We start from the raw sequence: 576,716 nt of genomic DNA on the forward strand, positions 1-576,716 counted from the left end.
ACTCTCACGACGGCACCACCTTCGAAGCCAGTCGTTCATCCAGAGTATTTTTCTTTCCCTTTCTAATCCTCTTCCAAGAACCGGGAGGATGGATGAGAAAACTACCTGGGCCCCAAAGTTCTTCAGTTTCCTTCCCAGAACGTCAAAGTCTGAGATGATTTCTTCGTAGCTCTGCTTGGCGACATCATTTGTTCCCACATGGATGAGAAGAAAGGGGTATGTGTCCGTGGGCTTTATGAGCTTCGGTAACCTTTCAGTCACATCTCTAATCTGTGCTCCAGGGAGACAGCACACCTGGCGAGTCCATGGGTCTTCACGACATACTTGGGTTTCAATCCCACGCAGCAGGGAGTCTCCCACAATGACTACTCTTCTCTTCTTCTTGGTTGACCTACCTTCTGTCCCTTGGTCACTGTTGCATGGTGTCTCCTGTACTTCCTCCTCTGCAAACTGTCCTTCAGTCTCATTCTCCAGAAGCTGAAAGCGGTTGCTTAACTCCAATGGCCCCACCGGTGCAGAACGCCCTCTAATTCCTCCTCTCCTAACTGTCACTCTTTTCCAAGGAGTTTCCTCTTCATTGGCTTTCCTCCCCTCAGCATACTCCACTTCTGCTTCAGCTGGCTGTTGTTCTTCAATCTCATGTGCTTCTTGTTGCTGTTGCAGTTCCACCGTTCGGATGATGGTGATAATTACATACTTCCTGTTGTACTTGGCCAAATGTACATTGATGGTGCTATATAAATAAATAATAATAATAATAATAATAAATGTATAAATCCTGTCCTTTCATGAATATATTGGTGCGTGTTTTTTTAAAATCTGAAGGATGTACTGTTTGATATTTCAAAAATCAAAATTCTCTCCTCATAGAATAAGAAATTCTGTCCATGGTAAGTTTCTTATGCATTTGCTTTTCAGATATCATGGCAACACATGGATAAGAAGGCTTGTCTGTGGTTTGTTTGTTTATTTATTTAGGATGCAATCCTAGACAGAAAAGAAAGTCCTACAACTCCCAGCATTCCTCAGTCAATGGGGAATACTTCGAATTGTAGGATTCTTTCTCTGGATGGGGAATGCTGGGAATTTTAAAATTTTGTATACTCATTTTTATCTTAATTTTAGAATTTCTGTGAACCACCCAGAGAGCCCTGGCTATGGGGGCGGTATATAAGTGTAATAAATAAATAATATAGGACTTTTTTTCCTATGTAAGCATGCATAGGATTGCACCTTTAAGGATTTATATGTCATCTGTCAAAGACAGTTTACAATCAATGTCATAAAGAATATTTTTAAAACTAGTATCTAAAGATATTTTTTTAAAAAAATACAAGACAGCATAAGACAATTCCTAATCCAGGTCAATAAAAGAAAAGGACAATTTAAACAGAGAGCAATAACAATTTAGAATCCAGCCTGGTGTGTTTAGCATGAAACGTTAACAATGAAGGACCAAAGAGGAGTAGAAATTAAGCCATAAAACACAGTTCATACCACTAGATTGGTAATGCTACTTTATTAATACAGTTTTAAAAATATAATCAACACAGCTAATGGATCTTCTGGAGTCTTCCCCCACTGGCCAAGCGAATAAGGAAACTCTGAGCTATTTAGTTATTACCTTATAGCATATTTATAATTGCATAGTATCGCGGACCTAACATTCTATTTATATCCTTTTAGGCTGCAATCCTATACTGCCTTTCCTGGAAATAAATCCCATTAAACTCAGTGGGATTTACTTCTTAGTAGACATATATAGGATTGTACTGTTAGTTGCGTAGAAGCACTACCCCTTTGAGTCATTTCTCCTTCCCCAGAAACAGCAATCAACCACTCATATTTCTAAGAAAGGGTTCGTTAACTTTTGGAATATGTTTCCAAATAGGAGGCTCCTAGAAGTAAGTGGCACTTTCTTCCCTTTGTCATCATGACCTTGGTCTTTATCAGTTAATTGGAGCCATTCTATTACCTTAAATGGCATGTCATTAATTTAAGCTATTAGTTGCAACACCTGGAAGAAAGACGTGCCATCACTTAAGATTAGTTTCTTTCATGATTATTATTTTTTTTCTGGCAAGCAGGCTGACAATATGCAATTCATCCTTGAATTGGCAAACCATGGTTTGCAATCAGCTGGAACAAGAACTGGGAACCATGGTTTGAAGTGTGTTTGCAGACCAGGTGCTAACTATGATTCAGCATGATGCCTGAGTTACACCCATTGCTCAACCTGTGGAGGTTACTGCACCTAAAGAGCTGAGCAGATGGAAACTGAAAGCAAGCAGTTTTCACCCATGTTTTCCCAGTACATGTGGAAGCGTAAACTATGACTTTGGTTCAAACCCATGGTCGGGTGTGGTATATTATTATTATTATTATTATTATTATTATTATTATTATTATTATTCATAAAAATATTAAGATGTGGCAATCCTAGTTGTGAATACCGGAATGAAGATAATTCAAGAGATAGCACCTATACTACTTTCTACATGGAAGCTCTCGAAATACACTGTGAATGGTGAAATACACTGTGAATGGTGCAAAACCTACAAAATTTGGAGTGAGTGAAGTTAATTTCAGATACATTGAATCTCTCACATGTTCTTTATTTCAGTGATTTTAACATTAAGATGTTATGTAGAACAGATTTGTCTTAAATGTGTGCTGTAAAATCAGACATGTGACCAAGGCTATGTTTGGGTGGGCACGCCCCCTTGGGGGCGACCATGTTGTCCTCCTTTTTGGTTTCCAAAATATGGTCACCCTACCTTAAAGACAAGCAGAAACATTTCCTTAAGGTTTTTTTAAAATAAATAAATAAATAAATAAATAAATAAATAAAAATAGATCAGTGTTATTAGGGACCTTTATCTAGGAAACCACTGATGAGGGCTGTGAAGTAGGCATTGTGCTGTTAAACTGTGGAATCGTAGCAGATACACCATGAAATAAAGTTATGTGATGTGCTTGCCAACTTGTTAACCAGTCCTATTATATATTTTAAGGCTGCAATTCTGTGCACAATTACCTAGTAATGCCCACGGATCTCATTGGGACTTACTTGTGAGTAGATGTGCATAGAGCTGCACTGTAAATTGATTTTGCCTCTTATCCTAAGAATTATATTATATTATTATTTTTGTAATAGCTGTAAGAATAAAATCACTAAGTGGAGTGTTTATATATAACACAATATGCCTTTCTGCCATACCTGGCATTGCCTGGGCATGGGGAGGCCCTTCCAGGTGGGGCAAGCTGGGAGATGTGCAGGTATGTGCAGCGTATGGTGCCACGAGGCTGGCAGGAAACTAGGTCCAGACAAAACTGCCACCCAGCCTCCTCTTTGTTGCTTGGCTGTTGGAGCAGAAAACTCACCGATGAACGGCTGTTACATCCATGAAATAGTAACAAGAGACACTCTTGTATATTAAGAGAATGTTTAATTCCCAAATTTGTTTAAGTGTTTCTCATATAATAAAACCCTGGGTCTCTTCTCAGATGTTAGGTGGAAATCTGATGTTGCAAGGACTGGGGAAATTCTCTGTTCTGTAACTTATAGGGGCTGTAATTGCCCAGAAAATATCCAGCCCTTTTCCCTACAAGTGATGACTAATGGGGAAGAGAGAGGAGCCATATAAAAGCACAGCCCAATTTCCATTCATTAATGCTGTGCCCAGAAACTAAATAAATATTGTTATTCCATTTTTGGCATTTGGGGTGGGGGATCTCTGGTGCAAGAGGCTGGGAGAGGTGAGCGTTTCAGAGAATTTTCTCCTTGGGCAGGGAGGCAGGGTTTCCATTTTTTTTTAAGTGTATGAAGGTGGGTTTTTTTTGGGGGGGGTGTCTTCTTTCTGTTTTGCATTTAAACACACACTCACACACACACACACACACACACACACACACACACAGCATTTACAGGAGGCCAGGAGTTCTTTCTAAATACCTATTGGAAAGGATGAGGTCACATGGAATAGACATTCTTAAAGAATGGCTGGGCTCCTCCAAGTGGTGGGGGAGTTTTTCTTTAAATAAAAAATAGCAAGAAGACACACACACACACAAACAGCCAGCAAAACTTTAAAAAGTTATATGGAAATGCTGTTCCCCTCCCCAAGGAGAAAATTCTCCAAATTTCTCCCCTCCCTGTGAAAGGGCAGAAATAACAATGCCTCTTTCACAGGAAGATAAAAGGTTCTCCAAAATAGGGGGCAGGATTCAGCATAGCACTAGTTAGGGTGACCATATTTGGGAAACCAAACAAGAGGACACCTAGTGTGTGTGGGGGGAAGCAGCTTTCTGAGTCCTGCAGAAAGTACGTTATTCCCCCGCCACCTTAAAGAACCCGATTGGAGTGGAGGAGGAGAAAGGATTTCATTCTGTACCACCACCATCCACTCCAATTGGGGCCTTTTCTATAATGTCCACGAATGACCCACTTTCCCCTTTAAGACCTCAATTGGAGCTCGGGGTGGGGGAATGATGTGCCTCAAGAAAGCATGTCATTCACTCCTGCCATGCTAATGGCAGCCTTAAAGGGGAAGGTGTGTCATTCCAGGACATTATTGAAAATTATAGAAAATCCCCCCTGACACCATGGAAAGAACAAAAACCAGGACAAATCCGGGGAAATCCTGACAGTTGGTCACCCTAGCACTAGTATTCATGGCTGATACCATTCTTGGCCAGTATATTCTCAGCCACTGTAAACAAGCCCAATTGGTACTGGGTGGCCCACCAGGATGTCTATTTCTCTAACGACATATTCATCCTTGACTTCAGCCTTCATACTGTATCATAAGCCAGGGATGGGCAACTATGGGCAGTCCAAGGGCCAAATCCCCACCTCCCTGGACCTACCATAGGCTATGCCCTGTAGGTGCTACCATCACAACAAGAAGAAGTGGAGGAGGTTTATTCTAACTCTCAATAGCTACTATTTAGATTTAGAATGGACACATTCAGATGATTTTCAAACTATATTTGTCCATTCTAAGGCACTGCTGCAATGGAGGAGTGGTGGTGGCAGGGACTATTTATGGCCCACAAGCTGTGTGTTGCCCACCCCTGTCATTGAACTTGATTCAACTAAACTGAGTTATGACTTTGGCCCATTAAAACTAATTGGACAAGTTGGTCATGGGTAACTTTGGCTGAATTGGGTTCATGGTTTGTAGGACATCTCAGGCACAGTGACTTGCATGGCACTTATTGCCTGGTCTAGCATTTCTGTGGTTTGATGCATGAATCTTAATTGCAACTTCTTTTGATCCAATGTCTTTCACGATGTTGTGAATGAGGTCTGTGTAATGAGTCAAAGACTTGGATTGAGGTTGCATACATAAATGGGAAAGTCAAGGCATGGTGGAAAGTCTTTCAAAAGTTTCTCTGTGTCTCTCCTTGTTCTAAGATGAGTCGGTCTGTACTGATAACCAAAGGAAAGAGTAAAAGGGGTGAGGAATAAGACATTTTCCTTTCAGAACAAGCCCATTCCAGCTTCAAAGCTCCTTTATTGCAGAAGAAGAACTCAGACCTTTTGTAGCAGCATCAAAGTGAGTACAAGCAGACATTAAAGCAAGAGCAAGTCACTGAATGGAATCTTGAACCAATGATCTTAGAGAGTTTTGGGGAGCTTTATAGTCTCAAAAGAATAACAAGATTTCAAAGAGAGGTTCAGCTTGCCAGCCCTTGTGTGTTTTCAACTTTGCTTGCATCACTGAAGGGGTTAAAGAGTGTATTCCTCAAAATAATGAACAAAAAGGGGACAGCATGAAAGGGAATATTAGACCTCAAATATAAGAGATGAAGGGCATGGCTAGACGGGGCGATATCCTGGGGATATCGCTTTACCCTTCTATCCCGACTTTTCTCGTGGTCCCGAGATGATCCTGAGACTGTGGGACGTGTGGCCGGGCATCCCGTTTTCATCCCGGCTCCTCGTAAGTAACTGCCATGATCCTCAGGCGCTCCGTGCCCATTGGGGGGGGGGAGCAGGAATATATATATATATATATATATATATATATATATATATATATATTAAAGAAAACTTACTTTTTCAGTGGAGCACTCCTGCGGTCTTTTCCGATAAAATCAAAAAAGCCCAAAATGGCAGGCGTGACATCCTCTTCCTCCCAGAATGTCACGTGCCGCATCTAGACACCCTGTGACGATACTGGAAGCATGTAAGTCCGGGATCCTCCCACCTCCCTCCTTCTACACCATATGGTGTATGCATGCTCGAAGGGGAGAAGGAGTAGATTTGCTGACTAATATAAAATTGGAGGTATGGGCAGACAATGTAAATTTCATACTGTCCAATTGTCCCTATTTACCAGGAACAGGCCCTATTTTTAGATATCTGTCCAGAACAAATCATTGCCCCATTTTATGTTTTCATGTTGCCTTTTAAAAGTATTGTTTGATGTATGTACTCATTCATATGTGTGCTTCTGTTTTCAGCATGCTTTCCTGGGTGTCTAGAAGTTGAATATCTGAATGGGTGGAGCCAGGCCTCCCAAGTCCTTGGCAAAGTGCATTTTCTAGGGCCTCCAGAAAGTGTGCAATTCCCCCAGCCACACCTTTAGTATGCTATGGGGAATTGCACACTTTCCAGAGGCCCAGAAAAGCGTACTTAGCCGCCACCCCCATACCAATTGGAGCCTTAAATCTACTCATTAGCACAGGGAGGAAGAAACATTTGACTTCCTAAGGCTGTGTAAATCACATTTTTCCCATCCATGCTAATGGCATATTTGTCCCACCACCACCACAATGGGGGCCTTAAATGTCCTGTTAATAAGGCCTTTTAGACCGCCATCAGCCAAGGTGCAGGGAGAAAAACAGACAACTTCCCCCAAGGCTGAGAAAGGGACAAAAGGGTGGTGAGGCCCCATGTCTGACCGCTCTGAAAGACTTGAGAGCAGTCAGGTGTGGGCCCATCCTAGTGCCAGGTAGGTCCACCTGGGCCCGTGAGGGCCAGACGCACGGGTATCCACAGCCCTTGCAGGCTCAGGCAGATTTTCAATCCAATGCTAATATTAGTTGGAATATATATATATGAAAATGCATACAACATCTTGTGGGGGCTTTAAAAAAAAGTTACAAAGTGATGTGGAAATGGTCCAGACTGAACTGAAAAAAAAAAAAAAACAGAAATGGAAAGAAACCAAGATTCACAGATTTGTCCAATTCTATTGTGCATGTGTGCATTGGGGGCAGGGGGACTGATGCTAGGAAAATTGTTAAAAACAAAACAAAACAGTGTGCTACTCACACATACCTCTGGATCATGTCTTTATCATTTGTTTTCTCACAATCCCTGTGTCAGAGGTGGGTCCAATTATTCCTATATCACAGTTGGAGAACTGAGGCTAAAATATAGTGAATGGCCCAAGTCTATCCAACCTTGCTATGCTGGCAGAGCAGAGATTTATACAGAATTATTCCAAGTAAAGCAGAGTGTTTAAATCCCACCATTCAATACTCTAGTTTCCACTGAAGCTGGTTGACCTACAATTATTTGGGTCTTCCTCTGTAATGCACCCTGTATGTTTTACTCAGCTTTATATATACTGTATATATAGCTACTTCCATTCAGGGAGCTTCATATTAGAACTCACTACCCTAAGAATAAGGGAACAATATAAAAGTAACCTTCTAATCAAGCTTGCCTCCCATTGCTGTGGTGTTTTAGCGACTCCAACATTTTTTTTTTTTAGAACTGATCAATACTGAGCATGTTTACATCCACAGGGCTGTGGATGTAAGGTACTTGGGTACTTCATTTAGGTACTTGGGTGTACAAATAGGTCAATTCTCCTGGAAATACCTGGAGAGGTGAAGGGAGCTGCAATCATGCATGCTCACCTGAAAGTGCACACCATTGAACATTGTGGGAATTCTATAGAAGTAAACATTAACTGATTTTGGGTTTTTAGATTGTGGGATGTTTTATTATGTTCTTAATTTGGGTTTTTAGATTGTGGGATGTTTTATTATGTTCTTAATTTGCGTATTTATTTATTTATTTATTTATTACATTTTTATACCGCCCAATAGCCGAAGCTCTCTGGGTGGTTCACAAAAATTAAAACCATAATAAAACAACCAACAGGTTAAAAGCACAAATACAAAAAAAATAAAATAATACAGTATAAAAAGCACAACCAGGATAAAACCATGCAGCAAAATTGATATAAGATCAAAATACAAAGTTAGAAAAGTAAAATTTAAATTTAAGTTAAAATTAAGTGTTAAAATACTGAGAGAATAAAAAGGTCTTCAGCTGACGACGAAAGGAGTACAGTGTAGGCGCCAGGCGGACCTCTCTGGGGAGCTCATTCCACAGCCGGGGTGCCACAGCGGAGAAAGCCCTCCTCCTAGTAGCCACCTGCCTCACTTCCTTTGGCAGGGGCTCACAGAGAAGGGCCCCTGTAGATGATCTTAAGGTCCGGGTAGGTACATATGGCAGGAGGCGTTCCTTCAGATAACCTGGCCCCAAACCGTTTAGGGCTTTAAATGTCAATACCAGCACTTTGAATTGGGCCCGTACCTGGACTGGCAGCCAATGAAGCTGTAAAAGGACTGGCGTAATGTGATCTCACCAGCCAGTCCCTGTTAGTAAACGGGTTGCCCTGTTTTGTACCAGCTGAAGCTTCCGGACAGTTTTCAAAGGCAGCCCCATGTATAACGCATTGCAGTAATCCAGATGAGAGGTTATCAGAGCATGGATAACTGTAGCTAGGCTATCTCTGTCCAGATAAGGGCGTAGTTGGTATATCAACCTAAGCTGATAAAAGGTGGGATGTGGGATGTTTTATTATGTTCTTAATTTTGGCTTTTAGATTGTGGGATGTTTTATTAAGTTCTTAATTTAGGTTTTTAGATTGTGGGATGTTTTATTATGTTCTTAATTTGGGTTTTTAGATTGTGGGATATTTTATGACGTTCTTAATTTGGGTTTTTAGATTTTTGGATGTTTGATTATGTTCTTAATGGTTTTAATTTTTGTGAACCGCCCAGAGAGCTTCGGCTATTGGGCGGTATAAAAATGTAATAAATAAATAAATAGTGTTGCTGTTGTTACCTGCTTATGTTTCATTTATGTTTCACGTGTGGCCCAGCGCTGCGGTTTTGTCCCAGCTCCTTGTGAATAACCGCAAGGAGCCAGTAACCAGTCACGGGTCACAGAGGTCCTCAGGAGCTCTGTGCCCATTGGAGGTGGAGTGGGGGGAGCGAGTTCTTTTTTAAAAAAAACAACTTACCTTTTTCATAGCAGCGCTCATGCGCTCTTCTAGGATTAAAAAAACTGTGTTCTCTTCTTCCTGGGACATCATGCACCACATGTAGAAGAGGGTGATGATCTTGCAATCATAAAATCACGAGATTGTCGCCCTCCACCCTCCTCGTCTAGCCATGGCCTGAGAATAATCCAGCAATTGTAACATCAGAGGATGTCGACAAATAGGGATAAACAAATCAGTCTATTTCAAAATTTCATGTCAATTTTTCATGTTTTCACATGTAAGTCTCTTCTATCCAATTTCCGTATCAGTCTGTAATAATAATAATGCACTTTTTTCATTTACTTTGTGTGAAACTTCCCCTAACATATGCAATTTTTATGCAACTTCCATGAATATATGCATTTTGGAAGCAGCTTTCGCTAACATGCACATTTTTGTACGTATTACAACATTTTTGAACCCAGAGCTTCATCTCAACATTTGAAACAGAGCGCAGCCCTAAAGATAGCAGTGGTCCAATTTATATATTAGTCTCTGAAGTGTGAATTAGGTTGACAAATGGAAAAATGTAGACTAAATAAAATTCTCCCCATCCCTATTTATTTATTTATTTGTTACATTTATATCTCAACTTTCCCCCCAAGAATCCCATGGCAACGTACATGAACTTCTTTCTGTCCATTTCATCCTCACAACAACCCTGTGAGGTAGGTTAGGCTGACAGTCAGTTTGAAGGCAGCGGGGAATACATGAAGCCTTTCAGCAGCAACTATCTCCACCAGTACATCGAGCAAACAGTGTGCAATGCAGCAGCAACTGTGGCTACTACCTCTTCTCTCTCTCTTTCTCTCTCTGATGCCCACTTTGGCACTGGCACACAAGCAGAGCTCACAGCTGTACAAGAAGCCAAAAGACTGCTCACATGCTGATTAACTTCCAGTTCCACTATAGCCTTAGCCCAAACAGATCAGCCAGGACTCAGCTGTGCCTATGATGGGAAGCCAGGCAAGGCATCTTGTGTCTAGGAATGTCAGAGAAATCTTTTGGGGGATGGTGGTGTAGTTTGAAATGTTTTCCTTGGTTTGGTAAACCAGACTTGGGGCCAGTTCCTGTTCTAGCACCTGACTCAGTCCAAAATGTGTCAGGGCAGTTTGCACATTTTCATGGCCAGTGTGCACGTTTTTGCTACGCATTCTGCACATTTCTGAGCAGTCTGTGGAAATCATGGACCAAGTTGCACACATTCGACTGTAATTCACACAAATTGCTTGGAATGTTTTGCAGATTGCAGAACCTGCAAAATAATGTGCACACACACACACACACACACACACACACACACACACAAAACCCATTCCCAGAGTTCTAGGAAAAGCCAGCAGCTCTGCTCACAAGTGCAAATTGAGTCACACACCCTATGAAACTCCATTGAGTAAAACAACAACAACTACATTTCCCACCAACAAACATCCCTACATGTGTCAGGGAATGGATCTCCCTGATGGCACAGGCTGTCAGCAACTGCCCATCAATGCCAGTCTTTGATGCCAGTCCTGGATCATAGTGCTCCTGAATAATGGATTTCTGAAACATTGGGAGGAGGGGTGTGTCCCCTCATGCAGCCTAGAAGCATTAGTGGTCAATTTTTAAAGTTTAAAAAGTGTTTATTACTTGTAGTGATTCAAAATGTAAGCTGCTTTGAAGTTTTTGGGGTTTAAAGCTGGTTAAAATCCAAATAAATAAGCTCCCTGAGCGTACATGTTATTCATGTCAAAGGCACCTATTGCACTCAGGAGAGAAAATGTAGCAGCCTTTCAATTCTAATCTCATAAAACATCTCGTTCTTTCCTCTTTTGCTCTCAAGTGTAGTTTTCCCCCTAATTTCATTGAATCTGCTCATTCCTAGAGTCAAGCTCTTCAATACAATGCACATTTCTAGAGATAAAAGGAAAGCTTACACAGAAGTCTGACTTTCTGCCATTTTATAAAACAACAACAACTTCTTGTTTAGAAGCAATTGAAATAATCCGAAACCTTCCCCCCGCAAAAAAAAATTGCACTCGTCTAAAAAGCATAAGGTAATGGTTTTGTGCCTGCAAGGAAAATCTTCCACTTATAAATCCTAATACTTTTCTCTTTTTTCTTTTTTTTTTTTTTTTTGAAGAAGGCTGAAACATCCAAAAGAGAATATTCAAAAATGATAGATGATCTTCATCACCGTGAATATGCTGAAATGTGTAGAACAGTGGTCATTAAACTGGAAGCTTTCTCTGGCTCAATATGAAAATAAAGAGCATAATAAACCATGAAATGAGTGAGAGAAATTACTCAGTGGACTATTTGCCTTTGGTAAGCACCACCTGAATTTATCTTGTTTGTTACATGTGACTTTGCCAGTAAAATGTGGGAAAGTGTTAAGGTTTCTTTGTAGCATGCTCCTTTTGAAGGGCTTAAATGAAGTCATACAAAATTGTGTGGTGTGGTGTGTTTTTCAGAATACATGGCATTGTGTGGTGTGGTGTAGTGGCTGAAGTGTTGGACTGGGAGTCAGGAGATCCGGGTTCTAGTCCCCACTCGGCCATGGAAACCCACTGGGTGACTTTGGGCCAGTCAGACTCTCAACCCAATCTACCTCACAGGGTTGTTGTTGCGAGGATAACATGGAGAGGAGGAGGATTATGTACGCTGCCTTGGTTTCCTTGGAGGAAAAAAGGCAGGATATAAATACAATAATAAATAAATATAAAATATATTTTAAATGTGGATATTTATATTCCATTTTTTTATAGATTAAACTCAAAGTTGCTAGCAAAAACATTCAAAAACACCAAATACACAGTTTACTAAAACTAGTTTCATACCATAAAACTAAGAGGATAAAGCAACCCAGCATATAAAAAACAATGGAGTAAAACTTCAAACCACACTAAAAGCTGGGTAAAATCAAAAGGATTGAGCAGCTCACCTGATGTTTTAAAATGAAGGAACCACCAAAAATTTTCTGGGGGAGGTGGAGTACCACAGTCTGGTACCACAATTGAATAGGCCCTGTCTCACATCCCAAACTAGCATGAATGGAATGGGAAGGCAGGAAGTCCTCTCCATAAACCATTTAGTACTTTGTTGGTAAGAACTAGCACTTTGAATTGTGCAGATGAAACAAAATTGTGATAATATTATTATTGAATCAGGCTCCAGGATTCAGGATGGCCACTGTGATTTTTACTGCCTGACATTTCTGAACACTTTTCAGATGCTCCTCCATGTTTGAACATGCTACAGGAACCCAGTCTGGATGTGACCAGATCACATGTGATAGTGACCAGATCTGCTTTAGCCAGGAATGCATAGAGCTACTGCAGCCACAGCCATTGCCTGAGCATCCAGGAGCAAAGAGAGATACAAAGAAAGAAAGAAAGAAAGAAAGAAAGAAAGAAAGAAAGAAAGAAAGAAAGAAAGAAAGAAAGCCTCCCAGGCTGCAGGCTTGGAGATTCAGGATGCTTTCTGGCTAAACATGCATAAGATTGAGCCTTGAATTTTCAACCCGGATGTCCTTGATTCAAAAATGCCTCTTCCTTGTACTTTCTAGCAGGCCTCAGAAAGGTTAGGGATGTTAGAAGAATCTGTTTTGGGAGTGGACCTCAGGTGGGGGTTTGCTAGCTTGGACACCCGGACATCATCTCATGGATCCCTGAGCTGGCTCAACTTGGTGCATGATGAGTAAGGCACACCCATGGTTTCACACTCTTTTTTATTGTTGTTGCAAATCCTGATTTGTGCCGCTGTGAATTTGAGCAAATTTGTGGCTAGGAACAGTTATGGAAACCGTGATTTGCGCAAAATTGCAGCTGTAAATAGTGCAATTTCCACAAAATTGCTGGCATTAATCTTCCGTTACACCTGCATTTTTATGCAAATTACACTATTTATGACTGTAGTTTTGCACAAATTGCAATTTCCCTAAATATTCCCAGCCATGAATTTGTGCAAATCCCAGCTCGTGGACAAAACAAAAAGACACAAGCCCTCACCGGGACATACATGTGATGTTTGGGCAACCAGCTGGAATCCAGCAATCAGAGCATGGACAGAACTCAAAGGAGTTCACCCATCCCTTGGAAGGATGCCATCTCAGCCTCACCTCTACAATATGAGTATGACAATAAATCCAGGCCTACTTTACCTGATTGCTGTGAGGAAGACTGAGATAATGTGTGTCTAGAGCACTTCGAACGAAAGGTCTATACAAATGCTTTTTTTTTTCTTGCAGCAGCAGCATTTCACACATCCTTCCATCTCCAAGTGTGGCAATCCTTCAGAACTCTAAAGAAAGAGAGCAAAACCAATAGCCGTGTTTGCACATTTCTTAGCAATTTAATTAAAAGTGCCCGACTACTTTGCTTCAATTACTCTGAAACTTCCTACATTATAAGGGAGCTTGTTTAGACCTTGCCTTTGAGACTGTTTGTCTTACCCAATTAGAGCAAAGTGGAATAATCCCACTGGTATATATTCTTTTTACAGAGATGCTCCTACTGGGCGAAGGGGGAAAAAAATGTTAGGAGTTGAGTATATTTCAAGACTGTGCTTTGCTTTCTACAGACTGCATTAATTTTGCACCATTTGAATTTTAAAGAAGGCTGAATGCACAATTTACATTGTACAAAATTGTCTTTCTTTCTGCCTTATTCTCTCCCCCCACCACCCCAAGCAGAATCCCTAAGTGTCTTCAGTAAAAGCTGCCAGTGGGGTTAATGGAAGTGGTAACTGGCCTCAACTATTAAAGGTGCCTTGATGGTGGCAATTTCAATCTGTTGCTGCCTTCCTGAGAAATAACTGAAAAAGGAGTGGAGTAATGAGAACTTGCCTCTGGTGCAGAAGGATAAAGCAACAAGGCAACGTATAAGGGCAACTGTAAATAGTATGTCACCTTTCACCATGTCGACACACTAACAAAGCAACCCTCTCCTCGAATTATACCAGCCAGAATAGGATCAGATTGCTCTTGTTGGTTTTATGTATCAGCTTTCCTTCTTTCTTTTTCTTTTCATTTCTTTTCTTTGAGATTTTGTAACCCGCCTTTCTATTCTAGGAGGAGCACTCAAGACGGCTTAAAAATATATATGGTTCGTCGTTATGACTGATATATATATATATATATATCCATCCAGTAAAATAGACCACAAACAAAATATGGAAGCCAGTTAACTGCCTCAGAGTCCCTCTATGCTGAGAGAACAAAATGTTGTGCCAGCGTAGAAGATTTAGCGTAATTATGTCATTGAACGGCGCCCACTTCAGAGTGGTATGCAGTAAAAGTACACCATAATAAAAACATCGTTTCGTTCAGAATGTAATTCACATTTTTTATGTGTAGAGAACTGAAAACATATCTTAACCTTGATGTGTGCTTTCTTTTTCTTTTCTTTTTCTTTTTTCCATTTTATTTTCTCTTTTTCTATGTCTATATGTAATGCTTTTCAGCTATGTATGTTTATGAAATAATGAAAAAAATTGATTAGAAAAAAAATCATCTCCTCCTCCTCCTCCTCCTCATATAAAACTACGGGCATGATTGCACCTGAAGGTGTATCAGAAGGGAGGATTGCAGACTTACCTGCTTCTGTGATCTTCCCCAACATTTATATAGCTGTGTGACATCCCAGAAGGGAAAAGGGACGTCATTTCTATTTTGTATTTTTATGTGGAGCCATGTGCGCACAGCAAAACAGTAAGAAAAAACAAAACAAAATAATGCCAAACTCTATGTCCAAAACCTTCACCGCCACCATCCCAGGGATGGTGAAATTGCTGCCACTCCACCCCCATGGGGACAGAGCCACCCTGTACAGCTCTGTGCCCATTTGAGGACCTGGCAGGCTGTGCCACACCAGCTGTGGTGCTTGGGGTTGTCCCAGGACAGCAGACAAACCAGGAAATCCCCACTTTCAGTTATCCTGGGGAAAGTCTGTGGTTGTCCGTTGTTGACCCCAGGATCCCCTGTGCATCATTTGGATGCACAGGAATAACCTAGAGACAACCCTGGGATAAATGAATCATGTAGACATGCCCTACGAGGCAAAACAACAACTGCAGACAGAGGTAACAAAACTAGTTCAAAATGCCTGAGCAAATAAAAATGCCCTGAGCTGGCACAAAACAGTTCGGAATATTGGCCCTGGTCAAACCTCCATAAGTAAAGGTGTTCCGAAGTTGGGGCCCCACTACCCCCCCCCAAAAGCCCTATCCTTTGTAAAGGCACAATGTATTTCACCAACTGATGTTACACAGAGAAGGGCTTTATCAAAAGGTTTTAATACACGGGCAGGGTGGTATTGGGGAGGTATGGTCTGTACCAAGAGCTATTAACCATAGTAGCCATGTGAAAACTCCATGTACATTGTATCGCATGTATCCCAATATTGATATTGGGAACAAACAACAGGGGAAATCTCTTTCTTTCCTGTGGGTTTGCCAAAGGCATTCCAAAGGTTGGTTGTTGCCAGAATTAGAAAGCCAGACTAAATGGCTTTTGGTCTGAACCAGTTTACATCATCTTATTATTCTGCCATGTGACTGGCACTGTTTGCCTGTATGTCTTCCTTCTCTTGTGGCTGCTGAGTTTGACTAATCAAAAGTAAGATTAGTTTTGGATGACTGATTGCAGTTCTTTTTTAAAAAATCGCTTTTCATCACTGTGCATATGCTACTTCTCAGTGCACAGGTCAACAAGACAACCTATTCCTTTAACACCATTGCATTTTCTTTTGGCTCTGTTGAATCTCTAATGCTTTGGTTAACAAGGTACTTCTTCATGTTCAGTGGAGTGTTCTCATGTCAGGATAGGTCCGAGTCGATCTTCACTAGCATGAACATCAAATACCGGTGTCCAAGTGAGGGATAGGGTAACTAACCATGACCAGTGAGCTTCAAATGTATCTTGACAATGCTTTTCCCTATGCCATTTCATGCCTGCTTGTTTGATGCTTTAAAAGGGGATGAAAAATAGGATACCTGCAGGTGCAGCCTGCCCACATAATTGCTGCTATAAGACAAAGTTGTTCCAGGCTTCCAGCTGTTCAGAAAGGGCAAGTCAACCTCAAAGGAAATAACATGAATGAGAAATGTATAGCTGCTTTTATGGATTTTTGCATGACCACAATAGGAAAGGAAATTGGTCACATCAACCATCCTTGGGCATATTTTCCTCCCACACCCCTCTTATCACCTGCTCGATTTTGGAATGACTCCTTCATTTTGCATTTCAAGGTCTGTCTGCACCATGGACAAAACAGGTGTGGTTGGATCATGCTCTCACCATCCTGTGAACCTTCCAGGACTTCAGCCTGCAACAGATCCTGAACAAGGGATGGGCAAACTCACCTTAGTCCAGGTCATGCACCACTCACCAGACCTCCAGCAGCTGGCCAGCCCTGCTCACCATGTGCGGTGAGCTGCCAGGTGGTCTGTGGTTGTCCAGCGAGCGGTGTGCAGCCACCAGATCTCTCAGCAAGCCACCATTTTGTATTCAACTGGTGGCTTAGCCCTTTTTGAAAAGACCCATTTGCACAAGTGGCCATTTATGCAAGATCACAGGCCTAAATAGACCATTTATGCCTGTAATCTTGCATAAATGACCCCTTTACAGCCACCAGTTGTGCAAATGGGCCTTTATGAGCCACAAACTGGTGATCCACGAACTGGTTTCTGGAGGGGGTGGGCAGCCGAGCTGGTGATTTCTCACCCGGCCTTCAGCTCCAGCCGGACACCCATGCCATTCCTATTCTGAACCTCTCAGCTAGTGGCTGTAAAGCAGTTGACCATCTGGACAGCTACATACTAAAAAGCTTGTGAAGCAAAGAAGCTTTGAACAGCCTGACCCTGTATTAAAGTTTCAAGGTCAGACTTGTTCACTGGTCTGACCGACAAGTACAGCTTCAGCCAGCTATACTGCTGGCTGAACCAGCATCTGAGAGTACTTAACCACTGAAATCAGTTTAACTTTTAAGTCAGGGTGGAAAACCTGTGGCCCTTCACATGTTTTGTCCTACAACCCCCATGACCCCCATGCCACTGGCTAGGCTGGCTAGGCTGACAGGAGTTTAAGGGCTTTATTCCCCTTTTAAGTGTTTTATTCCCAGCTGCTAGAAAGTAGTTCCGATCTATACTGTTGATTGGGAGCCATCTGGGAACCATTATACTTTTTTTCCTACTTTGTCCCTTGAGTTCTTCTTTCCTTCCCCACCCCAATACTCCCTTTGATTATATTCTTATAGAAAAGCTTGCTTGAAAATGAGTTCTAGGGTGCAAAAGGATGCAACAGGGCAGAACAATTGATCAGGGAAATGAGATGGTTCCTCTGCTGAAGGCACCCACACATGAGTCACCATTAAGAAGTTCAAGGAGAAACAACTCATCATAAAGCTGAGCAGTGCCCGCAAGTGGTGGCTTGCTCATCCCAGCCAGAAAACAACAGGGCCAGGCAGGTCGAGGTTTGTCCTAGCTGGAAGAGACATATTTGGGAAGACTAGCAAGACAGAGGAGGGTCAAAGAACCCACGCTTGTCATGCAGAAGGTCCCAAGTCCATCTCACTGTCATCTCCAGGTGGGGCTGGAGAAGACTCCTGTGTAACACCCTGAGAAGCCACTAACTGTTAGGGTGGAAAATAGTAAACTAGATGCATCCTTTCATTTCATTTTTTATTACATTTATATGCTGCCCAGCTTACAAAGATTCAAAACCTTAAAATACAATTTTGCATATAATATAAAAACCATTGGCATACAAACATATGCAGAAAATACATATCCACAAGCACCTAAACATGAGCTCACATATCTTAGCACTAAAGGCCCTATTTCAAGCTCTGGAATGAAGCTCTGGAATCTTGGATATCACCAGGAGGGTATATCCTGAGCAGGCTGGTGATCAGGGGATCTTTTAAGTATGCATTATGATCTTCAGAGGAGGCCTGTCTCTGTGGGAGAAATATACTATACATTTCCAAAGGAGATGGCCTTCTCTGTGGTGGCATCCTGACTTTGGAATGCCCTCCCCAAAGGAAATATGATTGCTGTTGACTGTTTTTATAATAATAATAATAATAATAATAATAATAATAATAATAATAATAACAACAACAACAACAACAACAACAACAACTTAACATCTCAAAATTTGTTGTATTATTATTAATAGCCATCATATCTATATAAATAAAAATGTAAATGTCTGTTCGAAACAGACGTTATATCTCCGAAAGTTCTTCACCGATTGCTTTGAAATTTTGACACAACGTTGCATTTGAATACGTGAGCATTGTTATGTAACTATGTTCTATATGGAGACAAAAGTTTGTCTTAAAATCGAAGAAATAGGCCTCCTCAAAACCAGTCCTGCTGATCATTGTGACATCGCCAACCAGTAGGCCAATCCACTGCCTCTGCCTTCTCTCTTATTTGCATGTTCTCTCACAATTGGCTGAGTGAATATAGATGTCACACCTGTGACAGTTACACGTTCTGAAGAAAGGTAACTGCCAGGAGTTTCCGCTAACCTCCTCACTGTAAAAACATCCTTTTTTAAAAACCAAACAATTTGCTTTACTTCATCCAAATAATGCCTCACAGAAAATCACACTTAGGTCGTCGTACTCGCAGAGTGGAAGCACTGCGACGAGAAATTGCAAATCAGACTGAGGAAGAACGGGCATCAGCAAACGAGAAAAAAAGAAAAAGAATGCCTCAAATACGTGCCAAGGAACCAGGCAAGCAACGTTCAGCCAGACTTGAGGATGCACGGTTGCGAGCACGGCGATCGCATTCTACAGCTTCAGATCGAGTCGACGGACAACCTGGCATATTCAAAGAAACAACGATAGGCAGACTGTACACCATGCATCCCAATCAAGATGAATGCTTCTTTCTTCGCATGCTGTTGGTAAATGTGCCCGGTCCAACGTCTTTCCATCAATTGAGAATTGTCAACGGCGTTACACATGCCACTTTCCGCAGTGCATGGCAAGCTCTGAATTTATTGGAGAACGACCGACACTGGGATGTATGCATTAATGACGCGTGCAACACGTCACATCCAAATCAAATTCGTGCATTGTTTGCAATCATATTGACCGCCTGCTCTCCTTCATCTCCAACAGAGTTATGGGAGAAATATAAATCGGACATGGCTGAAGATATTCTCCGTCGAATACGCAAAGAAAATTCAAATATAAACATGGATTTCACACCAGAAATCTACAATGAAGTGTTGATAATGATTGAAGATTTGTGCTTAGAAACCACAAAGTTCTCAATCAATTGGGAATGCCATCACCGAATCGAACTGTTGCTGCTTCGTTCAATGTAGAATTGCGTCGTGAACAAAATTACAACACGGATGATCTTTTGTCGTATGTGCAATCAAATATTCCTAAGCTAACGCTTGAGCAAAAACGCATTTATGATCAAATAATGAAAACCATCAATAACGGGATTGGAGAAATCTTCTTCTTAGATGCGCCAGGAGGAACTGGTAAAACGTTCCTAATTAGATTGATTCTGGCAGCAATTCGATCCCAAAATGACATAGCCTTAGCTCTTGCGTCGTCCGGAATAGCTGCGACATTGCTACCTGGTGGAAGAACTGCTCATTCCGCTTTGAAATTGCCATTAAACATACAATTCATTGAAACTCCCACATGCAACATTTCTAAAGCATCCGGCATGGGAAAAATATTTTAAAAATGCAAACTTATTGTTTGGGATGAATGCACAGTGGCACACAAAAAATCACTCAAGGCTCTTGACAGATCATTGCAAGATTTGCGTGGAAACATCGGACCATTTGGGAACACATTAATATTGCTTGCAGGAGATTTCAGGCAAACGTTACCTGTAATTCCTCGATCGACACCAGTGGACGAAATAAATGCTTGCCTGAAATACTCTACTTTGTGGCAACATGTTAAAATTAACTACAAATATGCGTGTCCAGCTGCAAAACGATCGATCATCTGAGATATTCTCACGTCAATTGCTGGAAATTGGGAACGGAAAGGTGCCGGTTGATTTGACCTCAGGACGAATTTTATTACCTCATAACTTCTGTAATTTAGTGACGTCAAAAGAAGAATTGGTTGAAAAAGTATTTCCAAATATTCAAACCAATTATAAGAATTACGATTGGCTGAGTGAACGAGCTATTCTTGTGGCCAAGAACAAAAACGTCTACGAACTTAACAATATTATTCAATCTAACATTCAAAGCGAGGCAGTCACATACAAGTCCATCGACACTGTTGTGGAAGCAGATGAAGCGGTTAATTATCCAACAAAATTTTTGAATTCACTCAATCTGTCAGGGATGCCATCGCACGTACTGCAATTGAAAATCGGCATGCCAATTATCATGTTGTGAAATATCAACCAGCCAAAACTTTGCAACGGCACGCGGCTTGCAGTAAAAAAATTACTGAGCAACGTCATAGAAGGAACAATCTACACAGACAATGGAACAACTAAAAATATTGTATATCCACAAGCATTGTGAAATTAAACATATTAGAAACATCCACTTTGTCTTTTCTTTCTTTTCAATTTAACCAGACTGAGCCACAGCAACGCGTGGCAGGGTACAGCTAGTCTATATAAATAAAAATGTAATTGTTCGTTCGAAACAGACGTTATATCTCCGAAAGTTCTTCACCGATTGCTTTGAAATTTTGACACAACGTTGCATTCGAATACGCGAGCGTTGTTATGTAACTATGTTCTATATGGGGTCAAAAGTTTGTCTTAAAATCAAAGAAATAGGCCTCCTCAAAACCAGTCCTGCTGATCATTGTGACATCGCCAACCAGTAGGCCAATCCACTGCCTCTGTCTCCTCTCCTATTTGCATGTTCTCTCCTATTTGCTCTTATAGGTCATTGTGATATCGCCAATCAGTAGGCCAATCCACTGCCTCTGCCTCCTCTCCTATTTGCATGTTCTCTCACAATTGGCTGAGTGAATATAGATGTCACACCTGTGACAGTTACACATTCTGAAGAAAGGTAACTGCCAGGAGTTTCCACTAACCTCCTCACCGTAAAAACATCCTTTTTAAAAAACCAAACAGTAGGCCAATCCACTGCCTCTGCCTCCTCTCCTATTTGCATGTTCTCTCCTATTTGCTCTTATAGGTCATTGTGACATCGCCAACCAGTAGGCCAATCCACTGCCTCTGCCTTCTCTCCTATTTGCATGTTCTCTCCTATTTGCTCTTAAAGGTCATTGTGACATCGCCAACCAGTAGGCCAATCCACTGCCTCTGCCTCCTCTCCTATTTGCATGTTCTCTCACAATTGGCTGAGTGAATATAGATGTCACACCTGTGACAGTTACACGTTCTGTAGAAAGGTAACTGCCAGGTTTCCACTAACCTCCTCACCGTAAAAAACATCCTTTTTAAAAAACCAAACAGTAGGCCAATCCACTGCCTCTGCCTCCTCTCCTATTTGCATGTTCTCTCCTATTTGCTCTTATAGGTCATAGAAGCAACAATCTTGACAGGACCTTTCAAAGGTGAAGATGTCCTCATTCCTCGCATTCATATGATTTCAACAGATATTCCATTTCAATTTAAGAGATTGCAATTCCCAATTCGATTGCCGTTTGCAATCACTATCAACAAAGCTCAGGGCCAATCTTTAGAACTGTGCAGTTTAGATCTAGACACAGATTGCTTCTCACATGGACAATTATATGTTGTGTGTTCTAGAGTTGGCAAACCAGACAATCTCTGTATCTACACAGACAATGGAACAACTAAAAATATTTTATATCCACAAGCATTGTGAAATTAAACATATTAGAAACATCCGCTTTGTCTTTTCTTTTTTTTCAATTTAACCAGACTGAGCCACAGCAACGCATGGCAGGGTACAGCTAGTTATTAATAGTAATAAACTGTGCTTTTTTGTTGATTTGTAATTTTCACATTAGATATGGTCCCTCACCCCAATGCTGTGTACACCACTCTGGGGTCCTTTGTGGATAAAGAGTGGTGAATAAATACATAAGGAAATACTAAAACTGAATTACTTTACAGCGCATTGCTAATTCTACGTAGCATTTAAGTAGTATTTCAGGATTTCAGACTGAGAAGTGCAGAACAATAGGAATATTGGAGTGGAACGATCATTTTCTTCATCCTGAGTATTTTGTTTTATATGACCTTTGGAGACAGAAATAATTTCTTAAGTTAATGCTACTAACCATTAAGTATTTTGGGAAGAAGGTGGCTTATAAAGTGAAAAAATAATGTATATGGGGAAATTATTATTATTATTATTATTATTATTATTATTATTATTATTATTATTATGGAATCTCCTTAATTGGAGGTTTATAGAATTTGTTATACAGCAGCAATTACATTTCCACTTAAACCATGCAATGTATAGTTTTATTTGTGGAAAATTTTTGCAGAACAAGAAATACCTGATCTCCAATGCACTGGAAGCTATGGTACAAAGGGAAGCAAGTATTTTAGCCAAAGCTGTTCTGAGACAACTGCAAGCAAAAGACCCACAACAATTATTTTGTTAATTACAGTAATTCAGCCGTCACACTCCAATACCAGTTTCGTTGAATGCAATCCATCAAGCAATCCATGACATCCAAACAAGTTATGCCATACAGCTAGAATTGTTTGTATCCTCTAATTTTCACTGAAAGGACACATTTAATTGATAATGATGAGAAACTCATTGCAAAAAAAATGCATTCCCTTCTGAGTGTGGGCCTGTGTACATGAAAATAGTTGAATCCAAATAGCCGTTAACCAACTGTTTACTTTTAGACCAGTTTCGTCTACGGCCATACTACCCTGAACACGTCTGATCTCGGAACCTAAGCAGGGGCAGGCCTGGTTAGTACCTGGATAGACCAGTTTCACAAGTTATGATAATCTGTATTGTCACCATAGGCTGGCTTAGTGTGATGTCCAAACCCAGAGCAGCTTTATCCATTGTGGGTTGTTTTTCTCAAACAAGCCACCCTGAGAACCCATGGGTTATAGTAGGATTGTTTTAGATTGGCTTGTTCTCAGGATAGCTTGCCATGACATCCAAACCCAGCAGAGTCAGTTTAGCATGGGTTGTTTAAAATGGCAGGAGAACTGCCTGGCTAGTGTGCTGAAAACCCCTGCCAGCTGGTCCTCATGATATCGCCATCCTCCTTCCTCCACTGCTCTCAGTACCTGGCTCTTCACCAATGCTGCATTGACAATTGGAAATGTGTTTGGCGTTTTGTTTTGTTTTTAAAAAAACGATTATTATTTTTTCAGGCTTGCGCAAAGGTGCTCATTTGCAGGACCACGGAAAAACATATTTTCCTGTTTTATTCATGTGTTCAATTGGCTGTTAAAGTGGCAAGGTAGAAATAAGCTCTAGTATACTCCCACAGTAATTAAACCCATGGGAAAAGCGCCCATCTTAACCAGCCAGCCCTTTCAGAATTTGCTGTCAAGTCAAGCCCTGAAGTGCATCCCTTTACTTTATCCATATACACAAATCGTTTGCCAACACTTTGATGACAGCAGTTCACTTGGCAGATTGCCAGCAATGGATACTGCCTACAGCCATGGTAAGAGCCAAACCTGCCCTCCCACCCGGACAGTGCATGCTCAAACCTGTCCAATCGGGATCCTGCAGAGGGTTACACTCCTCAGAGATCCTTGCAAGGTCCAAGCCCTCCTTCTCCACCCATTCCATTGTCATAATGATGAGTATTGTGTACATTGTGAAGTATACAAATTTTGGTACGTTTCCCAAGGAATCCTAATCATGTGGAGCCTCAGCTTGGACAAATTATTTCCTCCTTTCTTTCCCCCTTTCTTTCTTTCGAAGGAGAAAAGGCGATGCGAGAAAAAAACCAAAACCTTCTCTGTAAGCGTAGAGGCTCCAGCTGAGATATTCCTTGAAGTGTGAGTAGTCGGGATGGGCACCTGCCCACCTACTCATCTGCTACACATGGACCAGACCAGTGCCGTATGTATTGCATAAACTAAGGCCAAGAATAGTTACATGCTGGGAAGGCACTCATGTAACATAAGCATGCAAAGTTGTGGGGCTTTTTATGCTAATACGGTTGAAGGAATGTCGACATGTATTTCTGGAAGAAGAAAAGGAATTGTTGTCATATTTTTCTGCATCAAAAAAAGAAAGTAAGTATCTGTCACACCATATGGCTTGGTGATTGGGGACTGAGAATCGGTTACCTGATTTGCTACACACACACACACACATCTCCCCAGGGAATGCTAGAATTATTTCCCCCTTCTTCTTTATCATTAAAACCTACCACTGCAATGCCTATTTGGTGACCTCAGGTGAACCAAATGCCAGCAGCTAGTTCCTGAACCAGCAAAGAAAAGGCATATGATTAAAGACAAATGGGTATCTTATCTGCCTTTGCTGCAGACATTTTTAGAATTCACAGAATTTCTCTGTCTGAAAAGAGACGGGGGTTCATCTAATTGCTGATCCTGTCAGAGTATGTTCTGGTAATGCTTTCAGGAAATAATGAAAACATATTTAAAAGAAGATTTTAAATTGTGCCTGTATAATTCCTTGTGTTTGCAATTGCAGCATGAGGCTTGGCTAAGGAGAAAGATGGAGCAATTGTGTGAATAAAATACATTTTCCACTTATGAATGCATCCTTTATTTCACTCATTGAGCCATTTTTTTCTGAGGCGTTATCACTCCAAGATATGCCATTGTCATTAGCTCTACACAGTTAATAGTTACATCCTGTTTTACAGGTAATGATACCATTGCTTTAAAAGTAACAAATCAAGGCATACTAAACATGGATTTCCACCAGCAGCACTAATTACCTAATTGAATTAAGCAGCTGAGGATTTCCCCCCCCCCCCCGGTTTGTTGCGGTGTTCAGCAAAGCATACCTAGTGTTGACATATAGTCTGCTGCAATACCTTTTTTGTCATTTGTACGGCACATAATGAAGTGAAATCTATAAGCTTTTCTAATGTGTTTTATCTCGCCATTTGGGGCACCAAATATTATTAGATGTATCAAATATTCTTTGATATTGATACTCAATTTGAAAATAACTCATTTGACATGGTTGGAAAATGAATTACTCAATACCTTACCAAATGTGTGTCTTGTTGGCCTTGAAACGGCATTGTACGCCATTTCTTGGGTGGAAAGCTGGGCCATTAAATGAAAGAATTTATAATTTTTTTGTCATGGATGTCAGGACTCTGGTTGCTAGTAGTACTAATTCACATAATCATTATCTTTCCTCTTTGTGCTTGTTATCCTTAGCTATACTCACCCTCACTGCTGATCAATCAGATTGGATGTGACAACCCTCATGTTTTTGTTTAAGGGGAACTGTGTCATCATCACACCACACCAGGCTTATATTAGAACATCATCAACAAAATCCCATCAATTCTCCCCACCCCAATAGCCAGGGATTGAAAGCCACTCCAATTCACCTCCCTGCTTTCAGGTGGTAAACTGGGAGTGAGCATTACTGCACTGTTTTCAAGACTGAAATTTGACTCAGGATCTCCTGGTGGCTTCAGCAACACAGTTGCTGAGGCTGCTGCCACTATCCTTTCCGTCCTTCTCCCATTTCATGTAGAATGGGAATTGTTTTTCTACATTCATGAGCAAGTTGCCTTGGGACTGGAGAGCAGAAGAGAAGCCCATTCCAGATTCTGCCATCAGCCAAGGGACCTAGGACCACTGGGAGACTGCACCTCTTACTTCCCAGGAATAATATCAAGCCATGGGGAGACCAACCTGGTCCATCCATCAGCCAGAGAAGAAGCAATTGCAGGAAGCTCACTTCCCCCTTCCTGTTGGAAAGTTCACTCAGCTCCAATTAACACTTGCACTCCTGAAACTGTGGAAAGAATGATTGGGATTAAAATGCAGTAAATGCGTACACAGTAAGTAATTTTAAGGTCATCCCCACCTATGATCCATATATTCTGTGGGAACATTGTCACCCAGTTGTGAGAGGGGATGAGGTTACAGGTCTAGTAAGCAGGAATGTGAAGGTTTAAGAGTACCATGCAAGAACAGAGCCTTTGGGGCTGTTATACACATTACTCTTACTTGAATTCACTTTTTCGCATTTCGGTGTATATTTCTCATCTTCAGAAAGACCCTCAAGGCAGTTCACAACAATTTGACGCAATCTGCAATTAAACCATTCTCAAAACACAATTAAAATCAAAACACTAGAAAAGCAGTAGAAAAAGAAGAAGTAAAAAAGCTTAACACAGTCATAGCAGTATTAAAGAAACAGATGAAAACCTGTTGGGCTGCAGATGGTGAAATCAAAGAACTGGTGATACAGGAGTAGCAGGTACAGGAGGCTGCCAGAACTGCTGACCACTGCCCCATGTGGTGAAACATCACTGCACATTCTTGGTAAAACCTTCTGGAATGACTCCACCAAGGCTGACCATTGGTTCCTCCTCAGCAGGAAAGACAAGAAGAGGACTTCCTGTCATGGAAGCCTGATTCTCCTCTGTGTTTCCTTCAGATATGAATCCTACCACATTCTCTGGTCTGGTTTACTATCTGATCCTAAATGCTTTTCAGTCCTGAATCTTGGCTTGTTCTCTAGTCCTAACCTTCTGGTTTTCAATACTTAAAGGCCAACTATAACAAAAGTTCTTAGACTGGGGGCTTTCAGAATAAATACGAACATGATAAAAAAAAATGAAAAGACAAATGCAGTAAAATGCAATGTGTCATTCAAATAAACACAAAATGTGTTTTGATCAAAATTGATTTATCAATTAAATCTCCAAAAAATATCCATTTGAGTAAAACACTAATTCTGCAGAAAAATAATGTTTCTTCACATATAAACAATGCATTCATTTGTGATAGCTGGTACTGTTTCGAAAGAGCCAGTCCCTCCTATGTGAATATAAAACTAGGGCAGGATCTACACTACCATTTTAAAATGGTTTGTAACAGTAGTGACAACTGTTGGGCCCCAGGACTCACTCCAGATATAGTTTTCAGAATGTTTTCAAGGTGACATATCCTGCTTGGTGTAGATCTGGCCTAGATGTTACTTCAGAGATCCATGATAGGATCTTCAGATTTTTTTTAAGGTTTAAAAACAGTTGGAGGAGGATTGAACCAAAGCTGTGACACTTCAGGAGGGGAACATATTCCCCTGCTGTGTTTCCCTCACTTCTTGAAACCATACTCAGAAGCTGTTGTTAGCCATGATGTGAAAAAGACAGGCATGATATAAGTGCCTGTCTCTTTCCACCATGGCAAATGGCACCAGTGGAGTGTATTTTGAACAGTTTGTCTCCAGCCTATAGATCACATTTATACTTCAACCCACAATCAGACATTGGTTCGACAGCTGCACGTGCTGACCCATTGATCAGGGCAATCTATTCATTTTAATTGATCTGAAGATTTTAAACCAGTTCACCAAATCAACTACATGTTGTAACCCTACACTGACCTATATGTAGTTAGAGTTTTAGTCGTTATGTGCAATACAAAATTTGGCTTGGCAATTTCTGCTATTTTAACAGGTGGAACAGATGGTCATGATAGTATATAATTCTCCATATGTTATGTGTGACTGTGTTAAGACATTGGCACAATTATTTTTAGTTTTGCAGGAAAATGCAACTGGTGTGAGCCTGACTGCTATTATATCATGAAGCACGTGAGAATGGACCCAAAGGTGCCTTTTTGCTACCAAATTGCCTCCTCTGCTCACAGAAAAACTGCTTCCAAGTTGGAGGGAAAGCACTGAATCAGAAAAGATGCCTGAAATCCAAAGGAGTTCTTCCATTTGTGCAAGCTCTAGTCTAAGGTATTTCACAAGTTCTTTTCAAGATCTTTTTATGGAGTACCAGAATTTCCTTGATATTTATATCCCTCCCTTCCAGTTGTTGGATCCAGATAACCATGAACATCCATGGATATCTGATAACCATGAACATTCATGCACCATTTGATCTTCCAGAGCTGAGATCGACCACTTCCAAACCCATCAATTAATATCAGGATGGGGCGGCATTGTTGTTATTATTATTATTTATTTATATAGCACCATCAATGTACATGGTGCTGTACAGAGTAAAACAGTAAATAGCGAGACCCTGCCGCATAGGTTTACTGGGCAAGCGCCACTCGGCTGCTTGCTCGGGCGGCGGCAGCACGATCGCACCCGCCCTCCCCCCGTGCCACCCACCCTCCCATCCTTCGCCCTCCCCTCTCTTCCCCCCGCCGCCGATGGGCACAGCGCTCATAGGAGCGCTGTGCCAGGTCTGCAGCTTTTCGCGGCTCCTCGCGAGTAAGCGAGGAGCTGCGAAAAGCTGCGGAAGTCTCCACACTTCCCCCAGCCCCGGCCTGAGGCCGGAGCTGGGAAAAAGCGCGTCATAAGCGACTTAGCTTATGGCGCGCTAGACCAGGCCTCACTGCGGCCTGCCGCCGGATTCCCCTGTGTATCATCTGGACACACAGCAGGGAAAATGGGTTGGAAGGTGCGCTAAGGCCTGGTCTAGCAAGGCCCTTGGTGTGGTTAAAGCCCTCCTTAAGTGCCATCACTTTGCTAAGTTTCATCTCTTTATCTTTAAAAATGATGGCGCTGTAAACATTTGATTAATTTCCATTGATTAGAAAGGTTATCCGAAAAGGGGCGGTTCTCTAATATGCTAGTTTTGCTCATGGTGGAAAACAATGGAATATATATATATATATATATATATATATATATATATATATAATTTAAAGTTTCTCATACTATAATGCAACAACCAATACACTGGGGTACATCACTGTAAGGAGTCTCTGCTTCTTGTGAAAAGGTTCATGGGGCACCATGAAGATATTTTCTCCTGCTCACTGTTCTTTGGATACATGCCATAGTCCATATTTCTTCTGAAACTATGGGAGTGATCATAAGCATGATTTGTACAACTATGCTAAACAAATGCAGCCTCTTTGAAGTTTTGGTTATCAAACATGTTAATAGAATTGGCCTTTGGATAAGGGTTGTAGATGAGCAGAAGAGGACATGCTTGGTAGGCACAGATTCAGTCCCTGGCATCTGCAGGTAGTCCCAGAAAGACTAATGGATCAATGGTCTGATTTGGTATTAAGCAACTTCCTATGTATCAAGGCTATATGAAGGAGTCTTTAGTAGAACACCTCTTTTCATTTCTGGATAATATATGTATCTTAGAGCTAATTAAGACTTGCATGCATAGTCACTGAGATCTGTGGTACTTGGGATATTTACTTCATTGGTGTATCAATGATGCCTAAACCATGTGAGAAAGAAGACAAATTATTATTTGTATAAAGCAGAGGGAGAGAGGAAACATAACTGTTACTGCATCTCATTGCTCTTCACTGTTACACAATGTTGACCATGAAAATATGCCAACAGCAGGATGTGCAATTAATATGAAATTTACTATTTATACCAAATATCTCACTGGAATGGTTGATAACATTCTTTAGGAGACCTGTTGCGAAAAAGACTTAAATCATTCATACATAATCACGCTGTCAGTTATGATGTTGTATAGTTAAAGATCTCCTGGTGCTGCCAGCATAAATCATTCAGAGGTTGAAACTTTCAAACACTTACTGTATTTCTTAAAAGATGAAAAGAAATCATTATTTGGAATCTAATCTCACACATTATTCTACCAAAGTTGTACTTTGGTAGTAGACAATTCCAAAATGAACTTTGAGGACACAATCTAGAAAAGTTCACATCTGGGCTGGCATTCTCTTCCTCTCCCAACGTGTATTATTATTATTATTATTATTATTATTATTATTATTATTATTATTATTATTGCCACAGCAGTCTGAGCCCCGTCAAAGTACAGACATTTGATTTTAAGAATACATATGCTGCACTGTGGAGGTATTGCGAGCAGAGAAGGAAGTCCCAGAAATAAACACACATACACCAGATCATGGGATTAAGTAGGGCCTCTTTATTTACACATGGAGATTCTCCCCTCCATGGATCTGTGTGTGAACGTGCGGGAATCAAGCTTATTTCTCTTCAGGTGACTAGCCTGTCCCCAGGGCGAGCCACTCAGCTGAAACAGGGGGTCGGGTAATCCAGCCCCCTTTCCAACCACACTTGTGTGTTGAGAGACCAACCCACGTCATCTCCACTCAGGCTGCACAGCTGAGTAGATGAGACAAGAAGGTCCTCAAAGACAAACCATATCCTGGCATGAAGGCTTCAAAGCCCCGAGGAGCAGGACCTCTGGATTGCCAATCACCATAAAGGTGCCAGAGTGCTCACTGTCCCTATCCTGACTTTCTAAAATTCCCATACAACCCTGCCATGTATAATTAACCTATTTATCCTCGACTTCTAAAGTTGTATCCAGTGTGGAGTAGGCAAAAACCTGCACATTACTGAATGACAGGGGAAATTCCTACTCAGCCTCACTTGCAAAGAGGACAACTGGTTATTCCCATACTGGTTCATAGGGAAGGAGGGAGGGTGGGGCCGAAAATGAAAGAGGCCGATAGCCTCGTGGCTCTGCCCCCACCTCATAAGGCTGTTCGCATGCAGAGCACGTGCCGTGTCCACCTCTATTTCCGGCTCCCGCCCGCCCGCAAAAACCGTCCTCCGCCCAAGCCATACCAGCTGGGTGGTGATCGGGCTTCCCTTCAGTGGGAATATTTCCACAGTTCCTAATATCAGCTGTAGTGGGAGGGCCCCCCAATACCCTCCCTTACTGTTAAATTTGTTAAGAAAGAATTATTAAATGGTAAGCAGTGTACAACAAGATAAGTGTCTTTATTCTTTTATAGTTAATAGAACAATCAGCCTGCTTTGACCTGGATTTGGGATTCAGAACAAAGGCAAAACAAAGCCGTAGTTTTAGGCATCGTGAAACGTCCTTCTGCCCACTTGAATCAAAATGGCAGCCAATCCAAATTTCTGAAGATTTATACTTCAATCAATACCACTTGATCGATTCAACCAAACTTCACATCATGATTCAGCACTGCAGCATGCAATGCTCACTGTATAAGCTTGAGGGTATCCTCTATTTGTAGGGCTGTCCAGTCTGAATATGATTTAAACATAAGGAATCATAACAAAGGCCTTACTGCTATACCCGGCTTCCCTGGCTATGGAGAGGCACTTGGGGGTGGGGGCGAGAAAGACACACACGGAGGCCAGCCATTACCTGCCTCCGTATCGGACCACCAGGGCTGAGTGGGGCCTGATGCCTACTTTAAGGGCTGTCGCCCCTCCCAGCCCCCTCTTTGTGTCATGGCTCCCTCCGTCCCTCCCTCCTTGTAGACAGTGTGGGTTTACCAATCACCCCTAGGGGGGCCAAGTAGGATTTTTTTTTTGCTCTCAATCATTTCTTTTGGGAGTTTTTCACCTACTTCACACTGTAAGACAGCAGGGGAGTATTAGCTAGGCTAATTGGTTGAATTTGGTGGCTAATTGGTTGAATTTGGTGGGCAGGTGTGCGGGCATCGGGAGAAAGGATAAGGCTGGTGAGCATACATAGGCACCCTTGGCAGTGATAGATGATACCTGAGGCCCCCACCTGGGAGTCTTGTGGCGCCAGGTGGTGGGATAAGGGTTACCTCTGAGGCCAAACTTGCTCACTCAGAGTTTTGCACCCTGAGGGGGAGTGACATTGGAAGGCCTACCTACCCCAAAAGGGGAATCCTCACAGGTGGCGATAGACACTAGGGGGGTGCACGGACCCCCCGCTCCGCTTCACTTCCAGATCCATGATTTTCGGATCGGCCCACTCCGCCCCGCCCCCGCTCCGCCCATGTCCGCTCGGAGCTCCGGATCGGGATCAGAGCTCCGTTTCCCGCCCCATAGGCTTGCATTAAGCTAAAAAAGTATACAACTTTTTTTCTGTGAAAGTTAGAAACCTCAAGTTTGGCACCATGACACCTCATGGACGTATACACATGCACGCCAAGACTCAAGGCAATCCCATCATCCCCTGATTTTTGGGGAATTTATGAAAATCGGGCACCCCATTCACACCCCTTTCCATAGCTCCGCCAATTTGCACGTTAGAAACCTCAAACTCACCACCATGACTGCTTATCCAGGGATACACATGCACGCCCAGACTCAAAGCAGTCCCATCATCCCCTGATTTTGGGGGAATTTATGAAAATCGGGCACCCCATTCACACCCCTTTCTATAGCTCTGTTAATTTACATGTTAGAAACCTCAAACTCGCCACCATGACAGCTTATCCAGGGATACACATGCACGCCAAGACTCAAGGCAGTCCCATCATCCCCTGATTTTTGGGGAATTTATGAAAATCGGGCACCCCATTCACACCCCTTTCCATAGCTCCGTCAATTTGCATGTTAGAAACCTCAAACTCACCACCATGACAGCTTATCCAGGGATACACATGCACACCAAGACTCAAGGCAGTCCCATCATCCCCTGATTTTTGGGGAATTTAGGAAAATCCAACCCCCCATTCACACCCCTTTCGATAGCTTCGTCAATTTGCACGTTAGAAATCTCAAACTCACCACCATGATAGCTTATCCAGGGATACAGATGCACACCCAGACTCAAGGCAGTCCCATCATCCCCTGTTTTTTGGCGGGGCTTAAACCTGCAGACATCTCAATGGGCCATTTCAAAGGAAATCCCAACATGCCATGAATTGGGGAGTATGAATCTTCTTCCACACTTGAAAAATGGATTTGGAACTTCCAAAACTCCAAGTGAGCGCAGGAAGGACTTCTCCCCTGAGTCAAAGCCAGACACACACAACATCCCTACAAGGCGGGCAGGGGAGGAGAGGGGAAAGGCAGGCAGGCAGCAGACATTTCTGGGGGCATAAGGAAGTGAGCCAAGGATAAGCCAGTATTGCATATAAAATGGAATAAATAAATAAATAAACAAAGGAGGGGTGGAATTAAAAGCAGCAGTGTTGCTGAATAAACAACAAGAAGAACTTTTAAAAAAAGGCTATATCTGTCTTTTACCAGCAATAGGGGGACGTGCCCAGGGGAGGGGGAAGCAGCAGCTGCCAATTTGACAGGTGGTCAACCAGTCTTTTAAGAAGCAAGGCTGTCAGTTCAACTCATGAAAGCCATTGCTTCACCACAACGGAAAAGTGGAACTGTCACTTCAACTCATGAAAGGCATCGCTCCACCACTAAGAGAAGTAGACCGCTCACTTCAACTCATGATAGGCATTGCTCCACTGGGTGACTCTCTTTGGAAGGCTCTAATGGCCCTCCAAGTACAGGAGAGAGTGGGGGCACGTCCACATGGGATGCCCTAGGGGAGCTCATCCCCTTGCACCACATCTTTTCAGTTGTTCCCCAAAGTTAGGGTGGGTAGCACTGCTCTCTTATTATTGGCTTAGTATATGATTTCAGGTTGTGTTTGTGCATTTGGTGGGGCTACTGTTTTAAAAAACACTGGGAAAAGTCCGTTCAGACTAAGAAAAAGAAGTTCCCAGAATCCCATGTTACCCGTTTTGCCTATCCCCTCCTCCAACTTTGGGATCATGTGATCATGACCGGGAGTTAACTCTGCCCCTCAGCCCTTCGGAAAAGGTATTTTTCCCGCCGGTTTTTAAAAACATTCTAGCGCGCGACCCCCACCACGCAGAGAGCTGAGAGTAGTCTCAAAATGACCCCCATCCACAACTCTCCAAGCACAAGAATTTTTAGAAAGATAGCTTCAAAAACAACACAGTTATCTGCGATTCTTTTCCGCAATGCAATCCTATGGGCGAAATGTTTCAAGATGGCGATAGAAGCGGAACGCGGAAACCGGAGCGCTCCGAAAATGGGCGCTTCTCTTCGCCTTGCTTCTAGGGGTCCGCGGTCCACTTCTACTCCACCTCTGGGCAAGGCGGAGCAGGCCAATTCGCTCCTGCTTCTGCGCTTCTAATCGGAGCTGAGCACATGCCTAATAGACATGCGGCACCAGTTGGGATATGAATGGATCGCCCGATCCCAATTATGACCAAGACGTTGGCCAAGATAGGACACCTGACTAGGCCTCCATCTTTCCTTTGCAGAGTTATAAAAAAAAATTAAATCCATCTTGTTGTCTCATTTCGTTATTTCGCCTTCCACATCCACAAAGGAGGGCTGGGCCTTGGAGCTGCCTAGCAACAGCATTAGGGCAGCAAACTAAGAAAGGCACTCAAGTCACTCGGTCACATTCTTCCACAGTATAATGAAATTTACTTTATTTCTATTTAAATTATAACAATTATGTCTAAATTTACATGAATACATATAAAGTAGCATATTCAATTTTTATGCAAATCAGTGCCATCTTTTGTCCACTTTTTTTTAGCAATTCACAAGTGGCTACCCTATCTTAATCACAGTTCATCCACTTCATCCAGATCTTTATTTTCTTACCGCTCCATAATGAGCCTGCTACATCTCCCCCTCCTTGCTTCCCCTGGTGTTCCCAGGCTGCTCTTCCTAGCTCTTGCCTTTTCTGTCACAGCTGTCTTTTCATTCCTTCCCTCCAGGTTAGAGTCCCACATGCTGCTGCTTTTAGCCACTTCCTAGCCTCCTTTCATTGTCCTCCTCCATAATTCTTCTCAGCCAGGGGGTTAACTGGGCCTGGTTGCCATAGTGGCCCTTCCGTTCCTGACCTGGTTCCCATAGCAAATCTCCCCCTTCTTGCCACACTTGGTGTCTGTCTGCCAGCTTCTGACTCAGCTCACAGGCTTCAAAACCCTGCCGATAATGTTAGTTATGGATGTTGAATGCCGTAGCCGTACGGGGGCAGCTTCCCTGACACCAGGACAGGGCAGAGACATAGCACGATATAAAACATCAGCAGTTTCTGACAGCAGCTTACAGATAAAACAATAAAAAAATAAAATATAGAAACATATCCCACATGTCCCATATACAATGCAAATAACACTGGGCTTTTTTCTTGCCAACTATATTTTTAAATTAAAATACATGCTACCTCTCCCCCAGCCATCATTTTAATTTTTTTTACGCAACTGGACGACAGAAACAAACTTCAAAGTGATCTTGATAGGCTGGAGTGCTGGGCTGAAAACAACAGAATGAAATTTAATAGGGATAAATGCCAAGTTCTACATTTAGGGAATAGAAACCAAAGGCACAGTTACAAGATGGGGGATACTTGGCTCAGCAATACTACAAACGAGAAGGATCTTGGAATTGTTGTAGATCACAAGCTGAATATGAGCCAACAGTGCGATATGGCTGCAAGAAAGGCAAATGCTATTTTGGGCTGCATTAATAGAAGTATAGCTTCCAAATCACGTGAGGTACTGGTTCCTCTCTATTCGGCCCTGGTTAGGCCTCATCTAGAGTATTGCGTCCAGTTCTGGGCTCCACAATTCAAGAAGGACGCAGACAAGCTGGAGCGTGTTCAGAGGAGGGCAACCAGGATGATCAGGGGTCTGGAAACAAAGCCCTATGAAGAGAGACTGAAACAACCGGGCATGTTTAGCCTGGAGAAGAGAAGACTGAGGGGAGACATGAGAGCACTCTTCAAATACTTAAAAGGTGGTCACACAGAGGAGGGCCAGGATCTCTTCTCGAACATCCAAGAGTGCAGGACACAGAATAACGGGCTCAAGTTAAAGGAAGCCAGATTCCAGCTGAACATCAGGAAAAACTTCCTGACTGTTAGAGCAGTGCGACAGTGGAATCAGCTACCTAGGGAGGTTGTGGGCTCTCCCACACTAGAGGCCTTCAAGAGGCAGCTGGACAAGCATCTGTCAGGGATGCTTTAGGGTGGATTCCTGCATTGAGCAGGGGGTTGGACTCGATGGCCTTGTAGGCCCCTTCCAACTCTGCTATTCTATGATATGATTCTATGATTCTATGCAAGGTTGGATCCTTATTTAGCCATGACTGACTTAAGTTCCATTAATTTCAGTGGATCTAGTCTAAGTAGGACTAAATCTGGATCCAACAAATAGTTGCTATTGTCATTACTGTTTAAACTTGGGAATGTTTTTTATTTTTATTTTTGTTTTGCTTTTTTAATTTTAAATTATTGCCCCTCCCAGTTTTCCATCGGAACACAAATGGGAGGAAATGCAGTTTTTTTTAAATTACCATTATGTGCACGTGTGTCAAAATCCATCACTCGCATTCTGGAATGTGGAATTCCAGCCAAAATTGAAGTGGAGTGGAAACTTAAGGATATCAGAGTCTCAGAACAATTACAGAGTGCAACTGATGAAATCTGCTCACCTTTACAAATAATTGGCCAGCTATTTCAAATAAGTATGTACAATTCTGCCACTCCTTAGCTTCAACTCCATGATTCAGAGTACACAGGGCCAGCGTCAATGGTAGGCAGTGTTAGGCGCCTGCTGAGGGCCCACACCCCATTCAGGGGCCCACTGACAAGAACCCCCTGGATTTGCTCCTCCTCTTCACCATTGCAACCTGCTTGTTCTCCTGCCTTTCTGTGTGTCCCAGAGAACAGTGGAGGAGAGAAGACAGAGCAGTAGATGTCACTGCGTACTTGCTCAGTGGCTTTCTGCCTGTCAAGCTAGCAATTCGTAGCAATGATGAAAAAAGAGGATGGAGAGGACATGGGGATGTCCAGATTGTGTGAAATCCATCTCATGTGTGTTTCATGGATTGTGCAGTGTTGTCCATTCTCATGTCCATCCACAGACAGATCTGGTTTGTTTTGTTTTTTTAATTCTTCAATACCACTGTAAAGCAGTAGTGTAGCTCCTGCCTCTGATTCTGTAGATCATAATTGTTGGGGCCCATGACACATTTATATCAAGCACGATATAACACTATGAAAGCAGTGTCAATGGGCCCCAACAGTTGTCAGTGCACTTTAATACCACTATAAAGCAGTAGTGTAGAAGATCCTGTCTCCATATACCACTTTCATACCACTTTAATAGTGCTATATCTTGCTTGGTGTAGATCTGGCCACAGTTGAGATGGATGCACTGAAATCTTTGAAATGCTAGTCTCATATATATATATATATATATATATATATATATATATATATATGGGTGGGTGTGTGTGTGTGTGTGTGTGTGTGTGAGAGAGAGAGAGAGAGAGAGAGAGAGAGAGAGAGAGAGAGAGAGAGAGAGAGAGAGATTGGATCTGGATGAATGTGCTGCATGGAACAACTCAGCATTTTCAGAAGCATAATTTGGATGATCTCATTTCTCTGAATATATGATTCAAGAAATAAAAAGTATTATATCTAATGACTGGATAATTAGACTACCATATGCAGGACAACTCTTCTCATAAACCTCAAGATTTGTCACAATTAAACCCTGACCATCTATTTTAGCTTCTATAAAAGCTGATGAAGATTGTAGCATATGTTTAAATTGGACAATCTGGGACAAAATTAATAAGCTTCAAATTAATATATTTAAAAGTGGTTTTTTTTTAAAAAAATCATACACTTCTTTAATTTTAGAGTGGGTTTTTTGTGCATTAATTCCACTAAAAGGGTGTAAAAGGAGGGGGTTTTATGTTACAAGGCAATTTTTTTTTTAGGTTTTCAAACTTGGAGAGCTACATGGTTGAAGTATGTTGACTTCAGCACACTACATAGGTGAAGACTTTTATGTGAATGTATGACGCAAGCTAATAATAAGCGCCAAACTAGACATGACTGGGTGATCCATGATTAGAATCTCCCAATGTTGCTTTGACCAATTAGCAGCCTCTAGATGGATGCTTTGGAGATCAGGGCAGTGGCTACCTTGGAAAGGTATTTAACCTTTTCCTCTCTTGTCAATTCCCTGATCTGAATCTCTGGCTGAACCTGCTATTAAAATGGGGCTGCCTTTGAAAACGGTTCGGAAGCTTCAGCTGGTAACAAAACAGGGCAGCCCGTTTACTAACAGGGACTGGCCGGCGAGATCACATTACGCCAGTCCTTTTACAACTTCATTGGCTGCCAGTCCAGGTCCGGGCCTAATTCAAAGTGCTGGTATTGACATTTAAAGCCCTGAACGGTTTGGGGCCAGGTTATTTGAAGGAATGCCTTCTCCCATATGTACCTGCCCGGACCTTAAGATCATCTACAGGGGCCCTTCTCCGTGAGCCCCTGCCAAATGAAGTGAGGCAGGTAGCTACTAGAAGGAGGGCTTTCTCCGCTGGGGCACCCTGGTTGTGGAATGAGCTCCCTAGAGAGGTCCGCCTGGCACCTACACTGTACTCCTTTCATCGCCAGCTGAAGACCTTTTTATTCTCTCAGTATTTTAACACTTAATTTTATCTTAAATTTAAATTTTACTTTTCTAACTCTGTATTTTAATCTTATATCAATTTTGTTGTGTGGTTTTATCCTGGTTGTGCTTTTTATACTGTATTTTGTAATTGTGCTTTTAACATGTTGGTTGTTTTATTATGGTTTTAACTTTTGTGAACCGCCCAGAGAGCTTCGGCTATTGGGCGGTATAAAAATGTAATAAATAAACAAACAAACAAATAAAATTAATTCTACAGATGCTGTGAGCAGGGTCAAGGTGAACACTAGGTATGTGCTCCGCTCCTATTAGAAGCGCAGAAGCAGGAGCGAATTGGCCTGCTCCGCCTTGCCCAGAGGCGGAGTAGAAGCGGACCGCGGACCCCTAGAAGCAAGGCGAAGAGAAGCGCCCATTTTTCGGAGCTCCTCTTTCAGGCGGACCGCATCTTGAAACATTTCGCCCATAGATAACTGGGTTGTTTTTGAAGCTATCGTTCTGAAAATTCTTGTGCTTAGACAGTCGTGGATGGGGGTCATTTTGAGACTACTCTCACCTCTCTGCGTGGTGCGGGGCGCGCGCTAGAATTTTTAAAAAAGTAGGGTAAAGGCGGGAAAAAGATTACCTTTTCGATTGCTGAGGGGCAGAGTCAACTCCCGGTCATGATCACATGATCCCAAAGTTGGAGGAGGGGATAGGCAAAACGGGTAACTTGGGATTCTGGGGAACTTCTCTTTCTTAGTCTGAACGGACTTTTCCCAGTGTTTTTTAAAACAGTAGCCTCACCAAATGCACAAACACAACCTGTGAAATCATATACTAAGCCAATAATAAGAGATAGAAACACAGCACTGCTACCCACCCTAACTTTGGGGAACAACTGAAAAGATGTGGTGAAGGGGATGAGCTCCCCTAGGGCATCTCATTGTGGACGTGCCCCCACTCTCTCCTGTACTTGGAAGGCCATCAGAGCCTTCCAAAGAGAGTAACCCGGTGGAGCAATGCCTATCATGAGTTGAAGTGAGCGGTCTACTTCTCTTAGTTGTGGAGCGATGCCTATCATGAGTTGAAGTGACAGTTCCACTTCTTAGCGGTGGAGCAATGGCTTTCATGAGTTGAACTGACAGCCTTGCTTCTTAAAAGACTGGTTACTACTAGGACCAGTCAAATTGGCAGCTGCTTCCCCCTCCCCCAGGCACATCCCCCTATTGCTGGTAAAAGACAGATATAGCCTTTTTAAAAAAGTTCTTGCTATTTATTCAGCAACACTGCTGCTTTTAATTCCACCCCTCCTTCGTTTATTTATTTATTTATTCCATTTTATATGCATTACTGGCTTATCCTTGGCTCACTTCCTTATGCCCCCAGAAATGTCTGCTGCCTGCCTGCCTGCCTTCCCTCTCTCCTCCCCTGCCCGCCTTGCAGGGATGTTGTGTGTGTCTGGCTTTGACTCAGGGGAGAAGTCCTTCCTGCGCTCACTTGGAGTTTTGGAAGTTCCAAATCCATTTTTCAAGTGTGGAAGAAGATTCATATAGGTTGATCTCTACTCCCCAATTCATGGCATGTTGGGATTTCCTTTGAAATGGCCCCATTGAGAGGTCTGCAGGTTTAAGCCCTGCCAAAAAACAGGGGATGATGGGACTGCCTTGAGTCTCGGCGTGCATCTGTATCCCTGGATAAGCTATCATGGTGGTGAGTTTGAGGTTTTACTTTCTAACGTGCAAATTGACGGAGCTATGGAAAAGGGTGTGAATGGGGTATTGGATTTTCATAAATTCCCCCAAAATCAGGGGATGATGGGACTGCCTTGAGTCTCGGCGTGCGGCGTATGTATCCCTGGATAAGCTGTCATGGTGGTGAGTTTGAGGGGTTTTTTTAACGTGCAAATTGATGGAGCTATTGGAAAGGGGTGTGAATGGGTGTTGGATTTTCATAAATTCCCCAAAAATCAGGGGATGATGGGACTGCCTTGAGTCTCGGCGTGTGTATGTATCCCTGGATAAGCTATCATGGTGCCGAGTTTGAGGTTTCTAACGTGCAAATTGACGGAGCTATCGAAAGGGGTGTGACTTAGGGTTATGGGTGGTGCGTTAGAGGTTAGAGCCCCGCCAAAAATCAGGGGATGATGGGACTGCCTTGAGTCTGGGCATCCATGTGGACACATGGATAAGCTGTCATGGTGGCGAGTTTGAGGTTTCTAACGTGCAAATTGACAGAGCTATCCCAAGGGATCTGAATGGGGTGCCCGATTTTCATAAATTCCCCAAAAATCAGGGGATGATGGGATTGCCTTGAAACTTGGTGTGCATGTGTATACGTCCATGAGGTGTCATGGTGCCAAACATGAGGTTTCTAACTTGAACCAAAAAAAGATGTTTACTTTTTTAGCTTTCAATGCAACCCTATGGGGGGGGGGAAACGGAGCTCCGATCCGGAGCGGAAATGGGCGGAGCGGGGGCGGGGCGAAGTGGCCCGATCCAAAAATCACGGATCTGGAAGTGAAGCGGAGCAGGGGGTCCATGCAGACCCCTAGTGAACACAATGCTGCTCAAAACCTGTAGGTCTGCACTTGCCTTGATCCCGCAAGGTGCTTCACCACAAACTGTGCTACCTTCCTGTACCCCATGGTTCAAAAGCTCACCTTGGGGCAGGGGAAGATGGTGGCAGTCAGTTCTCCCTCACCCTGGAAGAGCATCCTTTCCTGGCAGGGACTACAATTACCAGAATTTCTGATGTTAAACTGATGCTTTCCACCATGGGGAAGTCCATCTGGGACCTTGATAGGCATAGCCCCAGGTTCCTGGAACCTGTTGTCCCATCCCTAGTGATAAAGGATGTTCTTCACTGGACTGGAAGCACCAAATGCTACCACCTCCTATCTATAAATGTTGGGAACTGAACCTAGAACCTTTTGCATGTCAAGTATGTGTTCTTCCACTGAATGATGGTCCCTCCCCTACGCCAAAGCAATTCTCTGTTGATTATGTAACACACTATTTAATAGTTGTCCCAAAGTGCACTGCCTTCGAACATAAGACCTTCACCTTGCAAAAACCAAGTTGCAGATCTTTGCAGTAGGGGTGTGGGTGGAAATACAACATCAAGATAGTGGTTTAAACCTGATCTCCTGCCCCTAATGCAGCAACTTGATTAAATAAATAGTATTCAAAATCAATTAAAATCTGCATACACCCAAGCCCTAGAAAGGCAATGCAGGGAGGTACTTAGCAATATAAAGGATGGAGCCTAAAAACCAATTTCAGCACATGGGATAGTCAGCAGAACACAGAGCAGTCTGAAGATGAGAAAACCCATCATGTGTCAAAACACCCAAAATCAAAAGACAATGAACAAATAAGTGCAGTCATTATCAGACACTTTAATCATTTTAAACAAGAACTAACAATGGAACAGGCAACAACAATCAAACCTACAGATGTTGATCTTGGAGATGAAAGACAATGTAACAGACATTTTGAAAACAGCTAATGAAATGTTAGAACTGGGCATAAAGGACCAAGACTTTATTTTATTTTATTTAAAAAAACCCAGCAAGCTTTACATTTTGATCCATTTTCTCATGCTGAATTGGTGCTATGGGGAACTCCAGATTTTTTAAAAAATGGTAAGAAAATGTTTTTGTGGTGGACATGAGCAGATAAATCTGTTTGTTTGACCTTGAATCAACTGGTGGGTGCAGACTGTGAATTTAATGGGTCTACTCAAAGTATGACTAAATCTGATTAAATGACGTTTAAACAGAAGGGCAAAGAAAAGGATAGAGGGCTACTATCTATATTAAATAATTACAAATTGATCGATCCCTGGAGACAAAATAGACACCCCAGAGAATGATTATTCACTCTATTAACCTACATAAAAAACACATATGAGAACAGATTATATACTTTTTTTCTCAATCAGTATTACCAACCTAAAATAGTCACAAATTGGATCAGTCTCCAAACATGCTCCAGTAGTCACAAAACTAAATTTCATTGTTAAAGCACCACACAACACCCTTAACATCTAAACCCTTTCCTTTTACAGAGACAGATGTAAAATTCATGTCAAAAGGAGTGGTCTCCAATATATGCAAACTACTGCTAGCAAAAGCAGCAGGTAAAGCAGAGAGTTTTAGGAAAGTGTGGGAAAGACACTTGGGCATGTGCCCAAATAAACAGAACTAATTTTTGACCCAAACACTCGCATTCAAATCAGTATTAACTAAATTAGAAAAAAACAAACAGAATAAAAATAACACAGGGTTGTATCTATCCCTACTTACCTTGATCCAAATATATAGTACAAAGAGATGTTGTGACACTCCAGGAACATTTCTTTTTCTTGTGTGTTGGAGAAGCTGGAGGAAGGCAAAAGAATTTCAGTTGAAGGTAGTAGTAGTAGTAGTAGTAGTAGTTTTACTGAAGGTAAATAATTGAATAACACCTGCAATACAACCTCAGAGTATCTATCTTCAAAGCACCCAACGCAGGTCTGGCATATTAAAAAAATATTAATGACTGTAGCAGCCAGTCAAAACCCTGTAGCAGCCTAGAACTCAAAACACAAACAAACCTTAGGTCCACTAGTGTAACCAAAGCCCTGTTCAGGCATCATGTATGTACAAAAAGTAAGTGTGTGAAGGAGAGGACCGCTCTAGCCCCCCCCCCCCTTTGTCACATTATTGGCCTCTGCGTTTTGGCTTGTGTATAGAACCTACATGGATAGAGGAAGCCCTCGCCTTCAGACAGTTGCCCTCAATGAATAGAAGGGGATGATGCAACAAAGGAAGGGGTAGAATCCTCCCTCTACTCATGCATTTAATTTTTACACACATATAACACCTGAATAGGGCTCAAGACTGGTGGCCAACAGTGTTTGCTGAAAAGCTTACCAAACAAGTGAGAGGAGCCAGAGAATAAACAGGTACTTTTGACTTTATAGGAATGTGGTATTATTTCCTCACTTGTCTGAAAACAATAGATGGACCATGTTAAACATCCAATGAGACGTGGAACTCTCTTGAAATTTATACTAGGCAGCAACAACAAACAAATTTATACTATGCAGAAGCTTTTATTAAAAACCCGGGTACCTCAGAAACATAGGCCATAGCTAGGGTGACCAACTGTCAGGATTTCCCCGGATTTGTCCTGGTTTTTGTTCTTTCCATGGTGTCAGGGGGAATTTTCTATAATTTTCAATAATGTCCTGGAATGACACACCTTCCTATTTAAGGCTGCCATTAGCATGGCAGGAGGGAATGACATGCTTTCTTGAGGCACATCATTCCCCCACCCCGAGCTCCAATTGAGGTCTTAAAGGGGAAAGTGGGTCATTCGTGGACATTATAGAAAAGGCCCCAATTGGAGTGGATGGTGGTGGTGCAGAATGAAATCCTTTCCCCTCCTCCACTCCAATCGGGTTCTTTAAGGTGGCGGGGGAATAACGTACTTTCTGCAGGACTCAGAAAGCTGCTTCCCCCCACACACACTAGGTGTCCTCTTTTTTGGTTTCCCAAATATGGTCACCCTAGCCATAGCTAGACCTAAGGTTTATCCCAGGATCATCCTGGGTTCGTCCCTTCCTGAGCGCTGGATGCCCTGTGTGGCACTTAGATGAACAGGTTTGACCCCAGGACAATCCTGGGATAAACCTTAGGTCTAGCTATGGCCATAGAAACACAACAACAAGACAAATGTGACCCCTGTTATCACTGCTAGTATTGTTTTATAACAGTGGCATTGAAAACCATCTGAAAGGACATACATGGAGAGCTTACAAGGCTAGCAGAGAGGCTTCCAATCCCTTCTACCTCCCTGCCCGTCTATCAAATTAATCTGTCTGCAAATGGCTAGAATTCACAGGCTTACGGGGGGTGGGGACACACACACACACAATATTCTTGCACCTCCACAGCAAAGCATCTGGCTTTGGTCATCCGAGGTTAGATAACAATTTGCACCTTTTCAAACAAAAGTTTGCACTTGTCAGAAATCCGCACCTACCCTGTACAGAATGTGCATTTGACACTTAATAGTCAAATTTCATGTGATAAATGTAAGATTCACACCTATCACTGTGTGCTCCCTCCCTCTCTCTCCCTCCCTCTCTCTCTCTCCATATCAGCAAGGTTTGCTTCCTGCCTTCTCCAATAAGTTGAAGTCTGAATCTTTTTTTTAAGTGCTTAGCAAAGATAGAGAAAAGAAATTAAGTGAGAGGGGGAGAAGAGATTAAAATTCTAATGCACAGACATAATTTATTATCAGCAGTTGCTCTAGTAAAATAGTATTACTATTAGTATGGAATAAGGAGATGGGACACATTGTGCATATGCATACAGCAAGATGTCACCCCAACATTTAGGGTGGAGCCTAGGGTCTATAGAGGCCTGCTCCTCCCTGCCCCGGCATCTTGAGTGAAGTGGCAAACATCTCCCACACCTTTCCCAGGGCAGGGGCAGGCTCACGTCTCACCCTTTTAGCATGGGCCAGGGGCCTGCAAGACTGTTAGAATTAGTTTCCAGCATTGCCATTTATTTAAAGTTGTAAAATTTGAAATAAAAGTGGCTCTAGTTTGCCCAAGCTTTTGTGCCTGCCTCTTTGTTCCTCTTCTACAGCTCGTTCATTAAAAAAACCTGACACTTTCTTTATTTCTCATGTAATCAGGCTATATATGTGCGGAGAACATTCAACTCTCTTTCTCTGACTTGTGAACAATGCTTAAAAGTGGGCATGAACAAGCTGCCACAAGGCTCACCCCCACAATAAATCAGGCTTTTTAAGTGCTACTTTCAAAAGTGGAAGGAATTTTTCTTCTTCTTCTCAAGTGCCTGAAAGAACACTCAAAAGGCCCAACTCCCACCTCTGCCCATTACCTTGTGCCCATCAGCAAAGGAAAAAAATACCAGTGCCATGGATTACCAGGGAGAAGAGGAAGAGGAAGCCAGCAGAGATAAAATGGATACTAGAGTCATAGCTGCCAGGACTAATGTCTTATCTGACAGGATGACTCACCTGGCAACTGCCAGCAGCAACCGTCAAATACATAACAGCAACACATGAGGAAAACCACGCACACATGACAACTGGCTTTAATGATGCTAGCCTCTCTTTAATAAGTGGGAAGTTATCAAAGAAGTCCAACATTATCACATTTGGCATCAAAAGAGGAAACCTCTCTAAAAGGAGGGAAACAGTAAAAAAAAATACGAAGTTAAAATGGGGAGTCAACAATGGGAAGTCAATCTCTTCAAAATGCTTGGACGTTACTCAAAACCACAATAATAGAAGCTGAGCTAGAATGTATACCACAGGTTAGGAGAGGTTGCACCAAGTCAAAGAGGTTACCAGAATACTTAATAGGCAGTGCCAAGGGAGCTATTAGAGAAGAGAAAGACTTCTTTCAGAAAATAGAAGTCTTGCCCAAATGAAGAGAATGTGAGCTCCTCCAGTCCACATTGATCTTTCTTCCACTACTGCTGGAAGGAGAATAAGAGAGAGAGAAGGAGGCAGGTGGGCCCACCATGGAGCATGATAGTACAGTATAACTTTGAAGGGTGTTATTTCACACTCCATGTTTGGACCTCTAAGCTCAACCATGTGCCTGCCTGACTCCTGCCTGTCCCTTCTTTCTACAGCAGCACTGGCTGGCATGGAAAGATATGGAATCTGTCAGTTGCACTGGGGAGAGGGGTACAGAAAGTAAGACTGAGGGCTGCACGAAGGCTGTGGGTTGCACATGCCTGTTCTTTGTCCTGCAGAGATGATTCCAAAATTCTCCTTGTCAGCTTTCTCAGATTTTAGGGTTCAAAATACCTGGACTTGATTCTAAATTGGGATCAATGCATTAGGAATACTCTAAAGTTCCATTTTTAAAAATGGTGTCCACATTTTATATAGAGTGCTGTACATGCATAATTTACTGACTCTTTATGTTTCATTAGCGTCTTCATCCTTTTCATCTTTGGATGTGGACATCCTGCATTGTCAGACAATTTCTGCTGTCTGTTTCAAGCTTTCCAGCTGTGTTCAATAGCCTCTCAGAGAAGATACTGATGGGGGGTATGCAAAGCGCCCCACAGCAATAGAAAAAGCTACGCATGACACTCAATCCCAATATAGCACAGGGTTACTTAGAGGTTTGTTCAATTCTAGGGTGAATATATGAAAAGGAGTGCTGCAGGAGCTATACTAGAGTGACCAGATACAAAAGAGGGCAGGGCTCCTGCAGCTTTAACTGTTGTGATGAATAGGGAATCTCACCATGTGCTACATGCATACAAATGACACCTGCTGAAATTCCCCTTTTTTGTACAACTTTTAAAGATAAAGGAGACCTATATCTGTCACATCATCACATAAGCATCTGACTTACTACAGCTGCTGCAGCTTCATGTCTTGGGTAGTTAGAAAAATAACTTTCATTACCAATCCCAGGCAGTCTGTGAGAACTGAGATAAACATTATCAACAAGTCAATTAGCTATCAAATCTGGCACCAGCCCTATAATTCAACATGATCAAGGTGCCTCCTTTGCTCTTGGAGAGCCAAACAGGCTCCTTGGTATTCTCATAGAATCATATCATAGAACAGCAGAGTTGGAAGGGGCCTACAAGGCCATCAAGTCCAACCCCCTGCTCAATGCAGGAATCCACCCAAAAGCATCCCTGACAGATGGTTGTCCAGCTGCCTCTTGAAGGCTTCTAGTGTGGAAGAGCCCACAACCTCCCTAGGTAACTGATTCCATTGTCGTACGTACTGCTCTAACAGTCAGGAAGTTTTTTCTGATGTCCAGCTGGAATCTGGCTTCCTTTAACTTGAGCCCATTATTCCGTGTCCTGCGCTCTGGGAGGATCGAGAAGAGATCCTGGCCCTCCTCTGTGTGACCACCTTTTAAGTATTTGCTCTCATATCTCCCCTCAATCTTCTGAGGACCATCAAGTGATGAAATGAGAGAAGAGATGGATGGAGTACAGGTGGCGGAGAACTCATAGTGAATACAAACAAACACAGGTAACAGTGTATAACTGCACTGACCATGTGGTCATGGTGGTAACAAAGCAGACTTTATTTTCTGCCTATATTGTGCTGTCAGTAAACCATCCAGTGGAGTTGTTCTGAGTAGTTAAGGACCTGTTTGGTGTAGATCTAGCAGGAGCAATGGAGGTTCACTTGTAAGCTAGGGATAGGTAAAACTGTCAATTTTGATTTCTTTCAGTTTCTCATTTTTCCAGTCTTAAGTTTGGTTCATTCTGAACTTAGAGTTTTTTTCTCCAATTTTAAATTTGGTTTATCTCTTAGCAACGAAGCACCTCCTCATGTGTTTTGGTTAAGCATTGACCTCTACAACTTTATTGAATTCTGTAATGTTGACAAACACATAGTTATTTATTTGTTACATTTCTATACTGCAGTGCTCAATAACCAAAACACCCTGGGTAGTTCACAACAATTAAGCACTTTACAATTAACACATCACAGGGGGTAGTGCCTCCTAGATCTTCCATCCCAGGCAGGCTTTATGCATGCAGTGTGGCATATGAAATATATCACTTTAGATTTCACAAGGTGGATACTATGTTCTGAATACTACTCCAGATAACCAAATTCCTCCCAGCATAAAACTAGCAGAGCAGTGAGAAAGGTCCTAGCCCAGCTCTTACTTGGCTCGGCTCGGCTACTTTTCTATGAGGTTCTTTCTTTCTTGACCCAGAAGAAGGCTTGATCCCAGAACACATCTGGAGTTCTACCCTCTTCTACCTTTAAGTGCCTTCTACAAACCTTTCCTTTCTGTCTAACTTTACCTCAGCTTGCCCTCTTCCTTGATTGAATCTGACACATCCATTGAAATATTGAGTTTGTTGACTTCCGATCCATGATGGAATAGAGGTGGACATCTTGGTCCCTTGAGGCGCTCTTGCACGTACTGAACTGAAACACATCTCTGCACTAAGCAAGCCAAAATAGTGTGTGAACTGTGTGAACACAACAAACTATTATTATTATTATTATTTATTTATATAGCACCATCAATGTACATATTTGTGAGGGTAGAAGGAAGTTCCCAGAAATAAACACAGAGACACCATAGTATTGGGGTAGAATTAGGACCTCTTTATTTACACATGGAGATGCTCACTCCATGGACCTGTGTGTGAACGTGCGGGAATCTAATAGTTTAGCTACAGGCTCTAGCCTGCCCCTCAGGGCGAGCACTCAGTTGAAAACCGGAGTCGGGTAACCAAGCCCCACTTTCAACTACACTCGAGTGTTTGGTGAGACCTCTCCGCATCATTCCCATTGAGGCTGCATAGTTGAATAGATGTTGCTGGAGGGTCTACTTTCTTGGGCTACTTTCCAGTGTCTCAGCAGACAGCCATCTTGCCTTCTTGGTTTTCTTTTTCTTTGGGATGTTTTTGTTGCCACCTCTTGGACAATGTTGTGAACTTCTGTCCATAGTTCTTCCAGGACCCTATCTACTAACTCTAGTCCCTTAAATCTATTCTTCACTTCCACTGCATATTCATTAGGAATATTAGTGAGCTCGTATCTAACTGATCTGTGGGTCTTCCCTATTCTCTTTAGTTTGATTCTAAATTGTGCAATAAGAAGTTCGTGATCTGAATTTCTATAAAGAAGATTAATTAAAGTTCTGTTCCAGGCGGAAATGATCTCTTGCTCACTCACGTGTACTAAAGGCAATGGTCAGCTGACCTTTGTTCCATCCATTCTCAGTGAATGCCACTCTGACTCCATTATAATGAGATTATAAGGGCAAATGTCTGAGAGTCACTGCAGCCTGCTTTGTTCCCCCCATCTCTTAAAATTAAAACTGCCTAAAACTGAATCTCCTTTTGCCTCTTTGAAAGTATCTCTGTCTCTTTGCTTCATTTCTCCAGACCCCTTCTCACACTAAATCATTCTGTTTACTGGTTGCTAGGCAACCCTTCTACGCCTGCCTTTAAAACAACAAGAGCATTGCTTTGGCTCTTTCAATATTTATTTCTTACACTCCCACCACTGACACACCCTGATAAGCTCACAAAAAATAAAAACCTGTAGCCTGCATCCCACAGTCAGTTTTAGCACAAGCACAAGAGTTATGGAACCATGGAACCTCAATATTTCAGTGCAGTAGACCTCTGAATACCAGATGCTAGGGATTAACTATGGGGTTCCTTTCTTGGATATCTTTCAGGTGGAATGGTGATGCAAGGATTCAAATGAGCAAGCAAACAAAATATTTCAATGGCTGAAATCCTATTATAAAATCTTCTAATAATATTATCTCACTGCATTATTGTAAATAATCTCATGGACTAGGAGAATCAGCCACATTTGGTTCTGCCAAGCAACTCAGCACACCTACAATGAACACAATCCAGTATTGGGGGGGGGGTAGAGAGAGAGGCAGACATCTCATGTGAATAACTGTGCTAATCTTCTTTTTGCACAGAAATTTGCTAATGAAATCCCATTACACTTTATTGCATGATGACTCATCTTCCTTTTATTTCGGGTGTTCCACTATTAAAATTGCAGCTAGACAAGGATGACTAAATATTCAGTCTGATAATTTGTTTCTAGAACTGTCTAGAAGATGAGTTTGTTAAATGTCACTTCAAAAAAAAAAGAAAAGAAAAAAAGACTGCCAACTCTGAAGTAAAACCCACAGACTGGAAAGAAAACGTGAACTGAGCAGGGATCTGTTTAGGCAAAAATATAATTCTGCTTAATATGGAAGAAGTAAAACCAAAGTCTTTATATTCATGCAACTGTATTTTCCAAGTTTTGTTTGGTATTTTATTCTGGTTTTATACTGTATCATTTGTATATTGCTTAGAGTAACCTTGAGGACAAACCGCTATGCCCACCTGCACGTTCCGCAGTCTCGGGATCAGCCCCAGTCCACAGAAAAAGCAGGCTACAACTGTAGGATGATATCCCGGGGAAAGGGAGGGATCATCCCCCCCTACTCCCAAGATCCCCTGTGTGTCATGTGGATGCACAGGGTCGATCTCAGGGCGATCCCTGGGATGTCGCCCCATCTAGCTATGCCCTTAGTTTCAATCCAACAATTAGCTTTGGAATAGGCTGCCTTTGCCTCTAGAGAAGTCTGTGCCCTACCTTGCCTCAAGACCTTTCATCCTGCTTAGTGAAATCCATTTCACTTCCTTGACAGTTATTACAGATGTATTTGCCTATACTGGAACCTCCACACTTGTCTCTAAGATGCACTTTAGATCTTAGTTGTGTCCCAGCTGTGTTTTCTCCTTTTTGATTGGAATGGAATAAGAAAGGCCAGCCTAAAAAGAAATAATCTTAAATAGTAGAGGCAGGTTTAGCTATGCTCTTGATGATAGCAAACTTGGAGATTCCTCTTCGTAAGCATAACCAAGCCTTTCCCATTTGTAAACTATGAATAAACACAGGTCAATATTACAAAACTGCTATACCATGGGAGTGCATGAGGAAAGTGTCAGCTTAATAAGTGGTATTTGCATTTTGATACTTCAATTCCTTTAAAAAGCACGGTGAGACTCAAATGGTGGAGGAGTCAACAAGGGGGAAAGTTACAAGTATAAAGTTAAAAGTATTTAAGAACACTGTTCAAAGATATATATTCACCCACTGAGAGAATGATAGAGACGAATCAATGGAAAGGCAATTGGAAGAAAATCAAGATGTAGTTATTTGTAGGGATGTGCTCCGCTCCGATTAGAAGCGGAGAATCAGAAGCGAATTGGCCTGCTCTGCCTTGCCCAGACGCAGAGTAGAAGTGGACCGGGGACCCGTAGAAGCACGGTGAAGAGAAGCACCCATACGCAGAGCACTTCTCTTTTCGCGGACCGATCCGATCGCCATTTTGAAAAATTTCACCCATAGGATTGCATTGTGGAAAAGAATAGGGGATAACTGTGTTGTTTTCTAAGCTATCTTTCTGAAACTTCTTGTGCTTAGAGAGTCATGGCTGGGGGTCATTTTGAGCCTACTCTCAGCTCTCTGTGTGCTGCGGTTCGCTTGCTAGAATTTTTGGAAAAATCGGGTAAAACAGCAGGAAAATGTACCTTTTTCAAAGGGCTGAGGGGCAGAGTCAACTCCCGGTCATGATCACATGATCCCAAAGTTGGAGGAGGGGATAGGCAAAACGGGTAACTTGGGATTCTGGGAACTTCTCTTTCTTAGTCTGAACGGACTTTTCCCAGTGTTTTTTAAAACAGTAGCCCCACCAAATGCACAAACACAACCTGAAATCATATACTAAGCCAATAATAAGAGATAGAAAACACAGCACTGCTACCCACCCTAACTTTGGGGAACAACTGAATAGATGTGGTGCAAGGGGATGAGCTCCCCTAGGGCATGGACATGCCCAGTGCACTCTCATATCCTTGGAGGGCCATCAGAGCCCTCCAAAGGTAAATCACTGGAGAGAATGCCTATCATGAGTTGAAGTGATTGTTTGCTTCTTAAACACTGGTACTTAGACAGGACCAGTCAAATTGGCAGATGATTCCCCCTCCCCTTGGGCAGGTCCAGTCCCCTCTTACTGGTAAAAGACAGATATAGCCTTTTTAAAAAAAAACTTCTTCTTGTTGTTTATTCAGCAACACTGCTGCTTTTAATTCCACCCGTCCTTTGTTTATTTATTTATTTATTTATTCCATTTTATCTGCATTGCTGGCTTTGAAACTATCCTTGGATCACTTCCTTGTGCCCTAAAAATGTCTGCTCCCTGCCTGCCTTCCCTCCCTCCTCCCCTGCCCACCTCGCAGGGATGGTTTTTGTGTGTCTTGCTTTGACTCAGGGGAGAAGTCCTTCCTGTGCTCAAGTCCCAAATCAATTTTTCAAGTGTGGAAGAAGATTCATATTTAAGTTTATCTCTACTCCCCAATTCATGGCATGTTGGGATTTCCTTTGAAATGGGCCCATTGAGGTGTCTGCAGATACTGGGGTATCCGACTTTCATAAATTCCCCAAAAATCCGGGGATGATAGGATTGGCTTGAATCTTGGTGTCCATGTGGACACATGGGTAAGCTGTCATGGGACCGAAGGTGAGGTTTCTGACATGCAAATTGACATCGTTGTAAAATGTGACTTGATTTGGGGTGATTTAAAAGGTTAGAGCCCCGCCAAAAATCAGGGTATCATGGGATTGCCTTGAGTCTTGGCGTGCATGTGTATCCCTGGATAAGCTACCATGGTGCCGAGTTTGAGGTTTCTAACATGCAAATTGATGGAGCTATCAAAAGGGGTGTGAATGGGGTGCCCGATTTTCATGAATTCCCCAAAAATCCGGGGATGATGGGATTGGCTTGAAACTTGGTGTCCATGTGGACACATGAGTAAGCTGTCATGGGACCAAAGGTGAGGTTTCTGACATGCAAATTGACATAGTTGTAAAATGGGACTTGATTTGGGGTGAGTTAAAAGGTTAGAGGCCCGCCAAAAATCATGGGATGATAGGATTGCCTTGAGTCTTGGCATGCATGTGTATCGCTGGATAAGCTATCATGGTGCCAAGTTTGGGGTTTCTAACGTGCAAATTGATGGAGCTATCAAAAGGGGTGTGAATGGGGTGCCCGATTTTCAAAAATTCCCCAAAAATCAGGGGATGATGGGATTGGCTTGAAACTTGGCGTGCGTGTGTATACCTCTATGAGGTGTCATGGTGCCAAACTTGAGGTTTCTAACTTTAACTGAAAAAAGTTGTATACTTTTTTAGCTTTCAATGCAAGCCTGTGGGGGGGAAAACGGAGCTCCGATCCGGATCCGGAGCTCCGCAGTGGAGCAGAGCGGACATAGGTGGAGCGGGGGCGGAGCGGAGCGGGGGGTCCATGCACACCCCTAGTTATTTGCATGGTGCATCATCAAGTGTAGTGGGTTGTTTTAGTTTTTTAATTTTTATTTCTTTACCATTTAGACGTGAATATTTTTCCCTTTGTTTTAGTCTGGGCATTCTGTTTGTTAACACTACACAGTCTTTAATCTTTTAGGTGAAAGAGATGCTCTGAACTGCTATTCTTAGGAAGGTGTACATTTAAAATGCAATTGTATTATGATATTAGGTTATATAGATCTTGAAGTCTTATGCAGGTTTACTCAGACATAAATATGATTGGATTCAACAGGGGTGTGATGCTTACTAGTAAATAATGGAATTTCCTCTGGGCTTGCTAAAATCTTAAAACTTACCAATACATGTTAACATTTACTGACATTTACTTCAACATGTACATGACCATGGTAAAATAAGCAATGCTTCTAGTTAGTCAGGCATGTGGAGTGCAAATGTGCATTAACGAAAAACCCAAACACACGAGAAGTTTCACTAATCCTATCAAAATTCAGGCAACTTCCTTAGAAAGTCCTGCAAAGTCCTGCCTGTTCAGACAACACACTAAGTTATGGTTAGGCTGCTAATCCTTTTTCAGCAAATGGTTAATGAGTGTGTTTATGCCTCGGTCATGTAGCCACTGTGGTTAGGAATGGTTCAGATGACACACTAAAATGGTTCACACAGCATGCTAAGCCATAATGTTTAGTTCAGAATGCTTAACCACAATCTGAACAGGGTCTTAAGCTCATCAGTACTTTTAAATTCCAACCCATATATGATGACCAACATGATAGAGGATATAGAGTACTTTGACCAATTCCCTGCTTTGAGTGCATCTGGGCCAGTTGCTAAATCTCTACCTAATTTACCTGATAGGGTTGTTGTAAGGATAAAATCCCATGAATTCCTTGCAGAAAGAGCAGAATATAAACACAGTTTATACATAATTTACATTAATTGTCTTTTATATATTTTGAGGTTTTCTTCTAACTAGTCTGTTATTGATCGTGCACCAACAGGCATAGCTGAGCTATGTGAGAAATATAATCTGCCTAATTACGTTATCTAGAGTACAGTCAAAACTGACATTCAATTATAACGTTGAGTGTTCAAAGCAAGCGCCTGACCAGCAAAGGCTGCAGGGGGCATTTGAGAAGTGGGTAGGAAGAATGGCTGGATATGTCAATATCAGAGCAAACTCATAACTGAATTGAGAGGGAAGCTGATATCAGTAACTGCCTCAAAGGAATCTAGACTGAACTCTGATATAGTCTCTTTTCTCCAAGCACTCTAATGGCCTGCCAAGTCCATTCACATGCGTGAAGTTTATTCAACCCAGTAAATGTCATACTATCTGTGTGCCAGGGTTCAAAATGTACACAACAAAGATGCCAAGGGAGATTATTTGATGGGATTAGGGACCATGGCAAATTCGCTGTCTCTTTTATCATTCATACTTCCTGCGTCAGGCCTGCAGAAGCTTCATGCAGCAGACCTAGGGGGTGATGGGAGATATTAGGGCTTTTCTCTCTCCATATTTCTTTGTAAGCTGTTCTGCAGAGCATTTTGTGGAAAAATTAGACATGTAATGTTTAAATAAATATATACATAAAACAGACACAAAAAAGTGCCCTGCAGAGCTGACATGCAAAGTAATAATTTTGAAATCTTGGGCTCCATCACACCAGCATTTTATCACATGTTTGTCCTGCCTTATTTACCATTTTGCCCCAAGACCCTCACACGTCATCATCCCTGTCCTACAGTCATCTCACCCCTCCATTTTCCATATTTTTCTGAGGTGGGGAAAGTGCGGTATTTTTGTCTTGATGTGGGATAAAACTGCCCTTCCATCCCTGTGTAGTGTCATTGTCGCACTATATTGCAAAACTCCCCTTCTTGGGAGGGTGTGCATTGAAGGGCGGTCTTGCAGATGAAAGAGGAGAGTGGGGGCAGTTCTCTAGTGCGCTGAGTCGTTTGAATGGACTCTCATTGCTCTATCATCCACCTGTTTCAACTTCCCTCTTTTTTTGGCTGCTGTATGAGGTGCCCAGCCAATGAAACATTCAGCTTTAGACAACAAAACCAGATCAGGGGAGAGGGGGAAGGCACCCATGTCCATCAGAATGTTCATCAAGAACCAATGAACTGGAGGGGAAAGGAGAAGGGGCAGGATGGGGCAGCAATATCAGGAAGTTGGCATGGTGAAAAGATAAACAAGGTGAAATAGCACATGCATGCATGTGAAACTGAACAGTGCTTCACGTGCTAATGAAATGGAGGTGGAAAACACAGGTGCATACCAGGAAAAAAAGTCGGTGTGATGGAGCTCCTTGTCCTGTAACTGTCTTTCATTTGCAGGCAGAGCTAGGAGCACCATTTGGTTTTCACACTGTCCTTATAGTTACATTACTTACTACCATCTTTTGAAAGCTTCATCTTCCACAAACTAGAAGGGGAATTACGCTTCTGCTTTTGAAATGGAAAACTGTATTCCTATTTTTAGAAGATCACGCCTGTCAGTCCTATTTAGAATAGTCCCACTGAACTAAATGGAATTAAGTTAGTCATGACAAATTTGTCCTGTTCATGTCAATGGGTCTACTCTAAGTAAGACAAACTTTGGATACAATCCAGAATGACTGGATAATCCTAGAGTTGTTTTCCCCACATTACTAAATATGCATTGCTTTTAGTCTTTGCTGGGCTAAAACAGAAGCTTTTTGTGATAATATTCCACTTGGGAACTCTATAGATTTCGTCAAGTGTTTTCCTTTCCAGTTCCAGTGCTGTTGCCATATATTATGTCCACCTTCCTTATATTCCTGTTCGTGTGTGTGTGTGTGTGTGTGTGTGTGTGTGTGACTCCAAAATTGATGATGCTGAGCAAACAACTATTTCATTGATTCACAAAGGGATCTCCCACATCCTTTTTCTAAAGCATCTTGCAGTGAAACTGCTATATATTTAAATATATGGAAGGCCGAAGTTTATATCACCCGGGAAACAATGTACATAAATACTGAGACCTGGCTTGGATTATTGAATCTTTCTGTTGTTGCCCTAAGGTGCTGTTATTAGAAGAGTTAAAGCTTACAATTTCTGCTCCCCATTTAAATGAAGACATAAATCTTCATTGAGATTCTACACAAATACAGACATCATTGAGTGGAAATATTTATATTAGGCAACAGCAACAAACAATAAAACTTTTCAAAGTACTTTCTTTCATAACATTCTGTAAACTGTAGTCCTTTCAGTGGATTGGCACAGTAGAGTAGCCATCTGTCCAACTTTACAGAGGTCAGTCCTCTATATGAAGAGCTGTCTGGTCTAATCCAAGTCTCTCCAAACTGGGAGAGTGGGCATCAAAATGTCAAATGTGGTTCAAGGTATGCAAGTGTAAAGTGATGCACTTTGGAGCAAACCCCCCCCACCCCAACTTCAAGTATAAGTGATTGGATCAGAGCTAGCAGTGACTGACCAAGAAAGAGATCGATCAAAATGTCAACCCAGTGTTGCTGTAAGGAAGGCAAACTCCATGTTAAGCATAATTAGCAAAGTAATTGAGAATTAATTTGTCAGTATCAAATTATCGGGTGACCTCAGTGGCACGGAGTGCCTTCTACAAACTCTGGTTGGTGGCCCAGCTATGCCCCTATCTGGACAGGGATAATCTGGCTTCAGTTGTCCATGCTCTGGTAACCTCCAAGTTAGATTACTGCAATGCACTCTACATAGGGCTGCCTTTGAAGACGGTTCAGAAGCTGCAGCTCATGCAAAATGCAGCGGCCAGATTGATTTCGGGAACCAGAAGGTTCAACCATATAACACCTGCTCTGGTCCGCTTGCACTGGCTACCTGTATGTTTCCGAGCCCAATTCAAGGTGCTGGTTTTGACCTATAAAGCCTTACATGGCTTGGGACCACAATACCTGTCAGAACGCCTCTCCTGACGTGAATATACCTGGTCACTATGTTCAACATCTAAGCTCCTCCTCTGGGTGCCTACTCCGAGAGAGGCTCTGAGTGCGGCAATGAGGGACCAGGCCTTTTCGGTGGTGACCCCCAGACTATGGAACGATCTCCCTGACGAGGCTCACCTGGTGCCAATGCTGCTATCTTTCCGGCGCCAGGTTAAGACTTTTCTCTTTGCCCAGGCATATGGCAACAATCTTAATCACCCACATGTTTATTTTAACGGTTTTTAATGCTCCATGTATGTATGTTCTGTGTTTTAGAATTTTAAATTTTGTATACTTGTTTTTATCTCATTTTAGAATTTCTGTAAACCACCCAGAGAGCCCTGCTATGGGGGCAGTATATAAATGTAATAAGTAAATAAATAAATAAATCTATGGTGTGTCCACACTTAAAGTACTGTGTACAGTTCTGGTCATCGCACACATACTATAGATAGATATAGAGAGTAGAGTTGGAAAAAGCCCAGAAAAGGGCAACTAAAATGATCAAAGATTGGAACTCCCCTTTGAGAAAAGGTTACAACACCTGGGAGTGTTTAGCTTGAAAAAATGGCAAGTAAGGAGAGAGATGATAAAGCTGTTCAAATTTATGTATGCTGTGGAGAAAGTGACATTTTTCTCCCTCTCACATAATACTAGAACCTTGGGGGTCATCCCATGAAATTGATTGATGGGAGATTCAGGTCAGATAAAAGGAAGTGCTTCTTCACACAGTGCATAGTTAAACTATGGATTTCATTACCACAATACACAGTGATGGCTACCAATTCGGATAGCTTTAAAAATGGGTTAGACAAATTCCTGTAGGACAAAATCCTGGATGGCTACTAGTCCTGAAGGCTATATGCTACCTCTCGTATAGGCCCATATACATCAGTTGCTGAGAAACATGGGTGGAAGGGTGCTGTTGCACTGTTGTCCTGCTTGTGAGTTTCTCGTCAACAGCTGATTGGCCACTGTGTGAAGAGAATGTTGGACTAGATAGACCCTTGGTCTGATCCAGCATGGCTCCTCTTATGTTCTAGTTTCAAGATAAAATTATGTTCTAGTTTCAAGATAATATCAGAATGCAGACCAGGGGCTTTGAAGTGGATGACAAACTGAGCAGATACACGTCACTTGTATTCTCCACTATGGTGAGAACTCTCCTGTTTCCATTTCAGTTGTAAACTGATTTAGGATTTATTCAACCACTTCAGGCTTTGTTTCAAATGAGAAGTGGTATATAAATATTGCTAATGGTTAAGTAAATACTGAATGTATTGTATTTCTATTTAAGCTGTTGTTATTTTAATTTGTCATTTTAATTCTTTCAGCCAAAGAATGGTGCTTAAAGTGGCTTCCAATAAAATCTGGATTTTTTTTCTAAATTTCCCTTTATTCATATATATTAGCGCATGCAAATTTCATGCAAATATGAGTCTTCTTTTGTCATCTCTTTTGGTGATGCATAAGCAGGTGCCCTTTAGTGCACACATAACACTGTTTGAATGTCAACCTTCATCCCCATCAACTTCCATGAATCAGAGACATAACTTCTAAAGTGGGGAGGCTTCTGTACTCATTTAGGATCCCTGCATAATGAGATTTCTAAATATAGAAAGCCCTATGTGGTGAAATGGAAAGCTCTTCCTCATCATTCTACACAGAAGAAGGACACCAGAATAGGGTTATTGATTATCTCCAAAAGTGAGGGGATAAATGTCTGCAAGTGAGAAAAGGATACTTAAGGCATAGGTTCCACTTTGGAGATACAACCAAGAAATTTAGAACTCCAAAATTTGGGGAGTAATTAGGAGTACAGTTTTGAAACCATCCCTAACTTCAAGAGGTGGTATTTGAACCATTTGTTGGAACGTTATCTCAAAATTCGCCATCTCTGGTTACAGGAAAGAGTTGTTGTGTGTAATGGGATGAAAGAGAAAAGGAAAAGATCTGATCAAAGAAAGAAAGAAAGAAAGAAAGAAAGAAAGGCAAGATAATGGTCATTCTACAGTACTCTCTCTGTGTTTGAGAAAAACAAGTAGGAAAAGAAGAAAGATAAACACATAAGATTCAAAGAAACCAAAAGTGCATCTACAAAACTAGCACAATTCCTCAGAGGGGGTTCACACATCCCAAGAAACATTAGTTACTGCGAAGCTCAGAAGAAGGAGGGAAAAAACCTTCTGTGCTTTATAGCTGCTTCTAGACTATCTGGAAAGTGGTAGAAAAACATGTGGGGCTGTTGCTAAGCAACTAGATCACAAGTCTGCAGTTCTCCCATCTCTTCATTTCCAAGTGATAAAACAGCAGGCTGGAAGAAGATGTAGGAAGGAAGAGAAAAAACGTTAAGACAGAAACAGATGGTGTGATACTATGTATGTGATTCGGGACGGGGGGAGGTCATGACAACCTCAGAGAAACTTTTTAAGTGTGCATGCATAAATTAATTATTAGATGTGATTTGGATAGGCGTTAGGTTCCTTTTTTATGTAAAAATAAAAATCTATTGAAATTCATTATGACAAAATACAGCTGGCTTTCTTCTTCGTCCGGCTCTATGAGGTTGTTGTCTTGATTGCCTATGTTGTATGCGGCCAAGTGGTGGATTTCAAACATTACAGCACACCACAAAATAATATTGGAGTGCACCCCTTCTATTCAAGTCAACACACTATTTTTATGGTCTTCTGTGGACTGATAACTCACCATGTCGGCTTCTCGCTGGTTAATGCTTCGCTTTTCAATATTGCTATGCTTTCATTTTGGGCACAGCCAGAGTGGAGCAGACAGGGAACTGCCCAGAGAACTTTGGCTATTGGGCGGTATAAAAAAGAAAGAAAGAAAGAAAGGATAAGAGCCAAACAAGGATTGAGTAAATCAAACTTCCAAAACAGATGTTGGCATGATGCAGGCAAGAGACCAAAGCACCATGGTAGCCCGTCTGCTGCCAGTGCTAAGCTCCCCTCTTCACCCTGACTATGGAGAAGAAGATTAGGTTGGACAGCAGCCAGGTTTGGCCTCTCATGTCACCCTTTGTGACCAGCTAGTGGATGTGGCAGTTAATGAGCCCTGCACATGGGCCATTGTTTACAAGTCCCCATAGGTCGGTCACACACACACACACACACACACACACACACGCACACACACACACACGCACACACACTACCTGTTGCTTTCACCCAGGCTAAAATCCCTGCTCAATGTCCCAGCACCAGACTAAAGCTTATTGTGACAGGGGTATTGGCCCCCAAATGCAGAAGCCAAGGGGAACAACACAAGGAGGTTAGGTTTGCTCCATCTCTGCTGATCTTCCACTAGCAGGCAAAGACTGCTTTATTGAAGACTAGCAGATATGCCTGGCATTGCTTGTGTCCATGAATAATGTTTATAACGTTTATTTGATATTTATTTATTTATTTATTTATTACATTTATATACCGCCCCACAGCCGAAGCAATCTGGGTGGTTCACAAAAGTTAAAACAGTAAACATTAAAAAGTAAATAAAATTTAAAAACCATCAGAAACATAAAAACAACAGTATAAAAAAGGAGTATCCATTTAAAAAACAACATTTCTGGGGTCCATTAAAAAACAAACTTAGCGTTGTTAAATGCTGTTAAATGCCTGGGAAAAGAGAAAAGTCTTGACCTGGCGCCTGAAAGATAACAGTGTTGGTGCCAGGTGAGCCTCATCAGGGATATCATTCCACAGTTGGGGGCCATCACTGAAAAGGCCCTCTCACTTGTTGCTATCCTCCGAGCTTCCCTTGGAGTAAGCATTCGGAAGAGGACCTTTGATGTTGAGCACAGTGTAAGGGTAGGTTCACGTCGGGAGAGGCGTTCCATCAGGTATTGCGGTCCCAAGCCATCTTGGGCTTTATAGGTCAAAACCAGCACCTTGAATTGGCCTTGGAAACATATAGGCAGCCAATGCAAGCAGGCCAGAATCGGTGTTATATGCTCAAACCTCCCTGTTCCAGCTATCAATCTGGCCGCCGCATTCTGCACAACCTGCAGCTTCCGAACAATCTTCAAAGGCTGCCCCATGTAGAGGGCATTGCAGTAATATAATTTGGAGGTTACCAGAGTATGGACAACTGAAGCTAGTTTATCCCTGTACAGATAGGGGCATAGCTGGGCCACCAACTGGAGTTGGTAAAAAGCACTCCATGCCACCGAGGCCACCTGAGCCTCAAGTGACAGAGATGGTTCTAGGAGAACCCCCAAGCTACGAACTTGTTCCTTCAGGTGGAGTGCAACTCCATCCAGAACCGGTTGAACACCCCCCATAATAAATTTCTCTGCAACTTATTCATCTTGGTTGGTTTCTTTAATTTGGTTGAGTTAGTAAATTGTTTTGTTAGAATAAATGAAAAAAGGTTTTAATAAGGACTGTATTTTAAATTAGAGCTTCATGATGAACCACATTTTTTGTTTTATCTGAAAAGCCTACACCTCCCATCATGCCTTGGCAGGAGCATCTGTATAGACTTCAAAAACTATCAGGACACACAACACCCTTTCTACTAGCTAAAGAAGATGCAAACCTAAGAATGTTATCAAAATATACCCAGCATTGCCCAGATATCTGAATATCATATAGTAGGGAAGAAGATCTCAGTGGACGCGGGAACTGATATATGCATATGCTCTGAAGTTATTATTATGAAAAAAGGAAAGAAGCCAGAACACAGAATACTTTATTGGCATAATTTACTGTAAAATTTCTACGTTTAACAGGTTTGGGCAGAGAGCCAGGATGGTCAAGGCCACCGGTGACTTGGCCCTTTTAACTGACATACCTGTGCTCTGAAGACATACCATGGCACTTTTTATTTTTATTTTTTTAGTTAAATGAACTCATGTATAAATTAACCATCTGCACTACAGAAAGTGCATACATAAGGAAGTGAAGTCACATAGAATGATACAGCCAGTGAAGTCACATAGAATGATACAGCCGCTGATTAAGAGCCAAACTATAGCTTGAATTGTGCTTAAATAGTATGCTTAAGGTTGACCATACCTCTTTCTTAACAAAAACAAAACAGCTGTGGGGACCCAATTGTGATCAGGGTTGTTGTAGGGGAGAATTTAACTCCCCACCCACCCATCCATGCTGTTTTCCTGGTTCAATTTTGCCCAAAGCTGCTATTTGACCCAGATATAGGGCCTTGCTAGACCATGCCGGATAAGCTGGCAGGGAGGCGGGGCGACGGCGCGCTAACTTTAGCGTGCGCCGCCCCGCCTCCTAGACGGCCGACGCGCAGGGACTTCGAAAGCCCTGTAGCGTCGGCCATTTTTGTTTTCAATTTAAAGGGGCCATGTGCGCCCCGAAGCCGCTGGACAAGGTAAGCGCCTTTTTAAAAAAAATTAACCCCCCGCCGCTCCTGATCCCCCCTGCCATCCCTGATGCCTCCCTGCCCACTCTTTCCCCGCCCGTCCTCCCTCTCCCCGATGCCCGTGCCGCCCATCCTCCCTCTCCCCGATGTCCGTGCCACCCGTCCTCCCTCTCCCCGATGTCCGTGCCGCCCGTCCTCCCTCTCCCCGCTGTCCGTGCCGCCCGTCCTCCCTCTCCCCGCTGTCCGTGCCACCCGTCCTCCCTCTCCCCGCTGTCCGTGTCGCCCATCCTCCCTCTCCCTGATGCCATCCCGGTGCCCGGCCTTCTCCCCCCCTCTCCTGCCGGGTCCGGCCTTCCCCCCTGGGATCCCCCCCTGGTCCGATGGGCACAGCGCTCGTATGAGCACTGTGCCCAGTCCATGGCTTTTCCCGGCTACTCACAAGTAAGCGAGTAGCAGCAAAAAGCCATGGACCTTGCTAGACGTTCCGTAGCCCCGGCCTTAGGCCAGGGCTGTGGAAAAGGTGCACCATAAGCAAATTCGCTTATGGCACATTAACGGAGGCTTCAGTGTGGCCTGACCCCGGATTCCCCTGTGCGTCATCTGAACGCACAGCAGGGAAACCGGGCCTCACAGCATGCTAAGGCCTCATCTAGCAAGGCCCATAGTGTCATTAACACCAAACAGCACATGGCCCTGGTTAACAGTCAACCCACCACCTTATGGTGCTGGTGGGCAGGGTGAGTGGCAGTTGGGGAAAGTGAGGAACTACATGGACATCATGAAAGGTAGGTAAAATGCCTTCCCATCCCTGTTTGTTGGCAAGTGGTGATCTCTCCATAGTGAAATTGCTCCTCAATTTCTCTGCCCACAAATAGGGTGGAGAATTACAAGAGGGTGCACATTTGCACACAGCTCTAATAAATAACATAAATAGTTAGTCTGCGCCAAAGGACTGTTGCTTGGCAACACATAGCCAAAACAGGAGAGTGGAGGGTGTGCTGTCCAGAACAACCAAGCTTTCTAGTAGGCTGCTGTGGAAGCCTGAGTGTGTATGTGTGCGCACACACATATATTTGTGTGTATGTGGGATTGGAGAGCCATTGGCCTTCTGCCTTCATTTCCTTTTCAAAGTAGCTACCCAGAAAAGCTAGTTACTGACTACGAGTTAAAAGCACAGAAAGCTACCCAGTGCAGAAATAAAGCACAGCACGTACGAAAAGAATAATATTCATTTTTATGGGCTTGTAGAAAAGTCTGTCTTCCAGAGGAGGTATGGCATAATGGCTGGTTTTAGATATATTCGAAACTGTTACCTTATCATGCCATATGAGTTCACTATTACAGCACTGCTGTGCAGTTGTACCATTTAAATAATTGCAGATTATTATCAGGTTAGTGGAAGTCGTTTCTTTTTTAAGTGCCAGGCTAGCAAAAAAAATATTTAAAACTGTACTAAATTTTTATTCCTCGGTTAACCATGAAACTTCATTTGATGTTAATTTTTACTACACTGAGCACCAAAAGAATGTATAATAATATGCAAAATATTGTTAAGTCATGCCTTCATTGGACACATCTGGCTTTTATGCCAATTTGACTGGAGTTTGGATACAATTAGCTCTTAGCATGATTCTGTAGTGATGTATCCCAAACTTGCAAATAATTGGTTTGGAACACAAATTTAGCTAGATCATGACGTGTGTTTTTTTTTTTTTAAATCAAATACCATTTTCTTCTATAGCAAGGTTTTGCACATATACAGCAAGGTTCTAGGGTTTACTCAATTATCTTTCCCATCACAATCCAGAGATGTCATGGATTGAAACTGTAACTTTTTTCATGCTAAACATACAAATGTGTTCTACCAGTGAGCTAGGCAGAATATAGTATTGAAATGCAGTGACATCTGTTGGGGCTCATGACGTCTTCCATGAGCTACTTTAAATGAATATTTTATGGCATGCTCGTTACTGCCCACTCCTGGATGTTTGTGGGTCATTGTGACAATGCCGTCAGCCTCCTGTGCATCTCCCGCTCCATTTTACGGTTTGAGTGCTAAAAAGTAAAAATCAGAAAACCTGATTCTTCTGGTATAAATTGATATTTGCTGGGTTTTCCTGCAGTGTGCAAGCAAAGTTGTGCTATAAAATGCCCACTAAAATGCCCATTCAAATGCATTGAGCTGTACAAGCCATGTGGTCACTGCTCTCTTCCTCATGTAATTACAGCTTGATACAAATGCAGAAGAGAAGCAGGAAGCAGAACCATGGTAAAGGAATGTGATTTTCTCCCATCTGGAGGAGCTCTAGATATCATTTTCAAACCACTTTCATAGTTTTATATCCTGCTTGGTGCAGATCTGGCCCTGTTGACCATTGCCTTTCTTCATTTGCTTTAAAGTAAATACTGTTCCCTAGCATGACACAGTTGCAATACTCCTTATAAGAGAGGCATTCTGTTATTTGATGAAAAATAAAGAGGGGGGGGTGAGACACTTATCAGAACCAGCAGACATTGACAGGATAATCATAGGCAGCAACAAGAGGCATATGGTATCTAGAACTGTCAAGTTAGGAATATGAAATATGGGGAAAAAAATAGAAACAAGCAGAAAATGCTTAAAAGAAAATAGGCACAAAATATAGGGAATCCAATCACACTTAATATGTAGGAAACATGTATGGAAACATTTCCCCCTTTTTCTGTGTATAAAGATTATGACATAGTGCTTCAGTGCTCCAAATAAAATTAAGATGGATAGTGATTACATGCCATTCATTTATTGAGTTATTAGTTACTATTTACTCACTAGCAGTATTTCTATACTGCAACTCATTTGCACAAATGAATGATTTAAGCAAGTCCCTTTCCCCCTTTTTATGTGGGTCATGTCCAGTGGTTATTGATTCCTAGACAAATATCACAATATTAAGGGGTATATTAATAGAATCATATAATTAAAACTGAAGCTAGAGCTGCTTCTATTTCCTCTTGGAATAATAGTGATGAAAATAATGAAACCAGATAAGAAAAGTAATGTACAGTTCCTTCGGCAGCTATACTTTGTGCAATATACTGAGGAACCAATAATAACTTTCGTGTGAAAGAGTGGGAAGCCAAGCTCTTTGAATGTACACCTTTGCACATTCACCAGTTATGTGTGAGTGAATAAGGAGACGGATGACATGTATTTGGGTTTTGTTTTGTTTTTTACTACGCAAGAGTAAACACAACTGCAACAGCTATATAAGGATGATATGGCAACATATACCATACAGTTCTTTTTGGTACATCTAGCTAGTCATCCACCTATTTACATATATCTGTATCTTCTAAGTACATTAAATAGCTCAGGACTGCAATACATGTTGGAATGCTTTCGTCATATGAACCTGTACACTGTGATGAACATCTGAGGCCCTCCTCTAACACTCTCCTCTATTGGAGGCTTGCAGGATGGCAACAAGAAATAGGGCCTTTGTGGTGTATGTGTCCTCTTCCCAGATTGTGGAATGCTCTCCTTAGTAAAGTCTGCCTTGTGCCAACATTGTCATCCATTTAGCACCAGGCTAAGTTTTCCCTCAAATTCCAGGCATTCAGCAATATACAATGTATATATGTAATGCCCCCGCTGGAAGACTTTTCCATGGAGGAAGAGCTGGAGGACCAGGAACCACCTGCTACCAGCAGTGCCCAGGATCTGCCAGTAGACCAGGAGGAATCCAGGCCTTCAGAAATGACTACTATGAAGATATTACTTGTGAAGAACAAGGATTCTGCCTCAGGGTTGGAGGTAGAGGAACCCCCAAGTCCTCGGGAGTGGTGCTGCCAGAGAAGGTAGGAGTTCAGAAGGAATTCTAGACTGAACCAGAGGCCGCCTTGTGAGAATGTATCTGTGTGTGTACACACACACACACTTGCATGTAAGAAGCTTGTTCACAGGGAGATCTTTCTCAGTTGTCCAAATATCATTTTCCTACAATGTTAAAAAGCATGGCATGGTATATGCCACAGGACATCATTTGTTGGGGTAGTCTTTAAACCTGTGTAAGAAGGACCTTGAGTTCTGACAATGACCATACAATATATTGTTACATTAATTTTGCTACCTGATTTTGAATAAGTCTGGAGGGTCAGAAAGAAGAGTGTTAATGGACCAGAGTGATTGGTTTATGTTCCTTAAGTGTCAGTCTGCAAGTTGTGCCAGGAACATCTTTAGCTGGGGAAATAGTATGTTAATGGTGCAGGGTAGTTAAGGAAATGTCTCTTAATGGGAGTGACTAGGAAATAGTTGGAGATTACTCTGGAACTTAAGGAGAGGTTATGGAACTCACCCTCCTGTGTCCAGTCCACTAATGGTGTAAATGAAACTGTACTTTGACAGAGAGATGGAGAGACACAAAATAAGACAGAGGGCATGAGGGAGGTGGGACAATCCTAGACTTACCTGCTTCCAGGATCGTCCCCAGGTGTCTACACGTGCTGCATGACATACCGGGAGGAAGAAGACATCACACCCACCATTTGTTTTTGTTTTAATAAAAGAAAAGCGCAGGAGAGCTCCATTGCAAAGGTACATTTGGTGTTTTTGTTTTTTAAAAAACTAGTTTACCCCACCCCACCCCCGATGGAGCTCCACGCCCCAGGCCCGGTTCCCGGCTCCTCGTGGTTACTCGTGAGGAGCCGGGATGAAACGAACAGCCAGCCACATGTCCCACGACCACGGGAAAAGTCAGGATTAAAGGATAGGGCAATATCCTGGGGAAAGGGGAGGGATCATCCCTCCCCACTCTCGGGATCCCCTGTGCATCGTGTGAATGCACAGGGACAATCCCGGGATGATCCCTGGGATATTGCTCCATCTAGACATGCCCAGAGACAGAAACAGAGGCAGGAAGTAAACTCTAGAAGCACCTTAGGATGTAGCACCTCACTCTGGGACAGTAGAACTATTGCCTGCTAGGAGTGATATACTGATTCTCTCCACCTATGTATACTTGTATACTTCTGCTTATTATATTACTAAAATACTGTAAGTCTCCTCAAAGAATGCAAAAGCTGGGTAGCACTACTTCCAGACATTCCATTGCTCAGGATCACATAACAATGTCAACGTCTGTGAAAGTCAAGAAGAATTTCACTCCACTGCAAAATTAAGTATGCTTAAACTCAGGGCCTTGCTAGACCCTGCCGGATAAGCCGGCAGGGAGGCGGGGCGACGGCATGTTAATTTTAGCGTGCGCCGCCCCGCCTCCTAGATGGCCGATGCACAGGGACGATGGAAGCCCTGTAGCGTCGGCCATTTTTTTTGTTTTGTTAAAGGGGCCACGTGCGCCCCGAAGACTGCGGACAAGGTAAGGTTTTTTTAAAAAATTAAGCCCCCTGCCCCCTCTTTCCCTGCCCTCCCTCCCCCTCTCCCGTGTCGCCCTGTGCCAGTCCTCCCTTCCCCTCTCCCATGTTGCCTTGTGCCAGCCCTCCCTCCCCCTCATCGCCCTGTGCCAGCCCTCCCTCCCCCTCGTCGCATTGTGCCAGTCCTCCCTCCCCCTCATCGCCTTGTGCCAGCCCTCCCTCCCCCTCGTCGCATTGTGCCAGTCCTCCCTCCCCCTCATCGCCCTGTGCCAGCCCTCCCTCCCCCTCGTCGCATTGTGCCAGTCCTCCCTCCCCCTCATCGCCTTGTGCCAGCCCTCCCTCCTCCTCGTCGCCTTGTGCCAGCCCTCCCTCCCCCTCGTCACATTGTGCCAGCCTTCCCTCCACCTCGTCGCCTTGTGCCAGCCCTCCCTCCCCCTCGTCGCATTGTGCCAGTCCTCCCTCCCCCTCATCGCCCTGTGCCAGCCCTCCCTCCCCCTCGTCGCATTGTGCCAGTCCTCCCTCCCCCTCATCGCCTTGTGCCAGCCCTCCCTCCTCCTCGTCGCCTTGTGCCAGCCCTCCCTCCCCCTCGTCACATTGTGCCAGCCTTCCCTCCACCTCGTCGCCTTGTGCCAGCCCTCCCTCCCACTCGTCATCCTGTGCCAGCCCTCCCTCCCCCTCGTCGCCTTGTGCCAGCCCTCCCTCCCCCTCGTCGCCCTGTGCCAGCCCTCCCTCCCCCTCGTCGCCCTGTGCCAGCCCTCCCTCCCCCTCTCCCGTGTCACCCCCCGGGATCCCCCCCCGGCCCGATGGGCACAGCGCTGAGCACTGTGCCCAGTCCGTGGCTTTTTGTGGCTACTCGCGAGTAAGCAAGTAGCCGCAAAAAGCCACGGAAATCACTAGATGTTCCGCAGCCCTGGCCTCAGGCTGAAGCTGCGGAAAAGGCGCGCCATAACCGACTTCGCTTATGGCGCGTTAAGGGAGGCTTTAGTGCGGCCTGGGGCCGGATTCGCCTGTGCGTACAGCAGGGAAACCGGCCCTCAAAGCGCGCTAAGGCCTCGTCTAGCAAGGCCCTCAGTGATTTCAATGGGCCAAAGGGCACATAAGACTGCTTTGGATTGTAGTCAGTGGCAGGGTCTACACTACTGCTGTAGTTGTGCTACAACAGTTTATAACGTTTATAGCGGTTTGGCCCAGGACACACTCCACAGACAGTTTTCAAACCATTTTCAAAGTGTTATATCCTGCTTGGTGTAGATCTGGCCAGCATGTTGAATGACATATAAACTCATCCATGTATGTGTTAAAAAGATTAAAAACAACAACAACAACATCAACAACAACAACAGCAACAACAACAACAACTTGACTCTCTGTCCAAATGTAGCCAGTGCCATAAAAAAATAAAAAATAAAAATAAAGTAAAATGATGTAAAATGTTGTTTGGTTCTATATTTCTTAAATTCCAATTCCACTATAGCTGCTATCGCTGGTGGTCCAGCACACCTGGTGGGAACAGAGCAAAGCAGATGCTGCCAAACCTAGACTAACAGAAGAAGGAAGGTTGCCAGCAATAATGCTGATACAGAAAGCCAATTCTGGTTGTCAGCTCTACCAAGCCAGCTAATCCATCTCCAGACCACCTGCTTACCTCTTTTGGATGTCCCTAAAACACCAACCTCGTCCATACAACTGGAAAACGGGGATAAATTACTAAGGGAAATGACTAAACCTCTGAAACAATTGATATCTAGTTTCCACCTACCATCAGGAAAGTATGCCATACTAATAGAAAATATGAAATAATTTCAATTAATGTGGTTACAAGATTTTGACACATACCCCCACCATTTCTTTTGTCCCTGTCTGGGTGGCCTTTGTGGCTATTACTCTTTATTGCTTTTATGATTATTTTTAGAGCTAGGAATCATCAGCTTCATGCATGATTGCCCCATGTGGTAAAACAACAGAATTGGAGTTTGGAGCATCTTCTTGACCAGTAAGTAATGTTTAACCTCTGGACTGGCCCTGCCAACCAGCTGAACATTGAGACCTGCTAGGTAAAAAGCGCAATAAAATGCTTCCTATTTGGGATGGAAGTTTGCCTGGGCAACAACAGTTTTCCTGACACTGGCTTGTTACAATTTGTTCTCCAGCTTTGACTTTTGGCTCGTTCCTTGTTTACAGCTCCTGGTTCAACTCTGACAGCTGCCTTCATCACAGCCCTGATATTCTTTGCATTACCCATATTGCCAGGATCAGGTCCAGGACAAAACGAAGCAATGGCAGTAAGGAGTAACAGTACAGTTTGGGTATTGTTTACTGACAAAGACCAAATGCAGTTTGAGGTTGACAAATGTATTGACTCAGAGGCCTGTCACCACTGGAATAACAAATAGAAGGAGAAGACAGTGTAACCAGACTCAGAAGCCAGTGAGTCATCTTAGAGTTTTATAGATGCTCTGAATTTCAAAACTCTCTAGAGCCTTTCTTCTTATGCCTAGAATCCATTTCTTTTTTAAAAAAAAGTTCCATCCCATTCAACATACACTGCTATTCCTTTCCATTCCATTGTCTGACTACAGGTTGTGTAATCTAAAACGATTGTATTACCTGCCATAATATATTTGATAACCCACACATCAATGAAATTGAAACTCACCCCACACCACCACCACCCAGCGTACACTTCTTACATCAAGGATAGACTGGGGGAAAGTGCCATAAGAGTTTTTGAGTGATTTTTATTTTTCACAAGTTGATGCTCATGTCGAACATGGCCAACTTATTTTTTATTATGGGCGTTGTAAATGTAACCAGAAAACCATGTAGGGTATTTAGCTTCTTAGTCATCATTGCAAATTTAGCAATGGACTGTTTTATCTCACAATTAACATCTTAGGCATTGTTCTTAAGGCAATAGTAATATTTAACTGTTGATGCCTAGGGTTGGACAGATGCCTCCAGTTTTATTCTGCTTCTCTTCTGCAGATTTATTGTTTTATTTATTGGCCAGTATCCAGTGGGGCACAACTGCTAACATAAATTGCATTGTGATTGCATAAAGTGTACCAGTGCAATGCACATCACATTAACTGGCTGTCCAGTTTTCCAGCATGCCAGCTTACACTGTTGGGATTGCACCAGCAGAGTTTATGCTATGTAATCTGCATTTGTAGTTGTGCTACAATTATTGGTAGGCCACCAGCAGGATCCTTCCCAGTGAAAGCCTGAGTGGTGCAAAGGTAGCTTCCTCCGTCCCTTGTCAGGGATCCAGCTGGGAAAAGCCTGTCTGGAGTGAAGCATTCTCCCTGACTGAGGCAGAGTGATCATATGGAAAGGAGGGAATTTCAGCAGGTGTCATTTGTATGCATGCAGCACCTGGTGAAAGTCCCTCTTCATCGCAACAGTTAAAGCTGGTGGATCCTGCCCTCTTTTTATCTGGTCACTCTAGTATAACTCCTGCAGCTTTTAACTGTTGCAATGAATAGGGGATTTCACCAGGTGCTGCATGCATACAAATGACACCTGCTGAAATTCCCTTTTCTATACAACTGTTAAAGATACAGGAGCCCTGCCCTCCTTTCCATATGGTCTGCATAGACTGAGGCAGTGGTTAGAGGATTTCCAATCAATATTTTAGCTGAGGACCTAATAACATCAGGGGATAGGGGTCTGTCTTCTAATGTCATCTGCCCCATGAGGTGGTCCATTGGGGCAATCTAAGCCCCTGACCCAAAATGGTTCCCACCCCTCTTCTTGTTATGTGGTGTTGTGATGAGGGCTGTTGTGATCAGCTGCAAGGTTGACCACAACACCACTACCAACAGTATTCCTTTCTGTACTTTGGTAACCATTTGCAAATTGGTACCCTGTCTAATGTCATACACAAATAAGCTAATTTTGCAAGCAATAAATCCTGCAACATGTCATCATATCTGTAACTCATAATAGGATAAGGAAAGCTACAGGTTTTCTTCTATTAATTACATATTATTTGCCATTTTAGAAAGCAAGCTCAGTAAAAGAAATGAAGAATAACACATCAATTCAAATGCATATTCTATTATTTTACCAATGTTTACTGACCCAGTAAATTTCCAAAAGAAGAATTCTAATTAGAAATTGTGCTTTTTTTATTTTTTTGGCTAGTTTTTCTTTTTCTTTTTCTTTTTTTAACAGTAACGAAAATGAGCCCAATAAGAAACAGTGTGTGAAATTGCTTTTGATATTTCTTCTTTCAATACACAATTTGAAATGATGCAGCTCCTTATAATCAAAGGGAGCCACAAGCTTAAGGAAAAACAAGTGGGGGGAAAGAGGTAACTATTCAGTGAGAGTAGCAGATCGTTCTTTTGAAGTATATCATCATAAACTTTAAAAGTAATAAAACACTTTTTAAAAAAGATTATCATTAAAATCAATGAAAGAAAAAAGAAGAGTGAATGGGAAATTAACATGAAAAACCAAATGGCCCCTACGTTGATGTCTTTTAAACGGACTATGAAGACTTATTTATTCCAAACTGTTCTTAAATGATATTTGTGCTTGTTATTTAATTGCTTTTACTTTTAACTGCTGAATTTCTTTTTTAACTTGCTTTTACTGAGGATGTGCATCACATTCAGCAAAATCCTGAATGCTGATTTGAATTGGGCTATTTTGGAGATGCCTTCCCATAGTGACTTGGGATTCCAGTATCCAGAACCAAAGCTGGCCCATCATGAAGCTTTGTCTATTATTCGGCACTTCAGAAAGGGCTGCAAAAAGGCAACCAGTTTGTCTACCAAAATAAATAAATGTTACAGATCTACTTCCTAATCAGAGGGAATGGTTTACCATTAGAGACATTGGAAGACTCTGGTTTGGGGATTGAGCTCTGGGACTTTTCACCAGCTCAGCTCCCTGGACACTGGTTCCATGATCCCAGAGCTTGCCCAACTTGGTGCGTGCTATTAGAACACTTATGCCTGCAATTTTGTGAAAGTCACACTATTTATGGGCACCATTTTGTGCAAAATGGCATTTTCTGTAAATAGTTTACCCATAATTTTGCATAAAATGGTGGCTCGCAGAACAGTGGGGCACAGCAGCTGTCACCGGTCACCCGTGGATCATCTGGTGCACCACCCCATGCACCCGACAGAGTCAGGAAAGCAGTGGCCATCTGGCAAGTGGTATGCAAGGTGGGTGCAGGGGAGATAGTCCATCCTTATTTACCATTCTCCATTCACCGTGCTCTTAAAAAATTCTTTGTTCAAGGCTGCTTTCTGCTCTATTGTGGAGAGCAATAATGGCTGAAGAACTTTTTATGGGAGGAATTGATTATGTCTGGTGTCACAATCCACCACTTACCTCAAGACTTCTTTTGACCTTCCTCTTTAAAGGATCCCAACCATGAATGCCCTCGGAATATGGCTGCCCACTCTGTAGATTCCCCACCCTTTCTGTGACCACCTCTGGGCTTCACCTTTTACTCTCCCACTTACTGTCTGAACCCTTTTTGGTCCCACAGCAACCAGCTTGGCACTTTGTGCACCTTTTATTCATGTTTACTTCAGCGCGGCCACCATATAAATCAGTACCTTACCTCAGGTACTTAAAGAATCCAATCGAGGGTGAAACAAAATAACTTTTATTTAAGGAGAAGTAAGTTCACACATTTTATCAAGCCTATGGTTTCATTTGTTTCAGTACTTGGTTGTTACAATAAATATGTCACGTAGCCTTAGGCATGTCTACACCATTCAATTATCCCAGGATCAGCTCAGGAGCGTCCCTGTGCATCCATATGATGCACAGGGGATCCCGGGGGCTACCAGGGTACTAGTGGAAGAATAAAAGGTGATGCCCAGAAAGGGAAAAATAATTCACAGTCCTCCCCTTCCCTCCCACTACAGCCTTAGATGTAGATGAGCCCCTTGCCTACTCTACCATATAAAGTCAAATCTAACTCCTAAAAATAAAATGCAGACCCTGCACTATTCTAACTTCTTCAGCAGACTAACCCTGACTCTCTTTCTCACTCCCAACTGTCAACTACTAACTTACTAACTGTCATTCCCCTTCACACACCTGAATCAAACAGCCAATCAGCATTCACTCCAACATTCCATTCACTCACTCCCCCTCCCAATGGAATTAACCACTTACCAGCCTTACCATACGAAGTCCAAACAGCATTTACATCACAGATAAATAGCATAAAATAGTGAAACATCACAGTTGGTTTCTGGGCTTACTGTTTTGTCACTCCTTATTTTTCATCAATCAGTAGTCCAGGGTTAGTGATTTTTGTAGCACCCAAAACTATAAAGACTCCCCTTGCAGCAGTAATCTCCACCGAAGGGGCAACTGTCATCTGTCAGAAGTACAAAAAGAACATAGAAGCTATAGGTACATCCATTTTTAAAATAACAACTAAACAGTGAAAGAGAGAGGGAACACACCAAACATAGGATAAAAATCCCTTCACCTATTTCTGTGATACTAGTCAGGTTTCATTCCCATTGAAGTGTCTACTTTGCCTGCAAATTTCATTCAACTATGTTAGAAATAATAACAACAAAAACTTGTAATCAACAAGACGTAACAGTTATAGTCAAAAAAGAAAAACGCACTGTAGAAAAGGCAGAAGAAAAGAGAGAGAGAAATATGTACTACTGGCTATGGAAGTTAAAGAACTAAGGCAACAGGAAAAGATCACAATTATTTCATTAGTCACATCAGTCACCAGCATCACATAAAAAAACTAGACAGAAAACCTTCAGAAATTGGGCCTACCAAAATACATCTGCACCAACATTTATAGACAGGAAACTTCTGAATCAGTTAAAGACAGCATGATTTGGCAAAGCCCATCATGTCCATCTAGAAAAACCACAATGAGCAAGAAAAGAGATAATAATAATAATAATAATAATAATAATAATAATAATAATAATAATAGCTGTTTGTGGATTTCACATGGTAGTCAATGGGAGACATGAAGCTTCAGACTAAATAATGCTTCAGATGAGTCAAATCAGGCAGCCTCTGACTTGGTCTATTGCCAAATCAAGCAGTTTTACACAACCAGGATCCAAACCAGGATGCCATGCCCAATCAGCATCTGTTGGTTTATAGATTTGCTTTACAGTCTTTTCTTCTGCTGATATTGGGTTGAATCCAGACTTAGTCAGAATACACCAATAGGTCTTAAATAGGGACGTTTGGATTGTGTTTAATCTATTCCACATGAGTTCCGTGAATTGGGTGGAGTTTTGAGGTCCATCATTCATAAGTCTCATGAATTCAGATTTCCCCCCCTCCAGCTCTGAAAATTACGTAAATAATTTTCAGCAAGTTACAAAAGTATTTACACAACAATTTACAGAGTTTGTATTTGTGAATCATGTCACATTCTTCATTTTACTTGCATTTTTGCCTACAAATTCATGTATGGAAATTTCAGTTGTTTTTGCTGTTGTTTTTAAGCCACATATCCACAGAATTCAGCTGATGCACAGATGCTGGTCCAGCGCAAAATCCATGGACGAAATTATAATGTATCCAGACTTATTTCAGTCCATTTCAGATTTCTCCAACATCCCTATTTTTAAGTTAGTCAGAGCTAACATGTCCCATTGCTTTCATTGAATATACTCTAAGCATGAAACAATGCCCCTTTTTTGGCTGCTGCAACGGAGAAAAGGGGATGTGTTAGTGTATATGTGTGTGTGTGTGTGTGTGTGTGTGTGTGTGATTTTATAGTTCGTAATATGTTGTTATAGATTGTTTTAATATATTTGAGCCAACTTAATATGTTGTAATCCTGAAAGGCAGCCTATATATCCAGAAACACAATAAAATGTAATTGCATTAGTGCCACAACTTTGGAAGTCCTTCCTACTGCAATCCAAGAAATCATAAGAATGCTGATTGTATTCTTAATGTGCATGATTCCTATTTATATTTCTCCATGTGAGCACATGCATATGCCTAGCTTTTGAGAATGGTGCATCTGTAGGTTAAAAAAATCCATATATACTGGCTCAGAAGTACAGTTAGAAAGAGCAATCTTTTCCCAATCTTCTTGGCAATTTTTAATGGATACAACAAGTACCTTCCATTTTCATTTCTTGGGGAGAGAACTGCATATAATTATGGCTTTGAATAAGTGCTCCATATATTGCAACTATTTCCCGAACTTTTACTCTGGAATGATTGTACTTAGTATTTATAATGCCCTTCAAAGCCTTCAATCTGCTTTACATGCTTGTGGACAGAGAATGAAGTTCAGAAATAATGACAGAAATAATGAGCTTGGGATAACTGGGGGCTCTTTACTGAAATGGGTAATTCACCCCTCCCTGGATCTGCATGTCAGAGTGCGGGAATCTAATTAAATCTTTCTCCAGGTAACTAGCCTGCATCATGGGCAAACCACTCGACCAAGCCAGGAGTTGGGTAAAGCATGGTTCCTTTCCTGAGCTACACTTGTGTGCTTGGAGGTAACCACCCCATGTCACCCCCACCCGGTGCTGCACAACTCCGAATAGGTGAGACAGAGAGGTCCCCAAAGGCAAGACATATATCTTGAGTTATGAGCTGCACAAGCCATTGAGAATCAGGACTCAGAACTTGCCAATCTCCATAAGATGCCAACAAGTGGTCACCAAACCTCTTCTGATGTCCTAAGATTCCTGCACAGCCCTACGTATTCCAAGCACCCTATTTACCCACCCTTGAGTAAATTAAATACCTGTATAGAGTAAGCAAAAGACCTGTACACCAGAGCTGATCTGTGGCAGGTAAAATTCCTACTCAGCCCCCATCCAAAGGGAGCAACTGGCTAATCCCATACTAGATACAGGGTGGGACAGTGGGAGCCAGAAAGCAAAAGAGGCCAGGGAACATGATGAGTGTGTCTTTATAGGCTTGCCCCCATCACATGCTTAATGCTGTACATGTGCCCAAGACACATGCAACATTATTTCTCCCTCCTCCTTGCTTGTAAATGCCTCTTCCTGCCCAAGTCATGCCAACAGGATGGGAATAGAACTTTTCCTTCTAGTGGTACAACCACCCTGTAAGGAAGGTCAATATTGTTATCACCACTATCTTGCAGATGGGAAGCCTGCAAACTCTATTTTTTTTTATGACAGAGATTAGATTCGAACCAGGCACTTCCTAATTTGTTGCTCAGTCTCTTTATTCTTCTGCAACATCAGTACTCTGACAGAGATGAGAGAAGGGGGGGGGAATGGAAGAAAGAGAAAGTAATGGAAGAAACGAACAAAAGAACAAAAGCATTGATTTGTTGTGCAAAACATTGCACACAACATTGCACTCAACTGAGACAATTTTGAAGAATAGGATTGAATGCAAAATAACTAGCAAGTTTCTTTGCATGTTAATTGGGAGCTAAGCTGTTTCTTTAAGTGGTAGTCGGTGCAGTCCAAGGCTTAGGGATGTATGAGAATCTCCTTTCAGTTTGCAAATCAGTCAAAATTCTCTGTGTCCCCCCCCCCCCAAATAGGTTTGGCACCTTGGATAGCACCTTTAGAGTTCTGGCTGCTTCTGACTGAAACCTGGGCCAGATCTATACCAAACAGGATATAGCACTATGAAAGCACTATGAAAGCGATATATGGTATGTGTCATGGGCCAGTTGTCAGTGCACTTCAATCCCACTATAAAGCAGTAGTGTGACTCCTGCCTCTTATATATCACTTCCATACCACTTTCATAGTGCTGTAACCTGCTTGGTGAGGATCCAGCCCTGGAATGGATTCACAGCCTCACTCAAATCAGAGCCTTCAGCCTCCACTGCTTGTTGTGTCTTTTGCAGCTGTAAGCAGGAGAGGAGACCCACCCCACTTCCAAAACGGGTGCTGGTTTGCCACCAGACCATCATCATCTGGGTCCACAGGAGGGCTTCATGCTTGAGCTGTGGGTCACAGCTGAGTATTAGCATGACTCTTGACTGGAGTGATATTGCAGGAATGGCCTGCTATGGAATGAGTTGATGCTGGCTCTTTTCATCTACTTCAGAGGTCTTCTTCTCTAAAGGACATTGTGATTTATCAGGCTTGAGGTAGGTAGGTTGATAATGACCTCAGCCAGCAAATGGGCATCCAGTTGATAGAGGGCAGATGGCCTGGAGGGTGAATCATGTGGTTGGAGTTACTGCTGTACTGGATATGCAAAGGCAATGGAGAACCTATGTGCCCAGACTGTGAGAAAAAGAAGGTGATCAGGGACCTTGGGATGGGGAGTTACATTCCTCATCCTGGTATCAAGAACTGTTTGCTGTTCCCATACACAGTGGGTGGTATCCCCCTCTCTGTTCATGCAGATAAGTGTCCCAAACAGCCACAGGGCTTGAAAATGTTTTCTGTTTTGTTTGGGGAAAGGGGTGGATGGAATGTACTTTATCAACAATGATTAGATATCCATTATTCTCTTTTTACAGATTGTGCTTTTGAATGTGAAATGATGTACAATTAAGCCAACTAATTGCATATGCAGTGCACAATTATGTTGCAGAAATGGCAAAAAGTGGGCAAGGCATTATTCGTTTTTGCAGCAACAATAGTGTCCTGAATGCATGGTTCCAGTGTCCAAAAAGGCAGAGAAATCTTTGAAAATGAATGAACCATTTTCATACATGAACCATTTTCATACATTTTCATACATGCCTAAACTGAAGGAATGCTAACACATATTATTTCATCTGGCAAAGGACAACCTGCAAGAAGTTCATCCATAGCATTATAACCAGTTACTTTTAGATATGTGATGGTAAAGGCTATAGTGATTTACAGTTTCATGGCTACCAGGATATTTAACTGGCTAAGTACCTGAGCAAGGGCAAATATTAGATCCCATTTGCCATTTGACAAAGGTCCAAGGTAATGTTGTCAGCAATCTGCTGAGATAGCTGAGTTCTTCTACTGAGCAGCCTGTGTGGTAAATTTGACACCAGCTGAAGCTTATAAAGCAAACAACAGAGAGAGAAAGAGTGCAAGACAGAAATTATAGCATTCCAACCTTGATGTGATAAGACATAAATCAAGATGCTCTGGGTCCTGCTGAAACAGCACCTTCTCCATAACTTTATTCAGTGCCACTGAAACAAGAAGCCTCGATGAAGTGATCATCACAAATGAAACCCGAGAATCAAACATGATCCTGGAAATCACTCACAGAAGCAAAAATAGTATGCTCATTCATTCGTTTTGTTTCTATACCTCCCAATCTCTGGGTGGTTCACAAAAATTACATAGGTAGGGATGTCCGTCACATGGAAATCCAGCACTTTTCAGGATCACAAGATTTACCTGGAGTCTCCAGCTCCACTTGGGTTTGTGAGCCAAGCCGCAGTCTTCTCCCCTGAAATCAGGGAACTTTTTCAGTTCTTTTGGTAGTGGTGTTCTGTAAATTGTGATTTGCATAAATTTTATCATTATTTGTACAAATTTCAGCCATAATTTCAGCCACAAATTACACAAATTATGGCCACAAGTTCCACAAATTATAAAAGCTGTAGATGCAATTTGCACAAATTGAAATTTATGGGGGACGGAAACTCTAAAAGCTGGCCTGACTCGATTCAATCAAGTCAAGCAAGTTTGCAGGGAGGCAAGCTGAAATGCAGGAGGTTGAGCAGCTGAAAGTCTGAGTGGATTCCTCTGACACCCTATACATAGGGCAGTATCCAATGGGGCTATGGAGTTAGTGGCCCCTCTCATTGATTCCATTGGACAAGCGTCTCTTTTTTCCAATTCCATTGCACAACAGAGATTTAATGCAGAAACACTCATTTCTGGATTGAGATAGGTCAGCAGAGTTCCCTTATGGTCCTGCCCCATTCCACTGACCTGCCCCATTCCAGATACAGGGGTGTCTACTCATTCTGGATGCTCCTGGAGGCATTAAATCTCCTTTGCACAAGCAGTGGTCTCACTTGCAGAACAGAATCAGCAGGAGCACAACAGAATCAGAGGGAGCTCAGCACCCCATTGGATACTGATTATATGCAATCTGTAACATATAATTTAAAAAATTGAACAGCTAGAAGAATTTTAAACAGCGGAAAACAGTTACCAATAAAATACTGGCACCCAATAAAACAACTGACAGTGAAAGTTCCAACATATGCCATCAAATGTTTTGGCGTAGAGGAAAGTCTTAACCCCATGCTGAAAAGATGACAGAGTTGGCATCATACATTCCCAAGAAATGGGGGGTTCTGTGACTCTTTATAATTACCAAAAATGATAAAGAACCATTTAATAAGGGTGTGCTCCGCTCCATTATGGATCCCTGGATCCGAAGCGGAGCGGGCTGATCTGGACCTCCAAAGCCCAGTTCCGGAGTGCATCGGGGGAGGTCTGGATCATCCCAAAGTGGTTCGGAATGGTCTGAAGCTATTCAGACCGATCTGAAGCTTCAGAGCCAGGTAAGTGGGGAGAGGAGCTTACCTGGCTCCCCCGTCCACTACCACTGCCGTCCATGCAGCAACGGTGGCAGAGCCAGGTAAGTGGGGAGAGGGGAGGGGGCTTACCTGTCTCCATCATCCGCCATGGTCCATGCAGTGGCTTCAACTGCCACCCAGGCCTAAGGCCGGAAATAGGCCACAGCCTATTTCCCGCCTTAGGCCTAGGGTGCAGTTGAAGCTGCTAGCTACACAGTCCACAGTGGACGACGGAGCCAGGTAAGGGGGGAAGGGGGCTTACCTGGCTCCGTCGTCCACCGTGGTCTGTGCAGCAGCTTCAACTTCTGCCCAGGCCTAAGGCCGGAAATAGGCCGTGGACTATTTCTGGCCTTAGGCCTGGGCAGCAGTCTAAGCCACTGCATGGACTGTGGCAGCGGCAGACGATGGAGCCAGGTAAGTGGTGAGGGGGGGAGGGCTTACCTAGCTCCGCCATCCGCCTTAGCCACGGTCCATGCAGTGGCGAACAGCGGAGCCAGGTAAGGTGGGAGGAGGGCTTATTCAACCCCCATTTTTTCCCCCGTCCCCACTTACCTGCCTCTGCCATCTGCCGTGGAGGCAAGTAAGTGGGGAAGGGGGGACAAAATGGGGGCCAAATATCCGAAGTGGTTCGGGGAGTGCGAGCACAGCCCTACCATTTAACAGTTAGTGATCAAAGCAAAATTTGCCCTATTCTACATGAAATTAAGAAGCACATTTTACCCAACACTCAACACTTGAGTTGTCACTGAAATCTTATTTAAAGAGAAACTTGAAGCAAGATGAAAAATCCACAGCTGAGCAAACAAAGATGCAAAATTGTGGTTCTTCCTCGGTGATCAAACTTTTATTTTTTAAAAAAATCATGGTAAGCTAAAGGGATTTGAGTAAGATTAGTAGCATTTCATATTGTTAAGCTGTCAGTGAATTTTGCCTAAAATTGTTTTTTTAAGCACATTTGAACATTCCTCTTTAGGTGTATGTTTATTTATTTACAATCACAGACCAGCCACTAAAAATACACACACGCAGATACAAATACAAGCTCCAAATACAAACATGTACATCAGTGGAGGTTTGAGATCAGAACTAGCTTCAATAACTGTGTCTATTAGTATCAATCAATTTTAGGATGATTTGTAATGAGATTTGATATGTTTCCTAATAGAGCATACCCGGACACAGAAACACCTGAGGAATGCTGAGGAAAGCCACAAAGCAATTGATGGAATTAAAATGGGGCTGTTTCAGGTTTGCATTGGACCATTTTGAAGAGATTCCGTGACTCTCTGAGCTGAAGAGGATTCCCTCTGAAGTAGTCGGAACTGAACCTGGACCTTCCTAAAGTTTTGTGAATGATTTTGTTCTTAGGAGGCTGCACCTAGGCTTGCAAAATGTCTCTGAAAAATCAATCACTACTTCACTTTGCTCTTCCATATATGGATAATGCCAGGGTGGGGAGAGGGAGAGGAATTGAGTGACTGACAGGTATATCTTCTAATTACAGGGAATGGTTTTCAAGGGATTCTCCACTCACAGTGGTGGAAGGGGGAGGGATTTGAGTCTTATATCATGCTTTTGCCAACAGTTATCTCTGCTGTATGAAATTTGGCAGGCTTTATCCCCACAGAAGGAGTACCTATGCCTGCAAATGTCATCTAATTCTGTCAAAAGGCAAAAACATGTAGGCACTCTCAATAATAATAATAATAATAATAATAATAATAATAATAATAGAGCTTAGCAACAAAACCCTTGCACCTATATCTCTGAACATTTGCAGAAGTCATCCTCTAAGTAGGGCCCAGTGCATCAGCAAATTTCATCCATTATGATAAATAGTTTAAAAGGTACTGCCATTTGTGGATTTCCTATGATAGTCAATGGGACACATGAAGCTTTGGGTTTGGCGCCATGTTCCAATGCGCAATGTCCAAATCAGTCCAAGTCAATTTGTTCTGTTTTCTGGATCACTGAGTTGGGGTTCCATGTTTTGACCAAAATAGGTTTCTCTATTTCACCTCAAAAGGCAGGAATAAAGGAAATTTTGTTGTGGTGTCTACAGATCAGCAGAATAGACTGGGGCCGTAGCTATATCTAAGGTTTATCCCAGGATCATCCCGGGTTTGTCCCTGCCTGAGTGCTGAATGCCCTGTGTGGCGCCTAGAAGAACAGGTTTGACCCCAGGACAATGCTGGGATAAACCTTAGGTCTAGCTACGGACTATGTCAGGAACTACACTACTGCTTTATAATGGCAATGACAACTGTTGGGGCCCATGACATATTCCACATACCATTTCAAACCACATTCATAGTGTTATATCCTGATTGGTATAGCTCTGGCCTAATCCTAATTCTAAACAGTCTAATTTTACATTTGTTCAATTATAAGTCCATTCTATTCCATTTTGTAGGGTTTTTTAAAACACACACACACACACATGCACACACCACACCAAATTGCATGTACATTATGCACATTTATCTCTGAGAAATTTATCTTTTATGCATTGTTCCTTAAAATACGCACTTCTATGCATTCTTCTTTAAAGCGTGCATTTTTGTATGCATTTCTGAACTGAAAATTGCATTGTAAAATTCTGAGAAGTGCACAGTCCAAAAGAAAACTGTGTTCTGATCAACATCTTAGTCTGAGAAGTGTCAATTAGGATGAGGTGATTAAAATTTAGATCAGACAAAATTTCCCAGCATTCTTTGTGGCAGTTCTAGCTAGAAAAAGAACTCAAACAATACCTTTAGCACCTCTGCTATTGGTTGGATGTGGCTGGAACAGCCTGAAGATCTGTTTCCAACTACGCACACACATTACCCATCTCCTTCAGCATCTCAGGGTCCAACTGAAACTTAATTACAGGAAAAACACAGATTGCTGTCAACTTGATATAAGGCCAGGGTTGCTCCAGGCCTCATACAGATTGTAACCTTACCTGGTCTCTCACACTCATAACTGAGTGGCTGACTAAAAATACAAAATGAACGAGGCCATAAAAAGTGGTGAAACATTGACAATAACACAACCATAAATACTGCTCTAAGGTGACAATGGCGTTCTCCTGTGGCTCAGATAAATATTCATGAGGTAAAAGTCTTTCTGAAATGCCCACTGGGAGTGTTTAAGTTTGAATGGGCTAATCAAAGCTCAGTGGGCTTTCAGTCAAAACATGAATGCTCCTCGTTTAGTGAAAAATTATTGCACGAATGAGCCATTTGGGCTATGAAACCTTGATCCCAGAGAGGCAGTCATTCTGATTAAATGTTCCTTTCAGTCTAAACAAAAGAAAATTATTGGGGAGGAATATGGGTAATTTAGAAAAGCATTATTCCTACACATTCGCACATTCACATTCACACACACACACACACACACACACACAAAGAGAGAGAACCCTAGCACTACTTCTGAAATCTTTGCAGGAGAATTTTAACTGTGTGAAATCAGAATCATCACAATCCAGAAACGGAAGGTTTGGATATGGAAGCAGATTCATATCAGGAGATGGATGTACACTGAAACACCCATCTAACCCCCATTGGACTAGATGAATATGTTTTCTTATGTATAGGAATACACATCTCTCATCTGGGGCTACTACTTGCTATACTCTAATGGCATGTGATTAAAGCTGGATTGAAGCATGTGACATACTGCAGGGTCCTTCTAAGTGTCCCATGTTTGTCACTGAATGAACAACTGCAATAAATGAACCTAATAAATGATTAACCGTCTACTGAATGTAGTGCAGTAGGACTAGTAGCTTGGCCAAGAGGTCAACAGGGCTATGGGGTGAGATTCTGGCATTCAGAATCCTCTTGGATCAAATCACATCAGCCCTACTTTATAAAAAGAATTTGATCTATTAAGAAACCACACAGAATATCATATTGCCATCAATTCAAACTAACAAGAAAAAAAAATCTAACTACTGAACTTGCCCTGACCTTTCATAAGGCACATAACTTTTCTGATGGAACCTTGAATCAGCAGTCTTTCTACCTCCTTGTAGGTGGATGCCATGGACTTCATGTAGGCTTCCCAACTATCTCCAATGAAGGATGTTTGGCACAGGGCTTGGTCAAGCATTTATAGATGCATTTATATTACTTGGTCAAGCATTTATAGATGCATTTATATTATAGCCTGTGAAACTGACCTACTGACCTAATTCAATCAGGATATTGGCAAGTGAATTAAAAGACAACCAAGGTCATCCACTTAGGAAGGAAGAGAGGAAGGGCAGAATGAAGGGACCTTAGGGCCTTGTTGACTGGACTGAAATAAAAGCTGTGTTTACTTCTTCCTTTTAGGTATTAAAATTTAAGCCTAACTTCCTAACTCTCTGTGACAAGGCCATGCATATTCTAAACTGGCAAAATACCCGCCATTATGCCGTGTGTGTGTGTGTGTGTGTGTGTGTGCGTGTGTGTACAGATGGCATATACAGATAACAAGGAAAGATACTTTTTAGCATTCTCTATATAGAAGTTGATCACACTCCCTTGCAGGATTTTTGTAAATCAAGGCTGGGCCATGTAGTGTCAGGAATGACGAGTAGATGTTGCTCACAATGAAATGATACCCCCATGAGGCAGACAGTATTTCTTCTCCATAGGAAAAAAAATGACTATCATTTTAAATATACATAGACATTTATTTATTTTCATAGATTTACTTTTCCACTATAGCTCACACCACTTATAAACACACAAAAACAGAAAACTGGCATGGTCTTCACTTTGCTTCCTCTCTCTTCTAGCTTCCTTCTCTTAGCACTGTTGGTGTTAGATAGTTATGGGTGGGGTGGGGAGACTGTTGATCTGGAGCCAGTGGAGGCTGGTGGCTCTTTCTTCAGTGAGACTGTGAATCCATTCCAGGGTTTAGTCAGAACCAGCCAGAAATCTAAAGAAGCTATACAAGGTTCTGGACCCTATACCTTCTGACTAGTCCTGACTGAAACCTGGGATGGATTCACAACACAACCAAAATTGATTGCCACCAGCCTTCACTGGCTGCAACAGATGCAGATGTCAGATAGATAGATTCAAACATATACCTGCCAACTGGTTAAAGATGGTTTCTTTGATTAATCTGAAGGCTTTCAACCAGCTCATCAGATCTTAGGAAAGAGTGCACTGCCTTACAATTTAATAAGCAAAGGGTATCACTCAGTCTTAACAGGAATTTGGGGGTGTTTGGAAATTAGAATATTCACAACCAAGCTAAAATAACTTCAATAGAAGGATGTCCAAATCCCATTACCATTGTGACTGTGAATGGAATACAGGAGGTGTAGAATTATAGATATATATATTTTTACTGCTTTCGATCATTGTCTGTTGCATGTATTCCTCATACCTATAGTTGGAAAGGCACAGTGGCTTCATTGTAAAATTCAAGATACTTGCTTGCTTTGGATGCAAACTGGATGGAAATGCCAGATTCAAGGTTGATCTCTCCGTTTGTAACAGGGACGAGGAAGCCTGCACAGCTGTGTAGCTGATACAGGGGGCATGGGTCAGTCTGAGCCTTACTGACCAATATGCCAATTAAAGTTTAAGTAAATTGAACTACTGAATAAATAGGTTAAGCCTGTACCACTGCTACCAGTGGGGCTTTGAGTCCATTCTGGGTTTTAGTCAGAACCATCTAGAACCCTAAACAAGCTATTCAAGGTGCCTCCACTGCCTGGTACATAATATACAAATACATTAAAATATCTAATATGCTTCCACTTCTTAGTTTGATATAGAGTCTTTAATATAAAATATATAAAATATAACATATTACTTTAAGTGGCTCAAACAGGGTATCAACTGGTGAGTATCTGACTCACATTGCATACTGTTAGCTTCTATGCTGCACCAGCATGTATATTGCTTTTGAAGTGTGAGGTGTTAAATAAGGAGATGAGACAACAGTACATATGGTATCAGATTCGGGCCACATTTTATTACATGAACTGCAAAGGGTGACTGGGCAGGCCCCATGCTACGCCAGCAAGTAGCTAGGCATTATAATGGGCAAAATATTCCATGTCTGGGGGTGGCATCAAGGATTGCTACTGTCAGGCCATACCTCTTTTGGGGAGGGTAGACCTGTGCATGCCCGTCACCCACCAGGCCTCAAAACACTGGTTGGAGAGACATGGGTTGGCCTAACTGGTAATCCTTATGCCCCCTCCGGGGCCACAGAACCCTCAGCAGAAGGCCTCAGAAATCACCGGTCACCCTGAACAGTGCCACTGAATGATCACCATCCCTTTCCTCAAAGCATGCCCAGCCCTACCTGCCTAAAAGAAAATGCAATCAAATCCCCCTATTTAATGTGATTTACCGAAGATGTTCTCTTCCTGACTTACAGTGTGGAGTAGGCAAAAAGACCCATAGTCCCAGCCAATTTGACTATGGGAAGAAATTCCTACTCGGCCCCCAACAGGATGACTAGCCAAGCTGACACTGCATACAGGGAGGGAGGGAGCTACAAACTGAAAAGAGGCCTGAGGGTGGGCGTGGTCACCTAATATATGCTGCACCATGCCACCCCATTCGGTGGTGCCACCCCATGCCAACCAATGGCGAGGAGGCACGTCTCCCTTCGCCTCCACCTGCAAGAGCTTCCCTGTGGCCAAGCAAGCAGGACATGGGGGAAGGGCATTTCTGATGCTGTTAAAAAACACGAAGTGCTGTATAATAATATTTGTTTTTTAAAAAATGTAACAATGGCAGCAAATAGTGGTGGAGAAGTGCAGTCCCTGTCACATTATAAGAAATGCACATCCTTGTATCTTCTTGGGGAAGAAGAAAGACCAAGGGGACAGGAGCAGGCAGAAGTAACATCGGGGCCTGCTCCTGCTGGACTCTTCCCCCCCTCCCCACAGGGCAAACTGCCATCTTGGCCCTGTGGGGAAGAAGAAGGACCAAGGGGACAGGAGCAGGCAGAAGTAACATCGGGGCCTGCTTCTGCTGGACTCTCTCTCTCTCTCTCTCTCTCTCTCTCTCTCTCTCTCTCTCTCTCTCTCTCTCTTTCTTTCTCTCTCCTCCCTCCCTCCCTCCTTGACTCCTTTTCTTGTGTGTCATGTCTTTATTAGATTGTAAGCCTGAGGGCAGGGACTGTCTTTTTTGCTAAGTGTAAGCCGCTCCGAGAGCCTTTTTTGGCTGAGGAGCGGGGTATAAGTATGATAAATAAATAATAAATAAAATAAATTGTATCTTGCCTTGCCCTACGGTCCAAGCCCAATACTGTCCCTAATTTAGGTATAGCTGGATTCAGGGTAACTTTGTCCAAAGTACATATTTCTTTACGTTCTGAGATAAAACACTTCAGCTTTATATGTTTTCCACCAGGATCACTTTGCCCAGGAATGTAATTTTGATTTGTTTTGAGAGTAAATCTAAATCTTATTGCTCATCATGTCAGCTACGGCATTTCTCATATTGGCTATAATGACCCGATGCTTTGTTTATTTTGGCTGACTATTATGACTAAATTGAAATTCCCAGCCAGCATAAGGAGATATTGGATCAGTACAAAAAAACACACAAATTGCAGAAATGCAGTATATAAATAACAAACCTTTAGACTCCACCAAAAACTTTAATTAGGGTGAACATATGAAAAGTAGGACAGAGCTCCTGTATCTTTAACAGTTGAATAGAAAATGGTGACACCTGCTGGAATTCCCTTTTTTATACAACTGTTAAAGATACAGGAGCCCTGTCCTCCTTTCCATATGGTCACCCTACCTTAATTAAATATGCAAATGCTATGTCACCATTTATAAAATCTCTCTCTCTCTCTCGTTCGTGTGCGTGTGTGTATCTCCCCATCTCTTTCTTATTATAGAGCAATTTCAGAGACATAGCTCATAAAAGCTCTCAAGCATTGGATGAAATGAGGTGTCCATCCCTGAACTTGTCTGACCAAGATTGGGGAAGATTCCTTAACAGAATGAATTGAAACTTAGAAAACTCTGTGGGCATGTCTACACCTAAGGATGTAGAGGGAGGGAGGGAGGGAGGTAAGGAGGGAGGGAGAGGATCATGGACTTACCTGCTTCTGCAATCTTCCCCCAGCATCTACATGGCCACGCAACATCCCGGAAGCAAGGACGGATGTTGCAGCTACCATTATTATTATTTTTACAGAAGATGAGCCGTGCATGCGTTTGCAGCAAAACAGGTAAATAAAAAACTGTACCCAACTCCCACCATCCCAGGGATGGTGAAATTGCTGCCCCCCATCCCAATGGGTATGGAGCCACCCCTGCATAGCTCTGTGCCCATTTCAGGCCCCAGGAACGCGTGGCACACCAGCCGCGGTCCTCGGGATGGTCCCAGGACTGCAAGAAAAATTGAGATACCTGGGCAACCAGTTGTTATCCTGTGAAAATGGAAGGGTCATCCCTGCCTGCATCCCTGTGCATTTGGATGCACAGGGATGATCCAAGGATGACTCCGGGAAGAAACCCTGGCTATTAAAATGGGCACAGAGCTGTGCAGGGGCAGTCCATGACCATCAACATTTCAAAGTTTTTTTTAAAAAAACAACAACATACATGCACTGGAATACAATTGCACTCTGTCTCCATTCCAGGGGGGGAAATGACATCTGCAACATCCCTCTTCCCTTCCAGGGTGTTGCGTGGATGTCAAGAAGTTGGGGGAGGATCGTGAAAGCAGGTAAGTCTGTGATCCTCCCCCTCCCTCCCTCTACACCATTAAGTGTAGACATACCCCAGGAATGGCCACACATACTAGACTTTGGTATTCTCTTCAGGCAAAAGAACACTGTGGTGGGGACTCTCTTTCCTCACTCATAATTTAAGGAAAAGGTGCTTGAGGGGGCCATGGCCAATCAGCTGCAGGGACTCTTGGATAAAACTGATTATCTGGACCCATTGTGGTCCATACGAGCCTGACTTTGGGGCCAAAACTGTGGTAGCCCATACTAACAGGAATAGGGTGACCAAATGAAAAGGAGGACAGGGCTCCTGTATCTTTAACAGTTGAATAGAAAAGGGAATTTCAGCAGGTGTCATTTGTATGCATGTCGCACCTGGTGAAATTTCTTCTTCATCACAACAGTTAAAATGCAGGAGCCATACTAGAGTGACCAGATTTAAAAGAAGGCAGGGCACCTGCAGCTTTAACTGTTGTGCTGAAGAGGGAATTTTACCAGGTTCTCAATATATACAAACGACACCTGCTGAATTTCCCTTTTCAATACAACTGTTAAAGATACAGGAGCCCTGTCCTCCTTTTCATATGGTCACCCTAAACAGGAATGGACCTACATTTACACATATTACCAATTCTGAGACAACTGTACTGGTTGCTAATTTTTTTCCAGTTTCAAGGTGCTGTTTTTTTCCTTTAGAACTCTACATGGTGTTGGTCTTGATTATCTAAGTGACTAGGGATGGGTTGGGGGTGGGTATTTGTTTTGTTTACATTTTAATGTAAACTTATCTAATTCCAGTTTTGAACCAAGTTGCAAACTTTAACTCAATTATCCTTCGAATCCAAATTTTGCAATGGAGTTCTCCAATCCAAAAATGTACACAATATGTATACATTAGGGAAAAGTGCACACAAAAATCAGCATACTAGTGAAAATAAAATTAAATAGCATTATATTAGGAAAATTGCTTGCAAACCCACCCACCCACCCCCAATACATTTTTAGGCAAAATTGCGTACAAAAATATGTATGCAAAATTGCGTACAAAAATAGTGTACAGAAATGCACCCAAAACCTTTTTTAAATAGGTTTTAAACCTTTTTTAAATCTGAATTTAATATTGGGAAAATGAGAATTCCAAATCAATGTGTAGATGGAATTTCTAACAGGGACTTTCACCTCCAATATCACTCCTCCCAGCTTTTGAGATCTTCTCGTGAAACTATACCCCAGATTCTATTTTATGGAGAAGTCACTTTAACTTCTACCAGGGCAAGATTTACACTACTGCTTTATAATGGTTTATAATGGTTTGGGCAACTGTTTGGGTGCAGGACATATTCCATATACTGTTTTCAAAGTGTTTTATATCCTGCTTGGTCTAGATCTGGCCCAGGAACAGGGCTACTTTCAGAACTATCTAGGACTTTATAACTCCTTCCTAGGGAGATCCAGATAACCTCATCTCTGCTATTCTTCCAGAGAATAGTGGGAGAAAACACTTTCCCCCTAAAAGCATGTACTTAATGGCTGATTTTTGCTCCTATTTCTGCTCAGCTTTACGGTTTTAGGCACTGATGCTATTGGTTTGTTTATTCATTTTTTCTTGGTTTTGTGTTATTGTTTTAATAATAATTGGAATGTTTTAAACATATTATTTTATGCAATGAAGTGCTACAGGGTGTGTGTGTGAATAAATGTATATAAATGTTTTTAAATAAATAAAATAATGAATGGAACTTAGTAATAACTAATATTTGCTGGATTGTCCCTGATTTCTAAACTTCATGGCAGCTAGAAGTTTCTGCTTTCATTGGCAGACCTCATGGCTGACATGGAGAGGAGAGACGGCAGAGAGAGAAGTGGTTCAAAACAGAGCAGCTGAACGCCTTATAATCAAACCTTAAATTAATGCCTTTAGTTTATATTTTAAAATATAATGATAATAATGATGATGATGATGATGATGATAATAATAATAATAATAATAGACTCAGACTTCTAGGGGTAGAAGTAAGCTTCTGAAATTAACAACATTTTAATATCATTAATTAGCGCTGTATCAATCACCAAAGAATGAACACATTTTAAAGTTCTTTTCAATTTTAATCAATCCCTTTTGGGGATTCGACAGGACATTTACCCCTCTTTACATTTAATGTATGCAAATGCATTTTGAGAGAATGTCAAAAGAGCTGCCACTTTAATTCATAGTTAGATGGATTCCAGTTGAAAGCACATTATTGAAATAATTACGGTTTCAAATAAAAACCAGTGATGGACATGGATAGTGATAACATCAGCTGGCATGGAACCGAAAATGAAGGGAAGATAATCCCTCCTGAAATTATATCATGTGCTTCACATTAGAAGCATTTTCAGCCCAATTACATGATCAATAATCTTCAAGGAATGTAATTCAACTTCAATTCTGTCCAAAGAAAACCATCAACTTTCACATATATTGAATCCATATGAAAGACAAGAATATAAACATTTTAAGAGGTGAAAATAACATCCTCCCTAAATTTCTTTTGAATATTGTAAACCTTTATGGTTAAAGCACTGTCTTTATTATTGTTCTAATAATCATTAGAATGTTTTCAAAATGTTATTTTATGCTGTAAGGTGCTACTCAAATATTTGTAAGGAAATACAGGAATTCAGGAAAAATAATTTATATGATCCTTGCAGGTCTCTGAATTAAATATCAGCAGTTTTTCCTATATTTCCTTTGCATGAAGACAGAGGGCCTGCCCACATCAAGCAGGATATAGCACTATGAAAGCAGTATGAAAGTGGTATATGGTATGTGTCAATGGGCCCCAACAGTTGTCAGTGCACTTCCATACCACTATAAGCAGTAGTGGTGCTGCTCCTGCCTTTTATATACAACTTTCATACCACTTTCATAGTGGAATATCCTGCTTGGTGTAGATTAAGCCTCTGTCTCTCATCCCCCTCCCCCCAGTGTTCAGTTTATTCTGTCCTGTTTCCTCATCAATTGCAACTATTTTTAAAAAAGGCATGAACACCCATGTGCATTTTTCCTAATATACATTTTAAAGCAAATTTGACTAATTTAAAATTGAATCTGGATGCAAATAGAGCTGTGCACAAATGGCCTCTCAAAATTCTCCATTCAATTTCACTGAATTTCTTCAGGTCGAGGAGATGTTCTCCAACAATTTCTCACAGGTAGGCATCACTATTGTGGAAAAAGCTTGTTTCTTTTCCCCACTAAGGATTTTTGGGTTTTTTGCATTGCCAATGAAAGTGGCAACAGCATTAATTGTGTTGGCAGCCCAGCTCCCATTCTGCATCCTCCACAATGCCCCATCCAGGGCATTGAGTGGAGATGGTGCAGGCATCACAAAAAATAATGGTGGAGAAAATATGGAGAAAATTCAGCAAAGTATCCTTTTATTCCTGGGGGGAATAAGAAAAAGAAAAATCTCAGGAATTTTCTGAAAGTTTTATTTACTCATAAAAGGGGGTTCCAGTTTTCTGCCTCATTGTCAGGGTATTTTATACTTTATTTAGAATGTGTGTTGGTGTTTTTGACCTTATGTAATCACTGTGAGGTGGCTGATGATACTGTCTATATATATTTCTTTCTATTACACATCTCCCCATTGCTATATGATCTCCCAGGCTGTCTACACTTCCTGATCTTTTGTAAACCGCCCAGAGAGCTTCAGCTACGGGGCGGTATATAAATGTAATTAAATAAATAAATAAACCTGAAAAGGCCCCATGGGAGTTATCAATTTATGATGTCTTCCCCTGGGGAGGGAATGTGAGAAGCCAAAGAGGCTACAGGATGTCAGACAGACAATGAAAGACAGCACACTCACACAATCTCATCAGTAAAGTAAGTACAACAACCCTGAACCAAATCCATGAGAATTTCTCCGAAATTTCTTCTCCTTTGAATTTCTTTTCAAAAGCAATTCCTTTTCTATCAAATTGAATGAGAAGGGTCAATATTTTTGTGGGAGCCATTTTTGGTAGAGCACTAGAGGCAATTAAGCAGCCAACAGAGTTGACCAATCATGTTATACCTGGGAGTTTTACTTCCCACATTATAAGAAAGGTTGCGCAAGCAGAAGCATGATTCTCCTGTGGATGTTAGCTTAAGTTGTCCTGAAGGTGTGTGGCAGGGGTAGGGGTTAGAGTTGTTGTTGTTTCCTGTTGAGGACCACATTCCCTTGAAGGTAATATAGTAGTAGTTGTAGTAGTAGTATCCCGCCTTTTGCCCAATACTGGGCTTCAAGGCAGCCTTACAAAGTTTAAAACATACATTGTAAAGCCTAGGAAAAGAAATGTACAAAAAACCCCAACAACAAACGTTTAAAATATACGACAAAATTATAAGTCATTAACATAGATGGAGGACCAGATTATTCTCCAAAGGCCTGCTGGAACAAACAAGTTTTAGCCTGCTTCCGAAAGCCCATCAAGGAGGGAGCCAGCCTAGCTTCCCTGGGAAGAGAATTCCAAAGCACTGGAGCAGCCACCAAGAAGGCCCTCTCCCATGTTCCCACCAAGCATGCCTGTGAAGGTGGAGGGACTGAAAGATGGGCTTCTCCAGAAGATCTTAAAGCACGGGCAGGCTCATAAGGGAGAATACGGTCTTTTAGATAACCTGGACTCGAGCCATATAGGGCTTTATAGGTCATAACCAGCACTTTGAATTGTGCTCGGAAACAGACTGGAAGCCAGTGGAGCTGTTTTAACAGGGGAGTTGTATGCTCCTTGTAACCACCCCCAGTCAACAATATATCAAGGATTATATGTTGGCAGTAGGCGGGGCTGAAGATAGGGGTGGACAGGGCTTTTTCACTTGCTCTTTCTGCCACCTCTTTTGTATCTGCCCCTCTTCCTTCCTGCCCAGTGAGCTGCCAGGGAAGGGACAGAATGCTCTTGCCAGAGACTGACTGCATGCAGAGAGCTTTCAAAATTAGGCCGAGGGCCAGATGCAGCCATGGGGACGCAGGTTGCCCACCCCTGCTTCTCTGACAAAGTCGATAATTTAAGTAAAATATGATTGACTGGACTCAATCAACCCAGACCCAAACTCTCCTTGCTCTGCTATTTGTAATGATCTTAGTGGCTGTGAAGCATAATATTGCCTGTTACAATCCTAATGCCCATAGCCCATGAACTTCATTTTGGTTATATAATGCAAGCAATAAATCTGCCTTTCGAGTAATGCAGCATATGTATTATACATGTGTAATTTAGATTCTCAAGTGGTCATATTCAATAAAGATAAATTAACAATTTATGTGGAGGAACAGCGAACCCAGTGTATGGAACCTGATGCCCGAAGAGCTGCATTTTGAATAGTGTAATGAGAATCAGTTGTTAGTGTCACCTCTTATTTTTGCTATCGAACAAGGTTTGTCACAATAACCAAAATATATTGCACTCTTTTCTGTTCTCATTACACATTTTGCGGTGGCAATAAAATATCCCAATATTTTGTCATAAAAACATGTCTCCGGGACTGTAATGTCTTCTCTGCAGTACATCATCATAGCAGGTCTATACCATTTTATGCTTTGGTATTTGACACATTGATTAATTTGCAATTATCATCGGGGGCATATTACCTTAAAGAAAAGGTGGGGAACGATTCCAGGCTTACCTGGTATTGATAATTATCCATTCTCATGGCAAAGAACATTTTGTCTCCTGACTCCCTTCATATGCAGAAACCATCTTTGGCTCTTCTAGTCTATCCTGTTTCCCAGAGGGTTTAAATATAAATGGGTCTTGCCAGTCGGGATATTAAATGCAGAGATGGAAATATATACACTAAGACTTCACCGTATGTAACAATGTTACCTGGAGACTATAACACTTGGTTTTATGTGACTTTCCAGATTATCCCTTTCTTTTCTTTTTTGCAATACATGTGCAGTGGTTACGCTTTGGTCGTAAGGCTGCAGCCATATTTCAAAGCACTACTTCTGTGAGAGAGACCTTCCCATGCACTCTAAAATAGCTGTATTTTGTCCTGCCCCCCCCCAGCATTAATCATTGCTGTACAGTAATATGCCTCTCAATACCAGTTACTGGGGAATGCAATGGTGAGGCTGCTGCTGCATTCATATCCTGCTTAAGGGTCCCTTTATGTCATCTAGATGGCCATTATCGGGACGTGCGAATCAGCCAAACACGTGCCTCATGCCTTGTTCTACTTTTGAAGCATGCACCTGTATCGGATTTCAAATGTTGCTTTTTGTTATTTTTGCACAAAAATGTGTGCACATTTTGTGCACGTTTCCCCCCCCCCCCCAATATATGAACCAACTCTGTGCATTTTTTTTTGTAGGCACATGTTGTTCTCCCATTGTGTGTGTCTGTGAGCATTTTTCAGAAGTACACATTTTAATGCCCCCCCTTTTTTAAAAAAAAAATATGCATTTTTTCAAACATATTTTTTTTCATTCTGCAAATTCCGTTGCAACCTCAGAAATCTATGGAGTTTGACTGTGTTCATACCTGCGGTCATTTCCAGGAGACAGACGCTGGGTAAATTCTACTCAAAAATGAACTGCAATTAATTACTCATACACCCCCATGTGGGAACAGAAGGCTAAACTAGATAGGCATTTGGTTTGATCCAGTATGTTTCTTCTTATGTACTTACATTCTTAAATAATCTGAGATAAAAGAGCAGAACATGACTAACTAGGGCCATAGCTAGACCTAAGGTTTATCCCTGGATCATCCAGGGGTCAAAACTGTTCATCTAGGTGACACACAGGGGATCCAGTGCTCAGGCAGGGGTGAACCCTGGATGATCCCAGGATAAACCTTAGGTCTAGCTGTGGCCTAGGTCTCACTAGGGCCTAATCTACTTGAAGCAGGATATTGCACTATGAAAGTAGTATGAAAGTGGTATATAAGAGCCAGGAGCTACACCAAACAGGATATAGCACTATGAAAACGGTATATGGTATATGTCAAAGGCCCCCAACAGTTGTCAGTGCACTTCAATACTGCTATAAAGCAGTAGTATGGTTCCTGTTTCTTATAGACCGCTATCATTGTTCAATTTCCTGATCAGTGTAGATTAGGCCTGGGAGATATAAACTCAAATTTCCCATTCTCTGTACTGCTTTATAAGGTCCAAAGTAGATTCCATCCACCTCCCTTGTGGTGAAATGTGCAAGCTGCCCACACTCTTGCAATACATTCTCATTATTCATGCATTCTTTTCCATACTTTATGAAGAAGCCAGGTTGATAGAAAGTATAAATTACTCTCACTTTCTGTTCTCATCTCCACACATATAGTAAGAAAACGTTCTCACTCTCTGGCAAGAGACAAATGGCAGGGAGATGCCACAGCATTGTCACCTCTGATATTAAAATATATTATGCTGTCATTAATTGCAGAGGGTTTGGATCAGTTTTTTTTTAAAAAAAAAAGAATATTACAGTATCCAAAGATGAGTAGATTCCCAGATCATAAAATTGAAGCTATCCATTTTGTTATAACTGCCTCAAGCTTACTCCTTCTCCTTAAATGAATTGCCCTAGAATCATATTCATAGTCCACATGAAAGATAAGTAAAACAAAAGTTAAGAGAGAGAAGTATTGTTCCAGAGCTCAACACGACAAAGAAAACAAAGGTGTGCCTGCAGTCAGCATCAGCATTATTATCAATCCCCTTCACAGTTCTTAAAGTGTTTTACTAGATCCTAAATGGTATTACGTAGATATATTATTTTTATTTATTTACAATATTTATATACCACTCAATTATGTAACACAGATTCCAAAGCAGTGGAAACAGGTGTAAACAGTAAAAAGAAAGAAAATTTTAAAAGCATTTAAAATTGTTCAATTTAAAACAAAGGAACCAGAAAAACAGTTGAGGAAGGCTTCTTGAAACAGAGTTGTTTTCAGGAGGTGCCAGAAGCAGTCCAGTGTTGGCACCAGCTTGACCTCCAGGGACAGAGAGTTCCACAGAGAAGAGCCCACTACACTAAAGGCTCTTCCCCTGGTGGATTCCAATTGAGCCAGAGGTCCATGTGGAACCACCAGGAGCAGGCCCTCCGATGACCTCAGTGATAGGTCAGGTGGGTAAGGGAGAAGGTGCACTCTTAGGTATCCTGGCCCCAAGTTGTTCAGGGCTTTGTACCTAGTACCCAAACCTTAAACCTGTCCCAGTAGCCAATAAGTAACCAGTGCAACTCCTTCAGCAAAGGAGTTATACGCTGAAAAGAGGCAGCTCCTGACATCCGCCAAGCTGCTGCGTTCTGCACTAGCTGCAGGTTCTGGAGCAGTCTTAAGGCCATCCCCACATGAAGCACATTGCAGTAATCCAGTTTTGAGGTTACTAATACCCATACCACTGTGGCCAAGCTTTCCATGTCCAGAAGAGGTTGTAGCTGATGAGCCAGATGGTCAAAGACACTCTGAGCCACCACAGCCACTTGGGCCTCCAGCAACAATGATGGTTGCGGTGTGAGGTGCTAAATAAGAGACGAGACAACAGTTTATGGTATCAAATTTGGGCCACATTTTATTCAAATGTTCTGCAAAGGGAGACTGGGCAGGCCCTTTGCTATGCCAGCAACTAGCTAGGCATTGTAATAGGAGAAACATTCCACGTCTTGGGATGGCATCCAGGATTGCCACTCCCAGGCCATACACCTTTGAGGGAGGGTTGACCTTCTCATGCCCCTCACCCCCAGGCCTCAAAACACTGGTTGGAGAGACATGGGTCATCCTAACTGGTAATCCTTATCCCCCCACCGGGGCCACAGAACCCTCAGCGGAAGGCCTCAGGAATCACCAGTCACCCTGAACAGTGCCACTGAATAATCACCATCCCTTTCCTCTAAGCATGCCCAGCCCTACCTGCCTAACAGAAAATGTGACCAAATTCAACTATTTATGCGATTTACCTGAGACTCTCTCTTCCTGACTTACAGTGTAGAGTAGGTGAAAAGACCCAGCAAAGCCCTCACTGCATACAGGGAGGGAGGGAGGGAGGGAGCCACAAAATGTGAAGTGGTCCCAGGGCAGGTGCAGGTGCCTAATATAGGCTGCGCCACTCTGCCCTGTTTGGTGGTTCCACCCCACACCAACCAATGGCGAGGAGGCACGTCTCCCTTCGCCCACGCCCGCAACAGCCTCTCCACAGCCATGCAAGCAGGATATGGGGGAAGGGTGTATCTAGGTGTACCCCCCAAACTACGAACCTGATATTATATAAATATATTCATTAAATCAGGGATGGGCAATCTCAAAGGGTCACATGTGGTAGTGTCATGGACCAGGAAACTGAACCCTCACCTTTAGCATATTCTGACCTCTCATCCTCAGAAAATGAGGCTCCTTAGTGAATTGTTTGGGGCGTGGTTCCAAGGTGTCTGCCTAAACAAAAACAACTTAACATGATAGCAAAAAATTAAAATAAAACTGTAACAGATGAGGCAGAGTGGAACTTAGAGGTGGGCATTCCACCTTATTTAACAATATGTATACATTACTTATATTATGTAAATTTCTAAGCAATGTACAAGTCTTCATGCAGAGGAGAAGATTATCTTCCTTTGGATAGCTGATGAAAAAAGCCTGAAAGTTTCAGAACTGTAGGATTCTTCCACAAAGAAGGTCCTATCCCTTACTGCAAACAGTCTCACCTCATCCGTTGGTGGTTCACATAACAGACTCCCTCCTTCTGACCTCAGTGGATGAACAGCATTGTATAACAGGACATGGTCCTTACAGGTCATAACTAGCATGTTACATTTGCCCACAATGCTGTTGAAACCCATTGACTGTCCAATCTGTATAATCCTGTTGGTTATATCACCACTGTATTTCTGATATGAAGAAATCACAGACACTTATAAACAATATTATGTAGGACTCGTGATAGACAATTGAATTAAATGGTAGTGTGGGCAAATAAACCCAAGGGCTGTGAGAGTGAAGAAAGAGGAAAGGGTACCAGGAAGAAACAGCAGCTAGGGTTACACAAGAACACTGAATAGTAGCAAAAAACCCAACAACCACCCACCCCTCCAAGTAGGCATACAATTCTATTCTAACCATCTGTTTGACTGAGTCAGATGTACTCCTTACAAAGCAAATGTTGAAATTAGAGAGCTTTTGGCACAGCTCTAAATGAGTAAAGTAGGGGATTCCTCACTACCTTTGCCAAATATGGAATAATGGTGGAACACTGCTTTCTCAAATGCACCATGGGGATCTTCTGCTGTTCTACCAGCACCTGGATACTGCCTTGCAGGAGCAGTCAGCCATTATATGTCTCTCTTCACATCCAAACTCCAGGCACTAATATATGTGTTTTCCCTAGCTGTATGAGTCAGAAGCTTCTCACACTACATTAATGCTGTAAGTGACTCCTTTAACAGAGATACTTTGCTTTGACTTTGAATCTATTTGATAATGTTAGTTCACTTAATGGAATTGCCATTAATGTTGTTATAAAAGTAGATGAGACTCATTCCAAAGGGATTATTCTTAAGGTGAAAAAAGTAAATGCAAATAAGAAAACAGAGATTGTTGTGTCCCATGTTCAGCTGTTACAAAATAATGGGTTAAATTCTAGATATTTGTACTATACTAGATACAATTTAGGAAAACAGGGGGGAACAAAATTATGACATCTACCATAGCATAGAATATATAGTCATTTTGTTGATGATGCTGTGCATGCAGCTACTTATTTTAAGTGGTCCCCTCAAGCCTGGAACATAATTGTTCTCTATGTGCCAGAAGAGCTTCTACCATGTTTATTTGAAGTATTTATTTATTTAAAACATTTACATTGTTGTGCCAAAATCTGTCCTCCAATTTCCTGAAAGTTTCCTTCTCCTGCAAAAGAGACTTCTGCTTTTCTGGCTCATTCTCAAAGGTCTGGCAAAAAATAAGGACTGCAAAGCTATCTCTTGTCCAGGTAGGGCCATCATTGGCATGTTGGCCTAAGCTGATAAAAGGCACTCCAAGCCAGCAAAGCCAAATGTGCCTCTAGTGACAGTGATGGATCTAAGATCACCCCCTTCAAGCTATGAACCTGCTACTTTAAGGAGAGGCCAACCCTCTCCAGAACAGGTTGAATGTCAGTTAACCAGGTAAAAGAGCCACCCACAACAAGAATCTCCATCTTGTTTGGATAGACTATCAGTGCATTGGTCCTCATCCAATCCATTACCCTGTCCAACCACTATACATTAAAGGTACATCAACTGTCTCACCTGTATTTGAGGAAAACTAGAGGTAAAGCTGGCTGTTGTCTACATATTGGTGACACCTCAGCCCACGTTTAGGAAGCTATCCATCACAACCTTAAGAATTCATTTCTGAACAGTTACAAGTTAATGCCTCATCATTGTATATATGCATCTTCGGTTTTAGTTCCAAAACCGTATCAGTTGCCTTCAAAATCCCTGGACTTAGCACATCCAATGCTTGCATGTATCAAATGACACCCACAGCTCACCTTGATCAACACTGTGATTTGCTATTTCCTGTCAGTCTGATGTAAGGATGTGAAGACTGACCCCTGAGAAATGTTGCCAGTTTTCTCCAAATTCTCTTTTGAAATTTCATTTCAATCAACGAAATTCAGTGGTAATTCTGCTCAACCTGCAAAACACGGGCTTTATCACTGAGCTACAGTCTATCCCTGGTCAAAGAAATGATCATTGTTTTTGGCATGGGCTTGCACACTTGTTTCTATGTACTAACTAAAACCATTGTGGTGCGAAGGTCGAGAATAAGGAGACGCGACAGTAAATCAAGAGACGAGACAACTTTACAACTGGATTTAAACAGGGCCACATTTTATTAAATGATCTGCAAGAGGGGATGAATCCTAACGGGCATCCAGTATGATCTGTTGCCAGGCCCCTGAAGTTGGGCGAGCCATTCGTGGCCCAAGGGTAGGCGCTGCATCTTTTGCCTGCCCCTTGTGGGGTTGGGGAACCTTCCTTTGTCACACCCTAACTCACGCCGTCCAGCTCTGAGTGGGTGAGTAGAGGCAGTCCCAAAGGTAAGTAGTATCTCCCAGGTAGGCTGTGGGGCTCGAAGCCGGGTGCCTCGGACTTACCAGTCACTGTGAACAGTGCCAAGTGAATGCTCACCATTCCCACACCACTCTGGATGCCCATACCTAGCGCCAAATAGCAAAATGTGACCAAATTAGTAACACATTAACCTATTAATACACCCAAGCTGTCTCACAGTGTGGAGTAGGCGGAAAAACTCCCACACAATTCAGTACAGGAGTAAAAAATTCCTACTCGGCTCCTAATGGCAACCAGCAAGCCCACACTGCGTACAGGGAGGGAGGGAGCCCCGCAGCAAAGAGGGGGAAGGGAGGGAGAGCCCCTTATTTATGAGCTCGCTGACCCCTCCCCTCATGTGGCACCATACCAGCCCCAGCCACTCATGGCTGGGCACGTCTCCTCTCTCCCACGCCCACAAACGCATCCCCACGCCCAGGCTATGCTGGGCGTGGCAGAATGGCCATTGTGCACACTTGGGATCCATGCCTGGAAAGCATTTACATGGGCCATATCTCCTTAATCCTACCCTGTATTTCACCCTTTGCTTCCATTTTCCTTATGATTACAGAACCCCTTTTGTGACTAAATATGATTCTCCATGGCAATGGCTTTATATATGCTTCAGGATTTAGACAGTGTAAACCTATTATTAATGGAGGGGTTTCATATCTTTAGAGTCCACATTTTATATAATCCACGCGTGTATGGTACCCATACATAATGTATAGGTTATACTGCAAGTTTCTCCCCCTGCCATTTTTTAAAGCAAAACTCAATAAAGTTTTAATTAAAACACAAATTAGAATGGAAATATGAGCCCAAAACAGAAAAAAAAGAATATACTGGAAAGAAAGAGAGAAAGAAATCATTTTTTCAATAGATTTTATTACTGTAATTAATTAGATTATTAGCATAGTCTCTTTCTTTTGTTGGAGAACTCTGACACAAACCAAGTCATATAACAAGTGAGCTAGATCTTGATAAGCAGCTATGAATATATATATGCTGAACAAGACAGGAAGTTCACCTTGCCCAACTGGTTTGAATGCTCGCAAATACTCCTGGTCAGGAAGAGGCAATCTGCCCCCCTCTAGATGTTTTGGTCTACAACTCCCATAATCCCTCACCATTGACAATGCTGGCTAGGGCTGACAGAAGCTATGGGCCAGAACATCTGGAGGACTGCCGGTTGCCCACTCCTGCAGTAGGCCATGCAAACACCAGATTGGTTTTCCCTGGATTGGCAAGAAAATAGTCTAGGGGCATGGCTAGATGGGGCGAAGTGAGGAATGATCCCTCCATTTCCCTGGGATATTGCCCTACCTTTCTATCCTGGCTTTTCCCGCAGTCTCAGGATGTTCCCGAGACCGCGGAATATTTGGGTGGCTGTCGCGGTTTCATCCCAGCTCCTCATGAGTAACCGCAAGGAGTGCAAATCCAGCCATGGGCCACTGAGCTCCATGCCTATTGGGGATGGGTGCGCTCTTCTTCGATTCAAAAACCAAAAAAAATGGCGGGCGGAACATCCTCTTTCTCCCTGGCATCATGTGCCATGTGTAGACTGAGGGGGAGGATTTCGTGATCATCATATCGCGAGATCATCCCCTTCCACTCCATTTGTCTAACCATGCCCTAGGTCAAGCTAGGTTTTGTTTGGGCAAGAACCAACCTTGACTCTGGCTCCAAGACCCAGTTCTAGCCCTTCAATCCCCTGTCTGCCATGTGAATTGCCTTCAGGGAGGTTTGGGGACACATGGCTCAAACTACCCACCCTGCCAAATCTCTAGCTGCTTATAAACTAACATTCTACAGGAAAAGAGTTTGAGAATTGCAGTTTTTGAGTGCTTCCCCCTGAGATGAAAATCGCAACAGCACTCTATAAACCTGTTGAATCAAATGCGTTGAAAGGGTTGAAAAGATCATAGGAAAAGCAGTGGCACATGGTGTGTGTGTGTGTGTGTAGAGAGAGAGAGAGAGGTTAGAAGGACAAGCAATCAGAGCTGTTTTAAGGCACTTCAATGCTGTCCTCAGATTTCCATGTTGAAAACATCCTGTCCTGACTTAAAGGAACAAATTGCAGGATGTTCAGTGAGTCACGACCACTCGTTCATTCAGATGACCTCATAAATATTCATAATATTTCAAGGAGTATTTCTCACCACCATGACATATTGATTTCACAACCATGCAATGGATCAGTCTCACTTTGAAAGGAATTCCTCCCGCCAGGCTGTAAATAATTGATATAGCCATTGATTTGTTACATATGTTATCAAGGTTTTCACCCACCCTGCCCCATCTCCCACCCCAATCCCGAATGTGTTTACTTTATCGTGGACCTAATGTAATTGTACATACAACATTTTTTTGATAATCCTGAAGGTTAGACAACTAAAATCATCCTCCATCCATCACCTTCTGCCCTTCTATAGACACATACACATGCATAAGTGGTTCATTAACACTTCATTTTCTAAAGAAGTTATTAGGGGGAAATATAGTAGTATTAATGTTAGGGTATTTTGGTTTTGAGCCAAGATTGTATAATTGCATATTAGGGATCTTTGGTTCCATTTTTGGTGTGCAAGGTGCCATTTTGGAGACCACAAAACGTTCTCTAAAATTAGTCTTACTTCACTGTTTTTTGTGATCTAGACCAAGCTGCCTATAAGGACTGGTCAGAAATTTACACTTCTGCAAAATGCAGCCTTGAAGGCATTAACTGGGACTTGCAAACTGCAGTATATAAAGCCATGTATATGATGCCAGAGTTTTGATAAGCCTTCTAATTTTCCTACTTCCCTAAAATTACAAAAGCAGGAAGGCTGTCAAGTACCTACCAGATTACAATCCTTGGGTAATAAACTCCATTTAGCTTGATGGTTCACAGGTTGTTCATGCAATTGTGCTACTCTCCCTCTCCCTCTAAAATAAACAAATAATTAAATAATCACCAGCCACATTAGAATGATATTACCTTTCCTTAAAATTCCTATAGATACGCCATCTGGGAGGGATCATTCAAATTCACCTGAAAATTTGTTTTACTTAAGATTCTTAAAACTAGTTATTCTATCAGCAATTCTGCTGTCTGCAAGCAGTCTTAAAACTCACCATTGGAATGCGGAGATGCATTTATATTTTAATGGCAGATATATTTTTCAGAGCCATGAGTATTTTATTTTAAGAGAGAAGATATCCTGAATCATGTCACTGGATTTGCTATAGCAAGCACAGGTTGTTGTTGTTTTACCTCTAGAAAGTTAAATGTGTTGGCAGCTTTTCACATCTATCTTTTATTTATCCATGGATGGTGCCATTCAAGGATATAACCTTTTCTTTAACTGTTTTATGGGGGGGGTCATTAATTGCTAACTGACACCCCCATCAATCATCACTTTCAGACAGTGTGGAACATCCGTTCATAACTTATTATGTTGGAATGGGTGGAAAACTTCTATCCTGCAGGAGGGGCTTGTAGGATTACTGCCAGGATAGTTTCAGTCTTGGTGAATGTCACAGATGGGTGATGCCCTGTTCCAATCCATGTGTGGAAGGGAAAACAGGCAAAAAAAGTGTTTCCACGTTTCTTTTTTATCTATCCCTCCTGTGACCTGTTCAGCGGCCACCAGGTAGATTGTTTTGTTTTTTTAACCTTTGGCTGCCTCCACCAAACTAGTATTAAAACTCTCTGGGTCTGCATAGTTTAGATAATGTGTTGGCTTTAGACATGGGGTGGGTTTAGTGTGGAGTAGTGACTAAAGTGTTGGACTGGGAGTCGGGAGATCTGGGTTCTAGTCGCCACTCGGCCATGGAAACCCACTTGGTGACTTTGGGCAAGTCACAGACTCTCAGCCCAACCTACCTCACAGGGTTGTTGTTATGAGGATATGCAGACTTTATACTGTTAGTTTTACCCTACCCTGTGCCTGCTTACCCTACCCTGTGCCTGTTTGCATTCTCTTCCCCTCCTTATTGTTTCATTATGATTTTATTAGAATGTAAGCCTATGCGGCAGAGTCTTGCTATTTACTGTTTTACTCTGTACAGCACCATGTACATTGATGGTGCTATATAAATAAATAATAATAATAATAATAATAATAATAATAATAATAATAAAATGGAGGGGAGGAGAATTATGTAAGCCACCTTGGGTTCCTTGGAGGAAAAAGGTGGGATATAAATGCAATAAAATAATAATAATAATAATAATAATAATAATAATAATAATAATAATAATAATAATAATAACCACCTGTTCCCTCAAAAAAGACTACAAAGTTACAAATAAGAATGTATGACAATTTCGCCTCCCGTTCACAAATCATACAAAATGTCCCATTCACACAATCATGTACACTGATAGTGCTATATAAATAAATAAATAAATAATAATAATAATGAATGCAAATGGGAGGAGGAGCATAATTCTTGAGAAATTCCCAATTTTGCATTCACATTTAAAATTATGCATGTGTGCATTTCCACATTGTAGCCCATGGTGAGAAGTTTGCATTTGGGGTGCCTGCTTGGAAAAGTGTGCATTTTTCATGTTTGAAAAGGTGAACTTTTCTTGTTTGGTAAAAAAATAATAAAAAATGCTAGCATTCAAGAATAACGTAGGACGAGCATTGAGGTGGAAAATGGAGAAATTCAACAAGCTCAGACTTCACTTCATACACATCCTGCTATGTGCCAGGTGCCAAATGAAATCAATTCTGTTTTCTGAGTCTTTACTGATAGTTCAGACAACACGCTAAACCATGATGGTTAACTGTTTTGAGCTAAACATTATGGCTTAGTGTGTCATGTGAGCCATGAGAAATGTGCCGTCTGAACCATTCCTAACTATGGTGGCTACAGAACCGTGTTTTAAATACACTCACTACCCACTTGTTGCAAAAGGGCTGGCAACGGCTTAGCATGTCATCTGAATAAGCCCATTATGATCAGCTATACTCGAGCTGCTAATCACTCATTGTTTAACTTATCATGTTCATTATTGGATAATTGCTCTTTTATGTTTTATCTGCTGGCGATTTCAATTTGATTGGTAAACTGCTTTTTGGTGGAAACAGAGGTATTCGTGTCTTGCAATACATGAAATAAACATTTATAATAAATGTTCAAAGGTTTCTTCCTATTTCTGGATCACCAAAATGCTCAGGTCTGTTATATAAAATCCAGCCAGTATGATACCTCTCAAATAAAAAGAAATCCAATTTTCTATCCAAGTTTCCTTTCCACCGAAACTAATTTTAACAACACTTCAGCTTAAAGAACAGTACATTAGTAGCTGAAAGCATTGCAAAAGGCTACATATGATCCAGGAACACCAGGAGACCACTTTTTCTTTTATTCTTTTTTCGCAGCCTCTCCATAAGTGAGGATGCAGTTGCCTTATAGCAGGAAAGCATACTTGAAGTGCATTTTCTCCAAAGAGTGAGTGCATGAAAGATTAGACCTGCTGATCGCACAAAAATAACAGGATTTGAGCTGCACACACAATAAAGATTAACCACATGGATGACTTTTGTGACTTTGTACAAGGGTAGATTGATCAGTAACTGACAAAGAAAAATCATCTGAAAGGAGTATCTGCTATACAGGGGGGCCGGGGATGTTAACATCTTTTCATTATTTATTTAATGGCGTTTATTGTCTAGCCATCCTAAAGTCATACAGCAAGGCGTAATACATGACAAACAAAACCTTGTAAAAACAAAAAATGCAATGGAAACATTGACTCTGTAATGAATAGTAAAACTACAACTATTATCTGTTATAGCCTTGTCTCCCAAATACAACCTGGACACAAGAAGCTTTACAGTACTCAGGAAAGATGTTGAGGCTCTGAGTTTGGCCAATCTCTACAGAAACGGCATAGGCCATAGCTAGACCTAAGGTTTATCCCTAGATCATCCAGGGGTCAAACCTGTTCATCTAGGTGAAACACAGGGGATCCAGTGCTCAGGCAGGGGCGAACCCTGGATGATCCCAGGAGAAACCTTAGGTCTAGCTGTGGCCATAGCCATCAAGAACACCTGTCTACTCACCCTTGCTTTCAGTGGCACCTGGTTGGTATTGTCAATGGCTGCTCTTTAGTGCTGTCCATATTTATCTATTAGGAATACAATTTTCTCCAGCTCAGAACGATTTGCTTCATTATGGACTGAACACTATTTTCCTCCCAAATCCCTGTTGTGGCGATACCCACCTTTCTGTCCCTTAGGTATGTCTGAGTTTGTATGTCTTAGTGAGTGGAGAATGTTTGACTGAGGGTTTTGCTAGACCAGGGGTTAGGACTGTGCGAGGCCCGTGCTCGCCCTGTGTGTTCAGATGACGCACAGGGGATCCCGGCCTCAACCAGGCCTCGAGCCGCCCTGGCACCACACTAACGGGAACCGCTTGTAGCGTGGTTCTTCCCGCAGTCCCGGCCTCAGGTCAGGCTGAGGCTGGGACCGCGGGCATGTAGCCAGGTCCGCCGCTTTTCCTGGTTACCAGTTTTACTCCCAAGTAGATGGGAAAAGTGGCAGATGGGCCACAGCGCTCCACAAGAGCGCTGCAGTCATCAGGGCTATGGTGGGGACATGGGGTGGGGGGGAACGGAGGCCGGGGAGATCGGGGGGAATCACGGCCCAGGGGACATCAGGGAGGGAATTGTGGGGGGGAACATCAGGCGGGGGATTGGACATCGGGGATGGGGGCGGGTGGGGGAAGGAGAACAGGGCCAGGGGGGGAAGGGTGGAGGATTGGACATCACAGGCAGGGGGGCGGGCAGGGGAAGGAGAACAGGGCCGGGGGGGGGGGGGGGAGATCGCAGATGGAAAGAAGGAGAATTTTTAAAAAAACCCTACTTACCTTTCCTGCCTCCTGCCACTTTAAAAAAAATAAAATGGCGGCCACGACGGCTTTCCTCCAGAGATCTCGCGTTATTCATAATGCGATGTCTCACCTCCTCTCCCCGGATTCTCACTTAGGTCTAGCAAGGCCCTGAGTGGGTGCGGCTAGTGATGCAGTGAGAGAGGGGGAGGGAGGAGTATAAATAGGTTGTCTGAGGGGATTGTGAGTTTAGTGTGGTTAGTTTGGTTTTGGTTTTAGTCTGGGAAGTTTCAGTCTGGCTTGTGCTTCATGAGTGTGTGTGATGTGTGAGGAGTGAGAAGAGATAGGATTTAAAGGGACTTGGGATTGTTGTGCAAAAGGGTGGCCTCTATTGTTGTGCAAAAGGGTGGCTTGCTAAGGGGTGGATGGCTGCCAGGTGCTCACTAAGCCACAGGCTGCTCAACTAATGGGCCTGTGAGCACTCTGCTTAGTTAGTGGGGTCCAGGAGGCCAGGCATGGGGAGTCCATCAGACTCCATACACACACACACACACACACACACACACACACACTTGCAACATCCCTAAGCCCATCAGCCTCATGCAAAGAAATGTCTTCTTTGGTGCACAGGAGACTTCTTTGACTACTCCTCTTCCCTTTTCAACCCATGAATTAATTACCCACCTGCCCTGCTCCTTGATTAGAATGCTATGGAATCAGCTAATTCCTCCCTCTGTTGTGATGGCAAATGGTCACAACTAAGGCACGGGGAACTGCCACTCCCTAAGATGTGCACGTCTATCTGTATGTATCATATTCATGGTGACAGGCTTCCTTTTCGGCACCCGCAACACAGTTTCTGCTTTGAAATTGTGCTGCAGAAAGTCACCAAGCATGGTAGGAGGAGAAACTCCTCAGCCTTCTCCAGAGGAAGGATTATCCTTCACATTTCCTTAAGAAGCTTGCCAGTGCTGAGAGGACGCAAACAAAATTAATCTAGTGCAGCATTATTTAATGGTTGAAAGGAATAGCTTAATTGTAAGACTATTTCGATGTACAGGCATAGCTGGGAATATAGAGAAAAATCATTACATTTTTATAAACTCATAAACGCTAGGAGTGAAGGTGCTTTCATTTCCAGTATAGGTTAATAATTAACACATACCCCTTGGTAGCCAAGGATTTCTCCCCCAAGGTGATACTGTAGGCATTTAAATGATCAGATTTACCTCTTAACCCTCCTCAACACTCCTTAAGGGAATACCTGAATTATTACTACTGCAGTTCCATGTAGACCCAATGATTCAGGCTGAGAGAGAGAGAAACTAAGGCTGCAGTCTTATATCCCCTTTACCTAGGAGTAAGCCCTGTCAAAACCAATGGGACTTGCTTCTCAGTAGCATGCATAGGTTTTCACCATGAAGTAACAGAAATAAATTTTCTATCCATAGTTCATTCCCCGACAAAAGCCCTGGAGATTAGCTTTGTTTAAAAATTATTTGCATTTAAATTGCGAGACATATTACACTTCATATATTTTATGAATGAGTTTCAAACCTTAACGCCATCACTTACATATTCTCTTGAACAGCAAGGGTTACAGAAGTGCTTTGAATTAAGGCTAGGAAGATGTAGCCATCAGGGCATCTGGAATACAAGACAATTGAGACAGTCAAGGGCAACCAATGTCAGATCTACACCAAGCAAGATATGACGCTTTAAAAATGGTTTGAAAACAGTATAGGGAGTGTGTCCGGGGCCCCAACAGTTGTCACTACTTTTATAAACTGTTTTAAAGCAGTAGTGTAGATTCTGCCCAAGAGGCAAACACCCTTTTTTCTGTATGTGGGAGGAGAGATTGAATGTGAATGGCCCTGACAGAGCTTCAAAGCCTTGTTTTTTTTTTAAGTAATAATGTTGGTTGTTTTTGTCATTGTCTGTGAAAAGATCACATTCCCTTTGAAGCTGTAATGGTCCTCTTGAGGTTGGACTTCCTGCAGTCCAGGTCTCAGGGTGACTATGGGAGCAAATAATCCTAATCTATAATTTAGAAACAAGTACAAACTACCTGCTTTCAGCCTTCTCAGTGATGATATCCATCCCTGTTCCCCTGCTTGGTCTAGGGTAGGGATGTCAGAGGAATCCGTCGGGGAGGGGGGAGGTCAGGTTTAAAGAGCTTTCAGCGGCTCACATAACCATGTGATGGCCTGACTCAATCTATATTTCAGAAGGGAGGGGGTTAATCACCATTGACACAAAATGCAGTGGTAATTTGCTTACTTTGAACAAACTGCAGCCATAATTTGCTCAATTTGAGCAAATTGTGGCTGTAACATGGTCACTTTGCACAAATGGCAGCCGTAATATGCTTAATTTGCTCAAATCATGACTGCTATTTGCACAAATTGTGGCCGGAAAATACCTCACAGGGTTGTTGTTGTGAAGATAAAATGGAGAGGAGGAGAATTATGTACTCCACCTTGGGTTTCTTGGAGGAAAAAGCTGGAATATAAATGCAATCAATAATGATAATAACCTGCTCCCTCAAAAGAGACTATAAAGTTACAAATAAGAATGTATGAGAATTCATAAATTGTACAAAACAAAAACAAAAAACCACCAATTAACACGCTGCTGTAGTCTTACACAAATCCCATTCCTTTTAATGGGATTAGATGAGGAGATTGTTCTAGTGGATTCTATCCATTGGTCAGAATTATCTTTCTCCACTCTGAGACTCTTAATGCAATGTTTCCTGATGACTTATGGTAGTTGCTTCTGAGAAGACCAAGAAACGTGGAAAAAAAATGCACCATTCTTTGTCTGTCTAACATTCTTATACACTTAGTGACGCCTAGAAATGTGTGGATTAACAAAAAACAGAGCTCATCAATGTTCTCCAAATTCCTTCTCAAAGCTTCTCCCAGCTACTTGTGAGTAAGCGAGCAGCCAGAAAAAGCCACGGAAGTCACTAGACTTTCCTCAGGCCAGGGCTGCGGAAAAGCCAAGCCATAAGCAAATCCGTTTATCCCGGTTCAAGGGAGGCATTAGCCCGGCCTGACCCCAGTATCCCCTGTGCGTCATCTGGATGCACAGGAGGGAGACCGGGCCATCTAGCAACGGCCATAGTCATGTCTACATTTTGAGGGCAAATGGCAGTACAGTGAAAAAGGAGCTACAGTAAATATACAAAAACTTTGAAAAGTTGCATTAAAGATAAAGGTGAGGGCATGGGAGTGATGAAGCAAAATACCCTTCTCTCCCTGAAGTCTCATTTCAATAATAGCAGCTTATTATCTGCTCTATTACAAAAACAACCTTGCAGCAATTTTTCCCTCTATTATAATGAAAGCAATAGATTGCATCTAAAACTTTTTCTCTTTTAATCTTATTTCATTAGTGTTCCTGGTCTTGCAGCTGAGAAAAATATGCTGGGAGGAAACATGGTGTATACTCAAAAGAGAAGCAACTATCTTATCGCTATGATTTCTTTTGATGCAATGTTTACAATGTAATAATGGTGCATAAGTAGCAATCTAAAAACCTGCTAGAATAGTTTCCAGGAGCAAATAGTTAGCCAACAGTGCGATCTTCTGCATTACTACTCAGAAGTGTCTCCCATAGTGTTCAACAGGGCTTCCTCTCAGGTCAGTGGGTCTAGTTTTGCAGCCAAAGAGAATAGGAGAAATGATTACCCTAGTTTAAATGTCACCTCTATCATGAGCTTACTGAGGCTGAAATTCTATGCACACACTTAACTGGGAGTAAGAACAATTGAACACTATGGGACCTCTGGGTAGACACATAGAGGATTACACAACAAATGGCCTTCAGCCTCAGGTAAGTGGTGCAGCTCCATCATTTTAGACTCTGGACGTAATGGTACCCCCCCCCCTTTTAGGTAAGCTGCCCTCTTGACCAGATACAAAAGAGGACAGGGCTCCTGAAAGTTTAACTGTGGTGAAGAAGAGGGAATTTCACCAGGTGCTGCACGCATATAAATGACACTTGCTGAAATTCCCTTTTCTATGCAACTGTTAAAAGATACAGGAGTCCTGTCTTCCTTTCCATATGGTCGCCCTACCTTTAGGCAGCCATGGATATTAATTTACCTGTGAAGAAAGATTCCCCATATACAAACACACACACACACACACACACACACACACACACACACACTTCATATTTTACAACTTCTTCTGCATTCCTGAATGTAGGGTTAGGGTTTTAATGGAATTGTCTTAATGTGGGTTGAGGGTTTTAATGGAATTGTTTTATATGTTATTGTAAAGCGCCTCGATGCCAGAAATGGTGAGGCGGCGCTATAAAAATGCTTTAAATAAATTCCTGATATGTTAGAGCAGGGGTGTTGAACCTCTTTCAGCCCAAGGGATGAATGCAAATTCAGAGAAGATATTTGGGATTGTGTTCTAGTGGTGGGTGAGGCCAGGGGCAAAGGAAAAAGGGAGAGTACAAAATACCAAATATTTTAGCTTAAAGCTCTTACTGCTAGTAACTAAGGGCCAAACTAATCTTACTTACCTCCATGTAAATGAGCATGGTCTGGATTGGGACTGTAGCAATTTGGGGAGGGAGGGAGGATATAAGCTTTCCCCCTCACAATTTGATGCTGAACTTCCACACACACGTACCCAAGGGAGGTTGCAGGTAAAAAAGAAAGAACATCACCATAGAAATCCGTAGAGACATGTTTTTTTTCCCCTTTTTTCCCTTTTTTGGGCAACCTAGGTGGGCCAGATTTGCCTACATGCCCGAGGTTCTACACTGCTGATTTTAAAAGTATGAATGTGGAAGAAAGCAAAAATTGGGATGTGCAAATCAGCTAAACTCAGCCTTGCCGAAGTTCTCTGAATTCCATCCAAAGCTATTTCCAACACAAGTCTGAATCAGATTGTGAGTTTAGCTTCCCCCCTTTCGTGTGAAAAAGACATTTCCAAATGTTGATTGTGCACCTCTTTTAAATGTATGTATTCCTCTGTCATTAAGTAAAGTGTATTTGTGTGCATTCTTCAAAGTATGCATTTTTCATGCACATTTTTCAAATTTACCTCTACTGTCAAATGTATTAGTTTGGATCCATGAATCACATTACATGCTTAGAAATCACATTACAATCACATTACAAGCTGGGACTTTGACCAGAGATTACATATGAAACCGTGTATGGTCCAGAAGGTGCGAACTGAGTAAATCCTGAGCAAGAATGAACTGAAACAAATTTATTATACATCCTGAAGTGAAAGTGACTGAAAAATCCAGCCAGCTGGAGGCAGGGCCGGTGCCAGACTATTTTGCGCCCTAGGCAAGGTGAGCTACTTTCACACACACACACACACACACACACACACACACACACACACACCAAAAATGCCAACTTTGATTTTTAAGAACATATGTTTCCTGGAAAAAAATAAGAAACACAAAACTCGAAACTGCTAAATTTCTTTTAAAGTGCAAGAAATACGTCATGCCAATTATAGCAAACAAATTGGAAAGGAATGTCTATGGGGCTAAAAGGCATTATTTAATAGGAATATCACCTCCAAATCATCCCCCCCAACTCACACATGCACGCGCACACGCACTCAGCATCACTCACTCCAAACAATCATATGCATGAACACATGCATTCACTCAAAGACCCCCTGCACCCCATTCACCCATATATTCTCTCTCTCTCTCTCTCTCTTCTGGGCGCGTTCCGGAAGTCTGAACGTGGAGCCGACCCACCCCCGCCCCAGCGTCCCCTGCTTCGCTTCGGCTGGGCGGGCGCGGGGTGCCATCTCGCCCACCCAGGCCCAGCTGAATCCTCGGGCTGGGCTGGCTCACAGCCAATGCGCAAGAGTGCTACGCCCAGCGCCCCTCTTAGCTTGGCGCTCTAGGCGGCCACCTGAGTAGCCTCTATGGTAGCACTGGCCCTGGCCGGAGGGCTTAGCTCTTAAACATCTGGCTTTGAATTCGTGTGTATATTCTAGGGTGACTATATGAAAAGGACAGAGCTCCTGTATCTTTAACAATTGTATTGAAAAGGAAATTTCAGCAGGTGTCATTTGTATATATGGAGAACCTGGTGAAATTTCCTCTTCATCACAACAGTTAAAGCTGCAGGTGCCCTGCCCGCTTTTAAATCTGGTCAAAGTATAGCTCCTGCACCTTTAACTGTGGTGATGAAGAGGGAATTTACCAGGTTCTCCATATATACAAATGACACCTGCTGAAATTCCCTTTTCTATGCAACTGTTAAAGATACAGGAGCCCTGTCCTCCTTTTCATATGGTCACCCTAGTATATTCAAGCATGTTTTCGATGTTGAATTAGGGTTGCCACCTCTGTCTGTCTCTGTCTCTCTTCTTTCTAACAAGCTCCTTATTGCTCACAGCTAAATGGCACGCAGGTACAACATGGTCCTCTCCGTGCTGGGAGATATACCCATTGAATTTGTCCAGTGCAATTGGGTTAGAATTTTGTTTGGTTCACTTTTGATAAAAACTTACCAATGTTTGCACATTTCTTCATAAATGAGACAGAAAGAACTTGAGTTGTTTAAAAAAAGGGGGGGAAGGAATAATTGAGTATGGGTGAAAACAAACCTGACAGATGCATTCATCCCTAGTCGGAGAGCACCGTCTTCATCACCTCACTCATTCTTCTTGCTGTGGCTGTCTTATGCCTTTTCTTGGGTCCCTGTAATGTACTGGCTCTTCCTCTACATATACATCTTACTACTGTAACAATAAGCACTTTGCTAGTAAAATAAAATAAAATGACACACTATTTGAACCTTTATTTTCAACCTGTTCAGCTATATACTATTCATGAAGATTTTTGATTATGTCACTTCTGTCCAATTCTACAACTAGTAGTCAATCAAGGAATAAAACACTATAGGGAAACACAAGTGAACATATCAACATCAACAAAAGCTGGATTAGTATCATAATGAGGCAGAGAGAGATAATTGCCTGAATGGAGCAATTTGCTGCAATTAGTTAAAGAAAGCTGAAGGAAAATGTCCATCTTGCCAGAAAGTACTTGAAAATGATCTCACACACTTGAAAATGAATGTTCATTATTCTCCGGATGAAGTACAACCGCCATAAAAGGTTGACACACATTCTTGACACTCCTGCAATGTACACGGAGTGCATAAACTGCTGAAATGAAAGGTCACATTCAAAAATGGCATTATTTTATCACACTTAGATGTCGGCAAAAGCTCATAAAGATGACAGGTGAGCTCTGAAGATGTCAGGAATAGTTTGTTTATGTGATTTTCAGATCTGGCAATGAGAATTGCGATTAGCGGTGGCGCCAAAATTCACTAGCAGGAGGGAGTTTGGAAAAGAACTCCCCTGCTTCGGAAAGGATGCTCTCTTAACAGTGATGTTAGCAGGTAGATCCAGGTTTTTCAGCTCTACTGAACTTCTCCGCCCCCGATTCCTCTTTCTTTTGTTCACTCTCCCTTGCCAACTTTAAGGTGATCACTAGGTAGCATTGGGGGACAGATTGGCCAGGATTGTCTTTTTGAGCTTTCTCATAGAATCCTCAGACCCTGAACTTTCCATGCGAGTTCTCTGAGAAAGCTCCAGAAAACCAACCTAAATTATGAGGAAAGCCGAGGAAAGTTTGTCCATCAGCAATGCCAATGGCCAGTTTCCTTTTGTTGTAAGATTCATACTGCGGGAAAGGTTTGGCTTTGTTTATAGCAGCGATCTTTAAATAGCACTAATTGCCAGATTTGAAGTTCACTTTTTATATATGCAGACTTAGCGAATGGCTTTTGATGAGGATTTGTTATACGCTCCCTCACGCATTTGTAAATCACTCTTTAAACTGTGGATCTATAACTCGGTGTTTGCCATTTATAAAGTCAGGAATACGTGGCTTGTTTGCATAAGATTTCATTGGATGCTTATCTACTGCATGCTTCACTGTGATGCTCTTAGTCTTAGTGTGAAAAAATGAAACAAGTTAAAAGAAGATAAGTGCCTTGAAGGGTAAAACAAGGTTAGATACCATCTCCCTGACGTCAGGGGTCAGAAAAGCCAGTGTGATCTGCTGATTAAAATGCTGACCCTCCCAACATTTTTGACTACAGTTTCTATCTTCTCCTGCCAGCACAGCCAATGGTCAGGATTAATGCGAGTTGTAGTTCAAAATATTTGGAGGGGCACCATGTTGGGGATGGGTGGTGTATATCATCCAGAGGTCCTTACAGGGAAGTCAGAATATAAGCAGGAGGAATAGAAAAATGGTTGTAATGGTCTCAGAGCTTGGGATGTGATGTATCAACTCTGTCCCTCAGGGAGTACTGGCTGTACTACAGCAAGGAATTTGAAGGAAGACTCAAGAACATTTGGCTAGAATGGTTCAGGTTTATAAGTCATATAAAAGCTTCCAGGTCAAGCTTTCTCACTGTCTTGTGCAACAAGGGGTTTCCTGTTGCGTTCCTTGTGATAGGCTGTCATTGTTCTCCCCCTTTTGAAAGGAGCTTTGCCTGACACCCCACCGAACCCAACTTAGAAGAGAGGTTGAATTTATGGAACCCTTATTGTCCAGATTGCTAAAGGTAGACCAACCTGTTCTAACCAGATCCCACTTTAAAATTGGCCACCAGCTGAATTTACAAAGTTGTCAGTCCTTGCTAGAATGTTTGTATGCATGACTTGAAATCTCATTACCTAAAGGTGTGCTTATTCCCTTTTGTACCAATTTATGCCTTAAGACAGGGACCCAAGGGGCCCAATCCAGCCCTCTGGGATTCCCCAGGGGCCATGCCCCCTACTCTTGGCCACAGCACCTCTGAACCAACCACAGATCATTTGGTGGCTTCCCAGATACTATGAAGGTTTCTAAAAGTTTGAAATGTCTCTCCTAAGATATGGGGCTCATCTACACCAAGCAGAATATTGCACTATGAAAGCAGTATATAAAAGGCAGGAGCCACACTATGACTTTATAGTGGTATTGTAGTGCACTGACAACTGTTGGGGCCCATTGACACATAGCATATACCGCTTCCATACTGCTATATCATGCTTGCTGTGGCTTCTGCCTTTTATTTTCCACTTTCATACCACTTTCATAGTGCAATATCCTGCTTGGTATAAATGAGCCCTTAGTAACTGACATTAAGTGCTTTAAGCTAAAACAGGGGTGAGGGTAGCTGTGGTCCTTCAGATGTTGTTGGACTCCAAGGCCTTAGCTAGACCTAAGGTTTATCCTGAGATCATCCCAGGGTTGTCCCTGCCTGCTCCCGGGATATCCTGTGTGTCATTTACATGAACAGGGATGACCCCGGGACGATCCCGGGATAAACCTTAGGTCTAGCTAAGGCCCAAATCTCAACAGCCCTAGCCAACGTCTGAAGAATCACAGGTTCCCCAACTCTGAGCTACGTTGGCATTTTGGCCCTGCCCTTTTTGCCTGTGGCCCCACCCACCATTGGAACATGGCCCTTGGGAGCCTATTTGAAATGGTATCTGTCCCTTGTCTGCATTGTCTTCATGCAACAAATGAGCAGAATCAGACATTGCTGGTTAACTAGGTTTCAGAAATGCCAGCTGTTTCTAATAATTGTATTTGAAGTTTTATGGGGTTACTTTTTTGATAGGGATAGACCAGTAAATTCTGGGTATGTTGGAAAGAACCTCTCTAGCAAAATATACAGGGTGGGAGGATGGGAAGTCAAAGCACTGGATGATTGGATGCCTCTGAGTTTGGGAGCTTCTGATCATTGAGTGTGCAATTGATATGATTGCACTTTGAGATACAAATGATGCAGTAAGCCTGCAATCTTACTTGGGAGTAAGCCTTATTGAACTCAGTGGGACTTGCATCTAAGTAAACTTGAGTCAGATTGCATACTGATGGTGCAATCTTATGCAAATTTAGACAGAAATAAGTCGTACAACTCCCAGCTGACTGGGAGGTGTAGGACTTTTTTCTGTCCAAACTTGCATAGGACTATGCTATAATATCTTTATTTTTATTTTTTAAAAAATGATATCAGTAGGGTTTAATAATCAACCCCTGGACATAGGATAGCACACACATCTATTTTCCATTGAAGGCAGCAGGAAATAGAAATAATACAGGAACAATTTGTGAAAGTATAAGAACTAGGCAGCACTCAGGGTGGGGGGGGGTGACAAAAATGGTGGCAGAATTCTAGGAACAATTTATTTTCTTTTAGTGAAATTACATTGTGCCCAGACTTTTAGCAGTGCCCTACTTTGATGTTTCTTGAAGTCTGTTGTTCATGGGCTCCTGCATTATTTGCTATTTTCAACACTTGTGTTTGCCTATTGACTACAAACCACTAAGTAATATGGCCAATTCTGATACAGCACCAATTTAGCGCTCTTCTCTGTGTTCAATTACATCCAATTTCTTCCAAAAGTTCTCTAGTCACTGAGCTGAAAAGCTCTCTAACATAATAACTGCGGAAACACTTCACCTATCCAGATTAAAAATGAACACTGAAATATTTCTGTTAAACGAATAGTACTTTATTGTATGTGTAGAAGATGTCACAATTGGTGGTAATTAGAATCTAATTTGTTTAAACCATAACTGAATAGAAATAATTGTACAGAGCTAAATTGCATATGCTTAATTGGATACCATGAAAACAGTGCACTCGGAGAGAACACTTGTCAGCTGCATTTTCCCCCTGAAGTTTTTAAGTTATTCTATCTTCAGTATTCAGGGTGAGTAATAGCACTTAAAATCAAATAAAGACAGCAGAGAAGACTATCTTCTAGAAAAAGAAAAAAAAAGAAATATAGCATAGTAGATCCAATTATAACTAACTCATGTGGGCTAGGGTAGCTAGTTGATTTTTAAGTAGATCCTTCTTGTACGTCCCATGTCAAAGATTAGTTTTCTAAGGCATATCAATGATGTGATTATCCTTGTGAGATATGGTTCAGGGTGATACTTTTGGGACCCTTTCTTTTGGCATCCTAGGAATCTGTCCCCAATTTCACTGGGTGCCCAAGAACTTGCCACCAAAACCTGGATGATTCTAGAGATGTATAAAAATTGCCCTGATGAATTTACCTAACATTCTTTGACTTCCCTTGAGATTCTTTAGTTATTTCAGCTCAGTTGGAATGTATAAATTCTCTCTGAATTTTTGGCTTAAGCAGGTTCTAGTGCCATTTCTAATTATTTCCCAAATATGATATGCACAGTAATCTTGCAAATCATCAAGAAATAGTTAATAATAGCTGATGTGTACATGGGTTTTGATGATGGGTGTGCAGATTTGGAATTTTTTTTCGATTCCTATTGGATTCATTTTTGCACAGAAGAATGTAACCAATAATGTTTTGGGATTGCTGTCCCATATATCGCCAATCAGTTCCTACAAGAGTTTTAGGGAAAGAACATAGCTATAAAATTGCTACCTCTAACTTAGTTCTTCCTTTGCAAATCAAAAAGAGCAAGGAAGTGACAAATATGGCACTAGCATTTGCTAGCTCTTCCATCTGGCATTGTTACCACAGAAGCAAGCAAAGGGGCAAGGAAATCAGCCCTGGCAATGTTATGAAATGTGAGCATATGGCAGAACCAATATGTGGCTCATATTCCTGTTTATCTATGCTTTCCTCTAGCAACTGTAACCAGCTTTTTTCAGTAAAGTAGTACCCAGCATATTGTTATTCTCCCACATCCTGAACATAACACACACACACACACACACACACACACACACATACACACACACACACACACAACACACACACAGCTTCTATAATAAGATCTCTGGGAAGAGTGCTCTCTGAAAGGAAGCCTGTCTAGAAAGGATTTTTTAAAAGTAGTTTTAGAGTATGTTTGAATTCTTTGTAGCATCTTTTCAGTCTACAATTAGTAGAAAGATTGAGTTGCTCTTTCAGAATGGGTATCCTTAACAGATTAGCCCAAATTGTCAAGATTATAGGTCCAAACTAAAGCCTTGACTACACCAGCCATTTATTCCAGGATTTTATTGAAGTTGTCCCTATCAGGCTACATGACACATAGCTGATCCCACTGTGATCTCGGGTTGGCCACTCAGTTATTCAGGAATATCGATGACTGCTTTTGTCATGGTTTCTTCATTGCTTTCACTACACACACACACCCTTCATGTATCTGTTGCAGTTTGGCATAAGCTCCTGTCTCTGCAAACAGCCAACTTGTTGCCAGGGGAATGGGCATGGGCCATGACCGAGTTATTTTCTAAAACACACACACACACACACCTCTGTGCAAGAGTGCATTTTCAACATAGTACCTTTCCCCCCTTCCATTGCTGCATGTCTGCGCTGGTGCACATCTCTCAAGAGTTATTAAAAAAACTCTGTGCCTGTAGCCATCTGCCTAGTCCCACCCACTTCTGCCAATACAAATTCAGAACTGCAGTCACAGGACACACATGCTCCACAATCAATTGCGGGAAGCATCGGTGGTGTGTGCCCAGTGAGCACTGATCACAGAAGCTGGGAAACATCATAATCATCCCTGTGAAAGAACTTTAGGTGTAGATTGGGCCTAATAGTAGAAGAATCTGCAGCTTTCCCAATAAGGCATAAGACTAAGAGCCAAATTACACATTACCAAATCAGGTACATATACATAATTATGTACATGTACATAATCATGTACATATGCACAGGCCTGATTTGGATTAGGATCATGGCTCTTTTCCCCACCTGTTTCTCCCCGAACACCCCCATAGAGGGGTTAAAAAAGAAAGAAAAAGTCTCCATTGGAGTTCATGGAGGCTTTTTTGCTTTCTTTTAAATCTCTCCACTTAAAAAGGGGAGGCTGGGAGGGAAAAAGGATGGAGCTTTAAACCACCCCTCCTAGAGCACTATGGCCTCAATCCAAATCAGGGATACATGCTCTTACACAAGGTTAAAAAGTAAAACAACCCTCAGCTATACACTTCACAATTAACATCATGTATGGTTTGGCCCTGACAATTAGAAGATGTTTATCCATTCTCAGCTCCAAGTCAAGCCACCTGATCTGGATCCAATGAGGCTTACCAAAAATATGCCATTTCCCATGATTCCATCATGTACATGAATGGGGAAATGGTAGAGTCACTAAAAGCACTAAACACCACATATAACACTTGTTTAGCATCCTGCTGCCCTAGTGTATCAGGGACAGAAGATACACACAATCAAGGCCAGACAACAAGTTATATTAAATGTGTGGTTTGCACTTCCATCCTTTATTTATTTACATATTTATTTCAGAAAATGTATGTCCCACCTTTCCAAGGTAAAGAACAGCACTCAGAGTGGTTTACATTATTTAAAACCCAAATGTGTTTCTAAATGTTTCACATTTCTTGGGTACAAATAGAACCAACAGATAAGAGGCACTTGATGAACTTAGTTGTACTCTGCTTAAATGCCCTGTTGAATCAATGCCACTGTGTTATTTAAAGTCAGGGCAACAAAAATCAAAGTCCTTCCTCTAGTCTTTGTCTAATGCCACACCCACCCACCAAAGGAAAGAATACGCATTTGTTACTGATAAATGCCCCTGGGACTGCAGAGCTGAATGACAACATATTTCACTGCCTGAGGTGAAAGACAAGATGGGATCCTGTCCACCATTCCTTATATAGAAGCTGCCTGGATTGCCAGTTGAACCTTATTTCAATACTAGCAATGGGAGAGCATCTTCAACCACACCTGAGGGCAGAAAGCTACTTTAGGTGATCAGCAATGGCAACGTGGCACACACAATTCTGTCCTCCAATGGAAGGGGATGTCCAGCGGGATCAGGAGGAATAGCTAGGGGACTTCCACTGCTGTCCCCAGCATCTGCTGCCTGAGGCGGTTGCTTCGGACACTCTTCCAGAGTGATCAAAGCTCCCATAGACAGTCCATGTGCAGAAGGAGGGGAGTTCCACCTCTGAGGTGGAAGTGGGTGACCTCCTAGCCCTGAGAGTGTTGTTGTCTCAAGAGTCTTGTTGTCTTTCCTTTTGGATTACCCCATAACTTGCCCTAACACTGAGTTGATTCAGCCATAACAGAACATCTTTATGGTGTGTGTGTGTGTGGGTGGGTGGGTGTCCTGCTCATATTGTTAACTGGGCCCCCGGACTTCTCCCCTAAAATTATGCCCAGACTGTACCAGAGAATAAACCACTCTGGGGAGCTTACTTTACCCTATACTGGCAGTAAGAACTTCTATAAGAACTTTGTAATTAAGAACTAGTGTTTGGGTTTCTTTGTTTCATTTTCTCCCTCCCCACACCCTATTTTCTGTTTGTGTCATGTATTTTAGATCGTAAGCCTGAAGGCAGGGACTGTATCATAATTCATCTTTCAAAGCCACTCTCAGTTGAAGAGTGGGGCAAAATTGCTTTGAATTAATAAATAGTGCAGCAAAGGAAAAACGTTTTTTACACAATTAGAGTAATTTATAATATTTGGCTGCTCTCTCCTCTCTAATTTAGTCTACAGAAATAGTTATTAGAAACAAGATAATTGGCAGATTGTTTGAGCTTGCACCCCATATGTATCATCTTATTTTAAATTAGATATTTTCCCCCTGCAGATAATGATTATTTGCTGGAAAACAGCAAAGAACTCCCAATTTCTGGCTGATGAATAAAATCATAATGAAGTACAGAAACTCATTAGGACAATAATTGTGAATGCTTTCATCATGCTGAGAAAAGAAGTCTAGATAATTGCAGTGTATTGTTCCTGCATCGGATTTCTCAATCCTCTTACCTGAATCCCATGTTACCTGTTGTCCAGATTATTTCAGAAAGCATGGTTCTGTGCTGCAACTTCTGTCAGAATCTGTTTTGGGAAAGGGAATCATAGAGTTGGGAGGGGTTATATGACACCCCCCTACTCAATATAGGGAATCCAGCACCTCAGTGTCTTCAATAGATGGCTCCAGTGAGGGAGAATCCATCAGCCTTCCAGGTAATTGGTTCCATCACTGAACTTCAACAGAACAAGACGTTTCTCTTAAAAGTTCAACTGAAATCTACCCTCGAGTAACTTAAGCCCATTAGATCTAGTCCTGATTTCTGGGACAGCAATGAACAAGTTTTTGCTCAATTGTGTGTGACAACCCGTCAGCCTATGATGTCCCATCTCAGTGTTCTCTTTTCCAGGTTAAACATGTCATATTCATTTGATCTTTCCTCATAAGACTAGAGATGGGTGAGGATTTCATTTCAGTTTGTTTTTGATAAAGATTTATCAAAATTCACCAAGATCTCCATATTCCATTTTTTTGTTTGTTTTTCTGCACTGCAAGTTACAACAGCATCAACTGCGTTTGCAGCCTGCCCCCCATTTTGCAAACTCCATAATGCCCCATATGCCTAGCATAACTCTAGGCATTGAGAGGAAAGAATAATGGTGAAGAGAATATGGAGAAAATTCTGAAAAGTATCCTCTTATTCCTAGGGGGTAAGAAAAAAATATCTTAGGAATTTCCTGAACGTTTTATTTCCCCATGATAGGGACTTCCATTTTGAGTTCAATGGGCCTTACTCCCAGGTAAGTGTATATAGGATTGCCGCAATAAAACTCCAAGTGTGCCACTGGTGTGACAAGCCTTGATCCATCAGTTAAGAGCCAAGGTTTTCAACTTTTTAAAAATATGCATTAATTAAAATTTGCATAAAGTCTATTAAATTGGATAGGTTCATTTTGGTGAATATGAACAATCTGGAAAGATTTCACTAGAAATCCACAAAGAGAGAACACATTTCCGGCTGCTAGAATTAAATGCTTAATTCTAAGGTTCCTTTTGGTCAATGAAGAGTAACTTCTTCCAGAACATTAGTATCATTTTCATATTTTTAAAGAGGAAAAAATGTTGAGTAGTTAAAGCAGGGCGGCTAATTCTGTTGGAAATTGGACAGGAGACATATGATTTCCAGTTAAGTGAGATATAATTTATTAATTCATTTTCCTGCCAACAGGAGAGATCAAATCCTTTCAGTCCTTCTCGGAATAATCCAATAGATAAATAAATCATAGAAATGATGAAAGATACATCAAAGAGAGATTTGCTCCAGTCCTGCAATGTGTTGAAGCAAAGCTTTGGGTTGTCACTTTTGAGAGATCAGTCTCTGTAGAACTTGTTTCCATCCTTGGATGCTCTGGCGCTTGGTGATGTTTAGGAAGAAAGGAAGGTGCCTTCTACTGAGTCAGACCATTGGTCCATCCAAGCCAGTATTGTCAACACTGACTGGCAGCAGCTTTCCAGGGTTTTGGGCCAGAGTTTTTCCAGCCGTACATAAAGATTACAGAGATTGCACCTGGGGCCCTTTCTACATCTAAGGATTATCCCAGGAAAATGGACATAAAATCCCTGTCTGCTCCCAGGATCCCCTGTGTGTCATTTGGTTGCACAGGGATGATCCCAGGATGAACCCGGGATAAATGGCTGGTGTAGACATGTCCTGGGACTTCCTGCATGAAAACTATGTGCTCTACCATTGAGCTACAGGCATTCCCCTTCTTCAGAGTCCACAGCCGTTCACTAGATGAAATCTCCTGTAGCTCTGCCTAGCTGCCTGCCATTTGGATAGCTGATTGGTTTCTGTCCTTGTGCATTAGGCTAGCTAATCAGTTATAGGGATAGACAAATCTTTCAATTTCAGTTTCAGTTCCCAGTTTACTAGCCTTAAATTTGGTTCAACTTGAACTTTGAGAATTTCTCCACACAGGTTCACTTTGTCCCAAATGCTGAGTTTTGTTGTTGTTGTTTTTAAAAAAATGCATAAACATTCATAAGCATTTTTCTTCATATTTCTCCTAATACATGCATTTTGGTACGCATTCTGCCTAATATTCATATTTTTGGCAGCCAACTTCCCAATATAATGCATTGTTGAGTGTCATTTCCCACTAATATCCATATGTTCTTGACCAGACAACTCCATTACAAAATGTGGAGAAGTGCAAAGTTTAAAAGACAAATATTTCAGTTTACATAGTACTTTGAAAGTGTGAAACCTAGTTCCCATTAAAATGCGAATTGAATGAATTCCTCCCCCAACCTAAATCAGTTCCTCATCCTATATGGATGCACATTAGGAGACAGCTTTAGTCATATTCATGAAGGCTGCTCATTCTTCAACCTTTGTACATTGAGCAGTTTTCGTCATCTCTCAATCTCTCACTTCACGAAATAAGATCAACAAATTTTAGAAGAACATTTCCCCCTTGAACTTTCATGGGATGTATGTCTTCAGAAAGTCATCACCATACGTTCTGAAATGATCACTTGCTGTCTATGGGTTTATTTAACCTTAAATGCACAAGATATCATTCAAATGCCACTTGATTGGCTCTGATGGTAGAATCATCTGGAATGGGGATGGTGACCAAGCACTTCCTGGAAATATTTTGTCTCGAAGCTTTTTTTGAACACTTGCCAATAATTGTCTCAACATTAGATTTCTGTCCGTGTTATGTTGAAAGTCAAGGTCATGACCAAATCTCCTGCAAAATCAATGGCTATGACAACTGATGGAGCGCATCGGGATAAAACAGATTGCTTTGCATCTTCAGGGCAGAGACAGAAGGATTAAAATAATGAAAAACGTAGAGAGACTAGAGAATCAAAGCTAGCGAAAGAGCCTTTTTAGGAAGCTTCAAAAACATTCTAAGTTATATGTTCCGGATATGCCCAAAGAGAATGCAATCAATGTGCTCTTCCATCCATAACCAAAAAATGCCTAATTTTCACTGAAGTGGTAAACCTGTGCTAGGCTGTACCACTTCAGAATACAGAAGGGAGAACATCACTGAATGCACCTCCATACAAAAATAAATAAATAAATCCCTACACATAGAAAACTAGGTGTCACAGAGAAACATTTTAACCTAGCATTTCCCCTGATAGCTAGTTTTCTGTGTGAAGTTTTATGTATTTATTTGTTTCAGGCAGGGGCAGGCAAGCTGATATCTTCCAGATTTTGGGGACTACAACTCCAATAAAGCATGGCCAAAGTTTATGGATTGTGAGATACATAGTCCAAAACATCTGGAGGGCACCAGGTTACTTTCCTCTGGTATGAGGGAACAATGTTTGTGATCCCCATGCATATTATGAAGACTAAAAACAAGTGGATTGCCACCCAAATAAAAAGTAGGCCCCAGTGTACACATGGATGCTATCTCAGCATACTGAGGAGAAAGTACTGACAAAGCAGAGAAACATGAAGTTGCTACTGCTAAGAGATCAAACCAGATGACAGTATATAGAGCCAGAGAAAAGTCAATGACCCCATGTACATAACTGAGTGGTACTGCTTAGGTCACGCTTTAGGATGCAATGGCATCTGGACCAGACAAGCAACACCTTTGGGGGGGGGGACGTTGCAAAGAGCTGCGCTCGTCTTAGAGGCTTGAAATAAATCATCAACTATTTCTCCCAATTATTTAACAATGGCAACACTAATTTATTTATTGTACTTCTATACCTCCCAATAGCGGAAGCTTTTCCAGTCTCAGAAGGCAGATAACACAGTTCTTTCTCCACTGCCTGTGAGGGGGAGGAGGGAGATCTCCCAACTCCACCTTCCAAGGTTGGCGTACCATTGCTGACCTCAGAAGGGGGAATCTGAACAATCCTATGGTCTCTGGGACGCTCTCCCAGGGAGCATAGGATTGCTCGCTTATTGGCTTCATGGAAGGAAAGACCCTATTAGTCCCAAAGGGTCTGCCTTCCCATTGAAAATAACAGGTACGTGAGAGAGAAAATATTCTGATCCAGAGTTGGCAGGGGTAAAGGATTAAAGCCCCCTTTGATTCCTATCAGGTGACCCACCCACACACACACATCAGCTATTTATTTTTGGCATTATACCGGTTCATTTCTCATGTACTGCTTTAAAATGTCCTGCCAAATAATATTTCCAGATGTTTAGATATTCCAGCTGGCAATAAGTTTAAGCAAGATCTCAATCTCAGTTCTGTTCTGCACTCCTGGTTAAAACAACGTTGTGCACCAAATGTGATATGAGGCTTTGATGGTACATTAACAACAATTAATTTGATGGTAAGTGACTACCATCACATTACCATTTTTAATCGCTGCTTTTTTGTTGTTTATTTGCTGCTGCTTCTGTCTAAGTTTTTGAATTCTTTTTTATCAATACCCCTGGCAGCTCCCTTCATTTGCTGGATACTGATTTTGTAATGGAATTATTATTATGAAAAAAATGCAGAGAGAGAGAGAGAGAGATGTGTGTATGCATATGTGTAAAGGGAAAGAATGTATTTAAAGTAGGAACTCAATATATGTATGCATATCCTATCTGCATACATATACTACACTCTATCATCTGGGGTGACCCTCTGCTCTGTTCCTCCCATAAAAAGAAAATAAGGCTTCTGAAGTAAACACACCACATGAACTTCTAAGTAGTGGTGGATGAACTTGGCCCTGCCAACCATTGTAATTAGCCATATATCAAACCAAATGTTACAACTAGGGATGCTGTTCGTTTTTGTAATTAGTCAGCATGTTGGTCAAAAGTTGTCTGTTCATAAGACTCATCTTTGTGTGAGCCTGGATTGATGTATTACGAATTTGCTATTAAGTTTGGAATTGATTGCAAGCTTCAGAGCATGTGCAGTAAAGGAATACAGTTTCCCCGCACTATGTTTTTAGTCATCCTACCACCTGGACCTACCAAAACCTGACTTGAAGCAGTCTCCTCATCTGTTCCCCTTGTCACTGCTAAACCTCTGGCTCCGCAAGGAGCAATATGTGGACCCATCTCCGTACAAGCCATCAGCAATGGTGAGTAAACATCACAAGACAACATCACACAATGGGAAAACAACCAATCTCAAAGAGGGCACATAACATGGCAGTCCATGATGTCATGCTGCCCTATGCAATGCTTAACTGCAGCTCCCAAGATGCATTTTGACATTGTGCATGCACAAAACTCTTATACACAGAATGGGGCTTCATATTAAAGGAGAGCCCTCTTCTGAGCTCACATGGTCAACAACTTTCTACGTCAATAACAAACTGATTCAGGGTAACGTCGCCCATTGCTAGTTACAACCTCAGATAAAAGTTCTCCATTCATTCATGAGCTTGATAAATTTGAAGATTCTTGCACATGCGTATCACCAAAGATCATCTTGGAAATACAGCCTGGGAATTATGGCTTCTTATTTTCAAACTCTGTGCATCACAACTAGGGATGCTGTGGGTGCCTGAAGTCCAACAGACTCCCTTGCTCACACTCCCCCATCCCTCGACCCAGTTGGGTGCCTCGGCACACGGGGAACATGCTTTGAGGGCCCATGAGGCCCAATGAGTGCCCAGCAGCTGTCCACATCTGGAATTGTGCAGATTTTTCCATTGCATAAACAGCACCCATATGTCGTGTTTCTTGGGAAACCCCTGCTTTCGATGGGAGGCAAACGACGAGGCCTGCTAAGTAGTCTACAAAGCTTTTATTAAACAATAGACATCTCTTCTCACCTGAAGAGCATCTAGCTTCTTGGAAACTTCCCCCTAGGCAAAACTATGCAAACTAAGCCAGACAGCTGTCCTATCAAGGAGAACAGGAAGCCTTTTCCCAAAGCGTGTTACTTCTGAGAGGCTGTTTCTAGTGCAATGCGAGCCTGGCCGACTTCCTCATGCCCTCTTTTTGCTCTGTGCATTTTAGCCTGCGCCAGACCCTAGGATCAGTTACCCTGTCAGTGGCCTCCCCTTCAGAAGAATGCTTGCTTCCCACTGCCTCTGTATGATTTTCCCTTGACGAGATAAGCTCTGGAGAGAGATCAGGACCAGCTGGAGGAGAAAGCATGAGAGCTCTGTCCTCCACTGGCACAGACTGGCCTGCATCTGGGGCCGACTCCTCTACCTCAGAGTCTGATTCTGATTGATTACTTGAAAGACCTTCTTCCAAAACAGGGGGAGCAGGGCTAGACATGACACTCAGTGTTCCTCACCTATAAATTGTCATTTCAAGGAGAATGGAAAGCCTTTTCCCAAAAGGTGTTAACTTCAGAGAGGTTAGTCCTGAGACGGCTTCAGATGCAATGCGAGCCGGGCTGACTTTCTCTCACCTTCCTTCTGCTCTGTGCATTTTAGCCTGCGCTGGACCCTAGGATCAATTAGCCTGTCGGTGGCCTCTCCTTCAGAAGAATGTTCGCTTCCCACTGCCTCTGTAAGATTTGCCCTTGACGAGATAAGCTCTGGAGAGAGATCAGGACCAGCTGGAGGAGAAAGCATGAAAGCTCTGTCCTCCACTGGCACAGACTGGTCTGCATCTGGGGCCGACTCCTCTACCTCAGAGTCTGATTCTGATTGATTACTTGAAAGACCTTCTTCCAAAACAGGGGGAGCAGGGCTAGACATGACACTCAGTGTTCCTCACCTATAAATTGTCATTTCAAGGAGAATGGAAAGCCTTTTCCCAAAAGGTGTTAACTTCAGAGAGGTTAGTCCTGAGACGGCTTCAGATGCAATGCGAGCCGGGCTGACTTTCTCTCACCTTCCTTCTGCTCTGTGCATTTTAGCCTGCGCTGGACCCTAGGATCAATTAGCCTGTCGGTGGCCTCTCCTTCAGAAGAATGTTCGCTTCCCACTGCCTCTGTAAGATTTGCCCTTGACGAGATAAGCTCTGGAGAGAGATTAGGCCTAGCTGGAGGAGAAAGTGTGAGAGCTCTGTCCCCCACTGGTACAGACTGGCCTGCATCGGGGGCCGACTCCTCTACCTCGGAATCTGATTCTGATTGATAACCTAAAAGACCTTCTTCCAAAACAGGGGGAGTAGGGTTAGACATGACATCATAAAGGACACATTTATGGAAGAATAAAGGGTGTGGGTGAGTCCATCCATCCCTAGTATGCATCCCTTCTCTTATTGGCTGTTTTTTAAAAACGTTTTTATATACCATAGCACAATGACATGGAATTACTGGAGGTGGCGGCAACAGCTGCAGAACAGGAACAAGCAGCTGAAACATCCAAGATAAACTTGACTAGCAGGACTGAAAAAGGACTGAATGCTAATTGGCATGGCTACTTCTTCAAATGTGATTGATTATTGCATGGTTTCAGATCTAAACTTTTAAACAGATTGGTCTGGGCAAGGAGTAAGTAAACGTTTAAAGTACAATTCTTTCATCCTTCCATACTCATGTGCACCACAACAGGACAACAACATTTCCTACAAAAAGACCAAACTCACAGCCTGTGAGTTTGGGTGCTTAGTCATGCAGACCATGGAGAAAGAAATATAGAGGAACCCATAATCAATCTCAGTTTGACTCATGGAAATATTAAAGTTTGTAGTTGCAATAAGCCCGGACCTCAATCTGCCTTTGAGTATGACAAACCTAATAGATTTGAATCATACAATTATAAGTTCAATGGCATCCCTGATTCTAAGTATCTTTTATTCAGCCTTGACACGGAGATATAATGGAAAATGTCCAAGCCTGGACGTCCTTTGTTCATGATGTAGACATGCTCTTTCATAGATTCTAGAAATGTCACAGTATTATGTGAGGTTGCTAATCAGGCAAAATTACCTAGGGGATTTTGAGGGAAGTTAAAGGTATAACTACAAACTATATCAGTTTTACACCCATTTGACTACCAGTCAATTCTGGGAATTGTAGTTTGTTGATGGAGCTGAGTCTTCCCTGTTGGAGTTCCCTAATGCCACTCTTTACATAATTTCAGTCCCTCCTGGATTGCCTGGGGATAGAAGAATGAATGAGTATTTAATAGGGGTGTGCACGGACCCCCTGATCCGCTTCTCTTCCAGATCCGCAATTCCAGATCCCATAACCCCAATTCACACCCCTTTCGATATCTCCGTCAATTTTCACGTTAGAAACCTCAAACTTGCCACCATGATAGATTATCCAGGGATACACATGCATGCCGAGACTCAAGCCAATCCCATCATCCCCTGATTTTTGGGGAATTTATGAAAATCGGACACCCCATTTGCAGACATGGACTGTTCTCTGACGTTTTGAAAGATAAAAAAAATTGAAGCAGGCACCCCCACAGATGCCATCTAGAGCCACATTCATGGCAAGTTTCAAGCAAATCCTATCATCCCCTGATTTTTGGCGGGGCTCTAACCTTTTAACTCACCCCAAATCAAGTCCCATGCTACAACTACGTCAATTTGCACATCAGAAACCTCACATTCGGTCCCATGACAGCTTATCCATGTGTCCACATGGACGCCAAGTTTCAAGCCAATCCCATCATCCCCTGATTTTTGGGGAATTCATGAAAATCGGACACCCCAGTATCTCAGGAATTTAAAGCTGCAGACAGCTCAATGGGGCCATTTCAAAGGAAATCCCAACATGCCATGAATTGGGGAGTAGAGATAAACCTAAATATGAATCTTCTTCCACACTTGAAAAATTGATTTGGAACTTCCAAAACTCTAAGTGAGCGCAGGAAGGACTTCTCCCCTGAGTCAAAGCAAGACACACACAAACCATCCCTGCGAGGTGGGCAGGGGAGGAGGGAGGGAAGGCAGGCAGGCAGCAGACATTTCTGGGGGCATAAGGAAGTGAGCCAAGGATAGTTTCAAAGCCAGTAATGCATATAAAATGGAATAAATAAATAAATAAATAAATAAATAAACAAACAAACAAACAAACAAAGGAGGGGTGGAATTAAAAGCAGCAGTGTTGCTGAATAAACAACAAGAAGCATTTTTTTTTAAAAAAAAAAAGGCTATATCTGTCTTTTACCAGTAAGAGGGGAGTGGACGTGCCCAGGGGGAGGGGGAATACTTGCACCAATTTTGACTGTCCCTGTCTAGGGACCAGTCTTTAAGAAGCAAACTTTCACTTCAACTCATGATAGGCATTCTCTCCATGGTTAACCTTTGGAGGGCTCTGATGGCCCTCCAAGGACAGGAGAGTGCACTGGGCACGTCCACATGCCCTAGGGGACCTCATCCCCTTGCACCACATCTATTCAGTTGTTCCCCAAGGTTATGGTGGGTAGCAGTGCTGTGTTTCCTATCTGTTTATTTGCTTAGTATATGATTTCAGGTTGTGTTTGTGCATTTGGTGGAGCTACTGTTTCAAAAAACACTGGGAAAACTCCATTCAGAGTAGAAAGAGAAGTTTCCCAGAATCCCAAGTTACCTGTTTCAGAAAGATAGCTTAAAAAACAACACAGTTATCCCCTATTCTTTTCCGCAATGCAATCCTATGGGCGAAATTTTTCAAAATGGCAATCGGATCGCACCACGAAAAGAGAAGCGCTCCGCGTATGGGCGCTTCTCTTCGCCGTGCTTCTACGGGTCCCCGGTCCACTTCTACTCCGCCTCTGGGCAAGGCGGAGCAGGCCAATTCGCTTCTGATTCTCCGATTCTAATCGGAGCGGAGCACATCCCTAGTATTTAACCAGTTTCCCATGGACAGTGCTATATACTCATTCTAACAGTCTCCTCTCCTGAGGAGAGTCCAGGCAGCCATGTTGATGCACATTAAAATAAATAAATCTATGAGATTTCATCTGCTGGGAGCAGGTCTTATGTAAATCAAATGGGTCTTAATTGCCCAGACCAAGCCCCCCCCCAAATATTTTACATCACAACAAGCAACAATGTAATGTTCTAGGAACATTCATTCCCCCCTCCCAGATGTTGTGAGGATTCCAGATACGCTTAAGGAAACAGGGAAATCTGAGCAGGGTGGTGGTGGCAGATGATTCTAGCCAGTGCTGTGTTGAATCCTGCCCCCTATTTTGGGGGACTGCCCCATATTTGGGGGGATTTTTGGAAACTCCCTGCAAAAGAGGCATCATTTTTTGTGCCCCTTTCACAGGGATGGGAAGAATTTTGGAGTATTCTTTGTGGAGGGGGAGGAGGATTCCATGTAACTTTTTAAAGTATATGTTGAGGTGGTGTTTTTTTTTACTTTTTTTTTTTTTTAAAAAAAAAAACACTCTCAGGACTTGGAGGAGCCTGGCAGTTTTTCCTGAATGTGTATTGGAAATCCTATGAACTCACCCCAGCCGCTTTCCCAAGGAGAAAATTCTCACCTCTCCCAGCTTCTCTGGCCAGAGTTTCCCCATCCTCCATGGAAATGCTGAAAGTGTAAGACTTGAATTTTTTGGTGTAGCACTAATCTCAGCATCCCTACTACTACTAATACTATGCCAGCACTGCCTGCCTGTGAACCCTGGTTCCACTGCAGTACTGCCCATGAATGTCGACAAAATGAATGTAGACGTGAATGTAGACAAAATGGAATGGGTTCAGAGCAAAGCAATGAAGATGTGATAGTGAGGGGCATAGAAAACAAGTCCTATAAGGAAAGTTTGAAGGAACCTTCGTGTGTGTAGCTTAGGGTGACCATATGGAAAGGAGGATACGGCTCCTGTATCTTTAATAGTTGTGCTGAAAAGGGAATTTCAGCAGGTGTCATTTGTATGCATGCAGCACCTGGTGAATCTCCCTCTTCATCACAACAGTTAAAGCTGCAGGAACCCTCTTTTGTATCTGGTCACTCTAGTATAACTCCTGCAGCTTTAACAGTTATGATGAAGAGGGAATTTCTGCCTTGTGTTGCATGCATACCAATGACACCTGCTGAAATTCCCTTTTCTATGCAACTGTTAAAGATACATGAGCCCTGTCCTCCTTTTCATATGGTCACCCTAGGCTTTGAAAAGGGAGGGGCAGTTTAGCAGTCTTTAAATACCTAAAGGAATATCACACGGAAGCAGGGGGACACTTGTTCTATGATGTTAGAGAGGGGAGGACTAAATCTCAATCTCCTACATATCCTTGCCCAAATCAATGCTACACCTGTTTAACTCTTTCTGCTATTAATGTTTTATTGAAAGGGTTTAATTTTATACAAACACACACAGGGTGATTATCTATCCTCTGTTTCTCTTGCCCCTCATCTCTCTTGCTCCCACTTAACCTTAATTGTGGGCCAGAATGTGGTACAGACATAATAATAGTTAGCTTTGTCATAAAATAATAAGTTGTAAGACATGCAAAACCCTTATTAGTCTTCCCCCACCCAGTAAATCACCACACACACATGATAAAGGGGGCTTGGCTGAATGGTTGAAGCAAATATATCTTGTATGAGTTTTTCTAAATGAGGCGGCTAATCAGCTGAATCTACTTTCGATTTCATTGCTGAACCGAGGTCTGAGCACTACACAAATAGCGTTTCCTTTCCTGTTTTTCTGCTACATAATCTCTAGGTGGCATTGCAGTAGAGATGAATAGTGCAAATAAACAAATGAAAAAAGGTGTTTTCTTTTGCTTTCACAAGTTTTACCACATTTTCTGTGCTCTAACTGTCCGTTACTGGAAACAGAACATTTGACTACATAAACCATACAGCAAAGTACATCTTAAGTTCTGGTATCTATGTGTCAGTGTATTACTTCCCCACTCCCCAACATACATACATAGATGCTTGTCCTGTGGCTGGACTCATCATCTTTAGAAATACTAATACTGCATAGAATGCAATATTTCTATTGAAAACTACCCCTCTCTCTCCCCACAAATTCTTATCCCTGTTATACAGCAAGTATTCCGGGGGGGGGGGGGGAGAGAAGGAGAAAGAAATGAGTATTTTCCCAAAGATTTACAAAACAGGGGTACTAAAATCTCTGTAGAGTTTTGTAATATCTATGTATTTATAGGAGTAGTATCTCATATTATCTATAAAAAAAGTATGGTTCATGCATTTCATCACAAATTCTTCTGCGACATTTTATCTCAAGACAATAGAGCCATCTCAGGTATAAAAATAAAAAATCCAGGAAAACAAAATAATAAATCCTACCTTGTACCTCATGGGGAAAATATATTGCATGATGAGCAAATAAATATTCAAAATATAAAATATAACTTGAGAAAGAAAATATTTTCTCCCACACTAGACAATAAGAATTCATGCATAAATATTATCAGTCTTGAGTTTTATTACAAATCATTTGCTAAAAGTTATGGTAGGATTTCATTCTCATATATTAAGCAATATATTTATGGGGCTTCTATACTTAATTTTGCTTTAGAATAAAAGGGGAAGACAAGCAGATTGCACTGATGATTCAATGTATTTGTGTAGTAGTTATTTTAATACATGTATATAAACAATGAACTGGTTCCATTATACTTGAATTCCTACAAGAAACAATAAACACTGTGCCCAGGAGTTGCAAATATATGAACTCTAATTATCTTGCCCTTTGATATCCACCATGGCTATCTACTCAAATTCATTGAGGGCTGCCTCCTATGTTTTGAGCAGTGGCACAATGAATATTCAGTTCCTGAAGTGAAAATTGCATACTCACAGCTATAGATAGGTGTCTCCAATACAGCAACAGGCTTCTGAACAGTGATTGCAAATGGAAAAGGGATAAATGAAGAAAAGACAGCAACTTGTGCCAGTTGCACATGGGAAAGGATATACAATACTTTTGTCTCTTGACTGACAGGTCAACACTGTGCACAATTGCTCTGTTGCATTAGCAGAAACATAATGTCAAGTTCACAGGGAGTATAGTTCTGCTGCATTCTGTGTTAGCCACATTTCTGCATTTTGTGCAGTACAGATGTATGGATTTTGTAAACTCCAATTCCATCTGTGTTTTGTGGACTTTCAGATGCCTTTCACTCTGCTGTCATGAGCACTCAGATGTGTGGGTTCACCCTCACACTGGGTGTGACGCCCACCCTCCACTGAGTTTACACCTGGATCACTTTACTTCTTTTATGACTCCAAAGGACCCAGCTCAGGTGCACTTGTCAGGGCTAGGGATGCCAACTCTGTCCCTGTGGCACTCCTACTTCTGCTTAGGCCCCCACAGCAGCACAGATCAGCACCCTTGACCCAACCTTCTCCCTTCCGCTGCCACCATATGATTACCTGTACCCTTCCCCAGGTACTCCAATGTCCACACCAGGTTTAAATGAACGATATTTATTTAACAAGATGAATATGCAGGTTTCTCTCAGTGGCAAGCGTATGGTTTCAGAGCACAAAGCGTAATGGTTTCATAGGTTACTTCACTTTAATGTTTCACAATCACTAAAATAAAGAACAAGTGAGAGATTCAATGTATCTGAAATTAACCTCACTCACTCCTACTTTTGTAGGTTTTGCTGTACTTTGAAGCTTTTGCTATACTCTGTGTGTTACATTCTCCCCTTCCCTCAAATATCTTTTCTGACTGGATCTTCACTCATTGCAAGCTGCTGTTGTTGTTAACAGGGTTTGCTATTGGCCGGCCAGATGGCTGGCTTTTTTTAATTTCAATTTTTTAAAAAAGCTTGTGTATAATTGTCACAAGTTGCTCTACTCTAACATTAGGGTGAGTGTTGTGGCAGTGAACACTACTTTGCCCATTCACACTTCTAACTAATATACATTAGCTTCTCAAGGCTTGTGTGTTGGCACTACTACACACATCCAGTGTAGTAGTAGTGAATTCCTGTCTACTTCCTGCACAAACATGCGACTCTGAGACCCTCTTCCTAATGCCCTGTGTTTCATGCCAGCACCACAGGGCTAAGTTACAATAGATGTCTCTGGGTTGTTTGTGCAGCCTCTGTTGTCTCTCACTCTAAGTCATTGCAGACAAACCAAAGCCTCCAGCCTCAAACAATCTCTCTCTCCCTCCCCCGCAAAGTCTCCCAATGGTCCAGCTAGGCTGCACACTTGTGGCTTGGGATATTGCTTACTGCAGGTTATTGCTTGGTCATGTCTGGTGACTCTTACATCATCATCATCATATCCTGCCTTTTGCCGAATACTTTAAAAACCTCTGCCACCAGCCGCCTCCACCTCCTCTCCTCCTACACGTCATTGATGCAGTCTTAAAACACTCTGCATGGCAAGCCAGCCTCAGGGCCAAGCTACAGGTGCATCTGGGTTGCCTTCAGCCTCTCTCTGCCTTATGCCAGCCTGCCAACATTTCCAGCCTCAAATAATCCCCACTCACCCCTCTCTCTCTCTGCCAAAGTCTCCCAACGGTCCAGCCAGGCTGTGCACTTCTACCCTGTGGCTAGGGGTAGGGCAACAGCTTATAGTTTGTTTGCATCTGGTGACTTGTTTTTTTAAAAAAACCTCCACCACCAGCCGCCTCTGCCTGCACCAAAACTGGACTCTGAGACACTCTTAAAAAGGCTCTGTGTGGTACAGCAGCCTCTCAGGGCTCAGCTACAGCCATCTCTGAGTTGTGTCTTCAGTCTAACTCTGTCTCTAAGAGATATGCCAGCCAACCAAAGCCACAAATCTATCTATTTTTCTCTGGTATGCACTTCAAATGTTCTGCATTGCATCCTAGCAGTGCAATAAGAGCCTAGCTCACAAGTGTACGAAGTGAAGTGGAAGGGAAGTGGTAGCGAAGCAAAGCAATTATATGCCAGGTTCCAACATTCACATCAACAGGGCATCCGCAAAGAAGAGAGCCTCTCTCTCGACTGGCATCTTACTATCGGTCATAAGAGTTTTTCTCTAAAGATGACCCTTCATCGCCCATGACGTGGAAATTTGGGGAAAAGGCCTCTGGCCCATTCTGTTTTGCTCTGTAGGCAGCTTTGACTGACCTCTCCTTTCCCACATTTTGATTTGTGGATGCCTTGCCTCTGCTGAGCTCCAGGTACCCGACCGCACACCAAATCTGCAACAGGAAAGGTGCCCTGCTTGCCCAGGACTTCTTACCTAAAGACTGGAGATCCCCTTAATGCCAAGGGCTGAAACTGATCAATGTGCAACACTCCAAAGAGGATGTTTGACACCTGAGTTTGAAGGATTTGGCTCCAGCAGTTTTAAAACACAATAATTTTAAAACTTTGAACTTTTAAAAAAATCCAAAACAACAACAACAATGGATGAACAGATCTGTTTCAAATTTGGTATGGCTAAAGCTCTACCTAAAAGCTATCATGGTGCCAAGTTTCATCTCTTTATCTTTAAAAATGACGATTTTAAAAATAATAATTTTAAAACCTCAATTTTTAAAAAATTCCTACAAATTCAATGGATGAACAGAACTGTTTCAAATTTGGTGTGACTAAAGCCCTACCTAAGAGCTACCATTGTACCAATTTTCTGATCTTTATCTTTAAAAATGATGGAGCTTTAAGCATTTTTGTTAATTCCCAGTAGAGTTGCTCTTTGGCTGAGGAAAATTGGAAAAATCCGGATTTCCCCTCCCCCTCCCGGATTTGTCACTCAAAACCCGGGCAGATCCGGTCATATGGTCACCCTACTACTTACTCTACCCCTTTCTAAACTACACTGTTCTCATTCCCACACTCTAATCCACCAAAACAACAAACACGCAGACCCTTCCTATCTCTGTCCCACAGCATTCCATTCCATACCTTCTCTCCTCAGAAGCAGCCTTTATATTCTCCACAGTCCTCCGACTCCTCCCCTTCTCACAGCTAATCCAGACGCAAACATCCAATCAGCACTCTCCTTCCATCCAGCACTCATTCCCCCCTCTATGGCTCATACCTACCAATCTGCAACAACCACACAGTGAGTACTTACTTTAAACTCTGCAAACCTCAATAAATTCTTATACTCTATACTTAACAACATAGGCATAAGCAGTAAAACATCACACTGGGCATGTTATTATTATTATTATTATTTATTTATTTATATAGCACCATCAATGTACATGGTGCTGTACAGAGTAAAACAGTAAATAGCAAGACCCTGCCGCATAGGCTTACAATCTAATAAAATCATAGTAAAACAATAAGGAGGGGAAGAGAATGCAAACAGGTACAGGGTAGGGTAAGCAGGCACAGGGTAGGGAAAAACTAACAGTAGAAAGTAACAGTAGAAGTCTGCACAACATCAAGTTTTAAAAGCTTTAGGAAGATGCATGAGGGCCAGATATGAGGGAGTCCACTGCCCTTGTGGACCCAACCAGATGCTCATAGCATCCCTAGTGATGGAGCAGATTGCCTCAGGAGGTGGTGGGTTGTCCTACATTGGATGTATTTAAGAAGAATCCAGATAGCAATCCATCAGAGATTCTATAGCTGCATCCTGCGTTGCCGAGCCTGCTCTGAGCATGGGTTTGGTCTACATGATACCCATGATCACTCCCAACTCTATGAAACCATCAAGCAACATAATTATGGTGAGCAATGATAAATGCAGCAAGCCAAGCAATGTTTATGGTAAGCAACAGTCCAGCATCAGCAAAATAGAAAGCTGGGCCCACCACTTCGAACAGAGAACAATCCAAGTGTATGCTAGATGGAAACTAAATTGCAAGATAATTGTGAGAGAGCTATCTGTTATTATCTACTTGATTTGCAGATAAATATCTCATACTATCAAAGGTCACTTTGGGGTGAGATGGAAATACCGACAGAAATAACAGTGGTGGTGTTATACATCTCTACTTATGACCTAGAAGAAGTGTCTCAATACAATACAAACGGCATTTTGCATCATTGGGTCACTGGCTTTATTCTTCTCAGAAACAGGTCACCAAAACAGGAAGAACCAGCAGAGTGTTTGAAAAGGAGAGAATGTTTTCAGAGCAGTGCTATGGACTGAATGCACAGAGGGAATTTCTGTCTATTGGATACGATCGTGGCAATCAATATTGATAGCTAGGCACCAAGACCTACATGATGAAGCCTTGCTGTCTTGGATATAGCTGAGAAGATGGATGTGTGATACGTCCTGCAGAGAGCTGCTTTCTCATTGTGCAGACTCCTGCAGGGAGTCACGAGCAAAGTTACAAGACAAGGCATTGTTTGACTGCAGGGTGTGCTCCCGCTAAAATGACAAAGCAAGGAACAATTTAGTGGCTCCAACGCTCTTCTAGGATAATATTTCAAATGGGTTTTCAGAACCACTTTTTATTAAAGTTCTTGTTAGGAATGTTCAAGTGCAAGTCCCACCTAAAGTGGAACAGGCCAGGAACACTTGAGTACCTCACATTTGTGTGAATTAATCCTGGTTCACACAGCTGTCTAGTCCTCATTAACCAACTATGACATGAGCCCTTATTGGTCACTTTATTTACCTGTCAAATGTGCCACTGTGTCAACTGCTAATCAGGGGAAAGAGTTTGAAACATAGTAAAACAACTTATTATATATATATATATATATATATATATATATATATATATATATATATATATATTTGCTTTCCTGTGGGATGAAATATATTTGTAATGCCACATTCTTTTCTTATATAATATAATATCTTTGACCTCTTCATTGACTAAATCCTGTATAGTGCCTGGATGACACAATGACGTGAGAACTTCCTGATATTCAGAGGTTGTACCTAGGCTGCACTGTCTAGGGTGACCATATGAAAAAGAGGACAGGGCTCCTGTATCTACAGTTGCATAGGAAAGGGCATTTCAGCAGGTGTCATTTGTATCATCATTTGTATGAAATTCCCTCTTCATCAAAACAGTTAAAGCTGTCCTGTCCTCTTGACAAGACAAAAAAGAGGGCTTTAAATGTTGTGTTGGAGAGGGAATTTCACCAGGTGCTGCATGCATACAAATGACACCTGCTGAAATGCCCTTTTCTATATAACTGTTAAAGATACAGGAGCCCTGTCCTCCTTTCCATACGGTCACCCTAGTAGTGTCCTCCCTCCAGACTCCTCTGTTGCTTCCAATGCCTGATCACAACTCCTACCTCACCAGATTTACTCCCCAGGATCCTGACAACACTTTCTTCCCCCACGCCCATCAGCTTCCACCCTTTGCCTCTCTTTCTCGTCTCACTAACTGCCCACTTTCTACAGTCCATGTGCCTCTCTCCCCAACTTTCCACTTGCCTTAGCAACTGTTGCCAAGAGCCATCTGTGCTCTCCCAACCCCTCTCTCCCTCCCTGATTCATATTCCTGTAAGTGTTTATTTCCCACTTTTCTAGACAAAGAATCTCCACAAAGCAGCTTACAACATAGCCAAACTAATACGCATTGGACACTCTATCATCGAAACACTTTAAAATATAAAGCACTCAAGAAATACTTTAAACCTAGAACAACAATATTGAGAAATAACCCACTTCAGGCCAGCAGCAATGAAACAGAAATCACCGGCTGCACCACCAACTTCCCTTCCTACTAAGACGGTCGACTCTAGTCTTGCCTGGCTTCTGCCTCCCTCAATTGATGCCCTGTGTCCGAATTTGACATTCCAGCACACTGCTATCTCTGCTGTCTCCAGTTTTGCTTTAATGCCAACCCTTGGGCATTCCATGCCTTGCCCTGCACAGTCCAAGTCTTAAATACTGTTTTCCTAGGATGAATGAACCTTACTTGTTAGTCAACTATATTTAGGGCAAAAGCACTCTATGATTTTTCTTTTCTTTTCTTTTTTTACTCTAGAGCAGGGAGGAGGACTGCAGCCTGCAGTGGGTTCCCCATTCAGCCCAGCAGCTTCTTCCCAAGACCCCATCCCTTCTCCCATGGAGGGAATAGTTTTTCTCTGCTACTGATCAGAGAGAAGTGCTTTCCCCTGCTTAGCATATGAAAAAGGCCCCCTTTCACACTGCTTAGTAGGGGAAATAATATATCTACTTATCAGAGGTACGACCTCTTCCCCCATAGGGAAGATGGGAGGAAGCTGCTAAGTAATTCAGTCCTGCTTCCTTCAGAGTAGATATAAAGAGGCTTGCCCTGCTTACTTGTGACTAAACATGATGCTCATGCATACTTCTCAGTAGACATGCCAGGGCTTTGCATTTAGGGATACCGTGGGAGTCTGAGATGGGGATGGACTATACCCCACTCGGCCTTCTGGACCCTGGTCACCAAATCAACTCCACTTAACAGACCCATTCAAGTGAGGACTATATGGCCCATGAGTTCCTGGTGGCAGCTTGGAGGTTTCCGGATATATAATGGTATGTAAGTGGTGGCCATAAAGGAGCCATTTATGCAGCTTTAAAGATGTGAATGGTCAATTTATGCCTGTAATGGCCCCTGCAATGTTGTGCAAACAGCAACATATATTTACTTATTTATTTATTACATTTATATGCCACCCCCATAGCTAGAGCTCCCTGGGCGGTTTATAGAAATTCCAAAATAAGATAAAAACAAGTATACAAAATTTAAAATTCTAAAACACAGAATATACATACATGAAGTATTAAAAACCGTTAAAATAAACATGTGGGTGATTAAGATGTGCTGCCATATGCCTGGGCAAAGAGGAAAGTCTTAACCTGGCTCTGGAAAGATAGCAGCGTTGGTGCCAGGTGAGCTTCGTCAGGGAGATAATTCCATAGTCTGGGGGCCACCACAGAAAAGGCCCTGTCCCTCGTTGCCACACTCCGAGCCTCTCTCAGAGTAGGCACCCAGAGGAGGACCTTAGATGTTGAACATAGTGACCGGGTATATTCATGTCGGGAGAGGCATTCCGACAGGTACTGTGGTCCCAAGCCATGTAAGGCTTTATAGGTCAAAACCAGCACCTTGAATAGGGCTCAGAAACATACAGGCAGCCAGTGCAAGTGGACCAGAGCAGGTGTTATATGGTCGAACCTTCTGGTTCCCGAAATCAATCTGGCCGCTGCTTTTTGCATGAGCTGCAGCTTCCGAACTGTCTTCAAAGGCAGCCCTATGTAGAGTGCATTGCAGTAATCTAACTTGGAGGTTACCAGAGCATGGACAACTGAAGCCAGGTTATCCCTGTCCAGATAGGGCGTAGCTGGGCCACCAACTGGAGTTTGTAGAAGGCACAGTTTTGGAACACCATGAGCTGCCAGTTTTACGCAAAATGGTGGCTTGCTAAGGGAAAAGGCAGCCCCTGACAGGCACTTGTCAGGTACTCCAATGGCTCAGCAAGCACCCAAAAACAGTGGATGGAGGCAAGTCGATCCATCTTTATTTATATTTGGAATGCTATTTTAAAGAACTGCTGAATGATTCAAAACTGCTTACTTCAAAGTAGACATGCTGTGGCTTCTCCTGCTTACTTGTGAGGAAGAATCTCATGCTTACTTCTGAGTGGAGATACTTCTTGCTATGAACGGCTAACCTTGGGATTTGGGGGCTTTAATTGTTTTTCAGCCCCATTGAACTTGGCCTCTAGGTGTAAAATATGCATCACACCTACTCTTAAGTAAGTACAAAGGCACCAATCCAAATCTGTACCCTAGCTTGGAGGCAGAGGGCATTTAACTAGGGTGACCATATGAAAAGAAGGACAGGGTTCCTGCATCTTTAACAGTTGAATAGAAAAGGGAATTTCAGCAGGTGTCATTTGTATATATGGAGAACCTGGTGAAATTCCCTCTTCATCACAACAGTTAAAGCTCCAGGAGCTGTACTAGAGTGACCAGATTTAGAAGAGGGCAGGCCTCTAGGTGTAAAATATGCATCACGCCTACTCTTAAGTAAGTACAAAGGCACCAATCCAAATCTGTACCCTAGCTTGGAGGCAGAGGGCATTTAACTAGGGTGACCATATGAAAAGGAGGACAAGGTTCCTGCATCTTTAACAGTTGAATAGAAAAGGGAATTTCAGCAGGTGTCATTTGTATATATGGAGAACCTGGTGAAATTCCCTCTTCATCACAACAGTTAAAGCTCCAGGAGCTGTACTAGAGTGACCAGATTTAGAAGAGGGCAGGCCTCTAGGTGTAAAATATGCATCACGCCTACTCTTAAGTAAGTACAAAGGCACCAATCCAAATCTGTACCCTAGCTTGGAGGCAGAGGGCATTTAACTAGGGTGACCATATGAAAAGGAGGACAGGGTTCCTGCATCTTTAACAGTTGAATAGAAAAGGGAATTTCAGCAGGTGTCATTTGTATATAGAGAACCTGGTGAAATTCCCTCTTCATCACAACAGTTAAAGCTCCAGGAGCTGTACTAGAGTGACCAGATTTAGAAGAGGGCAGGGCACCTGCAGCTTTAATTGCTGTGATGAAGAGGAAATTTCACCAAGTTCTCCATATATACAAATGACTCCTGCTGAAATTCCCTTTTCAATACAACTGTTAAAGATACAGGAGCCCTGTCCTCCTTTTCATATGCTCACCCTAATTTAACCCTTTTCCCCATTGCAATCCCAATCCTCATTGCACACACCTTTGGCCCCACACCATCAAAGCACTGACTGGGTCAGCAGTCTCCTACTGGGAAGGAGATGCTGCTACTGAAGTTTACAACTGCTCCTCACCAGCCTTTTCCTCTTCTCTGCCAGCCTGTGCTCTTCACAAATCACAGCCCCCTTTTAAGATGGGGACTCAGCTTAGAGTCCATCCTATCCACATCTGGACAGAATAAAATCCTAGAATTTCCAGCGTTCTCCAGCTAGCATAAGATTGTTGTTTTATTAATTGTTACTCCCCAGCACTGGTTTGCTTGCCCTGTGGGGAAAGGGTGTTTAATAGTGGGCAATATGTAAAGCTAGCTACAGGTTTTGATATTTATAGAGTATGCAAACATTTAGACCTGGTTCATACACCCCTCCCCCCCACACACACACACATACAAAAGAAAAATCCCCTATGCAGTGTGGCTCTGTGGTCACAATTGTATGAAGGAAGAAATGTATGAACAAATTTTCCTAGCAAAACTTTCGAAAACATCTTTATTTTTATAACTCAGTCCAAATCACTGTCAGGGTCTTGTTGGCTTATTCATTATTTCTTTCCCATTGCTTCAAATCAGGGAAACACTCCACCTGGGGAGATTTTAGTCCATCTGAACTTGGCCATAAATTTTTGCATTCTTATGTTTCAATTGTGCAGCACCACTGGACACAACCCTTTCATTCATTTCAGAATGAAACAGGCCAAGATATTCAGTGTACAGAATTACTCTGGCACTTGTTCAGGGAATAAATCGCATGACTAGCAAGCGGTGAAGTCTTTATGAAAAACACTGAGTACTGGAAGAATGACAGGATTTGTGTTGCAACTGAGACTCCAGCCTCATTTGTGTTTAACGGCGTTCCCAAACCAAATTTATCTCATTACCAACAGAGCGGTGTATTTCGAGGCCAATGTAAATTATGGCATTTGCTGCTACTTACGTGTAAAGAAGTGAGATCACTGGCTCAGGACGGGGAAGGAAAGAGGTGAGATGGAGAAGTTGCTCTTCCAACAGCTAGTCACAGAAAAAGGATCGCCCTCTGGGGAGCCATAAAAATGGCCCCGTTGACAGGCGAGCTGAAAAGGTGGGTGCAAAATAAACAGTGCCGTTAAGAGGAGCTGTCACCATGATTAATACTGATGAGCAATAATGAATGTGGATGTCTTCAGGCACAGCCGCTAGCTTCAGATTCAGTGACCAAGCCTCCATAGAGAAAAAGACAAAGAAGTTGGGGTAATTGTATTAGAGAAAGCCTGCACATTGAAGGAGATATCAGACAAGCTCTCTCTTTTTTTGGTCCTTTTCTTTTTAAAGCTGGAATCCAACAGCAACTCTGTCCAGGATGGATTTAAACTAAAAAAGAAAAAAAAAAGAGGGGGGGGTCTGCTTTTATGATATCTAGATTCCAGGGGAGGACCTGCAGCTCAATGGCATGTGGGGCAGGCAGAAGTTTTAATTGGTGGCATCTCTTTAAAAGGATTTATTTATTTATTTAAAATATTATATACGCACACCACCCTTTGATTTAAAATCAAGGGCCATTTACAACAGCACATAAACACAATAAAATAGCAATAATCAATGCAGGACTTAGTAACAGTAAAAGTAGGACTGTGCACAGCTCTCCCACCCCCAATTTGACTCAAAGCTCTCGAATTTGACTCAAAGCTCTCGAATCGGCCCCAATTTGATTTGGAGTGTCTCAGGCCCAGGCTGACCCATTTCGGATTTGGTTCTGAATCAGAAGCAGGGTGGCTTTTGTGGTTTCTCAGGCACCTGCAGGCTGCAGATAGGTCTTGTGGGCAGGAGGCAAGGGCTGGCCATTGGAGCCGAAGCACTTTGGCTGATTTGGGCCAAGGCAACCCAATCGGGTCCTAAACCTGATTCAGGCAGGGAGTGGTGGTGAATTGGCTCTCTTCATCTCAGATTCGGCCTTTGGGACCAAGGTGAAACACAATCCTAGTAAAAAGGGAGCACTCAAAACAGTCACAGCACAAAACCCACAGCACAGGTTAGAAGTCTGGGAAATACAAAGGCCTTTGCTTAGCAAGTTAAAAACAACAGCAGCAGTATATGCTGTTGAATGAAAAGCCCTCTGCCCTCTGTTGACACCTACCTCATTTCAGATTATGGGGGCACCTTGAGAAGGCCTCTGAAGAAGGTCTTAGTGCACTGCATTTCAGAGCTTTTTGATGATATGGGCCTTTCATTACAAATTGTTCCACATGTGTTGAGGTCTCAAGTACAGCTACCGTCTCCTCATATTGGTGCCTGCAATGCATCAACTTCCAATATGTTGGGATTCCTTCAACAGTCTGTGTTGATCTTTTCATTTTGGCAAACAGACCTTTCAATTACTTTTTAAAATAACATATAAGTTATTTTAATAATAAATATAATTGCCATCTCACAGTCATTTCCTATGCAGTGGAGTTTCTTGGACAATTACCTCTTATTCCCCATGTGTCAGAGAGGATGGTACATCCCAAATCATTACAATCTACAACAATTCCAAGATCCTTCTCGTTTGTAGTATTGCTGAGCCAAGTATCCCCCATCTTGTAACTGTGCCTTTGGTTTCTATTTCCTAAATGTAGAACTTGGCATTTATCCCTATTAAATTTCATCCTGATGTTTTCAGCCCAGCACTCCAGCCTATCAAGATCACTTTGAAGTTTGTTTCTGTCTTCCAGGGTATTAGCTATCCCACCCAATTTTGTGTCATCTGCAAATTTGATTAGCGTTCCCTGCACCTCCTTGTCCAAATCATTAATAAAAATGTTGAAGAGCACTGGGCCCAGGACTGAGCCCTGCGGTACCCCACTCGTTGCCTCTCCCCAGTTTGAGAAGGTTCCATTAATAAGTACTCTTTGAGCGATTCTGTAGCCAACTGTGAATCCACCTAATAGTTGTTCCATCTAGCCCACTTTTAGCTAGTTTGTTAATCAGAATGTCATGGGGTACTTTGTCAAAAGCTTTGCTGAAGTCAAGATATATGACATCCACAGCATTCTCACAGTCCACAATGGAGGTTACCCTATCAAAAAATGAGATCAAATTTGTCTGACAGGACTTGTTCTTCACAAATCCATGTTGGCTTCTAGTGAAAAGGAGGACAGGGCTCCTGTATCTTTAACAGTTGCATAGAAAAGGGAGTTTTAGCAGGTGTCATTTGTATATATGGAGAACCTGCTGAAAATCCTTTTTCAATACAACTGTTAAAGATACAGGAGCCCTGTCCTCCTTTCCATATGGTCACCCTACTGTTAGGAAGCATTGTATTAAATAACAGGCTGTCTTTAGTTCATCCCAAATCTCAGTGTCATATTTTCCTCCCAGGATACAGGGACAAACACAATTATTTGGTAAGACAAATCAGAGTTTGCAGAGCAGAAATTGCATTGGACACACACACACACACACACACACACACACACAGAGTGATTTGTGGTTTGGAAAGATGTCCAAGTTCCTGCATGTGGCTAATATTTCCAAAAAAATTCTGAATAGGGATTTTAAAATGAGATTTACAACCTCTTCTGGGCTAATGTAGTGTTATTGGGTAAAGAGCAATATATTTGCCAGCACTTTATGGAATAAATAATAAACACAGAGGGCACCTCAAATGAAAAAATCAATACAGAATGCTCTGCCTACATGAGGCTCCACGTATTGGGCATTTAACTGAAGATTTAAATGGAAAATCCAATTACAAAGCCATAAGCCAATCACCAAGTCATGTCCATCCACCAAGCAATCCTAAGGGTGCTTTTAATGGATGATGTTAAGAACACTATTTAGTTTGGAATGTGTCACTTGTAGATGCTGTAAGTGCCGGACTGAGAGCCAGGTGTAAACGCCAATGTACATTCTGGTCAATACTGCTTGTTCATATAATTTACAGATACGGGAAATCCAAAAACCGATTCAGGTTTCACTGAGTTTATGCAGTTAGCAGAATCAAGTGATGAAGCTTTTCATAGGCTGAACCAAATCAGAATGTAAGAGGTTCCTTCCAAATAAGATTGCAAGTGGTTACTTGTTTGCATGTGTTTCCTTGGGTGGGGCTGGGGGGAGTCCCACATGAAGAAAATGAGACTATAAGAGAGAAGGGTTCCGCATTGGCCTAGTTCTCATTGAGGTGTTAAACCATTGCTAGGGCTTTACCACTTTAGATTGTAGGGGGGCTCACGTGAAAGAATATTTCTCCATGGTAAATAAATAAATAAATCCCTACACCTAGGCCCTTTCTACACCCAGGCAAATGGAGGGGTCATCCTTGCCTGCTCCAGGGATCCCCTGTGTGTCGTTTGCATGCACAGGGATAATCCTGGGACGATCCCTGGAAAAAAGCCAGGTGTAGAAATGGCCATAGGCTGTGTTCAGACAAAACACTAAGCGATGATGGTTAAGCATTTTGAAGTAACCATGATGTGAGTGGTGTTTTTCCTACTCATAACCACAGTTCAACCATGCCCAGTAAACACTATCTGCAAAAGGGTTAGCAGCCTGCACCATGGCTTAGCTGCTTGTCTGAACAGGCCATAGTGCTGCCATACTGCTCTGTGGCAAGAGCAGCCAAAAATACTGGTGCTGCTCCTGCCACTGCATGAGATCTCCATGGCTGAGATCTGCCTAGCAGAACAAGATGCTGCAGCCGAGTGCCAGCCCCCTCATTCGCCTTCCCCGCCCACACCATGGAGTTGCAGAGGTGCACTGAGAACGAAGAAGTCACCCATGCTCACCCTTTACACAGCTTGCTGAACCACAGCCCCTTACCTGTCCCACTTCCATGCCACAGGTGAGCTGCTTGGCTAATCATACCTGTAACTTTTATGCCCACCGTTTCTGTAAGGTGTCTTTTACGGAAAACAATGAGCTACTATTTCTATGCCAAATGGTGGCTCGCTTAGGAGTCGGGCACCCACACTGCTGAGCGGCTCAACCAGGGAGCAGAACAGGGGTGGGTAAGTGGTGATGGTTCACGAACTGGTGTCTGGGAAGCCAGCCAGGGGGACCCCCTTTTGGACTCCCCCCTCGAATTCCCACAACTTCCCTAGAACCTCTTCCCATGGTTCTCCAAGCAGTTGTAAATAGGATTTGGCGAGCTCAGGCAGGACCCACCCAGTGAGTTCACCGAGACATACTTGTGGGGCTCACTTGAAGGAGCTGGGATGTGCAAGCGTTTGCTGAGTGCTCAGGAGGCGCTTGAGCCTCCCAAACCCTCAGCAAAGCATGCTTTCCACAATTCCCCCAGCCATACCAATAGCGTGATTGGTATCCCCCCACCCTGCACCAATCAGGGCCTTAAAGTCCCTCCTAATGCAAGATATCCTTGCATTAAGTGGGCCTTTAAGCCCACAATTGGGAAATGAGAATTGGGGGAGAAACACACAATTCTTCCAAGGTGGCAGAAATCACGTATTTTCTCCCTCCGCTCTAATGGTGGCAACCACCATTAGAAATCATAGATTTCCCACATCCTTGGGGAAATCATGTGTTTCTCCTTTCCCTCCATTGACAATGGGGACCTTACATGCCCTCTTAATGCAAGGTAGCTTTGTTTTAAGAGAGCCTTTAAGGCACCAGGTGGGGTGGGGACAAAGCATGCTAATGGCATGGCCTGGGGAATTAGAATGGAGGAAGATAATACACAATTTCCTCAGCCTTGGGGATATTGCGTATTTCCCCCACTGCGTTAATGGTGGCCACCATTAACACAGTGGGGGGAAATGGACAAAGGGCATGCCATCACCTGGAAGTCAGGGCAGACCCAAGCTTGGCCACTCTTGAAGGCAGTTGGGCATGGGTCCTTCCTAGCACTGGGCAGGTCCATCTAGGCCCAAGAGGGCCACTGCTCTTGTGGGCCCAGGCAGATTTTCACACTAAAGCTAGTTGCAGAAGAGTGGCTACGCCTGTACCAAGCAGCAGTGCAGGGAGATGCTACATGTGCTCAAAATGGGTGGTTAGGATGGAGAGTGGTTAGACAGTGGTTAAGGTAACCATGGTTAGAGCTGAGGTTCCGTACATGTGTAGCAGGAGCACTTGGCATGGTCAGTGGTAAATCATCATGCACCATGGTTAGTGCAATCCCCCTTTCCCAAAGTTGCATGTGAACAGGGCCATAGAAAACTAGATTTTAGGGAGAGGGGTTCTCACCTAGAATTTACACTCACATGTTTTCCATGTGCAGGGTTCAGACTAAGTTTGGAGGGAATGGCTTCCCTTTCACAGATTTTGATTTATGTGTAGTACATTTGGAACTTACACATTATCACATAGTCAACAAAGGCTGACAACTTATGCCCACTTACCTGGGAGTAAACCCTATTAATATCAGTTGGATTTAAGTTCTAGATAAACATATATAGCAGCTTTCCCCAAACTGGTGCTCTCCAGATGTTTTGATGGCCTGGTGCCCCAGCCAGCATGGCCAATAGGAAGGAATGCTGGGTGTTGCATTCCAAAACAACTGGAAGGCTGATGTGTATGGTTGCACTTGAATGATGCAGTTATATGGTCTTGCTAGAGTAGGTTCTATTATTCAGTTACGTCTGCATGGTTTGGGACTTCAGAGCACTGGCCCTTCCATATAATTCTTTAGCATATATACAATCTCATGAATGTTTTCATTTTTCAGTCCTATTTATATCACTGCATGCCAGTTATATTGTTCAATGCTTTCATGATACAAAGAAGGCTGTCGTTAATTCCAATTAGTCCATGTCTCTTAGACTCCAATTAGTCCTTCATCTCTTGCGTGAACTCATTTTTGGTGGGTGGGCGTTTTGTCACACTGAATTCACCTTTCTGCCTTCTCTGATTGTTCTAAACAGGAACAACAGAATCAAACTCTACCGGAGCATCTCAAAATGCTCAACGGATTAGCAATGGTAATAAGCATTCCTAGTGAAGTGGCTCTTGCTGACTGTAAAGTGGAACTTCTCACTCTCTCCTTTTAATGAGTTTAATAAAACTTAATGAAACATTTTTAAACTTAATGAAGTACTTGGAAAATGTATGGGAAAAGGATGTCTGTTCCACTTAAAAGGGAAAGAGGCCAACTCACTGGAAGCAACTGAGGTCCTGTTAAGCTTTTAATGTTCCTCCGAGGTTAATTTGTGTATTTTCAATGTCTTGCGAAGATAAGTGTACCCTAGAAAAAGCATTGTTACAGTAATTTAGAAAAATAAAAACATCCCGCTTGCATTGCATTGGCATAACTGGAGGCTCGAGGGCCCTTTAAAATGATTTGTTAATTATTTACAGCAACACCATATTAATATAAAAGAGGATGACATCATAGGGAAACTCAAGAAATGTAGGACTAATTTGTTCTTATGGCCACCGGCTTACAGAACAGAAGAATCAAGGAGCAGAGAAGCAATGGTGGTGGATCTTTCAGTCATGGTTACAGGGAAATCTCTGAGGTTGGACCTCCCTCTCTGTTTATGGAGAAGGGGGATACTATATCCTAGGGCCAATGGGACACCCACTCAAGCACCATAGAATTGCTCTCTCCACTCTCTCTAACTCCTCCACTGAAATGAGTGGGATTTTAAGGTTGCAATCCTATGCCCATTCTCCTGAGAGTAAGCTCTACTGAGTACAGCGGGCTTACTTCTGTGTGAACATGAACACAATTGTTCTGTTTAATGGTCAGCTCTGGCTTCTTTGTATCATATGTGATAGGAACAAAATTGAAATGGTTATATTTTATATTCATAATTCTTTGTTGCTGTTGTTGTTGTTGTTTTTAAAAAAGTTTCTTTAAACACCCTTCCTGACTTTGATCAATTACCTGGGAATCGAGTTAGGTCATTCAATGAATCTTACTGATATCTATGGCCTTAGCTACACCTACCTGTTAGCATGCGACAGAAGAGGGAAGGTCTTGCGATACGTTTATCGTGAGATCCTTCCTCTGTTTACACATGATGCACGATGACCTCAGAAGGAGAGCCGTCGTGCCCGCCATTTTTTTATTAAAGTGCCAGCAGCGCATGAACACTCGTGCACAAAAGTTAAGTATTTTTTAAATTTAAATTATTTTTCCCTACCCCCAATGGGTGCAGCGCTCCTGAGCTCCTTGCGAGGAATCGCTCCTGGCTCCTCACGAGGAAGTGCGAGGAGCCAGGTCAACCTACAGCACTCAGCCACACGTTCCATGGTCTCGGGCTCAGCCAGGGCTAAAGGGGAGGGTGGGATCCCCGTCAGGGAGGGGATCATCCCTCCCTGATCCCGGGATCCCCTGTGCATCATGTGGACACACAGGATTTTGTCCCATCTAGCTATGGCCTATGTAAGATGTTCTGCTGGGTATTCTGACCAACTGTTTGAGAGGGAAAGTAGGTTTTATGCTTCTGAAAATGTAAGTAATACACTCTCTACGTATTACTTATTCCAAACTGCATAATTTGCCTGAGAATAAGCTTATGGAAATGGTTTTAAGAACAGTCATTAACTCAAATTCAGACTAGCTGGACAAGAAGGTATGAAAATAAAAATAAATAAATGGTAGTAATCAGCTATGATATACGAAGGACTGTAATCAGTGATTTTCCTTTCTCTCTCTTTTAGTGGTTTTGTTGTATTCTTATCACTGCCTATATTTATTAAAGAGAATCCATGTCGGTATAAAAATGTGGTTTCTGAAACTGTTGAACAAAAGTATTAAAATGGGATGGTGGCTATGGATATTCACTGTGCATGCAGAGAAAATTCAGACATGATTGTCTGCTTTTATGCACTATTTTAAGGTAACGTGCTCTAGTGAGCTTTTCCTCCCCATGATTTGTGGTCTTTGATTTTGCATAAGTCTTTTTGTTCCATAGATACATCATCATCATCATCATCATTTCCTGTCTTTCCACCAGAAATGTCATTCAAAGTGGCAAATGCCCTCAAAATATTAAGGGTGCTATTGATAATATTTATTGAATAATTACTGTGAGATTATTGCTAGTAGAATAATAGAGGGGGTAGGAGAGGATGTGGGGAACTCATTGGAGCCCACCTCGCATGTCACTGCCTGGACCCCCAGAAGCTGCCTGAACCTGTTCTATGTGCTGTGCGAGCCAATGGCCAGTCCATGTGCTCCCAGTGAGCACCACACGGTGTCCCCCTATCTTGTGAGCTGCGATTTTGGTTAAGAATGGTGACTCAGCTATTTACACAAATCTCCATTTGCATAAAATGGTGGCTGTAAATAGCCCCATTGATGTAAAATTACTGGGGTAAATGGTCTAATTAGAACATATACAGCTGTAGTTTTGCATCAATGGGGATATTTATGGCAGCCATTTTACACAAATGGAGATTTACTTTAACAGCTGAGCCACCATGCTTAAGCAAATGGAAGCTTGCAGATAAGCAGGGATCTGAGTGCTTGCACGACGCAGCATGCACCAAATTGGGCAAGTGCAGGGATCTGTGAACTAGAGTCTAGGGCAGGAGCGGTGAGCCAATGAGAAAACACTGAGGCTCAAACTTCATAAGTGTGCACAGCACATTTCATTAGGATGTGCACCCAGGATATATATTTTTAAAGGCCAACATTTATTGAATATCAGTCATAATGGACATTATTTTTATTCATTTATTTATTAAACACTGTAGGCACTGATGCCCTACTCTGCAGCCAGAGGGCAGTTGGAGGACCCTTCCCACAGTGTTTGGATCTCCCTATGGATCCGTACTCAATGCCTCCCTCAATTCCTTGCTTATAGTTCGAGACATTAGGGTGTGCCTGGGCACATCTGGCACACCCCTTGCCCACACCTATGTCAAACCTAAATGGATTCTTGCAACATCCCTACTTGGACAGGGGGAAAACAAACAAAAGGTGTGACATTATACTTTGTATTGTGATATTTAGTAGGAGCATACTGAAATCCATTGCAAATTTGCTGGTTTCTTTCATGCAATTTGGATGCAATCCTATGGTCCTAGAGTGTCCCAGGAATCATAGCTATTTTCAGAGTCTTACTGGAGCCATAGACACTGCAATGAGCTTTGAAGGGGGACACTGGGTTCTGATTTCTCTCCCCACCCCCAGCCCTGCTTCCTTGCCGCAGCTGTATAAAAACTGTGGTGTCTGCTTCCTGAAGTTGCAAATGTGACTTCAGACATGGAAAAGGGGGGCATTCCAGTGGGTGGTAAGGGGAGAAGAGAGACTATACAGTATCCTATGGCCTCTTCAGCTTTGGTCTTGTCTCTGGTGGTGTGACCTCTTTAGGTGGGCTCAGAGGCCCATTTAGAGGGCGGGGAAACCAACAGCAAAGAGGACAGAGAGGCAAAAATCACCTCTGTCGCTCCTTCTGCTCTGCCAGGTGTCTGCCCACACATATTAGGAGGGCTCCTTCAAAGGACATTGGACTGCAGCCTTAAATGATTAGCCTAAACCAACCATAGAACTAATCAATTAATAATTATAGCACTGATTATTAATCATTATTATTAGTGGCCTCAATCTTTTAAATCTGATTTTATTGAGATTATTTGCACCTATTCTCACGATTTAGAGAATGTGTGTGGGAAATATCCCCACCTCCAATTTTAGTCTTAATGGGAGAATATACGGCAAAGCCCTATTTAAAGCCTTCAAGTACTTAAAGAGAAGTTTGCACCTCCGCAGCCAATCACTGGAAAGAACGTGCAGCGTGTGTCGAAATCTTTGGCACCATACTGCCCTGTAGGTATCCAGTATGCCCAGACATACTGACTGCTCTCCAGTGTCAAGCAATTGCTCCGAAGTCACACCCCCTTTTCCCATTACTCCTTTGGCAGGCTTCCATCAAATATGATGGCAAGATGACAACTGAGTGGAGATCAAGCATTTCATTATGTTCTGGACACACCAACTGTACTGGCTCTGGAGCCCTTTGGATGTCATGTAACAAGCCTTGAATAAACATTGAATAAATTATTATGCAAACTAGGTGACATACTGTCAGTCATCAGGGACAAGGAGTAGATAGAGCCAAATCTCAAGGACTTCCCTGAGTGCACAGTTTTCTTTCCTCCCACATAAGGAATGTTGTCAGTCCTTCTACAACTTCATTGGCTGCCAGTCCAGGTCTGGGCATGATTCAAAGTGCTGGTACTAACATTCAAAGCCCTAAACAGCTTGGGGCCAGGTTATTTGAAGGAATGCCTCCTCCCATATGTACCTGCCCGGACCTTAAGATCATCCACAAGGGCCCTTTTCCGTGAGCCCCTGCCAAAGGAAGTGAGGCAGGTGGCTACTAGGAGGAGGGTTTTCTCTGCTGTGGCACCCCAGATGTGGAATGAGCTCCCCAGAGAGGTTTGCCTGGTGCCTACACTGTATTCCTTCTGTCGCCAGCTGAAGACCTTTTTATTTTCTCAGTATTTTAACACTTAATTTAACTTAAATTTAAACTTTGCTGTTTTAATTCTATATTTTTAACTTACGTCAATTTTTGTTGTGTGGTTTTAATCCTGGTTGTGCTTTATATATTGTATTTTATATTCGTGTTTTTAAATTGTTTTTTTTTAATACTATTTTTATTGATTTTCAAGTAAGGACAAATACAATAAATACACAGAGTAAAAGAAAACACTCAACAACAATATAGATGTTCCCATAGCACCACTATAAAAAAACATGGGTGTTCATTCCTTCAATAAGCACTTGGTACAGAAAAAGATGCAGGTTAAGTTAGAACCTCTGACCAAAAGGATTCCTGAGTCATTGGGGGTCTAGGTTCGCCAGGATTCATATTAATAAATGTGAAAAAGTCCAACCAGGTTTCCACAAATGTGTCTGATGTTATTTCTCCTCTTGCTAACCTGCTATGTTGTGTCAATTTATCATTTAAAGCTAGTTTCCAAATCTTATCAAACCAGCGTTGATGGTCAAAAGGTCTGTCGCTTTTCCAGAATTGGGCAATTTCCTACCTGGCTGCAACCAGCAAATGGGTGACCAAGGCTTTGGGAATAATGTTTCTATTGGCATTCCTAAAAATAGAAAGTAGAGCCAGTGCTGGGTCAGTTTCTACTTCAACATTAATAATGTTTGTAATGGTTTGGAAAACCCTTGACCAAAAAGTTTTGACCTGTTGACATTCCCACCAAAGATGAATATAAGTGCCAGGAACGGAGCAACCACGCCAACAGTGCGGGGATATATTAGCACTAATATGGTGCAGTCTAATAGGGGTGATATACCACCTGTGAGTGATTTTCAGAGTGAGCTCTTTAACTTTTGCTGATATTGTTTTATAGGGTGCTGATTGCCACAAGCTTTTCCATTCACCTTCAGTGAAACTGGTGCACAGATCATGTTCCCAAATCATTTTTAACTCTCCCTTATCTGGGAATTGACAATTCAACGTCATGTGATATATATCAGAAGCTCCCCCTTTAACCTTTCTAGAATAAGTCAGGCAAGCTTTCTCAAATATAGTAAGCGAGCGTGGAATGTTATGGAATCGATATAGAGCATTTGCAAAAGAGACTATTTGCAGTTTTTGGAGCCAGGTACAAGGGAGTGGGCTCAGTTTTGCCTCTAATTGTTGCATTGATATGATTTTTCCTTGTATAAAGAGATCACGAATATGGAAAAAACCTTTTTCTTCCCAACCTGCAAATTGTCTGTGCTTAAATTGATCTCTGAATCAGGGGTGGTCTAAAATCGGGGTTAGGGGGGAAGGGGATGGTGCAAACCATTTTGCCCACTTTGCCCATACCTTTAAATTTGCTTTCAAAAATGGGTTATTAATTGTTTGAATATGTTTTTTTCAGTGTTGGAAGGAATAGGATCGCCCTGATCGTAGGGATGCAGGGGGCGCTTTCAATTGACACCCACGGGATTGCTGTCTCATTTCTAATTATTTTGAGTAGTTGCCTCAATTGAAAAGCATCATGGTACAGCCTAAGATTTGGGACACCAACCCCCCCTAGTTTAGTTGGTCGGAATACTGTCGCTTTATGCTCTTCACGGTTTTAATTTTTGTGAACCGCCCAGAGAGCTTCGGCTATTGGGCAGTATAAAAATGTAACAAATAAATAAATAAATAAATAAATAAATAAATAAAATGCTATCAGAAAAGTAACGCACTGCATGGGTTCACCTGGTCCTCAGAGCTGCTCTGCACCTCCCAGAAGCCCCTGTGATACATAAAACCTCCTTCTACACACATAGTCCCACTCATCATAGTGACTAACTATGCTAGTCTTAAATAATAACCACATTTACTAGTGATTTGGGAAGCAAAACTCAATCTCATTGAGGTTCCACCTTGATGTCATGCCCTGCATAGAGATGGAGTCAGGAGATGAGGAGGAGGTGGCAGAGGCTGGACCTAGTACCGAGAAGCCCAGCACAGGTAGTGAGGAGGCTGGACTGGCAGAGACTGTGGCAGAGCCTCAGGGAGAAGAGCCAAGGCCAGCTGGGACCTCTGCTAGCTCTGAGGGCCTGATGCCAGCAAAGACGACGGAGGAGCCGCAGAGGTCTGAGGAGGAGGCGGAGAAGCCTGGTTTCAGCCAGTTGCGGGCGGAGAAGGCAACCAGACGCCGGTCTCGCCGCCTCCACCAGAAACACCAGGCAATTAGGGATCAGCTGAGAGGCCATGACTCAGCACTCTGACTAAGGATAAAAGCGCAGCTGTGAGCCATGCAAGGTTGTCAGAGATTATCTGAGCATTCTGGCGGAAGCCTTTGCTCTTGGATCTTGTGACCTCGTGCCTTGTTCCTGAACGCCTGGATTCTGATTCCTGTCTTGATTCCCGGACCCTGTGACCACGTCTGCCTACTCTGGATTCCTGCTTCGACCTTGGACCGGTTTGTGACTACGTCTTGCCTGTTGTTGCCCCTGACTCTGGACTGTGTTACTGGTTTGTCGCTGACTGTTGGCTGTGTTTGAACTTGGACTGCATTATCGAATCTCCACTTTGCTATGCTCCCTTGACTTTGGACTGGACATTGAATACTCTACAAGCCTGCTCCTTGAACTGTTCCTGTTCCTTGACTTTTGCAGTCAAACCCCCATTTTCCCCTCCTTTCCCTGCACTGTTTAGCTTCTGTAAATAAACACCTTCATTGCCTAGCTACCGGCTGGTCTTATCCTTCTTTGTCAAGCCATTTGGCGGCTTTCCCGGACACTTGAGCTTGTCCATATCGCATTGTGAGCTTTGTTTTCTTTTTACATCAAATGCATTCATATTTTCATGTGTATTTTTTTTAAAATGTACAGATCAATCGTGCATATTTCACATGCTCAAAAGTATGCATTTTTCATGGGTGTTTTTCAAATCTATGCAGTTTCCAAACATTTTTTCCCCTTTTCTTTTCTTCCACGCATTTCATTACAAGTTCAAAACATGTGGATGTTCATTGCAAATTGCATTTGAATTCACGTTTAGTTTTGGGAGATGTGAACTGAGTAAATTGTGATACAACTGCACTGAAATGAATTTCTCATACACCCTTAGAGAAGCATATTTATTGAGTGTCTGTGGATGTCCACCGTCTTTCTTACAATGGTGTGTACATGTTTAGCATTCACTCGCTTAGTTTGGGCCTTGTTTTTGTGCTCAAATGCTGTTATTTGATTTCTGGTACTGTCAATGTAGCATCCAAAGCTGACTTCACTTCAAAATCTTCAATACCAAAGAGAAATGAACTTGCTGAACTTCTGTGGAACAAGGACCTGTAAATGCTCTGTAGTAACAAGTTTGCTTTCACAACTGTAGTTGACAATACAGACATGGAGTGCGTGTGAGAGAGAAATGTCAGAGGCGTCCTTGTAAGGGTAGATCTGTTAAGCGACTCAAGTCAGAAGTAAAATCTCCCAAAGCCCCCATTGTCTTACATAAAGTCAACATGCCTGCTCCAGGCAAAGCTTTTGACAATCATCTTAATAAAGTCGAATACAGACACATTCGCCTTTGACTTCCTTAAAAAAAAAAAAAAAAAAAGCTATTAAGGATCCAGAGCTTTCTTGAAGCTAATGAATACTACAATCCATTATCCAGAGAATGGATTACCCCCCCTTGCAATTGTTAAACACTTCAATATCATTTGTAATTTAGAGGCTTCTTAGTATTTTAAATGTCTACAGAAACCTGTATGAAGTTGACCTAGAATTGCTACCTGTAATTGTTCATAATTGCTACCTGCAATTTTTCACACTATGTAGGAAATTGATCACTGGCAGAATTTGTCCATGATTTATGTAATGAAAGAATGATTCCCACACACACACCAAACACACACACACAAACACACACCCAAAACAACTCCCATCAGTTCTGTCTTCAAAAATAAATGTTTCACATAAGCATGGCTCTTTAGTGTCATGCAACAGCAAGTAGGGATATATATATATATATATATATATATATATATATATATATATTGTATATACGATTTGTAGGAATAGATTTATTTATTTATTTATTTCCTAAAACGCCTCTTCTCCTTTCTGTGTGGTGGGAAAAGGATGGGCAGGGCTCTACATTTTTCAGGTGATTGTGAGAAGAGGCATGAGCCCATTCTCTGTAGGATTGTTCTAGCACTACAGTAAGATTCAGGTGCTTCATAAGGTAACATAGGTAGAGGACAACGTGCAGCATCTTTGCTGGACCCAGGCAGTCCGTCCTCCCCAGACGGGTTCGCAAGACCCAGGAAAGATGTGAGTGCATGGAAGGCAAGTTGTAAGCAGGCACACTGTGTGACCTTGCACTATTGCAAACCATCATCTGTGTTCATGGGACACATCTGTTAAGGCATTAGCCGTATAGCTTCATCACACCAGCGTTATACTGTGCATTCACTGCGAATTGCGTGCAAAGGACTCTGAAGTTTTCTAGCTTATAATCTGATTTTACTGTCAAGTACTCCCATGCATCCTGCTTTAATTGTGCTTCTTAGCCAAAAGAAGTGTTGTATTTTACTACCCCTTTAAGAGCAAATCTTTTGTTGTTCTCTGAGCGGCCACTGGGGGCGCAGTAGGGTGATTTGATGTGTTTAAACTACAAATTGAACAAATGCTTACATCTGCGTAAGTTTTAAAGATAAAGACATCAAAATTGGCGCAGTAATAGATATTAAGGAGGGCTTTCAGCATACAAAACTTGAATCAGATTGGGTCATCCATTGATTTTTAATGATTTTTTTTACATTTCCCCTCTTAAACCCTTTTCCTGGTATGCAAAGGAACTTAGGAGCGCTGCCGCCCGGGGTGTGATTTAGCTAACAACAACAGCAGCAGCAGCTTTCCACTACTGGGGATAATTCGAGGGAAACGGGTACGTAGGATGAAGGTATTAGATTCCAATTTCCTGGCTTTTTGAGCTTAACTTTAGCTTTAAGCCAACAGGTTTCTTAAAATCTAGATAGCAATGTAACTAAAAATGAGTTTCTGGGGGAAACCAGACCTCTAGCAGCAAATTGTGATTTGCCTGAATCAATAAGAAAAGGGAATTTCAGAGCTGATCCACAGCCATCGACAATATCTCTTCAATACTCTAGTCGTTCCTAGACATTGGAGTTCACAGAGATGGCAAAACTTACATGATAATGAGAGATAAATCAACAGCCACATTCATATCGGAATGGAAACCTCTGATAGAATTTTTGCAAGAAAAACAGGGAAAATGATGTATTTGTTTGTGGACTCAGTGTATGAGATATAGCTAACTTAGAAGAAAGAAAGGAATTTGATTATTGTCTTAAATGTAATTAAACAAGGAGAGAATATAATTCACATTTGGGTATGTGCAGAGAGCCAAAACTACACCTTAACCTTGGTGTGTGCTTCCTTTTCTTTTTCATTCTTTTTTCTTTCTCTTCTTCTTTTTCCTCTTTTTCTTTTTCCCTGGATGTAATGTTTCTATGTAATGCTTTTATGTCATGTATGTTTGCGAAACAATAAAAAATATTATTATTTATAATAATAATGATGATGATAAGTACTCTAGTCATTCCTACTTAATAAAATCGGCTTCTCTCAACTGACTGGGAAAAAATGTGAGTATTAAGAGTGATGGTCTTTAAGTACCTCAGAGATATGTACCCTCCAAATGTGTTGGTCTGCAGCTCCCACCATTCTCAGGTAGGGATATCAGTAGAATCTGGTTTGGGGCTCAAATTCGGTGTGTCAGCAAGCTCCTGGTCTATGAGCCCCCACTTCATGCAAAAGTGCCAGTACGTCTTTTACGGAAATTGTCATTTTGAGCAAAATGGCAGTCGTAAATAGTAGGTTTTATGCAGTATTGCAGGCATAAATGGACTAATTAAAACCTCTATGAAGAGAGACTGAAAGAACTGGGCATGTTTAGCCCAGTTGGAGAAGAGAAGATTGAGGAGAGACATGAGAGCACTCTTCAAATACTTAAAAGGTTGTCACACAGAGGAGGGCCAGGATCTCTTCTCGATCCTCCCAGAGTGCAGGACACGGAATAATGGGCTCAAATTTAAGGAAGCCAGATTCCAGCTGGACATCAGGAAAAACTTCCTGACTGTTAGAGCAGTACAACAGTGGAATCAGTTACCTAGGGAGATTGTGGGCTCTCCCACCCTAGAGACCTTCAAGAGGCAGCTGGACAACCATCTGTCAGGGATGCTTTAGGGTGGATTCCTGCATTGAGCAGGGGGTTGGACTTGATGGCCCTTCCAACTCTGCTATTCTATGATTCTATGAACTCCTGTGCTCCTCACTGTTTTGCACTGCACTGCATTTTATTGCATTGCATTGTATTCTTTTAAATATTTGAATTGCATTTTATATTTTTAACTGTTTGTATGGCAGTTCAGTCTTTTCACTGTTTAAAATCCATGGATTTACACTGGATATAAGACAGATTATATATATATATATATATATATATATATATATATATATATATATATATTTAATAATAATAATACTCTTTAAAAGATTATGCTGCCAGTAACACTTGCATTTGCTGTTAATGAACAAGTTGTGTTTGGGTTTTTTTACTGCATAGCTTGAATATGCAGAAGGAGTAAATCCATCAAAGACCCCAAGCATCTCTTGCTTGAAGGAGAAATCCCACACCTAATGTAACTGACCACCATCTCTTCTCTGCGGAGATCTGTCAGCTTCCTTTTTTCGGCCATTTTTCAATTACAGCTGAGAACTTTTCAACTGGTTTTGGCAGGCTTTTAATGCTTAAAGCTTAAAAGCTTTTAATGCTTAAAGCTTTGATGCTACCTGGTTGTTGTTGTTTTACCATTTTTATTGCGCCTTTTTATTTTATTTATGGTAGTGCTTTTAATGTGTGCCTTTGCTTTTTAATATAAATAATTAATGCATTTCTTTTAATGTGGAGCCACACTGAATTCCCCACGGGCAGAAAAGCAGGGTTTAAATTACTTAGAGATCAATCCTATGGCATGTAGTCAGCATCTGGGACCATAAGATACTTCGGATTCCTGGATCCGTGGTCGGGGTCAGTGCTCCGACCTAAGATACAGAAGTATGAGCTCCCTGCCCCCTTCCCTCACAGCCAGGGTGGAGAGAACCCCACTGGCTCCTCCTCTGAGGTTCTATAAGCAACCTTGGAGGGAAGGAAAAGGGGTGGTACCCATGGGCAGGGAGAGGAGAGGGGACTGGGGAGGCCAGTTTATGAGAAATCCTCCAGCCTCCCTCTCCCTGACACCTGTGCTAGACAGGCAAAAAAAGCCCATCTAGCTGAAATGCAGAGCAGGAGGAGCATGGAGGTGAGGATTGTCTCTGCCACTCCTCCTTCTCTTCATTGCATGGCCAAGTTTGGAGGCTTATGGGCAGCCCCGCAGGATTGCACCTTTCAGCTGGAATCCTGTACCCACTTACTTGGAATTCAGACCCATTGAACTCAATAGAACCTCTGAGTGAACATGTATAAGGCTGTGTTGTTACTTACTTACCTGCATTTGTTAATTGAGGTGGTCTGGGTGTAGCAGAGGCCATGGGGGTTTTCAGATCTCTCTCAGAGAAGTAAATTCAACCTTGCATGCATCCTATCTGTGCTGCAGAAAGATCTGCAGCCTGTGTTTCCCTGGTTTCAGAATTCCAGTGTTAGAAAAGATAGCATCTACTTAACTGCCCACAGTTCAACTATGGAATTTGATATTCTTCCTGGTCTGTCTCCCCCCCCCCCCCCCGCACCACCACCTACCTCTTCTTTGTGACATTTTTGTTTTCATACTAGAAGATTAGGAAAATGCTTCCCAGAATGTGTTCATGGGGGCGGCTCAGGGGCAGCGGCTCAGGAGCATTTATATCTTAAATACATTCTGGAGTTTCCAAAACAAAGAAGTGGGGGAGCAGAAAGAAATATTTGACCAGCTTTCTCTGACCAATAAACAATAGCAAGACTAGAAATATAATGTTTCTTTCACATTCACAAAGTAACTAATTTAATGGACAAGGTACACCTAGCCAGGGTGGGGCTGGAGTGACTATAAGGGCAATGGAGATCACTGTAAATCAGTGTCAAACAATAAAAGCTTATGTGGAAGTAAGTCTAGAGGATGTTCCACACTGCTTTATTCCAGTGCTCCCCAAGAGTGTTAGGAATATATTTCCACCTCTTTTGTTAGGCATGTGACCATTGTTCTGACCTCAAAAACAAACAAATTCTTACAGGTGGATGACTCAGGAATCAGCTGTAGCCTCACTTTTGCTCGGGCTTGATCATACAATGCAAATTTAATAACGTGCTATCAATTGTCATCTGGCTTGATCTGTGTCCCCCACCCTCCAAATTTTCATAAATATGTAGTCTTTGGGTTTAATCAAGGGCCCCCAAATTGATACATCTGAATATGACAAGCAGTTGAACACATTTAAATAAGTTGTTGAAGGTATCCTATGAATTTCATAACAATGTAAATTATTATTATTTTTAACGTGCTGAGTGCCCAAATGCTTGGCAATCATCCCAGCTGTGTTGCACTCATTACCCACTTGTATTAGTCCAGTGAATAATCACGTACAGTCTTCTTATTGGACAGAATACTTTCTGCACATTTTTTCTTAGATGTCTATAAGTAAAAGTGCTCGTTATCAATCCCCCCGCCATGGGCACTGCTTCCTGTATGCACAGACCAATGTGTGAGCTTGCAAAAACTATTCCTTCCGCTCACACAGCATTGGTGTTCATGTGTGTGTGTACATGGGCCATTACGGAGAACTGGAAGCCTGTGCACCCTTCTTGTATCTACATCCAGTCCTCCCACTTGCCTGGGTACAATGAACCCCGTGCCAACATCTCCATGTGTAAGAGGCTGCACTTATATGAACATAGATTATGCCATTGCTTAACAATATGGACATATTAAAAGTGAACATTCAAGGAAGGAGCCTGGAATAACCTCAAGGAGGTAAGTTTCCTGTAGTCTTCTCCTTCACGGTTCTCCATATTTTTCCAGAGTACCATATTTACATGAGAATCAGAATTAGTGCCCACCAGAGCCACGAAGTAGGTGAGTGAGAATTTCATTTCAGTTTGATTTTAATGAGAATTTATCAAACTTCACAACATTCTTCATATTTGGGAGAAAGAACTTCTAATGAAGGAGAAGGTAAAACTGCCAGATTCACCCATCTCCACCACTGGGTCCTGCTAGTTCATTCTGGAAGAATCCCCCCCTTCAGATTCCCCAGGTTTGTCTTATACTACTAGTGCTGGGTTGAAAATTTCAACCATTCCATTTTTGACATTTTGTGGGTGGGGGTGGGGGAATGAAACCTCCAGTGAGAGAGATTAGGAGAGGTGGACATTTCAGAGAATTTTCTCCTTGGGGAGGGGACAAGGTTTCCACGTACTTTTTAAAATGTAGTCAGTTGTTGAAGGGTCTTCTGTCTTCCTTTTTATTTTTTCAAAACACCTCCGGCATTTATAGAAGCTCAGGTATTCTTTCCGACTGCTTATTGTAGAGGGTGAGGTCACATGGTCTCCAATATGAATTGCTGGGAAGGAGGGTGTTTTTGGAAAAACTAAAAAATAGGAAGAAGCCCCTCAGCAAATGGCTACACTTAAAAAAAAGGTATGTGGAAACCTTGGCCCTCTCCCCAAGGAGAAAATTCTCCAAATTTCACCCCCTCCCATGAAAGAGGCAGAAAAAGCAATGCATTGTTCACAGGGAGAGAGAAAGGCCGTAGCTAGACCTAAGGTTTATCCCAGGATCATCCCGGGTTCGTCCCTGCCTGAGCGCTGGATGCCCTGTGTGGCACCTAGATGAACAGGTTTGACCCCAGGACAATCCTGGGATAAACCTTAGGTCTAGCTACAGCCAAAGTTCCCAAAATAATGGGCAGGATTCAGCCCAGCACTATATACTATGGCCATGACAGATGATATTATTATATCACATTCAAGATTAGCAGCAGCCTTCTGTCTTCTTCAAATTGGAAAATATAGCCAGTTGAGGCAAATGCATGACATAATATGGCATCTTGAAAAAGGCAAGGCCCCTGTCAAGTCTCTTAGGTGAAGGGACAAGTAATCCATCAATAAGAAATGTCACTTTGCATTGACAGGAACATTCAGATTTATGACTCAAGGGTTACAGAAGCATCTTACGTTAAGTTGCTTTTAGTTTTGTTTTGACTGGCTTTTGTATTAAAAAAATGCAATGTGTTTGTCTAGCTCAGCTGCCACCCCTTTCTGGCCAAACATGCAATATCAAGGATGTTATTCATTTTCAGAGAGGGGGAAAAGAATGAATCCCACAGCATTTCTTTTTAATAACTGTTCAGCTACAAAATTTTATTGGTATCCTTTTATGTTCCCTCTAGAGGATGTAATGCACAAAAGCATTGCCACGGAACATATAAAATTACAAATGAAATTTATTGTAAAAAGTAGAATGTCTTCTAGACTGGTGTCAGTATTTATTTTCATTCATAAAACAAAGCCAAAAAAACCAAAAAACAAAAAAAACTGCAGGTATAATATATTCATTTGTCAGCAAGTTCATGGGTGTAAATTGCCATCCAACGTTATTGACTGATATAAGACAGATATTGAAAAGACAATTTAAATTTACTCTTCCAAACATAAACTGTTCCACAAAAGCACTGTAAAAACTCCTTCATGGTTGGTTTGTTTGTTTGTTTTCTGTTGTGCTTCACACTTATGGTTAACTACATAATTTGGTTGTGTCATAATCCACTGTGTTTGGCAATTTGGCATTGAAGGCCTGCAAAGCAGATTGAATCCTCACCACCTCACTGGTAGATAGTTTGAGTCTATGACGCAGCAGGCAGGAGAAAAGGTCTAGACGACGTTGGCCAGGTGGAGAGAGTTTATTTACACGATCCCGTATCTCTAGGAGCTGCAAGAGGGCTGAGTCCTGGGATCCCTGAGTATAGGGGTAGTCCAGTTGCAAAATCAAGTCCCGGATTGCTTCCGGGTCAAAGTGCATGCTGTAGCCGAACACTTGGATGTTGTTGATTTTCATGTAGCCCAGGTTCCGGGAGGGGTCGATAAACTCCAGGGGTTCATAGTAGATGCTTTCATTGCCATTGGGGCCATTGGACTTAATACGACTCCGCAAGTAGATGTGGACTGTTTCAAAAAATGTCTTCCACTTGTTGCCTAGAGTCAGCGTCCAGTTATAACACTGAAGGGGTAAGTCTAGTTTAGTCCGCTCCCAGTCTGGGAAACTGTTTTCATTGACAGGCATAAACCAACTCTCGGAGTGGCTACCTCCAAAAGGATTGACATAAACAGCCAGGACAGGCTCCAAGGTGCTGTTCTTTGTGAGGCAAATTTGAAGAGAGAGACCCAATATCATATGGACCAGGCTAGATTTGTACTTGTTACTCTTAAGGGTAAGGAGCATCCGTTTGCGCCAGGAGGGGTCAAACCAGCTATTCAGACGCATGTCGTTGCTGATGAAGATTGCATGGACCTCAATCCGGCGGTCCATTTTCTGCAGTAAATACTTCATCTCCAAATCCTGGAGGTCAGTCTCAAACCCAATGTAGTGTTCTGTGGAGTCTGCCACTTCAGGCTTGCAAAGCCCTTGGCTCAGCATGTACCCAGTGTTACAGGTCCCACAGCGGGTACGGTTATCAGGTGCACAAGTTAAGCAGGCAGAACCATCTCCCACAATGCATGGCAAAGAGCCAAGGCAGGCAACTTGGTCATTCGGACATGTGCATGAGTGAGTCTCTTCAGAAAAGCTGCCCAGGAGGCCATTTTCATTGCAGTAAAGAAAGGACTGGATGCGGTTCAACCAGTAGGTAGAAGATCTGTGAAGTAAAGACGAAATTAGTGAATCCAAAGTGAGATGCAAAGTGAATAATACAGTCGAGCTATTTTTAAACTCATTTTGAAGGATAAAACTTTATTTGACATATTGGGAATACCTGCTGGCATGATTTTTAGTAAATAAAATACCCTTTCTGCAGTGCAGTGATTAAAAGGATGAGGCACCACATAGAAAATTCCTGGTTTTAATCTTACTCAGCCATAATTTATGGGGGGGGGGGGGGGAGTGTGAAGCCTTAGACAAGCCATTATCTCTCAGTCTTCACACACACACACACACACACACACACACACACACACACACACACACACACACTACAGTAGGGGAATAATAATTCTGACCAAACTTGCAGGTCTACTGTAAGGATACTGTTATAATGTGATGTAATTGTGGCATGCAGAATACACCATTATATACATAGCTCTTTGAATGAAAAATCTCCAATAAAACATGGGACATGCGGATATCAGTTTCTAGCCAACAAAGACCCCCACCCCACCCCCACCCAGATTCAGGTTATTCCAGGGAACCAAAGTAAATTGTGGAGATTCTTCATCTCAGACCACTTCTATGATAACCCTCTTGGGGCTGAATTTTACACGTTAAGGGCACAATCCTCTGCATGTTTATGGAGAGAGAAAAAAGTCCTACAACTAGCATTTCCCATGGCTGGCTGGGGAATGCTGGGAGTTGTAGAACTTTTTTTCCTGTCTAAACATCTATAGGATTGTGCTGTAAATAATGTGACATGAACATTCACCTCTTTTTCAATGCAACCCAGGACCCTGATGTAGCAATTATAGCTCCTCTCTGATGTTGAGTTGGGAAGCTGGACACTTTCCTCGTCTAGGGTTTGGTTTTCTTGGATTATTTTGTTTTATTGGGGTTTTTTTATTCATGTGTTGTGGAAGTATAAAGTGTATAGAAGTCAAGAGCAGGCTATACCCCATTCAAGTGGGAACGAAGTCCTCCACTCCAGATGAAGACCAAATTTGCAGCACACATTTTGTTTTGTAAATATGTTGTGCAGATTTGTGCATGTTGTCCATTTTGTTACACCTCCAACTGCCAGGATTTCCCAGTAGTGAGAATAAGAACAAGCTATCTCCCCCAGTCCCCTAACATACATACAGAATGCTAAGATTTACTGACGTCGTTTCAGGCATCATTTTCTGAATGTTAGAACGATGTTACAATATTCCTATTGTTGAATGGATGAGCATTGTCTGCACAGTTTTTCCATGTGCAGAACAGATTAAGATATCCCTTTATGTTTCTGTCATCCCATTTTCCTCCTTTCAAGCCCAAAAATTAGACGACAAAGGAAGCTTACAGTGGAATATGGGCAGGGAGAGTTTCCAGGAAAACAGACCATGTGGATATGACATACTCTGACAATGGTTGAGAAAGGCAGAGATCTTCATTGTATTTTGCATTTTCCAGGATTCTTGTCCCAGTCCTAGAGATTCATCGATTGTCAAATGGCATAATTTGGCTATGGCTACATTGGATTCTGTTTATTACTGATGAGGACTTTCGTTCTTCAGCTGCTCAAAAAGTGCTGTGGCACATTAAATACAACAGGCCAAACACCACATTGATTTTAGAGATGAGCACATCAGCACTGAATGGTTCCAGCATTTGACTTGAAGGAATTCTGCCTTTTCTTCCTCACAGCAAATGAGTTGTCAACAAGAGAAGCATACGACAATGCAAGAAATGTATATTCGAGCTAATTACTACTAAATCTGAGTAGTGAAGTCTTTATATAATGGATGAGCAACCTTATCCATGCCTGCCTTGCACCCCACTCGCCAATCCCCCACCAGTCAGGTGCCCCAGTTCATCCCATGGTGTAAGGCACCACTTTGTCCTTTGGTGCCTGGTGAGCAGCAGCAGGGGGTCCATCCCCTCAGTGAGCTGCCATTGCAAAAAGTGGTGGCTCAGGCTTTTCTGTTAATAGACCATTTACTCTTGTAATGTTGCATAGATGGCTCATTTATGCAGCACTCAGTTTACCAAAAACATGTGCTGCCATTTCTCTGAAAAATGGTGGCTCAGCGAAGGAACAGGCAGTTGCTGAGCTCTAACAGACCACACAGCACTCAACTGTCGGGAGTCCAGTAAATGTGGCAGCTTGGAGTCTTGTGATATCCCTAATACCTCTCCCCCTAGTCACACATCTAAATTAAAGTATGTTGCAGGCATACCATGTGAGGGTCCATGCACATAATTCCATCCCTATTTTTTGTGGAGGAAGGAGTTGCACTATGCTGAATCATTCATTCCACTACGTAAAGATTTCACAGGGTGGGCTAATTGAACTAGGCCATAATCAGGTCAGTCTATCCCAAGTAGGGCTGTGCTCCACTTTGCTTCGGAGCGTAGACGCGATAGCGAGGCAGCCTGAATCGCCTCCGGAAAAGGCAGAGGAAAAGCGAGTCAGGGGGGCTGTGAATCGAGGCGAAGAGGATCGCCTTGATCCAGAGCTCCGAACACAGGTAAGTGGGGGGGGGGAGAGGGACTCATCTGGCACTGCTGCCGCCACCACAGTCCCTGTAGTGATGGCAATGGAGCCAGGTAAGGGGGCAGGGAGGAGGGAGGCTTACCTGTGTCCATTGCGGTCTGTCACAGGCTTCAATTAAGGCCCCGGTTGAAGCTGGAAGTGAAGGCCAAGGCCTCTTCCGGCTTCAAGCTGGGGCCTCAATTGAAGCCCACGATGATGGACACAGGTAAGGGGGTGGGGGTTGGCTTACCTGGCGCTGGCGCCTCTGTTGTCCATGTGGCGAAAGAGCCGGATCTCGCTCCACGGAGTGGAGCGGGGGACAGCCGGATCGGCCTGAAGAGGATCAGGATTGGGGGGGTCTGTGCACAGCCCCAATCCCAAGTAAATTGGAAAGGATTTTATTCTTTATAGCATGAAAAATTTACATATATTTTATGAAGTTGATAGCACCTCATATAGATACAGAGTAGGGGTGTGTGGTGCAAGTCTGCTCTCCCCTGAAAGAGCAGAGCTCTGATGAGGCAATTCTTAGCTCTGAGTTTTGGAGTGATTCTGTCTCTTCACACTGCTGGATTACCCATTGGAGGTCCATTCTGTTTTTTGGATATCCACTCTATTATAGCCTATGGGAATTAAGCAAAATGCTTACGTCTCCCTCATTTTTAAAGATAAAGAGATGAAACTTGGCACTGTGATAGCTCTTAAGTAGGGATGTCAACATGCCAAGTTTGAAGCAGACTGATTTATCACTTGAATAAACGGCTGGTGTGGATTAGTCCCTTGTGGTCTATTGGGTTCATGATAAAGATTTCTTTCTTTTTCCACTCAGGCCTTCAAATTGATTAATGTTTCAGAGCCTGGGCCTCTTGGTTTTAAAAGGTATATTCTAAGTATGTTTTAGTTTTGAATAGTTTATGTTTTATATTGCATTTTAACACTGCATTTGTTTTGTGAGATGCCCAGAAAACTAGTTATGTGTCATGTGGCAACTATATAAGAACACACATACATGTATCCAAAGGGATATATTCGATAAAATGTATTTTTATAACGACGAAATTTTTTCAAGAAGATGTAACAAACTTAAAGAACATCTCCAACAAGGTGGATTACAATATCAATCAATCAACACTAATATCCAGGCATACCCTCCTTTATGACGCAAAGGCTAAATCTTTGAAAGAAAACCAGATTCCATTTGTTGTGAACTACCATCCTGCTGCCCCTAATTACCACCAGGAAATGAAAAGTAGTCACCCTTTTATATCCTATCATGCCCCTTTAACAGAAGCCTTTAATTCTCCACCATGCATCACATTCAGAAAACCACCCAATTTGGGTAAATTGTTAGTTAAAGCTGGCCTTAAACAAGATATTTGCAACCCACGATCACACCAATGGAAATCCGTGCATTTCATTGCCAGCAGCGAACTCCAAGAAACCACCTCTTTTAGGAGCACAGTTACTAACAAAACTTATTGCATTACAATAGTAGTAATTTGCACTTCTGACTAATGTGATTTCTTTAATTGAATATTTTTTTAAAAAAAGGATGTTGCATGCAATATCTAGGGAAAACTACAACAGACCTAAGAACAAGATTTCATAAAAAATCTGCATTTAGGAAAGGTGAACTCACCTGCATCCGATCCGTCAGACACTCACTCTACTGCCACCATCCATCCCTGTTCAGTGGGCTGCGAGAGCTTCCTTTGAGGCTCAGCATGGCCTGATGAATGCTTGGTAGCTGTCTGCCCTAGCTCTGGAAATTTCTCATTTACCCCCTTGTGTAAATGGCAGACATAAAGGCCCTATTTATGCAAAAGTAAAGATGCACCTGACTGGGTCTGGGGTGGGGGGCAGACACCAGGGAATCCATCGGACTCAGTTGGGCACCCGCAACATTCCTATCTGCAATTCTTACCAAAAACTAGAGCAGCCTGTTGCAATGCATTTTAACTCACCTGCACACAGTTCCTCTGATTTGCAAACAAAGGACACTGACATCCTTGACAAAAGGAAAACTTCTGGATCTATATACTCAGAGGTCTTAGTCCAAATAGACTTAATCTAGAGTAGGGTGACCATATGAAAAGGAGGACAGGGCTCCTGTATCTTTAACAGTTGCATAGAAAAGGAATTTCAGCAGGTGTCATTTGTCTGCCTGCAGCACCTGGTGAAATTCCCTCTTCATTACAACAGTTAAAGCTGCAGGAGCCCTGCCCTCTTCTATATCTGGTCACTCTGCTATAGGTCCTGAATCTTTAAATGTTGTGTTGAAGAGGAAATTTCACCAAGTACTGCATGCATACAAATGACACCTGCTGAAAATCCAGTGTCCGCCCAGCCAAAGGCTTGGGCAGGACGCCGGTTGTTGCAAGGGGGAGGAGCAGAGTAAAGGCACCCCTTGTGGTGTGGAAACGTAGGCCACGTGAGGTAGGGTGGGGCTGTGCCTATAAAAGACAGCCCAAGGCATCGGCCTCTTTCATTTTCGGCTCCCAACTTACTTCTAGTATGGGAATAGCCAGTCACTCCCTTTGGAGTGGGGGGGCTGAGTAGGAATTTTTCCATTCTTGATGGTTTTGCCTACTTCATACTGGAAGTCTTACGTTAGAGGGTAAGTAATTAGGTTGATTCGTGGCAGGGATATGTGCAGGAATTGGCTATATTAGATAGGGACGGTGAGCACTCTGGCACCTTTTGGTGATTGGCATAGCCAGAGGACCTGTTCCTCGGGGGCTATGCGGCTCACGTGTCAGGATATGGTATGCCTTTGGAGACCCTCCTGTCTTCACCTACTTGCTGTCATTATGGCAGTTGGCAGGGGTGTCATAGGGCGGTCTCCCCACACTTACAAAGTGTCACATAAGTAAAGAGCCTGATTTCCCGACTCCTTGCTTTGGAGAGTGGCTCGCCCATAAACCAGGCGAGTGACCTGAGATAAGGACGTAATTCCTGCACTGTCACATACAGATCCAGGGAGGGATGAATCTATCTAATTATTAATAAAGAGGCCCTAGTTTAATCCAAACTCTTGTGTCCCTGTCTTTATTCTATGCCTCCACTTCTACTTGCAATTCCCTTTTCTATGCAGTACCTGGTGAAATTTCCTCCAGGAAACTATGGTCACCCTAATCTAGAGGATAATCCATAAGCATTCTATCAGTCATACCTTAGTTTTTCCCCACCCTTAGGAATTATCATCTCCCAACATGCCAAACTGCCAGAACATGATCCAAAACATTTCACTCTAAATATATTTTTAAACTACTCCATTGTTAATCTTTCTTTCTTCCTTTTATATGGCATTTCTTTATTGAGTTGCAAATTATCCTTCATCTCAGAGCTTTCAATAATACACAAATGGGCTTAAATATAATTGATTAATTAGTGGATTTATTTGTTAAAAGGCAGGTGGCAAATTGCCTAAAAATTCTTTAAATGAAAAACTATCCTACCAGCTAAAGCAAAGAAACATATTTCTTATTAATGCATTTCATTTATACTCAGTGGAAAATGCCCCTAATCTGCACATCTAAAGACCTTGGACTCTCCCAGTCTATAGCAAAAACACCTGCCTTAATTAGCCTGTGACCTTCATGTTATTATCTTGTGCAGATCTTCTGCTGGTTATCTGAGGTCTGGCAGAGTGATAATGCCTTAACGCTTCCCCAAGATGTCAGAGCATTAAAAAAACCACCACACTTTAACCTTTAAAAAGGTAGTTTTCATTATTTTTAATTAAGCTCATCAAACTTAAGTACCATATCAGTCAGATAAGGAGCAGCTGTTTGTGAAGCTATCATGGTGCGTTCTTATCTTCTTAACAACAGATTTGCCCTCCTTGGTTGCTTATTGATTAAACAAAGTCACATACAAATTGTGAGCCTCCTAGAAAGTCCATTGCTTCTCCTTCTGGGGAACTTGGCATTTATTATCAAATTTCTCTATTTGGATGTTTTACATAGAAATGCTTTTTCCTTAAAATGCCCTGTGAAAAGGTAGACATCAATACACAGCAAGCATGGACTCCAAGGCCGTATGCCCCCCCCCCCCCCGGTACTTTCAACAGCATGGAAGTTTCTCCAGTGTTCTCCTTCCCATGCAATTTGGCAATGTTGACAAAAGAGATGCTTATGAAATTTGGTCCATCTAAATCTCTTGCTGGAGTTTGGTATTTGAAATTATCTCATTCCAACTTACCAGTGGTACGACACCCCCACATGAGGACCCATTCACTTGATCCCTTTCAACTGTCTTTAGTTTCTTTTTTCTTTTTTAAGAACTGCCAGGCAACCACTGACAACCACTTTCTGGCCAATTCCTGCAACCCATGATGAAATGGTTCTACTGGGTTCAGATGACATGTCAATCCAGCATGGGTTGAACAACAAGCCATGGGCTGTCAGGGCGGCATCTTGCCCCAAAATAAGCCAGACTGCAGGAAGTGATCAAGACTTCTATGCCACAACTACCCATCACGGCTAGTTACCCATGATGGGTTGCCGCGCGGTATGAACCTAGTCAGAGTGGATCCATAGAACAATAATGGAATGGAACAGGAGAAATCAGCTCATCTCTAGCTGGAAGTCCAATATCATCTGATACGAGTCCACACTGTGCCTTTTTCCCATGATAGCAGGAGCAACACTGGAAGCAGGAGCAACACTGGCTTGGGAAGGAGATGTGGCCTAGAATCCCTCCACATGACCTCAGGTTTCTGAATTTACTGAGTGCCATGGGAAGGAGCCACACTGCAGAGGCCTGAGCTACTGGACTATTCCTCTTTTTCTTTTCTTTTCCCCCAACATACTTTTTCACGACTCTTTTCTGGCTCCAGGTAATATTCCCACCATACACACCTGAAAAAATATATATCTATTTTAAGCTGCTGGTAGAATTAACTGATTTTTTCTGGATACATAATTCTCCCTTCATGGGGAATATATATATATATATATATATATATATATATATATATATATATATATTATATGAAACTACCTATAATAGGTTCTCTATGTGAGAACATAAGAAGAGCCATGCTGGATCAGACCAAAGGTCTATCTAGTCCAGCAGTCTGTTCACACAGTGGCCAACCAGCCATCAGCCAAGGACCAACAAAGCAAGATATGGTGCAGCAGCACCCTCCCACCCATCTTCCCCAGCTACTGGTGCACACAGGCTTACTGCCTCGAATACTGGAGATAGCACACAAGCATCAGGGCTAGTAGCCATTGATAGCCTTCTCCTCCAGGAATTTATCCAACCCCCTTTGAAAGCCATCCAAATTGGTGGCTTTCACTACATCTTGTTGTAGTAAGTTCCATAATTTAACTATGCAATGTGTGAAGATTCTGAATGGTTCAGAACCCTACAGACTGGGCCCACTAAAAAAGCCAAACGAAAAGAATAGTCTGACCCATTGTTGAGGGTCCAACTTAACAACCCATAGTATAGGTTGGCTGGACAGACACCAAGGCCACATCTACAACTTGTGTCAAATTATTACGAATGTGGAATAAAAAACAGGATATAATACTATGAAAGCAGTATATGGAATGTGAATTGTGCCCCAACAGTTACCAGTGCACTTCAATACCGCTATAAAGCAGTAGTGTAGATGTAGCTTAGATAACATTGTGTTAGCCTTAGGCCTCAAACAGAGAACTGGTTTGGTTTAGAGCAGTAGTTCCCAATTAGCTAAGTACTGAGGACCCCTTGTTTTTCAAATGCCAAGCCATGGTCCCCCTAACTTTTGAAAAAAATGTTATCTCTATGGTAGTTACCTGTGCGAAGCAATTTTTTGGAGAAAATAAGGGGTAGCCCCTAATAAGCAAAGGTTTTTAGGTAAAAAAACAGACCATAAAATTTGTGATATTATCACGCAAAAATGACAATGATTTAGATAGGAATATAAAGACGAATTTAACTTTACCAACATCTAGTTTACAATTGAACAAATTATGACATGTCTAGCAGCTACTAAACCTAAATGTGATGGGAGAAATCATGCCTCTTTTTGTCCCGAACAATCCCTTCCACATCCAGTTCAATATTTCCTACTTTTAATCTCAAATCTGGATCAACATCGAGCCGATTTCTATGCTTTTTCTTCATATAATAAAATGTCTAAAACGTTTGTTCACAAAGATATGTGGAGCAAAAGGGAACTAGATGTTTCAAAGCTTTTTCACCTAACTTCTTATAATCAGGAAAAACCTTCACCCAGAATTGGTCCAGTCTATATTCTTTGAAAAATGATTTCAATGAACCATCACAAGTCACGTAAACAAGTGCATATTGCTCATCTGCAGATAGAGTTGTTTGTTGCACATCACCACATTCAAAAGGATTCCTTCTCCATGAGTTTTCAGGATTAGGTGCAGGGAAGTAATCTCAGAAGTTAGTCGCTAAATCATGCAGGTGTTCAGTGATGTTTTATTTTACTTCTGGTAGGAATTTGTTGTCAGTGAACTCCAGAAATGAATGGTGAAAATGTGAATGGTGCCACGGACCCCTGGGTGGGTTACGCTGACCCCCTGGGGTCTACGGACCCCCAACTGGGAACCACTGGTTTAGAGGGTCTTTCTTTGGGATACTTTGTATAGCTGAGAAAATCTTGCACAAAGTTACAAGGGTCAGTAATGGATATAATACCACAGAAATGGCATTCTACACTGCAATCGATAACACATGACAAAACTTACAAATGCAGCATTTTTGTTAACCAAAAGGAATATATTACATTGGACAGCCCTTGAAAAAGACTCCTAGACTTTACTTTCTTCCAGAAAGGATATTCTTTCTTCATTGCCATTTGTTTATGTTGACTAATACTACAGGGAGTAAGGCTTAACTGGTCCCCCAAAGCAGTGTTAATAAGATTTTGCTTTTACTTAGTACGTTTTATTGACAGGAATGTGTAATCTTTAAAAAGGCAGCACACTCAGGCACCTTTTAAATTTCTTCAGAGTGGGAAGCAACAAGAAGCTCTTGAAAGGATTAATTGAATGTATCCGCTTCTCATAGCGATTTCTTAAAAGCTACCATTAATAGCAGGGAAATGGATTTGAGAAATCAACATTCACTGCTTTCAGAAAAAAAAATCCATTAAGGAATATGTTGTTCTGACAGGTAAAAATATGGAGACAACATTTCCAAGTCTGCCATGGCATATATGTATATGTTATGTGGCGGTTGCGGGATGGGACTAAATCCTATTATATGTGTGAGCCTCCACAAAGTTGTTTTTAATGGTCCTTGAGGACTTTTGATGATAAACTGGAGTTCCTTGGGGAAGATCCAGCCCTGAGCATGATGATTTTGCATCTGTGACTCAGTGATGTCCATAAATATGTAGCATTTAGTACAGCCAAATTCCTTGTGATATGCCTGCAGTTGCATGCAAGGGCCAAAGGGATAAATGTGAAACAACATTAAGGGCTCAATCCTATGCATGTTTAGAGCGGAAGAGAAAAAGTGCTACAACTCTCAGTATTCCCCAGCCTTTTGGCATTTGAGATAAACATTCAGAGCTCCACCAGATAAGCATTTTATTGCACGGTCATTGCTGGGCACTCTCAGATTTTCACGGGTCCCTCTCACGATGTCATCTGCTTCCCGCCCCTTCTGGCCTTCCTTGTGCGACAAAAAAACCCTCAGAAAGTCCAATGTATTTTTAAACATGGAAGTTGCTGCTATCTCCTGCTGTGTGCAGGAGAAGCAGTGCGATTAGAACAGCCAACTGAATGGGTCTTGTGCACATTGCTTTCTTCCTCTTTCTAAACAGGAAGTAACAAGCAATGAAAATAGGAGTGGAGAAGTGACTTTAGGGAAGTGTGTTTCCCCTCATCTGATGGAGCTCTCAGGATTTTGGATTTTGGACCCCAGGACCATCTTCAGCCAGCACCTCCTTCCATTTGTGTGTGTGTGTGTGTGTTTTGTTGCTTAAACACACACACACACAAGCACACGCAAACACACACACACACGCACACACAAGCATCCAGGATCTCTAAATAATTTAAATAAAACCAACACAGAAAAAAAGTTAAGACGAAAGGAAAAGGAAAAGCCTCTGACTTTTCCCCCTGAAATACTTTTAGAATTTTTCCAAATTACTCAAGAAAGTGGCTAAACAATAATAACTCTAAAAACAATAACAACAACTATTATTATTATTATTATTATTATTATTATTATTATTATTATTATCGAAAAACTCAATGAATGTATGAACTAATTCCACTGAACTTTATTGCAATTGTGTCATGTGTCATCCTAAACAAACTTATTATGGGATAGGCTTCCATGATCCCATACCATCAGATGTGTGAAGTAGTGCACTGAGTTGGTTGGGGCAAGGGTGTGGATGGTTGCTTATGTTTATGTGTGTGAGAGAGTGTGTACACACATCCAGGAGGAGAAAAGAAAGGTTTTGCTAATTTGCCAGGTGCGACCAGATGTGTTGCATTTCAAGAGAAATGCATCTGACAATGTGAGATGAGGTCCCCGAAAAATCTTAATTAGCCTTTAAAGTGCCACTGGCACTGGTGTGTGTGTATACACAGACACATATCTTCAGCTGAAATTTGCTGGGTTGTGTGTATGTGTGTGTGTGTGTGTGTGTGTGTGTGTGTAATTCCCTCATTCGGGAAGCAGGTGTGATAAGAACACCCAAACAGGAGAAAGGTTAGGAAGGCAATAATGTGGACGGAAGGTGGATAATTGCAGTCTATTATTGAAGAATCACTAGCTGAAATGATAATCCCAGAGCTTCAACACTCCCCTTACCCTGCTGTGGATTTCCTGCTGGGCAGAGTGAATTTCATTGAATAGCAATGAATCCCTGTATAAAGGTTATGTCCTCAGGCACAAATCTTGTGCCCATTAGCTTGCCAATCAGAAATCCAATATATCCGACTGCTTTTGATGTCCTGCTTACACTCTCATTGGTGAAGAATGGCGGGCCTGGGTTTCTGTTTAATGAACATTCCAAGCAGCACAAAAGATTTCACTTGGAATCCTCTCTGGTAATTGCTGCCTATGATATCTTCTTGCAATGTTGTATTTGTTTCACAGATAGGTTTGTTGCAAATGAGGAATGCAGTATTATATAAAAATAAAACTTTTATTGCCTCAAACAAACATTGCTTCTAACTAACTTCTCTCCAGCCCTGACTGACTCCTGAGAGTGCTGAGTCACTGACTGCTGTGTCACCTCCTGATTGGGCGAGTATTCCTTCAATCAAAGTCTGTGTCCCTGACTTCCTCTTCCATCTAACTTCCTGTGTGTCTCACTTAGTTCTACCTATTGATACATCTTTCCTTTTTTTATTTTAACCAACAATACATTACAACTCCCATTTACCCCCCCCCCCCAAAAAAAAGTTAAACATAGTCTTGTAGATGGTGTGGCTTCTGTACCAGGCGACCTGCTCGAGTTCTTACTTGTTTTGCTATAGGTGATGTAGTTTCTCTGGGGTGATAAGCGGTATCATGGGTATCCCTAGGATGTGAGGACATTTCAACTATCTCCCCAGTCTCTCTGGCAGGGGATTCCGAATGACCTCTTTCCTGGAGGCCAGACTGTGAAGTGGGTGCTCTCTCCTCCTGGAATTGCTGTTCTTGGTTGTGGTTCTGCACACCTGCATTTGATACTAGTTGGCTGCTCCTCCGCAGATGTCTACGGTTTCTTCTGAAGACTTGACCCTCTGGTGTCACCACCTCAAATGACCATGTGTTCACTTGCCTTTGTACTTCTGCCTTTCGCCATTCCTTGTTCTCTTGCCCTGATGGCTGAATCCAGACTTGCTCACCACTGTGTAGATCAGGTAGATCTTTGGCCGACTTATTATAATAATGGGCCTGTCTAGATTTTTGTTCTGCTATAGAGTCAGCTCGTCTGTTATGGATTTCTGGCTGCAGCAAATTTCCTCGCATTGGAAGTAAGGTCTTAGTTCTTCGACCCATGAGACTCTGAGCTGGACTCGCATCCAAGCCTTGTGATGGGGTGTTCCTGTGGTCTAAGACAGCTAGATATGGATCTGTCCCAGCTTTCTTGGCTTTAACCAAAATACGCTTTGCTGTCTTGACAGCTGACTCAGCTTTCCCATTGCTCTGGGGATAGGCCAGTGACGATGTCTGATGATCAAATTCCCACTGTGCTCTGAAGGCCCTAAATTCTTCAGACACAAACTGAGGGCCATTGTCTGAAAATAAAACATTGGGTATTCCATAACGGGCAAAGTGTCCTTTAAGCTTTCTGATAATTGTTCGAGATCGGGTATCTAGCAAGGAGTCTATCTCCCAGAAATTGGAATAGTAGTCCACCGTTATGAGGTAGTCTTTGTCTTGCAACTTGAATAAGTCTACTCCTACCTTTTCCCAAGGCCTCTTTGGAATCTCATGTGGGTGGAGTGTTTCTTTTTGCTGTCTGTTACCTAGAGAATTGCAGATCTCACATTGTGCCATGTAAGTTTTCAGCTGATCATTCATGCCAGGCCAATATACGCATTCTCTCGCTCTCCTCAGACAGCTCTCAATTCCCATATGTGAGGAGTGTATCCTTTTCATTATGTCCAAGCGCATTGCCTCTGGGATGATAGCTCTGTTTGCCCTAAAGAGAATTCCATCTTGCACACTGAGCTCCTCTCTCATTGAGAAATAGGGTGTAGCTTCCACTGGTAGCTGATGTTTGGTCTCTGGCCAACCATCCAGGACAATGTGTTTAACTATCTGTAAGTTGGTATCCTGCTCTGTGCCTTCCTGTATTGCTTGTAGGCGTGGCCGTGAAATGGGTAGATATTGCAGCATATTTATTGACTCTATGTCCTTTTCAACTGAACCATCTTCACTGGGCTCTGAGAGATATGCTCTGCTTAATGTGTCTGCCATTACCAGGTGCTTGCCTGGATGATATTGGATCTGTACATCATACTTTTGCAATCTCATCAATATCCTTTGAAGCCTCTTTGGGGCACTCAATAATGGTTTCCGCACAATGGTTTCCAGTGGCTTGTGGTCAGATTGGACATGTACTGTCTGTCCAAAAGTGAGCTGGTGGAAGCGTTCCCTCCCAAAAAGGACAGCTAACAGTTCTTTTTCAATTTGTGCATAACCTCTCTCTGTTTCTGACAGTGCTCTACTGGCAAAAGCAATTGGTTGTTGTTTTTGTAAAAGGGCCGCTCCAAGCCCCTTTTGTGAGGCATCACATTGTAGGACTAGCTGTTCTCCTGGGCTGTAGTACTTCAGTACAGGGGTCTTGGATATAGTATCCTTAATTTTATGAAATGCTTGCTGATGACTCTCTGACCATTCCCATTCTACTTCTTTGTGTGTCAACTGTCTGAGTGGCTCACAGTCAGCTGCTAACCCTTTACAAAACTTCACCAGGTAGTTTACCATGCCTAAGAATCGTTGCACACCTTTCACATCCTCGGGTCGTGGCATCTCTTGGATTGCCTTAACTTTTCCAGGGTCCACCTTCAACCCATCTGCAGTCAGCAGGTGGCCAATGTAAGGTACTTCTTTCAGTCTTAATCTGGCCTTATCCTGATTCAATTTGATGTTCCTCTCTCTGCACCTCTCCAGAAAATGGCACAACTTTTTGTCATGATCCCTTGTTGCTTCTATTATCGTATCTCCTTCTCCCACAATTAGGATATCATCTGCGATTATCTTCAGGCCTGGGATGTTCTCTAGCTCTTGATTCAACCTGCGTTGAAACACTTCTGGGGCAGGGCTGATGCCCATTGGCATTCGTAACCAGCGGTATCTGCCAAAAGGGGTTGCAAATGTGGTCAGGTAGCTAGATTCCTTATCCAGTTCTATGTGCCAAAATCCATTTTTCACATCAAACACTAAAAAAACCTTGGCTCATGATAGGTCACATAGAACATCGTCAATGGTTGGCAGGGGATAATGACTGTGTTTTAATGCCTTATTTAAAGGTTTAGGGTCAATACAAATACGGAGTTTTCCAGAGGGTTTCCATACAATGACCAAGCTGCTGATCCATTCTGTGCTAGTCTCTACTGGAGCAATTATGCCTTTGCTTTGAAGGCTTGCTAGTTCCTTCTTCAGTGGTTCCGCCAGTGCCATAGGAACTCTCCTTTTAGGGATCTTTACTGGTTCTACTGAAGGACCTACCTCAAGTTTCAATTTCCCTGCCAAATGTCCTTCCCCTTCAAAAACATCCCCAAAATCTTTCAGTATTTTCTCCATAGTCCAAATCCTGGACTGGTTCTGCTCACTGGCTTGTACAGCATTCAGGATGTTCTTATGTTGCACGTGAATCAATTGCAGAGCTTGGACTGCTTTGCTTCCTAGCAGTGGTCTGTGGGCATTCCCTTCCACGATGATGAACTCTAAGCGATAGAGTCTATTATTCTTTGGATTGCGAATCTTTAGCCTGCACTTCCCCACAGGTTTCAGGGTACTGCTATTGTACATAATGAGCAATTGGCCACATGGTTCCAGATCTGTTTTCTTGTCTATTAGAGCTAATGGCAGCACATTGCAGGTGGCTCCACAATCCAGTTGGAAACGAACTGGGTGTTTGTTCAACAACATAGTGGCAAACAATGTGGTGGGGTAGGTTACCTTCTTTCCTGTATTCCCCACTATGTGGACATCATGATTCACTGGACCCAAAGTGAGGCTTAAAACATCCTCACAGTTTTCAGACTCATAGCTTTCATTCTGTATTGTTCTCACAGCCAGCCTATTAGGTTTCTTCTCACTCTTGGACTGACTTTGGAAATGGTTGGGTTTGCCACAACCTTTACACTTCTGTCCATATGCTGGGCACCTTTCTTTTCTCTTTTCGTGTTGTTTCCCACAGAACGTACACTGTATTTTAGGCAGTCGTCTCTGAGGCTGCCGGCCCTGCTCATTATACTGACTTGACTGGTGTTGGACTGCATGCACCTGCACCTCATGGGTGCCGTCTAATGTCCTAAGCCTCTCTTTAGTAGCTTCAGCTGCCCTAGCAATCTCCAAACAACGAGTCAGTGTTAAATCTGGCTCCCGCTACAGCCTCGCATGGAGATGTTGGTCTGTGGTCCCACAGACAATTCTGTCTCTGATGAGGGAGTCTGTGATAGCCCCAAAATTACAGGTTGTTGCCAAAGTCCTTAGTGCAGTAACATAAGCATCCAGTCTCTCTTAATATCCCTGCTGCCTCATAAAGAATTGATATCGTTCCATTGTTTCATTTTGTTTAGGTATGCAGTAATCATCCAGCCCTTTTACTAGCTGTTGCAGAGTAGAAGTTGTACTAAACCCAAGAGTTTTGCACATCTCTCGCCCCTTTTCTCCAATCAGATAATATAATAACTTTACCTTTTGCTTTTCTTCCTCTTTTGTGAAGGCAAGATCCAGGTACAATTCAAACTCCTCTTTCCAGTTCTGCCAAGCTTGAGCCAGATTAGGCCCAGTGAAATCCAGTGATGGGGGGGGGCTTTCAAACCTCGCTCCATAATCCAAAATCTCAAGCTGTTTTTTGTTGTTGTTGTAAATGGGTCCTGTTAGACTTCTGACACCATGTTTCAAAGATAGGTTTGTTGCAAATGAGGAATGCAGTATTATATAAAAATAAAACTTTTATTGCCTCAAACAAACATAAGCTTCTAACTAACGTCTCTCCAGCCCTGACTGACTCCTGAGAGTGCTGAGTCACTGACTGCTGTGTCACCTCCTGATTGGGCGAGTATTCCTTCAATCAAAGTCTGTGTCCCTGACTTCCTCTTCCATCTAACTTCCTGTGTGTCTCACTTAGTTCTACCTATTGATACAGTATTCTCTTCTCTCCCAAGCCCAGCAGTTAATGTTTGGCTGCTGAGATTTTCAACAAGCAGAGAAGCTTTCCTTTTGGATTATAAAAACAAGACAAGTGTAGACGGCTGCACATATGCTCTTCCTTTGATGAGTCATCGTGCATCCACCGTGACACAGAATGTGGAAAGACCAATTCTAACACTAATCTAATGTTTTCCACAAATCAGCCTTGAAGCCGTAGATCCAGAACTGATTTTACAAAGAGTTTAAAGAAACATTGATCCTTCTCAAACACTACATGTTTGGATAAGCTGAGGGGGAAACCCCATTTAAGCCTATGCGCAGGTTTTTAGAGCAGATGTTGGAGATTCAACTAAAAAATTCTAATAAATAGCCAAAAAAAAAAAAAAATGCCTCAAATCCATTTTTTCTGTCTTTCCCCTCAAGTCTCCATTGACTTTTTCCTCTGGTTCCATCCTCTTTTCAGCTACCTTTCATCTCTTTCCCGAGACCCTTAGCTTTTCTACTTCCTTGTGGCTTCTTTCCAGTGCTGAGATTGTCCCACAAAGCTACAGTCTATAGGGCCTATGTGAGAATTTAATCTCAGCCAAATGATAACATTTCTTTCCCTCACAAAACAGGACTACAAACACTCTGATAGTTTTGAGCAGTTGGAATGTTCATGAATGTTCAATGGCATCACACCAGGGCCTCAGCTAGACCTATGGAAGGGTGAGGATCTCACGATATTGTTATTGTGAGATCTTCCCCTCTGTTTACATGTGGCGTGTGATGTCCTCGGAGGAACAGGACATCACGCCCACCATTTTGATTGTTTTTTCCTTAAAGGAGAAGAGCGCAGGAACACTCATGCACAAATTGTAAGTTTTTTTTTATTTAAAACAATTTTTCTCGCTCACCCCACCCCACCCCCGATGGGCGCAGAGCTCCTATGCATGGTTCCCAGCTCCTCACGAGTAACTGCGAGGAGCTGGGACGAACCACAACGCCCGCCCACATGTTCCATGGTCTCAGGATCATCCTGAGACCGTGGAAAAAGCAGGCTACAACTGTAGAGCGATATCCCAGGGAAAGGAAGGGATAATTCCTCCCTGCTCCCGGGATCGCCTGTGCATCATATTGACGCACAGGACGATCCTGGGGCGATCCCTGGGATATCGCCCCATCTAGCTATGCCTTAGGTCATCCAACTGTGACATATGATTATATTATCATGCTGTGAATCCCCCCCTCCACATATTTATTTATTTATTACATTTATATACCGCCCCATAGCCGAAGCTTTCTGGGTAGTTTACAAAAGTTAAAAACAGTGAACATTAAAAACAAATATACAAAATTTAAAACCACCAAAAGTTTAAAAAGCAATGATATCCATTTAAAACAACTATTCTTGGGTCAGTTAAAAACTCAGCATATGCTGTTAAATGCTGTTAAATGCTTTGGAGAAGAGAGAAGTCTTTACCCGGCACAGAAAAGATTACAATGTCGGCGCCAGGTGAGCCTCGTTGGGGAGATGGCAGCCAATGAAGTGGAGGAAATGTCAGCTACAGCTTTTAGCAGTGCCATGAGATCACAATTCATTTTATTATTGATTACATTTATATCTCATCTTTTTTCCTCTTGCAAGGAACCCAGGGTGGATTACATGGCCCTCCTCATCTCCCTTTAGACCTTACAACAACCCTGTGAGGTACATTAGGTTGTGATGCAGTGACTGGCCTTAAGTCACCCAGTGAGCTTCATGGCTGGGTGAGGACTAGAACCCATATTTCAAGAGTCCCAGTCCAATGCTGTAATCACTATACCACACTGGCGCTCATAACATCTACTATATGTATGTATATATATATATATATATATATATATATATATATATATATTTGAGACACGATATATACAACAGTGACTTAAACCATGGACAAATTTTGAATTGTAATAAAGGGTTTACTTGCAGAGAATTTCATCTCCTCTTTCATTTTCTTTTCACATTTAGATGGCAATGTAACAATGTACATGTAGTGTTGCCTCTAAATATAACATCCGTTCAGAAATGAAATGGATTTCCCCCCTAAGGTGGACTTCTACACTGAATGAAAAGAAAGGGATAGTATATCATTATGGATTAAAATAATAATAATAATAATAATAATAATAATAATAATAATAATAATAATAATATAAAGGCTTACGAATAATAGGAACAAGAGAGATAGCAAGTGACATTTAGAAATGTAGGACACTATACATTTTAGTTCTTTTCACTTGTCTGATCAAATAGGAAAAATGGAAATTAAAGCCGCCTAGTCAAAGGAAATGCTATTTTGCACACAAAATAAATTCATTTCAATGGTCTGCTGGGGGATCTGCCTTCCTGCTCTTTATAGATATCATTGATTGCTGTATGTAGCATGACAACAAAAATCAGTAATGCTGCCTTTATATTTGCAATGACCAGAATTTACCATATTAACAGGGCAAATGGGGTGTGTAATTTGGTTACGTAGAAAACAAAGGTATCTGTTTCAAATTAGTTCTCTCTCTCTCTCTCTCTCTCTCTCTCTCTCTCTTTTTTTTTTTTTTAAAAAAAAGCCCAACCAAATCAGTACATTCCAGAACTCTGCTGGCAGGCCAAGTGATTATTTACATGCAGCATTTCCCAACTTGGTGCCCTCTCCAGACATGATGGACTTCAACTCCCATGAGCCCCAGCAAACATGCCCAACGGTCAGAAATGCTGGTAGTTGAAGTCCAACACAAAAATTGGTCTAGAAAGGGTGAGAGTGAGAGGTCAGAACGGCTCCTGATGTTGCAATAAATGAGGAAGCCCCATGTGAAGGAACTCCCTATTTATTTATTTATTTATTTATTTATTTATTACATTTCTATACTGCCCAATAGCCAGAGCTCTCTGGGCGGTTCCCTATGGTGCTAAAGCTCTATGAAATGGGATGAGCTGCAACAATCTAAGCACACATGGGAGGTCCAGTGTTCCCACTGCCAACTAGGGATGCATGCTCAGAAATATTTGTTTTGTTTCCTGTTTCTCATTTCGCTACTGGCTTTCCCATTTGTTCATTTTTATCCATTCATTACTGACTCATTTGTTTTGCTCCTCTTTCATTACTGTTTCATTCATTTTCCATTTCTTCTCTGTTTCATTTCCGCATTCATTTCAATGGTGACCCAGCCTTCCTTCTGACACCTCTAAATTTGGATTTTACCATCCAAATGGCAATCTTCAGATTTTGTACTAAGAAAGGAGTCTTGTTTTATAAGCAATTTGGTGTCCTCTCCTCTAAGCTCCCCCATTGTTTTATGCTTCCGATTGGACAGTTCCTTCATGGGTTTTTCACTTTCACAGCATGCCAAGATCCCTCCTCCCTATAGAAACTTGGATGGATGGATCAATTTGCAATGCCTCAGGGACTTTTTGTAAATCTTGAGCTAATGTTCAGATTGGATGGTTTTCAAGTCTTGTCATTTTCAGAGCAGTCCAACACGCACGCGCACACACACATTACACAAAACTCCCTAGATGTATCAAGTTGTATGACTTTACGAAGCAATGAAATGCATATGTCTAATTGTCAGTTTCAAGAATTCCTCCAATGAGAAATGCATGGCAGGCATTTTCATTTGTTTCTCCAATTCATTTGTATATTTTCATTTGTCTCTTATAGAAAAAACACACACATAGAAATGAAGGGCTTTCATTCATTCTGTTTTTTTTTTTCCATTTTAGGAATTAATAATGCTGCCGCCGCCTCCTCCTCCTCCTCCTCCTCTTCTTCTTCTTCTTCTTGTCTTGTTGATTGTACACAACAGGAGGTGGGGAGATACCTGTAGTCATGAGACACTGCTTGCAATAACTGGCAGTGAGAGCCCCGTGCATGCAGGAGTGTTAGATCAATGCAACAGGCATTATCTTTGTTAATTGCAGTATGATTCAAACTCTCATAGGTTTGTAATGTCAACCATTGACATTTTGTGACCCCTGGCAACCTTTCACAAGCTGGTATTTATTTATTTATTTATTTATTACATTTTTATACTGCCCAATAGCCGAAGCTCTCTGGGCGGTTCACAAAAATGTTTCACCCTTTCACCATTTCAAATGTTGTGGACTTCCACTTCCATCAGCCCCAGCCAGCATGACCAATGGATAGCAATCCTTGGAGTTGTAATCCCAAAAAAATATGAAGGGCATCATGTTATGGAAGGTTGATTTAGTTATAGATATACCAGTTGGATTACTCATGAACTCAGTTCACAAAGAAAAATCCAATCTAATGAAAGGTTTAACTTGACTAACTGTGTTACATCCTTTAGCTTTACAAAACTTTCTTAAATACAGTGTTATTGGGATATACTCTATGGTGGCCATTGTATTGTCCTTGTTCTACTTTATCAATGATTTGTTGATGTTTGCCAATGAGTGAACATGACTCATGGCAATGTAGAGTCATTCATGGCTGTAGACAGATGTAGGCAGATAGATGTCAGCTTGGCCCTCAGTCTGTCCCTAGCTCTTGTTGATGCTAATGACAAAGGCCAGATGAATGGGAATTGGCGATGCTTGAAGTGGACAGGGAGAGATGAGTCAGAAGGTACAAGGGTTATCCTTGGCAGGAAGATCTGCTTGCCCTTAGCCTGTATAGTGAAGGCTTCCTGATAGAGACAGTTGTTGTGCAAGACAAGCACAATGAACCATGTGCCACTGAGAAGACCCTGAGTCACATCCAGGTTCCTTAGCAGGATGACCACAGCACCCTTCTTCAGGGTCAATTTGCTTGGTGGCAAACTGCTTCAGTTGAGAATCTTTAGGAACTCCAAAGGATGTTGCATATTACACCTGGTATCATCACCAGTGACTTCATCTGTGCTCAAGAAAGTCCTGCTCCTACCTTCCATCCTGTCCAATACCATCTGGTTGATGTAGTCACAGTGCTCATTCTTAGGACACAGAATAACTTTGCCTGCATTAGCACATACAGCTGCCTCACTAGAGTCAGAACCATAGACAGCAGTGACAATGACTTCCTTAACAATGCATGACTCTGGAATCTTATCCATGTCTTCTTCAACAGATGGGAAGTCTACTGCGGTACCATTACCAACAGTCAGAAAATTCAGATTCACTCCCCGGGGTGTGTAAGTTGTGACTAAGCTGGAATTTGGTGACACTGTTCCAGGTGTTGGATTTCTTCATAGAATAGTTGTGTTGGAAGGGGCCCATAAGGTCATCAAGTCCAACCCCCTGCTCAATGCTCTCGACTGCCAATGATGACTGCATGGGCACCATGTGGGAGAATGGGCAAGGTCTGCCTAATCACTGCCAAACACAACAGGATTGCCATCAAATAGGGTGCCATTACTCACGAACTCCTTCAGTAGCCTGTCTACATAGTCAACAGCAAAGCGGTTTGCCATTAACACTTCGTCCCAGATGACAACACAATAAAAGTGTACAGAAACATTTTGTGTGTGTTCATGTGTTATTTTGCTCTAATTTACAATTAATTATATTTGTTTAATCATACTTGACATTTTTACATTAAAAATACACTGCTATAAAAATAGCCTAATTCCTTTTTTAAAACAAACAAACAAAGCATTATGGACCTAAATAAACTCCCAACTTTGAATTATAGTGAAAACTGTTGTTATTTGTGGAATTTGCATGTCAAGAGCTTTCCAATGAAGTGTGTTTCAAGAGAATCAGTCAATGGGAAAGCAGTCAGAAAGTGATGACCAACTAATTCCCGACTTTATCGTCTCATATAAGAACTAAGAATGGATCTGGCACATCTGCTCTAGGACACTTCAGAAAATCCTCACACCTGAAACCAGAACATTGGGAAACCACAATGCTAGGAATGGAGTATGTATTAGGGTAGGAAGCTCAATACGCAATCTCCCTCAACATGACAACTCCAGTTCATTTGTGCTATATAGCACTCTTCAATGAGAGCTTAGCTTGAGTAGGGCTTGCATGTTGCCTCCATCATTGAAAGCCAGTTCCCTCCACTGCGTCTCACCTAAGAGAGAGTGGGGAGGGGAGCCGGAACCATGACAACCCCTTCCCTTGCTGTCAAAGTCCATGATTCTTGGCAGAAAATGACATTCTGCATATTGTTTGCTCTTGAGCAGAGGTATCCAGTTCAGGTCCTTGCTATGCAAACACACACAGTTAATTGCAATGGAAGAGTTAATTAAGCAAGCCAAGGGTGAAGCAAGCTTTCAGAAATTTGCAAATATTTCTTGAAAAAAGCACTGTTGCTCATATTCATGTTCAGGATTTTAAACAGGGTGTGTTTGCCTGATTTGCAATCAGCAACAAATTTCTTGTACATCCCTAATTCAAATTTTAACCTAGTCTATCCTGAGCAGGGGTTTTTGTTCAGGACAAAAAGTACTAGGATTCTCACCCATAAGTCTAGAGGAAAGTGCCAAAAGAACAATGAAGAAAGTTTTGCATACAACGATAGTAAAACAATACCTTTATTAGTTACTTATTTTTATTATCAATGTATAGGATTTTTCTTAATGGTTCACTGCTAGTGCTTTCATCTATTTTATATCCTGCAGCATTCCTATATCTTGGGATCATTAATTATGCAAAGTCCTATGTAGCAAGTTATATTATTGATCAATGAAGCCCAATGTATTTCAGCTAGAAATGTGTCATCACAATCCAGCATGCATCCTAAGGGTGATGTTCCAGCTCAGAAAGTAGAAGTTTTAGTGGATTGGAGCCAGATTTATTCTGGATTAATTGCACTGATAGAAGTGGACTTTCCCACCCCTCCTTCACCCTCCTGAAAATGGTACACACAGAGCCAGGAGACCCTTCTGAATGGGCTGAACTGTGTCATGTGTGTATAGGGAAGGGGATCCCCCAAAATCAGGCTGAGGGACCTCTCACAAGTGGAGTCCTACCTCTTGTGGAAAACAGACCCTGGATCCAACCCATCCCAAATAAAGAGCAATTTTCACCGGGTGTCAAATTAATAAATAGAGGTACCCATGTTCTTATCATATTACTATTATGATTAAGTTAGGGCAAGATTCAAAAGAACCATTGTAGGTGCACAAAAGTATTCACTTGTGACCAGGGTGATTTTGGCATCCATTGAGTTATAGACCAGATCACTCCCTTCCAATATCATAGAATGCTTTTTAAAGTCTTATATTGGGGTTAATATGTACTGTTTGGAGATTTTATTATACTAAATGGTTTGCAGCAGCAGCAGCAGCAACAACAACAACTATTATGATCAACATCTCCCCCCCCCCCCGTACGAGTGCCTCCTCTGAGGGAGGTGTGGAGAATGGTGACAAGGGAGAGGGCCTTCTCAGTGGTACCCTACCCCCAACTGCGGAATGAGCCTGTCACTAACACTGTCATCATTTTGGCACCAGGTTAAGACATTTAAGGCATCTAATCACATATGATGGGGCATTTATGCCAGCCATCTAAACAGGTCTAGTATTCTACTGAATTTTTTTATGGCTGTCTAAATTGTATTAATTTTGTGTATTTATATTTATATGCTGTAATTGATTATCTTATGAATTGTTGTAAACCACCCATAGAGCTCCGTCTATTGGGTGGTATAGAAATTAAATAAAATAAGTAATAACACAACACCAAAACAACAACAACAATAATAATTTAATAATAATTCTTGGGAAACATAAAACCAAAGATTCCTTGTTCATGCATAATATGAACCAAACTAGACAATATATGAAATAACAGGGGGAATTTATATTAGGGTCGTGGCATAGGAAGAAAGGGTGAAACATCCCTCCACAAATGCCACATTCCCCAGACTGAACAATCCTGACTAGTATTTATTAATTAAAATTATATATTACTATTGTTGTTGTTGTTATTATTATTGTTGTTGTTGCCATATAACACGTGATAACACATTTTACATATTTTCTAGGTTGGCCGGCAATTGTATGGCTTTTTTAAGTTGGATATATTGCTTATCTTATACTAATTGCTGCTCAAAGCCAAGTCCAGACGAGAAGCCTCCACTTCTAAATCACTACAAGAAAAATAATTAGGAAGGAAGGGAAGGGAATCAGGGACATCAATACACAATGCTAAATCATGTACCCTGATTTGGAAGAATCACAAAGCTTTTTATTAGTATCAAATCTGTGCTAGGTGCATTAGAAAGCGGGTGATCCCTCCCTGATTCCTTCCTTCCCCATTCCATGAGTATTGTTCCTGGCCTGGGATTCTCCTGCCACCGGCCTCTTCTGCCTTCAAACCCCATCCTTCCTGTGTGCTCATGTGTGGACTTCCCATTAGCAATGCAGGACAGTGAAGCAAGTGCAGATGTGATGTGGTTCATGAGAGCTGGAGGCAACATGTGGTTCCATTTCAAGGGAAGACAGCTCTTTGTGGGACTGACCTGTGAGACACAATGGAAGTGGCAGAGACCTTGGCTGCACCATTGCAGTAGGCCCGTTCCTGATTTTTAATGCACAATGCAAACGATGGATGAAGAACAAGAGAAGGAAAAGGAGCACCAGCAGGAAGGCAGAGGCAAATAAGAGCAAAAAAGAAAATGAGGGACATTTGCCCTGAGTTCCATCACTAAGGTCTCAGTCTCTCCTGAAAACATCTTTGAGACAAGGTAATGGGACATGGAAGACTTATACTTCTCAACCTACTTCCACATTGGTTGGCCAGATGTTCTGGAAGCCATGTGCCTTCTCTTGCCTTTGTTAGCAGCCATCTTCCCTGCCCCCTGGAGGTAATCCTGCTTGGTGAGGCTCCTGCCTTTTATATACCAGTTTCATACCACTTTCATAGTGCAATATCCTGCTTGGGGTAGATTAGGCCTATATGACACTAATATGACATTGTAGCAAAGTCTGTGTTCAGGTTCCCAAGAATCAACCTGTAATTTTTTGAAAAGTAGCTCTCTGTCCCATGAAACTGAGGGACTTGCAGCTAAATCTTTACAAAATATATATTATAGAGAATGCACCCCCCGCCCCCGAACTGGATCGTAAAAGCTCTCTTATACCTCCATGCTAGGGTACAAATCCAGATTAGGCCCGTTGTGTTTACCCTAGTTTTTTTTTAAAAAAAGACAAAAAGATGTAGCTGCTTGATACAGATTTAAACCAATGTCTGTATTGGCCCTGAGGAGAATGTTCAAAGCAGTTTGAAATGTCACACTGGGGCCTGCTATTCAAAATGGCTGGTGCGGGAGGAATGAGTGAACCTCGCCATATGTTCTGAAACCACTGGGTGCATCAAAGCTTTCTCCTGACAATTCAGTTATTTTTAGTCAGAACTCAGAATAATGTCTTGTTCCGTGTGAGAGAAAATATTGTACTTTTGAGCATCCTCTTGCTTTAGGTGGTTACCATAACTCTGAAGATTTATATAGAGTGCAGTGTCATCAGCTTTTTCAAATAATACGACTTCATTTATCTGCAATATCTGTAGGCTTCTATACTCAGATAACTAAGCTATTCAGCAGAAAGGAGGGGATGTGGGGGGAAAGCTGGCTATGAAATCTTTTTTTCCCCTTTGCCAAGATTCACAGGTGCCTCTTGTAGAGAGATTCTTTATTATACTTCACTCCTCCCCTTCAGGACACTAATCTTTATTCACTAGAGATTTAAAAGAAGAAGAGGAGAAACCCTTTTTGCCTTCTGCAGGCAGAGAATTTATTTTCACGTTTGAGGTTAATCCTGCCATGAGTAGCTGTAGCAATTACACATACTTTCCCTTATTGTGGATACATAAATTTTGCACACTTTTTTTTTTCATTCTGCCTGGATGAAACTGCTCTTCCTAACATCTAAGACCAGGAAAGTATTTCCCCTCCCCAGACCCTAGCTTATTGTATCAACCACAAATTTAAAAAAGTACATTTGTTTGTTTGCTTGCATCTTTCTTTCTTTAAAATGGTTATGTATGGCATTATCTCTGAACATTTCTAGCCACTTGATAAAAATTAAAAGCTGCAAAATAAAACAATGATCATTCCCTCTTTTTTCCACTGCTTTCCCTCTATTGCCACTCCTGTTTCAGGCTTTGGGTACTGTTGCGCATATAGCCAAAAGCGCCCTAAATACTTGCCCAGCGTAGCTTGGGTGGGGTGGGGCTGTTGTGGGTGGGTGAACATGGAACGAGGCGTGGAGGCCGCTGATTGGCAGCCTCCTCTGGGGCCCATGTGACTCAGGGAGGATCTAGGAGCCTATTAAGGGCTCACACCCCTCCCCGCCTCGCCTTTGCAACGTGGCTCCCTCCCTCCTTTCCCTGTAGGAAGTGTGGGCTTGCTGGTTGTCCTTTAATGGAAGCCAAGTAGGAATTTTTTGCTCACAATCTGCGATTGGTTGTGAGTTTTTTCGCCTACTTCATACTGCAAGAGAGATAGGGAGTATTAATGGGTTGATTGGTTTAATTTGGTCACATTAATGGCAGGAATGCAGGCATCTTCACCTGGTGAGGGACAGTGAGCATTCTAAGGCACCTGGCGGTGATTGTTAAATACCTGAGGTTCAACAGCTGTGAGTCCTGCAACCCAGCTGGGGAAATAAGGATTACCTCTGAGGCCAACCTTTTCTCACCCACTCGTGGTTAAATACCGTGAGGGGGGTGACATGGAAGGCCTCCCTACCCCGGAAGGGGAAGCTTGGGGGCAGCAAAATTTAAGGCGCTGCCCCTTGGCAGAGAATGTCTGGCCCATTTTCAGTTAATGGATATATGCCGTTTTAGAAGATGATGCCTGCTTAGGTTCCCTTCTGCAGATCCATCAATAAATATGGCCCTGTTTTAAACCCAGCTAATGTCTCTGACTCTTTATTTCACGTACTCCACATTCCACAAAAGCACCATCCATGTTAAAGAGGTATGTATCAGCAGGGATGGAAGAACACAAGGGTTGCAGAAGTGGTGGTGGGGAATCCTTAGAAAAAAATTGGGGTGGGGGGCACTGCCCAATGAAAACTGCGCATGCTCAATGGTCATGAAAAGCTAATTGACTTTCGGATTGGGGTGGTACTGAGGGCAAAGGAGTAAAGGAACTAGGGCCTTAGCTAGACCTACCTGTTATTGCGGGATGGAGGGGTGAAGATCTCATAATGTTTTTATCACAAGATCCCCCCTCTGTTTACATGTGGTGCACGATGACCTTAGAGGGAGAGGCAACGTGCCCGCCATTTTTATTTTTAAAGATGCAGTACCGCACAAGTGCTCGTACCCAGAATGTAGGTGGGTTGGTTGTTGTTGTTTTTTTTAAAAAAAAATCCCCGCTTCTCCCACCCCCCTGAAGAGCTCTGTGCCCCGTGCGCCCGTCACACCTACTTGCAAGGAACCGCAAGGAGCTGGACAAACTGCAGCGCCTGGCCACACATTCTGCGGTCTCATCCCTCCCTGATCCTGGGATCCCCTGTGCATCCTGTGGACACACAGGGACGATCCCGTGGATCGCCCCGGGATTTCGCCCTGTCTAGCTTTGACCCAAGTGGTTAGAATCTTGAATAGCAACAATCCTTCACGCTGCAACATCTGGTTGCAGCACCCACTTGTAAAAGCATAAAAGCAGCAGATCAAAGCACAGTTAAAAGGCAGAGTTTAAAGTTACTAATAGTGTAAAGAGGTGAAGTCTCAGGATATTGGGGGGAAATGTAGTTTTATTACTAGGAATAAGAGTAGGCTATTCCTTGGAATAAAACTACATCTTCTGTTCAACATTTAGAGACTTTGTATCTTTATTCCATTGGGCATGTTGGATGTTTGCCAGTTTTGTTTGATCCAGGGTTTAAAATAAGAAAGATGTTTAAAATGCCTCATCAAATTGGGGCCAAAGCTAGACCTAAGGTTTATCCTGGGATCATCCAGGGTTCACTCCTGCCTGAGCACTGGATCTCCTGTGTGTCACCTAGATGAACAGGTTTGATCCCTGGACGATCCAGGGATAAACCTTAGGTCTAGCCATGGCCTAAAAGTGTTTGCCTGGCACTTGAATAATAGACTTATTTTGGTGTGCCCAAGATCATACCCCAATATCAGCATGCCTGTATAAAGGACTGACATCTCCATGCAGTACTTCTGTGATGAGCAATTTTATGCTTCAGGCAAGGTTTGCCGAACCACTGAGCAGTGCTTATGACTTTAGATTTCATTCTATCAATTGAGAAAACAAAAATCTGTTAAAATGCGTTTACAGCATTTGAAACACATTTAACAGACAATGAACAAATAGACCACACATGCTTTAAAACACATTGTTGGGAACAAGCCAGGACACATGTGATGTAACTTTATAAGAGGGAACACAAAGCGTGATAATAAGTTAACACAACACGCTTGAGACACAGCAAGGGAATCTAAGAGGAAGTGTTGACTACTTGTCTGTAGCTTACTGCTATAGGAGGCTACTGGGAAGCCAGTGATCATTGTGAAGGTCAAATGGCCACAGAATAGCCAGCATTCCATAGCACACAATAAGGAGCTAGTCCACATTGTTTTAGTTATTTTGACCAAAGTAGATGGAAGGAAGAACACTTCCTTATGCCAGAGGTGTTATTTCTGGAATTGCTACCAAATTTTCATCTGATGCAAAATCTAATACAAATCTGGGGGGGTTCTTCTTCAGGTGAAACAACTGCAGGAGGTTGAGATAAGGATTGGAGAGAAATTTGCTTGGTTAATACTAAATGACTGAATTCACACTTTCCAAATGAATACGCCAACAGGAATGCAATTTTCCTTTGCTTTCTTAACGTCTCCAAATTTTGTAATATGGTTCTACACTCAAAAAGTATGTATATTAGGGGGAAATTGCACAAAATGTGTACATTAGGGAAAATAGCATACAAAGAGGCATACAATCAAGGAAATTATGTGAAAAGTGCATATATTACGGGCAAATGTGTTCAAAAACCAATGCACATTTTTATACAGACTTTTATTTCATACACAGACTGATGTGGAAATGGGATGGAATGAACTTACACTTGAGGGGGGGGGAATGCAAAACATTATAGAAATCAAAATATCCATCCCTATCTAGGCAAGCCAAATGTGTTTTGATAATACTAGCATTTCTCAGGGAAAGATGGGTTTACACTTCCTTATATCTTTGAACACAGCACAGTCAGAAATTTCAAACACTATCTTTCTGATCAAGCCAACTTAGTAGTGCAATGCTATGCAGATTTACTTAGAAGTAAATCCCACTGATTTCAAAGGAGCTGGCTCCCAGGTAAGTGGATGTAGGACTGCAGCCTAAGTGTCTCTGCCAGCTATTTCATTCCATCATTTAGTGAACTTCAACAATCACAGAATCATAGAATAGCAGAGTTGGAAGGGGCCTACAAGGCCATCGAGTCCAACCCCCTGCTCAATGCAGGAATCCACCCTAAAGCATCCCTGACAGATGGACCCAGTATAGGAGGTGCCAACACTGAGTATCTGGATAATTTTAAAGACAATATGCTGATGAAAGCAATCTAAGCTCAAACAGATGGCCATTTTTCATCTTAAATTTAGAAAATCATCAGTTCTTTCCTCTGTTTTCTTCTTTAAAAAAGAGAAAGGCATGGATACTAGAAAAATGTCCTTCATTCCTCAAGGTTTATGATCTTCGTATTTCAGTGTGCAATGAAATGCACAAGTGTTTAATTCTAGCCATCTCCCAGGGTACTATACGCTGTAAGATCTTAAGCAAGCTAACACTCTCTTCCACCTCCACACACTCCGGTTTCATAGAATCATAGAATAGTAGAATTGGAAGGGGCCTATAATGCCATCATGTCCAACCCCCTATTCAGTGCAGGAATTTACCTTAAAGCATGCCTGACAGATGGTTGTCCAGCTGCCTCTTGAATGCCTCTAGTGTGGGAGAGCCCACAACCTCCCTCAGTAATTGGTTCTATTGTTGTACTGCTCTAACAGTCAGGAAGATTTTCCTGATGTCCAGCCGGAATCTGGCTTCCTGTAACTTGAGCTCATTATTCTGTGTCCTGCACTCTGGGATGATCGAGAGGAGATCCTGGCCCTCTTCTGTGTGACAACCTTTTAAGTAGGGGTGTGCACGGACCCCCCAATCCGCTTCATGGCCCGATCCGGAAAATCCGGATCGGGCCCGATCCGCTTCGCGCTGCTCTGCCTGTCTCCCGCTCCGCTCCGCGGAGCGAGATCCGGCTTCGCCGCCGTCACTATATGGGCGGCAACGGCAGCTGCAGTGGCAGCTGCAGTGGCAGCGGCAGCGGCGCAAAAGAAACCACCCACCCACCCCGCCCCTTTACCTTCCTCCGTCGCGGGATTCAATTGAGGCCCCGGTTGAAGCCGGAAGAGGCTTCGGCCTTCACTTCCAGCTTCAATTGGGGCCTCAATTGTAGCCGGCGACGGAGGAAGGTAAGCGTCCCTCCTCCCTGCTCCCTTACCTGGCGGCGCCGCCGATGCATGGATGGCGGCGCTGGCAGCGCCAGGTAGGCCAGACCCCCACCCCTGCCCCCGCCCCCTTACCTTCCTCCGTCGCGGGATTCAATTGAGGCCCCGGTTGAAGCTGGAAGAGGCCTCAGCCTTCACTTCCAGCTTCAACCGGGGCCTCAATTGAAGCCGGCGACGGAGGAAGGTAAGCGTCCCTCCTCCCTGCTCCTTTACCTGGTGCTGCCGCCGCCGCCGCATGGATGGTGGCGCCGGCAGCGCCAGATTAGTCCCCCTCCCCCCCCACTTACCTTCAGGCGAAGCTCCGGATTGAGGCGATCCTCTACACCTCGATCCGCAGCCCCCCTGACTCTCTTCGCCTCCGCCTTAAGGGTAGACGAAGCCCCCCGCTCCGCTCCTGCTTCTCCTTACATTTAATTATTTGAAGAGTGCTATCATGTCTCCTTTCAGTCTTTTCTTCTCAAGGCTAAAGATGCCTAGTTCTTTCAGTCTCTCCTCATAGGGCTTTGTCTCTGGACCCTGATCATCCTTGTTGCCCTCCTCTGAACCCCCTTCAACTTGTCTGCATCCTTTTTGAATTGTGGTGCCCAGAACTGGATGCAATACTCAAGATGAGGCCTAATTAGTGCCGAATAGAGGGGAATCAGTACCTTGCGCGATTTGGAAGCTATACTTCTAGGAATGCAGATGCAAATAGCATTTCCGGTTTTTTTGCAGCCACGTCACACTGTTGGTTCATATTCATCTTGTGATCTACAACTATTCCAAGATCCATCTCACTTGTTGTATTATGGAGCCAAGTGTCCCCCATCTTGTAACTGTGCATTTGGTTTCTTTTTCCTAGATGTAGAACTTGGCATTTATCCCTATTAAATTCCATTCTATAGTTTTCAGCCCAGCTCTCCAGCCTATCAAGATCACTTTGAAATTTGGTTGTTTCTTCCAAGGTATTAGCTATCCCACCCAATTTTGTGTCATCTGCAAATTTGATAAGCATTCGCTGCACCTCCTTATCCAAGTCATTAATAAAAAAAAATGTTGAAGAGCACTGGGCCCAGAACTGAGCCCTGTGGTCATGAGAGTCATCCCAACAAGTTTCAGTGATACCTATCAAGTCATATTTGCCTTCATGTATTAAGAGTTCAAGTTTGTTCTGTTTGTTTCCCATACTCTGGGCATTAGTATATAGACATCAAAGACCATGTGCTTTATAGTCTGGCTTCTTTCCTACATTATTGTGAAGACTATTTTTGGGTGCTATTAGAGCTGTTCTCTCTGTTATAGTTCATAAGCCTTCATCCATTGTTGCCTCCAAGTTTATTATTTATTTATTTATTTATTACATTTCTATACCGCCCAATAGCCGGAGCTCTACTTTAGGTCTCCCTTCCCTTAGGATTCAGTTTAAAGCCCTCCTGATGAAGTTCTTCATGCTGTGGCCAACCACATTCTTCCCAGCCCTTGGGAGGTGCAATCCATCACTTGCCAGCAGTCTATCTTCCAAATACCATAGCCCTTGGTTCCAGAATCCAAATCTCTCCCATCAGCACCACCTTTGTACCCAGTCCTTCATCTGGAGTATTTTTCTTTCCCTTTCTATTCCTCTTCCAAGAACTGGAAGGATGGATGAGAAAACTATCTGGGCCTCAAATAGTTCTTGAGTTTCCTTCCCAAGGTTTCAAAGTCTGACATGATTTCTTCGGAGCTCCGCTTGGCAGTATCATTTGTTCCCACATGGATGAGAAGAAAAGGATATGTGTCAGTGGGCTTTATGAGCTTATCACAGAATCATAGAATCATAGAATAGCAGAGTTGGAAGGGGCCTACAAGGCCATCGAGTCCAACCCCCTGCTTAATGCAGGAATCCACCCTAAAGCTTCAGCAACCCTTCAGTTTCTTGAGGGTTCTTCCAACTGTTATTCAATATTCCATGGCCCCTGGAATCCATTTAGTCCTTATTGGGTTGTTTTGAATCTCGGCTTTGGGTTTTTAAATAATGTTTTGTATTTCTATATACCTCAGACTTCACCCACTAAGCTTTCCAAATGGCTCAATTTCTGACTCCAGTTCTTTTGGCACTGAACTACCAGGTTTTGCTATTAGAGGGCAGGGTCATTTTAAATCCATGGCATTTTGTTTTCTATTTGGTGCAGAAATGGCATGGAGAAAAATCCAGACAACAGGGTCAGAAATAGACATTACAAGAGTACCATGTTTTTTTCTCGCCATAATGGCAAGGGATACAAAACAACATATAACTTGGCATCAATGTATTGAGAGTTTCTACTTCTACCCTTGTATTCCAATTCATTGGCTGCTGCTTACAGGGATGGGGAAACCCTCAACATGAACTACGATACCATGTCAAGTGTTTTATTGTATTAGTCAGCACCAGCAGAATTGCAAGGAGGAAATGCAGGCTTGCTGCTTTTAGAAGCATTCATGCAACTCCCAGACCATCTAGTTTCATCCCAGGTTGCTTTTGTGAATTGCTGGATGATAAGATACTTGGAAGCCAGCAATTCACTTGAATGTTACTCACTTGACGAAAGGATTAGAAGCCTGGGCTGTTGACAGCCGGGTGGTGCTTTGATTGACAGAATGAAAGAAAGTGTGATCTGAAAAGCCAGTGCAAAATTTGGTGCTACTTTTACTATGCAATAGCAGAAAATCATGCCCCTGTACTTGTACTAGCTCAGACAACTCCTGGCACTGCAAAAGACAGCATCTTTGCAAAATCAATACTGCAGACATTTAATGGAAATCAATGGCTAAAATAATAATACTGAGAAAAAGATTTATTGGGGCTTGACATTAAGTGAACATTACGATCTACACTTTCAGCTCTCTATGTACTTTATAAAAATGTATGTATTAAAATGCCTAAATGCATTATAAAATCTCTCAGAAGTATTACTGGTTTCTTTAGAGGAGTGGGGGAACTTTTGGGGAACATACTGCTCATTAAAAAAGCTTTAAGGAGATGAACACTTCTGGAGATCACAGCTCTTTGAACTACAATTTTAAGTATTGGGACAACTTAGAAACACAACACTGTAACACACACAAGCCATGTGTGGATACTCCAACACAACCACTACCACCACCCTGCGCAGATATTTTGGTCTACAGCTTCCATCAGCTCTAGCCAGCATAGCTAATGATGATGTGAGTTGTAGGGCTTTTGTTAGATTAAGGGGAAATCGTGTTTTCTTATCAGGGTTTTGCTTCCTGCTTCTCTTGCACAATCATAATGGGGCTGCATTACATGGACGGAGAGGGGTGACCATGTGGTCTGTAATTGAAAACTTCCCCTCCTCTCCATTCTCATAGTATTGAATGGGACAGTGCCCTCTAGTGGGTACCTTGTAGCACAACTTCCCCTATACATGGTATTACATGTCAAGATACTTCAGTAGAATCAGGATATAACAGTTGCTATTGTTTTTAAAACAGAATTACCAGGGTAAGGTGCAGGAGACGTGTAGGAGGTTGCCGGTGTCGTCAAAAGGACCTGTGAACTTCATGTGTGGCGAGTCAAGAGTGTGCCTTATTTTGCTCGTGTTAAGAAGACCTTAGACTCCAAAACATCTGGAGGGTTGCTTTTTATCAGTAGAACTCTGATAATGTTATTCCCTGGTGGATCACAAAACTGTCAATCACAAAACTCCCCCTTCCTCTTCCTCCCCCTCACTGGCCATTTTCCTAATATAGAGAGCTTCTGGGGGTGAGGAATGTATCCATTTCTTCAGACACACTGTCTGTGTTTTTGTACCCCTTCAAACCTCCAAAAGCCTCCCAAAGATTCAGAAGGAGGCCAATTCCATTTGGGCTGCTTTGGAGGATGCCAGCCTCACACTGGACTAACTCCAAGCCTTTCCAAATCAGTCTCATTTGTTTCTGGATATCAGGATTCATCCAAAGTGAATACACATCTCCAGTTGTGAATAACTATTGATAGATTGTGTCTTGTGGGATTTAAGCAGCCTAAGTGTGAAGTTTTTATCCTTCACCTCCATCCTCTGTCAAATTCTCTTAAAGCCTCTGACTGTGTTAATAAGGGGGCTGCCTGTACACTTTGAAACCTGCAGTAGCTGTGTGGTCGTTCTGCATGGTTATACGACACAGCAGCTACCTCTTAGCCATCGTGCGGCTTTCCCACAAAGCTGCAAATTTAAAAGTCGGAGAATTCCCCTGGCTTTTCCACTGGAGCGAGGCAACTATGGTACATCTGCTGTCTAACCTTGCTCCAGTGTTGTAGTGGAGGCATTCCTGGATGGATGGCAACCCCTGATTGATCGCTGTCTGCCCAGGCAGAGGGCAGAGGTGGCCACCCGAAAGCCCGGACACTCCCTCTGCATTGGGATTAGTCACCGCCACCTGCAGCAGAGAAAGTGTGGGCTTTCCTTAAACACAGCAGCAACCGTGTACCATCAAGATGTGCCAGCTACTTCTACTGTCCAATATGACCCTGTGAAAATACTTTCTTCTATTGAATCCACTAATCAAAACAAAAGCATAAAAATGTGTGTTAGCTTACATCAGAACAGATCCATGCGAAATACAATGGAGATATACAATGGAGGTATATAAATCTTTAATGTGTTCAGATCTGGGAAATTATCTCTGCATTGCTCTTATTTCCATTGCCCCTGAACTTAAAATAGGCCCTTTTAAAGAATTCTAACATTTGGATAATAGAAGGAGGACCTCAAAGTCTTCCTCCATCATCATCATCAACATCATCATCATCTCATTATCATCTTCATTTATCATTCTACATGGCTACTCCTTTCAATTTTTAAAGAAATAACCACAGTGGAACTGACCTTCACTTCGGCCATAGCTAGACCTAAGGTTTATCCCTGGATCATCCAGGGGTCAAACCTGTTCATCTAGGTGACACACAGGGGATCCAGTGCTCAGGCAGGGGCGAACCCTGGATGATCCCAGGATAAACCTTAGGTCTAGCTATGGCCTTCATCTTTCATTCTTTCATCTCACCAACATCCATTTTGGTTGGAATTGGCTTTCTGATGTGCACCTGCTCTGTGAGATATACTCCTTTGATTTACAGGGGGGGACCTCCTTTGCATTTAAACCTGTAAATCCATGTTTAACTCCCATGTGCAACAATGAAATGAAACAGATCAAAGAGCGTTATATTGTGTGATTCAAAGTGTTGAATATCTGAAGTGTATTTGACTTTGTTCATTCCTGAGGCAATTTGTATTTTGCAACTGGTGTGTGTTCTATGAAAGAGAATCATGTCCTAAACAAAAACGTAGTCTGGATTCATTACAGCCATTTCTAGTTTAATCTCTTGTGTACAGTAGCACTCATTGGGGCTCAATCCAGTTGCATAAACACCGTCTTCTGGACCAAGCTGCAAACACTCTGCTTCAACAGGGTCAACATTTAGGAAAACCACAAAGGCAATGACAATTTCTCCTTCAGACTGAGTTATATCATCACTGGTCTATCTAGCCTAGTTTTGCCAACACTAACTGGCAGCAAGTCTCCAGGGTTTCAGGCAGTGGTTCTTCCAGCTCTACCTGGAAATTCTGGAGATTGAACCTGGGACCTTCACCATGCAACACAAGGGCTCTACAACTGAACTATGGCCGTTCCACCCTGTCCTTTCCCAGGACAGTCACATGGAGAAAAAACATCCAGTTGATCTCTCCTTTTTTGCTTTTTTCTAGGAAGCAAAGAGTGAACCATTCATTATCTCTTAAAATCTGGGATCAGTTTGCAAGCTTCTCCTGTAACTCAGAGCCAATGAGTTTCCTTTACGGAGAGTCAAATTGGGTAAGCTTCAAAATTCAAATACTGGCACTTGCTGAATTGAACATGGCTCCTCTATGAACTTTATTTATCAAACATTACCCCTTTCTATTCACTTGTTTTGAATTTTACTCACTTGTTTTGAACCATCGGCAGATTTGCAGTTGTTTGCCAAGATGTTTCTATTTTGCAAATGTGCTGAGGAAAATACCATTTGCTCCAGTGTTTTATTGTAATGTTTGTATTGTCTCTTTTTTAAAATAAATTTTGTTTGCTTTTATTTTATTCAACCACAAATTGTGCTGCTTAGACTTGGCACCACTTGATGCCTCTCATTGCCGACTATTTAAACTGCATACTAATTAGGCATATGCAGATACATCCCAACGATACTGCACTGAATTCAGCAATGCACCAAACTCACCCGACTAACCATGAATGTCTTATCAGACTAGGACTATTTTTTTTTTAATGTGAAATGCTTTCAACGGTGCAAAAATGCTATACAGATGCAAAGTCTGTACAGCACAGGGCTTTTCCTGGACCTGATGTTACACCTGGATGCAGAGACGGTGCCAGCTGATGGGATTGCATTTTACCAGCTTAGGCTAGTTTGCAAACTGCAGCCTTTGCTAGAGAGGAATGACCTAACTATAGTGATGCATGCTGGTCAGAGCAACCCTATGCTTTGCAGTGGTGTGCTATGAGGTCAAAGCGCTCCAAACAGCCAATGCTCTGCTGGCAGATCAGGAGAGATCATTGATTCCCCATCTTCCTTTCTGTTTCTTTTCTCACTAGATACGCTTCTGAGTCCATCTATTCACATCGTGGAGGTGCAGAAAAGAGATGGGAAGCTTCAGGATGTTGTGGATCCCTGATGCCTACCCTCCACGCCCACTTCCCCCTCACTTGAATCCTCACTGGAGGTGAAAGTTCTGACCTTGAGTGAAAAAGCTGCTGTGATGCTTTCTGCAACAGCTGCAAGGAGCGAGAGGAAATTATCCTTGTTCTGATTTCCCCTTCTGAGGCCATAGCAGTGTCTAATGACTCGAAGGGGAAACTCCAAAATATCCTATGCTCCCTGGGATGCTCTCCCAAGAACCATGGAATTGAGGCCTTCATTTCATTTACACTAGACTACTTTAATATGATCTACATGGGCTTGCCTTTGAAAAAGGGCCAGGAATTGCAACTAACTCAAGATTTCATTTTTCTAAAAATTGATATAAATTCTTCAGGCAATAGTGTGACCAGAGCAGTGACCATAACGTTTGAAAAACTAAAACAATTATTTAAGAAGCAATCATATAAGGTATAGCATAAAACACAAGCAGCCAAATAGCAATAAAGCAAAAATAAAATGATGTATAGGATAGGGTGACCATCTTCAAAGTAGGACAGGGCTCCTGTATCTTTAACAGTTGTATAGAAAAGGGAATCTCAGCAGGTGTCATTAGTATGCATGCAGCACCTGGTGAAACCCCCTTTTCATCACAACAGTTAACGCTGCAGGAGCTATACTAGAGTGACCAAATACAAAAAGGGGCAGGGCTCCTGCAGCTTTAACTGTTGTGATGAAGAAGGAATTTCACCAGGCACTACATGCATACAAAAGACACCTGCTGAAATTCCCTTTTCATCACAACAGTTAAAGCTGCAGGAGCTATACTAGAGTGACCAAATACAAAAGGGGGCAGGGCTCCTGCAGCTTTAACTGTTGTGATGAAGAAGGAATTTCACCAGGCACTACATGCATACAAAAGACACCTGCTGAAATTCCCTTTTCATCACAACAGTTAAAGCTGCAGGAGCTATACTAGAGTGACCAAATACAAAAGGGGGCAGGGCTCCTGCAGCTTTAACTGTTGTGATGAAGAAGGAATTTCACCAGGCACTACATGCATACAAAAGACACCTGCTGAAATTCCCTTTTCTATACAACTGTTACGGAAACAGGAGCCCTGTCCTCCTTTCCAGATGGTCACCCTAGTATAGGAGATCAAGATCTAAAAGGCATAGGCGAATAAATTATCCATTCCCTTTTTAGGCATGAAAAATCATCAGATCCCCTCATCACCAGCTGAGTCTCCCTGAGACCATTCCAGAGTCCAGCTGTAACAATTGAGAAGGCCTTATCTTCTTCTGTTTTGCCCTCACCCATCATCACCATCATCATTTATTATTTTTATTTATTTATTTATTTATTTATTTATTACATTTTTATACTGCCCAATAGCCGAAGCTCTCTGGGCGGTTCACAAAAAGCTCTCTGGGCGGTTCATCATCATCATCATCATCATCATCATCATCATCATCACACACACGTCTACCAATCATGATTCTGAGGTTAATTTCCCATCTTGTGTGGTGTTTAATTCATTTGAAACAATATCTACTTTGACTTACAGTGAATATGACGTGCTATGGCCTTCCTCCAGACTTCAGTAGGTGTGCATGTGCAAATGCAATGCAATACTGTGCACTATCAGTTATCACATTTAAAGCAACACATACACACATGTTGGGTTCACCTCTTTTTCTATGAAAATGTTTCCTTAAGAATGCAACTCTTAGGGTTTGAGTTTATGAGTGCAACCTACAGATAGTTAGGTGTGCCTAAGTCCTACTTAGCCCAACACTTCATTAGAGCTGGCTTAGAGTACAGTGGTGAAAAATATGAGATGTGAACCAAGTACAAGTCCCTGGTGGTACAACTCTCCCTTCAACTGTGAATTCACATTGGCAGCAAACTAAACGTTTGTCTAAACAGTTATAGTAAAGTATGTATGATTGTTTACTCTTGAGTAAGTGTGTGTGGATCCAATTTGGATTGGGACTACATGGCCCTGGAAATGTTTGTTAATCTTCCCACCACCCTTTTTTGTCCTGAAATTCTCCACACTCATGAGGTGGGTGGGGGGGAAATCTCAATTGTATTGAAGAGAAACATTTCTCCCCTTCTTACCTCCTCCCCCCATAGGGTGGGTGGGTGAAATTTTGAGACAAAACAGGTGGGGAAGTTTAAACACACCCTCCCATTATCCTGATCCTAATTAGGGCCATGCACACTTGTACCAAGGTAAATATGGCAATTATGCATAGCTACACTACACGTGATTTGCCAAACATTTACTTGAACCCTGGGTGGCCTTTAACAAGCCACCATTTTGCTTCTCTAGTCCTTCTATTTACTGACTTACTTTATGGATCTGTTTTATTGAGATTAAAGGCACCATCCGATGAGCATTTTATTGCATGCTCATTACCGGGCACTCACGGAGTTTGCTCAGGTCCCTCACATGACGTTGTCTGCCTCCCGTGCACCTTCCACCCTTCTGGCCTTCCTTGCGCAACAAAAAAACCCTGGCTAAGTCGGATACATTTTTAAACACAGAATTGCTGCTCTCTCCTGCTGTGTGCAGGAGAAGCAGCGCCATTAGAACAGTGGACTCAATGGGCCTCGTGCTTGTTGTGCTCTTCCTCTTTTGAAAGAGGAAGTAACTGAGGAATGAAAACATGGGAGGAGAAGCTACGGTAGAGAGTGGGTTCCCCTTCTCCCCCCCCCCCCCCCCCGGTGTGATGGAGCTCTAAGGCTACAATCCTATACCTGACTACCCGGGATTATGCTCCATGGAACTCAATGGCATTCACTTCTCAGTAGAGATGGATAGAATTGTGTTGTAGGTAAAACATTCTGAAAATGTAAAAGCACAATATACATGCCAGTTGCAATTGTTTTGAATAGTCTTGACATTTGCTCATGCTTAATGATTTGCTGGTCTGCACTTCTTTGTTAGCTGTATAACACCCCACACACCCAAATGCCTTCATTTCAATAAATGGCAGTTAGCAAGTACAAATAATGGATGTGTTTATTAAAACTTCACACAATTGACAAATCAAGAGCCAACGTAAAACATTTCCATTCTTGACTTACTATGCCATTGTGTTTTTAAACAGATTAAAAGCCCTTTTTGTCAATATGCATTCATGAGATGAGTGTGATAGAAAAGACCAAAATGCCTTTACAAATTTATTTTCTTCTTAAGGAAATATTTGCAGTTCTCCCCAAAGGGAATTAGCTGAGGCAATTGTAGATATATGAAAGCAAGGAATTACAAAGAATGCAGTCAGCAAATGACTTTTTTAGATGATGTAGACATTACTTTGCTTGGCATTCTAATAATTCAATATGTATATTTAATAAGCCTACCAGACATTACTCCGATCTAGCAAAATTACTCATGAAATGCTTGGAATATATACAGAATACATAAGCTAGTTATTGTTCACCTCTATGCGACCACACATCAGTGATCCTTTGCTTCCAGTCTGGTAAAGCAAGGCAGACTTTGCCCTTTTCCTTAGCATGAGATGTGTTGGTTACTAAGCATGCAAATAGGTTTGAGATGAGTAGTGCATTTCTGCCACGCCTGGCACAGCCTGGGCATGGCGAAGCCTTTGCTGACAGGGGCGAGAAAGGAGACGTCCCTGCCAGCTATTGGCAGAGCACTGCATGGTGCCATCAGGCTGGGAGGGGACTAGTGAGCTTGCTGGTTTAGGGTGACCATATGAAAAGGAGGACAGGGCTCCTGTATCTTTAACAGTTGCATAGAAAAGGGAATTTCAGCAGGTGTCATTTTATATATGGAAACCTGGTGAAATTCCGTCTTCATCACAACTGTTAAAGCTGCAAGAGCTATACTAGAGTGACCAGATTTAATAGAGGGCAGGGCACCTGCAGCTTTAACTGTTGTGATGAAGAGGAAATTTCACCAGGTTCCCCATATATACAAATGAAACCTGCTGAAATTCCCTTTTCAATACAACTGTTAAAGATACAGGAGCCCTGTCCTCCTTTTCATATGGTCACCCTATGCTGGTTGCCATTAGGGGACCGAATAGGAATTTTTTTTACTCGTGTTCTGAATTGCTCATGAGTTTTTTTGCCTACTCCACACTGTAAGACAGCTAGGGAGTATTAAGTAGGTGGATTTGTTGATTCTCAATTTGGTCACATTTGTTATAGGCGGCTAGGTAAGGGCATTCCAAAGAGGAATTTAGGATTGGTGAGCATTCAGGCACTGTTATGGTGATTGGTAAGTTCTGAGGCTTTCAGCTGTGAGCCCCGCGGCCTAGCTGGAAGAAAAAGCTTACCTTTGAGGCCAACTTTTCTCAACCACTCAGAGCCCTGTGGCCTGCATTAGGGTTGACACCGGAAGGTCTTCCTACTCCACAAAGGGTAGGCCTGTGGGGAGGGAGAATGTGGCAGCGCCAACCCATGGGCCATGAATGGCTCGCCCAACTTAGATGGGCCTGTTTCATGCCTTACTGGATGCCCTATAGGGTATCACCCCCTTAAATAGATGTGGCCCTGTTTAAATCCAAACTCTACATGTCTCATCTCTTATTTATCAGCCTACATGCCGCAAAGGCTCCTCCCACAATTTTGTCACCACATTATCATTGGAGGGGCTATTTCAGGGATTTGCAATGGATTCAACAAAATATGGGGCGGGGGTAAAACTTACCCACCACAGCCATGCTAGGGAGACCCAGGTAGCTGCTATGGCAGCCACCATTTTTTCCCTCATAAAACATGACTAAAATCAGACTGTGTGATGAGTATGTAACCACTACAAGTGAAAAAAAAATTAAAAATAAGAAAAAGACATTCCCTTTTCTATGCAACTGTTAAAGATGTAGGAGCCCTGCCCTCCTTTTCATATGGTCACCCTAACCTACGTACACTTTTTAGTTTCTTAGAATTTTCAAATCTTTCTTGGCTTAGAATCTAGCAGTTCCTAACCATTCAACCTCACCAACTCTATGGCCTCAGCCTCAGTCCCTGTCTTTCCTTCCCATAGTCAATTGGCCAATGTGGGGCTTATCATATTCCTGCCCAATACTGCTCTTTTTATCTTTTTTCTTCAAACTCATACATGCATAGACCACAGGACACTCAAGCATCTTCTGTCCTGGAGTATTCCTCACATCTCTTCTCATGAATCATATTGCCTCAAAACCAAGCCAGAAACAAACCAATAGGTAAAAGTTTCCAGTGAACTAAGAAAAACAGTAGGGACATACAGCCACAAAGTGTTTGAACTTCAGTCTTCCTTATCTCTCCATTCCTAACCATGTAAGCTTTCCCCTCTCCCAATTTGTTCTCCCCCTCTCAGATTTCTTCCTCTTGCTTTCTCCTCTTTCCCTCATTTCTCTAGGCCACTCTCCCACTGTCACCATTCCTTTTCTAACACTGTACCCACTTCTCTGGCCATGTTGTTGAACATTGACTCTGGACTTTTCTTAGAAGACCGAATGCAACTCAGGTAGGGTGACCATATGAAAAAGAGGACAGGGCTCCTGTATCTTTAACAGTTGTATTGAGAAGGAAATTTCAGCAGGTGTCATTTGTATGTATGGGGAACCTGGTGAAATTTCCTCTTCATCACAACAGTTAAAGCTGCAGGTGCCCTGCCTTCTTTTAAATCTGGTCACTCTAGTATAGCCCCTGCACCTTTAACTGTGGTAATGAAGAGGGAATTTCACTAGGTTCTCCATATATACAAATGACACCTGCTGAAATTCCCTTTTCTAGGCAACTGTTAAATATACAGGAGCCCTGTCCTCCTTCTCATATGGTCACCCTAACTCAGGCCCTTTCTACTCCTCCTGACCTTCTGGGAGGGATGGAGAGGATCTCACAATATTCTGCTTGTGAGATCCTCCCCCTGGATCCATACTGTGCACATGACATCCTGGGAAGATGGAGGGATGTCTCACCCGCCATTTTAAAAATAAATAAATAGGGGAGATGAGCGTAATTGCACTCCAAACAAAAATGTAAGGTTGTCGTTTAAAAAAAAAACTGTTCCTGCTCCCCCTACCCCCAATGGACATAGAGTGCCTGGAGAGCTCTGTGCCCCATGCCCATTTCCCTCCTCCTCATGTTTACTCATGAGGAGGTGGGACGAAGCAGGGGCAGGCACCCACACATCTCCCATGGTCCCGGGATGGTCCTGGGACTGCAGAAAAACCAGGAAATCCCCACTTTCTGTTTTTATGGGGTTACCCTGGGTTAATTCCCAGTTCACCCTGGGGTCACCGAAGGGGAAAACAATGGTGCACAAAGGGCCTTTGTCAGTGGTAACCTTTCTGCATACTTCATACCTCTATGACATCAGGACAGGTCAGCCAATCAATGCTTGAGGTTTCACCACATTTATAATATATAGGGACACTGAATAGAGGGAACATGATCAATAGACACACTATGGGTATTAAGTGCTCAAGAAGTCCATCAGCACTAAATCAGTCTTTATTGTGCCTGCCCCATTCCTGTGCGTCTGCCTCTTAAAATAACAAAAGTGGTGTACACAAAAGAGATTTTATTCTGGTTATTTGTCCCTCCCATTAAAACTCAATATGGAATTTAAGCTTGTGTGATCACTGTCAGATATAAAATTGCATTTGATTGCAAATCTTCCTCTAGATCCGACAACCCACGAATGTTACTTTGGCTTATACATTGTAAAATGAAAATGAAAAGCCAGAAGATTGAATGAATATAAATTGGTGGTGCTTGGCTGCTATGAAAGACTGCAAAACTTTCTAGTCAATTCAGGATGATGATATATCTTCTTCAATAGAGACTGATTTTTGAAGTTTACAGTGACCACACAAATTCTCTACATTATACAAAGACAAAAGGAATCTACAATGTTTGTTTACTGGAAGAAAAATGCAGCTGCCTGTATTGAAAGATTAATTCCAAGCGACTTGTAAATGCAAAAAACCACACACACCATGCTATTGAAGAAAAATAATTTAGAGAGCAATTCTAAAGGCAAGGATATCATACAATGTAACACTCCCGTCTTGGAAGCTTTCTTCTGTCCACAGCCCAGCCAAGTTGTTGCTGGCAGGTTGGAAAGAACAGTAGAGATGTGTGTTGCCTCTTTCCCCTCTTCACAGGTCTCCCGACCCTGTGTTAAGTGGGAATGTCTGAAGAGGAGTTATTCAGAAGTTCAACACAACTCACCTAGAATCCTCTATGTGAAGGGGAACTTTGTGTGAGTGTGAATTGAGTTCCTGATTGCGCAGATGATTCATAGCACGTTCAGCAGGCCTTCACATGACAATGCAAGTCACTCAAGTCAAGAAGGTCTGAGGTTTCAGTTGGTGCGGATGGGGGCACTGGAGGGGAGTGCTTTCATGGCCCAGCTCCTCCCTCTGTGAATTCTGACTTTTGTTGAAGAAATAATTGGAAAGTGTAGGTTTCCCTGTTTTTGGTCTCCACATCTTTGATATGCTGAGAGGCAGTGTGGTGTAGTGGTTAAAGAACTGGGCTAGGGAGACCCAGGCTTAAGTTCACACTTTCACTAGGTGACTTTGGGCCAGTAACTGACTCTCAACCTACCCTTATATTCCCCTTCCAATTCTACTATCCTACAATTCTATGATTGTACCTGACAGGGTTGTTCTGGGATAAAATGGAGAGGAGGAAGATCATGTACACTGCCCTGGATCCTTGAAGGAAAGGTGGGATATAAATGTAGTAGTAGTAGTAGTAGTAGTAGTAGTAGTAGTAGTAGTAGTGTCCCACCTTTTGCCCAATACTAGGCCTCCCCATACTCATTAGGCCTAACTAGATACACTAATAAAGATGGTCCTCCATATTTATGCTGGTTGACTATTCCCAAGTATAGGAGGGCTTTTACCTTGGCGAGATTTAATGCCCTTCCTTCCAGGTTGATGGAAGGTAGATTTAAAAAAATTCCTTTATGCAAAAGATGCTGCCCTTGTAACGAAATTGAAGTAGAAACCATTACCCATGTCCTGTTTTTCTGTAGCTTCTATGACGATATCAGAAAAGAGCTGATACATCCTATTATACAGGCTTTGCCTGGCCGCTCCCCAGAGACCCTGATGGTTAGCCTCCTCCAGGGCCAAAATAAATCAATTACTATACAGGTTGCCAAGTTTCTGAATCTGGCCATTCTCCTCAGACCACATATGATTGCTTGAATTTTCCTCCTATGTTCTGTTCAAGATCTAATGTTAATACATGTCCCATCCTTGCTCTGATCTTACTCCCTTTTACCCTTGATTTTTATGCATTAAAATGTATTACTAATGATACATTTTATTTTTAGGTTATCTTATTGACCTTTTGCTTGAAATAACTGTACATTTCTTTTTCTGGTCTATTGACTGTAAATAAAGGATTGATTGATTGAATACTAGGCCTCAAGGTGGCCAATGTAAGAAATAAACAATACATAAATAAATACACTAAAAAGTGATATGTATGGATAAATGTTGTCAAACCATATGAGAATCAGTGGTATGGATAGAACTTAATAGCCATGCAAACTCATTACGAATGCAGTCCTGCGCACACACCTATCTCAAAGGAAGCCGCAATGGACAGAAAGCACTTACTTCGAGGTAAACATGAGGAGGATTGCACTGCTAATGGATTATATCCACTTACTCTGCTGGGCCTAGCTCTGTCTGCATCTTCCCTCAAGGTTATGCTGAAGTTATTTAAATTAGCTTTCTTTTGGACCTGAGTAAAAGCTCAGCTATGGGCTGATAAACTGCTTCCTTACTGCATATTCACCTACTTAGCTTGTGCACCATGCCCTTCTGGATCTGATAGCTCCTAAGGAATGCAATTTTGTTTACTTCTATTTAGCAGAACATGGCCACTAGCATAATGCATTTCTCTTTCTGTTCGCTCTTCCATGTTTCCTGCTTTCTTCCTGGCAGCTAAGGGTTACAGCATTATATATATAAAAAGGTCAATCCTCTCAACACATTTGAGAGTCAAAAATCCCTTTGCAAATGCAATTCTTAAGTTATGTTTACATGCAGATCTAAAGCAGCCTCAAGTCTCTTCACTGACCACAGTTCCAATATGAAGACCTCTAGGAACTGTAGGTCTCTGACATGATTTCAGAGACCAACAGTTCCCAGAGTTCTTCTTATGATGGGCAATGAAGAGGGACCTCACATAAAGAATTCTTGGTGCTCTTGGAATAATGAGTTATAATTTGTGGAAGAGATGGGGCAGGGTGTGCACTGGCACATTTAATTTAGATGGAAGTCCACATCATGCCATAGATTCATGATCGGGTGTGCTTGTGCTGCATCCATGTTTAATGCCTGGCATGACATCTCAAAGGATCCCGGGTAGCAGAGCTGGGAAAGTCTCCTTTCTAAGATATCAGAATAGACAGAACTAGGGTAGAAGGAGTAATGGCTTAATTTAATATAGTTTAATTAATATCTTAACAGTGTAATCCTACACATGTCTACTCAGAAGTAAGTCCCATTGAGTTCATGTGAAGGAAAGAACTGTCCTCCATATATTTGGTTGTAGGATATTATACAATTCAATCTTTTTTTTTTTTGCTTCCACTAGTGAGTTTCGGCATAAAGTTAATAGTTGGGAGGTTAAACGTTTAGGTTAGATGACAGAGGTGAGAAAGTTTGGCCCAGGAATAAGAAGGTTATAAAGTTCAACAGAAGATCAGGCAAAAAAAAAAAAAAGAGAGAGAGAGAGAGACAGAGAGAGAGAGAGAGAGAGAGAGAGAGAGAGAGAGAGAGAGAGAGAGAGAGAAACAGGCTTAACTCAGGAAACAGAAACTTACTTGGCAGAAATGAACAAGAAACTACACTTTGATTGGCTGGAGTCAGGGAGAAGGTCATTTTTTAAAAAAAAGAAGCTAAAGGTTAGTCAATTACAGGGAGAAAGAGTGATATAGAGAAGAGGTGGGGAGAGGCTAGAGAACTGAGGAAAAGAAGGATGAAGAGCTTCTGGAATTGGAGATCTGATTGAGAAGGCTGGACCAATAACACTAAGACATGCTTGGATAAGGGGACCTGGAAAACATAGGGACAGAGTCTAATTGCAATAGCTGGATGCATTTATCTCTGGTTATTTTATTACCTTATTGCTCATAGAGGGCTGTGTGTGTGTGTGTGTGTGTGTGAATATACATGTCCATTTAGATAAAGAACTTTTTCGTATTAGCATTTCTCTACAGTCAAATTTAAACCTTGTTATTGAAATGTTGTGGTCTCTTTTACAACTAATAGGCAACCCACATTACCTAACATAGATACCTGCAACTTAGAGCACCATCAGACAAGCGTTTTATTGCATGGCTCATTACTGGGCACTCATGGATTTTCATGGGTCCTGTTCGTGATGCCGTTTACCTCCCATGCGTCTCCCACCCCTTCTAGCCTTCTTAACTTGAAAAAAATGACTCTAGTAAGTCCAAATTATGTTTAGAGACAGAACTTGTAGGAGAAGCAGCGCAATAGAAACAGCCCATTGAATGGGACACATGCACATTGTTACTTCCTCTTTCCTCTGTCTGTCTGAAAAGAGGAAGTATTGAGCAACGAAAACAAGAGTGGAGAAGTGACGGTAGGGAAGTGTGATTTCCCCCACCTGATGGAGCTCTTAGAGAGTTTTGAGGAAGATTTGGTGGGGGCACCCAGAGAAATAAATCTTCCACCTGGTGGCAGCAGAAAAATCCACATGAAGGGAAGAGTGTGGGCACACTGTTGTGTTCCCCCCTCTCTCTTCCACTCATGGAACAGGGTATTGCCAGTCTGTGACAGGTCAACAGGGTTCAGTCCCAGGAAAGTGAGTATAGGACTGCAGACAGAGGCCTAATCTACACCAAGCAAGCTATTGCACAATGAAGGTGGTATGAAAGTTATATATAGAAGGCAAGAACCACACTTCTGCTTTATAGGGGTATTGAAGTGCAGTGACAACTGTTGGGCCCATTGACACATACCATATACCGCTTTCATATCACTTTCATAGTGCAGTATCCTGCTTGGTGTGGCTCCTGCCTTTTATATACCACTTTCATACCGCTTTCAAAGTGCAATTTCCTGCTTGGTGTAGATTAGACCAGAGCTACTGCTGCAGTAATCCTGCAGTGTACAGCCCAATCCTATACATCCAGGGACCCTTCAAATCAAGCAGCTTTGTCTTGACTAACTCTGCATAGGATCAGGCTGATAATGATTGCGGGGGAAGGGAAGGTGAGCATGATATATTCCAAGATATTCATAAAATCTATATGATTTATACTAGGCATTTCAAACATTCTCCATTTTGTATAAGGAAAAATTATGCTCTTGATTTGGATTTATGGTCACCATAAGACAGCAATCTGTCCCTCTAGTGAATCACTGTTGGTGTAGTGAATCACATTTTGCCTTGGCATAGTTTCAGTGAATATTCTATTTACTATGACTCCCCTCGGCCTCAATGGATGCTGGATGGAATCCTAATGACAGCATAGTAGTAAAAAGGAGAACAGTTTAGGTTGCTGGCTTCTCCTTTCTAAAATAATATCTTTGGAAAATGACCAGCTGAATCTGGGAAATTTGTGCTACAGATAATTTAGGAGAAATGTAGTATCAATGATTTATGGACCCTCTATCAATGAATAAAATGCCTCTGGAGGGGAGGACCTGTCACTTCATCATAATGCATTTTTAAAGTCACCCTTCATAACTTAAAAGCCATCATTGTTCTTCTCTTTGGAGATGTAATGTAATTAGAGAAATCCATCTGGAATGTATTACAGACTGAAATTATAGTAAGGAAGCCTTGGATGTATTTCACCTTGTTCTCAGACTCTGTCACATTTTTGACCCAGGCCTTGCCTTCACAGTGCCGAGTTGGTGCTGCGTTCCTCCTAAACCCCACATGTTTGCAGGCTGGCATCGGGTAATCCCCAAAACAGGGCAGAGCACATGGTTTCCAGTGGTCATCTAAGTAGCTGGCCGCCATCCACCTGGAACGCCCCCTGAATTGACCATGGAGTGAGGTCAGATAGCAGAAGAGCTGAGGTGACCTCCCTCTCAATGATAAAGACTTTTTTTAACAGCGCAGCATTGCAGAAAAGCCCTGCGGTTGCTGCAAATCTGTGCTGTGTCATATAACTGACGCAGCGATGATTCACACTGCCACTCCCAAATTTTCATTCTTTTTAATATAGGACTTGTATGTGTGAAATAAATAAGTACTTTTAGACTTCAAGGGATAGGATACTTACTTGTAGAAGGAAAGGAAAGGAAAGGAACCTCTTATGCAAGCACTTCAGTCATTGCTGACTCTTAGGGCGTTGCTAGACGTACCGGGTGTTCCGTCGTTGAGGAGCGGTGAAAGCGGCTTTTCCCGTTCAGCCGTGACGCCTCATGATCCACACCTGCCTTCGATTTATGGCGGAAGTTTGCGCCGGTTGTGCTGCTGCCGCCGCGAGCACGGTTGCGCAGCCACACCGGCCTGATTGCCGCGGTTTTTTTTTTCGCTCGCTGCACGGTTTGCGCACGTCCGAAAGACCGCAAACTTGCGCAGCCGTCAGCGATGCCGCCGCCGGCCCTGGCGGCGGCAGCGGCGGCAGTGCCAGTGCCAGCTGAAGTGCTGCTGGTGCTGTTGAGGGTCAACATTGATGCGCTCACTTCCTGATGGGGGTCGTGGCGGGTGTCATATGACCCGAGGTCAATCGTCTGCATGGCCACTGTGCCTACATCTCCCATCATGCCTCTGAGGTGTCGGCGGCGATGACCGCCTCTGTGCCCTCTGCCCCATCCCAAGGAGCCAACCCACATCTGGCCGTAGCCATGGCAGCAGCCCACAAACAGCTCTGCCCTCTGCCAGCCTGGTACCCACACTAACAGGCAGCGTACAGCACCGCCATTATGCGGCCACGGTAGCTGCCCACCGCAAGGAGTCACCAGCCACTTTTCCGGTCCTCCGTTCCTGCGCAAACTGTCACTGGGGAAATAAAAAAAAAAAGCCGCTCCGCCGCGCTGCCCCAGCTGCCGGACTGCGCGCAAATGGCGGAGGCGGCTTGACCGAAGCCGCTGACCACTCCCCCTTAGCACGCCTTTTCCTGACCAGTGCCGACCGCAGTGACCTCACATCCTCCCACACGTACTCCAAATTACCGCGGGACAGCAGGAAAAGGCGCACTACAACTCACTTTTTTAAAGTCGGGAGAAAGAGGCTTCACCGCAGGATAACGGCGGATCCTCGTGAACGTCATCTGGAAGCCTCGACGTGGCTGCGGAAGGTAACGCGCGCTAGAGCCTCGTCTAGTAACGCCGTTAGAGCGACGCCTGCTTTCACTAACGTTTTCTTGGAGGACTTTGTAGCGGGATGGTTTGCCATTGCCTTCCCCAGTCGCAGTTACCTTTCCCCCAGCTAGCTGGGTACTCATTTTACCGACCTCGGAAGGATGGAAGGTTGAATCGACCTGAGCCAGCTGCCTGAGAACCAGCTTCCGCTGGGATCGAACTCAGGCTGTGGGGAGAGTTTCGGCTGCAGTAACTGCCGCTTACCACTCTGTGCTACACGAAACTACTACTTGTAGAAGAAAGTTCTACTCAAAATCAGAGAGGTATCAGTCTGGCACTGTTGGCATTTGCTGACCGTCTGAGACCTTTGGAGGACCCTGTGTCTTGTCTCCTGCTGGCTCACTGTCTTAAGGCAAGGGGAAGCAAGGGGCGTGGAGCACCTGAGGAAGAAGCATTGAACTGCCTACTCTGCCCTCACTGCCAACGAGGTGCCCACCAAATCTGGTGCTGCCCCTGGGAGGCTTGCTTCTAAGTAAAGGTTACTTTGATTGGCATCATCCCCTAATTGTGACTGCATTTACAATTTCACTCACAGATACATCGACTGAGTATCGTAAGGTTAGTTCTGTTATCATTGGCCCCCTTCATACAACACGCTAAACCCTGTTGCTTAACCACCAAATCTTTAATAGAATACATTAACCTTAATGCATTCCATTAACCATTTTGCGTTTAAGCACTATGGTTTAGCGTGTTGTATGAATGGGGCCCATTAACTGCTTAGTGAATTGTTTAATCTGATTACATGGTTGTTGTTTTTATTGCTGTTGGAGATTGTTAACTGGCTTATTTGTTTGTCTTGTGCTCATATTAATTTTGATAGGGTTTAAAATGAAGGGTATTTTAGTTAATATTGTATTATAATTATGGGGATTGTATTTGGTTTTTTTTGGTGAACTACTTTGTGCACAATGTACTGTGAGAAATTTGGTGTACAAATAAATTGACTATGGCTATTAGTTTGCTTTTCCGTTGGATTGATAGGAGTGGGATATTACCCACTCCTATTACCTTGGTCTGCTTGATATGTTTTTGCCTTTGTATAGTACTGAAACTCCATTGAAGACTCAGGAAATCAAGCCTGATTTCTTTCTCATTAGATTCCTGTGTCACCTAGAGAATAGCTGAAGGGAATAGTTCACAGCACTCAAAAAAGCTCTCAGGTAGATTCTTGACACGAGTAATGCTTCAACATTTGGAAGAGATCAATTCATATTGACCTTCATTAGCAATGGAAAACCCATCATAATAAGTATCACTGTTTGGCTTCTAAGAAACCCATATTTTCCTGTCCCTGGGATGTATTAGATAGTGACTGGTCCACATCACAACTGGTGAGTTCCCCCCCACCCCGCAAAAAAAATCTTCCCTGAATTTAAGCTTGTAGAGTGAGAAAATGGGAATAAATTCCTGTTTCTTGGTTCCCTTCCCACATGTACCTGAAGCGAGAATGCGGCTTGCCTCTTGGCCCACTGTATGCAGCCTGAAGATAGACTTTGGTTCTTAGAAACTTTTAGCCAAATATGTGCCCCAACCTTCCCCAACCTGGTGCTCTCCAAATGTTTGGACTACAAGTTTCAGGGTTCCTGACCATTTGCCATGATGACTGAACTGGTGCCAGCTAAAGTCCAAAACACGTGGAGGGAACCAGAAGTTTAAAAGCTGATGTGTCCTATCTCCCTGGGAAAGAAAAATATTTTCCAGTAAGTTCTTCCTTTTCATATTTTGAATTATAAGAGATTCAATGTCCTAAGAATAAACATTTATTTTTTTTAAAAAAAATCAACAACACTCTTCAATGCTTATCTGAATTTTTTTAATGTTTTGTTCCATAATATGCATCCCAAAAACATACATTTTTGATTTATATGGGGAATTGAGGCACCCCAAATGACAAGAGTAGTAAAGAAAAGATATCAAAAATTAATTTGGGTTGGGTATGTATGAATATTCATTGCTATTTCTTTAGCATTTTTTAAAACAGGAAAATATTTGAGGGTGCAAGGTTAGAAGTTCGGTAAAAAACCTTATTAAGTCCCAGGCCTCCAAAAATATCTTGGTTTTAAAACTAAGTGCAGAATCCTGTGGATGTTTAGGAAGAAAAAGGCCCTAAAACTCCCAGCATTCCCCAGATAATCATGCTGGCAGTGGGATGCTGGTAGTTGTAGGACTCCCCCCCCACACACACCACCCATCTAAACATGCATAGCATTGATAGGGATGTCTGAAGAATCCTGCTTGGGGTCAACCTCAGAGAGCTATTTTAAAATTTTGTGGAGGTGGTACCTAACCCCGATTAGATTGAATAAGATAAATGATCAGCATTCAGCAAATTGTTGGAGAGGTTGTGGGGAAAAAGGAACGTATTTACATATGTGGTGGGAATGCAAATATGTGCAAAGATTATGGAAGATGGTGTTTTTAGAAATTGAAGAAATAGTGGGAATGAAAATAGAACAAACACCAAAGATAGCATTGCTGTCACTATTTGAAGATATAAAGTGTGGAAAAGAAACTATAGAGTTGATATCGAGTTTGCTGGTTGCAGCACGATTGATGGTAGCTAGGAACTGGAAGGTTCAAGGGGAATATTCTATAGAAGAATGGTATAAAGAAGTATGGGATATAGCTATTAATGATAAATTGACATGTAATATTAAGTGGAGAAACGGCGTAACTAAAATAAATGAGTTTGAAGGAATCTGGAAACAGTTCCTAATATTTGTGTTTACTAAGGGAAGTGGGAAACCGCCAGCAGAAGAAACGATAAGATTTTGGATTCAGGAATAGATCCCGAGGTGGGGGGGGTGCACTTTTATGTTAAGAATGATTATGTTGTAGTATGATAATGTATAGATAATACTTATTCAACATATATGTACTCAACATTTATTCAATATGTATGTAGCAGTTGTTTTATGTTTTTTTTCTTTTATTATCATTATTATTGTAATGTTGTATGTTTAATTAATGTAGAAAATAATTTTTTTTTAAAAAAAAAGGACTCCCCCCCCCCGCCGCCCATCTAAACATGCATAGCATTGATAGGGATGTCTGAAGAATCCTGCTTGGGGTGGAGCTCAGAGAGCTTTTGCCAGCTCAGCTCCCTGAACACCAGCTCACAGATCCCTGAACTGGCTTGACTCAGTATACGTGTACCAAGTCAGGCAAGCTTGCAGTTTTCCACCCTTTCTTTCTCCAAATAGCAATTTGCACAAATGCCAATTTGTGCAAATCCATACTTGCACAAAATTGCAAGTGGGACCATTTGCGGAAATCACTATTTCCACAAATTCACACCACAAATAGCACAATTTGTGCAAAAATTGTTGGATGGTGGGGTGTTCTTTCTTTTTGCAATTTTGCACAAATTTCACTGTTTATGGTTGCCAATTTGCGGAAATCACAATTTCCGCAACTGCTCCCAACCATGATTTGCACAAAACTATGGTTCATGGATAAAAAAAAAAATATGCGACTTCTCATTGGGTGCCCACAGGCTCTCTGGCCGCTCAACCCATGCACCCACTGGTGTCAGGCAACTGGCAGGATTCTGGCGAATGTAGCACGAATAGGGTGCAGCGGAGTTCGCCCATCACTATCACACATTAAAAATGTACGTGCTTTCATGGTTTCTCCAGGAACACACCTTTGTTGTTGTAGATTTATTTTTCATGTAATATACAGTGCCTGTTAAGCCCAAAATTACCTTTAAATTGACTTTTAAAAATGAATAAACAAAATCAGCCAACTCTAGGAGCATGATTATTATTGGTAATATATTCCAAAATGAGACTTAATGTGCTTTAGAAGACACCATATTATAGAGTAGTTTAGTCTGCAATAACTGTTTTATGAATTCATTACATTTATAATGCTAGACTATACATGCCCATGCAGAAGTTAGCCCCAATGAGCTCAAAGATTTATCCCAAATAAATATGCATAGGATTGCTTTCTTATCTCTAGAGGTGTGGGAGTGGCTCATGACTTATTATGGTCTCTCTTTCAGGTAGCTTTCATGGCTAGAGTGGCTTAGCTTCAGCTGCAAGGAGCAACAGGCCTTCAGACTGTAGGCTTGATAATAATGCCATTATATTACTGAACATATTATTATTCAATTATTATGTGATTTCACTAGCAAAGGAATTTTGAGAGTGTACACATGTTATATGGATTTGTTAACTGCAGACACATGCAAAGATAAAAGGACAAGGAACATGAGTTGGGGTTTTTCCAGTGGTTCAAAGAAACTTCAGAAGGGCTGTATGCCCCAAACTTGTAAGACCTGCTAGCTCAAGAGCTATTCAAATGTGCCTTCCAAGAAATTCACCAAACAAACAACACAAAGTGGTCTACCCAAGTCTCCTGGACTTATCCTCTCCCAAATCAATGATGAGAATGAGGATGATTCTCTTCCATCAATCTTTTTTTCTCACGAAAAACAGAGGGACAAAGGGACAGAGGGACAATGGACAGAGGGACAATTGGACAGAGGGACAATGGGAAGTCCAATGGAGCTGACTCCCTTGACCAGGCTGGTGTTTCCATTGAGGAAGCATGTCCTGGCTAAGAGTACCTTTTTGTAGCACAACCCAGTGGGACATGCTCTCTCCTTCCCCTATCGACACCTGGTCTTTTCTGTGAAAAAACCCAGCAGGGAAGCCTTGACAGATGGGGAGGACTGGTGCCTTCCTAACAAAGGCAAACATTGTAGAACCCTGCTTGTTACTTTACGGTGCAGCATTGTCTCACTCTGAGTTTCTGCACTCTACATCACTGGTTAGTGGGGGACACAGAAATGTATAATGTGATGCTGCTGTATTACATGGCCCATATGAATACAACTCTTCATGTATTGGCCGCTCCTGCCATATGCCATCAAGATGAAGGAATAATACCACAACATGTTGCCATGCCTAACCATGTCAATTAACCTTTAGTGTCAAAACATTATCCGCAGTCAGTGATTCTTAAATCTTAAGACATTCCAAAGGAATTTAACTTTTATGGGTGGTTGTGTTGTAGGTCCAACCACAGATGCTCTCCCAGCATCTTCTTTCTGCCATTTCCACAACCGACCCCCCACCCCAAGACTCATTTGGGAAACACTGTACTAGGTTGTTTGCATTTTCTCTTTGTTTCTTACCTTTGCCTTGGCAAGCGGATGAGTGGCTGTTTATGGCACCTCTTACTAAGGCTAAAGAGCTTATGAACAATTTTCTGTGCCTTAAGGAACAGCTGTTTCATGCTGGTTTCCAGTTGCTCATAGCGATGCTGGAAATTTGAATCCATTGTCCACAAGTGCATAATGGCAGATGTGTTGAGGAAATAGTTCATGGGCAGCCTTTTCATAAAGAACTTGAATTCATCTGCAAAACGGCAAAATTCAACACTCTTTTAAGTTATGCTTCTGTGATCCTTTGTGCAGCAAAACAACATTTAGCTCCAATTTATGCCCATTTTTATCGCTCTAATTTGTCACCATAATGGATGGCAGTACATGTATCGGCAAATGCAATACCTTTAATTTTGTATGCGGTATAAATATTAATGTGACATGAACTTTCCAGAAGTAGGCAGGCCTGATTTTCATTGTTGAACATTTGATAAATTGAGCATTGCCTACTTGCAAGGATCCCCAAACTTATGTTTAATTGGCTCTGAAATCCTATGCATACTTACTTGGTAGCCAATATCCAGTGGAATGTTGGGATCACTTCTGAGTAAACATGCCTAGAATTGTGCTCTAAACGCCTTCCTTCAGAGATGAGAGCTGATGCGGATAAGACCTTGAGCTGGGAAGTCCCAAGCTCAAATCTCACCAAACCCGCCAACCTGCCGTAGATGGCCTTATAAAATATTCCCTGCCCCCATACCGCTGTTCTTTCTAATTTTGCATTGTAAGGCATTTGTTTTATTTTATAACTGTTAGACACCCTGAGAGTTTTCTCTGATTTATTCAGTTTTCTAAATTCAGAAACCTGCAACATGCAGAATACGGATAGTATCCAATATAGCATTACCATCAACACAAATGATGATGCATTAGTATAAAGTATCTCTAAAGCAATGCCAATAGCACTTGGTGGCACAACAGGGCTTCCCCATGAAATCTGTCGTGGTAGAAAAGATTATTGGCATTGTGGTAAAGAAACTTTACCCTAACAGAACAGTATTTACCTTAGTGGCAGTTCCATGTTGGATACTACCCAATAATGTTGAGTTACTTCAAAGATGGTTGTAAGGAAGTAGTTGCAGATTTTGGAGGGCCCTAAGTCAAACTACTGTCACTGGCCACCATCCGATACAGTGTTCACATCCTCACTGATTCTCATGTACCCCATTGATTCCATTGCACAACCTGCCCTCATCACTTGCACCATGGTGCTTTAGCACTTCCAGGGGCAACTGCAAATTAGCAGAAATGCTCATTTCAGGAAGCAGGCAGGGTGGAATTCGCAAAAGGGATTTAGTCTCTAGGTGCTAAATCTCCCATGCATAAACAGTGAGTCTCACTTGCTCAACAGAATTGACAGACCGATCACTTGTGGAACAGAATTTGCAGGGCAGAAGGAAATTGTTGGCGATGTAAGCACCCCATGAGATATAGGGTAATAGTCCCTACTCCTTGAGCATGCACACCTCCACCTCCTCATCAGCACTGTTGCCACTGGCCCTGTGCTTGCCTATGCTCAATCTCTACTGCTTCCCAGAGGGAAGAGGACAAGCTGTGTGGCGATTACTACAACTTTTCCTTGCTCCTCCCATTGCTTGCTTGCTTCGAGAAAGCACTGAGCAGGCAGTGACAACAAGGATGGATAGTAGCAGCAGGACAAGGAGTCAACAGGTATTAGCAATGGGCCTCCCACCAGGATGTAGGCCTTGGTAGATGCTTGGTAGATGCTTGGTAGCAAGATATTAAACTGAAACCACCCTTGATTACCATATAGGGATGGATAAATTTCAGTTTCTCTCTGCTTTTTGATTTTCGAATCTTAAGTACAGATTGCCATGATCTCTTGAGAATACCCCCAACATTGAATTATTATTTTTTTACATGGAAATGCATTTGTATTTTGTGCATATTTCTCCTAAGGCATGCATTTAGTATGTGCTTTGCCTAATATGTGCAGGAAAAGTGGTCCTCAGTAAATAACACAAAGGGACAAGCTAAAGAAAGTTTTAAAAAAAGAAAAGAAAGAAAAAGCCTCCATTGCAGAATTGAACCCAATGGAGTTAAAAATGGAGTTATAAAGGGGGGGGGGAGCCTCCCTTGGAATCAATGGATTTAATAATAGAGATAAATGCTGGGAAAAAGTATCCACAGTAATCAATGGATTTTTTTAACATCCCCCCCCCCAAAAAAAAAAAATCAGAAGGAAATTTCAGGAAAAAATGTGGTGCAGGTTTAACACACACACACACACACACACACACACACACACACACACCAGGGCCCTTTCTACGCCTAAGGATTATCCCAGGAAAATGGAGGGATCATCCCTGCCTGCTCCCAGGATCCCCTGCGTGTCATTTGGATGCACAGGGATGATCCCGGGATGATCCCTGGAAAAAAGGCAGGTGTAGAAATGGCCCAGGAGTGCTGTGGCCCCAGTCTGAATTGGGGACATGTCTGCTTACAGAAAGCTAAAGAAAACTGTCACACATAATTCAGGTATGCATTATTAGTATGGCCCTCAGCCTGCTCCATCTCACAGGAAAGTTCAACCGCTGCTTTTAAAGCTCAACTAAAAACTTTTCTTTTTCCTAAAGCTTTTAAAACTTGATGTTGTGCAGACTTCTACTGTTACTTTCTACTGTTAGTTTTACCCTACCCTGTGCCTGCTTACCCTACCCTGTACCTGTTTGCATTCTCTTCCCCTCCTTATTGTTTTACTATGATTTTATTAGATTGTAAGCCTATGCGGCAGGGCCTTGCTATTTACTGTTTTACTCTGTACAGCACCATGTACACTGATGGTGCTATATAAATAAATAAATAATAATAATAATAATAATAATAATAATAATAATAATAATAGGAAAGGAGGAATCATGTACCTTCTGTCAAATAAAATCTCTGCACAACAAAACAACAGAGGATGCAAATGTCCCACATTAGTATTAAACGGTCCTTCTATTGCAAAACAGCTTGTGAATGTCGATGGCATCCTTGTTCATGCAAACCTACCGTTCCACTTCTGCTGTCTGGACGTATTTATAAAATATCTTTTTTAAATTTCAGAGCGGAATAGTTTTGGTCTAAGTTCAGCCCTGTGCAAAGCCTGCTAATTTCACTGATAATGTTTCCGTGAGACCCGTATGTTTCACAACTCCTAATCTTGCAATGACGTATTGAAGAAACCCTCACTATCTGTAGCTATTTGCTCAAGAACAACATGCACAGCACCGGTTGGATGTGCTGTTTATAACTGATAAGAAAGGTCTGCATTATATCCGCTTGTGGTACAAACCTGACAGGGCAGTAGACCGTTGCCAGCAAGAGAGCTTGTTAACTCTTAATGAAATCATGTCCGGTATTCTTTTCTAATGAATATCGCATTGTATCCAGAATAATGAGTGATAAGGCTACCGTGAAGTCACGGTGCTTTGCAAAAAAGAAAGAAGAAGGGAAAAGTGGTATTTGCCTCATATCTTAAACTGACACATTTCATGAGCTGTGAAACTGCAACATGAGCTCTTACTGTTCAAGGATTATTAAATTTATTGTACTCTAATCAGCAAAATGCACAGGTATTCTTGGAATTTGATTAAGGGCCTAGGCAGGAATCTGGGCAAGAAAGGAAGTTAACCATCCCATAACTACCTTTCAACTAGAATTGGCATGGAGACGTTGCCTCAAGTGAAACTTGAAGCCTCCTCTACTAAAGAGACTACTATCGGAGCAATTTGAAAGGAAGCCAGAAAAAAATACATATGACTGCTTAATTCTCTCAGCTAAGAGAGCAATCCTGTCTCTTAGGTGGGTGAGGAGTTTGCACTCTAAGGCCATAGAGAGAGCAGCTATAACTGCAAAGGGAGAAATGCCACCCAGATTTAGGGATGGGACAAGTGATGTTCGAGTTCACCAAGGTTTCCCAAACATCACCTCAATGCTTGTCTATCCTCGATTTCCACTCGCATTTGCAACCATTCTTATTCACTTTGTGTGAAATTTGATGGAATGTGAAAATTGCAAAAAATATTTTGATCGCTCCACAAATTTCTAAAGTTGTGCAAATCCCCCCTAAAGCATGAAAATGTGATATATCTATATCTGTATATCGATAGATAGATAGATAGATAGATAGATAGATAGATAGATAGATAATCATGAACTGTTTCTGGCAAAATTTGCATATTTTTCAAAGGTGACTGCCTAGTCGAGAACTTGCAAATATTTTCATAGAACGTGCTCATGTTCGGGGTTGCAAACAGGTCGTGTTTACATGTTTTGCAATCAGAAACAAAAATTCTCACACATGCCTACTCCGTTTCTGCCTCCCAGCCATTGCAAATAGCTCCACAGTGGCTCCACTCCTGAGTTCTGAGCTCTAAATTTGGGGAAAGGATGGAGAGAGATGGAGAGAGGGTGTGTGCTGTTAGGTAGGGTAGGTAGTGGAAAGGAGAGGCCATGGATTCTTGGTATTCAAAGGCCTCTGAGCCCCAGGCTCTGCCCCTAGTTGCACAACTTAGCTAGGTGTGCTCAGAGTCCCACCTAGTGAAAAGAAGTGCTAGAAGAAGATGGAGAGGCTGAAAGGCCTCTGCTGTTGCTCCCATCCTGCTGGTAACAGCCTGGCAGGGCCCTGGGTTTTTGGAAACCTCCAAGAGCTGAAGTTTCTGTCACTTGGGAGACAATCCCCTACAGTAATGTGCCCTTACTGACTGTGTTTTGCACAAATCCTGATTTTTTTTTTTAATTTGGATGAAATTGGGGAACTGCCTTTTATTACAAACCATGCTCCGCATTCCCTCCCTTTCTGCACAAAGGAGAAGGGAGGAGCGCGTGAGCTTGAGGCTTGCAACGGTGCAGTCTCATCACCCGAACGTGGCCATGGTGTGTGTTTGCTTCATACTTCTGTCTGAACTCTGCATCCCTGATCCTGTTCAGAAATCCCTGTGGCTACAGCACTTGGCCGGCAGAAGAAATGAGGCTGCAAATCATTTAATTGGGAGCAGAGACAGCAGATCAAGCCTCTCTGGGGATTGCTGTGAGCAAGCAGGAAGTCCAAGCTCTTAAGCAAAGTGTATGTGTGAGACGCTGACTCTTGCAGGAATGGAGAGCTGTGGAATGAACTCTGTGATGCTTTTTAAAAAAAATCCAGGGGAAAAACCCAGGTGAAATAGCACCCAGGGCACCAGGCCCGACTGCTGTGTGTACTGGAGCCTTTCCCATCAACTCCTTTGCCTTGGTCAGTATGACAGATGGCATGCAGGGCTTCAGGATCCAACTTGCACCAGATCCAAAACAGAGTTGGGCTTAATTTCTTGATATCCACTAGATGCTGGTTTGACAGGTAGCATCAGTAGGCCTTACAAATCTGACCTGCTGAAATACAGCATTTGGATTAATTCCTTGACATCTACTACATTTCTGATTAGAAGTGTTGGAAATAGCTGCACTCTACTGATTCTTCGAGTAGAGATAACATGGAGGATGGCCATTCTTGCATTTAACCATTGATGGTAAATATAGCTGTGTAAAACGTACTTTACATTACCCCTGTCAAAATCAGCATTTTAGAGTGTCTGCCTAGACAGCAATTTATATGGTCTTGCGTGTCACATTTGACAACGTTCAGAACACTCCAATGACATTTTTCTGCCTTATTATTGTAGCCAACGGATGCTTACACAAACTGTGTCTGAATAGCTGATAAACATGAACAATATTCCATCACAAATTTCATTTTCTTTCAACGCTGTCAACCAAGACATCACATGCTGCACTGGATGATATATAATTCTGTACAAGTGGGACCTGCTACAACAGAATCTTGCAGGGCATCCCCACCTACTAACAGCTGTGCTCCTATGCAGAGTTCTATTCAGCCACTATGCCCTACCCCAGGATATTCCATTTCTCCCCCTACCCTCAGTCCCCATTTTTCTTTTCCAATTGACACTCAACATTTTGTGGCTGAGCATACTCAGTTTCTAGGTGTGTGGTTTGTGTTTTTTTAAAGCACTGCATGAATTGTATTTGTACAAGCCTTGAGGTTTCCCCCAAGGAAGCACCCTGTTGTTTCTCAGTGGACCCATTTTGGCTCCATTTCTGTCAGCACTCCTGAACTGGCTACACTGTTAGAGGAAGGGATTTATAGACTGTGAGAGTCATTGTGGTGTTACACCCTGCAAGTTAGTTCCCTAATGTATGTCTAGAATTTGTAAGTCTATTGTGTTTAGAATGTTGACCTGAGTGGGTGGAGATTGAATATCTTAGGGGGGGGGGAGATATATAAGGGAATGACTGAGGTGATTGGGGGGGTTGTTGTTTTTAAAGTACTTTGGTTCGAGGGGAGAATTAGAGGATCAGGGTAAAGAGTACACTTTTGAGTGTAGTGTGCAGATAGTCAGTTGGTGTATATTAAACAATCCTGATAATGAAGAAAGTTCAAGAGTGAAGGTGTGAGAGGAAGGAAAGCGTGTATGAGAAGAGAGAAAGGATTGGATGAGAGGTTTTAACAAGGGTCTGAAAAGTTTTATTATGAAACAAAGTTTTTGAACATTGAAATAAATTGTTATTCAGTTTGTTTTACTACCACAAAAATCCCATGTGTCTCCTTGGCATTTATCATCATACAACACCCATTCTGACATTAATTCACCATCAGCAAATATAATTCACAGCACATTATTTTATTCCTGAAATTATTCCTGTGTAACCCCGTTCTCCACATAGTTTGTAGAAAGGTGGTGTTTGTCCCTCACCTCAGGCTCATAAAGCGGTGGCACTTAGCTTGAGCAGGGAGTGTCCACGGACAGGCCTGTTGTAAAGAGCCTGTGTTGTGGCACATAAATCAGATGAACATTTTATAAAATGCTCATAACTGGCCACTCATGGATCTTCACTGGTCCTTTTCAGGATGGTATCTGCCTCCTGTGTGTCTCCTGTTCCTTCTGCTCTAAAAGTGATGGTAGGGAAACACAATTTCCTGTCTGATGACACTCTGCATTTTCTGAGTGCCAGGCCAAGGAAAAAGAGCTAAGCTAAATTTATACAGGCAAAACTAAAACCAAATTCAGAGTTATCAAGATTTCACTCACTTCAGAAACACGCACTGGCCAGGATCCAGAAATGCACTTTAGGATCTCCAGGAGGAGGAACAAGCAGTTGGCTCGCTGGTTTCTTTTCTTTGAACTGGATTCACATGCACACACTGACATATCAAAAACTGCTTTTGAAACCTCTCTTAAGCGCCATGCAGGCATAGGAGGAAGGGTGGAAGGTGGAAACGCATAATTTCTGGAGGCTTCAAAAATCATGTATTACACACACACACACACACACACACACACACACACACACACCTGCAATGAGAACCTTAAAGGCCCTATTAATGCAAGGGCAAAGGTTTAAGGCCTTCATTGGCATGGGGAGGGGGGAACACATGATTTCCAGAACCTCTAGAAGTTGTGAATTTCCCTATGCTGTGTTAAAAGGTGGCCGGCATTAATTCAGCAGGGGGAAAGGGACAGAAGCCAGGGCAGGCAGTCGCTGAGGGCCCGGGAGTCTCACAAGCACTCGGCAGAAGGTCATAGGATTGTTCAGTTTCTGGGAACCAAGGTCAGAACAAGGGCTCTGACTTCAGTTCCCAGAAACTGTGCTCCCCTTGCACCCTTCTCCCTCATAACTGGTGCAATTCTCACCACTTTCCATGCATGGAAAATGAATATGGAGAGGGTGAAAATGGGGTGGTAACCAGGGAGGGAATGAGACCATGGAAACTGCTTTATCCAGCTTGTCATTGCTTGTTGGAACCCCCACCCACCCCGCTGGTGTTTTACAACAATACATAAAGACAGTTTAAATACATAAAAACTTGGGCAAAGCTCCAGGGATATACAACTGAGAATGTCTTGTATACCCTTGAAATGAAGGAATGCTTCATAAGATGCATCTCTCAGTCACAGTCTCATCAGTGCACAGGGGAAAAGGGAGCCTTGAGATGTATAGCATCCTCTTGGCATCCCAAAGCCTCTTCTTGTGATGAAAACAAACAAACAAGCAAAATGCCCTTCCTGCATTTGCCCTCTTCCAGACCTGCAGCAGTGATCCACCAATGCAAATACAACCCACCAGAATGGCAACCTAGCAGAGTCTTTATAAATCCTCTGGTTTGGCTACCAGTCCTGGGGCCTGTCTACTTGAAGGGTTTGCCCTGGGGTGGCTTCACAGTAGCGGCACATCATGTACATGACACACTGACTTTTTAGCAGCGGAGCACATGGCACCCCCTGATTGGTCGCCATCGGCAGCCCTGTGCCTGTAAAAGTAAAAAGAAGAAGAAGAAGAAGAAGCAAAAATGGGGCGGGAGAGGAATGGGGCCGTTCCTCTCCCCTCTTTAATTTTAACATCTGTATCTCCGCAGCTGCGTAGATACAGATAATAAAAATAAAAAGAAATGGGGAGGAGGAACGGGCAGCCAGAGGAAGGAGAGGAGACGTGGTTCACCCTGAGTCCCCTCTGCTCAGGTCCTCCCTCTGGCTACCCATTCATTCTGCCCCCATTTTTTTTATTATCAATATCTGCGCAGCTGCAGAGATTTTGCCATCAGGCCAGGACCACTAAAGCAGTGTGATTGGCATTTATCTAGCAAGTCAAAAGATGTGGAGGCCATCTTCAAGCCAATGGGTTGGGGCCACCTCCCTCCTCAACCCCATGTTTTCCCTCTCCTGAGGCAGTAGGTAATCCCAAAACACCGAAGAGAAAGAGCAGGGTTTCTGGGTGGACATCCAAATCCAAGAGCCATCCCTGCCCTCTTTCTGGTGGAAGGCAACCAATTGCTGGTCACCTTCCACCAGGTTCACCTCCCAGGGATTGGCCATGGAGAAACATTACAAGCCCCATCACATGTAATTTCCCCCCTGCTTTACGTCCACTTTTTTCCCCTTTCTCCCCCCCTCTGATGCATAAGCACCTCAAGCTTATGGTCCCTTTCACCTGAATATGCTGCTCTTCCACTTGTTTGCTCTTGCATTCCACCCCATCTCTTCTCTTTCTCCCTCCAGTTCATATACAAGCAGGTCCCGTCAGATGAGTACTTCAACTAGACGGCCTTTCTGCCCGGCAAAAATGGAACGACCCTTTAGTCTGGCTCTTTGGGGGCATCGAGGGGGTACAATCCTGACTCTGCAGAGATTCGGACATTGTACAATTTTAAAAAAAAATTCTTTCAAGCCTGAGATGCAAGGTTTGGGTTTTCTATTGAGGCTTGGAGCTTTCTGCTGGGAGAGATTGTGTTTCCCTGCCAGGACCTGATGCAATCCATTCAAGTCAACAGCAAGACTCCCGTCACAGCACAACACCCCAGCACTCCTTCTACAACTTCATTGGCTGCCAGTCCAGGTCTGGGCCTGATTCAAAGTGCTGGTACTAACATTCAAAGCCCTAAATGGCTTGGGGCCAGGTTATTTGAAGGAACGCCTCCTCCCATATGTGCCTGCCCGGACCTTAAGATCATCCACAGGGTCCCTTTTCCGTGAGCCCCTGCCAAAGGAAGTGAGGCAGGTGGCTACTAGGAGGAGGGCTTTCTTCGCTGTGGCACCCCGGCTGTGGAATGAGCTCCCCAGAGAGGTTGCCTGGTGCCTACACTGTATTCCTTCTGTCACCAGCTGAAGGCCTTTTTTATTTTCTCAGTATTTTAACACTTAATTTAACTTAAATTTAAACTTTACTGTTTTAATTCCATATTTTAACCTATATCAATTTTTGCTGTGTGGTTTTAATCCTGCTTGTGCTCTTTATATTGTATTTGTGTTTTTAGATTGTTGGTTGTTTATATGCTCTTCATGATTTTAATTTTTGTGAACCACCCAGAGAGCTTCGACTATTGGGCAGTATGAAAATGTGATAAATAAATAAATATATAAATAAAGGAAAACGTGAGAGTACAGCACTACACAGAGGCTTAAGGGCACATTAAGTGTGCTTAGGGAAAATAATCCAGACTTTAGGCATTCTAGGGGAAAAATGGAAAGGCTGGGGAATTATCAGGACAGGCATGGTGTCATGTGAGTACCATGCTGCCAATCTGCACATCAGGCATGGTGAGATTGCTGGTGTGATGGAGCCCTACATGGAAGAAGTGTCATGTTGACATTGCTCCCTTTGAAAAAGTTGGGGTAAATCCCCAACCTTTTCCAATTGGAGCATTGTGGGGAATCCACACAGTGGATGCAACCCTGCGCTTATTACGCCAGTCCTTTTACAACTTCATTACGCCAGTCCTTTTACAATTTCATTGGCTGCCAGTCCAGGTCCGGGCCCGATTAAAAGTGCTGGTATTATTTATTTATTTATTTATTTATTTACATTTATATACCGCCCCACAGCCGAAGTTCTCTGGGCGGTTTACAACAATTAAAAATAGTAAACATTAAAAGTATACAAAAATTAAAAAAAATCATAAAACAGTATAAAAACAACAGTAAAGCCCTAAACGGTTTGGGGCCAGGTTATTTGAAGGAACGCCTCCTCCCATATGTACCTGCCCAGACCTTAAGATCATCTACAGGGGCCATTCCCTGTGAGCCCCTGCCAAAGGAAGTGAGGCAGGTGGCTACTAGGAGGAGGGCTTTCTCTGCTGTGGCACCCTGGCTGTGGAATGAGCTCCCCGGAGAGGTCCACCTGGCGCCTACACTCTACTCCTTTCGTCGCCAGTTGAAGACCTTTTTATTCTCTCAGTATTTTAACACTTAATTTTAACTTAACTTTAAATTTTACTGTTTTAACTCTGTATTTTAATTTTAGATCAATTTTTCTGTGTGGTTTTTATTCTGGTTGTGCTTTTTATATTGTATTTTTCATTTGTGCTTTTAACCTGTTCATTGTCTTACTATGGTTTTAATTTTTGTGAACCGCCCAGAGAGCTTCAGCTATTGGGCGGTATAGAAATGTATTAAATAAATACATAAATAAATAAATCTAGCCGACAGGGTGCAGATCCACAGCCACCATGGGGCTTTCATTGTGTGTAGACACCCCTTGGTTGGTGGGCTGCATTATTTTGGCTTGGGTATTATAAGCTTTGTAGACTAGCTACTTTCCAATAAAAGCAGGCATTTCTCCTTTCTCATCACATGGCCTTTAATTGTAATCAGGGCAATAACAGTTGCAGAGGTCAAACAGTATTGGCAAATGGAAATCCCAAAACACAAAGCTTTAAAATTTTATCTGCAATGGAAGCAGTTTTTCCAATAATCTCAACCTACACTTGTTCAATCAAGTTTTCCTTTCATATTTTTTTTCCAGGCATCTTTGCAGAGGTTTAGAAAAGATGTATGACTTTAAGAATTGCAGACTCACACATTTCCAAAAGTCAGGGATGGAGGGTGGGGGGACCAGATCTATAAAAATGGTCATTGTATTATTTAATTCAACCAAAGGCATTGGGACTTCCTCTGAGCAATATAAATGTTTTTTGGGGGAAATACAATAAGGTGTCAGCTTGAAATGGGCTTATTCTTTCATAGGCTAAGCAGTGAAGCTGAACTTTAAGTTTCATTTCTAAATCATTTAGCCCATTACCTCCAACACCTTGCTATCTGTGGAGTACTGTGTATAAGAAGCCAAGCCATAGATTTGCCCCAAGATCTGGCCTACAGATTTTGTATGTAATGGTTAATTTTACGCTGCCACCACAGAGAATTGAAACTCTGTCTTAGATGGAAGGTAGCTGGCTTTTCAAACTATGTGTTACATTAATTGTCTAAATCAAATTAATATGCATTTTAAAAATAGACAACTTGGAGAGAAGGGAGCAGGGCTTGGATCATGGTATATGGGAAAGGGGGGAATTAACACACAAACACACACACACACATACATACACCCCCTACACACCATGGTGTCAACAAAAGTCAATCCCACTGCTTTTACCCCAAGGAGAGAAGACATTTCCCTTCTGGACATAATAGCTTCTGAGGGATGATTGTGGGGAAGGTGGAGTGTGGGAAATGAGGCGGATACAAGATTGGGATTTAATCAGAGGCACATTTATTAATAGAGCTGCAGAAAGGGTAAACCTAAGTGAGCATCTTTTCTAGTCTGGCCTCACACTGTGGTTTTATCGGGCGAGACATTCACGGCCTGAGAGTGGCGCCTCAACATTCGCCATCTCCCAGGCTTCCTCTTTTGGCGTAGGGAAGCCTTCCGTGTCAACCGCCCCTCGTGCCAGGGGGCTATGAGTCAGTGAGGAAGGTTGGCCTCACAGGTAACCCTTATTACCAGCTGGGCTGCGGGGCTCACAGCTGGGGTGCCTCAGGAATTCCCGATCACCGCATCGGTGCCTCGGAATGCTCACCGAACCTCACCCGCTCAAGATGGCCACGCATACCGCCTTATCACCAAATGTGACCAGATTGTTAATAGCCAAATCAACCTAATTATTTCTTCCCCCCTGTCTTACAGTGTGAAGTAGGTGGGGGGTAGATCCTCATAACCAATGAAAGATTATGAGCAAAAAATTCCTACTCGGCCCCTCTAAAGGGCGACTCGCAAGCCCACACTGCCGAAAGGGAGGGAGGAAGGGAGCAGCGTTTCGAATAGGAGAAGGAGGGGAGGGGTGAGAGCCGGGCTTGGATTCTACCTCCCCCTCCATTGGTGCCATGGGGAGGTTGCAAGTGGCGTGCCTCCCCGCCTCGTCTGCCACCCCCACCAACAATAGCCTCCCCACCCCCAGGGTTTGCTGGGCGTGGAAGTAAGGCATTTTTCATCAGGACCACAAAACAGGAGGGGGCATGTTAAAAAACAAACAAACCTCTTCCCATACACTGCAGTCCCAATCCTGCTGGGTGTGTGTGTCGGCAACAGGTATTGAAGAATTTTTTTTAAAAAAAATTAAGACTGTCACTTTCATGAAACAAACATAACATGCAGTTTTACACAAGAATAATGCATTGCAGTAGGAAAGGAGCGGAAAGGAATGGAAACCTTCTGTCTTCTCCTTAGCTAATGAGAAGGGATCCCCCCCCCACTATTCACAACCTCTTTTGGTACAGTTGTAATGCATGCATTATGTCCCCTAGAAAACCCACAGGTCTTTAAGCAATGGTTACGTGGGACTAAACTTCAGCAGATTTTAATGCATAATGGGTAGTAGGCAACCAGGAAGTGAGAAATGTAATACAATGGAATGTGTTTCAATAAAAAAATTTTGGGGGGGGATATAAACTGTGCAGAGCATTCTCAGTGGTGCCCCCCCCCAAAGTGAAGTGAGGTCCCCACTCAGGCCCACCTGGCACCAACACTGTCATCTTTTCAGCACCAGGTTAATACTGCCCTCTACTCCCAGACATTTAATGGAATTTAGTGGCATTTAAACAAGTCTAGTGTTTTATTGAAAATGTATATAGCTGCCTAAATAGTTTTAAATTTTGTATATGTAATTTGTTATGCTGTACTCAATGCTGTGTTTTTCTATTGTATTTTATTACTTTATGAATTGTTGTAAACTGCCCAGAGACTTTTGGCTATTGGGTGGTATAGAAATGATATTATTATTATTATTATTATTATTATTATTATTATTATTATTATTTCCAAGAACAAGGGACTATTATTAGATTTGTAAGAAATTATGCCCTGTGCAAAGCATGTTGGATACAAGCAGGATTCCATTTGATCCAACTATCTCAGCTTCCCACCTCATCCGAGTGTCATCAAACTAGCTTTGCATATCTTCGCACACAACAACGTATGCAACTTTGAATAAGTGGATTTGCCAGGTGCAGGCTGGCAGGTGGCCCCTAATGCTTCTAGAGCTGAAAAGGAGGTGATTAGATTACAGATCATGGGTTGTTTCCCCCCCCCATCATATTTGCTTATAGGAAAAGAGGAATTTTAACATTGGCTCTATGAAGAAATTATGCATGTTGCACCTGTTCATTTCAATAAAACGGAGACACCTCCACAGGGGGGAGATCAGGGGGGATTGGGGACGGGGTAGAATAGTCAGTGGAGAAGGGGACAGCTTGGCAGATTTATGCATGTGTGTTCTCTTACTGATTAAATTTCTTGGCAACCACATGGGGGAGTTAATTAATGGGAGGCAAATTAACACTCCTGTAAGATAATAGGGAAAACAAGGATTAGATTATGAACTCAGAGGGGTTGATTATTTATTTATTTATTTGCTTCCATCTGACATTTCCAAAGCCCAAGAAGTAAACCATTCCTCTCCAGCTCCGGGGCAAATGGAGTGAACTGTATTGATTAACGCCTTTCGTCTCAGTGATTAAAAAGGACCAGTGAATCTTCTCTAGACTTTTTCACAAGGAGCCTTTCAATTAAGAACTGGAGTGAAGCTTGCTCTGCATATGAATGAGCTGCCACTCCTGATCTAGTCAATGGCCTGTTCTACTTGGAACAGTGTCAAAACGGACTGAACAACCACAAAATGTACGGAACAACCAAGGCAGTTGCCCCTCTCTTGAAAGAAAGAAAGAAAGAAAGAAAGAAAGAAAGAAAGAAAGAAAGAAAGAAAGAAAGAAAGAAAGACTCTTCCAAATTTCCTTTCCCTTAACATCTTTCACATCTATGTACCTTTAAAATGCAGGAAGTCAGTGTTATTATGTTGTTATCTTTTCAGTGCCAGGCAAAGACCTTTCTTTTCTCCCAGGCATTTTAGAGACCTAGTTCTAATTTATTGTGGCTGTTTTTATCCATTCCTATGCTGTTTATTGTTTTGCATCGTAGTGTATGTTATTCTTCTAAAATATTTGTATTGTATTTTATATTTTTAACTGCTATATTCCATTGAAGGTTTTTTTTAACACTTTGTAAGCGTTACAAAGTGAACATTAGTTATTGGGCAGGGAACATTAGTTATTGGGCAGATTAGAAATGTAATGAATGAATGAATGAATGAATGAATGAATGAATATTTTTGCTAGACTGAATAGAAAGTATAGAAAATAATATCTGGTAGGGAGTGTGCATCGCCTCGGTGCCGAACCCCGAATCTGAGTTGAGGCAGACTGATTTGACCTGAATCCAGATTGGGCTTCCTCAGCCTGAAGTAGCCATACACTGCCAGAGAACCACCTGTCCTCCAGAAGAGCTTTTCTGACCTGCTGTCGATCTACTGTTGTAAACTACGGTAACTGGAAGTGGACTTCAGGTAAGTCCCATGGATGAGGGGCAGCAGCTCGCTGGGTATGGGGGGGGCAAGCAGGAGGGGGAAAGCAGGAGGGGAGGGGTGAGTAGGAAAGGCGGGGAACCCTATGGACTTCTGGTCAGCCTCACACACAGGAAACCCCAACAGCTGGCCTGCTTTGAGTTTGAAACTGAATCTGAAGTAGGCTGGGGTGCTACAGAGGTGCCCCAAGTCAAACTGGGACTTATTTGGAAACTCAAAATCAGCCTCCAAAGTGAATCAAAGTGATGTTGGTATGTGCAAAGCCCTAATATCTGGGTAGCTTTTTAAGACAATAAAAATGATCGAAACCGCTGACCTGACCCATCTTCCATCATATAATGCACAATGTAAGATGGCTCAAACGTTCAAATCTCTGTACAAACTGTAGTTTGGTTATCTCAAAGGGGGAAAATAAAACAAAAATTTAGCCTCTGAACATTCAAGCTTGAATGTGTTTTCAATTATTTATTTCTTCAGAATCATAGCAATAATAGCAATCTCAGTTCTCTGAGTGTTGGTCCTTATGTAGCGGTATCCATACAGAAGAAGGAGATATCCACAGGCTTAGGGGGACTCCAAGTAGGACAAACAATCTCTAGAAAAGGAAAGAAAAAACTTGTGGGGTGGGACAAATCCAAAACCAGCCCAGTGAAGACTGAGCAAACCCAGTGATCGTGGAATGTTCACTGGCAGGCGGTGGGGTGGGGGACAGAAAATCAAGCAAGAGGAGGAATGGAATGGAGTTTCCTGAAAGATGGATGGGTTCCAGTCTAGGGCGGCCCTATGAAAAGGAGGACAGGGCTCCTGTATCTTTAACTGTTGTGTAGAAATGGCAATTTCAGCAGGTGTCATTTGTATGCATGCAGCACTTGGTGAAATTCCCTCTACATCACCACAGTTAAAGCTGCAGAAGCCCTGCCCTCTTTTGTATCTGGTCGCTCTAATAAAGCAAAGCCTGCTGAACCAGACCCTTCAGTGCTTACCTTCCATGGCCAACCCATTACCCAAAGTAGGGTAGCAACAGTGGCAGCAAGCACTTCTATTTGACACATGAGGAAGCCAATGGGACTATATGTCCCAGTATCTCGGCACTGTCTGCCTTCAATTTCTTGATATGGAGTGCTTCATTTTCCCAAAGGTGATGCTGGGATATAAAATCGCAGTCTCAGTCCCTTTACGGCATGGGAAGTGGATGGTCTAGGTGTCCATGCTGCTGCCTTCCCTTCAACTGCCCTGGGTAAATTCTGAAGGTTCCTGGTGGGTGGAGGGAGGAGGACAGTAGTGATGGTGGCTATGGCAACTTGTAGGTGCCCTGTATGCCTGCAGATGTTTGGTGTGTAGTTCTTAGGACTGTGATTGAAACATGAGTCCTTTTCATGTGCTTGGAGTGTTCGTGCATCCCTACTTCCCATACCAAAGCATGCTCTCACTCTTACTTTGTTGAAGAACAATTCTGCTTTGTGCCACCAGATGACAACAATTTCTACATAAGAAGAATAGGAATGTTATGGGTGTATGTGTAGGTCCCTGGAGAGGCCACCAGTGAGGGAGGAAGCAGCAGCCAGGCACCTCTCCACCGTGCCTGGGTCCAGCTCAGAGCCCCCTCCCTCCTGCTACCAACTGTCCCTGGAGAGACCACCAGTGAGGGAGGAAGCAGCAGCCAGGCACCTCTCCACTGTGCCTGGGTCCAGCTCCAGCTGAGAGCCCCCTCCCTCCTGCTACCAACTGTCCCTGGAGAGGCCACCAGTGAGGGAGGAAGCAGCGGCCAGGCACTTCTCCACCGTGCCTGAGTCCAGCTCCAGCTGAGAGCCCCCTCCCTCCTGCTACCAACTGTCCCTGGAGAGGCCACCAGTGAGGGAGGAAGCAGCAGCCAGGCACCTCTCCACCGTGCCTGGGTCCAGCTCCAGCTCAGAGCCCCCTCCCTCCTGCTACCAACTGTCTCTGGAGAGGCCACCAATGAGGGAGGAAGCAGCAGCCAGGCACCTCTCCACCGTGCCTGGGTCCAGCTCCAGCTGAGAGCCCCCTCCCTCCTGCTACCAACTGTCCCTGGAGAGGCCACCAGTGAGGGAGGAAGCAGCAGCCAGGCACCTCTCCACCGTGCCTGGGTCCAGCTCCAGCTCAGAGCCCCCTCCCTCCTGCTACTAACTGTCCCTGGAGAGACCACCAGTGAGGGAGGAAGCAGCAGCCAGGCACCTCTCCACTGTGCCTGGGTCCAGCTCCAGCTGAGAGCCCCCTCCCTCCTGCTGTCACCTGTAACTGCTGAACTTTCCAACTAAGATTGTAGTGCCTGAATTTGCTTTCCTTTCCCCACCCCTCCTCCTCCCTCCCAATCCCCTTTCCTTTTGTGTCATGTCTTTTAGATTGTAAGCCTGTGGGCAGGGACTGTCAAGAAATACCTTTGTAAGCCGCCATGAGAGCCTTTTTAGGCTGAATGGCGGCATAAAAATCCTTAAATAAATAAATAAATAAAAATATGTTTGGAGCTCAAGACCCGGTGATTTCTCATTCTCCCCCCTCTCCAGATGTCAGTCTGCAGATCCCCATGCCTTTCTGACTCAGCGCACACCAAGCCAGGCAAGCATGAGATCCCCGCTCCCTCAGCAAGTCACTATTTTGCGTAAAAATGGCACCTCAGCCTTTTTCATAAAGGACCATTTGCGTAAATGGCAGCTGTAAGGGGGGCATTTATGCAAAATTACAGATGTAAATGCCACAGGCAAACATGGTGCAACCCTTCTTGAACAGCAAGCAGAGTTGCACAGCCACTGGGAGTCCAATGAGCAGCATGCAACCTGGTCTGTGGTGAATTCACCTATCCCTAAGAAGAGCTATGCTGAATCAGACCAATGGCCTATATAGTCCTGCATTGTCTCCATACTAGCCAACCAGCTGCCTGTGTGAAACCCACAAATAGGACATGAGTGCAATACACCCTCCTTCTCATGTTCCCCAGCAATGGGTATACTGCCTCTGATCCTAAAGAAAGCATATACTGATGAGGACTAGTAGCAATTGTTAGCTTTCTTCTTCATGAATTTGTCTAAGGCCCTTTTGAAGCCATCCAAATTGATGGTCATCGTGACATTTTGTGGTAGCAAAATCTATAGTTTAACTATGTGCTATGTGAAGATGTACAAAAGGACAACCTCTAAAAATGCTTTGCCAAACTTTGTCATGTGATCGGATTCATGAGTACATGACCGCATGGAGAAATGCTACTGTTAATTTGGCAGTAGTCAAAGGTTAGTGTTAAACTGAACCAGCAGCCATCTCATATATCATTTCTCCTGGAGGGTGGAGGAACTGCAACCTTGAAATACACCCTTGAGGAAAGGAAATTCTTGGAGGAAGGGATGTTATGCAGCTCCTTCTGGAAAAATGTAAAGACTTTGATCAAGAAGGAATGGATTTGTTGGGTTTTATTTTGTAGCATGAAAAATAACAGAAGCAGCAGGAGACGTGCAAGAGGATTGCTGAGTCGTCAAAACGACCTTGAAGGTCCATGAGTGGCCAGTTGCAAGCGTGCAATAAAACACTCGTCTGAAGATGCTCAACCTCTCTCTCTCCCTCAAATAAGTTTTATGTCAATCTTTGGCAGGTTTGAAAGAATACTTAAGGAGAGCTAATTAGACATGCCAACAAAAATTAATTCATAGCTGCTGGATGCACCATAACATTTCTTTGCACCCCACCCTGGTCTTGGAACACTATCCTGAAATGGGAGATTGGAAATATCAGAACCATTTTCTTCCACTGAGCAATAGGGCGGTTTTAATGAAAAAGTTTAATAACACCCAAGCGGGCCATGAAAAGGGGGAGGATTGCAAGAAGTCTTCTACCTCTAAATCCTTTGATATAATATTCAGTCAATGGCTGTAGCAAATTGTCTTTCCTAGTAGAACTTCCTTGTGAATTTTCTTTATTGCTTTAAATCCCATCAGCTTAGTCAAGCAGTTTTCAGCAAGAGAATGTTAATAATTCAGTCTCTGCAAAGAAGTGAAAAAATAAAGAATGCAACGGGAGCAAAAAGGTAAGGCTATAGAAATACAGATTCCCCAGCTGCACACATTGATGCAGTAGGGCAAAATTCAGTAGGGCATTACGTGGAATTAAATCAGCGTTAGCACGTTTGGTGCTCAGTTTCAGGTGAACATCTTCGTGTCTGAATGAATCTAGCGATGACCCATCAATCACTGGAAGCAAAATGGTCCTGTGCTCAACAGTAGGATATCCATCAGTTATTAAGGAATTATACATTGTATCCATTGAATACAGAGACTTGGAGATAATTCATGTGGAAAGCCAATTTCAGTTCAAAGGATGTATTTTAATCATAGTTATGAGAGGCAAGTTCACAATGAAAAATGTCTTCAGCCTTCATAGTAAGAAGAGAATCAAGACATGGTGACAAAAAGAGGGCTTGCTCCAGAAAATAGCAATCTGCAATGATTTTCCCCTCTTCCATCCTATAGTTATGGAAAGATTATGAAATTCCCTCCCTAGACAAGCCTGCATGGCCCCCTCTTGGTTGGCCTATAGGTGAATGGCAGAGGCATTATTTTGCCAGGCCTCTTATTGAATTTGTAAGGTTTGTCACAGTATCATAGAATCATAGAATAGTAGAGTTGGAAGGGGCCTAAAGGCCATCAAGTCCAATCAAGTTCTGTCCTGAAAATATCATACTGTTTAGGGTTGTTTCATGACTCAGAGGCACTTCTTCCAGGGGTCTTAAATAATAATAATAATTAGAAACCTGTATGACAAACTGTTAAAATTGTGGGTGTTTTTCAGAATTCCTCCTGCCTTTTCCCATTATGATGCATTCTTCAAGTCCCACCTGGAGTTTATATTGGGAGCCATACAAGAAAGACAACCTTTCCATGCAGTTGCTTGATGGTGTATGAAAGATAGGCACCGTCTTTGAAAGGGTGCAATTCTATGCATGTTTCGATAGAAAAATGGCCTACAACTCCCAGCATGCCTCAGTCAGCCATAGCTGTCAAAACACCTAGGATTGCACTTTTAGCCTGTTTTGAGAATTTTGGTTTTTAAGGTACTTATTTTAATATATATATTTGGTTTCTAGTTGTAGTTTTTAATGGTATTTTTTGTTGTCCCTCCCTTTTGTACTAATGTTTGTATTTTTACAAGTATTTAAAATGATGGTTTTACTCTTGTAAAAATAAAGGAAAAAAAGACATTGGTTAGCACCAACTTCCCAGAATTTCAGGCCAGATTTTTTCCTAGCCCTACCTGGAGATGTGGGGAATTGAACCTGGGAACTTCTGCACGCAAAGCAGGTGCTCTAGCACTGAGCTACACCCATACCCAATTTTCCTGCAGAACTGAATCACATATAAAACACATTTTATCTGCAACAAAATGTTGCAGTGTGGAATTCTGCCTGTCCAGGATTCCCGCCACCTACATCCACTTCGTTCCACCTTGGTTTTTCCCACCCCCGTTCTCAATATGCTTAGTCATTGTCATTGGCCTGGTTTTTTGGAGGAGCGATTCCATCGAAATGTATTTCTGGCTCAATATTTTTGTACTTCTGCCAACCTGGGATTCCACCGAGACTGCAAATACCTCGCTTTTGCATGTGGCTGTTGCTGTTCTGGCTACAAACTCTGGGAACTGATATTGTTATTAGAATATATGATACCTGTGCATTCTATGGAATGGCATTAAATATCTCAGTTTTCCTACAGCAGGTAGTGCTGTTTTTTCAATGAGTGTTTGGATGAGTCAGCTAAAGTAAGCACTGCTGTTCCTCAGAGCATTTCACCCCTCCCTCATGGAGAAAATTAAGTGTTTTAATTCTCCAGGGACCCTTGAGACACTAATGAAGCATGCTAATTTAAGGTGAACAGCTTTTGTATGGATTTTTGATCAAACAGCTGTTAATTTTGCAAAGGAAGTAACTAAATCCGAAGGCTACAAGATACGGCTGTATGTAGGAGATAATGATAAGAAGCGAGCAGATGGATCTGAGCAAACAGTTTAAAAAGAGCTCCAATTTCAGTCCAGTGAGGTGGGAAGAGAATAATTTACATTTTCCAAAGAAATGGGAAAGAGATTTAAGTATGCTAGAAAGAGAAGGGTAAAAGGTTTTGAAATGGTATATCTGACTTTCCCCCCAACTTTTTTTTTCCAGTTGTGGATGTCCATTTCAGCTTTTGCCATGCATGTGGGCATGAGTGATCACGGTTTGAAGACATGGTTTGCGTTTCCAACACGCACATATATCCCTCCAGTTCCCCCCTCCTCCAATTCATCAAATTGTGTATGGATTTGAAATGAAAACCTCCACAAGTGATCCATGCAGACCTCTGGAAAGAACAATCTGTTAATGATCCACCTCTTCCCCCGGCAGTGTGCTGGATGGGGAGGGAGAGGATGGAGTTGCTAGAAAGGGAGAGAGAGAGAAAGGCGGTGCCGGACAGGGAAAGAGAGAAGGAAAGGGGGTGACAAACCCAGAGAGGGGGTCATAGTAGAAACAGAGAGACACAGACACGCATGCGCGCACGCGGGCACACACACACACACACAGATGCTGCCCCCACCATTTTTGGCTTTGGCTCCACCCACTGCTGACTTTGGCTCTGTGATGTTTTACTGCTTATGACTATGTTATTAAGTATAAATTATAAGAATTTATTAAGGTTTGCAGAGTTTTAAGTAAGTACTCACTGTATGGTTGTTGCAGATTGGTAAGTATGCACCACAGAGAGGAGAATAAGTGCTGAATGGAGGGAGAGTGCCGATTGGATGTTTGTGTAGAGCGTCTGGATTGGCTGTGAGAAGTGGAGGAGTCGGAGGACTGTGGAGAATATATAGGCTGCTTCTGAGGAGAGATGGAATGGAATGCTTTGGGATAGAGATAGGAAGGGTCTGTGTGTTTGTTGTTTTGGTGGATTAGAGTGTGGGAAAGAGGATAGTGTAGTTTAGAAAGGGGTAGAGTAGGTAGGAGTACTTGAAGTTATTTATTGTGAAACATTAAAGTGAAGTAACCTATGAAACCATTACGCTTTGTGCTCTGAAACCACACGCTTGTCACTGAGAGAAACCAATAAGCTTTGAACCTGCATAATCATCTTGTTAAATAAATAACGTTCATTTAAACCTGGTGTGGACATTGGAGTACCTGGGGAAGGGTACAGGTAATCATATGGTGGCAGCGGAAGGGAGAAGGTTGGGTCAAGGGTGCTGATCTGTGCTGCTGTGGGGGCCTAAGCAGAAGGAGGCGCGCCACAGGGACAGAGTTGGCATCTCTAGCCCTGCAGAGTGCACCTGAGCTGGGTCCTTTGGAGTCAATAAAGAAGTAAAGTGATCCAGAAGTAAACCCAGTGGAGGGTGGGCATCACAGGCTCCACCCCCTGCCAGCTTGTGGCCCCCTACTGAGGTAATATGGCCCTCGACAACAATGAAAAAGGTTTCCCAACCTTTCACTAAAGCCCAGTTCAGGCCACAATATCATTATGTTAGGAATAAGGGTTAAGAACACCAAATTGCCACACTAAGGGCCTTGCTAGGTGAGGCCTTAGCGCGCCTTCCGACCCAGTTTCCCTGCTGTGTGTCCAGATGACGCACAGGGGAATCTGGAGGCAGGCCGCGCTGAGGCCTCCTCCAATGCGCCATAAGCAAATTCGCTTATGGCGCGCCTTTTCCCCAGCTCCGGCCTCAGGCCGGAGCTGGGGAACGTCTAGGGACTTCCGCGGCTTTTTGCGGCTACTCGCTTACTCACGAGTAGCCGCAAAAAGCCGCAGACCTGCCTGGCACAGCGCTCATACGAACGCTGTGCCCATCGGCCCGGGGGGGGAAGAGAGGGGAGGGCGAAGGATGGTAGGGTGGGTGGCACGGGGGCAGGGCGGGTGCGATCGCGCCGCGCGCCGCCCGAGCAAGCAGGCAAGCGGCGCTTGCCCAGGCAATGCCGCCCCATGCCAGGCATTGCCCGGGCAAGCGCCGCTCGTCTGCTTGCTCGGGCGGCGCGCGGCGCGATCGCACCCGCCCTGCCCCCATGCCACCCACCCTGCCATCCTTCCCCCCCCCCCGTAAAAATAACCCCCCAAAACTGGACTTACCAGTCCTCCGTCTTCGGGCTGCACCCGGCCCCTTTAACAAAAATCAATAAATTGCGGACGCCGCAGGGACTCGACGTCCCTGCGCGTCATGCATGTGGAAGCCTGGGGGAGGCGCGCTAACGTTAGCGTGCCTTGGCCCCACCTCCCTGCCGGCGTAAGCCGGCAGGTCTTGCAAAGCCCTAAGAATAAATGCTTTCAGGTTTATACACACAAAGGTGGAGTGTGGGGTGAAGCAATGCCACGATCACTTCACCAGGCGCAAAGTCTGCATAGATCCACCACCCTACATGGTTTTGGCCACATGGAACAGCCCTGAGCTTCGAGAGTTAGTCCCTGGCTGTGCTTTTGCTTCATTCATAAAAGGGTTAGCCATCGTCGGAGAAAGATCATCTCTCTGAGCCAAGGCAGTTCAGTGGCTCAAGCAGGATAAGAAATCAATAGAGGGATTCAGAAGAGGTTTTATTGCAGAGGACAATACAAAAATAAAAATATCGTAGTCAGACGGCTTCTCTAATTTTGAAACTACTGGAATAAAATGGAAGCAATGATAGCTGCTTTTCTTTTTTCCTCTAGAATAAATGCTATATGACCTTTCTCATACTTTAGCAAAAGAATAAAACAAGGATCAACACACACACACACAGCAACTCCGTGTAATGTGGGAGTAATAGGCAAGTATTCAATGAAGAGCAACATGTCTGGGTGTATATCTAAAGGCACAAATCTCTCTTTCAGCCCCCTGTCAAGTCCTTTATGCATCCTTGGTGAGCACTGGAAAAGAGGGTGGGGGAGCGAGAGCATGACAACGTTCTCTTAGAGGTATATCACAGAACCAGAAAGGTCATCATAGCCTAGTGCAGTTAAGATAGCGTGGTATTTAAAGGTTGCTCCCCTCAAGATGCGAGTCTGGAAAGGGCAAAATGGAGACAGCAGATGGAGAGACCTTCATTCAGCAGGGGATGGGTGAGGACTAACAATGATGACTTGTGGCAGTCAAATCCTACTGTTTGGGATCTTCCCTTGTTTCTTTCAAGTGGTCCTCTTGATGCCTCTCATGACTTACTACATCTTTAAATTCAAGTTACAAGGGACACCCTCTTTTCATGCAGATTTAAACAAAAGAAAGAAAAAGGTGAGTTGACAAGATTGTCAAGTTCCAGTACAACATGGGAGGGCCTTGGAGAAGGAAGCACACCCTACAGGGAAGGCAGAAGACAGATTGAGATCTACTGGTAGATCTCGGGATGATTTGCAGTGGAGCATCATAGATTTCTGACTTCCAATGGTTTAATAATAACAACTAAAATGTTGCCTTCCTTCAATACTCTTACTCCCAGTATAAGCCTTAGGAGAGGCATTTCAACCATTTAGAATGCAGGGAGGGGAGCTGCACAAAAGCCGGAGAACCACCAAAACAAATCAGTCTTGTGTGGGGAGGGGAGGCCTGGAGAGCCCAGAGGTTCTGCTTTAGAGTCTCAGATCCTGTATGGAAGCTTCCCTCTCGTTGCTCAATAGAAGACTTTGCCTTCCTTTCTTCTATCACATCTCTGCCTTCTACATCTATTTAAGATGGAACCCTTTACATGTTTAGACATAAAATGTCCTACAGCTCCCAGCAGTCCCCAGCCACCATGGCTAGTTGGGGAATGCTGGGAGTTGTAGGACTTCTTTTTTTTTCTAAACATCCATAGGATTGCACCATTAGTCTCTCTGCCACACTCTTGTTTTCTGTGTAGGAACTGGTTTCTCCAAGCTGGTCCCACACCTAACATCTAATGGCAGCTGACAACCTAGGGATGTGCAGGACCACCTAAGAAACTTTGTGAGCCTTGTCAAAATCCTTTTGTTGTCTATCATTTGTTTAAAATCTCACTTTAAATATTGGTCACAGAGTCTAAATTTAATTCAGCCTAAGCCAAAACATCTTTCTGCCTCCCTACTCCTGCTTCTGTATCAGCTCAGGGGTTTCCTGGCCTCCCTGGAGCACCACTTTCTGCATTCCTTTGTGAGCAATGGTTCCTGACCAGCAGAAACCCACAAATCAAGGCAGAAGCAAAAGAAATGTCAGTGAAAAAACATAACTGCCTTAAGAGAGAAATTGCTAAGCTTTTGCCATTTGGCTTCGTCCTTGATCTTGAATTACTAACATCGCAAAAGGACAATGTATGGAGCGGGGGGTTGGATTTATGTATTGTTAATAGCCATATAGTACTTGCATTAATGTTCCATATTGTAAGTGAAGAAACAGGGTTTCTCAATATAAAAGTATATGAAATGGAGCAGAGGAGTTCCTGTTGTAGATGTTGCTCCAGAGCCTTTTACCTGCACAAGAGAACCCAAGTACAATGTGAAAATGTCCACCCACAGGAAGTTTGTGAACTTGAGGCTTGTTCCCACATCCATCACAATATGTACAGTCTCCATGTTTATGTGCATTGTACACTGGCCTTAAGTATAGAGCATTTTATAACATTTAAACACCCATACCAAAGGTACCCCAACAAGACACAAAACAGTATGCTTTTGTCTCTCACTTTTGGGTTACAGATTTCCTCATCTGTAAACTCTGCACTTCCTACCATCTCAGGTTTCAAATTTCCTACCAAGTATTTCCCCTTATTTCTCTTCTTCCCACACCTTCTGCATATCTTCCTGTCTTTCTTCTTCTAACTCAACATTCCACATCTGCTTAGGTCCACTTATTTCCCCTAGCACATGGCCAGACTACAGGTAAAGAAAATACCGAAGAGAAGTATGGAAGTAATTCTTGAAATGTCAGCATTCCTCATTGTTCAAGAAATCCAATTAACAAACTGTATTTCCCAGCTCCCACCCTATTGCAATGTCAAAGAAAACAGCAGTTTCCAGGATCTCAGGAAGGTCCCAGATAATGCAGCAGCATGGACTAAAGCCATTTCAAATCAAGGCCATGCTCTGGATATTCCAGGGTCCACCAAAAACGGATTCAGGATGTGCTGACATATAAGATATTGACCTGGTTCACACGATCACCACAGCCCACCATGGCTTAAATAAGCTATGTGTGCTGTGGGACATTTTAAATATTCACGTCACAGTGGGTCATTGCCATGGCTTATCGTATTGACTGAACCATTTGAGGGTGGGTGTTGGCACAGTTAGCAAACCACCCAGAACCCATGGGCTGTTTTAGGGTTGTGGGTGGTTTGTTAACCATGCCAACAACCCAGCCTCACCAATTTCAAATGACATGATAAGCCATGGTGCCTGCCTACTGCAGGTTAAATAATGAAAATGACTGCAACCCACCATGGCTTAAATAAGACATGGTGGGTTGAGGAGATTCTGCAAACCAGCCCAACATGTCAAACACTGATACAAACCTGACCAGAGTTTGCTGCCTCACTATGCATGAATGGCCATCAATGTGTGCACCCCATTGCATCACTCCTGAGCAGACTTCATTGACGTGAATGGGAGCTTGCAGAGGTCATTGTGGCTCCTGAGATGACCAATATAAGTATTATTATAAAATTACTGGACATTCGTTAACATAATTAATGATTGTAAAATATCACACCTGAGTCTTCAAACTCGCTATTGTAAGCATTCCAGGTCTCGCTTATGCGAAGCAGGCTCTCTTCCATAGCTTGAATATCCATATATGGACAATTGCATTCTGGGAATTTGGGACCACAGTGACACCAACAGTCGTTGTCCTTGCAGATAAATTCCCCCTCTGAATTGCAGGCAATGTAGCTCAGAGCTGCCTGCACAAAGCGCTCTTGCAAGTATTCAGGTAGGATAAGCTGAAGACCTTGATAGAGGAGGAAGGAAAGAAAGGAAGGAAGGAAGAAAGAAAGAATCTATCTTACTAATTGTGACACTTTCCTCAGAACAATTGTTAGAATTCTATCTATAACAAATATGTATATAAGACAGTCTTTCATATATGTCCACAGAAAGCATTAGCCCATATTTAAAAAATGGTCTGCCTACATATGCCAATTTTAATCGCTCTTGACATAATGATGGGGTGGGGGTTTGAAATAAAAAGAACTAGCACATTTTCAGTTGGTTGTTTGGAGGTGATTTTGACATGCCACACACGACAATGCAAATGGCTCTTTTTCCAACTAAGGAGGAGGAGGAGTATGATGATAAATAGATCTATTAGTAAGTCAGAAATAATGTTGGCCTGTTCACTGTTATCCATATATCTAACATTCATTGTGCTTTTATTTTCTCCTCTTCAAAGGGGTGCTTCATAAAATAAACAAAACTTCTCTAACAAGACAGAGAATCCTGGGATGCCTTAACCTTGTATTGGTAACAACAATGCAATGAGAGTCACAGTAACTTTGAAGTCTTCTCCCACGTTTGTACTACTGACATAACAATCATGTTTTAGCTAACAGCATCACTTGTTACAAGATGAAACAGAACCACACAAAGAGACCCTCATTATCTGGTGCATGTCCCCCTCTTTCCCCCCATATTTAGCTTGCTTCCACTGCAGAATGACTTCACCTAATCAAGTCACATGAAGATCACCTTCTGACATAAACAGGATGGGAGCTTCTCCCTTGGGGAATATGTGTTTAACAACAACAACAACAATTTATTTCCTACCCTTTCCCCACTTGCAAGGAACCTAAGGTGGCTTACATGATCTTCCTTTCCATTTTATCCTCACTACAACCCTGTGAGATAGGTTAGGTTGAGAGTCACTGTCTCAAGTCCCTCAGGTCATGTCCAAGTGGGGACTAGAACGTGGATCTTCTGAGTCCCAGTCCAACACTGTAATTGGTACACTGCACTGGTAATAATAATAATAATAATAATAATAATAATAATAATAATAATAATAATAATACCTGCTTCCCAGAGGGGTGCTGATAATGTATGAAAGACCCATATAACTGGTCCTATGCACAGATTTGTCTGATTCATACAATTACTCCTCAGAGGTATTGGATCTCAGTGCAGGGAAGCAGTTCCCATGCTATGGGATGCCTTTGTGAAGGAGTCCAAGTTAAAGACCGAAGTGAGTGAAGGCATTATCTATTTCCCCCATAGAAGTTATTTCCATATCTACATATCAGGGGTATTGAACCTCTTTCAGCCTAATGTTTTGTTTGTATTTTATGCTTTTTATGGTTTTAAATTTTGTATATTTCTTTTTAATGTTCACTGTTTTAACTTTTGTAAATCCCCCAGAGAGCTTTGGCTATGGGGTTGTATATAAATGTAATAATAAATAATAATAATAATAATAATAATAATAATAATAATAATAATGGCTGAATTCCATTTTGATGAAATTCTCAGGAGTCGCATTCCGGGGTGAGGGCTGGAGCCAAATGGGGCAGGCCAAATGCAAAAGGGGGCAGGCAAAGAGGGCAGGGCCAAATATCCCAAATACCTTAAAGCTCTTACTTCCAATATCTAAGCTATCTGTGAACTGCCCAGAGAGCTTCGGCTATTGGGCGGTATAAAAATGTAATAAAATAAATAAATAAATAAATATAGGGAGAGGCATTTCAACCTTTTAGAATGGAGAAAAAGCTGGATGAAAGCAGGGAAACTACCAAATGTTTGGTGGCTGGAGGAAAGAGGTGTTGGCAAGCAGGAGGATGTGCGGCCATCTGGGGAATGCCAGAGATCTGGATTTGGCCCGTGGGCCTGTTTCTGCACCCATGCTCTCTCTCTCTCTCTCTCTCTCTCTCTCTCTCTCTCTCTCTCAAAGTAATTGGCATTCATCAGATGGAAGATACACTAATGTGCTTCCTTGTTGCTGAGATTGCCAAAATTGGAAGGTTAGGTTAGAATTAGCTTTGTGGTATCTGGCCCAAGTAAGCCAGAGTGCCTCTTCCTTGCAGTGTGGGACACTTGCTGCAAAATTTCAGTCTTTATCATAGCAGTTGGTAAATATTTCGGAAGCAGCAGTGCAGGAAAACTCACTGCAGAAAGGCAGCAAACTGAACAGGAGGGAAATCAATCCAATCAAGTGTATAGTCTATGTTAGCAGGTGCCATCTTGCTAGCTCATCACATCAGGACCCTTTTAATAGACTGCAGGTGTCTAAAATGAATGACAGTCACATTTTCATGCCAGTTATGGCCAGGTACCTGGATTTTAAGTAGGGATGTATGGCGCGGGGGGGGGGGGAATCAGTTCATTTCTCATCAGGATTCACCCAATTTATACCTTGTGGACCTTTTTTTTTTAAAAAAAAAAATAAGAACTTATACCAAAATTCAAACTTTTTTCATAAATGGTTTAAAAAAAAAATCAAATGTGGGAGAATACAAAAGTGATAGAATCACCCACCTAGGACAAGGACTTTGAGTGCTCGGCTCTGATAAGTCTGCATACTCAGCCATTTTTGTAATCCTGAGTTAGGATGTTCACATCTTTGCCTGTACAGGGTTCTTATCTATAACAACTACTTTGGCAGGCAGATAAAACATACCCTCTATGTTCGGAACAGCTAGGTCTATCAAATTTGGCAGAAGCAGAAGGGTCAGAATTGTGATTGGCTCATTTTTAGCATATAACATCCAAACATAAACAAGATGGAAAGAACTTGGGATGTTAAAACTAAAACAACAACAACACTGAAAGTGGCAGAAAATGAAACTGGCAGATTCATCCAACCCTGCCATGGAATGTAGATGTTTGCATATAATCCCAACACCATTAATATTCTGACACATTTTCTGAATTTGTCTTTGTGATGAAGAATTGTTATGTTCAAAATGCAACAGCAACCAACAGAAGAAAATTGGAGTGGTGGTTTTGTTTGTGTGTGTGTGTGCGTGTGTGTGATAAATAAATCACACTATTTCCTCCAACATCTTCTGAGGTTTACCTCCTTTCATCTTCTGTTCTGGATGGAAGTGGCATTGCCCTCCCTTCTTCCTGAAAACTAGTGCTGTGCCAAATCCTGCTCCCTATTTTCAGGAGCTTTTTCTCTCCTTGTGAAAGAGGCATTATTTTTCTGACTCTTTTTACAGAGAGGGGGAGAATTTCAGGAATTTTCTCCTTGGGGAGGGGGACAGGATTTCCAAATGCCTTTTTTAAGTGCAGCTGGTTGTTGAAGTTCTTTATATTTATTTATTTATTTTAAACACACAGACATAGCACTTAGGGGAGCCTGGCAGTTCTTCCTGAATGCTTATTAAAGACCATGTGACCTCACTCTCTTCAATAGGCATTCAGGAAAAACTCCTGAGCTCCTGGAAGTGTTGGGGTGGTTTTTTAAAAAATAAAAATAGAAAGAAGACCTTGCAACAACTGCCTATACTTAAAAAGATATGTCAAAACCCTATCCCCTTCCCCAAGGAAAAGAGTCTCCAAAATTCTCACCTCTCCCAGTATCTTTTGCCAGAGTTTTAATTCCCCTCCCCACATTAAATGCAGAAAATATAATAATCAAAATTCTTGGCACACACTATTGAAAACTCCATTATCCCCACCCTCCTGCCCTTGGATTGTAGGGATAATGATCTAGCAAAGGGGTGGGCTTTTGAAAGTTTCCATGGCTCAATGGCAGAACATATGCTTCATATATAGAAGGTCCCAGGTTCAAACTTTGACATCACCAGGTAGGGCTGGAAATACCCTTTCTTGAAAACCAGGAAAGCTACTGCCAGTCAGTGCTGGCAATACTGGGTTAGATGGATCAATGGTCTGATTTTGTATAAAGTTGCTTCCTGTGTTCCTATGAGCAACATCCACAATCCCCTCCTCCACACACCTTTTATGCAGTTCCTGCCACCGCTGATGAATTTGCCACTGAAGTTCACTGGCATGGCAACAACGACAACAAATCAAACAGACAGACAACAAAACATCCATTTTCCCTTCTTATCAAGAAAACAAGCCATGGTGTGCTGCAGATATTCAGTGGCACAACTATGTGTCAGGGAAAATGGGCAGATTTGACCTTTTTGGAGAGAGAAAGCAGACTATTTTGGTTGCCACACTGCCTCACCATCGGATTTCAGTGGCACATTTGGCAGCGTGGTGGCAGGGGGCAGGGGGGCAGCTCCCAATGGCTTCCGGGGGGGGGGATTAATTTCTTGACATTGCCAACTCCTGGACTGGAGTATGATACAGGTGTGTTCTACTTCCCATTCCCTATTGCAGTCCCTTTCTCCTGATCCATACAAGTGAATGAAGTAGCAGTTTCCATATGCAGCAACAGTGAACAGTAACTGCAATAAAGACATCCCCCCCCCCAGTAAGGAAACACAATTGCTCTCCTGATAAGGGGGAGGAATTCATTTTCAACTAGGACTGAAAAATAGCTATACAAGTCTGCTGGATGCACACACAGCAATCCCTACTTTATCAATAAGGTTTGCCACCAACAAAGTATCAGGTCCTAGTATTAATTGCTGCTGAATAGTAACATATATCTGTCATTTTCTAATTAAAAGAATCTAGGTAGATGAGAAATCATGTTTATATAAATGTATCAAATGACACAGGAATGACCCAGAACAAGAGGAATTGATCCAGCACCATTTCCATTGATTCCAACTTGCTCCCAAGGAATGCTGTGCAGGTTTTCCTTAGAGTGGAGAAAGGTAATCTATTTCTTTCCCCCCAGTGAGTTGACGGTAGGGTCATTATTATCCATGTTTGTATGTTCATCCCACTGTTGTCTCTACTTTTACAGCTGTTGCAGGTGTTTGTGGTGTTTTAAAATCTAGCATAGCGGTTTAATCAAAGTCAGGAGGATGACAAAAGGAATGAGTACATAAGACATGGGAAATGACACTGTGATAACAGTAAATAATTCATGCAGCTATAATGAAAATATTTCAAATGGTTGAAAGCCACATGGCAACAGGTGATGCAAGCCCAGCTGCGAACAACTTTCTTTGAACTTCTCTTTTTCTTGTCAAAATTCCTAAACTTCATTTGAGAAGTACATATATGTTTAAAGGTAATTTGGAAAAGAAAAGAAAAGAAAACACAAGGCTATGTGGAGCCCTTTATTCATCAAGGCAGCGTTGACAATGAAAGGGTTCTTAAAAGGCATCTCTGTGTGCTATGATTTTGACTTTAAGAATCCAACCACGTATATCAAAACAGGTCTGTGATTGATGTAACAACCAATTTCCTAAGCATTTTACTGACAAATATTATGTCGAGCACAGGGAGAGCAGCTTCCGAACAGCAAATAATTTCCATAAGCACAGTGGAGATATGAGCCCCAATGAAAATGACAGGATCATCTATCAAACTGTTATATGCCCCGAAATATCAGGCATACAGTGTGATATCCGTTGCCCTATTATGTGCGAAGTGGAGGGAGAATGTTGAGTTTATCCGTCAATTCAGTGGGAAGATAATTCTAACTGCCTGTCCCAAGAGCTGGGGTGGAGGGGGATGTTATTTTCAGGCAGTCTATATTTTTAACTTGCAAAGACTTCAACACCAGGGTTTTCTCCATTTGGACTCATGGACAACAGTGTTACATTATCAAATATTTTCCAGAAAGAGTCCAAGAGAAAATGGCTAAAATTGTCATAAAATAGACTGCTTTTACCATCCTTAGGTATGTTTATGTTGTGTATTCAGTCATGTTGTCTTAAAAAAAAAAAAAAAAAGGAAGGAAGGAAGGAAGGAAGGAAGGAAGGAAGGAAGGAAGGAAGAAAAAGGAACACCAATGTGGAATATCCTATCCATGACCAATGGATATGTGAGTCCCCTTCTCTAAAAAAAAATGTGTGCCAAATCTTTAGGCTTCTTTAGGAACTCATCACTCCATTCCCCTAAGAAGGAACCTCACAATTTAGTGACCTCAGCTCATGCTTTCTGTGGAATTCATTGGCAATCTGAGGAAATATTTTCTAGTCTTGTGGAAATTCTTTAATTTCTCTCCAAACTCTTCAGAAGAGCAAGCATGTGTTCAAAACAGGAGGCAAGTAAACAGAATCTACATCTCACATTTCGATTTGCTATTTTAATGTGCTTGGTTCCTTCAAACACACACACATTTCCCTCTTTGATTATACAGCATGGGTGCTGAACCTCTTTCAACCCAAGGGACGAATCCAATTTTGTAGAAATTCTCTGGAGTCATATTCCACTGATGGGGGGTAGTGAAGGCAAAATGGGACAACGGAAGGGATAAAGGCATGGAGCCAAATGACCAAAAACTCCATGCTTATTTTCGTTTAAAGCTCTTACTTCCAGTAACTCTTTGGAGAGACATTTCAACCTTTTAGGTGGGAAAAATGCACAAAAGCCAGGAAACCTCCAGACAATCAGTGATCAGGAGAAAAGAGGTGGATCCCAGGCAGGGCAGGGAAAAGACCAGAGGTGTGGACTGGGAACCCAGGCAGGCCTGATTTGACCCCCAGGCTTAGGCCATGGCTAGGTGAGGGGGATGGAGTTGTGTGATCTAGCAATTTTATGATTGCGAGATCACCCCCTCAGTCTACACGCGGTGCACAACATCCAGGAAGGAAAAGGACGTTGCACCCTGCATTTTGGTTTTTTTAAAATTTAAATCGAGAAAGAGCTCAGGACCGCTCCTACAAAAATGTAAGGTGTGTTATTTTTTAAAAAAAATCCACTCCCGCTCCCCCATCCCACCCCCGGTGGGCAAGGAGCTCCTAAGGAGCTCCGCACTCCATGCCCAGGTCCTCGCGGTTAATCGCAAGGAGATGGGACAATCCGCGATGCCCAGCCACACATCCCACGGTCTCGGGTTCATCCCAGGACCATGGGAAAAACTGCAACAGAAGTGTAGGTCGATATCCCGGGGCAAGGGAGGGATCATCCTTCCCTGCTCCCGGGATGCCCTGTGCATCATGTGGATGCACAGGGATGATTTCCAGGGCGATCACCAGGATATCTCCTGGTCTAGCCATGGCCTTAATAAATACTTGTTTCTTAGGCTGGAGTCAAAAACACACTAATTAGGAAGTTCATCTGAGGAGACGAGCCTGGTGTGGCGCAGTGTGGTAAGTGGTAGTTACTGCAGCTGAAACTCTCCCCACGGCCTGAGTTTGATCCCAGCAGAAGCGTGTTCTCAGACAGCCGGCTCAAGTTGACTCAGCCTTCCATCCTTCCGAGGTCGGTAAAATAAGTACCCTGCTAGCTGGGGGAAAGGTAATAATGGCCGGGGAAGGCAATGGCAAACCACCCCGCTACAAAGTCTGCCAAGAAAACGTCAGCGAAAGCAGGCATCCCTGTAGGAGTCAGCAATGACTCAAGTGCTTGCACAAGAGGTTCTTTTCCTTTTCTTTCTGAGGAGACATGTAAAGTCTTGCACTGCATAAGACTTAAAGGGCATCATATATGCTCAGAAGTAAATCCCAATGTGTCAAATAAGACTAACCCTTGGGTAAGTGTGGTTTGGCTTGCATCCAAAGTGTTATATCCTGATCTAAAGATTCTTCCTCAGAAAATAAGCTCTGCATAGTTCAGTGGGACGTACTTACTAGTAAAGATGCTTAGAATTGCAGCCTTTAAGATGGAAATAAAGTTGTGGATAAAACTGGTGGAGGAAAAGGTAGGTCAAACGTAGTTTGAAGGGGAATCATTTTTCTTAGCTTAAACCAGGGGTGTTGAAGCTGAACTCCATTTTGAAGAAGTTCTTAGCGGCCACATTCCAGCGGTGGGAGGATCCAAAAGAAAAAGGGGTGGGGCCAAGGAAACCAACATAGTTTAGTTTAAAGCTCTTGCTTTCAGTAGCTCAGCCTTTGGCGAGGCATTTCAACATTTCAGAATGGGGAAAAACCTGAATGAAAGCCTGGAACCCAACAAACAATTATTGGTCAGGGGAAAGGGGGCGGGGTCAGGAGAAGGAGGTGTGGCCATTTTGGGAACACAGGAGGGACAGGTTTGCCCCCTGGGGTTCTGCACCTCTGACTCACTGTGAGAGAGGAATCTCTTGTGCAGTGGGCCCAACTTGCATGGTGAGCTGTTTTAAATATGGTTAGGGGTTAAGAAGCAACCATGGTGACGCTAATCCACATGAGGACCTTAAGATCTAGAAGGACTCTAAAGTGTGAACTTCTCTACTTGCTTGTTTAAGATTAGGGCAATATAACATTAGCACTGATCTTTAACATGTATTGCTGAAGCAGATTTTAAGGAAAATGAGAAATAGACCTATAAACATCTTCCTATAAGAAATTAAGAAAATTCCACCCACGTACCTTGCAACTGAATCTTATTTTCCGGACTCTGTACCAGAACAGAACTGACAGAATCTAGGTTGTCATAGTTACTGCAGCCAAGAGGACCAGTCCGGGTTTCTGTTACCTAGTGAGTAAAGGAATGGAAAACCATTTGCTGTATTATACAGAAGAGGCTATGTTTCCTTTACAAAACACCCAGTATGGCACAGTAGCAGAGTTCATTATCACAGATACAAGTGGCATGACATTTTACCTGTACAAATGCTTTGTTTTTAGTAGAGACTTTCACAGATAACATGGTCTTGCTTGTCAGATCACACTACTATATTTTATAGAGAGGTCCTACAATTATCAACAACTTGGGAATTCAAATTTTTGTGGGCCTAAGCAAAAAATAAAATAAAATACAAATTAAAATCCCCTCAGATTGTTTTTCACCCTGTATGCAGTTTGGGGGATAGTATTTCACTGAATATTCATGGAGCTTGGAAGGTGGAATTCCCTAGCTATTTGGCTGGAGCTGAAAAAGAAAATTCTTATAACATTCGTTTCTGAGGAATTTCAGCTCAGTTAATGCTGCTTTAAAACGATAGTGTTAGTTCATACTGGTGTATGAAGCAAGCAAGCAATGAACTAAGAAAGGAGTGGAAAGGTTAGGGATCAAACCAACTGCTTCCTTCAGCAAAGTTAATATTAAACAATATTTAAACTGGAACCACAATTGCACCCAAGATTTTCCAATCTATTCATGGGCAATAAAAATGCTGTATTTATTTTGCTCAATATTCTTATAGGAGTGTTGTGATGTACAATAGGTCAGGAAGAGCTGGAAAAAGATTTTTTGGGGAAGGATTCATCACAACATTATTTTCTGAAACATTTTCAAAATTTCAAGTTTTGCTTTGAAATGTGACTTTTATAAATATGTTAAAAGTAAGTAAAATTAAGCATTGAAAGTTCAGTATTTCAATGTCCTGTTTGATTTCAGCAGAAGAGTTTTAAGCATGCACTTAACTTGTCTACTGAAATAAATCAGGGTACCTATTGTTTGGCTGGATCACACCCTTGAATTTTAAATTGTGTAGATTAATTTGAAGTTAAATACATTAAATATCATCTTACAAAATTCAGTGGCTTGGATCCAGACTAGGTTAGCTGAATTCAGTTTCCACTTAAAGCAATGGGACTGAAATTAATCCATAATTAAATTATTATATTGATTTTAAAGGTACATAAATTCAAATAATTGATTTTGGAGACAACGCAATGTGTTTATATCTTTCTTTTTGACTCCATACTTCATCTGAAAGTATCCATATGTGGACATGTGGGGGGGAAATAGTTTAGAAGATTATATTTTATTTTCAAGCAAAATAAAATTAGTATTTGCATGAGCTATTCCACCACCATGAATTTGTCACAGTTGTAATTTGTTACATATGATAATTTAAGCTTGTTGTCTGCATATGAAGTAACAAACTACACATTTTAAGTTACACGTTTCTGTAGTTTGGAATTCAAACTCAATTTAAAATTCTTCAGACATGCCTTCTCAACATGTGAGATTTCATTGTGACAGTTAAATGTTATTTTTACTAATATTTTCACTACTATTTTTGTGCTCTTTTCCCTAATATACCCATTTTTAATTGGAGAACTGCATCACAAAATTGAGATAACTGTGTTTGGGTCCATGCATTGGTTTGGTATTGCAGAATGCTAAGCTCACATTAAAATGCATACCAAACTAACTTCTCCCTCATCAGCAGTTTCTCTTTGACATACCTATCAACATGTGTGTGTGTGTGTGTGTGTGTGTGTGTGTTATGTATACACACACAAACTGGTGTGTGTGTGTATGTGTGTGTGTAAAGAATGTTGATAGTAACTCAAGTAACATAGAATAGTTCTGATAACATCCAGGTTTCAGGCATGAAATTTATCTTTGAGAATCTTAGGGAAAAAACAAAAGAAAACCTTCATCCAATAGCCAACATAAAATTAAGATTTTAGATTGAGCATGTTAAGCATGAGATGCTTTGTACAATAAACATTCCTTTGAAATTATTACTTAAGTATTAATTATTATTATTATTATTATTATTATTATTATTATTAAATCCACATATCTGTTTTAGAAAACTTTCAGGGTCTGAAATTTGATCTTAAAAAAATGATCTATAAATAAATAAATCTATTTATTTATTTATTTATTTATTACATTTTTATACCGCCCAATAGCCGAAGCTCTCTGGGCGGTTCACAAAAATTAAAACCACAGTAAAACACCCAACAGTTTAAAACACAATTACGAAATACAGTATAAAAAGTGCAACCAGGATAAAACCACACAGCAAAGTTGATATAAGATTAAAATACAGAGTTAAAACAGTAAAATTTAAATGTAAGTTAAAATTAAGTGTTAAAATACTGAGTGAATAAAAAGGTCTTCAGCTGGCGACGAAAGCAGTACAGTGTAGGCGCCAGGCGGACCTCTCTGACTTTCTAACTTAAAGTTCCAAGAGAAGAGGATGGAGTCCACAAGCCCAAGGCTTATTCTTGTATCACTAAACCAGGGATGGGCAACCTGTGATTACACATATGTTTTGGTCACACCATTGACTATGTTGGATATGGCTGGTGGGAGTTGTAGGCCAAAACATCTGGAGAGCCACAAGTTGTGCATCCCTGCCCTAAAGCATAGTTTTGTGTTATGTCCATATACAGCCAATGGGCTGGTTCAGATCACAAGTCATGGTCAGTTCGCTAACCCTTTTGCAGGAAACGGTTAGTGAGTGTATTTAAACAATGGTTATGTAGCCACCCTGGTAAGGAATGGTTCACACGACACACTAAGTCATGGTTCACACAACAAGCTAAGCCATAATGTTTAGCTCAAAATGCTTAACCATAGCGGCTTAGTGTGTTGTCTGAACAGGGTCAATGTCTGATTTTTCTTGCATAGATGGTACTACAACAACAAATCTGCCAAACCTTAAAGTTCCCCAACAATATTTGTTGATGCACGACTTCTGACTGCTGTAAATAAGAAGTGAATATCAAAAAATTTAATTGAACAACTGGAGTGTAGTTGAATTTAATCTAAACTTCTATGCGTTGACAAAAATTTGCCTTTTCCCATTCATATGGAGCTCTCTATATATCAACCTGCCTAGTTTGTGCGATTGGAGTCCACCAGGGGAAGAGAGTTCAGTGTGGTGGCTCTCCTCCTATGGAATTCCCTGCCTCTGGAGGTCAGGAAGGTGCCAACTTTGTATTCCTTCCAGCGCCTCCTGAAAACATCATTCTAACCTAGCACACTGTTTCCAATGAAGAGTGGCCAGCCAAACTTATTTGACTGGCCACTTTTTGAGCAGAGTAGCTGGAACTTTGGACAGATTCAGCAGGACAGTTCTTATGTCACACACACACCCCTGCATTTTTCATACAAGAGTCATTTGCCTTTAATGCCTCATGAACACGTAATGTTTTATAATGAGGATTTATGTGATCATATTTATACATCCCATTCATTTTCATTACAGCTTGTAACTTCGGAGGTAACCAAATAAGGGAAGGGTGGTCATTAGCATAATCATTACATGCTCTGCTTTTGCATATTCATGGTCATCCTTCATTTAGATAGGCCATTCAAGACAATTGAATATAGGTGTTGATTGCCTTTGACTTATTAAGCCATATTAAGGAGAAAGAAGCTGAACAAAGAAGCTGAACAAATTGGGCTCAGAAAAATGGAAGGGCTTGATTTCTTTATATGATTACTTGGGGATGTACATCCTTCAGAAACTTTGCAGGTTTCTTGCCTGGAGATACTTCTGTGATGTGTGCTGGTTTCATAAAATTTCCCCCAAAAAAACATGGGGGTGGGGGGAGGGAAGGGAAAATAAATCATTCCCCCCCCATCAAATTCGAGGATTCCACTTGCGCGAAATTCGCTGGACCTATCTTGCCTGGAGACACTGCTGAGATGTGTGTTGGTTTCGTACAAATTATCGAAAAAAGAAAGAAGAAGAAGGCTACTCTTGGGCAATAAATAGATAAATGACTGAATCCCTGCACCTATCTATCTAAAACTTGGCAGACCCAATCCACGCCCCCTGCAAACATCACCTAATTCTGCCAAGAAATAAAAAAGTAATCACTAGTTTCTGTAAAAACAATATATAAAGGTGCATAGCACAAAAAATCACTGCACCTATTTTCAAAAATTTGGAAGACAGAACTCATCCCTAAAGAGCTGTGTCTGCAAATATTATCCAATTCTGACAAAGACTTAAAACAAAACAACAACAGCAACAACAACATTATAGCTATTCACAAACACACACACCCATAGTAAATGAGAGGCCCAAAGCCTCAGATTTCTGAATCTCAACTTCGGTTCAGTACCTGAGTCAAAATGGATGGCCCCAACATTAGTCCAAGCAGAATTGGGCCGTTTTCCAAAGTTGGAGCCTATGTTGAATCTTCTGGTCAATGCACAATTGTCTTAGTAACTATCAGTGCTGAAGAACACACTTGTGCTTAGATATGCTTCCGATTTCATATCATGGCTACAATCCAATGCACAGTGCACAGTTAAACTATGGAATTTACTACCACAAGGTGTAGTAAGAGCCACCAATTTGGATGGTTTTCAAAGGGGGTTGGATAAATTCCTGGAGGAGAAGGCTATCAATGGCTACTAGTCCCGATGGCTGTGTGCTACTTCCAGTACCTGAGGCAGTAAGCTTAGGTACACCACTTCCTGGGAACATGGGTGGGAGGGTGCTGTTGCACTCATGTCCTGCATGTGGGTTCCTGGTTGACAGCTGGTTGGCCATTGTGTGAGCAGACTGCTAAATTAGATGGGCCCTTGGTCTGATCCAGCATGGCTCTTCTTATGTCCTTAGAAACTGCAAGTTTTCTTGTCCTCTCTACACAGTTGAACGGCACTGTTTGGCTTGATGGGTTACCAATGGTGTAAGCCTGAACTGAGGGAAAGTTCTGAGAGTAAGGTGGCCAGTTATAGACTGAGGGGGAAAAAGAGTATAAGCATTGCCATAAAAGAGAGCACAGGGTTGCACAAAAACTGCATATGCTAATTGATAGGTATAGATGTAACTTTAGAAATAATTGTGATAATTTAAGTAGAAATTCAATGAATATCACCATAGTGGGGGAAACTGTGACAAGGTGAGCTGTGTGAGTCTGCTGTCCAGGAGCTAACCATTGATGGGGAACGTCAAGGCCCCTCCCTGTTCTCCCTTCTTAGGGCTTTTTCTCCTTAAACTGGACAGGGACAGCACAACCCTTTAAATAGAGGATGCCTTCTAATAGAGGAACAGTCCTCTGACAAACCTTCAGACTGTCTTCTGTAGAATAGGACACCTGGTAACTCCAGTTGCAAGCCTACTTGTAATAGTGAGGCTTGGACTTAACAAACCAGGAATTTGATTAGGGTAGGCCTGAAATTGCAAATGTTCTTCCACGCCCAACCCCAACCCAGGTATTGCTGACAGTAGAACTGGAGAAGGAACAGAAAGAAGGAACAGTACAGGGGTAAAAAATAAAAATATACAAAGTAGAGGGGTAAATATGTATATGCAAAGCCTCACTTTTGCTACCAAACTATCAAGAACAAACTTGTTTAATATCCAACCTCCTGTCTCGAACCCCCAAAGTCACAATAACAAAAAATGCATAAAACAGCCTGATGTGAGACAGGCAGGCTAGTCTCAAGTGGGTTGTTTCTAAAAATGATCACAGCTCAGGTTGTCCCGGGCAGCCGTGTTTTCAATTCCCAGAAATAAGCTCTTAACGCTTAGCATTAATAAAAAAAAAAGCCAACCATTTCCACTCAGTTAAGACTCAGAACCATGGTGATAATGACCCGATTATATGTGCAGGAAGTCCGTGCTTCGCAGCCATGTGATGGGACTGAATTTTTGTGATATCAGCAGGCAATAGTGCTTTTGAAGATAATGGTTATTATTAAGATATTTATTTATTACAATTTTTTCAACCCATTGGTAATTAAATCTGCAACAAAACCTACACATGGGAAGGAAGGGGGGGCTTTTTCTATGGGTATTCTAGTTAACTGGTAAATTTGTAAGTATCTTGAAGTCTCTTTCTTCTGCTTTTACATGGTTAATGACAGATGTCCTTTCAGATATTTTATGTAATGCTCTTAGTCCTGTTTGTGTCACAAGACATAATAATTGATGCTGGATCTGCATGAATCAATTCTTTGGTTCTCTCATATTCTGGCACATTAACGCAAAACTGGGTAGCACAGCCTCAACTAGCGTGGGTCACATGGGTGGCACCGTGGCCATCTCTCAGAGAGAGGAGGAAGAGAATGAGGAGAAAGATGGACAGAAAGACACAGAATGACGGAGGGAGGGAGGGAGGGAGGGAGGGAGAGAAAAACAGAGCAAAAAACAAAACAAAAACCCCACTAGGTAGAGCTAAATAGACAGATATAGTAAAATAATACACAGGATATATTAAATGCTAAAAGTAATATAATGGGTGATAGCTTTAGCATTACCAAGAAACAGAAAGCAAGGCACAGCTATATAGATAAAGCAGTAAAGTTCTGCAGATTCTATGATGGATCATTCTATTATTTCTGGTCCATGTCAATTTCACATGTATTCATGAGTTCATTCTGTCTCATTTCTACATTAATTTGCTTGGTCTTTTTTTTTTAAAAAAAAAATCCACACTACAAGTGTATTTTAAAACACATGTTTTTGAATCTATTTCCTCATAAAAACCCACATTTATAAATGTATTTTACCTCAATGTATGCATTTCTAAGAGTACAATGCTATGGACCCTGGTACGGTGTCCCACAGGGTCCATAGGACAGATCTGATCTCCCCTTCCTGAGGTCAGAAACAGAGCTCCGATCTCGGAGGGGGGTGTTTCTGATCTTTCGGTTCCCCCTCCATGCTCCTGCAGAAAGACTAGAAGATCTTACTTCCCCATTGAATATTGCAAGACTAACTTTGAAGAAACCTGCATATGATCTGGCTGTCAATACCGAAGCAGAGTTTTCATTCTGCGAGTTAGGCAACCATTTCATTTTCAAAGGTATGTCAAAACTGAATTTTTGATCCTTATTCTACATGCATCTCTCACTACTCATTCCCTTTTTTATGCCTGCTCTGGTACACGGTGTTCTTCCAGAGGTGTCATTTCACACTGTCCTGCCTATTTTAGCACAGCTGAAATTCTTTGTACACCGTCTCATTAAGCTATCTGAAAGTGAGTTCACTTTCAGATTGCTACATTACAGCTGAGCCATAATGTAATAACTTACTCTCTGGCTCCTTCTCAGCTGATCAGTGAAGAGGGACCTGTCTGACTGGTTTCATTTTAGAAACTACTCAACCTTTACCCTTAAATTTGTCCTTCTATCTGTGACCTTTCGTTGTGTATCAATTTCTCTTTGAGATCCCTAATATACTGAAAATGGCAGACACCTCCAATGGTGTGGATTGATACATTCGTTTTCTGGCATTTGCTGTGCCATTGCTTATCCAAATTCCCTTATTCCTTATTCACTGTATTGTTTGGATAGGAATAGGAATATCTGATTTTAAATAAGCTTTAATAAATGTGACATCCATAGTAGTGCAATGTCCGTGTTATAGGCATATAGCACTTCAACAGGCTATTATAATTGGGGATGATCCACCTTCTCACTGGATCCATCTCCTCTTATGCAGTTATTGCTCTACCATTGGCCACAGTACCACTATTATTACTCCTACCTATTTGTGTCCAGAGGTGTACTTCCATTTGAAGAGCCGTGTGCATGCATTGCCAAGTACAGGAGAAAGACTGAATGATTTCTTCTACAGAGAAATCTTCTGTATAGATCAGCCATCTACAATGTAGTGCTCTCCAGATGCTGGACTGCAACTCCATTGCCATTGGCCATTCTGTCTGGGTATGCTGGGAGATGCAGTCCAAAAACATCTGCAAGGCACCAGTTTAGGGAAGGCTGGTATAAAGTATTTGGAAGTGCATTTTGTATATATGCAAACATTGCAGGATTCAGGGTTTAATTCTTCCATCAGTTATGCATTTATAGCTTACAGTGAACTTCCTACATAGTGGTTAAATCACCTTGTGATTATTATTTTGTTTATTTTATTTTATTCAGATGTAAAAAAAAAAAACAGTGATGGGGATCAACCTTCAATTTATTTCAGTTCTGGTTCTAGACTACAAGCAGAATGGATCATTTCAAGAAATGTGTGACTGATACCAAGATCAGCAGGCATATATCCCTTTATTGCCACCTTTCCCATAATATCTACTAAGCAAAAACATGTGATGATGTCATCACACACTGAATTCCCAGTACTGTCAAGCTGCATCATAGAAATGGAGAGATGATTGGGAAACTCAAAACCTGATGGATGTTCTCAGAGAAGACTACAAATGTATTGCAAATGCACTTGCTTTAAACCACAGAAGAAGCTTGGATGTGCTAGGTGGTTTTTGAAATTTCAGTCAAGCACAAATTATTCACCACATAATTTTATTTATTTATTGCATTTATATCCCGCCTTTTTCCTCCAAGGAACCCAAGGTGGCATACACAATCCTCCTCCTCTCTATTTTATTCTCACAACAACCCTGTGAGGTAGGTTGGGCTGAGAGTCTGTGACTGGCCCAAAGTCACCCAGTGGGCTTCCATGGCTGAGTGGGGACTAGAACCCAGATCTCCCGACTCCCAGTCTGACACTTTAGCCACTACACCACACTGGTAATTCAAAGGGAGTTACACACCGGATAAACTGAACAATTACTGTTGCTGTTCCAGAGAAAAAAAATGCCTTGAAAACCTAATCTTTTGGAGGTACTAACCAGAGCAGCCAACCTTATTAGTGGGGGAAAAGCACAGGAAGAAGGAGTCAGAGGGACTCAGAGGGCTGAGTCTTCTGTGTTAAGCTCATCTGTCCAAGCATGCAAGAGATTTGGTTTCTTTGGTGGGCATTGTGATCAGAAGAAACATCACAACCAGTGCATGAAGCTATAGTTAGTTGAGTGTGGCTAACAGAACACACTTGATCATACAAACTATAAGGAGTGTCATGGAACCCACTCTGTAGTACACATATCACCAGCCTCAGACCTGGAAGTAAGCTCCAGGGACTTTGTAATGCTCACCTTAGAGGTGAGCATTAGAAGCCCTCAAAATCTAAGTTCAGAGTAGATGTTGTGTACGCCTCCTTTGAAGAACTAAACCTGGAAATATATTATAATTTAGGAATATCTTGGGCTGGTGGGGGCAGGTAAAATCTGATCCCCCGCAGGGGATCTTCTCACCCTGCAGCTCTTCTGTGTGTGTCTGGCTTTTCCCGCCCAGCCTGTGATTTTCCTGGGTCAACTCTTCAAAGCATCCCTCTACCAAAGCAATGGAAAATGCCTCCACTAGGTTTAGGCAGGTCTGCTAATTTTACCTTCTGCTGCATTCAGTTTCTTTAAAACAAACAAATAAACTCAAGTTCTTTCTCTCCCATACAAGAATAACTTTGTCAATTTTTGTAAATCCTTATAAAAATGAATTGAAAAATGCTCGCCCATCCCAGCCCAATTCAGTAGGTACCGCTATTCCTAGCATGGAGAGGGCCATGACGTACCTGTCTGCCATGTAGCTGTTACAGATTAGGAACCTGACAGAAATAAGAGATGGCAAACCTAATTCAGCACTAACATGAATATATAGCAATGAATCTGTCAGTTGTCTTCTCCCACATTCATTTCCACCCCAACCAAACCTCACATTCTTTTTGTTCTGAAGATGGAGAACTTTGCAAACTTTAGTAAATTCTTATTAATACCAAACTGAAATAAAATTCTCGCCCATTACTAACTCCATTGCTTTGCCTGTCTAGCCTCAGGAAAAATGCAGATGGAGACAAAAGTCCCCTGCCCCTACACACACAGGTTTCTAAGAGATAAGAATCCCCATGAAACATGAACTTCATCCTAGCCTAAGTTCTCTTGGGGAAGCTTTAAAGTAACACCTTCATAAAACAATGGGGGGAAAGAACAATTTTGGAACCCACCACTGCCACCGCCCCTCAGATTCCAAAGGCAGACCTTCAAAACATTCCCCTAGGTAGAACAAAGATGTTTCTCTCTTGGTTTGCTTAGGGGGATCCTTTGAAGCACTGCCCCTAATTAAAAATAAAACAAAACTCAGATTGACCCAATTCCTTGCTAATATTGGGGTGGGGGGTGGGGAATCATTCCGAATTAACCTGAGGCACAAAATGACAGCTTTCCCTGATATACAGTTTGCCAACCACTACTAGATTTCTCTCACACTGTACATGGGTGTGTTGGGTTCTAGGACTGGATCTCAGTTCATGTGGAGCAACCGTGAGGCGCATGATATATATATATATATATATATATATATATATATATATATATATTTTCCCATTCAAGGATTTCGGAGTGGTGAACACATGGGATAAAAATAAAATGAAACAGAATAAAAACATCAATAACAATTACACTTTAAAAGGAGACAGCATACTAGGCCAGAGCCCTGAATGATGTCCATGCTGTAGAACATGCCTCAGAATCCTTTTTTCAATGTACAGGATGCACCAGAATCGCTCATTCGCTAGGTCAGTGTGGAACATGTTCTCTGAAGCTATGGAAGGTTTGAAAATGAAGTCAAGTGGCTCAAACAAGTTAAGCCTTATGTGCCTAATGGCAGGCTGTGACCACTTCAGTGAGACAAATAGCCACCGGTGCACATGGCTAGCCTTATGGATAAGCTTAAGTGATTTCTAATCCTCTTGCCATCAAAGGCTTTCCAGGCCAAGTGAAAGAAAAGTCTCCGGAAGGGGAGGAATTTAGCATCTGGGAAAGAGACCCATACTGGGTAGTCCTGGTCAAGGCATTATCCTTCAGTTTAACTTTACTCACAGGATTGCTTTGAGGATAAAAGGGTCACCTCGGAGATGCTGCTCTAAGCTTGTTGCCAGTTGTCCATGTGCACATCATATGAAATTATAGAATTAGCACTTGGCTGGAGTGTCCCTCTACGTTTAGCTCTGGAGAAAGTACGAGGTAGAACTGTGTGCATCAAGAACAGAAAAGGAAAGGGGGTAGTGAGGGGCAGAGGGAGACACAAAGGATAGGATTCTCTTGTTTCACATAGCACAGGGAAGAGGGAACGAAAGGAGGAATCGTGACTGGGCCAATCAGCAAGCCAGTTTGGGAGAGGAAGGCCCTGTGTCTTTGGCCTTCATTCAAATGAAGTAAAACTGGTTTCTGACTAGAAGCTGAAATTCTGGCTTTTTTATGATTAAAGATACAGAAGACAATTACCAGTCCAGCTAAGGGCATATGCACACCAAAGTATGCTTCCACATGCATATCCTTAGCTACATGAGATACTACACACATGAGCTGTGTGTGCGTGTGTGTTTCATGGCCTGACAGATTAAATAATCATCACCAATCATTTATATGGCAGATGATCAGCAAATGACAGATGACCATCACCACTAAAGATGATCTGAGCACAGCTATGCACAGCCTCCCTTGCTACAAAAACTTACACTTAGGGTGGAGGCAAAGAGTTTTTTTTTAAAAAAAAAACGTTTAAACTGTTCTAGTTGTTTAAGGGTTAACACCCCCTCCCATAAAATCTCTTGACAAAAGTTGTTCTTCAGCTTCGGTATATTAGAAAAAAAGTTGTATGAGTTCTTAAATATCCAGGCTGATGGATTTGTTCTGCTCTGAGAACAAAGGTTACTGAGTAGATCGATGACAACTGAATCATATTAACATATTGACTTTGCCCCTCAAAACAATGACTTTTAGCTCAGTCCTTCTTAAGGATGATGTAGGAAGAAGACCGGTTTTATTATTATTATGGAATTAATTAAAATGTCTCATGAACAATTTTGTGAGGGGATGTCTCTGACATTGGTTACTATTTCTGTTGGAAGATAAGGAAATGCATATTTGGCTATAGATATGGTCAAAAAGCACTATTCAGAAGTAACAGCAATAATAGTGGGAATGATTTCCTTTCTTTCTTTCTTTCTTTTTTCCCTTTTTTTCTTTCTTTGTTCATTAGATGTTTCTTTCTTGAGAGGAACATAATATTTCTGCATGATCCACCAGTGGGTCGATCTTGAGCATTCCAGTCTAGAAAAATTAGTCTAGTGTAGTGGGTAAGGTTCGGGAAGAAAGCCATGAACCCAATTCTAACCTTGCATCTGTTATGATCTAGAGATGCTTTGGAATTTCTCTCCAAATTTTGGAGACTGGTCTGGTTTTTGAAATGGACCAGATGCATTACGATTCTCCTTTGTTCTGTTCTTGTTTTCAAATAGTGTACCGAGCATGCAGTGATTCATGTGCAGTCTGCTCCTTGCTGCCTCACATCCACCTGCCAGGAAAACAGATGAAATATGGCAAAAACAGACATCATGGTGTAAATTCAAATTGCACGTGTGAATGTATTTTGGCCAGAGTTTGGCCAATGAGCATGTGTCCTTGTGTACAATCATAACTGAGAGAGTGCCTTCTCCCTTACCAACCTGCCTGGTCACTGAGGGTATGCTGGTGGTAGTTCCACTATGGCCTGATTGGAGTCCAACAGAACAAGAGACTTTAGTGTGGTGGCCCCTTTTTCTTTGGAATTTTCTGCCCCTGGAGGTCAAGCCGGCACCAACAGCTCTTTTCCAGGAATCAACTGACCAGCCACTGTTTCTCTTTGTTTTCTGTTTCAAGCTGAACAATTTTAATATGCTGTTTTAATCTTTTCACTGTTTAATTCCTAGGTTCACTGTTCCAGAATCAGTTTTAGATATGGAGCAGTACATTAATATCTTCAATAAATAAATAAAACACCACCAAAGAAATCAAAATTAAGTAAGAACAAAGACCCTTGTTGTGATAATATTGTAAGAACGTACAAAGATTCCATTTTTGTGGGGTGTTTTAGCAACATGAGCCCATAGAATCATAGAATCATAGAATAGCAGAGTTGGAAGGGGCCTACAAGGCCATCGAGTCCAACCCCCTACTCAATGCAGGAATCCACCCTAAAGCATCCCTGACAGATGCTTGTCCAGCTGCCTCTTGAAGGCCTCTAGTGTGGGAGAGGCCACAACCTCCCTAGGTAACTGATTCCATTGTCGTATTGCTCCAACAGTCCAGGAAGTTTTTCCTGATGTCCAGCTGGAATCTGGCTTCCTTTAACTTGAGCCCGTTATTCCGTGTCCTGCACTCTGGGAGGATCAAGAAGAGATCCTGGCCCTCCTCTGTGTGACAACCTTTTAAGTATTTGAAGAGTGCTATCATGTCTCCCCTCAATCTTCTCCAGGCTAAACATGCCCAGTTCTTTCAGTCTCTCTTCATAGGGCTTTGTTTCCAGACCCCTGATCACTCTGGTTGCCCTCCTCTGAACACGCTCCAGCTTGTCTGCGTCCTTCTTGAATTGTGGAGCTCAGAACTGGATGCAATACTCTAGATGAGGCCTAACCAGGGCCGAATAGAGAGGAACCAGTACCTCACGTGATTTGGAACCTATTCTTCTATTAACGCAGCCCAAAATAGCATTTGCCTTTCTTGCAGCCATATCGCACTGTTGGCTCATATTCAGCTTGTGATCTACAACAATTCCAAGCTCCTTCTCGTTTGTAGTGTTGCTGAGCCAAGTATCCCCATCTTGTAACTGTGCATTTGGTTTCTATTTCCTAAATGTAGAACTAGGCATTTATCCCTATTAAATTTCATCCTGTTGTTTTCAGCCCAGCACTCCCAGCACATGTTTGCATCGGTAAAACACCACACAGAAAGAAGCTTGTCCTGGGGCTGTAGAGCAGAAGGGAAGCACACTCTGACTGCTGTGATCATCCAGGAGTCCCAGAGCCACTGGGAGCCTCCACCCCTGCTTCCCAGGAATAGCATCAAGCCAAGGAGAAGACCAATTGGGCCCATTTATTGGCTCAAGAAGGGGCAGTGGCAGGGATCTCACTTCCCCTGCCCTAGAACTGTAGCCCCATCCATCAGCCAAAGAAGCAAGAGCCACCAATTGCTATTCAAGTGAGAACACCAGCAAGAAAGCACAGCTGATCCCGGGGTGAACCAGGGATGAGCTCTTTGTTGTCCTTGGGTAAATGGTACTGCACTTACCCTGATTTTCCCTGCAGTCCTGGGCCAACCTCGAGATCCATGGGCGGTGTGCTGCTCACTCCTGGGTCCTCCCTCCTCCCCGTGAGTAGTGGGGCTCATCAAATGGGCTTGGGGCTCTGTAGTGAGGGTCAGTGCCCATTGGGGGTGAAGGGGAGCATTTTTGCCATCCCAGGGATGGCTCTCAGCACTTTTTGGCGCTGAGTTTCAAGGTTTATTTTTGGCATAGGATCACACCCGCGCAATTGCATAACATCTCCATTCTTTTTTGTTTTTGTTTTTTAAAACGCCAAGCCAGAATGTCGCTCTTCACTTCTGGGACAATGCACTGGCGTTCAAACCCTGGGGAATGATCCCAGAAGCTGGAAAGAAGCTGAAAAGCCCAAAATCCTCCCTTTATCCCGAGTCCTGAAAGGCCTGCAAGTGTAGCTTAGGCCACAATAATTGTCTGAAAGATGGAATAAAAATGCAGCAAGCAAGTAAATCTTGATGCAATCATATGTACATTCATATAAAGATTGGTTGTTGTTGGTTCTTGCAGTGTTTTATCAACGTAAATGAGTGTGTGCAACTGTCGAAGATGTAAATAACTTAAGTTATCTATATGCTTCAATCCCAGAAATATTTTTTGGGGGGAAATTCTAGTTAAAACAGTTCAGGAAGAGTCAAACACATGGCAGAGTGAATCAGAGGAACTATAAAATAATGGAACAGAGGAGATCATTTTGCCTTTACCACTGACCCAATAGGTTTCTTTAGGCAGCCATTCTCTTTCAACCCCTTCTTGCCTAAAAATGTAGTAGAGAGATAAAAATCCTGGAAGATAGGTCAGTATTGTTGTAAGGATTTCTCAAATAAAGTATGTGAAGAACACTGAACGCTATCTAGAGGCATTTGAAAACATAGCCATGGAGGCGTACAAGGCCTCTAGAGGTGGAACACGCATTTGTGGTACGCTTGTACATCCACAGATCACACCATTGTAGATACAGATGAATGTAACAAACCTTTCCAAGTTCTCTGGTGGATTCTCAGAAAGAACAAGAGAAAAGCAGCGATTTGTTGTGACAGATTGTGTGCAGTTAGCACCACAAATCTATGCATAGCAGGACTGGAAACATTGAAGTCCATTGGGCTCATCCTGTATAGGATTTGACTGAAAGTCAGTTGCTCTGGACGGGAAAGGATACACAACATTTTGGTCTTTTGACCAGGCACAACTCCTCGACAAGGAGCAATGATGAGAAATTGGATGCCAATCAGCACTCAGAAGGGATTAAAGATAAGCAATAGCATACTGCTCATTCCTTTGATAGGAATAATGTAAGGCATTAAGCAGTAGCAAGCCTCTCCATAGCTTGGGCAGGGAGCAATTCACCCTTATACTCAGCTGCAAACTAATGCTGCTCTTGTGAACGTTACACATCCATTTTTGGCAGGGACGCATAAAGTCCCTTTCCAGAAATATATCCAACCCACAACACCCTTCTCTTACATTTAAAGTTTGGCATCTTATTCAGTTAAGTAAGTTTTGCTGGATGGAGACAGGGCTGGGCAGAAAAGGGGCCAGGGAGCCAGTTGACATGGGCCTACCATTTTTGAGGAGACCTACTCCAAGTCCCCCTGGTAGAGGCAAAGGGGGACTCTTTGGTAAAGATTTGTTACAAGTACCGTATCTTCAGTGTCCTAAAACAAATCCAGTCATACTTTCGGTCCGCAATGATGCAAGAACGTTTGAATGGATTGGTGGTTTTGAACATTAACACTGACAAGGCAAAGTTGCTTGATTTTCCTGTTGTTGATTTTGAATTTGTCCCAAGAAAAGCATGTAACGCATTTCTGAATGTGAAGAAGTGATGTCTTATATACATCTTGAATAAAAGTGCTTGCCATTACCTTTTTAATAAATTGTTCTAGTTCATATGTATTTAGAACTGATTAAAAATACTTAAGGAGCAGTTTGAAATGGGGCCTACATTTCCCATCTGGCCCGGGCCTACTGCCAGCTTTGCCCAGCCCTGGATGGAGAAGAATGGAGGGGGAGGAGAGGAAATCCTTCTCTCTAGCTTGTGTGCTAGCAAGAGGCCAGGAGAGGAAAGGGGTGATTTGTAAAAGTCACAACCCCTTGGAAAAATAGTTAATATTTTGTTTTTAGAAATAGCACTTCGGTTCTTCAATAATCCCACAGTAGCCACCCTAATCTTTTCCTTTGCCAGGAAAAAAAATTCTTCAACTGCAAAATCCAGGATTAATTTTAACCAGTATATCAATGCAGGATTTGGAATTCTTTAAAAGCTGCAAAGCCTCCAAATCATTAGAAGGGCATTTAGTTTCCTTTGCAGATCCATAGGGCTTACAATTACATGGTGACTGAGGATGTAAATTATGATGTTTGAATTAACGTGCTTTATTTATTTCTTACACCGAGGCACACAGAGATCAATATAGCTTCAAATGTCAGATTTCGGCTGGAGAATTCTACCCTGAATAAATTCGTCATAAATAGATTAACATATAAAGACTAGAGAAAGGAGGGGAGAGTCAAATGCACAGCTCTTCTGAGTCTTTTCTCTGTTATATGCAATGTCTGAGTCACTGCTTATTGTTATAAATTAAAAGGAGCATTGAAAAGTTGAGGAAATGAGTAACATTTCTTAACGTTTCCTCAAAGCTTCAACAAGGGGGGGCGGGAAGCAATTATTCTGCCTCACAAATATACATATGAAATAGGAAGTTGTGCAACCATATATTGGGTAGTCAGGGCTCCTGAGGGAAATCTTGACCCTGTTCAAACTACATACTAAGCTATGGTGGTTAAGTATTTTGAACTGAACATTATGGCTCAGTGTGCTATGTGAACCATTCTTAACCAGGGTGGCTACATAACCACAGTTTACACACGCTCACTAACCATTTGCTGCAAAAGGTTTAACAGCTTAACCATGGTTTAGTGTGTCATCTGAAAGGCCCTTTGAGTTTCAAGCAATCTATTATTCATGGCATGCATCTCCAACCAGGTGCTCTCCAGACAGACATGACGGAAATTGCAGTCCAACACAATTTGTGGAAACCAGGCTGAGGAAGGCTCTTATGGGATTCCATACTTAACTGCCAGCCTACTCATTCCACGGTCTCCATGCTTTAGGTCAGGAACGGGCAACTGGTGGCCCACAGAATAATAGTGGGAAAGTCTAAAGAACGATAGGGGGAAAGTCTAATTAATAAACCAGAGTATGCTTTGGGTTGATGTACCATTTCAGGTGGTGATACTGATGATACTCTGTTGGGTTGTATAGTTTATTCATTATTTATTTATTTGAAACATTTCTTGGCCACCTTTCAGGGCAGAATCTCTCCCAAGGTAACTTACAACAATACATAAAAACAGTTCTGCTATGGATCACAACTTGAGCAGAGGTCAGGTTGGTTCAGGTTCCTTAGGAAGCAAGGTGGTCAGCAATCAGTATCACAGAAAGCTCTGGGTGGTCCTGGGGCTGGAAGCTAGACAGGGTTGTGTGTACATTGCTCCAGCAAAGGTCAGAGCAAGATTGAAGCATAAACAGGAAGTTGCTGGCCTTTAGGATGGTTAGCTCTGTTTCTACCTTTATTGAGGCTTTGACCATTAAAAGAGCCTGGTCTGGGTGGTAATGTGGTTTGCTTCATGGCCTGAGTCCTCAGAGAATGAAGATGGCAAAGGTCAAGGAGCCTCCTTTGGATACAGGGGAGCTGGTCCCCTGGGGTTCCTCTAGAGAACTAGGGAGACAATTCTCTAGAGGAACTGGCATTGTCTTTCAATCGCCAAATTTCCTCCTATTGATTCTGGAGCCTCTTTGGTATGAGGGGTTGGAATCGTCTGAGGATAATGGTTCTGGATGTAGTTCCATGATAGTCAGATCCAATGGTTACATGAGCAGAAGTCCACTTGTGCTATCAGACTTCTCCATTCTATCTTCCCCCTCCCAACACTCCAGAGCAGAATGTTGGTGGGTGGGTGTGCAGGGGGAGGGGAATCCATTCTGTCAATGATTCCCCTTCACTGTTGGAATGACACCACTGCATCCAACTGTTTGTAACCCCCTTCATCCATTTGACAATGTCATCACTAAACTATATAAAGTGTCATCCTGCAACTACCACTTTATATCTGCAGCAAATAAAATATGAGAACACTGTATCCCCCAGAAACCCTGGGGAAGGATAGTGTTTACTGGACACAAACCCCACAGCTCTTCAGCTAGGTCCTCCCTTTCCTCACATGTCAGTTTCCAGCAACTATGCAGGAAACCTATCTATTAATGGATCACAATCATTCTCAAACGTAGGGTTCCATCACATCAGCAATTTAATGCACTCTCACCATGGCTGGTGTGCAGTTTTGCAGCATGGTACTCACATGATGCCGTGCCTGTCTTGCAGACACTCTGCCTCTTCCCCAGACTTTTCTGTCTTTTTCTAGAATGGGGAAAGTCTGGATTATTTCCCTAAAGCACATTTAATGCACCCGGAAGCCTCCATGTAGTGCTGTCCTCTTGCTTTTTTCTTTGTTTGGGGCATGTGAAATTCCCAAAAGGGAATTTCAGCAGGTGTCATTTGTATATATGCAGAACCTGGCGAAATTCTATCCTCATCACAACAGTTAAAGCTGCAGGAGCCCTGCCCTCTTTTGTATCTGGCCACTCTAGTATAGCTTCTGCAGCTTTAACTGTTGTGATAAAGAGGGAATTTCGCCAGGTTCTGCATATATACAAATGACACCTGCTGAAATTCCCTTTTCTGTGCAACTGTTAAAGATACAGGAGCCCTGTCCTCCTTTTCATAGGGTCACCCTAAAGTAGATACCCAACTCCCAGAGAATGTTCAGGCTTGTTTAGTGGAGGCAGACAGAGGATGGAGGCAGGGCAGATTTCCACCTGGTGCAGTGAAAAAAGGCCACAGGAAGGGAAGGGACAAGAGGAGTGGAGGCACCCTGTTTTGCTTCTTTTCTCTTCCACTCACAGAACAGGGGTTATCAGTCCATAACACAGGGGTGGTGTGGATTGTGTTGAACTAATACACTGTTTCTTGCCTCAATACTATTTTACTTTGCATGTCACTGTTACATAAAGGTAACATTATCATTTGGTTCTACCTTGCTTCCATGACCTCATTGTGAAAGACAGAATTAAAAGAAGAAAAGAATTAACTCAGTAATTCTTCTGAACAACCAAGCTATTAGAAATAAGATAAATTATTCTGAATTGTATTTATACAAGTTTGACAGTAATGGCTTGTGGGAACTCCTTTGGCCCCAAAGGCACTTGGGTAGGTGTATTCATGATTCAACTATGGCATTGTTACATATTTCTCTCTCTTTCTCCTCTGCTTTTTTCTCTAGCAGAAGCCATCCTTACTTTCAGAACTATTAGGGCTGTTCACATATTTATAGGATTAGGAGCTTGCAGAAAATGCATGGAATTTATTTAAGCATTTTGTAAACGTCTAGATCCTCGGTTAGCTTATTTTTGAACCCACCTCGCTCTGGTTTACCGACAAGCTACTGACGGTAGAATTGAAATGTTCATTATCCTCAAAATGCAGTGAGACATCTCAGTGTGTAATTTTTCATGGTGGTTGTTTCCTTTTAAAATTGCGAGGCTGGAAGCTCAAAACTCCACCGACTCAATAATTTGCAACAGGCTTCTTATTGGCCACACGGCCAAACATGCTCTGATAATCATGCAGTCTGATTCAGGATCAGGATTCTGCTTGAAGAACATGACATCAAATATAAAAAATCCCGGTTCTGATGTGAGAGGAGCAATCTGAATTGATGGTAATATCCAACCAAGGTATTCGTGCGGAAGTTGTCAAAACTTCTACCCTCATAGAACACTTTCCATGCTGATTTGTCTCCTCAGGCACCCCTGCTTAATGTCCTTCCCCCACATCCCACTCACGTGGCCGTGAGGAGGCTATTGCAGATGGGCGGGAGGAAGAGATGTGCGTCCTTACCATTGGAGGAGGTTTCATGGTGCCACCAGCTGGGGTGCAGCTCCCTCCCACCCTGCCAGTATGCAGTGTGGGTTTACCCGGTTGCCAGTTTTGGGGGGCCGAATAGGATTTTTTTTCACATAGCCTGACTGGCTAGGGCTATATGTTTTTCGCCTACTACATACTGTAAATATGGAGAGGGTGTCTTAGGAATTATTGGGGTATTAGCAATTGGTCACATTTGTCCTAGGCTGTCAGGTGTGGGCACATTTAGAGAACAGGGATGCTGATCATTCTGAGGCACCGCTAAGTGGTGACAGGTGATGCCTGTGGCCTTCTGCTGAGGGTTCTTGCAGCCCAAGTAGGGGGATAAGGGTTACCTGTGAGGCCAACTCACCTCACTCCACCCAATGCCTTGAGGGTCAGGGGAAGGCCTCCCCTCCCCAAAAGAGGTAGGCTTGTGAGTGGTGATCAAGCAGATGCCACTCATCCTGTATAGAATGTTTACTCCATTAAAACGCCTACTAATTACTGGCGTAGTTAGGGCCCACCCAGTGCTTCCTTTTGAGACCTTAATAAATTTGGCCCAAATTTGAAACCATATATACTGGTCTCATTTCTTTATTTCTCCCCTATTTCACCTGCAATTTGCTGCACAATTGCTGCACATTGCTGAAGATTCTGGGTTTACTAGAGTACGAGTAGGAGTTGTGTTACACTTTAGATTTGATTAGAATTTACCAAAACTTACAAAATTCTCCATATTTAGGATAAAAAGAACTTGAGAAACTGAAACACAAAAACTGAAACACAAAAGTCTGTGTAGTGAACCATGTTTGAATAAGGGTTGCCATCTATTCTTTTTTTCTAACAGGCTGCTCTTATTTTACAGCTATATGGCAGGAAGACATATCAGGGCGCTCTTCACACTGGGAATTGCTGTACTTACTGAATTTGGCTTATTCAGATGGATGAGTATTTCAGGGGGTTTAATAAGAATTTACCAAGAGTCCAAAGTTCTTCATATTCGGGAGACAGAGAACTTGACAGAAGAAGAAGAAGAAGAAGAAGAAGAAGAAGAAGAAGAAGAAGAAGAAGAAGAAGAAGAAGAAGAAGAAGAGGAGGAGGAGGAGGAGGAGGAGGAGGAGGAGGAGGAGGAGGAGGAGGAGGAGGAGGAGGAGGAGGAGATGATGATGATGATGATGATGATGATGATGGGAAAGCAGCACTGACAGATTCACCCACCCCTAGAGAAATCACTTCATCTTCCACATTGGACATGCCTGCTGGACCTTGAACTAAAGAGTGTACCCTAGAACACATCCAAAACTAATGTGTGCCTGTGCATTGCAGAAAATCAAAAGTGGAGGGCAAGCTTCATTAAGAGAAACTTGCCTGCAATTCCTGATCTTTTCATTGAAGAACCCTTAATAAAATTCAGCGGAATCCAAGAATCCCCTAGCACACAGCTTGGAAACTAGTGTTTCTTCTTTCAGCTCTGTGTGGCACAGCTATGATTAACCATGAGATTCACTCATCTCCCTAAGGCCTGCTAAACTGATAACTTTTCTTTCTCTCACTGAGGCTGGATTGCAAGCAGATGCTGGGACACTGGTGTAATGATTTCCTCATAATCCCACACCTTTCATATCCTGTCTCCAGCAAATAATTTCAGATGAATTACTTGCAGCATATTAAATCCCTTGATACTCTCAATATTTGAGAGCTAGAAGTTGCAGTACGGATACCCCAAGCATGACGTTATGTAGAAAGTTTCAGTTAGGAAAGTACAAACTCCCAAAAGGAATTCTGCAGTGGAATTTGTTACCTTGGAAACGGGCTACAGTTTTTTGCAGAAAATATGAATGACTTGTCAGATTTCAGATTTCCTCTATGTGTTACTGCCAATCTTGGCGCACAGCCATACTTGCTATTTTAACACAACGCAATTCCCACACATTTGAGATGTAGGAATGTACAAGATATTAACTCCTGTTTGCATATCATGCAAATATGTCTCCTTGGCAACCTGGAACGTGAGCAGGAATGTAATTATTGGGACATTTTGGCTGTACACTGTACAAAGTGTGTCTTTGTACAGGTGACACTTCTGAAAATTGCCCTTCAACTGCATTTTCATATTTTGCCCCAGGGCGGGGTAGAAATATTTGAAAATACACACTTTTCTGTTGCACGGGGTCGGGGGATGCTTGTGATCAGGAATGAGGTGGAAAATGGAAACCTGGACAGGTGTAAACATTGCTCTTTCTACCATCCCTATTCAGATGTTACGTTAGTCCTATTCAGGCATTCATAGAGAATGGATGAGCACGACTGCAGGACCACAATACAAGACCCACTACCAATGTCACTGTCATGGATAGCAATCTTAACCCAAATGAACTTAGACTCTACCCCATGATTGTGAACCTTAACAGCACTTAGAATCTTGCTTCAGACATTTGCATCCACCCATTCTTCCTGAGCTCTGGGAGGGTCTTTGCCACCCCAGAGGACCCACAAATGCTGCTGCTGCTAATGATGATGATGATGATGATGATGATGATGATGATGATAATAATAATTTTATATCCAACCTCTCTGTGGCTAACAATAAAAGAAAATCTTAATTAAAACATAGCATAAAAACAAATAAATTAAAAACATAGTTTAATAAAACAATAAAAGAAATAAGCATGCATAGAAATGCCCTTCACTGCCCCCCATCAGATGGAGGGAAGACATGCCATGGGAACTGGGAAGTGTGCATTTAAGAGACAGCACCACCCTCCCCTTCAGCTCCTTCAGCTCTGGTGCATCCTTGGGTCCTGTGTGACTAGCTGCAGCTGGTCACACACTTAAAAAGGATTTGTTTGGTCTGCCCCAACTGGATTTAGGACACTTTCCCCGCCCCCCCGTCCATACAGTTAGCTAACATGGTGGCTATGATTCAACTACTTGGTTTCAGCTCCGCACAATGTAAGAGTACTAGTTTGTCTGGAGGATGTCATGATGTTTTGTATGGTTTGTGGTTGTTTTATGCCAATAAAGGTACATTGAATTGTAATTGGTTTCAGCTATTTTGGTCAGGGCTGGGCAGTAAATGAGGCAAATTGTCTACTCTGTTGAGCACCTTGAGGTACCTGGGTGGCGAAGAGTCATTAACCCAATATATCCTCATCATCAGCCAAAGGAGAAAGGGAGCAACTCTTGAGCCTTATAGGCCTCTAGCCTACAATCCTGACCAATGGGGATGGGTTGGAATGGTCAGGGTCCCCCTCAGTGCAGGCAATGGTAAGCAGGCAATGAAAAGCCCAGATTAGTACCTGATTGATCTGGGCTTTGAGTCAGGGTAGGGTCACCCAAGATTGAGACTGTTGGATGTACCAGTTGTCTAAGGGGTATCCACATATACCTCTAGGTTTTATTCTTTGTGTGATCCTTGATATTTAGTAATAAATTTATTATTATTATTATTATTATTATTATTATTATTATTATTATTTATTTATTTATTTATTTATATAGCACCATCAATGTACATGGTGCTGTACAGAGTAAAACAGTAAATCGCAAGACCCTGCCGCATAGGCTTATTTATGAGCCTTTTACCCAAATATTTGCCTCATATTTTTTTATTCTGGTGAAGAGAGAATTGCACTGTGACTATAGTATGTCTGCAACTATTATTGGGGTGAATCCAGACAAAGTCAATCACACATAGTTACTTTTGGAGTCAGTATAAAAAGTTAGTCATGACATTCTCCATGTGCTTAAGATTCTAAAGATATATTAAGATAACATATTTTACATAAGCTTTTCTTACATCTCTTCCACTTTTACAGTGTGTGTGTTTTGCAAAGGAGAAGACAATAATAAGCATGAGTGCAAATTAAAAATGGGATGATGCTGAATGGAAGGAATTGGAAGGCAATAAGGCCTGCCACAAAATACTATAACTTAATCAATCTGGCCAAAACAATGAGTTATAGAAGTGCTTTCCACCCACCCCTTTCAGGCAGTCATCATGAGATTTTTTTTCCCTCTAGTCCATACATTTGCTGGATTTTTCTATGCGTAAAAGCAGCACATGGAGTGACTGTTAAAGATACAGGAGCCCTTTCCTCCTTTTCATATGTTCACCCTAAATAATGATGACATAAATTAGACACTAGCTGTAAAAAGGCAAAAATAGAATGTGAAGTTTTAAAATATTAACAATGGAAAACTGTAAAAAAAATAATCAAAATCAAAAAACACCACACACAAAAAACAAAATCCTCCTTTCAAAGCAACCTCCACTATTATAATCAAGCAACTCAAAACAGCTATTATCTATAAATATACCTTCAGTTTTGAAATGTATTGTTTTTTAGTCAGCAAGGTTGTTAGTTTTAAGTATGTAGTAAGGCAGATCACTAAAAAGCTAGTCTGTCAACTGCAGAATCCAGATATACTGCCCTACATATGGCTGGGTGGAAATCAAGTTTGGGGCATAGCAGCAATGGGAGGAATCAGGAAAAAATGCTGTCACTAAGGGCCTTTTCACACATTCCATTTTTCAGATATTCACTTACACTGTTATAAGCATACACTTAAAATGTACTGTGTATCATGCTGGTATACTTATCAGGATTGGCAACATTTGCCTGCTGAGTGTACACATAATGGCAAACTTGGGTTTGTCTCCGTGGAATGAATGAAATAGCACTGAGATTGCACCTTGGTACCTGCACTTCATCGAAATACCTTATATTAATAAGCATGGAACCTGATCCCAAATGCCCAGCTCCGTGGCTTAATCAATGTAATATTTGGTAGTTTTAGTTTTATATCTTAGCCCTGTCTTTTAGTATTGAAAGAACACCTAGTAGTGTAGTCCAAAGAGGATTTGGACTGTGTGCTGTCATTGGCCTCCACCCCTTACCTGACCCCATAAGCAATGTGGGGCAAACTGCTGGTGCTTGGCAGAGGGGCATGGATTTATTTATTTATTTATTTAAGCAATTTTTATGCCGCCATTCAGCCAAAAAAGGCTCTCACGGCAGCTTACAAAAGTATTTCTTGACAGTCCCTGCCCACAGGCTTACAATCTAAAAGACATGACACAAAAGGAAAGGGGTTTGGGAGGGAGGAGGAGGAGGGAAAGGAAAGGAAATTCAGGCACTACAATCTTTGTTGCAAATTAATGCCTGCTTCCTCTGGAAGCCACCATTTTCCACAGAAATTGTGACTCATTCTTTTCCGTAAATGTCCAATTTGCACAAATGGAAGCCTTAGCAGGGTATGCAACAGTACAGATAAGACATCGCCTATAATCTGTGTAATTTATGGTAATTTGAGAAATGGTGGGAGGGATCGAAAATCTGCTAGCTGGCTTGGCTCGATTCAGATCAAGTCGGGATAGCTTGCAGGTGGGAGAACTGGAGCCCAGGGGTGTGAGCTGCTGAAAGTTCCACAAACGTCACTCCCCAGATGGATTCCTTTGATAATCCTACTCTGCACAAACCCAGAGTATGCATGGGTGTGCACACAAGGATCTTTGGGCCCTGGTAACCAACTCCTCATTTGTAAAATGGAACTGCAAGATTTATATCGCAAGGTTGCTTAGAGAATGAACAAGACAAAGATCCATATTAGAAGTCACACATTCGCACTAAGGAAAGAACACCATTTCTGTAGTGTGGTTCCACAGAACATCCTCATACCTTTATGGCAGTGGAGGCAATCTGAATATGGTGGAGTCTTCTCAGGGTGCTGTCCCTGTCAATGAAGTAAGAGGCCGCCAGTTGGTGTAGTGTTTCCAGTGTCACTGTAGTACTGTTAATGCTGGGATCACTTGTCTCTGGTCTCTTACTCAGCTTCCGCTTGTCCACAAAAATTGTGAGCGACTCCTCTCCTGTGGAAGCAACACATCAAACAAACCCGTTAAAAGAATTAAATGTGATTTGTGTGTGTGTGTGTGTGCCCCATTTAATGTAACTGGAAAATGCATCAAATTCAGCTTTCTTGCAAAGGAGCAGCTACGGTGTAGTGGTAGCAGTGTTGTGCCAAAATTTTCAATGATTCAATTTTTGGCATTTAACGGGGGGTAAGAAAAAAACAAAAACTCTGGCAAAAGAGGCTGTTAGAGGTGAGAATTTTGGAGAATTTTCTCCTTGGGGAGGGGACAGGGGTTCCACATATCTTTTAAAGTGTAAGCAGTTGTTGAGGAGGTCTTCTTTCTATTTTCTTTTTAAACACCCCCAGCACTTGCAGGAGCCCAGGAGTTCTTCCTGAAAGTCTATTAGACATGGTCTCCAATAGGCATACAGGAAGAACTGGCGGAGTCCTCAAGTTCTGGGTGTGTGTTGTTGTTTTTTAACCAAATAAAAAATAGAAAGAAGATCCCGCAAGAACTGGTTACACTTTTAATAGGTATGTGTTGATGCTGTCCCACACCCCAAGGAGAAAATTTTCCAAAATTTCCCCCCTCCCTGCGAAAGAACCAGAAAAAACAACGTCTCTTTCGCAGGAAGAGAAACAGTTCCTGGAAAGAGGAGGCAGGATTAGGCACATCACCAAATGGTAGAACAGGTGCTTTATATTCTGAAGGTCCTATGTTCAGTCCATGACATCCATTTCCAGCTAAAAAGATTCTAAGCAGTAGATTCAGGAAAGATTCTTATCCAAGAGCCTCTGGCTTAGTATGTCAGCTTCAGATTTTCATAGTTTTATTTCCACTGCTCTGCAACTATTTTGTGCATGAAGGGAACAATGCACCCACCAATCCATAAATGCATAAAATAAAATGATAACAATAGTTAACATAGGAATTAACGTGGGATAAAATTGGGGCGTAATTCTCGCAAGTGAAGCCTTAATTTACAATTGCAAATAGAGGCTTCTGCCACACTTGACACATGGGTGAATATTTTCTTGCCAGCTGTAGTCCACAGCCATGAAATAGGCTTAGAAGACAATCTAAATATTAGCTAACAAATGGATGTGATTGGGTAAACTATTGAAGGTTGTGAGTCTTAAGGACTAAAAAAAGGATTAATCACAGCAATGTGTAGCAAAAGGAGGGGAAAAGATTACTTGGCATCATAGCTACACAGCTGTGAGTAGTACACAGCTGTTTGCAGCAACAAACAACTACTACTACTACTACTACTACAACAGAATAAAAAAATCAGAGTTTGCTTCACTTGTCCCAAGCAAAAAGAGAAATTTAAAAATATGCTTTTGTTTTCCTCCCACTCACAGGAAAAAAAATACATCCCCGTATAATCCAATAATTGGTTCATGGGATTCTCAGGCTTTCTAGATGGATGCTTTTATTCCAGTAGTGTCCTTGTCTCTGACTCTTGACAGATATTCATCAATGGGCAGAAAGTGACCTTCACATTAACAGACTGATATTTGCTTAATATTTTCCACTCTCCTGGCTAGCCTTGAAATGTGCAAGCTCTTCCTTACTTTAAATGTAATTCTTTACAAGTATACAATCTTTTCATATCTTATTGCCAAGAATTTATATTAGCAATCTGAGTTCTTCACTTGATACAAGCATTCTCTTTCCTATCTCTGGAGAGATCTTGAAGTTACAAAACCAAGGGACAGGTGTCAAAAACAGCCTCACGTCTAATTCCACATCTCTCTCCCAAGTTTGTAGTAATGAAATGTGTGCTATGATGATGTCATCTCAGAGAGCTTTGGCTATTGGGCAGTATAGAAATGCAATAAATAAATAAATAAATAAATAAATAAATAAATAAATAAATAAATAAAATTGTGTGTCATGACAGTCACTTCCTCCTGCTACACATCATTGGTCAGGAGGCAGAGGGCACAAATGAGAGGAGAACACAGAAAAAAAGACAAGATGTCACATCACACAATTCATTACACGTTATAGGGAAGAGGAACTAGAGAAATGACTCCTTTTTTCAGCAGTAACCTTGTGTTTTGGTAATGTCAGGTATTTCCTGTATAGCCCAATCCTATGCACATTTACTTAGAAAGTCACACGGAGTTGAAAAGAGTTTACTCCCGAGGAAATGTGGATGGGATTGTAGCCGTACTACCTAGTCCTATTCATGGAAGGGTGCGTAGCCTGCTTCTGCAACCTTAATCAGTATTAAATTTTTCACAGATGATATGTGTGTGAGAGTGTCTATTCTAGGAGGTGGTTTTTGTTGTTGTTGTTTCAATTTAAGGACTTTGGTTGGATAAGGTCTTCTCCCAGCTATCTCTCAAAGGAACCTGCAAAAACAGGTAGCTGCTGTTTTGGGGTTGTTGTTTAAACTAACAAGGCTTTAGAATTCCATTCTGGCCACTTCACCAAGGAGGAGGTTACACAGTAGTTAGGAACTGGCAGGCTGCAATAATAAATTAAATCCACATGGGTCTTAGGAGCAACTTTAGGAATTATTTAAATAGAAATGCAAATCACAAGATCCAGTATAAGAGGCATTAGACTAATACTGTAACGGCTTTAGCTAAATACACATAAATATGGCTTGGGAACATGTATTTTTATAATGCCTAATAATATATGTTTCTATGATTAAAACACTTGGAGTTGTTTTCTGCCTCAAGGCAGTTTCCCCCACCCCACCTCCTGCTGACATATTTCAAAAGCCTGGCTTCCAATTTTTGTTTCTTACTAGTAATGAAAGAGACATAAACCTTCATTTTAGGATTTCAGTTCAGGATTTCAGAAAGAATCCTGAATTCCAGAACTCTGGTAAAGAGCAACCTCAGGATTTGGGGAAAGGCAGATTCTGTAAGCATCACTCATTCTTACATTACCTCAGTGGTGTAGAAGTGGATGCAGCAGGATTTCTTCATGCTTTACTGGAGAAACCTGGGACTACCTGTGGCTCTTTTCTGTGCCAGGGTCCCATGCCAATTTTCTCTGGGTTAATGTTGGCACTGGGAGAAGCCATAGCATGGGCTCCTATGCATGGCTTGTGGGATCTAAAGTTATTTAAGCAGTGTTTCTTATTGAGCGATAAGAATTCCTCCCTCCTCATATCCCATGCAAAATGTGATGTGGGGCCTTGGTTGGCCTCAAGCAGCCCGTGTGGACTCCAGTTCATGGACTGCTGTGTTTGCTTGACTACGTGCGTGCCAACTCAGGCAAGTGTTGCAGTCCCTGCTGGTCCACTGAGTGACCATATTGCATTAAAAATGGTGCCTTTTTCTTTTATGTAAAGGAGATTTGTGCAAATGATGGCTGTAAATGGAAACTTTACAGCCACGTTTGTGCAAATGGCCTTTTATGTAATAGAGCAAACTGCTCACTGCAAAATGGCAGCTCACTGAGGGATCAGGTTGCTGCGTGCCGGGTGCTTGTGGACTATCCCGTGGCTTGCTGCATGCAGCAAGCAGGGGCGAGTGACTGGTAGGGATCCAGCAAGTGGTGCATGAGGTGGACTGGGGTGAGTCCATCCGTCCCAATGTGCAGGGGCGGACAATTTTCACAATGACTGAGATGCTCTGAAAACCACCTTGAAGCTTGGGTCTATTCATATCTTGTGTTTGCAGTCTTTTTTATGTTTGGATGGGAAAAGGACACACACACACCCTTAAAGCATGAAAAAAACCACTTTTTAAAAAATGTGCATGTTCCTAATGTTAAAACAAGTTTTAGAATTTGCAAACACCTTTGGAGAATATGTGCTTCTGCTTGTATTCACGTTGAGGGCTGCAAACAGGGCATGTTCAAATGATTTGCAAGCATGAACAAAATTCTTGTATGTCGTTAGTCTGAATGCATATGAGGCTACAGTCTTCTAAAGTTAAGGAGTTCTGGATATCATCTGTATCTTGACGGGAGACCACGTGCAAACCACCTGTTAGCTGTACTGAGGCATTCAAAGAATCTCGTAGATGAAGGCAGTTACAGAAACACCTCCAGTGTCCACAGATACAGTGAAAACGTCTGCAGGGAGTGGGCCAGCACACATATAGCTGTTCACATGTAGATCTCCATGCAATCTGGAACTCCAAAAGCATGTGACACAGCTACATGTGCAATGGCTCCCTTCCTGCAGATGTCTGTGGGAGGGATGTAACACATGCCATGTCAGCATGTTCAGATAAGGTTTTTTAAAAAAAGTCCAAATAAGGCTACACACTGCCTTGTTTCCCACCAAGGAAAGACAGGGCATGAATGTAATAAAGTCTTGACAGCCAAATTCTCTGAGGGCAATTTGTGGAAACAAACTCATTTCATCTCTACTGGTGCAATACCTGCTACTATGGCATTGGAAGCAGGCCAGTCTCCATAGTAATGCAATCACCAACATCCTGACCATGATATCGTCTGGGAGCTCATTATGCTTGATAGGGGAAAATAAGAACCCTCAATAACTACATACAAATATGAGAATATTTATATGGACCTTTTTATTCTCCCAGAATTTTAGCAGTCTATAAATAAATTTTAACTTGATGTTTTAAATTTGTAATTTTGCACTGCTGCTTTTTTATCTGGTTGAGCTTTTATTATATTGTATTTTATATTATGGTTTTATACTGTTGTTTTATACTTTGAATGGTTTTAATTTTTGTGAACCACCCAGAGAGCTCCGGCTATTGGGCGGTATAGAAATGTAATAAATAAATAAATAAATAAATATCAAAAGATACAAGCTCATCAATGTATAGCTCAATTCTGTGCATACTAAGTCAAAAGTAAATTCTATGATCATGCTAACTCCGAAGTAAATTCCACTGAATTCTATCAGTGGAATACTCTCTATACATTTCCATTTATTTTGATATAGAGGTTTTATGTTCAGGTATTTTAAAGGGATACATTCCCAGGTAATGTGGATTCCTTGCATACATGAAATTCCATGATACCATTATGTCTTTCGATAAATGCTCTGGTTGACAGGTTGTGTTAGATCTGATCTGCCTGCCCCCACATAATACTTCAAAGGTACCAGCATTGTCCTTCTCTTCAAACACTGAAAAATAAACATATCTATTAGTATCTATATGTAAATCTCAAGAAATGCTAAACACTAATAAGCTGCAGGAGTTTTAGGGCTGATTCGTGTGAATATCTAGAGTGGGCAGGTGTCCTACCTTACAGAGGGCAGTCTTCCATTTCGAAGATTGAACTTGCTATCAACGGTTAACACCTGGAAGCCATATTGAGCAGGGACACAGGTTACATACTCAGGCTTCTCCATTATAGTGAGATGCACTATATTTCTATTTAAATTATAATTATTTGTCCTTTTACATATGCATTTGCATATGCAAATGGACTTTACATATGCAAATTGTATGCAAATTTATACAATCTTTTGTCCTCTTTTTGGGGTGATGCATATGTGGTCACCCTATGAATATTGCATTTTCCTTTCAATATTCATATCATAACACACTGACCTCCTGAAAGGGTCCTCATGGTTTAAAATTAGAAGTTAACACATTTCATTTTAAAAGTGGAATTTCTATGATCATGGTCATTTGCAGTTTTACCATATAGGGTGCTTTCATGGAATTGTAGACCTGGTGTCAACAAGTGCCATTAGAGAACCCATCCCTGCCTTTGGCTCCATTTTTAATTACTCCCACCCACTTTTAACCTCCTCCCTGGTGCTCTGGTGAGCAGTTTCCAGTTGCCATTTTGGATTGCTCCCAACGCCCCAGATGTTAAGTCATTCCAGACCATTGTGTGTGGGAGAAAATGGCCACTGCCCAAAGTTATGGTAACATTTGTGTGTCTTCCCTACCATGCCCTGGAGAGGAAACTTCTGGGGTTTGGTTGTGTGTGTAGAAGAGGTGGAGGAAATAAACATAAAATGGAGAGTTTTGGTAAGCATCAACATTTGGAAGGGTCCACCAATGGTGAGGGGTCCACAGGATGAGATTTTGTCATGGACATCTTCCTCAGTCCTGGAGCTGGCCCTGAAGGATTGTGATAAGATATAAGTGGGATGGGGAACACTCAATGGTGATTCCAGAACTATGCAGCAGAGCTGTGAATATATTCCCATGAAAATGGCTGCTTTTGAGATAGTCTGTGCCCCAGCATAAATTCATTAAAACCCCTATGAGTTGTAATCTTTCTTTCACTTTAGCGCTGTAGATCAGATGCACCATTTTCAATCAAAGAGCTAGAACACCCCAATTCAGAACGGACAGTTCCTGACACAACTTATTCTTACTCTGCAGCTGACAACCTAACCATGTTTTTTTATCAGCATTTTACAAAAATCGTGTACGTTTTATACAATTGAACTGTCAGTCATGGCATGCTGGGAACACAGATGTATATATTTTTGGTGAGCTTCCACTTCAGTGAGATTTTGATCTATTTGCTGCTTTCCAAAAAAAAAAAAAAAAAAAAAAGAAGGAGTTATGATAGGGCTTAAGGTATTGTTATCTTAAATGACAAAAGGATGCTATATCTGGAAAGAACCTTTATAAAACCAATGCAGCAGTGAGATGTTATGAAACTCATGCACCTGCCAGAAGAGAAAAGGAGTGACTGTCATTTCCTTAATATACAGTTGAGGCTTCAGTTTCAGAAAATGAATTAAAGAAAAGCCATTCTTTACATAAATCAAAGGCGTTTGACAAGATTGTCCAGTGGGAAGGCTGCACAATCACAGGAATTATCTTTAATATAATCACCCACCAAGGGATAAAACAGTTTTGCTCAATTGTCACTTTTTGGTAGTGGCAATTTTGAGCGCTAATTATCTTTCCTGCTGCATAATTCCTACTCCTTCCTCTTTAGAACTCTCTGCTGGATTGTTTTCCCTGACCACCCTGTCTATTATCAAAGAAGTTGTATCTCCTCCCTCGAGGCTTTTCCCCCAAAATGTCTCACACAATGGCATCACTTTTCAAAACAGCATGTCAGAATTTAGCTACGCCATTTCCATTAATGCTAATGGGAGCCATGCCGCTAGAGCTAGATCTGCACTATCTTGAATATTTTTTTATTATTATTTTCCCATGGCCACCGTCACAGGAAGAAATATGTATTCCATGGCAGCCCAAAAAGTTTGCTAGCTGGACGTCCTTCCCAGAACCATCCACTGCAGTCAATGATTAATGCCGGACAACTTCAAGGAAGTGGGCATTGTCAGGAATAGCAAGAGCCTTGTTGGATGAAACCATGGCTCCATCCAGTCTAGCATCTGATTTTCAAAAGCAGATGCCACTGAGGAGTCCACAAATAGGGAATGGAGGCAGCAGCCCTTCCCTGTTCTATGTCTGATGTATCCCTATGTAATATGTGGACACTGATAGGTCTTCCTGTACAATGTACCAAAAATATTTTTAAAAAACCATTTATTTATTTTTGTAATTTACCTATTTTTAAACAATTTAAAACAAATCCTATGCTGACTCCTATAATTCCCAGCGTGCCCAAAACTCCCAGCAACTGTCAAGGAAGCACCTCTCAGAGGACGGGGCTGCCTACAGACTGCCAAAGGCATGCTGAGGGGTGTAGGCATTTCAGAGATCTTGGGGGATTGTGCATGGCCACATGGCCCAAGATTTCTCAAACATCTACACAGCCCAGCATGCCTTGCCCGGAGCTGCCCACATCCACAGAGAGCCACTTCCATCTACTCCTTGGTAATGCTACTCCTTGAGAGAGTGCCAAGGAGCAGCATCAGTGATTAGCGGAGGGAAGTAAATTAACATTATTCAGGCAACACCAGGAATATCTGATTGATTTATATGGGCTGTTTTGCTTATATATATATTAACAAAACAGCCCGTTATACGACAGGTGTAGAGGAGCAGTCTGGTGAGATGGTTTGTGGGTTTTGGCCCCTCTGCTAGGCCGGAAGCTCCTGGCAGTTATCTTTCTCGGAACTTGGAACTTCCATAGAAGGCCGCAGTTCTGTGAAATGTCACTAGATGGCACCAGAGGGCAAAAACTATTACTGGGAACTTCCATAGAAGGCCGCAGTTCCGAGGAACGTCCCTAGATGGTGCCAGAGGGCAAAAACTATAAATGGCTTGGAGGAGCAGTCTGGTGAGGAGATTAGTGGGTTTTGGCCCCTCTGCTAGGCCGGAAGCTCCTGGCAGTTATCTTTCTTGGAACTTGGAACTTCCATAGGAGGCTGCAGTTCCGAGAAACATCACTAGATGGTGCCAGAGGGCAAAACCTAGAAGTGGCTTGGAGGAGCCCTCTGGCCTTCTATCTTGGAACTTCCCTAGATGGCAGTTATTTTTCTTGGAACTTCCATAGAAGGCCCTGTGAGCTCAGAATTTTTAAACATGCAAATAGGAGAGAATGCAGAGGCAGTGGATTGGCCTATAAGTGCAAATAGGAGAGAACATGCAAATAGGAGAGAAGGCAGAGGCAGTGGATTGGCCTACTGGTTGGTGACGTCATTGTGACATTACCAACCAGTAGGCCAATCCCCTGCCTCTGCATTCTCTCCTATTTGCATAAGTGGCTTAGAGGAGGCCTCTGGGCGCATATATATATATATATATATATATATATATATATATATATATATATTCTTTGTATTAGGGATGTATTTATATCCCTATATATCCCTATGTATTAGGAACAGGGAAATCTGGGCCTTTTGTTTTCTACCATCAATCTCATTCTGACTCTAGCTCGCATCAGATTGCGAACCCACTTTTCCCCACATGGAAATTTCCATGGACTTCCCCCCACCCCCGCCCAAGAAAAGTCTGCATTATTTGTACACATTTCTTAAATGTACACATTTGTATTTGAGTTTTTCCACTGAGAAAAGTATTTGGGGGGGACGACATTTTTTAAACATGTATGCTTTCTTTGCCCACAGTTTTCAAATGTACTTTGTTTTTAAGATTTTGGCATGTATTCCCCCCTTCGAGACTAATTGCAAACTTCAGAAATGTACAGATTTTGTCAGCAAAATGCATTCCATTTAGATTTAAGTGGTGTGAATAGGGTATGTATGCACTAAAATGCAAACCCCAAACTTTTTTCACCCTTCCACATGGATGAGGAATTATGCTAGGGTGAGAAATTTGTTAGGTTCACATTTAAGTGCAGGAATACCCAATTTGTATCTCTTAAATCTAAACATGGAATGGAATGCATCTCACTGAGGCAGTGGGATGCATGCCGAATTGAAATGTAAGTATGAAGAATGCATACATTTAAAACATGCACCACCAAATACTTTTCTCAATGGGGAAAATGATTATTAAAAATGCACACATTTAAGAAATATATTCAGAAGTACATTGGCTCTAAACGCTGGTGTTACTTAGAGACATTTAAAGAAGATACTTAGAGAAGATATATAAGAAGCCGCCTTAGGGCTTATTCTGTGGCAGTGATAGCAGCAAAAACCTTACTTCTCTGCCTCCATTGCATCAGAACTACACAACACTGTCCAGCAGAGCTTTTTCCATGAAAGGACTGCTTTCTCTGGGAACAGGGATTCCAATGAAGCCCTCAAGGGCTTGACATAATCAATTTGCATTACATTTTGCAGACAAAATTGTTCGCATTCGTTCCAACTTGGATGTAATTGTTTTGACAAAACAAGGGATGGATATTGCCAGACTTCTAACTAATTATGATGTTTTGGTTAGGTTTCAGCTTATGCAGCCTCATGATGTGGACAAGTTACTTGGTGGTTTGAGACCCACCACCTGTCCTTAAGTTCCATGCCCTTCCTGGATAGCATAATCCAGGGCTTCCCATCTGGGCCTCAGACACGGTTAATGTCTTTCATAGGGCTGTCTGAGAAAGCTGCAATGAAACCAAATGAGTTCAGTTTTTATGAATCTGACCTACATAACCCACAGTGAAATGTTTTTCCCCCTGTTGGGAAGATTCGGCAGGCATCTGGACCATTTTTCTATCCTTTGCGAATTTTGCACAAAATATCCAAAGCGTGGCGGGGGGAGCCCAAAAATGTGTTTTCCCACATAGGCTAAAGCATAAAAATGAGCATTTGGGGAGAATTTGCACATGCAGTTTTGCACAAATTTAGGGGGAGGGATTTGATTCCGTGACTGAGTGGACAATAGAATAAAACGTGCCTGACAATCTGTGAAACACAGACGAAACAGATTTTACACAATCCATACATACCTAGTCTTTCTGAGGGATAATATTGTTTCCCCTACGCTTAAGAAGACATGGATTGAACCTTTTTTCTTTTCTTTTTAAACTAAATTAGGATCCCTTAGTTCTGGATAATTATCAGTATTATTGAGTAAATTACTGGAAAAAGTGGTGGCTTCTCAACTCTAGGGGATATTGCATGATACTGATTACTTGGATCCATTTATAAGTGGTTTCTGGTCTGGATTTAGGACAGAAACAGACTTGGTCATCCTAGTGGATGAAAATATTCCAGGAAATGAATGAGAAGAGTCTGAACCACTCAGCCATCAGTATCCCTCTGAGTTAACTTGCTGAGGTAGGAACTGGAGATGTCTTTTACCACGGCTCCAGCTTTTCTGGAGGGACTTAGCCTGAAGGTGGTGTTGCGGTGGGGATCTTGTTCTGAGCATCTCGGGGTTCTATCTTGTCCCCATACTTTTTAACAAATACATGAAGCCACTGGGAAACGTCATCTGGAGCTATGGGCTTACGTGTCTTCAGTATATGGATAATACACATCTCTAATTTGTGTTTCCTCAGATTAATCCTAGAGAGGCTGTGGAAACCCAAAAGAGGTTCAGGAGGCAGATTTTACATAAGTGAGGGCAAACAAACTGAAGCTTAATCCAGATTAAATGGATGTAAAATAGGTGTGGGAAAACCTACCTATGTGGATGGCGGAATAAGACTGGTGTTGGATGGGGCTGCCCTTCTCCAAAGAACCAAGTGCACAGCTTGGAGGTTTCTGTGGATTGGTGCTATCTATAAAGATGTGATTAGCTCTGGTTATCAGGGCTGCCCTTTATCAGCTTTGAGTGATCCACCAGCTACAGTCCATGTACTGCTAACAAGCTCTCACTAGGACTGCCTGTAAAGGCAGTTGGCAAAGATCAGCTGGTGCAGGATGCAGCTGCCCAGTTACTTTCAGGGGCTTGGCGATCAAAGCATATAATACTGGGGGGCGGGAGCATGCTAAAATATGAGGAAAAGAACAAGCATAGTTTGAAGCCAGGGAAGATTAGTAGGGCAGCTCCATCTAAGGGGGATGGAGTGCACAGACCCCCCCTTAGAGGGCTATAGGGGTGGACCATCACAGGGGGCTATGTCTAGGGGTGCCAGAAGGTGTGCCTTCACTCAGGCAGGGTGGACACATTTGTCCAACTCTGACAGCTGTGTACATTTGTTTGAAGGCTTCTCTGATTCCACCTAAAGGAAATCCTAACCCATACAAAGCTGACCCCATTTGCTAGTACCCACATAGTTGTGCACAGGATTGCAGCCTTGGATAAATATTTCAACTTTCATTTGTTTTGCCTCTGATTAGAAGCCTCCCCATTGATAACTCCCCCCCTCCCAATACTAGAAATCTGTTTGTTTGTTTACTTAAAAAGGAAAACTGGAGATGGCTGTACAAATGCAATGAGAGGGACATGATACTCTCCCTTATCACAGGCAGGGGTGTTTGTTTTTACACAATTAATTGATGCCTCCTGTCAAGTTTAAATAGCTAGGCTGTTGAGAGTGACCTTACCTCCCAGGGTAGCTGACAGCAGAAAGTGTGTCCCATATTTCTTGATAAGGTTTTCTGTGATCTGCTGAAGAGTTGGCCTACGTCCTAGTAGTCTTATGTTTCGGAAAAATTCAGGGGCGAGAGGCAGCGGGGACCCAAGAAAGTTCTTTCTCTCAACGGCTAAGTTATTTACTTTCCAACGGCCAAATTCCCTGGAAGGCAAATAAAATAAAATAAAAACTAATTCAAAAATGCAACATTTAAACAAATGCTTTTATCTGCAAATTACACCATCTGGTTGTCCAGCATGTGTACCTGAGTGTGCATGTAGGGATAGTATATTTCACCTAGGCTCAATCATGATATTCAGTCATGTGCTAGACCAGGGGTGGCAACTTGCGACTCTCCAGATGGTCAGGCCTACAATTCCCATAATTCCTCACCATTGGCCTATGTTGGCTAGGGCTGATGGCAGTTGGAGGCCAAAACATGTGGATGGTGGCAACTTGCCCATCAGAGACTTAAAATAAGCAACAAACAAAATGGAGAGATTATTCCATAGCAAAATCATTGTGTGAAGAACAGAAAAGCCTGGGATGTTGCTGGTACTGTAGGCTTATTTCATTCCAAAAAGTCTGACTGTCATCTACAACAGACTGGTTTTATTTTGCAGGCAATACTAGTAGAAGAATAGTCAATGGTTGACAGGGATGCCTTTAATTTGAGGTATGCTCCCCCCCAAAAATGAAAGTCTTCTCTTTCCAAAAGAGAAAATTTCATCTCAGGCATGGCATGCTGCTAGAGCAGAAGAAAAACTCAAGTTTCTTGTAAAAATCTACTATTTTCAGAGACCCATGTGAAAAGTAGTTATTTATCCTTCTGATTACCCTCACTCCAATTGCCCTCCCTGAAACTATCGGGTAGGCATATCTGATTGGTTATGTAGCATTCTGATGCCGTTCCAATGCCCTCCATCATCACTGATTGGGAGCTAACACCCATATGACCAGGCAAGTGGAAAAGCAGTAGAGTTCAGGTGGGAAATTGTACCAAAACAGAAGCCATCAAGGGAAACAAAGACACTGAAAAGGAGCAAAGGAAGATGATGATTCACACACATCTGACAGGTGCTAAGTAACTTAGCAATGCTAGGATGATTGTGTTATCACCAATTACCACCTTTGTGAATAGTCACTGAGCTAATTTTGCATACATTTACCTGCGTACAAATCCCTGCCTTCTGAGTGTAACACTCCATGCATCCGATGGAATGGACTTAGGTCACAGCTAGACCTAACGTTTATCCTGGGATCATCCGGGGTTCGCCCCTGCCTGAGCACTGGATACCCTGTGTGTCACCTAAATGAACAGGTTTGACCCCTGGATGATCCAGGGATAAACCTTAGGTCTAGCTATGGCCTTAGTCTACAAAAGCTTATGCCAATGAATTTGCTAGACTTGTATGTGTCTTTACTTATAGTCTTTTGTTTTTGCTGTGACACACTAACAAAGCTACACCATGGAGGTTTTCACTATTACCGTATTCGATTCTATGACACACTTTTTTCCCTAAATAAACAGCTCTAAAAATGGAGTGCGTCTTAGAATTGATGGCATCTTAGAATCGAAGAAATACAGTAAGAGGAAAAGAGGACGCTCCTACAGCAGCCTCGAGCCATGCGAGCGAGGAGGAGCTGGGAGGGTAAGCGCCTGGTTTTTTGTTAGTCAAATTTATTCGTAAGTCCCATTGATTTCCACGGGACTTACTCGTATGTCGTTGTCCCCTGGTGCACAGACAAGTAAAGAGCGGGACTGGAGAGTTAAGCATTTTAGCTTCTTAATCGTGTCTTCTCCTCTCTCTCCCCGCCCAAAAATATTGTTTACTCTTTGTTTCTACGCCCTCCCCCTTCTTCCCGCACAAACGGCAGTTTCTTCTCTCACAGAGGGAAAAAAGAAAAGGACACAACCATTAGAAGAAAGCGCGGAGGGGGGGAGGAGGTTGGCTGGGCGGTGAGGGAAGTATTTCTTTGATTCTAAGACGCCCTTTTTCCCCAAATAAACAGCTCTAAAAATGGGGTGCATCTTAGAATTGATGGTGTCTTAGAATTGAAGAAATACGGTACCACTGCTACAAGGAAGCTGCCTCATATGAAGTCAGACCATTGATCCATCTAGGCCAATATTGTTGACACAGACTGGTACTAACTTTCCAGGTTTTCAGGCAGGGTTTTTCCCACTCCTACCTCGAGATGCAGGGGATTGCGCCTGGCACCTTTTGCATGCAAAGCAGGTCCTCCACCCCTAAGCCACAGCCCCTTTTCATAGCTGACATTTAAATTCTCTCCTATGCAGCAGCAGCACCATTGCCAACAGCAGCAACAGCGTTTGTATGAGTGTTGAAACATCAGTGAGTATACAAACTTTAATGCCTCATCTGTAGTTCTGAAATGGTACAGCTCAGCAAGAAATGCATCTTGTGGGGCTTTGGTGTAAAATATATATTGCACTTCTATCTTGTACGAACTGAATAAGTGAGAGGTGTATACATACAGAAATCACCTGGCAGTTCTAGGAGGGAAGGTAACATCACCTGGGATTGTTTAGCTTGGAAAAAAGGAGGCTAAGAGGAGACATGATAGAGGTGTACAAAATTATGCATGGTGTGGAGAATGTAGATAAGGAGACATTTTTCTCCCGCTCTCAAAATACTAGAACCAGGGGTCATCTCAGGAAACTGATTCGTGGGAGATCCAGGACAAATAAAAGGAAGTACTTCTTCACACAGCGCATAGTTGAATTATGGAACTCACTACCACAGGATGTAGTGATGGTCACCAATTTGGATGGCTTTAAAAGGGGGTTGGATAAATTCCTGGACGTGAAAGCTAACAATGGCTACTAGCCCTGATGGTTGTGTGCTATCTCCAATATTCAAGGCAGTAAGCCTGTGTGCACCAATTGCTGGGGAACATGGGTGGGAGGGTGCTGTTGCACAGGTGTCCTGCTTGTTGACATCTGGATGGTTGACATCTGGATGGTCACTGTGTGAACAGAGTGCTGGACTAGATGGATCCTTGGTATGATCCAGCATGGGACTTCTTATGTTCTTATCTGCCCTAAAACAAACATGTCTGTGTGGGACAAGATGGCCATCTCCTCAATGCCTCCAAATTTTACACAATGGCATCCAATATCGATTTTTATCAAATTTTGTTCATCACATACGATTCTCAAATACACATTATACTAGTAGTTCTTAGTCTTTAGGCTTTCTTTTGAAACAAAAGGAGGACCAATCAAACACTTTTGTATAGCCAAGAGTGGCCAGTTAAAAAATAAGTCCTGAAAGCACATGTGAGAATCCACCCTTCATTTTGACTTTTGACTTCCTCATTTTGCATTATAATAATGTTAGCAATGCAGATCCTTAAATGTAGGCACTTTTTGATTACCACTGAAGATAAATTATTCTTGATGCTGCATTAAACTAACAAGAATGACAGCTCCTATTCGCCACTCCAAAATATATTGGTGGTTGCAATGAAAGCAAACAAGTCAATTAAGTTGTAATAAGCACATCTTTTATTCATTAACTTACCAATTAAGATGCAGCTAAGAGTTATTAAGAAAAGGACACATTGTCCTCAAAATCTAATCAAGGGACCTTTCTTGTTGCAAAACATCTGTGGAATCCGCACTTTGATGAGGCATTCCAACAGTTATGCCGTTAGCTTTGAGGAAAACTCAGAGTCCACTTTGTGTTTTCCACACAGAGATCACATAAGGGCTTCTGTTCATTTCTCAATCTTAGAAGAGAAGGAGTTTGCCACAGAAACTGATCATGAGGAGACATTTTCTTTAAAAATACACAGAGGGATGTTTCATACCCAAACTGGCCTATACTTAAGGGAAGAATCACGAGAAAGAGATGCTACACCTACAGGTGTTTGTTCATTGTACAATTTCAGACTCAGCTTCCTGACCTCTAATTCTAAGCAGACTACCTATGTGTTGTCTTCTTCCATACATACTTCTGATATGGGCCAAGTTTATCAAATGGGGTTCTGCTCTCTATGCCCTGGCCTTTGGAGGTAAAGCTAGCAAGTATTGTGAGTAGGGCCTTTTCAGTAGCCACAAATTCTGATTTTGTGGAATTTGTTTAGGGTGGCCACATATGCCTCACCAACAAAGAACAAAAGTGAATGCCAGTTTGCATTCACAGCTGTCAATGCCAGGCATGTATGATGGGGTATAAATTGGGGAAAATGAATAAATACAATAGAAGCAATGACTGAAAATACAGTTTTTATATTTGGAAAATGTCCAGTTTTCTTCACCTCACCCAAACTTAAATGCACATTCACACATGTCCATTTCCCAGGAAGAGGTGAAGAGGACAAATGATAGCCATGTGGGTAATTTGTCACATTATCATTCCGCCCTAAGAGCTAAAGTAGGAATATGTTAAATGCATGTTTGAAACTGGGTCTTGTTTTTCTTAAAAACAAACAAACTTTTAGGAGTGGAGAATCAAAATCAGAACCTCACCATAGAGGGGGAAGAGTTTAACAATCTCCCCATGTACCACAGCCCATTGAAAATTGCTCCCTTAAATCCTAATCCTGACTTTAAAAAAATGAAGAAAATAAAACTGTTCAGAGTTCCCAAGTTTGGGCATAATAGATAACTTTGGCTGAATGCAAACTAGCATCATTGGGCTAATGAGGGAACACAAAATGAGGTGGGATGGAGCAAGGGGGAGATGTAGAGCCATGGTTTATGAAGTCTATGACAAATGTCCAAACACAGTTATTAAGTACACACACACATTAACTGTATTGTCTAATGTAGCCTCTAACACCACCAAGGCTCCTTGGTTGTGACCTCCATATATTACAACTATCAGAGAAAACAAAACTGTGGGAAGATAAAACTGGAAGGGATCTGGAATCAACTGGTAAAATAGTACAAGACCAGATTTATTTATTTGAGGTCACAATCCTATGCATACTTATACAGAAAAAAAGTCCTACAAAAGTAGAACTTTTCTTCTGTCTAAACATGTATAGGATTGCACCCTATAATATGTCTATAATCTCCTTTTAACAATGATTTAAAACTACACATATCTTGGAGTTGGAGGACCTAATGCTGGAATAAACACAGCAAAAGACAGGAATATTCTAACTTTAGTGGATAAGAGAAACCACTTTTTTTTTTCTGCCAGTTTTTCATCCAGGATATTATAAAACAATTATTATAGAACTTGAAGGTGTCATGGACAGCTTGATAACAGTGCAAGAGTGTCATTAAATATCCATACAGAGTATATTTTAAGTCTTTCCATTGGAGCCTGCTGTTATGGCTGAGGACCCATTTTTCATATGTCCTATTCAGGAGAAAACCATGCGTGGAGGGGTTACAGGACACCCCCTACCTCCCTATTATTAAAAATGATCAGATGTGGGAGTGGTAAAGAACATTCCCTGATCAGAGTGGATCACTTGGATCATGTTTTGGGTTTTTACGTGTGCATATATTCCAGATTTTAAGATTAGCATCCAAACTAGGGATTTCCAGATTGTGTGAAATCCACCCCATGTGTTTTTCATGGGTTGTGTGGTATCTTTCATTCTGGTGTCTGACCACAGATGAATTCGGGTTTTACAGAAATAATTCTGTAAGAGGTTTCACAACAATTTACACAAATTACATTTGTACGTAATATTTAATGTATTGTCCCCCATTCCATTCAACTTTTCCTCGCATATATTTTCCAGGATTGCATATGTGTCAGCAGAAGCCTGCGCAGTTTCTTACAAATACATTTGCATAAAATTTGGGAAAGTGAAAAAAAAAAAAAAAAAAGATCCCAAACTCCGCAGACTGCACGGTCTGAGGTGGCCGGGCCGCAGTGGATTCCACAGGACAGATTCTTAGAATTCTGAACTCACTTTAGTCCTTCTCAAATTTTGCCAGCATCCCTAGTCTGAACAGCTTTACCATCAGAACTGTAGCTAGGTGACTTTATCACATGCTTTAAACTTGCTCCTAGATGCCTAATATATTAGAACAACAACAAAGCCTGATTCTAAACAAACAAAATCAAACTCTCCCAGCATGTGCAGCGTTGCATTTTAACCTCTCATAAGTAATGGCACCACAATGACTATAGCAATGAAATGGAGCTTGTTTCTGTACATGCTGTTCTCTGGGTGGTCAGTTGGGACCCCAAGTCCAGCCCTGGCTGCAGCACTGTTTACTATGGCAATGCACACAGATGCAAATGCTCCAACTTGCACTATTCTTCCTATAGCCTTCTGGGCAGCCCATGGTCCTTGATCTCTTTCAACAAAGTTTGGGCTTAAGAACATAAGAACACAAGAAGTTCCCTGCTGGATCATACCAAGTCTCCATTTAGTCCATCATTCTGCTCACACATTGGCCAACCAGCTATCCACGGGAAACTCACAAGCAGGACATGAGTGCAACAGCACTCTCCTACCCATGTTCCCCAGTAACTGCCTGTGATACTGCAGGCAGCATATAGCCATCAGATCTAGTAGCTGTTGATAGCCTTCTCTTCTAGGAATTTGTCTAACCCTCTTTTAAAGTACTCAAAATTGTCATATCATAGGCATGATCCTGGATACTCATCTATGTGACATGATATAGTTCCCATTTCAAATGCCATCCATTTCTAAAAGACTAGAGCCCTATCCAGATTTTCCCGTACCCACTTCCCTTAATGAATGACTGGGAAGCGGAACCATACCACACAGTTCTGCCCCTGAAGTCACACGTAGCACATCACCTCCACACACAGTATATAGAGTTAAAATGTGCAAACGGGGAGGGCTACGTGTGTAAGGCACAGATGCCCATGGAAGGATGATGTGCCTACTGCAATCAGGGCCGGTGCCAGGCTTTTTTGCGCCCTAGGCAAGGTGAGCTGCTTTCACCCACCCCCACCATATCCCCCCCCACGTAGGCGGAGACATTGCCTGAAGTCCTCCTGGCTGAAGTCCTCCTGAAGTCCTTCCATCCATCCCACCCCCCACCCCCAGCATCCCGGCTTGGGTTTGGCTGGGAGCCCCCAGCCGAAACCAAGCCGGGAAGCTGGGGGAGGGCGGTTCATTTTTGTGAACCGCCCAGAGAGCTCCGGCTATTGGGCAGTATAGAAATGTAATAAATAAATAAATAAATAAATAAATAAATAAATAGACGACTCCATGTGCTGACGTCCGGCACATGCCGGATGTCAGAACGTGGAGCCACCCTTCCCCGCCCCCCAGTGTCCCGGGTTGGCTTCAGCTGGGGAGCAGGGTGGAAGGCTGGGAGGGCGACTTCCGGGGGCGCTTACCTTGGCGCTCTAGGCGGCCGCCTAACTGACCTCTATGGAATCACCGGCCCTGACTGCAATAGTGAGGATGGAGGGTACTGAACATGGCCCCACTCCCCTGTCTCATGTAAGTGAGTACAGGAATGCCCAGATAGACTTATATAGTCTTCCTGAATACATATTTATCTGAAAATAGGATTGTAAGCTGTTGAGACAAAGCAAACTCTTTAATAGGCACATCTTTTGTACAGCAACTGATTTATGTCAAGAAAGAGTCTGGAGAGATGATGGTTCAGTGAGCCTGAATTGGAGCAAGGAACTTTGAACGGGGACACGCAACTCTTTCAGTAAGAATTATGAGAAAATTGGATGCAGAAGACTTTAATACACATAGATATACTTGAATATGATTTCCACACCAGAGGCTTGTTCAGATGTGTTCACCCTCCTGTGGTTACCTGCAAAAAGTCCCTGCTTGTGCTTCATGCAAGGAGGCTGATATAGAGCTTGAGCTATTTCAATCATATTTTCACTCTATTTTTGGATGTATTTTTCTTTTGACAGCTCTTTTTTCTATTTTTGTCCAAGCTTTCGATACCAAGCACTACTCAGAAGTACATATGACTGAATATTTGTTATGCCTCCAGGGGACTATGAAATCCCTAAGCTAGTCCACAGGACACAGCTCGGGGAATCCTCTGAGCCTTGACAAAAACAGAAATTTGCAGCCCCTGAGCTAGTCCACTAAGACCACGCTCAATGAAGCTCCTTGGTCCAGCTGATCAAAAGTTCATCTAGAGTCCCTTCATATACCTTACAGATTTTCTCCATTTTGCACTGCTGCAATTAGAAATCAAATCTGCATACTGTTAGCATGTACATATGATACTAGTGCACTAATGCTGCATGTGATTCAACTGGCCTATCAGGGACAGGAAATCAAACATTGCTAGCTACACTTGGGGACTACTGTTCTCACATGTGGAGTGCTGCTGTTCAGGATTTCAGCCACTCTAATACATTCCCCCCACCCCAGCTTTACCATACACACCCTGAGCAGTCAGTCAGTATGTTCAGACCTCATTGTTCAGCATGTTCAGACCTCATTGGGCTGTATTGTGTCCCCTCCCACTTAGGCTTTGTCTCCTAAAGATTTTTGTACTTCTGCAAACCTTGTGCTTCCATCTCATAGCTTACTCTTGTGTGTGAATGATGCTGTTTTTGGCTAAATAAGGACCGACAACAGGAGTCCTCCCTAACAATATACAGCAGCCTTCCTAACCTGGTGCCTTCAAGATGTTTTGAAGTACAGCTCTCAGTATTCCTGACAAATGACCATATTGGCTGGGGCTGATGGGACTTGAAGTCCAAAACATCTGAAGGGTACCAGGATGGGGGAGGCCTGTGTGGATTGCCAGCATGCACAAAGACATTATGGTGACAACCAAGGGCTACACACTGTAGACTGTATGTAAGGATGGCATAGGGATGGCACTAAATAAGAAAGATATGTCTACTGAACAACTGAAGTAGTTAGTCTATATTTGTGCTGTACTTAAGCCTTAAATTTATAAATAGATGGTTAACACTGTTGTACTATAATATATTTTACACAATGTAATTATGGTGCCTCTTTTCCATTCCTGTAGTTCATAGCAGTGATGGGCTTTTCTGAATGAAGCTTTTAACCTGCATCTTTACTGAAGCTTCTGCTTCCAGATTCTTTGCGGGATTAAGGTCAGCTCCTTTATACATTCCCCCTGCCCCTGCTTTTCTCTCTCTCTCTGCCTTTCAATATGTTCCATTATACAACCATTAGGTGGCACTGTGGAATAGTGGAATTGAGCAATTACACTAGATTTCTATGGGATTAAAGAGTTCATATATATATATATATATATATATATATATATATATATATCCCACTCACCCATTATGAAAACACACACACACACACACACACACACACACACACACACACACACACACCATGTGATAATCCTTGCAAAGCATGGGAGAGGCCCTGAAGGATGAAAATATTGTGTATAGGACCTGCAAACTATTGTGAGTGAGCAAGCACAAATACATAATAAAAGCCTCATCTAGAAAGGTTTTATATGAACTATAGTTCATATGGTTCTCTGTTGTGGTGCCCCATTTATGTCCTCCCTAAGGAAGCTTGCCTGGTGCCTATATGGTTGTATTTTCAGTGCCAGATGAAGATATTGCTTTTATCCCAAACATTTTAGAGACATCTTTTTTTGAGGGTGTATGGCTGTTCTTATATATCCTCTGCAGTTTGCTGCATTATTGTATAATATGCTTTTAATCATTTGTATTGTATTTTATGTTATTCTTTGAAGCATTTGTAATTTGTCTAGAGAACATTTACTATTAGGCAGATTAAAAATAAATAATCTGCCAGTCTAAGCACTTCCTGACCAAAGACAAATATATACTGAAAGAGGTGCCTGTATGTGTTGAATGAAGGGTCCATTGTGAGAAGATTAAGATAATTATGCAATAAGCTGTACTAAGTCTCATTAGCAGTAGCCTCATTATGTCTGTAGAGTGATATTAATGCTAACAATTATCAATATTAATCAAAAGCAGTTCTGAGTGATTTAGGGCAGAGATTGTTTGAAAAATGTGTTTGCTGCAAGCCTATGAAAGCTGACAGTTTCTAAAGAGACCATTACTTGAAAGGTGAAGACCTTTTTATTCTCTAAGCATTTTAACAGCCTATAAACTTAATTTTAACTTTGCTGTTTTAGATCTGTGTTTTAAATTTGTATTTCTGCACTGCTGCTGATTTTATTCTGGTTGTGCTTTTATATTGCATTTTATATCATGCTTTTATACTGTTTGTTGTATACTTTGAATGGTTTTAATCTTTGTGAACTATGCAGAGAGCTTCGGTTATTGGGCAGTATAATAATGCAATAAATAAATAAATACTAAACTAGCTGTACCCAGCGTAACATATGCCGTTGTAGCATATCAGCCTTGGGCCGGCCGCCCAGCTTGCATGAGATTAGGCCGGGGCCGGGGCTCGCAGCAGGCGAGTGGCCTCCCACCCAGCCACCAAGGGCCCCGGTAGTGCCTCACTCATGCTCCAGACCGTGGTGCTGTCCCCTTCGTGGGGTGGGGAGCGAAGAAGCGGGCGTAGGATTACCTTGAAAAGCCTGGAGGAGTCAGGCGAGGGGCTTAGCAACCTGTATCAGCTGATGTTACATGTTGTTACTGTTGCTTAGCAACCTGTATCAGCTGAAGCCTTTACGGAAACATACCTAAACATTTTATAGAGAGAGAGATGGCTGCATGTAAAGATTGTTGGCTGTTTCCTCAAAAACGGTGCCTATGGGGCGAATCCATTGCTATCTGTTGGCTGGTGGAACAAAAATCACTGGCAGAATGGATCACTCCCCACATATGGCCCAAACCAGCTCCTTCCTATCTTTCCTCTCTCATCTCACACTATTGCCTCGTTCGTGTTCTTCGCTCCTCTGATGCCATGTTTCTTACCTGCCCAAGGGCCTCTACTTCCCTTGCTCGGCTTCTTCCATTTTCTTCTGCTGCCCCTTATGCCTGGAACGCTCTTCCAGAACATTTGCGAACTACAAGTTCAATCGCAGCTTTTAAAGCTGAGCTAAAAACTTTTCTTTTTTCTAAAGCTTTTAAAACTTGATTTTGATCTGACTTTTATCCTGTTAGTTTTACTCTACCCTGTGCCTGTTTGGTGCATTCTCTTCCCCTTCTTATGGTTTTATTATGATTCTATTAGAATGTAAGCCTATGTGGCAGGGTTTTGCTATTTTATTGTTTTACTCTGTACAGCACCATGTACACTGATGGTGCTATATTATTATTATTATTAATAATAATAATAATAATAATAATAATAATAATTGTGGGAGGTGCAGGGGGAAAGATAGGAAGAACAAGTCCTGTTGCATGAGTGGGGGTCCATTTCCATAAAAGTTGGATGTAGCCAATTGTTAGATTTTGTTTATATGCACATTAATTTCAAAGTAATTAATGAAATAATCAATTCACTTAAAGATGATTAATGAGGTAAACACACTTTAATTGGATGACAGCCTTAATCAGAACAAATTGTACATTTTCCTTGCAAACAATGAATATGGGATGTTTAAAGGCAGGTAAGAGAAATAAAATAAAAGTCATCAACAGAAGTTTCATTTTACAAAACCCAAGAAATCTTTCTCATGAAAGGGTCCCTTACTGCAACAGTCACCACATGTTCAAAGAGATAGATGTTACAGCTCCAGAGAAACTATTGGTTAATTTAATTACAATGCCATGAAGTTTGCCATTGATTGGGGAAAGTGCGGGACTTCAAGAGAATTAATTACACTTGATAATGGTTTCAGAATAAAATGAGTTTTGGAGGCAATCAAGAACCTTAATAGAGAGCAATATACAGTTCATGACAAGTATTTGTTATGGTGGGAGGCAATCTGGATAAAGAAAGAAAAAATAATAATGATCCCTATTAAGTGAACCAGAGCAGTCTAATAAGGGTATGAAGGAGGCTATTACCATTGTTGAATTTATTTATTTATTTATTACATTTATATACTGCCCCATAGCCGAAGCTCTCTGGGCAGTTTACAGAAGTTAAAAACAGTAAACATTAAAAAAAATATATACAAAATTTAAAAACCATCAGAAATATAAAAACAACAGTATCCATTTAAAAACAACAGTTCTGGGGTCCATTAGAAAACAAACTTAGCGTTGTTAAATGCTGTGAAATGCCTGGGAGAAGAGAAAAGTCTTGACCTGAAAAATGCCTGAAAAATAACAGTGTTGGTGCCAAGCGAGTCTCATCAGGGAGATTATTCCACAGTCGGGGGCCCACCACCAAAAAGGCCCTCTCCCTTGTTGCCATCCTCCAAGCTTCCCTCAGAGTAGGCACTTGGAGGAGGACCTTAGATGTTGAGCGCAGTGTACGGGTAGGTTCATGTTGAGAGAGGCGTTCCATCAGGTATTGCGGTCCCAAGCATTGAAAATGTGTCATATGTTCCAACACTTAGAAATTTCTAATATCTATATAACATATAGAGCTGAATTAAGCATGGCCATTCCAATCCATTTATTTCCTATGGGAACAAGGTTCTAGAGGATTGTACAAGGCCCCAAACAGGCATTTCTTTAAATGCGTGTCTAGAAGCTAAGTCTTGTATTCACATTTCTATTCTATGGTAGGTGCAGGGCTCCCAGCCCCAAACAGGACCCTACCATTTTAAGCTCAAGAATTCCCCTCCTATGCCTACTCTAGAGTAAAAATGTAAAGGAGACATGGCTGCTAGACATGCATTAAAAGTAATGTCTGTTTGGCGCCATTCATAACAGCCAAAGATTCCACATGTGGGTAGTTGCCCCTTCATTGAAGGGACTCTTCATGTATCATTGCACACATAACACTTCAACCATGAGTATTGTCCAAAATGAATCATAATGAGTGTACCACAACTGCGCACATCAGCTTCCAATTAGGTTCTGGGTACAGGGCTGAATACAAAATATCATGACCCCTTAGTCTTCAGGGTTATAAAGATTTTCTTCTCACTGGTCCAGTTTGCAGGCAATGGTAACAATGACAACCAAGGATGCTGGCTCATTAACATGAATGAGCCAGCATCCTAGATCACACAGCTCAGTTGTTCCTGCTTGGCTCCTCCACAAAGTGAAGTGCTTGGCTCAGTTAATTAGTCATCAAGGGCGAGCATGTGTTCGTTAACCATGTTCATGTCTACTTTGGCCTTCAGAACTAAACTGAGAGCTTGTGCAGTACTTCTAAGTCATTGTATGCTCCCACAGAGTCATTCATATTCACTGCATTCTGAACCATGTGAATGATGTTCAAAGGTATCCCTCCATCCTGTAGATCTGGGGTCTCCAAAATGGTGTCTTTTTCATGATGTATTTTCTGTTCTATTTTGTAGATATTCACAATAAAAAGGAGAAAATGGTGTCTGAGGCCACCAATGTGGCCATGGACATCTCTGTTGGAGCCCATCAGACTCTCCACCCCACTTAATTTTTATGTTATTTATTGTTCGCTCGAAATTCTTTACTCATGGTTGTTTACGTGTTCTTTAAATGATGTTGAGATCCTCCACTTTCACTTCTGTTTTTTAAGAGCACTTTCCCAGGTATTTCTGTTTGTTTGTTTTTAGAGTGGGGGAAGTTGAGTATTATTAGTGAAACCAAAAGAAAATGTACTTTCCTACTTGTGTAATTGTAATATTCCATTACACCACAATCCCATTTATAGGTTTTATAGCAGAAAAGGAGGAAAGAAAACACTCTTCATGTAATGCTCAGGTCTCAATTCTGTGGTGAACCCAAAAGTAGATACAATGTATTAGTAGTCTTGTGTAGAAAAGCTCTTTATTTCTCAAGATTTTTTTAAAAACTTGCTTAGTGCGAAGTGAAACTTTATTTGGGTTCAAAAGAATGGTTTTGTGTTCTGGCATTCAGACCACACTTTTGCCTTGTACTGAGGTTCTTGGACAAATTCTTTTCAGTTTAACCTCACCACTTTGCCCTCTGGGAAATGAATGTTTTGTGACTGGTTATGTCCACCATATTAGCCATTTTGTGAATGGGCAAGGCCCTTCATGCCAGCAGCCATTTTTGTGAGCGCTCCCGTAACACTCTCTCACAATTCCATATGTGCCTAGTAACCCAAGACAGCCTTACTCTCCAGCCTGCAATGTTAAAAAGGTTATCACAACTACTTATGTAGTAAGGATACAGAATTTGGTCTATTTTTGTATTCACCCATAATCCAGTCTGTCCTAATTTTAAGTTAGTTTGAATTTGTTTTTTGTGGGTTTTGTTGTTGTTTTAAAATACATTAAAATTCACACTAAAAATGCATTTTCTCTCAAAATACACCCTTTTAAATATATTCTCTCTGAAAAATATGATATACATTTTGATACTTTTTTGAGCCACAAACTGCTAAAACGAGTGGATAACTTGGTCAAAACCGACACATTACTCCAGAAGATGCAGATCAGGACAATTCATCTCAGAATTCACAGAGACTGAATTCCTAAAGCATCCCCAATATATAGCACATACCCACCCTTACTGAAGTTCCCTGAGTTGCAGAATATATATCACTGGGATCAGTATCATCCATTTTAGCACCTGTTACTTGAATCACTGACTGTGCTTAACTCTACCACTTGAAACCTGTATCACTCTGGTTTCCTAGGATGGAAACAGGAGGGGGGAAGCCACCTGCTGTTGCAAATAACAGAAGGGATTTTCCTCCTGTTGTGTCTTGGTTGTTTTGTAAGACATCCCTGATTCAATCACTCCCAGTTTCAGTCTTTTCTGTAATTTAAATGTCCCTTGTAACTCAAGGAGGACTCAGCTCAGCTCTGACAGCAGCCGAGCGATGACAAATACCTCTCATGTGCGTGACTCTGACAGAAATGATCCACACAGTCAAAAGGGAATAGGAGAGGGTACATGAATATCTTGCAATGTAGAAGAAATGTGCCAGCATTCCTGCTATCGCTCTGCTTATGCTAACATGCCACTTCTCAGTTGTCTAGGCATAGCTGTGACAACAGTGGTCTCAAAGGTGATTGCCAAGCAAATTGCTGAAGATTATAGTTGAGGAGGCAGACATTAAGCAACGAATTTCACCATAATATACAATATATCTGCCTTAATCTTTCAGACCCATTACCGCAAGGGGCTCAGGGCTGTGCATTCCATAGTATCCTCACGATAAACTTGTGAGGCAGTTTAGGCTGAGAAATAGTAACTGGTAGTGGTGCTTTCAGTTAGATTAATCTAGAAGGTTCATAAGTTTAGCATGTCCAACGAGTTTAGATTTCATCCCAGCAAACTTTCATATTTCCATGATTAAAACCAAGGTCCATGATTAAAACCAAGATTTTCTTTGTATGCATGTTCTGCATGACTAAGCATCCACCTTTGAAGATGCTCAGAAGTCGATTGCTGTAACCCTTTACTTCCCAAAGCAAATGAAAAATTACCATTAGCAGTGCACCTGGATGCAGAATGATATTATTGTAACCCTTATTGTTACTCTAAAGTGGGAGCAATCTCCTCTTGCAAAATGCTTTTTGTTGATGGAATGGCTGCTCCTTCAGCTGCTGCCTCCACCCATGGCTAAACATTCACATTAATGTAGTAGTCTTGTACTGTAAACATAGCACATGTGATAAGAGCCATTGGAGGAGGACACATTACATCGTGATACACAGTGTAGAAAAGCACACTATATTGTAATTTATCCCCATTGATTTCAATGGGAGAGGGTTATACATTTGGAAAATAAGCAGAGCTGTCAACCCAACCTAATCTTGCTTATTTGGAATTAAGAATGAAAAGATTTGTAATGCCATAGATGGTTCGAACCTGCATCTCTTAAACTGCACAGAGATCAAACGTATTTATTATTTTATTTTATTAAAATATTTGTATCCCACGCTATATCACAAAGATCTTAGGGCAACATACAGATAAAACCATACAAACAATATAAAACAATAAATATACACAGCTAAAAACAAATTAAACCATTAATAAGCTAAAACCAGTATAGAATTTAAAAACAGTAAAACCAATTAAATCAATTAAAACTATGTACAGGCTTGGTGAATTTAGCCATCAAAAGCTTTGTTAAAAAAGCCACGTATTAACTTGGCGCCGAAATGAAGCCAGTGTTGGCACCAGTTGGGCTTCCAAAGGTAGGACATTCCACAACCTGGGTACCACAACAGTGAAAGCCCTCTCCCACGTCCCATCGTAGCATATGTCTCACATTGGTGGAATGCGGAGGAGGACTCCTACAACAGATCTCAAATCTCGGGACAGCATATATAGGAAGAGGTCTCAAGTATTGACGTCCCAAGCCATTTAGGGCTTTAAATGTCATTACCAACACCTTGAATTCTGACTGGAAGCAAATAGGCAGCCAGTGCAATTCCTTTAAGATTGGTGTTATATGGTCTCTGTGAGATGTACTGGTCAGCACTGTAGCTGTCATTTTCAAGGGCATCCCCACGTAGAGTGCATTGCAGTAGTCTAATTGGGAAGTTACCAGTGTGTACTACTGTGGCTAGGTTATCCCTGTCCAGGAAAGGCTGTAGCAGGTGGATCTCCCAAAGCTGACCCCAAGAACTCCAGGCCACAGTGTCCACCTGGGCCTCCAGTGACAATGATGGATCTAGGAGTACTCCCAAGCTACATACCTGCTCCTTCAGAGGGAGTGCCACCCCATCCAGAACAGGTTGCTTACCCAATTCCCAGACTCGGGAACCACCAATCCACAAAGCTTCCATCTTATCAGAATTCAGTTTCAGTTTATTAGCCCTCATCCAGCCCATTACAGCTTCCAGGCACTGGTCCAGCACCTTCACTGCCCCAGCTGATTCCGATGACAAGGAGAAGTAGAGCTGAGTATCCTCCACATACTGATGTCACTCATATAGTAGGAGTGGTGAACCTCAGGCCCACAGACCAAATCCAGCCTGCTTGGGGTCCCAATCTTTTTCTCCCAGGTTCCCCAGATGACCATGCTGCTTTTGCCTGAGCATCAAACTTCTGATAGTTTCTCAGTTTTTGCACATTTCTCCCCATTCTAAAAGGTTGAAATACCTCTTGTAAGATTTAGTTGCTGACAGGAAGAGCTATACACTAAGATATGCTTCTATCTTGACCCCATTTTGCCTTCCGCCCCACCCAGCACTAGAATGCAGCCTCTGAGAGCTTCTCCAAAATTGAACTTGGCCCTTGGGGTGAAAGAGGTTTAACAAGCCTAACATATATGCAAGGTCCCCCGCCCCCCAAGAAGTAAGAAGTTAATATGCAACTTCAAGTCAAGAAGTAATGAAAGGACACGTTGGTGTGATCAGGCTTCACAGTGATTTGGTTTCAACTTGTGTATAAAGTCCGGATGTGTTTGCTGATATTTTCAAATTGTGTAAATAATCAAATGTATATTTTACAAAGAATGGGTGTAGTTAAAGATTGAAAGTAGAGAAATGCAGCAGCAAATTAGGCAGGTGTCTGTAATGAAGGCAAGAAACACCTGAGTTAATTGATGTCAGTTTGCTAACAGTTTAAAAAGGGGGAGTGTCTTAAAGAGTTGGGGGGGAGGGGGTTGGAAGGAGGAAAAGAATGGATGAAAGGAACATTGCTGTAGAAAGGAGTTGGATGCAAGGTTGCTGATACCACATCGTTTGGCTGGCACGGGAGGAAAGCTTCAAAGCAAAAGGTCTGAAAACTGAAACTCCCAGAGACTAATTGCTGGTAGGAAAGATTGTTTAAAAGTTCTCAGAAGAAAGGAAGAAGAATGCAGTCTGAATATGCAATGAAATGAATTGTATGTTGTTCTATTGCCAATGCTGAAAAGTAAAACTATACTCCTATTTGGTGTAAGAACTTATCTTTACAGCAGCATGAGGGAGTAAGCTGGAATCTGCTGACTCCTTCCTCTCGGGTGAGGAAAGAGTATAAACCCAACCCAACAGTGTTTTGGAGTATGGATTGAAAAAAAGAGTTTAATATGTATCCAAATCCTACAGATAGGGATGTTGTGGGAATCTGGTTGGGGCTGAAGCTTGGTGATTTCTCACCAGCTTGGCCCCCTGGATGCCAGTCCATGGATCTCCACACTTGCCTGACTCAGCACACACTGACAAGGGCAAGTGTGGGGATCCCCACTTGTCCAGGAGCTGCCATTTTGCATAAAAATGGCAGCTTGGCTATTTCTGTAAATAATAATTTGCATAAAATGATGGCTGTAAATAGCACAATGTCCTCAAAATTAGAGGCATACATGTTTTAATTAGACCATTCAAGCAGGATGGGGTGGGGAGAGACACTGGACACCACTTGCTGGGCACCCCTGGACCATCCAGCAGCTTGCCCAGTGTGGCGAACAGGGGTAGGGAAGTGGCAGGGGTCTGGCGAGCAGTGTAGGTGCGAGGTTGTTCTAGGGTGACCATATGAAAAGGAGGACAGGGCTCCTGTATCTTCAACAGCTGTATTGAAAAGGAAATTTCAGCAGGTGTCATTTGTATATATGGGGAACCTAGTGAAATTCCCTCTTCATCACAATGGTTAAAGCTGCAGGAGCCCTGCCCTCTTTTGTATCTGGTCACTCTAGTATAGCTCCTGCAGCTTTAACTGTTGTGATGAAGAGGGAATTTCACCAGGTTCTCCATATATACAAATGACACCTGCTGAAATTCCCTTTTCTGTGCAACTGTTAAAGATACAGGAGCCCTGTCCTCCTTTTCATATGGTCACCCTAGGTTGTTCACCCATCTGTACCTATATGTGCTTACTCAGAAGTAAGCAGCAGTATGTTTAATGAGGCTAAGGTAAGGGTGCACTGAATTGCAGCTGAGCAGCTGGAGACTATCCATGATAACTTGAAAGTCACATTAAATTCATTAGGGTGCATTTTTAAAAAAAAAAAAACGGACCCCAGAACTGTTGTTTTTAAATGGGTACCATTGTTTTTATACTGTTGTTTTTATGTTTTGGATGGTTTAAAATGTTGTATACTTTTTAATGTTCACTGTTTTTAACTTTTGTTAACCGCCCAGAGAGCTTCGGCTATGGGGCGGTATATAAATTTAATAAATAAATAAATAAATTCCCATGTAAGGAGTAAGCCTGCCCAGGATTCACAGCCCTAGCCAATTTAGATGTTAACAAAGAGTTCCTAACATAAATTTGGGCTAAGAAGAAGGCCTGAGGAGAAGGTAGATGTGTTCTACTGGGGAACTACTGGCCACTTTCTGGAGGAACATCCAACACTTGATGGTTTCTGGGATTATTGTATAGAGTGCAGGACTAGGTGAACCTAATCCAGGAATGCACAACATGTGGCCTGGCAGATTTTTGGCCTACATCTCCCATCATCCCTCACTATTTACTATACAGGCTAGGGCTGATGGGAGTTGTAGGCTAAAATATATGAAGGTCCACAACTTGCCCACTCTGGCGCTAATCCAAGAAGGCACTTGTTATCTTTTTTATCAAAGTATGCCCTCTCAATATCAGTTAACACAGAATAGCTGTGCGGTAATGAAGTAGCCACCCTTGCTTTGTAAATTCCAAATGCATAAACAGACAACACAGACTGTGTTGTTGTTGTTTTTAAGAGTGGAGACTATGAAAGAATAGAGTCCTCCTCACACCCCTTTCCACTGCTCAGCTAAGTAGATGCTCAAAAGTGCAGTAAATATCAATGTAGAGGAGAGTAAGGGTTTGTTTGTTTGTGCAAATTTGATATCAAAATACTCCAGGGGAAAATAACCCTGGAATATTATAGAGCTACCAAAGCCAACTGTCCAGATGGTATCAGCTATGTGCAGCCTATTAAAGTGTTTGGCTTCCTATGATGCATCACTCCTTAATTATGCCATTGATCTTTCTGGATTTGTGGCAAATGGGAAAATTGCCAGAATCATACCCCTTTTACAAGGAACATGGCCTAATTTGCCTAATTAAGAGGCATTACAGTAACTGTTGATATCTAATTCAAAGTAGTTACAATATTGATTTGATTATTTTCCATTTGCAGCTCAGTTTACAGGGAATGAGAGCACCTTTGTACTTGTCTTCTCCCCAAGAATGCTGTCTTTCCATAGCCTAGTGGTTTTCAAGCTCCAGATCCGCAAGGAATACTTTCCACACTGATTTCTCTGGAACACCTGCATGTTTGCAACAGAACATCTACACATGAGACAGAATTCCAGGATACACTGCTGGGTGGAGCCTGAGTTCCTCACACTTAGGGATGAAAGTACGAGATTTTCGAGCTCATCAACGTTCTTTGAAATGGAAGAATGCACATTTTGAATGGGTGAAATGCAATTTTCTGTGCGCGTTTTTCAAAAGTGTACACTTTCTCCCCATTGACTAAAGAGTAAAAATGCCCATTTTCTGAACACAATCATAATTTTTATGAATTGGCGAACATTTTGGGGGCGGAAAAATGCTACTTGCACTTGCATTTGGGATCATGATCATAACATTTTCATAGGATTTGCGAGCAGAAATGAAATGCTCATACATCCTTACTCACATTGTCCTGCATGAATTGCAGAAGCACCCAAACGTGCTTAACACCACCCTGTAGCTGAGCTCTGCAGGACAAGATAAGTAATGTGCAGCGGAGGCTGGTGGCTCCAATTTTGGTAAGGCTGTAATTCCGTTCTGGCCTTCAGTCAGAACCAGCCAGCATTTAAAAGGAGTTATCCAAGATGCCCAACCCATTTTGGGGACAGGGTCAAGCATGTTAGATAGCTCCTTTAAAGTTCTGGCTCCTTTAGACACCCTGTCTCTCCTATACACTGTTTTGTTTGAACATGCAGCCCATCTTGCCATTGTGAGGTTTTCAAACATGCTGATTCCAGGGAGGAAAAGCAAGAGGCAATTGGTCTATGGACCAATGATGTCAAAATGCCTCTTAACTGGGGCTTGAGAGAATCTTATTCTTACTGCTGCAGATCTTATAGGAGGACGAGACATCTGGATGATCTCCAAGGAGAAAAGTTGCAGGTTTTGCAAAAAGAGTCAGTCACCTTCCCCTCTCTCTCCACTTTCAGATGGCACCTCTCCCACTTGGGCCAGCCAAACAGTTGCGTGGGGAAAGACTCACACACTTGCAGACATCTGGAACACTGTTATAGGGATAATCTGCAGTTTGGCTTCCCCAAAGCCCCTTTGATTGTGGTAGCATTAATCTATTATTAACTTAATATCAATAAAAAGACACATCTCCAAAGCCAGGGACAAAAGCAGCAGATGTTAAAATAAAACAGAAAAGCATTCTTTCCCCCACTCCCTGTTAGCAAATTGGCAATGCAAAACATAAACAATGATAAACTCTAAAATGTGGAGATGTGAAGTATCCTATCCTTTCCAACGATCATATAATCCTCCCTGGCCAATGCCCCCATAACAAAGTACTTAAAGAGAACAAATAAAGGGGTTTAAGTTGAGCAGGGAGACTGAGGAGGTAAGAAAGAGAAGGGAAGCCATTTAGCCCGCAATATTCTTATCTTGACTGTGCATCATGTAGTCCAGTGGTTTTCAAGCATTCTAACTCAAGGACATACTTTCCACATTGACCTGTTTGCTGGATGATCTGAAAAATATTTTTGGGTTGGGGATGGCAGACGCCACCCGTAAATATTTCTCACTAATGTGGGCCTTTTGGGTCATTCCCATGGCTGCACGTGAGCTGATGTTGTGCCTAGGACACTGGGCTTTAGGGTCAGGTCTACCCCTCAACCTAAGATCAGTCATCCCACTATCACTTAAAAGAAATGTAAGTGGATGATGCAGGAGAAAGGGAGGAAAAGAGGGCAGGTGTGACCAAACACAGTTGTGCAGCTAAGTATTTTTTAATTTAGTTATTTACCCTGATCTTAGGGTGTAGGGCAGGGTGACTGTAGACAGGTATTTGAATCACAGAATTAACATTTCTCATCTGCTGCTGCCATTCCATTCTTTACAAAGGCTTCAACATTCCAATTATGAGAGCAAAATGACAACAACATCAACCCTGTTTGCCAACAATTTTTCTTTTTGTTTAAAAGCAACATTCTGTGTATGTGCAGTTTCACATTGTAAACTCATTATTTAAATCATAGCTCTCATGACAACAGGAATAAAATGGGGTTTGCTTCTCCTGCCCGGATGGTGGAGGGGTATCAGAGGAATCTGGTTTGGGGGTGCACTTCTTGCCAGCTCAGCCCTAGATGTCAGTTTATGGATCCCTGAGCTGCTTGACTCAGCACGTGGCGAGTCAGGCAAGCTGATGGTTTTATTCTTTTTTTATTTGCGCAAATCCCAATTTGCGCAAAATTGTGGCTGGGAATATTTATGGAAATCAAGATTTCTGCAAAATTGCAGCCATCCATAGCAGCGATGAATAGCGCAATTTGCACAAAATTGCAAGCGTAAATAATCTTTTATCCCTGCAAATTGCGCTACTTATGGCTGCGATCTTGCACAAATCCTGATTTCCCTAAACATCCCCAGCTGCGATTTTTCACAAATCATGGCTCATGGTTTTTCATTTTTTTTTAATGACATGCAGACCATCTGCCGGCTCACCCAGGACACTTGCTAGGGTCGGTCAACGGCAGATGTCCAGTGAGGAGAGTGTGACAGGATGCAGGGAAGTTCACCTATCCCTAGAATAAGCACAGTTTTCTTATAAATAACGAAAGGGAGAGAAAAAAAATCAAAGTGAGCATCTGTAACAATGCCTGACGGACTATAAAATGCTGTTAAAAATAAAAGAAAGATAGGATGTTGCCGTGAGCAGCACGAGCCCTGATGGACCCTATCATGCCCATACTGGCCTGAGTGCTGATGCTGAGCCTGCTTTCACCACCTGCTGCTCACTGGGGGGTTCCTTGGGCTTGGGGAGGGGGTGGACTTTACTCCAAGATCCAACCTCTTGCTGCACCATTGACCGAATGGAAAACAAGGCTGAGCCCTTCTACTTTGATAACTATGGTAAATAGATAAATTCACCAAGGCCAGGCTTTATCAACCCTTCCTGACAAGTTGTATTTGCCAAACTTCCCTCTCTCGTACAAGTGCTAATGAAGAGTAATCATGCCTCCCCAAATTCTTACAAGGAGAACAATGGTGGTCAACAACAACAACAACATATCCCATATGGGTCTCATATGGCTGCACATTGCAGAGAAATATTCATTGTAAGTGGCAAGCTGTCTTAGACAGTAGATTTGGATATATTTACTGACCATACCGAAGAACCTCTGAGAAGCTTCCAAGAAATCACATAATTGTAAGTTAGTATGGTACGATCTTTACAAATTTTAAATACTATACAAAAATCTTAAGGTTTGCATGAGTTTAAACCCACTAAGCTCAACACACACACACACACACACACACACACACACACACAGTTTCTGCAGGGATTTGGTAAATACTTGAATTTGAGAGGGTAGGGGTCTTCAAGTGAGAAATGCACTCACACTGCTAAAACTAAAAGTTGTGATCAATTTTATGTCAATGCAGGACCATGAAAATCTAGACTGATACTCAAAAGGATTGTAAATTAGAGCCACTTTTCCTCCTGCAAAGAAAATGAACATCCTGAAACACCAGTAGGAGGGCATTGGCTCACTCATCACCCATCCTACCTTTCTACATAACTACATGAGCCTGAAATTAAATGTCCGAGCATGAGTAGAGCAGTGTGCAACCATCACACTCGGAGAAGTAGCAAAAAGCAAGTTTTGGGGTGCCATACATGACTGGTAGGCTATGCCCAGCTTGGGGGCTCTGAAATTGTGCAGGCCTAATCCAAGATCTTTATATCCGGATTGGGGTGAACACTCAAATTCAGTCATCACCCCATTGCAAATTCCAAGTCTGGATCAATACTCAAATTGTGGTTGCCATTTTAAATGCTATCTCTACCTCCTCTCCCCAGCTAGTTCACCTCCCTTTGCAAGCATAAACAATGTTTAGAATTAGGAGTAGCAGGTTCCTGTTGAAGCTAACCTACCATATCGGTCCAGCCAGCTCCAAAAGTTGAAACAATGCTTCTGAGCATGCTCATTAATGTAATTTCCTGCTTGGGTAATGGGATTTATAGTTTTCTCTTAGCATGTAGAAAACTGGTAGTCCTCTCTCAGAATAATCAGAACCCCGTTTCAACTTTGGAACCAGTCTGCTTAACTAGGAGCTAAGGCTGCTTAGTTATTTATCTGCCTGTCTGCAAGGCAGGGCTCTTTACTGGTTACACCACCCACTTCCGCACTGATTATGTCCCCTCCTGCTTCACAAAGGTAAAGTGTTTTGTTTTGTTTTTATCCTTGCAAATTGGGGAAGACCTATCGCTTGCATTTTGCAATCATGTCTTGTGAATGTTTGTGAACCCCCTCAAGCTTTTGTGAGTACTTGCAAGGAAAGAACACAAAACAAAGATGACTTTGGAGGCAGATGAGGGGCTGTTCGCCCATTCCTACTCAAAATGGTGCTTTGGCCTATTATTAGAAAGCTGTCCCATATGATCCATCATGTATAACCAACTCCAGATACACGTCAAATTTGCCAGTTACCTGAGGTAGTAAAACATGTGCTTGTCAACTGAAAGCAGAAATATATTTGTCTGGCTTGATGTGAATGATTATTTGCAGGTTCCCCCCTCCCTTTGGGTTAGCCTTTCAAGCTAATCTCAAATCACAGTAGATGAGCTTGTACTCTAAATGTTTCTGCCCCAGGTCAGCATTTTAAACGAAGCTTTCCATCTTCATGGATTTACCTGACTAAAAGATTTTTAAATAAACACAATATTTCAACCCTCATCCTTTGTCTAACATGAGTGCAAGCTGTTCATGAGTGAATGGAGGCAAGTTCCCCCCTTTCTTTTCCATTTTGTATTCCCCTAGAAAGAGAGCACATGAATAAGAGCTTGATAAGACTCTAGCTTGATCATGCCATAAAGTTGACTTCATCAACCTAGGTCCCTCCAGATGTTTTAGACTACAATTTCAATCAGTCCCAGCTAGCATGGGATGATTAGAGCTTCGGACCAAAACATCTGGAGGTAAGTGGGCACATTTAAAATTTTGAGACAAAAGGCTGCCATGGTGGGGGTGGCCAGTGTAATGCCTGGTACAACGTGTTTTACTGGTTGGTGTGGAAGCCGTATTGAGAGTGGTCAAAGACTGGTGGGAAAAGCAATATTTCCTTGATCTGGGCTTGAAAGTGTATAAGGGGCAAGAGTTGAAGTGAAAGGATAAACCCCCTCTTATAAGCCACAAACATAACCAGTCACAAACACCCATTTCTCAGAAGGCAAACTGGTGAGACTAAAAAAAGAAATAGCTTTCCCAAGAACTGAAGTAAAAGGAAAGGTGGAGTGTGAGCTCCAAAGCACACAGCCTCTCTTTCGAACCCACCATTTTCTTCTTAATTTCAGCACCCATTTCACAGAAGGCAAACGGATGAGGCTCAAAGGCAAGAAATAAGGCCAAGACACTGAGAACAAAGCAGAAGTAGGGGTCTGAGTCCCAAATGCCAAATCATCTATTTGCCCCCACAGAACACAACAAAATATCCATTTTACAGACGGCAACCCAGCGATAGAAAAACAAAAACACAGAGACAAAACATCCAACCCTCAGGCAAAACAAACAAACAACCCCCCAGGTAATACCCACAGACACATACACTCCCCCTCAGGCAAAACACACAACACAACACAACAGTCAAATAAGCCCTAATACATCCACCACAAAAAACACAAATAAAACACGTATATAGCCCAGGCAAAACATCCCGGTTAGTCACCCAGGAATCTCTCTATCTTCTTCTTCTTCTTCTTCTTCTTCTTCTTCTTCTTCTTCTTCTTCTTCTTCTTCTTCTTCTTCTTCTCATGTCTCAAAATAAAACACTGTGCTGCAGCCACCTACCATTTTTATCTTCTAAAAAGCATTGAGAAGACAATGCCTCTGAGGCATTCTTGGGACCACAGAGGCATTCATGGGGGAGGGGACATATAGGCCGTGAGATTCCCAACCTTCCAGTTAAAAAAAATATACAAATATTCAGGAGGGTCAAGGAACTTGCTGGGTAAAAAGGGCACCATGTTGGAAACCCCAGTGCCTCTTGCCAATTGTGGCTGGACAGCTGTTTCACTGACCACAAAAGAGCAGGCAGGCAGCAGCTGTAAATTCATTGTGGGCCTATCAATTACTATTACCCATGATAGCTATGCTAAATGGCCCCTCCAAAAATGCATTGCTGCATGTCAGTTTGCTGTGGGACATTGCTGTCATGCCCTTCTTGTGAGCTCCTGGAGACATTTGGCTGCCCACTCTGAGAGCCGAGGTGGAGAACTATATGGAGTTTTGGTTTGATCCAGCTATAAATCTTCACAATCATGTTGGAAAGAAGCCAGACTATAAAGCACGTGGTCTTCAATGTCTATATACTAATGCCCAGAGTATGGGAAACAAAAAGAATGAACTTGAACTCTTAATACATAAAGGCAACTATGACTTGATAGGTATAACCAAAACTTGGTGGGATGACTCCCATGAGTGGAATACAGCAACTGAAGGGTATAATTTTTCAGAAAAACTAGAAGAAAGAGAAAGGGAGGCAGAGTCACACTATATATCAAAAATACTTATCCCTGAACAGAAATATAGGAGGATGAGCCCTATAGCCCCCTTGAGACCATCTGGATTAAAATAAATGGGGCGAGGAATAAAAGGAGCATGATAGTCAGAATCTACTACTGACCACCCAATCATGGAGAAGATGAGGATGAAACTTTTGAAAAGCAAATTGCCAGTGTTTCAAGGAAGTGTGACGCAGTAGTAATGGGGGACTTCAATTACTCTGATACGCCAGCTGCGCCCCTTCCTAGAGTGAGAAGACCTAAAGACGGTAGTGCACGCGCTGGTAACTTCAAGGCTCAACTTCTGCAATGCACTCTACATAGGGCTACCTTTGTGCCTAGTCTGGAAACTTCAACTAGTTCAAAATATGGCAGCCAGGCTGGTCACCGGCACACCTAGGTGTGACCACATTACATCAGTTTTAAAATCTCTTCACTGGCTGCCAATTAGTTTCCAAGCAAAGTATAAAGTGTTGGTTATTACCTTTAGAAGCCCTACATGGTTTGGGTCCAGGCTACCTGTGGGATTGCCTTCTCCCGAACAATCCGCCCTGCACACTCAGGTCCTCTGGGAAAAATCTACTTCATTTAGCAAAAACTAGATTAACAACTGTTACCCAGAGGACCTTCTCTTCTGCTGCTCCCAGACTGTGGAATGGCCTGCCAGAGGAGACTCGTCAGCTTAATAGTCTACCAGCATTCAAGAAAGCTATAAAGACTGATCTCTTCCGGCAGGCCTATCCAGGGGAATTTTAAGATGTTTTTAGAATATTATTAGGATGTTTTTTAGGATGTTTTTAACAATGTATATTATGTTTTAATTCAGTTTTATGTATTTTATCGTTTATTGTTGTTCCCCGCCTCGATCAGACTGGAGAGGCGGTTAAGAATTATGATGATGATGATGATGATGATGATGAGACAAATTCTGCCAAAAGTGGCCTTTCCAAGAAATTCCTGACGTGTAGCTGATAACATTCTCGTACAGAAGGTGGAGGAAGGAACTAGAGGATGAGCTATCCTTGATACTGACCAATAGGGATGACTTAGGCCTCATCTACCCCTACAGTCCTTTCACAATGGAGGAAGGGTGATTGCAAGTTTTCCCACTTCCGTGATCGGCACTCATGGGACACACCTTAGGGGGAGTCTACACCAGCCATTTAGTACAGGATTATAACATAGTCATCACTAATGGGCCACATGACGTTCACCTGCTCCCATGGTGATCTTGGCTCCACCTCTCAGTTTTCCTGGAATATCCCTGACTGCTTTTGTCACGGTTTTTCCAGCTCTCTCGCTTCCATTATGAAGAACTTTTTGCAGTGTGCCCCTCCCATTGTGAGGTATTGCTGTTCACCATGAGTTCCAGGCTCAGTGAACAGCCAATTAGCTCTGTGGAGCATGTGCATGGGAATAATAATAATTCTTACCCGCCTCTCCATTTTGATCATGGTGGGGAACAACATCAGCGTGTTTTACCAAACATATCTCTGTGCAGGAGCACATATTCAACCGAATAATGGGCTCAAGATTCAGAAAGCCAGATTCTGGCTGGACATCAGGAAAAACTTCCTGACTGTTAAAGCAGTATGACAATGGAACCAGTGACCTAGGGAGGTCGTGGGCTGTCCTACACTAGAGAAATTCAAGATTCAGCTGGACAGCCATCTGTCAGGTATGGTTTAAGGTGGATTCCTGCATTGAGCAGGAGGGTTGGACTCAATGGCCTTATATGCCCTTCCAACTCTACTATTCTATGATTCAATGATGATTCTATGATCACGTGTTGCAGTTGTACATTTACATAACTGGGTGAATGCTTTCCTATGATAATTCATTGTCCTGAATTCTCCTTTATTTATACTCCCTTTCCCCCCATGTTCAGTAAAGATGAGTGAGACTCTCCTTGGATTGGCTCAGATGATTTCTCTTTCTACCACCTCAAGCTATCCTTGCTACTCCCTGCACCCCCAACCCTTCCCTTCCCCTTGCTTTGTTAGGAGGGCATCTAAATAATGAGATACAGTGTATTATGCGAGAGGAAGCTATTTCAATTGCAGTTGCTCAAAATGGCTGGAGAAAGAGATGAAGGAATAGAGAAAAGGCCTCCCCCCCACACACATGCTTCTGTAACTAAAAGCTCCATCCGACGAGCATTTTATTGTACGCTAGTTACTGGGCACTCAAGGAGTTTGCTCAGGTCCCTCACATGACGTCATCTGCCTCCCGCTGCCTCCCGCCCCTTCTGGCCTTCCTTGTGCAACAAAAAAGAAAACCTCATTAAGTCTGTTGTTGTTTTAAAAACTCGGAATCGCTGCTCTCTCCTGCTGTGTGCAGGAGACGCAGCGCCATTAGAGCAGCGGACTGAATGGGCCTCGTGCTCGTTTTGTACTTCCTCTTTTGAAAGAGGAAGTAACTGAGAAACGAAAACACGGGCAGAGAAGCGACAGTAAGTAGCGTTGTTAACCCCCGGTGTGATGGAGCTTTAACACTGCTGCTCAGGAAAGGGGAGGGAGGAAGGGAATATTTGGAAGGTAGAATTGTTTGATGGGGAACAAGGACAGGCAGGAGGTGGGCTTTCCTCCTTGAGAAGAAATTCAGGGGTTGGGAAGATTCACCTCCCAGTTTGAGGAGGGCCTTCCACACCCTAGGCTCAGGTGAATTCCCACAATACTTGTATTGTTCAGGGGGTTGAGGAGGATCTATGAAGTTCAAGGCATGGAACAATTCTGCTTTTTGTTTCAGTACTGAGTAGCCAGTTTGAGTAGTCCTTCTGTTGCAGCTTGTTTCTACAGCAAGGGAATAGCAGCTTGTACTATGAAGAGCAGGACCTTGGTTAAAGAAAGAAAAAAAACAATAATTCAAACTCTCATTATACTGTGCTGCATTGAAAGGGGGGGAAATGCTTCAAGGCTACCAAGTGCCTCTGTGCATCCAGAGAAAACCTTTCCTATCCCATTGATAAATGAAACAAACAGCAGTTTTTTAAAAAATTCAAGCCCACTGGCGGCATTGTTATGGATTTTGGTATTTTGGCTGAGTGTCAGGTAATATTAACATTAATGATCGAATGTGGTGATCATGTGTATACTTATACTAGAGAGCTGATGCTGTGAGCCACAAACAGGAAATCCCTGATTCAAACGTCAGCTTTACCATGAACTCGCGAAGCGGCCATAGACAAGCCATTTCTGCCAGCCTTGCCCCCCAACACTCACATGAAGATAATATGATAATATTCGCTACCTTGCAAGGTGGCTGTCAGCATTACAATGACATCTAAAACTCTATGAACACTGTGCTCTGTCAATATTATTATTAATAAGACCCTCTGTATAGGTCTCAATTCTAAGTGAACACCCACTGGAATGAAATGGAAGGCTCTGAACTATATGGACATACTTTCTATTGACATCAATTAACATGATGTTTAGGATCAAGATGTTAAGCATCCTGTTTTCCTTAATCTAGTAGATCTTTTTGAATAATCTGTGGGTAATGCAGATAATGTGCTAACTGTCCACCTGTTAACTTTTGCACATCCACCGAGATCTAACTATATATGCCTCAATTCAACTGCAGGTGAGCACAGCAACCCCCAACATGTGTCCTTGTCAGCAGGAACATCAATCAACTGTGTACAAGGTGCACCCGGGCCCATGCTACCCCTCCTAAACAGCTGAACAGCCCTAGTTCTGATCCCCAGTACATGGATCTTTACCTAGACCAGAACAAGGCTCTCTATCAACACATAAATATGAAATAATTTTCCTGTTTATTATTTTTTCCATGTACTTATCACTGAAATAAAAATCAAATCAAATAATCCAAAATAAAATAAGTCTTCCCCCAAACAACCAGGAAAGCTGATAGGGTGGAGAGAGTGACCTACTTTTCTGATAAATTCAACTGCCTGCATGCTGGTAAAGATGACACTTCAATTTTCTTTTTGGTATAAAAAACATAAATCTTAATTTTCTCCTTTCCAGTTTAAGAGATCCAAGAGCAGAGATGTGTTTTCTTCCCGCTGTAGCCTGCTTCTTTTCTTCTGTACAATTTTGTACTTTTAAGGAATGGCTTTGCGTCCAACATTTTTGACAATCAGTTGCCGTGATGACCCAAAAGTAGTTACAAATCACAAGAAAGCTATTTATCAGTGACATTCTGAAGGAAAGAGTGTGCCAAAGAAACCACTAAATTTATCATCAGGTCACTTATTCTTGAGCAATTCAAATCTTGTGCCTCAAACTATGAGCAAAAAACAAATAAATAAAACTGTTGGATGAGTTATAAATAAGAAGCAAAAGGCCTGGGCCAAATCTACACCAAGCAAGATAAAACACCTTGAAAATGTTTTGAAAACTGTATATGCAGTGTGTCAAGGACCCCAACAGTTGTCAAAACTGTTATAAACAGTTTTAAAGCTGTCGTGTAGATCCTGCCCTGGATCTATCTATAAGAAGCAAAAGACCTGGGCCAGATCTACATCTTGTGTCAAATCATTATGACCCCATCATGGTAATGCTATATCCCTCTTGTGCAATCATACTTTGTAAGACACGCAATGACATTTCTTGCGGTATTTCAGAGAATGTGTAATAAAAGGCACTTGAAAGCAGTATATAGAACGTATAATCTGCCCCAACACTTATCAGTGCACTTAAATACTGCTATTTATTTATTTATTATGCTTATATACTGCCCCCATAGCCAGGGCTCTCTGGGTGGTTTACCGAAATTCTAAAATTGAGATAAAAACAAGTATACAAAATTTAAAACTCTAAAGCACCGAACATACACACATAAAGCATTAAAAACCATTAAAAAAACTAAACATGTGGGTGATTAAGATGTGCCGCCATATGCTTGAGCAAAGAGGAAAGTCTTAACCTGGCGCCGGAAAGATAGCAACGTTGGTGCCAGGCGAGCCTCGTCAGGGAGATCATTCCATAGTCTTGGGGCCACCACCGAAAAGGCCCTATCCCTCGTTGCCACACTCTGAGCCTCTCTCGGAGTAGGCACCCGGAGGAGGACCTTAGATGTTGAACATAGTGACCGGGTATATTCATGTCAGGAGAGTAGTTTAGATCTAGCCCAGGGCTCTGCATCTATCATGAGATCTTGGCTGTTTCCCGTGATATCTCACAAAATCTTGGTCATGTACCAAGAACTCCTGAAAGCTGCTCTCTGAGCCGCATGAGATATTGCAAGAGCCTTGCAGCATGCATGACATCCCATGAGAGCCCCTACATGGCAGCGAAGGTAAGGGAGGCAGGCACAGGTGCAGTGGACATAATAGCAGGGAGGGAGGCATGTAGGTTTGCGTAGCAGCATGAGTTTTGCATTAGGTTGCAAGAGAACTAAGAAATATCAAAGGAAGACAATTTTGTGCTGGCAATCCTATTTTTGACTTCTCTCTAGGAAAACTGACCACGTGGATGGTGGATGGATTTTACAATTCATTGCACTGCATCCTACTCCATTATTGTAGAATCATAGAATAGTAGAGTTGGAAGGGGCTTCTAAGTCCATCTGGTCCAACCCCCTGCTCAATGCAGGAATCCGCCTTAAAGCATCCCTGACAGATGGTTGTCGAGCTGCCTCTTGAAGGCCTCTAGTGTGGGAGAGCCTACGATCTCCCTGGGTAATTGGTTCCATTGTTGTACTGCTCTAACAGTCAAGAAGTTTCCCTCCTTCCCATGAGTAGCGGGGGTCAGCAAGGAGGGAAGGAGCCGGTCTGGAGGGAGACCAGGGACATCAGGGTAGGGAGGAGCAGGGTGAGGGCTTTTTTGTTAACTTACTGTTTCAGTGGAGCGCAATTGCGCTCCTGGTTCCTGTTGTTGTTGTTTTAAAAAATGGTGCCCATGACATCCCTGTTTGTTTCCAGGGTATCACGCTGGTGTTTGTATGCTAGGGGATGATCCCAGAAGCAGGTAAGTCTGGGTTCTCCCCCTCCCTCCCCAAAATCCCTTAGGTGTAGAAAGGGCCATAGAATCATAGAATAGTAGTGTTGGAAGGGGCCATTGAGTCCAACCCCCTGCTCAATGCAGGAATCCACTTTAAAAACTTCCTGACAGATGGCTGTCCAGCTGCCTCTTGTATGCCTCTAGCATGGGAGAGCCCACAACTTCCCTAGGCCACTGGTTCCATTGTCGTACTGCTCTAACAGTCAGGAAGTTTTTCCTGATGTCCAGCCAGAATTTGGCTTCCTGTAACTTGAGCCCATATTCCGTGTCCTGCGCTCTGGGATGATCAAGAAGAGATCCTGGCCCTCCTCAACTTCTCAAGTATTTGAAGAGTGCTATCATGTCTGCCCTCAATCTTCTCTTCTCCAGACTAAACATGCCCAGTCCTTTCAGTCTCTCCTCATAGGGCTTTGTTTCCAAAGCTCTCCTGATCATCCTCTTTGCCCTCCTCTGAACATGTTGGGGAGTGAGCTGATGTTCGCAAACAAAAAAATAATACTTTGGGATACCCTGAATAAAACTAAGGTTCTTGCTATCTAAGACTCCAAAAGAAGCAGACTAATCTTAACAAAAAGAAAGCATGCATTATTTCCCCATTACTCCCTGTTATGATTTGGTATATGCCAATATTCTGCTTTGAGTACATATTGTAGAGATGAGCTATATTCCCATTAAAAGGTGGTTCACAGTGAAAATGCTGACATACTGTCACTGTAAAACCAATGCCAACTGAAATTATGTGGGACTTAATAAGAACCAGAGGGAAGTGTGAAATGAAACTCAGATAATCAGGTGGGATATATATTCTCTCAGGAAAATTATGTTTGTCTTGCTGAGACTCTCTCATCTTGTGCTGCAAGGGGTTGATAGATTTTACTTCTTCTCTTATCAAACCTGTTACAAAGCAAACATATGGAGACATTTGCTACCGAGGATATTGACTCAATACATCATGAGGTGTTTCGAAAAAAGCTGTTCACAGCATTTGCATTATGGGGTGGCCAGGTGCCCCACTTTATCAAGAACTATTTTGGGAAGCTGGCAGAGGACATCTTCTGCTATTTTAAGGTGCACACTGTTTGAGGAGGTGTCCAATCCAAGTTTTGTTCAATATCAAAGAACCTTAAGAAGGGAGAGCAATACAGGCTGTGAAGTTGCCCGTCAATAGTCAGAACCTGGACAAGAGCAGACTGAGGGGGCAGACAGGTCACCTAGTCAGTCTTCCCCATGATGGTGAGATGTATTGCATTTCTACTTAAATCATAATGATTTCTAAATTTGCCCTTATCCATATACATTTACACATGCAAATATTGTACGAATTGGTGTCCACGTTTGTCCAAATTTTTGGTGATGCATTTCCTGCTTTGGGTTGACACGTAAGTGGCCGCCTTAATCTGCAGAAAGAGGGTTCTGGCAATTCTATCATGGTTGGGTAGGAGCAGGATGAATTTCTGGTACAAGTGGAAATTGTGTAGGCCAGTGGGATTTTGATTTTGATTTTTTTGAGGGGGGGGGCTGTTTGTCCAGCCATTCCTTCAAGAAGTTCAGGAGGCGTAAAAAGTTCCTTTGTCCCTCCCCCATTTCTTTCTCCAAAGTTTGTGAGGTAAGTTTAGCGCAGAAAGAGTGACTGGTCCAAGATCTCCTAATGAGCTTCTTGGGTCTCTCCAGTCCTACTCCAACACTTCCTGGATCACATCACACATCTCTCTATAACACACAAATTGAGAAGCACCTCGACCCATCTGCATACTGGATCTATAGAGGAAGGACTAAAATTTAGCCACCAAGAAGAAAGTGCAGGTTCTCATTAAGACAGAAGCTCAATGGAGATATTTGTTACATAATTTATCATGTAAAACTTATGTTGGTTTAATGTTTTAGGGGTTTTAATGTTCTCTTTGATTGTCTTAGGTGTTTTATTGTTTTAAGTTGTTCACTGCCTGGATGGGCTTTTAGCATATACGGAGGTCTATAAATGTTAATAATAAATAAATAATAATTTACGCCACGTGTTTCAAAATTTGGGCTACCTGTACTAGCCATCACCACTGGCTCTGCCCTCCATTCATTTCAATGCAATTAGGTTACTCCTTCAGACTTTCCATTGGACATGCAGAAGTTGGGAAGGCAGAGCAGTGGGGACAGCCATTCTGGGGGAGGAGTTCAGCGGGGGTAGCCCTCCTCCGTTCCTTAACCAGCAGAGGGGAATTTGTGAAGGTGGTTCAAGTGAGGAATTCAGAGCTTACAAGCCAACAGCCTTGCTGGCCTGGTATAAGTAACACTGACCACACAGACGCAAAAGTCTGACACCATCTTATTAATAATTGCAAATGAATAAGTTTTTCAAGATAAATGTTCCTGGCTTGCTTTTATTACAAGTATTGCATATGCATTATGAGTAGTTTTAAAAAGTAATCATTTGAATGCCGAAGGTTATTATCAAAACTAGCCCTCTGATGTCACACTTGAAGGTCAGGTGCAGAAATGACAACGGACAGGTCATAAATTTGGGGGCTGCAATAATAGATAATATAGGAAGTACAGTAATCCTTTAGTTAAGGTGAGTCACAAAATGAACTGAAACAAACAAACAAACACACAAGCAAACAAGGCTATATTACTGTAAGCCTCAAAATTCCAGAGCTTATAAAAATGACACTGTGGAGCTAATAACCTAACACCTAGCATCCATAATTTAATTTATTCAATCTACAATTGTGCACAATTTCAACGTGGTCTGATACTAATTGCTACGGATACAGCAAATTTAAAAAGTGCAGAAAATCAACAATTTGTACTTTTTATTCAAGCTACAGCTCAGCATATCATTTATTTATTTGCCAGTCTGTGGAAAACTATTGATATACTTTTCTCAGGCTTGCCAAGGAGGAATAACTTTCCTAGGTTTAGTGAAATTCTGAACCACAATTTAAAAATTATCAACGTTTTCTGCCCCATGAAAGCCTACGGCAGCAACTGCTGGCAAAGTTATGTAGAGCATGCTCAGTTTCACTCTGATATTAGAATGCTACCATTACACTCCAGTGTTTTGAATCCACTGTTCCTGTCAGCATTCTGATAGTGGGGGACAAGTAGCAGAGAACTGCCGGAGATAAGACTGAGGTAATTTTGAAGGCTGAGAGAATCACTCTCACTGATGAAGAGAGGGAGGAAAAGGAAAATAAGCTACTCTGAACATACATAGTTATTTAATGACTTCTTTGTATTTTGTGTGTGTGTGTTCAGAACAGTGTAATAATAAATTTCTTTTTTAAAAAAAAACCCAGGAAAATGCAGCAATAATAATAATAATAATAATAATAATAATAATTTATTTATTTATTGCATTTATATACCACCCTATAGCTGAAGCTCTCTGAATGGTTTACAAAAGTTAAGAAAGATAATAATAATAATAATAATAATAATAATAATAATAATAATATTTCTTCCCTGCCTCTCCATTCTGATCGAGGCGGGGAACAATAATAAATGATAAAATACATAAAACTGAATTAAAACATAATATACATTGTTAAAAACATTCTAAAAAACATCCTAAAAACATTCTAAAAACATCTTAAAATTCCACTGGATAGGCCTGCCGGAAGAGATCAGTCTTTATAGCTTTCTTAAATGCTAGTAGACTGTTAAGTTGACAAGTCCCCTCCGGCAGGCCATTCCACAGTCTGGGAGCAGCAGAAGAGAAGGTCCTCTGGGTAACAGTTGTCAATCTAGTTTTTGCTAGCTGAAGTAGATTTTTCCCAGAGGACCGGAGTGTGCAGGGCGGATTGTTCGGGAGAAGGCGATCCCGCAGGTAGCCTGGACCCAAACCATGTAGGGCTTTAAAGGTAATAACCAACACTTTATACTTCGCTTGGAAAATAATAATAATAATAATAATAATAATAATAATAATAATAATATCCTGCTAGATTAAGACCAGAGTTAAGGCTATCTCATGTTAGCTCAAGCTCCACAAAGCCAGGAAACTGAAAGCCAAGGGTGATACCTTAACTGACATGCCCCATGAACAGTAATTATGTTGTGCAAAATAAAAATCTGTGATTGCTTACAAGCAACAAACAGGCATGGATCAACTCACAGGAGGATTCCTTCAGCAATACAGTAAGGCCCAGATGCTTACTGGTTCCAGGCACTCCATCCACCCACCCCCCACTATGGACTTCGGCCTCAACACCCATGAAAAGTGTGGGTTCATAGAACATAAGTTGTAATCAAGCACAATTTGTGAAATTGCACAACATCGTTAGAGATCACAAGGTATGTCTGTTCAGGCATCAGCATAAGCTTCCAATTTCCTGACTTTGAGGCGCTTGAGTCAATATTCAGATATTTAAATCATTGATTTACAATAAGGGTGGGTTTATGTAATCAGTGTAATTTAAATATAAATCATGATTTCAATCAGCAAGAAATATGGCCTACCTAAATCACTGTTTTAAATCCAGTTTCCCATTGATACTTATTAATATATTTCCTAAACAGTGTTGTATCTGACCACTAAACCACATTAATGTACTCCAGAATAGAGTACTGTTTATTGTTTCATTCTCATAAGCAGAACCTTATAAGCAGTATTCATTTTGCACGCTTTCCCATTTTTATCTAGGCAGGATCTACACTACTGCTTATAACAGTTTATAATGTACTGTTTTCATACCATTTTTAAAGTGTTACATCCTGCTTGGTGTAGATCGGGCCCTAGAGAGGGAATGTTTTTAAAATATGCCCATATGGCAACCAGCAGCCATGACCATTTATAATCTTGAAAAAATGGAATGCAAAATATCATCACGGACAATCACGTCTATTCTCCTTTCCTGTCTTCTCCTTTCTGCTAAACTGTACCTAGGCCCAGGCCCACCTTCACAAAAAACAACAATTTGCTAATAAAATTGAAATGGCCATGACTGATAGATCAAAGTAAGTTACTAGGCAGATTTTGTGAGGTGGAGAGAAAATGACTTTGTTTGGTAGGTAGAGTGCAAATATTCATATTTGAGAAATGATCAAAATGCCTTACGTGGGGAGGCTATTGTGGGTGGGGTTGGAGACAAGGCGGGAAGGCACACCAGAGGTGGCCTCCCCGTGGCACCACTCTTGCCCCTCCCCCATCCTCTTCAAAGCGTGGCTCCCTCCCTCCCTTCCTGTAGGCAGTGTCAGCTTGCTGGTCATCCTTTCAGAGGCCAAGTAGGAATTTTTTGCTCATAATCTGTCATTGGTTATGAGGGTTGTTTTTTCCTACTTCACACTGTAAGACAGGTGGGGAGAAATAATTAGGTTGATTTGCAGCATTAACAGTTTGGTCACATTTGCTGATAAGCAGGTATGTACGGGCAACTTGAGTGGATTAGGGTCAGTGAGCATTCAGAGGCACTGTTGCAGTGATGGGTAATGCCTGAGGCTCCCCAGCTCCAAGCCCTGTGGCCCAGCTGGTGGAGATAAGGGTTACCTTTGAGGCCAACCTTTCTCACCCACTCAGAGCCCCATGGGATGAGGGGCGGTTGACATGAAAGGCCTCCCCTACCACAAAAGGGGAAGCCTTTGAGGCGCCACTCTCAGGCTGTGAATGTCTCGTCCAATAAAACAAATGCATGAGGCCGGAATAGAGAAGGTTCCCACTTAGGTTTACCCTTTCTGCAGATCTATTTATAAATGCGGCCCTATTTTAATCCCAACTTTGTGTCCGCCTTGTTATTTCTCACCCTCCACATTCCCACAATTTGTTTTTCATTTTACACCAAAAGACCTCCTGTAACAATGTATCTGGTAGAGGGCACTGAGTCAGTTTAGAGGTAAACTGTAAAGCTTACATGCTTATATTCAGATTATTAACCAAGTTCTTCTTCTTTAATAGAAACATAGTATTCTCATTTTTAAAAAAAAATCACCAAAGCAAGCTGATTTAAATAAAATAAAATCTAAATGATGAAAAAATCTGATTAAAATGTTGTTTACAATGCTAGAACGTTCGAGTGAACAGATGTATATAAAAGTCTGCCTTTGAGGCTCAAACTCTTGAACAGCACTTAAAATATTGTCCCTTGAATGACATGATGTAATACACACACACACACACACACACACACACACACACACACGTATACACATTAACTTCTCAAGGATGTTCTTTATCTGGAATGAGTATCTAACACTTCCAGGCCTCTTTGCTGTCAGATCAGCTACAAGAAATGAAATGGAGGAAGTGTGAAAAAGGGAGCTCTGAAAAGATAAAAATAAAAATAAAAATGAGGTGGCTATACAGGAACAGAAATTACACATGCTGCTTTTGGGAAAAGCAAACATTTTCTTTTCTTTCTTTTTTCTTTTTTTTAAAAAAGGATTGTAATGCTTTTGACAGCATCCAAAATTCCTAGCTTGGGGGACTGCCTGGTTTATGTAAAATAAATAAGAGAGGACTTAAACAGTATTCACTTGTCAAGGGAATCCTGCTGGTTGCTTAAAATAAATGTAACATTTGCTCCACTGAAAGTAAAAACTAAAAAAGAAGAAGAAAACCTCCCATCAACAACAACACCACAGAAATCAGTTGTCTGGGACTGATTGGGCAAACTGAAGAATTTGTGTGAGATATATTGGACAATGCAGTGGTTAGGGTAGACTTGGATTCAAATCCCTGTTTAAGTCATGAAGCATATTGGTGGCCTTGAAACTTCACTCTCACTCAGCCTACCATTTATCTTCTTGTGAGGATAAAATGGAGACAAGCCCTATGTATGTTCCCCTGAGCATCATTGGAGGGAAGGTGATAACTTTCATGGCCCATGGTGACCTAAAAAAGATCTATTTATTATGTTTTATCATTCATTTGTCCTGCATTTATGCTAGGAGGAGCCATTCCACAGTGGTGCAGCATATGTTTGGAACCCAGAAGGCCCCAGGTTCAAACCTTGCAGCTTAGGTCACAGTGCTGAGAAAGGCCCCTGCCTGCCATTTGGCAGCTGCTGCCAGTCAAAGCAGACAATGCTGAGCTTAATCAATATATGACAACTTTATATGTTTTAGATGGGGCATCCTTGCAACCAGTGGTGCAATGGTTAGTGATAATGTTGAAGTGTTCATGTCAAGGCCATGGGCAGCTGTAAATGAAACTACTGGAGGGTGTGGAAATGCTAGAAGCATGGGGATGATTGGTCCTGCAATTGAATGCATACTTTGTGGCCAGGTAAGGGCAGAAGGCCAGTATTCTCAAATTTATGACAGACCTGACTCGTCTGGACACTTTATGCTGCTGGCCAATCACAAAGGTAGATGTGCTAAACACGTTTTCTACTCTGAAAACTCTAAGGCTTGAGCAAACACAGTTCCAGATAACTCATCAAATTAGATCCCAACTGCAGAATAATAATAAAAAAAACTTTTTTAAGTTCTAGCATTCCAAACATTTAGTTCCAGTATTCATAAGATCATCTTAGGCCATGGCTAGACAAGGGCTTATTACGGGGATCACCCCAGGATCATCCCTGTGTGTCCAAATGATGTACAGGGGATCCCGGGGACAGGGAGGAATGATCCCTCCATTTCCCCAGGATTTTGCCCTACCCTTCTAGCCTGTTTTTTCTGCAGTCCTGGGCTGATCCTGAGACCGCAGAATGTGCAGCTGGGTGTCACGGTTTGTCCCAGCTCCTCGCTAGTAACTACGAGGACCCGGGAGCTGGGCACGGGGCACAGTGCTCCTTCTCCTTTAAAAACTAAAACAAAATGGTGGCCACAATGTCACAGGCTGTGTGTAGACGAGGGCGACAATCTCGCAATCATAAAATCCAGAGATCATCGCCCTTTCACACACACCCCTGTCTAGCTGAGGCCTTAGTGATAAAACAATTATCCAGTGTTTTAACTTCCTGTTGCCACTTGACTCTGAAAAGGGTAATAGAGAAGAGAAATAGAACTCCATCTGTTCATGGAAGGATTACTCTTCAGTGGTAAAAAGTTCAGTACAGCAGTACTGAATAATAAGTGTTGTGAACTGCCCAGAGAGCTTTGGCTATTGAGAGGTATAGAAATGTAATACATAAATAAATGAATAAGTAACACTAATACTAAATAGCACTAATAATAAGCAGCACGTGTACATATCCATTTTTTATGCTCAGCTTACTATTACAAATATTAATAATACCTCAGCGAGGCACATTTATGGACACACACTTAAGAGCAAACCTAAAAAATAAGGGAAGCATTTATATATAACAGCAAATTTGTTTTACAGGGTATTTAAAAGCTATAGAAAGGTTGGTCCTCCAAGGCTAATTCTATCGCATACTGTTTTAAAATTAAGAGGAATTTGCTACTGGAGCTGTTCTAACATGCATATAGTATTTTACATGTTTGTCCAATGACTTCACAATATTTATTAGGTTCTTTTCACTACCTCCAATATTTCGCCTCTAGAAATATGCAACTTTAATGTACCATATGAATGTAATTATATTGGTGCAATCAGTGGGCAGTGGGGAGAAGCTACCTCAAACAGTGTGATTTGGAATCTGGGATGCCCACCTCTCATGTAATTTAGAAAATAATAGGAATATGTTTAAGTTCCATACATCCCAATGTTTTGCAAGTAACATAAAATATGAACAATTAAGAAGCAGTGCTTAATTCAATTTCATCATAGGGTTAATTTCTGTTGAGTAAAACTGCTTAAAATGGCCCAAATGCATAAGACCCAGGCCTCAGCAAGACCAGTGGTTATCCCGGGCTGATACCTGGGATCGCCCCTGTGCATCCAGATGATGCACAGGGGATCCCGGGCTCAGTGAGGGATCATCCCTCCCTGGGCCCGGGATAAAGCCCTACGCTTTGCACCCGGCTGAGCCCAAGATCGGGATAGTGTGGCTCATTTCTGCGGCTTTCCCCGGCTCCACGCAATTACTCTTCAGGTGCATCGGGGCTAGGGTGAGGGGAGCGGGGAAATCATTTTTTTTTAGAAAACAACAACACCTCACCTTTCCGCTCTAGTGCTCATGCGCAACCGGCCCTTTAAGAATTTTTTTTAAATGGCGGGTGCGACGCCTCTCTTCTTGAGCTCGTCGCGCCTTGCGTGCAAACGAGGGTGAGATCTCACATTATTCACAACATGAGGACTCCCCTCCTCTGCCCCAAATTTTCAGGGAGGTCTAGCAAAGGCCCCAGTCAGACATTCAAAATCTTATCTATGCACCCCTAGGATACATTTTCATGGAGAACTCACAAGATGCATGCAATACTCCTGCTGCGCTCTTGCTAATTCAGATGCACCAGGAGAACTGACAGCTAGCACAATGGGAAATTAAACACGTCCGAAAGTAGCCCTAGAAATAAGGAAGATATCTCATTTCTGGATTCAGAGAGGTCAGCACAGCTCCCCTCTGTGACCTCCACTGACCTGTCCCATTCTGGAAACAAGCAATTCTGCTGAGTTCCAGTTGTTTTAAGAACTGCTAGATCCCTGTTGCACTAACTGTAGGTCCTTCTGGCACTCCAGTACAATAGCATACTGCCTATACTGCCCCTTATACAGACAATAGCATTATGATGGAACTATACTGCCTTAGGATTCCCTTTGTTCGATGCCACATGTGCATTAGTTGTGGGTCAGGAGAACCAGAACTATACAGTACAACCAATGTGTTGCTACTGCCAAAAGAAAAAAGCCAACATCAACTTTTTCCCCTCCCTCCCACCCCGTACTCATTAGTACATTGAAATGCATTACATGACATCAGTGTGTTTCAGGTTGGGCCCATCACCCTAACTAGCAGCCAATGCAGTGGAGCACAGGCAGGAAAACTTGCAACACATTGATGACACAACCTGCATTTGGCTTTACTAAATGCTACTAGGACCATTAAAGGGAAAGAAGAGAAGAAGCTGTACAATGAAACCAAAATGGCAGCTAGGCCTTGTTCTAGCCTTACATGCAAGCACAAATACATGAAGGACTAAAATAAATAGGGATCCTTGAGGAATTTGTCTGCATTCAGACCTCCATCCCTGAGAAATGTTGAGAATCTGACTGTAACTTTGCTTGTTTGTCTTTGAAGTTCCTGATATATTTTTCCACCCAAGAAGGAATGCCTGAGGTCACCTCAAAATTTCACTTTAGGCTTACACTGGTGCCTACTGCACTGGTTACATGCAGACTATGGTGGTTACCACTTGGTAAATCGCTGTCTGTATTTACCTTAAGTGGAGTGACACCAAGGCAGGGAGGGAGCAGGGCTGTGCGAAAATCCTTTACACTTCACAAAAGAAACTAAAACACCATGAAGCATCATTAATAGAAGTTGGGGGTTCCAAAATGGACGGAGATGTTCTGGTTTGCATCAGGGCTGCCAATTTCACAGGCTGTGTTTCTCCATATCAAAACTCCTGTCACTAAGATTACGCTAGGAAGGAGAATAAATGTGACAAGACAGACAGGGGCTGGAAGCAGCTGCATAATTATACGCATACAAAGCAGCCCCTAGCTACATTTGTGATTCCTGCCTCCCAAGGAAACTGAAAGGGGGGAATTTTATAACAGGTTCACGTATAAGGATGAACAAATAACAGCATTCCGAGAGAGAAGTATTTACCCTCCAAGCATGCAAAAAATAAATAAGAACCGTGTAACCCAATTGCACATTGTATACATGTTAAGTATAAACAAATAACCAACCCGACAGGAGGAAAAGTGTTTTCCATACTGTGTTTATAACAGGTGGGTCAGAATGCTTGACCAGCTGCATGGCCTAGACTGGAAGCTTATTCTGAACCAGTGCTGAGGTTGCCATTGCTATAGGGAAGATTGTACAGCAGCTGTCCAAAGAGCCGGCCGGCTGGCTCAGAAATAACTCAATTAAAGCTCCAGTTGCAGGGCACTTCTTTGGAAATAAAGATGGGGTGATAATTTTTATTCAGTTCTATTTTGATATCTGGTTTTTAAAAAAAAAAAATGTGTGAAGTTCTCCATATTCAGGATAAAAAGGACTTGAGATGTATTTATTTTATTTTATTTTTAAGTCAAATGTAGGAGAAACCAGAATTGCCAAATCCATCCAGACCCAGGGCTTAGAATGCTTCCTTTCAGAATCCTGGGTTTGAATCCCTGTGTATTCAACCATGCTCGTGGTGCTGCATTAGAGTTTTCACCTCTTTTTTCTGTAAAGCTGCTCATCTTAAACACCGATATGGTGGGCAGGTACATCATTCCTCTCCATGATTCCAATAGCTGCACCAGTGGGAGAGCACATGCTTTGCATGCAGAACGTCCCAGGTTCAATTCCTAGGTAGGGCTGGAAAGACACCTGCCTGAAAAACCTGGAGAGTCGTTGCTGCCAGTCAGTGTTGACAGTACTGGGCTAGATGGACCAAGGGTCTGACTCAGTGGCCATGTTCAGAAGACACCTTAAACCATGGTTTTAACCACAGTGAATAAGGTGTTTTGCCTGATTCAGCGTGGTTAAAGCCGTGGTTTAAGACATCTTCTGAATAGAACCATTATAAGGCAGCTTCTTATGCTCCTATTTTCCTATCACATTTTGCTCAAACATACGGGTAGGAATTTCATTCCTGTTGGTGTTTGACAAGAATGTACCCAAATTTGCAGAGTTGTTCATGTTCGGGAGAGAAATGGCTTGAGATTTATAAGCCTGCCAGATCTTAAGATCTCTGGAAGGGTCCCTTCTTTGGAGACTGCCACCTTCAGAAGTGCCTTTGATGGTGACATGAAAGACTTTTTTTTTCCAGTAGCTACTCCCGGGCTGTAGAACTCCCTGGCAAGGGGGGCTACATTCACTCCCTCTCTGCTGTCCTTCCACCAGCAGGCAAAGACTGCTTTGTTTATGCAGATCTTTGGCGTGTCAGCAGGTCTGTTGGTGTGGATGTTGATCCTATGCATAATTGTTGTGGGTCTAATGATGTTTTAATGCATTTTGTTTTATTGCTGTTTTAATCAAGTTTCATTTATGATTGTAAGCCACATCGAGTGCCATTCTTCTTAGAAGAAAGATAGGGTACAAATCAAATCAAATTAATTAATTAAATAATCCAAATGCAGGAGAAAGTGAAAGTGACAGATTCACCCAGCTCTAGTGCATGGAAAGCATTGGGTTACTATGAAATCTAGTTCAGCCATCCTTTACTTCAGTTGATATTGTTTTCTGTACTAACTAAGGGTTTTTTAATCATCATCATCATCATCATCATCTCTGTTAAGCAATGAGCCACAGCCAATGTATTCCCTTTTTCTCCCTGGGTTATTTGGCAGAGAGGCCTCTAGGCTATGGCATATTTCCAATTCCATCATGGGGAGTTCCTTAAGACCTAGAAACTTAGCGAATTCTAAATTAATTTGAGATTTCTGGACTTCTTCAATGTAGGGTGGACAGTTATTTATTTATTTATTTATTTATTTATTATATTTCTATACCGCCCAATAGCCAGAGCTCTCTGGGCGGTTCACAAAAATTAAAAACATTCAAAGTATAAAACAACAGTATAAAACCATAATATAAAATACAATATAAAAGCTCAACCAGATAAAAACAGCAGCAATGCAAAATTACAAATTTAAAACACCAAGTTAAAATTTATTTATAGACTGTTAAAATACTGGGAGAATAAAAAGGTCTTCACCTGGCGTCTAAAGACATATAATGTAGGTGCCAGGCGAACCTCCTTAGGGAGCTCATTCCACAGTTAGCAATTATCTCCAAAACCAAAGGCATAGTAGTCTGACAAAGAAATTCCAAATGCAACAGGACTAGTCATCATTGTTCCTACTTTTATTTCGAAGAATATTATATCTTCAGCACACAGCCAGTACCTCTATCTATTATACAAATTGGCTATTAAAATATCTTCTACGTGCCTTTCCCCTTCTCTGTTCCAAGTGCCAACCCGAGTAATAAATCTTTATTGTTGTTCTTTTAAAAGTCTAGTGGTGCTTTTCTCAAATGCCAAAAATAGAGGCAAAGTACTCCGACAAAGCATTTCTACAAGCAACAGGACTTGTTATCCTGAGTGACATTCCAACTGCAGCTTGAAGAAGGTTGTACCATCTGCATACAGCCCACCTCTCTAATGTCCAAACTGGCCATTGATGCGTCTCCCTGATGCCTGTCCCACTCTGTTCCATTTGTCAGTCCAAATGTTGATCTTTATGGTGCTAACCTTAAGAACATAGGAAGTGCCCTGCTGGATCAGACAGAGGGTCCATCTAGTGCAACACTCTGTTCACACAGTGGCCAACCAGCTGTTGACCAGGGACCAACAAATCAGGACATAGTGCAACAGCACCCTCCCACCCATGTTCCTCAGCAACTGGTGCACCCAGGCTTACTGCCTCAGATACTGGAGGTAGCACATAACCATCAGGGCTAGTAGCCATTTACATTATGGCACACTGAGACACCATCTCAGTGGACATGCCCAAGTTCTAGCTTTACTCTGGAGGTCCTTCTCCTCCGGGAATTTATCCAACCCCCTTTTAAAGCCATCAAAATTGGTGGCCATCACTATAACTTGTGGTAGTGAATTCCATAATTTAACTATGCACTGTGTGAAGAAGTATTTCCTTCTATTTGCCCTGAATCTCCCACTAATCAGCTTTAAAGAGATGCCAGCATTCCATAAGCAAATCAGTAGAGTTCTGAAAGATGCAATAAAATTCACTACACAAATAAACCATGGATATAGTCTGTAGCCAACTGCTGTTATGTATGATAATGATAAAATTGTAAGTGCATTGATTTCAGCATCTTGAAATATTTTCCTGTTTCATTCAATGATGATCCATTAACCTTGCATTCATGTAGTTTTTCTCCACTAGCTTACAGATACAGAATATGGTAGTGCCTCTCAACTAGAGATATGTGAGGAATTTGGCCCATCAGGTTTTTCCAAGGGGGATTCTACACGTTGTACTGAGGGCGCTTCCATGCGCCCCCAGTGCGGCCCCAAAGCGATCGTGTAACTTGCCTGGAGAAGAGACGAGGAAGAGGCGTCCTTGCCGCCGCCCACCTACCTCCGACCCGGCCGGGTCGGAGAGCTCGGCGGAAGAAGGCGGGGTGGAGAGCAGAAGCTTCTTCTGCCAACCTCTCTGTCCCGGCCGGCGAGGAAGTAGGTGGGCGGCGGCGGCAAGGACGCCTCTTCCTCGTCTCTTCTCCAGGCAAGTTACACGATCGCTTTGGGGCCGCACTGGGGGCGCATGAAAGCGCCCTTAGTACTACGTGTAGAATCCCCCCAATACCATTCCGCAATCTACATCCTCTAGAAAACGGGGGGACCCAGAGACACAATTTCTGAGTTTCTGATGTGCTATGGAAAAGGGAGAATGTGTCCAATAAATGCACACATTTGAAAAGTAAGCAGCGAAAATGCATACATTTCAAATGCGTATGAATATGCTTTCGTCAAATGACAAATGTGTATTAAATGTTTGTACAATTTGAAAACTATGTGAAAAGATCAGCAAAACAATTTTCTCAAACTGAAAATACAAAACACACACTCACACATCTGCATGAAAAGACAAGTAAGGAATAGACTGAAAGTAGGGAAAAGAGAACCTCCATGGAATTATTTATTTATTTATTTATTTATTACATTTTTATATCGCCCAATAGCTGAAGCTCTCTGGGCGGTTCACAAAAATTAAAACCATTAGGAATACAATAAAACATCCAACAAGCTAAAAACCCAAATACAAAATATAATATAAAAAGCACAACCAGGATAAAACCACACAGCAGAAATTGGTATAGGATTAAAATACAGAATTAAAACAGCAAAGTTTAAATTTAGATGTTAAAATACGGAGAAAATAAAAAGGTCTTCAGCTGGTGATGAATATAGTGTAGGCGCCAGGCGGACCTCTCTGGGGAGCTCGTTCCACAGCCAGGGTGCCACAGCGGAGAAAGCCCTTCTCCTAGTAGCCACCTGCCTCATTTCCTTTGGCAGGGGCTCACAGAGCAGGGCCCCTGTAGATGATCTTAAGGTCCGGGCAGGTACATATGGGAGGTGGCGTTCCTTCAAATAACCTGGACCCAAGCCATTTAGGGCTTTGTATGTTAGTACCAGCACTTTGAATCGGGCCTGGACCTGGACTGGCAGCCAATGAAGTTGAAGTTCAATGAAGGACTTGAGAGACATACCTATCCATACTCTCCCCTGGAAGAGAAGACCTCCACTGGCAGGGAGCTGTGTCTGACCCACAGGTCCCTGGTATACCTGTGGAAAGCTCCACAAGCATAAAGCTGCCACAGGAGGGAGGTGGCCTTGAAACCAATGTGGGTGTATTCCAAGAAACAAGATCCATGCAGAAGAAAACTGATAAGTATGTCCCCATACCTCTGGATCTGGCCAGGACAAACCAGCAGATAAGCTTTAAAAGAGACAATCAACTAGGGTTGTATGAGAATTTCTTTCTTCTTTGCAAATCATACTAACATGTCCCATTCACAGATCTGAACACCTACACAAGTAGGACCGTGCTTTTGGGGAAAGTTCCACACTTTCCCGTGCTTATGTTCACGTTCGAATGTGCAAACGAACAAGCCTGCACCCCCTCCAAAACCATATTTCCACACTTTAGCCTATGAGGAAAAGTACACATTTGGAGTTCATGTTTGGAAAGGTGCATTTTTGGTGTTTGAAAATGCATACTTTTCCTGTTGGGGAAAAAAAAAAAGATGCTCATGTGATAGAGAGGTGAGATGAGCACTGAAATGGGACACAGGAGAAACTCAACGAGCTCAAACGTCTCTCGTTCTCCCATCCATATGATCAATTCACCATTTCATCCCTTCCAAACCTACTTAAGATTGCAATGTAAATGTTCTCGTACTATCATCCATTCCTCAGTGGATGTACATCCATTGTAAATTCAGACCCTATCAAATTTAAGAAATACAAATGTTAGCTGCAGTGTCGAAAATGCACTCTAACACAAACTAGAATGTCACGAGCTTGAAAGAGAATAAGAAGAAAGAGATGGCCCAACCATGAGGCAATGTAGGCAGGCAATAGCTTCGGGTGTCAAAATTCCAGAAGAGTGGAGAAATGAGAACTAAGTTGGGAAATTAAGAATCCAGAAACATATAGTCTGAACAAAGTCAATAAACCAAAACTAAAAGAATAGCAGATCATGAATGCATTGGTGGCACATCACAAAACAATGAAACCCCCAAACCTGCAGATAATTCACCTGGGGAGAAATTCACAACCATCCCTGTTCTTGAATATCTTTCAGCCTGGGGAAATCCATACACACACAGCCATGTTTCATTTATGGGACTGTGGTATTTATGTTTAGCTTGAACATCCAGAAGTTGGGTTCTTTGTCTCTTCTTTGTGCAGTACGTAGTGACTTAATGATTTATTGCATAGCCATTCTGTCCACCCATATTAATGGTGTTCAAACAGTCAGTGTCAGAGTGCAGATACCACATAACACTGACAATGAGTGTGGGAGTGGAACCAGCCAGGCTATATAAGCCCGCTCTGCCCTGGTCCATGCCCCTTGGTCACAATGTAGGACTAGCTGGTCATTTATGGACTGAATTGGATTTGTTGTTGTTGTTAGTATATCAGAATGGCTTTGGTTTTCAGCTTTGTTTTGTTTTTCATATACCCTGGATTATCAGGTGGAGAGATGCATTTAGTGTGGTGTTGCATTGTTCAGAAGGGTTTGTGTAGTTGGTCAACTTGGGAGGACTGTGCAGGAAAATTAATACAGGAAGGAAGAAGCTAGGTAAGCATCCTTACCTATTAACAAAGCTTGCCCCTCAGGCTGTGGAACCTCACAGAAAGATGTGGTTCACTTTGGGGGCCAATGTAATTCACTGAGAGTTGTGTGGTTCAAAGAGGATGAATTGTGAAGGCCTTGACATCTGAAGAGGTGTGGCCTGTGGTAATGGGGTAGAACATTTATTACCTCTAACTAATGACAGGGAGAGCCCTATTCAAATTAAATGCAACCATTAGTCACGGTTGAAGGTCTTGTTGTATTAAAGTTTCATGAACACAGCCCTATTTTAACCCTGTGGATTAATATTAATCATTCTGTGACCTTCCATTCACAGAAGGCAATGGTATCCAGCAGAGGCTTCCTACTACTACAGGAAGGAAGTGAGGAGGCAATCTTCATCAATGCCCCTCCCCTTTGCAGCCCCCTGTATCTTCGCTCTTGCAGCTCTGGAGTGCCCCCGCAGCCCTCCAGAACTTCTCAGGGAGCATGAGGGTACTAAAGGCAAAATAAGGAATCATAAATTTGGCACCCCTGCCCCCATTTTTCCAGCACGAATGGAGCTCCATGAAGCACTGCTCTGGATCCAGCCCACTGACTTATATCTCACCTCTTCTGAATACGTGCACAAAACAAATATTGCTGTTACAATTAGTGCAGATGGCACTAGGCATTGCACATGACAAGTGTGATGGAAGACCAGGGAAACTAAGAATAAATCTTTCATTGAATCCCAAGAAGTGGGAAGAGATACACCAGATGTTTCGATGACATCGTGAGGTTTGTTGATGCCGTTGTAGATGATTATGATGAGGATGGCGCAGATCATAATAGTAATGGTGATGACATACTGCAAGTACATCAGCATTCACAGCATTGCTCATTTAATTTCTGCATCTTTCATGGAGATTGAGTCATCATAATATTTCAGCTGTGTTCCACATCTGCCCATTGAAAATAAGAATAAAACTGCATTCTTCCTTATGTGACAGTTTTGCCAAATCAGGCATTCTACGTTTTCTGACTTTGTGGTGTTTGTCACACTTAAGCAGTGAGCAGTGAGCACACATAAGCAGTGAGCAGCAGTATGGGACCTGCTTCTGCAAGGTATGATCTCACATATGTGGGATATGTGTGCACAAATATCGTGAACACATGGACAGGGCCAATTGTATCGGTCTTTCCCATCCAGTTGCTAATTCATCAAGAGAAAATGTGCTTATTAGGTGCAGATTTTTATTCTGGTCCTTGCCACTTTCACGTGTGTTCACTTATAAAATCAATTCTTTCCTGTTTTTTGTTTTTTTTTGTAATTCTTTTTAAAAGAAAAAAGTAATATACCAAAATCTCATTTGATTGTACATTTCTAAATAAGAACATAAGATGTGTCATGCTGGATCAGACCAAGGGTCCATTTAGTCCAGTGGCTGACCAGCTGTCAGGCAGGGACCAACAAAGCAGGACGCGGTGCAACAGCAGCACTCCCACCCATCTTCCCCAGCAACTGGTGCATATAGGCTTATTGCCTCGGATATTGGAGGTAGCACATAGCCATCAGGGCTAGTAGCCTTCTCCAGGAATTTATCCAACCCCGTTTGAAAGCCATCGAAATTGCTGGCCATCACTACTTCTTGTGAGAGTGAATTTCATAGTTTAACTATGCGCTGTGTGAAGAAGTACTTCCTTTTATTTGTCCTGAATCTCCCACCATTCAGCTTCATGGAATGACCCTGGCTTCTAGTAATATGGGAGAAGGAGAAAAAATGTCTTCCTATCCACATTCTCCACACCAAGCATAATTTTGTACAACTCTCCCCCGCCCAAACCCCAAATACACAAAACATTCAGAAAGTGTGAAAGCTGGATGCTAAATTCTGATCTGCACATTAATCTGAGGGGAACAAGTCATGTCTATGTGTACCAGAATTTCTAAAGCTAGAAATCCTCAAACATTCCAACCAACCAAATATCCCTGACCACATCCCTGATTAGAGACCTATTCAGGTATAAAGGTTGAATCCTATTCAGCAATAATGCCAGAATCGGGCTCACAGCGTTATGATATTCATATACTCTATCTTCAGCTCCATGAGACCGCATCTCAGGGAAGCAACTCCCACATTGTTAGGGAGTGTTTCAAGTGGGGTCCTGGTATCTAGCATGTAAATAGCATACAATCAAAATTCCTCTTACAGAGACCTCAAAGGCCATGTTGTGCGGACTTTATACTGTTAGTTTTACCCTACCCTGTGCCTGCTTACCCTACCCTGTGCCTGTTGGCATTCTCTTCCCCTCCTTATTGTTTTACTATGATTTTATTAGATTGTAAGCCTATGCGGCAGGGCCTTGCTATTTACTGTTTTACTCTGTACAGCACCATGTACATTGATGGTGCTATATAAATAAATAAATAAATAAATAAATAAATAATAATAATAATAATAATGTGGATAATATAAAATAAGCAGTCAATACTTTACAAATTAGAAATAGGTTACACCAGGGGTGGTGTAACCTATTTCTAATACACAGACAAATGCATGCCCACAGGCTGATTTTGCAGCCCCCAGTGCCCAGCAAAATTCACTAGTGTGGCAGAAATATATATATGCCAGTTTCCCATGTGCAACTTGTTTTAAAGCAAAATTGTACTCCTGAAAGCACCCAGGGAGATCAGTTTTGCTTTAAAACAGGGTCATGCTCCCCATGCATCTTGTTTTAAAGGAAAACAGTAGGGTTTTTCCCTACTGTTGCCATGCCACTGAATTTTGGTGGCAAATTCAGCGACACAGCTGGGTGTAAGCCTCAGTATGTCCCCAAGGGAACCCCCCCCCCAAGAGGTTGCCTACCCCTGGTTTACACAGTATGCTCTTAGGAACTATAATCACAACCCACGCTTTTGCTGGCCATCACAACCAATTTTTTTATCCTTCTAGCAAGCACTGAGGGCTTGAGGTTGAGGCCCTTATATACAGAACTTTGGAAGCACGAGAGATTCACCTGTGTCCTTGTTTGCCCTCTGACATCTGTTAAGAATATGATACCCATAGTTTAAAACTAGATTGGAATAGGGAATTGGAGTGTCCTATTTTGCCTAACCAATGGGCGTTTGCTTTAGCATCTGTTTCTGAAGCTTCTATGGATCTTAGGCTACGTCTTATTCAGCAAAAAGTTTTGTTTCAGGGTTATTGGACTCCACAACATCTTTTCAATAAGGGTTTCTCTAACTTGCATAATTGCTGGAGATGCAATACATCTAATGCTTCTTTAAGTCATGTGCTTTGGAAATGCCCAGTAGCCCCCTTTTGGGAGGAGGTTATAATAAGGATGAACTTCGTACTGCAACAATCTATAATATGGAAGAACGTGCATGTCCTTCTAAATTACCTACCAGTTTCCTGGAAGTTAACGCATGGTCAACGCAGATGGATCTTCAGAGCCCTTATGACAGCCAAAAGACTTATATTATCACATTGGAAGGACAAATTCACACCTCCTATAATGCAATGGATCAAGGACCTAATAACGGTATCAACCTTTGAACGAGTCTTATATAGACGCAATTTGCAAGAGGATAAATATACGGATATTTGGTCTGCTTTTCTTGAAACCTTTGTATAAATCTCTCCCTTTCCCCCCCCCCTTCAGCTTTTATGATGGAAATGATGATAACTCTATATACACAAACTATGGTGTTTTTATCCATTTTTCACGATGTATTTCTGTTTTGTTTGTTGATATTCACAATATTTTTTTAAAAATAATAATATTTGTGGACCATGCTGGGAGGGAGGTGGCGATGGCTGAAATAGAGGGTCTTCCTATCTCTGCAAGATCTGGAAGCAAATGCCAATACCCCAATTCTGCAAGACCTGAGAGCAGATATTACAATTCTGCTCTCCGTATTCATTCACTGCCATTAATTCCTCTGCTAGTTGATTTATAACAAGCCTCCCTGACGTGATTTATATCATGGCATCTAAACAATAGGCAATTCATCTTTCAGTTTTATTCCCCCTTCCGATGTCTATTCAGACTGGCACCCTTCCCAATGACATTTAGCATGGTCCCATTCTCTGAATTTTAAATCAAGAGAAAAAGAATTGTTTTGCCAGTGGCATTGCAGCATACTTTCAGATTTAATCTGAGGATTGAATGAACACTACCAGTTTTCCCCATCAGACTGTTAATCGTTTTTAAATGTGCCTGTAATCGATAAAATAGACCCAAAGGCCTAAAGAGCAGCCAGTATTTATAAACAAGTGAGTCAGAAAAGTGGGCTGCTAGGGGGAGAAAAATTAGAGAGTCAGCTGAAATATCCTAATTGCTCTCCAAAAAGCCATTTTCAGATACTACATTGACTCTCAGGTTACATCTTTCATCCCTGGAGTGGGAAAAGAGAAGATGCAAGTGCCTTTCTTTTTATTTTTCATTTGGAGAGAAAATGGCACCCCAACAGTCATTTCCTTTGAAATGTGTTTCTAACTAGCAACCCATTCAAAGGTCGAACAAATATAGATCCTTTTCTTTTTTTCATTAGAAGGTGTATCAAATACTTTAGCGAACATCAGAGAATAAATTAATGCACTTATCTTACTCTCTTCAGAATATAGATGTCAGAGCCACTGGTTTAGAAAATCCTCCATGGATGTTAAATGGTCTGTCTCAGGGAAGAGATAAGGATGTATGAATCTCCCCCACCCCCCGGACATGTCACTAGTCTCTTTTCTCAAAAACCCTCAAATATTTTGCCTGAGCAAGAAACGTCCAAGTTTGGTTCAAATGTGTAGTCCAGGCAAAATTGGGTGTCAATTGCAGGATGTGTGAACATTTCCCTTTGACCCAAGAAATGTCCATTCCCTCACTGACAACTTTCAGAATTCCTCAAAAGTTATGCCAAAGTAAGAACCTCCAAGAGTAAGTTCTTCTTTGAAACACCCAGAAAGCTTGTTAGACATAAGTAGGGTTATAATAGCAGTATCCAGCTGTACAAGGTTTTCTCATCAGAAGCTGCTGGACATTACCAATTACAAGGGGAGTCTGTCACTGGCAACGTAGAGTGGATGGGGTTTTTTTTTTCAAATGAATCCACTCATGTATTTGAAGAATGTGTAAAGAGCGTGTGAGGCTGTATAAGATAGTTCCTCTCTCTGTTCTAAATGCTCTGTGCGAGAGGGGTGTGTGATACTGTTTAATCCAGGATACCCCCATCGCTTGAAGATCTGTGCATACATTTATATGTGCTTTGGGTCTTTTCTCATGTAGACTAAGGGTCTTGCTAGACCATGGGGTAACCCGGTACGAGCCCCGGCCTGGCCCCTGTGCATCCAGATGATGCACAGGGGATCCTGGGCTCAGGCAGGGGTAACCCTGCCTTGGCCCGGGATAACCGGCACCGGTTGTGGCCCGGTATTTCCCGCGGTCTCGGGCAGAGCCCGAGACTGTGGGCATGTAGCCTGTTCTGCTGCTTTTCCCGGCTACTGCATTTACTCGTGAGTAGCTGGGGAAAGCGGCGGATGGCGCACTGTGGCCATCAGGGCAGGGGGGGAGATGGGGGGAATGAAGCCAGGGGGGATGGGGGGGATCAGAGCCATGGGGGATGGGGGGAACCGGAGATCGTGGTGGGGGAATCACGGTCAGGTTGGGGGAATCGGGGCAGGGGGGCAGGGAACCCTGTTTTTAATTTTAAAAATCCCTACCTTAGTTGCTGGTGCACTCCTGTGCACCCGGCCCCTTTAAGATGTTAAACACAATGGCCAACACGACGGGGCTTTCCTTTACTCCATCGCGTCGGACGTGTGGATAGGAGCGACAGCCTGCGCTACTTCTAGCGTGGGCTGGCCCCTCCACATGCCCAGATTTTAAGGTAGGTCTAGCAAGGCCCTAACTGTGCTGCCAGGCTGGGGCATGGCCATTGGGCAAAACCCTGTTGCTCCCCTCGGTGCATGAGAGAGAGAGAGGTGAGAGGAAGAGCAGGGCCTACCTTCATAAAGGCTCGTCCTTCCTCAACTGCCACCATTACCACCAGCTCTGCTGAAATAATTAATTTCTTCGCTTCCCATTCTTTTTTCCTTGCGTGTGGTGCCTTTTTAGCCTGCAGGCAGGGACTCTTTAATTGATTAATAATTGTATGCTGCTCTGGGAGCCTTTTTGGTTGATGAGCGGCATAAAAATAGTTCATGTGAGTGAGTGAGTGAGTGAGTAAGTAAATAAATAATGTTAGAACACCACAAATGCCAAGAGCCAGGGGATCCCATGCCCTCTAGTTTTCTTAAGCCTTGCTCTATAGTACAAATACCAATGTGTCCTGAAGTGGCATCCGAGCAATATTGCCCAGGTCACTTTAATGGACTCCGTGACCCAATTGTTATGGATCAGGGAATGAAAATGAAAAATGCTGGGATGGATGTGGAGTGGAATAGGTTGAGCTTGGGTTTTTGGTTGGGTTTTGGCAAGAGAGCAGAGACAGGGAAAGCCTAACATCCATAAACTAGGTTAAGAGTGAGGGGCAGCTGATAGGCCTGGAATTGTTCCTGCCAGGGAGGAGATGGGGAAAACACAAAGACCTTCTCCACACAAGCAATTTATTGCACAGTCATGACTGGTCACTCACAAAAGTTTACGGACCTTTTTCATGATGTTACCAACATCCATTGCCTCTCCTGCCATTTTCAAGCAGGAATCTGCCATTTTATAAAACCCTGAAAATGGAAATTGCACTATAGAGCAGTGCCATGTGCTGGCGGTAAAACTGAAACCTGAAACATATGGGCAAAAGCAAGTGTGGGGTGGGTGGGTGTGCCGATGCTAAATGTTGTGCCAATGCTAAATGACGCAAAGACTCTGGAAGTCAAAGCCCAGGTAAGGCTGTGGGATTTTGGCTAAATATGAGAAGCTAAGAGACATGTGGCAGAAGTATTGCTCCTATGAACTTCTTTGAGGTGCAGCTGCTCATGTGAGAGAAAGGGGGAAAGACAAGAGGAAGCTACAGTTGGTGTTTCTTCTCCCCATGACACGTATAAGCAAAAATACACATTTCATGGCTCTGAAATGTGGATGCCCAGCTGCTAATCTGGCTGCAGTCCCTGAGAGCTGTCCTGCATCTTGTGGTACCTGATTCTGACCAGGTGCCTGCAGTCTGCCTCTCTGTTCTGAGATTGCCACCTGGTATCTGTACTCTGCTGCCTATTGCTTCTTGACCACGTGATCCCTTCAGACCCTGTCCAGTGCCCTGCAGTGCCTGGCCTGAAGAGAATAGGACTGGATTTCTACCTCTCCTTGGACACACAGCCAGTGCTAACAGCTTTCAGTACTACAGTGCCCCTAATGTCTGGCTCTTGTCCATTGAAGCCCTTGAGACAGCATAATATAGAATCTGTGAAGAGAGATGGTTTGTTTCATGAGGAAGGATGTTTCAGAAATAGTTGATGACAGGATATGGTTTCAGTGTCATGGAGCCAGTTGTCTGCCTGAATGCACATTTCTTCCGAATGCAGAAATGAATAAAACATAAGGTTGGAAGATATGGGTGGATGGCTAATTATCTGTGGCACTTCTCAGGTACCTGATGGCACACAAATGTCCATCTTAGGCTCATTTAGGCTGCAATTCTATACCACTTTCCTGGGAGTAAAGCCCCTCGAACTAAATAGGATTTCCTTCTGAATAGGCATGTGTAGGATTGCAGTGTGAATGGGATCAATTTAGCCATTTGAAAGCCATATTGATGCCAATGGTAGAGGTCCAAGTGCATGCTCACCTCTTCGACTGCAATCGACCTGCGTTAAAATATCTTCACTTTGGCCAGATCCGCACCCATGCAAGCTAATAATAATTAACTGGTTGCACATGAAGCATCTGCATTGTCTAAAATACAAAGTCTAGCTGCATTTAGGTTAATTTTGTAGGATCTGCTAAAATTCTGAGAGACCCATCACATAAGACTACTTTTCTCTCCCCCACCCTGCCCTGAAACAATAAGAACACCCCATGAATCACAGTCATGCTTGCTTTGCTGAGGAATAAATACTTTCTGCCTCGCTCTTTTACAAGCCTATGGATTGTGAACTGAATTTCAGTTTCACGTTGACTTCAAAGATGCTTACGCACAAGTAAAGGGGTACAGGGTGCCAAGCAAGGGAAGATGGAAGAGGCGTGCTTGAGATGTGACAATTGGGGTAGCACAAGAAAGGGGGTATTATGGGCTCGGGAATGCTTTTGGATGGAGGGGGAGAGAGGAGCATGAGGTGGGGGAATGAAGAGGGGGAAAATGTCTTTACATTAATAGTTCCTTTTGTCCCTGAGCTGGAGCAGCGGAAAGGCAGAGCAGCCAGGGACCGAAAAAAGACGTCACAGCAAAACCAGGATCCATTTCTCTCTCACTCACACACACACATACACCCAAATAGAGCAAGAACTACACTTTGGTGCCTACCTCCATAGAGGGAGAAGACAGTGGGGGAGGGGAATAGAGTGGGATGGAAGTCCAAGGAAGTTTCCCCATGTCTGTCCATTCCCTCCTTTTAATGGCAAAGGGAGATAGACCATCAAAAAGATAGTTGGGTGAAACTACTCACAAAGTAACTAGGCAGTGGGCCATTTTGATTGCACTGCTTCTCATGCAGACAGCAGGAGCTAGCAGCAACTTCCATCCTAAAAAATAAGTCGGACTTACTGGGGTGTTTTTGTGTGTGTGTGGCATGAAGAAGTCTAGAAGGGGCGGAAGGCATGCGGGATGCAGACAACGACATGAGTGGAACCCATGAAAATCCGTGAGTGCCCAGCAATGAGCAGGCAATAATACACTTGTCTGATGATGCCCTAAGTCTCCTTGTTTCCATAACTTGCAGTCAATGTTAATATAGTTGAAATAAAGATTAGTTAAAGCTACTCTATTGGGCCATGTAACAACTTTGTAACTACATCATACAGTTAAATCCTTAAATGTATTTAGGATTGAAAGGGAAGCAGAAGGCGAAGAGATGAAGAGGGGAAGGCTGAGTCAGCTGCTCCAGTTACTTAATTCCTGTTTCTGGCCTCCTTGATAATGTAATAAACGTAATGATGGTAAAGATTAAGCATCCTCCTTATCAAGAGTCAGAGATAACTACAGAAGATGGTACAATTATGTAGACAATTTATAATTCCGTTGTCAGAATGTAAGAAAATCCATTGGTGGTTTGCTAAACCGGTCAAACAGGAATTAGGAAGAAATAAGAAGATAAAATGCTTGTTTCATGAAGCATTTATATTTATAAATTCTTCCCCTTCTAGAAATAATTCTCTGATTCACAACAGTGCTAGACCTAGAAAAACTTTGTTCAGTTGTTCCCCTCTTTATAATTTTACTATATAGCTTTATCTCATTGAAATCAGTAGGAGTACAAACTGGGGGTTAATTTTGCTAATGGAAGGGAAAGGGGGGGGGGGGCGAAACCCAAAGACAAATTCAATACAATGCCTCATCTTCCTGAACCTTCATTTGGGAATGAGTAACACAATTTCGCGTTTCTCAGGTTTAAAACATGTACTTAATTTGACTTGTGCAAGAATTGTATTTTTTAAAATTATTCCCTAACTGTCAATATCCACAAAGAGAAGGCTAACGGGTTCTGCCCGCCCCCCCTCCATGGAACCTGATTATTGGCTTTCGCTCCAATTGGTATTGGCACTGGGTTGTATCCTAGGGTGACCATATTTTGGAAACCAAAAAGGAGGACAACATGGTCGCCCCCAAGGGGGCGTGTCCAGTACCAAGGGGGCGTGCCCACCCAAACATAGCCTTGGTCACACGTCTAATTTTACAGCACACATTTAAGACAAATCTGTTCTACATAACATCTTAATGTTAAAATCACTGAAATAAAGAACAAGTGAGAGATTCAATGTATCTGAAATTAACTTCACTCACTCCTACTTTTGTAGGTTTTGCTGTACTTTGAAGCTTTTGCTACTCTGTGTGTTACATTCTCCCCTTCCCTCAAATACCTTTTCTGACTGTATCTTCACTCATTGCAAGCCGCTGTTGTTAACAGGGTTTGCTACTGGCCCCAGATCTGTTTCAAATTTGGTATGGCTAAAGCTCTACCTAAAAGCTATCATGGTGCCAACTTTCAGCTCTTTATCTTTAAAAATGACAGTTTAAAAAATAATAATTTTAAAACCTCATTTTTAAAAAAATTCCTAAAAAATTAATGGATGAACGGATCTGTTTCAAATTTGGTGTGGCTAAAGCTCTACCAAAATCCTATCATGGTACAAAGTTTCATCTCTTTAACTTTAAAAATGACGATTTTAAAAATAATAATTTTAAAACCTCCATTTTTAAAAAAATCCTAAAAAATCAATGGATGAACAGATCTGTTTCAAATTTGGTATGACTAAAGCCCTTCCTAAGTGCTACCATTGTGCCAAGTTTCATGTCTTTATCTTAAAAAATGACGGAGTTATAAGCATTTTTGTTAATTCCTATTAGAGCTGCTCTTTGGAAAAAAATCCGGATTTCCCCTCCCCCTCCCGGATTTGCCATCAAAGACCCGGACAAATCCGGGCAAATATGGTCATATGGTCACCCTATTGTATCCAGACTGTGTTAGCTGCAGTATGTCCCACTAAAGTGAAATGGGACTTGAGTTAGTCCTGATTAACCTTTCATATGGACTTCCCACGGTGTGAACAGAGTGCTGGGCTAGATGGACCCTTGGTCTGGTCCAGCAGGGCACTTACGTTCTTATGTTTTTATCATAGTGCAACTAACCTAAACATGCATATCAGCCTACTACTACCACCACCACCACTACTACTATGTATCTAAAACAAAAATAGATAGCGTACAAAGAAAAGAGATTCAGTTCACCAGATATCACAGCTGGCAGTATGTTTGAAAGATAAAAGATGGGAAGACCTGGAGAAACTTCATAACTAAAGCTACTGAAACAAGTTACCTTCTACTTGACATGGCAGCAGGAACTGACTCAGGGATATGTATTTGACTGTTTAGCGTTCTACAACTTTCAAACTTTTTGAAGCAGAAGTTCATTCCATCCCATTTTCACACCACCTTGTGAAATTTGTAGTAAAATGTCAGCATGAAAAGCCTTACACAGTTTTGCACTCCTTTCTGCTAATGTATGTGCTTTTGTATGCATTTCTCCTAATGCATGATTTTTGTTATATGCATTTCTCCTAATGCATATTTTAGGAGAAACGCTTACCAAAATGCATATATTAGCAGAAACATTTTTTTAAAAAAAACTGCATACATTAGCAGAAAAGTCTACAAAAATATATATTTGTAAGACGTTTTGACTGGAGAACTTCATCACAAAATTTGGAGAAGTGAGAAAACAGAAGGATAATTGCATTCTGGTTTGCATATTAATTTGGGAACTGTGAATTAGATTGGTTTGTATTAAAATGCCAAGCAAACACCTTCCTCCCTGCCTGATTCCTACTAGCTGCATTCAGATCAGAGGAGCACAAATTGTGCAGCAATAGAGTATCAAAATTTTCTCAACAAAGCATAGTGTTTTTCTACTACTTGTCTCAATTCAAACACACACACACACACACACACACACACACACACACAGAGTCACACTCTCCTGGTTTGTATCCCACTCAAGGTATTAAAATGAGAGAATTCACTTAGCAACAGATACAGTCACCATACACGCTGGCAAGATACTGTGATAATGGAACATATGGTGTTCACTGTCATTAATACCTTAGCTAACAAAGCTTAGCTAATAGCTGTACCATGTCAGCTCTCTGCCTTGTTTGCTTTTGGAGATCTCTAATTTTAGTATGGTTTCTTAAAGATAAAATAAAATATCCACCCTTTTCCCCCAAAGCATGAACATGGTGTTATTGTTGTTGCGTGGCCTACATTAACTTGCAGTGCACCTGCACTATTATTTTTAGATTGGTTCCGAAATCCCTATAGGCGGGTGCTGACATTGCTTTGTTTTTCTTTGACACCATAGCCTAGTCTCTCTAGACTTTCAAAATGACATAATTTGGCCATAACAATTTATCATTCTGATGGCATGTTAACAGCCTAAAGAGCTCGCATTACAATGTCAAGATGAGAGAATGAAATAAAAAGCCGCTCCTGTAAATGCTGAGAGGCTAATTTTCTACCTTCCATTTTATTTCTCCTCCTGAAATGAAAAGGATCTGAGACTCAGATAATATGTCCTCTTAGAATCACTGCTCAAAATAACTAATAGTTTTTTTCCCTGAGACACGCTAGGATTTGTAGCCCAGACAAAAAGATGCTCAGGCCTTGACAATGGCAGCAAACATTGACTAAAGTCAGGTTTAAAGTAAATATGGAGGGTCCTTCTCAAGGACAATATCTACAGGCATTTTGAGGATGGTTGAAGTAGTTTCAACAAGCTTAGCAAACTCTCTCAAGGGGAAGGGGGCATCCACACATCTCTGTCACTACCAAATTTCAGCTTAAAGCAAAATTCAAGGTGAGTTTTCAGGGACCAGCTCAGGAGAAAACATCTGCAGAAAATTCAAGCACAGTTAAGATAATTTCAAGAAGCTTAGTGAATATTTCTCAAGGGGATTACACCCATCTCAACACAACAAAATGCAGATAAAATGTTCCTCTTGCATTCACCAAATGTTGACCATCTATATCCTTTGGAGTTTCAGGTTTAGCAAAAGCATCACTCAGAATTGGTAGTGATGGATAACAATAGTTAATTAGCTCTAGGGATACCTGTGTTCAAATCCCTGCTCTAAAGATGTATACCTTCCACCAAGAAATGTTACTCCTCATATCTAAACTTTTTAGTCTTCCTCAGAATTCTTTAGGTGTTTCACACAGAGAAAGAACATTTAAATTCACACTGAATTCCACTTTAGGTGGGATCTAACAGCAACCATAGGATATGGAGAACTTCCCAGCCAATGTAAAAACAAATCCTTTGGTTTCTCTTATACATTCATCTGATCCTTCACCAGATCTCAGAATCATAGAATAGTAGAGTTGGAAGGGGCCTATAAGGCCATCGAGTCCAACCCTCTGCTCGATGAAGGAATCTACTTTAAAGCATACTAACAGATGGCTGTCCAGCTGCATCTTGAACACCACTGGTGTGGGTGAGCACACAACCTCCCTAGGTAATTGGTTCCATTGTTATACTGTTAACTTTTTTTCCTGATGTCCAGCCAGAATTTGGCTTCCTGTAACTTGAGTCCATTTCTCCATGTCCTGCACTCTGGGATGATCGAGAAAAGATCCTGGTCCTCCTCTGTGTGACAACCTTTCAAGTATTTGAAGAGTCATATCATGTCTCCTCTCAGTCTTCTCTTCTCAAGGCTAAATATGCCCAATTCTTTAGGGTGACCATATGAAAAGGTGGACAGCGCTCCTGTATCTTTAACAATTGCATAGAAAAGGGAATTTCAGCAGGTGACATTTGTATGCATGCAGCATCAGGTGAAATTCCGTTTTCATCCTAACAGTTAAAGCTGCAGGAGCCCTGTCACTCTAGTATAGCTTCTGCAGCTTTAACTGTTGTGATGACGAGAACATTTCACCAGGTGCTGCATGCATACAAATGACACCTGCTGAAATTCCCTTTTCAATACAACTGTTAAAGATACAGGAGGCCTGTCCTCCTTTCCATATGGTCACCCTAGGCTGAGAGTCACACACACACTTTAAAACAGGTCTTAATGGGCACTGGTCACAGCTGCTACATCATTTCCATGGGGATCTGGTAAGGAAACAGGAAATATGATTTGGGTAGAGAAAGAGAGTCTCTCCAGCTTTTCATCACAACAGTTAAAGCTGCAGGAGCCGTGCCCTCTTTTGTATCTGGTCAAGAGGACAGGACTCCGGCAGCTTTAACTGTTGTGATGAAGAGGGAATTCCACCAGGTGCTGAATGCATAAAATGAAACCTGCTGAAATTCCCTTTTCTACACAACTGCTAAAGGAGCCCTGTCCTCCTTTCCATATGGTCACGCTACTGTAGACTCCCTGTGTCTAATTCTAAACAAAGGCAATTCCCACCCTCACTTTAAAGTTTGAACGCATCATATCTTTGCTGAAATAAACAGAAAGAAAAGGAGAAGACGTCACTGTACATGCGTTGGCAGAAGTGAATGCTTCCTTTACTCGGCAATGAAATGATTGATTTTGATCTTTAGTAACTCAAACAGTTTCAACAAGGGATGGAAAGATAGAGTGGTGATACATTGGCAGCACAACAAGCAACTCAGAATGAATGAATAATAACTTATTTGTTTATTTTTCGTCAAATCATGTACACATATTTTCTCCTTTGAAAAGAAAACACACACACATATACACACAGTGATTCATTTGTGTAGGAATTCCTACCAGTGTCTGAAAGGGAACTGTAAGAGGGGGAAATGGATATAAATCAGACTGATGTTAAGTCCCACAAATCCATTGCTGGCACAGATCTCTCAGCTATTCAACATCAAATAAAAAATAAACAGTAGAAGCAATTGATTCACCTCTGGCCACTCTAAGAAGATTCAGCTTTATCTCAACAACGGGTTAAGTGAAGGCCCTTTATACTCTTCAAACACAGAGACACTGACGGTGTGTGCACATGATATATAATTTGGGAAATCCATGTTCTTCACACACACTTAGGTACAGAGATTAGCATTGCAAAACAGGCTGAGGCTACTGAGAAAACTTGTGCTTTTGGATTTTTTAAAAAAATTGGTTTGAAGGCATTTGCTCTCAGCTAAATAGAGCAGCACTGTTAGCGTCTCTCTGAGGTTGCTGAGTAGCAACCAGAAAGAGGCCTCTGTGGAATGTGGGACAGTTCAAAGTTGTATTCTGTCCACCCAGAATTCACTAACTAATTGTGGAACTAGGGAAAGGCCTTTGTTATAAAATGATGGAGGGGGAATCATCTATAAGAAATTATCATTCAGGATAACTGAAAGATCATCTCCTCCTACATAGGCCCATTAGTCTATTATGAGTCCTTGCTGTCTGTACCACATCTTGCGGACTTCCATCTGGTAGCAACAAGGCAATGGGCCTTCTCTGTGGTGGCCCCCTCCCTTTGGAATGACCTCCCTCTGTGATACATCAGCCCTATCAATCATGGACTTTCAATGATGATTAAAAATGCATGTGTTTACCTGGCTTTCCCCAGCAATTTGCTTGTCTAAGTACTGTGACATTTCACTTTATAATTTTCTGTAAACCACTTTAGCGTTAATATGAGCCAACAGTGTGATATGGCTGCAAGAAAGGCAAATGCTATTTTGGGATGCATTAATAGAAGTATAGCTTCCAAATCATGCTAGGTACTGGTTCCTCTCTATTTGGCCCTGGTTAGGCCTCATCTAGAGTATTGCGTCCAGTTCTGGGCTCCACAATTCAAGAAGGACGCAGACAAGCTGGAGCGTGTTCAGAGGAGGGCAACCAGGATGATCAGGGGTCTGGAAACAAAGCCCTATGAAGAGAGACTCAAAGAACTGGGCATGTTTAGCCTGGAGAAGAGAAGATTGAGGGGAGACATGAGAGCACTCTTCAAATACTTAAAAGGTTGTCACACAGAGGAGGGCCAGGATCTCTTCTCAATCCTCCCAGAGTGCAGGGCACGGAATAACGGGCTCAAGTTAAAGGAAGCCAGATTCCAGCTGGACATCAGGAGAAACTTCCTGACTGTTAGAGCAGTAGGACAATGGAATCAGTTACCTAGGGAGGTTGTAGGCTCTCCCACACTAGAGTCATTCAAGAGGCAGCTGGACAACCATCTGTCAGGGATGCTTTAGGGTGGATTCCTGCATTGAGCAGGGGGTTTGATTTGATAGCCTTGTAGGCCCCTTCCAACTCTGCAATTCTATGATTCTATGATTATTTTAATAGGAAGCAGTATATATATATTCTTTACTTAAATGTAGGGATGGCATAGGAAGGAAGTGACATGGTAGTAGTGTGGCAAGGAACATGGGGTGGTCCAAACAGGGGCTTAGATATGAGGACTGGAGACTTGTTGAAGTGAAGGGAGCGAGATGGAGCAAGTGGGAGTAGATTAGGGAAGACGACCTGCTGCAGGAGAAAAAGAACAGTGTGAGAGAGAAATTTGTAGGAGAAAACAATCCAGGAATAATATGTGGAGGGAAGAGGAAGAGAAAGAGAAGCCAAGGTATGGGTGATGATGATTGTGGAGAGTAGGGGATGATGTGGGTGAAAAAAATCTATGAGGATATGGATGGTGTGTAAAAGGATGAGGCAAGGGCCTGGAATTCTGCCTACACACCCTGCCACACAACACACACACACACACACACACCCTGTGAAATTTCATGGGCCCTTCACTTGCCTCGCTATATGAAAGTTCCCGACAGTCTATCCTAGGCATGGGAAGAAAGCAGACCTCCAAATATTTTGGACTTCAACTCCCAGCATTCCTGTCCATTTGTCATTCTTGCAGGGGCTTCTCGGTATTGAAGTCCAAGACATCTGGAGATCTGCCTTCTGTGCACCCTTATCTCAACCATTGACCCGATCTCCAAACTTCCATATAGGCCGTGCAAGTGGGAAAGGGACTCCATCAGACAACAACTCTGTTCAAACAAAATTCTTGTTCAGTCTTGTTTTCTATGATATAAAACCACATTCAGATGTCCATGTAAATTGCACATATTTTCCCCTACAACACATTTTTCCCTGTGTTTGTTGAGCTGAGAACTGCATTGCGAAATTCGTAGAAAGTTCTTTATAGAATGTAGATTGTATGAAATTCTCCAGCATCCATCACTGGAACCATGAACGATAAGGATTCTGATCATGCGAAGAAACCTATTCATGCTGAAGACCCTTTCACATTTCTGATGAATGAGTGGAATTCAAGACTGGGGGATCCTACTAGTTCTCCAAGTGAATAATGAGATAGGAGAGATGGGAATCAGGAAGTTGAGAGCAGGCTGCAGGAGAGGGAAAGACAGTGGCACCCGAGATTGTGTCTTTGTTTGTTTGTTTTAAAAGCTACTTTAAGGGGAAAATGAGTTTTCTTGGCATCTGAAGTTCAATGGTGTTCTTCTACATTAGGTGAGATAATGCTGTTCATGGTACAGTGACAGTGCATGTGGGAGAGAAGATAAAAGAGCAGAATGTGATGGTGCAAGAAACGTCTTCTCTTTCTTTCAGGGGAGAATGGATTTTTTCCACTTTCTTTTTCTTTCTTTTTAAATTAGAATTCAGAGAGAGAGAGAGAGAGAGAGAGAGAGAGAGAGAGAGAGAGAGAGAGAGATCATCTACACCAAGCCAGATATTCCACTATGAAAGCAGTATATAAATGGCAGGAGCCACACTACTGCTTTATAGCAGTATTGAAGTGCACTGCAGGATCTCCACTACTGCTTTATATTGGTATTGAAGTGCATTGACGACTGCTGGGGCCCACTGACACGTCTACACCAAGCAGGATATAGCAGTATGAAAGTGGCATGAAAGCGGTATATGGTCTGTGCCAATGGGCCCCACCAGTTGTCAGTGCACTTCAATACCGCTATAAAGCAGTAGTGTGGCTCCTGCCTTTTATATACCACTTTCATAGTGGAATATCCTGCTTGGTGTAGATGAGCACAGAAAGAATGACAGAGACAGAGACAGAAAAAGAGATTCAAAATGGAACATACCTGGAAAGGGGGAAACTCACCCATGTCCAATTCATTGGACACTCATCCCATCACTGCCATCATCTGCTCCCCTCCCATCGTTGGGCTACACAAGCTTCTTTTGAAACCTGCTGAGGCCTGACAAGCGCTCTGCAGGCTTCTGCCCTCGCTCCGGAAACTATGCATTTCCTTCCGTTGCATAAATGGTAGCCATAAAGGGCCCAGTTATGCAAGAGCAAAGGCACGGACACTTCTTTATAGCTGCCCTTTAGGCAGCAGGGGAAATGCACAATTTCTGGAGCCTCCATTGCGGCACACAATGGAGGCCCTGGATGAGAGCAGACAGCTGCTGAGTGCTTGTCAGGCCTTGCGAGCCCTAAGAATGTGGGTCTGCAAATGCACCTCGGGCGCCTGACTGGGTCTGGGGAAGCTAATGCAGGGGATTCCTTTATAACAGTCATGACAACCGTTTTACACTCCATATACAGTTTTCAAAACGCTTTCAAAGTGTCATATCCTGCTTGGTGTAGGTCTGGCCCTGGACTCAGTCAAGCACCCGCAACAACCCAAAACATGAGGCTTGAAACATATTGGGCCATTATTATTATTTTTTGCAAAATAAAAACAACCACCTATAACTCCTTTCAATATTTTCTTCCTATTCTACCCCTTTCATTGGAATGTACTTATGGCTGTAAAGAATTAAAGTACCTCTTGTTCTCCTCTACTAGGCCCTGGTCTGCATGCATGCAGAGTTGTGGCAGCATTTACTGATATGTGAAATTCAGCTTGGGAATGGAGAGTGCTGTCAATTATGATGGTAGTTTGCAAGGATGATCTTTCTCCCTCCTCCCTTCTTAAAGCAAGGCATCATTTACTTATTATACAATGCAGCCCAAACAGATTTTATTTTTATGCCTTCCACCATTATATCACATTACTATATCACATTATTTCCACCTGCCTTGGAATGGCACAGTGAGAGGGAGATATCTGCATGGTGCATAATGCTCATAGGAACATCTCTTACTTAGGAATATATGGGGAAGACTCGGAAATAATCGTGGTACGTTTCCCCTCTTTATCCTTGCCAATTTAGTTATTCTGAACTGTTCTTTCTGAGAAGCTGTAGCACGTTATGAAAATAGAGCATTGGAAGTTGTGTGTGCTTTTGTTCAGAAATAAACAAGTCTGCAGTTTTAAATCCATTGGAAAGCCCACTGAGAAGCAAGCTCTCACTGGAATCAATGAGAACAGGACCGGAACCTATGCTGTTAGAAATGAATATCCACAGTGTATATACCATTGGCAGCTTCACTGGCTTTTTGATGCCACTTGCTTCATTTGGCCACTGTACACCATTCTTAGGATGCTATTTCCTTGTGCTGAAGTCTCTCTGCAGATTATTTCAACTTCCAAACAACACCCTTAATTGTTGGTTTTTTTAAAAAAAAAGGAAGTCATTTTCTCTGCTTTTACAACAAAGCAGAATGTCAAAGAGAAGATTATTACAGACAGGGCTTTCTTCAGACAAATACAAAAAAATAATTTTGCTAATGGAATGGTAAGAGTTTCTGTCTGATGTATGCATGAGTCTTTGAAATCTGGGGCAGCGGGACTGAGAAGGAACTTGCCGGTACCACATCAAAGCTTTGCTACAGAAAAAATAAGCAGCGTCTTACCAAGTTTTAGGACTGTTACGAAACTGAAAAGGTTGTTTTAATGTAGTAGAGTATCAGCTCCCTGCTGGAAAGGAAGGAACAGGTGTGTGTTTTTATTAGTATAAAAAATTCCTTTCTTTTTAAGGTACAAAAAGCAGAGAATTATGGGATGTTAAGGTTTCCAGCTACTGCAGAAGCTGAAGTTCCAGAAGCAGTGCCTGTGACAAATCACCATCTCTAAATATGAAGCTCTCATAGTGATGTAAGAGCACTGGGTGTTGCAAAAATCTGAATACGTTCAGAAGGGTTTGTTCAAGGTAATTAGTTGTGTCCATCATATGAATCCTTGACCTTAAAAAGCAGAGCCGGCCCTACCAATAGGCAGAGTGAAGTGGCTGCCTCGGGCAGCAAATACTGGAGGTTAGGCAGGAGGCAAGGTATTGGATGACAGAGCTATATATGGACTAAATCCTCTGCTGTGCATCAGCAAAGTGAAGGATAAAACTCCCTCCATAGATGTGCAGGGATGAATTAATGCAGAATCAGGTGCAGGGTGGGGTAGAGGTTGAAGGGAAAAATACAAAATTCGTAAAAAATCAAGGCATGAAGGAATCTGTTTCAAACTTGGCACATCTAAATCCCTCCTTAAGAGCTACCAAGCTGCCAATATTCATCTCTTTAACTTTAAAAATTACAGAGATGTAACCATTTTGTTTATTGTTATAACCTATAATGAAGTTGTTAATTGAAAATGGAGTAGTTTTCCCATGAGTAATCTGGCAGTGTGGAGAGGCAGACCCCTTCTGAAAATCGGAGCAGAGAACCCACTCAAGGGAGCTCCACCCTGAAATTCAGGGCGGAGAAGACCCACTCTGCAAACCCCATGTATATGCTCAAATATTTTATTATATAGTGAAAAAAGCACAGGATGTTTCTGACAATGTGATGTTCATAGTTAGGTATGCTGGAGAAGTCTGCAAAAGAATCAATTGAAATTTCTATGAATTGAACAAATGGATTCCACAGTGGAGTGGTTTTTCCTGAGTCACACAGGTTCCATGGACTTGCAGTCCATTAAAAAAAAAAAGTAATAAAAATACGTAAAATAAAAGAAACATTGGATGAAAATGTTTAGCCATAGGCTAAAGCATGAAAATGTGCATGGGGGATGGGGGGTGTTATTTGCACATTTCAGAGGATTTGTGCTTTCACACAAATGAAAATTTGCACTTGAATTTGTGAAAGATCGGGAAATTGGAAAAATCCAATTCCATCAATGAGTGAAGCTTGAGATAGGTAAGGAAATGAGTTGCTATAACTTGGAAGAAGATTCAGCTCATCTGTAAGGGTCTGAAGATACACACCTGCAGATGTTATTCCCTAAACCACAAAAATCACATATGAGTAGCACACCACTCTGCCCCCCTCTCAAAAAGGTGCTTAGAAATCTAAAGGATCTCACTCATCTATGCAAGAATATTGAGCTATATTAGCATTAGAGGTGGGCAAAATCCTCTGCATAACATCCAAATATCATTGATAGATATCTATTTTATGGCTGGAAATTTATTTATATTTTTATTTATTATTTATTATTGCATTTATATCCCACCTTTTTTCCTCCAAGGAACCCAAGGCAGCATACAAAATCCTCCTCTCCATTTTATATTCACAACAACAACCCTGTGAGGTAGGTTGGGCTGAGAGTCTGTGACTGGCCCAAAGTCACCCAGTGGGTTTCCATGGCTGAGTGGGGACCAGAACCCGGATCTCCTGACTCCCAGTCCAACACTTTTGCCACTACACCACACTGGCTGGTTAATATGGATCTTCCAGGTCCCATGTTACACCTGGTTCAAAGGCCTGGTTCAAAGGACTCAATGGTCCAGCACATATTGGGATCAGGCCCTCTTCACTAACCTTCACAAGGGTGTTCCAGTGGCAGGGAGGTCTCAATCTGCATTAGAAAGAGTGTAGAACTCTTTGGAAAGATTAAAGTCCTTATGTAACTTTTCAGTCCTATTTCAGATATTAAGAGGTTTCAACTGGAGGCTACAAATGGTTTTGAAATCCATGAATCCCCACCTTCTTTCTGCATTCCAGAAAAAAAATAATTAAGCAGCAAAACTTTTATTGGTACACTATGTAAAGTTGCACAAATCATACACAGATTTTTAAAAGAGTTTCCATTATTTTTATTTTTATTATTTTAGATTTATTCATTTCTTTGCTTGTTTATCTCAAATTTATTCCGAAGTTCTTTATTTCACCACTTCTTTGATGCTGTCCCCATTTCCTGCTTTGAATTAAGTCTATCTGACAAATCTTCATGACTCATTTCCCACCGGCTTTCCCCCTCCTCAGATCTATCATCCAGATCTATTAGGGGAGCCCATCCATACCTCATTATCCTTGGGAAATTGGTCCAGCGGACAAATCAAAAGTGACATCAGGTAGAGCAGACTCTTTCTTTCTTTCGTTACTTTAATCAGTGGTTCACATGAAGCAAAAGCTTCATTATTCAGAATAACTAAACAAAAACAAAAAAAGTTTTTTTAAAAATAAAATAAAATAAAAATAAAACTCTGCAATGTAGCTTATTGTATTTGTGGACTCAGAAAAGAGATTTTCTTTTTCAGCTTCCAGAACTGCAATCATATCATGATGACAGATTATTTGCTTTAACTCCCACTATAGACAATGGTGTATTAATGTTCAACTTTTTTTTTCTCTAGAGAGCTTTCTTTCCACACTTGGCACCTCACTGTGCTTGGACTTAGTCAGCGTTCCTGCATATGGCAATTTACAAGTATTTGCTGTCATCTCTTTTTCCAAATTGCTTTTTCTCCCCTTTTGCAAATCTCTAACTGTCAAAACATACAAATGACCAACAATTTAGATGAGAAATATTCCTTGAAAATAATGATGCAAAGATGGCTTTCAAATACGGATCCTTATGTCACTTGTAGAAGTGTTTGTAATTTCATAAATGTATGGCTGTACAAATGAGCAGTCTAAATGGAATGATCTCAGAGCCAAACAAGTGGCCCTGATTATTTATTCTGTTTATGAATTTCACATATAGAAGTACCCCCCTCTCTCTCTCTCATCATTTCCAGAATATATGTTAAGATTAAATTTTTGCTGTTCTCTACAAGATGAACTGGAACGTGAATGGTGTGGAATGGTTAAAACACATTTTTTCCCCTTCCTTCTCTCATGGTACTAAAACTTGGAGTCATCTCATGAAGCTAAATTTTGGGAGGTTCAGGACAGATAAAGGGAAGTACTTCTTCACACAGCACATAGTAAAACTATGGAAACTGAAATTGTAGATTGGTCCATGCCTATTGGCAGGTTACTTTACATAGATATAAATGGTCTAAAGTTGCATGGATATATTACACAAGGTCCAATATTTAGACCTGGAGGAGAGTTTCAAGAAGAGACAAGTACTCAGATCTATAAATTGGACTGTGTGTATGATGTGTTTCTGTGAAGCTGCAGAAAAAGTACAGAAGGTGGTGATGTCCACAGAGACCCACATCGTGAGAATCTCAGTGTTTGGTGGTGGTGTGGGGGAAGCTTCTAGCTCATATGGTGGTGAGGATGTGCTTGAAGATGTGTGTGTGGACAATGCTTACTGAAATCTGAAAAGCCAAAGAGTAGTTGGCCAAGGCTGACATTGGTTGGAGGTGAGATGGTCAGTGTCCTTGTCCTTTGCCTAACTAAGAAACCAGAACAGATTATGCAAAACAGCAAACATAGCAAAATAAATTATGCAAGGTAAGAGTTTTCATATAGTGCATATTTTATACATTTTACAGGAATCAGCTTTCCTTAGTAAAGAATTTGGATTGTCTTGACAGAGGGTTTTTTCCCCCTTCATTTTCAGTGCAACCATTATCGATGGGAATTGAAAGTGGGCCTGATGAGAAAAGAAGAAAAAGAGGAGAGAAGAAGAAGAAGAAGAAGAAGAAGAAGAAGAAGAAGAAGAAGAAGAAGAAGAAGAAGAAGAAGATGATGAAGAAGAAGAAGAAGAAGATAATGATGATGAAGAAGAAGAAGAAGAAGAAGAAGAAGAAGAAGCAGCGGCGGCGGCGGCGGCGGCGGTGGCGGTGGCGGCAGCATAAATGTTCAAGATGCACCCATGGCTCCATCTGTGTGCACAGCTGAATTCCAAGTCATAGATTGCTATAATGCAGGGGTGGGCAACTTCGAGAGTTTTGTGGGCTATTTGTACCCCCACCCCCAGAAGCCTGCTGTGGGCCAGACTCACACACCCAGTGCAAAAAATAATAATGAAACAACTAAAACATAAAGCATGGGAAGCACCAGAATTCCCAAAGTGGCACCACTTCCAGTGGTGGTCCATCTAAATGAAGAACAATGTAAATAATAACAATAAACATGTATACAACATCATCAATGGATGTTTCATAATCAAAAGGCACACAGATCCCTGGTCCCCCAAGCCAAGGGCATCCAAGCTAAATGTTGATGATGTAGAAGACCACAGAGGAATGGGGAGGGAGGTAAAATGAAGGGCAGTGAAGAGTAGCAAGGCATGAATACACATACTTCCATTCTGAAAGAGGAATTGAGTCAAAGGCCTTGCAACAAAGGGGTTTTGCGGGAAGGGATTTAAAGGAAAAGAGAGGTGCACCATGTACATTTTCAGAAAGTGAGTTCCATAACACAGAAAGGTAATACAGATGGAGCCATACTAGAAAGCAATACATCATTGGGTGGGGATGCCCATCACTGGAAATTTACTGTTTTGTTTTGTTTTTGTTTTTACCGATCAAGTTCTATGGCATGTATGACTCAATTTGCATCTGTCAGTCAAGCTACAGTCTTTTCCCTGAATGCTGGGAACTTCATTGCACATTGTTCGGAGGGTTCTGCCATTTGTGAAAATTCCTGAGCAATTTGTGCATACTTACAGTTGAATTTGTGCAAATTCTACAAATCTGGCATGCAATTTTCACAATGTGCGTGGATTCAGACGTAATTCTGGCAAATTTGGCCATAATTTGTGGAAGTTGTTTAGAATTTTTTGCAAAATACAGAATTTACCTCCCCTGCACCCTAAAACTAAAAAATCCTGGAAAATCCATAAACCAGGGGGCTGAGCCTAGGAAAACTTATTGAACTCCAGCCCCCAAACTGATTTCTCCCACATCCTTATCTTTGGGTGCCATGGGTGGTAAAGCTGGAGCAACAATGTTCATGGGCAGGGATATAACTGGAGACAAGGATGGAAAGAGAAAGGAGAAATGTATGTGTTGGATATGGAAAGGGGTGGGAAGTCCAAAGTGGCATTTGAGGAAGAAGTATGATAAGGGAATGCCAAAAACATCTAACTCCAGTTCTCTTCAACCAGTCCCTCACACTGAGTTGCTTTTCCCCTCAACATCAAATGATGCATCCATCCATCCATGTATAGGAACCCAGGGGATATCTACACTACTGCTTTAAAGCGCTTTATAACAGTTTTGACAACTGTTGGGGCCCAGGTCACACTGCATATACAGTTTTCAAAACGTTTTCAAAGTGCTTTAAAGCGCTTTAAAAGCAATAGTGTAGATCCCCCCCCCCCCGGTGACATATGGGTTCCTATTTGATATACAAACCACCTGCTTTAGTATAAAGACCACCCTTGCCAAATTGGGGGCAAATCTTTTTGCTGCAACCACACTAGAACAGAAAATGTTCCCAGTGGAGTAAGTAAATCACATTCATTTTTCAGATACTTGGCTGGCAAAGAAATGACAGGTATTCCTTAAATTATTTGAGGAATTCTCATCATGTGTCAAACTGACATGAAACCACAATTCCTATGACGAAATTTGATCTGATGGTGGAGTGAAGGATGTGAAGGGGATAATTATGCTATATTAAATTATTTGCAGGGGAGAAGACATCATGGTATTCCTCAGAAGCATCGGATTGCCCCTTCGGCATCACCTGCCTTTCCAGACCAGAAAGTATGGGCTGCTATGACAAAAGCCAGAGCTGGAAGAGCCAAAATCCTTCCTCCAACAAGCAACCAGGGCAGTGCAGGGAGCCACTGCATGATAGACAGGACTTTCACTTTGAGCTCTGCACAGCCAGGCTGTTATTTGCAGTTTGGGGAAAACCGCATTAAAAGCAATAGACAACGAGAAGCCAAATTGCAGAGTCTTCCTCCACTGAAGTGAATCCATGGTAATAATATCCATCTGCTTAAGTCAATTAATTGCAGAACATCCCTTTCTTACGTATTTCACACATTTTCTGCTTCTCGGTTGCGATGGTGCAGTTTGGAGCCTTTCAGAGGAGGTTGCCATTCAGTAAAGGGATGGAGTAGTGACACACACAGGGGTACCCCAACAACCGTTTTTCCCCTCCAGGTACAAACTCTTTGCTCACAGTTCTGGGTCTTCGAAGTCCATCCAGACAGGGGAGGGGGACCAAGAGACAGGGTAGCTAAAGGAATCAGCTTGAAAAGCAAAGTAATATGCAAACAGTGCATAATGTGAGATACAGAGTTGGAGACCAGAAAGAGGTTGTACTGGTAGAAAACCAGACATGGGGTCTGTGGAACAGAATAGGCATTGCACTCTTGGCAGGAAAGAAGGAGTTAGGAAAACACATATGGAGCATAGGTGTCTGGTTCTAGAGCCTAGAACATGGTAGCTACTCTTCCAGCTTGAACTGACCCATATACAATGTGCGTCATCTAAGGCCCTCCTCTGGGTGCCGCCTCCAAGGGAGGCTTGGAAGGCAGCAACAAGGGAGAAGGCCTTCTCTGTGGTGGCCCCCCAATTTTGAAAAGATATCCCAAATGAAGCCTACCTGCTGCCAACATTGTTATCTTTGCAATGCCGGGTTAAGCCCCTCTTCTCTCAGGCATTTGGCAGTATATGATAAGGTTTTAAACAGGTCCTGGATCTTTCTTATGGTTGAGTTTAATTTTTTAAAAGTGGTTTTCACAACGTATTTTTATTATCATTTATCTTTGTAAACTGCACAGAGAGCTTCAGCTATTGGGTGAGACAGAAATGTAATGAATGAATGAATGAAAGATAGATAGATAGATAGATAGATAGATAGATAGATAGGGGAATTCTACCAGTTGTGGCTTCTAATGTCACTGTAGCACCTTGACATGGCAATCCTAATGAAACCACTAAGGGTCAAGTAGCAATGAGGAGAGGTGGATTGACAGACTGTATTTTACATAATGATTCCAGCCAATTTCTTTGGCTGCAAGCCTATCTATCTATCTATCACATTTTTATACCACCCAATAGCCGAAGCTCTCTGGGCGGTTCACAAAAATTAAAACCATGAGGAACATAATAAAACAACCAACAATCTAAAAACCCAAATACAAAATACAATATAAAACGCACAACCAGGATAAAACCATGCAGCATAAATTGATATAGGATTAAAACACAGAATTAAAGCAACAAAATTTAAATTTAAGTTAAATTAGGTGTTAAAATACTGAGAAAATAAAAAAGGTCTTCAGCTGGCGACAAAAAGAATACAGTGTAGGTGCCAGGTGGATCACTCTGGGGAGCTCGTTCCACAGCCGGGGTGCCACAGCAGAGAAAGCCCTCCTCCTAGTAGCTACCTGCCTCACTTCCTTTGGAAGGGGCTTATGGAGAAGGACCCCTGTGGATGATCTTAAGGTCCAGGCAGGTACATATGGGAGGAGGCGTTCCTTCAAATAACTTGGCCCCAAGCAGTTTTTACTTCTACTCCTAAAGGGATGCTCGAATAACCTAAGAGGGGTTGCCCATTCCAACCTTCCTTGCAATTCCTGCTTTATTACTGCTCTGTTTCTTCTATGAGTTCCTGAAGGATCAGCTGTCTGCATCCCGTCTCTCTCTCTCTCTCTCTCTCTGGTTCATCCCTCTTGTCAAAGCCAAGAGAATCCCTCCCTCCCCTATATAGGGCAGGTTGATGATATCAATATTAAGATATGTATCTATCCTAATTTTTGGTGACACCCAATAAGATATACCAGAATATTACAAATCAGAACTGTATTTTTCCATATTATTCTTTCCCCAGATCCTCTTATTTTAATAACAAGCTGGAAACCTAAGCAATTTCAGGAATATTATTCATTGGAAATCAGTATGACTTTTTACTGAATCTGTTAAAAAACAACCTGAAATATAGGTAATTGCCTATTACGTCCTTCTGAAAAACCCACCAAAATCTAAAATATAATCATTGCTAAGAACAAGGTATCTTATATGACTTTTCTGCAAAAATCACAGAAGTTACGGGAAAGGCTGCAATCGATATAACTACATAAAATATCCAATAAACTAAGCCCATTATAGCCAATAGATCCTGTTTCTAATTTTTGGCGAGTCTCATGATGGTGTTTTTGTGAAATTTATTACCACTATATTTATCAGTATTCTCCTTTATTTCCATTTTCTTGTCAAGGCATTAATTTTATTTGAGCTGCTACTGGAAACTCTATGGGTTTATAGAAGGAAAGAACCAAAGTGGGATCACAAGGTTTAGGGTCATGTGGAACAAAGCCTCATCACTCCACAAGGTATTTCTACTTTCGCAAATGCTGGTGTTGCATGTTTAGGACACTTATCTGCAAAAGTGAGTATGTGGATCTGCAGTTTTGAACTAGATCTAAAGTCAATGTTGTGTAGAGCTTTGGCCATTGGGTGGTATAGAAATGCAATAAATAAATAATAAATAAATATTACAATCTACAGCTGGCTTAACTGTGCACCATATTCTGCATCCAAAAGAAAATACTTCCCTTTAATATGCTCTGTTTCTGATCAGTGTCACTTTTGCATCTGTTCAGTCATGTATTTTGTCTTGTTCCCATGATTATCTGTGATTTTTTTTAATGAACCCTAGAAATCTATTTAAATAAATATTTAATAGGGACGTTAGAAGAATGTATTTGGGCGACGGAGCTCATTGAACTTTTGTCTTCAAATCCCCACCCACCCCCCGGGGACTTACTTCCATTTTCAGTTAATTTGCCCAACTTGGTCTGCAGAGAGTAGGACCAAATAATAGATATTTTTCAACTTGCACAAATTATGACTGCAATTTACAGAAATGTGCATGATTTGCACAAATTACGGGCACAATGTTTGTAATTTGTGTGCATTTGGGCCCAAAATTGCACAAATTACAGCTGCCATTTCTGAAAGTTAAGTAAATTTGCACAAATTTGGGGCACAATTTGTACAAATCACAATTTTTGACGAAGCAGCAGCAGCAGCAGCAAAAAGAGTCCTCAGCATTCAGGGAAAGCTTGTGGCTCAGCTCACAACTGCTAGCCAAGTCCGGTGAGCTGTGGAAATCCATCAAGCCTTCAAAGGGCCAGATTTCCAGATACCAGACATCCCAAAATATTTAAATATAGATTTCTAAAATTATTGCCTCAAAATATGAATTTTAAAAATATTTTTAAATGTTCTTACAGCTGAGAATGACATTGGAACTTTCAGGGAAAGTGAAAGCTGGTGGATAACTAGGTTCCAATCCACACATTAGTCCAGGATGTCCAGATCATATTGGAATTCACAAATATTGAATTCCCCAAGAATCACTAAACAGCACAGTACAGAGTCGAATCACTGTTGAACCATATACTTATGGTTATCCCCCATTAGCTTATCTGTGCATCATTTTTTGCATCTAGTCACCCCTTCCTCTTTTTACAAAAAAACTGATAGAAATGTTCTCAGCCCTGCTATTTATTTGAGCATCTCAACTCCAACCTCAAATGCGAAGCTTTTACATGGACATTTGCACCATCCCCATCAAGAATCCACATGGTTTTCCACACATAAATAAGGATATGCACCGTCTGGGAATCTGTTCCGCTGTTCCTAAATATTTGTCTTTCATAGTGCCTATATAAGCTCCATGTAGTAAAAATAGCTAAATTTAACATTTTCACGCCAGCATCCATGCTCAAGATAATGGAAACACACCTCAAATTAATCCATTGCTCCACCAATTTGGATGCATTGAACAGCAACCCCCCAGTACCACCTGAGATTATACCTCTGAGAAGCTCCTGTAAAAGAGTGCCTCCAAGTCCCATTCCAGACAGATATCTCAGAAGGATACTATGAACACTGGCTCAAAATCCCAGTAAGTCTAAACCACACCAGGGAGTGATCTATCCATGACAATAGAACTATAGAAAGTTCTTCCTCCTTCAGATCACCATTATTCCATCCAACACAAAATCCAGATCCAATGTGTACCCTGGCAAATGAGTGGGTCTAGACCCCTGGTTGCCATGAAGGCCATGAAGCCCTGAACCACATCTGACAAGGTGGTCTTAACATGTATGGTGAAGTCCCACAGTACAACAAGCAAAGCAAACTCCAGTGTTGAGTGTGTGGCTCCTGTCTGAGGCCACAGCTAGACCTAAGGTTTATCCTGGGATCATCCAGGGTTCACCCCTGCCTGAGCACTGGATCCCCTGTGTGTCACCTAGATGAAGAGGTTTGACCCCTGGATGATCCAGGGATAAACCTTAGGTCTAGCTATGGCCTGAGTCAAGCCGGTGGCCAGATAACTCTGGCGAGATAATTGTTGACAGCACCAATCACCTGTTCGGGAGGGGTCTAAATTTCATTATGCCTGTACCCTCCCTACAGTAGCCATTTATCAGTAAGTCTATTGCTATTAATGATAAATTAACATGTAACATGAAAGTTAGAAGAGGAATGATAAAAACGAATGATTTTGAAGGAATATGAAACAGTTCTTGGAATTTGTGCTTTTAAAGGTGATAGGGAAAACACCTCTAGAGGAAGTAATGAGATTTTGGAAATATGAATAACACACTTCTTTATTGTGATCCATAGATCCATGAAAAGAAATATGAATAAGATCCCGTGGTTGAGGGGAGCACACTTTTGTTAATTATGATTATGTTAAATGGAATTAAGTTAGAATATATGTTTATTCAATTGTTTACTTTATATTATTGTGTATTATGGGGTATTGTTTTATGTTGTATTGTTTGGATGTTTAAAAATAATAATAATAAAAAGTAAGTCTAGTCTAACTAAGGCTACATGTGCCTGCTTTCAGACAGCCCATTGCTATTGGGTTCTGTCGTGAGATGTTATGCACTATATTATAAGAGTGAATTAACAAGCAATCCTAAATATTTAATATGGGACACCAAGATGTTATGGATACAGCAGTGCTGGTTTTTCAATGTCAGGGGTTACAAAACTGATTTTTTAAAAAATAAATAAATAAATAAATAAATATTAGCCTGCTTGAAACAATGTTGCAGACGGTAGTGGAAGCATCTGTTTTGACAGTTTAAAGGAGATTAAGAAGCAGAGCTCAGCTAAAGAACACAAGCCAAGTTTTCTAACGGTTGCTGTTTCAGCGTTCACAAGTTAAACACATCAGCTCTCTTTGGCACCTTTTTGTTACATGGAAACCTAGTCAGCTCTACTAGCAATTGTGCAATTTACATATATTTTCCTGGCTCCCTTGCCTCTGCGGGCCTGTTGCAATGCTACAACTTTTGCAGAGATGCTTTGAAAGATTCAGTATGCAAAATTATAGCATGTAGAGAGCCAATCTATACATTTGGGTGGGTGGAAGAAAGGATATGTGGTATAGGCTCAGCTCCCCTGGGTCTGTATCACCTCACAATGCAGGTGTGGAATCTTTGACTGTCACTCCATACGTGCGTTGTTGTTTTTGAAATCTAAACTCAACAAAGAAAAGGTTGATCTGATGAGAGCAATTGCACTCTTAAGTACTCCACGTGTCTTTCACACACTTAATGAGGCATCAGCCCATTTCACACACTCGCATCACATGATGAATGAATGTATGAAGAGGGCAAGCAGGATACCACACATATAGTATCAATGCCTATGTGGCCATTGATAACAAAGAAGAAAAGGAGGAGAAAAAAATGAACTGAAAGAACTGAAAGCTGAGCATGCGTAATGCTCTGGGTGGGTGGTTCTTGATGCACCAGCAGTTCCACTTTGGAAACAAGACCAGGCAGTTTGCAACTCCAAGATGCAAAGAGACATTCAGAAGATGAGAATTTGGAAAGCAGTTTGATGTAGTCAGAGTGTTGGACTGGGGCTCAGGAGATCCGTTTCTAGTCCCCAGTTGGTCATGAAGCTCACTAGATGACTTTGGGACAGTCACTGACTCTAAGGTTAACCTACCTCACAGGATTGCTGTGAGGATAAAATGGGGAGGAGGAAGAAGAGGCACACCACCTTGGACTCTTTGCAAAAAAAAAAAAAAAAAAAAAAGGAAAAGGTGGGATATAAACGTAATAACAACCACAATATATTTAAAAAATATTCTTGAACCTGGTCCTTCTCTGGCCAAGCCCTAGGGCCAAACTGGTGTCCCACTCACCAGTAAGTTCTTCTAGGGAAGCCGTTTCTACACTTATGGGTGTAGAGGGAGGGAGAGGGGGTGATCCTGGACTTACCTGCTTCTGGGATCATCACCCACAGTCTACATGGGCCCTCAGTCTACATGAGCACCCATCACGGCCACCATTTTTTTAAAAAGGGAAACAGCTAGAGTGCACTTATGTTCCAGCGAAAAAAGCCCCACCCCCAATGGTTCTGGACTCCCCCCGTCCTGGCTGCTTCCCCTTGATGACCCCCCACTACTTGTGGGAAGAGGGAAGAAGCCGGGACAGGCACTCACACTGCCTGCGGTCCTCAGGATCATCCCAGGACCGCATTTAAAACCGGGATAACTGAGGTTTCAGTTATCCCAGGGAAATGGAGGGATCATCCCTCCCTGATCCCGGGATCCCCTGTGTGTCATTTGGATGCACGGGCATGATCCTGGGATGATCCCTCCAAAAAACAATGGTGTAGAAAGGAGGAGAGTGCAACCTCCCAGCGCCTCTAAGACCCCTGGCTGATGACACAGGCCAGCCGTGCAGTGTGCTCCCCCTTCAGTTGCATTTGGGTACTGTTTGGTTACCATTCAGATTATAACAACATACCTCCTTCTGGAATTGCTTTTGGAATCAATCTCCTTGGTGGATGATCAAACGCAGATGATTTTAAAAGATACATTTTGAATTGTTCATGCAAGCACTATGTTATCCATAGCTTTCTCTTTCAGGTTTTTATTTGATTAATCTTGACATCTGAAATTCATTTTCAATGTTTACTTTTATAGCCTTTTCTCCTCAGTGCCACTAAGAAAGAACACAGTGGCTTTATTGTACATTGAAATTAATGTTAATTGCTAAGCATCAGACTGAGTTTTGGCCTCTTTCTCCTTCTGTTTTTTGTTTGCTTTAACGGGAGAAAGCCCTAAACCCTAATATTGCTGTGCCTTCTAATTCTAGATACTGTATGTGCTAAGGCACTGCCTTCCTCCCCAGCCTTTGCCATTTCCTGGGACAAGTGAGGGCAGGAAATGGCAAACTGAACTCTGGTTCAGAATATTCTCTTCCCTGCCCACCTCCCATGTGGGCCAAGTGCATGCTGGGAAATAGAGGCTATGTCCCTGCACAACATGGTGGGATATGGCCTCTCCCCTATTGAGCAAACTCTGTGTTTTTCCTCTCCACTAGGCCACCTGCTATACTTGTACAGGAGCACAAAAGGCTGTTAACAATGTCACCTCCATTCAAGTATTTTAAACTAGTAAACAAGAACCTCAGGAATTTCCACCTCAAGATTGCTAGCGACTAAAGGTATGTCAAAAGACCATGCTTAGCTCGTTAGCTAGACATTGCTTCAGTGCAATTGTATTTGCATGGATAATACAACCTGGTAGATACCACATTGATTGAATGAAAATGCCGGACAGTATAAAGAATTTAGTTTTTATAGTATTGCAGTACCAGTTGCTTTTCGACCTATTTGATAAACTGCTATAATAAAAGATGAACTGTGAAACCATTATGATGACATAAAACCACAAGAGAATAGATAACTTTATGGAAGTTTATGATGCATTAAAATCCAGCACAAAGCAGAGATATAAAATCCAGGTGTTAACTAAAACATTTGGGCTTGTTCCCCACCAGTGGTATATTGCTTTGGAATTAGCTACCAAGGGTATAATTCATTAAAAGGAAAAGGAAAAGGAAAACTTCCATACTTTGGAATAGGGATGTGCTCCGCTTCTCCTCGAACCGGAGAAGCAGGAGCGGAGCGGGGGGCTTCGCCTACCCTTAAGGCGGAGGCGAAGAGAGTCAGGGGGGCTGCGGATCGAGGTGAAGAGGATCACCTCAATCCGGAGCTTCACCTAAAGTTAAGTGGGGGGGAGGGGGACTAATCTGGCACTGCCGGTGCCGCCATCCATGCGGCTGTGGTGGCGGCAGCACCACGTAAGGGAGGAGGGATGCTTACCTTCCTCCATTTCCGGCTTCAATTGAGGCCCCGGTTGAAGCCGGATGTGAAGGCCGAGGCCTCTTCCGGCTTCAACCGGGGCCTCAATTGCATCCCGCAACGGAGGAAGGTAAGGGGGCGGGGGCTGGGGCGGGGGTCTGGCCTACCTCGCGCCGCCGGTGCCACCATCCATGCAGCGGCGGCGGCAGCGGCGGCAGGTAAGGGAGCAGGGAGGAGGGACGCTTACCTTCCTCCATCGCTGGCTTCAATTGAGGCCCCGGTTGAAGCTGGAAGTGAAGGCCGAGGCCTCTTCCGGCTTCAACCGGGGCCTCAATTGAATCCTGCAACAGAGGAAGGTAAGGGGGCGGGGGCAGGGGTGGGGGGTCTGGCCTACCTGGCGCCGCTGGCGCCGCCATCCATGCAGCGGCGGCGGTGCCAGGTAAGGGAGCAGGGAGGAGGGACGCTTACCTTCCTCTGTCGCCGGCTTCAATTGAGGCCACGGTTGAAGCTGGAAGTGAAGGCCGAGGCCTCTTCCGGCTTCAACCGGGGCCTCAATTGAATCCTGTGACAGAGGAAGGTAAGGGGGCGGGGTGGGTGGGTGGTTTCTCTTGCACCGCCGCCGCCACCGCTGTCCACATGGTGACGGCGGCGAAGCCGGATCTTGCTCCGCGGAGTGGAGTGGGAGACGGGCAGAGCGGCGCGAAGAGGATCGGGCCCGATCCGGATTGTCCAGATCGGGCCATGAAGCGGATTGGGGGGTCCATGCACACCCCTACTTTGGAATGTATCTACAGGGTCAGTTTTTCTTTGATAAAGATGAAATAAACCGAAACATGAGCTTGCCTAGAAATAGGATGCTCAAAGAGCCACAGGGCTGGCTAGTCAATGATGTTTATGAAGTAAAGCCACTCTGTTCCTTTACACACAAACATGCATGCACCTGCCGTATAAACATACACACAGTACTCCTGACAATGCAGACACAGAAGGTGAGGCTCTGTTAGTGAAGACTGAGGAGGCACTGGGACTGAGCCTCATCAAAGAGTCAGAGACCTGAGCCCAAGAAGCCCAAATCTGGAACTCCAGAGACTCCAGCCCTCAAACATGGTTCCTTTGAAGGGACCAAGGGCCTCACATTCCACTGAGTCAGTGCGCCAATGCAGCCAGGGCACCAAACATGAGCACATGGAGAGAAGTTGGAGTGCTAGAGTACAGGGAAGGGGGATGCCCTTTAAGGATCTGAGCTCCTTGGCAGGGTGTTGTGGACCCTGAGAGGTGTGACCATGCCAAAGGAGCATGGAGACAGAGCTCGTATTAGAAAAAGGCATTGGCTCCCTGGGCTCTGTCCAGGGTCCTGAAATGCCAACCACCTTTTTTTCCTTCCAGGAATCAAACTTTGCCTGTCTGTTCCCTGCTTGTCCTCTCTTTCCACCCTAAATTGTTTGCTGGACTTTCATCATTCTGTTCTAACTGTGGACAGAAAGAAAGAATGGGGAATTCTGTTCTGAATCGACTTCCTCCTTGAAAAATCTATCCCAACATAGGGGTAGTTGGCTGGGTCAGTAAAGAAGTCAATAGGAGGCACCAACCTTGCAAGGGACAAAGGGTTGTTGTAGTGGAGGCAGCATGGAGAAATAAAGATGTTCCCTTGGTGGCAGCAGCAGTGAAGATTCAGAGTTGGAGACAGGAATATTGGAAGTTATAGGGATGGTCAGGTCTGTCAAGCCCTTTTCCCTGGACTCCTTCCTTTTCCCACTTCCAAATCTGTCCCATGCTGTTACTTTGTGGTTTGCGGGATTTTTACAGGATAGGTGGACTACATAGACTTTTTAAAAATGGAAAAATATGTATAGATTTTTTTGGTGTGTGGCGGTATTTTAAAATAATAATAATATCTGTGTGTGTGTGTGTGTGTGTGTGTGTGTTTTCAAATTATACACAATTTTGTAGACATTCATCCATTGACTGAAGCATTTCCCCCCTCAAATGTATGCATTTTCCTCTGAGCATTTCTTAAATGTGCACATTTTATTGGACTTTTTTTTCATGTTCAGCACATCAGAAGTCCTTAAATGTATGAATTTCCAAACTCAACTTGGTTCTGGTCTATGTCCATTTCTGGATGATGTGGATTGGAGAAATCCACACTTTAAAAACAAATCTGATAGAGGGAATTCTCACACATTCCTAGAGGCAAAGGGAATTGGTTTGCCATCCTCCTTTCCCTTTCACGGTGCAAGTTCACATCCTCTGTTGAGATAGTTGCACAGACACATGCACATGAGAATTTCAAACTCTTGATGCAGAATGGGATTTGTAGTCTCTGTCTGTTCTGCAAGTTTAAGCACCCAATATTGCTTGCTTAGACAAGTATGTTTTATAAAGCCTCCTACACCTTAGGAGTTACAGTGCTATAACTCCTCAGGAAATGCATTCCAGACCCCAAGTGCTATTGCAGTAAAATTCTGCAAGTACCATTGAAATCAAAGACATTTGGCTAGCAACTAAATATCTGGAATCGAGATGCTGCATTTTCTTTTTAAACTGGCAGGATTTTTGTGTGGGAAAATATTATGAAGATGCTGAGGAACAAGGAAAAAATGCTTCAAATATCAGATAAACCATCTGCCTAGCTATTATAGTTATAAAAATGAAAAACATCATGTCTGCCATAAAACTAGGCCTATTGTGTAGAGCTGTAAACGTAAAAAACAAAAGCTTATGAGGGGCTCAGCGTATTGAAAGGGACTTGAAGATTTCCATCTCCACAAAGCATGACACTTTAAAAAATGTTTATGGTTCTCACAGCCAGAGACTGAGAGACAAATGCAGCTCCTAAAAGGGTATTTGATGGCACACCTGTGTCAGCAGCATCTACTTTGCTGAAAACAGTGGTTTTTTTTTCATATTTACCACTTTGAAGTGCTGTTATACACAGATGCAAACAGCAAAGGGAACAAGCAACACTTTATATAACGTGGAACCAAATTCCATGGTTCATTCCAATAAAGAACTCTCAGCAATATTAACAGTTACAGTTATGAATTTGCCGACAGAACAGAATAAGATGTGAGAATACAGAGAGGGCTTCCAAAAAATGGAGGGACAGACATGTTGAGTTCCCTCTCATCTGCCCCATAACGTGTAGAAATGGAAATGCATGACCTGTTCTCATCCTGCCCTTCCAATGCGAGAAGCTTCAAGTGCATGTGAGGCCTAGTGCAAGTTCACAACAAAATAGAATCCACACAGATGTGCCATTGTGAGAATCAATTCTTCCATACCGGAGTTATACATGAAGCCACTGAGATATTTACCATAGTCAAACCCCAGCCCACAAGAAAATACTGGCAGATAGGAATGCACCTTTTCTGAACACTCTAAGAACTGCCCAGACCTAGACAGGCATTGCAGTGTAACATATTCATTCAGGATAATAAAGCAAAAAAAAAAAAAACCAAACAAACTGGGAATTTCTTTAATGGAAAAAGCAGATTTCAACTCACTGCAGACCGAGTTGTGCTCCACTGTGAAAAGCAGAACAACATTCAGGGAAGAGGGGGAGCGAAACAAAGAAAACTTGTCGAGCTTCACCCACCAAATGGATTCCTCCAAAATTCCTCCACTAAATTCACCAAGGTCTCTCAAAGCAGCAAGAGCATGTAGGGACACTGGCAGCAAAGCTTGTGTGCACGGCACAACCCTGCCCAGTATAGGGCTCATGTTGCAGACAATGCCTGCATAGAGTAAATAGTGTCCTGAAACAAGGGTCCCCAACCTTTTTGGACCCATAGAGACATTTGGGAATTTGAGAAGCTGCTGTTGGCACCACCACAAAATGGCTTCTATGGAGGATGGCTGCCATAGGGACTGGCTAGTCAAAAGAGGTGTGGGAGGAAGGGCGAAATAGAGAGGCTAGAGGATGGGAAAGAGAGAGAATAGTAAGGCAAAGGGGTAGAGGGAAGATAATGACTTTTTGATGTTTTTTTTTAATTAAAATACATTTTTGAAGTAGCTCCACCAGTGCCATTCATGATCCCCAGGGTAAATTGTTTTACAAATGTTGCCAGCAGCTGGAACCTTTTTTTTCCTTACTGAAAAGTATGCACAAATGCCCCAGTTAGATCCTAGGGTGGGTGCTGGTGGGATTTGAACCCTTTTCTCTTCTTGTGGTGCCTATCCAGATTGCCCCACACCTGTAATTTGTATTGCAAAAAAGGGTCCAATGTTTTAATCGATCATTTTCTCTCTGAGCAAATTGTAGGCGTGATGCCTGTAATTGGTGCTGGCTCACCATGATCCCAACCTCCACATATTGAGTGAAACATCAGGAAATGGTGCCTACAACTAGAGGGGGTAGAGGAATTAAGTCAGTTCACATTTTAATGCAAACTTACCGAATTCCACAATTCCACAATACTATGCGAAGCAAGACTCAGTTATCCTTTGAAATTCAGACTTGTCAGAATTTGACAATGAATGTCTCCAATCAAAAAGGCAAAAAAGTTCTTTATTACAATGTTAAAATGCATTACATTAGGAAAATGCTTTGCACAAAACTGTATATTATGCAACAACGCATACAAAAAAGCATGTATTAGCAGAAATTTGCCTAGAAATGCAAACTTAAAAATAACTCAAAGTTCAGGATGAACCAAATTTAAAACTGGAGAAATTCTCGAAGTTTGAGATGAACTATTCAGGAAAAATGAGATAAATGCATGTGGGGAAACAGTAAACAAGCCTTCTATTGTGCCTCTGAGGGAGGGGGAACTCCCCCCACCACACATGTTATTCAAATTTCAGACCCTTCCCTGAATCTTCAGAACAGAGATGCCTAAAGAATTCAATCTTTACAAATTCTGATATGAACTTGCTAATGTGCAGATTATATTATCAAATTATCCACCAGCTTTCTCACTTCCAAAAAGTCCCAAGCCATTTATTGGCTCAAAAAATAAAATAAAAATCACACTATGTTTAGAAATGAGAAAGCTGGTGGATAATTTTGAAAGGAGAAAGAATGCAGTTTGAGAGAAAACATTTTGAGAAATGCATATTTAAATGCAAATTTCCAGTCAGTTTTTGGTATTATGACAAATCTAACTTTAATGTGGAAATGCGATAGAGTAGATGGAGAGACACAGACCAGAAATAGACCAAAATTAGTCTGCTGAGCAAGTGAATTTTCACTCTAGAGTACAGATATTTACAAGTGATGGACAAGTGTATCTTGACACTAGGGTGCAGATATGTAGATCAACAAAGCACATGGGACAATCTGCTGATGTACTACTTCCTTTCCTCCCGCACTCCAATGTTGTCTCTCCAGATAGGATATATTGCTGAATGAATTTGTTTTCTATTCTATCATAAGTACAACCAGATCGATTGTGATGTTCAATAGTCTATTAAACAGATTCTTGAATAAATCATTATGGTCAGCTTACTAGCAATTCCAAAGATAGCATGGGAGAGGCTATTGCACTGTGAATTGGTTAATATAGAAAGGGTGTTCAGGAGAATGGCTCAGGTAGAGATCCCTTATATGAATGAGAGATTAGGTCTTAAATGTGCCCTTATTTTCATTTGTGAAATACTGGAGAGCATGTCACCACTGTGAAGTTTCAGAATTTCAGCCTCCAATACAGTTGTGGAGATTCTGAAGTGCAGGGACTACACCACACACATCACTGTCGGCGAATGCTTCCAATGCATCATTAGGATGGTAGCCAAAGTGTTTGGCCTGGTTAAAAACAAAAGTCTTATTTATTTATTTATTTATTTATTTATTTATTACATTTTTATACTGCCCAATAGCCGAAGCTCTCTGGGCAGTACACAAAAATTAAAACCATAATAAAACAACCAACAGGTTAAAAGCACAAATACAAACTACAGTATAAAAAGTACAACCAGGATAAAACCACGCAGCAAAATTGATATAAGATTAAAATATAGAGTTAGAACAGTAAAATTTAAATTTAAGTTAAAATTAAGTGTTAAAATACTGAGAGAATAAAAAGGTCTTCAGTTGCTATTTTGGGCTGCATTAATAGAAGTATAGCTTCCAAATCATGTGAGGTACTGGTTCCTCTCTATTTGGCCCTGGTTAGGCCTCATCTAGAGTGTTGTGTCCAGTTCTGGGCTCCACAATTCAAGAAGGATGCATACAAGCTGGAGCGTGTTCAGAAGAGGGCAACCAGGATGATCAGGGGTCTAGAAACAAAGCCCTATGAAGAGAGACTGAAAGAACTGGGCATGTTTAGCCTGGAGAAGAGAAGATTGAGGGGAGACATGATAGCACTCTTCAAATACTTAAAAGGTTGTCACACAGAGGAGGGCCAGGATCTCTTCTCGATCCTCCCAGAGTGCAGGACACGGAATAACGGGCTCAAGTTAAAGGAAGCCAGATTCCGACTGGACATCAGGAAAAACTTCCTGTCTGTTAGAGCAGTGCGACGGTGGAATCAGTTACCTAGGGAGGTTGTGGGCTCTCCCACACTAGAGGCCTTCAAGAGGCAGCTGGACAACCATCTGTCAGGGATGCTTTAGGGTGGATTCCTGCATTGAGCAGGGGGTTGGATTCGATGGCCTTGTAGGCCCCTTCCAGCTCTGCTATTCTATGATTCTATGATTCTATGGTGACGAAAAGAGTACAGTGTAGGTGCCAGGAGGACCTCTCTGGGGAGCTCGTTCCTCAACTGGGGTGCCACAGCAGAGAAAGCCCTCCTCCTAGTAGCCACCTGCTTCACTTCTTTTGGCAGGGGCTCACAGAGAAGGGCCCCTGTAGATGATCTTAAGGTCTGGGCAGGTACATATGGGAGGAGGCATTCCTTCAAATAACCTGGCCCCAAACTGTTTAGGGCTTTAAATGTCAATATCAGCACTTTGAATCAGGCCCGGACCTGGACTGGCAGCCAATGAACTTGTAAAAGGACTGGCGTAATGTGATCTCACCAGCCAGTCCCTGTTAGTAATGGCAAGGATAATAAATCCATCTGGCATGGATTTATTATCCATGCCAGAAACCTCTTGGTCTAGCATAAAAAGCTAAAGCTAGAACTCATTAGTAGCCTTCTCAAAAGTTACTTCTCAATGTCGCTAAAAAAACCTTCCACACTTATCATGCATAAATCTCATGTCAGTATTTTGTCATAACTAATTGAAGATATACCATTAGGCATTGATCTCCCTAACATACCATTGAAGTTATTGTATTGATTTTTGAAAATCAATGGACCAAAGAACGTAATGCATTGGGTGGGTGGGGGATGGAGAGAAAAGAAGTCTGTGTCTACAGAATGTCTGTGGAAATTTCTCTCTTCATAGGTTAATAAATTAACCTTTAACTTGCACATGTGTATGCATAAGGGCCAAATCCTCTTTCAAATAAAGTATCTAGCAGGCTCCTTGCCCACATGTTCCTCAAATTTAACTCCCTTCCCATCTGATTGAAAAGGGTTTCTAAAGACAGCAAAGAGCAATAGGAAACACGGATTTTTAAAAAAAGTAGGAAGATGAATATGGGCAACTGCTTTTGTAAGAATAAAATGAATGGTTTGTTTATTTGTATCCTGAACAGCAAGATAACAACGATCTCAGAAAATAAGGGGCTATAATGATTGCTATGCATTAGTGGCCTGTTGTTAAAAGGTGAAAAGGTACACATTTTTCTATTATGGTTTGCAATACATCCAACTGAATTGCTCCACTGAAACAGTGAATCACTGAACTATTCATAATTCTCTAGGTTAAAAGGTGGCCACTCTTGTCAAGCTTCAGAAATGCACCTAAACAAGCATCCTCCATGTACTTCTAGAAAAGTCTTGAGGTATGTTTTCTCTGAAAGTTCTATTTGAGCCTGCTTGGTGAATCTCTCTTATTTCGGAAAAGCACAGCTCTGTTACACCCTTTCCTGCATAGAACAACTCATTCAGGTAAAATCTGTCATCTTAAATCTATGCTAAGCATTACAATGAATGAAGGATAACATAGATGGAGGTGGTGGACTTCTAGACTGTACCACTTTAGAGTTCAAGTGGAATATTTTTGTAAACAAAATATCTCCCTACAGATTTTTATTTTTAAAAATAACTTCTTGCAAGCAGAAAATTAACATTTCAGGGAGATACGTTTTGCAGTTGACTATATGCAGTGGGCTTTTTAATAAGGGGAGCGCTCAAAAATATGACACCAACACAACCCCATGTGCAGCCTGAGGTGGTACAGTCCAGAAATCTACAACCTCATTTGCTGCAATGTGTAGATCACCTATTAATTTTAAAATCTTGATCCAGTAACCCCATTTTGCACCTTTCTAAAGCCTCTGCTTTGGGACTGCATCCCATGAGGCAATTCACGACAGAGCAGATCACTCTAAACACTTGTGTTAATTTTGTGCTGCTACTGTTGAGTTCTTAATGAGCCCTCTTCACACAGAATATAATTTCTTTTGTTATGATAAAAATGGGCTGATGAAGCAGAGTACAATTAAAAGACCATCAATTTCAATAACTCTTTTTTCAGCTGGTAATGGATTCCTTAGACCGTTTTTTCAAACTGCTAATTCTCTTGTACACAGAGAATGTGCACACAGATGCCCCCCAAAATGCAGAAACCTTTCAGTTCATACTATAACTAAATAAGGACCACCTTAAAAGCTGTTGTTGGTTTTTTAAATTCCCTCATACGTTTATTGCTGTAAAAACTCTGATCAAACCATGAGATCAGACAATTTGGAGACTGTGACTTGCTTTGCTCATGAATGCCCACCACCTGTTTTCTTTACACTAAGTCTTTAAATATGCTAATTTAGAGTAAAATGAATGTGTGTAGGGCACAGTGACATAATGGCAGCAGGTTACTTCCCTGGCCTACATACGTCAATTAGAACACATTATTTATTCATTGCATTTCTATACCACCCAATAGCTGAAGTATATTGAAAATGTCACACATATAGCTGTATGTGCAGTAGTTCTCTACACGTTACAGATTTGGGAAGGATCCTGCTGCCACAATGCTGTTTCTCCACAGTCACAGACACACATTCCGTATTTCTACGATTCTAACACACCATCGATTGTAAGACGCACACTAATTTCAGTACCACCAATAGAAAAAAGCTTTGATTCTAAGAAATAATAAATGCACCCGCGATTCTAAGACGCACCCCGTTTTTAGAGATGTTTATATGGGGGGAAAAGTGTGTCTTAGAATCGAAGAAATACGGTACTAATTTTAACCTGGAATAATGTGTAAATGGGGCTTTAATGACTGACATTTAAATGTCTGAACTGATTCCAAACAAGGAAAAAGGGTTTCAGGTTTCCCCTCCAACCTGAAACCAGCCCTGAAATAAAACCACTTGAATTAGACCCAGACTTGGTCATCTTTAGAGCTCGCCCATTGGAATCAATGGGGGTTCATTTAAGGGTGTCTACTTGAAGAATGACTAAAGAATGATTAAACCCAATGTTACTGGGAAGAGGAAGGCAAAAGAAGGAAGGTGGAACTTTACGGAGGCAGTGGTATGCTAGAGAAAAGAGCTCTCTCTCCCGCTGTGCCATACCGCCTACTTCGCAACTCTAAGCTAACCAGCTGCCCTCAAGTACAGTGGAAAATGCTGTCATGTTGCCAAGATTCAACGAGAAGCCTGCTCATCTTGGGCACATGGAATAGAGGGATGTGTGTCATATTGCTCTTCTCCTCAAGCAGCAAAATGTCTTGGCCCAACCCTGAGGTCTTGTATATTTAACAGAAATTTGTCTTCAGCATGTTATGAGACATTTCCAACAGCCAGACTAGAAACCTCTGGCTTTAAGTCAGATTAAGGCCATGAAGGACAGAAGTCCACATGAATATGTGGGCAAAGGATATAAATACAGGCTCACACTGCTACCCAAGGCTACACTGGGAGCCCTGAATTTAACCCTATGCTCTGTTGTCAACCCAACAGTCAGGCACAAAATCAAACATCTTGTCCAAGCTACTATGAACAGTCCCAAGTATTTACATTGGTTAAAGATTTGCTCCATTCTACATTTTCTCATTCTATAAAGATTACTGTTTCACCACAAATCTATCACCTTGCCGATCCATCTGTGCCATGAAGTTATAAGTTTCTGTCACAACTATAACTCCTCAGACAACAGACATGATGACTTATAATACATTACAGTGACTTTATTGCACTTGTAAAAAAGAAGACGTGCTTTCCACTTATTTTAATGCTGTTATCTAAATCAAAGCCTGGAGGAAGGAAAAGAGTAAAAAGTATCTGTCATCCTGTACAATTCAGATTTAGAATTTTCAGCTGCAGTGTTTTCCATCTCCAGTGAAAAAAAAAATTACAAGTGAACTTGATTCCAGAATTAAAAATAGCACAGGCTTGTAAATAGCCTCTTGCCTGAACGCTTGTGGGCCAAACTACACATTACATAAGATGTGCTGGTATGTATGTGTACATTTTTAATAGAAGCCACAGGGAGCCGTGGTCTACGTCAAGACTGCAACACAGGTGGAGCTGATTTTGGCACTAAGAGTAGCTTCCACCTCAGGTCAAATGGTAGCTGTTGGTGACGGGTGGTGGTGGTTAATTTTCAATGGGACAACAGCAACAGGGAACCCCCCTTTACCCATGCTGCAGTCCCAATCCAGACAAAAAGCCCCCTTGGCTGCTATTTAGAAACACAGACATGCAAAAATGCAAATACAGATTTATTGTAACATGTATTTTAGCTCAGTGGTAAGCAAGCATCACTTCCAGGCAACCAGACAGAAGCCTTGGTATCTTGAAATAAAGTAGTATATTATGTTCTCTAATTTTCGTGGATTACAAGTAATTAACATAAGTATTCAAGGACAGTTTGATTAGTATACATGGAACACAGGAATCTGCCTTATTCTGAGTCACTATTGGTACATGTACCCTGGTATTGTCTACTCTGGCTGGTGACACCTCACAAGGTATCCGACAACGTCTTTCACGGCCTTGCTATCTGGATCTCTTTTTTAAACTGGAGAAGAGTAATTGAGTCTGGAACCTTATTCATGCAAAAGAGGCATTCTGTCACAAAATTAAGGTCCTTCCCAGTTTTTGTGGGCTTTCATGTAGATTCAGGATAGATAAAAGGAAGTATGTCTTCACACAGTGCCTAGCTAAATTATGGAATTCACTACCACAAGATGCAGTGATAACCACCAATTTGGATGTCTTTAAAAGGGTGTTGGATGAATTTCTGGAGGAGAAAGCTACTGATGGCTACTAGTCCTAGCCAGTATCAGAAGCAGTAAGCCTATGTATACCAGTTGCTAGGGAACATGAGTGGGAGGGTGCTATTTCATTGTTTGTGGATTCCTGGTCAATAGTAGCTTGGCCACTGTATGAACAGAGTGCTGGACTAGATGGACGCTTGGTCTGATCCAGTATGCCTCTCTTCCTATGTTCTTATGTATGACAGAAATATTGTATATATTGTTTTGATGTATTCTTTTTTGCATAACATTTTATCAAGCATAAGTAATAAAGGAGAACATTTCCTTTCATTCAGAAAGGAATAAGCTCCACATTTTCAAAATATTTTAGAAGCAAAAATTCTGATATATTTTACCCACATGAAACCCAGAATGTTTGTTCACAGTAGTCAATATTTCCACCATTTTAAGTAAAGGTTGGATTCAAAGGTTTTTTAGAACAATTAGCTCATTCATCTGGCAAACAGCAATTTGGTGGATAAAATATGACTTGCGGCCAGCTTGAATTATATATTCTTAAGGGTACATTTTGCAAAGCAGGGTAGTTTCATTATTATGTCCACCAAGGTGATCTATGAGGAGGATGAGGAATCTCTTGGAACTATGAACGGATGTTTTAGCTCAACGAAGCCTTTGTTTAATAGACTCAGATGCTTGACTTTGCATGAATAAAGCGTCCATGCTGAGTAAGTAAACAGCTTAGCTTTGATTAATAATAAATAATACTGCACATTTATACAGCTTTCTGCCCCTTTTATTTTACAGCCTCACAAAGCTCTTTTATAAACTTAAATTTATGGACATACTGGAGAGATGAATCACTTCACCCTCCACTGAAGTGGAACTCCCTCTCATGTGAAATATGGCCACTATTAGTGGCTGGGTACCAGCACTTTAGAAGACCAGGAAGTGACTAGAGAAATGCATTACCCTTTGGACAAAGCATTCTAGCTACTATGGTGTTTAAGCTTTAATGCTTAAGAACGCTTGCATTAAAAAAAGAAAAAAGAAGAAGCACATCCCTAGTTCTAGCCCAAAATGTCTGGGCTACACTTCTCAGTTTATGAGGACAAAGCAAGAATCAAGCAGCCTGTTTTCAAAGGGCAGTAGTAGTGGTGAAAAGGTATGAATAAATAAATAAATGCCTCAGATTGGGTTGGATATAAATCAGTGGTTTCATAACCTCATGCCCACTAATGCTAATGAGGTAGTTTCTTATCCGAAGAGATAGAACCTGGATAAGTCTGAAGATATTTGATAGCATTTTAATTTTAAAATGGATATAGTCTGTTTTTGTTTGTATTTTATTCTTTTTATGGTTTTAAATTTTGTATATTTTTTTCAATGTTCACTGTTTTTAACTTTTGTAAACCTCCCAGAGAGCTTCAGCTATGGGGTGGTATATACATGTAATAAATAAATAAATAATGTAGTTATTTATTATTATTGTCACCACTTGGTATAGTTTTTATCTAGCGTGCCCTTATCTTGTCCCACCCATAGAGGTGGCCTGAAAATCATTTTAAAAATAAATAAATAAATAAATGCACCTCTACCTACCACTGCAATTTGCTAATCCATCAAAAGCAATGGACTCAGGATCATGCCTAAGGAAAAGGAAAGGAAAGAAACCTCTTGTGCAAGCACTTGAGTCATTGCTGACTCCTAGAGGGACGCCTGCTTTTGCTGACATTTTCTTGGCAGACTTTGTAGTGGGGTGGTTTGCCATTGCCTTCCCCAGTCGCAGTTACCTTTCCCCCAGCTAGCTGGGTACTCATTTTACCGACCTCGGAAGGATGGAAGGCTGAGTCGACCTGAGCCGGCTGCCTGAGAACCAGCTTCCGCTGGGATTGAACTCAGGCCGTGGGGAGAGTTTCGGCTGCAGTAACTACCGCTTACCACTGTAGGATCATGCCTAAACTGCCTTCTTATTTGGACACCATCAATGCCAGGTAAGCCACCCACCCACCCCACAGCTCAACACTTTACACGTCCCAATCAGCATGAGTTCCATCTTGTCTGTATTGAACTTTAGTTTCCTAGCTCTCATTCATCTCACCATGGTCTGTATTTCACTTATTCAAGACCAAGATGCAAAATAACTAAAACCTAAAATACAAGCAATCTAATAGTGAAGTATATTATAAATCTTAATTTAGACACTCAAAAGATCACATCATATATTGATCAAATTAAAAGGCAGGTGCTAGCTGCTGGTTAATCACGTCAGTGTCTTTGCCCTCGTTGGTCATGATACTGAAGAGTGGGAGCAGCTTTACTTCTTACTTAAATGGAGGTCAGTTTAAAGCGTTGACTTATAAAACTTACAGTACAATATTAGCCATGCCTAGGGAGAAAGGAAATCTTACTGATTTCAGTTAGATTTACTCCTGGATGAGTAACTATAGTGCTGCAGCCTTAGTTCACCAACTGAAGACTATCAGAGATGGGTGATTTAGATGTTATTATCAGGAATTATTATTAGGTCTGTAACGGCAGCTTTTTAAAAATTATTTTTACAATTCCCATTAAATTTTGAGTGCTTTCGATCTATTGGAGTATCTTGACTAGTTAGATTTCAATCAAACATGAAATCCCCTGTGCTGTCAGTGGTCAAACACTATTTCATCTCAGCTATCAAATTCTGTTGTATACTAAATGCTGTTACTTTAGGGGTGTCAGAGGTGGGGCCAAATCCAATTTCGGAGAAGTTCTCAGAAGGCCATATTCCAAGAAAGGGAGCAGAGCCCACAATACAAAACAACAACACACACACACACAGCATATTGTAACTTAATGCTCTTACTCCCAATAGCTAACCCTTAGGAAAGGCATTTCAACTTCTTTGAATAGGGGTAGAACTGCACAAAAGCAGGAACAAAGGAAGCTGCCTTATATGAGTCAGACCATCTAGCCCAGTATTGTCAACACTGACTGGCAGAAGCTCCCCAGGGTTTCAGGCAGGTTTTTTTGCTGCCCTACCTGGAGAGGCTAGAGATTGAACCTGGGACCTTCTGCATGCAAAGCAGGTGCTCTACTACTGATCCACAGCCTCTTTCCAGAGAAACTACTGACTGATTGGTGGTTGGAGGGAATGGGGTGGGGCTAAGGGAAGGTGGTGTAGCCATCTGGCCAATTTGGGACTCCAAGAGGTCTCGATGTGGTCTCTGGGGATCAGGTTCCCCACCTCTGCCTTACATGGTAGCTATCAAAATACAATGAACATTTTGAATGACCAAATATTACATGACCAATCCAAATATACCACATGTCAAACACAGGAAAGTGTCACTGGATATTCAACAAATACGGGGATATTCCAACATCAACAGATGTTGGAATTTATTGGCACTTTTATCTCAGCGTACAGAAGACCTACCCAAAGACCCATGAATTATTCTGTGTCTTGCTTCTCTAGTGCCTTTTACACACCCTGCTAAAAGCGGATAACAATCATGGGGAACAAAAAGAAGCAACGACACCGGTTGAACTCTTTCTAAGTAGGTTCACGTTGAACAGGGCCCTGTTTGCAGTCTTCTGCAAGAAGGCTTCATCCAGGGTCTTCTCAACTTGAATCTTGAAAGCATACCACAGCCACCTCTTCCACCTTGACGTCACATTTCCACCACCACCATACCGCCCCTGCAAAAGTACAGACACTTGTCTGCAGTGTCAGGAAGTCTGACCCTGGGCCTACAGATTCCAGCATCCCCAGCAGTTCCTGTCTCCTTCCAGGTGGGAACAGATGTTCTACCCGGGAGACGGAGCATCTGCCACTACCTCCATTGTCTTCTCCATCATTGCAGGTGAATTGCTGGACCCTTGTGGATAGACATGGAAGGAAGTGCCAGGGAGGAGGGAAGCAGCAGAAGCAATGACTAGCCCTAAACCATGTCTGGGTGCTCAAAGCATATTTTGTGAGTTCCCAGTTTGGGTGCTTGCCAAAGTGCGATCCTTTTGGAGTAGAACATTGAGGTACTCGTAGATCTCAAATAACAATCTAAATCAGTGCACTGGCTTATTCCGCCCCCACCCCCCCACCACCACTTCTTACAAACTGAAGAGTTATTAAATCTGCACCACTTAATCCATGAGAGCACATGAACAAGTAAATTCAGTTTCTGAAGTAAAAGCAGCTGCGTTGCCTTAGGACCTACATCATAAGTCCTGACACTTCCCCTGCAAAAACTCAGCCTTCTTTAAAAGTCACCGACCAGCTGGAACCTCTAAGAACTGTAAGATCCTGCAGTTCTGTTCCTGGCACTAACTTCCAGGTATGGTCAGGAGACACAGTGTGCTTCGCGTTCAAGGTGAGCATCTAATAATATAGCCCAGAGTAGCACAAGCTCTATGACAGACTTCCACAGAAAACACCCATGTCTGCCGTTATTCTGAGGTGTAAAAAGTCAGATCACACAGTAACACTACTAGTAACAAAAGGAGAGGTACCATTTAGGGTGATGCATATTCCATGGTTCAGATTATATGTGATTCCTCAGAAAACACCCAAATGTCTCAGGTTGTGAGGCATAAAGAGCCACCAGAACCAAATGCTCTCAAAATTAATTCTGAACAAAAAGTTGGAGGGGGAACACTTTTCATAAAATCCTCCCTGCTCCACCACTACCCTGTTTTCCCCCAAAGCTGCTCACTTTCAGTGATTTTGTATGCCAATCCATGAAAAAGAGTGAAAGTGTTCACAAATGAACTGCATTGCTCAGGAATAGGAACATAGGAATGTATCTTATGATGAGTCAGACCACTGGTCCATCTAGCCCAGTATTCTCCATACTGACGGACAGCAGTTCTCCAAGGTTTCAGGGAAGAATATTTCCAGTCCTACCTGGAGATGGTGGGAATTGAACTTGGGACCTTGAACACAAAAAGCATGTGAACTACCACTGAACAACATCCCTCCCTTGTGTCCCCAATACTGAGGGAAAGAGAATGACTCTCCTTTACGCTGATCCAGCCAAGCACAGTTGACTAGATTTCAGGACCCAGGACTTTCATCCCCTTAGTCATAGGACAGCTCCAAGGACAGAATGATTAGCTCCCTGATTCTCCTCAGTCAGCAGTCTCCAAGCAGTGGTCCCAATAGCGCACTGGTGGGGAACCTTCCGCACACTGGTGGACTGCATCTCCCATTAGCCCCATCACTGGCTGTGCTATGCTAGGGTGGATGGGAGTTGCTGAACTATGAGGATTACACATTCCGCATCCCGGCAGTAGAGGCTTCCAAGAAGGAAGAGCCCCAGGAGAGGCCTTCATCTCTGGTTCCAGAGAAGGAAACTCTCCTTGCACTCATACATCTGCTTGCCTGAACCACTGACAGTCCCCCTGCCCATATACCACAGCAATCCCTGGGGCTGCAAGAAACAGTATATTCAGCCAGAGTGCAGCCCTGCGTAATACAATATGCCCCCTTTAATTTCAAAAAAGGTTCCCTTGAGGGAGGTGGTGCTTCATCCACTCCTTCCTCTGCAGGACTATGTAAACCATCAGTCAGCTCCACACCAGTATTGGACCAATACTCCTGGTTTCCTGCTTCTCAGTGTATCAGGCCTGATCCTTAAGTTGGAAGGGATCATGAGAGGCTACTTACTCAACCCTCCACTCTATAATGGTGTCAGTGGTAGAAATCTCTAGTTTTCATTTCAAAACATCCTAGACTGTAGATAGATACTGAAGACTTCTCCACACGAGCAATTTATTGCATGCTTGTGATCGGGCACTCATGGACATTTGCAGGTCCTTCTCATGATGCTGTCAATCTCCGATGCCTTTTCCATTTTATTAAACCAGAAAATGCACCAAGAAATAGAAAATGCACTATAACACAGTGCCATCTGCTGGTGGTGGAATTCAAATATATGGGAAGGAACTAGCAAAAATAAGGGTGTGTGAGTGTGTATGTATTCTGCTGATCCGTAAACCCGCAAAGACTCCAGAAGACAAAGCCCTGGTAAGGCTGAAGGATTTTTGCTGAATGTGGAGAAGCCCTAAGCAAATGAACAACTTGCCATTAATGCCTAAAACAATGCTGATGAAGACTTTAACTGATTAAGAGTGTAATCCTATGGACTAGTTGCTCAATGGTCAGACAGCCCTGCCTGGCTCTTGATGGCAGAGTGGGAGGCGTGATGGAGGCTATTTTTGCCCCTCTGAGTCTGTCTAACCCACCCAAGGGCAGGTATGGTTGCTGAGACACCTTTGGATCCAGTGATCCATGCCATGGCCTCTCCCCTCCCCACCTACAGCCCCCCTCTAACGTACCCATTTCTTCTGTTTCCACGATTCCTGGCCTTGGGAGAGGAAGCTGCCATGGAGCGTTCCACAGTGACTGGGAAGGACTTCAGCGTGTGTGTGCAGAGGGAGATTCACAGTTGGAGATGTCCCCCTCCAAGTTCAGAGCAGTTTCCAACCTCAGAGGAAGAAATCTGCTGCATTCTATGGCCCCTCAGACACTATCTAGGGAACAATAGGCTTGCTTTCTAATATTAGTTCTTTCTTCTAGTTCTTTGTTGGTGAGGCTAGGAAGAATCTCAAGAGTTCTTCCTGGTCTAGACACCTTGCCACAGCTGGCCAGAATGAAAAATGAAAACTGCTTATGCGAAGATGAGTGTATGTGTTCAGATGTGACCCCTATTCCACCCCAACAAGTGGAAAGCAAATCTTTAAAAATTGTCTGGACAGTCCAATGGGTGTAAATTGTAGGAGGGCAGCTTTTCGTTGAACAATAAGAGAAACATCTTAATGGTAACAGCAGTTCAACAATGGAACCAATTACCCAGAGGGATGGAGGGCTCTTCTTTGCTGTAGGTTTTAAGCAGAGGCTGAACAGCCCTCTGTAGGGGGTGTTTTGCTCTGAATTTCCTGCACTGAGCAGGGAGAGCGGGCCCTCCAACTCTATGATTAATAAAATGTACTATAATGGGAGCTGTAAGTAAATGCTATTATTTGCTGGCTGTTACTCTGATCCTAAACAAATTACTTGGCCAGCCAAATTGATTTCAGTAAAACCTATTTCCTAGCAAATGCTTTTCTTTTTTCTGTTTGGAGCTGCTGGGTTGTCCCCACCACTCCGCCTCTTTTAATTAATGGTTGGTTTGGTCCTGCATTTATCAGAGACCTAAAAAACAAACAAACAGAGAGTTCGAAGAAGAAAGACTGCAAGGATAAATAGTTACGTACTAATATCTGGAGAATCAACATTGGACTGAAAGCACTGCTTGTTTGCTGCTGGGGGCAGAAGGAAAGATAAAATGCTCAGGCGGCACCCGTAACTAAAAATGTCCTTGTTTATCAGTATATTTATTTCTACTTATGTGGCAGAATCCTGCCAATTACCCAACGGCTCCTCTTTTTTTCTGGTTCATCTTACAACAAAAGCTGTTCTGCACACACAAGAGATGAATGGAGAGAAAGGACAAAGAAGTGAGAAATTAAAAACAGAGACTTCAGAGGGGCTCATTTCCACTAGCAATGGCTACCCATTGTGTGTTTGGAGCTCAATGGCTGTCCTGACCATAGCAAGATATCAAAGTCCAAATGGAAATTTAACTGTGTGGGATTAATTCTATTGACTTGGTCAGATGATGATCTGGTGGTACAGGGCAGGCAGGGGGAGAGCACTGACTTAAATTTACATACCTATTAATGGGTGGATGGAAGCCAGCAGATTTGAGAAGAAAGTCCCCTTAGCCGAGTTTTGTTCTTCATCTTCTAGAGCATCCATACTATTACAGTTCCTTCTACGAAGTCCATGAATTGCTGGCCACCATTCAAGAGTCTCTGAATCAGACTATTCAAATCGAACAGTTACGGTGGCGCAATTTCCTGCCATCCCTTAAACATTCAAGCGAATCCTCCAAAAGGAATTATTCATGGCGCTCTGTCTGCAGAATGTAAAACAACCTCGACTGTAGGGAAAGAGAATCTCTGCAGTGAAATTGGCGAGTGCTGCTGAGCTTGAATGACTTGGTGGCATTGCTGCGCTACCTTAGCTACCTCTATGATGTTAGTAACAAAACGATGGTGTGCGTGTGGTGGGGTTGGGGGACTAGATTGGCTCTCACTGCTGGCACGAAATCCAGGGACAATAGAGACCTTGTAAAAGGCACAAACAGCAGTGCCCTGTACTTTCAGTCCAAAGCAGAGAGCAGAAGAAACAAAGCATGCAGGGAGCAAAAGAAAGAAAGCAGCAGGAAGCTGCTCTTCCACCTGTTGGGGTGAAGGAAAACGCCTGATACAAATAGCTGTATCTTTTCCGCATGGCTCAATAATGTAATTCAGAGGTTTTTGACTACAGCTTCCCAAATCCCTGATCACTGATCATGCTGGCTGGGGCATATGAGAGTTGTAGTCCCAAACATCTGGAGGGCACAAGTTTGCCTGCCCCGACCCCATGTACTTGGCCTATACCTGTGTGTGGTACTGCCGCATACTCATCCCTGCCACTCTGCTGCTCTTTCCTTGCCTCAGCTTCTACTGAGCAGCATTAAACAGCAATAAGCCAGTATCCTCCTGGCTTTAGTCACCGCTCAGTGACAGTGACCATGTGCTACGCTACTCACACACAACTACCCTCATCCAGCCCTCCTGTCCACTGCATCTGGTTTTCAGTGGTGAATGACTCATAGATATGGAGGTTCCTTGTTTTACTTTCAGGCCCAGTGCGGGCTCCAGGTTTTCGAGGGCTCTGGGATAAGACACTCTCAATGGCCCCTGTGGTGTCACCAGCCTCAGTGACATCTATTATTAAGCCTGTCCTTCACTGCCACCACCCTATTCTTTACTTTCTGAAAGAATGAGGGAATAATAAACCTTGCATGTGTGGCTGTGTGTGTGAATTGTCCACCTGAAGTAATGTATATGATTGAGCAGATGAGGTTGTTAAACAAAATAAGAATAACGTTTATTCATATGGGGAAAAAAGATTTTAAAAGACACTTAAAGATTATTCTTCTTTATCCACGTACATCTACCTCCCTAAACATGACTCTTCTAATTGCCTAAAAACTCCTTAACTGTTGCTCCCTCTTTCCATTCAAATCAGCCAACCAATCAGACAACACCATTCACATTGCTCACCATTCTAACTCACCCCTCCCACTTACTTATCATTTCCTGAAAATAAAAGAATTGGCTACAGCCCTGCATGGTTTGGGTCCAGGTTACCTGTGGGATCACCTTTTCCCTGCACAATCTGCCCTGCACACTCAGGTCCTCTGGGAAGAATTTACTTCAGCCAGCAAAAACTAGATTAACAACTGTTACCCAGAGGACCTTCTCTTCTGCCACTCCCAGACTGTGGAATGGCCTGCCGGGAGAGATCCGCCAACTCAATAATCTTTATGAATTTAAAAAAGCTATAAAGACAGATTTCTTCCAGAAGGCCTACCCAGTAGAATTTTAAGGTGTTATGGCTGTTATTTTAATAATGTATTAGTTTTTATATGTTTTAATCAATTTTATGTATTTTATAATATTTTGTATTTTATGTTGTTCCCTGGTTCGATCCAGAGGGAGAGGCGGGTAATAAATAAATAAAATTGTTGTTGTTGTTGTTATTGCAAATCCAAACTTCAACCAAACACGTACATATACACATATAAACAATAACATAAATTATCATTTTATCACTGCCCCCCTCTCTTGGTAAGTCTACCTTCTCACCACCATTGTCATCAGCTGCTATTGGTCCTCCTCTGCTTTCTCATCACTTGCTTGCTGGACAGGCAGAGAATCAGTGAACAAGTAGGCCATGGAACTGCTACTCCTCTTTCTCACCACCAACATCATTTGGGCCAGAAAAGAAGCAGGTGAACAAGCAGGTGTCAGTGGTGAAGAGGAGCAGCAGTTCCAGGAAGCTCATGATAGTGGTCCCCTGCTGGAATGTGTGGGCCCTCTGAAGGTGCCCAACTATGCCTTCCCTTGCTGTCAGCCCTGGGCTCGATCTACGCTACTGCTTTATAGCAGTACCGAACTGCACTGATAACTGTTGGGGCACAATCCACACTCTATATACCACTTCCATAGCGTTATATCCTGCTTTTTATTCCACATTTGTAATGATTTGACACAAGGTGTAGATCTGGCACTGTTCAGGCCTAATAACCATTTCTATTCTATTTCCTTATGGATTTGTGAAAACCTTCACTAAAACTCTATGGATGTTATGGTAGAGAATAATAATTGGGAAATTTCTGAATCAGTAAAAGACAGCATTACTTGGCAAAGCCCATCATGTTCATCCAGAAAAACTGTCACAAGCGAGAAAAGAAAGATGATGATGATGATATCATAATCTATGGTTATTGCCATTTTAAGATTGCAATTCATGTGCAATTACTTGGGAGTAAACCCCACTGATTTCAGAGCAAACATACATAGGATTGTACTGCCGATAACACAAATGCAAGTTACTCTGATTCAAAGAAAAGGATTCAATGGGTGTCATCAAAGAAGACATGTATTTCAAGTGGCCCCTGCTTATATGTTCTTGCTTATTTCTCAGTGTATAGAACTTTGAAGGATGTTTTCAACTGTCAAATAGCTGTGAACACATCATTTTTGCAACATCCTTTCCTTTTCAGTATAATCCTATTCTCCATCCCAAATGTTCCTGGCCTTGTTGTTTAGCAATATTAAAGCTAATAAAATAACAAATGCAGATAATTACATTGTAGGTCCATTATGCATCTGGGGATGAATGCCTTATGGAATCTGTGGTAAGCAGCCATTTAAAAAGTTATGCATTATAAATATGTGGTCTCCAGATGCAGTAAATGCAACTGCTGGTGGAGGCATGAATTAGAGCTTGGCTAAAATAATCAAGTTAATTTGTTTTCTGGGGGGCTTTGTTCCTCCATTATGGGACGTGTTTTTTCAAGAGCAGCCACAAAAGTTTAGCTCATTTTCAGCCAAATCCTGGATACTAATTACCATTTAAACAAAGAGAATTGCATACACCCCCTCCCATGTGACTGAACTAAAACTTATGCCATGTCCTCATGTATTCTCTGTAAGCACTCCCCACAGTCTAAAAGGAGTTGCTCTGCCACAGACATTGTTTTGTTCACAGGAAGGACATGAGAAGCTCTTTGCTTGTGCCCCACTCATGCATGCATCTGTGAGTGGGACCTATCTGTGTTACCAGGCCTTCAAGTCCTTGCTCAGTGGAATACACAGCTCCCCATTAAAAGTTTGTTTCAAACCAAGGAAACTGCTAATTCTCCCCACAAGTCTCTTGGTTAGGAAAGGGTGAGAAATGTAATTGCAGCTTAATGCAAGTTTACCAAATTGACACTTCCAAAACCAGGGCATAGTTCTATGGCAGTACTTGCCCTTTCTGAATTTTGCAAATCAAGTAATGTGTGCAAAAATGTGTATAGTAGGGGAAGGTGCACACAGATACTTTACAATATTCATGTGGACACTTGCCCCCACCCCTAAAGTAATACAGAAACAGGAACAATCAAATTTAACATTAGAAAAATGAGAAACAAAGCATAAATGAACCTAACAGATTTATCCATCTTTAATAGATGAGGAGTTTCCTTCTCCTGGCATAAGGCTCATGAGAAGGGAGAAATGTATTCACATAAATTATTTTATTTACCTGTACTGCCATTAACATTCTATAATGGAAGGAGAAAGAATCTAATAGTATGGATGAAGTGGCAAGTTTCCCCACCTGTCTCAGGGCATGAGGGTGTGCCACAGAGTCCTCAGAGGAAGCTGCCTTTGCTAGTCCTTATTTTAAAAAGAAAAAGGAAATCTTCTTTTGTTATTTCTCAGGTGTTTTGCCCAAGCAAGAAATTCAGGCTGCAATCCCATACCAATTTCCCTGAGACTAACCCCCACTGAATTCAATGGGAGCTTACTTCTGAGTAGATATGTATAGGATTGCATTGTACAAGAGCAATATTCATTGACAATGTTGTTCACCACTCCGGTTGCATAAACCTTTGTGTGACCTTAAGAATTTGCACCAGTCAAGAATTATCTCCTAATCAATAACCTCTAGACACAAACGGTGTTGATTTGCGACTTTAACTGAGGTAAATGGCCAAAATCGAAATGGTGGCAATAAAACTTCCCTCTCAAACAGTGTCCATTCTAGTGGGGAGCCAATAAATCTTCCTTTCTGGGCAGAGAAAGAATGAATAAATTAAATATACCACATGTTTTGTTTGTAGGTTGGCAGTGCTCCACTTGTACTTGAGTGAGCGGACATGTTGTATCTGTTCTCTGCCCTGTCTGGGCACTGTCTGGAGGCCACTGCTTTGCGATAAGAGAAATGAACCTTGCAGGAAGTTATAAAAAAATTATGGTTGTTAACAGATAAAAGAACTTTTTAGCTGACCACTAAACTGCCTTTTAACCAAATAATCACATCCACACTGGATTATATTCAAAACTATGTGAGCAAGAGGACATTTATGGAAGAGGAATTCCACACCCTTTGTGCAACCTCCTGTGCCCCCCCCCAAAAAAAAGCTGCACCTGAAGGCCTGGTGTCCCTCAGGAAAGGCCTATTCCATACTCCAGGCCTTTCATCTGTGCACCTCTGATGCTTACTTAGTTGAATGAGTGGATGTTGGCCAACGTCAAGAGCACAAGTGAGCTCCTATTTTTATATTACTCTGCTTCCATGGGATACATGAGGTGATACAGACAGGACCCCGGTTACGGAACTCCCTCCCAACTCGGTTATGTATGGTTCCTCTTCAAACAGACATTTGAAATGTATCTGTTCCAGACTGCCTTTCAGTAACTGTGCATTTGTGCTACTGGTATTTTGAGATTCTAAGGTGTAATGGAACTTTTCCTATCAGACTTTTTATGGTATAAGTTGTTAGCACTTATGAGTTGCTGTTTTTAATGAGTCTTAATGTATTTTCACTTTCACTCCACACGCCACCTTGTGAGGAATATGCCCTCAAAAGGCAAGCTATAAGTACTTCAGAGAAATAAAACTGGCAGTAATTGTGTAATCCCACCTTCCTTTCAGTGCTATAGTCAGATGAGATGCCACAGTTCTGCTAAGAACACATCTCCAATGCTTTACTGTTCTCTCTATATGCTGACTGCATATGTGTGAAATCGATAATTCAGTCTAAAGACCAACTGTGGTGGCAGTTTCAGCAGCCACCACATTTTCAGTTAAGAGGGATGGGAAAAGAAGTAGTGTGCTGTATTTACAGTCCAAGGAGAAGACAGGGAGAAGAATCTAATGGCTTTCCTGGAAGGTAGCCAGGTGTGGCGGGGAGGGAGACAATGTCAGGAGTATCTGTAATGAACCAAAGTGGTCAAGACCTCAATTTCAAAGCTCATGCAAATGAGGATCTCCCTTTGGCAGCCAGCTGCCCCAAACAAGAGGCTGAGGCCATTATTTCCATACTAACGGCTACACTCTGCCTTGCATTAAAGGGAGCAATGTTAGGTAAGCAATATTTTTCTATCACTCCTTTTTGGGCAATACACCGTGTTTGACCATTTTTATGTCAACCTGAATTTACATCATGAAGAGATAAATGGATGCAACAAGCAACCCCTGCTGCAGACTTGACAAGCTATGTTATAATAGAGGTACATCTGTAATACATTGTCCGTCTGGGGTGGGGGGTGCTTTGGGCGGTGGCAGTAGGGAGACGAGACACTTCTCTTAGTGTCACATTGCGCTACTTCTCTGAAATCCCTGTCAGCAGATGCAAGCCAGTCAATACTAGGGGTGATGACATGTTTTGCCTTAAATGTATCATTGTGGCCAAAGGCAGCGTACTTTTCCCCCCAAAGGAATGCAGGGAAACCATTTGTTTATATGGGGGAAGGCACAGCCAAGCACGGAGGCAGGGTGGGAGGGTGACCTTTACCAGGGTCTATCCAAGAGGGGCAGGCTGCAACTCAATTTCCATAAGGTGGGAATGAGGCTATGTTGTAGATCATCCTAGAAAATATTTATGAAACGTATTTCTCTGTATCCACGTACTGTCAAAATCTTGTGAGATTTCCTGGAATCAATCCGAAGCAGTGTCAGAGCAAAACGAGCAACATTTTGAACAGGGAGTTGATCTCCCAGGTTCTTCTCAAAGTTTCTTCAGGCCATTAAGCTTGGGCTTGTAGACAGAGAGATTTATGCTTCCGCATGTAACACGGCCTCCCAAGCACTACTAGTCCCAGAGTTCCTTTTGCACTGGCAAAGTAGCAACAAATGGGGGCATGAGAGAAAAGCCTCAGCGGGGGCCATGGTGTAGTTTCCAAATGTAGAAAATGTAAAATTTTTCAGAATTAAAATAGTTGTGTCTGCATATATGTTTTAATATTTTAACATGTAAGGTTTTAGTTGTATATGCATGTATGTTTTAACATTTAACATGTTATCTATTCTTTTTTATATGACACGCTTTTACACTCTGTGTAACTGTAATAGTCTGGGACGTGGGCGGCTGAGAGCGCAGACTGAGTGCCGGGACCCGGGAGAGTGAAGGTGTACAAAGACTAACCCCCCCCCACAAGCTGTTTAGGATAGAGCGGTTTACTGGTATAACCACAACATGGCATAGTCCAAAGAGCAGTCCGGGGTCAGGAACAAACAAGGCATGGCAGAGGCAATAGCAAGAGTGTAGTCCAAAGAACAGTCTGAGAACAGGAGCCAAGCACCACAGGAACGATGTTGCTGTAGCAAATGCTGGAGTTACAATGAGGGTCTTAAATAGCCCTGACTCTAGCTGCTCCCAGCTGCACTGAATTACCCTATCATGAACTGCTGCTGGCCAGGGCATGAGTTCTGCCAGCTCTCTGCAGCAGAGCAGCCCTTTGAACACGGGCCTGGATCCTGAAAGCACTCATCACTAGTACCTGATCCTGACAGTAACTTTTATATATGTAATTGGCTAAAACCTGTATTTGGTTGCCTTCAATAAATTGATTGATTGAATTAAAATAGAAACTTTCCTTTCATGACTCGTGAAATTGTACGTATGGGATGGGACTGTGATAGCTATGTGGGAGGGGGCTCGTGTTAAAAGTACTGCCCTCTCCAGAGAAACAGCTCTGGGAGAAGGTAAAGTGGTGCAGACAGGGATCCATTGCAGGGTACCCTTGCTAAATCCAGTAGATTAATTTTCTTACCATTACCATCTATGCATTAGAGGCCACTTAAGGCACAATCCTATGAACGTTTAAACAGAAAAAAAGTCTTGCAACTCCCAGCATGCCCCATGCTGGCTGGAGTATGCTGGGAGTTGTAGGATTTTTCTCTGTCTAAACATGTGTACAATTGCGCTCTGAGATTGATAAACCTTTTCCTGGATTACACCAGTTCAAGCTACAAATAAAGAGCCCACACATTTTGAATGCTTCCCAACCAGGGGAACCCCAAACCCAAATCTACCTGTCTTCAGCCTCACCTTCTCTCCAACATGCTCACAGAAGCTATAGCAATGTTATCCACACAACTGCAACTCTTATTTATTTATGTATTTATTTATTTATTTATTTAAAATATTTATATCCTGCCCTATATCACTAAGATTTCAGGGCGGCGTACAGATAAAAACATACAGTATAGAACAATAAATATACACAGTTAAGCCATGATCCAAGTTAAAACAATATATAATTTAAAAGCAATAGATACAGAATAAAACAGTTAAAACAATGTGCCAGTGAGTTTAACCATCAAAAGCTTTGTTAAAAAGCCATGTTTTTGCTTGGTGTCGAAATGAAATCAATGTTGGTGCCAATCGGGCCTCTGAGGGGAGGGCATTCCACAGTCGGGATGCCACCACAGAGAAAGCCCTCTCCCTTGTCCCATCATAACGTATATGTTGCATTGGTGGGATGCGGAGAAGGGCTCCTCCAACAGATCTAAGGTCTCGGGGAGGCATATATAAGGAGAGGTGCTCTCTCAAGCATCGAGGCCCCAAGCCTTTTAGGGCTTTAAACGTCATTACCAGCACCTTGAATTCTGACCGGAAGCATATAGGCAGCCAGTGCAGTTCCTTTAAGACCGGTGTTATGTGGGCTCTATAAGATGTAACCGCCATCTTATATATCTTACTTGTTTGAAAATATATCTCAAAAAGATATATGACTTCGGCATGCACACCTAAACATGTGCAAGCAATGAATTGGCCAGTGGTAGAGGTGCTCCTGAAGGAAAACGACATGTTGTCCAGTTCTGAAACTGTCCCCCAAAGGTATTTTTAAAGCCAAAAGCAGCCTCAGTAGGCTGCAAGGTTATACAAGGATATCAGCTAAGGTAGTGTTGGGTGTTTGGGAAGGGAGAAGGGGAGGATTTCTTAACCACTTCCACTATGGCTGTTGTTTTTTCCTCAGTCAAAATTGTGTCCGTGTCTTTCCCTCTGCAGGTGAAAAATTACAGCCAGAGAGATTTTGTACGAGGAAAGGCCAGGGCCCAAGTTACCCTGAGCCTCTTCAGGACTCCTTCCCTCCAAAGCACCCTTGCTAGACAACTTAAAAGCAAAATCTCGAGGCTTTGATGACAGGAAAGGGACGACTGCCTCCACCACTCGTCCTGCCCTGCATTGGATGATCGGATGACTCCAGGTTCGGGGGCTTCCGATCACCAAGGGTGCAATCAATCAGAATGCAACCTACAGTGACTAAGAGGCTAAGTCAATAGTTCAAATTTTGCCTTTGCTGTGGACTCACTAGAAATGGGCTAAGGCAAGCAATTCTCACTCAGCTATTTGCAATAAGAAGGTAATAATACTGGCCTTCTTTACAAGGTTGTTGCAAGGATTGCTGAGTGCCGTCTTCTGCCTTTCTGTCATCAGCAATACAGGACGACTTCTTTGAAGCTGCCAGGTCTAAATGTATGAGCGCCTGATGTTTGTGAGTAGCAATCTGTGGCCAGATAAACTGCTTTTAATAGAACTAGGTGTGAAAGACACTTTGAAACAGTAAAGAAAGGGTAGCTTACACTGCAGATATGCTAAGTAGCTCTACTAGAACTCCGCTTGAGGTTTTGTTGTCTTTTTCTGCCAATTCGGCAGTCTTGCTTATTCGCAGCAAATCAGAGCTTCATATTTTGATTATTTTCAGGCAGCGAAATGGCATTTATCTTGCCAGTTGTATTTCCCCTCCCCTGCGTTTCTTTTGTTGTTTTGTTTTTGTGCTGTGCATACTGTCTTTCAAACATCTCTGGCAGGAAACAACAAAAATGTCCAAACCCGCCAGTATACTTCTCTGACATTTTGCTTCTCCTCTGTTCTCTTCACACTCCGTAGCAGGCAGTTGAATTGCCATGTAATTTGGCTTAAAGTGAAGTCTGAAGGTAAAGTTGGAGGTCCCTACTTTGCTAAAACATCTGAGAAATTTTGAGGAAGGCCATCAGTTGTTCAAGGAAGCAAAGCCCAGTGTATCAGAAAGTGAAATCTGAAATGAATTTGGACAGAGGTTCCACCTCAGGTGGAACATTTGACATCTGCTGGTTTACACTTGCAACAGAACTAGGGTGAAAATGAGGTGGCAGAATGGATTGGGCTACTTTGTGTAAAAACAACAACACACCCCTCTTGCAAGAAAATACAAGGCGAAAGGATCCGGCACAGCTTGCCCTCAGCTCTGCTGGTTTCCACTGCAGTCTGAAATGGCATGGTCCATTCAACCTTCTCTTCTGCTGTAGGGAAATTTCAGGGGGACTACCTGACCAATTCCCTCAGGGCTAGCAATATGCCCTTGGGGAGAGTTCATCAGCACTGCCACAGCTGCCTATTTGCTTGTCCTCTCCCTCTGGGTCCAATTCACAACACCACCCAGAGGAAGCGGGCAAGGTGATTGGACAAAACTCACTCTTCTCTTGTCAGGGAGGGCGTGCAGGAAAGCTAGGGGATTTCTAGGACTGGCAGTGAGCCCCCTGCCAATTTGTGGGCCATGGCAGGTGCCAACAATGCCAGCCTCTCATTCCAGCCCTGGACTGCCTGTCCAGGCCCTTGCCTGCTTTTGGACCTGAACACCTGCTATCCCCAAAGAAAGCAGCGCTCATAATTTGCATAGCCATGGCTGTTTGTCATATTGGGTGCTCGTTAAACTGAAATTGGATTTCAGTTTTTGAAAAGGTAAGGCCTTTTGTGAAGTAGTTAAGATATTGCTCTGCAGGCTATTCTACGAATCTTCTTTCTGGAAAATGCATTACAATTAAGCTGTTAAGGTTCATATAAATGGCATTATTCTTCCGCCAATCTTATAAATGCGCCCACATTATAAGTGCACCCACATGATACAGCAGAGGATTATACCTAGAAAATGGATAACAAAGCTGAGCGATTTAGGAGTCTTTTCACCATTCTAGCATATGGAAGGTGTGTGTTTGGAACCTCAGGAGATTAGGCATCTGGGAAGCTGATAATTTCATTTCTACAGATACACCCCTATTCCCACACACCACCATCACACATTTGGAACCAGAACTCTATGCATAAAAAAAGTGGTTGTTGCAATGCAAGTCCAAGTCATTATTGCTCATTGTATGTATATTATTGAAGATTAATTTTCTTGAGTTTGAATTTTTTGCATTAAAAAATTCCATGACTGAGGAGCAAGAGCTTCTGGCTGAAAACTAGAGTGAATCAGAATATATATATATATATATATATATATATATATATATATATATATTCCTGCTTAGCATCAAGGTGTGGATAATAATCAGAGATCAGGGAGGGAAATTGCAGCAAAAGCCTCCAATGACTGTTTGGGGTGGGTGGGAGTGAGGGCCCTGGAATTGACACAGCCGACAGTGATAAATTCAGGGAGGATCCCAAGCCTTGGAACTAAGAGGACTTGTGCAGGCCGTGAGCTCATCTGACAAAAATACAGGAAATTCCTTGAACAGACTGAAGTAAAAAAAAAGGGGGCAGCTGGAGGGGGGGTGTCTATACATGGAGAAAGCCCTGGGATGACTCTGCAGTAGCACTGTGTTATTTATATGACATAGAAGCCACTGTAGTGCCATCCCAGGACTTTCCCCCGATATTCCAAAATAAAAAAAGTCAGGGACTTATCCCCACTGTATTCTGTGGAGCAAAACGACAACAGTGCATCTCCATCTGTTGCCTTGCTCCAGACTTGCAGTGGAGGCGTGGCCAGGACGATGGTGATCCCCGATTGGTCACCATCTGCCCAGACAGGTGGGAGGGGTGGGCCAGTGACTCAAATGTCCACTGGAATGCTTCCGCGTCCTCTGGTGTTGGGAGAAACAAACGGCATCAGGGAAAGCTCCAGGTGGGGAAAAATGCGGGCAGCTCCACTTCCTACTCTGTTGCAAGCCCCACGCTCGCTCCTTGCAGTGGGGACAGCCCTTCAGGAGGACAAGTGTGGGGGTTTGGTGGCTCATGGCACCAATGTGCCATCACATAGACAGCCTCCAGGATACCTTTATCTGCTCTAAGACCTCCCTTACAGCCCATCTGAAAGCTTCATCCCACGTACCTGCTTCCCTTGGATTATCCGCATAGCGCTACGCTTTCGTGGTGGTGGTTGTTTTTGCTACCGGGCAACAGCGATCCTTTGCATACCAGGAAGTGAGTTTAAGGGGGGAAATGTAAAAAAAAATCATAAAAAATCAACGGATGAACCAATTCAATTCAAATTTGGTTTGCTTAAAGCTCTCCCTAATATCTATCACTGTGCCAATTTTGGTGTCTTTATCTTTAAAGCTTACGCAGTTGTAAGCATGTCTTTAAAATCCTGCTCCTGTGCCCCAGCGGCGGCTCGGATGATATGCTCAAAATGTGGGGGTGAACCTTTTTGCTTTATTGCACAATTAAGGCAGGATGCATGGGAGTACTTCACAATCAAAGCAGATTATAAGGCAGAAAACTCCTGCGTCTTTTGCATGCAATTCACAGTGATTGCACAGTATAATGGCTACTAGGAGGAGGGCTTTCTCCGCTGTGACACCCTGGTTGTGGAATGAGCTCCCCAGAGAGGTCCGCCTGGCACCTAAACTGTACTCCTTTTGTCACCAGCTGAAGACCTGTTTATTCTCTCAGTATTTTAACACTTAATTTTAACTTAAATTTAAATTTTACTGTTCTAACTCTGTATTTTAATCTTATATCAATTTTTGCTGCGTGGTTTTATCCCGGTTGTGCTTTTTATACTGGATTTTGTATTTGTGCTTTTAACCTGTTGGTTGTTTTATTATGGTTTTAATTTTTGTGAACCGCCCAGAGAGCTTCGCCTATTGGGCGGTATAAAAATGTAATAAAATAAATAAATAAATAAATAATGCTGATATGATAAAGCTCTAAAGACCATACAACTGTAAGCAGGACTTTTACCAACCATAAGGGATATATTAAGAAGAACCACCTCTCTTATTTGAGATGAACCCTATTCAGAGGAGTGGGGAGAAATGGGAAGGGGTATTTTTGCCATTTGTTGGGAGGGAGGGTCACATTTCCTTTCTTCTTCTTCTTCTTCTTCTTCGTCTTCTTCTTCTTCTTCTTCTTCTTCTTCTTCTTCTTCTTCTTCTTCTTCTTCTTCTTTTTAAGGGCTTCTAATCCATCCATTCTCCAAGCGTGTCCCTCCTCTCTCTTTATTGTGGGCAAAGAGAGCATTGCTGGTTACCATTTTCCCTAGTCCTGAACCACACATTATTATGTTCAATGTTAGGCATACTTAGAAAACAATGTGAAAATAAACTGCCGGTGGCGTACTACTCTTATACAAATCTATGCTTTTGAGCTGCAACTCCATCATTCGCAGCCAGCCTGTAATTAATAAATAAATAGCATACTTGAAGGGCAGAAGGTTGGGAAAAGCTGGCCCAAGCTTTTCTTCAGTTGGGGTTAATTAGACAGATCCAGATCACTTTTTTTTTTTTGGCTGACTCAGGGACTCCATACTTTAATAGAGCTTTAAAACCCAGCCTTAAGTGGTTTTTTTATAACGCTAGTTTTAGTATCCAAGGCTTGAACAAAAAAATAGTCTTAATTTTGAGGGGGCAGAAACTACACTGAACAACAGAACCCCTTTTCCGTGGTAATGAAAGTGAAATGAATATAATAAATTGTGTTGGCTACTCGTAACTAGCTTAAGTCCATAATTATGTTTTCTATTCACAAGCATTTCCACAAAATATAATAGACTGTTGCAAAATGCCTCTCTCTTCCCCGCCTTATTTTTGCTGCTTGTGCATGGGTGGAGGCAAAAATGGAGAGGTGTTTTGATAATGGGAATTTTCCAGAAGAAAGGCTTACAATGGTTTGCAGCATTATTCCCCACAGGCAGAGGCAAAAGTTCTTTTTCAGTTCCTTCCAGTAGCCACCATTTTGGAATCTCCAGAATACCCCAGAACTCTGCTGTGTTGGATGTAGCATAATTCCATGGACATTCTCAGAGTGAAAAATGGTGGCTATTGGACACCAAAAATAACTCCACTGCTGCACCACAAGCAGTAGCAAAGGTAAAGAAAAAACTACGTAAACCGACAACACAACCAATGGCAAACACTTGCCCAACCCATCAGTAATTTCACTTCTCTCCTTAATTTCCCCCCTTTTGATAAGCCACTTTAGACCACACACACACACCTTCCCAGCTGAAAGTTCTCTAAAGAGAACTTCCAGTTCAGCCTTAAGATAATGCCAATATAAATAATTGCTGGTCTTTGCTTCTGCAATTAGGTTAATTGCACTTCATTGCAATGAGCTCAGTCAGTCACATCCAGGCCTCGTGTGCACTGAATGATAATATTCACAGCTGGTCAAGTCACAATCACAACAGGAAACACACAGTTTTCTTACCAGAAGCAGAAAATCAGATATTCCTGGCATCCCTACATGAAGCAGACTGCTACGTACCACAAATAGTATTCTTGCAATTGGTTTTTCCCTCTCCCTGCAGCTTTTATCATCACTTTTCCCCCCTCTCACTCTGTAGCAGTCTGAACTGAACTTTTAAGTAAAAGATGGTTGTTGAGCTGCATACACAGGGGAGAACAGGCTATGAAGAATTTAAGATTAGCACTTATGATATAAGTGATCCATTCAACTTGAACAAGCATGCATTCCAACTGAGCCTAGGAAGCATGCTCCAGAAGCCCACAGGAGAAAAGAAAAGCCTGCATGATGTTGTAAGACTAAACCTTGAGGTGTGGAGGGGGGTCTCAGGGACTTGGTGAAGTTTACCTGTGATTATCAGTCGAGGCTGGCTGAGAACCTGATTTTGAGCTTATTGTTTCTCAAGGCCTGCCCTATTGCTTTCTTAGAGTACTGCAGCCAGTATTCTCAGCACGGCCCTTGATTGTGTTTGTAGCAAGAGCACACACTCATCAGTTTCCCAGGACTCTTCCACAGAAATGGAGTTGTGTTGCCTGTCCAGAATGATTAATCAATAGAAGACACCAGTTGCTGGGGAACATGGGTGGGAAGGTGCTATTGCACCATGTCTTGCTTCTGTGTCCCTGGTTGATAGCTGGTTGGCCACCATGTGAACAGAATGCTAGAATAGATGGACCCTTGATCGGATCCAGCATGGCTCTTCATACGTTCCTCTTTCTATTAGACTAGACCAAACTCAGGCATACAGCCTGTGTTTGGGTTCAACAGCAAGACACAAGCTTTTGTCCACCTTCTATTATATGTAGAAAGAAACATGTGATGTCAGGTCTTCATAGGTAAAATGAAAGCTCTGAGCACCGGAGGAGGAGGAGAAGGAGAAGAAGAGATAGATACTTCAGGGATGGCCCATTTATTTCCATGTGTAGATGTTGCAATGCATGTAATATTCTACACTGGGGGTGCAAAATGAGCCAGAAAGTCACTCCCACACTCCTCTTCATGTAAAGTTTACGCTCTGGGGTCATTTGTGAATGAGCCCTGGGAGTGAGGGCCAACCCTGAATTACATTCTACGGCTCCTTTTTTCTTTATGACAAATGCATGTGCCCTCCTCTGACATTCATTTTAGTGGTAATAAACAATTAGAATCACCTTCTTGCAGATATTACTTAGGTCTTTCTCCAACTTCTCCCTAACTCTGTAGGGGGAGTCGAATGGAAGGGGCTGGGCCCATGGCAGGGGCACAAGCCTTCAAAGGCAGGATTTGGAGCCCCTGCTGGCCAGTGGTTTTGCACCCCTGGGTTAAAGGAAGTGGGAATTAGTGAAGAAGTCTTAGCTGTAGCCCAAGAAGCTTCCCTCAAATCTTTTTCTGATGAAAATCCCCATACAAATCTGCTACTTTGTTCTTTTCCCTGTTGTCTGGCTTTAAGCGATGTAACCTCCTGTTGACATCATTTGAAATAGACTTTTTTATTATTATCAGGTTTTAGGCTATTTTCTTCCACGTCAACATACTAAAGAAAAATGTGAATTTCATACTGCTACAGGCCTGGCATTTTGAAATCACAAGCGGTTAGAGACCAACCCGTCTTCTGTGTTCATGTATTATCATTAGAGAGCCTGCAAAACAGCCTAGGTACAAATGAAACCTCTTACCCCAAAGGTCTGTTTTCATTGCCATAAGCTGCTCTCTAAGAGGGGGACCCCAGTTTTTGCCACTTTTATTCCCTTGCGAAGCTGGTTCTGTTCGGTGCAATGGGGGAGATATGCAATTTCCCCAGCATTAGTCCTCTCCACCCCACCAATGGGGGGTCTTAAAGGCTTTCCTGTCCCCTGTCACGCACCCATCAATGCCTGCGTTTCAGGCCCCGATGGGCACAAGGTGGGAGGGAGGAGAAGGATGTAATGGCCACCATTAGAGTGGGAGGCAAAAAAATGTTCTCCTCCTCCCCCCAGCACTGAAAGAGCCTCTTAACACAAGCATTAAGAAGCCCTTTCGATCACCGATGGGTGGAGGAGGGTGGGAATGTTCACTTTCCGGGCCTCTGGAAAGTACACAAATTACCCCAGTCACACCATTTGCTTGGCCAGGGGAATTTGCTTACTTTTTGGAGGCCCAGAAAGCATGCTTTCCCATGGCTCCCCCCCCACCCTCCTTCACCCATCAGGGCTGAAAGTGCATCTCAGGCCGGGGCTGCGGAAAAGGCGCGCCATAAGCGACTTCGCTTATGGCACACTAAGGGAGGCTTCAGTGCGCCTTGAGCCCGGGTTCCCCTGTGCGTCATCTGGACGCACAGCAGGGAAACCAGGCCTCAAAGCGCGCTAAGGCCTCGTCTAGCAAGGCCCTAAGTGTAGATATTCCAAATTTTGCATCCCATTCCCAGATCTCTACTTTGTGTCATAACAATACAATTCCAGCATGGTTATGCTATAATCCTCTTGTGCATTTATGCCTCATAGCACACACAATGATAACTGTTATGGGTGTGCACTCGTAACTATGAACATCTGTGGAGCATTCAATCTTCCAGAGCAGAGTTTGCCTGCCTCCAAACCCATTGGTTAATATCAGAGTAGAGACGTGCCCAATCAGAGCATTTAAAGTCCCTGGAATTATCCTGCTCTCTCTCTAGCTCACTCGCTCTCGCTCTCTCTGTGTGTGTGTGTGTCTAAATTTAATATCTCCATATTTGGAAGATGCTGAGTGGGGCGAGGGGTAGCTTTGATATTGATTTCTGTGGCTAACCAATTAGGAATTGCCACAGTGCTGTCCATGACCATGTTCTCCTCCAATCACAGTGTTCAGGGGAGGGGAATACATTAACTGGCTGCTGATTTTGGCTGTGGGGTTGGGGGGAGGGAAAGAGGGAGTGTGGGTTTTTTGGTGTGTGTGTGGGGGGGGAAGGGTTCTCCATTACAATCTGTTTTCCTAAATATTTTTGTACCTCTGAAAATCACGGCTTCTCCCTCCCCTACACCTGCAGTACCTCCCTTTTGTACGTAGGTAGTGTTGTTTGGGCTACATAAGTAAAGGTACCTTCCCTTGAAGAACAAAAATAGAAAATATGATACTGACCCTGTTCAGATGACACGCTAAGTCATGGTGGTTAAACATTTTGAGTTCAACATTATGGCTTAGCATGTCGGATGAACCATTCCTAACTATGGTGGCTACATAACCACTGTTTAAACATGCTTACTAACCATTTGCTGCAAAAGGATTAGCAACCTAAGCATAGCTTAGTGTGTCATCTGAACAGGCCCAATGGAAAGAGCAATCATCTGAATGAATGTGTGTGAAACAGACCCAGACCTACCGCCGGATCTACACTACTGCTTTAAAGCGCTTAATAACAGTTTTGAAAACGGTATGTGGAGTGTGTCCTGGGCCCCAACAGTTGTCAAAACTGTCATAAAGCACTTTAAAGAGCTTTAAAGCAGTAGTGTAGATCCTGCCCAGAAATAGACTGCTTTCTTCATCCCTATTGCTATTAGAGTGTTATCTGCACAGGCCCGATATTGCAAATTTAGGCCTGGGAGAGAAAGACTTGCCAACTTCATTCTGGGTCCAAGGTTTATAAATCTAAATAAATAAGAACTGGTGGTGAAAACAAGTTTGAGAACCGAGTAAAATCCCATTTATTGGAAGATAAAAAGAGCTTCTGAGCTCCTGCTCATTTTTGCAGGTCACTATAACTGCCAGTAACAAGCATGTTGAGAATCTGAGAGCCCAGAGATGAGTTAGGGGTTTGGGTTTCTTTCTTTCTTTAAATTTCCAAAGGCCCTCACTGGAAGGAACTTGGCTTGTCTGTTAATAGTGTTACTAATGCATTAGAAGCTAGACACTAACAGTCCGTGACCAGCATACAGTATCAATACCTCCAGAAGAAATCAATCAAAGCCAAGGAAGATAACAAAGATTTGGATTCTAAGGCATTGACCATTGCCTTAAAACCAATTATACCAGAAGGAAATGACAAAGACCTAAAGGAATGAGGAAATGGTTAGATATTTCAACAGCTGAACTTTTCCATATATAGGAAGTGCACAAATGTTTGGGTAGTAAAAAGAGGGGAGGGGGAGGCTGCCACACAGACAGTTAGTCCCTTACTCACCAGAAGTCCATTAAAAGGCAGCTTTGTCTATCTTCTGCTTTTTCCTATAGGAAGGATGCAGATAAATTGAGCGCTGCCCTAAGCTGTCCTTCCCTCCAGATGTTTGGAATACAACCCCCAGCATTCCTGACCATTGGACATGCTGGCTGGGGCTGATGTGAGTTGAAGTCCAAAACATCTGGAGGACACAAGGCTGGTGAAGGCTGACAAAAAAAGTGTATGGAAGCAACTCCAGTGGATGAAGATACTTGAGGAGGCGGCATGTCTACAGCACCCTTTTGACTTCCTTTGAAATTCCACCCTCTTAGCAAAGAAAATGGTTTTCTTGTCCTGGGCCCTTCTTCTGACTTCGTTTTATCTTTCACCCAGGACTCTTCTGTTTTTTTCCGTCAGCCTTGGTCCAGGCAAAACACTGGCTTCCATCCTCAGGTAATGCTATTACACATGAATTTCCTTATACCCATCAATTCCCCCTAGTTCTCAGAGCTGGTTTTTTCCTTGTTTCCCTCACTCCACTGGGCCTGTTCAGACAACACACTAAGCCATGGTTAGGCTGCTAACCCTTTTGCAGCAAATGGTTAGTGAGCATGGTTAAACCATGGTTATGTAGCCACCATGGTTAGGAATGGTTCACACGACACACTAAGTTATGGGTCACATGACATGCTAAGTCATAATGTTTAGCTCAAAGTGCTTAACCACCATGGCTTAGCTTGTTGTCTGAACAGGGTCAGTATCACTGTTACATCTTAGGGGAAAAGAGGGTTTTTCAAATACAATCCATAGTTTACAGTAGAGGTCTACAAACTCAATCACAGCTTTTAAAACTCAGCTAAAAACTTTTCTTTTCCTTATAGCTTTTAAATATTGAGTTTGTTCTCACTCTATACTGTTAGCTTCACCCCACCCAGTGCCTATTTACACTTCCCTGTGCCTGTTTGCATTCTCTTTCCTTCCTCATTGTTTACTACAACTTTATTAGATTGTAAGCCTATGCGGCAGGGTCTTGCTTTTTACTGTGTTATCTGTACAGCACCATGTACATTGATGGTGCTATATAAATAAATAATAATAATAATAATAATAATAATAATAATAACTTCCACAAGATTTTACCTGGCCTCCAATTTGGCACTTTGGGAAATGGTCCAGTTCTGCTCAGATCAATTTTCTGTCCTTCTGTTTTGACTTGGGTACTGGACCCAAGTCATGATTCAGAAATCCAAGGCTTTGTGCCTCTCATTTACTACCATGGGAAATTTTAAAAAATGGCTAGATATTTTTTGTTTGCTGGTCAGACATAGATGGACTTTGTAAGCGTAGTAGTATTTCACGAAGGGATTATGCCTGCCAAATATCAGAAAGATAGATGCAGTGTTCTTGAGCTATATGTGTTTACATTTTTTACTTTTTAATGGGGACTAACTTGTTTATTTCTTGCTGGAATTAGATGGAATTTGGAGTGATTAATTGATCCTTCTGAGAAAATCAATCCTACCAAGTCTCAGGTGAATAGGTACATGGATGTGTGCAAGAGCATCCTGAATATTTTGAAGGTATAGCTAGGGATGGGAGAACCAGGGATGCTTGAGGTTGCTGAGATCCTCTGAACACCACTTCAAAGGCTGACTCACCTCACTCCCATTTTTGTTTTCAACCTGTATTTCCTTTTGTTCAAATGGGGAAATTATGCATTTCCATGCACATATGTCAAAACTGTGCACTTTACCCCATTGACAAATGTGTTAAAGTATGTATTTCATTGCACTTTTTTTTTAAAAAAAACATTTTTTTAATGTGATTGCAAATTCAGGAAGGTGTAAGCCATCTTCTACCCCACACCCCCACCCCAAAAATGCACCTATTTGCATTCATGTTCAGAGTTTCAAACACAGTAAGTTCTGATGATTTACAAACTGAAACAAAATCCTCATACTTTCCTAAAAAGGATGCATGCATCCCCCTTGTGAATCACTGTTCTGAAAATGTCAGTCAGCATAAAGGCGTGCCTAAGTAATAAAATTGTGAAGTTTCAGAAGGTACAGCCATTCATGGAGAAGGAGAATATTCAAATTTGGAGGGGGTGAGTGATTCATTTCTCCCTCCCCTCCCCTGTGTTTTGGCAATTTGTACGAAAATGCTACACCCATCATAGGTGTCTCCAGGCAAGAAACCTGCAATGTTTCAGAAGGATAGGTGCAGGGCTAGGAACTTATGAAATTTTTCATTGTGAAACCTGGTGCTGTTGGAAGAATGGCCAACTTAATGTCCTATCCTTGCCATCCCCCAAAGCTCCATTTTTGAAGAACCCTAATAAAGTATATACTACTCAGTTCTAGCTCATTGTAGCTGAATGCTACAGGTGGACCTGTCAGTCACACCACCACCACCACTCTCACCTCTCCCCATCAATTCATCCTTGATTAAAAAAGAAAGCAAAAGACACACATTTTTGGAGACACACTATATGCCTTTCATCATGAATGAAATGTCCTACAACACCCACCTTTGATTCTGATCACTAGAGGGAACCCCACTTCACCTCCAGAAGCATGAGAAATGGTCTGATGGAGCCCAATTCAGTTTGAGCTTTGGCCAAATCCAATGCATATCACTGGTGTACAGTTCTACAATCACATTCAGATCTTCCCAGTAGGAAAACTGCACTTTTTCTACATCTTATCTTTATGAAGAATGGATTCCTTGGCCCATTCTCAGATGTAACTAAGAAAATGTTATGGAACAGATGCTGTTTTTGAGAGGGAAGGATGTGCTACTGCTTTTACAACTGCTGACCATCTGGGTGCTTGCATTTCCCCCTGCTCAGCTTGGATATTCATAAATAAACCAATGTTACAGGTCTCTTACCTTACATGAAAACAAACAGTGCAATCCACTCAGAAGGTTTCAATGGGATTTACTTCCAGGTAAATGTGTATGTGATTGCAGCCAAGCTCTGTAAAAGGCTGCCCAGAAATTTCCTACCCTGGGAGAAGCGAGACGCATAAAATGAGACCATTCTCTGAAACTGTAGCGCTATTATTTGCAAAGTGCAGTAAAGACCCTACAGCATCAGTTAAGATTAATCCCAAAATGAGGCTCCTCTCCACACCAAAAGGAAAAGAAAAGTCCATTGCAGAGACAAACGATAAATGCCCTGAATGATTGTTTCCTCTGCGGAAAGTGACTGCCCTTATTAACTCTTCTCGAATCTTAAATGATAGAACAGACAGGGCATTGAAAAGCAAATCAAAGGGAATAGCAAATAAGAGAGCAAAGCCACACATCCAAAATCCTCAAAGCAGCAGCAATAATGGCCCCATTTTACATTTTGCATCTTTGCAATCCTGTCTGCCGCGAGTGGACAGAAATCTATAATAGTTTTCAGATAAACATTTCAGCCACAGCTGACAACACCCAATATATACCCATCAATCTTGTGTAAGCTAAGTCATACATTTTTAAAAACAATAACATATTGGTTAAATAAACATAAATATAAATTGTTTTGTTCTGTTTTTTTAATTCTGCCCTGCCCTGGGATACAACGTATGTAAAATGAGAAGATTACAACCATGCTCAAAAGAATAAAGAGAATATGACGGAATCATTTCATTTAACCAATCAAAATTAACTGAAATCAGTGGGGTTGCTCCAGACTTAATCATATTTAGATTAGACCTGTGAGGAGCTGCAGCTCAGTGGTAGAACACATGATTTGTTTGCGGAAGGTCTGGTATTTGATCCCTGGCATCTCCAGGTAGAGTGAGCTGCTGCCAGTCAGTGTTGGCAATGCTAGACTAGATGGATCAATAGTCTGACTCAGTATAGGGCAGCTTGCTATGTAGACTCCTTAAACACCAACTTAAGCATTTATTTTAATCAGTCTGCTCTAAGTATGAGTAACTCTGAATCAACCTAGTATTCTTAGAATGCTCAGCTCTATGTTTGATTGTGTAACCCATTTCCCCCCAATACTGAAGGTATAATAGAGCCAGGACTCACAGAGGTGCAGCACCGGCATCATCATCATCATCACAAAGATGCTGATGTCCCCATACCCCCACCCACCTCAGGCTTCCCTGTTCACTCTGTGCTTAGCTGCGGTCCTCACAGTATTTGGGAGAAAATGAATTTCCTTAGGAACAATATACTGTTCCATGTTGTAATGCAAAATATTTGGGCGGCTTGGTTTTGAATAGCCAGTTAAGACCAAATAGCTCTACAAAAGACTTGCTACTGGTGGAGATCAAAACTGCTAGAACTAGTTTGTTGATAGGGATTGACACAGCTGCCTACATTTTTAAACCCTGCTTGGAATAGAGAAGATGAGCACCTTCACTTCAAAATTTATCACTAGATCACTGGTTATAAGTGCAATGCAAATTGTGGAAAATTACAGTGGGCAGGAGATGCACAGAATACCTTGTACCTATATATGCAAATACACTTATGCCATGATTCCAAACCCTCCCACCAAGATGTGAGGCAATAAAGAGGTCTGCTGTGCAATCCTCAAAAACTTTTAGTAAATAAGACACCTCTTCAGACCTAAAGGGAGTGTGAATGATAGGAACTATCCTCTAAGCTTAATTAGCCTAACAAAGCAAGACAATTGCCTATCAACTAAATGGACAGTTTCCTGCTGAGATCAACAGGATTTTCAGGGACCCCTACTTCAGGGAGGGTCTTCAAGCTACAACCTCTGCCATGTGGCTAGTCTGGCAGACCGCCTCCCACCTCCTCTCAACTTCACCTGCTTGACCCTGCAGCAGACTCTGGGATCTGTAAACCCTGGTGTTCCCTACCTTCTGACAAAGATTGAGTTCCTGGGGAAGGGGAAGAGAATCTCTGATCCTGGGCCTCCTGTTCAATAAATTCCTGGGAAGATTCCTCCTGGACACCTGGCGAATCTTGGAGAATTTCATCCCCTACTTCCTATCTCAGCTGGTCTTCTTTTTCTTAGCTTCTAAGTCCAATTTAGAATCCATACCAGGGAGACCAGGCCTCATCCTAACACTCTTTAAGACACAACAAATATACCTATGATTATCAGAAGCTGGGAGGTAAGGAACAAGGGTTATCTATATATCCCTTCTTTGTGAATTTCAGACACATTTGGCTGGCTGTTGTTGGAAAAATACTGCTGGAATCAATTTATTCCAGCCTGATCCTGCAGAAAAATAATTTCTTATCATCTTACAAGCCTTGTTATGGGTGGACCAGCAACTCCATTAGAAACATCAATGTTTGTGTTTAAACGTACAAGAAAGAAGTAGAGAAGAATAGGGAAAAAACATTTTGTCACCAGAGTTAGAGAGAGAGATGTGCATATATTTAGGACAGTACTGTGGCATCAAAGCTTCCTCGTTGGTTTGGCACTAGTAGATAGGAATGGGAGAGAAATTCATTCACTTCCCATTTTAATGTGAATTTACATAATTACGCATTTGCAAATCGAACCTCAGTTATCTTTCGAAATTTAGATTTTGCCAAATTTTGCAACATAATTCTCCAATCACAAAATGCATACAAAAATGAAAGTATTAGGGGAAATGTTAAAAACATATTATATCAGGAAAACTGCTTGAAAAAAATGCATGTTAGGTAAAGCACATACCAAATTGGAGAAATGTGCAGAAAAATGCTTTTGAATGTTCATCCAAACGTGTGTGTGTGTGTTTTCATTCTCCAAGTTTAGGTGAACTAAAGACTGGAGGAATTCTCAAAATTCAATATGAACTGAACTTAAATTTGGAAAAATGAGAAAATGAGAAAAAAATGAGAAATTTGACCATCCCTATCAGTAGATTCTTTAGCTTGAGCCAAAGAATGGTCTTAAGGCAGGTTGCTGAGGAAGCCAAATAGATCTGGTGTAGGACACTGGTGGCTGGGAGACTATTGGGATACCATAGGTAAGCCAATCTCAACCCTTTGGATGAAGAGTGGGGTACAAGTATAATACTTCAATTATACTTCCGGTATATCATCAATGCAGCAGAAGCATGATACTTGTGGGATGGCCTTCAGATTAGGCTTATCTGTATGTTACCTTCCTGATGTAGAGCCACTGTAGCACAGATTGTTCCCACATCATGCATGGGAAGGAGCTGCAGTATGGATTTATTTATTTATTTATTTATTTTATTGCATTTTTATACTGCCCAATAGCTGAAGCTCTCTGGGCGGTTTACAAAAGTTAAAGCCATAGAAACCATTCAAAATATAAAAGAAACAGGATAAAAGCATACTATAAAATACAATATAAAAACACAGCCAGGATAAAATTCTGCAATGCAGAAATTAATACCAATTTAAAATACAAAGTTAAAACAGCAAAGTTAAAATTAATTTCATAGACTGTTAAAATGTTGAGAAAATAAAAATGTCACCTGGTATCTAAAGCAGTATAGTGTAAGTGCCAGGCGAACCTCCTTAGGGAGCTCATTTCACAGCTAGGATGCCACAGCAGAGAAGGCCCGCCTCCTGGTAGCCACCTGCCTCACTTCCTTTGGGCTCACAGAGAAGGGCCCCTGAGGATGACCTTAGGGTCCTCCCATGTAAACCAGGGTTTCCAATACTACCTTTATAGTTCAAGAAGGAGATGCTTCAGTAGCTCTCATGTCACAAAGGTCACGTCAGGAGGGGCCCTCAGTCTTTCACATTCTCTGTGAGCTTTCAGACAAATGTGTTCCTATGTGTGATAGAACCCATGTGACATTGTGGACACTCTGTATTCAGTACGATCTTCCTTTCAAGAGCGATGATGGTCCCAGACTATATTACCTTTTGTCCACAGAAACGAATCTCTATAGGAAAGCAACCCATTTTGATGCTAGCCAAAAGCAATTTAGGGATTGCTGAAAAATTGGTGGGAAAAGCAAACGGGACTGTTTCTGCTATTTATTCCCTAACTGAAGAAGCTCCAGTGAAAGCTAAACAGGTTTCCCTTCAAGCACATTTACCATCTCGATTCTCATAGTGGCCCCATAAATGGAATGCAATGTACAGTCAGCCACAGGAGAGGTTAGTGGTTTCCCAGGGCAGCCTCAAGTACATTAACAGTGCTCTTTACAATGTATGGTTGTGTGCGAAGTTTGCTTTCCCTGTAAGCCTGTAGCAGTGATTTTATTCCTTCTTCCCTCAATTACATTTGTTGAGTTCCCATTACCAACCGCTGTGCCTTCCCAGCACTGTTATTCACTATTATCTGACCTTCTCAGCTTCATGTCTATACTATTTTACAACCATTTGTCATTTTAAGACTCTGAAATTTAGATAAAATGGAAGGACTAAAATTGTTCCTTTTTAGCAAGCAATATGATATTCAGTAATGGCATGGTTAGGTCATGTTTCCACTGAATATTTAAGGTTCTGATTTTGATCAGTAAAGTCACAATGACTTTGGCCAAGTTTATGTTCTGATTCATACACTTACTAGGCAGGCACTTCAAATCAGCTGCATGCTCTCTCCCCACCACCAGCGATATAGCATAACTAATAAGTTAGCCATTCCACATAAAGGTCCAAAAGTATGAAAATCAGAAGAAAATGCATGCAACTGCTTCATGTGGAGAGCCCACCTCCTATGTGATATCACATGTGTTGTGGAAGGCAAAGAGCACACCACTGCTCTAATCATCATACAACATGGGACATCAGCCTGGCAGTTGGGCCTAAAGTATGTGCTATCTGTATTCCACTGTTGGATTGACTTGGAGCAGTGTTAGGGGAAAATAACTGATTTCCCACTTCTCCCTTCGTCTATCTCTCCCCTTCTCTTCTTCTCTCCAAAAACCTCCTTCCCCACCCCGAAATACCACGCAGAATAAACCCAGGTAGGGAAGAAAAAGGCCCATTCACCTATTTGGGTAAGGTCACTTATTCAGGTGTAAAGGATGAGTCCTGGCCGCTGGTTAAATAGCCAGGCGCTTGCTTGCACAGCTGGCATACACACACACCTCTTATTTCCTTTCCCCATAGCTCAACAGGAAACCAGGGAGAGAAATAAGAGGTGGGAAGCTTGCCCATCAAAAGGAACATCAGGCACCATTTTTTGGGGGGGCTGGGGGCTTCTTCTTCACCTTCCTTTCCGCATACTCCGGCAGGAATTTGGGAAGGGACAGTGAATACTGATTGGATGGAAGGAAGGTGAAGCGGGAAAGTTTCTGCCACGTAGGCAAGGTGGGACAGGAATGTCCCAGGGGACATTGCGAAAGGGGGGGAACCAGGGAGGGAGTGGTGAACGGGGATTAGTTAAAGACAACGGAATACGTGACAGGAATATCCCATGATTCCTTGCTAAGGGAATCATGTGATAACGGAGTTTTGAAAGGTCAACGGGGTCTCTCCCCAACTGGGCATGTCAGGAAATCAGGGAGGAGGATCAGCTGTGACGATACGCATAGTATGTGTACAATGTTTCCCTCTGTATAAAAGTAAAAGTAAACTTCTGTTCCGGGCCCTTTTTCCTCTACATTTGCAAGAGAAAGGGACCTTTGTGCAAAGAGATTTTTGGTACCTGAGGTGGAAAATAAACCTTCTTTTTGAAACTGCATCCGGATGGCTTTTTATTTGATTTAATTGGGTTGTAATCCACAATTTTGGTAACAGCAGCTTACCTGAAAGCTATATGCCAGCAGAAAAGAAGGAAATATTAAAAACAATAGGTGTAAGAAATATTTTAAAACAAAATGATTTCTAAACCTAACAACACATTTCAAACACATTGGCCCTGTTCAGAAGACACCTAAAACCATGGCTTTAACCACAGTGAATAAGCCAAAAAGCCTTAGTCACCATGGTTAAAGCTGTGGTTTAAGGTGTCTTCTGAACAGGGCCATTCAGAAATTTAGAAGCCTGTGTGTGCGTGTTGCACTTATTGGCTTTGCCTTCTCATCATTCTGATTCCCTCCTTGTTATGCTCCATGTTTAAGCATAAACAGAGAAACAAGCCTCTGTATTTCTGCCCGAGAGTCTTCATTGTTATAGCCTGAACCTCTTTCACAAGTAATAGAATCCATCACTCACCAACAACATTAAGCAACAGCTGGAAAACCGGTATATTATTGTATCTTCACAATGATTAAGTAGTTCATATTTAGACCTTCCATCTGCCATGATTGATGGCTTAGGTCTCCAAAATTATTCCCTCTCTCCCGATTTTTTTTTATTTATTTTTTATTATTTTTTTTGTGGGGGGAGTAGTGACTTTATTTTGCTTCTCCTCCCGCTTGCATGAATGGCGGGGGGGGGAACAGCTTTTTTGGGGGGAACAATATTTAGACATTCTGTCATCTGTACATATCCAGTAATAATGGATTCATGGCTGTGATACAAGTCTTCAGAGATAGACGTACATTTTCTGAGCAACCATGACTGAAATTCTGTGATAGTAAATGAAAGAAAATGAAACTTATGGTCCTCATAGTTGCATATTAGTGATTGAAAACATGTCTCCAGCATACCCTGAAGTATAATAAAAGCAACTTGAAATGATTTCTCCCTAATTTTCCATACTTGAATGTTAACTTATTTTAGACAACTAAAACTGGAAAGCCTGTGAGCTTTCAAGCCATGAATGAAGAGGGAAGGAAGGAAGGTATGAGAGTAAGGCTTCCAGGTTTGTGGAAGGGGGTATTTGTGGTCGGACTTGAGCTCTGGTATGGTTCCTCTACAAATGAAGCAGGGTTTTGCTGAAATAATGCCAGAACTTTTCTTGATTAGAGTACACTGCAGTGAATTTAATTCTTCATTCCCCATTTTTGCCTGTAGCATCAATCATGTCTGTGTGTGTGTGTGTGTGTGTGTGTGTGTGTGTGTGTGTGTGTGCATGTTTTAAATTGTAATACTCCTGACAATTGGTGTTTATCTAAAGCTCCATCATTTGCATAATCTCATTTCCATTCTTTTCCTCTCCAAAACATATCCAGAGACATATATTTAATGATATGAAGCAAGTCTATAAAATTATTGCCTCTTTAAAGATGAGTTGTGATTTCTGGGTCCTAACTGAAGATGTATTGCTGGGGAATGCTAGGAGTTGTAGAACTTTTTTTTTTCTGTCTCAACCTGCAGAGGATTATACCCTTAGAGTTCTGAAATGAGCAGTTCTGAAAATTATGCATTTATACCTTGCAGTTCTTACTTACTGGAACCATTTAAGGGGGAAAAATAGAGCTTATCTACAATGATGGGAGGGCTCCCTCTGGCTTTTTTTTTAATCAATTCAGTTCAGGGAAGATCTCTAGGAGGACTATAAAGAGCTCTCAGAATTTAGAATGCTTAGAAGACTACCTGCTAGCTAATCCTGCTAGTCCCCCCTTTTTTTCCAACACAAACTTCTTGCTATTTCCCCTTTCTCAAACAATGAAATTCCAATTAAATTCAATGAAGGGAGACACTGGAAACTACTATTTCCATTCACCCTAGTGATGATGGTTGTTCCTGGATCTTAAGAATGAGGCTCACAATAGGTCTTCCTACTACTACATCTTCCCCACCTGCCCACCCACATCTCTCAATGACATCTTTGCTTGGAAGGCATGGCTGAGAGTGAGCCCTTTATAAGCCAGGCCGTAACTTTGGTGGGGTTGTGGGCTCAACTTGTAATAGGCTAGGGTGAACCTGTTTCATTAACATAAATCACTTGCAGGTTTTAGATAAGAGGAAAGGCCTTTATTCTCTCACATGTGTGCACAGCTTGTCTGCTTTAGGCAAGCTGAAGTGAGTGAGAGACCTTCCCACAGACCTCCAGTTCCAGAATTATCTGGTCCGTTACGTAATCCTGAATCTCTTCACTTCATTTCATTACTCATGATAAGGAACCCTTGAATTATACTATTACAAGCTCCCTTTTCTGAAGTGTGTATATGTATATATCTTTAAGAGAACCTATGGACTTTAGTTTCTCTTTCTTTTCTGGAGACCAGAGCAGGTTCTCTCTCTCTCTCTCTCTCTCGGGGCAGGTCTTGGAGTTGAGGCAATGTCTCCTTAGAAGTTAATTGGATAGAACTTCACGGACTACTGGACTTTGTTTGCTATTTCCACCTCCGATGCTCCTACCAATGAAGAAGGAAAGTGTGTGTGTGTTTAGAGAAAACTGGACACCATCTTGTCTCTTCAGCAGTAGGAACTATTATCCTCCTCCTCCTCCTCCTCCTCCTGGCTATACCACCCAATTGCCAAAGCTATATAAAAATGTAGCATAAAATACAGCATAAAAAATTACATATATAAAATTCAAAAGAATTTAGACAGCTAAAAACAGGTTCAACAAAATACTAGACCTGTTTAGATGACAGGCGTAAATGGAACATCAAGCTAATCTCTGGCAGTTTGCATGTCTCTCTCCCACACAAGCAGCCGTGCTAGAAATTGCAGTCCAACACACTGGAAGCCACCAAGTTAGGGAAGGCTGGCCTAGCTCAACAGGTGACATAGATGGGACTGGAGCTAGGGGACTTCAGCTCCTCACTCTCCTCCATTAGGTTTGCCAACCAGCCATTATTATTTTGCCAGACAAAAATAAATCATATAAAACATGTGTCTTGGTGAGATACTAATGATTCTCTGTTTCGGATTTTTCCTAGCTTCACTTCCAAAGAACTATAATTTGCAGGGTTCCCTGAGAAGAGAGAATTACAGCTAGGAGAGCAATCCCGACATCTTGAGGGGCCACAGAATGGAGCAGATCTCTTCCTCTGAGGTTAGAGACATCTCCCCACTGTGAATCTCCCTTCCCCCACACACTCAAGCCCCTCCCAGCCACCATGGAAAGCTCTGCAGCAACTTTCTCTCCTGAGGTCATGAATCTCAGGAATGGAAGAAATGGATGTGTTGGGGGTGGGCCAGTAGGTGGGGAGGGGAGAGGCCATGGAATCACTGGATCTCAAAGGCATCTCAGCTCCCATACCTGCACCTAGCAGACAGGGTGGGTTAGACAGACTCATAAGCCTATGTAAGGTAAAAGGTATTTTAAGGACAGAGAAACAAAAATAGTCTCCATTGCTCCTCCTACCCTGCCACCAAGAGCCTGGCAGAGCATTCTGTCCTTTGGGCATCTGGTCCACAGGTATCATGATTCCAAGCCCTCCTGCCAAGATGTGAGAAAATAAAGAAGTCTGCTGTGAAATCCACAAAGCTTTATTCAGCAAAGGGAGTGTGAATGCTAAGAGCTATCCTCTAAGCTTAAACAGCCTAAGAAAGCAAGGCAGTTGCCTGGACAGTTTCCTGCAGTGGTCAACAGGCTTTCACTGAAGCCCTCTTTCAGGGAGGGTTTTCCACGTCCTAATCTCTGGTGAGTGACTAACCTAGCAGACTGCCTCCCACCTCCTCTCAACTCCACCCACTTGAACCTGAGGTGGACTCTGGAATTTATCAATTCTGATGTTCCCTCCTCCTCTGAGAAAGACTGGGTTCCCAGGGGTGGGGAGGATGATCTCTGAGCCTGGGCCTCCTGTCCATTAAGCTCCTGGGAAGATTCCTCCTGGACTCCTGGAGAGTTTTGGAGAATTTTCGTCCCCACTTCCTGTCTTGGCTGGTCTACTTCTTCTTCTTCTTCAGGCTCTGAATCCAATTCGGGGTATACATCAAGGAGTCCAGGCCTGACCCTGACAAAAGTCCACCCCAATCAGTTTAAGTCTGAACCCCCACCTATTTTAATTTTTGTGAACCGCCCAGAGAGCTTCGGCTATTGGGCGGCATAAAAATGTAATAAATAAATAAATAAAATAAACAAATAAAAGTCTTCAGTGCAGATACATTATAAGCATTGTTTTACATATTAATGGAAAATTGCCCATTTGCTTATAATCAATCAATGGTCTAGGATGGTTTGAAATGAAAACTAGAGATTTCTACTATTGATGCCTTAATATGAGTGGGGGTTTGACTAAATGACCTCTCATGATTACTTCCAAGTCAGTGATACTTGATTCCAAGCAGAGTATTGTTTAAGAGGTAAAAACCAGTTTGGACAGGATTCACCCTGTAGTTATCTAATGTTCTGCACACTGGGATGATGGCTGGTCTGAACAAAGGCTAATTAAATATCTGAAAGGGTAGTGTCTCTTTCACCTGGCCTCCCACCTATGTATTGTGTTTATGCTGGTCTCTGTGTAAAAGACAAAGAGACCAGCATAGTGGAGAGTTATACTGAGAAAGTCAAGAGACACAGAACTGAGTTTCTTAGATCCTGGCTATTTCCCTGAAGATCTGATGTGGGAGCAGCAGACTTTTAAGTGTTTATTGGAGGGTAAGCTTTGAACCTCCACCTATTCTCGACCTGTATATTTGTAAACAAACAGCCATATTACAAAATGCCATCAGCCTCTAGTGACCTCATTCCAAAGGAAACTAGTGTGATATACTGACTGAAGTGTTGGAATGGGAGTCAGGAGATCCTGGGTCCTAACCCCCACTCAGCCATGGAAACCCACTGGGTGACTTTGGGCCAGTCACAGACTCTCAACCCAACCTACCTCACAGGATTGTTGTTGTGAGGATAAAATGGAGAGGAGGAGGAGGAGGATGTAGTACACTGCCTTGGGTTCCTTGGAGGGAAAAGGGAGGGATATAAATGCAATAAATAAATAAATCCAGGTAAGCGCTGCTCCCCTGAGAATTTTCAACACCCAGAGAATTGGTGCATACATAACAATATAATCCCTTGACCCACCAGACTCTCCCATCCTGGCTCAGCCCCTGACTTGCCTAACTCCACCCATGATCCATCAGATTCTGCCAGATTCCTTCCTTGGCCTCAGTATGTTTGGAATCAAAAGTTGGTAACCCTATCGTAAGTCTTTTGTTCAATAAAATGGGAACGACAGTGAATGGCCTCAAGACTCTTCATTATGAAAGTGTCTGAGGCTGTATATAATGCGAGTAGCAACAATGGCAGTTAATACACCAGGAAGAATATGTGAGTATCAAAAGAATAACACCTAAAATGAATAGTCCTGAGGTAGATAAATGACAAATCCAAACGTATTTTGGAATGAGACAAGCAAAACTTCCAGATGCCTACAATATCAAAAAGTATTTAGCATATTATCCAGAATATAAAGAAACCCATGCACAAGGAGAAAGAGTCTCTTTCTCTCTGTGTTCAGACATACATATGTGCAAGCTGAATTCTATGGTTTTAATTTTTGTGAACTGCCCAGAGAGCTTCAGCTATAGGGTGGTACAGAAGTGAAATGAAATGAAAAAAATAAATAAACATCCATTGGCAGCTTTTTGGAGGCTGCAGTGAAATGGAGCCTAGAAAAGGGATAATACTACGTGTGATCCTTTGTATCGTGACTACTATGATTAATAATATTGACACTCTAAGCACTAGAAATCAGTGTCATTGCACTGCATTTTGCTATGGAGTTATTTCCAGAGAAAAACAAAGGGGTGTGAAATATGCTGACTCCGCCTTCCTGCTGCTTTCTCCTCCTATAATTAGCACTGACAGCTTGCTTTTAAACTACAGTCAATAGTGACTTACTGATCTGTTGTGCTCACCAAACACACACACACACACACACCACCATGCATATTTCAGAATCACACTTAATGCGCAACAGACCTCTTAATGCCTCTGCCTACGGCAGGAGAATTTAATGCAAAATTGACCTGCAAAATAGTGCCCTCTGGTGCACAGAAAAAAAGTAAAGGAAATTAAATCTTCATGACACAATACCAGGATCCAAACCTCCTCCCAAGGCTGTATTTAAGAACTAGCAGCCGTTTTGCATGTAGACACAGGCAGGATGAAAATACTGAGTTTGTCTCCAATTGCTCTGGACCTGATAGCTCAGAAAACTGGAAACTATGGCAAAACAATCTGAAGCAAATAAGCGGCCACCTGCTCAAACGATTTCACAGTCATAAATTGGCCAAGTGATAGAAATTGCCAGTCTGTTTCTTTCACTCTCTCTCAGTGCAACTCTGTTTGGACTGGAAAACGGATCCGCCAGGATCAATACTTAAAAACACAAAAATAATGATATCCTTTGTTCTCCCTCTGGTATGTTTCCCCCAGTTTCCTCTTTTTAAAGGTCAAACTCCTTTATCAGAACTTCAGAAGCAGACCAGGCTTTCATAGTATTCATATTACTAATGTATTCAACACTTTTAATGTGCAAAGTGAGTTACATTCATTATCTTGTTTATTCTCGTCACAACAGCTCAGGGGATAGATCAATAATATTCTCATTTTCTGATGTATGCGTAGAATTGAGACTAAAACATAGTTTCTTGATCAAGGTCCCTTTCTTCCCCTGCCAGGGCTCCTGTGCCTTGAACAGGTGACAGGGAGACATTTAGCTGATGATGCTTCCCTCATCCAGCCTTTTAAAAAGCTTCACCTACCACATTTCTACCTGACTTGAAATCTACATGGTTGTGCTTAAGGCACAAGACTTGGAGCCTTAAAAACAAAACAAAAAAGTTGGCAGTTCTACCATTATTCTCTCACTTATATAAAATTAGGCTGAAAGAGAGATACAAAATAATTTTAAATCCTAAAGAATTGTAAAGGATTTCAAGCACAGTATTATTACAATTGACCAAAGGCCAGTCTCTTCCGGCAGGCATCAACTGTGCAGGATCTCAAACTTGAGGCCTTTTTCAGAACTACAATTGGAGGGCCAGACGTCACATTAATTTCATGGATTCAATTCATGTGCATGCTTTCATTCTGCAGATAGAAGCCATTGGGGGATTTGGGGGAGACAAAGTTTAAATTCTTTCTCTCCCTTGCCAGAGTCATGACAAAAAAATGCCTCCCTGAAGCTGCCATTTGCATTTCAAGGGAAGCCTCTGCTGGCCAAACAAAACAGGAAATGAATCCCAAACCTGAACAATAACTGGGAATGGGGTAACTGGTGATGATAAAGAATATATACAAGAATATCTGATAGTATAATTTTATCTGATTTTATTAGAATGTAAGCATATGCGGCAGGGTCTTGCTATTTACTGTTTTACTCTGTACAGCACCATGTACATTGATGGTGCTATATAAATAAATAATAATAATAATAATAATAATAATAATAATAATAATATTTAAAAATAGAAGAATTGCAATACTGCAAAGTTCTGCAATACCTAAAGTAACCAGTACCAAGTAAAACCAAAAGTAAACACATTTCAACAGAAGGGCAAGATCTACTCTACTGCTTTAAAATGGTTTATAACAGTAGTGACAACTGTTGGGGCCCAGGACACACTCCAGATACAGTTTTCAAAATGTTTTCAAGGTGTCATATCCTGCTTGGTGTAGATCTGGCCAAGGTCTTCATCAGTGGTCCGGTACATGATAAATGGTCTAGTATGTAAAAAGTGTATCAGAAAGCAAGAAAGCTTATACATGCAGATTCATTTTACAGGCCAAGTTCCTCACAATTACAAACAACAAAGGACACTGCAGTGTCTAAATCAATTACCACTGACTTGATTTTGGTTTTACTTGGTACTAGTTAATTTTGGTATTGTAGGACATTACAGCACAACCATATTGTATTTCTTCTGTTGTTTTAAGATAAGCCTCCACTGACACCACTGGGAATTTGGTTACGCAAAAAAACTGAATGTGGGAAGTTTCCATGTGAAGCATGTGCTCTACCTCTAAACCAGGGGTAAGAAGTCTATGGCCTTCCAAATATTGTTGTACTCTAACTCCTATCAGCTCCTGCAAGTGTGGCTGATGGCCAGGGATGATGGGAGATGTAGTCTAACAGCAAATGGAGGACCCTGAGTTCTCCTCTCTTGCTCTAAACTATGGCTTTTCCCCAACACCACTGATTTCCTACAATTAAGGAAGAAGTTCAAATTGAGACTAGGCAAGGAGTTAAAATTTGCTCTTCAGGAACACTGAAAGATTTGGTGGTCACCTTCAGCTATCTCATTAATCGACTAATTAATCTATCAATCACTTTCAATAGGTGTTGTCAAATGTCCATAACTCTGAAAGGTGTATGTATATATAAACAGACGTACAAACATTGACTTCCCACATTTGTGATTTTTCTTCTTTCCCTTAAAGGTGCCTTATTTATTTACAGCTCCTGTGGAAGATCTCCCCACCATCACCATCCCATTGTCTCCATACCTGTAAATCTTGTATCTTGTGCTAAATCCCTGCCGGCTTCTGTCCACGAAATCTGTGTATTCCGGGGAGCGATGGAAGGGTCCCTTGTCAGAGAGGAGCCAGTCGAAAGGGCTTGTGGCATGCTGATCCGAAACAGCAGTGACCGCTAAAACCCAGCAATGAAGACTCAGGGCTATCCACTCCCATAGAGCCATCAGAGTGAACAATTCAGCACCAGCACTGCATCGCCATATCATGCTTCCACTGGGGACTTAGAGTCTTCATTCTCTTAGCTGTCCCTGAACACCTAGACAAAACACACAGGGAATTAGATTAGCACACCTTGCTCATATATGTGAAGCTGATAGGAACATAACCCTTCCCCCATATCTTGAAGAGATAGCTGGCAGTGGACTAGAAGTAAGTAAGAGGACAGTGGAAAGTGTGTGTGGGGGGGGGGTTTGTTGCCATTTTCTTCTTGTCTAACCCCTTCCATCAATCCTGAGTGTGGTTGCATCAGTAACCCTATTCAGGCATTCACTTGAACATGTGAGGGTGGGTTCAAGGGTTTATTTGGATGGGGCCATGCCTGCTGAACAGCATCTGTTGATGGAACATTCCATCCTCCCTCAACCTGCAGACTCCATATGGATGCTTATTTAGATGTATGGATTGCTTATATTAAGGCACAGTCCTACGCAGGTTTAGACAGAAGAAAAGTCCTACAATTCCCAGCATTCTGGCTGGGGCATCCTGGGAGTTGTAGGAAGTTTTCTGCCTAAACCTATATAGGATTGTGCGTGTATGTGTGTGTGTGTGTGTGTGTAAAATAGAAAAGTTAATCCTTTCCCCCCTCCCTGCGTTTTTCTTTTCTTTTTCTTTTTCCTGTTTCAAGGGAGATGTTAAATGATTACAGTACATAGATAGATGTGTTTCATGATATGATTTCTCCTCTCTTTGTTTTTGTTCAACTGTTATTGCCATTGTGTTGCAAACAAAAAGGTATATATTTGGCTTGCTTCCTCCATCATTTTATTTATGAGGCTGTTTAAAAACGCATACACCAGTTCTTTGTTTTGGCCTGTCTGAGCTAGCAATCAGCAAGCACTCTCAGGCCTAATTTATAGTGTGTTTGAATGGCGTTATTTAATTCAGCAAGGGTCCCTTGAATGCTTGAAATTAAGTCATATTACTTACTAACCTATGCCAAGTCTAAGCTCTATTGCAGTCCTTAGACACATGACGGGACCCAAAGCCCTCACAGCTGCCTTCTTTTTCCAGTCCCCAAAACCTTTGCAGTGGCAACTTGGAGAAGGCTCACAGTAGGCCTTCATTAGACCCTAGATGCTGCTCTGAACGCTATGGGAAAAGTAGTTCCCATAGTTCCTGGATAAGGATGTCATTGTTCCTGGATTGGAGAAACCTCTTTGAAAGTCTTGTGCAGATGGTATCACATGCTAAGTCATCTGGCACACATCACTTCAACATGTAGCCCTCTTTGTTGGAGAGGCTGCAGGGTAAAAGACACATATTTTCATTTATGGTGCACCTGTCCGCATATACTGGGATCTCGACATTGGTAGATAGAGAAATAATGACTATTACCAGGGAAACAATTATAGATGCATTTTTATTATTTATTACATTTATATACCGCCCCATAGCCGTAGCTCTCCGGAAGTAATGAGGGACAAACGCGTGGGCAGAGAAGAGATGGTAAGCAAATTTGATTTTCCCTTGTGTGATGATGCTCCTTCTCCTTCTCTGTACAATCAAGCATCTCCTTAAGATGTATTCAGCCTGGCTTTTCCTAATTAATTCAAAGTTTCTTTTACCCCTCCTCCTTCCCCCCCCCCCACAATGTGATGTGCCATTTCTTTAAATCTCCCCCTGCCTCATATGTTCCTATTTGACTCAGCTCAGTAAAGGGAACCTCAGCATAGCTCTTGGATGCCTTTTTGAGTGCCTTTTTACATTAGCTTTGATTTGATTGCAAACCTGAAAACAAGGACCTGGGTTTTTGTTTCGTTTTTTTAAAGCGGTTTTTATGGTTCTTTCTAAATAAATAATCCACGTAACTATGAATAATCCAGATATGGAGCCCACATAACAATATAGCTTTGAAACTATGCTGCGAATAAAGCTCTCGTAACAATGCACAGTGTGTATGTCCTCCCTCCATCCCTGTTCTACACACACACACACACACACACCCCACGTGGTACTGCTCACCAAAGCCCACCAAGATGGTGAGCCATTTCCTTTAGAAAAGTGAGCAGGTGTTCTTAAGTATTGTTCTGTGGTAAGTTCAGCAGAGATCATTTTCCTGCTTATTTAGTGGTTTTTGCACATAACACTTGTTTTCATGGCTTAAATGGCAGGTGCAAAATTGCTAATTCTAATATACGTGAAGGTGATCTAATGAAGAAAATTGATGGATACCAGCTGAAAAACTTGGGCCCCAGCTGAGAGCTTGCCCCCCCCCCCATTTTGAAATTGCCCTCCCCTGCTGTCCTTGATATATAAGATGAGCAATGACGGACAGGTGGTTGTGATAATAAATTCAGTTACAAATTAAACAGTGCTTTGCATTACAGTAGCAATGAGACACGCCGAAGTTGCTTGGCATATTATTCAAGCAATGCAGTTGTTATCTTAACTTGAAATTGGAACAGCGTGGCATTTATTTAATGAAGTCTTGCAGTGTGATAGTCTTTTCTCTGGTGAATCCATTTATGAAGAAAAACTTCCTACTAATTCACACTTAAATAGGACACTACCAATTATAATCATTTCTACCAAGTTCCTGCTGTGAACTTTAACTTGACAATGAATGCTGCTTTTGACATCACCACTTTTATCTACATGCATTTCCTAAACAGATTTTTTTAAAAATTAATAAAAGATGTGGCTATGATATAGCAGCTTTCTTCCTGATTATTATTCCACTATTATTATTTTTAAAAAAAGAATGGGGGTTATTGCACATCCTCTAGACAGGATATTAATAATATAAAAAATCCTGGGGATAAAATGTAAGTGGATTTGCTGCAGGAAACTGATTGACCCCAGTAGGGATCCATAATACATATGAGCAAGACTCTTCATAAAATCTGAATACATTGATTTCATTCTGGAAATGCAGCAAGAGGAAGACTTAAACATTCTTTTTTCCAAAAGGAGCAAAGAATGAACTCCTCAGAATTTTGCTCAGGTCCTGGTGTGCAATCAGGGTTTATATCTTCAGGGAACCCTTTCAACTTTGGGCTCACCTACACCAGGCGGGATATTCCACTATGAAAGCAGTATATAAAAGGCAGGAGCCACACTACTGCTTTAGTCAGTAGTCAGTGCACTTCAGTACCGCTATAAAGCAGTAGTGTAGCTCCTGCCTTTTATATACCGCTTTCATAGTGGAATATCCTGCTTGGTGTAGATGAGCCCATAGACTCATCTAGCAAGGCAACTTCAGCACATTGCACAGGACGCTGGAATGTGTTCTAAGACGTATTCATTTCAAGCAAGTGCTGGTCATACCTTTTTGGGTTCACCATCACTCTGTATAAATTAAGAGCAGACCCAGCTAGAACATAGCCATTGTTCCATTGTGGCTGTACATTTCAGAAGAAGGCTGACATTAGTTCTGAACAGCCCAGAGAGTTTTGACTACTGAGCAATATAGAAATGAAATGAAATAAATAAATAAATAGTAATTGTCACACTGTCTTTCAATAAAGCTTCTCTGCCATTACTAGACTTCTCATCGAGATCCCCCCGATAAAATTTCTAAAGAAACTGGGGTTCTCCAGAACATAGCGTGAAATCCACTATTTTATTCTATGAGCTGCATTGTTTTATGTATTTTATTCCTTTGATTTACACAGTTATTTATCTATCATATCTCCTTGGTGTCTGAAAAGATTGAATCAGGCCTCCCTAAGGAAGCATAGCAAATTAGAAGCATCCCAACATTGGTCTGTTATGGAGCAGGAGTGGGAGGGAGAGCATCTTTTTGCACGTTAAACATGTAATGCAATGTGTTGTGGCATTAGCTTTTGTTGGCTAATGGCAAACAATCTTCTTTTTTTAATATTATTAATTTGTGGTCTGGGCAGAAGTGTGATTTGTTCATGCTAAGTGAATCATCAACGTTTTCCTGGCCTTTTAACCCCCACTGCATCACATTCCCCCCTCCCTGCCCCTGCACCAATCTATATTTACATGTACATAAACCTACCAACTTAGTAAACCCTTTCATGCATCAGATAAGGGGGTTATCTCATGAGACCATATGCTGCAATAGATTTGTTAGGACTCTTTTGCTGTTATTGCTAGGGAAGGCAATCAAGATGGCTTGAACTACAAGGCTCCATTGTGGATATTCCTGAACTTGTGATTGCATTTGCAAAATGCATCCATTCAGAAAACATGCAATTTAAAAATGTGCATTCTGGAAGAAGAAGAAGAAGAAAAGTCAGTGGGAGAAAAGTATGCACCTGAGTGCAACACTAAGAAATTCCTCCTCCAACAACAACAACAATAGTTCACATTTGTGAATGAGAATGAGGTGGCTAAACTGTGAATGAACTGTGAATGAGAATGAGGAGGTTCTCAAAGTTCAAGGCTAAACTTTGAGAACCAAACACAGCTTGAGCGTTGCTGATTCTCCCATTGCTACTGAGAATTTGCAAGACCTTACTGAACATACCTCTTTTTTCCCAGTATTTTTTATTGTTTCACAAGCATACATAACATAAAAACATTGCATGAAATACAAACATCCCGTGGGGAAAGAAAAAAGAAGAAGAAAAAGCAAAAACATGAAAAGAAAGGGGAAAAAGGGGGGAAGAACACAAAGGTTAAGGTGTATGTTCACCTTACTGAACATACCTCTTGATTATGAGTTTGCCTTAATAACATGATAGATATATTAGCCATTTCCAAAGCCCACAACATTTGAAACACACCAAGGAGGCATTGTCATTAGAGTTACTCTTTTGCTAGTCTGGTATTATAATTGTTATTATTATTATTATTATTATTATTATTATTATTATTATTATTATTAACCCCACAGTTGTCCTCATGTGTTACATACCAATGAAGCATCAAAATTTGAGGTTTTACGGTTGCCTTCACCGGGAAATGTATGCCCTGCCTCAGACACGAAACACTGAACTTTTTAAATTAACTTTTCATGAAAAGATCATGTCACTTTCTAAATTACAAGAGTACAATAATAGTCAGTTTACTCTTTTGTGAGCTTATTGACTCAAAATGTTCCAGGCCATTAAATTATAATGAAGACTAATGGGTCTCCCTTGTTTTAGTTCAAATCCGCAGAGTTAACACCAGAAAATTGATTACTGTGCATATGCAGCATTTTCTCATAACTTCCCTTCCTGTACCTTGAAATGTGTAATATAAATTAATGCAATTCTGGACCATAACCTGGTAGAATCTAGAACCACATGATATATAATGTTTAGAGAATTTTCAAAGAAATAAGTATGACAGGTAGAGAAAATAAACTATAAATGTAAAATACAAAGCCAAAAAAAATGGCACAGTAGGTAAATATATTATTTATCAAAGAATTTGGTGCATGGCTTTTCAGTGAGAGTGTTGTAATCATTCAAAATAGTAATGGAAAATGGCACTCTTCTCAGAAATCACTTACCGAACGCAATTATCAGTTCCCTTGACATATAAAAAATTAAATCCATGTTCTTTGAATCTAAAATAAGTTCCCAAGTTAGATTTCCACTTCAGGTCTACTAAAAAATAAGCATACAATGGCTTCGATTCTAACATGGCTTATAAAGCATCCTCCAGACCAAAGCAAGTTCCAGTGAAAGATCCCGCAGGTGGCCATTCATTATGCCACAGCCCCACCACCACTATTGGAGAGCCTCCTCAATCTCTGGAGAAGATTTGGGGTGGGGTGGGGGAATGGACAAGGGGTTGACACTTCACTTTCCACAAGCAGCATCAAACCCAGGTTTCCAGACTATATATTTTTCTTTCTTTAGGGATGTGCATGCGTACACACACAGTACAAACTGCATACATTTCTTCTGTAATCCTATAGCTACTTACCTGCATGTAACCCCATTGAAATCAACAGGATTTACTTCTGAGCAAACATGTATAATAAGCCCCAGTGAACACAGCATGATTATCACCTCAGTAAACACGAATTGGTGAACAAAAACACAGTTTCTTAGAGTGACCATATGACCGAATTTGCCCGGATTTGTCCGGGTTTTTGATGGCAAATCCAGGAGGGGGAGGGGAAATCTGGATTTTTTTTCCAAAGAGCAGCTCTACTGGGAATTAACAAAAATGCTTATAACTCCGTCATTTTTTAAATTAAGACATGAAACTTGCCACAATGGTAGCTCTTAGGAAGGGCTTTAGTCATACCAAATTTGAAACAGATCCATTCATCCATTGATTTTTTAGTATTTTTTAAAAAATTGAGGTTTTAGAATTATTATTTTTAAAATCGTCATTTTTAAAGATAAAGAAATGAAACTTTGTACCATGATAGGATTTAAGTAGAGCTTTAGCCATACCAAATTTGAAACAGATCCGTTCATCCATTGATTTTTTAGGATTTTTTTAAAAAATGAGGTTTTAAAATTATTATTTTTAAACTGTCATTTTTAAAGATAAAGAGCTGAAAGTTGGCACCATGATAGCTTTTAGGTAGAGCTTTAGCCATACCAAATTTGAAACAGATCTGGGGCCAGTAGCAAACCCTGTTAACAACAACAGCAGCTTGCAATAAGTGAAGATACAGTCAGAAAAAATATTTGAGGGAAGGGGAGAATGTAACACACAGAGTATAGCAGAAGCTTCAAAGTACAGCAAAACCTACAAAAGTAGGAGTGAGTGAAGTTAATTTCAGATACATTGAATCTCTCACTTGTTCTTTATTTCAGTGATTTTAACATTAGGATGTTATGTAGAACAGATTTGTCTTAAATGTGTGCTGTAAAATTAGACATGTGACCAAGGCTATGTTTGGGTGGGCATGCCCCCTTGGTACTGGACACGCCCCCTTGGGGGCAACCATGTTGTCCTCCTTTTTGGTTTCCAAAATATGGTCACCCTACAGTTTCTCGATTATAGCATATGTGAACTGGGATCCAGGGAACATACAAGGGCATCCCATGTGTACCTTTTAGGACAATGCCTTTCAAAGTTCCCTTTATTGAAAAAGCAGTTTGAGGATCTGATAATGAGAACACACCTACTACTTGATAACCTACATGAGCATGATACACATGATGACTGAAAGTTGAAGGTGTGGACAGTCTTGACTAAAAATCATTGCACCTGCGAGGTAATATAGACGTTCTCTATGGTGACCTCACTGTAATATGTCATTCATACACATTGCAGTCATTAAACGACAAACACTTCTGTGTGAATCAGGCCATACTCAGGAGCCCTGATTCCAGAAGTCTATTGATTGGCAAAAGCACGCCAGAAGAATCTAGGTTCTTGTCTACAATATCACATCTAAATACAATCCGGAGTGTCAAGTATAATGGAACAATTCCATCATATTTGACACTCGTAGGTTCATATTTTTATGTGACCTTGTAGTACAGAAATATGGTCTTATAATGGAATGGTCTTATGATGGAATTGCTCCATTCTACCCACTTATGTCCTGCTTATTAATTTTCCAGAAGCATTTGGTTGGCCCTTGGACATACATAGAATTGAGTTTGGACTTGCATGTTTGAAAGCTGTTGCATTGGGGCTTACTCTTGAGTAGACCTATATAGAGCTATGCCTTGCATACTTGGTGGCGAAATGTCCAAATTGGTATAAATTGCATCTGGCTCCACCATTTTGCTCTGCCCCCAACACATCCCATTTTTGGCCATGTCCCCACTACTGTAAAGTGGCCCGAAGACCCTTCCCAAATTGTATTCTGGCTCCTGGGCCAAATAGTCATCCCTGTTCTAATTAACAATGGGCAGACTTACCTCAACAGAAATTGTAACTTGATAATCAAGTTCTGAATTCCTCTGTCCAATCTCGGATGGACATTCTCCATTACTCTGAAACTTGCATGTTTTAATCTAATAAAGCCTTTCACCTGAGCTCTCTGAATCTGTGGCCTCTCTCCCCTCAGGCCAGAAGCAGTGGGTGTGGCCCTTAACTACTTTTTGGTTCCTCCCACGTAGCACAACCCAATCAGGCTGAATCCAGCAGTTCCTTCAAATTGTAAAGAAAAAGGGTGTGTGAAACTATGCTGAAATGCTACCACTGAAGACAAACCCACTGCTACAAACATGAAAAGTGGCTTTCTAAAGTAGTAAGAACTTAAAAAAAAAAAAAAAAAAAAAAAAAAGCTCCTCTCTGGCTGACAGGACTGAGAAAAAAGTCATGCAGACTGTGCAGGTGCTTGTAATCAATCTCTATTTCAATAATGAAGTTTGTTGGATTTGCATCCAAGCTCGGTACACCTATGAGAATTACAAGCATAGCAGATTTGACTTTGGAGCTACAAAAAAATCAAGTTTTGCCAGCATCACAAGTTATAACCCAGTTAGGTAATTCTTATAAAAATCCTTACATTTTCTCGGTTTTCCATCAGATATAATCAAGCTAGTTGTCCATCTTTCCCTGCAGGTTGGTCAGAGTTATTTCATTAATGTCAGGCATATGTTTTCCACTCATATGTTTAGAGCCACTTGTAAAATGTTGCTTTAAAAAAAAAAATCCTGTTCACAGAAGATGAGCTTCTTCTTTAAGGAAAAGGGGGGGGGAAATGCCTCTGGAGATTGAGACAAATTTGAAGAGGAGAAATCTTCTCAGGTTTAGATAAAAGAGAGGCTTGCTGAAGTGTGAGCAATGTTCCTGAAGTAATGAAGAGTGACAATAACACATCACAAGCCTTCTCTTGCTTTAGGATGAAAACCACATCAGCCAAGTCTTTTCAATTGTAGTAAGATTTGGTTTTGCATGAGACTTGCTAAAATTCCTAGAAGCTCATTCCGACATCCTTCAGCAAAGCCACCAAAGCAGCCTATATATTTTCATGGCCGAGCACAGCACATTCATGGCTTCCTGCAATTATAAAACGTGTGACTCACTTCTTGACAACGAACCATTGTCTGCTTCAGCCTCTTCCAACTCGGTGCCCTCCAGATGTCTGGGACTACAATTTCCAGCATTCCCAACAATTGGCCCTGCTAGCTGGAGCTGATGGGAATTGAAATCCAAAACATCTGGAGGGCAGCAGTTTCGGGAAGGTTGACCTAAGATATCAGGGTTACTCTACCTCACTGAAGGAACTGCTAGAAATCTTTGGCAAAATACTGTTTCTTGACATCATGACTCATAGCAGCCATGCTTGACTATACCCATCCAAACCACCCAGTGATTTTTTTTAATTTACAAACTGTGCCAACAATTTATGAAATGAGACACTGAACGGTATATTACCAGTACACCTGTCAGAATGCCAATATCTGATTTAAAAGAAAAAGAAAAAAAGACAGGTAGCAGTAGGTGAGAACAAGATTTTATCCTCAAAATTGGGGTCATTTTTCTGGACAACTTTGCTGGTGAAAGGAAGGTGGCTTTTGGATAAGAAGGAATTCACATGCAGAAAAGAAAAGCCTACAGCCAGATACGGATGCAGGTTAGAGCAAGCTTCAGCATGGAGATCTGAGAACATTAACAAGCTCAAGCTGGGCAGATCCACACATCCCTAAACTCTGCATGAGGAGATGGTGTGTGAAAGAATTATGTTCTCCTGATGGGAGCCCAAGGTCATGATCCAAAGAAGGGCCATGTATGTGGAGGTCAGAACTGTACTGAAATTCAGGGCTTCCGTCGCTATTTTTTTAAAAATTTTGCCACAGTACTTCCCAGTGCTGAAGAGACAAGCCACTGTTCAGATTTAAAGCAGTTTGCCTCTTTAGCAGGATGTACTGCAGCGAGAACAGCCATTAAAGCTATGGATGTGCACACAGCTCAATTTTGGGTGCCTCTATGTCTACTTATTCATGAAGAAAATAAATTCCTTGAACATTCAATATATTACAGTCACTTGAGTGACTGAGGTTATACTCTTACTCCATGAGCAATTTTGCATGAATCCCTGATGTTCTCATCTCTTAAAGGTCAACCTGTACCCTTCAACTTGCAGTCCCAAACACATTTACTCAATGTGGAGTCCCTGGAAGAAAAACCAACTAACTACTCTGGAAATACGTGTTAGAGGTTACTTACACTTTTGCCTGTCAAAAACCCATCCCAGGAGTCGAAGCTTACATGGCCCGTTTCATAGTAAAAGAACAAATGTTAAAACATACAGCCTAGCATTCATTCAGTGCAGCTTGGTTCTAGTACCTGCTGTTAGGCTGCTAAGTGTCCTTGCTCAAACCTTTCCCCAGCATCATAAAAGAGGAAGTAAGCATTTACCTGCTTTGTAAAGCTAGGGCTCCTGTCTCTTTAACAGTTGTATTGAAAAGGAATTTCAGCAGGTGTCATTTGTATGCATGCATGCAGCACCTGGTGAAATTCCCTCTTCATCACAGCAGGTAAAACTGCAGGAGCTCTACCCTCTTTTTTCTGGTCACTCTAGGTAGGGTATTCAAATGATACCTACTAAAATTCCTTTTTCAATACAACTGTTAAAGATACAGGAGCCATGTCCTCTTTTCCATGTGGTCACCCTAGTAAAGCCCTGTAACCCTCCTGATGAAAGTGACAATGATGTGTGAAAGGCATGCCACAGATCAGAGTTTAAGGACCCCTGGCAATCCCACCAAATTTGAGTCAAAGTACAATAAAATATGTCAGTCTTTTCACATTGAATATAGTTATTTTACACTATAATTCAGGGGTGAGCAACTTGTGGCTCACAGCATCTTTTGGCCTATATCTCCCTTCTTCACTAGCTAGCATAGCTAATAGTGAGGGTCCATGGGAGTTGTAGGCCAAAACACTGAAGGTCCACATGTTTCCCATCCCTGCTTTAATGGCACATCTCTCTGTTGGATTTTATAGTTGACATTTATCCAATATGTAAGAGCATATGCTTTAAGCCAGGCTGTGCCTGAGCTAGGGTGACCATATAAAAAGGAGAACAGGGCTCCTGTATCTTTAGCAGTTATATTGAAAAGGGAATTTCAGCAGGTGTCATTTGTATATATGGGGAACCTGGTGAAATTCCCTCTTCATCACAACAGTTAAAGCTGCAGGTGCCCTGTCCTCTTTTAAATCTGATCACTCTAGTATGGCTCCTGCACTTTAACTGTTGTGATGAAGAGGGAATTTCACCAGGTTCTCCAATGACACCTGTTGAAATTCCCTTTCTATGCAACTGTTAAAGATACAGGAGCCCTGTCCTCCTTTTCATATGGTCACCCAACCTGAGCACATGTGTTCCACAACTGGGAAACACTTTCTGCAAAAATAGTACCAAGTTTTTGTGGAGGAAAATACACCTCTCCATTAGGGGTGTGCACGGACCCCCCGCTCCGCTTCACTTCCAGATCTGCGATTTTCGGATCGGGCCGCTTCGCCCCGCCCCTGCTCCACCCATTTCCGCTCCGCTCCACTCCGCTCGGAGCTCCGGATCCGGATAGGAGCTCCGTTTCCCCCCCCCCATAGGGTTGCATTGAAAGCTAAAAAAGTAAACAACTTTTTTTCGGTTCAAGTTAGAAACCCCACGTTTGGCACCATGACACCTCATGGACGTATACACACGCACGCCAGGTTTCAAGGCAATCAACCCCTGATTTTTGGGGAATTTTTGAAAATCGGGCACCCCATTCAGACCCCTTGGGATAGCTCCGTCAATTTGCACGTTAGAAACCTCAAACTCGGCACCATGATAGCTTATCCATGTGTCCATGTATAAGAATATAATAATATGTTTAAGGATATTGCTAAATGTAGGGAAATGGGACAAGAAGTGTGTGTATGCTTTCCCCAAAATGCTCAATCTGTGGCTGTTGCACTTCACAAAAGCAGTGCACACAATCAGGCTTTAAAAGAGGGGAGGGGGGAAACGAACCAAACAAACAAACACACACTCCAAAATTTAAAAATAAAGTTTATATTAAATCAAAGTAAGGGAAAAACACAGAGCAAACTAAGCAAAAAGTCAGAAAGAAGCAAACAAACACATGCGCCAAGCAGCAGCTAGCTAAGTAGACCCTCTCCCAAAGAACGCCAAACCCACAAGACGCTGAGAGCTCAAAGATCTCAGGATGACTCTGCCTTAGTCCCCCCCCTCGAACGCTGGGATTGGAGGATGCTTCATGAGGAGATCAATTCTCATCAGGATTGGGAGTTGAATGTGCCTGTCATCGCTTCAAATAAACCCCACCGCGCCGCAGCCGGTTTACCCTATCGTTTGTATTGTAAATGTACCCGATTTTTTAAAAAAATATTGCACGTGAACCACAGGACGCAGAAAGTTGAGAGTAGTCTCAAAATGACCCCCATCCACGGCTCTCTGAGCACAAGAATTTTCAGAACGATAGCTTAAAAAACAACCCAGTTATCCCTGATTCTTTTCCGCAATGCAATCCTATGGGCGAAAACCGCTGTTTGACCCGCGCTGTCCCTGTTTGTAATGTTTGTTTACCCGATTTTTTTAAAAAATCTAGCGCACAACCCGCACGACGCAGAGAGGTGAGAGTAGTCTCAAAATGACCCCCATCCACGACTCTCTGAGCACAAGAATTTTCAGAACGATAGCTTAAAAAACAACCCAGTTATCCCCGATTGTTTTCCGCAATGCAATCCTATGGGCGAAATGTTTCAAGATGGCGACCGGAGCGGTCCGCCTGAACGAGGAGCTCCGAAAAATGGGCGCTTCTCTTCGCCTTGCTTCTAGGGGTCCACGGTCTGCTTCTACTCCGCCTCTGGGCAAGGCGGAGCAGGCCAATTCGCTACTGCTTCTACGCTTCTAATCAGAGCGGAGCACATGCCTACTCTCCATCCCTTTGCCAACTGCTGTTTTGAGAATAAAGTGGTCCCCTAAAAATCCAGAAATTGGCCAGAGACTCTACTCCTGGTTAAAATGTCCAAATTTGTTTGGAAGTCAGCTTTGGCATGCTTCTCATTTTCTCTATCACTGTTTTTAGAAACAGCTTTGATAAAACCAGTGTTTCTGAAGTTTCTTTTTTCTTCTGGGGCAGAGAAGATACATGTTTATTTTTTCCTCTGAGCTCTGAGGCCTTATCCATAATGCATCAGTTCACCAAGAATCATAGAATAGCAGAGTTGGAAGGGGGCTACAAGGCCATTGAGTCCAACCCCCTGCTGAATGCAGGAATCCACCCTAAAGCATCCCTGACAGATGGTTGTCCAGCTGCCTCTTGAAGGCCTCTAGTGTGGGACATGCCACAACCTCACCAGGCAACTGATTCCATTGTCATACTGCTCTAACAGTCTAGAAGTTTTTCCTGATGTCCAGCTGGAATCTGGCTTCCTTTAACTTGAGCCCGTTATTCCGTGTCCTGCACTCTGGGAGGATCGAGAAGAGATCCTGGCCCTCCTCTGTGTGACAACCTTTTAAGTATTTGAAGAGTGCTATCATGTCTCCCCTCAATCTTCTCTTCTCCAGGCTAAACATGCCCAGTTCTTTCAGTCTCTCTTCATAGGGCTTTGTTTCCAGACCCCTGATCATCCTGGTTGCCCTCCTCTGAACACGCTCCAGCTTGTCTGCGTCCTTCTTGAATTGTGGAGCCCAGAACTGGACGCAATACTCTAGATGAGGCCGAACCAGGGCCAAATAGAGAGGAACCAGTACCTCACGTGATTTGGAAGCTATACTTCTATTAATGCAGCCCAAAATAGCATTTGCCTTTCTTGCAGCCATATCGCACTGTTGGCTCATATTCAGCTTGCAGTCTACAACAATTCCATGATCCTACTCGTTTGTAGTATTGCTGAGCCAAGTATCCCCTATCTTGTAACTGTGCCTTTGGTTTCTATTTCCTAAATGTAGAACTTGGCATTTATCTCTATTAAATTTCAATCTGTTGTTTTCAGCCCAGCACTCCAGCCTATCAAGATCACTATGAAGTTTGTTTCTGTCTTCCAGGGTATTAGCTATCCCACCCAATTTAGTGTCATCTGCAAATTTGATCAGCGTTCCCCGCACCTCCACGTCCAAATCATTAATAAAAATGTTGAAGAGCACTGGGCCCAGGACTGATCCCTGCGGTACTCTACATTACTTCAGCTTCCTTCTCATGCCCCTTCCCTCCTAGTGTGCCTAAGCTCTCTTTTTCTATTGGGCCCTCTTCCCCATGTCTTCACTAGCCAGCTATCTTTCTCCTTGAATCATTGCCAGTTAGTTGACTACTATCCGGTGCTACATTACTGTAGCATTTCTGCTGCATTACTGTGCTTTCAAAGCAACAAGATATGGGGGCAACTGAGAATCATCTCTCCATTCTCAGAACCTTCCTTTATCTCTGGCAAAGCACGCACCACTTCCTGGCAGAGACAGGCATGTTTATACCTAATACGAGAAAATAATTAACCCAGCTACTGATCCATTTTTTATTTTTTTTACAAGAATGCTAACTCAACTTAACAAGAAAACACTGTGTGTGGTTTTTTTTTTAAAAAAAGAAATGTACTGGCTGATAAACAGATTGTGTCTAGATGGGCCCTTTTAAAATTCACATTATAATCATTATTTTTTATTATGGGCTTGCGAGTAAGGGACCTTAAAGCTCACGGACCAAGCATTCAGTTTTTTCTGAATATAATTGCATCTCAAGATGACAGTAGACACAACTTGATTTAGTTGAGATAATTGTGTCATGTAGATTGGGCTGTCTGCAGACCAAGCTCTTCACAGGTCATTCTCATTTCCTAATGCTTTGTTTTTAAATATGGGTGCATGCTAATTCACTAAACAGAAAAGGGGAAAAATACAATTTTTTTCTTTGGCTGAAATGTTCTCAATCCAAATCTAAGCTTAACTCTGTTCTTTTTCAGCCAAGAAGGCTGTTGATTCCAGTGAAGTGAGGTTTTATATATCGACCAAGAAATGGCCAACAGAAGCACCAGCTCAGGCCTCTGCCACTTGCAATTTACCAGACCAAACACAGCCTTTCAGCCATGCCTTGTAGACATTACCCCACTCTTTGCAGTACCATAGAAGCCCCAGAAACGTCATGACATTGGTTGCTACCACATATGTATGGATGGGTGACTCTGGCAATGCCAGTTCCATTCAGTTTCTCATTTTTCTGAACGTTTGTTCATTTTGGCTGAATTCCGCATCAGGGTACAAATATTTTAGGGAACAGTCTATGCAAACATTCACATGCATTTCCATGCATACTTGCATTATTGTGTACACTTTGCATGTCCAACCCATATTTTCTTAATATATGCATTTTTTTGCAAGCAGATTTCCCTAGAACAGTGTGTGTGTGTGTATGTGTGTGTCTGATTTCCATTAACACACACATTTCTATATGGATGTTTGTGTAGTGTATGCCTTTTTGTGTACACACACACACAGTACTAGGGAAATCTGCTTGCAAAAAATGCATATATTAAGAAAACATGGGTTTTCTTAAGTATATATTTAGATGCATTTTTGAGTGGGAAACTGCATTGCAAAATCCAACACTTATTTTGGTTCACTTATTTGGCCAGGAGATGTGAATTAGGTGAGCTCATATAAAAAATTGGACTGATCAATTTTTTCACCCATGCCTACATATATGTAGCTAACTGGTAAATACATTCGGCTTGGTGGGTCACTGTTTGTAGGACCAGCCCTAGCCGTTCACTTGGTATATCTGAATGGCACAATATTGTTCTATGACTGCTTTCTGAAACATTGTCTCTTCAGAAATATCTTTAATCATAATCAATGACAGTAATTCTTGATTTCAAAATACAACAAACAAAACAGTTTTGGCAGATGGTGTTTGAATACTCTTATAACACTGATCTAAATATAAGAAATGACAACATTTGATTGCCAAAAAAACCCAAAAAAACCACCTCTAATTATACGAGAGAGCTGCTGAATTATAGATGTACCACCTTTTCCCATTATTGTAACATTGCAGATTTTTAAAAGAGGAAATGACAGGGCTGTTGTTTTCAGTGGATGCCACAATAGGGATCTGATTCTGAACCTAGATGTCCTCAAACCCAGGGCCGGTGCCAGACTAGTTTGCGCCCTAGGCAATTGAGCTGCTTTCACCCACCCCCACCCCAACGTACCGAGGCACAGGGTGCCATCTCGCCTGCCCAGCTGAAGCGAAGCCAGGACACTGGGGTGGGTGGGCGGCTTTGGAACGGCGCGCCCAGCTGGAAGCCGCTCTGGGAGAGTGACTTCCGGACACGCTGTTCCAAAGCTGCTCACCCGCTGCCCCCACCCAACCAAAGCGAAGCCAGGACGCTGGGGCAAGCGGGTGGCTTTGGAACGGCGTACCCGGAAGCTGCCCTCTCAGAGCTGCTGTGGGAGAGCAGCTTCCGGGTGTGGCGTTCGGTGCCCCCCTTACTTTGGTGCTCTAGGCGGCTGCCTGAGTGGCCTCTATGGTAGCACTGGCCCTGCTCAAACCAAGTCACTATCCTCTACACCATATAGCCCCTCAGGTGTCCTTAAGAAGATAAAAACAACGAATCTGGAATGAAACGCTTCCCAGGCAAAAGTGGTGGATTTATAACAATATTCCTTTGTTTGACTTCTGAGATCCTTGTAATGTATGCAGTTAGCAATGGTTTCCATCTATGTTGCACTTCTAATGAAAGAGCCATTAATTGACCTTGGATGATTACACCACGAAATAGATTTATTTAGTGATCATAAAACAAAAGTTTAAGTGCTTAACTGGCTGGGAACTGCACACTTTTGACAAAGTGGCAGATTTGTCAGGCCCAAGTGTGGGGAAGGCTCTCTCTCTTAGGAAATGAGTAGCTCAGCAGTTTGACAGCAAGATGTTACCGTAGAAGTGCAGCGCCTTATAATTACTACCAACGACAGTACCAACGATGCCTGACTGGAATGTTACAAGCTCTTGCCATAATCCAAGAGAAATCGCTGTAGTTTATGAATCTTAATTTAGTTAATAGCCATTCCACCAGGTTGTACAGAAGCAGGTGAGAGGAGGAAATGATGCCATTTTACCAGCCCAGCTGGAAAAAAAAAAACCTATCTATTTTTCCCTCTTCCATTACCATCCCTGTTTCTTTGTGTGCCATGCCTTTTTAGATTGTAAGTTTGTGGGTAGGAACTGTCTTGTTTTTACTGATTGCATTTTACCTTCTCAGGGTGTCTTTTTGACTGAGCAATGGGATAAAGAAAAAAGATTAATTAAATCACATTCCCGCCTCCCCGCCCCTAAAAGTGAGATAATGACTTCCCCTTTGGGTTGCATTGTCATTCCATTTTTACAATTGCATCTTCAGTTTCATTGTGCATTTTGTTTCAAGTGAGGGAGTGGAATAAAAAGAAATGGTGTGGCATAGCCCTAAGACCCACATCAGGGAGAAGAGGAATCACGTTGTCGCATGGAAATTTTGCACAAAAATAAGTTGTGTTAACAGCATATGATAGGATGACCATATGAAAAGGAGGACAGGACTCCTGTATCTTTAACAGTTGCATAGAAAAGTCATTGACTTAACTCAACTTTTTGCTCTGAGCAAGGCACCCGTGCATTTGTCATCTGTCGCCTTGCTCCTGATTTGCAGCAGAGGTGTGTCCTGGCCAATGGTGACCCCTGATTAGTCACCATTGCCAGACAGGAGGAGGGGGAAGGAGGGGGCAGAGCTCTGGTGGAATGCCCTGGGACAGCTCCGTGATGGCGGCTGCATCATACAAATGACCTAGCGCCACTGCGGATCCATGCCCAGGCTTCCCCCTCATCAAGACAAGCCCCTGTTTCCTGCTCCTGATGACCACAAACACTGAGAATCAAGCCTGCTCCTATCTGCATAGCCTATTTGATTCCATTTCTTTAGAGCAGCCTTCCCCAACACAGCAGACTCTAACTTTTTTGAACTACAACTCCCATCAGCCTCAGCTAGCACAGCCAAAACTTAGGGATGAATGCAGCTGTAGTCCAAACTGCCTAGACATTGGGAAAGGTGGTGTTAAAGAGTGAGAGAATGTGGAGAAGTGACATAGACAGAGCCATAATGTGCTATCCCTGCTGATATGTTACAACGATTCATTGTTGTATGTAGATATGTATTTCTAGTAAGATCACATGCCACAGAAAAGCTACCTATATTTTCAGACTACTTTGTTCCCATTCTCTTTTAAAAAAAAATTGAAATGCAAAACAAAAATCAGCAATAAAAAGAGAAAAAAATGCATTCTTGATTTTCTCCCAGATTTCCACTTTGAGCTGTTGTTTTTTTAACAACAACAACAACTAATGTCCTTCAGAGATATGTAACGGGATGCTTTCTAGTCTGATCAACTCAGGCTAAGCTGATTGAAGGCTGACTAAATGGAACCAGCTGTTACAGCTTCACAGATGATGATGGCTACCTGGGATTTGGTGGTGGGGCAAGTCAGTAGTATAATGAAAATTAGCATGATGGGGTGATCACTCAAATGGGGACGGGAGGAAGAAATTGGTGACTCATAGGCTCACTTAATGCTGGATCTGCTTTTTTGTTGTTGTACAGACTCTGCCTTCTGCACACACAGAGAGGGAGAGCTTCAGTGCTCAACTGCTTGTTTATGTGTCTCCTGGTTTAGATTTTCTTGGAGTTCAGGGATTTCTTCAGTGAACACCTGAAGCATAAGATACTATTTTACTAAGCATATGCCGAAGTGGTAATAAAAGGCTACAGGAAATCAGAAGTCCTTATCCCAAGCTAAAAAAAAGCTTCTCAGAGAAAATGGTTCAAGTTTCCTATTCAATCTATGGAATTATAATAGCTGTGAAACTTGGCTAGCTTAGCAACTGAGCATAAGATGACTGTTCCCTTCAACAGATTTATATCGCTGCAATTTACACATCTTGTTCTCTCAAAGCAAGGGATCTTCCTAGCATATTATGCCCAGGGGACCACTTTTCTCCCCTTAGGAACATGCTGCACACAAAGCATCTGGTACCTTTCCTAAACTCAAATTATTGTCTGGAAATTATATCATAACATAGTTTGTCCACTAGATTTCAATTTCAGTTGTATTGTTTAATCCATTTTGGCTTATTTTAGAAAACCACTCATTTTATCAGACAGTGAAAAATGGGTACAGGAGCTGCTATTAAATCAAAGGAGGTTCTACCAAAGAATATATTAGCACATCTTTCTTTTCTCAAAATTTTGGAACTGCTCTATTCATTTTGGATGTTTAAATGCTCTATTTTTACCAACAGATCACAGAATCATATAGTCTGGAAATCATAGAAGGTCATCAAGTCCCACCTACATCATGACTCACACACATGAATGAATGCACAAAACACCACATAATCTACAAGACTACAATGCACCACTCCAAGCAAAGAGCAATTAAGAATGATGTACACAGAGCAGATAGTTGTATGTGATGTGCAGCCTGATCTCATTCATGTGTATTTATTTATTTGTTTATTTATTTATTTATTTATTACATTTTTATACTGCCCAATAGCCGAAGCTCTCTGGGCGGTTCACAAAAATTAAAACCATAATAAAACAACCAACAGGTTAAAAACACAAATACAAAATACAGTATAAAAAGCACAACCAGGATAAAACCACGCAGCAAAATTGATATAAGATTAAAATACAGAGTTAGAACAGTAAAAATTAAGTTAAAATTAAGTGTTAAAATACTGAGAGAATAAAAAGGTCTTCAGCTGGTGACGAAAAAAGTACAGTGTAGGCACCAGGCAGACCTCTCTGGGGAGCTCATTCCACAACTGGGGTGCCACACTTACGTCTGTGTAGTCAGACGTAAGTCTCACTGAGCTCATTGGGGCTTATTCCCAAATAATTGTGCATACGATTGCAGTGTTAACAAACCAAGGTACCAAAACGACCAATGAAACACCACCACCTGGATTGGTAACAAAGATCAAAAGAAACTAATAACCTCCCAAATTGATGGCACATAGGGTTCCATCACACGTAACTTTCCCCCTGCTTTATCTCTGCATTTTTTTCCTGTTGATTGGTTGCTCCTTCCTCCCTTTAACAAGATAGGTCCTGTCAGGTGAGTACTTCAACCAGACTGCCTTTCTGTCCAGCAAAAATGGAACGACCCTTTAGTCTGGCTCTTTGGGGGCATCGAGGGGGTACAATCTTGTCTCTGCAGAGATTTGGGCATTGAACAGACTTTAGGTGTTCTAGGAAAAGACGGAAAAGGCTGGGGAAGAGGTGGGCTGTCAGCAAGACAGGCACAGTGTCATGTGATTACCGTGCTGCAAATCCACACACCAGGCATGGCAAGAGTGCACTAAATCATTGGTGTGATGGAGGTCAAAGGGCATTATCAGTCATTGGTACATAGAACTCCATCACACTGGGGTTAACATGCTCCCTACCGTTGCTTCTCCGCCCGTGTTTTCGTTCCTCAGTTACTTCATCTTTTCAAAAGAGGAAGTACAGAACAAGCACGATGCCCATTGAGTCTGCTGTTCTAAAAAAAATCAGACTTAATGAGGATTTTTTTGTTGCACAAGGAAGGCCAGAAGGGGCGAGAGGCAGACGACGTCATGTGAGGGACCTGAGCAAACTCTGTGAGTGCCCAGCAATGAGCGTGGAATAAAACACTCTTCAGATGGAGATTTAAAACTCATCATTTGAGATCACTCAGTGGGGAAAGGGTGCTGGTAGAACAAGGCAGCTAAGACAGTGAGCTATCAACTTGGAAGACTTCAGCTCTTATTTTAAGGAAACCTACTGTTTTCTCATCTTTACTCTTCTCCCTCACTCCAATTCCAAGTCCAATACAGAGATTATGGTGATGATGATGATGATAAAGATCCCATTCACTGATCCTAGCGAGCACCAGGTTTTTGAAGGGCAATGAGCTCCCTCTCTCCATTGTCACCGTCTGCTCTTGCTTCTCGTCCTCTTTCTCATAATTGCTACCACTTGCTGGCTTGACCAGCAGAGAGCCGGTAAACCAGCAGGCAGTGGCATCTACTACTTCGCTTTCTCACCATCACTATTGTCTGAGCTGGAGCAAGAGGGAGATGAAAAGAAGGTTGCAGTAGTGAAGCGAAGAAGTAACTCCAGTGGACTCTTGACAGTGCACAGGCACCCAACTATGCCTACCTTTGACACTGGCTCTACCTCTGACGTTTGAAGGCAAGAAGTTTGGTGGTAGAAATAAAAAACTTCCCTGGTGGTCTCTACTGAAGTTTCCTGTGAGATGCTACACAGCTAAAAACCACATACATACACACACACTCCCATATACCAAGCAGAGCCAGGAAGCAAAGAGAGAGAGAGAGGGAGGAAAAAAACAGAACTGCAGATAAGGCCAAAACCAAAGCAGAAGACATCTGCAAAGGACCAGGAGGACACAAAATAAACAACCCCTTTCTCCCAACTGTGGGGTACCCTGAATGGGTACTGGAAGCCCACCTCTGCTCACCAAGACATTCACCTTGAGTGAAGCTGAGGTCCTGCCAGCCTATGTGTGTAACACAGAGAGCTTAGAACAAACCTAAGGATGCAGTGGCTACACATAACGAGGCAAATTCTCCCTTTTCCACTTAACATCTTTTGATGACCAGGAGGTTTGGGGATCAGACTCCACTATGCCCTCTGAGGCATGGTTAGGGATGTAGTCTGCACTGGGCCACCATTTACAGATAGCCATGTTCAGACCAGATATGATTATTCCAGGGGAGAGTACACCTACACCTCTGAAAATCAACCTGGTTCTACATACCAAGGAACTGAAATAAATGTCCCCTATGAATTAGGTATGCATGCTAAAGGAATAATTTCATTTGCTTTTTAAAAACCGTATATAGGAAGGATGACTGTTCCGCGCTGAGAAAAAATGCAATAGTTCACGTGGCAATATATAATGAAAGCAAAACAGATTGTCTAGAAGAGGATTAAGCTGTGCATTCATGTACACTTTCGCTTTAAAATAAAAATCTTTGAATGTTTGAAAAAGTGGGACTTGGAGTATTTTGGTTCCCCCCCCTCCTATTTCAATCTCCCTATCCCAATTGAAATCTGAAATGCTGTCCACCATAGTACGTCTCTTCTGAACCGTGGGGCCATTTCGCACATCTGATGAATCATTCTGGTCTCACCATATTATCCTTCCCCAAAATAAGCTGGGGTGGGTGGGTTACTTCCATTACTGTTGCAGGACTTGGGTTGTGATTCTACGAACACTTATATTGGAATAAGCCCCACTGACCTCAATGGAGCTTATTTCAGGAGTAAACATATTCTGAATTGCATTGCATAGCATTTCATCTAAATCTTGACAAAATCATTTTCTCCTCCTGACTGTACAATGCACAGCTCAATCCTCTGCATGCCTACCCCAAAGTAAGCCTTGTTAGATTCAGTCAGATTTATACTCTGTGCTCAATTTATTGCAGTGTTAATTGACTTGCCTGGGTCGTTAGTAACTTTTTGCATACAAGGCACTTGCTAAAGGCTTACTTCTTCTCCCTCCTATGCAGGGGTGTGGGGAGCAGAAACAGAATGGCTATAGATTAAGCTTCATAATTTAAAGAGTCTTTCCCCAACTTCCCTTTGAGGAAAGGAGTTTCATTTTATGGAGCAGTCAACTGGAAAAAAAAGAAGAAGAAATGGCTGGAGATAGTTGTACAATGGCATCATTTGCCAAAGGATGCAATTTAATATTGGGTTCACACAAGATGCTAACCCACCCATTGGGGGTCGTTGTTGAACCACGGATTATCCTGTTTCTGAATGAAGCACTTTTTTCACAGAGTTGGTTATCATGTCATCTGAATGCAGTGCATGTTCTGCAGGGTTGTTTGCTAACCATGCAGTGTGGTTTGCTAACCACCCTGAACAACCCAACAACAAACCATGGATTCTCAAGGTGGCTTGTTTGAGAAAAATAAACTACACTGCATGGTGAACGAGCCACCCTGCAGAAAAAACACAGCATTCAGACAACATGAAAACCCATTGCGGTATAGCATGTTTTTGTGTGAACCCACAGTTAATGACATTTGCACGGGAAAGGCACTACTGATGTGCAAAATAAGAGAATCTATAGCCAAAATGCCTCGTTCTGGAACCTCTTAGAACCTATTTATTTTTGTGAGCTTTTGTCTGTTTGTCACCTGATTCCTATCCTTCTTGCCTGTAAAGCTACCAAAGATAAGATATTACACAGATATCTCCTGCAGAGTCAGCCTTTGGGAAACCTCTTCATTTAACTCATTTGGATAAATTAGTACCATGCTCCTAGCCACGGAAAGTGCTTTGGCAAGCCGGCTTGCACGGATACGCAAGCCCTCGTCTTTGGGTATGGCAGAAACCCACGGGATGGCTGACTTAAGCAGGCAAAGACAAGCACCCACCCTCCTTGTGTCCCTCTGATGGGAGCAAAAGCAGCTTGGTGATGGAGCCAGTCATGGACTCAAGCCGTCTGAGATTTCTGGAGTCTGCTACCATCTGGCTGCAAAAACAAGGCACTCCTCAGTGAGAACTCCCAAATACGTGTGATGATGGAAAGAAGCAATGTTCCCGTCTTCTCTCCCACCCACCCCAGCAGAGTGAGAAAGTGGCAGTGCCTAAGCAAACAACATCTAGGAAGCCTCTTTGCTCTCTACTCTTGATCCTTTATGGTGCATATTTACATTTGCAAAGCAGTGGCATTTCGAATTCTCCACTGGGTTCACCCTCACAACAATCCCATGAAGAAGATTGGTGATTGCTGCCATTCACCCAGAGGCTGAAAGGGAGTGATCTACCCAAGGCCGGACTAGGAAGCGTTTGTGCCCACACTAGGGAGCATTTCCTCTGATCTAAGGGCTGGTTTACACACATACATTTGGTGTCTTTCTATGTGTGAATGAGCCATCAGAGATATTTCACAAATCGAACATTCATATCATCTCTGATCACCTCCAATGCAATGTTTATACTGGAGTCCATTCATATATTCAGCTGCCCAGGGTACTGTGTGGGCATATGTAGATGAAGCTCAAGAGTACAGCAATCAAGTGCATGTGTGAATTAGCCCAAAGAGTCCAAATGAACAATGGGGTTAGAGGGATGGAAGAGGCTGAACCATAGCCCCTCTCTCGGCCCCTCACCAAACCATATCTAGTGTGTTTTCCTTTCCTATGTGGTAGCTATTACAATCCCATAGGATGCTACTAAGTGGTAACTTCAGAAAGAACATAGGAAACTGCATTATACTGAGTCAGTCCATGGTCTGTACCACAGGTAGGGAACCTGTGATGCTGCAGATGTTGTTGGATTACAGCTCTCAACATCCATGTTCACTGACACCATGTTGACTGGGACAGATGGGAACTGGCAGGCCACAGCTACCCTGCCCCTAGTTGAACTGAGCAGCAGTGAATCTCCTAGGCATCAGACCAAAGTCTTTCCCAGCACTACCAGAAGATATCAGGGATTAAACCAAGGACCTCCCCGCATCCCATACACAGCCTATGCTCTACCACTGGACTGCCTACAACCCTTCCACATGTCAGTGTGCCTGATGCAACCACTCGGTAGGTCGGTCAGTCTATGATGACCTGCGAAGTGGTGAGGAGGATTTGACCACCCTGCTTATGACTGGGTGCAGATGGGTGATAAAATCCTCCTTGCCGCCCCCCTAGCTGGACCTCATAGAGCATCTGCAGAAAAAAATGGGCTTATCAAGTTGTTTTCTGCACTTCACTTTGTACAAAAAGGTTGCCAGGATTCACTTGCACACGGGTGGGCTTGGAACTGAAGCATGCACGAAAGGTCTCCACTCACGCACTTGCTCAGACGTCTTCTCTCATTCCTGTTCATCCCATCCCATTCATTTCCTTACCTCTCTTGCCCATGCTAGAAGGCTCCTGGCACTCTGCATTTCCCTTAAACTAAGAGGAAACAGACCCACCGCTATTTCACAGGCAAGGAAAAGTCGCCCCGTTCAGAGCTGCATCTTAAGTGAGCCTTGCAGCAGGAACCCCACCAATAAATAAATAAATAAAATGTGCCTGGGCCACTGCACCGTACTGTACTTAGCATACTGATGGATGTAACCCTGCCTAGCCCTTTCTTTTAATCCAATAGTGGAAACTTGTAACATGGAGGCACAGAAAGGAAAGGAGGAACAGATTTGAACATGATCGTCTTGGCTGATGGAAGGAAGGAAGGAAGGAAGGAAGGAAGGAAGGAAGAGCCACTACATCAGCCTTGCTGGTTGAGATCATTCACCTTAAGAGAGAACTGCCCCCACCACCACACCTTCCCTTATGGTGATGCTCTGTCACCTCTTTAAAAACCAAACCACAGAAGTCAAAAATGTCACAAGCTGCTGAATGATCCTTGGGGATATTATTCTTTTCCTTTCTCCCTTTTTTTCCCTGAGTCATCTTTCCTGGCATTTGTGGTGGTGGTGCCTCTTCCTTGCATGCCGCCCCCCCCCCATATCATGAATAGTATTGAACTAGAAATGGAACATTAACGCTGGTGGGGATTTTCGCCTGTGAAGCATGCCACCCGATGCCCATTAAGACATCATTAATTGCATTGATTTATTTGCAACCGATGTGCAGAAGAAGGTGCTCTTGCGTCTCCTACAACCTGCAAAGCCCGACCGTTTCTTCCTCCTCCCCCATTCACACCCAAACTATTCGATCCCCTGTTGCCACCTCTTATTACTACCATCAAGTTCTTCTCCCCCCCCCCCCCCACCGCCCGGGGTCCTGCGATCCCCTGAGCACACACACACACCCTTTTCACTTCCCTCTTAATCCAACATTCTATCAAATGCCACCACCATCCCCGGTAGCCCCAACCAACACCAGGACTGTAGCTCACTGCTCCGGGTAGCTTTCAGAAAGCGATCTAAGGAAGCCGAGTCGCTTACCTAGGTGGCTCGCCGGCGTCTGGCGTTGTCTGAAGTGAAGCTGATTGCACTCAAAGTTTCGCTTCCCCCTTGATCCCCAGGAGTTGAGAGAGCTCTGCTTGCAGCTGCTGCGGTAGCCGCGGCCGCCTCCTCGCAAGTGTAATTGACTAGCCCCGATTGGGGATTTGGTTAATTACACAAGTTTTGTCTGTGGGGGTGGAGGGGGAAGGCCGACGCTAACAGCGGTGACAGGGAGAGAGCGGCTCTTCGGCTCTGCTTCGGTGTGGATGGGGGAGAGGCTGCTGCAAGCAACCACGCAGCGCCCGCCCGAGCAAGGTGACTCGTCTTCCCTCGCTCCCAGCTGGTGGCAGAAGAGCAGGGAAGGACACAAGAGGGGATGGGCGAAAGGGAGGCAGAGCGAAGATCCCTATACTTCGGTTTAATTAATCCGGGGCAACTCATCCCAACTGGAGCGTCTCTCAGAGATACTCCAGGGCGGATCAGTAAGCAAAACCATCACCATTAAACATCGCCGTTGCACCATTCCACCACCACCCTTCCCGAGGGCAAGAGGCCCCCCTTTAATATCCCCAGATTGATTAAACCGGAATAATTAAAGTGAAGCACCGCTGTGCCCACTTACCTGAGATAAGCCCCGCTAAACACAGTCGGGCTTACTTCCGAGTCAATGGGTGGAGGCTGGAGCGGTGCGAAATAAGAATGTCTCTGCTGGCTCAGAGCAAACGTCCATCTTCTGGTCCAGTATTCTGTTTCCAACGGCGGTCAGCCTGATGCCCCTGGAAACTCGCAGGAAGGGCGCGAAGAGGCGGCGATGGCCTTTCCCTCTGGTTTATTCCAAGTATCTGCTCATCAGAGGTGGGTCTTTAATCCCCATGGCCACCAATACACTCTAGAACCACTTCTTCGAGCGCCGAGGATGCTGATGACTTGGCGTTTGGAGGACAGGGCTAGCCAAGGAGCCAACGAATCCAGCCGAAGCGATCGTGAGAACGCATCTTCAGTGTCGTGCGAGCCCAAGCGGGCGAGGCAAGAAGAAATGGCCTTCTCCGAGTAGAAGGCAGAAACTGATCTTAAGGACACCTAGAGGCTCCCTCGATTCCCTCTCTCCCACCTTGGATCACATACGAGAAGGAGCGGAGCGGAGCAGGGCAGGTTATTCAGAGGAAGGCTTCATGCGGTGCGCTGGTCGCTGCCTCGCCTTCCAGCCACCCCTTCCCTGGCCCGATCTCGCCTTCCCACCCAGTGGTCGGTCTGCCTCCTACTGCAAACACAGAGTCGACTTAGAAAAATTGGGAGACTGATGAGATGGAGCATCCAGGGGGGAGGGGAGAAATGAACGCGGGGGGTGGGGGGAGAGAGAAAGATGGAGCGCTGCCTCTCGTTTCAATTCAACCTGCCTGCCCTATGGCAGAAGGATGTGGGGAGGGGGGGCACCCTCACATGGCGCACCAGTAACCGTCTTGCCCTTTTCGCTCTTGATAAGCACCGCTTCCGTCTCAAGAACCGGGAGTAACAGCAACGCTTTGCATTTATAGGCGGCTTTCGAGGCCACTTTGCGCAATACTCAATCCGTAACCACAACCTCGTAAGGTAGGTCGGCCTTATGGCCCGGACGGGCTGAGGCCGAGCGCTTGTTGAAGCCCCGCTTCTCCTCCCGAAGGGTTGATGTGCGGTGGTGAAATTGCACTTGAGGCCGCTTCCCACGTGAAAAGTGCCCGCGCTGAACGCAACGAACACGTGTTTGCGAACACTCTCGCGGGGTGGGTGTGGTGGTGGTGGGGCGAGGATCGACTACAGCAACTCCCACCACCACCAAATGGCCAACCCAGGCTTGCGGCCAGGTAAGGTATGGAAACTGAAAAGACCCTTTCGCGGAGCTATCCTACATGCCTGCGTAGACGAGGCTTTATGAAGAGGGTGCTCTCAGCTAGCTCTCCGGCCCCTGCTGTTCTTCAGGTACTTAAAAAGAGGGGGGGAGAGAAGAGAGTGGGGCTGGGGAGAGGCGTGGAAGAAGAGAGGAGCTCCCAAAGACCGCTCACGCCAGTTGAACCAGACAGTGAGAGAATCTCAAGCATCACCTTGAAGGTCCCGTAAGAACGCCCCGCCTTCCCCAACCAGGCGCCCTCCGGACGCGTGGGCCTACAACTCGCACCATCCCGTGATGAATGGGGAAGATGGGATTTGTAAGCCAACACATCTGGAAAAGACCGGAGTTGCCTTCCTCCTGTGGAATCCTTCCTCGGACGGGAGGAAGAAATCCCCCCTCCCCCTCCTCCCCTTCTCCTTCAAGGACTTTCAGAGCTCAGAAAGTCAGGACAAGGGTGGGTGTCTCCCCGCACGGAGCGAGTCGCGTCAGGAAGGGCCATAGGGAGCATCCCTCGAAGCGCTCCAGGGGTAGAGGACGGCTGAGGAAGCGGTCCCCACAAAGGGCGCCAGCACCAGCGTGTCGTGGATCTGCCACCCCTGGCAACTCAACCCAGGGATGTCTAAGCAGGGAGCCGCGGTGCCGGACCGAGCCAGGGGTCTCTCCTTGGGAGACGTGAGTCTCGGCTCCAGGGGTCTCAACTGAGCGAACCAAGGACCATGAGTTTGGTGTGTGTGTGTCCGCGCGCGCATGGCACAGGCACCACCAAGGAGGGGTGGTGGTGGTGGTGGTGGTGGTAAGCGCCCCCTCCCAATGGCTCTCTCTCCACCACAGCCACCCACTGTCAGAAATCAAACAGGTGGGACGAAGCCCCCCCCACACACACACACACCTCCGCTTTGCCCCCGGCCCAATCCCTCCCCGGAGCCGCCACAGCGAAGAAAGGGTTAAGGGCGGAATGAAGGACTGCCAGCCGGAGTTCAATATGATCAGTTAATCCTGGGGTGCCTATTACTACGGCTACTGTTAAATAAAGGACTGAGATGCACGGGAAAGCAGCAGCGCGATGAATTTCACTCTCTCCCCCACCCCACCCCACCCCAAAGTAAGGACGAAAACGAAGGCACTGGGCAATCGCTCCCCCTTTGCCAGGTGGGGCTCGGCGGTGCCTCCTTCAAAGCAGGCGGGCGGATCCGTTACGAGCGAGGTACTCACCGGGCGGAATTTCAGGAGGCGAGGTGCCGGGGAAGCGCACGGTCCCACGAGGCCAGCGGGCGTCCCATGATAGTTCCAAAGGGTCGGTGGCGGCGCTTCCGAAGGGCGAGCGGGGACGGAGCCGCTGCGGCTGGCGGGGGAGGGGGGCGTTCACGGCGGGACGGCAGGAACGGCCACCATCAGAGCGGCCCCTGAGCGGCAGCAGGCGAGCGCCCGGGGAAGAACAAATCTCACCGGACAGCGGCGTGGACGCGTAGGGGTGCGCGCGCGCGAGCCTGCCTGGGGAGTGCGCGCGCGTGTGACGAGAGACCAAGTTGAGAGCCCAGGAGCCACCCGAACGGTGGGGAGAAAATTATCAATAATAATAATAATAATAATAATAATAATAATAATAATAATAATAATAATAAAAACAATTTAGAGTCCAAGCAAAAGAAGAGGAGAGCAGAACGTGGCTGTCAAGGCGGATCCCTTCAGGCAAAGCAGGTGGATGGTAGCTTCAGCAAAGCAAACGGAGGCGAGAGGCTGGCTCGGTTCAAAAACACACACACACACACACCAAAAAAACCAAACCAACCAACAGCGAGAGCCAGCCAGGTAGACTTTGTACTGGAGATGATGAGGCGATACCGAGAGACGACTAAGAAAGGAGGTGGATTCATCCGGATAGATATAGCGACGGGGCTGATTTAGGGAGCTCGGAGGATGGGGAGGATCCAATAAGAGGAGATGTGGGGGGGGGGCGGATTGGATGGGCAGAGTAACACACACACACCCGTCTGAGCCCTCGCTCTGGCTTGTGCCCCCCTCCCTCCACAACTAAACACCCACCCTCCGCTACCTTCTTCCCAGGTTGATAAAGAAGCGATCTCCCCTCTTTCTTCCCCACACCCCTCCTTGCTCTAGTACTAACTGTGCAAGATCAATTTTCTCAGTGTTTTGGTTTCCACAGTCTCGGGACCTGGGCTTGGAATAGCACCGAGATCTCCAATACACAAATACTCTTCCACCAGCGTGATCGTTTCTGGGCTTTGTTTTGTTCCCCCCTTTGCAATTTCACAAGGCGCTAAAGGCATCCGGAGAAGGAAATAGCCGGGAGAATGGAGCTGGGGGTGGAAAGAGAGGGGGGAGGCAGTTGCGACAGCTGCTCCGAGGCTGCGGGAAGAACCCCGTTTTCAAGGCTGTTCTTGGGGATGGTTTGAGTCTAAAGGGACTCCAGGGGAAGTGGGGGGGGGGGCGGGAGATCAGGGTCTCTCTCCTCACCCGGTCTCTCAACACGTGACGTCTCGGCTCTGAAAGACACGATTCGCGTGTGCGTGTGTGACTGTGTCTGTACCTGTGCGTGTCTGTGTCTTTTTTTTATGCTACTCGTGAAATTGACCAGCATGAGTCTTTGCTATCGCGACCGGACCATCGCTCTCTTTTTCCCTACGGTAAGACTCCATCCCTCAACTATGCACGCCTCCAGCTTCTGGCTGGGAGAAGGCAGACGGTGAACCCAAAACCGCCCTTTCCGAGCCTCGGTGTGGTAGCCGCCCTCCTCCCCCTGCTCTGCCTGGCTGTCTGAGGTCAAAGAAGGAAGGGGTGTGTGGGTGGGTGTCTGCGCTGATTTCTTGCATCCCGATCGCACGCTTATTGTTGACTCGGAAGTGAAAGCCCGACTGATTTCAATGCTATTCACTCTAGAATGTATGTAAAGGACTGTAGCGTGGTACACTTGGGGAGGAGTAACTGGGCGCAGGGGTTGGGAGGGGGGTAAAGGCCGATTGCCCTGGAGGAAAGGGGACAGCGAGGTGGTTAGTGTGGAGCTCCCACTTTCACTTGTTGTCAAAGTAGCGTTGACACCCAATCGTCTCGTTTGCATCCCAAAGAAGGAGCTGCTGTGGAATCCTCCGGATCTGACACTTTTTAACCCGGCACCGGGGATCCACGGCATAGTCGAAGGGTAATTTGCACTTCACTCTGTACACCCCCTGCTATGCTATCGAAAGTCTACTTCCTCCTCTAATGCATCCGTTATCTCCGGCGCCTGTTGCCTTGAGCTGCCTACTGCAGTTCCAGAATGCATAATGTTCAGCGAAGGAGAAGACATGACTCTGCAGATTTGTTTTAATATTTTCATTCAAATCTGTCTTTTCAGGTCGCACTGGGGAAACCTACATATCTACACACAGGCACACACCAAGAACCCTAGTCAGCTTCCTGGACAAAAGCATGGGGATTTGTACTGCAATGCTATATATGACTACTACTTATAAGTAAGCCCCACTGAGTTCAATGGGACTTACTCCCTGGTAAGTGTGGGTAGGATTCCCTCATAAAATAAAAAAGATAGAACAAGCATGCCTTTTAAAATGGTCTCCCCATGAGCTGAAACCATTCTGTTCAAACGTACAAAACTCCAGTTTCCTCATTCAGATTTGGAATGTAAGATTTAACATTAAACAGTGAAAGTCACATCCTGAATGGAAAGACCAACCTCAGCATTCAAATGGTTTAGCATCTCGATACACATCAGACATGCAATTTGATAAACGTTCAACCATCTAATGCTATTGCCATTGCATGTTATTCTCAAATATTATCAGCTTAGAGACACCATTTCATGTCAAGTATCAAATATGGTAAAATACAAAATTCTGCTGAATGCCAATCACCAATCATGGTCAAGTATGAAATATCATTGCATGTCAATGATCAAATATCAATTAACAAGCAATCACTCCTGCTACACACTTTACTTTATAGGAAGATAGTTCTATATTGCACTGTTGTGTATCCTTAAGCATTTCTCACAGAAATACTGTACTTTTATATTTATTTGTGTGCATTCCTATGTCTCATTTTGGTGCTGAACTTCCGGAGAAATACAATTCTGTTTGGCTGCAGCTATCAAATGCAATCTCATTACAATATATGTTGAATACAGATTGACGTCAACTATCAAATGTCATCAATATTGAATGCTAGAATAAAACACCATAGGATGTCAGATAATCAAATATTCCATGGATGTTTAGCAAACATTCAAGCTTCTGAGAATATAAATTCATGGATGGGAATTTTGAGAAGAATTGCTTGGGATAAATTCATTTCAGCATTACTCTTATGTGTTGTTTCTTAAAATGAAGATGAGAGAAAGCATAATTTGGTATATTTTTAGAAGATGAGAAAAATACAATTTCCAGGTTTGAAAATTGAACTTAAATATGGATGGTATGATTATTTATAGAGCACTAATTTTCATGTACAAATACTAAGAAGTTTGAGGTACATCAACACACATGTGCATGTGGGAATGTGTGTGTTATTGTGCATTGTGTTTGGGTGTAATCATCTGAAGCACAAATAGGGTTATAAATGGCCACAACTTTTATTGGTTTGGTTACAGCTCATCAAGGGCTCATCTACACCAAGCAGGATATTGCACTATGAAAGCAGTATGAAAGCAGCATATAAAAGGCAGGAGCCACTCCACTGCTTTATAGTGGTATTCAAGTGCACTGCAGGATCTACACTACTGCTTTATAGTGGTACTGAAATGCACTGACAACTGTTGGGGCCCATGATACATCTACACCAAGCAGGATATAACTCTATGGAAGTAGTATGAAAGTAGTATAAAATCAAATTAAATCGATCAATCAATAGAAACAAAGCCAGCTTAAATAGAGGTAAATAGTTGTTGGACTTTTTTCTGTCTAAATACCTGTAGGAATGCGCTCTTAGTGGCCTTCAATCTCCCCCATCCCACAAACCCAGGGGTACAAGTTACATAATTTTAGATGTTGGACCCACCCACTCTCAGATGGCCATGTGTATTACTTCAGTTATTTTTTAGCACACAACTTACAATTGAATTCCCACCAACCCACTCTGCCATTCCATGCTTTACAACTGGTTCTACATTCTCAGCATGTTAGACTAAAATAATAAATAAATAAATAAATAAATAAATTAAAAACCCCAAATGGAGGGGGGAAATATTTGCCAACCCTGATGAAAGAAGAACTACTCTGAACAAATGCAATTTCGCATTTTAAACTCACTTAAATCATAGTGCCATCATGGCTACAGGAATAAAATAGTGTTTGCTTCTGTTGTCCTGATGCTAAATGGGAGTAAATGCATTTTTTGTTGTAGAGAATAACTTTTTTTAAAAATAATAATAATAAAATCCATAGCTATGTACATACTTAACTGGCTGCCCCTGACTATAAGATGTATTTTTAATAAGAAAGAAAGAAAAAGAGGAAGCTGGTAAAAGTGCGGAAAAGGGCAACTGAAATGATCAAGGGACAGGAGCGTCTTCAGTACAACAGCTGGGATTGTTGAGCTTGGAAAAAAGGAGGCTAAGGAGAGGCCTGATAGAGGAGTACAGAATTATGCACGGTGTGGAGAATTTGGATAGGGAGACATTTTTCTCCCTCTCCCAAAATACAAAAACACGGGGTCATCCCATGAAACCAATTGGTGTGAGATTCAGGACAGATATTTCTTCACACAGCGCATACTTAAACTCTGGAATTCACTACAAGTTGTGGTGACAGCCACCAATTCAGATGGCTTTAAAAGGAGGTTGGATAAATTCCTGGAGGAGAAGGCTAGGAATGGCTACTAGGGGTGTGCACTCCGCCTCAGAATTATCTGGTTACAGTGAACATCTGCACAGCATTCAATCTTCCAGAGCAGAAATTGACCACTTCTAAACCCATTGATTAATATCAGAGCAGAGATAAACTTTCCAACCACTCTGTTTTTGGGTAACTGCTACAGTATTAGCTGTTTTTGGGTAACTGCCAATGAGAATTAACAAAAATGCATCCATCTCTGTCATTTTTAAAGATAAAGAGATGAAAATTGGCACCATGATAGGTCTTCAGTAGTGTTTCAGCCCGGCCAAGTAAGCAGAACAGTTCATCTCCTGATTTTTAGGAATTTTTAAAAGTTTGAGGTTTTAAAATTATTATTTTTAAAAAACACAGTCATTTCTAAAGATAAAGAGATGAAACATGGCACCATGATAGTTCTTAAGTAGGGCTTTAGGCCTCCCAAGTTTGAAGCATACCAGTTCATCCCCTGATTTTTAGGATTTTTAAAAAAGATTTTACCCATAACCATTCCTCTCCCCATAAACACACACACACAGAGAGAGCTCTGATTTTCCATTAATCCACCCCTCCATAACTGTGCAAGGGTGGAAGTAAATATAAATTAACAAATGCCACAACAGCAGCAGCACAGAACTTGCCAAATGCCCTCCTCAGAGAAGACAAGAGGTTTGCAGGATGATGAGGGGGGCACTGGAAGTCCAGCCAGCCAATTAGAGCATTTGTAATGTCTCCAACTTACATGTTTGTCTCATGAAAAAAGAGACAGTTGTAGCTCTTTGCTTTGAGTGGATTGTCTGAAAAAGCATATTTTAGCAGTAGATTACAGGAAAACCACTGCACAGATCTGTCTGAAATTTGCCTTACATGAGCACCTCCATGGCATCTGTAAGGTCTCCACCTTTCATATTTCTATCTTGGGGGGGAAAGGTGTTTACTTTTTCCAATGCAAGTCTATGGGAAAATGAAAAATCCAAATAATTTGGACATCTGAATCATGATTCAGATTCAGATCTGAGGTGAGGCAGACTGGGTCCAAATCAATCCAAAGTGAATTGGGCTCTATTCGGAAGGCCTGAATTGGGATCCAAAGTGAATTGGGATCCAAAGTGAATTGGGTGGGGGTCCATGCATTGTTTGTTTGTAATTAAAGAAATTTGTTTGTAATTAAAGAAAGGTTGAGGCCACATTATAACCCATTATCGTTGTCAACTTCTTTCTTCTCAATCACTGAGGATGATTTATGCCAAAAACACAAGAGGAAAAAACAGAAATGTTGTATGAATGGGATAAAGTTTATATTTCTGGCTGCCTATGTGTGCATTCATTTATTAGCATGACTTGCTAGCCCAGAGGGGAGAGTTGTCCCTAAAAATTATTATTATTATTATTATTATTATTATTATTATTATTATTATTATTTATATAGCACCATCAATGTACATGGTGCTGTACAGAGTAAAACAGTAAATAGCAAGACTCTGCCGCATAGGCTTACAATCTAATAAAATCATAGTAAAACAATAAGGAGGGGAAGAGAATGCAAACAGGTACAGGGTAGGGTAAGCAGGCACAGGGTAGGGTAAAATTAACAGCATAAAGTCCGCACAACATCAAATTTTAAAAGCTTTAGGAAAAAGAAAAGTTTTTAGTTGAGCTTTAAAAGCTGCGATTGAACTTGTTCTCAAATGTTCTGGAAGAGCGTTCCAGGCGTAAGGGGCAGCAGAAGAAAATGGACGAAGCCGAGCAAGGGAAGTAGGGGCCCTTGGGCAGGCGAGAAACATGGCATCAGAGGAGCGAAGAGCACGAACGGGGCAATAGTGTGAGATGAGAGAGGAGAGATAGGAAGGAGCTAGACCGTGAAAAGCTTTGAAGGTTAACAGGAGAAGTTTATATTGGATTCTGAAGTGAATTCTGAAGTGAATGTGTTTATGATCCCTACCCCTGCCCCATACACACACATACTCACTTTTTTTTTTTTGTACTAAGGTTTTATGCCTAATGAGCTCTCAGACAGAGCTCTTTGCAATCATCACATTAATAAAATGTGATGACTGCAGAATAATTTTGTGTTTTTTTTGGCGGGGGCATACTGTTGCTCTTGGTGATGGCATTAAAATCCCCTGATACACTTCATCGAAGAGTTTCTTTAAAATGCACCCAAATCAGCTTAAATGTTTCTTGTATGATCAGAGCTTTGGATTCACCACCACCCATGCATATTTATCATTATTTTAACTTTTCATAAGAGAAAGCATATTAGTTGATCCCAGGGGGTGGGGGTGGGGCACACACTAATAACCATGCTTAGAACCTAAGAGAATTATGGCTGTGAACCTGAAGTCCTTGGTTGAAATCCCAACCAACCCTATCATGGAATTTTTAGAGGGCTTTGGGCATGGCATTCTCTCTCATGCTCAGCTTCCCTTGACAAATATACAATATAGGTCTACAGGCAAAACTAAACATTATAAAAGAAACACAGGCTTCCTAACCAAATTTTCCTCTCATATATAAACACAGTAGGGGAGAAAGTATTTTCAGCTGAGAATCATCAGGAAGAAAAGACCTGGTCCAGATCTACACTAAGCAGGATATAGCACTTTGAAAACAGGTTGAAATTTTTTATTAATTGTATTTCTATACCACCCAATAGCCAAAGCTCTCTGGTATATGGAGCATGTCCTGGGCACCAACAGTTGTTAATACTGTTATAAACTGTTATAAAGCAGTAGTGTAGATCCTGCCCCACTTTCAACTGTGATCATGTGTTCTTTATAATGTCACAATGGAACCAAAGCTGATTGGCTATCTATTATTATGATGTCACCCCATTCACTGCATGATCCCTGATTGGGTGGGACCACTCATATAATAAGTCCACGAAGGAGAAGGAGGCAGTATCCAGTGAAAGCAATGCTGCAAAAAGATTGATTAAACATGAAAATTCGCACAAAGTTACTGGTTTTGGGGAGGTGGGTTTTCTAATCCAAGTTACCAGGTTTTACCCAAAAATCTTGAAACGGGAACATGTTTAAGCCATTCTATTTTCCTTCGCTTCCTTGCAGACTCATTCATGCTGTGAGCATTTTGTGTGAGCAAATACTGCCACCTTTTCAAACTGACTGGCTGCACACCAGCTTTAATGAGTTCTTTCTCGGCATGCGAGTCTGCTGTAATTCGTCATTTAAAAATCCCATCCACTGCATGTTTAGTCAGCAGAAATTGTGCTTGGCTTTTGGAGACACTTGGGAGGAGGAGGAGGAGGATGGCTTGTGTGTGGGGGGGGGGCATTGCCCTTAAACTGAAATTATGTTCAAGTAATTAAACTTAAAGGAACAAAATGGTTTAAATCCTACATCTGTTAAGCTATCAGCATTTTTAGTATGCATGCTTAATTTTTGCATTCCCCTGGTTTGTGTCCTAAGACATACAATATTTAAATGTCAAAAGGCTGCATATTAATTAAAAGCTGACTCCCATCTTGTGATCTTGATTTTAAAAAGAAGAAGAAACTTTGTCCCATTCCTCTGTGGCTTTAAAGAAATCTCCCTCCTTTTTAGGATTTATCGTTCACATTTATTAAACTGGCACATGCAGCTGAATGGAGTGTTTTCACCGTAGGAGGTAAAACACTGCATAACGTAGGCATTTTATTGTGTAACGGCCTTTTGACCTCAATAAAGATGAAATCCATTCATCAGTTTTCAGGCTTACTATTCTGTGAAAATAGTAAGACATGAGTCTGCACCACTGAAAAAATGGAAGGATGGGGGTAATTGTGTTGACGTCTTCCATTCCAATTGAACCTTAGATTTCAGACATTTTTACACTGCAGGTGAACCTGCATCTTTCTAGTGCTTGTTTGATTCAGATCAATTACCATGGATGTCCTCATTTTCATTCACAGAGTCAGCAGCCAGCTGAAGCAGCTGCCAGCTTTTTATTCCAGCTCCGTGGTGCTCTCTCCGCATGCTCATGACTGCTTCACAAATGTTAAGTTTACCACATCATAATTGCAGCACCAAATGGCGATTTGCAGGTGTGGATAATCCATGACTGCGTAAACTGAGATCCACGTTCAGAAGCAAGATTCTGTGCCTATGCATGTATGGGGCTGGAGGGAGGAGATGACAGCGGCATCTCAAAAGCTCCAGCCTTCATGGCTTCTATTTTAAACCCCATTAAACTTGTACAAAACACAAATTAGGCTTTACTTTGGCTTCATCCTGTTACAACTAGAGCTGTACAAATTAGGGGTGTGAAAAGTGGGCCTTCTCTGCCTCAAAATTCGAGCCAGAGCTCCATTGAGGTGATTCACTGCCCCAATTTCGGAGCAGCTCCTCTTACTCCACCCCATCAGATTACCTGCTGGAGAACCGCCAATTTTTGGATATTAATCAAATCCATACAGCTCCCTCATTTTTAAAGATAAAGAGGTGAAACTTAGCATGATGATAGCTCTTACATAGGGCTTTAGACATGCCAAGTTTATAGAAGATCTATTCATGTCTTGAGTTTTAAGGATTTTTTAATTTTTCCTCCCTCAAACTATTATCCTCCTTAAACACACACACACAAATCCACCCCTGCACATTTATGGAGGGAGCTTTTATCCTTTCCCCTGCTGATGGTGGAAGTTCTACTACAGGCTTCTCCAACCTGGTGCCCTCCAGATCTATTGGAAACCCACCCACCCCCCGCACTGGAAGCCCAGCCAGCCAACAGCAGTAATAGTTTAACTGAAATAAAGAGCCTGCCTGTGCCTTATTTGGGTGTATAAGCTTTCTCACTCAACATGCCAGCCATCCCAGCAGCACTCTCATACTATGGAAATGTGGACGACTGACTTCTATGAGTCCGAGCAGAAATGTACTCCCTCTCCCTACGCCCCCCCCCCCGGGCAGAATCAGCAGCCTGTTAGTGTTCCCCACTCCCCCAAACTCTGTGATTGGAGGAGAACACGGTCATGACAGTGCTGTGGCAGTTCCTAATTGGTTAGCCACAGAAGTCAATATCAAAGCTACCCCTCACCCCACTCAGTATCTTCCAAATATGGAGATATTCAATTGAGACATACATACACACATACGTACATACATTGATGCCTAGAAAACAGTTGGATAATTTGGGAGCTGTTAGAAGCTCCAATTGGGCACGTCTCTGCTCTAATATTAATCGATGGGTTTGGAAGTGGCCAATCTGTGCTCTGGAAGATTGGATGCTCTGCAGATGTTCACAGTTACCAGATAATTCTGGGGCAAAGCACACACCCGTAGTACAAATGGTGTCTCAAAATTTGCCACCCTATTTGTGAGCACTGCATTTCTCATGGGCAGGATCTACACTGCTGTTGTATAATGGTATAGAAGTGCACTGACAACTGTTCGGGCCCATGACACATTCCATATACCATTTTCAAACTGTTTTCATGGTGTTATATGCTGTTTGGTGTAGATCTGGTCCAGGAGGAGGAGGAGGAGAAATTTTCCAACTGTTTCTCACAGGTAGGGCACACTATTGGCAGGAGATAGGGTCAAAGCACAGCTTCTTTCTTTTTTCATTCTTTCTTTTTTCCTTTCTTTTGGGTTTTGTGCATGCTACCAGTGCTAGTGGCAATAGCAGCAATTTTGTGGGCAGACTGGCCCCCATTTTGCATATGCTACAATGCAGGTATGAGAGGGGAAGTTTTGTGCCAAGTTCCAGGGCAGAACTTAAGCTAACGCTGTACCAAAACCTGTCCTCCAATTTCCTGAAAGTTTTCTTTCCCCTTGCTCTGCCTCATTCTCAGGGTGTCCTTTCATTTATTTTTGTGGTGTTTTGGGGGTTGCCTAATCACAGCAAGGTGGCTGAGGGTGCTGCTTCTGTGTTTTCTTTCTTTTATATATATTTCTATTGCTCTGCAGGCTCCCAGGCTGCCATCACTTTCTGAGCTGAAAAAACCCTATGGGAGGAATTATTATGTTTTTCCCTGGGCATTAATTGAAGTGTGGGAAGCCTAGCAGGCTACCAGAGAGATAATTGTACAATAAAAGACAGGACACTCACTCGCACTCCATGACCCTTCCTAAGTAAGGCAAACACAAGAAACCAGAACCATTCCATGCGAATTTCTCTGAAAATTTCTTTGCGTTTGAACTTCTTGTTGAAAATAATTACTTTTCTATCAAATTGAATGAGAATGGTCCAAAAAATGTGGAAGAACTTTTTGGCACAGCACTAGTTACAAGCCAGTCCTTAACAACAGAAATTCTTCCTCTTCCTCCTCCTTTTACAACATTTATATACTGCTTCACATCTAAACAGATTCCAGAGTGGTTGAAAACTACCCTGGATAAGTAGTCAGTGGTCACTTGGTAAAGAACTTTCTGAAGGTAGTGAAGGACATCTTCCTGGCTGATGTCAAGTATGCTCCATCAGGCCCTGAATGATTCTGCACTTGGAAGAGGGAAGTGGAGTTGACCAGGTTGAGGACATATGTCATCTGCTTCTCCTGCAGAGCAGTGTCCAGGCTCATCTGATTTCCCAAAGAAGGTAAGTCTTCTCAGAAAGGTCTAGGCACAAAGCTTGTTCTCTACTATTTCCTAGTCCTTTCTCCTTGCCATGCTCTCTTACATGGGGGGCACCTACCTCTCTCCTCTCCCCTCCAGATCTTGCTTGGGTCTACCTTTGTTTTTCTCCTTGCCTTTACCTCCTCTTGGCTCCTTTTCCTCTCTCAGACTTTCCCCCCTCCTTTATCTTTCTTTTTCTCCCTCTTCTTCGTCCTCCTCCTCCATTCTTTCTTGCTCCTGCTCATGTTTACCCTTGACTCCCCCACTTCTATTTACCTTAGCAAATAGCTGACTTCTGGGTTGAGTAGTGACTTCCCAAAGAGTGCCACTATTGGTGCGTGTGGCCTCTGGGAACTGCTGTTAGTCTGGGAGTAGTGCGCTTACAGCTGGAAGAGGTGTTGGGACCTCATAAGAGCTGTGTCACTACTGACAATGTGACACAGAATTTGCAAGTTCAATAACTTACAAAGGAAAAGAAGGATTACTAAGAGACTGACTGGCCACTGGAAGTGCTAGCTGGTGGGGGGTCAGAGCCAAAGAGTTTAGAAAAGTCGAGACATGTTGAAGGTGAGGAGAGAAACATCCAAGTTAAGTTGGAGTCCTGCTTGCATCTATGCATATAGAATTTCAATCTGGGGAGCCCAACAAAACCAATTTGTTTCTGCATTTTCCTGAACCCGTGTTTTTTTTGTTGTCAGTGTTGTTAAAATTCCTGCAAGGCTGCAGGCATTTTACAAAACTGCAGGCATGGTACACAACCACATGGTACACAACTACGGTGGATACAGATTTACATTTGGTACTAAATCTGCAGTGCCATACTCATTTGTCTGTCCACGCCCCCCCCCCGCCCAACCGCGCCCCCCCCCCCTTGACTGGATGTGTGTTTTTGGTGCAGATGGGAACATGTAATCCTACCTAAGGCCACTAGTTCTTGGGCATGTCAAGATCTGGATTGGGCTCTGGGCTTTTCAATGGAATCATGTCATTCCTTCAGCTAGGAATCATTAGGTGTTGAATAATCAGGCAATGGGAAATTCAGGATTTGTTTTCAAAAGAGAAGCAGTATATAACACTGTTAATAAATATTGTTAATGATACATAAATCAAATTGGACATACATGTGTGAACTGGGCTTTAGGGTTCTCTTAGATAGGTCCAAACCTAAAACAACTGTCCTCCTCACAAAAAGCATCTGCAATTTATTTTTATTTTATTTTATTTTCCTTTTCAGCAGTTATTTTCTTAAACATGTTAATATCGTTTGCACTATGAAAATATACTAAGGGGCTTTCTATACATCTTCTAAGCCCTGTGATGGCTGCTTATTTAAAAAGTTGGGCATTTACACTGACTTTTAGTTCGACACCTACCCTGACTGAAGCAAGGTCACCATGGCCCTTCCACTGTCTGACCTCACTCTGGCATGGAGGTGGGGACATTCCTGATTGGTCACCAAAAGCTGGGCAGAGGGCAGGGGGCGGGCCTAGGGAGTGGAATGGCTGCTGGAAAGCCCACACTGCCTCCACCAATTGGGATTACCAGCAGCGACCTTGCTACTGCAAAACCACAGGGTTTAGTGAGAAAGGGGCAGCGATGGGGTCAAGGCAGGGCTTAAGACTCCTTTACATTTAACAGTGCAATCCTATCCTTGTCTATTAAGAAGTAATACAATTCAAGGGGGGTTACTCCCAGGTAAGTGAGTATAAGATCGTAGCTTTACAGTTCAATCCTAATCATGTGGACTCAGAAGTAAGTCATCTTGAATTTAAATGGGGCTTAGACCCAGGTTAAATGAGTGCAGAATGGCAGCCTTAGTGCTAATTTACAAAGAAGACAGAATAGTGCCACTACGGTGTTCTACACCTGTGGTGTTGGGCTGCAGTTCCATCTTTTCTCAGTCATTTTTGAAAAGAATAGACATAAAAGATCCAAAAGAGGGTCTTTAAGGCAATGTTTGTTGTTATGCACTAGGGGTGTGCACGGACCCCCCCCCGCTCCGCTTCTCTTCCAGATCTGCAATTTGCGGATCGGGCAGCTTCGCTCTGACCCGCTCCACCTATAGTCCGCTCCGCTCCACTGCGGAGCTTCGGATCTGGATCGGAGCTCCGTTCCCCCCCCCATAGGCTTGCATTGAAAGCTAAAAAAGTATACAACTTTTTTTCTGTTAACATTAGAAACCTCAAGTTTGGCACCATGACACCTCATGCCAAGACTCAAGCCAATCCCATCATCCCCTGATTTTTGGGGAATTTATGAAAATCGGGCACCCAATTTGCAGACATGGACTGTTCTCCGACATTTTGACAGATAAAAAAAGGGAAGTGGGCACCCTCACAGATGCCATCTAGACCCACATTCATGGCAAGACTCAAGCCAATCCCATTATCCCCTGATTTTTGGCGGGGCTCTAACCTCTAACGCACCACCCATAACCCCAATTCACACCCCTTTTGATAGCTCTGTCAATTTGCACGTCAGAAACCTCACCTTCGGTCCCATGACAGCTTACCCATGTGTCCACATGGATGCCAAGTTTCAAGCCAATCCCATCATCCCCGGATTTTTGGGGAATTTATGAAAACCGGACACCCCATTTGCAGACATGGGCTGTTCTCTGGCGTTTTGATAAAAAAAAAATCAAGCAGGCACCCCCCAGATGCCATTTAGAGCCACATTCATGGCAAGCCTCAAGCCAATCTCATCATCCCCTGATTTTTGGCGGGGCTCTAACCTTTTAACTCACCCCAAATCAAGCCCCAAATCAAGTCCCACGCTATGTCAATTTGCACGTCAGAAACCTCACCTTCGGTCCCATGAGAGCTTATCCATGTGTCCACATGGACACCAAGTTTCAAGCCAATCTAATAATCCACTGATTTTTGGGGAATTTATGAAAGTCAGACACCCCAGTATCTCAGGGATTTAAAGCCGCAGACAGCTGAATGGGCCCATTTCAAAGGAAATCCCAACATGCCATGAATTGGGGAGTAGAGATAAACTTAAATATGAATCTTCTTCCACACTTGAAAAATTGATTTGGGACTTGAGCACAGGAAGGACTTCTCCCCTGAGTCAAAGCAAGACACACAAAAACCATCCCTGCGAGGTGGGCAGGGGAGGAGGGAGGGAAGGCAGGCAGGCAGCAGACATTTTGGGGGGCACAAGGAAGTGAGCCAAGGATAGTTTCAAAGCCAGTAATGCATATAAAATGGAATAAATAAATAAATAAATAAATAAACAAAGGAGGGGTGGAATTAAAAGCAGCAGTGTTGCTGAATAAACAACAAGAAGAATTTTTTAAAAAAAGGCTATATCTATCTTTTACCAGTAAGAGGGGAGTGGATGTGCCCAAGAGGAGAGGGAATCATCTCCCAATTTGACTGGTCCTGTCTAGGTACCAGTCTTTAAGAAGCAAACGATCACTTCAACTCATGATAGGCATTCTCTCCAGTGATTTACCTTTGGAGGACTCTGATGATCCTCCAAGGTCAGGAGAGTGCACTGGGCACGTCCACATGCCCTAGGGGAGCTCATCCCCTTGCACCACATCTATTCAGTTGTTCCCCAAAGTTAGGGTGGGTAGCAGTGCTGTGCTTTTTCTATCTCTTATTATTGGCTTAGTATATGATTTCAGGTTGTGTTTGTGCATTTGGTGGGGCTACTGTTTTAAAAAAACACTGGGAAAAGTCTGTTCAGACTAAGAAAGAGAAGTTCCCTGAATCCCAAGTTACCCGTTTTGCCTATCCCCTCCTCCAACTTTGGGATCATGTGATCATGGCCGGGAGTTGACTCTGCCCCTCAGCCCTTTGAAAAAGGTACATTTTTTCCCGCTGTTTTACCCGATTTTTCCAAAAATTCTAGTAAGCGAACCGCAGCACGCAGAGAGCTGAGAGTAGGCTCAAAATGACCCCCAGCCACGACTCTCTAAGCACAAGAAGTTTCAGAAAGATAGCTTAAAAAACAACACAGTTATCCCCTATTCTTTTCTGCAATGCAATCCTATGGGCGAAATTTTTCAAAATGGCGATCGGATCGTGCCGCGAAAAGAGAAGCGCTCCACGAATGTGCGCTTCTCTTCGCCGTGCTTCTACGGGTCCTCGGTCCACTTCTACTCCGCCTCTGGGCAAGGTGGAGCAGGCCAATTCACTTCTGATTCTCCGCTTCTAATCGGAGCGGAGCACATCCCTATTATGCACCACTGCAACACAAGAATAAATAAACACACACAAACACACACACCACTAATAACCTTCCACTACTATAGTACAATCCCTTGAACAAGCTGCTTGACATATACCATTGTCAAATGCACAATTACTGTAAGTTGTTATTCAAGCATTCATCATTTGTCAGGTCCATTGAGGACAATGACACACGAAAACAAGAGTTGTGAACACGTTGGAGTAATATATGAAGCATAATGGGCCCCTAATTAGGCTGTTAATGTGCGTTGCTTAGAGCTTATATCTCAAAATAATTTGAGCTGCTGATGTTAACTGCAGCACTTATGCCTCATGAAAGCCTGCCAGTAGCAGGGCTATGGGAGACCATGGAAAAGCCTAAGTTATAGGGATGTGCTCTGCTTCTCCTCGGACCGGAGAAGCAGGAGCGGATTGGGGGGGGCTTCGCCTCCGCTTAAGGCAGAGGTGAAGAGGATCGCGGGAGCCGTGGAGTGTTGCGGAGCAGATCGAGGTGAAGGCGGATCCTTCGCCTCAATCTGGAGCTCCGCAAAAAAGGTAAGAGGGGTTTACTTGGCCCTGCAGCTGTCGCTGCTGCCCATGCGGCACCGGCGGCAGAGCCAGGTAAGGGGGAGGGGGGTCTTACCTGCGTCTGTCGCGGCCTGTCGCCACCTTCACTAGAGCCCGTGGCCCAACCAAGAAGTGTAGGCCGTAATTGGGGCCTACAGTTCCTGGTTGAGCCGTGGGCTCTAGTGAAGATGGGATGGGCCGGGATGGACACAGGTAACGGGGAGGAGGGAGGGGGCCTTACCTGGCGCCACTCCCCGCCACCACCCATGCGGCGACGGCAGCAGAGCCAGGTAAGGGGGCAAGGGGGAGGGGAATCTTACCTGGTTGAGCAACTGTGGCCTGGTCTTCCTGGTTGAGTCCTCGGGCTCAGTTGAAGCAGCCCCGGGACCATGGACGGATGCAGGTAAGGGGGAGGAGGGAGGGGGCCTTACCTGGCACCACTCCCCGCCACTGCGGAGTTCTGATTTGGAGCCAGAGCTCCGCAGCGGAGCGGCCCCTAGGTGGATCAAGGCAGGGCGGAGCGGGCCCGATCCGCAATTTGCGGATTGGGCGCGAAGAGGATCGGGGGGTCTGTGCACACCCCTACTAAGTTACCAAGATTCGGACAGCATAGTAGTTATTAAGAAGATCCCTAACAGCAGCCACAGGAAATATCAACCATACAATGCCAGCCATGTTGACATATACAGACTAGCATCCTTGCTTTTGCCTGGGAACAGGGTGGAAATGTGTTTGGAACATAGCCAAAACCAACTAATTACATAAAGGGGATTAACCCCCACTCCTCTCTCTCTGACACACACACACACATGCACACACACATGGTATGGAGCAATCCCCAGCTTTGAATCAGCACACACACACACACACACACGCCCCAGTGCTTTGGAAAACAGCCTGAATTGGCTTGCATTATTATGGAGCTCCTTTAAATGGGTGATTCATTGGACACATGTGATTGGCCACTCACAGAAGTTTTCAGGTCAATTTCATGATGTCCTCAACAACCAGAACATCTTCTGAGGAATCCTCTGGAATTCCTGGGACAGCAGGATCTTCTGTCACTAGAGGGTGCTGTCTCAATAGAACTCAAGGGAACTGAAAGGAGGAGAAGTATTCAATTCAAACCCCTTGTCACCCCCTCTCTTCCAGTGTAATTCAGCTCATAACAATCGTGCAAAGAACCAGGAAGGACAAAAGCCTTGGATAAACAATGTGATTGCCTTCAATGCAGAGATGCTCAAGGAGTTTGACCACTTCAACTCCATACAGAACCTGAGTTAAGATTTAAAAATACAATGCCTTGTGCCTTCTATTGTATATCATGGGAAATCCAAAAAAAATATAACTTTTTTCTGTCCTGGTCAGAATTGTACGACAGTAGCAGACATAGCAGCCCCTTAGGAAGGGATTACACCTGCCAAAGATCAGAAAAATAGGCGCAGGGATCTTTGTGCTACCTGCTTTTCTATATTAAAGGGAACTTCTGATACCTTTTTAAAAAAGTGTCTCTAAGTAAAAATAAATAAATACTGTACAAAGTTTCAGATGGATAGTTTCAGAATTTCAGGTGGAAAGGGAGTCCTCAACTTGTTGGGTGTGGGCTGAGTGATTCACTTGCCTTTCCTCCTCTTGTTTGTGTGTGTGTGGGGGGGAGGGTGTTATATGAAAATGGCACACATCACAGAGATGTCCAAAGGCAAGAAACCTGCAAGGTTTCAGAAGGATAAACCCTGGGGCTAGGGAGAGATGATAATTGAAAATGAGTTTAAGGGTGTTTGTTTTTCATAGTAAAGCCTGGTGACATTGATAGAATGGACATCTCACAGCCCCATCCTTGCTCTCCCCGAAAACCCAGTGATTGACATCCCTGTAAAATGTGCCCTAGGATTAGAAGGTGGATCTATCATTTGCTTGACCACACTGCCTCCTAGCCCCTCTCCTGCTCATGATCACAGCATTTAGAGAAACAAAACCCAAGGATGCTATTTGCAGGCGAGTCTCTGCATCTACAAAACATGAGTGACTAAAAACTTCATTTTTGAGTCGGTGCAGTTCTGTTGGCTTCAGAGGAAAGCTTGCTTCACCCTGGGAAGCATCCAAATCAGATCAATGAAGCCCAATGGTGCTTGGTCATCAGCCAAAGGTGACGCATATCCCTACTAAATATATGTAGCATCCATACACTAGTTGTTGATATAGAGCATCATCACACAGGGCGAAATCGTGTTTGCTTACCGTCGCTTCTCTGCCCATGCATTCGTCCCTCTTTACTTCCTGTTTTGAAAGAGGAAGCAAACAATGTGCACTTGGTCCATTCAGTGGACCATTTTGATTCTGCTGCTTCTCCTGTGCACAGCAGGAGATAGCGGCAACTTCCGTCTTTAAAAATAAGTCAGACTTACTGAGGTGGGGCATTTTTGTGTGGCACAAGGAAGGCTAGAAGGGACAGGAGGCACACAGGAGGCAGGCAACATTGTGAGAGGGACCTGTGAAAATCCAGGAGTGCCCAGTAACGAGCAATCAATCAAACATTCATCTGATGGAGCTCATAGTTACACACATATATGAAAGTTCAGGTACCTAATGGATACAAGGATGATAATAATAATCAGAGATGAAAGGTGCAATTGCTGTTCAAAATACAAGTTTTATTCAATGAGTTCAAATAGAGGCACAGAGCAGAGACTCTGGCACACAGCAAAGACACATTCACTGGTGAAGTTTGCCAACGTCTATGCTCTTTACAATAGAACAGGGAGTGTTTTCCTGGCTCAAGCCAGCCATTTGAACAATGGAGCCATTCTGAATTATGCCATTTCTTAATGTGTGGTAATTACTGTATCATCACCTGCAACATCTTGCTGCACCGGAAAATTAAAATAATTCCATTAACAAGTTCTCTCTTGGATTTGCCTCTCATTTAACTGAAACACATTGACACTTCCTTGAGCAAATTTAATCCCAAACAGGAACCCTCCTCAGCCATTCCAACCCCTCCCTACAGTTAACTACAGCTTTCTGTCCATGAACACCTATCAGTTGGCTATTGTTTGAATAAGCACTGCTTATCCAATGATGCGAATTAACAGACATCCATTTACCACTTGCCATGGGTGCGTGGATAACCAAACTTCCTGCCATCTCTTGTTTTACAATTCAAGTCAGCTCTCTTTAGATACCTCTTTTCTGCAATTGCTGGGCTTGGTTTACAATCAATAATATGTACATCCAGCACTGGCCCTATTCAGCCATCCTGAAAGTGAGAAAAATATATGCAGGAGCAGGGGGAATGTGATAGCCCCACCCCCTCTGTCATAATTTCTCTTGCCCTCTGCACATGGATGACAGCTTTCTGAAGGAGTGATCCTCCTGTAGCCAGAGAAGCTTCTCCCTGCTCAAGCCAAGCACCACCGCTTGATACGCCTGAGGCGAGGGACAAACACCGCCTTTCTCCAAACTATGTGGAGAAAGGGGTTAAATGGAGAAGGATTTCAATAATAAAATAATGCACTGTGAGTTATATGTGCTGAGGTGAAGTATTGTCAGAGTGGGTGCTAAATGTATAAACTTCAGATGATAAATGCCAAACAGACATGTCGGATTTTTGTGGTAGTTAAACAAAATAATTAAAATTTATTTTGAAAGTTCACAAGCTTTGGGCCTTGCTAGACGAGTTTATGCACAGGGGAATGATGTATTCCTTGTATCCAGATGATGCACAGGGAATCCGGGGTCAGGCCGCGCTGAAGCCTCCCCTAACGCGCCATAAGTGACGTTGCTTATGGCGCGCCTTTTCCGCAGCCCCGGCCTGAGGAACGTCTAGCAAGGTCCATGGCTTTTTGCGGCTACTCACTTACGAGTAGCCGAGAAAAGCCACGGACTGAGCACAGCGCTCATACGAGCGCTGTGCCCATCGGGCCGAGGGGATCCCGGAGGGGGGGAGATAGGGGGGGAAGGCTGGACCGGCAGAAGAGTGGGAGGGCAGAGGGTGGCACAGATACGGGAGGGAGGGCCAAGGGTGGCACAGATCGGGGACGGGACGGAGGGCGGAGGGTGGCACAGATACGGGAGGGAGGGCCGAGGGTGGCACAGATCGGGGATGGGACGGAGGGCGAGGAACGAGTGGGCAGGAGGCATGGGAGGGGATCAGGATCGGATGGGGGGGCTTAAGTAAAAAAAACATGCTTACCTAGTCCGGAGTGGCCCCTTTAACAACAACAACAAAAAAATGGCCAACGCTGCAGGGCTTCCGTAGTCTTTGCACGTTGTGCGTGTAGGAGGCGGGGCGGCGCACGCTAAAGTTAGCGTGCCGTTGCCCCACCTCCCTGCCAGCTTATCCGGCATCGTCTAGCAAGGCCCTTTGTTTCAAATAAAACATTTAAAAACCTTTTTGAAACCTTTCATCCAATCCTTTCACTCATTCACATATGCGCTTTCCTTTCTCTCACACAATCACTCCTGACCTTTCTTATTATCAGTATTGTTTAATATACATCAACTATCTGCACACCACACTCCAAAGACACCACTCTCTACCCTGAACCTCAAATTCTCCAGACCCAAGTACTCTAAACCTCAAGAGCTAACACAGAGAGAGCGCTAAAGACTCTAAGAGTACTTAAACGTCTCTCACAATCCCCTCAGTCATTCCCTTATATATCACTCCTCCGCCTCCCCAGACATTCTAACTCCGCCCACTCAGGCCAACATTCTAAAAACCACAGAATTACAAACTGCAGACATACATTTGTGAACTGACTTGTGGGGTGTAACGCCACAGAGGGTCCCCTATTTTCTCTAAGTTCTTCTCAGCAATATGTTACTATTGGAATTCTCAGCATTTCCAAGCATTCAGTTTCTCAGAAGCAGCTCTCAGATTTTCTGATTTTCTGAATCTTTCTGATTCTTCTTCTGTTCCAACCTTCCCCTCTCCCTTTCAGCTAGCCTGTGCTCTTGTAACTGACCAATCATGAGGGCTCCTCTTTGCACTACATTTCTTCTGCTGAGCATCTTGTAAAGATTTCTGCAAACCAAAACAACTTGCAAACTACAGACCCTTTGGACTCACAATGTAAACAAAGCCCTTGCTGCCAGCTACTCATCCTGCTAACCGTTTGTTCAAACTCCTAACTTCTTGTTTGTTTTCCAGACCTAGTGGCACCAAAACATAGGCCAGATCTACACCAAGCAGGATATAGCACTATGAAAGTGGGATGAAAGCGGTATATAAGAGTCAAGAGCCACAGTACTGCTCAGTACTGAAGTGCACTGACAACCCTTGGGGCCCATTGACACATACCATATACCGCTTTCATAGCACTACATCCTGCTTGGTCAAGATCTGGCCTGAGTGAAACATGAACTGAACTGTTAAGCTTTTGGATTTTACAATGACCAACACAGAGAAAGAAAACAATAACCACATAATAACCCAACCAAACTACATACAAAATGAGAAAGCAATTCTGTTCCTTTACACCTAACATTTATAGGCCCTTTCTACACCTAAGAGTGTAGAGGGAGGGAGGTGGGGCAATCCCTGATTTACCTGCTTCTGGGACTGTTCCAGGGTGTCCAGACGGCAGCACAATTATGCTAACTCCATGCTCCCTTCCATTTGTTTCTTCCTTTTACTCAAATGCATGAAATGCAGAGCAATACTCCCTTATAGTTCATTCTGAAGGGTTTTTTCTTTCTACTTTCAAAAGTGCCAGGTGCTCCTTTTTTCACTCCATCACCTTGCCTTATTCACAAAATTCTACAGGGGCTCCATATCCATGCTCTGATAAACTCTTCTTTGGATTATTGCAATGCGTTATACGTTGGGCTGCCTTTGAAAACAGTCCGGAAACTTCAGCTGGTACAAAACAGGGCAGCCCACCTACTAACAGGGACTGGCCAGCGAGACCACATCACACCAGTCCTTTTACAACTTCATTGGCTACCAGTCCAGGTCCGGGCCCGATTCAAAGTGCTGGTACTAACATTCAAAGCTCTAAACAGCTTGGGGGCAGGTTATTTGAAGGAACACCTCCTCCCACATGTACCTGCCCGGACCTTAAGATCATCTACAGGGGCCCTTCTCCGTGAGCCCCTGCCAAAGGAAGTGAGGCAGGTGGCTACTAGGAGGAGGGCTTTCTTCGCTGTGGCACCCCGGCTGTGGAATGTGCTCCCCAGAGAGGTTTGCCTGGCGCCTACACTGTATTCCTTCTGTCGCCAGCTGAAGACCTTTTTATTTTCTCAGTACTTTAACACCTAATTTAGCGTAAATTTAAACTTTGCTGTTTTAATTCTGTATTTTAATTTCTATCAATTTCTGCTGTGTGATTTTATCCTGGTTGTGCTTTTTATATTATATTTTGTATTTGTGTTTTTGGACTGTTGGTTGTTGTATTATGGTTTTCACTTTGTGAACCGCCCAGCAGGGCCGGTGCCAGACTATTTTGTGCCCTATTTTATTTATTTATTTATTCATTTATTTATTACATTTCTATACCGCCCAATAGCCGAAGCTCTCTGGGCAGCCCTAGGCAAGGTGAGCTACTTTCACCCCCACCCCCCACCCCAAAAATGCCAACTTTGATTTTTAAGAACATATGTTTCCTGGAAAAAATAAGAAGCACAAAACTTGAAACTGCTAAATTTATTTTAAAGTGCAAAAAATACGTCATGCCAATTATAGCAAACAAATTGGAAAGGAACGTCTATGGGTCTAAAAGGCATTATTTAATAGGAATATCACCTCCAAATCATCCCCCCCAACTCACATGCATGCGCACCCACACACTCAGCATCACTCTCTCCAAACAAACACACACATGAACACATGCATTGGCTATCGGTGTGTTGTGTGGCACCGACCAAGTGTATTTTTAAACAACAAATATAGCTCTGCACAGCATCACATAATCGCTGGACCTCCTATCCACCCCCTGTATAGCTGTAATTTTGCATTCATGCATATCCCCTTGATTCATAAAGCCCCGTCATCTGCATATCCCCCACTTCTCGCAATACACATGCGGAAACGCTGTCAGGGGGCACATGTTCTCTTGCAATGGCTCTTCTTTACCTGCAGGAAATTTCCCTCGCATGTTCCCCATGAGCGAGGATCACGCAAGTGGGAAAGCTCACCATCACCACTCCTCCCTTGTTAAAAGGGTGGTAGGTATAGACAAGGCCTTACTGTTGTAGAAAAATGGAGTATCTAGCTTGTTTTTATGAATGGGAATGGCAGGCTAGTTACTCTCACTGCCTTTCTCATTAGCTGATTGAAAGGACTAGCATGTATAGGCATGGGAAACAAGCTTTGCAGTAGGGCTTCTTTCAAAATAAGTAGCCTCATTTTCAGTGATATATTTATATACTTTCATGCACCATTAGCCACTAAGGAAAGGGTTCACAACCTTTTCAGCCCTGAGGGCTGCATCTATGGTTTGCTGGGGGCCTGGGGGGTGGGGTGGGGTCACACAAGAGCACACACGTGCATGTACACACACCACCAATAGTGGTACATGTAGTTTCTCCATCAGCACTAGCAGGATGTGGAAACCTTTGCTACTTAGATGTAAACAGATATGAATCTCTTACTCGGCAGCATTTTTCAAATAGGGTCCCAAATACCAAGCCTCTGCAGGTCTACTCAGAAGTAAGCATGAGTAGCATGTCTACTCAGAGGTATGCAGGACATGTCTCAGCAGTAAGCAAGACTTAATCACTCAGCAGTTTCTTCCCTAGACCCCACCGGTAGCTGATAAAAAATAAGCACTTTCCCTTGCTAAGCCCTGAGAAAGGTAGTGTTTTTCAGCAGAGGAAAACTCAGTGCAGTTATTATATACAAGGACTCTGTTCCTCCAAAGATTGCACTGTAGCCAGAAATTAAATATCTGTTGTTCTTCCTGGCAGGAATGTTACTTGATGGGCAAAGATGGGTTTCTGCCTGTAATGCAGCTATTAAGGTTTGGGGCCTGTGTCAAGAGCAAAGATGACAATCCTAACAAAATCAGCTGACAGCTACTTAAATACAGAAGTCTACCTTTACTCTACCTCAATCTGCTGGTAAATTCCATCCCCACGAATCATTGGGTCACAATCAAGTTGATTTACTTGAAAGAAATATTCCACAGATCGAAGGCATATGATATACTGTGTGTTACTGAGTTGTATCTGAGTGAGGCTACCTTTACTTCTTTTTTTTTTTAATAATTTTTATTAGTAATTTCACATCTTAAAATACAACCACATAATACAGTTAACACATAAGAAAAAAAATAAACAAACATAAATTGTTTATAATTCCAAATTATACTTATCTAATTTTCCATAATCACATAACATATCATAAATGCACCCCACCACCCTTCGGGATCTATTCCTGCTTCCAAAATCTCATTGTTTCTTCTGGTGGTGATTTTCCACCCCCCTTAGAGAATACATATTCTAGGAACTGTTTCCAAATTTCCTCAAATTTGTTTACCTTTACTTCTAATGAACTCATGTAGCAGGAAATGTTGTTACCACTGTACCACCTGTCCCATTCTTTCTTGGATCCTGGCAATTTCTCCACCCTTTCCTATCTGATAAAGCAAGTGGGACTTGAACTCTGTTCCACAGAAACAAATGGGAAAGGAAAGTGATCAACAGGACACAAAGGGAAGCAGGAACAACCTCTCCTACTTCATTAGGGTAGCCTTTCCAGGTTGCAGCCTTAGATATGATGTGGTTATTTGGTGTTGCTGCCTCCTGTTAAAAAGGCAGCAGCAGAGAAAAACAAAATGCAGAACAGAATGAGCATTTACCAGTCCCACATGCACATCGAAGACTAAAAAAGACACCACACCTTTCTTTAGTGAAGAAAGAACAACAGTTTACTCACAAGCATTCTTGCACATACAAATGCAAGCACATCATGGGGTTTCAAAGGGTTTGTTCTGTCCACTTCTTTCTGTTCCATTACACAGACAGGAGCGACAAAGCAAGTAATGTGCTCCCAGCAATGGAGGGAGGCAGAGAGCTAGAGAGAGAGCAGGACGACTGGGGGGAAACCCTCTCTGAAACCCTGGGGAACTTCTTCTGTCAGTCAGTGAAGACCGGACTTCCCCAGCCTGGTGCGTTCCAGATGTTTTGGATGACAATTCCCAGCATTCTTGGCCATGAGCCATGCTGGGTGGAGCTGGAGGGAGTAGAAGCCCAGAACATCTGGAGGCCACGCAGTTGGGGAAATGCTGGTGCAGGTAATAGCGAACCAGATGAACCAAAGGCTGTGTTCCCGACCCATATTGAATTTGTGGGGAAACCATCCGCACCACACTATCATCTGAACCTGATAGGTGAAAAAGAGCTGCTGTTTCCATCTAATTATGTTGCCTGCCTCATTGTTTTTTCAAGGTGGTAAGGGGTGGGGTGGGTGGAATCAGTCTTCTTCTTTTGTTCCTCTAAGGCTAGGGCTGGATAATTTCCCTGACCCAAAGTTCCTGTTATGCATCAGGAGGCTGCACACATACAACTGGGCACACAACCATGTTTGCATGCTCACCTCTGGAACAGATTGTTTACTGCATTTCGGAGAAATAGAAAACATTCAGAAAGGAGGTCTGAATATAACATTTGTGTGTGTTGGGGGGACGGGACACTGCCTTAGATGGTTATTAGCCACTAAGGTTTAAACACATAAATAAGCAGACTGCTGATCCCCAAGCTGCATATTTGCTAGCATATACTCTGACCCTCAGATGTGACCCGGCTCAGAGCATCTCATTTTGGCATCTTAAAAACGGACTTATAAAATGCCATTACTATGTGAGCACTGATAACCATGTCTCCAAACACTGCTGCATCTGGCTTTTCGACCAGGTTGTTTTGGCCTATTATGCTAGAAAAGACATTATTTTATGAACCTGATGGAGAGATTATGTGTTAAATTTAATAAACCCCTGGCCTCCCTTTCCGCCCTTCTATTGTGCTCTGCTTCAGGTCTCATCTGATTCAAAAGCAGATTCTTCCCTTGCGCCCTGCCGCCATTTACTAGCGGGCAGCCTTCCAGATATATAAATGGCCCCTCCTATATCATTTGATGCAATTTGCATTGATTGACAGGTTTGGGGCTAACCTGCTTTAATGAATTTCTTCTTTTATAATATAAGTGGCCAAGGCAGACAAGAAGATCTAGTTAGGATAGTGTGGAGGCAATGGTATCCCAGAGGAACAGAAAAAAAATAATTGAACCATTGGCAAGATAATAAGATATTAAAAACAAAATGTAAAAAAAAAAAAGACAAAAAAGCAGTTTAAACAGAACAGATCCACCACACATGCAGGCCTGCCCAGAAAGGGGGGGAAAGGGAAATTTGCCCCAGGCCCCACACAGCCAGCCCCCCCCCCAACAAACATTTTGTTTGTGTGTGTAACATGTTACCCACACACACAAAAATATCCCATTGCCCTGGGCTGCACACACGTTTTGTTCATCAGTTCTAGTTCTGGGATTCACTCCATTCTCCATTTTGTTTGTTTGCTTTGCAAAATTGGGGTGGGGGGAGTTCTACTACAATCAATTAATTTGTAATCCAGGTTGAGTAAGTCGCATATCTGGAGGCAAAAACAGCTCAGCGGCGAAGTGTAAGTGATTTTTATCAGCAAAATGATGCAGGGAAAAAAGAGTTTGAGAACACCTCCCTCTGTGTCAGGGGAAGGGAAGCTTTTTTTCAGTTCAAAGGCTGAATTCTGTTTTTGAGAAAGTCTCAGAGGCCACCTTCCTGGGGGTTGGGACTGAGAGGTGAAAGGGGCGCAGCCACAGGCAAAGAGGTGGGAGCAAAAAGAGAAAAACAATACACCCTATTTTCGCTGAAAGCTCATGCTGCCAGTTAGTAAGCCTTAGAAGAGGCATTTCAATCTTTTAGAATGGGGAAAAAACAGCACAAAAGCTAGGAAACAACAAAACAATCAGTGGTCGGGGAAAGGGGGTGGGGCCAGGGGAAGGAAATCCTGAGGGCCACGCTGATATCCCAGGAGGGCCAGATCTGGTCCCCTGGCTTGAGGTTCCACATCCCTGCTTTGTGCCTTGGTTCCAGTCCAGACTGGGGCCTTAGCTAGACCTAAGGTTTATCCCGGGATCATCCTGGGGTCATCCCTGTTCTTGTAAATGACACACAGGATATCCCGGGAGCAGGCAGGGAGGACCTGGGGATAAATCTTAGGTCTAGCTAAGGCCTGGGGCCCTCCATACCTGCTGTTTCTTAGAAAAAAGGAAGGTGAGACTACTGATTACAGGATACAAAGACATGGATAACATCATTTCTTAGTTCTAGGTGTCACTTTATTTAACTGTTTTTAACTTTTGTGAACTGCCCAGAGAGCTTCAGCTATGGGGTGTTGTAATAAATAAATAAATAAATAAAATATTTTATCTAGAGAGTGGGATATTTAGCATGTTGGGCATGAATCTGGCAAACTGGTGTTCACCCTGCCACCCACCAGCCAACCAAGAAACATTGTGGGTGATCTCTTTGCCCATTGCCATTTATCAGTCTAACTCACTTCATAGAGTTGTTGTGAGAACAAAATGGAAAGAAAAGGCACGGATGCCATCCTGAGCTCCTTGAAGAAAAGTACAGATTTAAATCTGTTAAACAAGTCTTGGCAATGTGACAGGCATCAATTCAGCAGGTGATGCCCTCCCTCTCCCTGTGGCTCCATGCTGTGAAATGTTTAGCCTGTTGAATTTGCCTCTAATGCAGCTGGCAAAGGAACAGAGCTTTGTTATGCAAAGGCTGACAACCTTCCCCCCCCCCATAAAAGGTTCATGAAGCAAACTATTGAGTATATTAGTTTTCTAAGCTGCCTTATGGTCAAAGGGGTCCTCCAGGTGGCTTAAGGGTGTTTTTACAAAGCTGCTTCGTACCCACAAAACACAGCAGCATTGCAGCTGTGGGGTGGGAACAATAAATCCTGATGGCAGGAGGGAGCATGGGGTATCCGGCTGGAAAAGTCACAGGGCCAGTGGCCATTTGCCTGATTGAGTCCACCCCCTGCCCTGCCTTCCTGTGCTTACCCGGACCTACCCTGGTCTTGGAACTGCCCACTGGCTCAACCCAAAACGAAGCCATCACTCACAGATGGAGAAAAGAATGTGGTGACCTCAGTGCAAATTAAAAAACCGTAGTAAACTGACCCTGTGAAAAAGTGCAGTTTCGGGGGGAAGCCCCATGTGGCTGTGGGTTGGCGGCTGCGTCATATAAACAACACAGTGCCACTGTGCAGTCAGAATGGGCTAAATGGGGCATAAAGACAGAGCCATAGAAAAATACATATTGGAATTAAATTCAGTCAAGGAACAAAATCAAGAATACAATTAAAATAACAGATATCTCAAAAATTAAAACCCAGCAAATGGCAAATGAAAATTACCCAGGCAAGAGGTGGCCACTGCCCCTTTAAATTTGTGCAGAAAATAGGGAAACTCTTTTATACTTCTTTTAACTGTCTTCTCACACTGAGGATCAGTGACAAATCTGCACATCTCCCATTAGTGCTGGCTCCAGGTTTGGGAGACCATTTAGCAAGATATGGACCCTATCTCTGCTGGGCTTTCTGTGGCAGCAGTTTCTCCCCAACTGTCACCTTCACAGAGAGCTGGGGTGGGGGACAGCAGGTGAGGAAGAGAACAGGTGGTGACAACTTCATACTCTAAGACAGACTTCCCCAACCTGGGGCCAATGCCATATATATGTTTTGAACTACAACTCCCAGCATTCCTGGTCATTGGCCATACCACTGGGGCTGTTAGGAGATGTCCAAACATCTCAACAGCATCAGGTTGGACAAGGCTGCTCTAGCAGATGGGCAGGTAAGCTCCTCCCTAAAAACAAAAAAAACAGACGCATGGCCATGTCAACCAAACTGAAGTAGCAAATGGGTTCCACCCAATTTAATTAGCTCTATCCTGCCTGGTTAGGCCTGATATGCTTTGTGGCTGGCTGTTGATAGTCACTGCACCTCTTCATCATGTGGGGCACTGCACCTGCCTTCTGGCTCTGTGAGGTTCAGGGACGAGCTGTGCTATCTTGTCAGGTCAGAGCCTGGGTCTGTGTATGCTGGGTGGAATCAGATAGTCTGCAGTTTAACAGTCCAGGAACGCTGCGCCCATCAGGGGTAGGGTGGGGGGAGCGGGGAAAATAATTTAAATTTTAAAAAGGACTTACCTTTACCTGCTGGTAATTGCCTGCTGGTAATTTTAAAAAATTGAAAATGGCGGATGTGACACCTCTCCTGCTGAGGTCGTCACATGTCACAGGTAGGCAGAGGAGGGATCTCACGTTAAACACAATGCGAGATCTTCCCTCCTCCGTCGTGGGATAACAGGTAGGTCTAGCTAAGGCCTATGTGAAGCAAAAGCAAGAATAATAGCTCAGTTGCCCACTCTCCGTCTTCTGGGTTTGCATCCTCCAGTTCTGGTAGCTGTCTACAGGGATAAAAATCTGGCCAGCTTTGGTGTCAATCCAGAGATTATAATGTTAATAACACCAGCTTTTAGAAAATAGAATAGCAGAGAGACCTGAGCATAATTTGATACAAAATATCCAGCACTTATATAATGCAGGATAGCATTGAAAATGCTATCCTCATGTACCTATAAGAGGACATAACCAATGTCGATCAAAGTTAATCCATCATCTCAGAAAGCACTTTCAAATACTCCATTTGTGACCCTGTGTGTAATTCCGGCCAGCATTTATTTCCTCAAGAACGTACTTATAAAAGATCACAGAGGCTATAGCTGAGGTCAAGCAAAACAAGTCAAGTTTCCAATAGAGTGAATTATGAACGGGGTGGGTGGGGTATTACCTGAACCCAGCCTGCAATTCCAAGAGTGAAAGGAAAAAAGACAACAGTGTTTTTTGCTGCGTTTTTATGACTGCAATAACAGTTTATTCGCATCTCGATGAAAAGGACTGAAATAGAGAAGGAAGTCTAGCTTGTTGACACTGAAATCAAACTGAAATGTAGAAAAGATACCAGTTGGCTTCCTACGGGGCGAAATGGGTGTAATTTACCTCATGAAGATATTTCAGCGGTCTGATACCTCTCTCTCTCTCTCTCTCTCTCTCACTCACACACACACAACACACACACACACACCCACACCCCCCAGAATGAATAGTTTCAATCTAGAGGCTGAAATTGCTTTTTAAAAAAATGTTAATAGTTGCAATGTGGGTGGGATTTCTCATTGGAACCACAGTGTGTGAGGAAGTGAACATTAACTCTTTCTTCTCCCTACCAATATCAATAAGCCTGTGTGCACCAATTGGTGGGCATCATGGGTGGGAGGGTGCTGTTGCACTGTGTCCTGCTTGTGGGTCCCTGGTCGACAGCTGCCCCCATCTTTATGGCGCCACTTTGGTGCCATGAGGTGGCCTGCTCCTGCACTTGTGTTCCTTCCCAGCATCTACATGGGAAGAAAAGCAAGTGTGAATTTTCCTGCTCTTTACAAGTTTAAAAAATAAAATAAAAAATGGGTGGGGGAGGAGAGGAATGGGGCCATTCTTAACTTTTATCTTTCTTTTTTTTTTAAAAAAATATTATCTGTATCTCCACACCCATTTGTGTTCCTTCCCAGCCTCCAAATGGGAAGGAACACAAGTGTGAACTTTCCTGCTCTTTAAAAGTAAAACAAAACAAAAATTGGGGGGGGGGGTGGAGGAACGAGGCAGCCAAAGGAGGGCAGGGACTCTGGCAAACCACCTCTACTCTCTCTGGCTGGCTGTTCCTTCCCCCATTTCTTTTAATTATCTGTATCTGCGCAGCTGCTGAGATACAGATTTTATTTTATTATTTTTTTTAAAAAAAGGAGGGATGAACAGACTCGTTCCTCTCCTTTCCCCCATTTTTTTTAATTTTTTTTTACCGGCATGGGGCCACCATTGGCTTCACTGCCAAAAGAGTCAGGGTAAGTGCCAGACTTCTTTGGAGCGGTGTTTCCAGGGTTTGCCCCCAGATGGCTTCGCAATGGCGGCTGCATCGTGTAGATGACGTGCCACTACTGCAAAACCACCACAGGGCAAACCCTTCATGTAGACAAGCTGGTTGGCAACCAGAATACTGAACTAAATGGACCCTTGGTTTGATCCAGCAGGGCTCTTCTTATATTCTTATGTTCTTACCATGTTCTTAATGAAAATGTCTTCCCTCCAAAGCTGCTTTTAGTTCTGGGGGGGGGGGGAAGCTCTGTCTGGCGCCAAGGGAAGCTTCCCTTCTGGGTTTAAGAACAGCTTCAGAGAGGGCAAGATTTTCATTCAGACTATGATGAATAAGGAATGAGTTTATAATCCTTCCTGCACACAAGAATTGTGATGAAAACCTCCCCCCACCCCACACAGGTATTTATTTGCTTTTAAATGCAACTTTGTGATGCTTTTTGCATCATGTCTAGTTTGTCCCTAAATATTACAGAGGAGTAAGGAGGTGGAAATACAGGACTAGTACTTTTCTTGATGGCCACACATTAGTCCTTATTCCTGACATGTAGTTCCAGCTACACCCCTATACCAAACCCAAATACAGGAACCAGAAATGCTGGTGGTGGAATATCAGCTCTGAAATGTCTGCTATTCTTGTCAGTTCCTTACTGAGAATGTCGAGAACAAGTTGATAATGGATAATAGTCTATTAGACTATGAGTGTTTCCAGATGGGAGACTCTTAGTGCTACCAATCAAAAGACATTGTGCAGCTATTTCAGCTTTCCTTAACGTTTCTTTCTGTCTTTCTTTCTTTTTTTGGTGGAAAGAAAAAGTTGGAAGAAGCAATAGGAAAACATGGGGGGGGAGGGGTACAAGTTGAAAACAATGTCCCTTCCTCCCAACGGACGCTAGGTTTGTTCCCTCTTTGATTTCCTTCCACCAGCAGACTGCTTTATTTAAGAAAGCCTTTAGCCTGCAAGTAAGGCTGGTGGGTTGAGTTCTGTTTGTAATAATATTAATGCTTTAATTGTTATGCTTTTACTGCATGTTAGTGTATTGTTTAATCAGTTTTAATTGGTTCCGTAAGCTGTCTGGAGTGCCATTTTTTTAAAAGGAAGGCAGGGTACAAATAACATAAATCATAAAAAATAACATCATCCCCTTCCGTTGTATTAGTCAAAATATTGACTAATATATTTTAAATCTAATTATTATTATTATTATTATTATTATTATTATTATTATTATTATTATTATTATTATTTCTTACCTGCAGGGAACAACATTAGTACAGGAATCAACACATCATAAAAATTCTTGATTTTACATTAATCTGGGTAGGCCTGCCGGAAAAGGCTAATCTTCAAAGCTGCCTTAAAATCACACAGAGAGTTAATATTACGAATCTCCTCCGGCAGGCTGTTCAGGGGAACCAGAAGAAAAGGTCCTCTGGGAAACTGATGTCAGCCTAGTATTGGCTGACTGAAGTAAGTTCTCCCCAGAGGACCTGAGTGTGCGGGGTGGACTGTATGGGAGAAGGTGATCCCACAGGTAACCTGGACCCAAACCATTTAGGGCTTTAAAGGTAATGACCAACACTTTGTACTTTGCATGGAAACTAATTGGCAGCCAGTGGAGTGATTTTAATCTTGGGGTAATATACTCACCCCTAGATAAACTTCAAAGCGCTTTCTCTCCTTTCAATGTCTTGGTAGAAACTGAAGCAAAGGCAAAGGATACAAGACACCTCCCTGATAAATATTGCTAGTCTTTCTTTCCAAAATGTGCTTGGCTTTCTTCAAATTATTTCAGTGTTTTGAGCAGGAACTCCAATTGTCCTGTTTTAGCGTAGCTTCCTATTATTGTTGTTGTTGTTGTTATTATTATTATTATTATTATTATTATTATTATTATTATTTTACACTGGTAAAAATATTTGTGAAAATTTATGAATGTTTTCAGTTTGGCTCTGTATTCTGGACTGGGGAGATCATCTCTCTGCCTAATGTGATCACTAGTCTTTCACCGTTGAGTCCCCTATTGAATCTCAGTCCAACCTGAACTAAAGAAGAGAGTATGGTACTTACAGCATATCATTTATTCTTTAGTCCACATATCTAGCATTTAGATGCCTTAGCAACTTGCATAAGAAAGTAAACCTTTTGGTTGGCAAATAGATCTTCTCGCAAATGCATCTATAAGTTTTCCATATGACCTTGCCATATGCATCCCAACCACATTGCATGCAAATAGCAATTGTCCTAATTACTAATGCTGATCACACTTATTTTCCATTACTGATGTTAACAATCAATAACCACATGGCATCTACTTATAATATGTGAGAGCGGAGAGAATTATCCTGCATCCTGTCAAAAGGTGTCATTGAAATGTTGGACACAACTGGCAGGCTGTGCCTCATTAAGTACATGAATTATTATTATTTATTTATATAGCACCATCAATGTTATAGTCCACAGATGCTGGAATCATGTGGTATTACTTCCATATCTCTACTTCCTCTGCTTATTCCAAAGGCTGTTAAGGGACAACTGCTACAGAAGGGCAATGCACATAATATTTTTGTATGTTTATAGAGAACCAAAAGTCAGGAACTCCCATGTGAATCGTAAGCGCCTGCTCTGTGATTGTTTTCCCCACTCATGGTATGATGCTGCTGGATCATCACTTAGAATCACAAGGGAAGTGCCAGTGTGGTCTAGTGAACAGAGTGTTGCACTAAGATAGGGGAGACCCAGGTTCAAATCCCCACTCAGCCATGAAAGTCACTAGAGGTATAGAAAGCATTTGCACTGCTTTGAGCTCTCTAGGTGAAAAAAACAGGTTATGAACATGACAAATACATAAACATAAGTCTCTCATTAGCATCTAAACTAATGGAGATGGGCCATAATTCTTTGTAGAGCACATGGTTTGCATGTAGAAAGGGAAAGACTCCTATTGGATACCTTGGCCGTTAGCCAGAATAGACATTAGTGAGCTAGATGGACCAATGGCGAACTGGCCAGAGATGCTTTCAGATATCATCACCACAATCAGAGCTCATTCTCAGCCTAATTGGTAATTCAGCATAGGGACAGGGAGAAATTCTTTCAGTTTGCATTTTAAGGTGCACTTATCTAATTTCACTCTTTCAAACCAATATGCGGACTGAAAAACAATTATTCTTCTAAATTGGTACTTCTCCAAACTTTGTAATGGAGTTCTCCAATCAAAAGATGCATTCCAAAATGCACGTATGAGGAGAAAGCACACACAAAGATGTCGGTATTCATGAAAATAATGTTAAAATGCATTATATTAGAAAAATAGATTACAAAAAGGTGTATATTAGGCAAAAATGCATACAAACATTGCATATTAGGAGAAATGCACACAAAAATATATGCAAATATTCATACAACCTTTTTTTAAACAACAACAACATACTCAATATTCAGGATGAACTGAAGTTAAGATTGGAAAAAGGAGAAATGAAGGGAAACTGAAATTGGCAGATTTTTTGAAAACAATGCAGTAATTAGAAACCAGCATGGATTTGTCAAGAACAAATCCTGTCAAACTAATCCAATCTCCTTTTTGATTGGGTAACCTCCCTGGTGGACTGTGGGAAAGCTGTGGACATAATATATCTTGACTTCAGCAAACCTTTTGACAATGTGCCCCAGAACATTCTGATTAGCAAACTAGCTAAAAGTGGAATAGATAGGACAACTATTAGGTGGATCCACAGTTGGCTACAGAACTGGACACAAAGGGTGCTAATCAATGACACCTTCTCAAACTGGGGGGAGGTAACAAGCAGGGTACCACAGGGCTCAGTCCTGGGCCCAGTGCGCTTCAACATTTTTATTAATGATTTGAACAAGGAGGCACAGGGAATGCTTATCAAATTTGCAGATGACACAAAACTGGATGGAATAGCTAATACCCTGGAAGACAGAAACAAACTTCAAAGTGATCTTGATAGGCTCGAGTGCTGGGCTGAAAACAACAGAATGAAATTTGAGAGGGATAAATGCCAAGTTCTCCACCTTCAAAAAAGAAACCAAATGCATTTACAAGATAGGGGATATTTGGCTCAGCAATACTACAAGTGAGAAGGATCTTGGAATTGTTGTAGATCACAAGCTGAATATGAACCAATATGAATATGGCTGCAAAAAAGGTAAATGCTATTTTGGGCTGCATTAATAGAAGTATAGCTTCCAAATCCTATGAGGTATTGGTTCCCCTCTGTTTTGCACTGGTCAGGCCTAATCTTGAGTACTGTGTCCATTTCTGGGCACCACACTTCAAGAAGGATGCAGACAATCTGGAGCGTGTTCACAGGAGGGCAACAAGGATGATCGGGGGTCTGCAAACAAATCCCTATGAAGAGATACTGAAAGAACTGGGCATGTTTAGCCTTGAGAAGAGAAGACTGAGGGGAGACATGATAGCACTCTTCAAGTACTTGAAAGGTTGTCACGTAGAGGAGGGCCAGGATCTCTTCTCAAACATCCAAGAGTGCAGGACATGGAAGTTACAGGAAGCCAGATTCCAGCTGGTCATCAGGAAAAACTTCCTGTCTGTTAGAGCAGTATGGCAATGGAACCAATTACCTAGGGAGGTAGTGGGCTCTCCCACACTAGAGGCTTTCAAGATGCATCTGGACAACCATCTCTCAGGTATCCTTTAAGGGGGATTCCTTCATTGAAGAGGCTTTATAGGTCCCTTCCAATGGCTTTATAGGTCCCTTCCAAATCTACTATTCTATGATTTGTCCATCATCCCTTATTCAGCACTAAGTATGGCCACATTTCCCTTCACTCAAATTCTAAAACAGAGTGTCAAATTAAGAATGGAATTTGAAATGGTCCCATGTTTGCACGTACAGAGGCTTCAATTGTGGTGAACAGGTGAACGGAAAAATGCCCACTGTCTTAGGAATCCCCTGAATGAGTCAGTTCAGGCTAGTAAAATCTGGTGAGGGAAACCATTAGCCAGAAAGGGTCACCTTTCTGTTTCTAGGGATACCTCTTGTATACCTGAATAAGACCTTCACACACACACACACACACACACACACACACACACACACACTATTGATAATGGATCTATTCTGGAAATATTTCTGATATTTCTGGAGTCCAGGGTCCCAGCTGGGATCACAGTTATGGTGGTTCCTATAAAGAACCATATATTTGGCCCTACTTATAAGGACCCTTCATTTATGCCAGTGAAGCTGGTGGATCTGATTTTGGTGAGGCTGTGAACCCTTTCCCCAAAATAGGTTCAGCACCTTGGATAGCCGCTTTAGAATTCTGGCTGGTTTTGACTGAAAATCAATCAACCAATCAATCAAGTTTATTATGGCAAACAGCGAACTCAGAAACGATTCACAATACCACCAGAATTGGAGCCACTGGCCTTCACTGATTTATGTCATCAAAGTACCATAGTGGGAAGTCACAAAAAATGATTTTCATGGTCCTGCAGTAACAGAATGAATCATCAGTTGCTTGCACATCCTAGGTTGTAGCAACATCTTCCCAAGTTTATGGTACAAGTGGTTTCTTTGTTCTATGAGTCATACATTTCTTTGCTGCAACTTCTTCAAAGCATCTGGTTATATAACGTCTGGCTTCCCCTCTTTGGATTTCATTTTTAACTTTAAAAACTCTTTTTTTAAACTCTTTCTTTCATTACACTGAGGTACCTCAGAGCATTTCATTGTTTGGTTACAATTTGTATTTTTCCCAGAAAATTCCTGACAGAGGAGCAATGATAAAATGTTTTGGAAACTCATTGCAGCCTAGGATGGCCAAAGGCAGACTTCCAAAGGAAAAGGATACATTTTCAGATCATTTTGCAAACTCGTAAGGGAAAAATCTTCCTTCAGATGTGTTTTTCTTGTTTTAGAAATACAGCAATCTTGTCAAGGTCATGATAAAGGTCTCTAGTGCCTTTCTTTTCTTTTTTAAATACACAGCCACAGTCCATAGGATTACACATCCAAGCATAAAGAAATTATACAATGAGAATTTATACAAATACAAAAGAAACAACTACACTTAAATAAATAATATTTATACTGCTTCCAGATACAAAATAAATAAATAAATAAAAGGGACGCAGGTCCTACTATCATCCTGGAATTTATTATTCTAGAAAATTTGAAATATTAACTATTTCTGTATTAGTAGATTATATGCAATACATTGCTCCAAACCATGGGTCAATATATTAAAAAAAAATGCTTTCTGCAGATATCTAGATTTCCCCGAAATCACTGAGATAAAGGTGGTTGAATGGATTCCCCCCCCCCAAATAATAGGCAACCTCTATCATTGCAGCAAATCACTTTAAAGCAAGGAATTGTCCCAACTTCCATATTAATTTCCTCTACAACTATCCTGTTTTGCTTTGGCTCAGACTCACAGGGGAAGCAATGAAGCAGAGGGCATGTCTATTTAGCCCAGGATCATCCCTTTGCATCCAAATGACACACAGGTGATCCCAAGTGCAGGTAGGGATGATTCCTCCATTTTCCTAGGATAATCCTTAGGTGTGGAAAGGGCCAGAGTCTCTCCCAGGCTGGCAAAGTCGTGTCAAGGGAAGTGTCTCTACACAGGAGACAGTTCCCAATGGACCCTGCTAGAGAGACATCACAACAGAAACCTGAGGCCATCTGAAGCCTTATGTAGGCCTGACTCATTGTAGGAGATGGCTGTGCTAATTTTAAGTCTACTTGTCCAATTCTGCAAGTGGTGGAAGAATTTTGTGGAGGGGATGGGGAAAATACTGGAGGTTCATCTTCCAAGTTTGAAGAAAACGGAAGGGCCATCTCCTCAGACTTGGAGGGCCCAAGAAAAAGTGTTAAGTGCTCTCCACTACCATGGGCAGGGCAGCCTGCATTTCCTTCTCATCTGTATCTTTGAGGCCAGACCTACGCCAAGCAGAATATAGTACTTTGAAAGCAGTTTGTAGATGGTATATGGAATGTGTCTTAGGCCCCAACAATGGTCAATACCATTATAAACTATTATTAAGCATTTGTGTAGATCCTGCCTCATTGTAGCACACGGGGCCAAATTTGTGGGGCATAATGACAACTAGCTGCAAGCATGTTGGCAACATTCAGAATGGACCTTCGGAAATGCTATATACTGTCATTTGTGCTGTGTAAAATGGAACAGTCCTCCAAAGTATTTTAATAAACTTTTTTTTTCTGTTCAGATTTCTCCAAACTCCTATTTCTGATGTCCATTCCCTCATTGCAACTGGGATGTACCTCAGGTAGGGAAACATTGGAAAAGCAGGTAGGAAAGGCTCTGATGAGAATCCCCCTTCAGGTTGCCTGCCTGCCTGATCTCCCCAATGAGAAGAACACAGATTTGCTGCAAGCAAGTCTCAAGCAGGTGAGGTGATTTCAAGAATAATCTGTGGCCATTTCAATAGGTTCTACATGTGAGCAAATATGCCAGCCTGCCATTTGTGTCTTTGTTCTGAAAATTAGGCAATGTTTGTAATTGAATATGGAATCTTGCATGCTGTAGCGGGGACTCTAGAGCCTGTGACAAGTCCCCAGGGCCTTGTGCTTTATTCCTCTTTGTATGTACACCCACTGATGAGAATAGAGCCACCACAGTCTAAAAGCTTTGATGCCTGCCAAGCACTCACATTCATATCCAAATGCAGGAGGAAAATCCCAGTTGGTTTTTTTAGGTCAGCAAGGCTCAAAAAATACTGATAGAACTAGTATTGGCCGTTTTGGCGGTGGGAACCCAACCCAGACTATTAAAATTTGAATGCTCAGATGTAGAACCTGGACATCTGAAAGCAGAATTAATTTCCTTTCTACTATATAACAAGTCCAGTCCTACCATTCATCTGAATGAGGAAGACACTTCAGGTGGTAGTTACTGAGGGCTGAGGAGGATGCTGAGCTATTGGAAGATAGATAGAGTTATACAAGTCATGTGACCTGCTCAACAACTCCTAAACTAGCCTGCTGCCCTCTGGTGCAGGGGAGTCTTCTCCCCTCACCAACCCAGTATTTGGAATGGGATGGGGTACAATCTTGCCATTCATCTCATGCAACAAAATGTCGTTGAGTAGCTATATTCCAGGATTCACTTTTTGGGAAACTCTTGGAGAGATCTACTTCTTCATTCAGAAAAGAGAAGGGAGTGGAAACCAGACACTTATCCAAATTGATAAATTCTTGTTATCAGTGGAGGCTTTTTGTAAAAAAAGCAACAACACAAAAAACAATCCCTCCCTTTGGTGAGGATTTTGGGGGATGGGGACAATGGGAGGTTTAATCATAAGAATATAAGAAGAACTATGCTGATCAGCCTAAAGGTCCTTCTATTCCAGCTCTCTGTTCATGCAGTGGCCAACCGCTGTTGACCAGGGACCCACAGCAGGATGTGATGCAACAGCACCTTCCCACCCATGTTCCCCTGTAACTGGTGTATATAGGCTTACTGCTTATGATACTGGAGTACCACATAGACATCAGGACTAGTAGGCATTGATAGCCTTTTCCTCAAGGAATTTATTCAACCCCCTTTTAAAGCCATCCAAACTGGTGGCCATCACTACATCCTGTGGTAGTAGCTGAGGATAACCCTGTTGTTAACTCTAGAGTAGCAAAATCCTCCCTCCTGATTCATGATGGTCCTGATCCAAATTGGGGCTGCGTGCACAAAACAGGTAACAAAAGGATTATCCTCAGTGACTGCACATGCTATTCACTTAATGTAACACATAGATACATTAGAACTTCTTTAGTGCTGTGCTTTCTTTGCAGAACCTTTGCTCTTCAGCTCCCACTCCAATGTTTTATATGTCTCTTTCTATCCCAAAGCCTTAACTTTTAACACAGTTGAACTTCTGCTCACTCTTAATTAAACAATACAGCTTTTCTATTTTCCCCTTGAAAATGGAAACCATACAGTCTATTTGTAGCATCTTTTATTACTTTCCTTATGTCGTTCTGTTTCTCTCATTTATTTCATGTCCCCAGTGACCTATTTGCTCCCCCCCCCCATTTTATGGGTGTTTCATGCCTCAAATCTCCTTTCTATTGCTACTTTCAATTTATTTTTAATTCTCCATCTTCTAGTTTGCTGACATTATATTTCCGAACATTCTATTCCTTGGTTTTTATTTGACAAATTTAGCTTGGCTTGTATGTCAGCTATAACTTCATAACATTCACCATCATAGCAGGCCTTACATATATTTCTCGCATCCTAAGTGTGATTCTCAAGTCAGTTTCCAACAATTAAACAGTCAATTTGATTGATTCTTTCCCCCATCACTTGATTTCCATGTCCCTTTTATGCATTTCTTTATGCAGCAACATGAAAATCTTTATTACCAGTTGATGAGTTGCTGCAAAGACTATCAGCCTACCTAGTTCATCATTATATACACATCATTGGGGCTTTGCAGCATTGTTGTTTTTAATGGTGGAACTGGATGTTCCAGCAAACCAAGGTCTGCTACCTTCTTCCCTGTAATGTTTAGAGATACTGCATGTTATTTATTTATTTATTTATTTATTTATTTATTACATTTTTATACCGCCCAATAGCCGAAGCTCTCTGGGCGGTTCACAAAAATGTTATGACATCACCCTGCTGTTAATTGCTGCCCCTGCCAGCAGCAGCCAATAGTACGGAGCAGGGAAGAGATGTACAACTTGTCAACTGAGATTGTACTGAAAACCTTCTTTAAGATTCCTCAGATAATTTGCCTGAGGGGGGACCTTAAAATTCACTTTGAATAGGGTTTTCAGCAGTATTTGGCGACAACTAAAGGATGTGTGGAACCTCCCTCAGAAATGTAATTATTTTCATCAAAAGTCTTTTGGCTTCCCTCACAGGTAGATGAACTCCCGAATTCATGGCAAATCTCATTTTGGGTTGAGTTTCTTGACAACTTCATTGTGTTTTGTATTGTCCAGGGAAAGATTCCTTAGGCATCTGGTTAGTAGCAATGTTTGATTATCTGACTCGGATAAACGGTGCTTTTTGCTGGTTGATTTTGATGAACATCTTACATGACTGTAATATTTGCTGTAGCCACTGGGGTAGGAAAATGTCCTGTCTATTGCTGTATCATGTTGGAATGGTCATCTCAAATAACTGTTCACCATGCTGTCCTCTCCACTATTTTGTATTTGAATGTGGATTTTTAATGGTTTATGCTGACCTTTGGCTTGATAGACATTTCTAGCAATGACATATGCTCATGCAGTGAATTTCTCTTTATGTTATGGGGAAGAGAGGGAGAACTGGGCATTGGCCTGCCATTTCCAGCAGCTGCCCTGTGTCTGCAGAATTCTCGTCTTGTACAAAGATGACCTTAAAATAAGGATGTGAAAACTGTATTGGCTATTAGGGGAGTGTAGACCTAGTCTTCTCCACCCACACCCCTACTGGCTATATGTCCGTAATCTTGCTGAAACAAGAGTGGTTTGTAACAAAACTTTGCAGGGTGGCATGCTCTTGTTCAGGATTTCAGCCAGCCACCAGTCATGCCATCTTCTAGGATGTACCATTCCATCACCCATATCAGAGCACCTCTACCCATACACTGCCTCTTCTAAGGGAGATTCAGAGATTAGCAACAAGGAAGAGGGCTTTCTCAGTGTTGGCCCCCAGGGAGGTTCACCTAGTGCCAATATTATGAACTTTCTGGTGCCATACTCTCTGGCATTTGACAGAATACAATAGTGTTTGTTTTTAACAGGTCCTGGGATTTCTTGTTGTTGATTGTCTCATATATATATATATATATATATATATATATATATATATATATATATATGGTTTTTATATAATGCTACTATAGTATATTTTAAGGTTTTCTTTTTATAAACTACCCAAAGAGCTTTGGCTTTTGGACAATGTACAAATGTAATTCAAGAAATAAATTGAAATGCCTGCTGTTTTCTCATTTCTTTCTTCCAACAGTCAGACAGTATTCCATAGTCATGCCGAGTCTTTATTGGGCTGGGTTTTTTTCCGGGGGTGGGGGTATGGATAATTCTGTATGTTTCCTCAACCCAGTTATTCCTGAATGTTGCTGTTTGGTTACCTAAGGATCCACACCTAGAGTATGAATTTTCTATTAGTATGTTGGATTATCTTTCACTTCCTGTGAAGTTCTTCCCAGAAGTTTTGACTGAATTGCAGCTTCTAGACTGTTCTCCTTTCCCTCCTCTCCCTTACTATAGGCAAAATATGAGGACAACTTGGAGAAGTGCAAACATCCCCCCTGCCTCTAAGTCATTTCACTAATCTTAAACCCCCCTAAAACTCCTCCATGTATTTTGTTAATTTGGCTTGACTTTTCCTTTAGAAGAAATACTGAGCCACATCTGTCTGAAAGTCAGAATCACAGATGGGCACAGAGTTTAACGGCACTTACTGGAATCCAATGGATTCCACAAGTCCGCCATTTTCATTGTCACAGGAGGCCTTGCCACATGGGCACAGAGAGTTTCTTCTGCAGAGATGTAGAACTATGACGTCATGCTGGATTTCAATGAGTACATCAAAAGGACTGGAGCATCACAATCAGGAAATGGATCCAGGCACAATTCAGAGTAACCCCTGCTTGCACCAGTGCTGCCCCTCTCAGAAAAAAAAATGCTGGCTGTTCCTGTGTGCCCAAGAATTGCACATTATCCCGGGAGCATAGGGGACATGTGCACTGTAGCTGCTCCTACACAGAGAGCATAAGTGGCCTAGTACTAGGGTGGTGAAAGAATAGGTGGAGTTTCCAGGTCATCTCCCAGAATAACCTTGGTAGTCTGGTTATACACTGAGCTTCCAGATTGCACATTTTCTTTTATAGCATGAGGACCCTTGCTAAGAGAATGACTGCCACCAACTTATTCCTCATCCACAGTCTTTGTCATTTGCATTTTATTTAGCTGTATAAACCACCTTGTACATTGATAGCACTGTATAAATAAGTGCCTTACATTCTAATAGACAAGGCTCTATAAAAAGAGAGATTTCTTCAATAGAAAGAAAATATTACTGTCATTTTTAATAACACCATATATTATTAATACATGAGGGAGACAAATTGGCTGGTGCTAGATCGGAGTTAAAGTGCATATTCTTCTGTCAAGGGGAAAAATGGCATTGTAACAGAATTCCTGATATATATGGTTACTTATCTCTGTAGATAGATGTTATCAAGAGTTGAAGAGTTATTACACAGTATTATATCGCAGGCAATAGGCAACTTGATCTGAGCTGGAACAGGTTTTTCATGGTGGCTTTGTGTCCACAGAAAAGTAATTTTTAATAGCATATATTAAAAGTCTTAATATCTTTCATCAGAGGTGTGTGGTTGTGTGTGTGTGAGAGAAGAGGTTTTCAACATAACTTTTTTTTGTTAATATTTCAGTGTTGTTCTTTTAAAAATCAGAATTCTGTGGCATGGTACCTAATTTTTTTTTGTCAAGTTGAATTCTGAAATGTGTTTAATATATGCAGGTTAAACACATTTGTAATTTTTTCATAATTTCTAATAGGTCTATTTCTTTTACTGTTTTGCATATATTTATATCTCTGGAAGTCACAGGGAAGGGTAAAGAGTTATGGGGTAGAAGTAAACCACCCTCCCAATCCCTGGAAATCTTATTCAGCAATCCTTCTGATATTTTAGCAGGAACTAAACTTTCATTGATAATTTTCAAATCATAAGGGTTAGAAACTTACTCTTTTTTTAAAAATACTATTTTTATTGATTTTCAAGTAAGGACAAATACAATAAATACACAGAGTAAAAGAAAACACTCAACAACAATATAAAGGAAAGGAAGACCAACGTGTCATATGGAGGATTGGATAAATTGTGCATCCAATACCATATCTTGCCACTTTCCTGCCCTTTCATGGAATTGCTGAAATTCTGCAGCTCTGGCTGTAGCATTCCTGACAGGTGGCTACCAGGAAAAGGGTCTTTTCTGCTGTGGCACCCTAGTTATGGAATAAGCTTCCTAGAGAAGTTTGCCTGGTATCTGTGTTGTGCCCTTTCTGGCAGCAGGTGAAGACCTTTTTAATTTTCACAAGCATTTTTAGCATTTTAGCATTCCAGTTTTTAGCTCTGCTGTTTGAGATCTGCTATTGCGATTTAAATCCTTGCACTGCTGCTAGATTTTACTGTTGTTGCACTTTTATACTGCAGATTTACGCCATTATATTTTATATTGTATTTTATGCTGTAGTATTTTGTGGTTTTAATTGTTGTGAACCACCCAGAGGGCTTTGGCTATTAGGTGGTATAGAAATGTAATCAGTCAATCAATCAATAAATTATATGTTTCATAGATCATCAGCAAACTTGTACAAGCATTAGATTCTAATGATTACAAAATTTACACTGAGCAACAGTGTTAATAATTGTTATGAATACTGTTAGAAAAGCATTTGCCTCCATCACCGGCTTCAACTGACACCGCAGGCTCAAACCGGAAGTTCAGGCTATGGGCTGGTCTTCTGGTTTGAGCCTGCGATGTCAGTTGAAGCTGGCAACTGAGCCAGGTAAGTGCGGGGGAGGGGCTTAACTGGCTCCGCTGCTGCCGTCCGTGTGGTGGCGGTGGTGGAACCAGGTAAGCCCCCCATCTCCCACATTTACTTGCATCTGTCGCCATCTGGCGCTGGCTTCAACTGAGGCCCCGGCTTCAAGCTGCAAGAGGTTGTGGCCTCCTCTTCCAGGCTGAAGCCACGGCCTCAGTTGAAGACAGCAATGGACCGCGACGGACGCAGGTAAGTGGGGGGAGGGGGCTTACCTGGATCTGCCACCCGCCGCCGCTGTGGTATGTGCGGCAGTGGATGGTGGAGCCAGGTAAGGGTGGAGGGGGATTCGGCCCCCATTTTGTCCCCCTTCCCCACTTACCTTCCTCCGCCGTCCTCCACAGAGGCAAGTAAGTGGGCAAGGGGGGGGCAAAATCTCGATCTACCCCTCTGGATTTCGCTTCATGGAGTGGATTAGGGGAGGGGCAGATCGACCCGAAGCGGTTCAGGCCCGATCTGGAAGTTCCGGATTGGGCCACAAAGCGGTTCTGGGGATCCGTGCACAGCCCTAATACTTAGGCACCATTGTGGTAATTGGTAATACCTGAGGCCCTCAGCTGGGAGTCCTGTGGCACCAGATGACAGGATAAGGGTTACCTCTTAGGCCAACGTTACTCACAGTTTTGCAACCTGAGGGGGAGTGACATTGGAAGGCCTACCTATGCCAAAAGGGCAATCCTGATGGGTGGCGATAGACACGCATCACCGGTCGGGAAAGGAATGGATCGCCTGATCCCAATTATGGTGAAGATAGGATGCCCACCTAAGCCTCCATCTTCCTTTGCTGGTATTCATAAATGTGGCCCTATTTTAAATCCAACTTCTTGTCTCATCTCATTATTTCACCTTCCATCCGCAATGACCTGGTTATGACATTTTTTTAAAAAAAAAGAAGCTCAGAATTTCTCCTGGTAAAGATTTTTTCTCAAAATGCCCTGAGAACAATATGTGCAGTTGTCTCCTTTTTGTTTGGTTTTGACTTTTTCAGCAGTTTTTAAAGCCATTTTTATGATACTTCTATTTCCAGATTGGGGACTTATTTATTTTTATAATGATGGGAGCAAGAATTAGGAATAGAGAGTGAAAGGGACAGGAAGCATCCACAGTTTTAGTTGCCCCATTTTTCAGGGAATATACCCCATTTTGCACTACCCTTTCATTTTACCCCTATCCCTAATGCAATACTTAAGCTTTGGGATGAAAAGAATATTCCATATGCTGATCATCACTACACTAACTGAGCATCATCCATGGTTGATCCCAGACTAGCACCTGTAACGCAGCAGTACCTAGCAGCCTTTACCCCAGCTGATATTCCTGCTCGTTGTAGCTGAAATTAAAGGATTCCAGTTGATACCACTCTTTAACATTTCATTCAAAACAACCTTGAACAGATGAGGTTATTCTAAGGAGCAAGCATCTATCATAAAGAAGAGAAGCAGAAGATTATGTTTTTTCCCTCTTTGCTGGTTTTGCAAGGTTCGGAGTAAGCTGCTATCTTGAATCTGGAACATCTTCACTTTGCATTGCCATGATAACTGCTATGTATGTTTCTATTACAGAAAATAAATTACAAGCCCAACTTGATAGGGAAACCCATCCATGAACACCGCTGTTAATGAAATGCTTGCTGAATTAATCTTCTGGTGAGCAAGTGACAATCTCTAAGAGGGAAGATGGTGTCAAGTATGTAGCCTCAGATTTCATCTCCATCAGCGACTGGTTCTGTTTTATTCATGTTAATTCCTTTGCTATCTAACATGTCATCCCTGACCTCTAGGAAGTCACTGCTGCTAACACAACCATAGAATTTTTCATTGCCAGGAGAAAATGTTCCCCTATCTTATTCTGTAATAATAATACACTGCATGAAGGACTCTTCTTTCTTTCTGCTTCCCTTACTTGTAAAAGGTCTGGATAATACATTTGTATCTGAATTGCTATTTAGACTTTAATCCAATAAGAATACCCCTTATCTATATTGTATCCAAAGAGGGGACTCTCATAGTTATAACAAAAGATGCACTCAATATATGCCAGTTTCAATTTTCAATCAAAACCTGCAATTATGACAGAGTAGACGCACCTGCCCTGCACCCTGGAAAACAGATTGTAAGGCGTTTCTGTGCTGTTTGAGGCCATTGTTAACTGTGAGTGCTTAAGCACCATTATTTCCTTTGGCTGCTGATTCATTCTTGTTTCATAACGGATGATCTCAGGAAACAGCAAGTGAATGGGATAACACAAACAATGCTACTAGGCAACGAGCTGAATCAAGGTGGGCTTCAAAGAGGCCCTCATCTCAATTCTGCTTGCATCCAACTGCTGTCATCCACCAGCTCCCACTACTCTCTACCTTACGCTTGGGCAACTTGTAGCCATTTCAGATGTTTTGGCCTACAGTTCTCATCACCAGGCCCTGCCTTAACAGTCTCAAGCTTTTGCATACTGAAGACCTGGCAATTGTATATATAAATATATGATCCTGCTGTCCCCTCAATGGAAGGCTAGTCCAATACAATTACACTTTTCAGCTTTAGCACTTTAAATCAGGCTTCCCCAACCTGAGGTTTTGGAACACAAGCCCTAGCATTCCTCGTCATTGGCCATGCTAGCTGGGAGCTGATGGGAGATGAAGTCCAAAACATCTGAAGGGCACCATTTTGGAGAAGCCTTTCTTAATAATAAGGGTATTAAAATCCAATGGAAATATAAGCCCAGGCTGTTTGCTCCCTCCTGTCATGGATCTCAGTGGATCCTGGAGGAGGAGAAGGAGGAGGAGGAATCATAGAATCATAGAATAGCAGAGTTGGAAGGGGCCTACAAGGCCATCGAGTCCAAACCCCTGCTCAATGCAGGAATCCACCCTAAAGCATCCCCGACAGATGGTTGTCCAGCTGCCTCTTGAAGGCCTCTAGGGTGGGAGAGCCCACAACCTCCCTAGGTAACTGATTCTATTGTCGTACTGCTCTAACAGTCAGGAAGTTTTCCCTGATGTCCAGCTGGAATCTGGCTTCCTTTAACTTGAAGTGCAAAAGCAAGGAAAACCCTGTGGGGGAGTAAATAGAAGCCAAAGGCAAATGTAGAACCAGGAAATCTTCAAAACGAAATATTTACAAAAGTTTATTACTGTAAATAAACTTTTGTAAATATTTTGTTTTGAAGATTGCCTGGTTCTACCTTTGCTTTTGGCTTCTTTTTACTTCCTTTAACTTGAGTCCATTATTCCATGTCCTGCACTATGGGAGGATCGAGAAGAGATCCTGGCCCTCCTCTGTGTGACAACCTTTTAAGTATTTGAAGTGTGTCTCCCCTCAATCTTCTCTTCTCCAGGCTAAACATGCCCAGTTCTTTCAGTCTCTCTTCATAGGGCTTTGTTTCCAGACCCCTGATCATCCTGGTTGCCCTCCTCTGAACACGCTCCAGCTTGTCTGCATCCTTTTTGAATTGTGGCGCCCAGAACTGGACACAATACTCTAGATGAGGCCTAACCAGGGCTCAATAGAGAGGAACCAGTACCTTACGTGATTTGGAAGCTATACTTCTGTTAATGCAGCCCAAAATAGCATTGGCCTTTCTTGCAGCCATATCGCACTGTTGGCTCATATTCAGCTTGCAATTTACAACAATTCCAAGATCCTTCTCGTTTGTAGTATTGCTGAACCAAGTATCCCCCATCTTGTAACTGTGCCTTTGATTTCTATTTCCTAAATGTAGAACTTGGCATTTATCCCTATTAAATTTCATCCTGTTGTTTTCAGCCCAGCACTCCAGCCTGTCAAGATCACTTTGAAGTTTGTTTCTGTCTTCCAGGGTATTAGGTATCCCACCCAATTTTGTGTCATCTGCAAATTTGATCAGCGTTCACTGTGCCTCCTCATCCAAATCATTAATAAAAATGTTGAAGAGCACTGGGCCCAGGACTGAGCCCTGCGGTACCCCACTCATTGCCTCTCCCCAGTTTGAGAAGGTTCCATTGATAAGTACCCTTTGAGTCCGATTCTGTAGCCAACTGTGAATCCACCTAATAGTTGTTCCATCTAGCCCACTTTTAGCTAGTTTGTTAATCAGAATGTCGTGTGGTACTTTGTCAAAAGCTTTGCTGAAGTCAATATATATGACGTCCACAGTGTTCCCACGGTGCACAAGGGAGGTTACCTTATCAAAAAATGAGATCAAATTTGTCTGACAGGACTTGTTCTTGACAAATCCATCACCGCATTGATTTCAAAGTGTTTACAGATTGACTTCTTTATAATCTGCTCTAGAATTTTCCCAGGGATGGATGTCAGACTAACTGGTCTGTAGTTCCCAGGTTCCTCCTTTTTGCCCTTTTTGAAGATAGGGACAACGTTAGCCCTCCTCCAGTCGTCCGGCACCTCACCCGTCATCCATGATTTTGCAAAGATAATAGACAAAGGTTCTGAGAGTTCTTCCGCTAGCTCCTTCATTACTCTAGGATGCAGTTCGTCGGGTCCTGGAGATTTGAACTCATTCAAGGAAATTAGGTGTTCTTTGACCATTTGTTTATCAATCTCAAACTGTAATCCTGCCCCCTCAACTTCTGCTTCACTTTTTCCAGGGGGGTCATAGACCTGCTTTTGGGAGAAGACTGAGGCAAAGTAGGAATTGAGCACTTCAGCCTTTTCTTTGTCATCTGTTATCAATTTGCCATCCTCATTAAGCAGTTGAACCACTATTTCTTTCCTCTGTCTTTTACTACTCACGTATCTGAAGAAAGCCTTTTTATTGCTTTTAGCATCCCTCGCTAATCTCAGCTCATTCTGAGCTTTAGCCTTCCTGACGCCATTTTGGCACTTCTGCGCCACTTGTCTGTACTCTTCCTTTGTAGCCTCGCCTTCCTTCCATTTCCTATATGTGTCCCTTTTTGTTTTCAGGTCACCTCTAAGCTTTTTGTGGAGCCACATTGGTTTCCTCTGTTGTCTTCTATCTTTTCTCCTTGTTAGAATTGTTTGTAACTGTGCCTTTAAAATTTCCTTTTTTAAATGCTCCCACCCATCCTGCACTCCTTTTCTCATTAGGCTCATTTGCCACAGGACCTTACTTATCATAGTTCTGAGTTTATTAAAATCAGCTTTCCTAAAATCCAGAGTACGTGTATGGCTACACTCAACTTTTGTCTCCTTCATAATCAAGAATTCAAGTATGATGTCGTCACTTTCCCCCAGAGTTCCCGTAACTGCCACTTTATCCACTAAGTCATCCCTATTGGTCAATATCAAGTCAAGGATTGCCGATCCTCTAGTTCCTTCCTCCACTTTCTGTAGGAGAAAGTTATCACCCACACATGTCAGGAATTTCTTGGAAGGGCCACTTTTGGCAGTAATGGTCTCCCAACAGATATCAGGGTAATTGAAGTCCCCCATCACTACTACATCACACTTCCTTGAAACACTGGCAATTTGTTTCTCAAAAGTTTCATCCTCATCTTCTCCTTGATTGGGTGGTTGGTAGTAGACTCCGATTATCATGTTCTTTTTATTCCTTGCCCCATTTATTTTAATCCAGATGCTCTTGATGGGGCTCCCAGTCTGATCCGCCTGTATTTCTGTGCAGGGATAGGTATTTTTAACATATAGTGCAACTCCACCTCCCTTTCTATTTCTTCTGTTCTTTTTGAACAAGTTATATCCTTCAATTGCTATATTCCAGTCATGGGAGTCATCCCACCAAGTTTCAGTTATACCTATCAAGTCGTATTTGCCTTCATGTAATAAGAGTTCAAGTTCATTCTGTTTGTTTCCCATGCTCTGGACATGAGTATATAGACATCGAAGACCATGTGTTCTATAGTCTGGCTTTGTTCCTACATTGTTGCGGACACTATTTTGGGGCACTATTGGAGCTGTTCTCTGTACTGTGGTGCCTTGGCCTTCATCCATTGTTGCCTCGAGGTTTGCCTCCCACCCCCATAAGATTCAGTTTAAAGCCCTCCTGATCAAGTTCTTCATGCTGTGGCTGAACACATTCTTTCTATGGATGTGCAGCGCTCCGATTAGAATCGGAGAATCAGAAGCGAATTGGCCTGCTCCGCCTTGCCCAGAGATGGAGTAGAAGCGGACCGGGGACCCGTAGAAGCACGGCAAAGAGAAGCGCCCATTTTCGGAGCGATCCTCTTTCCGCGGACCGATCCGATCACCATTTTGAAACATTTCGCCCATAGGATTGCATTGTGGAAAAGAACAGGGGATAACTGTGTTGTTTTTTAAGGTATCTTTCTGAAACTTCTTGTGCTTAGAGAGTCGTGGTTGGGGGTCATTTTGAGTGTATTCTCAGCTCTCTGCGTGCTGTGGTTCGCTTGCTAGAATTTTTTGAAAAAATCGGTTAAAAACAGCAGGAAAAGGTACCTTTTCAAAGGGCTGAGGGGCAGAGTCAACTCCAGGTCATGATCACATGAGCCCAAAGTTGGAGGAGGAGATAGGCAAAATAGGTAACTTGGGATTCTGGGAACTTCTCTTTCTTAATCTGAACGGACTTTTCCCAGTGTTTTTTTAAAACAGTAGCCCCACCAAATGCACAAACACAACCTGAAATCATATACTAAACAAATAAATAACAAATAGGAAATACAGCACTGCTACCCAACATAACCTTGGGGAACAACTGAATAGATGGGGTGCAAGGGGATGAGCTCCCCTAGGGCATGTGGGCATGCCTAGTGCACTCTCCTGTCCTTGGAGGGCCATCAGAACCCTCCAAAGGTTAACCCGTGGAGAAGCAATGCCTATCATGAGTTGAAGTGAAAGTTTGCTTCTTAAAGACTGGTCCCTAGACAGGGACAGTCAAATTGGCATAATAATTCCCCCTCCCCCTGGGCACGTCCACTCCCCTCTTACTGGTAAAAGACAGATATAGCCTTTTTTAAAAAAATCTTCTTGTTGTTTATTCAGCAACACTGCTGCTTTTAATTCCACCCCTCCTTTGTTTATTTATTTATTTATTTATTTATTTATTCCATTTTATATGCATTACTGGCTTTGAAACTATCCTTGGCTCACTTCCTTATGCCCCCAGAAATGTCTGCTGCCTGCCTGCCTTCCCTCCCTCCTCGCCTGCCCACCTCGCAGGGATGGTTTGGTTTGTGTGTGTCTTGCTTTGACTCAGGGGAGAAGTCCGTCCTGCGCTCACTTAGACTTTTTGAAGTTCCAAATCAATTTTTCAAGTGTGGAAGAAGATTCATATTTAAGTTTATCTCTACTCCCCAATTCATGGCATGTTGGGATTTCCTTTGAAATGGCCCCATTTAGCTGTCTGCAGCTTTAAATCCCTGAGATACTGGGGTGTCCGATTTTCATAAATTCTCCAAAAATCAGGGGATGACGGGATTGGCTTGAGTCTTGGCATACATCTGTATCCCTGGATAATCTATCATGGTGGTGAGTTTGAGGTTTCTAACATGAAAATTGACAGAGATATCGAAAGGGGTGTGAATTGGGGTGAGTTAAAAGGTTAGAGCCCCGCCAAAAATCAGGGGATGATGGGATTGGCTTGAGTCTTGCCATGAATGTGGCTCTAGATGGCATCTGGGGGGGTGCCTGCTTCAATTTTTTTTAACTGACAAAACGTCGGAGAACAGCCGATGTCTGCAAATGGGGTGTCCGATTTTCATAAATTCCCCAAAAATCAGGGGATTATGGGATTGGCTTGAGTCTCGGCATGCATGTGTATCCCTGGATAATCTATCATGGTGGTGAGTTTGAGGTTTCTAACGTGAAAATTGACAGAGATATCGAAAGGGGTGTGAATTGGGGTGAGTTAAAAGGTTAGAGCCCCGCCAAAAATCAGGGGATGATGGGATTGGCTTGAGTCTTGCCATGAATGTGGTTCTAGATGGCCTCTGTGGGGGTGCCTGCCTCAATTTTTTTTATCTGTCAAAATGTCAGAGAACAGCCCATGTCTGCAAATGGGGTGTCCGATTTTCATAAATTCCCCAAAAATCAGGGGATGATGGGATTGGCTTGAGTCTTGGCCTGCATGTGTATACGTCCATGAGGAGTGATGGTGCCAAACGTGAGGTTTCTAACTTTAACAGAAAAAAAGTTGTATACTTTTTTGTATTTCAATGTAAGCCTATGGGGGGGAAGCGGAGCTCCGATCCGGAACTGGAGCTCCGCAGTGGAGCGGAGTGGACTATAGGCGGAGCAGGGCGGAGCGAAGTGGCCCGATCCACAAATTGCGGATCTGGAAGAGAAGCAGATCGGGGGGTCCGTGCACACTCCTAATTCTTTCCAGCCCTTTTGAGGTGCAACCCAACCCATCCCTTGCCAGCAGTCCATATTCCAAGTAGCGTAGCCCGTGGTCCCAGAATCCAAAATTCTCACGTTGGCACCACCTTCGTAACTTGTCGTTCATCCGGAGTATTTTTCTTTCCCTTTCTAATCCTCTTCCAAGAACCGGTAGGATGGATGAGAAAACTACCTGGGCCCCAAAATTCTTTAGTTTCCTTCCCAGAGCTTCATAGTCTGAAACGATTTCTTCGTAGCTCTGCTTGGCGACATCATTTGTTCCCACATGGATGAGAAGAAAGGGGTATGTGTCCGTGGACTTTATGAGTTTCGGTAACCCTGCATTCACATCTCTAATCTGTGCTCCAGGGAGACAGCACACCTGGCGAGTCCATGGGTCTTCACGACATACTTGGGTTTCAATCCCACGCAGCAGGGAGTCTCCCACAACGACTACTCTTCTCTTGTTCTTGGTTGACCTACCTTCTGCCTCTTGTTCATTGTTGCACGGTTTCTCCTGTACTTCTTCCTCTGCAAACTGTCCTTCAGACTCATCCTCCAGAAGCTGAAAGTGGTTGCTTAACTCTAATGGTTCCACCAGTGCAGAATGCCTTCTAGTTCTTCTGCTCCTAACTGTCACTCTTTTCCAGAGAGTTTCTCTTAATTGGCTTTCCTCCCCTCAGCATACTCCACTTCTGCTTCAGCTGGCTGTTGCTCTTCAATCTCGTGTGCTTCTTGTTGCTGTTGCAGTTCCACCATTCGGTTTAAGAACTCCTCGTCTTCTCTTATTCTTTGGAGGGTGGACACTCACCACTCAAGTCCTCTCACTTTTTCTTCCAAAAGTGCCACCAGCTTGCACTTGTTGCAGGTGTACGCCATGTTGAGCTCAGGCAGAAACACGAACCTTGCACACCCTTTGCAGGTCACCACATCTACGGGCTCCTTTCCATCCATATTGTCTATTTCTGCTTTGGTTTTTCCTTTCTGATTATAGTGGAATTGCCTTTACTTTGTCCTGTCCTCTCTGAAGGTACACAACTATATGAGTATATCTTAAGGGAAAATAAGATTTTTTTTGTTTTTGTTTTTTGTGGGGTGGGTGGGTTTCTCTTTATGTTTTTCTTTGTTTCCCCCCCTCTTTTTTTTTCTTAGAGGCCTCCCCCTTGGCCTCCCCTGCCAAACTCCCCCTGTCAAACTCCTGTTTGCTCTTCCTGTTAGCTCGGTCTCTGTTCGCTCGTTCTCTGGGAACTGGCTTACTTTTGTAGTTTCTACTTGAGCTGGGCCAGCTGCTCTTCCCTGCTTCTGCTCAGCTCCAAGTCAGGAAACAAAATGAGGTCAACAACAATCAACAGCAATCAGGCCACTGATTGCTGAGTACAAAGTACAATCAGCAATCAGGCCACACCCCCTTCGGGTCCTGCAGCAACTCTCCACACCGACCCTCTTCACTCAGCACTCAGGAGCACATGGCAAGCACACAGCCTCTTTGAATTGGCAGTCTCCTGGATTTCCTTGAGTCTTCTCTTGTTCCCCTTTCCTTGGTCTCCTCTTCCCCTACACTCCCCCTGTCAAACTCCTGTTTGCTCTTCCTGTTAGCTCGCTCTCTGTTCTCTCGCTCTCTGGGAACTGGCTTACTTTTGTAGCTTCTACTTGAGCTGGGCCAGCTGCTCTTCCCTGCTTCTGCTCAGCTCCAAGTCAGGAGGAGGAGGAGGAGGAGGAGGAGAAAGAATCACTTAGCGATTGGTAAGGGAGTTATCAATATCCTATTCTTTTGACTTAAAAAGTCACCCACTTAAGCCACAGTGAATGCAAAACCTGCACCTGGGCAGTCTGATATGACTGAATACCTATCATGTGTGTGTTTTCATAAGGAAGAACAGGTACTTGACAGGTAGAATTTTAGCTTTTGCCATCCAAGCTGCCATCTGCAATGAGAAGTGATAAAGCCAAAACATAACTTCACCCCATCAGTGAGAACTAGGGCACAGAAAGTGCACAAATCATCATGTAAGGCTCTCTGCACCTAGATCATGTACAAAATTGAAATATAAATAAATAAGAGTAATGACAATTTGCAGTGAATGATGCCAGTCACACAACTCAATTCTGGTGTGGAACATATTGTCTCAAACCCTTGGTCCTTCATGCCCAGTAATGTTGGCACTCACTTCAAGCTCACTATCATTGACTTTCTGGAATTTCAGGCAGGAGTTTCCCCATCCCTATCTGGAGATGCCAGGAATTGAACCTGGGGCCTCTGGCATACAAAGTATGTGCTCTACCATTCACATCTCCTCCCCTCAAGGCTCAAAAGAATCCATTCTGAAGCTAGTTCCACATGAAGTTTGGATAACTAGCCTGTCTCCACATTCTGGACATTTTGACCAAGTGGATTGGGGGCAATTAGGCCAATAACTTCATTGAGATTTATGCTGCATGTGACATGGGCTGTTGTTATCCACCTGCCTCTCAAGAGTTTGGGACCTGGAAGACACAGCCAATTCTCCAGTATTTACAGTGGGGTTCACCAAAAATCCCCATTTCACAGTGACTTCTACCTCCCTAAGAATGGATGGTAAAAACAAACAAACGCTAAGGCAGTTCCTTCTATTGCATGTTTTTCCAGTTATACGACTGCTTCTGCAAGTAAAATCAGAACATGGGAAGCATCTATCTGTGGGTGTCTACTTGGACAGTATATGCTAAAAGCATTTGAACAGCTTGGTATCTCTAGGTTATGAGAGGATGCCAGGGGAGACATGACACATATCATGACTACAGGCGGGGATGTGGAGCAAGATTCTCAGCAAAGTTTAAAGGCCCATGTGACATCACTGACCCTTTCACTAGGCCTGTCACATAAACCCTTTTCAGGCCAAGCACCACCACCTGAAAACCTATGAGGGAAACTGGTTTAATATAGGATCTCTCAAAATATACTGTGGGAATAGTCTGGTGTGGGTGTTTAATAACTGTAAGGCAGGTAAATAATGCCAAGCTGATACAACACATGGTATTTGGTAGCTAACAAAATAAAAATAAGCTTATTGTTGTTTAAAAGCTTTAAATCAAAATATAATACTTCCAATCCTGCCTGATCTAAACTCTCCAGACACCAACCACTTCACTCTCTTCACACCAATCCTAAGTCTCTAGAATCCAAACTCTTCTTACTCTACAACTAAATAATTCTCCTCACACGCACTCAAACTCCCAACACTCTCCTTATATACTCCTTTTCCCCTCCCACCTATTACATCATAAACCACACCCACTCAGTTCTAACATTCCATACTTACCAGACAATATACTCAATTGTGGGGTAATTCCACAGCCCACCTAAGAGTATATTCATGCTAGGATAATGAGGGAGAAATTCATTCAGTGTAGATTTTAATGTGTGATTGCCTGACATCACTATGCTCTTCTCTCAAGTTTGCAATGGAGTTCTCTAATAATAATAAAAAATCATAAAATGCATATATTAGGGGAAATAATGTTTAAAATGCATGATTGCTTGAAAAAATGTTTATATCAGGCAAATACTATTAAAATGCCTATATTCAGAAAAAATGTGCATGAAAATGCTTATGTATTGTCATGCAAACTTGAAAAAAGATACTCAAGGCTCGGGATGAACCACATTTAAGACTAGAGAAATCTTCAAAGTTCAAGAAGAACTGAAGTTAACATTGGGAAAATGAGAAACTCAGAGAAACCAAATTTGAAGGTTTGTTCATCCCTACATCACAGTGCAAAGCGGCAGTGCATTTCAGAGCATTATGCACAGATGCACTGGTGAACAGTCGTCCAATCCTCCTACGTAAACCTACTTAACTTCAGAGCAAGCTGTAACACAATGCATATAATGTAGGCAAGAGTGTAGGTCTATGCCATAACCAGGCCCATCGTCCCTTTGGCTCTGATATAAAAAGTGGAGGCTGGTGACTCTGATGTCGGTGGGGGGGGGGCTGTGAATCCATTCTGAGTTTCTGTCAAGGTGCTGAATCCATTTTGGAGATATGGTTGACCCACCTTGATTAGCACCTTTAAAGTTTTGCCTGGTTCTGACTGAAACCCAGAATGGAACCACAGCCCCGTTGAAATTGAAACCACTGGATCTAGACGGCCACAAGCTATCAAGTCTTCCTTTCTGGACCATGCAGGTTGCTCACTCATGAATGTCATTTTTGTTGCGTTGTTGCAGTTCTTCTGGGTTTCAAGTAGAGCTGTGCACAGATAGCCTCTCAAAATTCTCCACCCTATTTGTGGGTAGAGAAATGTGGTGGTGGTGGTGGTGGGGGGAATTTCACTGAATTTCTCCAGGGAAAGGAGAAATTCTCCATCAATTTTTCACAGGCAGGTATCACCACTGGGAAGGGCTGTAGAACAGCTTTTCCCCTCTTTCCCCCAAGGCCTTCCTTCCTTCCTCCCTTCCTTCCTTCCTTCCTTCCTTTCTCACCGCCCCCCCCCCACTACCCTGCAGGTGGGAACAGCATCAACTGTGTTGGCAGCCTGGCACCCACTTTCAATCCTCCACAATGCCCCATGTACTTAGCATCACTCCAGGGCATTGAGGGGAGGGAATGCAGCCAATAATGGTGAAAAAAATAAGGAGAACATTTTGAAAAGTGTCCTTTTATTTCTAGGGGATAAGAAATGAAAAAAAAAAATCTCAGGAAATCTCTTTCCTCATGAAAAGAAATTTCATTTTTCCGCATCATTCTCAGGGCAGTTCATAATTTATTTTGAATGTGTTGTTGGTGGTGATTTTGACCTTACCTCATCACTGTGAGGTGGCTGAAAGCTCCATCCGACAAGTGTTTTATTGCCCGCTCATTACTGGGCACACACAGAGTTTGCTCAGGTCCCTCACATGATGTCGTCTGCCTCCTAGGCACCTTCCGCCCCTTGTGGCTTTCCTTGTGTGACCAAATAAACCTTCATTAAGTCTGATTTTTTAAAAACTTGGAATTTCTGCTCCCTCCTGCTGTATGCAGGAGAAGCAGTGTCATTAGAACAGCAGGCTCAATGGGCCTCATGCTCGTTCTGTACTTCCTCTTTTGAAAAGTGGAAGTAACTGAAGAACGAAAACATGGGTGGAGAAGTGATGATAGGGAGCATGTTAACCCCCAGTGTGATGGAGCTTTGAGTGTACTGTATATATTTTTTTCTATTATAAATCTCACCATACTGCTACAGTCTCCCAGCCTGCCTGCACTTCCTGATCTTAAAAGGCTCTATGAGAAGAATAAATTTATGTATTCCTCTTAATGGGAAGTGTGGGAAGCCAAGGAGGCTGCCAGCTGTCAGAGAGATGTCTGTACAACAAAAGACAGGACACTCACACACACTTCTCAGTCATCTCATAATAAAGGAAAGCACAAGAACCCTGAATGAAACCCATGAGAATTCCTCCAAAATTTCTTCTCTGTTTTTTTTTTTTTTTTTTTGGAAATCAGTTTCTTTTCGATAGAATTGAATGCGAATGGTCAAAATTTTCATGGGGGAAATTTTCAGCCCAGCACTAGTTTCAAGCCCAGCACTTCTCATTTTGGCAAGAGTACATGGAACAAGAGAGCGATTTCAGCACTCAGCAAATAACAGCACCATTTTAAACACGTCTGGAAGATATTCAGCACTCGCCTGCCAAAGCCAAATGTCTTTCCTTTAAGCCTTGATGAATTCAATGCAGGATTCTTGCATGCGTGTTCCAAGATGTGCTTTTGTTGAGACAGTGATGCCCTCAGCGTTGAGCGAGATCTACCCCTTTGTAGGTGCTGGAATAGGCTTCACATCTTGAACAGCCTGAAAGGAGCTAGCAGCTGGCTGATAAACCCAACCTCTGCCCCTGCGTTTAATGTAGACTCTCAGCCTGTGGGCATAACCTGTCTTGGTGGTTAGCTGAAGTGTTCATTGTAAGGCTCTTTCAAAGTGAATGAAAAATAAATAAATCTGGCAGAAAGAATGTGGCGTTTTGGCTTCCTACAAAGAACACTGGCTTGAAGGAAATCTGGCTTCCAGAGTGAGTGCTTTTTATGAGTAAACAAAGTTGATATTTATAATCCTCAGCACTGAATTTTAGGTTATTCAGTCAGATCTTTTCCACTGTGAACACGGGCAAGATGACATGCCTCAGACTCACTTATACTTCGGATGCTAATAGTGCTCATATATATGCCAATGTAGTCTTGGTTCTCCAAGTGCTATTAAGTAGCCAAAATGGTGCAATTCAGGCACAAGACACTCAGGGAAACGCCAAGGTTTGCAGAAGTACAAACAATAATGGGTGTGTGTGTGTGTGTGTGTGTGTGTGAGATCTAAAGAGAAACACCCCCACATTCTCCCACACACATCAAAACAAGGATGTTCAGTGGCCACAGAAAGGTGACAAACTGTAGAGGGGGAAATGGAGTGCAGTATAATAGAAGAAGCATGCCAGCCGGCCTGAATCATTGCAGAGGAGCATACTGTAAACTTTTCTTAAACCTGGGGCCTGATCCACTCAGGACCCACATCAAACAGATTTGAGTGTACCGATTGTCCAATTGTGTGAAAGAATCATACACAGTTTGTTGATGGAAAGTGGATGCAGATAACAAAAGCAAATGCAAGCTTACACAACCTCTCAACTTTATTTATTTATTTATTTATTTTTATTTGTTTATTACATTTTTATACCACCCAATAGCCAAAGCTCTCTGGGCGGTTCACAAAAATTAAAACCATAATAAAACAACCAACAGGTTAAAAACACAAATACAAAATACAGTATAAAAAGCACAACCAGGATAAAACCACACAGCAAAATTGATATAAATTAAAATACAGAGTTAGAACAGTAAAATTTAAATTTAAGTTAAAATTAAGTGTTAAAATACTGGGAGAATAAAAAGGTCTTCAGCTGGTGATGAAAGGAGTACAGTGTAGGCGCCAGGCAGACCTCTCTGGGGAGCACATTCCACAACCAGTGTGCCACAGCGGAGAAAGCCCTCCTCCTAGTAGCCACCTGCCTCACTTCCTTTGGCAGGAGTTCCCGGAGAAGGGCCCCTGTAGATGATCTTAAGGTCTGGGCAGGTACATAATGGGAGGAGGCGTTCCTTCAAATAACCTGGCCCCAAACCGTTTAGGGCTTTAAATGTCAATACCAGCACTTTGAATTGGGCCCGGACCTGGACTGGCAGCCAATGAAGTTGTAAAAGGACTGGCGTAATGTGATCTCGCTGGCTACACACACACCTCTCAACTTGAAGTTGTAGCTGCCGCTGTTCCCTTGAATCAGCTTTTCTGATCAGGTGTCATGTCTTCTGCCTCTCAGATGAGAACCAAGAGCAAGCCAGTGTATTGGGATTTTGTAGGTGTCTCTCCTAAGTTCCAGTAACTGTCAGAAGACACACTCAAACATCTACCAAGGAAAAAAAACAGATCTGGGGAGCCTTAACTTCTTGTTAGGAAATAGAGTTTCTCACATTGAAGAAGAACAGTCTTATCGGAAGGAACATATGAAATGTATACTGAGCATTTTCTCCTTGGTGTTTGTAGCAAGAAGCACTAACTTTCACTGCATTTGTGTACAGCTATGTGAACCAACTCAATAATTCCATAGTAGTTGCCAACTATTCTACATCGTAAGTATACATATGCTACTAGACACTATATGGTTTTGTAAAAAGTTCACACCACATACTTCCGTGAAAATCCACTGCACACACTTGCACAAAAATAGTCATGTGTAAGATGTCATAATGAAGTGGGTTACCCTTAGCAACAAGGAATTATTTGCAACATCCATTTTACTTTTGAATTTCATAAAAACCTATTTTATAATTTGGTATGGATGCCCAGCATTTGCTTTGAATTGCTTGTCCTATTTCTTCAAGAATGAGACATGTAATGGCTGAGGTAGGCAATCTAAGCAGAGAGGGATCATGCTAAGTTTTAATAGGCGTGGAGAGTAGGGGTGTGCACGGACCCCCCGCTCCGCTTCACTTGCAGATCCGCCATTTTTGGAGCAGGCCGCTTCGCCCCGCCCCCGCTCCGCCCACTTCCGCTCCGCTCTGCTCGGAGCTCCGGATCCGGATCGGAGCTCTGTTTTTTCCCCCATAGGGTTGGATTGAAAGCTAAAAAAATATACAACATTTTTTCTGTTCAAGTTAGAAACCTCAAACTTGGCACCATGAAAGCTTATCCACGTGTCCACACGCACGCCAAGTTTCAAGCAAATCCCATCATCCCCTGATTTTTGGCGAATTTTTGAAAATTGGGCACCCCATTCAGACCCCTTGGGATAGCTCCATCAATTTGCACGTTAGAAACCTCAAACTCGGCACCAGGACAGCTTATCCACATGTCCACATGGACACCCAGACTCAAGGCAGTCCCATCATCCCCTGATTTTTGGCGCGGCTCTAACCTCTAACGCACCACCCATAACCCTAATTCACACCCCTTTCGATAGCTCCGTCAATTTGCACGTTAGAAACCTCAAACTCGGCACCATGATAGCTTATCCATGTGTCCATGTAAAAGAATATAATAATATGTTTAAGAATATTACTAAATGTAGGGAAATGGGACAAGAAGTGTGTGTATGCTTTCCCCAAAATGCTCAATCTGTGGCTGTTGCACAGGCTTTAAGAGAGGGGAGGGGGGAAACGAACCAAACAAACAAACACACACTCCAAAATTTAAAAATAAAGTTTATATTAAATCAAAGTAAGGGAAAAACACAAAGCAAACTAAGCAAAAAGTCAGAAAGAAGCAAACAAACACACGCGCCAAGCTAAAATCCTAATCTATCTCCAAAGTACACAGCAGCAGCTAACGAACGCTAAACCCACAAGACGCTGAGAGCTCAAAGATCTCAGGATGACTCTGCCTTAGTCCCCCCCCCCTCGAACGCTGGGATTGGAGGATGCTTCATGAGGAGATCAATTCTCATCAGGATTGGGAGTTGAATGTGCCTGTCATCGCTTCAAAAAAACAAAAACAAAAACCAAACCGTTTGTTGACCCGATTTTTAAAAAATTCTAGCACGCGACCCGCATGACGTAGAGAGGTGAGAGTAGTCTCAAAATGACCCCCATCCACGACTCTCTGTGCACAAGAATTTTCAGAACGATAGCTTAACCCCCCCCCAGTTATCCCCGATTCTTTTCCGCAATGCAATCCTATGGGCGAAAAGCCGAAAACCGCCGTTTGAGCTGCGCTGTCCCTGTTTGTTGACCCGATTTTTTAAAAAATATAGCACGCGACCCGCACGACGCAGAGAGGTGAGAGTAGTCTCAAAATGACCCCCATCCACGACTCTCTGTGCACAAGAATTTCCAGAACGATAGCTTCAAAAACAACCCAGTTATCCGCGATTATTTCCCACAATGCAATCCTATGGCGAAATGTTTTCAAGATGGCGATCGGAGCGCTCCGCCTGAAAGAGGAGCTCCGAAAAATGGCCGCTTCTCTTCGCCTTGCTTCTAGGGGTCCGCGGTCCGCTTCTACTCCGCCTCTGGGTAAGGCGGAGCAGGCCAATCCGCTACTGTTTCTCTGCTCCTAATTGGAGTGGAGCACATGCCTAGTGGAGAGGATTGTATCTGGTCTAGCTGAGCCCATATTTCTCAGAAGATGCTTTTCTGAGAAAATTCCTGAGAATTTTTTTTTATCATCCTCCTATAAAGGAGGCCACCCTTTGCAGAACTTTCTCAAAAGATATTCTACCATTTATTTGTATGGTGGCCACAACCCCCTCCCCCAGGGCCCATAACAGCACTTGTGGGGGATGCAAATGGTGGCCAGGCAGCCAAGACAGTTGCTGCTGTTTCCTCTTGCAGGGGCACCCCCATCACCCCAAAAACCTTTGTGAAAAGAAGCAGAAGATATGCTACTGCCACTGCTAATGGTGAACTATTGGAAAATTTCCCTTCCTACTGGAGAAATTTAGCAAGGTGCCTCCTTCCCCCCAGTCCCCAAATTCCGCTGCAAACAAACAGGGTAGAGAATTTTGAGAGGCCATTTGTATCTGATGGTCCCTGGTAATCCTATTACCAAATGAAGAGCCGTAGGTTTCAGGGAACTTGGCAGCAATGCCTAAGTAAAGTGTTCAAGTCTAGGAAAGACCTTACTACCATGCTCGGCTTGCCTTGGTGTGGGGAGGCAGTTGCAGGTGGGGGCGAGGGATACATGTGGAGGTTCGCCATTGGTGGCCTCCATATGGTGCCAACAGGGGCTGGGAGGGGTCGGCATCTTCCTTTTTATGGGCTGTCACCCTTCCCAGCTCCCTCTTTGGCCTTAATGAGACCTAAGATTTACATGGGGATCATCCCGGGGTTGTCCCTGCCTGCTCCCGGGATCCCCTGTGTGTCATTTACATGAACAGGGATGACCCCGGGATAATCCCGGGATAAACCTTAGGCCTAGTTTAGGCCCTTGACTCATGGCTCACTCCCTGTAGGCAGTGTGGGCTTGCTGGTCACCCCTTGGGAGGCCAAGTAGCAATTTTTTTCACGCCACCGCCATGTCTGCCCCTTTTGGGGAGGGGAGGCCTTCCTGTGTCACCCCATCCCAGGCTGCAAAACACCAGATGGATGAGGTGAGTTGTCTTCACAAGTAACCCTTATCCCCCCACTGAGGCTGCCAAACCCTCCACAGGAGACCCTCAGGAATTAACTGTCACCAAAACTTTTCCTCATCATGCCATCCCCTACCAGCCTAATTGAAAATTGTGACCAATTGACTTAACAATTGAAAACTAACCACCAAATTAGCCTAAAGATGCTCATGCCCCACTTACAGTGTGAGGTAGGCAAAAAAAAAGAAGAAGACTGAAAACTAGGGATGTGCTCCGCTCCGATTAGAATTGGAGAATCAGAAGGGAATTGGCCTGCTCCGCCTTGCCCAGAGGCGGAGTAGAAGTGGACCGCGGACCCTTAGAAGCACGGCGAAGAGAAGCGGCCATAGGCGGAGTGCTTCTCTTTTCGCGGAGCGCTCCGACCACCATTTTGGAAAATTTTGCCCATAGGATTGCATTGCGGAAAAGAATAGGGGATAACTGTGTTGTTTTTTAAGCTATCTTTCTGAAAGTTTGTGTGCTTAGAGAGTCATGGCTGGGGGTCATTTTGAGCCTACTCTCAGCTCTCTGTGTGGTGCGGTTCGCTTGCTATATTTTTTAAAAAAAAAAATGGGTAAAAAAAGCGGGAGAGGTACCTTTTTGAAGTGCTGAGAGGCAGAGTCAACTGCCAGGCAGGCTTTCATTTTGGTTCAACTCCTTATTGTTGTTGTTGTTGTTGTTATTGTTGTTATTGCTATTAATATTAATTAGTACTGCTATTAACATTATTATTTTGTTGTTTAGTAATGGCTGTGATCATAGTGCAGTCAATCAACTCTGAAGCAAGGATCACAAATCTTTACTGTTATCCTCCTAGCCTCCTAGTTATGGGATGCAAAAGAAAAGGCATCTCTCTGTGCTGCTCCCGCCTCACAGGGATGGTTTGCATTACTGGCTTTGAAACTATCCTTGGCTCACTTCATTGTGCCTCCAGAAATGTCTGCTCCATGCCTGCCTGCTTGCCTGCCTTCCCCCACCCAGGGTGCTACTGTGGTGGGGCATCTGCTGGGACTGACTCCTCCATACTAGATCTATGGCATATCTCTGCCTGGTTCTCTGCCCACCTATCCTCCTCCTCTGTGACTGCCTCGCAGGGATAGTTTGCACTTTGCAATGCATGACTTTACTGCTGGCTTTGAAACAAGCCATCCTTGCCGCACTTCCTTATGCCCCCAGAAATGTCTGCTGCCTGCCTGCCTTCCCTCCCTCCTCCCCTACCAGCCTCGGAGGGATGGTTTGTGTGTGTCTTGCTTTGACTCAGGGGAGAAGTCCTTCCTGAGCTCACTTAGATTTTTTGAAGTTCCAAATCAATTTTTCAAGTGTGGAAGAAGATACATATAGGTTTAGCTCTACTCCCCAATTCATGGCATGTTGGGATTTCCTTTGAAATGGCCCCATTGAGCTGTCTGCAGCTTTAAATCCCTGAGATACTGGGGTGTCCGATTTTCAAATATTCCCCCAAAATCAGGGGATGATGGGATTTGCTTGAGTCTTGGCATGCATGTGGACACATTGATAAGCTGTCATGGTGCCTAATTTGACATCTCTAACGTGAAAATTGACGTAGTTCTAGCATGGGACTTGATTTGGGGTGAGTTAAAAGGTTAAAGGCCCACCAAAAATCAAGGGATGATGGGATTTGCTTGAAACTTGCCATGAATGTGGATCTACATGGCATCTGTGAGGGTGCCTACTTCAAATTTTTTTATCTGTCAAAATGTCAGAGCAATTCCCATGTTTGAAAATGGGGTGTCCAATTTTCAAAAATTCCCCCAAAATCAGGGGAGGTTTGGATTGGCTTGAGTCTTGGCATGCATGCGTATCCATGGATAAGCTATCATGGTGCCAAGTTTGAGGTTTCTAACATGAAAATTGACGGAGAGATCAAAGGGGTGTGAATTGGGGGTATGGGTGCTGCGTTAGAGGTTAAAGCGCCACCAAAAATCAGAGGATGATGGGATTTGCTTGAAACTTGCCATAAATGTGGATCTAGATGGCATCTGGAAGAAAAGTGGATCGGGGGGACCGTGAACACCCCTACTCAAAACCCAGGTCAATCAGACTATGAACTAAAAATTCCTACTCAGCCCCCAAAAGGATGCCTAGCAGACACCCACACTGTATCCATGGAGGGAGGAAGAGAGCCATGGTCTGAAGTGGCCGAGGGTGGGTCCCCGCCGTGTAGACCCCTCCCCCAGCCGATGGTGCCACCTTATCACCTCCAATGGCAATAAGCCATCTCTCTCTCTCTCTCTCTCTCTCTCTCTCTCTCTCTCTCTCACACACACACACACACACACACACACACACACACACACACACACACACACACAATGGGCCATCCCATGGCTAGGCAAGCCAGATGGGGTGTGGCACTTGTATATGTACTACAAAACCTAAATATTTCATGCCATATGGATGTAAAGGGTCAAAGTTATGGCTATCCGAAAACAGGCTGAGTCTTCAGTGTAATCAATGTAGAAACAAAATAAATGAGAAATGAAAAAAGAGAGAATAAACCTCTAATGAAAAACAAAACAAAATGAAAGTGAATAGAATGAATGGCAAAAGAAACACGTGAAAAGCGAACTCCCCCCCCCCCACACCCCCAAGTGGACGTCCTTAGCCCCTAGCATCTGGCACTCAAATATAGACTGCTTCTGAATATGGAAGTTCCATTTAGGATGCCAGATAAATTCACAACAGGTTCAAATGAGTTTGGATTTCTATGAATTTAACTGTGGGTTCTGCAGTGGATGGGCTTTTTCTGTGTCCTGCAAATTCTGTGGATTTGTGGACAGTTTTTCACTTGGAAGTGAAATTGCATTAATTCACACTAACTAATATGCATGGCTCTGGCAGCCATTGTTCTCACCCTTCCCTTCTCTGTTGATCCTTTATCTTCTACAACCCAGAGAGACTGATCCATTCTTACCCCTTCCACACTAGCCATTTTTACTGGCCAGAGAGTTATGACCCTGTTCAGAAGACACACTAAGCCATGGTAGTTAAGCATTTTGAGCTAAACAGCATGACTTAGCCTGTTGTGTTAACCATTTCTAATCATGGTGGCTACATTACCACGGCTTAAACACAGTCACTAACCATGGCTTAGCACATTGTCTGAATGGGCCCATGGCGTGTCAGCAGCTATGGCATCACACAGTTGCAAAACAAACTTTTCATGGTCTTGGCAAAATGCAAGATGCAATGAGCTCCTGACATTTAAGGAAAATGCCTTTTCACATGGCTTTACTGTTTCATATATTACCAGAGCAGTATGTGTGTGTGTGTGTGTGTGTGTGTGTTTGTAATAATTAGAAGAAAGATGCTTGTCCATTTGTGCACATTAAAATTGTGGACACCACAGAGGCTGAGTGTTGTTCCATTTTGGCTTGTCAGATATCTAAACCATGACATTGAATGTGTGAACGGATACTTCAGTAAATAAACACCAACTCTGCAATGCTATACATGCCTACTCTGTAGTAAGTCCTGTTCAGTTCAGTGGGACTTATTCCCTTGTAAGTGAGTTTAGGACTGCAGCCTAATAAAGCAGCTATTTTGGAACTGGTTTCTGCTATTTCTCTGCAGGGAGGTGGATCAGGAATAGATTAAAAGGAACTGGGACCCAACTGTGCATCTATAGTCCTTGGCTGACTAGCATATTTAGTTTTCTACAGCATCCCTTGCTGACTGTGAACATGATGATCCAGCATCATCACTTCCTGTAGGATCCTTAAGCAAGTTCATACCAAACGACACATATTTTTAAACTCTGAAGTTACCTTGCTTTTGAATGCAGAGCTTCTCAAATAAAAAAAAAAATAGCTGCTCCAATTAAATGCTTCAATTGTTTTATTGAAAATGCACTGCTCTCCAAATGAACTGCTTTGGTGAAGCATTAAGTACCCTTTCAAATTCCAGCGTAAAAGCTCATTGAGGTTTATTTCTAATTAGAATGATTGAGATTAAAACTGTGTTTATTACTCCACTTTGAATAAATATTTCATATTTAACTGCAGGTGGCCTTGTGGATGACTCAATTTATTTCCAACACTTACAAACAGGGTGATTTAAAAAACACACACACCAAGCAAATATTATTATCTCTGTTCCACCCCCTAGTTGTCTGTGATATGTTATATATACAGATTTTGCTGAACCTTTTATTGCACTGTGTTGTTGGCAACTTTGCTACAAATAAAGCAAATCAAATACAGCTTAAAAACCAAAAGAAATTTAGACTTCCCTCTTGAACTGTCAGGAAAGTGGAGTTTTAAGGGACACTTATACTACAAGTCAGGTTATTTGACATGGCTTCTTGCAAAGAATTTTGGGAAATATACTTTGATAAGATGCTAAATGGCTCTGATACAGATTCATTAAATTATGTATTGTATTGCTATATTTACTATTGCTCCCCACCACACTTTTCCATTGCTGGTGGAAATACCTTCCATTGCCTTGTCTCAGAGTTGATTTCAAATGTTACACTCCACATGTGGTATCCATAGAACAGTCCTTTCCCCCAACTACCACCAGTGGCTGACTTTCCACATGAGAGGGATTAACACTTAAAAGCTCCTTACTGCAAACAAATCCCCAAATCCCCCATGGTGTGCACCTGCATCTGTGACAAGCAGCACCAATGATACACAGGTGCTGCATGCAGTCAGAAGCAGGAGGATAGTAAGGAGCTTTTAAACGGAACAGATTTCTTTCTTCTCCTTTTCCTCTTCTAAATAAAATGTTTTCTTTCATAAAAATGTAAGAATAATGATTGCCTTGCTGGATCAACTAATGAGTTAATCTCATCCAGCAGTGGATGTTCAACCAGTCAGATTACTGAGTGCTGACAAGCAGAGTGTGAAGGTGAAGGACCTTGCTTGTTTTCTTTTGTTACACTTTTTCTTTTTCCTGGCATTTTCTATTCCTCCAAAAGTGGAGGTTTCATTGAGCTACACATTTTTCCTGAACACTCAGGTTTCACTTAGTGATCACGGCTAAGAGCTATAGAGAGACCCATCCTTCATGCTTGTATATAATTCCTTTTCAAGGCTATGGACTCGAGTGGCTGCCATTACATCCATGGAGGCTGCTGGCTGTGGTTTCGGTGGGGCTGTGAATGTCCCTCAGGTTTCAGTCAGAACCAACCATAAGTCTAATGGAGCTATCCAAGGTGTGGAACCTATTTGGGGGAGATAGGAGTCAGCATCACTGATAGCTCCTTTAGAGTTCTGAATAGTTCTGACTGAAACCTGGAATGGATTTACAGCCCTGCTGAAACCAGAGTCACTGGCCTCCACTGCATCAGATCATGTGGTAGCCGATCCTCTATATTTAATGATGCATTGTGATTGCTCTCCCTACGTTATGATGGGGGCTGGGGACAGCCGCCTACCTCACTTCTATTTCAGTGAGATGAGAAACCTGGGTCGGACTATATCATTTCAGGCAGCAGGTGGTGGTCCAGATGACTGAATGTTCTTCCATAAAACATGTCCACTGCATTGAAAACTATAGTGAGGCTTATATGATTCCCACCGCCATTAGCTGGAAGGTCATGTGAAGGGGTTTGTGGACTATGCAGCCCCCATGTGCTGCAGAAACCACCATCCATATTAGGGATGTTGGAGAAATCTGCAACAGAATCAAATGAGTTTGGATTTTTATGCATCAGACCAGAGGATACCATGAAAGATTGGCTTTTCCCCAGTCAAATGGACTCCACAGATTTACAGACTTAAAACAACAACATTAAAACGTTCCACAATTTTATGCAATTCTAGTTGTAGAATAATAATAATAATAATAATAATAATAATAATAATAATAATAATTTGTGCAAATGCAAATGTCCTGCACACTCAGGTCCCCTGGAAAAAATCTAAGTCAGCTAGCAAAAACTAGATAAACAACTGTTACCCACAGGACCTTCTCTTCTGCTGCTCCTAGACTGTGGAATAGCCTGCTGGAGGAGACTCGTCAACTTAACAGTCTACTAGCATTCAAGAAAGCTATAAAGACTGATCTCTTCCGGCAGGCCTATCCAGTGGAATTTTAAGATGTTTTTACAATGTTTTTAGGATGTTTTTTAGGGTGTTTTTAACAATGTATATTATGTTTTAATTGAGTATTGTGTAATTTTATCGTTTGTTGTTGTTCCCCGCCTCGATCAGAATGAAGAGGCGGGCAAGAAATAAATGTATTATTATTATTATTATTATTATTATTATTATTATCATCATCATCATCATCATCATCATCATCATCAGAAACAGATGAAAATGTGCATTTTCCCCATAGGCTAAAGAATGAAAATGGACATGGTGGGTGGGATCTGTGCATTTTTTTAAATGTGAATTTGCATTTACACAAATTGAGGAAATTGGGGGGGGGAACTCTGATTCCATTAATGAGCAGAAAGGCATTTGACAAAATCTGTACATCCCTAATCCACACGTTTGGTCAGTGTTGAAAAGAGCTCTACTGATGTGCATTATAGAGCCCTTTCCCATAGTATCTGAATGCAATGATAACCGAGGAAGCATTTATTATTATTATTATTATTTATTTATATAGCACCATCAATGTACATGGTGCTGTACAGATAACACAGTAAATAGCAAGACCCTGGTGGCTGAGGCAGGCATAGAGTGTCCTTGTGGGGCTAGACGCTGCAGCCCTGAACTCAGCTCACAGGTTCTTTCAATACCTATGTGTGAAAGGGTCATGTCAACCTCCCCTATTACTGGCATAGAGAGGGGCTCTGGTACAGCTGGTCTCATTTCATATCCTTTTGTGAGGGGAGGTATGGCTAAATTTGGAAGGGACATTTTGGCCAACCTCCTCCTCTCCAGGGTGAGCAGCACGATAATTTGGAGAGGAGATGAAACAATGGTGTGTGTGAGTCTGACAATTTCTTCTCTTTTCTATTTAAACCTGTTGGTTTACTTCTTTTAAAATATTTTTAAGGCCTCATCTACACCAAGCAGGATATTCCAGTATGAAAGTGGTATGGAAGTGGTATATAAGAGTCAGGAGCCATTTTACTGCTTTATGGCGATATTGAAGTGCACTGACAACTATTGGGGCCCACTGACACATACCATATACCGCTTTCATAGTGGAATATCCTGCTTGGTGTAGATGAGCCCTAAGACACCAGCAAAGAATTTTAAAATACCATTTAAAAAGAAAAGATTTTAAAGAAAAAAGGGGTGAGGCAGCCCCCCCCCCCCCAATGCACTGGAACTATAAGCCTCCTTCACTAAGACCACTTCTGGGATTGTTTAGGGGTCAAATTGTGATCTAAAATGGCTGTCTCCAATTTTCCACCTACAAAATGGTGTGATGCGTTGGGGCATGTGTGTTTTAGCTCACCCATAGCCAGACCAAAAGTTTCACAGAGATCTATTTTGGAGAAAGTTCAGGAGTTTGGGTTTGGTGCTAAGGATGTGTGAATCAGCAAAAATCAAGCCCATAGAAGTTCTTTGCTTTCCACCTTGAAGCTCGTCCATATCAGGTTGCAGGCTGCATTTTTTTTCCTTCCGCATGAAAATTCCTGCATGTTTTCATGCACATTTCCCCCAAACATATGCATCAATTGTGCACATTTCTGCCAGTGATTATAATAATTTTGTATATATATATATTTAAAGTACACATTTTCATGTACATTTTTTTCAAATGTACACATTTTTCAGACACATTTTTTGTTTGTTCTGTGAATCTCACCACAAGCTTGGAAATTCACAAATTTATGATCTCTCTCCTTCTCCTTCTCCTCCTCCTTCTTCTTGTTAAAGCTTTTTGTTTTTGCTGTGGAAATGGTTTTCCTGTTTCACAGTCTTCCACACACACTTCCCAACCACATACACACTCTTCTCCCCCACATACACACACATACATTCCATTTCAACCTCTGCCATCTATTTTTCCACATATGTTTATTTTATTCCTTATAAAATTCCTTTTAACCCATCCCATTCAATTTATAAGGAACGTATAATTTCATTTCAGCTCCCTTCCCTCTCCCATTCTTTCAGATAGAACAAAAACAACAAAAAGTGTTTTATTCTGCCTCCTGGCAGGAGCAGGAAGCAGCAATGCTCTCTGGGAGATGTTCTATGCTTCCTGCCATAGAAACCCCATTGGCCAAGCATCCCTGGAAGCAGGATGAAGCTGGGAAATGAAGTGGGCTTTACTCATTTTTGTAGTTAGCTTCACTCCTGGTTTTGCTTTGTTGGTGGCAGATGCTGTGGGTCTGGGGGTGAGGGGCTGCCAGAAAGGCACTTGGGGGCTACCTGCAGGCAATATTTTTTTGGCATCTCTGCTTTGAATAATTATAAACAAACTGCCCTGAGACCATTTGAGGAAGGGTGATATCAAGACATTCTAAACAGATTTATGAAACCCTCCTTACGATCTGATGACTTTGGGCTCATCTACACCAAGCAGGATATTCCACTATGAAAGCAGTATATAAAAGGCAGGAGCCACACCAAGCAGGATATAGCACTATGAAAGTGGTATATGGTATGTGTTAAAGGGCCCCAATAGTGGTCAGTGCACTTCAATACTGCTATAAAGCAGTCGTGTGGCTCCTGCCTTTTATAAACTGCTTTCATAGTGGAATATCCTGCTTGGTGTAGATGTGCCCTTAGTCACTCCATTTTATGGCACATTTGTGCAGGTCATTGCATCCGCTTTGAGTAAGGGCTGCTAGCTCACAACTTCACAGACTGATCCAGTATTTCTACTGTGGGTGTCAAGATTGTAGAACAAACATTTCACATGAGAGCAGCTGATTCCCCCTTCATGGAATCTCTCACAGAGCTCTCCTTGGCCCTTCTCCTCACGTTCCCCCGAATTGTTCCTAACAGACACATCCTAGCTTTGAGTGTTAATTATTCAGCTGCTTCCCATTTTAGACATTTCTTCAGATTAAAGCAAGTCTACCTGCAGAGAGGTTCTTGTTTTAAAGGTGATGTGTCCAAGTGCAACCAACATACCGCATGGCCTGCCAACTTGAGATGTGCTCACAGGGCTCCCTTCCCCATTCATATTACAAATGATTAGCTATTCTCTTTCTGAAGCCTGGCAGGGCAGCAGTCTTTGATCTTCACTGCCTCCTGGCTAAGCCTCAGGACTCTGTGGCTTAAACAGATCAGAACTTGTGATCCCAGGATAAAGAAAAGTTCTTAGGTCTGTGAAGATTCTTATTGTCCGCCACCCTCTGTATGGAAAAGAAGAAAGTGGTGCTTGTGAAGTTGTAGAGTTTTGAGCACCACAATTGAGTGTGTATGAGTCATCCTACCTTGGTGCCTACGTTTGATGCACATCTCAATTTAGAACAGGTTATAGATAAAGGCACGTCTTCTGGGTGGTAACAAAATGATTTGCTGGTTGGTCTGGTTGCTTCCTCATAAATGGGTTTCGTGCAATAGCTACAAGTGATGTGGAAACAATGTATGCACAGCAGGGATGAATAAATCTGTCAGTTTTGTTTTCTCCCACATCTGGATTCTTTTTTTTTAAAAAAAAATCTCAAGTCCTTTCCATCCTGAATATGAAGAAACAAAGGGATTCCAAAAAATTCTTATCAAACATGAATGGAACTGAAGTGTTCACCCTTCTACACTGTCATGTCTAGCCCTGCTCCCCCTGGGTTGGAAGAAGGTGTTTCAGGTGATCAATCAGAATCAGACTCTGAAGTAGAGGAGTCGGCACCAGAAACAAGACAGCCTGTACCAGTGGGGGAGAAAGCTCTCATGGGCTCTTCACCAGCTGGGAGTGAACTCTCTCCAGAGCTTATCTCGTCAAGGTCAAATAATACACAGTCAGTGGGAAGCCAACATTCTTCCGAAGGAGAGAGCATGGACAGGTTAGCTGATCCTAGAATACGCCACTGACTAAAATGGGCAAAGCGAAAGGAAGGTGAGAGGAAGTTGGCCTGGCTCGCATCATGTCAGAAGCTGCCTCAGAACTAGTCTCTCTTAAATTAACCTGTCTTGGGAAAAGGCTTTCCATTCTTCTTGAAAGGACAATTGTCTCGCTTAGTTTGCATAGTTTTGCCTAGGGGAAAGTTCCTAGAGATTAGCCTCTCTTCAGGTGGGAAGAGATGTTTATTACTTGAATAAAGCTTTGTGGATTACTTATTAGGCCTCCTTATTGTCTCCCAAGAAGGCGGGAGGTTTTGAGAAACATGGCATACACTGGCCAAATTCCATGAATGCAGATGTTCCCAGCATGGAGAGGACCATGTTGAATCTGCCAACCATATAGCTGTTAAAGATGATGAGCCTGCCAGAAAAAGAGAGGTGGCAACTCTAATTTAGCACCATAAACATGGCTGGATACACAGGGACTCAAATTATTATTATTATTATTATTATTATTATTATTATTATTACTATTATTATTTATTTATTTATATAGTACCATCAATGTACATGGTGCTGTACAGAGTAAAACAGTAAATAGCAAGACACTGTCGCATAGGCTTACATTCTAATAAAATCATAATATAGATTTGAAAGAGCCAAGCACTAAGAGCTCGGGGCCTGGATGAACAAATCTGTCAGTTTCAGTTTTTTCCAAAACTTTTTAAAAAATAAATAAATCTCAGATTCATACTGTCCTATCACCTGCTAATTCCAAACAGTGCCCAAGTTCACAACAAGATCACCATCTAAAACTGCAGGAAACTGTCCCAGAGAGGTGAGGAAACTATCTGGGTACCTCAGTCTCCAGAAGACCATATAAACCAGTCCCACACCCTTGCAGAGGTTACAGGCAGTATGGACATCCAGCTTGATGGGGTAATGATCTGACCATGACAACAGAGCCATCACTAACTTCCCCCACTAATTCTCTCTATTTCATTATGAAACACCAGATCCAGCAAGCGCTCTGCTGTAATAATACCTGCTTTCAAACAGGTATTATTCCCCCTCCACATCGATGTTTAGAGAAAGAAAGCAAAATGCACAATTTTCGAAGACACACTGGCCAGTTCGACACCAAGCAGGATATGGCACTTCGCAAACAGTTTGAAAACTACATATGGAGTGTGTCCTGGACCCCAGCAGTTGTCACTACTGTTATAAGCAGTTTTAAAGCAGTAGTGTAGGTCCTGCCTTTGCAAAGCAGAAATGCAAAAGAATCCTCAAACAGGGTCTGGATTCAGTTCTGATCACTTCAGAGGGAAGCCCACTTCACCTCAGGAAGCATCAGAAATGGTCCAAAGTGGGTCAATTCAGCTCAGGCTTTGGGCTCATCAGAATCTAATGCACATCCCAAATACATATTCCACTTTGACATGTAGTAAAAAGAGTTTCCCAGTAGTGTTGTGGTTCAAATAAGCTTGTATGCTGGCTTCCATCCCAAAAGACTCTGAGGACCATTACAGATTTAACAAAACCATGTGTGTAAACTTGTGTTCAGGAATAATTTCGCCAAGTGCTGAAATAAAGGCAACACAATAAGGGAAAATGACAACTTTCTTAACCAGATACAGGAGGACTATGTGGCTACTGTGAAGCAGGGGAATCACACTCTCTGGCATTTTTACATATACAGAGAATTTTATCCAAGGATTGATATGCAAGTGGAATTTCAATAACTTCTAAAACAAGCATGGATAATTTCCGCAGATTAGAATGTTGACTTTGGAGTCCGCCAAAGAAACGATCTAGGGCCCTGGCCAGAGTCAGAGTCAAACTGAAGCAAAAAAAAAAAAAACACAGAAGATTGGGAAGCCTGGGATGAACACAGGTTAGTGCCCAGAAACTATGCAGGGTCATGAGCCAAGAGAGCAGCTGTGTGCAACAGATGCCAAGGAACTGAGCTAGAGTCTAGTTCAGGAGATTACACTGAACTGGAGATGAGTTAGAGGCAGAGAGCATGAAACAAATAAAACTAGATGTATATCAGAAGCTAGTTACCTTGCATGGATACTTTCGCAATGCTATATGTTCTTTATTTGCAAAACGAGTTAATTCCTGCTGGTGCTAATCAGATTTCATGATACAAGATGAAATGAGCTACCTGGAATTGTTGTTACTTGTGATTTAAATATAACTATCCAAGGGATTTTTTTAGATAATTCGTGGACCATGTGTAGGGCTGTAGAACGGCTGGAGCTCTATTGCAATGGGTGCATATTAAAGTATATTGTAGATGACACATTTCCCTGGGTTTGTTTTGAAAATATGTATGAGATGAGGCCAAAAAATGGCTGAAGATGTGTATGTTAGCCATAGGCCAAATTATTACCCCTCGCCTCAAATTACTTGACTTAAGAGGAAAAACTTGTGACTGCTTCCAGAAAGTGAATGTTGTCTACAATGCCTCTGCTGTTAGCTTCTTCAGGGCAGAACACTGGAGAAGAAGAGATATCTACCTGATTATTAAATGGTGTGAAAGAGTTACCCAACTGGCCTCATTACTTGATGGCCTGGTTTTCACATAATGCTAACATATGGTTTGGGTTTTTGAGTTCTGAGTTGTAGTAAACTGTGAATACAGCTGTGCTAACAATCCATAGTTATTCAACCATGAACAACTCAGACAGAGGACCCATGGTTGGTTGTTGGGTTGTGAAGTCTGGCTTATTTAAACCATGGGTTGTCATGATGTGTGAACCCAGATCCCTCAGTCGTTCATGAGTTGTTTTACCAGGCCACAGAAGTGGTGAGATAGAATGGTAAAGACAGAAATAAAACCAACAACCAGCAGCCACTCTACATGCCATTACTACAGTCCCAAAAATACATTTGTGATACAGAGAGAGAGAGAGAGAGAGAGAGAGAGCAGAGAAAGGAGAAGGGAAACAAAAAACCCAGAGCTTGAAGAAACAAACCACAATTTGTTTGATCACCTACCAGACAAACCTTGGGTAGGGCAACAAATCATGGGTTAAATAAACCATGGGTTAGTGTTGTGTACAAACCAGATCTATCAGTGTTACATTTATCTTATCGCACTTTGCTAATATTGTCAAAACTCTTTTGGCTTTCCTTTATGCTCAAATTATAGAGCAGAAATGTAGGGATGACCTTAATGAATTCCATAACCCTCGCGCCTGACTTTCCCTAAAGTTTGCTACATTTACCCCCCCACCTAAATTTATTTAAAAAGTAGCTAAGCACAGCAGCGAAATATGGTAAGGACTTTCTGTAATTCTAGCACTAGATCCTCTTGAAATTCCTCAGAGTTTTTTCTTTGACTTTGTTTTGAATGCCAGTGACAATTCTATTTACTGGAGTGTTGACAAGTATTTTTCAGGTAACTTATGTTAAGGACCTTGAACATTTGAAATGTGATACATCAGTGCTGAATTCTAAGTATTGTACATGTTATATCAGAAGCAGTTATTTCCATTTCCTCTGCATCTGAAACCCAGTGATTTCATGGGGATGTGCAGACCCCCACTGAGGAAATCCTGCCTCCTCCAAAGAGAAAATGAATTTCAGAAGTGCCTGATGCAGGAAGAAAAATGGGGCAATCTATGTGAGATGGACAGGGCTGGGGGAGGGAACAGGGTAAAGGAATAAAAGCTGAAGCTTGGAAAGAACGTAAGTTCGCTATAATTTCTGCCTGAAAAAAGTTTATTGTATTTTGTATGTTTGTGTGATATATATATATATATATATATATATATATATATATATATTATGAAACATATATATGTGCCTGCCTGATGCAAAGACAAGACTTCTACTTTTTTAACTTTTTTTTTCTTTTCTTTTTAAAGCATGCTAGGCCTGGATCCAGTTTTATTGTTGTTTAAACTTATTTTAATAATATCACACATATTAATTGCTGCATTGAACACTTTTTAGTTGAAAAGTGGGATATAAATGTAATAATAATAATAATAATAATAATAATAATAATAATAATAGTGCCCATTGCTCCTTCCAGTTCTCCTCTTTTAGTCTATTGCTTCCTTCATCTACTAGTATGAACTAACCATACTGTTTCATCTGAGTCAAAATTTATCAGGTGTCAACATTCTGAGAAATGTTCTTTTTTGTCCCCACATGAACAGTTGGAAAATTCTACATCCAATGGTGTATTCGGCTACATGTTCACATCTGCCTCCACTAGTTTTGGGAGTCCATTTTTGCTCAACCCTATAAACTCCAGTCCATTCTCCATGGATTATATACTTATTTATTTGTTCCATTTATATACCCCCTCCCCATAGCCGAAGCTATGATATTGATATTTGGTTCTGACATGACAAAGATACATGTTTACAGCGATTTTATGGCTACTTCCCTACATCTATATTCTGTGCTGAGGAAGAAGTATCACATCAGAAATTGCCCGTACAATGATCTCGCAGGTGCTTGTGTATAGGTTCTGTCATTACTTTCCTGCTGATAATCTCCCTGCCCCATCTGTTATTTGCCCCTCAAGGCACCAGTGCTGCAAATGGCTCCTTTGGGAGCAATTAACAGCTTAAGAGAGGTTTAATAAATAAATAGGAAAACTGTGCAAATGGGGAAGAATCATCCCCTCCCCCTCCCCACCTGTCCATGGTCTGTTGTTCTGATCTGACTTACCACTCCCCACATCTGCTATTTTGCTATTTCTTCTTCTTCTTCTTCTTCTTCTTCTTCTTCTTCTTCTTCTTCTTCTTCTTCTTCTTCTTCTTCTTCTTCTTCTTCTTCTTCTTCCTCTTCCTCCTCCTCCTCCTCCTCCTCCTCCTCCTCCTCCTCTCTCTCTCTTTCTCTCTCTCTCTCTCTCCCCCTCTCTCTGTCTCTCTCTCCCCTCTCTCTCTACAAAACAAGCCCAGACTCACATGGCAAATGTATGACCTAATCCAGGTTTCAATCACACTTTATTCTGGCATATGGATAGACCACGCCTGAGCTTTAGCTTTGTGATCTCTGGGGAAACTGTTTCCCTGTAGCTTTTCCTCTTTGATCCACCAAATGCCAGTTTCCCCTCTTCTAAAAAGCAGCTCACAAATTCTGTGGAGCTTTTGATTCTAATAGATTCACCTCAAGCCATTGATATTCCTGTGAAGATATATTTCTTTTCCCATAAAGAACTTTATTTTTGTTTTTGTTTTTTAAATGAAACCATCAACACATGAGATTGCTTTTTCTCATAGATCAACTTGCATTTATTAATAGAGTCCTAAGGCTAGTGTAACAGTATCTAATATTTGCAGTAAAACAATAAAAAATAATAATCGAAGAGCCTGATTCTAAACAAAATATGCCCATTAAAGTCCCCCAAAATGGGTTCAAACAAGTCAAGAAGACAGGCACTGTAAATGAAAAACTAAGCGAATTAGGAACAAGTGAGAAGTATCCATTAGTATCTACTATTGTAAAAATGCCATCCCAAATTTTAGAATAGACGTTTCAGATGGCAATGAATAAAAAGAACTATACTAGATTTTCAAAGATACCAACTTTCCTTCAAACTCAGGGTCAGTTTACATTTTGAAGTTGGGCTTGACTACAAAAGGAACAAAAGAGATGTGTTTGTACATGATAGGAAATGATGCCTCGATTGTACCATCTTCAACTATCGTCTGCCTCAAGCTTGTTATGATAGCCCTATTCTGACATCCCAATCTCCCCACTATAAGAATCATGTAAGGGAGAGTTGGGATCTGACCCCTTTGTTGTCATCTCCAACATTGCCTGTTAGGTACAGGATAAACTAGGGATGTGTGGATTGTGAGCTTTATTACACCAGTGTTATACTGTGCAATCACTACAAATTGCATGCAAAGGACGCCAAAGTTTTCCAGTTTCTAATCTGCTTTTATTGTGAAGTACTCCCATGCATCCTGCTTTAATTGTGCTATAAAAGCAAAAGACTTGCCATAATTTGATACTAGTTTTTGAGCGTATCATCCAAGCGGCCACTGGGGCGCAGGAGCAGAATTTGAAGAATTTTTTTTTAAATGCTTACATCTACGTAAGCTTTAAAGATAAAGACATCAATATTGGCACAGTAATAGATATTAAGGAGAGCTTTAAGCATAACAAATTTGAATCAGATTGGGTCATCTGTTGATTTTTTATGATTTTTTTACATTTCTCCCCTTAAACCCATTTCCTTGTATGCAAAGAATCGCTGTCGCCCGGTAGCAGCAACAACAACACCAACAGTTTAGCGCTATAGGGATAATTCAAGGGAAACAGGTACTTGGGATGAAGTAGGAAGTTGAATCAGTCCTGCCTCTGTTTCATGGATTCTCAGACAGCTTTCATTCTGTCGTCTGCTTATTGATGGGACTGGATTCTTTAAAACAAAATTTCATTATGCTTGAGCTAATTCACATTAGTGCTTTTCACATTAGTGTTAATATGCACTTGCCATTAGTTAATGCACATCACCACTAATGCAAATTAGCGGAAGTCCCATCCCCCAAAGTGAAACCACCCAGAGAGCTTCAGCTATTGAGCGGAATAAAAATGTAATAAATAAATAAATAAATAAATAAATAAATCACATCTGCATGACTCAGAAAAAGCTGGTCCGCTGCAGAATCCTCAAGCTGGATTCATAGAAATCTGAACTCATTTGAATCTGTTGTGGATTTCTCTGACGTCCCTGTGGAGCCTGGTCAACTCATGTAGCCTTCCTGCTGAGCGCTGATCTTCCAGAGGACAAAGATGGAAACAAAGGGTTGGAGCTAATCCATTTATTCCTGTTCCACTTCACACAATTCAAACATATCGGTGATTAGAACATCCAAATAGGGCTAACATTTCCAACAACCAAAAAGTTTAGTGTATATTTTAGCTACTAGAAAACACCAAAACACACTTAAAATAGAAACCAGACAATAAGGGCACAATCCTATGCTGTTTTAGTACGTCTGTACACTGCCTTGGGCTGAACCTCAAAATCCAAGGCAAGGTGGGCCTATTCTGCCCACCTTGGCCTGAATAAAGGCAGTACCAGGTGGGCCTGAAGCACCCCGAGGTGAACCGGATTGGTTTTGAAATGCCTTGGGGTGCCCCGTGCTGATTCAGGGGTGGTGGTGGGCTGCTCCTCCTGCCCACCAGCCCATGTGGGAAAGACAGTGTGAGGCCAACCATAAGTCCATTGGACTCACCTTCCTCCCCCTCCTCTCCCTCTGTGCTCACCCCCAAACCTGGAGCCTCTGCTGCCACCTGCAGGACTTACATTTGCTATCTGTTCTCCTCCATTAGAACCAAGATTTCAAACTAAGAAGACGGCTTTGTATTTCATAGATCTACTGCCACAAACTACAGCATTTGTAAAAGGCTATTTCCATAGACTGCAACCATAGATCTATGAAAATGAGGGTATTGTTTCAGTAGGGGTAGAATTTGACCCCAAAGCAAAAGCTGTAAAGGTAAAAACATCACTTTTGTTGCCAAATTAAGGAGGAGATACCTTGGAAAACTTCATAGATTTTTGGTTGTTCTTATGCTCTTTATGGTTTTAATTTTTGTGAACCGTGCAGAGAGCTTTGGCTATTGGGCAGTATAAAAATGTAAAAAATAAATAAATAAATTAGCAATTCACAACTCATCATGATTAGGGGCCACCTGGGTGAGACTGATACAGACATTTCATGATTTGTTTTCCAATACTGTTAGGGTGCAATTGGTCTCACCTGTCGAAAGAACATTAAGTACATTCAGACATAATCAATAGCATTGTCCTTAATAAAAACCACTCGTGATTTGGTTAATGCAAGTTAAAAAGGGGGCATGTAATTCTGAAAATGCAAAATAACAGCCTTTGAATGATAGAGCAGTTAATACAGGGATGTATTGGAGCCTGTGGTCAATGGGCTGAATATGGTGCCAATATGACTTTCCAGGGCTCCCCGGTTATCCATGCTCCCTTGCGCAAGCCCCATCCCTTCTTATGACTGCTGATGATTTGTTGGTTCCCAGATTTTCTGCAGCTTTTTCCCCATTCCAAAAGCTTGAAATGCCTCTAATAAGGCTTCGTTACCAGCTGTAAGAGCTTCAAGCTAGGAGATGCAGGTATTTTTGGTATTTGGACTCCACCCCTTTTTCCTTTTGACTCCGCCCACATTGAAATGTGGCCTGAACGGATCTTTGCCCTCAGGCTGAAAGACGTTCAACACCCCCGCTTCAGAACAACCATTCTGCCTCGTGGTGCTTTAAATGGTCCATTCCACACTTAACATAATTCAATAAACAAAAAACCTACGGTTTACAAAACAACGTTAAGGATGTAGTTTTCAACCAAGCAACAAAAAGCAGGGAAATTGGGAGTTAAGGCTCACCAGCCTTAACGCCACATCCTCCCTAAGGAGGCAGAAAGTACAAGTGAAATTCACATTCTCCCAAAGCAGATAAACCATGAGGACAGGATGGAGAATAGGATATGCAGAGGTGACTGTGGGGTTGTGGAAAACTGAAGATGAACAACTTAGAGCCACCTACTTCTTTTTTTGTTTAGAGTAGCCCTTCCCCAACCTGGTGCCCTCCATATTTCACCAATCTTCTTGAAATGCACAGGGTATATAAAACCAGCATTTCTTTCTGGCAGGACTCCATTTCAGAAAGATTGGTGAAATACTTTCCATTTTAGGATGCTAGAATGACCCACCCCCCAATAATGCCTTTTAACATGGTGGAATGCTGTTTTTACTGATCATCCTTAACATACGGAAACACTGCTGTGTTTCCCTGTAATATTGAGCACATTTTTAGCATTCTTCTTTAGAAAACAACATAGCAGCTTTTCTGAAGGAATGGGAAAATATAAAGGAGAAAGAATAATGGTGAAGATTATAGCTTTGTTTTATTTATTTATTTATTTTAAAAGCATGTTCTATTACATCTTTCCAACTCTTAGTTAGGGAAAAAATGAAATCAACTTGGCTTGCATTCAAGCAGCTATGCTGCTTAAAAGGGGATTTAATGCCTGCATCCCACTCAGATGTTTCTTTTTTTCACTGAAAGCTAAATCAGTTCTAAGAGAACACTGGTGGCCTATCAGAAAAGCGTTGTACAACTTCAGCTGAGCTCTACAATGAAGATCCAAAGTAGCCTGGGATTTGCTAGTTCATTATATATCATTGTGAAACAAATTCATTCATTTCTTCCTAACTGCAAGTGTGTGAACATGTGTCACTTGCCCATAAACTTCATTAGTTTTCATTACACAGTGGCCTGATAAAATCTGGATGGCCATTCCTACCTCAGTATCGATTAGTAATGCTACATCATTTTTGAAATACTGACTATTAAGCCTTCTGCAATAAGAGCTCATGAGCATGTTGAGAGAGAGAGAGTTTTCCATTCATTTTGGTTTTGGTCATAACACCAGCCTGTCAGAGACATTGCTTAATAGTCTATAACTCCTGCATTAGAGGGAGAAAAATAATGGATTTCTGCTAGATACAAGACTGTAAGCCAGCTTTCCACAACCTGATGCCCTCCAGATGTGCTAGACTACAACTCCCATCATTTCCAGCCAGCATGGAGTTGCAGTCTAACACATCTGGAGGACAACAGGTTCAGAAAGGTTGCTGAAGGCTTTAGATTTTTAACACATTCATGTTTCACTGCATGTCACCCCTTGTCCATGCAATAAAAAAGTGTTCTTCTTTCAAGTATGTACACAGTTTTACAAGACTCATGCTATGAAGCAATTAGTTGTTTGTATCATGGAAAACTGACATCGGGGAGTATCCAAAGATTTTGATGGATTTGATGAAAATGACTCACTTTTGGTAGGAATGTATATGAAGTGGTGTTATACTAAGTTGTATCATTCGTCCATTTAAGCCAGTTCTTTGCATTCTGAATGACATCCTTTAAGTAGAGAAACCAGTGTTTGAACCTGGGAGAACTTTTACATCGGGGGGGGGGGAGGAAATTCAAGCTCACAGGCCAAACCTGGCCTTTCAGGGGCCTCATTCCAGCCCTATGGGGGTTCCCCAGCTGGCCTCCCACTTTTTCCTGGCCAAGCTCATTTCCCCTGGCCACCAATCATATTCCAGTTTTTGCATGTTTTTCCTCCATTCTAAACAGAAATGCCTCCCCTAAGGCTTAGTTACCAGCAGTAAGAGCTTCAATCTAAAACACTCTGGTACGTTTGGTATTTTAGGCTCACTCTTTTCCCCTTTGTCCTGCCCACCATTGGAATGTGGCCCTGAGAACTTCTCAGAAATTAAATCCAGTCCTTGGGCTAAAAGAGCTTCCCCACCTCTGTTCTACATGCAAAACAGGTTCTTGACTACAAATCCTATCCTTCCTGCAATGGTACGCATACGCATGCATGCCAGTTTAATATGAGAATGCCCGAATATATTAAAAGAGCAGCAGATGATCAATCAAAATTAAATAAGTAATAGACAGTGAAGAAGCATAAACACAGAGATGCCTTCTCATGTCAACCTATGCAAAGATATTTCACTGGAGGTCCAGTGTGGCATCAAGTTGGACTAAGAGTGCAGAAGCCTGGGTTCAAATCCTCACTCCAGGTTAAACTACAGACAGTGTTAGAACCAATGTCTTTTTTTTCCTTACTCAAAAGTAATTGTAAAGTACCTAATCTGCATTGGGTCCCTAAAATAGAGTTAGGAAGTCTTTAACTTTTTGTCCACCACTGCTGTCCTGATCTGGATTTGGTCCCTGTGTCAGCAATTTGTACTGCTAAAAAAGAAAAGTTTAATTTGTTTAAATAGATCCTTTTTTGGTGCAATACAAGTTGCAGGTGTGGGGGCCCTGATCCAGATTGGGGCCACATGCTCTACTCCCCACACTATGGGTCCTGATTCAGGTTACCTGCCATGTTTCCTTTTGAGTAAGGAATAGAACATATTGCTGCTAGCTTCATTTTTAAAGTTTGACTCACAGCCATGAAGCTCACTTGCTAAGATTTGGCCAATCACAATCTTTAAGCCTAACCTACTCTACAGGGTTGTTGTGAAGATATAACAGGGAGAGGAGAATCATGTACTCTCCTTGGGTCCTTGAAGGACTGGTGGGATGTTAGATATGATAGTGAGGCAGAACTGTCTGCTAGATCCAGAGAGTAGAGGATATTAGAGATAAATTCATAATCTATACTCAGCTTGATATTTCCTGTTTGATCACTACTTGCCAATGCCAGGGAGACATTATTATGTCCAGTTATTATTTTGGCCCCCCTTTTTTATATACTGCCCAATAGCCGAAGCTCTCTGGGTGGTTCACAAAAATTAAAACCAACCAGTCTAAAAACACAAATGAAAAATACAGTATAAAAAGCACAACCAGGATAAAACCATGCAGCAGAAATTGATATAAGATTAAAATACAGAATTAGAACAGTAAATTTAAAATTAAAATTGTTAAAATACTGAGAGAATAAAAAGGTCTTCAGCTGGCGATGAAAGGAGTACAGTGTAGGAGCCAGGAGGACCTCTCTGGGGAGCTCATTCCACAGCCAGGGTGCCAAAGCGGAGAAAGCCCTCCTCCTAGTAGCCACCTGCCTCACTTCCTTTGGCAGGGGCTCACAAAGAGGGCCCCTGTAGATGATCTTAAGGTCCGGGCAGGTACATATGGGAGGAGGCATTCCTTCAAGTAACATGGCCCCAAACCATTTAGGGCTTTGAACGTTAATACCAACACTTTGAATCAGGCCCAGACCTGGACTGGCAGCCAATGAAGTTGTAAAAGGACTGGCGTAATGTGAACTCACCGGCCAGTCCCTGTTAGTAAACGGGCTGCCCTGTTTTGTACCAAATGAAGCTTCTGGACCGTTTTCAAAGGCATCCCCACGTATAACACATTGCAGTAATCCAAACGAGAGGTTATCAGTAGGCATGTGCTCCGCTCCGATTAGAAACGCAGAAGCAGGAGCGAATTGGCCTGCTCCGCCTTGCCCAGAGGCGGAGTAGAAGCGGACCGCGGACCCCTAGAAGCAAGGTGAAGAGAAGCGCCCATTTTTTGGAGCTCCTCTTTCAGGCGGACCGCTCCGATCGCCATCTTGAAACATTTCGCCCATAGGATTGCATTGCGGAAAAGAATCTAGGATAACTGGGTTGTTCTTGAAGCTATCGTTCTAAAAATTCTTGTGCTTAGACAGTCGTGGATGCGGGTCATTTTGAGCCTACTCTCACCTCTCTGCGTTGTGCGGTTCACGTGCTATATTTTTTTAAAAATCGGGTAAACAAACATTACAAAGAGGGACAGCGCGGGTCAAACGGCGGTTTTCGCCCATAGGATTGGATTGCGGAAAAGAATCAGGGATAACTGGGTTGTTTTTTATGCTATCTTTCTGAAAATTATTGTGCTTAGACAGTCGTGGATGGGGGTCATTTTGAGCCTACTCTCACCTCTCTGCGTTGTGCGATTCGCATGCTATATTTTTTAAAAAATCGGGTAAACAAACATTACAAACAGGGACAGCGCGGGTCAAACGGCTTTTTTTTTTTTGAAGCGATGATAGGCTCATTCAACTCCCAATCCTGATCACTCATCAAACATCCTCCAATCCCAGCGTTCTAGGAGGGGACTAAGGCAGAGGCACCCTCAGAGGCAGAGCTTTGAGCTGCGTCTTGTGGGTTTGGCGTTCGAGGGGAGAGGAGCTAGTTTAGATCGGTGCTGCTGCTGCTGTGTTTGGAGAGATAGATTTAGGATTCAGCTTGGCGTGTGTGTGTGGTTTTTTTTTTTTTTGCTTCTTTTTGACTTTTTGCTTAGTTTGCTCTGTGTTTTTCCCTTACTTTGATTTAATATAAACTTTATTTTTAAATTTTGGAGTGTGTGTTTGTTTGTTTGGTTGTCCCCCCTCCTTCCCTCTCTTAAAGGCTGACTGTGTTTCATCTTCCTTCTTCCTTCTATATACAAAAAAATACAAAAAAATACCAAAAGAAATTTATTCTCTATTTCTTCTCTTTATTACTTGGACTGTGTGTGTGACTGTGTTATTGTGTGAGTGTGCTGTGCACTGTTTGTGAAGTGCAACAGCCACAGATTGAGCATTTCAAATCCTGTTTGGGCAAATCATACACACACTTCTTGTCCCATTTCCCTACATATAGTATATTCTTCTTATACATATTATTATTAATATTAATATTATATTCTTATACATATTATTAGTAGTATTAGTAGATTCTTATACATCTTATTATTAATATGAATATTATATTCTTATACATATTATTAGTAATATTAGTAGATTCTTATACATATTATTATTAATATTAGTATAATATCATCATGGGAAGAGGGAGCAGGCGCATGTCTGTGGCAGGTCGTGCTGAAAGCAGTGGTCAAGGGAAGGCGTAGTCTGGCACCAGTAAGCAGGCTGCCTCTCCTGCTGTGAAAATCAAACGGGCAACTCCTTGGCTGGCTGCTCCGCAACAGAAGCAGGAGAAGGAGTAGGCAGAGGCAGTCTCTTCTGCAACTTGAGCCCGGCGTTCTCTTTTTGAGGGTGGGAATGGGAAAAGTGCCCCTTTACAAGAGGCAGGTGGCATTAGAGGAGGAGGAGGAGTATCCCCAAGTCCTTCATTATCGTTTGAGCCCACAAGCCTGCTGCTGGACCTGTCCTCCTCCTCGGTGACCGACTCGCTGGGATGGTTTGTGTTTGCAATTCGTGACTAACTGCAGTGCTGGCTTAGAAACCAGCCATCCTTGCCTCACTTCCTTGTGCCCCCAGAAATGCCCACAGCCTGCCTGCCTGCCTGCCTGTCTGCCCGCCTCCCCACCTCCCTCGGGGTGCTGCTGTGGTGGGGCATCTGCCAGGACTGACTCCTCGCCTGCTCTGCCTGCCTCTCTGCCCACCTGGTGCCTGGGAGATGGGCTTTGTGGTTCGTGCCCAGCACCCTCCGGCACGCTTGCTCCCAGTCGTCCTCCTCTGTGCCCCTCAATGCGTAACTGCTGGCTTAGAAAGAAACAACCAGCCATCTTTGCCTCACTTCCTCCTTGCGCCCGCTTACAGGTAGGTTTGCTATGCGTTAGTGCTCAAGCCATCTTTGCGGCACTACAATGCATGCTGCCTGCCTGCCTGCTTGCCTTCCCTCCCTTCTCCCCTTCCCGCCTCGCAGGGATGGTGTCTTGGTTTGACTCAGGGGAGAAGTCCTTCCTGCGCTCACTTAGACTTTATCAAGTTCAATAATCCATTTTTCAAGTGTGCAAGAAGATTTAGGGTTATCTCATGGCATGTTGGGATTTCCTTTGAACTGGCCCCATTGAGCTGTCTGCATTGCAACTTTAAATCCCTGCCATACTGGAGTGTCCGATTTTCAAAACTTCCCCTAACATCAGGGGATGATGGGATTGCCTTGAAACTTGGCGTCCATGTGGACACATGGGTAAGCTGTCATGGGACCAAAGGATAGGTTTCTGACTTGCAAATTGACGTAGTTGTAGAATGGGACTTGATTTGGGGTGAGTTAAAAGGTTTAAGCCCCGCAAAAAATCAGGGGATGATGGGATTGCCTTGAGTCTGGGCGTCCATGTGGACACATGGATAAGCTTTCATGGTGCCGAGTTTGAAGTTTTTAACGTGCAAATTGACGGAGCTTTCGAAAGGGGTGTAAATGGGGTGCCCGATTTTCAAAAATTCCCCAAAAATCAGGGGATGATGGGATTCCCTTGAAACTTGGCATGCGTGTGTATACGTCCATGAGGTGTCATGTTGCCAAACTTGAGGTTTCTAACTTTCACAGAAAAAAAGTTGTTTACTTTTTTAGCTTTCAATGCAACCCTATGGAGGAAAAAAACGGAGCTCCAATAAGGATCCGGATCTCCGCAGTGGAGCGGAGCGGACACAGGCGGAGCGGGGGCAGAGTGAAGCGGGCCGATCCACAAATCGCAGATCTGGAAGAGAAGTGGATCGGGGGGTCCGTGCACACCCCTAGTTATCAGAGCATGGATAACTGTAGCTAGGCTATCTCTGTCCAGATAAGGGTGTACACCTTTCCAAATGGTGTACACTGAGTTTTTGAGTAATAATTCAGCATTCCTAGTTCAAACTTCAATTCCAAGCACAAGGATCACTCAACAAGTAAATGAAGGATTTGTTTTTTATTAGGGATGTGCTCCGCTCCGATTAGGAGCGTAGAAGCAGTAGCGGATTGGCCTGCTCCGCCTTACCCAGAGGCGGAGTAGGAGCGGACCGCGGACCCCCTAGAAGCAAGGCGAAGAGAAGCGCCCATTTTTCGGAGCTCCTAGTTCAGGCGGAGCGCTCCGGTCACCATCTTGAAAACATTTCGCCATAGGATTGCATTGCGGCAAATAATCGCGCATAACTACGTTGTTTTTGAAGCTATCATTCTGAAAATTCTTGTGCACAGAGAGTCGTGGATGGGGGTCATTTTGAGACCACTCTCACCTCTCTGCGTTGTCTGGGTCGCGTGCTATATTTTTGTGAAAATCGGGTCAACCGCGCGGCTCAAACGGCGTTTTCGGCTTTTCGCCCATAGGATTGCATTGAGGGAAAGAATCGGGGATAACTGGGGGGGGTTTTAAGCTATCATTCTGAAAATTCTTGTGCACAGAGAGTCGTGGATGGGGGTCATTTTGAGACCACTCTCAACTTTCTGCATCGTACGGGTCGCGGGCTAGAAGTTTTTAAAAAATCGGCGGGAAAAATACCTTTTTCAAAGGGCTGAGGGGCAGAGTCAGCTCCCGGTCATGATGATCCCAAAGTTGGAGGAGGGCATAGGCAAAACAGGTAACTTGGGATTCTGGGAAACTTCTCTTTCTTCATCTGAACGGGCTTTTCCCCGTGTTTTTTAACACAGTAGCCCCACCAAATGCACAAACACAACCTGAAATCATATACTAAGCCAAGAATAAGAGATAGAAACACAGCACTGCTCCCCACCCTAACCTTGGTGAACAACTGAATAGATGTGGTGCAAGGGGATGAGCTCCCCTAGGGCATCTCATCGTGGACGTGCCCCCACTCTCTCCTGCACTGGAAGGCCATTAGAGCCTTCCAAAGAGAGTAAAACGGTGGAGCAATGCCTATCATGAGTTGAAGTGAATGGTCACTTTTCAGTGGTGGAGCAATGCCTGTTCTGAGTCGAAGTGAGCCTTTTACTTCTTCTCAGAGCTGTTGGTGGCTGTCAGTGTCTTGAACTGGCAGCTACTTCCCCCTCCCCCGGGCACGTCCCCCTATTGCTGGTAAAAGACAGATATAGCCTTTTTAAAAAAATTCTTCTTGCTGTTTATTGAGCAACACTGCTGCTTTTAATTCCACCCCTCCTTTGTTTATTGATTGATTTATTCCATTTTATATGCATTACTGGCTTATCCTTGGCTCACTTCCTTATGCCCCCAGAAATGCCAGCTGCATGCCTGCCTGCCTTCCCTCCCTCCTCCCCTGCCCACCTCGCAGGGATGTTGTGTGTGGGGTGCCCGATTTTCAAAAATTCGCCAAAAATCAGGGGATGATGGGATTGCTTTGAAACTTGGCGTGCATGTGTATATCCCCATGAGGTGTCATGGTGCCAAACATGAGGTTTCTAACTTGAACAGAAAAAAAGTTGTATAATTTTTTAGCTTTCAATGCAAGCCTATGGGGGGGGGGAAACGGAGCTCTGGATCCGGATCCGGAGCTCCGGGCGGAGCGGAGTGGAAGTGGGCGGAGCGGGGGCGGGGCGGAGTGGCCCGATCCGGAAAATGGCGGATCTGCAAGTGAAGTGGAGCGGGGGGTCCGTGCACACCCCTATTTTTTTATACACAAAATCACAGAACAGGTCTGAATGATCAGTATGAGATAAAACTTGGCACAGTGATAGCTCTTAAGGAGGGCTTTAGCCCTGCCGTGATTGAATCAGATTGGTTCATGCTTTGATTTTTTAGGAATTTTAAAATGGAAATTAACAAAAAGGCTTACATCTTCATAATTTGTATAGATAAAGAGATGAAACATGGCAAAATGATAGCACTTGAGGAGGGCTTTAATCATGCCAAGTTTGAATCAGATCCAGATGCCTTGATTTTTTAGGATTTTTTTTTTAAAAAAATTCCCCACTCCAGCCTTCTCCAACCTGGTGCCTTCCAGATCTATTGGATGGACACCCACCCTCCCTGGACTGGAAGCCCAGCCACTGAAATAAAGAGCCTGCCTGTGCCTGACTCAGGTGTAGAAGCTTTCTCACTCACCATGCCAGCCCGCCAGCCAGCCCAGCAGCACTTTCACACTGTGGAAATGTGGATGATTGACTTCTATGACTCCAAGCAGAAACGTGCTCCCTCTCTCCCTCTTCTCCCACATGGCCAGAATCAGCAGCCAGTTAGTGTTGTCCACACCCCACAACACTGTGATTGGAGTAGAACACTGTCAGGGACAGCACTGTGGCTATTCCGAATTGGTTAGCCACGGAAGTCAGTATCAAAGCTACCCCTCACCCCACTCAGTATCCCCCAAATATGGAGATATTCAATTTAGACACATACAAGATCATTGTGAAGACTTTAGAAGTTCCAGTTCGGTATATATCTGCTCTGATATTAATCAATGCATTTGGAAGCAGCCAATCTCTACTCTGGAAGATCAAATACTCCATGGATGTTCCTGGTTACCAGATAATTCTGGGGCGGAGTGCACACCCCTAACAATTAGCACCTGGATAGCAAAAGGTCACTATGATGAGTCGTATTGTATATCTATTATAGTAATTATATCTAATGTTGCATCTGTATGTATAAATTAGACTATGCAAAGAGTATGCAAATTTACCCTCTTCTTTGGTGATGCTTACCTGAATCTCCCACCATTCAGCTTCATTGGATGACCCCGGATCTAGTATTAACTCCATTTTTTTTCACATCATGCTGTATGTTTAATGTATGTATGTATGTATTATTAGCATCTATATACCACCAGATCTGCTAAAAAGCTATCAAACCTTTTCACATTATGCACTTCTATTATGCCCCTTGCCCCTTATTCACATTTTTTTCTAAGTTAAAAAGCTCCAGACATTCTATCCTTTCCCTTCATCATTTTGATTGCCCTATTGGTTAACCTTGTGGCACTATATATATATATATATATATATATATATATATATGATCTCACTTTATAGAACGCTTCTGTTCTCTTTCAATAAGTAATTACTTATAGGCATATTTTAATTAGATTCAGTCACTGGTGGAAGAGCTGGACGTAGTTTGCTGACGCTGCTATTTGTCAAAGCCTTACTGGTGTTTATTTTATTAAAACATAGTGTTCAGCAGGGAGAACTCTGTTACTAAAATAGAAATTTATTATTTCCCTTTTTCTGTTCTGTTTTAAGGATAAGTAGCTTAAAGATTGGCAACCGTTTTTTGTTCAACTCGCCAAATTGTGTTTGAAAATGTAAAAGAAAGCTGCATGTGTGAAAGTTCAAGTCATTGTTTGCAATTAAAAATCATTTATCTGAATAACACAGACCCAATGTCACTTATAGAAGAAGAAGGTGATTCTGCTCACACATTGTGGTGATGGAAATCTCTAGTTTCCACTGATTTCCATTTCTTAAAGTTGCCAGATATCTGCCTGACCCCTAAAAGTGTTTTGTGGGGAGGAGTGACAAGAGGGCTGCAGCACCAAGGCCATCAGAGATGCAGATAGAGAACATCACATGACATATTTTTTGGTTTTGGTTTTTTGCCATCACAGAGTGGCTTTAGACTAAAGGGAAATTATTTATTTATTTATGTATTTATTACGTTTCTATACTGCCCAATGGCTGGAGCTCTCTGGGCGGTTCAAAAAATTAAAAACATTCAAATTACATTTGCCAATCAGTGCTTTAATTTTTGCTTCTCTTCCACAATTGCAGTGAGCTCAATTACACGGCAGGAAAGGGGCGACCCTGTGGTCTGTAAATGAAAATGCCCCCTCTTCTCTGTTCGCATTGGCCTGGTTCAGACAACATGCTAAACCATACTGCTTAACCGCAAAATGGGGACAGGAGCAGGCAGAAGAAACATCATGGCCTGCTCCTGTTGGACTCTTCCCCCACCCCCAAAGGGCAAACTGTCATCTTGGCCCTGTGGGGAAGAAGAAAGAGCAAGGGGACAGGAGCAGGCAGAAGAAACATCATGGCCTGCTCCTGTTGGACTCTTCCCCCACCCCCACAGGGCAAACTGTCATCTTGGCCCTGTGGGGAAGAAGAAAGAACAAGGGGACAGGAGCAGGCAGAAGAAACATCATGGCCTGCTCCTGTTGGACTCTTCCTCCACCCCCAAAGGGCAAACTGTCATCTTGGCCCTGTGGGGAAGAAGAAAGAGCAAGGGGACAGGAGCAGGCAGAAGAAACATCATGGTCTGCTCCTGTTGGACTCTCTCTCCCCCCCACCCCAAACTCCTGTTCCTTGTGTGTCATGTCTTTATTAGACTGTAAGCCTGAGGGCAGGGGCAGTCTTTTTTGCTAAGTGTAAGCTGCTCTGAGAGCCTTTTTTGGCTGAGGAGCGGGGTATAAATATGATTAATTAATTAATTAATTAATGCATTCCCTTAACCATTTTGTGGTTAAGCATCATGGTATTGAATGGGACAGTGCCTTCTAGAGGGTGTTTTGTTGTGCAACTTCAGCTGCATACAGTAGGAAATTCTGAGATATTTCAGAAGAATTGGGATATCAAAGTTTTTGGTGTGTGTCTTTGAAAATGAATAACCGGAGGAAGGAGCAGGAGATATGCAGGAAGTTCACGACATCATCAAAATGACCCATAGATATCCGTGAATGGCCAGTCATGAGTATGCCATAAATAGATCTTTTGGAGAAGCTCATAGTCCCTTCAGCATTTCTACAAAAAAAAAAGAGGTTCTATTTTGATAAACTGAAATCACAGGCTGTGTTAGTCTGATGCAAGGAAAGGGGCAGCTGCATGAATTGAAAATGTTGCATAATTTCCTGCTGATTCTCAGATCACTGCTTAACGAGGGGTCACTTTCTTGCATATACGTTCACCATTTTGGCAATCAATGGTAGCTGGACCTGGAATATCTGAGGTTTACAGGGTAGCGGAGATTTGGGAAGTAGAAATTCTCCAGTATGGAATTGGACACCAGGGCAAAGAAAAGAATAAAAGAGAAACACAACCAACCTTTCTTGCATCAAAATGGCACATAACTTCATGAGAGCCCTATACAATTAATTTCTCTCTCTCTCTCTCTCTCTCTCTCTCTCTCTGTGTGTGTGTGTGTGTGTGTTGTCATTCCTCATTTAATGTTAGAAAGCTGGAGGTGTACCCATGGAGAGGAGCAGAATACGAACAATCAAATTCTTAAAAAGAGCATCTTGTATCTGCAAGTGCAATATTCCTTTTACTTCCAAAGCCATCCTTGAAGTGACCTTGAAGATTATTTGCAACTCGAATGGAACATTGCGTAATTGCCCCCTTATCTAAGAATTGCTCAGTGAATACCGGATAATTATGGAAATAAATAGCTGAAGCTTCAAGCAGCTGTGGTTTATTTCAAGATTCCCTCCCCCATCTCTCTTTAACTTTAAAATGCAGAAAAGGAGACAATATATACTGCTTTCATAAGCAAAGAAACCGCAGACTTCTAAAGCACTCTGTTTCCTTAGTCAGACAAGGCTTATCTCTTGTTAACAAAAGGTTGATTCACCAAGTTGGGGAGAAATGAGGTTACCCTTTGCCTCACTATATCCACCATGTAACCAAAGAATTAAAAGGTGCTGAGAGAATTATGCATTACAACCTTTGTAATAGTAGGATGTGGATCATATATATATATATATATATATATATATATATATATATATATATATGCCACTGCCCTCCCACCGTAGGCATTTATGCGGCTGCAGCTGGGAGGTGGTCATGCCGAGGTTTTGCATATAGTGTATCTACCTGTATATTTGATCCACTCATACCAAGGGCACCACCATGAGAGTGCTCTTGAATGAAAATCAGACAGCTATCCCACACACCTTTGATGCACACACATCTGAAAGCTGCCGGTTAGTCTGAACTAGCCCATTATCTGAAATGCTCCCTAACAGATGCTCTTCCAATCTCCTATTGGAAAGCATCAGGGAAGGAGACAGGAGGTGTCTCTGGACTGCATTTCCAACTCACTTCTCCCAGTCTAAGGAAAATTAGACACACATTGCTTCTGGTTGAAAGTAGTAGGATTTATGTTACTATTTTAAAGAAGGTGCACTCCCTGTGTAAGTTAAATGTTTCCCTGCCGCAGTGTCTGTATTCAAGGCAGTTGGAACTTGAATTTCACCTACAGTGAAACTCAGTACAAAAAATGGGGGTCTGCTGTGAGGTGAAAGGTCTGAGAAATTTTGAGAGATTACAAGAGAGTTTGGGGTCATTGAGGCCCTGCATCAGGGAGGTTTTAGGCATTTCTAGCATTTATTCCAAGCCTAGTATAACAGAGAGAGCGGGAGAGTGAGATAGAGCAGATGTCTACACTGGGGAGGGAAGGGGGGAGGATCTCACGATATGCTGATTGCGAGATCCTCCCCTTTGTCCACATGTGGTGCACAACATCCAGGGAGGAAGGAGGACATCGTGCCCACCATTCTTTTTTTTACTGAAGATGAGCGCACGAGCACTCCAATGAAAAGGTCAGTTTAAAAACAAAAACAAAAAACAATCACACTCCCCTCACTCCACCCCTGATGGGCACGGAGTGCGTGAAGAGCGCCGTGCCCCATGCCTGGTTCCCGGCTCCTCGCGTTTACTCACAAGGAGCCGGAACAAAACTGGGACAGCCACCCACAAGTCCCATGGTCTTGGGATTGTCCCAAGGCCACAGAAAAATTGGGCTAAAAGCCATCCCAGTTATCCCAGGGAAATGAGGGATCTTCCCTCCCTGCCCCCGGGATCCCCTGTGAGTTATGTGGATGCACAGGGATGATACTGAGATGATCCCAGGGATAAGGCATAGTGTAGACATGCAGAGAGCGAGAGAGCGAATGAAACTGTAGTCTTGCAAATTTCTGCAGTCAGAAGCAATAAAAGTTTGACTGACTGACTGAATAAAACACACACAAATTTGCTCACTTTGCACAATTTATACTGGTTGTACAACCTAGCCTTTGTTGGTGTAGAATCTGGATTGCCTTGGCACAGAGTTCCAATTTAGTTATTTATTTTTACAACAGAGACCACATTGCATCTTGTTTCCTGAAAAAAAAAAATCTATCTATCTGTGTGGCCACTGAAAAGAAGGCAAGCCCAATATTAGGCTTAATTAGAAAAGGAATTGAGAATGAAACTGCTGGTATTGTGTAGAGTTCTGGTCACCACACCTAAAAAAGGATTTTGTAGAGCTGGAAAAAGTGCAGAAAAGGGCAACTAAATGATTAAGGGGCTGCAGCATCTCCCCTATGAGGAAATGTTGTTTAGCCTGGAAAAACAGATGCTAAGGGGAGACCTGATAGAGGTGTAGAAAAATATGCATGGTGTGGAGAATGTGGACAGGGAGGCATTTTTCTCCCTCTCTCATAATACTAGAACTCAGGGTCATCCCATGAAGCTGATTGGTGGGGGATTCAGGACAAATAAAAGGAAGCACTTTTTCACACAGCACGAACTATGGAATTCTCTAACACAAGATATAATGATGGGCATCAAATTGGATAGTTTAAAAGGGAATTGGATAAATTTCTGGAGAAGAAGGTGATCAAAGGCTACTAGTCCTGATGGCCATGTGTTACCTTCAGTATCAGAGGCAGTAAACCTATATATGCCATTTGCTGGAGATCATGGACAGGAGGGGGCTGTTGCACCCATGGCCTGCTGAAGCCTAATCCGCCATCTCTCCCCGCCTCTCTGTCTGCTAATAGCTTTGCCTCTTTTTTCAATGCTAAAATCCAAACTATTCGCTCTGATCTGGCCAGCTCTGCTTCTCTTCCAGTTCCTGTTCCTCATCTGTCGGTTCCTCCTGCAAATTTCTCTACATTTCCTTCAGTCTCAGCTGATGAACTTTCCACAATACTGCGCTCTTCGAAGCCTTCCACTTGTTCTCGTGATCCGATTCCTTCTCGCGTCTTTATTAATCTTATCCCTGCTATCCTCCCTTCCTTGCTTCATATTATTAATTCTTCTTTGTCCTCTGGCTCATTTCCTTCTGCTTTTAAACACGCTACAGTCTCTCTGATTCTCAAGAAACCTACTCTTGATAGGCTATCTCTGTCTAACTATCGACCTGTCTCTTTGTTGCCTTTTGTTTCAAAGATCCTGGAGCGTGTGGTCTACTCTCGTTGTCTTGATTTTCTTTCTAGTAACTCTGCTCTGGATCCTTTTCAATATGGATTCCGTCCTTTGCATTCCACTGAAAAAGTCCTTACTAAGATTACCAATGATCTTCTTATTGCCAAGTCTAAAGGCCTTTATTCCGTTCTTATTCTCCTTGATCTAACTGCAGCCTTTGACACGGTTGATCACGATCTTCTTTTAGATTCCCTTCATGAACTCGGATTTTGTGGCTCTGTCTATAACTGGTTTGCCTCCTATCTAGCGGGTCGCTCTTTCAGCGTGTTGGCTAATGGCAGCTCGTCTTCTTCTTTTCCCCTTTCAGTAGGGGTTCCGCAAGGCTCGGTGCTTGGCCCGTTGTTGTTTTCTTTATACATGTTGCCCTTGGGTAATCTTATTCATTCTCATGGCCTCCAATATCATCTGTATGCCTATGATACACAATTATATCTTTCATCTCTGGATCTTTCTCCAGATGTTCATGATCATATCTCGGCATGTCTTTCAGATATCTCAGCTTGGTTGCTTCATCGTCGTTTGAAACTTAATATGGCAAAGACTGAATTGCTTGTTTTTCCTCCTAAACCTTCTCCTCATCTCTCATTCTCTCTTACTGTCAATAATGTTACACTTACTCCAGTCAAGGAAGCTTGTAGTCTTGGCTTTATATTTGATTCCTCGCTCTCCTTTATTCCTCATATTGAGGCAGTAGCTAAATCCTGTCGTTTTTTCCTGTATAGTATTGCCAGGATTCGATCATTTTTGTCTGTCTCTTCTGCCAAGACTCTTGTTCATGCATTGGTTATTTCTCGGTTGGACTACTGCAACCTTCTTCTCACTGGCCTTCCTTCTTCTCACATCAGTCCATTGGTTTCTGTTCACCACTCTGCTGCTCTGATCATGTTACTCCACTTCTGAAATCTCTTCATTGGCTTCCAATTCACTTCAGAATCCAATATAAACTTCTCCTGTTGACCTTCAAAGCTTTTCACTGTCTAGCTCCTTCCTATCTTTCCTCTCTCATCTCACACTATTGCCCCGCTCGTGCTCTTCACTCCTCTGATGCCATGTTTCTTACCTGCCCAAGGGTCTCTCCTTCCCTTGCTCGGCTTCGTCCATTTTCTTCGGCTGCCCCTTACGCCTGGAACGCTCTTCCAGAACATTTGAGAACTACAAGTTCAATCGCAGCTTTTAAAGCTCAGCTAAAAACTTTTCTTTTTCCTAAAGCTTTTAAAACTTGATTTTGTTCTGACTTTTATACTGCCTGTTTGGTGCATTCTCTTTCCCTCCTTATTGTTTTATTATGACTTTATTAGAATGTAAGCCTATGCGGCAGGGTCCTGCTATTTATTGTTTTACTCTGTACAGCACCATGTACATTAATGGTGCTATATAAATAAATAAATAAATAAATAAATAATGGTTGGCCACTGTGTGAACTGAGTGCTGGTCTAGATGGACCCTTGGTCTGACCCAGTGTGGCACTTCCTATGTTCTTATTTAGTTCAGCCTTTTATTTAAATATTAGCCTGGTAGTCAGAGGTGACAAGGAATTCCACTTAGGCAAGTGAGTGGCATAGCAGAAGCACAATGGAGCACTTCTCCATCTCTCCTCTGTGCCCAGCAAAGGAACCTAATGGGTTTCCAGAGGAGGGCAGCCCCATTCTCCACTCCTTATATAAAAATGCAGTGGGTTTCTTCTGCAGGCTACGGCAAGAGGAGCAGAGCAGTCTGTTCCTCCTCTGCCAGCCTCCAGCTGGCTAGTAACTTTTGTGGTCCTATTTACAAGAAGGATCTAGCTTATTCAAAACCTATGCTCTGACATTGTGTATCTCTCACCTCCACACCCCCAGCAAGAAGAAACGTTCCCAGACTATCTTCCAATACATGGCACCTATTATTATCTCATGGAATAATCAGATTTACTACCTGAATGGTGTACGACATGTCATGGCTGTAAATAATCTCTAGTCTATGGCAACAGGAAAGAGCTTTGCTGGAAGCTGTCCATGTTTTGATTTGGTCCCTTGTTAGAGCTAACATTAATTCTTAAAGTACAGAGATTGATTGCAGATTTGTCAGAAGTGATGTACTGAGCGAAGGAGAGCTTGACAGGGCTGTGGTATCTGTGTCTTTGTCACTGATATGCCAGAAATATAAGAAAAGGTAATTGAATCCGTATTATGGGGAGAGATGAAATCCGACTCAACCAATAGCCAGTCTGTTCCTTCTATCTCTTTGACATTTATCTATTTAATAGTAGAAGTACAGTTAAATCTTTTGAGGGGCTTCTAGTTTGCAGGGTAGTTATGCTTTCTGAGAAGGGAAATAAATAAACCATTTAATTTGAAAATCCCCAAACGAAAGCCTGGTCTTATTTATTTTTATTAATTTATTTGACTTTCTCACCCCGTTCCATAGGCTGGGGTCAGGAAGAAAAAATCTATCCACATAAGATAGCAAAGGAAAAACTATTTGAACAAGATCAGATCAAACCTATAAACATGAAAAAACCCACCCCATCAGATCAACTATGAAGTCAGAGCCCTGGTTTATGAATTTTTTTAAAAAATAATCCCCGCATAAAACTGTCCTATCGCCACAGCTTATGTATGAGCTGGATGCTGTACTCTGATACGTCATCCTGCAAAAGCAACAGGCATGTGAATTCTTCACTGTTTTATGAATTCTTCACTGTTTTATGTCATTATGGAATGGCCAGCTAATGTTTGTTTGCTTGCAATATTTCTAGGCTGTCTTTCAACAACAACAAAATACAAAAATATGTAAAAATGGAAATACAAATATTAAATAAATTAAAATGACAATGACAACATAAAAACAAGACTCTCCAAATCCATGGTGAAACAAAAAACAAAACCTTCCTTCGGAAAAGAAACTAGGGAAGAAGAACACACAGCCACTTCTTGTGGGACCACAGTCTATAATTCTGGGACCACCCCAGAAAAGACCATGTTCCTGGTTGCTGTTGATCTTCCTTCCCTAGCAGAAAGAACTGGAATAAGGCATCATTGGCTCAATGATTCACTGTCAAATGGATCGAAGTCCAGACTATTGTAGAGCCTTAAATGTCAAAACCAGAACCTTGAATTGAGCCTGGAAACAAGTGAGCAACAATGCAGATATTCAGAAAAGATGTTGGCCTTAGCTAGACTGGGCTTTATCCCAGAGCGAACCCCAGGATCGTCCCTGTGCGTCCACATGGCGCACAGGGCATCCCGGGATTAGGGAGGGATTATCCCTCCCTTGTCCTGGGATAGAGCCCCCCCTTTGGACCCACTTTTTCCGCAGTCCCGGGCTGAGACCGAGACTGTGGAACGTGTGGCCCATTGCTGCGGTTTGACCCGGCTCTACACGATTCCTCACCGGGAGCTGCACATGGAGCACTGTGCCAATCAGGGGGAGCAGGAAAAGTAATTAAAATTTTAAAAAATCTTACTTTTAGTGCACAAACATTTGTGCACTCCTTCCACTTTAAAAAAGATGGCGGGCGTGGCAACTCTCCTCCTGAGGTCATTGCGCCTCATGTGTAAATTGTGGAGGGATCTCGCGTTAATCACAATGCGAGATCTTCCCTCCTCTGTCGCGGACTATGAGGTATGTCTAGCTAAGGCCGTTATCTATTTTCAGCAACGGACACACATCAATCGGCAGTTGATGGCATTCTAAACTAGAAGTTGTGTCTGAACCCTTTTCAAGGGCAGAGAGCTTCGGCTAGTGGGCAGTATAGAAATGCAATAAATAAAAATAAAATAAAATGAGGGGCAGCCGCACAGAGAGTGCACTACTGTAGTATAATCTGAAAGCCACAGGGCATGGATGATGTTGGCTAGGTCGCTGTCTTCCTGTAGTGGGTGTGTTGTCCCTTAACCAGGGATTTAAAGGCCTGCTTCCCCGGCACGTTAATAGCTAATCAAACACACGAGGTTGGAGAATACACTTAATCCACTTACTTCCTATACTGCAGTGTGGGGGTGCTCTCCGGTTCCACAAGATGGAGGCACCCAGAACAAAGGAATCTCACAGTATATATAGGCCCTGACTACAAGAGGGTGTTAGTCTCTTTCTAACCCTTCTATTGGTCAGTTCTGGATTAGCAAGTTAAGTTACATTCAATTTTCAAGTTAAGGTGCACAATCTCAATGAGTCATAGGTTACATTCAATGCTCTATCGGTTGAAAGTTTTTCCCTTTGTCTGATGTCCACCATTACGGAATGCAAATCTGGCATATAGCCATATGTAGCCACCCTTTGGCAGAGAAGCCATCTTTAACCCTTAGCACATTACATTCATTAGAGAGATGAAACCTCTCCCTGGGGCCATCAGGTGCAGCTAGTCAACCAACTGGAGTTTGTAAAATGCATTCTGGGCATAGCTGCCACCTGAGAGTACAGGAACAATGTTGGGTACAAGTCTGAACCATTGAAAGGGAATGTGATCTCTTCAAGAGCATGCATTTCCTCGAGATGAGCTGGTCCAGTGACTCTCCTGCCATATTCAACACTGTATTGTAGAGATTGAGTTTAATTCCATTCACCTTCATCCAGTCCACCACTGATTTCAAACACCTACTCAGGGGAGGAACTGCCTCACCTAGATCTGGTGAAAAGAAGAAATACAGCAGGATGCTGGATGTTGAATTCTTTTTGCCTCAAGCAAAGATATTTTGAAGGAGATAACATGTGCAGTGCACATGTGATTACAGAATATTGGGATTTAGATTAATGGAATGAATTACAATGAAAACGGTAATCTTGTTTCTGTGACAAATGGCTTAATGAAGCCTCCCCCACTCCTAGCCAACATATAAATATGAATATTGAAGGGGCAGGGGGAGGAAACAGCCTTTAACATGATTAAACTGAAGGGACTGTTGGATTGCAAAAGAAATCAAATTAGGGTCTGTGTGTGTTTTCTCAGGCCGATCACTATGTCTGCTAATTATAAGATCAGTATCACTGGCAATATGGTTAGCATTTATATTACTGAAATGCACTTTTGAACTTTATGGCAATTCCAAAATCTTAGTCAATTTATAAAGTGGGATATCCAGTCTCATTCTGAAGTTTTTGTAACCTTCCTGAACCCAACCCAAACTCTGAGTCAAGTCACTTAACTGTCTTTGGCACCAAGAAGATATTCTTATCTTATCACCTGCTAGTTGTGCCGATGTGGGGGCAATTTTATTTTATTTTATTTATTTATTTATTAGATTTTTATACCGCCCAATAGCCGAAGCTCTCTGGGCGGTTCACAAAATTTTCATTGGGTTCACCACTGGGGAAAGAAGGGTTAAACCTCATCCTCCCTTGAGCTGCAGGCCTGATTTTTTTAAAAAAATCACCCTCTGCACCAATTATTAATTATTTAAAAACAAACAAACAAACAAACTGGAGATCATTCATGGTGCATTTAGCATCATTTGCAGTTTGATCCTTAGGGCCTTTTACAGACAACATGCTAAGCACCAAGAGACAATATTACAATATTTACTGGATTTGTAGTGTTTGATATTTGATTTTACATTTCTTCCCCTTAATTTGCTTATAGTTTAACAAATGTTATAATACAGAACCAAATAGTTGATGGCTGGGATCCCCAAAAATGCACACTTTCAGCATCCGTTCCTCCTAATTCTTGTGGTCATTCTTGTAACACTAGTCTAGCCTTTCCAAAAATGATGCACTCTGGGTGATTTGAACTACAGCTCCCATCAGTGTCAGGTAGCAGGGCCTATGACCTGGTATTGTGATATGTATTTTATTTTATTTTTAACCACCCAGGGAGCTTCAGCTATTGGGAAGTATAGAAATGAAATACTTAAATAAATAAAGGTCAAGAACTTGCAGTCCAAAATATCTGGAGGGCACAACATTTAGAAGGCTGCTTGACCAATAATGTCATGCTTACCCTAGCAGTGGCTAGAAGTCTCTGACCAAAACTAGAGCAATGGGTAAGACCCAGAATCTAGTAAGTCCCTCCATTTCAGATGGAATCCATAAAAGACAGAAACATTCCAGTGGCAGCTGTATACCCATGGATGGCCACTTTGCCTAGGAAATCTACAAAGCCTGAGCATAATCAGTGTTTGGAATTGCTGTAAGCAAGTTTATTTTGGCTGGGCTTTTCCTAGCCATGGTTATGGTACTACCATGTTATCTCTTCCAATTTGAAATGCTCAGCTTCTAGTACAGGGTTGGGGAACCTGTGGCCTTCTAGATATTGTTGGACTACAACTTCCACAATCCCTCACACTTAGCAAATCTGGTTGAAGATAGGGATGTATGAGAATTTTGTTTTTGCTTAGGTTTAGCATGCCCGGTTCAAAGCTCTGAACACAAGTGCGAGCACATGTCCGCTGAGAATATTTGTAAATTGTTGAACACATGGTCACATTAGTCTCGTTCCTGATGCCCAGTTTGATTTGTGCAACTTTCCTAATATGCATGAATTTCCTCCATAGCCTGAATCAGCCCTGCTTTAGCGTATGGAAGAAAATTAAGAATAAAAGAAAATTAATTCTGCAAATTAATATACTTGTGCATATCTCCTGTTTGAGCAGTGATCGTGATTGTGAATTGGGAATGAGACGAATGGTGAGAAAATATTCAGAGAGTCTTGGCAAACTTGAAGATCACTTTTTTCCAATCCCCATTTGGGGCTGATGGGACTTGTAGTCCAGCAACAGCTGGAGTACCACAGGTGCTTGTATGATGTGTGACTCACCAAATCAAATGTGGCCATGTTGTGTGGTCTACAACAGATTTGACACACATCCCATCCTGTTTTTGCAGTCACAGGGAGGCAGAAAAAATAGGAGATTTATCAAGCTCCCAGAAATGGCTGTTGGGCTGCATTCACCTTGATGGGTCACAGGTTCCAAGGGTCTGGAACAATTAATAGAGTTTTGTCCTTTAGCAAAGAGATGTGAGTTGAACTCACTTACTCCGCCATGAAGGTCTAGGGGTAGGGAGAAATTCATTCAGCTTACATTTGAATGTAAATCTACCAAATTTTGCATGTTTGAACCACTACGTGAACCAGTACTCAGTTATTCTTTCAAATTTGCACTTATCTTAATTTTGCACTGGGTATCTCCAGTCAAACAATAACCAAATGTAAAGCTGGAGAAATTCTCATACTTTGAGATGAACCTAATTTAAGATTGGAAGGAGAGGAACTGCATTTAACTGCAAGATATATTGACAGATTTGTCCATCCCTAAAAGCTCACAACTGGGGCAAGCTACTAACTTTCACCCTCTCCTTTCCTGGAATGGCTGTTGGGATTATAACATGGGATAGGCCTGTTATACCAGCCTTAAAAGATGGACAGGTTCTTGAATTACATACTGTAACAACCCGTAAATTTGAAGCCATTTCTTCTTTCATTATAGAAAGTAATACAGTTGTTTCTCAAACTCTTGCACAGTGCTAGCTCAAATACTGTAATATAATACCTAATTTAAAGACAGTGTATCATATGAATGCAGTCCTGAAGAATTATAGTCAAGAATTTGGCATGCAGCTCGCCTCTAATTCCCGTAAGCATTATTTTGTTAACTTACATAATACTGTCAGCGTCACTGATGCTGAAATACAAAAGGGAAGGGAAGTCGTCTAAATGGTAATAGAAAGTACAACATGCCATCATGGCCTCCCTTGCCACAGCTGCTGCCACTAGGGGTGTGCACGGACCCCCCGATCCGCTTCTCTTCCAGATCCGCAATTTGCAGATCGGGCCGCTTCGCTCCGCCCCGCTCCGCCTATAGTCCGCTCCGCTCCGCTGCGGTGCTCCGGATCCGGATCGGAGGTCCGTTTCCCCCCCCATAGGCTTGCATTGAAATCCAAAAAAGTCTACAACTTTTTTTCTGTTAACGTTAGAAACCTCAAGTTTAGCACCATGACACCTTATGGACATATACACATGCATGCCAAGACTCAAGCCAATCCAAGTGTCCCCTGTTTTTTGGGGAATTTATGAAAATTGGACACCCCATTTTCAAACATGGGAATTGCTCTGACATTTTGACAGATAAAATAAATTGAAGTGGGCACCCTCACAGATGCCATCTCGATCCATATTCATGCCAAGTTTCAAGCAAATCCCATCATCCCCTGACTTTTGGCGGGGCTTTAACCTTTTAACTCACCCCAAATCAAGTCCCATGCTAGAACTACATCAATTTTCATGTTAGAAACCTCAAGTTCGGCACCTTTACACCTCATGGACGTATACACATGCATGCCAAGACTCAAGTCAATCCAAGCCTCCCCTGATTTTTGGGGAATTTTTGAAAATCAGACACCCCAGTATCTTAGGGATTTAAAGCTGCAGACAGCTCAATGGGGCCATTTCAAAGGAAATCCCAACATGCCATGAATTGGGGAGTAGAGATAAACCTATATGAATCTTCTTCCACACTTGAAAAATTGATTTGGAACTTAAAAAAGTCTAAGTGAGCGCAGGAAGGACTTATCCCCTGAGTCAAAGCAACACACACACAAACCATCCCTGCGAGGCGGGCAGGGGAGGAGGGAGGGAAGGCAGGCAGGCAGCAGGCATTTCTGGGGGCACAAGGAAGTGCGGCAAGTATAGTTTCAAAGCCAGTAATGCAAACCATCCCTGTGAAGTGGGAGCAGCACAGAGAGATGCCTTTTCTTTTGCATCCCATAACTAGGAGGCTAGGAGGATAAGAGTAAAGCTTTGTGATCCTTGCTTCAGAGTTGATTGACTGCACTGTGATCACAGCCATTATTAAACAACAACAAAATAATAATGTCAATAATAGCAGTACTAATTAATATTAATAGCAATAATAACAACAACAACAACAACAACAACAACAACAACGAGTTGAACTACAATGGAAGGCTGCCTGACTTCACTGAAGAGGAAAAGCCAGGAGAGCTTGGGCTATGGGGTGTAAATATAAAAAGGAATAAATAAATAAATAAATAAATAAAGGAGGGGTGGAATTAAAAGCAGCAGTGTTGCTGAATAAACAACAAGAAGATTTTTTTAAAAGGGCTATATCTGTCTTTTACTTGTAAGAGGGAAGTGGACGTGCTCAAGAGGAGGGGAAATTGTGCCAATTTTGACTGTCCCTGTCTAGGGACCAGTCTTTAAGAAGCAAGCTTACACAGAGAGTGTTGAGAAATATGTCAGTAAGAATAAAGGAGAATTATTATAAACTTGTATGGAGGTGGTACTTAACTCCGGTTAGATTAAATAAGATTAATAAACAGCTTTCAGCAGATTGTTGGAGGGGTTGTGGAGAAAAGGGAACGTATTTACATATGTGGTGGGATTGTATACATGTGCAAAAGTTATGGAAGATGGTGTTTTATGAGATTGAACAGATTGTGGGATTTAAAGTAGAAGTTACACCAAGGATTGCATTACTCTCACTGCATGATGATCCTAAATGTAATAAAGAAATGAAAGAATTGATAACGAACCTACTGACAGCTGCGAGGTTGATAGTAACTAGGAATTGGAAAATTACAGGAGATTATAGTATTGAAGAATGGTATAAAGAAGTGTGGGACATTGCTATAAATGATAAATTGACATGTAATATAAAAATGCAAAGAGGCATAGTAAAAACGAATGATTTTGAGAGTATATGGAAAAAGTTCCTGGAGTTTGTATTTTCTAAAGGAAGGGGGGTTCCACCAACAGATGAAACTATGAGTTTTTGGAAACAAGAATGAGATCCCGAGGTGGGGGGAGCACTGTTATGTTTATTATATTATGTTTAATAGGTTAATATTGAATATATGATAGTAAGGTATGATAATATCTTGTATTAAGTGATTTTGATTTGTGTCTGTTGTTTTAATAATAAAAATATTCAAAAAAAAAAAAAAAAAAAAAAAAAAAAAGAAGCAAGCTTACACTTCAACTCATGATAGGCATTGCTTCTCCACTGGTTTACCTTTGGAGGGCTCTGATGACCCTCTAGGGCAGGACACAGTGTGTGTGCACTGGGCACGTCCACATGCCCTAGGGGACCTCATCCCCTTGCACCACATCTATTCAGTTGTTCCCCAAGGTTAGGGTGGGTAGCAGTGCTGTGTTTCCTATCTGTTATTTAATTGCTTAGTATATGATTTCAGGTTGTGTTTGTGCATTTGGTGGGGCTACTGTTTTAAAAAACACTGGGAAAAGTCCGTTCAGACTAAGAAAGAGAAGTTTCCCAGTATCCCAAGTTACTAGTATCCCATTTTGCCTATCCCCTCCTCCAACTTTGGGATCATGTGATCATGAATCTGCCTCTCAGCACTTCAAAAAGGTACCTCTCCCGCTTTTTTTACCCGATTTAAAAAAAAAGTATAGCAAGCGAACCGCACCACACAGAGTGCTGAGATTAGGCTCAAAATGACCCCCACCCATGACTCTCTAACCACAAGAAATTTCAAAAAGATAGCTTTAAAAACAACACAGTTATCCCCTATTCTTTTCCGCAATGCAATCCTATGGGCGAAATTTTTCAAAATGGCGATCGGAGCGCTCCACGAAAAGAGAAGCGCTCTGCCTATGGCCGCTTCTCTTTGCCGTGCTTCTAAGGGTCCACGGTCCACTTCTACTCCACCTCTGGGCAAGGCGGAGCAGGCCAATTCGCTTCTGATTCTCCGATTCAAATCGGAGCGGAGCACATCCCTAGCTGCCACCACCACCTGCCACTATCAGACCAATAAAAACGGTAAAGGTAACAAAGAAGCTAGATGGTTTCACATCTCCACTGAAGAACAGTTTAGCTTCTGGAATGAGAGGTAATCAGTTATAAAGGTAATCAGGAATAAAGTAGGCTTGGATTTAACAACCTGCCTGGTCACCATAGGAGACAAGGAATCCCATGTGGGTGAGTGCATGAAGTTCCATGCAAGTGAATGAGCAGGCTCTCTCCTTCCCTCCTTATGCTAGTTTGCCTGGTTTCCTTGTGGATCATAGAGGAAAGAACCTGTTCTCCTCGCTCCCAGCTCCATTCGTTCTCCACCAGCCCATACAGTACAAGGCAATGTTATAGCATGTTAAGAAACTAGTATCTTGAGCTCTCCTGCTGGCTACAGAAGATAGGGTTTCTCAGGGTTCTAGACAGCTAACCATGCCAGGATATTCATTCCATTCCTCTTTCCCCTCCATCCCAATTCCCTCCCCTCCATTACTATCAGTTAGCATTTCATGGCTGCTCCTCATTGCATTGTTTTCGTGGTTGTTACACCCTGCTCAGGCCCCCCACTCTAAATATATTTTTGTATTGCTCCGTAGTGGAACACAGGTCTCACTAGTGCCCAACAATGCTCTGCCTCCACCATAACGGGGACCAGCAGAGAGATTGGCCATGCCAGCCAAGGCAGCCACTTTGCATCAATAGGGCAATGGAGGTCAGATAATGCTTTCTGATGAGATGTGCTCCCCGCTTTGATCTGCTAGGAGTTACGGCCCTGCTCAACTCCTGCTTCAGCCTTTGCCTTGCTCTGCTTCTGCCTCACCCTGCAGTTGACTTCTCAGAGCTCCAGGGTCTGAGGGAGAAAGGGGAGATAAATCATAAGAAAAGCTGTCTCCTTCCTATTATGATTACCCATTACAGTCCAATGGATTATCTCTACCTTTCTTTTCAGTTTTGAAAAACTAGTTATTCTGTGATCAGATGGATTTTTGTTCTTCCCTTTTGTCTGTGAGCAAAGCCATAAATAGATCTACAGCGTACTCAGCCTGGCATTGTTTTCCTAAATGAAAATCTGCGTTTCAGCTGTTTTTCTCCCTTACTGCTGTTAACAATAAATTATACATACCTTGACAATATCAGCTTAAATGCAAAGAACTAAAAATAAAAAAGTGCTTAATTTGAAAGCCTTGATGTTGCAGGCTTTTCACTTTCTTTATTAACTTTGCATTTATTTATTTATTTGTTTATTTAAAAATATAGCTTGACTCTGCATAATATGTGAAAAGGTCCTCTTAGCATGCAACTAAGTAAGACAGTCTAGGATCAAATCTCCTGTGTTGTTTTGATTTTTGGTACAGAGCAGCAGAAAATGCACCAAAGCAAGTTAATCCCCACATATTACTCATTTATCAGAAAGTAACCCCTCTGTATCTACTGAGATTAAATTAAATCACCTCCTGGTTTTGTATCTGTGGGGTTGTATGCTAAGATGGTAATATTATATATCCATATGGTAGTGTAAGACTTATTACTTGAGATCTAACAGAACAATTCTGCTCCTTTTTGATTCAAACTGAAACTTGAGTAGTGCAGACGAGCAGAAAATGTTGAAAGCGTGAAAAAGTTCAAAGCTGGAGCTTTAATAGCAATGAAAATGATTCTGATTCCTCCATGCCAAACAGACAGGGCAACCTCTCTGCCAGCAGGATGACGGAAAGCCCTGCTTGGGCAATCGGTGTTGTGCAAAAGCAAGTTCAAGGTGCAGCCGTGTGGTTAGGAAGGGGGAAGAGGATGGAGGCAGCCAATTGGGGCACACAAGGGAGGGATCAAGGCCATGTTGCATGCAAATTTTGGAGGGGGATTTACTATGCATGAGTCCAATTTGCATCATTGATGAGATCTTCTGCAGTGAGGAGACTGAGGGGCAAAAAAGCAAGAAAGGAGCAGGACTACCGGCACCTGTGGCAGCATAGGCTCTACGCTAGTTGCCAAAGAGTTGGGGTGGTTGAGTGCTAGCTAAGCTGTTGTTGTTTTTCGCATGTTGGAAGACGGTGAGTTATTGCATTGCTTTTATGTGTCAAGCTAGTCGGGGAGCATCAATTGCAGGGACAGCACAGATTATATGATGAGTTTCTTTGAGTCCCACATATAGGAACCACATCTGAGATTCATGGGCAGTGCTTCAGGTCAGAAGGCATCACCCTCAGGGAGAGCTCAACCCTACATTCGTTGATTTTAGAAAATTAGGACTGTAGCGGTCTCAACTCTCTTTGCCAGCCCTTACCATAACCCCCTTCAGATCTCAGTATGAAATGGAACCTATTGCTTACACACTGTGTCTGTTCAACCTTTTGACCCATTCCGTGAGGTGTGGATGTGTTCTTTGAATCTGTGCAGTTGGAACTGTCCTGAAGTAAATTTGAAATAGAATTGTGTATCTTTATTTTTACAATTGAGAAAAGCAATTAAGTGTGTGTGTGCGCGTGTGTGTGTATTGAGCTACCCAAGTGTATATACATGTTATCAGTCTCTGCTGTCATGGCTTTACAATAAATATTCCCCCAGCATTAATCTCTTCAGGGACCAAAACAAAACAAAAGACTTTTGGCTTTTAAATGCAGGAAAGGAATGAGAGATTTGGCTTCTTTGGTTCATCTGCTGTGTTTACCACACAGTTTAAGCTATTGTGCGGAGTGATTAATGATTTACTAAAATATAATCTCCGAGGATTACCTTGCCTTGTCAATACACCAGCAAACATGACCATTCCTTCTTCAGGAGCTATGAAGAGAATTATCTGTATTTTGAATGGAATTAAATTCATCACTTCCTGCAATGAAATAGGAGTCATTGGGTTGGTTGCTGCTGCTGCTTGTTTCCTTTTATCTTTCTGTACTTTCCATTAGAGGGAGAGAGAGAGAGAAAATAATAATAATAATGTTATCCTTCTCTGTGAGGAAACACAGTTCTGAAGATAGTACCGTACCATCAAAGTCATTAGGATTAAACATTCTCTCTGCATTCCCCTTTTATTTCAACAGAAACCATTATCTGTTATTGCCAAGTAAAACACGCTTGAAAAACAGCTTCACTCCCAAATGCCATTGGGTTTAAACAGGCTCATGTCCATCTCCTTTTTATTTTCCTGCGAGGTGGATGTGTGTGTAGCAGTGCAGAATGTGAGCCCCCTTGAGCCCTTGGCAACTGTTCTCCATTTCCCCCCTCCATGCTAATGGTGGCCACCACCCGCCATCAGAATGAAGGGGAGAAAATGTTAAATTTCCGGACCTCCAGGAATCACAAGTTGCCCTTCTCCCTGCACCAAGGGGGTGGGGGTGGGGGGCTTAAAGGCCCTATTAATGTAATAGTAGCCATTAGCGTACCATGGGAATTGTGGACTTTCTAGAGGGGCCAGAAAGCATGCTTTTCCAGGATGGATGCATGCCCGCATGCTTGAAGGCCCTTCTGAGTGCTGGGATGCAGATCTGCCTTCGCACTGGCCTGGGGATGGGTCAAAAATCTGCCTGGGCCTGCAAACTTGCGCTCTCCCCTCTTGGGCCCCAGCAAGAGTGCCCAGCAGATTTTCACCCCATGGTCCTTATGCTGACAAAGGGGTCACAGGCCCGGTCAGACTTCTGCCTGACCTGCATGCACCCTTTGTTCTTTTTCCCTCACTGCAGTGATGGTGTCTGCCATTAATACAGCCGTGGGGGGGGGGATATGCAATTTCCCCAGCCTTAGTGTTAGTCCTCCCCCTCCACCAACCGTGGTCTTAAAGGCTCTACTAACAGGGCCTGTAAGCCCCTGCCATTGGCAATGGGGGGAGGAGGAGAAAGGTTTTTCTTTTTACTCTAATGGCGAGGGGGGAAACCCTTCTCCCCAGGTGGGTGCAGGGGTAGAGAATTAAAGTGTGTCTGTAGCCGCTAGAAAGTGTGCAATTCCCCCAGCACACTCCACCTAGTCATCATCATCATAAGTTTATTGTGCTAGACGAAGGCCATGACAAATACATCCATAGAAGAGCATACAACTATAAAAGTACACAATAGTTTCGAATAACCAAGAGAACCATACAGACAACCTTAAATTTACTATGACTAAAGCGCTCATTTCGCTCAGCACTCTGATCCCCCAGCACACTAACAGCATGTCATGGGAATTATGTACTTTCCAGAGGCCTCAGATGTTTGCATCACCGAACGCTCGCCATGCCGGCTCGGCCGGATGAGGGCCAGCCAGGCAGCGCTTGGTGAGATCCCGAGGAAAACAACATTCAGTACATTGGGTGTTTCCAGTTGGGTCCATGAGGTTAGCATACCCTTTTAGGTTGTCCAAATCAGGAGATGGAAATCTTTGTTAATAAAGCACTTAGCAATGCAGAACAAAAATTACATGCCATTTTTGCCTGCCCCGGTGTTAATGTAGATTCCACTTTCCTTCTAATAGTGAATTTTCTGAGAAAAATAAGTCATAGTAATGGCACAAAGTTAGATGGATGAAAAATAGTAATACCTATAAGTTGTCTCCCCTTTGTCTATTGTCTGAAATGCTAGAAGATTGTGGCTGTAATAGACAAATCTGAGGAGGTTTGACAACCTGAGTTTGAAGGATATGGCTCCAGCAGTTTTTAAAACAATAATTTTAAAACTTAGAACTTTTTAAAAAAAAAATCCTAAAAAAACAATGGATGAACGGATCTGATTCAAACTTGGCATGGCAAAGGGCTTTGCTAGACCTGCCGAGATAAGCCAGCAGGGAAGCGGGGCGACGGCGCGCTAACTTTAAAGCATGCTGCCCAGCCTCCTAGACGGCCGACGCGTAGGGACGATGCAAGCCCTGCAGCGTCGGCCATTTTTTTAAAAAAAATTTTTGGTTAAAGGGGCCACGTGCAGCCCGAAGCCGAAGGCAAGGTAAGGGTTTTTTTTACAAAAAATTAAGGCCCCCTGCCTGCCCCATCTCCCCCCTCCCAATGCCTGATGACCCCTCCCCCTCGCTCGCCCATCTTCCCCCCCCCGTGCCCGATGCGTGGCCTCCCCTCGCCCCTGTGCCAGCCCCGTGTGCCCGGCTGCTTTTCCCTCGCCCCCTGTGCCGTGCCCGGCTGCCTTTCCCTCGCCCCGTGTGCCCAGCTGCCTTTCCCTCGCCCCCTGTGCCAGCCCTCCACCCTCCTCCATCATCGCCCTGTGCCAGCCCCCGTCGTTTCCCCCGGGATCCTCCCTCCTGGCCCGATGGGCACAGCACTCAGTGCTGTGGCCAGTCCGTGGCTTTTTGCAGCTACTCGCAAGTAAGCGAGTAGCCGCAAAAAGCCACAGAAGTCTCTAGACGTTCCGCAGCTCCGGCCTCAGGCCGGAGCTGCGGAAAAGGCGCGCCATAAGCAACTTCGCTTATGGTGCGTTAGAGGAGGCTTCAGTGTGGCCTGGAGCCGGACTCCCCTGTGCGTCATGTGGAAGCACAGCAGGGAAAACGGCTCTCAAGGCGCGCTAAGGCCTCGTCTAGAAACGCCCTAAATCTCTCCTTAAGAGCTATCATGGTGTCAACTTTCTTTATCTTTATCTTTAAAAATGATGGAGTAATAAGCATTTTTGTTAATTCCTATTAAAGTAGAGCTGCCCTTTGGCTGGGAAAAATGGGAAAAATCCAGATTTCCCCTCCCACTCCCGGATTTGTTACCAGAAATCCTGACAAATCTGGGTTTTTCCTGTCTTATGGTCACCCTATGATCACCTTTAACAATGTATTCCACAGAAGGGATGAACTTCCCTCAGATGCAGAGACTCTTTCTTTAGTTTGGTGGCAGAATTTTAACAATAAGTTCTCTGGCAGCTTCACCTTCAGCAATCAGTAATTGATTTATGACATTAAATAGCCATTAGAGCGATGTGCCTTCCTTGGTTAAAGAATACAAGAAATGTGGAAGTGTTACATGATTAGTATGAAGCCAGCTGTTTTATATGGGAAAAAGTGATTGCTTTAAATTTAAATGGGAAATGGGAAATGTGTGTTTTCTTTGCTATTAAATATTCCCCTGAACCACATATTCAAGAAGAAGAACAGTGCATACAAACTGTGGTTTGAAGAATAATATTTACCAGTGGTGCCATCAGGATTTGGGAGCAGAGGTCCACAGATCCCACTCTGCAGAATAAGCAGGAATGTCCCCAAATCTAGCAGGCCGGGCTTGTCACATTTTTAAGTAATTGAAGTAATACACATCACCATCTAAATAATGGTGTTGTTGTTATTGTTGTTGTTGTTGGTGGTGTAGTCTCACTTTGATAGTCAGCAGACTCTGAGTATCCAATGCAGGGCATCCAGAGCGTGAAGGTGATCTCCACTTCTGTGCTCTGGCCACCCTGTATTTATGCTAGACAGGCGATTTCACCCATCTAGCAGTGGCTCTTCAGAGGGGGAAGGATGAAGGCTTGGGTGATCATAGGATTCAGTGTAAGAGAGTCATCTTAGTCCCCTTCCCTCCCTGCCCCCAGGACTGCATCTGTTTTCTCATCTCTGTGCTCCACTTACTAAGTACATGGACCTACCACCTGCTTGACCACCTCCACCACCACCAACAACCTTTTCTGTATATTTCCAGGCAGGTAGCATA

The 576,716-nt window shown here is 42.4% G+C and overlaps 1 protein-coding gene across 2 annotated transcripts; it reads right to left on the bottom strand.

Moving 5' to 3' along the window:
* Positions 1 to 165,951: 165,951 nt before the first annotated feature.
* Positions 165,952 to 462,962, bottom strand: BRINP3 (BMP/retinoic acid inducible neural specific 3). Of its 2 annotated transcripts, none has more exons than XM_063134905.1 (8): positions 462,911 to 462,962; positions 433,827 to 434,112; positions 296,586 to 296,776; positions 284,661 to 284,851; positions 258,805 to 258,910; positions 250,197 to 250,433; positions 223,340 to 223,562; positions 165,952 to 167,450 (listed from the first exon to the last, which is right to left on the bottom strand). In XM_063134905.1, the coding sequence occupies exons 2-8, from the start codon at positions 434,060 to 434,062 to the stop codon at positions 166,334 to 166,336; spliced, it is 2,301 nt and encodes a 766-aa protein (XP_062990975.1). In that variant the 5' UTR covers positions 434,063 to 434,112; positions 462,911 to 462,962; the 3' UTR covers positions 165,952 to 166,333. The 2 variants fall into 2 exon arrangements, with proteins under 2 accessions (XP_062990975.1, XP_062990984.1); XM_063134914.1 differs by lacking the exon at positions 462,911 to 462,962 and adding an exon at positions 459,832 to 459,887.
* Positions 462,963 to 576,716: the final 113,754 nt, after the last annotated feature.

This window comes from Elgaria multicarinata, chromosome 1 (assembly GCF_023053635.1).
Source record: "Elgaria multicarinata webbii isolate HBS135686 ecotype San Diego chromosome 1, rElgMul1.1.pri, whole genome shotgun sequence".
In the NCBI taxonomy this organism is placed as follows: Eukaryota; Metazoa; Chordata; class Lepidosauria; order Squamata; family Anguidae; genus Elgaria; species Elgaria multicarinata.

What these genes read in the sequence shown, in the direction of transcription:
- BRINP3 (XM_063134905.1), bottom strand. Translation starts at nt 434,062, where the DNA reads ATGATATGGCGATGCAGTGCTGGTGCTGAATTGTTCACTCTGATGGCT. An exon ending in TTGCCTCCACTGCCATAAAG is followed by an intron (nt 258,911 to 284,660) that starts GTATGAGGATGT and finishes TTTACTCACTAG; the next exon opens with GTAACAGAAACCCGGACTGG. An exon ending in AAATAAGATTCAGTTGCAAG is followed by an intron (nt 250,434 to 258,804) that starts GTACGTGGGTGG and finishes TCCTCTATCAAG; the next exon opens with GTCTTCAGCTTATCCTACCT.